The 546,662-nt window shown below is 41.9% G+C and overlaps 2 protein-coding genes, 1 long non-coding RNA gene and 1 pseudogene across 5 annotated transcripts; 1 reads left to right on the top strand and 3 right to left on the bottom strand.

Annotated features, from left to right (window-relative positions):
• Positions 110,345–123,711, bottom strand: LOC106503360. Its single transcript, XR_001297024.2, has 3 exons — positions 120,554–123,711; positions 117,279–117,329; positions 110,345–110,774 (listed from the first exon to the last, which is right to left on the bottom strand). It is a non-coding gene; the product is annotated as an uncharacterized LOC106503360 (long non-coding RNA).
• HMG20A (high mobility group 20A) lies at positions 132,025–209,509 on the bottom strand. Of its 2 annotated transcripts, none has more exons than XM_005695116.3 (10): positions 209,211–209,509; positions 161,220–161,312; positions 154,325–154,472; positions 151,539–151,751; positions 148,581–148,713; positions 147,452–147,483; positions 139,968–140,043; positions 139,057–139,272; positions 137,465–137,607; positions 132,025–136,453 (listed from the first exon to the last, which is right to left on the bottom strand). In XM_005695116.3, the coding sequence occupies exons 2-9, from the start codon at positions 161,306–161,308 to the stop codon at positions 137,471–137,473; spliced, it is 1,044 nt and encodes a 347-aa protein (XP_005695173.2). In that variant the 5' UTR covers positions 161,309–161,312; positions 209,211–209,509; the 3' UTR covers positions 132,025–136,453; positions 137,465–137,470. The 2 variants fall into 2 exon arrangements, with proteins under 2 accessions (XP_005695173.2, XP_005695172.2); XM_005695115.3 differs by having other exon boundaries at positions 132,025–134,516.
• Positions 210,083–534,383, top strand: PEAK1 (pseudopodium enriched atypical kinase 1). Of its 2 annotated transcripts, XM_018066251.1 has the most exons (8): positions 210,083–210,176; positions 267,776–267,839; positions 365,939–366,024; positions 372,261–372,423; positions 462,124–465,380; positions 487,759–487,952; positions 506,582–507,327; positions 527,555–534,383. In XM_018066251.1, exons 5-8 carry the CDS (start codon positions 462,238–462,240, stop codon positions 528,713–528,715), a joined length of 5,244 nt encoding a protein of 1,747 aa, XP_017921740.1. In that variant the 5' UTR covers positions 210,083–210,176; positions 267,776–267,839; positions 365,939–366,024; positions 372,261–372,423; positions 462,124–462,237; the 3' UTR covers positions 528,716–534,383. The 2 variants fall into 2 exon arrangements, with proteins under 2 accessions (XP_017921740.1, XP_017921741.1); XM_018066252.1 differs by lacking the exon at positions 365,939–366,024.
• LOC102189628 lies at positions 339,742–340,130 on the bottom strand (annotated as a pseudogene).

The following is a 546,662-nucleotide window of genomic DNA, read 5'->3' as shown; positions in this document are numbered from 1 at the left end:
ATGAGCATCATCACTTCCACCCACTTTGGTGTCGGGTCCCCCCAGACAGAAGCCCCTTGCAGCTGACCTGGACCTATCCAGGGACTGGAACACCATCTCTTTCCAACCCTTCTTTCCATAAGCGTTTATCAAATGCCTACTTATGCCACTTCCTGTGTAGAGCACCCAGTCTTTGAGGCTGGAGAAGGCAGTTCTAGGGCTGTCCTGAGGACTGCCTGGACCCAGGTCACCACCCAAGTCTTGCCTCATCTTCCACCAGGCTTTACTCTGAGCTTACCCTGGGCTTTGAAGGGTTCCCAGTTTGGGATTGGGATCCACCTGCATGTGAGCTGACCAGGAGAGTCAGGAGCTCCCTGTTCATTCACACCAAACCGAGGTGCTCCAAATGCAACCCTGGAAAGGGATGTTCTTGGAGACAGAAGTGCGAAGAGCCAGTAGCTCCTCCTGCAGACCACGTGCTCACCTCCCCCCACCTCTGTTGGACAGGAAGGGGCCCCAGGTTTAGAGATGATTGCCTTCACCCCTCCAAGTTTCCCCTTTCTCCTCAGGTACTTCTTGGATTCCGCCCCACAGTAGGCCCAGGGCGACCCTGCTGCTGATTAACCCTCGGACTAGGGGAGAATCCAGCGACGCAGGAACCCATAGGCACAGGCTTAGTTGAGCTTGGGGGTGAGGGGAAGCAATAGACAAGTCAGCCTTCAACAACAAGACACTCCAGTCAGAGCTCCTCCAGTCAGAGCTCCTCCTGGGTTCACACCCCCCACCCAAGCTGGCATGAACGAGGTAGCAGCATGCCTGGGGAAAGTGAAGGTGAAAGTCACTCAGCCATGTCCGACTCTTTTCGACCCCATGGACTGGGGCCCACCAGGCTCCTCTGTCCATGGGATTCTCCAGGCAAGAATACTGGAGTGGGTAGCCATTCCTTTCTCCAGGGCATCTTCCCAACCCAAGGATTGAACCCAGGTCTCCTGCATTGCGGGCAGATTCTTTATCATCTGAGCCACCAGGGAAGCCCAACGGCATGCCTACCAACTTCTAAACCAAGCCTCTGGTGGGATGGCAGGGTGAGCAGAGTCTGGCGTGGAGTCAACAGTCAGTCACTCATCCATTCAATTTACAGACATTTCCAAGAGCTGGCTCTGCTCCAGGCTCCCAGCTGGTGTGGTCTTTGTACACTGTCCACATCTCCCAACCACCACCCTAAACTGTCCCTGGCTCTGGGGAAGCCTCAAGCCCTCTGAACTGTGGTTTCATCCCCGAGAAGAAATAGGATCCTCTCTGTCTATAGGATCCTAGGATGTTGGTGCGGAAAATGTGGCTGGTCCTTGGGGAACCTGGGGCAGCCTAGACTAGTGATGATAAGACTCTGAGGTTTGAGGTCAGATCTGAGTTTGAGGTCCTATTCTAGCACTTACTAGCTGTTTGGATTAACCCCTCTGAGCCTCTTGGTCTTCTCATCTGTAGCATAAAGACAATCTTATGCAGGTCGTTAGGAGGTGAAATGAGGGAGCATAGGTATATTTGTTGAGTGATGTAATGCCTGTGCTGTGGTAGGTCGCTTCAGTCATGTCCAACTCTTTGGGACCCCATGGACTCTGCCAGTCTCATTTGTCCTTGGGAAATCTCCAGGCAAGAATACTGGAGTGGGTTGCCATGCCCTCCTCCAGGGGATCTTCCCAACCCAGGGATCAAACCTGGGTCTCCTGCATCTCCTGCATTGGCTGGTTGGTTCTTTACCACTAGCGCCACCTGTGTAGTGCCTGGCACTCAGTAAACCCACTGCCAATGGTGGGGATGATCATTGCTGTTGAGTCCAACTCTGCTGATGAGCCAGGACCAGAGAAAGTGGGAGCTTAGCCAAAGTCACACAGCTTCTCAGTAACAGGACCAGCACTGGAAGTTCTAGAGCAGCAGAATTCTAAGCCTGGCTCAGGGCTTCTCAGGACCAGGCCTGGCGACCCCCATCTGGCAGGAGACAACTTTGGGGAGGCCAAGGGAAGGGAGAGGAGTCATTGAACATGGTGGGCAGCGTGTATGCAACAAGAGGCCAGTGGTCTCACATGAGGCTCAAGAACCCAGGAACCCTATCCATCTCCAGAGAGAGACCAGAGTGCAGGTTCTCCGTCACCCCAACCCTGATTCCCTGGTGGACACTGTCCTCACTCAGAAGGCACCCAGGGGATTGTTAGTTAACCCATCCGGGGTTCCAGGATCCCTGGGGCCTCACGGGGTTCTGGTAAGAGCAGGGCCAATGTCTTGGCTATTGGGAAGGAACTGGACCCCTGAGGAAATTTAGGACATGGGAAAATTGTGAGGTTGTTTTCAGATGGGGGAGAGAGTCAGTTCAGGGGAATGTGAGCACCCTGTCAAGGGACTGCGTTAGCCCAAGCAAAGGAACCTGGACACTGGTAAAAGTCCACGCTGGGAGCTCGGCAATCTAGGTTTAGGTGTGGCCCTTTCTTAACCATGGGACCTTCACCTAAAGAAGACTGAACTCAACTGCTGAAAATCCTGAGATTTAAGGTGGAACAGCATGGAATGTCAGGCTGGAGGGGTTAGTTTCTCCATGAGCTGACAGCCTCCGACAGAGAAGTAGGAATGGATACCACTCACTGCACGGCCCTAGTCTGCCTCAGACCCAGTGGAGTTGTGGGCTCAGAGTGTCCTTTCTCATCAAGTCCTATAGGATAGTTGCTGCTCTGCTCACGTTTCACCCTGGGTCCAAGCTACTGGGGAAAGGGCAAGATACTAAATCCTAAGAGTTTAGCCTGCTTCCCAGAAGACCAAGACCAAAGACAGCTTCCAGCAAGAGACAGCATACCATAGGGTAGCATTGAGCAGGGTGAGTATTTGAGGGAGCAGCAAACGCTTTGGCCCCCCCCAATACTGACCCCAGTGTACCCCTCAGAGATGGAAAATAGCCTGCCTAGAATCACACAGCAGAGTGGTGTTGGGGCATGGACTTTGGAGTCAGGCAGACCTTGGTTCAAACACCATCTCAGGTGTGGCACCTGTGTGGTGTACAACAGTGACCACTTTTATCAGCATGATGTCATTATGGACAGGCAGAGAAGTGGTGGTTGAACTACTGTGTGGGGAACACGATGGGGATTCCAAAGAGCTGGAACTCCAGTGGGGTTGGGGTAGAAACCAAACCTGGTCATATCCTCTGATTTGCCACTGGAGGCTTAGGGCCCCATGTGAGGAGGGTGGTAGCAGACTCTAAGCTCTCACCCCTGACTGCCCAGGATAGAACAAGAGTGGCCAGAGGAGCAGTATAGACCCTGGGCAGCTATTAAAGAGTCCCAGGGGACCTTTAGCCTTGAACTCACTGCCTCAAGTCAGGGGTTGTGAGGTCCCAGGAGCAAGGTCAGAGCAGACCAACTGGAGTGAAGTGATTTATTGGGGCCTTCACAGAACCTGCTTCCACGGTCTATCAGCTTTCCTGGAGCTCTCCCCCATTTGATGTCCCCTGATGACATGATAGCCTGCACAGGGCTGAAAGTCATCCTCAGCTCCCATTCCAAAACCCACCTTCAGCCGCCTTCATAATCTTCCTTGCTAGGATCTCTGATCTCTTCATTCATTGGCTCCAGAGGAAAAAAATCTGATTGGTCAGCGGCCAGCCAATGCCTCAGGGGCCTCTGAGTCAGGGATTCATCTCCTGTCCAATCAACTGATGCCAGGGAGCTCCACCCACCCAGACCGAGTCTGGGTAAAGACCGTACAGAAAGCGCTAGGACTGTATCAGTTATCTGTTGTTGCTCTCCAAAACTAAGCAACCATTCAATTGTTCCCAGCTTCATAAGCTGGGCAGGTTTGGTCTGGACCGCTCATCTCTGCTCTCCCTGGTGTTAGCTAGGAAACCCCGACTGGGGCTGAAAGATCCAGGGTGGTTTCTGCCCATGTCTGTTGTCTCAGCTGGGGAGGCTAGGAGGACCGGAGGCTGGCAGGCTTCTCTCTTTCCACACGGTCCCTCCAGGAGGCTAGTCGGACTTCCTTATGGTAGCTCAGTGCTCCGGGAGGCCTAAATGGAAGATGCCAGGTCTCTTGAGGCCTAGGCCAGAAGTCCCGCAGCTTCACCGTTACTGCATTCCATTGGTTAAGGCAAGGCCCACCTAGATTCAGGGGTGGAGGTGCTGCAAAGTCAAATGGTGAAACGGCATGCTGGATGCGAGGGTCGATGTAGCCACCGATGGAAGTCATCCTCCCCAGGAACTTCCATGGGAAACGGTGCCTTTTCCCTTTCAGGAACCGCTCACTGGTGCACAGATCTCTCTACAAGTTTACGCAGGAGCAGGGGACTAAAGGGGCTTCCCTGGTAGCTCAGCAGTAAAGAATCTGCCTGCAAGGCAGGAGACACAGGAAACGCAGGTTTGATCGCTGGATCGGGAAGATCTCCTGGAAGAGGGCATGGCAACCCACTCCGGTGTCCATGGAGAATCCCATGGACAGAGGAGCTTGGCGTGCTACAGTCCATAGGATCACAAAGAGTCAGAGACGACTGAAGTAACTGAGCACAGGGGGCTTAGTGACGGCTACAGACCTATAGATGGACCTATAGCTGGCAAGTAAGAGCTAGGACTCGAACCTAAGTTTGCTGCCCCTGCTGCATTGTCCTTTCAAACAAAAGCAGGTGGCAGGGACACCAGTGGTAATACAGCAACCATAGTAAGAGCTGTTGTTTCTCAAGGCCTGTGCCAGGCACCAGGTCAGACACTTCACCCACATTTCTTATTTTATCCTTTCACAAGGATGTGCCCATGTGCTGCCTTTTGGATGAGAACACTGAGGCTCAGGGAGGAAAAGTGGTCCTGGGGTTTACCACCTTGTAGGTGCCAAGCCAGGATTCATACTCAGGGCACAAGTACTTCATGGCGAAAGAAAGCAGGTCTCTACTTTGAGCTACTCTAGACTCAGTCTTCTCATCTGTGAAGTGGATAGAGTCCCCTTGCTTCCTCCAGCCCCTTTCCTTTGTGGCATGGGAATGATTTGGTGAGGGAGTGTGCTCTGGCACAGGTGTGTGAGTACATGGGTGGGGGTCATGATTAAAGCTTCTGCTGATCAGTTCTGCCTCCTGGCTCCCAGTCAACCAGACGTCTCTGTGGGCTCCTGAGATCAGAGCATGATACACAAGGCCCAGCAGCCTGTTCTAAGGACCCAGCAATTTGGCCCTGGTACCTGCCAGGCAACTGGGGACTGCAGGGCAGGGGTCTGAGATCCGTGGCCATGTATCTAAGCCCTGGCTCTGACTGCCTCAGGGAACTGACTGAGGTGAGGTGAAGTCGCTCAGTCGTGTCCGACTCTGCGACCCCGTGGACTGTAGCCTACCAGGCTCCTCCGTCCATGGGATTCTCCAGGCAAGAATACTGGAGTGGGTTTCCATTGCCTTCTCCAGGGGATCTTCCCGACCCAGGGATAGAACCCAGGTCTCCCGCATTGGAGGCAGACGCTTTAACCTCTGAGCCACCAGGGAAGCCCAGGGAACTGACTGCTTAGCCTTTTAAAGGGATTTACAGACTCTTCATAAACCCATTATGGCTCATTCTATACTCCAGCCCAGGCCAGGTGATTTCTGGGTCTGGGAAGGCTAGGCTGTGGACTTGAGGGCCACGGAGACTGAGGGATGCCCCAGGGTCTCAGCCTCAGCCCCCTCCTCTCCCAGTTCCTTCACACCCCAACCCCTGTGCCAAGTCATGCCCTGGACATGACCCCAGCAGGAACAGAGCCACCCTGTCCAAACCCCTCACTTCCAGTCTGGGCTGAGACACACCACCATGGAGACAGCCAGTCCTAGGGATGGAGTGACAGGATGCTCCAGGGGAACAGAGAAGGGGCAAGAAGCTGGAGATAAAGCTGGAAGCAGAGGAAAGAGAAAGCCAGGCAGGCGAGAGGGCTGCTGACCCTCTCAATGGTCCTCCACGCCTAGTGTGAGTGGAGCTGAGCCCAGAGCAGTGATCAGCATGACCGTCTCCCTGTTTGATGATGAGAAATACGAGTCTCAGAGAGGCTTAGCTATTGCGCAGAGTGGCACAGCTAAGACGTGGCACCTCACAAGACACAGTGTGTGCTCCCATTTTGCAGATGAGCAAACTGAGGTTCAGAGATGGGGAGTGACAGGTCCAAGGTCACAAAATAAGTCAGTAGTAGCACCAGATCTGACTCAGCTGAACTGGAGGATGGCAACCACTGTTGCATCCAGAAAGCTTTTTCGTGGGAAGCACAAGGTCAGGCTGGCCCCAGGGACACCCAGCCCCAGAAGAGGGGGGCAGCTGGAGGCCCTAACTTTGCTCTCCAACCAGCAGAGATTTACATAGCTCATGAAAAAATTACAGCATCATAAAGAGGAGAGACACAGGCACAGTAAACCCTCTCCCTTTCCATCGCCTGCCAGCACTGGAGCCTCTTGCGGGTCACGCCAAGGGCACAAGGAGCAGCCCCAGCTGGGAAGGGCTGTGCGGCTGCCCCAGGCAGCATGGAGCCGGGTTAGAGTGAGGCTTTCTGTGTGTCTATCTGCTGGGCTCTGCCCCGTGCCCAGCACCGGGAGGGGAAGACACTGCTTGGTGTGACCTTGCACCGGTCCCTGGGCCGACCCTCCCAAGTGCCTGAGAGAGGACAATACCAGCTGGGTCTCCCCACTCCTTTCCAGCTTCAAGGTTCCCCCCAGAACTCAGCGATGTCCCTTGTCTCACTTCCCTGCCCCCACACTGCTGCTGAGGCGAAGCAGAGTTACAGCCCTCTAGCACAACGACATTTACTGCCTAGCCCTGCGCCTGGGCCCATAAATCCCCCTGGCCATGCGCCATACCGACTGCGCAGTCACCTGGAACAGAGGCCCACGGGGCCTACCGGCCCCTCCACTTGCCCCGACCCTGGCCACCTCAGGCCCGCTTACCCAGTCCCCCCAGCCTTCCTCAGGTGTCTCTCAGTCCGGAGCTGGGACCGCCAAAGCCCCAGAGGCCCAACCGTCAGAGCGCCCGTCCCCCTACATACTCTGGAGATCACCTTAAGTCTTCCTTGGGGAGCCTACCAGTCTCTTGCCACTTGGGGTGCACCCCTGTCCCTCTGTGTCACCTTCCTCTCTCTGCACAGCTAGGGTTGGACCAGATGGGCCCCCAGAGCTCGTCTAGGCAGGACAGCCCAGGGGGAGTGGGACGAGACCCTCTGCCAGAGAGTCTAGGCAGGCCATGGAAGGACTGCTGGAAGTCTCTGCCACCCGAAGTGCCGGGCAGAGCTGCCCAGTCAGCCACTGGCTGGCACCTGGCTGGCCAGGAGCCAGGAGAACAGCTGTTTCCTTTGTCCTGCAGGGCAGCTGGGAGGGACAGGGACATGGCAAGGTTGATGGGCTCCTGCAGTTGCCCAGAGGTAGAAAGGACTGCTGGAAGTGTGGGCTAGATGGGAGGTTGTTCTGAGGTGAGGCAGAGGGCTGAAGAGGCCATGATGGGCTCCCAGGTCCTAGCTGGCCCCCAGCTCTCCTCCCAAAAGAGGAAAGTTTCCCAAACTGCCTTGACTGGCAGGCAGGGGAGGATGGGGCAGGGAGGTGGCTGAGGGAATAACACCTGTAAACACCCCACAGCTGTGGAGTCCAGAGTCCCACAGGCAGTGGGGACGTAAGGGAAGGTTACCATTCCTGTAAAGAGAGCAAGCGGGGAAGAGAAAAGGTAGGTCTCAGCTTTTTGAGGGTCCCAAGGCTCTCGGCTCCAGGCCCCCATGGCTTAGTTTTAGAAAAATCTGCTTTGAACACTTCACAGCTGCCCGTGAAGCCCTCCCTGCACCAGGGACAGAACCCCTTATCCTGGTGACTCTCCGTGTTCCTGGGGGAGGGAGGGCAGACTTGAGCACACGGGGTTGGGGAAGCTGAGGTGGGCGTTCTGTAGGGTGCCATGGGGCAGTGGGGAGCGATGGTGGGCGCTTGAGTAGGAGAGTGACGCGATGTCTCAGAGCCTATGGAGGAAAGGTGTGAGGTATGGGAGATGTACACTTCTCTGCCACACACGTGCACACACACACGCACTCCAGTGGGCACACGTGCACACGGCAGAGCTCACATTTATACACACCCATACACTCTCCTACACAGGCAGCAATTTATGTGTCCACATTCAAGCCGTTCCCCTGAAGCAAGCAGACACCCTCAGTGTACACTCTGGTACAGATAATAGCTGTTCACACTGGTATAACACACTGGCTCCTCTCACCCCAGCACTCAGGAAAGCGCAGATCTACAGGACAGCCCCCTCCCGCAGCTCACAGGCGCACCGGGCTGAGCCTCCACCAACCAAGCTCTGACCATCTGCGTCCTCCCAAGAGTACACGCCCCGCCTCACGCCGCTTCCTTCCTTCCTGGGATCGCAGGGCACCCAGACCCGCTCGGTGCTCAAGGATCCCTCACCCTGCACACACACGTGAGCCCGCGCACGCACGTGCACGTGCAGAAAGCAGCCCAGAGCCTCGCTCCCACCCTCAGAGCCGGGTTGGCCAATGAGAGCGCACCGGGAGCTGTCTCCTAGGCGACCAGATTAGGACTGGGAGGGGCCGGCCGCGAGGAGCTTGGCCGAGGGACCCTCCCTTTATCCCCACCCCACACTTCGGACCTTTGTGCCCGAACTCTCTTCTTACAGGGTTAGAAGGCACGACTAGGCTGAGGGCAGGAATAGTAGGGGTTCCTCAGAGGCACCGATATACTGAGCCCAAGAGAAATCGCAGTGGTGCTCGTCCACCTGGATGGGAGCGGCAGGCTAGCATCCTGGCCAGAAGTGCCTTGTGGGACTCAGCCCGGGAGGTTTGTGAAGGGACCTGGCTCAAAGACTCTGGGGGAGCTTTTAGGACCCAGTATGGTTTCCTCGCTCCAGAGGGTTCCCAAGAGCTTGCATTGACCTCCTTTTCCTGAAATGCCCAAGTTCCTTCCCCTCCAGACCTCCCCAAATGTTCTTCCCACTGCTTAAGAAGCTCCCTATACCCCTACCCTTACCTAATCATGTATGCGGGCGTGTGCGCGCGCGCGCGCGCGCACACACACACACACACACACACACACACACACACACGCCCACTTTTTTCCTGGCAACCTTCAGCTCATGGTATAGGTCAATTCCCCAAACAGTCCTTTCCTCCTCATCATTGCTGAATCCCCAGTTCTGAATCAATCCCCTGGCCTAAGGGCCTGCCAGCACTGGGATTAGGCAAAATCATACCTTGGATATTTGAATCACATTGAAACACAAAGCATACCAAGAGGTGAAGGCTGGTCACAGTGGCAAGTGTAGGATGTTAAGAGCGTGCAATCTGGAGCCAGACGACCTGGGTCTAAATCTTGGCTCTGCCACATACCAGCTGTGTGCCTCTGGGCAGGTTGCCCATGTAACTTGTGAGGATTGAATTAGATCATGCCTGCAAAGCACTTCAAATGGTGTCTGGCATGGAGCAAGTGACCAATCAGTGTTTGCTTCTACTGTTATTATTATTATGGACTCCCCGTTATATATATTGGTACCTTCTCAACTCAGCTTGCAGCCCCCAACCTGCATTCAGGACATTCAGAACAAGCATGGGGCGGTGGACCAGGAGACTCACAGGTGGTGAGCTATGCAGGGCTTGTCCCTGACACACAGCCAGACCCATTCCAATACTGGGTGCCCTGCCCAAGTGGGAGACTTGTTCCATCAGGATAGAAATTAAGAGCCCATGGTGACAACCAATCATAGCTGTCTTTCTCTATTGTATAGACAAGCTCAACTCTCTCCCTCTTTCTCTCTGTTTAGGAACATTAAAAACAAGGATAGGTACTTCCCTGGTGGTCCAGTGATTAAGACTTCGCCTTCCAATGCAGAGGTTGTGGGTCTGATCCCTGGTTGGGGAGCTTAGCTGGAATCAAGATTGCCAGGAGAAATATCAATAACCTCAGATATGCAGATGACACCACTAAAGAGCCTCTTGATGAAAGTAAAAGAGGAGAGTGAAAAAGCTGGCTTAAAGCTCAACATTCAGAAAACTAAGATCATGGCATCTGGTCCCATCACTTCATGGGAAATAGATGGGGAAACAGTGGAAACAGTGTCAGACTTTATTTTGGGGGGCTCCAAAATCACTGCAGATGGTGATTGCAGCCATGAAATTAAAAGATGATTACTCCTTGGAAGGAAAGTTATGACCAACCTAGATAGCATATTGAAAAGCAGAGATATTACTTTGCCAACAAAGGTCCATCTAGTCAAGGCTATGGTTTTTCCAGTGGTCATGTATGGATGTGAGAGTTGGACTGTGAAGAAAGCTGAGCACCGAAGAATTGATGCTTTTGAACTGTGGTGTTGGAGAAGACTCCTGAGAGTCCCTTGGACTGCAAGGAGATCCAACCAGTCCATTCTGAAGGAGATCAGCCCTGGGGTTTCTTTGGAAGGAATGATGCTGAAGCTGAAACTCCAGTACTTTGGCCACCTCATCCGAAGAGTTGATTCACTGGAAAAGACCCTGATGCTGGGAGGGATTGGGGGCAGGAGGAGAAGGGGATGACAGAGGATGAGATGGCTGGATGGCATCACCAGCTCGATGCACATGAGTCTGAGTGAACTCCGGGAGTTGGTGATGGACAGGGAGGCCTGGCATGCTGCAATTCATGGGGTCACAAAGAGTCAGACACGACTGAGCGACTGAACTGAACTGGGGAGCTTAGATATCACATGCAGCCAAAAAGCATTAAAAAACAGAAGCAAAATTGTAACAAATTTAATAAAGTCTTTAAAAGTGGTCCACACTGAAAAAAAAAAAAAAGCACGTTTTCTAATGGGCCTTGTAGTGAGGTTTTGCAGGCCTTTCAGCTTGTGGCCCACCTCCTGCTCGCTCTGGGTCAGGCCTGTGGTTCTCAGCCTTGGAGAGAGCTGCCAAGAGAGCTGCTCATTCCACTTGCTGGAAGGGGTGGTTCCCCATCAGGGAGGTCTCTGTCAAAGGAAGGGGCTTCACTCAGGACCCCACCGTCACTTTTATATCTTGTTGCCAAAACCTTGGCTTTCTGTGCACCGATGCCAAACAGGAACACGGAGACAGATTATGGAGGAGAAGGAAAAAGTGGCTTTGTTACTTTGACAGGCAAAGGGGGAACACAGTAGATTCACACCGCAAGACCTGTGCCCCTCTCCTTGGTGAGTCAGGGAAAGTTATATAGTCAAGCAGGAGCATGTGATAAGGATCAAGGCAGTAACAGCCTTGCATTCTTCTTTCTTCTACAGTTTCAATAGGGTGGGGTTGCTAACAGAATTAGGGTGTGTGCAGGGTCCCAGGTTTTCCAGTAGTCATATATGGATGTGAGAGTTGGACCATAAAGAAGGCTGAGCGCCAAAGAATTGATGCTTTTGAACTGTGATGCTGGGGAAGACTCTTGAGAGTCCCTTGGACTGCAAGGAGATCAAACCAATCAATCCCAAAGGAAATCAGTCCTGAATATTCATTGGAAGGACTGATGCTGAGGCTGAAGTTCCAATCCTTTGGCCCCTGATGTGAAGGGCCAACTCAATGGAAAAGACCCTGATGCTGGGCAAGATTGAGAGGAGGAGGAGGAGAAGGGGCAACAGAGGATGAGATGGTTGGATGGCATCACTGACTCAATGGACATGAGTATGAGCAAACTCTGGGAGATGGTGAAGGACAGGGAAGCCTGGCATGCTGCAGTCCATGGGGTCACAAAGAGTCGGACACGACTGAGCAACTGAACAACAGCAAAGGTCCTAATGTTGATGAGCCTCTGCTTCAGGTGGTTTCGTCGCTGCTCCTCGCTTGATTAGCAATTGCTCTTCCCTTTGGAACTCAGAGAAGGTCATGGAAGCTGCTAGAGTCTTACTTACAAAGAATGGGGGACAAAAAGGTCTCGTACCCAGGAGTCCCATGGGGCCCTTCTTGGCATCCATCCCACACTCATTTGTCCAGGATTGTTCGTGCCTACAGCCATTCTGAAATCTCACTTCTGCTGTGTCTTCTTGGGCCTTCCTCCCTGCTCTGGGTCAAGTCCTCATCCAGCTTAGCCAATCATTGCTTCCTGTCTGATCCTAACCACTTGGTTTCCCCTCTCTGGGTTTCACACACCCCATCTAGAAAATGGAGTCATAATTCTTGCTGTTGAGCACTCTCTCTCTTCCTCATTCTCAGCATGTTCATTGAGCACCTCCTCTCACCAGGCACTGGGCTAGGCACTAGGAATGTTCAGAGGAAAGTTCCTGCCCAGCTTAGAATCTGATAAGGGAGCAGACTCCAGCCAGCCAATCACTCAAATAATACATATTTTTAAATTGTGATCAGAGCAACAAGGACCAGGCATTATGAGGACTCACACGGGATGGGGTGGGAGTGAGCTGGTTCACAAAGCACTCTGCAGCCTGTGTGTGAACAGTGACAGTGGTGAAGAGCGTGGTCACAGCTTCAGCTGCCGTGAATGTCCTGTGTGCCTCCCTGGGCCTCAGGTCTCCCACAGTAACTCAGGGCCTGAGCCCCAGGTGGACTGTTTTCAGATGGTCAGCCCCCTTCCTCTCATGCTTTGTCCCTGCTCTGGGGGAGGGCAAACAGCAGCCCCCCACTCCCTATTGCAGCAAGACCTCCACTCTGCCCTGCTTTGCATAACTGGCTTCCGGCGAGATGCGTTGGAAGTGGTTTGGCACACCCAGTTTTATGTCTCCTCTCCACACTAATCAGTCAGGCAGCCTGGGGCACAACACCGCACTTCCCCTTAGAAGAGTGATACTCATTCCCACTTTACTGGGGTGCTGGGAAGCTTGGAGACAAGACCCACGGAAAGTGCCTGCTTGTGGCGTGTGCCCAGTAGGCGCCAGCTGCTGCCCTTCCCTGAGCCTCCAGGGTGGATCCATGGAGGCTGCAGGTGGGTGGAGGGCTCTTGGGCTGGGGTATCCAGTTTGAGTGCAATGAACAGAAGTCCGTTTAAAGATGTTCTTTAACAAGGGGGTTGCCATCAGGATTGCCACAAGGGAGTCTAATAAGGGAGTTGCCGTAAGGGAAATTCATCATAGGAAACCGCTTCTCTCTCTTCTTGGCTCAGCCTCAGGCTGCACAGTGGCTCAGGTCACCTGCTCCTTGCTCTGCTGCCCAAACAGGGGGTGTCTGACTGAGCACAGCTCCCTTAAGAGGGCAACCTCAGCTCTCTACGGCCACTCATTCAGCCTTTACGTTCAATTCTAAATTCCCAAGAGAAACTGTGATGGGCCAGGATTACATGCGGTGTCCACCGTTGGTCCAATCAGCTGAGGCGGGGCCAGGAGATAGGGAAAGCCACCTCTTTTAGGCTATGGGCGGGGTGGTGTCTGTAAAGAGTGTGAGTGCAGTGAAATGGTGACTTTCTCTAGATCAGTGTGGTTCTCAGCCCTGGCTGCACAACTGTAATCACCAGGGGACCTTTAAAAGCAACTAAACTGCTATTTAATTCCCACTTTCAGGGACTTCCTTGGTGGCCCAGTGGTTAAGAATTTGCCTTCCAATGCAGGAGACACGTGTTCAATCCCTGGTAGAGGAACTAAGATCCCATGTTCCACAGGGGCAACTATATCCAAGTGCTCTGGAGCCCACGTCTAGCTGGAGAGAAGACTGTACGCTGAAGTGAAAATCCCATGAGCCACAACTAAGACCCAATACAGCCAAATAAATAAATAAATACTAAAAAAAAGAAAAGAAAAGAAAAAACACTTCCTGCTCTCAGAGGTCCTGATCTGGGTGCTGCCTGAGTAACAGGGTTCTCGAGTTCCCCAGGGGATTCTTATGTGCAGCCAGCGTGCGGACTGCCACTTACAAGACTTCCCAGGGCAGGTCCACACCGTGGTGTCATCTATCCCTCTACTTTGGTCTCATTTTAGACCAGGTGAGATATTTACCCTGTGTGGCCTAAATCAGTGATTCCCAAGTCATCCTCCAGACAAGACAAAGTCAGAATTCTGATTCCCAGACCCAGTCAAGCCATACTGAATCCAAATGTCTGGGATGGTGCTCTGCTGATTCTTGTCACCAGTCAAGTTGGGAACACTGGGCTGAATGGTAATTTACCACCTATCCATGCTCCTGACATGTCATCATGGTGGGGGGAGGGTGTGGAAATCAGCTTAAGTGCAATGAAAACTTCCATGTAGCAAAAAGGGAAGTAGAAAAAGGCTTTCAGTCCCACACTGCACAGATGTCATCAGTAGATGCCAACCTGTGTCCTCTGGAGAGAAGTAGGTGATGGAAGCAGGCCTGATGTTAGGCAGGAAGTTAGAAAACAGCAGTGAGAGGTGGCCCCTTCAGCTAAACATCCAATGGCCACCTAATCCCACCAAGCAATTTACCAGCCTTGCCCCAAATGTGCCCCCATCAGTACTCCAAAATAGCTGGGGTGCTGCAAGAATTCCCCACCGGCCGACTGGCAGGACTTTCCCTACAGCACATGCTCACACTTTATACTATCATGTACTAAAGTAACCTGTGGTGGCCCCTGGGCTCATTAACTGCTCATAGATATTACATGAATACATACATCTGAGACTGAATTATGGGAAGGACATGCATAGTAGAGCATCTTGTTATATAACCTGCAGTTGTCAATCAATGACTCCCTGGATTATGCAAAGGACCTTGCCTTAAAAACTCTATACCCCGGCCCTCCAGGGCCATTTTCTCCCCTGGCCTGGCCCATCTATCTCTTGAAGTGTTCTCTCTGTTCTTTCTTTCCTTGTCTTCAGCAAACTTTCTTGCAACAGGTAAGACCTCAGATTCTTCTTTGTGTCCTTACCAAGAACCGAGGCCCATGAGAGGAGGGGTCTCCAGACCCCTCCGCTAACACTGATGCCCCAGAATTCTGTGCTCAAAGAATGGAGTGGATTTCAATTGTTCTGTCTGCTTTGTGTGAGGTGCCTACACCAACCATGTGATGTGACTAGGAGCTGCTGTCTTCTTATGGACCCATCCCCTGGATATGGCCCAGCTTAGCAGAGGGTATCGATACAAGCTCGGCCAAGCTGTACCCAACCCACGGCTCCTTGCTGGTGTGATTGGACAAGAATTTGGCATTTGCCCCAAGTGTAGCTAATCAGAACCCTTCCTTAGGATATTTGAATTTGAGAACTAGAGAATGCCAATATTGGTTTTTCTCTGGAGTTGAGGCTCGGAAATGTGAGCCTGGGAGCTACCAGGAGCCATATGTCCAAGACACAGAGGATGCCGAGAGAAGCAGAGGCAAGCTAGAGGGAGTGTTCTTGATTCTGCTTTTCTCTGTGGTCCCTTGAGCCTGGCTCTCAGTGGTCCCCACGTCTGGATCCCGATAACTATAATAGTTAGCAGCTTTGCTACCACATGCTGTGGACTGCTGACCTCCCCTTCACGCCTTCTTAGCTAATCCCACACTTTATCTGTGTGTGTTTCTTGTCACGTCAAGTCCGAGGCTCAATCTTGTCTTAGGGCTTGTTTCAGTAGATTTCGGCCCTTTCCCCCCAAAGTATACTTTGAATGTCAGGTTACAGAGAAATGGGAAGAAACACAAATGCACAATGAACTGCGAGGCTTCCCTATTCTAAGCTGAAAACCATGTGTCTCTGTCTATCTCTACCAGGAGCTAGGAGGTCTCTCATCTCTGTTCGCCTCCATATATCTGCTCTTTTCTCTTCCTCATTCCTGGTAACCAAGCTTTCCCCTCACTCATCGTGTGCTCCTAGCTGAGCTTGACCACACACCCCGAGATGGTAGCCCTTGCCTGGAGCCAACACAATCTCCAGTCTCAGTTCCCTGCTGCTAAACTAATCTCTGTGCCCCAATTTCAAATTCCCATGAGACACACTGTGATTGGCCACATTTTAGTCAGGTGACCTCAACCTGGCCCAATCAGCTGGAGCTTGGGGAAGGCTGCTATGGGAACAAGGACCCATCCTCATTCACCAGATCCAAGACACACCATTTCTGGAATCCTGGGACAGGAGGGAGATCACTTTTGGATAACCTTAAATGAAGCCACACCATCTCCCTGAGAGCATGCTCCTCAGCAAGTCAGGAGGAGGATGGGAGTTTCAACCAGGGGGTCAGATGATTCTGCCAGCAGGGCCTGGTAGCCGGCAAGAAGGGACAAGCCAAGTGACCCTCATCCTCACCCTTGAGGCAGCAGCTGCAGGCCTGTTTTGCATCCTGTCCAGATATTTCCAGTAAATAAACATTGACGCTTTCGATATCATGTTAATTTCACAGGCGGCTGCTCTGCTGACAGTTTCCACACTCCGCCAGTGCCTCTTGTCAGTTTTATACTCACAGGCAGACGCCAGCCCCTCTTGCAGGCCACCCAACACACAGACAATAAAAACAAATGGCTCAGAAAGCCCTGATGGAGTGACGGGAAACAGCATAAGTGCCTAGGCTGGGGAGAGCAGCCCTGTGCAGGGTCCTAAAGTTGACCAGGGCAAGGCCACAGGGCTTAGAAACCTACTCGTGTAACCTTGGTCAAGTCTCTCCACTTTTCTGGGCCACTGTTTTTGAGCCTGTGAAAGGAGTTAATATGCAGCACTGCTTCTCTGGGACCTTGACTGAGAGTCTTGAGCAACCTCTGACTCTTAAAGACCCTTCTTAAACTTCCAAGGGAATCCAATCCACTCAAATTGGATTGGGAATCCAACCCAATCAAATCCAACCCTTGGATCTGACCTTCAGCACAACCCCTAGAGGCATTTGAATTGAGACTTATTCCCACTCTGCAGGGCTTCCCAGGTGGCGCTAGTGGCAAAGAACTCGCATGCCAATGCAGGAGACAGTTCGATCCCTGGTTCAGAAAGATTCCCTGGAGGAGGAAATGGCAACCCACTCCAACATTCTTGCCTGGAAAATCCCATGGGCAGAGGAGTCTGGTGGGCTAAGGTCCATAGGATTGCAAAGAGTCGGACACAACTGAAGCTACTTAGCATGCATGCCCATTCTGCAGATGGGATAGCTGAGGTCTAAGGCAGGGCAGTGATTTGCTCTGCATCATAGGGAAAGACAGGAATAGAGCCAAGGCAGCAACTGGGGTTCTTGCTTCAGCTGCTCTGACAGCTGTCAGCCACATACGCCACGGCCCTAGTTCCTGGGCCCTAGTTCTACAGGAATGGTGGAAACCAGAGACCTCTGCCTGGTCCCAAGCCTAGCTGAGCCAGCCCCTGGAAGCATTTAGGCTTCTTCCTAACATTCATAATCATGAGGTCTCATGCATAGCCATAATTCGTTCCTATTACAGGCTAAGCTGAAGGGTCGGGTCCTCCTGTGCTCTAGGACCCTGCCATTAGCCTGAGCTCCTAAACCTCTTTCAGGGGGCCCACCAATGGCCCCACCTTTCCCCTTGCCAGCACACACTGGGAGATGAAGAGGGCAGCTGGCCAGGGGGCTCATTCTGGGTGCCATGATGACTCCCTTCTTCCTCTGGCTGCTGCTGTGGCTGCTTCTGTATCCTTCCATCGGGTGGGAAGAAACCCTTGCCTCACCTGACCCAGTCCCACACACACCCCCACCACATTCTTAAGGTCTAGGTTGGCGCCTAAGAAGGAGCAGGCTGAGGCTAGGTCACAAGCTATTACAGTGATAGCCTGCCTCCTTGTCTACCATCCGCTCCCTGAATGGAGGCTTCATTGGCCAGGAGGATCATTGCAGCCCCAGGGTGGTGACAGGGAGCAGGAGGAGCCTTCTTGGCCTTCTAGATGGCTGTCTAGGAAGGCTCACGTGGCCGTCTTCTCTGGGAGCAGGGCTCTGAGGCCCACGTGGCAGCTCACACCCGCACACTCCTGGCGCCTGCTTCTGCTCAATAAAGACTCGTTAATGGACTAAAGTGAATTAGAATCATTAACACTGTTATCAGAGGCAAGCAGAGGTCGGCGCCTGCCCTCCAGCCCCAGATCACAGTTTGGGGACACTGGGCAAGGTCTTCACATCTCAGCGCTTCTGTCACGACCTTCACCTGTAAATTGGGGCATAGATGCCCCCTCAGATGACTTCTGTCATCCACAGACCAAGATTCCTAAGCTCCTGAGGACAGCATTTGAGGCTGCCTGACCTCCCTGCCTGCCTCCAGCCCCGATTTGTGTGTGTGTGTGTGTGTGTGTGTGTGTGTGTGTGTGTGTGTGTGTGATGAGTCGCTCAGCTGTGTCTCACTCTTTGCTACCCCATGGACTGTAGCCTGCCATGCTCGTCTGTTCATGGGATTCTCCATGCAAGAATACTGGAGTGGGTAGTCATCCCCTTCTCCAGGGGATCTTCCCAACCCAGGGACTGAACCCTAGACTCCTGCATTGCAGGCAGATTCTTTACTGTCTGAGCCACAAAGGAAGAATATGCTCACACACAACTGGCATACATCCCTTATTCCCTTCACACACTGGGCACCAACCTGTCACCAGCCTTCACACAGGCTGCTCCCTCTGACTGAAAATTCAACTCTACTTTCCCCCTAGCCCTGCACCAGGGTGCTAAACTCCTGAGCAGCCCTCAAAGCCCTGTGCCAATGTTACTGCCTCCAGGAAGTCTTACCTGACCATCCCCACCCCAGGCTGCGTTGGGTGGTCTCTCTCTGAGGCCACCTAAAGGAACCACCCAAAAGGGAGGTTACATTTTGGACAAATTTAAAAGGAGCCCCACTTTCCCCATGAGGCATTGTCCTGGAGGGCTTGTTCCTCAGCAAGTCAAGAAGAGAACAGAGGTCTGGACAGGGGCACAGGTTCCGGCTGTCATCCACAGTATAGTTGTCTATGTAGGTGTCTGTCCCCTCCACCAGGCTACCATCCTCTTGAGTAAGGCCTAGTCAGTGCTGTCTGGCCCAGGGCTTTGTTCACCTTCAGTTGGGTTTCCACAAGAGGCAGCAAGGGGTGGCTCCCAGTACTTCCTCCAGCATCCTTTCTTCAAAGGGTGTTCAAGAAGCAGGAAGGGCACAACCTTCCTCCAATTCCTTCCCCCCACCCCTCACCCCTGCCAGTCTCTATTCGGCCCCTTCGGAATCATTTAATTTTCACAGATTTTCCCTCCTTAATTACAGCCCATGTAACAAATAAAGGAAGGAGGCAGGGAGAGAAGGAAGGAAAGCCAGAAGTTGCCAGGTTCTTGCTTCCACATTCCAGGAGCTCTGAGCCTGGAAAAGGTGGTGGGTGGGAGGGAGGGTAAGGGCGGGGGGAGCCTGCAGACTGGAAGCCAGTTCTCACTCTGGTAGTTAGTGACCCCCTCCTCTCCCCTGGCTCCAACACAAGCTGCACCGGGGCCTCTCCAGGCCAGAGGCCTTCTTGGCCACATCGTGCAGGTAGGAGTGGTCTAAACTGCTCCCTTCTCAGGCTCCTGTGATGGAATTGTCTCCTGAATGAGGAGGATCAGTTATAACTGCTGTTCACTGAGGGCCTTCTGTATGCCAGGCACTCTGCTCAAGCCCTCCTCTGGTGCTCACAGCAGCCCGCACCATCAACCAGTCTACAGAGTGGGAAACGGAGGCCCAGGAAAATGAAGCAACGCCCTGCTGGGAAGTGGGTCTGATTTCAAAGTCCACACTTTCCATGAAACAATGCTATTTCCTGCACAAGCGAGCCTACCTGCTCTGAGGAACAGCTTGAGCATCTCTTGGGGACATCAGGTCACTGCCTCTGCTGCCTCAGCAAGGGCCGCACACCACTTTCTTTTTTCTCTCTGGGTTATATATGGGCAAGGAGAGCCACCAATATCCTTGCCCCTTTCTTACTGCACGTGCTGCGTGGGTGGAGATGGTAAGGAGCAGTTTTATCATAAGGAATGTAAAAGGTAGGCACAAACGAGCCAAAACCAAATCCATCCAAACCCAGTTTTATCTAAAGCATGAAAGTCCTTTCATGGCCAGGCTCTGGTTTCTGATCTATCAAAGCCACAGCATCCTGCCTGGGGCAGGCAGAACCTCATTTCTGCTGGGCCTACTTCTGTGGGCTCTGGGTCACCTTGCCTGCCACTGACAGGCTCCCTGGAGAAGAACCAAACCCTGAAGAAGGCATAACCCCAACCCCAGCCGCCCCAGGCCAAGGCTGATCCCCTCTCTCCTGCAAGAGCTGATCCCGTAGAGGAATCTGGACATCTTTGATCTAAGGGGTGGGTGAGTCTCATCCGCCTCTCCCGCCCTCAAAGCTCTTGGCAGCAGGAGTGGACAGGGTTGTGTTGACTGCTACGAGGGTGGGCCGAAGCAGCACGCTACTCCGCATGTGATTCTCCTGCCCTCACCCCCAACCTATGGCCCCATGTTTAGCTGTGTAGTGGGTTATATAGGAAAAGGCACATCCCTGCCCTTGGGGGCAGCCAGGCCAGTTGTGGGCAGCATCCAGGGTAGGAACAAAAGGCAGTCGTGTAAGGTTTGGCAACGTATTGATTGATTCACTCATTCACCCATTCATTCATTCACCCATTCATTCATTCATCAAATGCTTGTTGAACACCAGCCGTGTGCCAGGCAGCGCTCCTATTGTTGTAGGCACTGGGGACACAGTGAAGAACAAAGCTGATAGAAGTTCCTGCCTTTGCCAATCTTATAGTCTAGTGTGAACATTTTCTGTAAACGGCTAGAAGTAAATATTTTATGCTTTGTGGGTCACATACAGCCTCTGTTGCATATTTGTCTTTGTTTGCTTTCTTACAATCCTGTAAGAATGTAACATTCTTGGCTCATGAGCTACACAAAGACAGGTTACTGGCTGAATTTGGCCCATGGGCCATAGTTTGCCAGTCCTTGGTCTGGTATAATACTGTCCAGTAGAAAAATAATGTGCATCATATGTGTAAGTAGAAACTTTTAGAAGCTGCATTTTAAAAAGAAAAGTGAAACAGGTGAAATTTATTTTAATAGTATAGTTATTTAAGCAAATATACCCATTATATAGGACTTCCCTGGTGGTTCAGTGGTAAAGAACGTGCCTGCAATGCAGGAGACTCAGATTCAGTCCCTAGATCGGGAAGATCCCCTGGGAGAAGGAAACAGCAACCCACGCGAGTATTCTTGCCTGGAGAATCCCATGGACAGAGGAGCCTGGTGGGCTACAGTCCATAGGGTCACAAAAGAGTTGGGACATGATTTAGTCGCTAAACAACACCAACATCCATAACGTTATCATTTCAATATGTGATCAATATTTGTTTAATTGATTACATACTCTACATTTTTTTTTCATACTAAGCTTTCAACCTCTGGTCTGTATGTTATACTGATAGCATATCTCAATTTAGACTCTGCATCTCAAGCGAACAAACAGCCACATGTGACCACCAGATTGGATAGCATGAAGTTCTATAGGAGAAATAGACAATGAACTAGGTAAATAAGGAAAATACTCCACGTATTTACAGGTGAAAAGCGCCATGGAGGAAAATAAAACAGGGAAGTGGGAGAGGAAGGGCAGGTTAGGAGTCCCTCGAGTAACTGGGCTGCTCCTAAGTCTGGGAATTTTACTCACACCAAGGCTCTTGTAATTCTCAGGGAAGCAGGAAGTAGGAGGCCGTCTGCAGAACTGTCAAATCTTATCAGCAGACAAGAACTAAGAGGTATCATCATGCCCAACTCTTGCCCTCGACAGATGGCAGTCCAGCTCCTGCTCACTCACTACACTGATGGGAAGCTCATTGGCGCCCTAAACAGCCTGTTCTTCCCAGCTGGGTTCTCTGATTTCACTCTTCCCCCTCTTCTTAACTTTGTACTCTGAGTGACATTTTAAAAAAGAAAATATTTCCATGTTAACATTCTTCAGTGGCTCCCCATCACTCTTAAGGTAAAGTCCAGAGTCCTTATGGTGGTTTATACCAATATATGCTTTTTGCTACTAATAACAAACTATCAAACTAGCATTTATTTAAACCATAAAGACATGTGGCGGTTTAGTTACTCAGTCGTGTCTGACTCTTGTGATCCCATGGACTGTAGCCCACTAGCCCACCAGGCTGCTCTGTCCATAAGATTTCCCAGGCAAGAATACTAGAGTGGGTTGCCATTTCCTTCTCCAATAAAGAAATGTGCTGGCTCACAAAACCTGAAGTCTAGGAGTAGGTGGGCCTTGTCTCAACTCTTCATTGACCAGAACTGGTCACACAGTCCTCCCAGAGCCAATCATTGGTAAGTAAATCAAATGATGACTCCATTCCCTTCAGCTGAGTTCAGTGTCTCAAACTGCATTGCCAGCTCAAGAATGGGGAAGGTGTTGTCAAGCCCCGTCATTTACTATAGGCCTTGCGAGATGGGTCCAGCTCAAGCCTCCAGCTTATCCCGCCATGCCCTACCCCACACCCTGTGGTCCAGCCTGCTCTGGCCCACCAAAGTGCTACCTTTGCCTGTTGGTCCTCACACAGGCTATTCCTTCTGCTTGGAATGCTTTTCCCATTCTATGCCTCCCTACCTTCGTCTGGCTGCTTGTCCTCTAAGCCTCCACCCAGATGCCGTGTCTATGGGAAGACTATGCCGAAGGTGCTCAGTAAATACGTCTTCTTTTTTTAAAGGATAATTTATTTATCTGTGGCTGTACTAGGTCTTCATTGCTGTGCATGGGCTTTCTCTAATTGCAGAGAGTGATTCTTGAATAGGACTGTCTTTGGGCACCTCTCAGTGCAGAGCACTTTTCACTTTCATGTATTGGAGAAGGAAATGGCAACCCACTCCAGTGTTCTTGCCTGGAGAATCCCAGGGACAAGGGAGTCTGGCGGGCTGCCGTCTATGGGGTCGCACAGAGTCGGACACAACTGAAGCTACTTAGCAGCAGCAGCAGCCGCAGTGCAGAGCTGTGGTGAGCCTGGCTGCAGAGTGGGTCCGCATGCCACCAGGACCTTCCAGGGAAAGACCCAGGTTCAAATGCTAGATCTGCCTCCTCTGACCTTGGGCATGACCTTGGACAGGACTTCTTGGGACCTGAGTTGGGTTTGGGGGTGGTGGGTAGATGGGAGTGCTGGGAGCTAGGGTGGGGAAGCGCTGGGTAGACGAGGGCCACCTGCTACCCTCTGTCATGGCAGGATCTTTGATGCCTGCCGAGCTCATGTAAGGCCAGGCCTCCTCAGCGGAGAGCGCTCTGAGCCTCTAAGAGAGTAGGAGGCAGGAACAAAGCAGGATTGAAATTCCATCAGGCACTCACTGAGCCTGGTCCCTGGAGCCTCTGCGCCTTTGTTCCATTTAATCAATATGTAATTAAACTGAAATCCCAGCTTAAGAATTTCCAGCGGTGCAAAGACCGGGCTTTCTGAGGGGCTGGGGAGTTGAGGCTCCTGAGTTGTCCAGCTGTGAGCCCCTTACCAACCTGGCCTGCTCCCACCCTGCCAGGCCTCAAGGTCACCTTGCCCAGCAGCTCTGCAGCCTTCCCACATGCTTTCTGGGAGAGACGGTAGGACATCTGAAGGGCAAGGGAGTGCGTAACACCGCCCTCTGTCGCCCCCTGGGCCATCAGGGTCCTGGTTGCCCTCGCCTGACAGCAGGGAGGCTGAGGACAGGGAGGCCTTAGCAGAGCTGGGCCTCAAGCTTGGTCTGCCCCAGCCGCCCATCTCCTGTCTCCTCTGTCCTCCGAGTGACCCAGACCCAGGCTCTGACACCCTCGGCTGCTGTGTGCTGAGCACCTACTATGTGCTGGATTCTATCCTGACGTCCTTATGTGCATCAGCCCATTTCATCCTCAAAACAGTCCCATGATAATAAGAACCTCCTATATAGTGCAGGGAACTCTAATCAATACTCTGTAATGACCCACATGGGAAAAGGATCTTAAGAAAGAGTGGTTACATGTATATGTGTAACTGATTCATTTTGCTGTACACTTGAAACTAACACAACATTATTACTCAACTATGCTGTTGTTGTTGCTCACTTGCTAAGTCATGTCTAACTCTGTGATCCCATGGACTGCAGCACGCCAGGCCTCCCTATCCCTCACTGTCTCCCTAAGTTCATGTCCATTGAGTCAGTGGTGTTATCCAACCATCTCATCCTCTGCCACCCTCTTCTTCTTTTGCCTATACTATTCTTCAATAAAAGTCAGTGAAAAAGAAACCAGCCTCCATTTTAAGATGAGGAACTCCAGGCACAGAGCACCAGTGTCAGCAGCTAATTCATGGCAGAGAGAGGATTTGAACCCACAACACTCGCTCCAGAGCCTTAAGCTCTAAGGGCCTTGATGTTGGGACCTGGCTGCTAAGAGCTTCCTTGAGGAGCACGGACTCCTCACCAGCAGTGGCAGGACCTCTGGGCTCCTCCTGGGCAGACCCCACACCTGCTGAAACAGCTGTTCCACAAGCCCAGAGTTTGCTCTTAGGTGAGAGACTGAAACTCCTTCTGGGCCTTTCACACTCAACACCTTGGAGTCCCCAGTCCTCTTGCAAAGACTACTCCGTGTTCAGGGATGTCCAGAGACCTGTCCTTGGACCAGCATTGGCCGACAGACATATAACACCATAGTCAAGAGCCACAGTTAAGGCACATAGGAAATTTAAAATTTCTAGTAGCCACATTAAAGAACAAGCATTGGATGAAATGAACTTTAGAATATATTTAACCCGATGTGTCTAAAGTATTATCATTTCAATGTGCAATCAGTATTACAAATTATTGAGCTATTTTACATTCTTTTATGGTTCCAAGTTTCTGAAATCTGATATGTAGTTTCTGCTTACAGCCCAACTCACTTTAGACCAGCTGCATCTCAAGGGTGAAGCGGCCACAGCCACGGACAGTAACACCCTGTGACCTGTTAAAATGCTATGAGAGGGACTTTCCTGGCAGTCCAGTGGCTAAAGCTCTGTGCTTCCAATGCAGGGGGCATGGGTTTGATCCTTGGTCAGGGAACTAAGATCCCATGTAACATGCGGCATGGCCAAAAAAAAAAAAAAAATGCTATGAGAAAGGGAAGATGGGATTCCTGCTTTGAGGGCACCTTGAGCTCACTCAAGCAAGGGGAGCTGTGGGAGAAAAACCTCAGGGAGGAATATTGGGTAACAAATACATCATCCCTCCTTTAGGGATTATCTGGGGAAAGAGAGGGGTCAGACCCTGGGGAAGTGGACCTTGGGAGTCCAGGCAGGTAAGGGAGGTGGAGGAGTGTTATTAGGCAAGAGAAGCCAGACTCCAGCCACAACTCCATCCTTTGCTCCCTCTTCTCCCCGTATCCTCAGCAGCTACTACTCCAAGACCTGGGGGTCTCCCGGGGGGTGGAGAAAAGAGAGCGAAACCAGAGTCTGTCCTGTCTCCTGAGAGGAGTGGGGAGCCCCAGGCCCAGCCAGCAGAAAGTAGCTGCTCCCTAGAGCCCAGCCTCTCTCTCTGACCCTTTCGCCTTGGCAGGCAGGAAGAGACTCGTCACTTGCTCAGTGGAGCCTCTCCTCACCCCCCGTGGCAATTACACCACTGCCATAGTTTCCCTTAGAGAGAACAGCCCATGGCCACATCTCCAGCAGGCCAGGCCCAACTCAGTGGCCCTGTGCCTGAGAAAGCAGATGCTGTATTGTCCAAACTAATCAGTGCTTGGTCTTCAGGGGTGTTGGGAGTTCACAGCCAGCACCATAAGCATCTGTGGTAACACCCCATCCTCTCACTTGAGCCCGGGAGAAAGGTTCCCAGACACATGTCAGGGAGGAAGGGTCAATGAGGCCTCCAAAGTTGGGGGGCTCTGCATCCTGGACTCTTGGAATCTGTTCTTGGAATCTTTCACTCCTTAGAATTGTCATATATCTTAGATTCTTCCAGTTTGGGTGTTGCAAAGATGCTTGGAATGAAAGTCTAGAAGAACACGGGTCCCTTAGAAGTGGCTTGTTGGAAGAACTCATAACTGAGTTGGACTAAGGAGCTTCCTGTGTCTATCTCCCGCCTTCACCCTGCCCTAAGTGTGGCAGAATCTGTCTGAGATAATTTGCCCTGCTCCATGCCAGGCTTCCCAGGTGGCGCTAGTGGTAATGAAACCCCTTGCCAATGCAGGACATGTAAGAGGTGCAGGTTCGACCCCTGGGTCAGAAAGATCCCCGGGAGGAGGGGATGGCACCCCACTCCAGTATTCTTGCCTGGAGAACCCCATGGACAGAGGAGCCTGGTGGGCTACAGTCTATAGGGTCACCAAGAGTTGGACACAACTGAAGTGACTTAGCACTCAAGCACACGCGTGTGCCATCCCAGAGTTTTCCTCCAGATGGACCATAACCGGGACCTATTTCTTTCACGTGTCCTGAACACCTACTTTTGTGAATGTCTGGACTCTCGACCCTGCAGAGCTCGAAAGTTCTGGTAAAGCTCTGCTCCTGCTCATAACCCAGCTCCCAGACTTTCTTTAGCTAGGCTGGCTGAGTTGTCTCCCCACCCCCAGCCTATATCCCGCTGCCTACCCTCCTGGCCTTTGATCTTAGGTCATTGGTGCCCTCATTCCTTAGGAAGGCCCTGGGGGTTCTTCTTGCCATTCCTCTTATCCAGGCAGGGCTGCTCCAGAGAACCCCAGAAACGGGACAGACTGTCTCCCTGCTGTCCCAGAGGGAGAGGCCTTAGGGGCAGTGAGGACCTTCAGTCAGGCCTCAGAAGAAACTGGCAAGCCAGGCACCCAGCTCCCTAAGAGAGAAGGCACGGCTGGCAGGACAGTTTCTCTGACCCTCTGCTCCCCACCAACCCAGGCTCCTAAATCTAGCTCTGGGTCCATGAAGGGACAGTTTCCTCCTGAAAAGCTGGATAAGAAGCCCTGCAGGGAGCCGTCTGGAACTGAGCCAGCTGAGATGGCCCCAGCTCTGGAGTAACAGGGAGCATTACGAACTGATGAAGCATCAGGGGGGCTTCAGAGAGGTGAGGCTACTGAGGCCAGGGGAGAGTTTAGATGAAGGAGCAAGGTGGGCGAGGCCAGTCCAGCCAACCCTGAGGTTTCTGGGCTGTCCAATGTCCATCTCCACACCCTCAATTAATGTAGTGAGTTAGTGGCAGAGCCAGGGCTAGAATGGGTCCTGGCTGGAGGGAAAGGTGTGGAGGGAGCTCACCCAGGTGGAGAAGAGCCAAAGGGAATGGACCCGGGCAGGTAACTGGGAGGCTTACGCGCCCAGTAAAGATGGATGGACAGGCTGGATGTGTCCTCTGATCCTGCTTAGACGTGGACATCCCTGGTAGACTCGGTCAGGGGACCCAGGACCAGAGCCTGAACACAGCTTTGCCCACGAGGGCGGCTGGGGGCTGGGTCCAGGAATAGCAGCTGGGACAGCAAGGGTCGGTGGGCAGAGGGGTCTGGCCATGCCACTTTGAGCTTCTCTAGTCAAAACCCCAGTGATGCCAAAACAGCCTTGAAATCCTAGAAGAGCTTTTGGAAAGGATGCTATCTATGGAAGCACCCAGAATCTTGCTCAGAGCACAGGAGGTGCTCAGTATGCTGGATATGAAGTTGAATCTGTGAGCAGAATGGGAGCCCAGCGGGCACCGTGTGCAGAATGGACGAGTGGGCTGTGCAGTCAGATGCGACTATGACACTGCTTGAGATGACCAGTCCCCCGCTAGCTGGCCTGGCCTGGACCATACCTTTTCTGGACAGGGTGAGCAGGTTTCAGCCAGCCCTAAGGCTAAGTGTATGATGGTGCAGACCCATCCTTCTTCACTGGAGCCACAAGACAGCTGCACTGGGGCCAAAATAAACCTCCTTCCTGGGGGCGTCCCCACAGGCCGCTCCCCTCCTTCCTCCCTCCAATCTAGCTGCTGCCAACCTTTAAGGATGATCTACAGGCCGCGTGTGGAGAAAGGGCAAGTTGAGATTGAAGAGAAGGCTAAGAAAATGTGACGATGGTTCAGCTCCCTGGGGACAGGCAAGAGTTGGCGACTAGCTCGGGGGTGTGACGGGCATGGTGATTAAAGTCTTCCCCAACCTCCTCCCTCAGGGCCAGTGAGGCTCACACCAATGCCTTCCCCTCAGTCTCTCTGGACGCCTCCTTGGAGGGGGTTGCCAAGGAACAATGGGAGGATTCCACCCCTGTTTCCTGACCCATCCTTGTCCTGTGGGGCACGCTGTCTCTCAGCTCTTAACTCGTGGCCTTGCGCCACTTTCCTGATCAGAGCAGGGTAGAAGGAGAGTTGAGAGAGCAGGGCTGGTCAGTGGATGCACTGTTGGGATTTGGGAGTCAGGAGAGCTCTGGGAGACACCAGGAAGTACAAAGCTTTGCTCAGAACCCCAGGGCCTTAGCACATCAATTCACAGCTGGAAACCAGCTCTTTACCTCAGCTCTGCGATTCCCCAGTGGCAGCCATTCAGGCTCACCATACAACTGTTGCTGAACTTTTATACTATCTCTGCTATTGTCCTAATATTCTTTAGGCCAACTTACATTTTACTTGGATAAGTTAATTTTAAAAGAAACCTTTCTGTTAGTAACTTAAGAGAAAATTCAGTCTCAGTTTTCATAAACAGAAGGTAAATGTGAAACCAAATGCCTTGAAAATGATAAAAATGAAAATGATGGAAAAAAAAAAAAGCTAGACATAAAAGGCAGGAGTCCTTGAGTCTGAGGCCTGTCATTTTGGGTTTAAAAGGAGGAGATTGCCAAAAGTTAGTGGTGTTGAAGGCATATTAGTGTTTTCTCAGTGTTTCCAGAAGGCTTTTGAAACTGACTGAAAGTAGAATAGCCTTCTTATCCAGTAACAGTTTGATGACATGACAACATGTCTCGTGTGACATAAAACCCTCTCCCTCCCACCAGTCATCACCGGGTCCCTCTGCATAGATTCATCAGGGCCGAATCCCTGACCAAGACTGTTTCAATAGTCTCCCGATGGAATCCCTGCTTCTACTCTTGCCTCTTTTGCCCTCAGCAGCCAGGGGACCCACCTGCAACAACAGGATTTGTTAAAACACATGGCTGCTGCTGCTGCTGCTAAGTTGCTTCAGTCATGTCCGACTCTGTGCGACCCCACAGACCGCAGCCCATTGGGCCCTGGGATTCTCCAGGCAAGAACACTGGAGTGGGTTGCCATTTCCTTCTCCAATGCATGAAAGTGAAAAGTGAAAGTGAAGTCGCTCAGTCGTGTTCGACTCTTAGCGACCCCATGGACTGCAGCCTACCAGGCTCTTCCGTCCATGGGATTTTCCAGGCAAGAGTACTAGAGTGGGGTGCCATTGCAGGTCCTGTCATTCCTCTCGCTGGAGCCTTCCACTGTACCCAAGCAAAAGCCAAAGTCGCTACCGTGGAGTCCCATACCAAGGTCACAGGTGCGAGGCCTGTGCCAAGGCTACAGACCTGGAGCCAGAACCAAGGTCGTCTCCGGAACTGGCTGAACTCCATAGTAACCATTGCCAAGACCTACCCTGACTCTTACTGGCCAGCTCCCTGACCCCATACTAGGTAAAAATACATACCCTAGGGCTTCCCAGGTGGCTCAGTGGTAAAGAATCCACCTGTCAATGCAGGAGACACAGGAGATGTGGGTTCGATCCCTGAGTGGGGAAGATTCCTCAGAGAAGGAAATGGCAACCCACTCCAGTGTTCTTGCCTGGGAAATCCCATGGACAGCGGAGCCTGGTGGGCTGCAGCCCAGGGGCTGCAGTCTAGTAGCTCTGACCGTACTGAGTGATCCGGCACACACGTACCCACTCTAACCAGGCATCTAACCAGCCACCTTTCCAGCAGGACTGTTCTTTGTCTTGGGACTGTAAATATTGGCTACTGACCCACGAAAGGGGTCGGCTCTCCCTTGAGCCAGCCTGCTGTTCTGACCGAAGGCTCTCCTGGGTCTGTTGGGTGGTCGCCCCACTGTGCTTGCAGTAGCCATGTTATCTTTGCTCTTTGTCCTTAACTCACTCCTCTCTGCAATACCCTGTGTCTGGAAATTCTTTCCTAGCCCACACACAGACCACCACTACCCTACCATGACGATGTGATCCTTCACGACTCCTCCAGCCAGCCCTCCGCAGCTCCCTCCATCCCAGCCGCCTAGGCAGCATGCTCACCTGAGAGCCTGAGCACTCACTCGTCCCTAGGTCTGATTTACTTTTCCCAGAATCCATCTGACCACCTCCCTTACCTCCTTCAGGTCTCGCTCCAATGTCTCCTTCTCAGTATGGTCCTCCCTGGCTACCCCAGAATTGTAGGCCCACCACCCACACAGCGCTGATATTTTCTGTCCTTTTTCCCTGATTTATTTTTCTCTTTAGCATTTATCAGTATCTCACAGACTGTCTCCTTTTCTTATTTATATGGTTTATCAACTGTGTTCCCTCCTTTCCTGCCTCTCCCCCTTCAGAGCACAAACTTCATAAAGGAAGGGACATTTTTTTCTTAGTTCCCTGATCAGGGATAGAACTCATGGCCCCTGAAGCTGAAGTGCATAGCCTTAACCACTGGACTGTTAGGAAATTCCCAAGGCAGGGATTTTTGTATTTTGTTCACTATTGTATCCTCAGTTCCTAGAAAGGGCTCAGTAAACTTTGTCGAATGAAACAAGGACTCTTATCCTTTCACCAGCCACGAAAAGGAGGATGGAATGTCCACTAGTCCCATTTTACAGATGAGAAAACTAAGGCCAAGGTCACAAGCCAGTAAGTAGCAGAGTCAGGATCTGAAGGCACACTTCAAACTTCGTGCTCTTTTCAAAATGGTATTTTATTGTGTGCTCCATTGCTAAGTTGTGCCCAACTCTCTGTGACCCCGTGGACTGTAGCCTACCAGGCTCCTCTGTCGATGGAATTTTCCAGGCAAGAATACTGGAGTGGGTTGCCATGTCCTCCTCAAAGGAATCTCCCAGACCCAGGGACCGAACCGTGTCTCCTGCACTGACAAGCAGGTTCTTTACCACCAGCGCCACCTGGGAAGCCCAGGCATTTCATTCAGGCCCCTCATATTCGAGTGATCAAGACCTTAGCCTGGCGTCACACCAGACCTAGTAATAGGACATATCTGGCATCTTCATTTCTACACCTGAAAACAATCACAGACTCAATGTGGAGGCTGCATGGTGACTGGCCCTGGCCCCCCTGGCCCCGGCCTCTTCCTGCTCACCTAGCAGCCCCTTCAGGCCACATACTTTCTCTCCCAGCCGGCTCCTCATGTCCTCCACACCTGAATCCACTTCCCAAGCCTCCTGCCACTTGGAGGGCATGACCTGGCAGACCCTAAGACTGCCTTGTTATGGAGCTAGGCGGCTTCCTTCTGGCACAAAGGCCTCTTCCCCCAAATTGCAAAGGATGAATTGCACAAATGCTCCAATAATCACGGTAAGCCAGACATCATTGTTTCCATGATTCACATGTTCTCATGGCAGCCTGCAGGAAGCAGCTTCCTTGGGCTGGTAGTGGGGAAGGCGTTCCCTCCATCCCAGCCAGATCCTCCAGGAAGTGACTAAGCCCTTGTCCCGAGCTCCCAGAGCACGGCCAGCACCCTCACTCCCTCAAGAGCTGGTCCTGAGCATCTTCTGGATGCCACACTGGTCCCACGTCCCAGTCCCTGCCCTCCCAGGACTCACAGCCTAGTGGACAACCGAGGAGGGAACTGGAAGCCTCGAGAGCCCACTGATGTGGCCAAGGAGGATGTGGAAGCCAGAGGGGCCCCCGCCCAGGAATACAGACTGTCTCCTGGGGGAAGTGGGGAGCCCTGCAGTATGGAGTAAGATCAGAACACAAGCTTTGCTTTTGTCCTTTCTCCCCTGGGATCCAGTCCCAGCTGCCACTCACTGCATCCATGACTGTCATAGGCTGGTTTCCCCAGAAGCAGTCACTGAGACAGGCATTTGAGTCCAGGCTGATCCCAGGAAGGGAGGAGGGAGAGAAGGGCAGTGGGATGGAACCGAGAAGATCAGTGCCAGTGTGGGGGACTGATGTGGGCATCGGGGAGTCTAGTCTGCCTGGGGACCCGGGGGCTTGACAGGGGCTGCATGAAGCACACTGCATTGTGAGGGTGTGCATGCTAAGTTGCTTCAGTCGTGTCCGACTCTGTGTGACCCCATGGGCTGTAGCCCACCAGGCTCCTCTGTCCGTGGGGGTCTCCAAGCAAGAATACTGGAGTGGGTTGCCATGCCTTTCTCCAGGGAATCTTCTTTACCCAGGGATCGAACTCACATCTCTTACACCTCCTGCATTGGCAGGTGGGTTCTTTACCACTAGCGCCACCTGGGAAGCCTATGAAGATATGGAATATTATCCCCCTCTCACGCCCCCACAGGGCCAGGCTGGGGAAGGCCAAGAAAGAGGGGGAGGTGGGCTGTGCAGCGTATTGAGCAATCCTAGGCCCCAGATTACAGAATAAACATCCAGCAAGAAGCGAGAGAAATTCTGGTGGATCTGCAAGGGTCCGTGCCTCCTGCCTGGGACACTGGGAGGAGTTCTCGGAGAAGAGAGGCCTTGAGGGAGAAGAGAGGCTCCATGGTGGGCGGGGGGGGGGGGGGCGGGGGGGGGCCTCCGCCCAGTCTTTCCGGCTCTCTCTCACCATTGGCCTGGCGGAGGGCTGGGGTCTAAACTCCTGTCCCTAGGAACCCCTGAGGAGAGGCTAAGTGGTTTCCCTCCCAGCCCTGCCCCCAGCCCGGCCTGCTGGCCCAGGTGGAGGCTCAGATGTCAGCAGGAAGGAGAGGAGGGACAGTCGTCTGTAAATGTCAGAAGGGCAGAGCAGCTTCCTGGATTCCGTTGGGGGCAGGGCTGGAGAAGGGAGAAAGAATGGTGGGGTGGGAGGGGGTCTCCTTGTTCCTACCCTTTCCCCATCAGAGACACAGCCCCCTGTGATTATTCCAGGAACCCCAGAGTGGCCAGGGTCACTTCCCTGTTTTATGGGTAAGGAAAATGAATCCAGACTCCCCTCCTTGCGGTGGGATCATGGGCACCAGGGGGTTAATGGACTTGTCTTCCAGACTCATAGACACTGAGAATTTCTGGCGGCTTGCGGCATCCTTGGAACAGGGCTCTGAAAGGGCCTCCCCCCAGGCTCCTCCCACATGTGCATCTGCTCTGACCATCCAGCTCAGAAAGCCTGACCTCTCCCCAGGGTGAGTGCCCCCTGCTGGGTGTCCCCACCCACATCCCTGAGTGAGGAAGCTCACCACACTCATGGGGCAGGTGCAGAGAACATCCCTCCCCCTACTCTGGGGCATATCTGTGTGCCTGGGGCCTCCCTGGCAAGCATCCGTTAAAAGCTGTGGACCAGCCCCAGAGAGAAGGGTGGGGAGAGGGGCTTGAGGGTGGACTGTCAGCTGAAGCCATAGGCCTTATCATGGTGCAAGGAGTGTCTCCTGCTGCTCTGTTCATTTGTTGCAGGAAGGGGGACCCCTTCCAGGGCCTGACACTGGGCTCTTGTTTAACACTTGGAAATAAACTGTCCGAGGAGACACGTATGCTGACAAAGCAAGAGATTTTATTGGGAAAGGGCACCCGGGCGGAGAGCAGCAGGGTAAGGGAACCCAGGAGAACAGCTCTGTCACATGGCTTGCAGTCTCGGGTTTTATGGTGATGGAATTAGTTTCCAGGTTGTCTTTAGCCAATCATTCTGACTCAGAGTCCTTTCTGGTGGTGCACGCCTTGTTCAGCCAAGATGGATGCCAGTGAGAAGGATTCTGGGAGGTGGTCAGACATGTGGTGTCTCCTTTTGACCTTTCCCAAACTCTGCTGATTGGTGGAGGCTTATTAGTTCCGTGTTCCTTACCAGGACCTCCTGTTGTAAAACAGCTCATGCAAATGGTTACTATGGTGCCTGGCCAGGGTGGGCGGCTTCAGTCAGTGTGTTTCCCCTAACATGTTCTTCCCCATGGCAGGGAGGTGGGTCAGCATCACCCTAAACCCAGGTAAGAGGGACTCCTGCTGTGAGCCTTGAACCTTAGAGTGCTCTGGCCTGAACTTTCTATCATGAGGGGCTTCTTCCGTGGACCCCCACCTTCTAAGTGGCACCATGCCACTGATGGTCATGCTTAAGGCCTGAGGAAAGTCCAGGCCTTAAGCTTAAGGCCTGAGGAAAGTCCAGGGGGCTGTGTTCATGGAATGGGGTACAAACAGAGCTAGGCCTTGCAGCCTGGGGTGTTTGTCCCCACATATGTGAGCCAAGGGCAGAAGGCAGAGTGAGGGGCAGGCCAGGGCTGGAGGCTGGGGGCCAGCTCCTCCCAAGAATTCTATATTTGAACCTGGCCTTTCAGGTTCCCTGAAAGTGTATTTGTCAAGGTAGGAGCCTAAAACATGTTTTATTTAACAGTTAGCTTGATTTATAGTGTAAATATCTAGACATATGGTACATGAGCTTCCATTTTTACCACTGCCTCAGACCCCACAAATGTTAGGAGTGGGCCTGGAGCGGGAGGCTGGGGTATTCCACTTAATTCTCGGCACTCTGAGATGGCATCTATCGGCAATGTGGGCCGAGGCCGCCACCTCCACCAGGTAGCCTGACGATGGGCATAGCTGTGAGCAGGCACCAGATTACAGAGTTTCCCAGCTGGTAGGGATTTGAGTTCAGTAATCAAGTCCCCATTGTACAGATGGCAAAACTGAGGCCTAGAGGGTGCCAAGGACTTGCCAATGCTGCACACAAGCCTTGTGAGAATGCACGCATGTGTGCAAGCACAGGGTGCCAAGTACATCAGTGGGGATGCACACATGGTTGTGAGTACACACAAGGGCAGGCCCTGGTGTATGGGTGGCTTGGTGGATATTTTTCTTCTCTTCATTTTTTCTGTACCAGGGAAGATCCATCATTTCCTTTTCCTGTAATGATGTTGACCTGATTAAAATTTTTATTGGATTTCACAAAATAATTTCATATACAACATTCCCTGGGGGCTTTCCTGGAGGAGGCAATGGCAGAGGATGGCAGAGAACGAGGGGCTGGAGGAGAGGGGGTGCTAATATGAGAAGAGAGAGTGACAAGTAGATTTAGAAAGAGGCTGAGTTGGAATATATTTCATGTGCCGCTGAAATGACCGGCGGGTGGCAGGCGGGGCAGAAGGGAGATTAAAAGCTGTGCCTTTTCTGTGCTCATGGGAAGCTGCAAGGGGGAACACTGATGTGGGCCAGCCATGGGGGGATGTCCAGTGGCCTGAGACCATGAAGGGACCTTGCAGCAGGCAGAAAGGAGGCTGCAGGGACAAAAGATGGATGCTCGCATACCCTCTCCCCTAGCCCGCCTCCCCAGCCTGAGGCAGAGAAGAGGACCACACCACAGGCTGCAGGGACAGAAGATGGATGCTCATATACCCACTCCCCTACCCCGCCTCCCCAGCCCAAGGCTCTGGCCCTGGGAATGCTGGGTATGTCAAAGTCTGCAGGGACATTGGGAGTCCAAGGCCAAAGTCAAGTGAGCTTCCAGATGGCAGGTGTGGAGCAGCCCCCTACTTGCTGCAGTGGGCACATGCTGGCCTGCAGGGTCCACCTTAGCCTGGCCTGGTCACCTGCTGTCTGAGTGACCTCCCGGGAGCCTTAACCTCCTGAGACTCAGTTCTCTCACTTAGGAGGTGGAGGGGTGCTGGGAGAATTCAAGGAGAGAATGGATGCGAAAGTTCAGCCCAAGAGGTTGCCCGCCCAAGGCAGCTGCTCCTCCTTACTGCTGCTGTTGTCTATTCACTCTTTTGTTCATTCTACAAACTCTCATTCATGCTAATTACCCTCTGACAGGCAGCGGGGATGGAGCAGTGAAAAGTGACTGACCTTTGGGGGCTTACATTCTAGAGGGGAGACTAATCTAGTCTTAGTCATTCCGTTGTGTCTGACTCTTTGTGACCCCATGACTGCAGCCCATCAGGCTCCTGTGTCCATGGAATTCTCCAGGCAAGGATACTGGAGTGGGTTTCCATTTCCTTCTCCAAGACGGGAGACTCATACCCGACAAAATAAGAAAGAAAAATAAATTGTATTTCCAATGATGATAGGTGCTATGGAAAAAATAATCAGGAGCTTGTGGATTCTGGGGAGGGGTTGTGGTTTAAACAAGTGGTCAGGGAAGACCGTGCTGAGAAGGTGGCCCTTGGATAGAGAGGCAAAGGAGGTGGGGGAGAGAGTCATGTGGGTCCTGAACTAGGAGGCTATGAGATCCAGGGAACAGTAAGTGCAAAGGCCCTGAGGTGGGAGCGTGTCTGGCAAGGGGGGGGGGCATCAAAGGACCCAGCACAGTGGAGGCAGAGTGAGTTGAGGGGGAGAGAGAAAAATGTGAGGTCAGAGAGGGGACGGGGAGTCAGTAAGCCTGTGTGCGTCACGTGGAGATGTGGGCTTTCTCTCTGGTGTGGCGGGAGCCATGGTGGGTACATCAGATGTGTGAGGGGGTGAGTGGGGAGCTTGTTATCTCTCTTCCTGGACCCAGTGGGCAGGGTACCTGCCTGTCACACAAGAGAGAGATGAGCCAGAGTCACTGACTCTCCTCAGAAAATGCCTGGAAGGAAGTACAGCCTGTGACAGGGAAAGATGGGGATGGGGGAGGCCGGGGGAGCCCCAGCCCCTCTGCAGGCCCCTCTGCCTCAGGGCCACCTCTCCCTGCCCTGCACTCTAGCTTCATATTCCCAGTGCCCTTCGTATCCTGGACACCCAGACTGTCAGTTACAACTGTGGTTTTTGTTTGTACAATATCAACCAGAAGAGGAATGCCATAGATTCGATATATGAGAACGAGCATCTACACAAATGGCCAGAGTGCCAGGCAGATGCTGGCCAGATGCCGGGTCAGCAGCCCCAGCGAGGGGAGAGCCTCACTGCAGCAGACACAGCAGAAAGCAGCCATGACGGGGAAGCGAGCATAACCCACCTATGGGAGCCATGACCAGCGCCAGGCAGAGGCCTGGAGACCTGGGGCCCCCTGAGAGGGGCGAGGCCCGCTCCAGCTTAACTCAGCCTGCTTCCTCTGAGTGCTACACTGGGGCAGTGCCAGCCCTGGGGGAGGCGGCCTGGACAAAGTCGAGTTCGGGGTCACCGTGCCTGGGCGGGGAGGAAGAAGGACTGAAGTCCTGCCCGTGTTCCACTCACTGAGCCCAGCAGCTCTGTGTGGGCTGGTGTCCACCAGAGGAAAGAAGTCTCTTTTTAGGGCACAAATGCACTTTATGGGCCCACAGGGGCCTGCCCCAAGGACCCTGCCTTGGTTCAACCAAGTCCCTGCCCCATGCAGGGTGGACAGCACCAGGGCTAGGCAGTGGGGGCGGGGGGGTGGTCAGGGCACAGAGGTGGTGTGAAACGGGTCAGTGAAGAAGAAATCTCTGCTCAGAGTGTACTGACAGGTGTCAGACCAGGAATGCCAGGGCAGCTCAAGCAGTTTGTACATCCTCAAAAAGGCAGATGCCCAGAGGGTGGGGGAAGATGGGTGGGGTAGTGCCCAAGACCAGCCCCAACCAGGGCCTGAAGACCCAAGGAAGCCTGGCTTAGACAATGGCAAATGGCCAGAGCCGAAGGTTTGCAGGGGAGGGAAGGGAGGCAGGGGAACCAGGCAGGGCCTGGGTACCAGCTAAGGGGCTCTCCTGGGTACCAGCTAAGGGGCTCTCAGGAGAGGTTCTCAGCAGAGCCTAATGAGGGAATCAGATGATTATTTTAGTGCAAATCTCTGCCTCTTGGGTGGAGGCTGAATGGGAGGGGCCAAGAGGACTAATGAGGCATCCCAGAGAGAGATGGGGTGCCTGACGGGGGTGCAGTGTAGACCCACTGGGTGGACCAGGTTGAGCGAGGTCAGATCAGGTGAGGGTGCTATAGGCCAGGGATGAGACGGGTAGCTCGCTGGAGCAGAGCGGATCTCAGGGGGAGGGGTCCACTCTTTCCTACCTGCCAATATTTCCGGAGCCAGGTTTAAACCCAGGCCTTCTCAGCCCCAAAGCCCTGGCCTTCTCTATCCATGGCTGCCTTCTGCCTTCTCACCCATCCCTTCCTTACCTCTCTCAGTCCCCTCACCTACTTGCCCAGGTCCCCAAATGGAAATCCCTGGAGAAGGGGTCAGCAAAAAGGGCTTTGCCAAGCAGAGTTATTTTTACTTGGTGCCCAGATATTTAAAAAAATAGGCAAAGCCCATGGGATTGCCTGCCTTCTAAGGTCTCACTAAACCCAGGATGGGGGGCACAGACCGGCCTGGCTGGCCCAAATATTTGTTGCGTTGCTGGGTAACCACCAGTTGGCCCTGCAAGCTGGCATCTGTGGAACCGAGGACTTGGAAGGAAAGTCGCACAGCCGCTCAGGGCCTGGAATCAGAAACGTCAGTGAAGTCAGGAAGCGCCCCACATGTCTCCTGTGGGGAGCGCTGATCCTCCGGAAACTGCCCCCCAGGAGACAGGAGGCGTGAGATGGGATTAGTGGCTTCCCAGAGAGACCCACTCTACATGAGGCAGTTCACAAATGAGCTCACGTGGCTCTGCTGTGGGGCACAAATGGGGGAGGCCGGCTCACTGCCCCAGCCCCTCGGCCCTGGCTTCTCCCTCTCTTGCTCTGGGTTGCTGCCAAGGGCACCTACAGGTGTATTAGTTGTTTCTATGGGGATCTGCCTAGCCTGTGTCCAGAGACCCCTGAGCCAGAGACAAGCACACACAGAAAGCGAGGAGGCAACTCTCTTTACAGTGAAGTTGGAGGGGCTATGGGAGGGCCCACCAACACCCACACTTCTGTCATCTGGCCTGCCAGAAATTCCACCATCAGGTATGGGACTTCCCTAACTAAGAGATGGGAAGGACATTGGAGGTGGGCCAGGATATCTTAATGCAGGGCAGCAATCTCAACCATAATAGCCCAGGCCCAGACAGCATCCAGCTCCAGCTTGCACACCCTGAGAAATGGGGAGTTCACCACCTCAAGAAGCAGTTTGTCATCTTGAAGACAGCAGTGACTGAAAGTTCCTGAACCTGGGCCTGGCTCTTCCTCTGGGGAAAGGCAGGGGCTATGAGAGAGATTACTTTGCCAATAAAGGTCCGGCTAGTCAAGGCTATGGTTTTTCCAGTAGTCATGTATGGATGTGAGAGTTGGACTGTGAAGAAAGCCGAGCACCGAAGAATTGATGCTTTTGAACTGTGGTGTTGGAGAAGACTCCTGAGAGTCCCTTGGACTGCAGGGAGATCCAACCAGTCCATTCTGAAGGAGATCAGTCCTGGGTGTCCATTGGACGGACTGATACTGCAGCTGAAACTCCAATACTTTGGCCAGCTCATGCGAAGAGTTGACTCATTGGAAAAGACCCTGATGCTGGGAGGGATTGGGGGCTGGAGGAGAAGGGGATGACAGAGGATGAGATGGCTGGATGGCATCACCAACTCAATGGACATGAGTTTGAGTGAACTCCGGGATTTGGTGATGGACAGGGAGGCCTGGCGTGCTGCACTTCATGGGGTCGCAAAGAGTCGGACGTGACTGAGTGACTGAACTGAACTGAACTGAACTGATGGGAGAGAATGCTGTTCACATGTGAGGCTGTGATGATCCCAGGTGGTCTTCCCTCCTGTCCTGGGAGCCCCTGAGACTTCCAAGGGTGGGCTTGATGTGCAAGCTCTGGAAAACAGTATGACAATGTACACAAACAAGGCATCCTTCTATGCATCCCAAGCCATAGCATGTAGGTGTGCGGGCAGGGAGCAGCATCCAGCTCTGTCTGTATGCACTCCAGTCCCAACACCCCAACTGGGAGAGACATCGGCAGCCTTGCTTCTCTGAGTCTCTGTTTCCTCCTCTGTAGAATGGGCATGGCACCGGTCCTGCAGGGGATTCTGGAACTGGGAGATGAGGTGGTTGTCTCCCTCCCAATGCCCTGGCTCTGACCCAGACATGCCCTGTTTCCCCTGCATCAAAAGCCCTCTCCTAGCTCTGTTCCCATCCTCCTTCTTCCTTCCTCCACGTGCTGATAAAATCCTCCACAAGTGGTTTGTGTGAGCCAGTTCCCTGAGGCCTGGCCAGCTGCCCTCCGCCCACCTTCACCGCTCAGCTAAGGCCCCAGTCTCCAGCCCTAGAGCCTCATCCTGGCTCTCCTCCCCCGCCATTTCCTCTTCCCAGTGGTAGACGCAGCTGACGCCATCTTCCTCCACACATTCCTTCCGTGCAGTTGTCCTGGGGCTGCAGCCGCCTGCTCCCCCGCCCAGCTCCCCTCTCCTGCCTTGGCAGTGAGGACAAAGATCTGTCTTAGAAGGTGCTTCTCAAGCCCTCTCTTCTAAAATCTTGTTTGTATGTCAAACAGGCGCTTGAAAAGATGCCGAACATCACTAATTATTAGAGAAATGCAAATCAAAACTACAGTGAGGTATAACATCACACCGGTCAGAATGGAAATCATCAAGAAAAACCTACAAACAATAAATGCTGGAGAGGCTGTTGGGGGAAGGAAACCCTCTTGCACTTCTGGTGGGAATGTAAATACAGCAGAAATTACTACAGCCACTGTGGAGAACAGTATGGAGAGTCCATAAAAAAAAAAAAAAATAGAAGTACTATATGACCCAGCAATCCCATTACTGGGCGGATACCCTGAAAAAACTATAATTCAAAATGACACATGTTCCCCAATATTCTTTGCAGCACTGTTTACAACAACCAGGACATGGATACAACCTAAACGTCCAGTGACAGATAAATGGATAAAGACGATGTGGTACATAGATACAATGGAATATTACTCAGCCATAGAAGGGAATGAAATTGGGTCATTTGGAGAGATGAGGCTGGAACCAGAGCCTATTGTACAGACTGAAGATAAGTCAGAAAGAAAGAGACAAATATCATATATTAATCCATATATGTGGGATCTAGAAAGATGGTGCAGATGAACCTATTTGCAGGGCAGGAACAGAGACACAGACACAGAGAACGGGCATGTGGACGTGGGGGGAAGGGGTAGGCAGGGCGAATTGGGAGACTGGGGTTGACACATGCTCTATGTAAAATAGGTGGCTAGCGGGAAACGGCTGCAGAGCGCAGGGAGCTCAGCCCGGTGCCCTGTGATGACCTAGAGGTGGGGATGGGGGAATGGAAGGCCCAAGAGAGAGGGGATGTAAGTATACACACAGCTGATTCACTTCACTGGACAGCAGAAATTAATACAACATTGTAAAGCAATTACGAAAGGTGGAGTGAAAGTCCTTCAATTGTATCCGACTCTTTGCGACCCCATGGACTGTAGCCCACCAGGCACCTGTGTCCATGGAATTCTCCAGGCCAGAATACTGGAGTGGGTAGTCATCCCCTTCTCCAGGGGATCTTTCCAACCTAGGGATCGAACAAACCCTGGTGTCCCACAGTCCAGGCAGATTCTTTACCATCTGAGCCACCAGGGAAGCCCAATTATACTCCAATTAAAGAATGATAATATAGTAAATTAATTAAAATCTGGTTTGTTCTTCCCTATACCTCTGGCAGCATGGGACACATGTGATTGTGTGCCCATTGTGCAGAAAAAGGTAGGAACACGTGCAACCCAGAGAACCCAGGCCTCTGAGATTTAAATCCCATTGCTGTTTGTTGGCCAAGAAGGCAATGGCACCCCACTCCAGTATTCTTGCCTGGAAAATCCCATGGACGGAGGAGCCTGGTAGGCTGCAGTCCATGGGTCGCGAAGAGTCGGACACGACTGAGCGACTTCACTTTCACTCTTCACTTTTATGCATTGGAGAAGGAAATGGCAACCCACTCCAGTGTTCTTGCCTGGAGAATCCCAGGGACGGGGTAACCTGGTGGGCTGCCGTCTATGGGGTCGCACAGAGTTGGACACGACTGAAGTGACTTAGCAGCAGCAGCTATTTGTTGGATGTACCACCTTGAGCAAGTTTTTAACTTCTCTGGATCTCAGGCTCCCTGGTCCTAAAACAAGGAGGAAGCTTATGGTGATAAACCATATCCTTCTCATGGGTTGTTGAGGATTAAATGAGTAAAAGCGCTTAATCCAGGGTCTGGCTTCTCTTGAGTGCCTGGCAGTTGTTGGCCCTTCCCTGGGGCAGTGGCCCCATGAGGAAGAGGCTGAGCTCTGTCAGGCCCCAGGCAAAGCTGGCAGCATCCACCCCACTGCAATGGCCCAGGCAGCACAATGTGTAGGCAGGACTGAGAGCTGCAGGTCTGAGCTCCAGCCTCCACCCTGGACTGGGCAGCCCTGGGACCCAAGTGAGCAGGCAAAGTGCTGAGCTGGTCTGAGGTGGAGGGCAGACTCAGCAGTTCTGGCCTCAGGATGGGATGAAAGGCCTGCAGTTGATGAGGGACTGCCTTAAAACGGAGGTTTCTTGTGTCTGTAATTACTCCCTACCTCAAAGCCTCCTTAGCTTTAAAGGGCCAAGGCTCCATTAGCCCTGTGGAAAGGAAGCCCAGGGTCATCCCGCCCACTTTCCATCAGAGCTAAATAGCAGCGCCCCCCTGTTCCTTATCCAGATGGCTGCTGCAGTCCCTTTTGCTCTACAAAGTCCGCGTCTTCATTTTTCAGAGGCCAGGTGACTCAGGGCTCTGCAGTCACTGGGTGCCATGGCTTCCCCACCAAGTACCCAGGACCCAGCAGGGCTGGTTCAAATCCTGCCCAAGTTCTTCCTGAGCTCATAGAGGTGAGGAAATTTACATCCATAGTCTCAGTGAGACTTCACAAACCTCCCCCTCCCCAGTTTCCAGCTCCTTGTATGTCAGGTTGGCAAAAACAGACTTATCCATAGAAAGTGCTAGTTGCCCTTTCGTTCAGGTTTGAATCATATCCAATACCCCATTGTCTTCTGGAAACGGTCTCTGATTTTCCCTGGAGGAACATCCCCCTTCCCACTCTCAATCCTGAGAGTAAGGCTGACCCTTCCCCAGCCCCAGCTGCCCACGTGACCTTTGTGTGGCCAATGAGAGGGCCACATGCTTCTGATCACTGAGATACGTTCAGCCTTGGGCACATGACTCAAGTTAAACCAGTAAGGCTGTATTCTAGACTTTAATTGAAACTGATAGGAAGAAACTCCGATTCTCCTGAACTTAGACCTGGAAGGGTATCTCTCACACTGGAGCTTCCAGGAGCTCTAAAAGCAAAAGGGCCAGTTTAAGCCAACACCAAGGAGAGAGAAACAATTTTCTCATGATAGTATTTGAGCCTCTGGATCCAGCTATGCCTGAAGTCCATACCTCTGAATTTCTCGGTTACATTAGCCAATAAATTCCCTCTCTTTTTTTTTTCTTTTGCTTAACCAGTTGGAATTGAGTTAATGTTGTTGTTTAGTTGCTAAGTCATGTTCGACTCTTTTGCAACCCCATGGACTACAGCCTGTCAGGCTCCTCTGTCCATGGGATTTCCCAAGCAAGAATGCTGGAATGGGTTGCCATTTCCTTTCTCCCAGGGATCTTCCTGACCCTAGGATGGAACTCGTGTCTCCTGCATTGCCAGGTGGATTCTCAACCGCTAAGCTACCAGGAAAACTGAGTTAACGTCATTTGTACCCCAAAGAGTCTTGGCTAATTCAAGAATTAAAGTGTTGAAAGGAGAGGGACAGAGCCCTGTGGCACAGCTGTAGTGACATCCATCTGGGCTGACAGCAATCCATGAGTTAGTAATCCAGGAGCTGTCAGGGTCGACTGTTTGATCAGCCAGTTGTAGACCATGCCCTGTATTCCAGCCTCAGGTACCATCTTGGCCTCACCAACACTAAGTGCAGAGCTTTGTAGGCACCTACAGGTACCCTGTGCCCTAGTGCCCTGTCAGGAAAAAAGATTTGGTTACCTTGCCCTGACTTATTCTTTGTGAACGACCTAGAGCTGTTTCAGAGTCCCTAAACATTCTTTGTGAAGGTTTCTTGGAGGGTTGGGCTGGAACCAGTGTCAGGCTTACAGACAACGACACTCAGCAGCTGCAGAGGGGCTGTCTCTGGAGACCCAAGCCAGCCTGGGAGGCCCATCCTCCAGCCCTGGAAAAGTGGGCAGAGGCAACAGGATCTGACAGCCCAGACTCGGAGGAAAGGGAAGCAGAAGAGGGAGCGGGCAGGAGAAGAAAGGGCTACTTCAAAGCTCATAAAATCACAGTGAGTTGGACTGCCCAAGATGAGCGCTGGCTGCTTCCTAAATTATGCAGATATGTGCAAATTTTATGCAAATTAGCCACGCAAAGGTGGCAGGGGGCACTTGCTGACAGCCTGGCTCTGGAGCCTTCTCAGTCAGTCAGCCTCAGTCTCGTTCAGGGAGCTGAGCGGAGGAGCTGTCACCCGCCAGGCAGCAAGAAGGGAGGGGACAGGATCTGCCTTATCCCAGCTTCCTGCCAACTTCCCCCCTGGGGGAGCCTCCCCAAGGTCGGCCCTCTACCCTACCCTCTGCATCTGGCTTCTGGCCTGGCCTGTTAGCTCAGAGATAACCACGGATGGCTGGGCCTTTCTGGTCACCTGGTCCAGCCACTCCCTTCCTGTTATACTGATGAGGGAACAGAGGTCCAGACTAGGAAAGGGACCTGCCTTGTCCCTCAATAAGCTATTGATTGACTCAGTAGTCTGATCCACCCACCCACCACCTTCCAGAAGAGTTGGCTTGTGCATGGTCAAGGTAGGCAGCTGTCTATTTACTTCCCACCCCATCTCAGACTTCAAATATTTTTCTTAACTGTCACAGTACTAAGATTCTACTGTTTGTGCTCTGGGTCTCTGGAATGCGGTCAGTCATCACAGAGCTTGGGGCAAGAAGCTGGCAAAGTTTGGTCCCCACAGTGGGGATGCTGGACTTCAAGCACTGGATGATCCAACTGCTTGCAAATCTGTGCTGGGCCCCCTTATTCCCTGAGAGGTGGAACCTCCTTGGAGATTATTCCAGACCTGGGTTTCCTAGCCCCACCCTGGCAGCCACCTGGACTGCCTGCGTCCTCATCTTTTCCTATTCTTCCTATTCTCAAATCACATTAAGAAAATAATCACAAAAATGACTTATCTCTGTTGAACAGTTGCTTTGTGTCAGGCATCGTTATAATAAATTGGGATCCTCAAAACTCTCTGGGTTAGAATTTATTATTATTCCCATTTCAGAGATAAGGGTACTATGGCGCAGGAAGGCAAAGTCAGTTGTTCATGGTTGTACATCCAATAAACAATGAGGTGAGAGGGTTACCCAGGTGTGTCTGGCTCCAGGAGGCACACTTAGGAGACCTGCTCAACGCAGTCTCCCTTCTCCTCCAGGAAGTCTGCCCTGCTTTTGTGATGCTAAAGCCATCTGCCAATGTCAGGGCCTCATTCATTGATGGATCCAGGCCTTGGGCTGCTTCCAGAAGCCCTGAGGCCCCAGAGTCCAAACTCTGTGGCTCTGACTGCAATTTATCTACCAGGGCTGGTAACAGCTCTCTGAGGGGGGATGGCCGGGCTCCCTTCTTCTGTTCCCACCAGGGCACATCCTACTGTGGTCAGGCACAGATTTGGGCATCCCCCCAGCCTGAAGAGCTTTTCCAGCCCTCAACACACAGATACCCAGTTCTTCATGTTGAACCCTCCCTCCCTGCCTAGTACCACTGGAGGAAAAAAAAGAGACAGAGAAATTTATCCTTATTTGTCTCCTCACCTCCTGCTCCCCAAAGCACGAGCCAGCTCTCCAGTTCTTTGTCCCCTGGGCCCCAGGGATTCTCAAAGATCATCCCTCCTTAAGCCTCCCAGAATGCTTTGCTTTCTCCAGGATGGAGAGTGGAGTCCAGCTAAAGGTTCCAGGAAGGCCCTTAGGGATGCTCAGGTCCAGCTCAGAGTAAGACAGATGGGGACACTGAGTCACGGTAGAGATGGGGTCCTAACTGGGATTCCCAGACTCCTCCCTCTGCCCCAGGTGCTCTGTAGAGACTATGTTTTAATCCACAAAATTCGAACCTCTTTGGGAACTACAGATGCTTCTGAGAATCTGAAGAAAGCTCTAAATCCTGCCCTAACACAGAGATATGAAGGGACAAGTAAGGAAGGCCCTAGCTTTTCATCCCCAGCCAACAAATCTCCAGCCATGCTGCTTGCCCTTTGACCCCAAACCTAGCCTCAGCCCCACAGCCTGAGCAAACCTGAGCTCTGCCTGACTCCCCCGGTGCCTGAGCAGATTCTAGGGCCTGCTTCTCAGCCATGTGATGCCACAATGGAATGAGCTCAGGCAGCTTGTGCGAGCCCTGTCTCGACCCTGCTCTTCCCAGGAGAGGCCCTAGTCCATCTGTCACCACTGACCACTTACCTGCAAGGCCCAGGTGGCCGGAGACCTGTGGGGCTCCAGACCTGGCATCATCTGGTGGGGGAGCCCAAAGGCCGAAGGGAGGCAGCCAGGGAGGATGGATGGACCTGGGCTGTGCAGTCAGGGAAAGTGGCTGTGTGGCCTGGGGCAAGCCACCTTACCTGAGCTGCAGTATCTGCGTCTGTAAATGAAATCCCCGCTACCGCACAGGACTGAACTAAAATACTCCCTGATGCTGGGAAAGATTGAGGGCAGGAGGAGGAGTGGGCGACAGAGGATGAGATGGTTGGATGGCATCACTGACTCACTGGGCATGAGCGTGAGCAAACTCCGGGAGATAGTGAAGGACAGGGAAGCCTGGTGTGCTGCAGTCCACGGGGTCGCAAAGAGTCAGATACAACTTACTGACTGAACAGCAACAAGCATCCAAATTTCCTAGTGCAGAGCCTTGCATACAGCAAACATTCAGAGAAAGTAAACTCTCAGCTCCATACCCTGGCTCGTGACCTTGAATGGTGGTCTCATCAAGTCCCAGTCAAGCCCAAGCTCCCTTCTGAGAATTTTGCTTGGCGGCCATCAGTGACCTCTCCACTCCAGCCTCCTCCCACAGCGTCTTGTTTCCCCTTCTGGGACTGTCTTGGGTGAGAACCAGAGAGGATGGGTAGTAAGAGAGGTGGCATTCTGTAGCAGGGCAGCGTTCTTAACCCCACCACTGCCATCTCACTGCCTGAAATACCATCCTACAGGCATCTGTTCTTGGGCTCAGCATTCAGCTTCTCCCAGCAGGGGGAGCATGCCTTCAGCTCTTCCTACTCAGGGGCCATTATGGATCAGACATTTTCCTTTGGCTGAGTGGGCCCCATGTACCTCGGGACTGAGAGGAGGTCTCAACTAGGCCACAAGAGCAGGATCATCAAGGATATTCCCAGCACCCCTTTTTGTAATAGTTAAAAAACAGAAACAACCCGAATGCCCATATATAGGGGAGTTGCTAGGCCAGCTAAGACCCATCCTTTGTAAGAAATACCTGGAAGTAGTTGAGATCTCCCAAGCTTACGGGAGAAAAAAGTAAATTCCAGGATAAGATGCATCTAGTAGGATCCTAGTTATGTTGTAAAACAGCCTCTTATCTGTGCACATGTAGGTATTTTGTGTGTAAATATAATATGTAAGGAAAGGTCTGCAAGCTACATATCAAACTGTTACCAGAGGTAAACAGTAGAGGATGCTCTGTAGGGAAAGACGCCTTCTGTGTGATATGCTTGTACACTGAGTTTTTGTGGTAAAAATGTATTCATGTATTCCTATTACTAGAATATATATTTAAATATTTTTAAGATTGTAAGAGCATCTGGGGTGGCTCAGATGGTAAAGAATCTGCCTGTAATGTAGGAGACTTGGGTTTGATCCTTGGGTCAGGAAGATTCCCTGGAGGAGGGCATGGCAACCCACTCCAGTATTCTTGCCTGGAGAATTCCATGTACAGAGGAACCTGGCGGGCTGCAGCCCAGGGGGTCACAAAGAGTCAGACATGACTGAGCGACTAACCCTTTCAGCTTCCCTGGTGGCTCAGGAAGTAAAGAATCTGTCTGTAATGCTAAAGAATCTGCCTGCAATGTGGGAGACCCAGGTTTGATTCCTAGGTCAGCAAGGTCCCCTGGAGAAGGGAATGGCTACCTCTCCAGTATTCTTACCTAAAAAAATTCCATAGACCGAGGAGCCTGGTGGGCTACAGTCCATGGGGTCAAAAAAAGTCGGACATGACTGAGCGACTAACACAAGACTATAAAATTAAAACACACACACACACACACACACATTTCAAAAGGCTGGGCAGGGTAAGGAGGCCCTGCCTTAGCTTCCCTGGCACCAGATGGGCCCCTACCTGGCTCCACTCTGGCACCCCAGCAGTCCTGCTCCCCTCACCCACTCATCACAGCCAAGCTCATTAGCTCTCTCTGCTGCCCCTGGTTTTGACCTCAGAGTCTCAGAAACATCAGCTCTCTTTTCACAGCTTCCCATCAGCCCTGCTCTGCAGCCATCCGCCACCACTGATCCAACTCAGATCCCACCAGCTTTATATTTTCCAGCCATTCAGGGAAGAAGTCACGAACCTGGGACAAGTTGTGGTGAGGCCCAAGATTTGTGGTCCCTTTAGAGCCCATGGAAACATCCTCTTCGCAGAGTAATGGAGCCTTGAGTCTGTCATACTTTGAGAAGGAAAGAGCCCGAGCTAGAGCTTTGCCCTATGCCTGGGGACACTGGGAGAGATAAAGGAGGGAGAGAAGACCCAGCTCTGCACTTAGGGAGCCCCTGTCTGGGGAGGTTCACAGGACCAAGCAGCAGTGAAGCTCAATAGCTGACCAATCTTCTCACCTTTCAGATAGGGTGACTGAGGCTCAGGGAGGGAAAATGACTTGCCCAGCACAAGCCCCAGAGTAAGTCTCTGCACAGAGGCTCATCCCTGAGGTTTGGCCTTTGTGTGCTTCCCTACCAGCTTTCAGTGGCAGGGAAGTCGAGAGCCTCCGGCAAGAAGCTGACACGACAGAAGCAGCAAGACCCACAGGACCAGGGGCACGACAGGAACACATGCAGCTGGGCCGTGGCCCAGGGAAAATATTGACTTTCTGGCTAATAAAGCCCAATTCCATGAAAGCTACAGCTCCAGACTGAGAAAATCCATCAGTGTTTCATAAATATTTGAAAGTGTCCGATTGATTATCATCCTGGGATGGTCACATCCTCAGATCTGAGGCCAGTCAGGGATGGGAGGCCCAGCTCTCGGCACGCCACAAAAGCTCCCCGGATCTCTTAGTCATCCATTCAGAAGATGCTTGTGTTTGTATTTGCTTCTGAAAGTAAATGAAACCCTGAAAGGACACATGGGAAACTAAAAGCCAGGCCTGCAGAGCAGCAAGAGGGAGGGAAGGTTTTTACCCTATGTTATAACTTTTACTTTTTTATTTTTGAAACATATGAATTTTTTTTTCAAAATAATAATTTAAAATGTTAAGCTGCTCCTGGGACCATTATCTCCCTAGTCCTGAATAGATGCACTAAAGAAGATAAAGTGATAATTTTGCAGTCGTGTCCAGCTCTTTGCGACCCCATGGACTGTAGCCCTCTGGGGTCCTCTGTCCTTGGAATTCTCCAGGCAAGAATACTGGAGTGTGTAGTCATTCCCTTCTCCAGGGTATCTTCTAGGGATTGAACTTGGGTCTCCTGCATTGCAGGCAGATTCTTTACCATCTGAGCCAGCAGGGAAGCCGGGTAGAGAAGATCGGAAGGTACAAACATGGACCTCCCTAGGGGCAGTTGGCTGGGGGCAGGGGGAGAACCAGCTGTCACACGAGCTTCTCCACCAGCTCTAGGCTTGCGATCGTGCAGCTTCTGTCGCCTTGTGGCCAGCCAGCTCCAGAAGGCACAGAGCTCAGGTGAGGATGAAATTCTTACGTGAGCCTGAATGTTTAGGGAGACACTCTCTGTACTGCAGACGTGAGCAGTACAGGGTGGTACAAGCGCACTTGTGACCAAAAGCATCCTGGGGCCGTGCTCTCTGCACTTCCTGCCCCCAACTCACGCCGCTGAGCTGGTCTTCAATGGCCAAGGGCTGCTTGCCTCAATCATGCAATAAAGCATGGAGCTGAACAGGCCCTCAGGGGCTATCTGGCTCTCTAGCATCCACCCCTACTGATTTTACGGATGCACAAACTGAGGCCCGAGAGGAGGGTGCTGTCCACCGTCACGGGGCACATCAGTGACAGGGCTGGACCTCAAACCTAGACAATTCATGGCCTGTAAGCCAAACTTCATTCAACAATGTATGCCAAAATCTCCTTTACCCTTGTATCCTTGGCTCTGCCGGGGGTGGTCACTTGGCTATAGCCTCTCCTTCCCGGAGGTCTGCCCAGAGTCAAGAAGGCTGGAGACAGACCTTGTCCAGTGTCCCTTGAGTCCAACTAGGTGTTCCCTCGGCACAGAGCTCCCTCAGCAGCCTCAGGCCAGCTGCCTTCCCCCAGCAGATCCTAGACCCTCAGGCCTCTGCCCCAGCAGAGCCCACCAGCCTGACAAAAATAAGGAGAGCTCCCGCCTCTTCCAGGGCAGTTCTTAGTCAGTCCGAGACCGCAGAGAAGCCCCCCGGGGGTACGGTGAGTACAATTCCTGCTGCAGGAGCACAAAGACTGAGGGCCCGGCAGTGGGGTGGAGGAGAATTCCCTGCTGGGGAGGGCTGAGCCAGGCCTCAGGACGCTGCCACTCACCACTTCAGGGGGGGTCCCCTCCCTTACCTCGCACTGATGCACCTGGACATACACACGCATGTACACACAGGTGTGCAAGCATGTTTTACAAGTACACACAGGGACAAGCAAAATACGTGCACCCGAGTGTATCTGTCCCCCCGCCACACGTGCACACACACGCACACATACACACACACACACAGGGACAAGCAGAGAGGGACAGCAGAACGTGGAGTCGCGGGCACTGGGGTTGGGCCCAGGGTGGTCTGAGGCTAAAGGGCCGGACAGGACCTCGCTCAACCCCTCGCAGGGAGGCCAGGGACCAGGCAGGGCTGGGGACTCTGGCAAACCAGGGTGTCCCACCTCCCTACTTGGGTTCCCTGCCCTGCCCCCCAGGTTTCTCAGGAAGAGGGGGACAGGGTGGAGGGGCCTGGTGACACTGCCTCCAGCACAGTCATATGCTCACACTCCATTACACTCCATGGTGTGAGCGTGTGGGTGTGAGCCGGAGTCAGAGGGCCTCCTCAGGACACCGTTCTGCGCTAATCAGTTCCTGCAGCCTGCGCCTCCCTGTCAGAAACAGAGACCCCCTGCTGCCCGGCCCAGCCCCTGCCTGCCTTCTGTCTCTTCTGTCCTCCTCGCCCACCCCCGCCAACCATCTTCTCCCTCTCTGCCCTCCTGCTCTCCCCTGTCACCTCTCTCATCTCTGGCTGAGCTCCGTGGGTTCTCCCCCGGGTTCCCACACCCCCTCTCCCAACAAATTTCAGACACTTGGTTAGAGCAGATCCTAAGGGAGGTAGAGGGTAAGATGGGGCTGCCTCTGATGCAGCTGGGCTGAGACTCCTTCTTGTTTAATTCTCTCCACAAATTGTGGTTGGAACTTTTATTCTTGTTATTAGTGGTTGGGGGAGGGGCAGTCTGTCAGAGTCTGAGCTGAGAGTCACATGTGTGCACACACACCTTCTCTCCTCTCTTTTCTCTCTCCATGGACAACCTTGGCTCCCCAGTGGTCTTGAGTGTTATCTCTATGCACTCCAGACACACGTCCCAGACCCATGCTTCCTGCAGACTCCCCATTTCGGGAAATGAACTCCATCCACCAGCTCCCTTTGACTCCTTCTCCCTTCCCCTGGAAATCCAATTGTTGCCTGCCTTTGAGATCCCCTTAACCCCTTCTTCCCTCTGTCCTTATTGCCACAGCCCCTTCTCAAGCCACCATCATCTCTTACTAGGAAGTCTACAAGCACCCCTCCACCTTACTCCCCCACCCTAGCCAAGCAAGGAGATAGTTCAAGATTGCAAGATTATTTCTGCTTTCCTTAGAATCTTATGACTCTTTCCAACTCCCTAAGGTGGCCTGCGGCACCTGTGCCCAGGCCAGTTCATGTTAGATCCCCCAGCTCCCTGCCCACCAGCCACACTGGCTTCCTCCCTCAGGGCCTTTGCCCATGCTGTTCCCTCCACCTAGAATGCTCTCCTCCTGACTCAGCACTCAGAAGCTCTCACCTCCGGGCCTCAATTCAAACAGGCCTTTCCTTTTCCCTAAAAGAAACCCTTCCTGAAACCCACAATCTGAAGCAAGTCTCTCTTCTCCACTCCCATTGGACACAGTGCTTTTCCTTTAGGGCAGTTAGCCCAGCCTGTTATTATGCACTTATTTATGCATTTAGTTGTCTAATATCTGTCCCATACACTGCGTCTGTATTTTCTTACCACTAAAGCACCATCCATGCCAGGCACAAGTATATGCTCAAGAAACATGTGTTGGATGAGTAAATGGTGAGCAGGTGGTTCGAACCTCCTCACCGACTCTTCACAACCCCATGGACTGCAGCCCACCAGGCTCCTCCATTCATGGGATTTTCCAGGCAAGAGTACTGGAGTGGGGTGCCACTGCCTTCTCCGAAGCAGGAGAGTGGGCACCCTTAAACAAAGGGAGTCAGGCAGAGGAGGAGCCTGGGTCTGATGGACGAAGGACCTGGCCTAACCTGGATTAGAGTGGGGGGGGCAGTGATAAGAGCCCCTTCAAGTCGTCCTGAAGGGAATGGGGAAGGCGGTCCGGGCAGAGGCGTGTGCACATGTGGAAAGAGGGCTATATGTGCTAGCTGTTGCATGGGAAGGGGGCGGGGGTGGGCCTCGTTGCTGCAGATTTGTATTCCTGCCGACTTTTATTTCAAGCCTTGTTTATTTCTCCTTAAAACGTGGCTGCTGTGCCAAGAGTTGGAGTCGAATTAGCTGCGAGTGTGTAATTTTGCAGCCATTACCCGGGTGTTTCTGTGACTTGGGTAATAACGAGGGAAATACAAACAAACAGCAGCAAACACAGTTTAGCAAGGAAGCCTCTGAGCTCCATGTTTCAGTTTCGAGGTGGAACCAGTCTTATCCCTTCCCTGGCCCCCTTCCAAATACCCTCTGAGCATGTCAGGCTCAGGGACCAGGGACTAGGAAGCCTGAGGGTCCCAGAATCCACTTCCCCTTGCCCCACCCCACACCCCAGGTAAACAGATCCATCCCCAGAGGCACAGTGCCCCCCAATAACCAAGGCCTCCTCTTATTCCTCCTGCACAAAAGCAAACAAAGGCCTGGCCTAATTATGTGATATTTCCCTTCTCTGGTGGCTAATGGCACCACAGCCTATGTGACATTTCGCTCTCGTTCCTCTATTATTCTTGCTTATTATCTGGCTGCTGCCTGCCGGAGGCTCTGGGCTGCGGCTGGCACTCATGCCCACCCCCACCCATTCCTCCTTCTCTTGAGCTCTGTCCCTTTTCCCCTCCCTCACAGCCCTCCTCCATCTCCCAAGAAGGACGAAGCTTGTCCCTGATCCTCGAGGCTCCCTCTGAGGGAACTGGGAGGCAGCGGAAGTCTGGGCTGGGCTGCGGATTTCTCCAGGCTCCTTGAGGTGGACGCCCCTCAGGACACCTGCGTCTTCCCTCAGCTCAGCTGTTGCCTCGGAGGCCTCCCCTGTGTCCCAGCCGCCTCTCTGGTACCAAGTTTCCCTCTGTATCACAAAGGCGGGTCTTAATCCCCTAAGGATCTTCCTGCTCTCCTATTTGAAGGTAAATACCTGAGGGGGTGAGGAGTCTGTGGTGAGTGACCGAGTGATGGAGGGATATGCAGGGGTGTGAGTTTGCTGGAGGAGGGGGTGGGCTTGGGTTGGGGCAGAAGTGGAGAAGCTGGAGAATCCTCAATTTCAACAAGCAGCTGGGCCTCAATTTCAACAAACTCAGTCACTGAAAACACCAACTTTTGGTGTGTGTGTATTTTTTTTCCCCCAAGTAATCTTCACTTTAAAAAAAAATGCAAGAAAGAAAACAAAAATATAAAACTCCTCCCTGTCTTCCTTAGAGGCAACCCTTATGAATAGTTTGCTGTGTATCACTGATGATTTTTCCCTAGGTGAATCTATTCTATGTATTTTACACACAGACTTTAAAAAAAAAAACAAAAACAAAAAACAAAAATGGGGTCGTGGCATAAATATTGACCAGTCACTTGCTTTTCTCCCTCACCAGTATATCATGGACGTCATCCAGGTCAGTATGTATGGATCGACCTCATTTCTTATTGGCCACAGGGTGTCCCATTGTAAGGCTGAACTACCATTTATACTTCCAGCCTCGCATCAGCGGGCATCTGGGTGGCCTCCAGTTTCGGGCTGTATCTGTTCTTTAGTACTGTAAATAATGGCCACCTGACAACCCCAAAGCTGAGCTGTGCTCATGAGTCTGAGTCAGCTGGGCACCCTGGTCTGGGCCAGGCAAGGCTGATTCCCAAGAGTCCACTCGGGCATCTGCAGTCAGCTGGAGGGTCACCCAGGGGCTGGCTGGTCCAGGATGGCCTCACCTGAGATGATTTTCTTCTCTTCCATGTGGTCTCTCATCCTGCAGCAAACCAGGCTAGACTTGTCCTCATGTTGGTAGCAGGTGTCCAAGAGAACAAGTGGGAGGATGCAAGGGCTCCTGAGGCCAGCACTTGGAACTGGCACATGGTCACTTCCACCATATTCCATTGGCCAATCTAGTCAGAGGCCAGTCCGGATTCAAGGGGTTGAGAAATCAATTCCATCTCTTGCTGGAAAGAGCCGCAAAGTGACTTTGGGAAAGGATACAGGAAAGTGTGGGGCATTGGGGCCATTTTTGTAATTGGTCTACCAAAGAGGCTGTTACAAGCAATTCTGTGAGGACACCTTTGTACCTCCTTCTCTCTGCTCCATCGGGCTGGTATTTTCTGCAAATGCCAAATGGTGGTAGGGTTCTCACATTTTTCAGGGAGAGCATTAGTAACTGCAAAGTTGCCCTCCAAAAGGTTGTACCAATGTCTACTCCCACCAGCTTTCAAGGCAGATAAATTGGAAGAGAGATGGAGAACATTTACAGACTCTTCCTGTTCCTATGGATTCACTACAAGGTCTGTTACTGACATTTGTCAACCTCTGAATTTCAGGGCAAAATAAATAATAATGATTATTGTAGAAGACTTCTGAGTCTTCTAAGACTTCCATAGACTTCTAAGACTTCTTTAGACTAAGAAATCTTCTAAGACTTCTATAACAGGACCTGACCAGGTGGTAATCCCACTCCCCTGCCTCTAGCCCCAGCAGCCTAGCCTTTCCCAATCTCAAGCCTTATATTAAGGTCTTTAATCTGTATTGAGTAATTTTTATGTATAGAACTTCATTCTTTTGTGTATGGATATTTCAGTTGTCCCAACATCATTTCTTGAGAAGACTATTATTTCCCCCATTGAGTTGTCTTGGTTCCTCTGTTGAAAATCTATTGACTATAAATGTGAGGCTTTGTTTTTGAGCTCTCATTTCTATTCCATTAATCTATATGTCTGTTCTTATGCCAGTACCACAAAGTATTGATTACTCTAGCTTTATAGTGAATTTTGACATTGGGATGTATGAGTCTGCCAACTTTGTTCTTTTTCAAGATTATTTTGGCTATTCTGGGTCCCTTGCATTTTGAAAATAGACATATTTAAACAGACAATTTTTAGAGCAATTTTAGAGTCACAGCAAAATAGACATTTCCTATATAACCCCTGCCCTCGCATATGCACAGCCTCCCCCCGGGATCAACATCTCACACCAGAGAAGTACATTTGCTACAGCTGAGGAACCTACACTGGCGCATCATCATCAATCAGAGTCCGCAGTTTACACTGGGGTTTACTCTTGCTGCCTTACATTCTGTAGGTTTAGATAAATGTATAATGACCTGCATCCACCATTACAGCATGGCACAGAGTGGCTCACCACTCTAAAATCCATGTGCTTCACCTACTCATCCCTTCCTCCCTCCCACCGCTAAAATTCATTCATATTTTTCGCTGTTGTCTCCTTGTGCTTAGCCATTCGCTATGACTCTTGGCAACCCCATGGACTGTAGCCCACCAGGCTCTTCTGTTCATGGGGATTCTCCAGGCAAGAAGAGCAGAGTGGGTTGCCATGTCCTCCTCCAGGTGATCTTCCCAACCCAGGGATCGAATCCAGCTCTCCCACATTGCAGGCGGATTCTTTACTGTCTGAGCCACCAGGGAAGCCCTGTTGTCTCCATATTTTTGCCCTTTCCTAATTGCCATGTTAGGACTGACTCATGGGCAAAGTCCCTGATGCTGGGAAAGATTGAGGGCAGAAGGAGAAGAGGGCGTCAGAGGATGAGATGGCTGGATGGCATCACTGATGCAATGGACATGAACTTGGGCAAATTTCAGGAGATGGCAAGGGACAGAGAGGCCTGGCATGCTGCAGTCCATGGAGTAACAAAGAGTGGGACATGACTGGGCGACTGAACGGCAACAATTGTCGTACAGTTGGAGTTATACGGTATGTAGCTTTTTCAGATTAGCTTCTCTCTCTCAGTAATATTCATTTTAATTTCCTCCATGTCTTTTCATAGCTTGATAGCTCATTTCTTTTTAGCCTTGAGTAATATATTCCGTTATCTGAATCTACCACAGTTTGTTTATCCATTTACCTACTGACTAACATCTCGGTTGATTACACCTTTTGGCATTTATGAATAAAGCTGATATAAACCTTAGTGTGAAAGTTTCCATGTGGATATAAGTTTTCAACTCCTCAGGGTAAATACCAAGGAGCATAGTTGCTGGATCGTATGGCAAGACTATGCTTCTGGTAAGAAACTGCCAAGTTGTCTTTCGAAGTGGCTGTACTATTTTGCACTCCCACCAGCAGTCCTTTGCATTTTTCAGGTAAATTTTAGGATCAGTTGGTCCAATTTCTGCAGAAAAAAAAAAAAAAAGCCAACTGAGATTTTGATATGGATTTATTGAATCTATACATCAATTTAAGGAGTACTGCAACCGTAATAATATTAAGGCTACCAATCCATGAACATTGGATGTCGTCCTGTTTACTTTAGTCTTTAGTTTCTTTCAGAAATATTTTTTAGTTTCAAGGGTACAAATCTCATACCTCCTTGGTTAAATTTATTCCTAAGTATATTATTCTTTTTGATGCTATTGTAAACGAAACTGCTTTCTTAATTTCATTTTTCACTGCTATGTATAGGACTACATTTGATTTTTGTGTATCGATCTTATACCCTGTGCTCTTCATTGTTTAGTCTAACATTTCCCAAATATAAGCCACCAGGGGAACTCTTGTTTCAAGTAACATTGATCAAAGTCTCCCAGGACTAATATTCCTCAGGACACTTTTGGGAAACATAAACAGGCCTTCATAATTACTTTGTATTTTCCCCAGTGACCCACGTGGCTGCAATATATGCTTTCAGGCCTTTGTTCATGCTGTACCCCCTACATGCAGCGTCCTCACCACTAGTCTGCTTGGGAAACTCCTGCGTCTACTTCTGAAGCCCACCCAGTCTCTCCTGCTGCTTCCTAGATGCCCACCTCCTCTCTGCACCTTTGTGCCACAGAGACCACCATTCCATACGCTGCTTGGCCCTTGCCTGTTTACACATCTCGCCCTGGGGCTCTTCGCGCTTTAAGCCCTAGGCTCAGAGCAGGCCGTAGTGTGTTTATGACATGTGAAGGTTGCCTGAAGGGATGACAAGGGGTGAGAGGCAAGTAGAGAGCCCCCGTCTGCTCCCTCTCCATTCTGTCCCTCTGCCGATCCCTCTCTCATGCTTTATGGTTTGCTCTCAACCCTCATTCCGGGTCTAGTACAAACCTGGTTCTGCTCCTGCCCAGTTCAGCCCTCTTGTTTAAATCCATACTCAAGGCCAAGCATCCAGTTGCCATTTGATCTGATGTCACCTGTCCTTCCAGCCAGAAGAAGGAACTTAACTGAGAGGGCTCAAGAGGCTTGCTCTCCTGTGACTAGCAGTCACAGACCTGGGGGATTTGGTTCTGTGAGCCTGCCCAGCCCCAAGGGTCTAAAGGGACACAAAGGGCATGGAAGGCATCTCCCTCATCCACCAGAGAGAAGTGGAGTTCAGTGGGCACCGAAGTTAGAAGCCCTAAGACACAGGGGACAGTAATGTGCAGGCCACACACCTGGGACACAACTCTCATGGGGTGTGTGTGCCAAATCCCCTCTCAGAGCTGGTTTAGGAACCAGCCTGGTGCATGCTGTCACTTCATTGTGTCTGACTCTTTGCAGCCCCATGAACTGTAGCCTGCCAGACTCCTCTGCATGGAATTTTTCCAGGCAAGAATACTGGAGTGGGTTGCCACTCCAGATCCTCCGGGGGATCTTCCTTACCCAAAGACTGAACGTGTGTCTCTCATGTCTCCTGCATTGGCAGGCGCGCTCTTTATCACTAGCGCCACCTGGGAAGTCCTGGGAATGAGCCTGGGGAGAACGTCAGCCCATCAAGGCATTGACCATCCCTTCCTCTCCAGCCAGGCCAGGCTCTTCCCTGCTCCTCCCCACTTCAATCCTATTCCTCCTTCTAGGACCCTTCTGCCAGAGCCTGTCCTGATGAGCCTTCCCCAAACACACAGGCCCTCTGTCTGGCCTGGCCCATGAGATTCTGGAAGACAGAGCTAAGCTCTTTGCAGCCTCCCTTCAATCCTGGCCTCTATGCTAGCACCCTGGACTATTTAGGGGTTATTGGTGGGACTGAATTCGCACACCAGTGATGAGAGACATGATTTATTTTAGAGTGTGCTCCCTGTGTGTCAGACAGGAAAGCCTTTACGCTCATCATCTCCATAACCATATGAGGTTGGTACCACTTTTATCCCCATTTTGCAGGAGGAGCAATGGAGGCTCAGCCCTTGGCAGTCATCTGCCCAAGATCTCAGCCATGACTCAGTTATGGAGTGTGTGTTCTCAACCCCTGGACCACACAGCCTTGGGACAGCCTATTTCAATCCCAGGATGCACTGGGCCAGCTTGAGAGGTCATGAAGGACTGCTTCTGGGAGGCCACCTAGTAGGAGGGATCAGAGGACCAATTGGGTGAGACCATCTTTAAGTCCCCCTGCCCTTGAACCCTTATGATCCTGGCATACAGTGGGGGCTCAATAAATACTGACCAGTGAAAAAAGCATCAATGAAACCTGAAGGGCTGAAGCTACGTGGTCTCAAGCCTGCAATGCAGATGTGGGGTCCAGCGGTGCCTGGAGGGTGGGGCGCTGACCCGGGCAGCCTGTGCCTTTGCTGACCTTTTTGGGAAGGACACCGGCTGGCTGAGCGAGCTTCCCCAGTCCTGCTCTGACAGATGGGCCCCAGCCAGCCAGCTGGGGAGTCTGGCAGCCACCAAGGCTGGCCTCACTATCTCTGCTGGCTCCTTGGGAAGGGAGCCCTTATCAGTGAACACTTGCTTCTGAAAGCCCTAATTGTCAAGCATGGGCCCATCAAAGGGGCTGAAAGGCAAGCCACCCCCAGCCTGCTTCTCCCCAGCAGCACGGCTGGCTCCCCACAACGGCCGGCCGGCGGGTGTATATTTTAAAATATCTAAATGCAGCTGAAAATAAAAATTATTTACACTCCCCAACCAAGCTGGCAGGCCGCTTTAAAGTGTGCGCTGACGGTGTCTCTCCCTCCTCGTCTCTCCCTTGCTGATAAAGGGCCATAAACAAGGCTGACACATTTATAATAACCTTTTTCTTCCTCTCCTTCCTCCCTCTCCTGGGCTCCCATCTTGGCCTCTCACTCACACGCTATGAGGTATAATTTTTTATTATTCTGCCATTAGCAGAGAATAGAGAGTTTGATGGTGGGGGGGGGGGTGAAAAAAACGTCAAATCATTTAGAAAGAGAGGGCAAAAAAACAAGCTGGCAACTTCTATTTTTCCACGTCAGCAGCGGCTGTTGAGATGTCACTGTCACATCCAAGGCTTGGAAATTTATTTTTCCGTATCTTCCTCATCTCTGTTTTATTTCCCATTTTCCTTCTCAGGGGTCAGAGCCAAGTCCTCTGGGGCTGACTGGGTTTTTCCACCAGGTTGCTGATGGAGCCTGGGCCCAAGTGGTAGACGGCACGAACCTCCTGGATGTGGACACAGAGGCGCTGCCGCGTCTCTGCCCCGGAGGCCCAGGCGTGTCTGGTTAGCAGGTGTGGACGCTGCAGTCTGCAAACATCTGTTTCTAGGAGGAAGAGCGAGGGCAGCCAGGAGTCTTTGGAACGGCTCAGCCTTATGAACACGGAGGGGAGAGGCTGTGGGCAGAGACTGGAAGTGCTAATGGCACAAAGCTGGGAGTCCCAGGAGCCGGTACCAAGGCTGTGCACAGCTGGAGTTGAGAGGTCTGTAGGTCCCTATAGACCTACCCAGTAGCACCTTGGCACCAATAAGAATCAGGCCCTGGGCACAGGATGTGCCTTCCCAGGGGAGGTGTGGGCAGAAGGGTGTGGTGGGCACCCCCTTGCTGGGACGTTAGGGGGTTGTAGGCTATGGTGTTGAGCAACGAATGTAAGAGGAGTGTGCGTACAGGTGAGAAACCCCAGAATCTGTCCAAGCTATGGTCCTCCCTGGGCAGAGGAAAGTTATTCCCTTTGTGGTGACCAGCAAACACCCACAGACTGGTGGGGTGGGGTGACTGGGGGAGCTGGTGTTCCAAATTCAAGGGGCCTCTCCGAAGAATCTAGATTAAGGAGGTCATAGAGAACCCATGGTGGCTCAGCGGTAAAGAATCCACCTGGCAATGCAGGTGATGCAGGAGACGTGGATTTGATCCCTGGGTTGGGAAGATCCCCGGAGGAGGAAATGGCAACCGGCTACAGTCTTCTTGCCTGGGAAATCCCATGGACAGAGGAGCCTGGCATATTGCAGCCCATAGGGTGGCAAAGAGTCAGACCTGACTGAGCACGCATAGAGAAGCCATGGGTTCTTCAGAACCAGTTGCTACACTGAAGATGTTTCCTGATGGTCCTAGAGCTGGCACCATGAGCCAAGCCCTCTTGTTCAGATAGATGCTGGCCAGGAGGATATGCTCCCCACCTGGACTGAAATCTACCCTGGATCCAGCTGCACTCCATTTGCCGCCGGTAAAGCAGGGCCCGTCAGGCACTGGTGGAGATGGGGCTGCCCTGCAAAGTGTGCCCTCTCTGGGATGTGACAGTGGAGGCGAGAAGGCTGGCTCTCTCAGGAGGAGTTCCCCAAACCTGGCACTCAGAAAGGATGCCCAAGGCCACCACCGCTCTCATCAAGACCTGCTCCACACCACAAGCTCTGGGGGTCCCGGGGCTCCTGGAGGAACATAGTGCACTGGGGCCACCAAGAGGAGGGCAGGGAGTGTTCAGCATCCTCACCTCACAGCTCCAGTCCATCACAGATGTGTATCTTTATTATGACAATGTTATGACTGATGGCAAGAAAATATATGGAGGAAGGGAGCCTGCTGCTATTTCTTAGAAAAGCATCCTACGACCTAACGGTGGTGCAGACAGTATGCCAGGCTGGGAAACGGTGAGCCAAGAGCAGAGGTGGGACTCAGAGATGTCCAGGGACTGTAAAGGGAGCGTGCCTAGCTTTTCCTGGAATGAAAGGGCCAGCTGGGGCTGGAGGGGCAGGCCTTGCACATAGCACAGAACCTCTCGTGACCGATAGACATGTGTGCACACACACATTGGCCCAGGTGAGATGTCTAACTAAGGTGGCTGCAGAGAGGTGTGAAGTGGCCAGTGGGCACAGAGCCTGCCCTTCTCCTGCAGGACACAGCTGTCCCTCTGTTGCAAGACTGGCCCACTCCCACTCAGCCCTTCATGGGGCTTAAGGTTCCAGGAAGCAGCCAGTGATCAACTCGTTATTTGGTTGGATGGCATCACTAACTCCATGGACATGAGTTTGAGCAAACTCAGGGAGATAGTGAAGGACAGGGAAGCTTGGTGTGCTGCAGTCCACGGGGTCACAAAGAGTCAGACACAACTTAGCGACTGAAAAAGAACAACAGCAACAAGAACAACTTGTCATCAGACCCTGCCCTCTGGACCTCTGCCCATTCCCTGGACAGATGAAGGCCCCAGTGGTGGGTTGGCTTCCCAGGGCGCTGGAGATGGAGGATGTGGTACTGTGTGGTCTTTCCCATTCCCTGGGTGGCCACAGGGAGGAGACGTGGCCACAGGGAGGAGACTCTTTCTCCCCTGACCCCCTCCTCCACCCTCTCTGTACAGCATCCTTTCTTCTCACCATCAAAGGGACATCTGTCTCTCTGTGGGAGGGAGCGACCAGCATCCTCAGAACACACTCTGGGCTTTGATGTCCAGATCAGCCAACTTGGCCAGGCCAGCAGCAGCCCCTCCTCCCTGGCTCCACTGCCCCAGGGCCCTTCCAGCATCTCTCCCCCCACCCCCCGCACCCCTGTTCCTCCGCTGTCTCCTCGGAGCTCCTCCATCTCCCTTCTGTCTGCATCTACCCAGCTCTGCCCCCGCCTCAGTTCTGGGCCCAGGACCTCCACCTCTGCCTGGCCTCTTGATCTGAATGGAGGTTCCCAGCATACTCTGGCCTTGTGGTCTCATGCCCCAAGGGCTGCCCCTTGGCTTGCCCAAGACCCCCACTGGACCCCAGCTCGTGCTTGAGTGTATGAATGTGTATGGAGTATCTGCTGGCCTCCCACCTCCAAGACAGGGAGACCCTCAAAGTCAGGGCCTGGTTCTTCTTCCTCCTTAGCCGGGTACCCGCAGTATAAGGCTTTGTTTGTTTTCTTGCTGTGAACCAGGCAAAGCAGGCCAGGGCCAGGCGCCAGTGAATGACTAACTGGTGAAGAACCTTACGAAGTCTTAGAAGCTACCGGAGCAGGTAGAAGATAGGGGATGGAACCCTTGACAGCTCAGGATGGGACCCCTGGGATGCAGTCCAGGCCCGAGGGCCACACGAACTTACCACATGCATATAGACATGTACAGGCTCACGCAGATACACAGAAATACACATGGCGCCCGTGCATGCTCATATATGCATGTCACACGTGGAGCAGCAGCACACGCTTTTCACACACACAGAGACACACCACACACACCACAGACACACACAGCCCTGGCTGCCCTTCAGCTACAAACTGCAGGGCCTGCACCTCCTCGCTTTGCCTACAAGCCCCTCCCCACCCATGAGCCATAAGGTCAAGAGAGACCCCTCACCCCGCTTCACTCTACCTCCTCTGGTTTGCTCTCCAGCTGGTCCTGAGTCAGCAGCCCCTCCCATTCCAGTGCACCCCTCTGCTCCAGGCCGCCCTGCCTGCCTATGCGGACTCCTCTTCTCAAGGCCCAAGAAGCACAGTAGACAGGGGCAGAGCATGGGGGATTGTGGGGCAGGGAGATGAACAGGGATATTATTTCCATTTCACAGACCAGTGAGGATCCAGCCAGGCAGATGGATCTTCTGTTCGTACTCATTGCAGACCAGCCTTCTTTCAACTGAAGGGAAAACCCGGGATCCCTGAATCCAGACCCTCTCCAGGGTGCAGATGCAGTCCTTGGGGGCTGGAGAGGATCAGAAAAGGCAGAGATGGAGAGTGAGGCTCCTCCAGGAGGAGGTAACAGCTTGAGCCAAGGCTAGCAGGTGGGAAAGTGCAGGTTACAAATGACACATGCAATCCTTACACTTGCACACACGAGGAGTGGAGGGAAAAGGTTTGGAAAGGCTGGCTGGAACTTTGGCCTGGGGTCCTGGGGCCAAGCTGAGGAGAGGGACCCCCTCCTGGCCTTTCTGACATCCTAGGCCTTCAGGAGAGAATCCAGCTAAAAACCTGACAACCCCACCCTTCCCCCCCCCACCACCAAGGCCTCAGAGTCAAGGCAGTAGGAGCCCTTTTAGAGCAGAGGGGGATGGGGCTGCTCCTGATGGATGTTCCCAGGTGCTGTCTGGGACCCTGCGGTTGCCCTGCAGGTGTGGCCCAAGCAGATGACCCTCCTGAGAAGGGTGGCAGTTCCCAGTTACCACATGCTTTTGCTCAGGGACATCTATGAACTGGGTTTGATTTTATTATTTGAGGCTTGGTCATCAGCCATCCACAATTCACTTTTTCAATGACAAATGTGACTTAGGAGGGTCCCTGGAATGAGCACAGGAGATAAGATGGGTCTGGCTCTCTGGCTTGCCCACAGACTAGTTGTGAACCCAAGGTGGTGTCCAGGAGGGGTGTGTCGGCCCTTCTGGATCCTCATTGGCTGAGATCGCTTGTGCAGCTGGGACGGGGGGCAGGGGTGGTCCTAAGTCAGACAACTCCAAGGAACAGGTTGGTCAGAGGATGCTTTGGGACTCCAGGCCTGTATGTTTTATGTTTTGTATATCATTTCTTTGTTATCATTGATGTTTTATTTGTTCCCCTTGTCAGCATCTGACAACGTCCAGGTCAGGGGATTCTGCAGATGAAATGCTCCAAGCACAGTATTTTATCTTACAATGAGCTGAACTGTTGGCACATTTATGTTGCTACTCCACACATGCATTGACACGTGTGTGCGTGTACAGGCATCTGTGTGGGAGAAGGAGGCAAGGCATGGCCAGCCCCCTGCTCCTGCTCTGTCCTCACTGATAAAAGACTCCAGGAGAGGAGGAGGAGCCAGAAAGGAGCGGCCTAGGAGGAGATCAGTGAACAAGACAGGTGGAAGGAGCAAGGTAAGGGACTCGGCTGCAGCCAGCAGTCTCAGAGGCAGCAGGGCTGAGCCGAATCCTGAGGGAGGAACTGTGGGTGTGCCCTCTGGTAGCCAAAGTCTGGGCCAGGACTCACATGACCTCATGCCCTCTCGGGGCCTTGGGGCCCTTTTCTGAGAATAAGGCAGGCAGTGGTGTGGCCCTAGAACTCCAGCCTTAGAGGCCCCAGATTGCGTGGCAGGCCGTGCTGGCTCCCCGTGTGGCAGGAGCTCCTGGGCTCTGAGAATGGGCCTCTGTCACAGGCAGGTGGTGGGGGGGGTGGGGGGGGTGGCGCGGCGGGGGGGTAGTGCCCAGGCTGACTGGGCAGCAAATGAGGCAGGGAGGCCATAAATCCCCTTTTAGGAAACCAGCCCCTCCCAGCTCTGACAGCCACTTAATTTAACCACTGCTGTCACAACAGCTTTGTGGGCCTGCTTGCCTGGGCTCATGGGATTTATGGCCCCAGAGAGACCTTCTTATGTTTCAGGCACTGACTGAATGCCTAGCCCCACCCCCAGCCCTGGCCAGACCCAGGGTCAGAGCAAGAAACCCTGCCAGCAAGGGTGCTGAAGGCGACAGCATCCTCTCCCTGGGCACTCTCAGCCTCCCACTCCACTCTCAGACAAGTCCGTCCTGCCAGTGAACAAGACCGCGGGTCTCATAGACAGGGGTACAGATGGAAGGTTCTGCCAAGTTCCTGTCCCTGAATCCAGGGGAGTCTTTCCCCACCTGCTCTGAGGATACTCAGTGGGCCTTTGTGTGCCCCACCCCCTTGCCTGCCTATGCCTCTTCACTTTAATAGGGGCCTTCTAGGGGGCATCTCCTGCCCACACCAGGTCAGTGGGCAGGGTGTTCATTGACTGCGCCACAGGCCTGGGTCCCAGGTCTGCCTCCTTTAGCATCCAAATGAAGTTCCTCCAGGTCTGGTAAGCAGCCTGGATTACCTGAGTAATCTCTGTGCTTTGTGGCTCTGCGGCTGCTTCTAAATGAGGTGTGATGATGTCTCCTGACCTTGGGAGCTACCCCAGAGAAAACAGGAATACTGATACCTTGCTCCTCTCCCCTGAGTCCACACAGACTCCTTACGGGGTTCCCTGCTCACCTCAAGGAGCCACAGGACATTCTCTGGTGTTTCTACTGCTGGTCTGAATCCCAGATGAATGAGATCCCTTTCAGCCAGTACCAGCCACAAGACCAGGCCATACAGACCTTCTACACTGGAACCAAGCAAGCCTGAGTTTAAATCCCAGCCCTGTCAGTTCCTTGCTAAGTGACCTTGCGCAAGGTGCTTGACCTCTCTGAGCCTGTTTTCTCACTTGTGAAATGGTGATGTATAGGACTGCTGGGGGATTCTGTAAGGTTGTTGTTTAGTCGCTAAGTCATGTCTGACTCTTTGCAATCCCATGGACTGCAGCACATCAGACTTCCCTGTCCTTCACTATATCCCAGAGTTTGCTCAAATGTATGTCCATTTAGCTGATGATGCCATCCAACCATCTCATCCTCTGTCACCCCTCTTCTCCTGCCCTCAATCTTTCCCAGCATCAGGGTTTTTCCAATGAGTCAGTTCTTTGCATCAGGTGGCCAAAGTACTGGAGCTTCAGCTTTAGCATCAGTCCTTCTAGTGAACATTCAGGACTTATTTCCTTTAGGATTGATTGGTTTGGTCTCCTTGCTGTCCAAGGGGTGCTCAGGAGTCTTCTCCAGAACCATAGTTCAAAAGCATCAGTTCTGCAGCATTTGCGGCCCAGGGTTGTCTGATCACAGGTGCTAGTGAACATGGCTACCTTCTATGTCTGATGGAGCTGCTGGGTGGGCTGCTTCTCAGTGGAGGGAGACCTAGGCCAGGGGAAGCAGCCATGCCTCAGCCCTACTTTCCTCCTGGAGCCAGTCTGGCAGGATGGGCTTTGCCATTTGCTTTCTAGGGGCAGCCCTCCCAGCTTGGGTGGAAGACCCAGGAAGGGCTAGGGCTGTGCTGGCCACCAGTTCCCCTCTTAGACCTGGTTGGGTTGGGTCAGGGCCTTCTTCCAGGAAGCCGAGCCCCTGCTGGCCTCTTGTTGTCCACCCTCCCACCAAGCTCAGAAGCTTGGCCTGTCAAGGCTGACATAGACGACTGGGGTGGCGTGACTTCCTGATACTGCAAAGGCCACTCCATCCCCCTTTCTCTGGCCCTGGGCCCTGACCCCTACAATCCCAAGTCAACCCAAGAACTTGAGTCAGCAGGGCCGTCGGAGACCTTGCAGTCCCATGCGTGTCTCATGGATGGGAAGCTGAGGCCCGCAGCAATCCTCCTCGGGTCTGACACCACTGCAGCCTGGTCACATCTGCTGCCCAGGCTTGCTGGCTGCCCCACCAGAGGCTGAGCCCCCTGCAGGTAGGGACCTGGGTTCCCTTTCAGCCACTTCTCCATCTGTCAGGTAGACTTTCCCTATGTGCCCAGCCCTGGGTAAGCTGCTGAGGGAGCCAGAGGAGGGCATGGGCAGAGTCCTGTCCTGGACTCCAGTGAGGCAGGCGGCCTCCACCCCCAGGGCAGCCTGAGGAGCACAGTCAGGCCTGGGCCACCGTCGGGCGGAGGAGCCAGAGGACGAGCGCCCACATTCAGCCTCCTGGAAGAGGCAGAGAAACAAACGGGATCGGAGGAGCAAGGAGTCCACAGCTGGAGGGAGGCCTGGTGTTTTTCATGTGGAGCCTCCCACGGTTGGGAAGCAAAAGGTACTGGCTCCATTTCACAGATGAAGCCACTGAGATCTGCAAGGGTGAGTAGCTTACTCGAAGTCACACAGCGGGGGACAGGAGCTGCAGGAAGGAGCAGAAATGAGGCAGGGGACTTGCCCTCCCTGCTTTCACAGCGCAGGGCCTAAGACCTTTGGGAGTGATTCGGGGTGATAATAAGGCCCCTGGCGGGTGGCTGGCCTCCACCCCAACAGCTCTAGGAGGCCAAGAAGGAGGGGCCACCCAGCCCCTCTAATAGATTTCTCTTTGATCATGTTTTTGTGACCTTTGTAAGAGGCAATTTAAATTCTAATTGTCCTGTGCATACCAGAGGAATCAATTAGAGACAAGAGGAGCTAACTGTGCAGCGGGGAGGTGGGAGTAGGCGGAGGGTAAGTTCAGGGGAGGAGGGACAGGGTGGGGACAGGTGCCCCATGCTCCCAAGGTCTGCCATGCAGCCTCCAGCCTCTCCTCCCAGTCTGAGGTGGAGGTGTTTGGGGTCCATAGTAAGGTAGGAGACTCCACAGGGCCAGGGTAGAGAGCTGAGTGGGAGGCCCCCAGGCCCACAGGCCACTGCCCTCCTAGGCCCCTAGGCCCACCCACGGCCCAATGTGCAGCTCTGCTTTCCTAGGAAGCTGTCACTCAGGTCCACCCCAGCAGCACCTCCCTTCCACCCCCTCTGCCAACCGTGCTCACCCTCACGGAGCCAGGTCTGAGCCTCCCAGCCAGCTATGCGTTCTGTCCTGAGCTCTATGTAGCCTGCCTGGGTCTATCCTGGTTGGGAACTGGAAATGTGAACCCTGAAGGGGGCAGTTGTTATTCAGTTGCCCAGTCATGTCCGACTCTTTGTGATGCTATGGACTGCAGCACACCAGGCTTCCCTGTCCTTCACTATCTCCCGGAGCTCGCTCAAATTCGTGTCCATTGAGTCGGCGATGCCATCCAACCATCTCGTCCTCTGTCATCCTCTTCTCATGCCTTCAATCTTTCCCAGCATCAGGGTCTTTTCCACTGTGTCGACCTCACCCTGAACCAGCACTGCTGTGCGTATACACACCTGGGCACACACCCACCACAGAACTCTCTGGAAAGTGTGATGTTCAGAGCTGGGTGTTGGGGGTTGGGTGGTCTTCCCCCTGCTCTCCTATGCGGGAGCAAAGCTTCGTTCAATCCAGTGTTTACTGAACAGAGTTCCTCAGCCTGGCCTTCAAGGCCCTCGCTTATGACACCTCTTGGACCCCTCAGCCAGGCAGTACCCTTGGACCCTGGGTCCCTAGAGCTCGGTCACACCTCCACTCATACTTTTCTCTAGTGCAGAAAAGCCTCAGGCTTCTCCAGTCCCATCCTTTCGGAGCCTCAGAGTTATCTATAAGATGGGGGTGATAAATGTTACATAGTTATATACGATCCTCTTATGAGGCTGAAATGAGACAGTGCCTGTAAAGTCCCAGAACAGCTCCTGGTACACAATAGTTGCTCAATAAATGGTATTTGTTACAAACATCCACCAATCCCCCAGTAAGTTTACCTGGTCTTCTTTCCCCCAGTGGAGCCCACACACATGTGTTAGGATGGTCTCTGCCCAGGTAGTGGAGCCCCCAGAGGGCAGGATTACGGCATTTTCCTCTCTGGGTCACCCGTGCCCAGGGCAGAGTAAACACCAGTTGTCACTGACTGTGCTGGTCCCTCAGGGCTGGAATACAGGCCTCCCTCGAGCGCTGTGATCTTGTCACAGTGTCGGCCAAGTATGCACCAGCAGGCAAAATGAGCACAACAACCAACCAAATAGAGCGCCTACCCACCGCCAGGCACCAAGCACTTAACAGGAATTAATTCACGTTAATCCTTAGAACCCTTACCCTAGGTGTTGCTCAGTTGCTCAGTTGTGTCCAACTCTCTGCAACCCCATAGACTGCAGCACACCAGGCCTCCCGGTCCCTCACCATCTCCAGGAGCTTGCTCAGACTCATGTCCATCGAATCAGTGATGCCATCCAACCATCTCATCCTCTGTCGTTCCCTTCTCCTCCTGCCCCTCAATCTTGCCCAGCATCAGGGTCTTTTCCAATGAGTCACCTCTCCCTATCAGGTGGCGAAAGTATTGGGGGTAAGTGCTATTATCATCTCCATTTTACAGATGAGGAGACTGAGGCCCAGAGAGGTGAGATAACTTGCCTCTAACTACACAGCTGGGATGAGCAGCCCCGAGATGTGAATTCCAGGCAGTCAGATTCTACAGCTAAGGACCCATCAACCACACTGGATGCACCAAGGGAACATAATGTTCTGTCTGTGGGATGTGGACCAAGGGGAGCTCAGTGGGTCACAGGACAGTGAGAAGAAAAACGGCAACACAGCTGGGATGAGAAACTCCTCTCAAGGCTACTCTGTCCCTCAGGACCCGGAGAGCCCTGTGGCAACTGGAGAGCTCCAGGGACCTCTGAGGCTCCTGAGAGCACAGTGGTTCCTGTGAGAATGCTGCTAGTGGCTCCTGGAAGGTGACTTTAGGTCTTTCAACTTCAGCTGTCCCACCAAAATGTTCCAGTATTCACGCATAAGCCATGAACCCCAACAAAGCTGAGCTTTCCTGGACCTGCACAGTGGACCTGGTTTATTTTGCTTTCATGACTAGAGGCCCCGCCATTTTTGGAGTACTGAACTCTTTCTCCTTCGCTTCCATCCTTGGGGACAGAAGGGGCAACTGGAACAAGAGGAGGCCAGTAAACTTGCTCCCTCAGACCAACCAGGGTCTGCATGTGACCAGGGCCGCAGCTCCTTGTATGAAGGTCCAGGCCTTCTGTGTCAGCAGGGTCCGTGTGTGACAAGGTCAGGGCTCCCTGCGTGACTAGGGTCAGGACATGGGTGTGAGGAGGGCTGGGCTCTGACTGTGAGGAGGCTCAGGGGTCACCCCGCGAGGAGGGTCAGGGCTCGGAGTGTGACCAGGATCACAGCGCCTTGTGTGGGGAAGGTCTGGGCTCAGCAAGTGACGAGGGTCCCGGCTTTATGTACGAGGAGAATCTGGGCTCACTTTGTGAGGACGGTCAGGGCTCAGTGTGTTTCCACGGTCAGGCTCTGTGTGAGCCCAGATTTAGGGATGGGTGTGTAGCCCTGGTCAGGACTCCATGTGTGCGGGGCTCTGTCTGTTTCCAGGCTCGGGGCTCGGTGTGTGGCCAGGCTGGGGGCTCCGTCCGAGGAGGTTCATGGCTCAGTATGTTTTCAGAATCCAGCTCAGTGTGACCAGGCTGGGGGCTTAGTGTGTGATCAGGGTTGGGGCTCAAAACGTGAGGAGGTCAGGGCTCAGTTACCAACCAAGGTGGCTTTACAGCTGACCAGGGTCGAGGCACAGTCTGTTTCCGAGCTCGGGGCTCCAAGGGGTGGAACTCAGTATGTGACTGGGGTCAGATTCAGTCAGGAGTCTCTCATTCTCAAATACACTTCCCTTTCCGTGTTTGATAAGGCTGGGCGTGTGACCTGGCTCCTGGATTTCTCTGGGCAGATCAGGTATGGATGCCAGGCTCCTAATGCCCCCGTGGCTTGGATGGAGCGTTGCCTTTCCCCACCAGCCTCCTGGCTGTCTTGCCTACAGTACCAGGCAGGGTAGGGCACCTTGGCTCCTGCTCTGCTCCTCCGATTGTTTCCCACCTTTATGCAGGCTGGCAGCCTTTGTTCCCCGCGGCCCTAGGAGTGGAGAGGCAGGAGGGAGCTGCAAGGCAGGGAGGTGAAGGACCAAGAGGCTCCTTAGGGATCTGGAGAAGAAATATTTATTTAGTCAGGAAGCTGTCAAGGTCTAGGACTAGGAATCCATGACAGTTTCTGGTCCCAGACCTGCCCCTGCCTCGCCATGCAATGCTGGGCTTCTTCCCTGTCACATCTGAGCCCCCAGACCCCCACTGTGATCAGAAAGAGGAGGCTAAACTGGCTGGCCCCAGAGACCTTCCTGCTGCATATTCTGAGAGGTGAGGGGCAGGGATGGTTGGCACTGCTGCTCAGGTGGGGAGGGAGCTGGGAGCCAGACAGGGCGGGAGCTGGTGGGCACCAGGCATGGCTGCCCATGTTCTAGCCCTGCTGTCTGCGAGGACAAGGCTGTGAAATGTAAGTAAAACCCAAGGCTAATTTCCTCGGTCAGAAGGAGGAGGCACTGCAGCGTTTTCAAACCCTAATTAAACCCGCTCGGGCGGTGTAACACCAAAATCAGTTCCAAGATCAATATTGCTATTCATTTAGAAGTGTAACGAGGTTAGAGAGGTGAGCAAAGGAAATAATTAACTCATTTGCAGCCTTTTTAAACAGAAACAGTCATTTTAATCTCCAGGGTAATTAGCTATGCTCTGTCCATCAATCATGACCGAGGCCATTATTTTAAATATTTGATTAATCAAGAGGGAGGGGATTAAGGCAGACCCCTGCCCGTCATATAGCCCCTCCTGGTCCCCTGGGTAAGTATGAGGAATCCTTCTCAGAGGGCAGGGCCCACCACACCTGCGGGTCCCCTGTTGAGGCAGATTGAGTCGGTGAGATGGCAGCTCCGTCTCCGGTCAGCCTGAAGCAAGAGGACAAGCCCCACCCTGGACTTGGAAGTGCTGGGAGCCAGGAGGCCCAGGTTCTGATCTAGACACTGCCTTGACTTGCTGAGTGACCCCTCCAACATGACCCTTCCACCTCCTGGGCCTTAGCTCCTATCTCCCTCTGTCTTGGGTTGGGTTGGAGGCCAGAAACTCACTGGTTCCAAGTGCCCAGGGACCTCTGGCCACTGGGGGGCAGCAGAGCCCCAGGGACCCCTGAGCCCAAGGGCTGGGCTGTCCAGAAGTGGGAGGCAGCTGAGCCGGAGCTCTTCCCTTTGGCAGCCTGGGTTCTGGCTGATGTTGACGGAGAAGTCTGGTCTACTAGCCACAACCCAGGCCTCATGGCAGCCTGAAGATGCAGGTCTTTGTGATTATTCGCCCCATTTAGCAGATGAGGAACTGAGGCCTCAGAAAAGGTCAGGACCAACCCAGGACCACACAGAGAGGATTTGGCCCTCACACCCAGGGCCTGAAACTCAAAGGGGACACAGCGAGGGGAGAGGAGGACAAAGAGGACCCAGACTATTCTCTCTCTTGTTCTAACAGCCCTGACTTACACACCCTCACCAGTCAAAAAGATCCTCCAAGACCACCGGCCTGTCCTGCCCACATTACAGATGAGGGAAACTGAGGCCCAGAGAGAGGCAGGAGCGCTCAGGAGAAAGATGGTGACCACTCTGTGGGGGAAAGAGCTGTAAGATAGCCAAGCACAGGGCTCGGGAGCCTAGCAGAGTTACTGAGTTAAGTCTAGGCTATCAGGGCAGGCTTCCTGAAAGAGGTGACCTTTGAGCAGAATTGGAGTAAAAGGCAGATAAGAGCACCTCCAGGCAGGGAGAGAAGAGTGAGAAGAGTCTGAGTAGGTGGCAAATTTGGCAGGGCTGGAGCCCAGGTTAAACAGGCTACAGCAGGACACTGGGGCGGTGATAAGGGGCCAGGCCTAGCGTCAACTGTGAGCACGAGCGGAGGAGTCTGGAAGGGAGGCTGCACACTGGGGACTCTGAGGGTGGGGGTGGTTGTGTGCACACTGCCCTGCGCACTGCTCAGCTGTGCTGTGCACTGGGCGTGCCTGTGGGTGGACAGTACACCCAAGAAGCTCACTTTGGTACTGTCCTCACTCCCGAGGGTCCAGCTGAGAGAGATGGAGCCTCTGGGACGGCTGGATGGGGGGAGTGGGCCTGTTACTAAAGGGTTGTGGGGTTGGGGAAAAGACAATGAGGATAAAAAGGACAGCGAGAGGCGATAGGGGCCAGGACCTCACTGACTTCCTTCTCAAGCCGGCACAAGTCAGCGTCGTGGGACCCTCACTGCCCTACACCATACCATCGCTATCATCATGGGAGAAACCTCTTCTTGCATGTCCTCAACTCTGGGAAGCTCACCACCTCAGACAGCTCTGAGAGGGAGAAATTATCTTTGGCTCCTAAGTCTACTCTATTCTGTATAACTGTTAGCTCTGTACCTAGGATGCCCTGAGAGTTCTGCCTGAGGGTCTTCTCAGGACATCCCCTGGCTCCTGGGGTCTCAGTACCCAGTCCCTCAAGCAGACAGAGAGTACTGCCTGTGATCATCTGTCAGTTAGCAACCCAGAGAGGCCAGGGGGATAGGCTGCATTGCTCAGCTGGCCCGGGATTTGAGGGGAGCCTTCCAGCCCTTGGCACTGTCCCCACAGGTTGGGGGAGGGAAGAAGGATGAAAATGGGGAAGCAGAAAGAGGAGAAGGAAAAGAGGGGAGAAAGGAGGACCGGGATGAGACCAGGAGCTTGGTTGCTAGGGACAACAGCAAGGCATTCAGAGATGAAACCAGATGCAGAGGAGGGTGGCAGGAAGAGAGGAGCTGGGGTCCGGATGGTACATCCAGGGCTTGGGGGTAAGTGCTGCCCAGGCAGCAAGGACCCCAGGAGGCCCAGGTGTGTGGAGGCCCCTGGTGGAGGTTCCTCAGTGGCTGCTCTCACCCCAACACACCCAGAAGCAGGCATTCGGGTGGAAGCCAGGGTGGGGAGGGCTGGGCCTGCCATATTTGTAATCTCCCCACACTTGCTTTCACTCTTGGGGCTACAGTTTGTCTGGGACTCCAGAGTTCAAGCAGTCACCGAGGCTGGGGCTGGAGCAGGGCTGGGCAGGAATGCGTAATACAGCATTGCAGCCTTGCCCAGGGCCTCGGGGACCCGCTGGGGCACCAGCCTGCCCTTGCCTCCTCCCTGACTCTAACCAGGGGAGGAACAGCTGCAGAAAAAGTACAAGCTGAAGGCTCCAGACTTCTGAGGCTTCGGGATACTCTCAGCCCCTCTAGGGGCTTCATGTTCTGTGTTTATAAAGTGAGGCAAATAACCTTGCCCTTAAATATGTTTATCAACAGTTGAGTCTATACACATATGAACATTCCTTGTTAAAATTTGCTGTTTCTGTTATTTAGTCACCCAGTCATGTCTGACTCTTTGTAACCCTGTGGACTTAGTAGCCCGCCAAGCTCCTCTGTCCATGGGATTGCCCAGGCAAGAATACCAGAGTGGGTTGCCCTCTCCTTCTCCAGGGAATCTTCTGGACCCAGGGGTCAAACCCACATCTCCTGCATTGCATGCAGATTCTTTACCGCGGAGCCACTAGGGCATACGCACGTGAATATCCCTTGTTAAGATAAGAAATAAATGGAGAAAAATTGATAAAAGGAAGGGAAGTCACATTTACGTTGCATTTTACTCTGTGCCACGGAGGAATTTATATTCCCATTTTCCAGATCAATAAACCGAGGCTCAGAGAGACCTGGTTAGTGAGAGTACTGGGAACTAAACATAAAACTGTGAGACTCCAAAGCCCTCCCCACCTCTCACTGTTGCTCCCAGCAGGACCTCTCTGATGCCACCATTAGGGTAACCCCCCAGGCCAAAACTATCTCTGACATTCATGTCTGGTCTCCAAACTCCAGCTTCCACAGCATCAGCCGCTGCTCACCCTACCTTGCCTCCTCTCCCTAACCTGCCTGCAGGGTAAAGCACGCCCCTCCCTCAGACTGGAGGCCCCAGCCCACCATCCAGTCCAATCAACTCCCCGTGTCCCTGCCACGGCCCCACATCCTGGCCTGTTTGCTTCCTGTTTGCTCCTGTTACTACTACTATCACATAACAAGCCACCCCAAGATACAGTGGTGTAAACCACGGACTATTTCATTATGTTCAAGGATTCTGTAGGTCAGACATTCAGACGGGGTAGGGAAGGGACAGCTTATATCTGGTCTGGGTGGTCTGGGGCCTCAACGGCTGCGGGTGACAACATCTGGGGTCTGGAATCATCCAGAGGCTCAGCAACTCACATGTCTGACAATCGATACTGACTGGGCTGGGAGCTAGGCTGAGGCTATTGACCACAACACCCACATGGGGCCCATCCACATGGGGCCCATTCACATGGCCTGGGCATCTTCATAGCACAGTGGCCTCAGTCCCCGTAAGACTTCTGACACGATAGCTTGGAGCTCCAAGAGTGAATGTCCCAGAAAACACAGTGGCAGCTGTATTGCATCTTAACCCACCCTCAGAAGTCCCAGTGTGACTTCTGCTGTACTCTATTGGTCAGAGCAGTCACCAGCCTGCCTAGGTTTAAGAGGAGGGACATAGACCCCTGACCCCAGGAACAGGTGGCCAGGTCACACTGCAGAAGACCCTGTGGGGTGGGGGAGATGGTGTGGCCATCTTCAGAAAATACAAGCTGCCCCATTGCCTCTTTGTCATCGCTGTCATGAGTTCCCTTTCTCTCTGAGCCTGGTCTTCTCGGTGTCCAGCTACTGCTTTCTCTTCTCCAGAAACCCCACCTAGACTGGCAGCTACAGCTCCCACATCCTGAGGATGGAGCCACAGCTGCACGTTTGCCTCCAAAGGGGCATCTGGTCTCCCTGGCTCTTCCCTGGTGCTCCGGCTCCTTCTCTTCTCTTGGCCACGAACTCACCCATGTTTTCCAGAGTGAGTTCCAACATCATCTTCTGAGGATGCTCCTGGGACCTCAGCTCCCCAATAGGACCTGCATTCATGTCTTTATGCTGACGACCACTCCCTTTATTTCCAGCTCCAGCTTTCCCCCAGAGGACCAGGTGCCCTCACCTACCTACAAATTACAGGGTCTTGACCTTCCCTTACACTCAATACGGCCCAAGCTGGTCTCCCCCAGATCCCCTCCTCCCCCACAAAGGGCAGCCCAGATACCTGTCCCTCAAGCCAGAAGCCCCTCTCCCTGGGACCCTCAGCCAATCCAAATCCAGGTCCTCTCAGCTTAACTCCCAGGTCAGCAACTCCTCTCCACGGAACTCTTCCCTGAATGCTGGTACCTGCTTCCTCCCTGAGTGTTCCTGGCCTCCACGTTTGCTCCCCTCCAGGACACTCCCCAAGCAAGCTCTTCCAACATGAAAAACTGACCTTGCTACTTCCCACTGAAAACTCTTCCCAGGCTTCCCAAACGTTCAGGACCAAATCCCAGGTCCTTGCCAACACATGCAGGCTTCAGCAGCTGTTTGAATTCTTCCCTCCTCTCTAGTTTCAGCCATCACCACCCGCCTTCCTCCTCGCACCTGTGTTTGGGGTGCCAGTCCCCTGGACCCACTGTATTATGCTTCCTGGCCTTTACAAAGCTGCTCCCTGGAACTGGAATATCTCTCCGTGGCCCTAACCTAGGGAAGATCTGTTTACCCTCACAGTGCTGTCCAACAGAACTTTCTGTGAGGAAGGAAATATCCTGTCTCTGCATTGTCCAATATAGCAGGCACTTGAACCTGGCCAGTGCTAAGGAGAAAACATTTTAAAATTGTATTTACCTTCAGTTAGGGCTTCCCAGCTGGGGCAGCGATAAAAAAAAAACCCACTTGCCAATGCAGGAGACGAAAGAAATGTAGTTTTGGTCCCGGGTTGGGAAGATCCCCTGGAGCAGGAAAGGACAACCCACTCCAGTATTCTTGCCTGGAAAATTTCATGGACAGAGGAGCCTAGCGGGCTATAATCCATGATGCTGTGAAGAGTCAGACGTGACTGTGCTCACACGCATGAACCTTAAGTTAATGAAATACACAGGCCGCACGTGGCCAGTGGCTATCATTGGTTAGTGCTGCTTAAAGGTGTCGCCTCTTTCAGAAAGTGCTCCCTGACCGCCCGAGCTTGTACCGCGTGCCTGTCTACCCCCGTGGTCCTCTGCTCTCTTAAGTGTTGGTCTCTTTATCCCTCTGCCTGACCTGTGAGTTCCTTGAGGAGCTGCATCTTATTCATCATGGTATTTCCAACTCCTGGCTTTTACCTCTTACTCAATAACTGCAGAGTAAATGAATTTTCTAGATCCAGATCTGGGCAGAGGATAGACCTTACATAAAGACCAAATCCAAAATGAGTCTGCTGTAGATCCCAAGTAAATGAGAGTGTGTATGGGTGTGTAAGTTTGCACGCAGGCATGGGTGTAGGCCCTCCTGACCTTGGCAGGACCTGGGCAGGCTCTCAGCCAGCAGGGGATGGTTATCTCATACACAGATGCTGGTGTGCTGGGCTGGACAGGAAGTGTGTCTCTGAATTGGCCTTTGTGAAAATCAAACCCTGTTTTCATCCTTGTTTCTAAGATGCTTCATCTGCATTGCAGATGAATCTTTGGGGAGTTGAAACAGAAAAGCTTCCAGTTTTCTGTGTGGGACCACCTGCACTCTCAGCTCTTTATTCTATAAACAAGGCCCTTGTAGGCACAGGGGAATTTGCCATTTAAATGATCCTTCACCTCCTGAGTCCAAGATTTGTTTCTTGGTTTATGGGGCTCTTGTTCAAGTTTTGATATTGGATTTTCTTCAGAAGGAGCCCTGGGCTTCCATTTTTTTTCCCACACGCCACTCCCTTCCCATCCATTCCACCCTTCTCTAGAACCATCCACACCTCTGGCTGGGATGGGTTCTTCTACCTCACCACGCCCGAGTCAGGTTCTGAGCTAAAGAGAGGAAACAGGCATGGTTCCTGCTGTTTAAGAGTTTGCTAGCAAAAGAGGGAGCTAGTTGTCTTTCTCTTCTGCCCTCAATTCCCTACAATCTCCTTTAAAAGGCAGAACTTCAGAAATCTGGCCCTGGACAAGTTCTCAGAAGCCTGATCTCTTGCCCCCATTGCACCGACCGAGGGACTGAGGTCTGGGGAATGGGCTGGACTTGGCCACAGTGGAACAGAGGGAAGGGGACCACGAGTCCTTAGGCATCCCTGGCCTGGGATTCTGGCTGCATCCACCTCCCCCACCCCTCCCCCCACAACCATTTTCCTCCACCTGGGCTGCCACACTGGAGCTCCATCCCTCTCTCTCCTTGGCACAGGCTGCTGATGAACTGCCCCAGTTGTGGCTGTGCTCTCCAAGGAGGACACTTATTTAAAAAGTGGTAGGAGACCTCACCCTTTACAAAGCAGTAAACAGTTCCCCAACAAGGAGCACAGTAATTACCAAACCAGGCAGTGGGTGCCTCTATTACTGTTATTGTGTTATGAGTCTCTTAAAACGGCAATGAAAGGGCGTGTCAAGATCTTGCAGCCTGCAGTGGGACCCCCACAGAGGAGTGAGATGCAGCTATGGCAGCAAAGTGCATGACTCAGCCAGAGCTTTCTGGAAAACTGAAGGGCTGGCGGTAGGTTAGGCAGAGGGCGTCAGTCACTGTTTCTGTGGCCGGGATGAGTCCCTCCCACGCTCCATGCCCTCTAAGTCCCTCTTTGCCTTGGGGTGGGGAGAGGGACAGACTGCTCGTGCCCTATGTAAGATGTAAAAGGTGCCCAGGGTCCTCTTCTCCCTGCAACGGGCCCCTCACCTGTGAGGCAGCCCCAGTCCCTGAAGGCTCCGGCTGCCTCAAGGAGACCTTCTTGCTCCAGACGGCTCTGCGAGCTCTGTCCCCAAATTAGTCCTCCCCTGCATGGCCCTATGGGCTTCCCAGGTGGCGCTAGTGGTAAAGAATCTGCCCGCCAGTGCAAGAGCTGCTGGAGACACGGGTTCAGTCTCTGGGTTGGGAAGATCCCCTGCAGAAGGAAATGGCAACCCACTCCAGTATTCTTGTGGGGATAACCCCATGGACAGAAGAGACTGGCGGGCTGCAGTCCACGGGGTCGCAAAGAGTCAGACACAACTGAGCGTGCACACACACTTGGCTCTGCCTTCCTTAAACGCTGAGAAGCCAAAATCAGAATGCTAGCGAAGCTCAAGAAAGGGTCAGAAGGGGCCAGTGGCTTCATCTGCTTTAACAATGAGAGCACTGGATGAGGCATTTTCCAGTCCCCGTCAGATATCAGGAAGGGTCTCCCAGCACCCAGACACACAGTGTGGCACCAGAAAAGAGATCCGTGAAAAGCAAGCTTGGGAAACCAACCGGGCAGGAATTAAAGGCTCTGGGAAGTTATACAAGAAAGCCTCTGTTTAGCATGGCGTTTCTCAAGTTTACCTGACCACACTCTTTTTCAGGGTATCACCTTTGAATCAGTTGAAAGTTACATTTGCCTGCCCGTAACAGAGACTCAAACATAATGGCCTGAATAAATTAGTTGTGTCTTTCACTGCTCCTTAACTGGAGGCTGGCAGTCCAGGGTCAGTACGGTAGTTCCACATGTCATCAGTGTCCCGGGCTCCTTCTCTATTTGGTTTCTTCCTCAGCACAGCTTCTATCTTCCATGTCACCTCAGGGTCCAACGTGGCTGCTGGGCTCCCTTGTGTATGCATTCCAGGCAGGAAGCAAGGAGGAGGGAAGAGAGGAATCTGCATGCTCTCTATCCATGTCTCTATTACAGAACTTTCCCAGGAGTCCCACTCCACAGTTCTCCTTCCTCATATCTCATTGACCTCTTCTGACTGCAAGGGAAGCTAGGACGTGCAGTCTTTTAGGTAGATACACTGGCCCCCAGAAGAGAAAAAGCAGGCTGTCACTAGAGCAAAAAGGGGAAATGAGTACTGGGTAGACAAATGCAGTCTTCTCACTACTGTGTGTTTCTGTGTGCTAGGAACCAGTCGGAGTCTGGAAGAGCTGGGTCCAATCCCTCTTTCCTGCCTGTGTTTACAGGCTGTGTGACCTTGGATAAGCTTCTTAACTTCTCTCAGCCTATATTCTTGTCTTTAAAGTAGGGATTATTATAAGGACCAAAGATATGAGGTATATACTGGCATTTTTATAGACTATGAAATGTTACAGAAATGAAAGATATTCTTGTTTTATTTGTTCCTCTAGGTAGCTTCTGGAAGCAGGCAGGGCAATTCTTATCTCACCATTTGACTGAAAAAGAAATTAAAGCTCAGAGATATGAACTGACTTCTATAAAGAGGAAATCTGAGCCGTGTCTTTGTTAATAGACTGAGCCTTGATCCCTGCCTGAGCCCTGAACTCACTTATCGACCAAGCCTTGATCCTGACATAAGTTTAAGTTCTGATCTTAGTTTTAGATGAACCTTAATGCTGGTTATAAACTGAACCTTGATCCCCACTTGAGTCTAAGCCCTGACCTTGATCTCTGAGCTCTAATAAACAGAGGACCTTTTCAACCATCTGGCAGTTTCCAAAGATGTCCCCTGGGCTCCAGAGGATTGAATAAGGACAATGCGTATTCCCAGGCCTGGAGAACCATCATCCCAGAAAACCAGGGGTTCTCACATGACTCCCAGGTTTATCTAGATCTTGCAAACCGGGAGATAGAACAAACCGTACCTGTGGACCCTGGCGGGGAGAGCTGAGCAGTTGTCCAGAGAAACAGGAGAAGAACAAGGCCTGCTTCCCCCTAGTAATTTTCCCAGCCCAGACAGCTGTAATGGGGAAAGTATTGAAATTTAAATCAGAGCCCGGTAACCTCTCTGCCCGCCTGCCACCCGCTGCTGCTGCCACCGCTGCTGCTGCGGTAATCTCTGGCTGGCTATCTCCTCCTGGGGAGAACGACAAACCAACTCAGGGATAGTGATAAATTTTCAATTTTATTTTAAAATATACCAGATGGGAGATTTTATTGGAGCCATAAATATGTCAAGAGCAATGTTGGTGTGTGATGGGCGATGCCCCCTCCTTGGGGCCTCTCTCTCTGTTTAGAAATTCCATCAGATTCTTAATAAGAGGCTCCAGTTCGACTGCAGCAAAATAGTCTCTATATTAAAGCAATTGAATTTCCATTTGCCAGACATCTTGTGCTTTAAGCTTCCAGGTTCCAGGGGTGTGGGGTTGCTAAGCCGATTCTAAATGAACCTAAACTAATAACTGCACAGCACGCTGGGGGCTGTGAAAAGAGTGGGAGGGGAGGGGAGGCGGGGAAGGGGAGGGAAGAGGAGGGGACACCACCAATCACAGACCTGGGGCAGGGCACGGAGGGACTACCTTCACCTCTCCGGATTCAGAGCCAGCCGGGCATGAATAGCCCCGAATGACTGAAGGAACACTCCCTCTCTTCACCAAGGAGAGACTCACGTCCAGAAAGAAGAGCGATGTGGCTGAATGCTGGCCTCTCTTCTCCTATCATTTTTTTGTTTACTGTCTTGGTAGATCTGATGTTAAATTAGCCTTCTGGGGGGACACAGGGGTGGTAAGGTGACCTGGGGCTTGTTGAAAGTAGGGCTGGGAGAAGACCTGGCCCTTCTCCCTCCAAACTCTCCAAGCACAGGAAAGTGTATTCTTCCCAGGGTTTTCCTTGTGCTCTTGTCCTTGCTCTCTCCCCACGCTCCATCACCCCGCCCCAACCCTGGCAGCTGGTCTCTCCTCCATGAAGTCACTCTTTGCTCTCACAGAGACCCTAACCCTTAACCGAGCCTCAAAGCATCTGGAATGAGAGAACAGCTCAGGTCACAAACTCAAGGACGTCAGAGGTCAGAGGATCCAAAGAAGGGAAAAAGGAGGCTCAAAGAGGGGACATGGAATACAGTTCCTCTAGAACAATCCAGGAGTGATGCCTACCCACAACCTTTCTGCCTCATCCTGCTCCAGCCAACTTGAGCCAAGGGTCTAGGTGACACCTGCCTGGGTCCACGCAGCTCCAGACAACATCCAGGTAGTAAGAAACAGAGCTTCAGCAAGATATCACCTTTGTCAAAGGCAAGCTGCCTAACCTCACTGAGGCTCTTATCTCAAAAATGAGTACACACTTCTGGGTCCCAAAAGTAACCAAGAATAACAGACACAGTGCTACTTATACCTCAAAGTATCCAAGAGCTTAAATGACATAATTCATAAAAACTGTTTGGCTTAATGCTGGCCCCTAGCATAATAGCTCCCAAAATGTTGGCTATTATTATTCCTTGGTTATTATTATTATTATTATTACTTCCCTGGATGTTTCTAGTGGATTTTATGCTCCCCTTGGATCCGTGTCCTCCCAAGTTGTCGGACATAGGATTCTATACACAGGAGCTGCTCCATGTCAAGTTAAATTGTTGAGACTGTTCCTTCCACTGGGCTAAGACATGGACTCTAGAGGCATTCAGAGCAGATTCAAATCCTGGTTTTTCATTTTCTTGATCTGCATGCTCGGTGTTTACTTTGAGCCTCAATTACTTTATCTGTGAAACAGGTTAGTGATGCTTTCCCTGCCTTCCTTTTGAGGACCAGACAAAGAGAATCCTCTCTTAAACTGCACTCTTTCTGCTTCCCCCAGCTTGTCTTGTCACCTGAGTCTTTCTCAGCAGCCCCATATGCCTGAGCCCCAAGGGGGTCCTAAGAGAGGCAGGGCTGGGGGCGGCTCTCACCACTGCCCCATCTTCCCCACCCTAACCTGACCGTGCATGTCCAGGATGCTGTGTGCTGCCCTCCAGGGCCCCATTGCTGAAGATGGACTCCTGGCCGATAGCACAGCAGTGACCCTCCTGGTTTTACATGAGGTGCTGGTGCAACAGATCTGATAATGCAGCTGGACAGCATGGACACATGGACTCCAGTAACAGGGACCATGGCCAGCGCCACCATGGGGGAACCCCCCGGATGATGACTAAATTCTTGTTTATGGGGACAGTGGTTCTACCTTCTGAATGTGGAAATGTACTTCTCTTTCAAGAGAAGGTCATGGCTTTCATCAGAGGGTTTCTAGAGCCCAAGACTGTTTAGAACCAGGAGTTTAATTCCCCACCCAGCGTCTTCCTCCTACCCCACCCCACACACCCTCAGCTGGTGAGGAGATGTAGGGAGAGAATGCACACACGCCTGAAAGCGCGTGTATCCCAACCCTTGGCAAGCCTTGGACAGGACTGCGAGGGCTGCCTGACACCCAAAGACCCATGAAGTGAAACCTACAGGTGCTCGGGGAAGGGCTGAGTCTGAGTCTTCACAGCCTTGGACAAGCTCCTGTTCCTCTGCGGGGTCCCCCATTGACCTTCAAAGTCCCTGCTGGCTCTGTTGTCCTCTACTCCCGTGGTCCCCCTTGGCTAGGGAGGGGCGTCTGATGGCCCAGTGCTCCATGGTGAAGGCCATTCCATCCCACTGACCTAGCAACAACTGAATAGAGTGAAGCTTTGCAGAAAGCTCACCAAATCCCAGGCTCAATGGCAGCTGCTCACAGACCTCAGTTTTCATCATCTTCCATTTTAGAAGTGGAGAAAGTGAGCCCTAGGGAAGTCAGGTGATCTGTCTAGCGTTAATGTCACATAGCCAGGATGTGGGGGGCTGCCTGGGATGGAGAGCAGCAGGGGGGCCTATGGATGTGCTGGCTGCCAGGCCCCTCCTGGAAGCCATCTCTTCAGAAGCTGCAGTCCCGTGAGAGGCCAGGACACTTAGTAAGCTGAGGCTCCCTGAGTCGAGGCACATGCTCAAGATTACACAGCCGAGAGGACAGAGGTGAGGTTCCAACCTAAGTGTTGGAAGACTTCGTTTGCTGGTCCCCAAACAAACGAACACAGGGTTACCCTGCTTTGGGAGGTAGTGTAATCTACACACTCATCCATTCATTTGTTCCACAAGTGTTCATGAAGCGCCTACACTGTATTTAGATATTAAGTGCTGGGGAGGGATTTGATGTTGATCAAGACAAACAAAAGTCCCTGCCTTTTTGGAGCTTATATTTTAATGAAGGACAAAGAGGAAAACAATATAAATAAGTTAATTACAAAGTGGCAGAAGGTGATAAATCTGTGGAATGCCGCAGAGCAGGGTCAGGAGGGTGGGGAGGGCCGGGAGGAGGCAGTTTGAAGTCAAATGGTCAGGGCAGGCCTTGGTGAGAAAGTAGAAATCAAGAACAGACCTGAAGCAGCTTAAGCAGTGAACCAACAATGAGGACCATGGGGAAGGGGGATGGCAGAGGAGTGGTCACCTGTGCAAAGGCCCTGAGGTGGCAGTGGGCCTGATGCACTTGAAGACAGCAGGGAGGTCAGTGTGGCTGGGACAGAGGGAACTGGGGATGAGTGGGAGGTAATGAGGTGGGAAAGGGGACCGAGAGATATCATTAGACCTTGGCATTAAAATTGTCATTGGAAGGTGGGCCTTCATGGGTTAATCTGAAGATTTCCACCAGTGATGGAGTCGTGGGCTCCTGACAGCCACATGTGGCAGCCAGCTGGGAGGAGAATGGGAGTTGGGGCGTGATCCCTCATCTCCTCTGGGGCCCCCTCTCAACCTTTCCCTTCCCCAGCTCTTCTTGTGATATGACCCAAGGGGGGCCTGGTCAGCTGAGGTGGGAAAGGAATGTTGGTGCCTCCTGGGGAGCCTTCCTCAGCCTAGCAGGGTCTAGGTGCGAGCCCTCGAGGACTTGGCTGTTACTGGGCCCTGCAGGAGTACTAAAAACTATTAGCCGGCAGACAAAATGCTCTGGAGGCCCAGGAAGCCCACCGTGGAAGGCTGCAGCCAGGTTTGCTTGGAATTTAATGAAGGGCCCAAAGCCCAGCATATCACTCTATGCTGCATATGCCTCATACTCTGCCCCCGCCCACCAGGCCTTCTGATTATCTGACCCCTGGCCTGAGGAAACACAAGCCCAGGGAAGGAAAGGGCTTGCCTGTGGCCACACAGCCCTGGAGTTTGGAGGCCCGGCTCAGGCTACCCTAGTAATCCCGACAGGGCAGCTACAGCCCAGAGGAGGCTGCTACCTGCAGCCCAGGCAAGACAGCGTGTGCAGAGTGGGAAGTGGACATCACCCTGCAGGTAAGGCTGAGACCAGTGGGTTCTTGGGTTGAGTGTCTCCCCATCTGCTTACTAGCTGTGTGACCCTGGAGAAGCGTCTAAACATTCCTGGGTCCTGGTCTTCTATTTGTAATAAGAGCATGGTCATACTTATCTCTCAAGATCGCTATAAGGGGTAATCCCCTGGTGGTCCAGGGGCTGAGACTCTGCGTTCCCACTGCAGGGGCCCGGGTTTGAGCCCTGGTCAGGGATCTAGATCCAGCATGCCACAAATAACAGTTCACGTGCCAATACTTAAGATTCCCCATGCCGCAGCTAAGACCCAGCACAGCCAAAAAAAAAAGATTTCTGCGAGTGTGTCAGGGAGTATGATCTTGTCGCCTCCCCAGAAGCAGCCCAGCCAACATCAGATGCTGCAGCGAGTTCTGGAGCCAGACGCCCTGGCTTCCCACCCTGGCTTGGTCACTTACCAGCTGTGCGGCCTTGAGTAAATTACTTAACCTCTCTGTGCCTCATTTTCCCAGCTGTAAAATGGAATTAATGATAGCCTCCCTTCAGTGGATTGGTGGGAAGATAAATGAATTCATCTATTTAAAGCACGTAGGCTAATGCCTGGCACAGGGTATGTGTTAAGCCTGATCATAGCACAACTCCAGGGGGCGCCTTTCACATACACATGAAGTACATCTCACAGCATCCCCACCCTGATTATTTTGTCTTCCTCCTACTGCCTGCCCTCCCTCAAGTGAGAGTGGGTGAATGGAGGCTGCCAGGCCGCCCCGTGGGCGGGGTCCCCAGGGCAGACCCTTGCCGGCTCATCCCGGCCATCGATCGGCCAGCCACCCGTGCAGGCAGCAAACCAGATGGGCACTTTTAACAGCTTTTTAATGTGATGGAGCTCACTGAGCTTAGAGAGTAGGGGCACGTCAGGGGAGGCAGAGGAAGCTTTCAAGGTCAGCCAGCGTCAGCCTGACCTTGAAGCCGCGTCCCCTCCGGGGAACAGCCCAGCCAGCTCTGGGAACCGCCAAGCCCAAGGCTGTTGCGACTGGGACCCTGGGAGTTTCTCATCTGTCAAGGAGGCCCCAGGGGGCCTCAACTGGAGAAAAGTATTAAAAAGAAAAAAAAGCAGCAACGAAGAGGCGTTAAATGGATTAAAGAGGCAGGTGGCTGGGGGACTAGGGGCAAAGACATGTGAGGGAGAGGAGCCACGGAGCCCTCTGCCCAAGGTTCCGATGTTGGCTTCCACTTCTTCTGTCACATGCCAGGAAAGTCCCCCAAGCAGAAGAGGCTGGCAAGATAAATGACTTCCCCTTCATCTCATCGCCTTCTCACAGTCTCCTCAGCAGGACAGCTCTGCTTGCTTTGTCCTGTAGATTAATAAAAATCAGGGTTGGCTCCCTGAGAGATGGCTCAATTATCAGCTCCCCCCACAGAGCATCTGGCTCCCTAAGGGCAGGAATCGGGTGGCCCCCGCCCTTGCAAAGTGGGGCCACTCGCCAGGCCATCCTGCTCCCTTCCCAAGGCCTGCACACTCCCTGGAGAGGGCAGGCATTCTCCAGAGACAGCTTAGCACCTTCACTGGGCTCCCCCGCAGGCCTGTCTGGGCAAAAAGAGACCTTGGCCTTTCCCAGCTGCTGCTTGGAATCAGGTCCTTGGCCGTTGGCCTCAACTCCTCCGGGTGCTCCAAGCATCTTACAGCTCGCATAGTACTTCTGCTCCTGTTGTTAGCCTCGTAAGGAGGCGGCTGTCACAAGTCCACTTTACACACAAGGAAACTGAGGCTCAGGGGTTTGGGACAATTTGATAGAGTTGCTAAGCCAGTGGGCAGGGGAGAGGGGAGTTGAAATTCAAATCTGAGGGTTGGTTCCCAGGCCGGAACACAGCCCTCTCAGTGGTGGGTCAGGTTCCCAGGGACCCCAGAGAGAACAAGGGCAGGGGCGGCCCCCTCCCAACTTCCTTCTGCCCAGAGTCTGGGCCGTGGCCAGGGTACCGTGGGGAAGGAGGGCCAGGCCCCTTCCAGAGAGATGTCATGGGAAACTCAGGGCTTCAGACATCCCTGGGTGTCCACCCTACTCCAGCAAAGCCCAAAGGGATGAGGGGATTTCAGGCCCCGCAGAAGGCTCCCTGAGCTGGGAACCAGGCAGCCCTGTTCGTGCCCCAGCTCTGCCCTAGACTAGGAGAGGCCTTGAACAGGGGAATCTCTGCCCTTGGTTCCCCATCTGTGAATCAGAAGGTGAGGAGTGTGAGGAGTGTGGACTAGAAGATCCCCCTGGCTCACACACAGAGGATCTGGCCCTCCACTCTAAACAGGCCTGGGTAGAGGAGCTGAGCCCACTGCCCACAGCATAGGAATTCAGCATAGGGACTGGGGGTGGGAATTCAGGGACTAGGGTCCTGGCAGCAGGCTGCAAGCCATCTGCAGAACCCAAACTTTCCCACAGATGCAGCCCAGCCCCCCAGAGCGGGCCCCACAGTTCCCACTGCAGCCCTTCCAAGAGGAAACCGCAATGCGTGCAGAAGCCAGGCAGAAAATAAACAGAAAGCAATGTCCCTAGGACCTTGAGGCCCTGGGCCCAGCCTGAGGCAGCCCAACAGAAGGCAGCCACAGCCAGAGTAGAGTCCCACTGAACCTGTCTGGACTAGCCTGCCCGCCCTCCCACCCCCACCATCACCACTGCAAGAGGAGTCACTGCCTCCCTGCCTCCGGCTCGGACGTGCAAAATGCTCTGCTTCCCACTATGAGCCAGGGGCCGAGAGAACAGGCTGTGTATCAGCAGATGGAGTCAGCCTGGTGCTAACCCACTGGATGGGGCAAGCCTCATCCCTCCCTGGGCCTCACTGTTCCCATCTGAACAATGGGCGCAGCACATCAGCTGCTTTCTAAAGCCCTTCCTGAATGCTCAGAATTTGATCCTAGAAGCTGGCACAGGGAAGTCGGCTAAGAAGGGAGAATAGAGGGGACTCTATCAGGAGGGCCCGGCATGGGCATTTAATCTAGGTCTCCCCGTCCACATCCAGTTGTGCAGATGAAGAGACCGAGGCTTTCCCAGGCCAGCCACACCTAGATGGAGTTGGGAGTTCCGTTTCCAAGGTTCTGAGCCCAAGGCCTTGAGGAGATTCTGGCAGGCCCTGTCAAGCACAGGGCAGGCTGGGTGGTGGGCAGAGCAGTGGGGTGTGGACCAGTTTGTCCCCGTCCTCTTCTGCCCCTCCCCCCAGCTTTTTTCCCAGGGCCTGGCCTCTGGCGGGGCTTCTGTTAAGTGGAGGAGGAAGTGAAGGCGGACAGGAAGTCAGCTGACCTCCGCAGGACATATTCCCCCAGGGATGGGGTTGGGTGAGCAAAGGATGTGGGGGCATCTCTCTTCCCAAGCAGACACAGAGCCCCCAGTCCTACCCCCCACCTCTGCCACCCCCCACCACTTGTCACTGCCCCGGGTCATCCCTGGCCCTCCAAAGGACATTCACAAGTAGCCTTCTGAGTAGCAGAGTCCCAGCCAAAGTCCCTCAAGTGGACAGCACTCTCATTCCTGGGCCATCCTGTCATGGAGGACAGTCATTCCCATTTGACCACAGGGGACACCAGACTCGCCCGTTTCACAGGGTTGATGAGGCTCCAGCCTTCAAACTCCAAGTTCAGGTCTGAATCTACGCAGAAGGCACCTGCTTCAGCACCCAGCCCAGGCCCAGCAGACACAGAGAAGTTCAGCCTGCATCACTCCTACCTGGGCTCAGATCTTTCCAGCGCGTGTCTTTCTGCCCGTCTCTGCCTGTTCTCTCCCACCGCCTCCCCCGACCCCTGAAAGTCCCCTGCTTGGGACTTTCATAGGACACAGATGCAGAGCACACGGACTCACCCCCCTAGGGAGGCTGTGGGCTGCCGCTCCTATTTCTTGCTGAAGTTCCTGCTGCCCTGGAGTCAGGGCAGCCCTCAAGGCCTCGTGGACACAGGGTGGCATGGTCACACAGCCACAGAACTTGGAGCTAAGAGCCCTTCTCCCTGCTGAGCAGGCTAAAGCCTTAATCCCCTTACACAAAGCCCGCTGAATCCTTCCTGAGGGGAAGGAGGTGGGAGCACAAATTGGCTTATTTCACTGATGCAGAGAGGCTTGCTGCCATGAGGGCCAGCGGTTGCATCCCTGCACGTGGCTGCAGGCTCCCTCTCACCAGCATACACATCCCTCACTCCCCATTACCCACCCCCACTCCCTGCACCCAGGCCTCCAGGGACCCTTGCAGTCAGGAATACGGGGATTCCACACTGGTGCCTTCCAGGATGGCTATCTGGGGATGGACAGGTCTGGGATGCCAGGTTCATAAATTGACCTGATGGTTTAGCCTAGGGATGGGTATCTGATAGGAACTGCTGAGGAAGACACAGTCTAAGAGTAACATACACACTGAAAATACACACTTCCCAGAAAATGGTGACATGGGGGATGCTTCTGTTCAGTCCCTTCACCCACTTCCATAGCCCTGTGCAGAGGCCTTCCTGGTCAGAAGAAAAATGTTTAGCAAACTCTCTTCCAATACAATTTCAGACCAGCCGGAGCCAGAGTAGCCTCAAAGGAAGAGACAGCAACGGATGGCAATTTAGTCATTCTCGAAAGAGATCATTTTTAAAAGAGAGAGAGAGATGCTTTGGATCAGTAATCTTTTCTGGTGTTCTTAAAAGCCCAAGGTTATGTTTCTACCAATGTATGTGAGTGAGGGCAAGACAGTGTTGGTATCCACAGAGGGAGGCAGGCAATGCCTTGGAAACACAGGTCCACACACAGACTTGCACAGGAAGATCCGTAGCAGGTTCATTCATAATAATGAATGAAGTAACCCCAAACTAAGAACAACCCCAGTGTCCATCAACATTGGATAGACCGTGGTACATTGATACAGTGGAATACTACTCAGCCGTCTGAAGGAATGAACCGCTGATGGGTGTAAGCACATGGAGGATTCGCAGTCATTATGCTGAGTTTGAAAGCAGCCAGGCACCAGTGAGGAGAACTGCCTGATTCCACTGGTATGAAAAGCCGTAATGGGTTTGGTGATAGGAATCAGAAGACTGGTCACCTCAGGGCGGAAGAGGGGGTGACAGGAAGGGGGCAGGAGAGAACTTTCTGGAGCGATGTGGCAGAAGCATTCTGGATCTTGACTGGGGTGGTGGGTGTATGTACGTGGACCACTGTCTAGGTACCCTTAAGGCTGCATAAAGATTTCATCCCCATAAATGAATATGTAAATAATAATATGAGCATGCCAAGTAGCATTTAGTCAGTTGAATCTTTATTTGAAATAATTGTAAATGTACAGCAAAGTTGTAAGACCAAGCCAAAGAACTCCCATTTGTCCTTCACCCAAATTCTTTAACAATTAACATTTACATTTATCCCACCATTCTCTCTGTATGTATATACACATATTATCATAATTGCGATATATATACAAGTATACACAAATATGTGCTTCCCTGTGGCTCAGTGGTAAAGAATCCTCCTGCATCACAGGAGATACGAGAGATGTGGGTTCGATCCCTGGGTCGGGACGATCCCCTGGAGGAGGGCATGGCAACCTGCTCCAGTATTCTTGCCTGGAGAATCCCACGGACAGAGGAGCCCGGTGGGCTACAGTCCATAGGTTTGCAAAGAGTCGGACACAAATGAAGGGACTGAACATGCACGCGCTTATACACATATACGGGGTTTTTTCTGAGCCATTTGAGAGTAGCCTGCCTAATCATTTTGAGACTCATCCATGTAGTTGCATGTATCAGCAATCCATTGTTTTTTATGGCTCAGCAGTGTTTCATTGTATCAAAGTACCAAAGTTTACCCATTGGTGATGGACATTAGGGTTGTTCCTAGCTTTTGGTTAAGCCTGCTGTGAATATTACCTCCCAACAGTTCAGTGCATACTTCCCAAGAACAAGGATATTTCCTTGTTTCTGTTATCAAAATTGGAATATTAACATTAATAAAATATCACCTAATCTATAAACCTTCTTATTAAAATTTTGCTATTTGTCCCAATAAGGTCTTCTATTAAAATTTTTTTTCTGATCCAGGATGGGATCCAAGATCACAAGTTGCATTTAGTTGTCATGTCTTTTTAGGCTCATTTGATTTGGAATAATTCCTCAGCCTTTCTTTGTCTTTCCTGAGCTTGACATTTCTGAAGAGCACAGGCTGGTTATTTTAATGAATGTTCTCCACTTTGGGCTTGTCTGGTGTTTCCTCATGATTAGATTCAGGTTATTAATTTTTGGCAAGATTGTCACAGAAGTGACATTATGTTCCTCTTGGCACATCCTCTCAGGAGGTATCTGTTGTCTGTTAGTTCTGTTCCTAGTGATACCAACTTGGGTTGCTGGTTAAGGGAAGGTCTACTGCCATAGAATTATGACTTTTCCAATTGTATTTAGCAAATATTTGGGGGAGAATCACCTGAAGACTATGAACATCCTATGTATCAGACTTTTCATCCACTAAATTTAGTGTCCATTGACAATTCTTGCCTGAATCAATTATTACTATGATGATGGCTAAATGTGATTTTCTAATCCCATAATTTCCTCTTTATTAGTTCAAGTGTTATTACAAGGAAGAGCTTCCCCCTCCATGTATTTATTTATATTCATTACATTATATTTGTATCAACTCATAAATTCTTGTTTTATTCACTGGGTCATCATTCTTTCCTATCACTATTTATTTTGATGCTTCCATAGTCCCAGATTTGGCTGCTGGGAGCCCCCTCAAACTGGCACCTGTGTCTTTTTGACATTTCCTAGTTTTTTTCTGAGCATTTCCTCACTTTCAGACTCAGCATGTACTTCCCCAGGAATCAGCCATCTGCCAAGGAGCCCTTGTTTATTTTAGCAGAGAATGGTCTAGGAAGTAGAATATCCATAACCATATCTATTCTAGTCAAAGCTATGGCTTTTCCAGTAGTCATCTATGGATGTGAGAGCTGAACTATAAAGAAAGCTGAGCGCCTAAGAATTGATGCTTTTGAATGGAGGTGTTGGAGAAAACTCTTGAGAGTCCCTTGGACTGCAAGGAGATCCAACCAGTCCATCCTAAAGGAAATCAGTCCTGAATATTCACTGGAAGGACTGATGCTGAAGCTGAAACTCCAATACTTTGGCCACCTGATGCGAAGAACTGACTCATTTGAAAAGACCCTGATGCTGGGAAAGATTGAAGGCATGAGGAGAAGGGGACGACAGAGGATGAGACGGCTGGAGGTCATCATCAACTCGATGGACATGAGTTTGAGTAAACTCCAGGAGTTGGTGATGGACAGGGAGGCCTGGCATGCTGCAGTCCACGGGGTCGCAAAGAGTCGGACACGACTGAGCGACTGAAATGAATGGAGCTGAATGGAACTGAACTGATATCTATTTTAATGTCTATTTATAAACTCATGAGCTCATATTTGTTACATCCTAGAGGAACATTCTTGTCTTCCCTGTTGCCATATTTGTAATTCACTTCTCCAATGGCAAAACTTAGATCCATGACTTTCATCACATTTATTCATTTGTCCAGTCCTAGAACACAAAGAAAGTCATTTCGGAATTGATCACCTGAGCAGAGACATTACTTTGCCAACAAAGGTTCGTATAGTCAAAGCTATGTTTTTTCCAGTAGTCATGTACGGATGTGAGAGTTGGACCATAAAGAAGGCTGAGCACCAAAGAATTGATGCTTTTGAACTGTAGTGCTGGAGAAAACTCTTGAGAGTCCCTTGGACTGCCAAGAGATCACACCAGTCAATCATAAAGGATATCAATCCTGAATATTCATTGGAAGGACTGATGCTAAAGCTCTAATACTTTGGCCACTTGATGCCAAGACCCAACTCATTGGAAAATACCCTGCTTCTGGGAAAGATTGAAGGTGGGAAGAGAAGGGGATGACAGAAGATGAGATGGTTGGATGGCATCGCTGACTCAATGGACAAGAGTTTGAGCAAGCTCCAGGAGATGGTGAAGGACAGGGAAGCCTGGCATGCTGCAGTCCATGGAGTTGCAAAGAGTTGGACATGACTGAGTGACTGAACAACAGGCACTGTGAAGAGCAAAACTGCTAACTTGAGTCTGATGTTTTTGCAGCCCTTTTTCATCCTTCGTCTGGGTGTGCTGTGCTGTCCTGTCCTGTGCTTAGTCGCTCAGTTGTATCCAACTCCTTGCGATCCCATGGGTTGTAGCCTGCCAGGCTCCTCTGTCCGTGGGGATTCTCCAGGCAAAAATACTGGAACGGGTTGCCATGCCCTCCTCCAGGGGATCTTCCCAGCCCAGGGATTGAACCCAGGTCTCTTGAATTGCAGGCGGATTCTTTATTGCCTGAGCCACCAGGGAAGCCTTGTCTGGGAGTATGTAGTCAAAATGCTGTGTTCAAAACCTTCTTAAATTATGCTTTTTTTTCTCCTCCAGCATGGTTATGTTATTCACTTGAAATACAGTTAGGTTTGTTTATGTATGTATTTCATTTTAGGAATTTCCCCCATCTTTTATTATTGTTGCTATTGTTGTTGTTGTTATTATTATTATCTGAGTACATAAAGCTTTAACATGGTTCCAAAAGTCAATTCTAGTCCAAAAAGTTATGCTGAGAGCAATACTTATAGCCCTCCCACCCCATTCCCACCCAACCTCTGAGGGTAGTTGATCTCATTAGTTTACCCTTCCTGTATTTCTTTTTGAAAACTCAGTCATATAAAATTTCTTACTTCTCTTTCTTTCTGTCATGAAAATTTAGATGCTATAGGTATATTTTTGACTTTGAGTTTTTCATTTAACGTCACATCTGGGGATCACTCTATCAGTTTATGGAGATTGTCCTCAGTTTAAAAAAGTTCGCTTGTTTACTGAGAGTAACATACACACAGAAAATAGTGTTAGAAGTTAGGGATTGCTTTTTTAAAATTAATTAATTTATTTTAATTGGAGGATAATTACTTTACACTACTGTGATGGTTTTTGCCATACATCAACGTGAATCAGCCATGAGTGCACACGTGTCCCCCACCCTAAACCCCCCTCTATCTTCCTCCCCAGAAGGTCGGGACTTCTGGAGTACTGGTTACCAGGGTGGTGGTGGGGGTTCACTTGATTAAGTTTTGCCCGGTTTGAATGCTGTATATAAGTGGGTTCACCTAATGCTCACTCTGCGGTACCTGCTTCTTCCGCTTAGCGTTATGTTTGTGACATTTATCTACCTGTTTCAATGCAGTTGTCACTTGTCCATTCATATCGCTGTTTAGAATCGCACTGTATAAATATGTTAGAATATTTTTATCCATTATATTGTTAATGGGCTTTCAGGAATTTCCAGGTTGCTTTTTGCTTTATAGCTAGTGCTGCTGTGAACATTCTAGTACCTAGACTGTGTTTGGAACATAGGGGCAGAGTTGCTGAGTTATCAGGTATGCACATGTTCAGCTTTAGCTGCTGCTGTTAAACACTTTCGTAAAGTGCTACTGTACCAGTTTACATTCCTGCCAGCCATGTGTAAGAGTTCCAGTTGTTTACTTCTGCTCCCAGTTCTACTAACATGTGAGTTTTCTTCCTCACACCAGCAATTCTGTGACACCAGCTGGGCCATCCATAATTCAACTCAGTTCTGACACTATCTCCTGGAGATAGCATCAGATCCCCAGGGGTTAGGGGCTGAGTCCTACAAGACTGTTCCTACCACCCAGTCTCAAGTTCAGTGCTTCCGACCTGCTGACTACAGACTGGAGGAGGTTCCAATGCCCCCTCCGTGGTTTGATTAATTTCTAGAGCAGCTTACAGAACTCAAAAAATCATTTGTATTGTCCAGTTCCTAAGTCACGGTAGACTCTTTGCAACCCCATGGCTAGCCCACTAGGCTCCTCTGTCTACGGTATTCTCCAGGCAAGAATACTGGAGTGACTTGCCGTACCCTCCTCCAGGGGATCTTCCTGACCCAGGGATTGAACCCGAGTCTCCTGTGTCTCCTCCATTGCAGGCAGTTTCTTTACCTACTGAGCCACCAGGGAAGCCCCCAAAACATTTACTAACTAGATTATTGGTTTATAATGAAAAGGTTTAACTCAGGAACAGCCAGATGGGGAGACAGAAAGGGTAGGGTGACATGGGGGAGTGCGCAGAACTCGCGTGTCCTGGGAGCGCTGCTCTCCCTGTACCGCCACATGACCGCCGTACAGAAGCTCCCTAAATCCAGTCCTTCTGGGTTTTTATGGAGATTTCATGACATAGGGCCAGTTGGTTAAATCTCCAGCTATTGGCAATTGAACCTAATCTGTAGCCTCTTTCTTCTCTCTGGAGGTTGGAGATAGGAGAGGGCAATAGGGGTGGAGAATGGGACTGAAATGTCTAACTCTCTAATTACGTGTGGTTGCTTCCTCTGGTGACCAGCCCCCATCCTTCAGTGATCCCAGGCACTTTCCTAAAGTCACTTCAATAATATAACAGAAAACACGTGTATTCCTCTCATCCTTGGAAATTCTAAGGACTGCAGAACTCTGTCCCAAGAACAGGAGAAAGATTAAATATATATTACTTTTAAAAATCATAATATCACACTCACCAACATCAAACAAAGACCACATTTCCCCTTTATCACCACCAAACTGGCCTTCTGTGAGAAGCAGCCTGGTATGATGAAGGGGCTCTGGCCTTGAAATCAGAAGACCTGGCTCTGCCAACCCTAATTGGCTGAGTTGTGTGATCTTGACTTATCTAAGCCTTAGTTTTCTTCTCTGCACAATGGGAATAATGGCCCTCGTCCTGCTTTTGCTATAGACACCAACTGGCATCAGAAGTGGTGGAGTCTCCAGGCCACTTTCGCCGAAGCCTGGCTCCCTACTTCCTGGGCACCGGCTGTACATGAGACAGAGATACACTTACCCACATGCCAGTCCTATGCCTGTTCCTGTCCTGGGTCATTTTCTTCCATCAGTGGGATCTTGTGGATTCCTCCACCAGAAAGCTTCCCTGATCACCTCCATCTTTCTTCTTTATAATGGACAGCCTAGACCAGAAAGAGCAAGGCTTGAACCCATTTGCCTTTGGCTGGCTCCACTGCTTGTGATCTAAGGCTGGTTTTCCAGACACAAGGCTGGGGACCTGAGGACTGCCTGCAGCATCTCTGGGGCAGTTTGCAAACTGCTGCTTTTTGGTGCAGTGCTAGAGGAGGTCATCCGAGTGCGGTAGCATATGAGAAATAGACAAGTTATCTTTGCATAACACGTTATCTTAGAGCAGCCAAAGAGAGATGCAAGCAACTGCCACATGCCTTTCTGTCAGTGAAGAAAACAGAACACCCCCCCAAGCAGGACCCCCGAATCCCTCAGAGAGCCCACGGGAGGAGTGTGTTCCCACCTTTCTATTCCTTAGCTCACCTGTATGTTCCGACCTGGGCCAGGCTTAGGTTTAGAAGCTCTGCCCCTGTCATCTGTAAGGAGGGATTGAGCGTGGCACTGTGCAGGCCCTAAGTGGGGTTCTGAAGTGTGTTCTTGCCACAGATGCAGAGGGCCTTGTGGGGAAGCTGAAACACAGACACAAACGACTGAAAACTACGTTCCAGCAGAGGCCCAGATGGCCTTTAACTAGAAAACTGAAAGCGAAGTCGTTCAGTCGTGTCTGACTCTTTGTGACCCCATGGACTATAGCCCACCAGGCTTCTCAGTCCATGGGATTTTCCAGGCAAGAGTACTGGAGTGGGTTGCCATTGCCTTCTCCAGGGGATTTTCCCAACCCAGGGATTGAACCTGGGTCTCCTGCATTGCAGGCAGACACTTTACTGTCTGAGCCACCAGGGAAACCCCAAAACTAGAAGGTGGATGGCTAATGGGGATCAGCTAAGAGGGAGGAAAGTGTTCCAGGCCCAGGTTACAGCCTTAGTGCAGACACAGAGCTGGGGACCTGGGCATGTTCATGGGATGAAGGATGAAAGCAGATGGTGGTTCTATCACCAAGGGCCTTGAAAACCTGGCTGATGAGGTGAGATCTTATCCCGTGGGTAACGGCCAGGGAGATCTGCAAGGAGATCAAACCAGTCACTCCTAAAGGAAATCAATCCTGAATATGCACTGGAAGGACCAATGATGAAGTTGAAGGCCCAGGCCTCTGGCCACCTGATGAGATGAGCCAGCTCATTAGAAAAGACCCTGATACTCAGCAAGATTGAAGGCAAAAGGAGAATGGGGCAGCAGAAGATGAGATGGCAGGATGGCATCACTGAATCAATGGAAATGAATTTGAGTCAACTGGGAGATAGTGGAGGACGGCCTGGTGTGCTGCAGTCCATGTGGTCACAAAGAGTCAGACATGACTGAACAATAGCAAAAAGGCCAGAGAGCTACTGGTGCTTTTGAGGCGGTGGGTATGGGGTGACATAATCAGAGGTGATCACACAAGCTCACCTGTGGAAGGCCCTGAGCCAACAGTCTCCCCAGCTTGCTTCCACCATTTGAGCTCCCTTCCTTAGGAAGACAAAGACTTTTCTGGCACCAAGAGGCCCTGCTAAAGGAAAAACTCTAGATATCAGTGCAGACTTTGATGTGATTAGCTACTCAGCCTGTGATCCTTGGAAAGCTGATTCCAGAGGCCAGGTCCAGACTATGTGTTTGTGAGACTTGCTGTTGTTCAGTCACTCATTTGTTTAGTCACTCAATGACTGACTCATTGTTCAGTCATTTCTAACTCTGTGACCCCAGGGACTGCAGCATGCCAGGCTTCCCTGTCCTTCACCATCTCCCTGAGTTTGTGAGGGTGAGCGAAGGAAGTGTTTGTTTATCATCAGCCAGTGCCAGTCAGCACGCTCAGTGTCCTATGTTCAATATTTCACTGTTTGTAACAGCTCTAGTAGAAAGGGATTAGTCCTATTTCACAGATGAAGAAACTGAGGTCTGGGGCAGGCTAAATTACCCACGCAGGGAGTCTGTCCACACAGCCTGACCCTGTGATGATGCCCCAGGCAAAGTGTGTGTGACTCCCTCCTCCAGAAGTCCGGTGTGGAGGGAAGTCTGAGCCTAGTGCCTACTTGGCCCCTGTAGTACAGCCCCAGAGCCTCCAAATGCCCTTCCCCAAAGAGCTACCCTGGTGATCTCCCTAGCTGAGTGTGCCTGCCCAAAGGTGCAGGGTTGCAGCCTTTTCACAGCACAACACAAGACGTCAACAGGAAGAGGGAAATTGTGTTCAAATGAGACACAATCTTCTTGATGTCCCTGGGGTCTTCCTCCTAAGGGAGCACTTTCTGCAATGTTTTATGCTTTTAAAAAATGCTGCCACATAATTCTTCCAACTGCCAAGTTTGTGAAACAATATTCTCAGCACTGTCTTCAAATAGCAGACACTGGGTGTCATTTCACTCAAAGGGCTGGATTCTCCGGCAACTCGTTCAACAAGCTCTTAAAAATCTGCTATGGTTGATGTATGACAAAAACCATCACAATATTGTCAAGTAACTATCCTCCAATTATAATAAATAATTTTTTTTAAAAAAAGAAAGCCTATACAGCAAGGAAAAAAAAAAAACTACTCTGCTATGGGCCTAGCACCGTGCTAGGATGTGAAACTCTGTCTGGGTGTGCAATGGTCAGAGGGGAAGATGGACACTCTACAGGGTTAGAACAGTAGCAACAGAGGCCTGGGGTGAGCCATGATTAGCTCTTCAGTGATGGGCTGGGTAAGGTGGGAGGAAGGATTCAGGGCCCTCGTGGGGGATTCAGACAGGTAGGTGGCCTGGACCAGGGCTTCAAGGAACATGGGTTTCTAGAACGGAGGTAAAGGGTGACAGTGGGGAAGGGAATTGTGGTCTAAAGACTGGCTTGAGTGGAGAGGAGAGGAAAAAGGGCTAGGAAGTGTGGGAAAGTGAGATGGCCCTTCTGGATGGGCTGTGGGAAACAGCCGCAGTCCCACAGCAGCGCCCCTCCCAACGCCCTGCCTGAGTTCCCTTCACTCACAGCCTTACTCACAACCTTTATAGACTCTTGTGGTTTCCCACACAACCAAGCTGTTTCACACCTCTGAGCCTTCGCTCGCACTGTCCCCTCTTCCTAGGATACCCCCATTCTCTTCCTCTTCTTCCTCTAAAGACACTGTCTGATGCTCAGCCTGGTCTTCACCTCCTCACAAACCTCAAACTGAGAGCCATGCCTCCTTGGGCCCCATCCCTCCCTGGTCACGGGGTTGTTTGTTTTCTCATCTGTCTCCCTCCCTGGATGGTGAGTGACTTTGGGGAAGGAGTTGGGTGTTGGCCCCACAGTGAGTCATGATAGGAGGGATGGTAAGCCAAAGAGCTGGGGAAATTCACAGCATTGATGATGCAGCTGCATCCATACTCCAGCTTCTGTTTCTTCTGCCACCATGTAAAAGTCATCTATTTTTCATCAAAAGAGAAAATGAAATCAGAGAACCATCAATTCCTCTAATCTGTTTTCCTAAGCAGCATTTAGACTCTGCCGTGGTATCTAGGAGGTCCTAAGTGACCTTATGGCAGAAAGTGAAGAGGAACTAAAAAGCCTCTTGATGAAAGTAAAAGAGGAGAATGAAAATGTTGACTTAAAGCTCAACATTCAGAAAACGAAGATCATGGCATCTGGTCCCATCACTTCATGGGAAATAGAGAGGGAAACAATGGAAACAGTGTCAGGTGACTGCAGCCATGAAATTAAAAGATGCTTACTCCTTGGAAGAAAAGTTATGACCAACCTAGATAGCATATTCAAAAGCAGAGACATTACTTTGCTGACTAAGGTCCGTCTAGTCAAGGCTATGGTTTTTCAAGTAGTCATGTATGGATGTGAGAGTTGGACTGTGAAGAAGGCTGAGCGCTGAAGAATTGATGCTTTTGAACCGTGGTGTTGGAGAAGACTCTTGAGAGTCCCTTGGACTGCAAGGAGATCCAACCAGTCCATTCTGAAGGAGATCAGCCCTGGGATTTCTTTGGAAGGAATGATGCTAAAGCTGAAACTCCAGTACTTTGGCCATCTCATGCGAAGAGCTGACTCATTGGCAAAGACTCTCATGCTGGGAGGGATTGGGGGCAGGAGGAGAAGGGGATGACAGAGGATGAGATGGCTGGATGGCATCACTGACTCGATGGGCGTGAGTCTGAGTGAACTCCAGGAGTTGGTGATGGACAGGGAGGCCTGGCGTGCTGCAATTCATGGGGTCGCAAAGAGTCGGACACGACTGAGCGACTGAACTGAACTGAAGTGACCGTGACACCTTAGGCTTTCCCTGTCTAGGTGTGAAGCCACCTCTTCTCTGAAGCCCCATCCTGGATGGTCCGGTCACAGATCTCTAAGCCACGGGTGGTCACCTCACGGAACCCAGGGGCCTCGGAGCTTTCTCTTATCTTCACATCTTTAATGAGACCCAGCATTCCCCAAACCCCATCCCAGCTCTCTGTCCTCTAGCTCTCCACTTCCAATTTCTCAGTTTCCTCCACAACCTTGACTCCACAGACCAGCTACATGTTCCTTCTGAAACCTCCACCTCATTTTCCAAAATGGTAGCCTCAGGTTCATGCAGATATGTTCCATTTCACCTGCAGTATCTTTCTTTTCTTTTCTTTGGCCACACTGCATGGCATGTGGAACTTCCCTGACCAGGGATCGAACCCCCACCCCCTGCAGTGTCAGAGAGGAGTCTTACCCATTGGACCACCAGAGAAGTCCTTTAAACTTAAAAAGTTTAAATTAGTTGCTAAACATTTGAAAATCAACGGATTTGCATAAGTGAATTCAGTTTATAATAATTTTTCAAGCTGTACACTGAGAATTCATGCACTTTTCTGCATGTATACTTCAATTGAAAATGTTTTACTCTGCAGATTTCGTATTCAAAACCCTGATTCCCACCTCTTTTGAACACTTGGTAGGTCTGCACTGCTGGATCTCTATTCTACGTGAGCTCTGGCTGCAGCTTCCTCCTTCACCAAAAACACCACTTCCCCCTTTTCCCCATAGTCTCCACCACGTTATTCCACTCACAGCCACTTTCCTCATTGTGTTCCTGCCCCTAGGCTCGGCATTCGAGCCAGTTCTCTTTGTGTGCTCCAAACTTTTATTTCTCACTGCCTCCTGGATGTTCTGTGGGTACCTCAAACACAGCACATCATGACTGAACCCACATCCTTTTCCCCTGTGCCCTAAACCGCTCCTAAATGATGAATCATAGCCCACCCAGTCACCTGAGGCAAAGGCCTGGGCATCTCCGGAACTCCTGCCTCTCTCTCATCCTACTAACAATTCATCAACAACTCTCATGATTCTGGAACCTGCCTGGGCCAAGCCTCTGTAGTCCTTGGCTGGGACCACAGGAGCTAATGTGGCTGGATTTTCCTGCCTCCACTCCTGCCCATCAAGTCTGCTGAGCCCTTTGCAGCCAGAAAGGTCTTCAAAATACAACAGGACCATGTCACTTCCTGCTTAGACCTTTTCTGATGGCTTCTTTTTCTTGGGGAAAAAAATCTAAACTCCTTATAAGGAAAAAAAATCCAAACCCTACAAGGGCCTAGAACCAGGGTCTGTCTCTTTCCAGTCTTTTCCCACGCCCTCCCCTATTTTCTCTCCATACCATACATTCTCACCATATTTCAGCTCACTACCCTCCATATTTTTTTAGCTTTTTAAAGTAAGAGATATGATCTTTATATAGTAAACTGTATACATCTTACGTTACAGCCTGACTGATTTTTTTCCTCCAATTTTTTTCATTGTGATAAAATACATAAAAATTACTATATTAAGCATTTTAAGCATATAGTTCTACGGTATTAAATACATTCGCAATGCTGTATAACCATCACTACACCCATCTCCAAGACTCTTTCATCAAGTATAACTGAAACTCTACGCACATTAAACAATAAGTCCCCACTTCCCTGTCCTCCCAGCCCCTGGCAACCACCGTCTGCTTTCCATCTCCACGCTTTTGACTACTCTAGGTACTTCATAGAAGTGGAATCATACGGTGCTTGTCCTTTGTTTTCACTTAGCATGTCCTCCAGTTTCATCTGTGTCGTAGCACACTGCAGAATTACCTTCCCTTTTAAGGTGGAATAAAACTGCCCATAAGTGTGACCATGGTTTGCTTATTCATCCATCAGTCAATGGACACTTGGGTTGCTTCTATGGCTTCAGTCTCATTGATTTTTACATACGTAAACAGCTATGTAATCACTACTCAGCCTGAGGCCCAGAACACTTGGGTACTCCAGGAGTCTCTTCATGTTCTTTGGAGGCAAACCTACCACTCCTGTTATTCAAACAACTTTACCATAGTTTAGCTTTGCCTGTTTTTGACTTTCATATACGTGAAAGTATACAGTCTGTATCCTTTTCTGTCTGAAATGTTTGCTCAATGTTATGTCTGTGAAATTCATCCATGTTGTGTGTATTTTTAGCAGTTCATTCTCTGCCATGTAGTATTCCACTGAATAAATAGCCACTATGTATGCATTCCATTGTTAATGGGAATTTGGGTACCATTATGGAATGAATTGTGTCCTGCCAAAATTCATGAATTGAATCCCTAACTACCAACGTGACTGTATTTGGAAATTGGAGGTTATTAGGGTTAAAAGAGATCACCAGGGTAGGGCCCTAATCCAACAGGACTGGTGTCCTTATAAGAAGAGGGAGAAGAAGCGGAAAGTAAAGGCCAGGTGAAAACAAGAAGGCGGCAGTCTGTAAGCTGGAGAGAGAGGTCTCATCAGAAACCAAGCCCACTGGTACCTTGATCTTGGACTTCCAGCCTCCAGGACTGTGAGAAAATACATTCCTGTTGTTAAAGTCACCCCGTCCATGGTATTCTGTTATGACACCCTGATTAGACTTATACAAGTAATTTCTAATTAGGATCCATTACAAACAAAACTACTTACATATTGTTCTACATGTAGAACATATAGAACAATATTTGGTAGACATAGACTTCCAGTACGTCCCTTACATACGAACCTTCAAGTTGCAGACTTTCAGAGATGTCAGTGTGTGTTTGCATGTCCAGTCTAGTGAGTTAGCTCATGTGTCTGGCGTCCGTTGCCACGTGCGTGCATCCTCTAAAAGCGGTAGTGCTTTGGTGTACTTCGCTGTGCAGTACTGGGGAGAGTGGGCTTCCCTGGTGGCCCAGTAGTAAAGAATCCACCTGCCAGTGCAGGAGACAAGGGTTTGATCCCTGGTCTGGGAAGATCCCCTGGAGAAGGAAATGACAACTCACTCCAGTATTCTTGCCTGGAAAACCCATGGACAGAGGAGCCTGGTGGGCTACAGTCCACGGGGTCGCGAGAGTCAGATGCAATGTAGCGTCTAAACAACAACTGGGTAGAGCACAGTAGTACTCTACCATCTCCCCCCTCCTCTTGCTCCTCTATCCAGGGAGTCTCCTTGCCTGTACACTTGATTCCAGACCCTGCATGCCAGCTGCTGTATTGTACTACTGTACTTTTCAAGGTACTGTAGTGCAAGATTAAAAATGTTTTCTATATTTTTGTGTTTGTTTGCTTTTTATCTATTATTTGTGTGAAAAGTATTACAACCCCATTATAGTACAGTGGCATAAAGCTGATTGTGCTAGTTGACTACCTAGGCTGACTTTGCTGGACTTACGAATAAATTGGACTTAACGAATATGTTCTTGGAAAGGAACTTGTTTGTATGTAGGGGACTTACTATAATTCGGTTGAGTATGTTTTCACAAGTGGGTAACAGAGTAGATGCACTGGTAAAGAGAAAGAGAGGAAGAAAGAAAAGAGGGAGGGAGGGAAGAAAGGAGAGAGGGAAAAAAGAAAGGAGGGAGGGAAGGAGGGTGGAGGGAAAGAAGGGAGGAAGCAAAGGAGGAAAGAAAAAGAGAGTTTATTTTTTTCACAAAACCACATTAAAACCAGGGAAGTCAGGATACTATAATACTACCAACTAATCTACGAATTCAGTTTCAACCATTATCCCAATACTGTCCTTTATATCAAAAAGGTCCAGTCCATGATCACATATTGCTTTTTTGTTATCAAGTATCTTTTGCCTCTTTCAGCCTGAGACAGTCCCGCAATCTTTACTTTCATGACTTTGACACTTGTGAAGATTACAGTCTGGTTATTTCGTAGAATGTCTCTCAATGTGAGTTTATCTGATATCATTCACCTTTGGCAGGAAAGTCACAGAGGTGATGCTGCGTTCTTCCCTCTGTTGATGAGTGGCACCTGGTCAATTTGTCCCATTACTGGCAACATTAACTTTTAACACTTGGTTAAGATGGCATCTGCCAGGCTTCTCCACTGTTAAATTAATTAATAAGAACAACAAGTAAATATTTTGTGGAGAGAGAGTTTAAGATTATGTAAATATTCTGTCCCTCATGATAATTTCACCTGATAACTTTAACATCCATGAATGAGTCTTGCCCACACCAAATGTTTCTACAGTGGCTGCAAAGTCTGGTTTTTCCAATTCCATTATTCCCTCTACATTTATTAGTTGGCATTCTGCTCTAAGGAGGAGGCGTCTCTTCTCCCCATTTGTTTACTGATTTATTTCTTTACATGAATACAGTCTGATAGACTGTAATCAGTATTTATTTTGATGCTCAAATTGTCCCAGATCTGGGAATTTGGAGCACTTCAAATTGATTTCTGTGTCCTTTAAAATTCTTTTAAATTAAAAAAAAATTGTGGTAAAACACACATAAAATAAAATGTATCCTCTTGCCTGGAGAATCCCATGGACTGAGGAGCCTGGTGGGTTGCCATGGGGTCACAGAGAGTCGGACACGACCGAGTGACTTTACTTACTTACTTACTTCCTTCAGATATTTTAGTGTGAAATTCATTGATATTAAGGGTGTTTGCATTGTTGTGCCACTATCATCACCACTCATCTCCAGAACTCTTTTTTTAATCGCTGTTCCTTTTTGAAATTTTCATTTGTTTTTGGCTGCACTGGGTCTTTGATGGGGTGCACGGGCTCTACGTTGCTGCACACGAGCTTTCTCTAGTTGTGGTGTGCGGGCTTCTCACCACGGCGGCTTCTCATTGTGCAGCACGGGCTCTAGGGCTCGCAGGCTCAGTAGCCGCAGCTCGCAGGCACGGGCCCAGTAGTTGTGGCCCATTGGCTTAGTTGACCTGCAGCATTTGGAATCTTAGTTCCTGGACCAGGGATTGAACTCGTGTTCCCTACATTGGCAGGCAGATTCTTAGCCACTGGACCACCAGGGAAGTCCCCCAGACTCCATCCTATAAAATTAAAATTCTGTCGTCATTAAACAATAACTCCCTTTTTCCTACTCTCAGCCCCTGGAAACCACCATTCTCCCATTTCTTTGACTCTGACTACTCTGAAAGTGAAAGTGAAGTCACTCAGTTGTGTCCGACTCTTTGTGATCCCATGGACTGTAGCCCAGCAAGCTCCTCTATCCATGGGATTCTCCAGGCAAGAACACTGGAGTGGGTTGCCATTTGAAATAATACAGTATTTGTCCTTTTATGACTGACTTATTTCACTTAACACCATGTCTTTAAAGTCCATCCATGCTATCGCATGTGTCAGTTTCCTTCCTTTTTAAGTCTGAATAATACCCCACCATACATATGACCACATTTTGTTTATCCATCCAATCATCAATGGGACATTTGAGTTGCTTTCACCTTTTGGCTATTGTGAATAATGTTGCTATGAACGTAAGTGTACAAATATTTCTTTGAGTCCCCTTCTTTCAACGCTTTTGAGTATATACCAGAAGTGAGATTTCTGGATCATATGGTAACTCTATTTTCAATTTTTTGAGGAATCACCATGCTGTGTTCCATAACAGCTACAGGGACAGTCTGAGAGTGTTCCAACTTCTTTACATTCTTTCCAATACTTGCTATTTTTGTTTTTTCATAGTAGCCATCCTAATCCCAGTGGGACAGACTCTCATTGTAGTTTTGATTTGCATTTCTCTAATGAGCATCTTTTCAGGTACCTGTTGGACATTTGTGTATCTTCTTTGGAGTAAGTCTATTAAGGTTGTTTGCCTATATTTTAATTGGATTGTTTATTTTGTTGTTGTTGAGTGTAGGAGTTCTTTATATATTCTGGATATTATCTCATTTCCTTTTGACATGTCCCCATCATTCTTTGAGTACTTTCCAACTGAAACTGTAAGATGTTTCAGCTGTTTAACTATTTCCCCTGCCTCACCCTTGGGAGTAGCCATTTCTCCAAGGAGCCCTGGTTTCTTTTAGTGGAGAATGGCGTTAAGAAGCCTATCTGGGTTCCAGGTTTGCTCATTGCTCTTGTTGGGGAGGGCTGGGGGTGCTGTTTCCAGGCCCTGTACAGTGGCCAGAGCTAGAGAATATTTGCACGTGTGTACTTACATTTATATTTATTTCTGTATCCATATGTTGAAAACTGTAAGTCATATCAATAACTATTTCTAATCCACCACTGGAGTCATTCTAGCTTCTTCCCTTTTCATATTTGCAACTTCTTTCTCCAACAGCAAGAACTCTGCCTCCCAACATCCTCAATATGTTAACCTATTGCTCAGTCCCTCTGTGTATAGCCAATCTCCTGACCCCAGTGGCTGCCACTTCACTTGGCCAACTCAAGGTTGCTTCACCCCAACCCTCCTGCCGCCTTCAACAAGCATCAGGAAAGGGGTAGGGACCCTAATGGCCTTTTGAGTGAATTCTGAATATTGTCACCCTGCTTATTTAACTTATATGCAGAGTACATCATGAGAAATGCTGGACTGGAAGAAACACAAGCTGGAATCAAGATTGTCGGGAGAAATATCAATAACCTCAGATATGCAGATGACACCACCCTTATGGCAGAAAGTGAAGAGGAGCAAAAAAGCCTCTTGATGAAAGTGAAAGAGGAGAGTGAAAAAGTTGGCTTAAAGCTCAACATTCAGAATACGAAGATCATGGCATCTGGTCCCATCACTTCATGGGAAATAGATGGGGAAACAGTGGAAACAGTGTCAGACTTTATTTTTTGGGCTCCAAAACCACTGCAGATGGTGACTGCAGCCATGAAATTAAAAGACGCTTACTCCTTGGAAGAAAAGTTATGACCAACCTAGATAGTGTATTCAAAAGCAGAGACATTACTTTGCTGACTAACGTCCGTCTAGTCAAGGCTATGGTTTTTCCTGTGGTCATGTATGGATGTGAGAGTTGGACTGTGAAGAAGGCTGAGCACCAAAGAATTGATGCTTTTGAACTGTGTTGTTGGAGAAGATTCTTGAGAGTCCCTTGGACTGTAAAGAGATCCAACCAGTCCATTCTGAAGGAGATCAGGCCTGGGATTTCTTTGGAAGGAATGATGCTAAAGCTGAAGCTCCAGTACTTTGGCCACCTCATGCACAGAGTTGACTCATAGGAAAAGACTCTGATGCTGGGAGGGATTGGGTGCAGGAGGAGAAGGGGACAACCGAGGATGAGATGGCTGGATGGCATCATGGACTCGATGGACGTGAGTCTGAGTGAACTCTGGGAGATGGTGATGGACAGGGAGGCCTGGCGTGCTGTGATTCATGGGGTCGCAAAGAGTCGGACACGACTGAGCAACTGAACTGATTCAATTATTCAGGAAGGAAGAAAGCAAGTGAGTAAGGACTGTGCCGGGTTTTAACGAGTGGATGGACAGCTCCTGTGCACTTCTGCCCTGTGTAATTAGTTGAAAGCTCGGGGACTTGCCTTTAATGGCCCCCAGGGCTGTGACTTCACCTGTGTGTCACTGTTCCTGGGAGGCTCCTGGGCTGGCCCCTGGGGCAGGGATGCCCACCAGACTGTGATGACCCAGTCTGCTCTGGCTCTGCACTTGTAAGGCTGGATGAATGCTGGCAGCTGCTGGAGGTGGCGATGCTGCCCTGGGCCCACCTAACACTTGAACCCTACCCAGAGCCCCTGGACCTGGTAGGGTAAAGCATGTTGCTGGGGCCTTGGGCCTCCCCCAACCAGCTAGGGGAACCAAGTAGGTCTGTCCTGGGAGATCAGGTTAGAAACTGGAAGAGATTTATAATTGATACAGAAGCTCTTAGCTGAGCACAACCTCTTCACTATATTCACCACTCCCCACTCCCATGCATTTAAGCTTCACTTATAGGTCCAAATTGTTTATAGGTTCCACTCTCATCCCAGCCACCAGAATGTAAAAGGTTTTGCCTGCCATTGTATCCAGCCTTTCCACTAACACGGCGACTTGGTAAGAGGATGGGTGCTAAGTGGCTTCAGTCGTGTCCAAGTCTTTGGGATCCTGTGGACTTTAACCTGCAAGGCTCCTCTGTCCATGGGATTCTCCAGGCAAGACTACCAGGGTGGGTTGTCATGCCCTTCTCCAGGGGATCTTCCTGATCCAGGGCTTGAACCCACATCGCCTGCATCTCCTGTATTGCCAGGCGGGGTGTTTACCACCAGCACCACCTGGGAAGCCTGGGAAGGAGAGCACACCTCTGCCCCAAAGAAGCCCTGCTCAGGCCCACCACTAGGTTTCAGTCATTCTTGGCAGCCAGGCCAACTCATGCCCAGCCTGCCTCTCAGTCCAGGGAGGCCATAGGCATGAGAGCTCACTGAGACCTATCATGTGCAATGCCTTCAGGGTATAAGGGGGAGAACCCTCACCCTCAGAGAACTCACCACAGTCCATTGGATGTCACAGAGCCCCTCCAGTCAGGAAGCAGAAGCCCTGCCCTGTTCACCCAGAGATGCCCTGCCAGGGACTAGGGCTGAGGGAGCAACACCCTCAGAGTGCTGAAAGCAGAGAAGGTGAGGGTGATAGAGAATCTGGCAGAGAGTCCGCAGAAAGGCAGATCAGGCTTTCCAACAGATGACTGGGGCACATTTAAGCAGGCCTGAACCGTATGTAATTTGGGGGCCCTGAAAGAAAAATAATACAAAATCATGACCCAGAATTGATACAGAATCTTGGAAGATGTCCTGAATCTTGAGCCTCCTTGGCTGACTTGGAAACCTCCCCTGGCTAACAGCACATCCTTACCTAGAGATTCCTGACTGTCCAGGACTCTCCGGGCCTCACCTCCTCAGGAAGACTTTCAGAGCTGCCTAAGAACCTGCCTCTCTATTCAGAGTATGTGGTTCTGTTCATTTTTCTCTCACCCCTTCTACAGTTCTTAAGGGCAGGTACTATGTCTTCCCTGGGCTTCCCAGGTGGCTCAATGTTAAAGAATCCGAGACACAGGAGATACACGTTTGATCCCTTGATCAGGAAGATCCCCTGGAGGAGGTCATGGCAACCCACTCCGGTATTCTTGCCTGGGAAATCCTACAAACAGAAGAGCCGGGTGGGTTATCGTCCATGGGGGCGTGAAGGGTCAGACACGACTGAGCATGCACGCACCTGGCACTGTGTCTTCCTTACATTGTCTCTAGTAGAAAGCAGGTGCTTAATAAGCATTACTAGAACAAATAGAAGAAAGGGAAGAAGCAACAAGATTTTGTTAAGGGGCAGAGATATTTTTATTTATTTATTTTTAAAGTATTTAGCTTATTTGTTTGTCATTTTTGGCTGCTCTGGGTCTTCGCTGCTTTGTGCTTGCAGGCTTTCTCTAGCTGCAGCGAGTGCGGGCTACTCTTCTCTTGTTGTGGAGCACAGGCTCTTGGCACATGGCTCAGTAGTTGTGCTGTACGGGCTTAGTCGCTGCTAGGCACGTGGGATCTTAGTTTCCCGGCCAGAGATCTGGACCATGTCTCCTGCAGTGGAAGGCAGATTCGTAACCACTGGATCACCAGAGAGGTCCTAAGGGGAAAGATGTTTTAAACTTTAATTATGTGCCAGGCAACTTGCATATGTTATTCTGTTCAAATAATCCCAACAACCCATTCTCTCTATCTTATAGACAGGGAAATCAAGATTTGGGGAGGGAAACTGCTTGTCTGACTTGCCCAGGTAGTAAATGAAGGGGCCTAGATTCCAAAGCACATGTTCTGTCCCCTTGTGGGTAATACAAAGGAATGGAGTCTTAGGCAAGAAGGAGAAGCTGGTGGAACAGTCTACCAGAAAGGAGACTGACTCAGGGTCAGAAGGGGGAGCATGGGAACCAGGTGGGAAGGAGAGGATGGGAGCAGGTATGGAACACACATTCAAGAAAGAAGTGAGAAGATAATCGGAATCCAGCCAGGGAACTCTCCTAGAAAAATATGACTGCCTATGGCTCTGGAGTGACTGAGCTCAATTCAATTCTGAAAACTTGAACCAACATTTCCTGAGTGGCTGTCATGTATGTGGGCCTGGGCTGGGTGCTAGGCCAGCAGACTGATGTTTCCTCCCCAGAGAGCTTGAGTAAACCTCTGTCATACTCAGCAGAGGGTATCAGGAGCCACAGGAAGGGGTCTTGTATGTTCAAAGGTGGTGTGACTGTGTGATCCTGTCTGGTCCTGGAGTGGCTTCCTATCAGAAGAGGCGGAGAGCAGGAGGGCCTATGGAACTGGGAAGTGAGTGCACAGCACTTTACAGTCTATAAAGCACATCAGTGTGTGTAGTTGTCTCCAAGAGCACCAGGTAAGGAAGGAGAAACAACTGTATCCCCTGCATGGTGCGGTGCACAGGGCTTGACAGGCGGAAGCTGCACAGTTTGTCTTTGGTAAGTTAACACATGGGCCAAAGAGACCAGGAAGCAGCTCCTCCCTGCAGGACCTGCCCACGCCCTGCTCAAACTCAGGTCCACTGAGTTGGTGATGCCATCCAACCATCTCATCCTCCGTCACCCTCTTCTCCTCCTGCCCTCAATCTTTCCCAGTATCAGGGTTTTTTCCAATGAGTCGGCGCTTCACATCAAGTGGCCAGAGTATTGGCGCTTCAGCTTCAGTATCAGTCCTTCCAATGAATATGCAGGGTTGATATCCTTTAGGACTGACTGGTTTGATCTCCTTACTGTCCAAGGGATTCTCAAGAGTATTCTCCAGACCTATGCAGGGTCAGATGAAGACCTTTATTTACGGGACCTGAGCCTGGAGAAAAGAATAAAACGCGCCCCAACCCCCCTCCACTTACAAACTACAAATTAAAATAAAGCTAATCCTAAATCACAAAATAAGAGTAAGAAGTCCTGCCATGGTCTGAGTTCTTCCACTATGACTCTACAACGATTTTTCAAAACTGGATCGTTTTTCCAAAACTTCTCGTCTGGGGCATGCCTTGCTTTGCTGGTGCCAAGGCACGCATGAGGCCTGGCCCATCCAGCCCGAGCTTGGGTACTCCACCTCTTACTGATTCCAGTGTGGATTCCTGGAGACAGGACCTCGGAGATGCAGACTGATGTCCAGCTGAGGGGTCCAGGAGCCTGGATTTAGACATGACATCATCACTCAGCAATCGTGCACATTCCGACCAATCAGCTGCTGAATCTCTGTGACCTTTGGATTCCTTATCTAAATAATAGACTCTAATAGCTACATTGTGGGGCTGGACATGAGGGAAAATGAAATGAGGAATGCAAGGGCCTAGCACAGAATCTTGGGCACCATGCATGCTCAGGGAGTACCCTTAGATTTCTGCAGTTCTAGTCGGAACACTGGTGGCTCAGATGGTAAAGAATCTGCCTGTAATGCCAGAGGCCTGGGTTAGATCCCTGAGTCGGGAAGATCTCCTAGAGAAGAGAATGGCTACCCATTCCATTGTTCTTGCCTGGAGAATCCCATGGACAGAGGAGCGTGGTGGGCCACAGTCCTTGGGGTTGCAGAGTTGGACGTGACTGAGCAACTCACACACGAGGTCAGAAGCAGACCTTGGCTGCGATGGAGCAGAAACTGGAAACCAACTGTGTTAGAGTGGGTGGGATGGCAGGGTCTGCCTGTGAGCCAGGGTCTTTCCCACACCTGACCTCACCAGATGGCTCAGCCTTAACTCCTGGCCTAAGACGGGCCTTCAGTCCCTGGGCCTGCCCCTCTCTCCTCCAGGCCATGCGGAAGGGATTAGTCAGGAAGTATGCACAATGGGCTTATTGTTATTACGATAATAGCTTTGGATCTGGAGAATTCCAGGGGTGGGGTGAGGGTGCTGAGGGTAACTCAAGACATTAGGGTAGGTTTTTTCTGAGGGCAACAGACTGGAAGGTGAGCTTTGAGTGGGCTGTCCAAAGGGAAGCCCTCCTTAACCTTCCCCTCCCCCGTTCTCCTGACCTATGTCCCCTACACCTGTGTGACCCCACACCCCCCCAAACTTCCCTCCACATTTTCCCCGCCTATGCCCACCCCTGGGCCTTCACACCCTCTCTCTGTTGGAGGATTGCCCAACTCTGCCTGTAACCATCCTGAACAGGAAGTGCCTGGAAATTTGTGTCCCCCAAGGACTGGCCATGCAGAAGTATCAATACCCTAGCTCTCTTTGCCCCTGACTGGGACATCTCTGAGGTTGTCCCATGGGAATGGGCCAAAGTCCCCCTCTGTGTGACTTCCGCTAAATTGATACTCTTGGTCGGCTTCTATCTTTTTGCTTCCCTGTCCCACTTCCCCATTCCTCTGCTCTGTGTTTCTCCTCGAGAACTTCCTGCTGAATCACTCTCATAAAGATCCATCACTCAGTAGGCCTCGGGGAACACAGGCCCAGGCCCAGTGGAGGAGGAATCTGTCATGTGTATGACTGGCTTCTGGGAATTGTGTGTGATGTGAGTGTTCAGCCCACCTCTGTCCTTGCAGAGGGGCCTCACTGGCCTGTCCCTCCTGCAGCCCTGGAGTGGATGGAGGTGCTGAGTGAACCTTCTGCTGGCAGAGAATAGGCTCTTAACATACACCCTTTGGGGTCAAGGTTGAGATTCTCAGTCACTTCCTTCTTCAGCAGAGCAGGTCTGTGAGAATCTGGGAGCCCCTGCTTGTGGCATGGAGCCGAGCATACCCATTCCACAGGTGTGAGGCCAGCCTTAGGGAGGCGGGCCGGGCACAGGGAACTCCGTCCTTCAGAGGTCCTTCTCAAATCCTTGCTCCCTTCCACTTTGCGGGGAAGAAAGGGATAAACTGTGTTCTAGGTGCCCAGCAACCAAAGGCAAAGTGGCTGAGCGGTGGTCATGAACAGCGCGAGCAGGGAATCAAGAGGGCAGGCGCACGCCTGGAGCCTGAGCTGAGCGCTGAGACAGTAAACACAACTGCGACAGAGAAGGACATGCCCCACTCCAACACACACCACACACAGGCCTGCGGGAGGGGAGCCTGCTGGCAGTGAGGGCAGAGGCAGGCCAGAGCACTTAGAGGCTTCCCAGTAAAGCCACCCCTGAACAAAAGCGAGACCCTTGATGTTCTGAACCCTCACCAGCACCCTCACAGAGAGGGTTGGGCAGGATGGCCTGGGAGGTAGGTAGGTAGTGTTTCTAGATACAAGACACAGCTAAATCTGAATCTCAGAGAAACAAGGTAGTTTTAGTATAAGCTTGTCCTCAACATTGCATAGGATGTACTTACACTAAAAAGTTATTTGTTGTTTATCTGAGATTTAAATTTAACTAGGTGTCCTGTATTCAGTAAGCAATATCCCCCACCCCCGGAATCTAGCACCCCTAGTGGGGAACAACATGGTTGAAGAAACAGGATGTTTCTCCCAGCAGCCGCTGACTCTGGGGGACAGGTGCACTGGCTTTCAATTTCAGAAGGGCTGTCCTGGGAGAGAGTCAGAATCAGAAGATGGAAACAATTGTCTGAAATAGCATCTGTATGGCCTGTTCTAGAAGAGACTAAGTGGCCGAGAGAAGACACGGTGCTAGTTACAGATCTGGTACCTGCTCCCATGAAAGCTCAAGCCTCTGTGCCTTGGTCTCCCTGTAAGAAATAAAAACTTAACATGGTCCATTTTCAAGGACAGCTAGCCCAGAGTGACAGCCTGCTGATATAATAGCCATTAGGGTACTTGCGTGGGAAAATCCAGACAAAAGGAGAATGGAATGCCTAGGATTTCGGCACGGACTCATTCTGCTGGTGAATTCAAAACATAAGAATGGGAAGAAGCGTGTGGGGAGAATAATAAATCCAGGTGACATTCAGGAAGATTGTTAACCCTTTGTACCCAGCCAATGAGGAGCTGGGGGAGGGACTTGCATGCCGAGAGGATGAAGAACCCATTGTAAGGACTCTGGGTGTGCCTGCCCACGAGACACCCCATCTTGCAACACTGTTCTTAAAGCCTCGCTTCTGGCTGCACCTCATGCCTGTAAGTCCATTCTCTGGGTTTGGGCCGGTGAGTTTTATCTCCCACATCCCCATCTGTGTTCTCCGTGGACGTGCCTTCTATCCCAATCAGCCTGGCAGACCACATCAGCCTCTCTTCTGTCCTTAATCCTTTTTCCTCCAGCGTGACTGCTCTGAGGTGGATGCAGAAGCTATTATGTCTCCCCGGTTGGCCCGCCTGTGGATGTGGGAGTCAAGACGGTGAAGTGGAGCCTTGAGGCCATGCCCACAGGACTCACCAGGCTGCCCAGAAACGGCCCTGCCAGGCTCTTGCTCCATCTAGCCCTGCATCTGGTGACCGGGTAGCCCTGGGCCCCTGCCTAGAGGAGAGATACTTCTGAATGGTCACTGGTTTCAGCCTTCAGCCCCAGTGGAGGCTGAGGCCCTTCACCTCCGTCCTGGAAACCTCTGCCAGCTTAGCCTTGTTGAAGAGGGCAAAGCCTCAGAATAGATGCCCAATTCAGGCCTTGCTGGACAGAACGTGCAGCCATCTGGAGCCCAGGCGGGCTAGAAGGATACTTGCAGGCCATTCACATCTACCCCTCCCCACTATGCACACGGGGAACCAAGGCCCTGAAGCGAAAGGCGTTTGTCCAAGGCCAGTGCAGGACTCCAGGCCAAGCAGGGCTCACAGCCCCTTCTCAGGGCTCAGCAAGCTGCCACACATGACCCAAGTCTTGGCATCAACCCACATATACTGTGCTATGAACATGTACACCCCCAATAACCCAAGACACGTCCCAGTCTCTGTAGCTTCATTGTCTCCATGTACACATGAGGCAAAGGATGCTCCCAGAGCTGCAGATATGTGCCTGAAGCTGGTGAGTAGCAGGGCAGTGTTCAGCCCCAGGCCCCCACCTGCAAGGGGCTCCCCAAGTGGCGCCAGTGGTAAAGAACCCACTTGCTAATGCAGGAGACATAAGAGATTCGATCCCTGGGTTGGGAAGATCCCCTGGAGTAGGTCATGGCAACCTACTCCAGTATTCTTGCCTGGAGAATCCCCATGGACAGAGGAGCCTGGTGGGCTACGGTCCATAGAGTCAAAAACTGTCAGACACGACTGAAGCAAGTTAGTACACACTCACCCCACCTGCAAATTGGCTGTTCCCTCTGTCCTCTGCTCTGTTTGTCTGTTCACCGAGCTCTCTTCTGCCAGTTTTCCCCAGGGCCTCCCTGGTTTCTCCTTCAAAACCCTTCTTTCACCGTTGCTCCTCTTAGGTCCTCCCCCACTGTGCCTCACTGCAGACTCACCTTCCACCCCAGCACTCTTGGCATTTGCACAGATCTCTAGAGTTTACAAAGCCCACCCCAGGATATTATGTCATGATGGTGGCCCCAGCTGAGACTCCAGACCCAGGGAGCACCTGTGCCTCTCAGGCAATTACCCTGGAGAGGACAGGAGACCCCATGTGCACAGGGGTTCCCTGTAAAATGTCCGGCTGTTCCCCAGCAAATGGAAACAGGCCCTGAGCCAGCTCGGCTGCAGAGGGAAGGATCCTGGGAATGCAGGCTTCCCAGGCTGCAGCTCAGCGCCTCTCTCTGCTTGCGAGCATCACCCCCACTTCTCAGCACCTGCACGGAGAACTGAAGAACGCCCTGCTCATCACTGCCCCGGGAGCTGCAGACTGGGAATCCAGCTGCCAGTCCTCATTCCTCCCGGCCCCGCAACCCCGTGAGGCCAGGCATGCAGCCCCTTGACTGCTCCTTGTCCCCACAGGGCCCCCACCTCCACACACATCTACCTGTGCCAGCTCCAAGGGGCCCCGGCCAAGGACTCCTGAATGGCATGGCAGGAATGAGGTCCTCTTTAGTAAGTCTTTCCTTGTCAAGCTTTCTCTAATTCTCCAGGGACCCCTGGGCCCAGAGCAGAGGGGCTTTTCACCAAGTTCTGGCTCACAGGCTGCCCTGGACTTTGAGTCAAAAGACCTAAAGTGAAGTACCGGCTCTGCTGCTTTTGAGCTGTAATTTGGCAGGGCTGCCAGGTACAGCTGTGCAGGTTGTATACCTGGTGATTCACAGCGGGGTTCAGAGATGAGGCAGCAGGTGTATCACCTGGGAACTTGTTAGAAACACAGAAGCTGGGGCCGCCCCTCAGAGTGATAGGATCAAGATCTGTTTTCACAAGATCTCTGGGTGATTCAAACATTGAAGTCTGAGAATCACTGACGGATAACGCTCCTGGAAAGCACCGCGCACACAGGCTGTGGAGTGAGCGACACCCCTGGAGCCCTGCGACATGCTGGCTGGGCTCGGGCAAACCTCTGGGTCTCATTTCCTGGTCTGCCAAATGGAGCCTAAAAACGCCTCTCTCTCAGAGTTGTTGTGTAACTCAATAGAATGAGGACAGAGCCTTAAGGGGGCTGGTCCCCAAGGCAGGGGGCTCGGGTGGGCACCCCCACCTCTCCTGGGAGGTGAGCTTGGGAATGCTCACCATAATGAGGGCTTTTAGGAAAAATGGGATTTTTTAGATTGAGGAGTTAGAAAGGATTTTTGAGACTCCTCTGCTCAAGCAGATACCCAGTGATCGCTCAGCAATTTTACAGATGACTAAACCGAGGAAAGAGAGGTGAAACAGCAAAACCTGACGGTCAGTGGCTGGGCTGAGACTGGAGCCCGGGGCCTCTTTCATTTTGCTGCTGCATAAGCCCAGGCAGTCTCCTAAAGCTGTTCCTGCCATCTATCCATCTCTGCCTGTCTTCAGCACCTCGTGGAGACAAACTGGAGGGAGCTGGATACAATTTGCATCTTTTAAATAGAGAATACCTAAGCAAATAAAATGGATAGCTCTGTACCACACTTAGACAGGGGGATGTCAGGATAGATGAGACCACGCAAGGAGGGTTTCAGCACCCATGTTCTAGCCACTTTTAATGTTGCCGGGCAGTGCGCTGGGCACACGATGAACAAGACACCTCAGCAGTCCTCACCTTTCACCCAGTCTGGAAAGGACACCTGACATGAGCATCAGGAAAGCTAACAGTCAGTGTGAGGCCTTGGGTGCCAAGTCTACCAACTTTCCGTGTTACTAGAGGAGTTTTGAGAAGGATGAGACATTATTGGGTGGAGCAGACACGAAAGATTCTAGAAGATGCTGGACTGAAAGGCCTGAAGGCAGAGGATTTGGATGGAAAGGAGCAGAGTGCAATAAGTGCAAAGGTGCACACTTGCAAGGTGTATTTAAAGGACAGGGGGTGGCTTGATTCATCTCAGTCTGTTCTGGCTGCTACAGCAAAAGGCCAGAGACTGGGTGGCTCATAGAAGCTTATTCTCAAGGCTGGGAAGCCCAAGATTAAGGAAAGGTGGGTTCAGTGGCTGGTGCGGGCCGACTTCCTGTTCATGGATAGTGTCTTCTTGCTGTGTCCTCGCACAGTGAAGAGGCAAGAGCACTCTGGCTCTCTGGGATCCCTTTCATAAGAACACTGACCCCATCCTTGAGGACTCCTCCTTCACACTTAATCACCTCCCAGTGGCCTTACTTTCAAATACCATCAGGTTGGGGGTTGGGATTTCAACATATAACAAGCATTCAGACCATAGCAAGAGGTCAGCAAACTTTTTCTGCAGAAGGATATTTCTGATCTAGGGGCAAGATAAAAATGGGGCTGAAAAGTCTGGGTATGGGGGATGGTACTCACATGATGCTGGGCATGAAATACCAGGTTAAAGAATCTGGTGTTTTTCCAAACCTGTGTCAGAAGTAGGAAAGCATAATATTCAGACCTCCTGAAACTGGATCCCTCTTCCAAGACACATTCTTCCTAGATAAGTGACTCCCAAGATCCCAGGAAGAGACCCATAAGTATGCCTTTCACTGAAAGTGGTGGGACCAAGTGAGGAAGGAAAGGTTTGGGGGATAAAACTGAGAGTCTGAGATACCTAAGAATCCTCTAAGTAGTTCAGTTAAATTACTGAGGTTATTGAATATTTGACTCTGGAGCTGAGCTGAAGATGGAGATAGTATTTTGAATTCTGGGAGAGGCAAGCGCATCTGGGAAAGGAGCATTGGGAGAGAAGAGAACACAGCTTAGGACAGAGCGCTGAGGTGGTTCTATTCTGCAGGTCGGCTGGGGACCAGGAGAGCTGGAGAGGCAGGAAGAAAACAGCAGACTGTGATGCCCGGAAGCCAGGAGGAGAGGGTGACTGAAGAGGGGAGCGGCATCTGAGTCCAATGCTACTGAGAGCTTGGGAGGACAAGACGAGACAGTGAGGACCTCGTGACGTGGGGGTCTCTGATGACCTCACAAGAGCCGATCAGTGAGGAGGTGGGCGTAGGAGTCGGAGAGAACGGAGGTGACACACACCATTCTTTGGGAACGTTCTCACCTTTGCAAAACAGCCAAAATTAAGCATTAGATATAGGGAAGGACGAGGGATGGAACTAAATCCACACACTTTCTGTGAGTGCCCACTATGTCCTAGGCACAGTGCCAGGCACAGGGATACAAAGGTGGGAAGAGACAGGCCCAAATAACTATACTCCCATATGATCAGCATCCAAATAAAGTGCACACGGCAAGCAGTATTGGCAAGAGGAATGCTGGAGCCACAGATTCTGTGTCTGGGGACCAGAAAAAGCATCACAGAGTGGGCTCTAGCTGACCTGATCCTTACAGATGAGGAAGATGGAGGAAGAAGAAGTTTGCCAAGCTGCAGGAAAATTTTCAAAGGGACAGAGTTCAGAAAGAACAGGGAGAGTTTGGGGACCAACAAGTGGCTGGAGCTGGCCTGATGGGGGTGGTGATGGTGGATCACAGGGAGTGACAGGGAACGCCTTAGAAAAATAAGCTGGCCATGACAGAATGGGCCTCCACACCTTGCTAAAGAGACTGAAGTCTCTAAGAAGGAGAAATGGGAGGAAAAATACATTGGTTCATCTGCTGTGTGCCAGGCATAGAGCCACTACCTTATACGTTTTCAACATGGGTTTTGCAATATAAGACAGACCAAATCCTGGTTTGCAAGGTATGACAGCTATGTGACCTTGCATCCTTTAACCCAGCAAGTCTCAGTTTCACGTGTAACAGGTCAAGGATAATGCTTATCATATGGAATTATTGCAAGGCTTAAATGAGATAATAAAAAGCCACTACCAAAATGATAATTTACAATAGAGTGATATTGGCAAGATTAGACTTGCATTTTAGAAAGGTTCTTCTTGTAGTGGTGGGCAGGACAGAAGAGGGTCTGCTGGGGAGGGGACAGATGGGTGGCAGGAGGGACTAAGGCCAGTGAAGAGCTACTGTAGAATTATTAATAATTAATCAAGAAGAAAAACAAAACAATGAGCTATTGAGGGAGCTCAGAAGAGAGCCGAACGCTGAGTACCTTACAGAAAATTGGCCTGGGGATGGTGAGGACCACTTCATAGGAGGTTCCATGGCTGAATGAGGGGGGTTCCTGTGAATGAAGGGATGTAGGGGGACAGTGAGGGGGCAAGGTAAAGAATGAGGAAGAGGGATGGAGAATGACAGGCTTTTCTAGCTTGAGTGGGCAGTGGAGTTCTTAACTGTGTTGGCAGATGCAGGAGAAAATGCGGGTTTGGGGAGACTATTTAATTTTGGGCAAATTGAGTTTGAAGATTCTACAGAATGCCAGATGGAGAAGGCCTGAGGGAGCTGGAAATAGAGATCAGGAACTCCAGCAAGGAGGGGCCTGGAGATTCAGATCTGAGCTGTTGACAGGCAGGGGGGAAAGCCTGGCTCCTGGAGAGAGAGGACCAAGGTCCAGATGACATCTAAGCAGTGGTGATTCTGGAAGGTCCCTAAGAATCCAGTTTTTAGATCAGGTGGGAATAATTTAAGACATAGCTCATACAGAACGTTGGTTTGTTAGAAAGTGCAGGTGCTTCAGTTATTTTGATCTAGACCCAGAGACTCAGAGCTAGAAGGGACCACCTCATCTTTTGTTTATTCATACCTTTCAGGGCCGGGCAATGTGAATGAGCAAAAGGAGACGGAAGAAAGCTGCTGCCTGCGAGTAGAGTTTCCACTTGGAGAGGCAGAAGGAAGAATGGAGTCAGAAAGTCAGAGCAGCACAGTGAAGACCCAGGCCTACCCGCAGGCTTCACCATGAACCACCGTGGGTTTTAGTGGAAAGATGGTCTGGAGATGTTGCAAGGTGATATAAAAGTGGCCTGGTTGGGAATAACAGAATGGGGGTCTTTGTGGTACTCCTCCCCCCAAATGTTTATCCACTTTGGAATTGTGGTATGGCGACAGCTGATTAAAGTCCCCATTTTACAGATGAGAAAACTGAGTCTCCAAGCGATTCAAGAGGCCAATGCTAAAGGGGGCTGCAGTGGATGTGAACCCAGGTTTCTTGGCTCCATCCAGGTCATGTATGGCCACCTGAGCTGAGGAAAGGTGGGAAACAGGACCAGGGGTGCCTGGGGACTGAGACCCACAGGGTGGGGATGGGGAGAGAGGCATACCACTTCAAGTTCAAGCTGCTAGTTTTGCAGAGTGTAAAATTACTGCCCAAGTCCCAGAGAATAAACAGAGTTAACACCCCATTAAATACAATGGACTTTCAACGTGAGCTTCAGACGTGCCCAGATTGAAACTAGCTGAGCAGGAGCTGGCCCGTGAGTATAATGTATCACAGGCATTGCCTTAACGTTTCCAAAAAAGAAAAACCCAGTGTGGGGAGAAGAAAGCGCCAGCAGCAGCTCTGCAGGCTCGGGGCTGAGAATCCGGTAATGAAGTCTTTCTGGAAGGTAAGAAAGGGCTGTGTGCTGCATGCTATTTTTAAAGCTGCTGGAGCAGCACGTGTATCCTGCCCCGCGCACTTTCTCCAGCAGAGGAGGGGCCCCAGGGAATGCAGCCAGGAATTTAGATGCTATTTATTGTATTTCCTTTTATCAGTCAAATGATTTTCCTATTTCCCACACAGATAAAGATCTTCCGCTTACCGCTCCAGCTTGTTGACCTTGTCAGGACTGCTGTGCAGTCTGGAAATTGGTCCCAGAGAGAGAAGGGCATTGTTGTGAGGGGTTTGTTTGGTGGTTGGGTTTTTCTTCTCCCAACAGGGAGGAGATCCGTTTACCAAAAAGAAAAGAAAAATTAAAAACCTGCCAAAAAACAATAAGTGATTGTTTAGTGCCTATTTGCAAAACTTCAAAGTTGTCCAAATGGCAGTGCCATTCGCCAGCCTCCCTCTGACCCCCACCTGAATATCTCCACCCTATCTTTCACCATCACACACACACACTGCAGCAGTATCTCCACCCTATCTTTCACCATCACATAGACACACACACACACACACACACACACACACACACACACACACACACACACACACACACACACACACACACACACACACTGCAGCAGCAAGCCTGACCCTGGGCCGCTGCTGAGCCGCTGTCTTGGCAAGCGGTGGAGCAGAGGGGGCGGCAGTTCGCTCTTAGCTTGTAAGCTGAGCCAGTCTCTCTGAGGTGCCAGCCCCTAGGAGATGCCAGCATGCCTGAGTGGGAGCAGTAACAACTTCCCCTCGGCTGGCAGCCTCGGAGCCAGCAAGGCCTCCAGAAGCCGCATTCCCAGGCGAGGGAGTGGCCGCAGGGCTGCTCTGCAGCGGGGAGGTGTCCTCCTGGGCCGGCCGCCCTCTTGATTTGGCCTGGCCCGGGCCTGCCGGCCAGGTTCGGGGATAGGAGCTGGCCCTGCTGTTCCTCACCTTCTCAGGGATGGGACCAGCGGATGCTGCTGGAGCCTGGAGTTTTATTATTATAAATCCTCCCCATTTTTGGCTCTTTCTCAACCCCCAAACATTAAGAGGGCCAGCTCGACGGAGGGAGTGCAGCCCCTCGCAGACCCATTATTTGGACGGGCGAGGAGCTGCCTGGCCTCCTCACCCGCCGGGGTCCGCGGTGGATTCTGACCGCCGCCCGCTTTCCAGAGGCCCCGGAGTCTTCCCCACCGCCGTGGTGCTTCCGGGCCGGGACAGCAGAGGGCGCTGGCTCTCCTGACAGCACATGTGTCACTGCGGCTCCCGCATCTGGAGCCCGGCTCCACCACTCTTACGAAATACTGCTGGCCCGGGATCTGTCTGTGAGACGCGCTGGCACCGAGTGAGCATGCACACACATCCAGAACTCCACTTTCTCATTAGCGCTATTTCTCCCTCAAGAGCACTTGTGGAATGCGGGGAATTTGTCTTGCCAAGGCGGCCAGCGCCTCTGAATCTGGGGCTTGGTCAGGCCTGGGTGGAATGTTCCGAGGGACCACCTCTGGTCTAAAGCCTTTGCCCTGCCCTCCCACGTGGGGTGAAAAAGAAAACAGAGGAGCGGGGACCACCCAGATCTTTCCCCTGAGGGGAAGAAAGCAAAAAATGTTCGGCCTTGACCTTCCACGCCTCCCTCCCAAAGAGAGCAAGTGCCCACATTTCCAGGTTCTTGTGAAACAAGATGTAATTCTAAGAAAGCATCTTCCTAAGTTACAAGCGATTAGAAATGCCAATGCGGTATGCAACATGGAGTCCGGAAAGGAGACACTGGACAGAGGAGGGAAGGGCTGGAGCCAGGAAAGGGACCTGGTTTCTATTCCAAGACAGCTCCCTAGACTTCTGAAAGCTGCATGCATTTAAATGTCCACATTTCCCCTGCAGAAGCCAGTAATCTGTACTTCTCTTGGACAAACAGCACATCAGTCTAATACGGTGTGGGAGAAATATGTTACATCCTTCTTATGAACAGAATGTTACCACCACCGAGAATCAATATTTATATCCAGGAACACAATGACCTGGCTTGTTTTGTGCTGCCCTAGTTTTAAGAAAGGGTCCTTTGGAAGCAGCTGAGAGGATCCCCCTATCCCTACCCTCTTCTTGCCCAGAAAGGCTGACCCACCAGGGCGAAGCAGCTCAGGCATCTAAAGGTTTTCAGCCTCTGTTCCTTCCCTTCCTGCCCCTGCCGCCCTCTGTCTCTTGGGAATTGCAAGAGGAAGCCAGAATGCAGCAAGTGGGGCAGGAATCTGCAGTGAGCTCCAGGACATGAGGTAGCATCCTGTCTGCTGTGGGGACAGTCAGTGAGGGCCTCACTGAGGGGGAAGAGGGTCAGGGTCACGTGTTGGCACTTCCTACTGCATAGCAATGTAGGAGAGGATCCAGCTTAACATAAATTCTTAGACAGGAGATTTCTGGGGGTTCGGGGTGAGATGACACTTTCTTTCATGCTGGTAATATTTTTTTTTTTTTGGCCAGGCAGTTACCCTCATCTGAGATAGCTATTGTGATGGAGATGGAAGCCAAGTCTCCCCTCCTCAAAATGCTGTCTATTCTTCCAGAGGCTTTTGGGAAACTGCATCGAGACCCTTAGGCTGGTTTGTTCCTTGGTGCTGGTTTTATTTTACTGCCTTTAGACGCTTCTGGGCCTGAAGCCTGGAGTCAGTGACTTGCTCCTTGCAGGTAAAATCCTTACCTAATTATAAAAACAAAACCAACCAAAGCCTTTCCCCCTTTCCCAGAAGATTTAAATTTGCCTTCATCAGAGCATCTAAGATTATGAGAGTCCTCTTCATCTCATGGACTGAATTGGAGAGCAATCCCTCGTTTGGCAGAGCAAGCAGCCCTATTTCATTTTCACATTAGATGCTGAAGGTTACCACTTTTAACAATAGCACTTGTCTCCCTCATTAAATGCCTGAAGCTCATTATGGTATAACCTGCAGAAAAGTCTTTACTGCTCTAATAGGCATGATCTTTAGAAAAGATCCTTTGGCTTATGTATAAGATCAAGACATGATTAATTTTGGCCCCATTTAGCTATGGGTCAGGTTTTCAAGCTACAGTGAAGCTCCTTCTTTGCATGATCACAATTTATGATTTTCTATAATCTATAGCCCTTTCTCCCTTGTTGTTAGCATGTTTAGTTGCCGCAGTTCACTTGGTCTGTCCTGTTATTTTCACCCAGTTCTAAGAAGTGAGTAAATATACCAATCATATTTGCTACAAAATCAGCCACAATAAACAAATATTATTTCACGGTAGGCCACTAGGATGTTTAGCATCTTCTTTACAGACGCAAGCTTCCCTGATAGCTCAGCTGGTAAAGAATCCACCTGCAATGCAGGAGACGCCAGTTCAGTTCCACTGGTGAAGGGATAGGCTACTCACTCCAGTATTCTTGGGCTTCCCTTGTGGCTCAGCTGTTAAAGAATCCGCCTGCAATAAGGGAGACATGGGTTTGATCCCTGGGTTGGGAAGATCCCCTGGTAGCAGATCCCCTGCTACCCACTCCAGTATTCTGGCCTAGAGAATTCCATGGGCTGTACAGTCCATTGGGTCACAAAGAATTAGACACGACTGAGCGACTTTCACTTCATTTTACAGATGCAAAGCTCCCCTTGCATAAATCCCACACAAGAAACCTATGCAAGTTAAGAGATCAGATAACAAAGAATCTGCCTGCGATGCAGGAGACCCAGGTTCGATCCCTGGGTTGGGAAGATCCCTCTGAGAAGGGAATGGCTACCCACTCCAGTATTCTTGCTTGGAACATTCCATGGGCAGAGGAGCCTGGTGGGCACAGTCCATGAGGTCTCAAAGAGTGGGGCAAAACTGAGTGACTAACACTTTCTTAGTTTACGGATACAAAGCTCCTCCTGCAGAAATCCCATGCAAAAAAAACCTATGTAAGTTAAATGCTCTGAACATCTTTAAAGATACTGCCTGATTTCGGCCAACAGAAAAGTTGCAGCTGGATCCAGATGCTATTGCTGGTGTCAAGGAGAAGGACAAAAGAATAGTCAAAGTTGGTAATAGGGTCAAGGATCCAACAGTGACATTTTTAGCCAGGATGGTAGAGGTTGGCGGGCTGTTTGCCTGCAGAGCAGCACCAGGATCAGCAAGGAAAATGTTCACACAAAAAGCCTCCTTGGGGGCCTTTAGTAAGTGTCACCCCAAGTCCAGACCTATCTTTTAAGCATTAGAATTGTCAGTATAGATGCTTACTTAACACTTACTTTCTTGCATCTCAAATGAAGATGCCCACAAGGATCTCTGACTTCTAGCCACTCCCACCTGCCCTTGTCTGCTCCTGCTCCAGGCCACCTATCTCAATAAATGGTTTGAAGCCTGAGATCCATCCACAGCTGCTCTCTTCGTCCCTCCTTCTCACCTCTAGCCCGTCACTCTTCCTGTTTAAATAGCTTTGTTCCACCCTGTTCTCCCCTCGGTCTTTTCTGCCTCAGCCTCTGTTGGAGCTCCTACCATCTTTCACAGCCACAGCTGCCCTCCCTATTCAGTGCTTACTTTCTGCAACTTGCTCTTTAGAGAGCAGCCAGGAGAATCATCAAAAACCACATGCTGGATTACATCATTTTCCTTTTTGAAAGCTTCAGTGGATTTCCCCTGCACTTCATACCCAAGATCCTCCCGTGGGTTGACAAGACCTCATGCGGCCTAGCTCCTCTCTTCCTCTTGCTACTCTTCCCCTGGCTCTCTGCCCCATTCCTTTGATTCTCAATCAGTTCCTCTAAAACACACAAAAGGCTGCCCATCATGTTTTCTTCCTGACTCTACCTGTATCTGACTGGTTTTTCAGGTCTCATCTTAAGTGTCACTTTCTTGGAGAGGCCTTGGTCCCTCTTCCCTGCCCAGATGCTCTTGTGTCCCACCACTCTTCATGCATTTGATCCCAAATAGTAATAACCTATCTGTTTAGCTTTGTTCATCACATTTCTTCCACCAGACAGAAAGTTCCATGAAGGCAAGAAATGTTCCATAAGGCTGTATTCCTCATCTGCCACAGAGAGTAATCAATATCAGTTGAACAAATGAATGAAACTCAACTGTAATAGGGACAGCTGCTTAAAGGATTTGTTTCCTTCCTGGTGAGCCTGCTTGGTCAGACCACATGTTACCCCCAGATTCCTCCTTGAGAGGATTCCTCATTGTGGGCTGACAGAAACCAAGCCCAATCCCAAATGTTTCTCCAATCTGCTCTTTTACTACCCCCAATACAGGCTCTTCTTGCTTCTTGACTTTTTTTTTCTTTAGAATTTTATTTACTTATTTATTTTTTGCTGTGCTGAGTCTTCATTGCTGCTCAAGCTTTTTCTCTAGTTGCATGTGGGATCTTTCCAGATCGAGGATCAAACCCATGTCTTTTGCACTGGCAGGCGCATTCTTTACCATTGAGCTGCCAGGGAAGTCTTTGACCTGAGTTTTCTGACAGTCTCATAACCAGTCTATCTCCATACTGTCTTGATTCAGGAATCTGACTAGGACTCAGAACTGCAAGCATGGACAGGGAAAAAAATTACATCTTGATTTTCAGAAACCTCTAACTGGAAATTTGCACTTTCTTTTATTATAAATGTTGGCACAAGCCCCAGTAGTACTGGCAGGACCTATGACTTTGGCACCAACAGAATCACAGATATTTTTACATCATAGTACTGCTGTTGCAAATGTTGAAATATCACTTATGATCAATACTACTGTAAAATTATGGTAGTTATTAGAGCTGTTGCTAGATTATGTTATTTAATTCTTTAGTAGTAAACACAGACATTCCTATTAACTTTTAAATATTACTGTCATTTAATAATAATATTAATATTTTGATAGCTATTTTTCAATATAGTTATTTTCCTCTTGGTAAAGCTATGCATTTTATTTTCTGCACTTGAAAACATTATTTTGAGAAGGTTTCACAGGCTTCACCAGACTGCCGAAAGTGTTTATGACAGAGAAAATGTTAAGAACCTCTGGTCTAGTTTTTCATCTCATATCTCTACCGTGCAAACACAGCCTTAATGCCTTCCCCCTGGCTGCAACGTGAAAGCTAAATTCCTTCATATGGCACTCAAGGCCCATTTATAGCCATAGTCAAAAAACCTTCCTATCTTCATTTTTTTAAAATCAATACTCTGAATACATGTGTTCCAATCCTGCTGAATCACTGGAGTACACCAAAAATGCACGCGTATCTCCAGATCTATTTTTAAGGTTCTCTTAAAGAGCGATTTTTTTAAAAGGCCTACCTCAAAATGTTACCCTGGTAAAACCCTCTTTTGACCTCTCCCAAGCACAACCACTGAATCCTTCCTTTGTATTTTTGGGAACACTTTGCTTACAGTGATTTGATAATTTGGGCTTCCCTGGTAGCTCAGCTGGTAAAGAACCTCCTGTAATGCGAGACCCTGGATCGGGAAGAGACCCTGGTTCTATTCCTGGGTCGGGAAGATCCCCTGGAGAAGGGATAGGCTACCCACTCCAGTATCCTTGGGCTTCTTCGGTAGCTCAGTCAGTAAAGAATATGTCTGCAATGTGGGAGACCTAGGTTCGATCCCTGGCTTGGGAAGATCCCCTGGAGGAGAGCAGGGCAATCCATTCCAGTATTTTTGCCTGGAGAATCCCCGTGGACAAAGGAGCCTGGTGGGCTGCAGTCCATGAGTCACAAAGAATTAGACACGACTGAGCGACTAAGCACAGCACATTTGCTAATTTATCAGATCCTGTGTTTCTTTTGTGTTATATTGTGAACTTCTTAAGGCAAGAGATGTCCTCAGCTTTACACGCCAAACACATAGTAAGTACTTGCTTGAAAATGTTTGAATGAATGAATATATGTAAAATACTCATTCTCCCTAGGGATGAGAAAAATCCATAATGAACACATTAATGTGTCCTTCAAAACAAGAACTTCTTTTAAAAAAGCCTTTTACACTATATTGCAGTATCAACAACATTGTGATAGTTTCAGGTGGACAGCGAAGGGACTCAGCCATACATATACATGCATCCATTCTCCCCCAAGCTCCCCCTCTATCCAGCCTGCCACATAACACTGAGCAGAAGGAAGTTCTTTTGATACATGTAGGTCCATTTGAAAAATCCACCAGCCCAAGAAAAATAGTCACTGCCTGGACCCAGATGCAGTTAATTTCTGTCCTTGAAGATAGCAGAAGCACCCCTAGCAGGAACCTATTTGCTGAATCCATAAACCTTTTGGCTGTATCACTGATGTCTTCTCATATTTCCCTTCTTAGACTGATGCCAAATATATTTTCATACAGTCTCCTTCAAGCAGATACTTTCTATTACTTGCCTAGGATTTTCTAACCATCAGGTTATGGTATGATTTTCATATCCTAGAACATTCAGCTGCTTTATGCCAATCTTAAACAAATACAGATGGATGGTTTAAAAAATTTTTTTTCTAAGGAGCTTGAAAAATTAAAAAGGAGACCATTCCTTAATTTCATAGTTCAGCGAACAGCTTGAGTAACCAGGTCTATGTGTATGTGCGCAGGCACTGAGGATGGAATGTTAGCAGCCCTGACCTGAAAGGAATCTTTTTAACAAATAGCAGAAAGATATGTCTTGCCCAGGGGTTGATCTGGTGGCTGAATCTCAAATTTAGCAACTCCAAACACAGAATTCTTACTCTTTTCCTCCACAATGCTTCACCCTTAACTCTACGCTATCTCAGACAGTGGCACCTGTCTACTACCCAGTTGCTCAAACCCTTCAGAAGTCTAGGGGTCATTCTTGATTCTTTTTCCTTCATTCTCCACATGAAGCCCCTCAGCAACTTCTGTTCATTATACTTCCAAAATACATTCAGAATTCATCAGCAGCCCCTACTGCCTCCATGCTAGGCTAAGCTGCTGTCACCTGGATCCCTGGGCCACCCTTCTAATCAACCTTTTTGATTCCTCTCTTGCCTCCTAATTCCCTTCATAGCAGCCAGGGTGAGCCTTTAAAAATAGAAACCAGATCTTGTCACTTACTTTCACAGAACACTTCATGCTATACTTATGATACAATTTAAATTTTTATCACATTTTACAAGGTATTATTTGTATGCTATATAATCTCATTATTGCCTACCGACTTCAAAGCCCCTCTACTTCTCCGTCTCCTGTCAGTCTCATTAAATATCTCTAAGACAGTATGGCTACAGTGGAATGTGGAGTCAGAATGATCTGGGTATAAATCCTTTCTTTGCCTCTTCCCAGTTGTAACACCTGCAAGTTGCTTATCAGCTTTGAGCCTTAATTTACTTACCTGGAAAATGGTATAATAGCCCTACTCTATAAAGTTGTGGTTCAAATTAAATGTATGTGTGTGCTTGGTTGTGTCTGACTCCTTGTGACCCCAAAGAATGAATTAAATGAGACATATATATATACATACATATATATATAATTTATATAAAAACTAGATCAGAGTGCTTGACTTATAGTATGTGTCTAATTCTTCTTCCCCGAGTCTTTCATAAATTATAATAGCTAAATTTAGGTGTCTGTGCTATGACCGGTACTAAATATCTTACATGGATTAATCCACATGAAAACTGTACACTATAGGGACTTCCTTGGTGGTCCAGGGGTTAAGAACACATCTTCCAAAGCAGGGGATGCAGGTTTCGATCCCTGGTCAGGGAACTAAGACTCCACCTGCTGCAGGGCAACTGAGCCCCCACGCTTCATCTAGAGCGCCTGCACAATCTAAAGCCTATGCTCTGTAGCAAGAGAAGCCTGTGTATGCACAACTAGAGAAAACCCATGCACCACAGTGAAGAGCCCATGTGCTTCAATAGAGGTCCAGCGCAGCCAAAAAAAAAAAAAAAAAAACACCAACAAAGCAAACAACCCCACCCCCAAACTGTACACAATAGAAACTATAAATATCCCTGTGTTACAGACTGAGCCACAGACCGGTTTAAGCAACTCACCTTAGATCACACAAGCAGAAAAATGGAGCCCAAAGTCGAACCCAGCAGTTCAATCCGATTTTAGAGGTAGTGAAACAATCATTGACTATCTTTATTGTGACCCCACAGTACGAAATACATTTCACATTGTAACCCATCACATGAGTCTGCTCTAAAGTGGAAACAAGTTTCACAAAATAATATTTACCCTTACCATATGCAGTGCACTCTTCAATTTAATGAAAAAAGGTTTTGATTAACTTATTGATTTAATGACCTGTTAATGAGTCAAAAGCATACTTTGAAGAAGTATTATTGTCTAAATTACAATAATCCAACTACTTTCACCTTTTAGTTACCTCAACTGCTGCTAGAAAACTTTGATGGTTATCAGTATAGACTTTATATTTCATTTACATTTCAGAGAAAGCCCTTATTAGTTAATATGGTGATCCCACAAGACTTAGATTTCCCATTGCAAACTCTTGTAATTATGGAAAAATCAGCTCTTGTCAGGTGAGATTCAAGCAATACACTCTCCAAAAAGTATTTACCACCATTAAAACTCTTAATTACAGGCTGCCCTGTGTTAGAACTATTTATGCAGATATCTGTTCTTCCCACTGGACTGTCATGCCAAGGGCAGAAATATATTTTATAAAATACTTTTGTAGTTCCAAACAGTGAACTGACATGAAATGGAAAACACAGAAATAAAGAACTGGCTCTGGTGTTCGAGACTCAGACAAAAGGCTACTTCTATACCCACTGTCTTACATATTCTTATCTAAACATCTAAGGCATTTTCTTTCCATCCCAGTAGTTGCAAGTGGTTTACAAAAATCCTTCTATCTGGGCAATTTGCATTGACCCTGCTCTTAGTTTCCCAATGCCATCCTTATCTCACAGCTCCTCCTCCTTTCTGCATTTTTCTAGGCTAAGAGAACTGACATTTTATGCTTCTGGCAGATGATCCTCCCTATGGACCATGTTCCCCCAGCACTAAACTGAAATGGTTTCTGGGTAAGAGGAAGTACATTAACATTTTCACTTGATCTTTTAAATTCTCAATCCTCATCTTTTTTGTGAGCTAGGGTATGAGCTAGTGTTTATTTCTATAGATACTGTAAAATATATTTTTAAGCACTGGCTATGTGTTAGCATGTAAATAAATAAAACAAAGACAAGGTCCTTGCCTTGGAACCCTCAGTTGCAAGGCAGGAAATTTAGAGGGCAGGAAGTAGCTACGAGCTTTTCTGCCAAGCAATACTTCAATCTCCCCACCCGTAGGGAAAGATTATCCTGTTGTTGTTTTAATCCAGCAGATGCTGAACAGTTAGAGAAAGGGAACAAACAACTGGAGGAAATACTGCCACCTGGTTATGTTGACTTTTCCAGACAAGACTGGCCACCAGCTGTTGAGAGGGAAGGGATGAACTAAGGTGGCAACAGGAAAATGCTAACTCTGGTTGAGTTTGGTTGTCAGCTTTTTGGCTGTTTAAGTGGGGGGAAGTACCAAGGAAGTACATGGTCATTCATGATGGCCAAGGGGCAAAGACAGGATAATACATCTTGCTCACTAGCAGAGCAGGGCTGGCCTTAGAGTCTGCGCTGGCCTATGCATTCACACAGTCACATATGAGTCATGTAACTAACTCAGTTGCCTACTTGGTATTTATTTTCTCCTTCCTTACTGACTAAAACCTGTATACTATTGGAGGTAGTAATGCCCGAGGAAAGATGACATTCCTTGGCCTCCCATAGCTAGCTGTTGTCACATGACTGCGTTCTGGGAGCGTTGTATCGTTTCTAGGAAGACTCTTCAAAGGGTGCTGACTCAGCTGAGTTTGCCCATTTTTGTCCTTGCCCTTTTTCTTCCTTTAAGCTGCCAGGAATTTCAAATGATGGCTGATGGTCAAGTGGCTGTTTTTGACCATGAAATGACCTTGAGAAAGGAATCTTCTTGTGGTGCAGACAAGAACCCCCTATACTGGTCTTGGATTGCCTACCTTTGGAATACTTTTCAGTGAGAGAGATGTGTCTTATTTAAGCTTTTGCTGATTTGAGTTTCTGTTAAATGTAGTCAAGTCTGACCCTGAGTTGCCTCAATAATTCCTGGCATTCATTTAAGATTCTTCATAGCCTCCAAAGTACGGTCAATTCATCACCCAATTCTGTCTTTCTGACAAGTGTAAGAGAGCTGAGGCATGTCAGATGAGCATGTCAGATGAGGAAACTGGGAACAAAAATGCCACATAACTAGCTTACTAGGCGGGCAGCAGGCTTTGGAAGCCAGAAGAGCTCACCCCTAGAATTTTAAGAGCATGCTGGAAGTAGGTGACAAATTTCCCTGAAAACAGATTTTGACTAATGAAGTAGTGGTTACTTTTAAAAGCAAGTATTTAAGGAAAATTTATCTCTTCAGTCAAAAGGAAGACTGTCTTTAGGCCTCCTATCAAGGGGGCTGAAGTCACTGACTTTAAGAACATGAGACTTCTTTCAAGTTGCCTCCAGAACACTACTGCTACCTTAAAATGAATTATAATTCATTGTATTCTTATAGCATACATTAGGAGAACTGAATCCTCAAACAGACTAAGACACATTTTGAATAAGCAATTAATAAAATGAATGCTACCATTTTAAAAGTGTAACAGACAATGATTAATGCAGAGTTGACGAAGTCTTTAAGACAAGAAGGCAATGCAGGTAAAGCTGAATCGAGTGGATTCAACATAGAAAAGTTTTTAATGAGGCAAACATCAAGCAAGCATATCGACTTCTTTAAAAAACAAAGAAAATCTAAAAGTTTAATTACAAAAACACTTGTACAGAAAACTTGGCATTTCAACAGTTTCAAACACACGTACACATTTTTTTCCTAAAATTTCATTCTGTCAGAATCTGTCCCATTTTCTTCAGCTGCTCTTTGTGTTTTAATAAAAAGAAAGAAATCTGTAACACTGAATAGGCAACAATTTATTTCTTGAGAAGAACATATTAGTGCAATAATATCTACAAGTTTACTGGGAAATGTGAATTAGGTATTGTGTTAGCCTCTGAGCTCACTTACTACCTTCCTGGCTGGACACAGAGAAGAGAGCAGGCAAGACAGACCTGCTTCACGGAAACTTCTTGTTTTGTGGCAGTTGAATTCCAGCCACCAGGGAGTCAGGTGTAGCTGCTGGGAGGGCCAGCATGTCAGGAGCAGGTTGCTATTTTGTGAAAATGCTTTCAAATTGCCAGCTTTCTTGAGATCTCATGCATTCCCGATTACGGATGGCTTTCAAGTCAGTGTCAGGTATCTATCCAGACGAAGGAGAAGGATGAGCTCTGGACCTATTACAGCCTTCCCTGGTGCACAGCACTGCTAATAACACTGTGCAAAACTAACATAAAGGCGAGACAGAGAGAAATATGAGGATGAAGAAAGGAGACAAAGTATTTGGCAGAAGGCAGACACAAACTCCAGAACTGACTTGGCTGTCCTTCTGACACAGACAGTGCATTCCAGCTTGGACTGAGCAGGCAGAGTGTCTGAGAGAAGAGCTAGGAATGGCCAGTGAGAGTAGGAAAACACAGAAGAGCAGGTGAGTTGGCAGGTTTAGAGAGATAATGATGGGCCCTTATTCTCAAAGACAGCCAAGGTAGTATATGTATTGGCTTCAGTACATGAAAATTTGATGTGTGTTCACGTAAGAACTTTTAACAAGGTTTTTTTTTTTGCTGTTGTTTTGTTTCCTTTGGGTTAAGAAAGAAATCAGGGGAGGAGATGCTGAGAAGACAGGAGGGTTGCAGCAACATGATGGGGGTGTCTGGCTTGCACCCTGGCCTGTGAGCATACTGTGAGGGGGCCACACTTCCACCTGCCCTTGGTGGCATGGTGCCTGGACAGTGGGCTCAGCGTGCCCTGCTTTGGTTCCAAAGATCTCAGCTGCAACTGCCAGCCTTGTGCTTCACAGCATCAACACATAACAACAAAACCAAACCCTGAGGTGAAAATCAGAAACCTCTCTTCCCTTTGCTGTGTTTTTTTTTTTTTTTTTTTTTTTAATCACAAGAGGGCAGAAGGAAGGAAAGCCTGTCCCTTTGACACAGACTATGCAGTTATGATTAGAGAAGAAAGACAAAGGATGGAGAATTCCTCCGTGTTCTCTTCTGTCAGCTGGCAGTATTCTGATGACATTTCCGCCATCCGTATCCATAACTCAGTACACCTCAAGCACACAGGGATTTCCTCTGTTTTCACTTATAAGAAACTTTAGGATCTTTTTCAATACCAAGTGATAAACTACTTTCTTGTTTTGTCCTGTTTACCAGTGACCTTTCCCTCAGCAAAAATATTCCACAAGTCACTGCCAGCAGATGGGAACAGAAGAGCCTTGCTGGGGCCGGGACGCAGGGTACGTGCAGGAGCGGCAGGGTACGTGCAGGAGCGGTGCTTAGAAAACAGCAGGCAGTACCAAGGCAGGAGGAAAGAGTGCTCTCCTTCAGGGCAGCAATCACAAAGCCTCCACTACAAGGGCTGGCACCCACTGAGCGCTGTGTGGGGTATGAGACACAGCCTCGCTCCACAGGACACTGTCAACAAGAAGCTCCTTTCTTTGGAGTCACAGCAGGACAAGGATGGGAGAAGATTGGGCCTGTCCAATGAGAGAAACTTTCCTTCAGAGCCCTGCTGAGCAACAAAGCCCAGAGGTCAGAAAATGGAGACATCTAACTTGGTGGGGTGAAGAAAATATAAAAAAATTAACCCCCAAAAGCATTAAGAAAAGAAGTGACAGCTAGGTAGGAAAACCACTGATAAAAACCACAGAGCCACTGATAAAAGAGTCCAATCTGAACGAAGCAGAACAAAGAGAAGGCTTCCTTTCTGCTGCAGAAGGTGCCTGTCTCGGGGGTGTCTAGTCAGCGGAGTATACGCAGGCCCGCTGGAGCAGAAGCAGAGACGACAGGAGACTGAAGACTCGCACACGGTCAAAGCTTCACAAGGACAATCCCACAGGAAGTTCCCACACATGCTCCTTCTGCGGCTCCCTCACATGGCTTCCTGGGGTGAAGGCATGTACCTCCTAACTGACGGTTCTTTCACAAGCAGAATAATCTGTACGCCCTCTCTGCCTCCACTCAACTCAAATTTCCATGGATGGCTTCTCATTCTGAACAAGTAAAACCACTTACAGAACATCCTGGAGCTCTAAGACCTGTAGAACTGGGAGAAAAAAAAACAAACGAAAAAAGATACCAAAAGGGAAGCACAGATCAGAAAGGGTTCAGACTTCGGGTGAAAATACTGCAATGCTCTATTTTCAAAAGGGTTAAGGTGAGTAGCAGGGTGTATGTAAACCAAGGAGCTCATAAAACTGCAAGCAGCCAACCTCACTGAGGCATTTTAGACATTTCAAAGACAAACGTGGCCCTGCTCCAGTTCAGCCACAATGGGGAGGTTGGAAAATTGCCAGCCAAACACAGAAAATCAAGTATCAGGGACAAATTTGATGATGAAAAATGAGTACTTTTGTCCTGGTCAATCAAACCAACTTCTTCAAGTATAAATCTAAGGCTCCCTGCATGTGTAGGGAAGTACTGTGTGCATAAGATGAATAAATTCTTACATCTATAAAAATGCAATCACATAAAAAAGTTGTTTTCTTTCCAGTCCTCAAACAGGTAACTATTTATCATTTGGTTCAACTGAAATCAAGCAACATATGGCTTTTGATATATACAGTAGTCACCTCTCCATGTGAAATCACCCCTATGGCTTCCTCCCAGCTCCACTTTTTCTAAGTATAAGTTAACCACAAAGAAAAATGACAGCTGGGGTAATTCTTCCATTCTAATAAAAAATAATTATAAAATGGCTGAACAAAAATTTACATTATAATTGCTGGATTGTAACTTTTTTCCTAATTACCCCCCATTTATCTTACTGCTTTCATTCTAAGATTTTTTAGTGCTCTCCCTTGACACCCATCCCTATCTGCTTGTATCAATGTTCTAGAAACTCAATTGCATTTAGATACATGTGTTCTAGTTCTAGAATCTGCACTTGCCTACTTAGGTATTTTTAGGCAAGACATCTCACCTCTCTGGGACTCAGTTTCTTTGTATGTACAATGATGGGATTTCTAAAGGCCCCTTCCAGCTCTAACATGCTCCTCTAAAACCACAGACCATTCACTTCCTTTCACTTGCTGGCTCCTGACAAAGGAAGAAAACTTTGCCAAGCCCATGTCAGAGTAATGAATTGCACCATGAATGCTGGGGACATCAGGCCTAGTTGTCTGTACATATTTGTGTAATGAAGCCAAGCTAGAATTAATCACAGTCTTTATAACTGATTCATTTGACAGTTTCAGGGTGTGGAGAACTAACCATTCTTAGTTATGTTTACATGGCTAGATTGTAAAAATCTGTAGTAACAAAACCGTTCACATTTTCAGCTACTCTTTCTTTTAGGGGCAAAATATTTGTAGGTTAAAATCAAGGATAATGATAACGTTCTAGGTTTTCAAAGCCACCTCAGAAAGCAGATATGACAGTTTATATCCTTAAGATGGGTAAAGCTTTAGAAAAGTCTTATTGGTCAAATGCTCAAAATGGAAAACCATTTTTGGCTCAAAACTCACAACTGCCCTTTACCTATGTGAGGAGACAGCATGTTATCAGTTATCATGCTCTTCCATAGTCCTCCACACTGTTTCTCCCAGCTCTTTCTTTTCAAGCCTACCAGAGTGCTAACTGAAAACACTGAGTGAAAATGAGAAGGATGATGAGCTCCTGAAAATCCCAGACCTAGATTTACAAGCTGTTTCCTTCACAAGCAGCAGCAGTAATGCCGTTTCTTTATTCTGTAGGGAGTCCAGTCATCTCTTAGAAGTATGGTCTGTTCCATCTGGCTACTCACTAGAAGGACAGTAATCCTTCCCCCCATCAGAGCATGACTGGGATAAAGTATGACGAATCGCCCTGTACAGTTACTATTGGAGCCTGTGGCCAAGAAGGAGAGAGATGACTGCCTTTGTCTCTGCGGGCAGACACGACCTCGTTAGATAAAGAATTATAGGCGTTATTTATTCTTGCACATGTTGCTCAAGGTCCAGACCATGTTAGAATATGAACATGTATATGAGTATGCTCATTTACCTGTAAGACAAATAAAGATATAAATCCATAACCAGCCTTGCTAAGAAGTGTATCCTGCCATTCACTCTTGTTTTAGAAACCATATATGGCCATTCACTGTGTGATCCAACCCTAAGATTTCCACATAGTTCATATGTCTGCAGGGATGGAACAATTTAATTGACAGACCAAAGGGGTGTCAATTATGGAATGACAAACTAAAGGGTACTCTATCTCTAGGAATCTGAGTGAAAAAATACCAGTTCCATTTAAGAAATGATACTGATGATTGACCGTTAGTACCAAAAAATTTATAAAGGCAGGCCTCCTTTGGAAATGTATTTTTTCTCTTCCAAAAGGATGTAAAACATATTACAAGTCATTTCTTGAATGTATCTTTTAAAAGTTTACTTTCTTATTTCTCTCCTTTCACTTATTGAGAATTTATATATTTTTAAATATATTCAATCAAGGCATTAACTGTTTCACTGTAAGTTTAGTCCACATTAACATTTAACACACAACTGTTACTCCGATATTGAGTGGTGAATGAAAAGCTTACCGACATTGGCTTGTACACATACAATGTCTCACTGACTATTGTTATTGTTAAATTATCATTTAATTTACAGAGAAAAGGAAGCTTAACAATTAAGTGATACTTATTTTGTCCAATGTGTTCTTTGGGGGGTTATTTCCTTTAAATTTCTCACTTAACCTTCAAAACCCTATGGGAAACTAATACCTAAGAATACAACTTAATAAGTGACAAAGCTAGAATTGAGATCCAACCACAAAAATCATGCCCTTTCTATTAAGCCACATGGAGGCATGCATGAGGAAAAACTATCTTGATTCAGTTTTCCAACACTATTTACTACATTCAGCAACCAAGCAACAGGAATCTTAAGCCTCCAACTCACTTATTCAATGTCATTCCAGGATTTTAATAGTATTAATAAAGTCTAATGCAATGCCATCTTAGTTTTGATGATGTGCTGGCATGTACGAATCAAGTCAGTGAGCACTCACCATTCCCTAACGATCAAGCCTGTTCACAACTTCTCGAACTGTAGCTATGAAGTTTTCATTGTCTTGGGGATTAGCTAAAATAATACTGTGCAGTCTGTTCATATAGGAGTCGATAGTGTCCACTGTAGGTGTCTCTCCACTTCCTGAAGTGAGATAAGAGAAAGTAAGAAAAGCTTCCCCATTCAGTTCAATAGTAACACAGATCAGTGATTCCACAGCAAAAGAAACTTGATTCTAATGGGGTCTGCTCCACAGAGAAGACTTTAATTTCAGAGGAGAGACTTTTAGACCTCAAAGAAATGAAATTAATCCACATACTCTACATAAACAGATGGACTATTATTGCTGCACAGCATATAGGTGTAGTTGCATAAAACAGGTTAAAGACTCTCTTAGATCTGCTGTGACTATTTGCAACACGAAAACATATATAAGAAATACGAGTATTTATTTTCCTTCCCATTAAGACAATATCACAGAACCAGCACATTGATATCAGAAAAGTGCTCTGGGGGAACAGGTGACGTGGGAGAGGGTATCAAGAAATAAAAACGTCCAGTGATGAAATAAATTAAGTCATGGGGGTGGAGTGTGCAGTATGGTGACTGTAGTCAACAGTACTGTACTACATATTTGAAAGCTGCCAAGAAAGTGTATCTTAAAAGTTCTCATCACAAGAAGAAAAATTTGTTTGTAACTTTGTATGGTGGTACAGTGTTCTTCCTGGAGAATCCCAGGGACGGGGGAGCCTGGTGGGCTGCCGTCTATGGGGTCACACAGAGTCGGACACGACTGAAGTGATTTAGCAGTAGCACAGGTTTCCCAGGTAGCACTAGCAGTAAAGAACCCACCTACCGATGCACGAGAGATAAGAGTTCAATCCCTGGGTTGTGAAGACCCCCTGGAGGAGAGCATGGCAACCCACTCCCAGTATTCTTGTCTGGGAAATCCCATGGACAGAGGAACTTGGAGGGCTACAGCCCACAGGGTTGCAAAGGGTAGGACACGCCTGAAGTGACTTGGCGTGCATACATGCATGGTAGCACATGGTAACTAGACTTGCGGTGATCATTTCACAGCGCATATAGATATAGAATCATTATGTTGTACACTAGAAATTAATACAATGTTATATGTCAATTATAGCACAATTAAAAAAAAAGAAAAGCACTCCACTGAGGATTTATTACACAGTTTCAACTATTCTGAAAATCAAGTTAAGCTTAATAGAAAGTAGATTATGTTAAAATATAATTGAAGGAAAATTTAACTGAGCAGAGAGTCTGAGATTTCGGATTATTTTAACCAATGGGCTGTGCTGTGCTTAGTGGCTCAGTCGTGTCCGACTGTGACGGAATGGACTAGAGCCCACCAGGTTCCTCTCTCCGTGGGGATTCTCCAGGCAAGACCTCCAGATTTTAACCAATACTGAGATTCTATTACATGACCTACAGAAAACTCTGGGGAAACAACCTCGGAGTTTATTGGTCTTCCCCTTGAAGGGAGACTTCAGCCTCACCACACCAACACCAACATATGCAGCACCTCCCCAGCCCCCACCGCTTTCACGACTCAGGTGGGGATGATGTTACCAGGCAAGGGCATGCTGGCGAAGCTGCTGGTCAGCACCTGCCGCAGCGTCTCCAAGTGCTGCTGTAAGACGGTGTTGCGGCTGCGCTCCTGGATCACGTCCACCTCCAGTTTCTCCACCGCTGTGCGCATGCTCTCCACGTGCTTTTGCAGGGCTGCGTTCCTCTCCTCAAATTCCATGTTGGATTTGCGAAGCTGACGGAGCTCTGCCTCCCGAGCTGAGGACGCAAGCCCCCCAAAACACAGGTAACACAGTGTCTCTGAGGAGTCCCAGTGACTCTTCTAGAAGTTCTGCTTAGCTAATTAGCTACCCCTCCTCCTGTCCCTAGTCTTATTATGGCCTTTCAGGTAGCAATTTCAGCAATAAGACGCCTGGCTCTCCAGAGTTATTTTAATTCTTAAAGCTGGTCATATTCTATACTTAAGACTGCAAGGAACAGCTGCAATTCCCAGTGTTTGTTTGTTTGGTTTGTTTAAAGTTGTGCTATGAGAAGCCTGAGGGGTTTCACAGGGGGATCCTGGGAGACTGGGCAAGCACAGCTGTGGGTCCAAAGCTTTACTGCAGTGGGGTCAGCTTTGCTCTTATTTATTTTATATTTTGGACATCCATGCAAGCTTTCATTTGTACAAAGGGTTCTTGGCTAACAGCCTGAAAGCAACTGAATTAGTGATGTTTATTTATTTCCTCTGATTCAGAGACTAAAGCTACTCTGACAACACTGGCTGAGCTTTCCTCCACTGGTTTCTGAGTAACTATTTTTAATAGAGAGTGAAATAGAAGCAGTTTCCTTCTTCCAGACCAGTCCCAGGTTCAGGAATATCGCTACCATTGCTTTCGAGCAATTAATTTCTCCTGACAACTAAATCCCCTGTCACAGATGTGAGGAACACAATACGATCCTCTGGTAATCACCTTTGCTGTGGTTCAGGAATTCCTCTGTAAATATAGGGATGTCAAAAACAGACCGTTCCTTTACTTCTGCTTCTTTCTGTGAATCAAAGTAACAAAACAGTTAATTCTTAAACTAAATTAAACAGTAGTACCTGCAGGCACAATGGTCATGTTTTCCTGAATAAATAGTAAGGTGAGCAGCAATCAGTCAGTCTAGGTGACGCTGTGAAGAAACTGTATTCACCTTTCCTTTGGAACCAAACTTTCACAGAGCTCAAGCATGTTAAGTATTCAGATCTCTCAGGTGACAACTGCTGTGCAATGAGAAACCGTAAAACAAACCTACATAAATTTCCCTAATGGAGATGTTGGAAACCATTGCTTAGCTCTCTGCTCTGAATAGTCAACAGTGTACAAGGGAGAAAGTGACTGAGGTAGGTATCAGTCAGTTCAGTTCAGTCGCTCAGTCACATCTGATTCTTTGCAACCCCATGGACTGCAGCATGCTAGGCCTCCCTGTCCATCACCGGCCCCCGGAGCTTGCTCAAACTCATGTCCATTAAGTCGGTGATGCCATCCAACCATCTCATCCCCTGTCGTCCCCTTCTCCTCCCACCTTCAATCTTTTTCAGCATCAGGGACTTTTCAAATGAGTCAGTTCTTCACATCAGGTGGCCAAAGTATTGGAGCTTCAGCATCAGTCCTTCCAATGAATATTCAGGACTGATTTCCTTTAGGATGGCAGTTGGATCTCCTTGCTATCCAAGGGACTCTCAAGAGTATTCTCCAACACCACAATTCTAGGCTGGTCATAACTTTTCATCTAAGAGGTAGGTATAGAGAAACAATTTCTAGGTGATTTTTCCATTGCTTCTGTTGGTTATGCATATAAAGTGCTCTCTGAGATAGGATGATACAATCTAACTTTGCAGAGTGGACAATACGAATTTTAAGCAGAGATCTGCCAGCCACAAGCAATAATAACGGTATTCCATTAGGACGTCTACTTTTACTTCTCCTTATTTACAAGGGCAGCCTGTAACGGGGATCTTTCAGACTTTCTTTGGACACAGGAAAAACAAACAAAACCAAAAAGTCAGTAATAACTAGGCTCCAAATATGAGAATGCCAAGGATTATGTGAGAGAAAAAATAATAAACCTAAAATTAATTCACCAATAAGCCATTAAAAATAAAAGTCTCACAAAACCACTGCAAAACATATTCCACAATGATCTTTGTGAATAAAGTCAATATTTCAAAATGCTTTAGCAGCAATTTCTATAATGAATTTAAAGTTGAAAACATTAAGAATATAAATTATAAGTGTCTTGGCAGTATTTAAAATCTTGCATAATATAAGATGGTAAAGAAAACAGTGGGAAATGAGTACTGAAGAAATTGCTAGTGAAATCTGAGGATTTCAAAACCTTTATAACATAAAGAAAAGTTTAAAAAGTCTAGAAATCATTCCTATAAAAACACATTTAGTGCCAGAGATAGAATGTATATTTCCTACTCTTGCCACCACTAGTCTTTTATCTTTGAACACAAATATGATTTGGTGCCCAGCAGAAAGGCTAAGCAGTTAACAGCCTATGAGGGAACTCTGACAGCCAAGCTCCTGTTTTCATATTGGTGCCTGCCTTGTTATGGAGGGTTGGGCTATGTGAACTGCCTGCCAAGGGCAGCTCATTAAGAGAGACAGCTAGGATGGAGGTCTGAAAAACTATGTATTTACCTGAAGAAACTTTCAGAGCACTTACTTTTTACCCTTTCACCTCGTAAAGAAAGAAAGTGAAGTTTTCCATAATGATTTAAAAACAGAATTATCACTGAAGGTCCCAGTTTCAACAGGCAAAGCTCTGCCTGCAGCCAGTTCTTCAGTTCAGTTCAGTGGCTCAGTCGTGTCCAACTCTTTGCGACCCCATGAATCGCAGCACGCCAGGCCTCCCTGTCCATCACCAACTCCCGGAGTTCACTCAAACTCACATCCATCGAGTACGTGATGCCATCCAGCCATCTCATCCTCTGTCATCCCCTTCTCCTCCTGCCCCCTATCCCTCCCAGCATCAGTCTTTTCCAATGAGTCAACTCTTCGCATGAGGTGGCCAAAGTACTGGAGTTTCAGCTTTAGCATCATTCCTTCCAAAGAAATCCCAGGCCTGATCTCCTTGCAGTCCAAGGGACTCTCAAGAGTCTTCTCCAACACCACAGTTCAAAAGCACCAATTCTTCGGTGCTCAGCTTTCTTCACAGTCCAACTCTCACATCCATACATGACCACTGGAAAAACCATAGCCTTGACTAGACGGACCTTTGTTGACAAAGTCATGTCTCTGCTTTTGAATATGCTATCTAGGTTGGTCATAACTTTTCTTCCAAGGAGTAAGCGTCTTTTAATTTCATGGCTGCAGTCACCATCTGTGGTGATTTTGGAGCCCCCCAAAATAAAGTCTAACATTGTTTCCATTGTTTCCCCATCTATTTGCCATGAAGTGATGGGACTAGATGTCATGATCTTCGTTTTCTGAGTGTTGAGCTTTAAGCCAACTTTTTCACTCTCCTCTTTCACTTTCATCAAGAGGCTTTTTAGTTCCTCTTTGCTTTCTGCCATAAGGGTGATGTCATCTGCATATCGGAGGTTATTGATATTTCTCCTGGCAATCTTGATTCCAGCTTGTGCTTCTTCCAGCCCAGCGTTTCTCATGATGTTCTCTGCATAGAAGTTAAATAAGCAGGGTGACAATATACAGCCTTGACATACTCCTTTTTATATTTGGAACCAGTCTGTTGTTCCATGTCCAGTTCTAACTGTTGCTTCCTGACCTGCATATAGGTTTCTCAAGAGGCAGGTCAGGTGATCTGGTATTCCCATCTCTTTCAGAATTTTCCAGTTTATTGTGATGCACACAGTCAAAGGCTTTGGCATAGTCAATAAAGCAGAAATAGATGTTTTTCTGGAACTCTCTGGTCAGGAGGGGCGGCGGTGAGGAGATACCCCTCGTCCAAGGTAAGGAGCAGCGGCTGCACTTTGCTGGAGCAGCCGTGAAGAGATACCCCACGTCCAAGGTAAGAGAAACCCAAGTAAGATGGTAGCCAGTTCTTGGTGGATTTCAAGAGAATTAATGTATGAGTAAGAAGAACTGGTTCCAGAAGAGATCTTAGATATATTTCAAAGTGGCTTTCTCTCAACTCTGCTGGCTTACCATATGCTTTAACTCTGTTACTGTACAAGACATAACAGATATAAGTCCACAAATGACTTTAGATAAACGCTTATAATTTTATCATCCCATCCTGCTCAGTCTCTTACTTAACTGTACTGGCTTGCTGCTGCTCCTGCTAAGTCGCTTCAGTCATGTGAGATCAATTTACTTAGCTATAGGTCTGAATATATGCCAGTCAGATGGGTCAGTGTGGATGCCTGGCTCCCATTACCATGGTACCAAGAGCCCTCTCCAAGGCTTAGATTCTGCTCAGACAGGTAATTCTGTTTTCTTCCTTGCCAGAGCAGTCCAGACCAAGCTAACTACATGAGGGCAGAGGATAGCACCACATAAGTGCATTAACACACTGCCTCTTGGTACAGATTCTTAAGAGTACAAAATAAGAAACACCACAGCAATTAAATGAAACTGTTCAATCTCTGAAAGGCCAAGAGAGGAATTCTACTTAACTGAAGAGTCGTCATGAAAACCATCAGCACTCTTCCATTACTGAGTATGTTACTTGGCATTGGAGAGGATCCTCTTGGGGGCTCAGATATACTTAAGCTGCTCCAAGGATCGCTCAAGGGATTAAAATCATAAGGATTTCATTACCTCGTCATTGGAGGGGTCTAATTTGTTCAGGTTGAGTGTCATTTTGTCATTTTTCATAAATTAAAGGAGAAACAAAATTATTGTTTCTATCTTAGTTCCCACATGAGACTTAGACACTTTCTTGAGAGTAACACTAGCTGACTCCTGGGTCTAGCAGGCTGGCTTCTGATTTGAGAGGAGCAAGAATACTCTTCACTTTGGTTTTCATTCTATATATTGAGTGGAGGGTAAGAGAACAGAGGCCTTTTGAACTGAAACTATTTTGCTGTGATCCAGGCTCAGGGCCAGAATCTCATGAAGTGATATGCTTCTCTCAAGTGCCCTTTAGTTTAAGGAATGCTCTCAGTATTGTGTACCAGGCTAAAGTGCCCCACCGCTATGCAGAACGGCTTGAATGGCTTTCAGGTCAGCATTTCTTGAGCTCTAACAGGGCTCCCCAGTATCTACCTCGGTAACAATGTCTTAGGAATCTAAGTTCCATTAAGGAATACAATAGGTTTCTTTACTACATATATACAAATCAAATCATTTCTGTCTCAAGTGGCAACAAATTTTGCGGACACCACAGGCAGCCAGGCCCATTTTAACTTGCAACACTGTTTATTCTATATAGTGTGGCGGGCACTGCCAAGAGACCTTAATAAGCCTGGGCTACAGACGCCTGGGTTTCAGTCAATTCTGCCTCTAACCAATTCCGTAAGTGATTCTGGGACATTCTCTCCTTTCTTAGGCAAGTCATTTTCCTCACTGGCAAAATGAGGGGGTCAGGTGAGAGGATTTCTGAGGTCTTAGTAATTTTGATGTGAGCTCAAAAACTGTTTCATGGCATTTGTCACTTTATTCCTAATAGGATAAGAAAAAGAAAATAAGCATGTATTTAGAAATGTGATGTTTTAGGCATGTTGCAAGATACTTGCTCTTTTATTAACTTCCTCATAAATCAGCTCAGGCCACTTTATCCAAAGATATATATGTATATATATGAAATGCCCCCACAAAACCTAAGTCATCTTTAAGGTCTGATTCAGTTGCTCCTTTCCATGGGGCTTCTGTGGCCTTTTTTTTTTTTTTTTTTTCACTCATAGTCCTTTCTTATTTTTCTTAACTCTTATTATACTACGAGGTTATGTGTGGCTGTGTTTAAAAACTGTCAAACCAGTTTTTTAAATTACAACTGTTTTGAAATTACCTAATTTAGTAAGCTATTATTCAATGAAAAAAAAAAACTGATAAAGTGAGTGACATTAATTGAGTTAACAACCTTACTAAGAGAGCTTTATCCTGACCTGGGCATACAACAGACAGGCTTATAAAGACTAGTGTATATATATTTGAGAAACTACTGCTGGCTTTCCACCTACTCCCTCCTTTTCTTTGGTTTTCGTGTCTAATCCTGAAACAGGAAAATCACAAAGAGACTTATTCCTTTTCACATACTGCAGAAATTCCTATCATACTAAAATAACATATTTTATTAAAATGCTTAATTTCGTAAATCAGCAGCAGATTCTATGACTGACTAAGTCTACTAAATCTTTTCTGATTGCAACTATTAACTTTATATTAGAGGCAAAAAATGCCATGATTTGGCCAGCAAAATCCATATTGATGAAAGGAGTCAGTCAGTCATTGACCAGAAAATGTGAGATCTAAGATTTTATTGTCCATACTCTCTTTTGTAACTATTAAGGATACAGAAGCTATAAAAGATGCTTAATAGGGAAAAAAAAGAAGTTTAGAAAATTTATGATATTGGTGGGCAATAAGTAATTATACAAGAATCTGGCAGTAGAGAAAACTTATAACACAATTCAATTATGATTTAAAACATATAGTGTACATATAGTTTCTCAAGCAAAAAATATTTCATCCTAATTGGAACACAGAGATGTCATATATAACTACATTTATATAGGATTTATATGAAAAATAAAATGTTCGTATTTACCATGCTTCTCACTTTATAATTCATGGATAGTGATAAATCTATTTGAATTGTGAATCTAAAAGTTTTCTCTACATTTTGAAGGTAACCAATACCAAATTAAGTATGAGAACTATAACTCCACGATAAACAAGTTATTATTTTGAAGAAATGATTTTCCTGATTTAGTGAAAAACCCAGGGCATGCAAAAGAGTGCATCAGAAAATTCTTTGTGTGTAAGTTTCCATTGTTATTTCAACAAATGGGTTTTGTATAAAAACAAATGAGTATTTGTGGAATAACTCCTCCATATAAGAGCATAATGCAAGATGGTATGTGGATGGGTACAGAATGGAAACTAGACTACACATGCCTTCAAAGAGATTATAATCCAAGAGTGTTAATGACAGAAGCACTTGAGTAACTCTGGCACCTTAGCCAGACCAGCTAAGTGGATAAAAGACATAAAGAGAACTGTGAGGTTTAAAGGAAGTTGGAGGAAACAGGAAAAGCTTGAAGGAGAAAAATGGAACTTGAAATAGGGTTTGATGGATGACTAGAATTTAGAGGCAAAATTGGATGATATGAGAGGGTGATAAAAAAATGAGTGAGGGAAAGAAAGTATTCTTATGAAAGGAAGAATATGAGCACAGGCATGAGGCAGGAAAGGATGGGGCACTTAGAGAATAGTCAGTATTTTTTAAGTACATAAGATATATATGGACAGTTTGGGAGTCTGGAATGGACATGTACATACTGCTATATTTAAAACCGATAACTAACAAGGAACTACTATATGGCACATGGAACTCGGCTCAGTGGGTGGCAGCCTGGAGGGGAGGGGTGTTTGGGGAAGAATGGACACATGTGTATGTAGGGCTGAGTCTCCTTTGCTGTTCACCTGAAACTATCACAACACTGTTATTCAGCTATGCCCCAATACAAGATAAAAAGCTTAACAAAAAGTTTATATAGGAGTTAGGTTATTTGGAAAGGGAAATTGGCACTTAATTACAGAAAACCCTGGTTGCTGGGTCTGAATGTGATTTGGTAAGCAATGAGGAGTCACTGAACATTTTCATGCAGGAAAATACCATACATTTTATTTTCGTACAATCATATATTAACCATAGGCTAAGTAAGTATTTAAAGCTCTCTAGCAATACAGCCAACACACATAGGTCTCAATCCTATAAGGGAACACAGATCAAAATCCTATTGCTGAAACTGAACCAAATGGAGGGGAAAAGACCAGTAAACAAATATGTGCCAGGGAAGAAAGGAGGCACAGAAATCAAGATATTGTCACTTGTGCTCTGCAGATGCTGTAAGTTGAATAGTGCATTTTAACTAAATGCTGGATTTCCTAAATAACAACTTTCTGAGAGTCAGAATATAGTATCTGGTGATGATAAACTATGGTCAAGTTATAGCTATTAGTTGGTCCCCATTTCTATACATTACTCCAGATTCCAGCCATCTTCAGCATTTAAAGCCAGTAAAATTCTTGGACCACAAGAAAGGACTAGAGTTAGGGGCTTTAGTTCAAGAACAGACTCATGACATAAGTGTCTGCCATATGCTAAGAATCTTTAAGCTAAAAGGCAACTAACTCACTCCTAATTACAGGATAAAAAATGCTCTGCCATTCATTAAAAAACAGTCCAATAGCATTTCAAACAGCATCATCATTATATACATTACATACATATATCACATGAACACACACACACACAATGGAGACAGAAAGTTAGTTACCTCATGATCATGAGTGGCCTGTCGGGCTGCATCTAAAAATATGAAAGAACAAGAACATTAAGCTGAAAAACAAAACAAAATTTAAAAAAACTTAAGGAAATGACTGTGCCAAAATACAGAAACTGCTGGTATATGTGGGTTCTCAAAACATATCATATTTTCTCTAATAGCTTTATTAATCAGTCAACAAGAGTTAAAGGGAACCCCATCTTATAGGTTATGCAATTAGATGGAAGAGAAAGAGCAGACACAGTCCTCACCTTTAAGGAGAACAGGGTGGGAGAGTGGACAGGAAACGCATGCCAAAGGCTGTTTGCACCACATTACAGTTTAGCAGGCAAGATGCCCAAATGCGGAGAAGACGCAATGGCTAAGGAATGACAGGCTGTTATGAGTGGGGCTTCTTTCTTTGGCAGTGTTCCCTGACAAAGGGGAACTTTAGCAATACTTAAACAGTGTGATGAACAATTTTGCAGAAAACCAAAGATCCATGAAGACCAGGATCTTCTCTATCTTGTTTACCTTTGCATCCTTAATGCCTAGGTGAGACCCTGATATATAATAGGAAGTGTTCAACATATTTTTTGAATACATGCAAATAAGAATGAGTGAATTAAAAAGATTAATCACTGGAAGCTGGGAGAAATGATCACATGAAAGGCTTAGAGGTGTTAGTGAAAGTGTTAGTTGCTCAGTCGTGTCCAACTCTTTGCAACCCCATGGACTGTAGCTTGCCAGGCTCCTCTGTCCATGGGATTCTCTAGGCAAGAATACTGGAGTGGGTTGCCATTCCCTTCTCCAGGGGACTTTCCCGACCCAGGGATCAAATCCGGGTCTTCTGCATTGCAGAGAAATGCCTAAAGTGGGGATAGAAGAAAAAGCACATACAACTAAAAGGGGCCTTGGAGTACAAGTCAAACTGTTGATCCTGGATATGGAAACCCAATTGAAATTTCTAAATGAGAGCAGTGTGATTTTAATAAATGTTGAAGATGATGCTTTGAGTGAATCTCATATAATAGGGAAATGATAGAAACATATCTTTTATCTTTATTGCTGTAATTGTAGGCTTTATGACAATACACCATGCAGAACAAACTACAAATATATTTGATTCTGGTTCTGATACCTTGTCTATGAGATTTGCCTTTCTGACGGTCCTGGGTTTTCCTGCTGAAAACCTTGTAGGCCTCAGTCTTCTGATACTGCTCCAGTTCCTTCATGTAACGCTCCTTATCTCTGTCTGCCTCATCAAGGTAGCGCTAGGAAAGAAATGTGGAATTATTTTCAAGAAATAGATCTCACTGAGGTACAATACCAAATAACTCTTTGAAGAAAACAAAAGATAATTAGAACATGGAAAGAAAAGTAAAAGTGGAATAAGCTTTGAGCATTAAAAAAAAAGTCATGTAAAAAAAAATCTCTCAATTATAAAAGAAAAAGGCAATTTTGACTTTTTAGACTATAGCCTTTTTTAACTTACTGAAGACAAGTTCTACTGAGGTCATTCTCATAAAAAATTCACAAGATTATGGTTCTTCCTCTAATCCTATAGATAGAAGTACACATGGCCACTAGAGTCCTCAACACACCACACAGGCACACTTAAATCTTCCCAGGGGAGAGGATGGAATATTACTCTGTTTCTTTATCCCCAACCCATTCTGAGGGGATGATCTCATATATCAATTTGCCTTTTAAGAGCCAGGAGAGAGGAGACACAAAGAACATAAAAAAGAATGACCTCATCCTATGGACCTAAAATGGACTACCATGAGAGAGCCTGTATCTACATGCCTTGTGCTATTAATTATTTAAACAAAGTTCATTGATCTACTAGGATAATTTTGTTTAATGCCTTGTAGTTTTCATTCATCAATTAGGTTTAAGAAATAAGAGTGTAAAAATACTGCTTCTAAATGAACACAAACTAGAGTCAGAAATTATGTTAATAGCCTTATCCCACACAAAAGCCAGATAAAGAGGACACCCTGGCCAAATCTGGGACAATTTAAGTATCAAATTTACTTAGTAATAATTTATAAACCATTGGGAAAAGAGAGATTCATATGCCTATACCAATAGTAAATAAATAATAAACAAATACATAAATGGAGAGAGGAAGAGGGCTCTGGCTTAGAATGCTAAGGGTCAACCAGCACATGTAGAGTGAGTGCTAGAGTTGGAAAAGAATCATTTTGCAATCATCATGGTAAAGATTAGATCAAGAAGAAGTTATTAATGACTGCTAAATCTAGGGAAAATTCTGAAATGGAACAGACTATTTGCATATTCTTAAAATGTCTCTGCACAGACTGCTTCTTAATTATAAGGGAAAGTGAAAAACTTTACTGAGTGAGCAAAATTAACGTTACCAACGAGAAATAAATGACACTGTGTGCCTGCATATGCGATACCGTGAGAAGGGCCAACACCATCTATGCAGTTTTCTGACCAAGAATGCATGACCTCAATCTAATCGTGAGGAAACATCAGACAAATATAAAATGAGGAGTGTTCTGTTAAGAGTAAACAAAAAAGAAGGGGAGGAAGAGAGAGAGATGGTATTCTTAAAAAAATATCAATGTCATAAAAGACAAAGAAAGGTTGTGGAAATATCCTGGATTAAAGGAATCTAGAGATTTGACTGCTAAACACAGGACCTGAACTTGGAATGGAATCTGAACTGGAGGGGGAAATGTTACACAGGAATGATGTTAGGTCAACTGACAGAACTGGAATATAGATGGTAAGTTAGATAGAAGTATTGTGTTCATATAAAATTATGAGGTTACTAACTGGTTAAGTGAGAGAATGTATCTAAGGAAATTCACACTGAAATATTTCAGGGTAAGGGGCCATGATGTATGTAACTTACATGAAGAAATTAAAAAAAAAATTGTGTGTTTGTGTGTGTGACTGTGAGAGACAGAGAGAAAGAAAAAGCACATGCCCAATCTTGCCCAGGAGAATATGTTGTGTTAATAATACATGAATCTGAGTAAGGGTATTTGGGCATTCTTTGCTTGTACTGTTCTATGCCTGTTAACTTTTTGTACATTCGAAAAAATATTTTCAAATAAAAATTTAAGAACAAATACTTGCCCTAACTAGTTATCACTGTATTATCTGAAAAATTTTAAACAATGATCATGTATTAATTTTGAAATAAAAAAATTAAAAAAGAGAAAAGAGTAATTACTATGTGCAGCTCATTATCTCTGTCTAGCCCTTTATACATTAGAGCTAAAACAATGGATGATATACACTGTTTTCTACTAGCTTGCTACCACAAACACAGAGCTTCAAGTTGCAACTCAATCTGATCTCTTTGAAATTTTTTTGAATTCAGTTAATTCCTGAGTGTTTTTCAATTTGGTTTGATTTATTTGGAATCCTTTTTAACGAGTGTAGGACATAAAAAGAACTACAGATATACTTCAGATGCTGAGAATGCTGGGAACTTTAAACCCCAAACCATTCCAACATCACTACCGTCACACTACTTTTGTGGCATTTCAGTCAGTTTGTGGCTATCTTGTCCTTAATTCCTCTCAAATCTCTCTAACAGATGGATTTGTTTCAGTTTGGCGATAGGGTTAAGTTCTGTCTTGGCGAGGAGAGAATTCAAATAGTTCTTGCTTTATTTGCCATAGTAGGTTAAATTTACCAGAACTCCAGTTATAAAAGTTTATTAAAGCAGTTAAATTTTTTTCTTAAAATTCTTATGTGAACAGCAGAATTTTATCAAAATTCTCATTTAACTCATGACTTTTCATTTAACTCAGCAGGATAAATCATATTGATAGATTTGTTAATATTGAACTACTTTTTACAGAAGTCTTATATGAACTCAGCATATAAAGCAAATAAAAGTAGAGCTACTTTGGTTGAGGTTGCTCACACGCCTGCAGCAGACCCTGAAAGAGTATAAAAACTACTATGCTAAATAAAAGGACTAGGAAGGACCCTGCTATTCTGGTCTCCTAGGACAAAAGTGAAGAATCAGGAGTCCATTTTCTTTGCTTTTCTGACAAAATTTATTTTTAAGACAGAATCAAAACCAAGCAGAAATAGGAACAATTACCTGTTTTTCCTCTGGAGGAAGTTTACTCCATTCATTGCCTAACATCCTTGTAATTTCTGGAAATGGGACTTCTGGTCTCTTTGCTCGAAGCTGTTCTCGACGCTCATTCATGAATCGAACATATCCTGTAAGAGGGGATTTGGGTGCATTGCTGTCTCGAAGAGGTTTCTTTCTCTTTCTTCCTTTGGACCAACCTCCTCGTTTACTTCTTTGCTGCAAAACAAGTCAATATTAAAAAACCCCAAATCAAATTAAAACAACAAAAATTTTCCCAATAACACAACAGTGAACACTGACAAACAAAACAGGATTAAGTGCATTTTCCCACCATTAAGGCCCTGCATAGTCAAAGCTCTCCAAATCTGTTATAGGAACAAAAGACTGCAATGCAGTCTGCAGGAAGGGACTCCAGATGGTTCACCTGCAGACCTTTTTATGTACCATGCTACACACTGTTTCACTAAGGGGCCATTTTAGCGCTAATCCCAACAAATAAGAATAAGGAGTACCGGGGCTTTCCTGGTGACCTAGTAGTTAAGAATTCGCCTTGCAATGCAGGGGATACCAGTTGGATCTCTGGTCTAGGATGATCAGCCCATGCACCACAGCTACTGAGCCTGTGTTCTGGAACTTGTGAGCTACAACTACTGAGACCATGTGCTGCAACTCCTGAAGCCTGTGAACCCTGAGCCTGTGCTTGCAACAAGAGATGCCACTGCAATGAAAAGCCGTGAGCTGCAACTAGAGAGAAGCCCCTGCTCTCTGCCAACCAGAGAAAAGCCTGAGCATAGCAGTGAAGAACCAGCACAGCCAAAAAAAAAAAAAAAAAAAGTGAATAGTAAAAAAACAAAATAAAACAAAAGGGTAAGGTACCCCTGCCACAATCACATAAATAAGCTCTGGACTTCATATGCACTTAACAAAGCCTGACTCCTGCCAGGGGAATATTCTAGATGAGAAAGGCAGCACATACACAGCACTATGCCAGGGCAGCTGACATTGCTCCAGTAGATCAGATCAGAACAAGATGCTGTCGCGTGCACTTGTGACAACAAAAGAAGAGACAAACTGTAGCAGTGGGACTGAAACCATTATGAGGCTCTTTCTCACTGATACCATTCAAAGATCAGGTTATTTCCCACAGTAGGTAGCACTACAGAATTTAAAATTAATATATAAGACTTAGAAAATTTTAGTAACTATAATATATCCAGAATGAAGACAATTTCTTTGGCTTGATTTATTTCTTAAGATGTTTATTTTATAAATCAGAGGTTTTATATGTTATGAAATCAAAAGATGAAATCACTGCTCCCCAACCCCGCCTCCCACCCAAAGTTTAAAGGACTGAAGTACCACTAATGTTTACCACAGCTTTTTTCTTTGTCCTTTTAAACAAGATAAAAGGTACTTTTGCTTCATAATTTTACAAATACATATAGCCTATTAGTTAATAAAGTTTTATGGATACAAGCATTTTTATTTCAGAGGAGAGAAAGATAATTAGAATGAGATGAAAATATCTAAATATCAATTACTATACTGTAATCCTTCAAATATATATACAATGGTATGATAATTCAGCACTGGGCAAATGGTATATTTGGTAACAATTTTTGTTGTTTTTATTTTGTAACCTGAGTAACATTTAACATTAAAGCTACGAAGGATTTAAGATGTTTAAGGAGCTTTAAGCATTTATTATGAGGCTTCTCAGGTGGTGCAGTGGTAAAGAATCTGCCTGCCAACCTGTAGGAGATACAAGAGACCCAGCTTTGATTCATGGGTCAGGAAAATTCCCTGGGGTAGGAAATGCAATAACCCATTCCAGTTTTCTTGCTTGAAAAATGCCATGGACAGAGGAGTCTGGGGCGCTGTAGTCCATGGGGCTGCAAAGAGCTGGACACGACCGAGTGACTGAGCACACAGCACACACAAGCATTCATCATAATCGTTAAGAATGCCAGCGTAGAAAGAATCAGCTTTTTCAAAATGAGAATAAAGACAAAAATCAATGGTGGTACTCTTCTATGGCTTAAAAAAAAGTACCTTAAAACACAATGTAATCAGTCATTTGTAGGAACACTGGAAGTCCAACAAGGGCATTACTGCCCTTGTGTGAATTAGAAAAAGATGCCTTCTATGGGCGGAGAAGGCAATGGCACCCCACTCCAGTACTCTTGCCTGGAAAATCCCATGGACGGAGGAGCCTGGTGGGCTGCAGTCCATGAGGTCGTGAAGAGTCGGACACAACTGAGCAACTTCACTTTCACGCATTGGAGAAGGAAATGGCATCCCACTCCAATGTTCTTGCCTGGAGAATCCCAGGGATGGCAGAGCCTGGTGGGCTGCTGTCTATGGGGGTTGCACAGAGTTGGACATGACTGAAGCGACTTAGCAGCAGCAGCAGCCTTCTATGGGAGAGAGACTGACCTGGCAAGTCTTGTGGACCCTTCGGGCACATATGCTGCAGGTGAGCAGTACGTGGTAAGGGCATGTAGACTCCTCATTAATTACTTATTTAATTTAATCATTCAACTCATTCAGTAAGCATTTGAGCATCTAATCTGATGCAGGTATAAATTTACTTGGCAGGGGATAAAGAAGAGTCTACTTGTCTCTATATCATTAAAAACATTAATATGTTTCTATGTAAAAGAAGAAATATAAAAAAGAATATTCTGCAGAATGGAAGGCCAGAGGATGAACACCTCAATCAACTCCTTTGCTGACTGCTTCTTTAGAAGCCTCAGAGACCAGTAACAAGAGGAGATGCTTCAGCTCACCTCATCTTCATGCCTCTGTTCATTGCCTTCTGCTGTATTTGAAGATTCATTCTGAAGCAGCTGACCTTGGGAGAGATCCTCTACAAATTCTGGATTATTGCTGGATGATGTGGCTCCACTACTATATGGAGCCTCTGGGTGGGTTAACCTGCAGAATGATCGGCAGAGAGAAGTTTAGTATCAGCAGCATCAAAACCTCCTACTTATCAAGGTTCAAGACACATTTCACTGCCAGCAAAATCACATGCCAGCCCTTGAATTAATTCCCCACCTCATTCTGTATAAATGTAAATAAACCATATCTCCATAGTAATTATAGAACACTTTTAAAAAGGTTTCAATGCTTGATTGGACTAGCTCAGTTCCAAGAAGTCGTCTCCTACTAAAAACAACTATAATCTTTCTCCCGCAAATTACCTCTCTCCTCAATGTAGACTTTACATTTTAGCTCTGAACATGCAGCTAACTTTTATGTGCTACTTCTCATGTACCTCCAATGTGATAAATGGAAAACAGTATTAATGGAAAAGAATAGGAATGGGAGTTGTAGAAGCAGTGTGCCCCCCTGTCACAAAAGAGAGAGTTCTTTAAAGGCACAAGAAATTTCTCTTACAGTACATTCCATAGGCTATTCCTTCTGTAGGATTATAGTGTTTGTTGACAAAGAGATCATTTAAGATCAATATTATCAAGTTCAGAAATTCAGGTATAAACATTAATAACTCAGAGATACACACTTTCTGTTCCTACCATTCTGTTTCAGATGAGTCAGCAAACCTCATCTTTCTGAAAAGTGGATACAATGTACAGATGATGGTTGGATCTCAGATAGAGAGTTAAACCCTAACTAAACATTTAGATAAAGGAATGGAAATAAAGGTAGCACCACGGCTAGAGAATTTAGGGTTTGGGGCAGGTAGTGGGGAAGGTGGAGGAAGATGTATAAGAGAGCAATATTCAGTCATTATTCTGGAAGAATGTATACTTTACAGGGTTATAGAAAATACAAGTAGTGAAACAGAGGTCTATAAAATGGGCCACAAAGGTACAGTAGAGGGGATGAAGACTTTTATATATATGGAGAGAATGTTAAGAAAGATTTTACAGAGGAGGACTTAAAAGATGAATAGGCATTCATTAGGTAAACAATGGATTGTAAACATGTAAATGTTAACTAGAGCCCATCAGGCTCCTCTGTCCATGGAATCCTCCAGGCAAGAATGCTGGAATGAGTAGCCATTTCCTTCTTCAGGGGCTCTTCCTGACTCAGGGATCTAACCTGGGTCCCTGCATTGCAGGCGAATATTTTACCATCTGAGTTACCAGAGAAGCCCTAGGTAAACAATATTATTACAGGTTATTATTACAGGTAGAAAGAACAGGGTGTAATAGGAGAAAGGAGAACTTTTCAGGAGGCTACTGCAAAAAACTAAGTGAGAGACAAGGGTAAGTGGGAGAACAAGGGAGAGAAAGCGAAGGGATAATTAAGAGGCAAAATGATAGAATGAATATAAATAGTGAGGGAAAAAGAAGAGTCAAAGGTAATTCTCAGGTTTCTAGACTGAGTGATAATGTACTATTAACCAAGGTAACAACTGGAGAGTGTGTGTGTACACGTGTGTCAGACACATTAAGATGGATGAGTTAAGACAGATGAGAAAATGATAAGCTTGAAACATAATTTCTGGCATAATTAAGTGGAGCTGTCCTGTAGACAACTGGACACATGTTCTGAGAGAACAGAAGTGAAGAAAAAGGCAGGAGACGTTTCAGGAGGCATCAGTTCATGGAAATACTGGGAAGGGTTAGCTATTTCTCCAGAAAGACAGTGAGAAGAAAAGCCACGATAGAACTCTGTTGGAACAATATTTTAAGATCAAGTGTTACACGAGCTGAGTAAGACTAAGGAAGGTATGAAGAGATCTAAGAGAGAAGAGAGAAAACTGTTACAGAGGCCAAGGTGAGAAGACTTTTGAGAAGGGGTTTTACACAAGCAAAGTTGCAGATGTCACATAAGATAGGCTAAAAAGTATCAGCTAAATTTGAAGACTGAAGGAGTTCAACTGTACTCCCTGTACCTGAAGGAAGTACAGTTTTAGTAGAGTTATGGGAATAAAAACCAGATTACAGTGGGCTGAGAAATGAATGAAAGCAGATGCAGACTGTTCTGGAAAGGAAAGAAATTTTATTTTTCTGATCCTTTCCAGAAAAAATAGAAGATTTAAACTAGAAGGTTCCTACATTTTTGAGGTTCTTTGAAAAATGATAAATAAGAGAAGTTATTAACTTAATGCTAATCATGTTCTCTGAAAAAGAGTTGCCATCAGAGATTCAGTTTGATCTTGGCAGCTTTGTTTTCCAAATATTTCAATCATTTTGGATAGTGTATGATGTCTTTTTCTTTCACTGTCATTCTTCATTTTAACTGTGCCATCAGATTTTAAGTTACTAACTCTTGCACATTCTTATTTTAGTAAAATAGGAAAACTAGGTTCGGGAACAACTACCCACTCTGTGAATGCCTTGACTGAAATGAACAGGAATCAGAGGGAGTGGTCAAAAGTGTCAAATGCTTAGAGATGACAAATTGAATACAGACTGGAAAAAAAAAGGCTCTTTAGTTCCAATGAATGAACTGTCCAAGCTCTTAGTCTTATCTGGAAAAAAACAAAACTTTCTTGATTCCACTTCATTTTTCTCCCTTCCTTTATGGAACTGTTTATACAGAAGCTCCCAACCCAGGGGTGATATGTTCCAAGATCCCCAGTGGATGAGCAGATAGTACTGAACCCTGTTTTCTGTTCATGTCCTCCACCCACAAATTCAATGCCTTTCTTAACTAAGCACTTGTCATGCACTGTGGCCACAGCTCTTGCAGTCTGATACTTGATAGCAAAAATGGCACAAATTTCTTTTTCCTTCTTCACAATTTCACAGAAGATTCATTCTTAACACAGATGTCAGATCTCAGCATATAATTTTTTTTTTTCTTTCCTTATTAAGTCAAGAACTCTCACCTTTTCACTTAAAGAAAGCACATTACGGCTTCTCTTTGGCATATCTGAATTGACAGCACCACTACTTTTGCTCTTTGGAGCCATTATTAAGTAAAATAAATGTTACTTGAACATAAGCACTGAGATACTGTGACAGTCAATCTGATAACAGAGGCAACCACCAAGTGACTAACAGGTGGGATATACCGGACAAAGTGATGATTCACGTCCCAGGCAGGACACAGGTGGGACAGTGTGAGATTTTATCATACTATTCAGAATAGTGGGCACTTTGAAACTTACGAACTGTTTATTTCTAAAATTTTCCATTTAGTATTTTCCAACTGTGGCTGATCGTGGTAGGTAACAGAACCCATGGAAAGTGAAACCATGGATGAGGGGCACTTACTGACTTTTACTAGTTTGTATTGGGAAGAACTGTTTATAGTTATTAACTTTAATTTGTCTTGCTTCATTCTATCTTAAACCCAATCCAAAGGAGATAAATGTTTACAACTCTTGTCAAGATCACCAATGACCTCCATGCTAAATCCAATGTCACTTCTCAGACCTCATCTTACCTGATCTTCCAGAAGTATTTGACACAGTTCATCTCTTCCTTTCCCTTGAAGTACAGTATTTACCTGCTTCCCAGGACCCTGCACATCCCTGGTTTTTCTGATACCTTTTTAGGTACCCCCTTGAGTCTTCTTTGCTGACTCTTCCTTTTCTCCCTGACTTGTAAATGCTGGGATATCCCCAAGTTCAAGTGTCAGGTCTCTTCTCTTTTCTCCCTACACAGTGCTTGTTCGTCTGATGATCTCAACCAGTTACACAGCCTTACGTGTCAGCTGTAATATGCTGATCAACTCCAAAGTTTCTTTTTTCAAGCTAGATAGCCTGTAACTTTAGAGCTCTGTGTCAAGCTGCCTATCTGGCATCTCTGCTTGGATATCTAATAAGCATCTCAATTTTAAAATCTCCAAAACCAATCTAACATTCCCTCCTCCACTTGCTCAGTGTGTGCCATCTAATGTAATGGCAATTTTATCCCTTCAGGTTGCTTAAGCCAAAATTTTGGAGCTTGTCTTTGACTGCTTTTTTCTCCTTTCTCACATATCATCTGTTTCTTTCAGGCAAATCCTGTTTGGTTTATCTTCAAAATATATCAAGAATTCTATACTTTTCACCACTCCCCATTCCTATAATCCTTGAAACCCACTCTAATGAGGTTTTTTCCCCTACTACTCTGCCAAAAATACTGCTGTCACTAGTGAAGTCCTTTGAGTCATCTCTCGAGTTATTTTAGAACCCAAACTGGTCTCCTGCTTCAGTCCCTGCTCCCTTCGCGATTTTCTCTATATATCAGCCACAGGGATACTATTTAAAAATGTCAGATCACATCATTTTGTGCAAAACCTCCTCACACTTTCGCACCTCACTCAGAGGGACAGTTAAAGTGATTACTCTGACCCACAGGCTCCTACAGGATCTAGTCCCTTGCTACTCAAAGTACTGGCCTCACAGCAGTGGCACTGGTATCATCTGGGAACATAACAGGATGTAGAATCTCTGGTCTTAACTCAGACTTTCTGACTCAGCATTTGCATTTTAATAAGATGTCTAGGCAATTCATAAGTGCATTAAAGTTTGAGAAACACACGGATGAAGCCTATTACGCTTCCCCCTGGCATACTCTGCTCCAGTCATACTGGCCTCTCAGCTATTCCTGAAAGGAAAAAACACTCCTACCTCAAGGCTTTCCCACTCACTGCTTCCCTCTGCCTAGAATAATCTTTGCCTATAATGCAGGTACTTACTTTATTTTCTTCAGGTTTTTATTCGAGTCACTTGTAAAACCTTTCTGGGCCATCTTATCTAAAATGGCACCCCAAGCCCTTCCTATTCCCCTTCCCGACTTTATTTTTTAATCCATAGTTCTTATCAGTGTACTATGTAGCTTACTTTATACTTTCTATTGTCTGACTTCCCCAGTAGAACAGGGGTTAGAATTTTTGTAATTTTTGTATGTTTTGGTTATTCTGCTTAATACTTAGTAACTAGAATGGTGCCTGGCACACACAGCAGACACTCAGAACATTTTTACTGTACAAACTGGATTCAGCACGTAGGCAGCTTTTAGCAAAGTCTTGGAGAACAGTTTCATCTGAATAGAGTCAGATGGCAGATATTAATGAGTAAAGAATGTCAGGGAAGGAAACAGAATTATAAAGAGTAGTCTATTTTTAAAGAGCTCTAAAGGATTTTAAAATAATTCATCTTAGGGATTAGCTAGCACTTCAATCTATTAGTGAATAAATTTCTTCCTTGGCAAATAATGTCTAAATAGAAAAGATAAACATTCAAGTGGAACAGAGATTGTCAGTGGAAGAGGGACTATTGCTATTAGCCCTTTTCTATATTTCTTTATATATGTGCCCAAAAATACCAAAGAAAGGAGTTGGGGTGTTGGGGGCAATGTGTGCTGGGAGGAAAAGAAGTAAGCTAGAGCTCCTCAGTTCAGTTCAGTTCAGTTCAGTTCAATCGCTCAGTCATGTCCGACTCTTTACAACCCCATGAATCGCAGCACGCCAGGCCTCCCTGTCCATCACCAACTCCCGGAGTTCACTAAGACTCACGCCCATTGAGTCGGTGATGCCATCCAGCCATCTCATCCTCTGTCGTCCCCTTCTCCTCCTGCCCCTAATCCCTCCCAGCATCAGAGTCTTTGCCAATGAGTCAGTTCTTTGTATGAGGTGGCCAAAGTACTGGAGTTTCAGCTTTAGCACCATTCCTTCCAAAGAAATCCCAGGGTTGATCTCCTTCACAATGGACTGGTTGGATCTCCTTGCAGTCCAAGGGACTCTCAAGAGTCTTCTCCAACACCACAGTTCAGAAGCATCAATTCTTCGGCGCTCAGCTTTCTTCACAGTCCAACTCTCACATCCATACACGACCACTGGAAAAACCATAGCCTTGACCAGACGGACCTTTGTTGGCAAAGTAATGTTTCTGCTTTTGAATATGCTATCTAGGTCGGTCATAACTTTCTTTCCAAGGCGTAAGCGTCTTTTAATTTCATGGCTGCAGTCACCAGCTGCAGTGATTTTGGAGCCCCCAAAAATAAAGTCTGACACTGTTTCCCCATCTATTTGCCATGAAGTGATGGGACCAGATGCCATGATCTTTGTTTTCTGAATGTTGAGCTTTAAGCCAATATCTGAGGTTATTGATATTTCTCACGGCAATCTTGATTCTAGCTTGTGCTTCTTCCAGCCCAGCATTTCTCATGATGTACTCTGCATAGAAGTTAAATAAGCAGGGTGACAATATACAGCCTTGATGTACTCCTTTTCCTATTTGGAACCAGTCTGTTGTTCCATGTCCAGTTCTAACTGTTGCTTCCTGACCTGCAGACAAATTTCTTAAGAGGCAGGTCAGGTGGTCTGGTATTCCCATCTCTTTCAGAATTTTCCACAGTTTTGCTAGAGCTCCTAGGCATTCTGAATAAAGGAACCATAACTAAAAATCTGATCTTAAAAAAATCTGATGTTTGGGGAAAACATTATTTTAATATTTGTGGCAGTTCAGACAGAAAATGAATTTGCTTTTCGCAGCTAGCCCTGTGGCAGGTATTTCCTTAATGGTGATCATGTAGCCAGGAGTCCTGTTTCCTAGATCCCACAGTACTGCCGTTCCAGTTCACAGGAACCAGCATTGCAAATGATGGCTGAATGCAGATATCAAAGCAGTTTACAATAGCTCCCATTCTCTTGGCAAAGCTAACAAACGTACCTTCTATTTTTATGATATAAGACGACCTCTTTAGCACCTTATACATTATCAGAATCTGTTTTGAAGCCTAGGCAAAGGCCCAGTGTCCCAAAGCAGCTGCTTACCCAGTTGAAGCCAGATCATTACTCTCCTTGGAGCCATCTTCATCTGCAAAAAGGGGAGGCAGAGTGGAACTAGTCATCAAGGTTTCCATCTCTCTGGAAGGAAGAGAGAATTAAAAAAAAAAAAAGGCTTAATTATTTCCAGTTCAAGTTGCACATATTTAAGAGCCAGCCCTCCTTAACCTTTATCACATCAGTAGCAGAAGAGAAACTGACCTAAATATTTTCTTGACTTGGACACATCAATTTAAACTTTATGGTTAATGGGCTTTTAACCCTGATCTTACTAACTGACCAGGGTAAAATCATATTTTAAAAATCAGGACACAGTTTGGAAAATTCCTTTTTGTTCATTCAGAATATCTTCAAAACTATTCTGTATTTGCTGTAAAAATCATTAAGCAGAGTAAACTCAGAAGCACTGCAACCCTGAGCAAGCTATTCAACCTCTTTGAGATACAATTTCACCATCTTAGACACAGACCAAATTGCTGACTTAACCCACAGGGTTATTGTGAAGGATTAAACTGAAAGTGCTTCATAAATAGAGAAAGGCTAAGATGGTAAGTGCTTTGAGTATTATTATACAAAGAAAGGTATTGTTATTACAACATTATGAGTTCTCAGTCCCAGATGAATCATCCTTAGATTAAATGGTGACAAACTGAGCCTTCCAAAAGGAAATAATGCAAAGGAAGTGGAGGATGGAAGGCATACTGATGTGGTTCAAAATTAAAGAAACCACACTTCCAGGTCAGAAATATGCTCCACATCACCATGATGGCCAGCAGTGGAAACAGCATGCACCTGGACACAGGAAATAACTAAGCTTAACTGAAGAAAGCAAATAAATCACAAGAATTTGAGGTTATTGGACTGAAAGGATAAAAGGACAAAGTGACAAATAGAATAATTTCATTTAGCATATCGCTACAAAGAAAGATTTTTCCCTTTCAAGGCTTAACACCAAGGGCTTCACCCCACAGAGCTAAAAGCAGAAGCCTCCCATCCACCGTGAAAGTGATATTCAAACAAAACATTCAACAGTGACCCCAAACATCAGACACTTAAGTGGAACTGCAAGCCACTCAAGAAAAAAAAAGTGCCTTAATCAACTGGGAGAACGAGAAGCCGGTTATGAACACGCACTCAGGAGCTCCCTCGGCATTCTGTCGGGTGCCGCTGCTAAGGAGCCCTAGTGGGACAGCAGCTGTGAGGGAAGCACAGGGCCCCCGGCAGAGCGAGGCGTGAAGAAGATGCTGACGCCGCCGATGCCATATCCTGCAGCTCAGTATAATAATTTACTTCCAAAATGATAACACTGATGATTTATTTCTTATTCTTACTTATTTTCTTGTTTTCATTTCTTTGTTACTTAGCAGACCAAATTCCATAAATAGCTTAATGTGAAAAAAATGCATCTCTGTATATTCACCACTCATTATAGTGTGGGTAGAGCATGGAAGGCAGAGAGGAACTTCCCACTCAACCAGAGTAAGGAGTTTGTTCCATGTGCAGGGATCTTGCTAATGCATTTCAATTCCTTCAAGAGAAGGGGGCTTACAAGGGGCTCTAACAAATAGTGCACAGTTCCATTCATTCTTGGATAATCTTGACACAAGTGTGCTTATGTTTTAATTCACATTATGCACAGACTAGATGAGAACCCAGGCTTTAAGGGCTGTTAACATCACCTTATACCAATATTCATTTTACCAAAAGAAAATTAATCAATTAGATGCCATACAGCCTAATTATAAACCACAAACAAACATTCAAATAACCAGGTATATATCCACAAACCTCAAAAGAGCTCATTTAACTGGCTTCTTTCTAAAAGTCTCCTTAGAAGTAAAGGACTTCTCAAGAGCCTCAAGATTTAGCATTTGAAGCTCTTGACATCCCATCTAAACCTAAGAAGAAGATATATTATCTGGTGGGGGACAAATGAAGTTTCTTTTTTTTTTTATGAGGATCATTTTAAAAGTCATTATTGAATTTGTTACACTACTGCTTCTGTTTTATGTTTTGGTTTGGTTTTTTAGTCGAGAGGCATTTGGGATCCTAGCCTGACCAGGCGTCAAACCCACATCCCCTGCATTGTCTTAATCACCGGACTGCCAGGGAAGTCCCTGAGGTGTCTTTTCATTCACTATGCCAACGTGATCCTCTTAGAATGTTTCCCAGATATCTTCGGTCATTTTTGAAATATGGGGAGGCAGCTGGACAACACAAGCTTAACAACACATAAACAGACCATATAAACAAAGGAAGTTCAGAGAACACACATTTCTTGTTGTTGTTGCTTTTTTCCTCCCTCTTAAGTGTGTTTTACTCAACCCATATGGTTTCAGATATAGTTTCTCTAGTGTTATTGAATAGTCAGGTCCCTAAGAAATGAGTGAGTAATAAAGTGGGTGGAAGGTTAAGGGGCCAAAATCAACAAAAGAAGGAAATGAGGAAAAAGTCCAGTGAAACTCAAAGGCCTCTAAACTAGTCCAGTAAGTTGGAAAATAAAATGATTCCCAAAAATTGGCTGAGATCCTATAAGAATCTGCTTTTATATGGTCCATGAGGGGGTGATTCAAACTGAATCACAGTTACCAAGCCACTGATGGCCAAAAGCCCTTCAGTGTAGCATCTGTGCCTGATAACGCCCCAGTACAGGGGTCGTACTTAACTCGGAAATTCTATGCAAAGCACTTAAGCTGTGTAATGAATACTGCTCTGGAAGGGGAAAGAAGAGAAATACGCACAAAGGCAAAGCAATATACAAGTTTGGTTTTCCACTTCATTTTATAGAAACAAGTATATCATGCAGATGTTTTCTTGCAGAAGGGATTCACCCACAGAAGGATTCCACCTGGAGGCTTCAAAAATAGTATTACCTTGGGGCTGACACTTTAACTGTGGCTTTGGAAACGAAAAAATGCCTTCTAGTACTAATACTAATACTCACTGGAAAAAAAAAAAAAGCCTGATGTATAAAACAGAGTGCCAATTTAAGATATTTGAATAGCAATTACAAAAACTATAACACAAATTACATTAAGCCACATGTCTTTGGTCAATATAGGGCCAGAATAAAGGAACTCAGGCAGAGCTTAAGAAGTGTTCTTCAACTAAGCTTTTTCTACTAATAGTAGCCTTTCCCAACAAAAGAATGATCTCACCAATGAGACTACATTATTCTGAATATGCTGGACAATGCCGGAAGGAGAATTTGTACTTGTGTTTTCTGGAGTTGGCTCTTTGCAAGTGCCCTTTCCCTACTTCACATATGTTAATCCCACTTCATCAAGCCCTCTCATGGAGACACATCATACTCCTTCCCTACCACACCAGCCCAACTGTACACACGTCAGAGTTGAGAGGTGGGATTCTGCCCTCACTTCCCCATACTACAACCCTTATGTAAAAGGTCTAGTTCCTTTAAAAGTCATGTTACTTGGCTCTATCAGTTTCTGATCATTACCTCCTGTCATTTCAGTTCTACAATGTCCATGAGCATGCACGCTCAATTGGGTCTGATTCTTTGCGATGTCATGGACTGTAGCCCGCCAGGCTCCTCTGTCCATGGAATTCTCCAGGCAAGAATACTGGAGTGGGTAGCCATTCCCTTCTCCAGAGGATCTTCCTAACCCAGGGATGGCAGGTGGATTTTTTGCCACTTCGCCACCTGGGAAGCCCCATTCTACTCAACTGACCTTTAACCTCACAAACCTCTATTTGTCGACTCTTAATTTTCCCTACTCTGTGTAGCTTAGATTCTATAGCTTCACTTCAATTTTTTTTTTTTTTTGCCAACACTCTCAATTCCTTTGCCATGTTATTCTTCTATACCCTAGATATAGATCAACTCTGAGTTTTACCAAAGAGATCACACCAGGCTATCCTAAAGGAAATCAAACCTGAATATTCATTGGAAGGAATATTCCTTCCAATATTCCTTCTGAAGGAAGAAATGCTGAAGCTTTGGCCATCTGATGTGAAGAGCTGACTCACTAGATAAGACCCTGGAAAGACTGGAAAAGATGCTGGGAAAGACTGAAGGCAAAGGAGAAGGGGGTGGCAGAGGATGAGATGGTTAGATAGTATTATCGACTCAATGGACATGAATTTGAGCTAACTCTGGTAGTAGTGGAGGACAGAGGAGCCTGGCATGCTACAGTCCATGCAGTCACAAAGAGTCAGACACGACTTAGCAACTGAAAAACAGCAACATTCAAGCAACATACATTACATCCTTGTAACTTATTTTACACCTAGTAGTTTGTATCTCTTAGTCCCCTCAGCCTATTTTAGCCCTTCCACTTATTTTAGCCCTTCCCACCCATTCCTCTCCTCTGCTAACACTAGTTTGTTATCAGTAGCTGTCAGTCTATTTCTGTTTTGTTATATTCATTTATTTAAAAAATTCCTCATATCAGTGAAAACAAACAGTATTTGTCTTTCTCTGTCTTATTTTATTAAGCATAACACCCTCCAGGTCCATCCATATTGTTGCAAATGGCAATTTTTTAAAAAAATACTGAGTAATATTCCTTTGTATACATACCATATCTTCTTTATCCATTCACTTTTTGATGAACATTTAGGATGCTTCCATATCCTGGCTATTGTAAACATTGCTGCTATGAATGTTGGGGTACATATATTTTTTCAAATAGTGTTTTTGTTTTCTTTAAATATGTATGGTAGTTCTATTTTTAGTTTTTGAGAAACCTGTATTACTGTTTTCTATAGTGACTATACCAATTTACATTCCCACCAACAGTGGTCTAGGGTTCTCTCTTCTCCACATCCTTGTCAACATAATATTTCTTGCCTTTCTGACAAAGGTGAGATGATGTCTCATTGTGGTTTTGATTTGCAGTACCCTGATGACCAGTGATGTTGAGCATCTTTTCAATGTGCCTGTTGGCCATCTGTACGTCTTCTCTGGAAAAATGCTTATTTAGGTCCTCTGTTCATTTTAAAATTTGGCTTTTTTTTTTTAATTGAGTTGTATGAGTTCTTTATATATTTTGGATATTAACCCCTTATCAAACGTATCATCTCCAGATATCTTCTTCCATTTATTTAGTAGGTTGCCTTCTGTTTTGTTGATGGTTTTCTTTCCTGTGCAGACGCTTTTAAGCTTGATTAGGTTCCACTTGTTGATTTTTTGTTTCCCACTTTTGTTTCCCTTGCATGAGGAGACAGATTCAAAAAAACATCACTAAGACCAATGTCAAAGAGTTCACTGCCTATGTTTTCTTCTAGGAGTTTTATAGTTTCAGGTCTTATATTTATTTGAGTTTATTTTTGTATACATTGTGAAAGAATGTTCTAATTTCATTCTTTTACATGTAGCTATCCAGTTTACTGAAGAGCCTGTCTTTTCCCCATTATATATTCTTGCCTCCCTTGTCACAGACTAATTGTCCATATGTGTGTGGGTTTATCTGTGGGCTCTCTATTTTGTTCCATTGATCTATGTATCTGCTTCTGTGCCAGTACCATATTGCTTTGATTACTGAAGTTTTGTAGTATAGTCTGAAGTCAAATAGCATGATCCTCCAGCTTTGTTCTTTTTTCTCAAGACTGCTTTGGCTGTTCAGGATCTTTTGTGGTTCAATATAAATTTTAGAATTATTTGTTCTAGTTCTGTTACAAATGTCATCAGTATTTTGATAGGAATTGCATTAAATCCGTAGACTGTTTTGGGTAGTATGGTCATTTTAACAATCCCTGGTGGCTCAGTGGGTAAAGAGTTTGCCTGCAATACAGGAGATCCAGGTTCAGTCCCTGGGAGGGGGAAGATCCCCTGGAGAAGGAAATGGCAACCCACTCCAGTGTTCTTGCCTGGAGAACCCCAGGGAAGGGGTTTGAACCCTTGTGGGCTGCTGTCTATGGGGTCGCACAGAGTCAGACACAACTGAAGCGACTTAGCAGCAGCAGCAGCAGTTTCCTTTATAAACATTTTACAGTTTTAAGAATATGAGTCTTTTACCTCCTTGATTAAATTTATTCCTAGATATTTTATTCTTTTTGATGTCATTATGAATAGCAATTCTTTTCGACTTCTCTTTCTGAAGTTTATGACTGTTAGTTGCTCAGTCATGTCTGACTCTTTGCAACCCCATGGGCTATAGCCTGGCAGGCTCCTCTGTCCATAGAATTCTCCAGGTAAGAATACTGGAATGGGTTGCCATTCATTTAGCCACAGGATCTTCCTGATCCAGGGATCGAACCTGGGTCTCCCACATTGCAGGCAGCTTCTTTACTGTCTGAACCACCAGTGGAGAGAAACACAATAGATTTTGGTATATTAATACTGTATCCTGCACTTAACTGAATTCACTTATTAGTTCTAATGTGTTTTTTTTTTGGTAGGGTTGTTAGGGTTTTCTATATATCGTATCATGTCATCTGACAGTTTTACTTCTTTTACAGTTTGGATGTCTTTTCTTTTTCTTGATTGCTGTGGCTAGGGCTTCCAATGTAAGTTAATTAGAAATGGCCAGAGTGGGCCTCCTTGTCTGTTCCTGATCTTAGAGGAAAAGCTTTCAACATTTCACCACTGAATATGATACTAGCTGTGGGTTTGTCATAAACGGCTTTTATTATGTTGAGGTACGTTCCCTCCATACCCACTTTGTTTAGAGTTCTTATCATGAATTTTAAATGAGATTTTGAGATGATCATGTGATCTTCATCCTTCATTTTGTTAATATGGGGAAACTTACTGATTGGTTTGTAAACTGAACCATCTCTGCATTCTTAGAATAAATCTCACTTGATCATGATGTATGGTCATTTCTACATACTGTTAAATTCAGTTTGCTAATATTTTGTTGAGGATTTTACCATCCATGTTCATCAGGAATACTGGCCTGTAACTTTCTTTTTTGCAATATCTCTGTCTGGCTTGGGTATCAGGGCAATGCTGGCCTTGTAGAATGAGTTTGAGAGTATTCCCTCCCTTTTAATTTTCTGGACCAGTTTGAGATGGACAGACATTAACTCTTCTTTAGATGTTTTATAGAATTCCCCTGTGATGCCATCTGGTCTTGGACTTTTATTTGTTGAGTTTTCAATTACTGATTCAATTTCAGTACCAGAAATCAGTCTGTTCAGATTTTCTACTTCTTCCTGATTCAGTCTTAGAATCTAGCTATTTCTTTGAGGTTGTCCAGTTTGTCACTGTATTCATTGTATTGTTTGTAGTATTCTCCTATGGCAGTTTGTATTTCTGTAATATCAGTTGTAATTTTTCCTTTTTCAGTTCTAATTTTGCTGATTTGGGGCCCCTCTTTTCCTTCCTTAATGAGTCTGGCTAAAGGGTTATCAATTGTATCTTTTCAAAAAGCCAGATCATAGTTTCACTGATCTTTTCTCTCTTTTTTTCCTGGTATTTTTACTGTGATTTTTCTTATTTCCTTCCTTCTGCTCACTTTGGGCTTTGTTCTTCAGTTTCTAATTCTTCTAGATGGAGAGTTAGGTTGTTTGTTTGAGATTTTTCTTATTTCTTGAGGTAGGCCTTGAATTGCTATAAACATCTCTCTTAGAAATGCTTTTGCTGAGTCCCATAGATTTTGGAAAGTTGTATTTCTATTTTCATTTGTCTCAAGGTATTTTTGAATTTCTTCTTTGATTTCTTCATTGACTAATTGTTTTTTCAGTAGCATGTTGTTTAGTCTCCTCCTACACAGAGGATCAGCATCACTAAGACCCATGTTGTTCAAGGTTTAATTGTATATTAAGCTTAATTGCTTTTCTATATACTAGCAATGTATAAGTTGAAACTTGAAATTAAAAACACACTACAATTTATATTAGCATCCTCCCAAATGAAGTACTTATGTATAAATCTTACAAAATATTTTACAAGACCTCTATATGGAAAACTATAAAACTCAGATGAAAGATATCAAAGAAGGACTAAATAAATGGAAAAATCCATGTTCATGATGGGAAGACTCGAAATGGTAAAGATGTCAGTTCTTCCCAGCTTGAGCTACAGATTAGTCAATCCCAATACAAATCCCAGCAAGTAATTTTGTGAATAAAAATAAAATGATTCTAAAGTTTATATGGAGAGGCAAAAGACTCAGAATAGCCAAGTCAATATTGAAGGAGAACAACAAAGTTGAAGGACTGACACCACTCAACTTCAAGACTTCCTATTAAGCTACAATAATCAAGACAGTGTGTACTGGTGAAAGACAAGACAAATTACTGAAACAGAATAGAAATCTTAGAAATAAATGTATATAGTCAGCTGATCTTTGACAAAAGAGCAAAGGCAAAACAATGAAATAAAGATAGTATTTTCAATAAATGGTGCCGGAACAAGGGACATCCATGTACAAACCTCCCCCCACAAAACAACAACAAAACTTGACACAGACCTTATACCTTTCGCAAGTATTAACTTTAAATGAATCAAAATGCAAAACTATAAAATGAAAAACCTTTGCTCCATGAAAGACAATGTCAAAAGAATGAGAAGACAAGCCATAGACTTTAGGAAGTCTATCTATTTGCAGAAGATAACATCTGATAAAGAAATTTGTCCAAAATATACAAAAAACTCTTAAAACTCAACAATAAGGAAAGGAGCACTCAAGTAAAATATAAACAAAAGATCTGAACAGACTCCTCACCAGTGCCTATGTACAGATGGCAAGTAGCATATGAAAAGATATTTAATATCATGTCAGTAGGGAATTGAAAATGAAAACGAGATACCACTACACATCTATAGAACAGTTAAAATCCAAAACACTGTCAAACACCAGATACTGGCCAGGATATGGAACAACAGGAGCTCTAATTCATTGCTGGTGGAAATGAATGCAAAATGGTACAGCCACTTTGGAAAACCATTTGGTAGTTTCTTACAAAATTACTCATACTCTTACTGGCAAATGTGTTCCTTGGTATTGACCTAAAGGAGTTAAAAACTTATTCCATACAAAAAACTTGCATGTGGGTGTTTATAGCAGCTTTATTCATAATGTCAAAATTTGGACACCACCAAGATATCCTTCAGTAGGTAGGTTGATAAACTGTGGTACACCTAGATAATGGAATATAATTCAGTGCCAAAAGGAAATGTTACTACTAAGGCAAGAAAGGACATGGAGAAAACTTAAATGCATAATACAAAGTTAAAGAAGTCAATATGAAAAGGCTACATAGTGTATCATTCCAATCACACTACATTCTGGATAAGGTAAAACTAGGAAGACAGTAAAAAGGATGAGTGGTTGGGAGGGGTTGGAGTGAGGCAGGAGTGAAAAAGCAGAACACAGAGGATTTTTAGGGCTGTGAAACTATTCTACATGTTAGAATGATGGACGTGTGTCATACATTTGTCAAATCCCATAGAAGGTACAATATCATGAATGAACTAAACTATAAGTAAACCTAAACTATGGAGTTGGGTAATGATTATGTGTCAATGCAGGCTGTTATTAACTGTAACTGACTGTAACTGGCTGTTACTGAATGTAACACAGGTACTATTCTGGTAGGGGATGTTGAGAGTGGGCAAAGTTGTACACATATGGGGACATGGAGTATATGGGAACTCTGTACTTTCTGCTTAATTTTGCTGTGAACCTAAAACTGCTCTAAAAGATAACGTTCATTAATTTAAAAATTAATTTAATTATACAGTTTATTGTAAGATAGCCTTGAGGCTGAGGAATAAATACAACTGATTTTTATATGCACACAGTTTATCTGGGGCAAGTGAAAGAATGAAGGCTTACTACAAAACCATCTGCCAGCTGTGAACATTTAACTAAGAACACTCAGCAGGCTGTGGGCATTAATCAATATGTTTTACAGAGGGAATAAGAACACTGGCTAATCCCACCAGGCAGTTAACTGGGGTTCAGTTAAGTGAAATTCAGTTAAGAACTCGCTCACTGTAGGTTTTGATGTGGGAGATGAGGGGGCAAAAGATAAGGTCAGGTAATTTGGGAGTAATTAAATACTTACTTTTGGGGGGTGGGTAGGTTGGGGGATATAATTAGTTTGAGGTTCAGGGTTGTTAAATAACTAATAAGTACATACAGGCCTGTGTTTGGCTGGGTATTGGATGGAGTGGGAAGAAAATGTGGCTCTCTATTCCTAGAATCTTGAGTCCAGGCTCTTATAACTATGCTTATCATTAATTTCTTAAAAAAGGTAGTAGGCTACTCTAGGAACTAAATAATAGAGAAACCATTCACTCAACAAGTATTCATTCATTGAACAAGTTTTTTTTTTTTTTTTTTTGTATCTAACATTCTAGGCACTTTATATGTGCTGGGGATACAGCAGTAGGCAAAACAGGCAAATATTCCCACCCTTACAGAGCTTAGTATAGTGGAACACAGACAAAAAACAAGATAAAGTAAAATGAAAAATGTTACATAGTGATAAGTACAAAGTAAAAAAAAGACAGCAAAGAAAGAGGCCAGGAAGAGTTCAAGGGAAGAGAACTCTGGAATTTTAAATAGAGGCCAGGAAAAGTCTTCACTGAGGTAATCTCAGGGGAAAGACCTACAGGAGAGGAAGGAGAGAGCTATGTATGTGAGAGGACAGAATGGTCCAGGCAGGAGGAACACAAGCAAAGGTGTACCCTTGGGATGACTGAAGGAGGCAGCAAATCTGGCTGGACTGAACTACGGGCAAAAACTGTAGATGAGGCTGACTGCTATAGGGGATCAGACCATATACAGCTTTGTAACTCATAGTAAAGACAGGCATTTACTCAGAGATGGTGAAGACACTAAACAGTTCTGAGTAGATAAGGGATGGAATTAACCATTTTTATAAGATTACCATGGCTGCAGTTTTGAGAACAGAATGAAAGTTGAAGAGGATCAAGGATAGAAGTAAGGTGATCACTTAGGAATCTATTGCAATAATCCATCTAAAAAATGGTGGACTGGATCATAGTGATGATAGTGGAGGTGATGAGAAATGGTCAGATTCTTGATATATACTGAAGATAGAGCAGATTTCTCAGTCCAGAATAAGAAATAGAATCTATCTACTGTGCCCTGCATTTATTTCAGCTGTAGTTTTATAACCTACTTAGTGATAAAGGGTGGCTTTTCCCATGGCTCAGTCATAAAGATCTACCTGCCATGTAGGAGATACAGGAGATCCCTGGGTCAGGAAGATCCCCTGGAGGAGGAATTGGCAACCCACCCCAGTATTCTTGCCTGGAGAATCCCATGGACAGGGCAGCCTGGCGGGCTACAGTTCATGGGGTCACAAAGAATCAGACATGACTGAGCACGCACACATACTAACAATATATTAATTTGGTGGGGGCCATAAAGGAAATAATCCACACTCCTTTTAAGGTAAGTGCTTATAGAATTCATATTTCAACAGCAAACGTTTGTTGAGCATCTTTACTGTGTAACTAAGATTGTGCCTGGTGTCAAATGGTGTGTAGCTATGCTTTACAGAATTTTCCAGTCTGTTGTTCTCTTTGGTCTAGAGACAGTGTTCTCAGACAACATGATAAGTGGAAAGAAGAGGCCAGGGTTAGAAACAAACATAAATTTTCTACTGTTGTTAACGATTTTTTGAAGCAAAAGTTTTGCAGACTTTTGATATTTTCTAAAAAATATAAGCACTAGATCAGCAAAAGAAACCAAGCATGGTTTAGATTTCTTTCTAGGCAGTCTTTCTAGACAGTATGATCCCTGTACATGTATTTTTTTCCCCTCAATGAAATTTTGCTGGAGATGTATTACCATTAGGACACAAAATATGGTGTCAAAAGAAAACAACCTGAAACATCTAGACATAGTGTTTGTATCACAGGTTAAAGCACATTGATAATATGGAGACAATAAAAAAACATTTTCCTCTGCCAAAGCAAATTTGTTATTTTACAAGGAGGGTGTTGACTTTCGAGGTCATAGTCCACGTATTTGGCTTCTTTTTCCTGGTGCCTAATGGTCCCAAGTTGCCCTTCCTATACAGTGTATTAAAGCACTGCTTTTATTATTAGTAAACAAAGAGATAACTGCCCAAGTAAGAAACTTCTGGACCAGTGCTGGAACTAAGAGTTAAAGTAACCCAATAAAACTTGGCACTACTTCCTTAGTGTACTTTCCCAAACAATATCCTGGGACAGTGGGGTACTATGGAAAGTACATGGTGTATATGAGGTAAGGGAGGGGTGAGAGGGACGTAGATAGAGGAGGGCAATGACAGGACAGTCTTCCATCTAGGAAGCCATATGATGTATATATTTTCACTCACTTCTTGGTGATACCCTCATGGAGGGTGTATCAGATTAGAGGAATTTTATGTTTATCAAGAGGGAAATGAGTTTTAAAAAAGCTGAAAAGCAATGCTTTTCACAGTTTATTACATCTCACTGTGTTATGTGCCAAAGACACAGAGGTCAATAAGATCAAGAAGAAATTCTTATCCTTTCACAGTTTGTAATCTAGTGAGGCATAGAAGGGCAAATGGTAAGAAAAAAAAATGCAAAGGCTGTAGTAGCTGATGTGTGTATAGTTATTTATTTATTTAAATATATGACAAAACAGGGGAGAAATATAGATGAACTGAATAGATGGGGTGACCAGCTAAGACAACCACTAATAATCGTAATGAACTCACCGAAAATTGAGATCTGAAGGAAACAGAAACTACTAATTGAGTAAAACCTGAGAAGGAACACTCAGCTTGGGGTACTTTGATGTTTGGAATCCAGACTCATATTAAGGAGACAGACAGTATTCCTTTCTAGCTCTAAAACAAAATTATTCCAGCCTGCCATCTGAGGAAAGCTATATATGAGAAAGCAGAAGCAACAAAAGTCTTCAGTACCTACTGACCCAAACAAAAACTCAGCAGTTAACAGTTTTAGGGCAAGGGTTCTTATGGGTCCGAAGAACATTGCTTCTTTATTTTGTTATGTTTTCCACTGCTTCTTCAGCTCTAATTTGCAGCTGTGAAACAACGCTGCAGAGAAGAGATGGAAAGAATGCTCCTTTCTGTTACAATCAATAATTCAAAACCTTTTACTCTTTTAAAGCTGATGAATACTAAAAGTAAAAGATGAAAGGAAAGTCAGAGATCACTTATAAAAACTATAGTATAATAAGAGGAAATAGATCCCATCAAAGTGTTCATTTGAACCAACTTCATTTTAATCAGTTTAATCCAATACAAATTAAATTCTCTTTCTAGGAAGAATTCCTAAAAGGAAAAACAGAAGCTTTAGGTAGTAGGGAAATTTTCTTCAGTCAAAAAGTGAAGACAAAAATAACAAAAAAACCCCAGGAGCTGCCATGAGTCAAAGCAGTTAATGGTCTTCACCACTTTGAACAATAAAATAAAATTCAGTTTTCCTCACAAAACAAATAGGCACAGTTGCAGTTTAACAGGACAAATTAACTGAAAGAAGAATAAAACTCAGATTTTGCTATATTTTCCTTTTAAAATTCACAGTTTTCCTTAGAAAACAAAAAGGCATAATTGCAGTTTAACAGAACAGTTTAAATGAAAGAGAGAAAACTTAAAACTCTGAAATATTGTGCTACGTTTTGCTTCTGAATCCTAAAGCTGACAATGCTCAAGATTTCAGAAAGTAAATCAAATAGTCACAGAATTCAAACGACACATTTAAAGCTCTAGAAGAGCAGTTTCCCAGGAACATTTTTCCTTTAAATACTCTACCCAATATGAAAAGGTTTCCGCCCTTCATACACTGAGCCTCCAGGCTCTCAGGCTACCAATCAAGTGCTTAGATGTTATCTTTCCCATTTACAAGCTACTGATTTTGTTACCCTTGTTTCCAGGTGAAACAAAAACAAGTTTAAAAAAAAAACAAAAAAAAAACAACTATTAGCAGTGGTGTAACTGAGGGGTAACCAGACTAATCAAATCACCTCCAGATTCTTAGTGTCTGAGTGTGTATTTACTAAAATCTGACAAAATTTGTATTTCCAGAGTTGCCTATTGCTTTTCAAGGCTCGCTTAGTCCAGTAAGGCAGGATTGTGTCCAGGGAATAAGAATTTGTTTTGCTTTTCTTTCGACGTTAACCAGAGATCAAATTGCCAACATCCGTTGGACCATCGAAAAAGCAAGAGAGTTTCACAAAAACATCTATTTCTGTTTTACTGACTATGCCAAAGCCTTTGACTGTGTGGATCACAATAAACTGTGGAAAATTCTGAAAGAGATGGGAATACCAGACCACCTGACCTACCTCTTGAGAAATCTTTATGTAGGTCAGGAAGCAACAGTTAGAACTGGACATGGAACAACAGATTGGTTCCAAATAGAAAAAGGAGTACGTCAGGCTGCATATTGTCACCCTCTTATTTAACTTCTATGCAGAGATCATCATGAGAAATGCTGGGCTGGAGGAAGCACAAGCTAGAATCAAGATTGCCAGGAGAAATACCAATAACCTCAGATATGCAGATATGGCAGAAAGTGAAGAAGAACTAAAGAGCCTCTTGATGAAAGTGAAAGAGGAAAGTGAAAAAGTTGGCTTAAAGCTCACCATTCAGAAAACGAAGATCATGGCATCTGGTCTCATCACTTCATGGCAAATAGATGGGGAAACAATGGAAACAGTGGCTGACTTTATTTTTCTGGGCTCCAAAATCACTGCAGATGATGACTGCAGCCATGAAATTAAAAGACGCTTACTCCTTGGAAGGAAAGTTATGACCAACCTAGAAAGCATATTCAAAAGCAGAGACATTACTTTGCCAACAAAGGTCCGTTTAGTCAAGGCTATGGTTTTTCCAGTAGTCATGTATGGATGTGAGGGTTGGACTGTAAAGAAAGCTGAGTGCAGAAGGATTGATGCTTTTGAACTGTGGTGTTGGAGAAGACTCTTGAGAGTCCCTTGGATTGCAAGGAGATCCAACGAGTCCATTCTAAAGGAGATCAGTCCTGAACGTTCATTGGAAGGACTGATGCTGAAGCTGAAACTCCAATACTTTGGCCACCTAATGCGAAGAACTAATTCATCTGAAAAGACCTTGATGCTGGGAAAGATTGAATGAGGGAGGTGAAGGGGACGACAGAGGATGAGATGGTTGGATGGCATCACTGACTCAATGGACATGAGTTTGAGTAAACTCCAGGAGTTGGTGAGGGACAGGGAGGCCTGGCGTGCTGCAGTCCATTGGGTCGCAAAGAGTTGGACATGACTGAGCGACTGAACGGAACTAAACTGAACTTCATTCACCCATCTGTGTTAGCAAATACTTCTGCAGAGAACAGAAATCCACTATAGGACCAAGTAGAGGCATTTCTGCTTGCAGTACTCTCATATGTAAAATGGTGCTAATAATACCTTTCCTATTTAACTCAAAAATATATTGTGTGGATCAAATATTATGTTATCTGCAAATAATAAAATTTAAAAGCTATTTTGGCTAATTATGATATATGCTAATTATGAAATATTTATGAGAAAGTATATTACACAGGTTATAGTGATGTCAAAAGAACAGATATGTAAGAAAAGAGATTGGAAGGAAACATACTCAGTGCTCAAAGTAATAATATTAGGATGGTGAAATTATGAGTAATTACTTTTCAATCTTTGTTTTCACTCCCCAATATTCAGTAATATGGCTGTGTTGTTTAAAAGAAAGTACCATGAAAAATCAGACCTTTTCAACTTAAATTTCAATTTCACATGCAATATATTTTCTTTTTATGAATATACTTTATAAAAAGAAGGTATATTTGTAAATATATTTGTAAATGTTCAGTTCAGTTCAGTGGTTTAGTTGTGTCTGACTCTTTGCGACCCCATGAGCCACAGCATGCCAGGCCTCCCTGTCTATCACCAACTTCCAGAGTTCACCCAAACCCATGTTCATCAAGTCGGTGATGCCATCCAACCATCTCATCCTCTGTTGTCCCCTTCTCCTCCTGCCTTTAATCTTTCCCAGAATCAGGGTCTTTTAAATTAGCCAGTTCTTACCATCAGGTGGCCAAAGTATTGGAGTTTCAGCTTCAACATCGTCCTTCCAATGAACACCCAGGAGTGATCTCCTTTAGGAGGGACTGGTTGGATCTCCTTGCAGTCCAAGGGACTCTTCAGAGTCTTCTCCAACACCACAGTTCAAAGGCATCAATTCTTCAGCGCTCAGCTTTCTTCACAGTCCAACTCTCACATCCATACATGACCACCGGAAAAACCATAGCCTTGACTAGACAGACCTTTGTTGGCAACGTAATGTTTATAAAAAGTTCTTCACTATACAGTGAACTAAAATTCCCTTTGACCAGACTCTTCCCACTCTCTTCTCTGGCAAATACACTAGCTTATTGCTGAAGGGAGCCTTAGAGATAATTTCTAGTGATATATTCATTCTTTCTCTCAAATGAGAATGAGTGCTTAAACAGAGAAGAGTAAAAATGTCTAGCAAGAAGAGTATGAAAGCACAGTTTATAAACTTTCCATTTTATATTAAAAAATTCATTTAAATTCTGCATTCAATTTTATAAAACAGTGTTTACCTTAATGCAAGAATGAATATTTAAAACTGAAGGAGACCAGGAAAAAGGATCGTGTTCTCTTCAAAACAATAATATATTTCCCTATGAGTGCATTACCTTGTAGTACAGATTAGGTTCACCTTCCTGACAGATACCTGACAACTTCTGATATTGAGAGAAACAGAAGTGCTGACTTTCTACTCAGAAGTTGCTCAGTCGTGTCTGACTCTTTGTGACCCTGTGGACTGTAGCCTACCAGGCTCCTCTGTCCATGAGATTCTCCAGGCAAGAATACTGGAGCGGGTTGCCATTTCCTTCTTCAGGGGATCTTCCTGATCCAGGGATCAAACCCGGGGCTCCCACATTGCAGGCAGACGCTTTAACCTCTGAGCCACCAGGGAAGCCCAACTCCTTCTCTACTATACAGCAACAGAATGAGTAAATCCTATTTTTGGCTAGAACTATACGGTTAACTCAATTTATATCCTGTTAATCTTTCAGATAAAATTATATGATAATACACTGCAATTACCATACAAAAGTCTCATTTAATAATGGGAAAATAAACCATGACCACGAACTTAATATGGCTTGGCATTTCCTTAAAAGATTTAATTCTGAAAACTACAATACATGTGAGGTTGACAAATGTACATTATGATGTCACTGGTAGGAAAAGTAACAAGCTGCTTATGAGTAAACAGTCATTTTATTTCTTGCTAATGTATCTTGAGATATACCTCAAGTATGGTATACTTGATTCATTTCCAATTCTACTGTCATCCCTTTTCCTTCAGAAATTTGACTCCAAATCTGGCTGACATGAAAAAGCTCATCATTACAATGTTTTTCCATGGAAGCATTTTCTTTGGAGGCATTTATTCTTATTACAAAACCTTTCCAAATATGTAATTTGACTCTTGGTGTTTAGCAACATTAGGATATTTAAAAGAGAAAATTGATAACTTAAAATCAAGATGTACCAATGTGAGCTATGAGGAAAGAAGCACAATCTCCATTTTTTACAACAAATTCATGTAAATTTTGGGGGAGGAAGAACCAAAGCACCTCAGATTCTTTTATAAAGGATTATGTGCTATATCAACTTATACAAACTACAAGGGGGTAATCCGAAGCATCAGGAAGAGCTCCGAACTGAAGTTAGGAAGTCTGATTCTGAGTTCAGGCATGTCACCAACTAGCTGTGTCTTCTGGGATCACTAAACCATTCTGGCCTAAGTTTCTTCATCTTAAGGACAAGATCAATTCTAAATTTGTCTAGATGTCAAACCATGAACAGAACACCGTGAAATAATACCTTTAATTAAATGATATGAACTAGAAACAATTTTACAAACTAACAGAAAATAGAAATATATTGAAAGTTCAATATAAACTCATAACCATGAATATACTTGTATACAAACACACACAGAGTTCTCTAAGCAAAGGATGCACTTCTGAATTTTTCTGTTAATATTTACTTGCTATCTGGGAGGGAGTCATGGTTATGATTACAGGCTCTGAAATCAGATTGCCTAAATTCAAACCCCATTTTTTATTTTTTAGTTCTGGTACCTGGGTAGTTAATTAATATCTCTGAACCTAAGTTTTCTCATCTGTAAATGAGGACAGTAATAGTAGCTATAGTGCGAGTTATTTGAAGAATCAATCTGTGTAAAGCAGGTAGTATCGTGTCCCAGGTGGTGCTAATGGTAAAGAACCTGCCTGCCAATACAGGAGACATAAGAGACGTGGGTTCAATCCCTGGGTCGGGAAGATCCCCTGGAAGAGGAAACGGCAACCCACTCCAGTACTCCTGCCTGGAGAATCCCATGGACAAAGGAGCCTGGTAGGCTACAGTCCATAGGGTCGCACAGAGTTGGACATGACTGAAGCAACTTAGCACACATGCATGTGTGGTATCCATCCCATAGTAAGAGCCTAATAACAATGAGGACAGGGCTTCCTAGGTGGCTCAGCAGTAAAGAGTCTGCCTGCCAGTGCAGGAGCCATGGGTTTGATCCCTGGTCCAGGAAATTCCCACACACTGCAGAGCAACTAAGCCCATGAAAATGACTACTGAGCTTGTGCTCTAGAACCTGGGAACTGCTAGTACTGAAGCAGGTACACCCTGGAGCTCATGCTCTGCGACTAGAGAAGTCCGCAGGGAGATCTCCATGCAAAGAGAAGCCCGCACACTGCGACAACGAGTAGCCCCTGTGCACCGCAACTAGAGAAAAGCCTAGGCAGCAATGAAGACCCAGCAGAGCCAAAAACAAACAAAGTAATAGAAGATAAAACCCAATGATGACAGCAGTAATACTAGCAAATATATCCTCAGTGTTCACTAAGTATCAGGCAATATTCTAAGAGTTTACATGTATCACCCCAGTTAATCCTCACAACTATCATGAGACAGATACTATCCTTAGCTTCGATTTTACAGTGAACAAACTGATCCATAGAAAGGTTAAGTAATGCGCCCAACTTAACTGCGATAGTCAATATTATGGCTATTTACAAATATTTTTAGTTCTCCTTTTTGGAACATAGTAAGGTTATACTTCCTCATGACCTCTGAAATTAGGTAAGGCTGATGGGAACTCATAGGGTCACCTCATAGTGGCACATGATACTTCTGGGCAGAAAGTTTGAGTCCAAAAGCAATTTTCCATATTATTGGTATTATTGTTCAGTCACCAAGTCATGTCCGACTCTCTGCTACCCCATGAACTGCAGCACATCAGGCTTCACTGTCCTTCACTATCTTCCTGAGTTTGTTCAAACTCATTCCATTGAATCAGTGATGCCATCCAACCATCTCATCCTCTGTCGCCCCCTTCTCCTCTTGCCCTCAATCCTTCCCAGCATCAGGGTCTTTTCCAGTGAACTGGCTCTTCGCATCAGGTGACCAAAGTATTGGAGCTCCAGTTTCAGCATCAGTCCTTCCAAGGAATATTCAATATTCCATGTTGCCCTCCCCCTATTATAGTGATCATGCAAGTATATATTGTACTGGAGTTTACATCAACCCAGATGCCAAAGTGTATAAAAATAGCATAGCCGCCCCCTCCCCAACTGCACACTTTTGGACAAATATCATGATTGAGAAAAAAACCCACTGAGATTTTTGTGGTGGTATTGTTACCATAGCAATAACCAAGTATCCTGATAGTAAATTTCAGATTTAATACCATCATAATCATCTACTTACAGCTACTGCTGAAAGCTTAATTAAATTACAGGAGAAAATAGTACAATTCTATACATTTCTTTTTTGGGGGAATATGAACAATTGAAAGTTAAATATTGTCTAATTTAGTACACAGTTCAAGAATTATTAGTCTAAATATCTTCACAACCTTGGGATAGGCAAAGTCTTCTTGAAGAAGAAACAAAAAGCACTAACCACAGAAGAGAAAAATGATAAACAACTAAAATTAAGAATGTCTGTTCATCAAAGTCCATGAGTTAAAAAGTAAGCCACAGACTAGGAAATTATAGTTGTAACACACACAATTTCCTAAAGACGCATATTCAGAATGTGTAAAGAACACATCAGCAAGATAAAGACAAATGATTCAATTAAAAATAAAAAGGCTAAAGATAAAAAAAAGCACTTCCTAAAAGAGACAATCCAAATGATCAATAATCATAGAAAAAGAAATACTACAACACATTTAATGACTAAAATAAAAAATACTGACAATACACAGTGTTGGCAAGGAGGAGCAGGAACTGAAATTCTTGTCATGTTGCTAGTGGAAGTTTAAAGGTGCACAGTCACGTTGGAAAACTCCTTGGCAATAACTGCTAAAATAAACCTATTCTATGAACCAGCAATCCATTCCTAGTAACATATCCTGAAGATGAGTACAGATGTCTACCAAAAGACACATAAAGACTGTTCATAGCACCATTATTAACAATATCAAAGTGCAACCAATGCATCAACAGTGGATTGGACACCAACATATCCATCAACAGTGGCTTGGTTACATTCTAATATATTCCTACAGTGACATCAGTGGAATACTACACAGACTGAACTACTGCTACATATAGCATGGATGAACCTCATAGATATAATGATGAGCAAAAGAAGCCAGACCCACAAAAGTAAATACTCTGTGAATCTAGTTATGTAATGTGTAAGTATAGGGAAAACTATTCTCTGGGGGCAGAAATCAGAATAGTGGTTATCTATAACAGGGGGAGAGAGGGTACTGACTAAAGAGCCTCCTGAAGTGCTGGAAATATTCACAGGTGCATATATACATAAACACTCACCGACTTGTACCTTTAAGATTTGTGCACTTACTGTATATACTGCAGTTTAAAAAAGTGAAAAGAAAAGAGAAACATTGGTCACTGGTTTAGGTAAGAATTCAAGGATTAGAAAATCTCATAAAGGTCACTGGATCCAACCACACATCCAAGGCTTGGCTCCCAACCTGAATATCTCTTCTGGGGATGTCTACTCCCATTTCTGAATAGCCTGATCACTAGAAAATTTTTCTTAGTAATGAACTCCAAACTTGTCCCCAAGAAGTGTCCATCCTTAGATTTTCATTCTATAGTGTGCTCCCTTTCCTAAATCACATCCCCTCAGGTATTCCACGGTGGCTCAGTCAGTGAAGAATCCACTTGCAGTGCAGGAGATGCAGGTTTGATCCCTGGGTCAGGAAGATCCCCTGGAAAAGGGCATGTCAACCCACTCCAGTATTCTTGCCTGGAGAATCTCATGGACTGAGGAGCCTGGCGGGCTACAGTTCGTGGGGACATGACCGGAGCAATTGAGCACAAACGCATGCAGTTATACCAAGGCTTATTAATGACTGTTTAGATTCCTTTCAGCTCTAAAAATTCTAGAAACCTCTATTTTTACTTGTCCACATTCCTTTCATTTACCTCTTTCGCTGCACCTCTGTTGAACTTTACTCTTTCAACCAAAATATTCTACTGTTATGCATCAACTTAAGTAGATAACTAACTTGTAGCTTTTTACTCAAAATATGAATTTTAAATCACATCAATATTTACAGTGTATAGCTGGCCACATCTGTGTGCTCATGAGAGCAGAAAAAGATCTCTCTCAATGCTTAACATATTAGCATATCACAGCTCCTCATGAAAGATGCCTAACTCACTTGGATTTGGAGAGTGTTTACCATCAAATGTTTAGACTAGGAAGATGAGAAGTGTATTTCTTAGATAAAAAAATTAGTCAAGTCAGTGGTGACTATTTTGATCTATCCATTTGGAATAAAGATGAATATATGAAAGCACTGTTAGGCCTAAAGCATACCAGACTTCATGAACAAACATAAAAGTACTTCCTAACCTCAAAGAACCAACTGGACAATTAATTCATAGAATTGCATATTTTAAGGCATTGAAAAGCCTCTATAGTGTTAAAGTTTAGGAGATAAATGTAAAACCAGAATGAGATTTTTCTCACACTCAAGATTTCTAGTATTACTCATACTATGCAGGCCTTGTGTTTAAAAAGGCAAACACCAACACTTTGACCATATAATCATTTCATATCAGTGGTAGCTCTTTTACTATTACAACCTCATGTTCTTACTGTGTTGTCCTTTATTACACAGATTAGAACAATAATCAAGGACTTCCCTGGCGGTCCAGTGGATGACTCCGCTTCCACTGCATGGGCCACTGTTTTGATCCCTGGTCGGGGAACTAAGATTCTGCATACTGTGTAAAAGCCAGACTCAAGATTATCTACAGATAGATTATCTGCAACATGAATTATGCAAAGATAAAATATATTTATTTAATGATTCTGGGGAATTTCTGAGACAGGATATGAAGTAATAAAGAGAAGGAAAGCTTAGTAAGTATTGTAATCTGAGAAATTCTTGCATGGCTGTGCTTTGCAAGAGAAATGGTGCCATGAAACTGATGATTGTATGGAGCTAACACAGAAACACGGACAGATTAAATGCCTGAAGACAGTGAAGGTCAACTACTGTCAGACTGAACCAGGGAAATCTTATACACAACTAGAGATTCTCATCAGCAATAATGAACTGAAGGCTTATACTACACACTTCTAAATGCACTGATTTATAAAGTAGAAAACTAAATGGAGGCTACGCAATGAGTTCAGCATTTGAGTCAAACTTTTCTCAACCCCTCTGGAACTCCCAGCCTTCTCTTTTTATTCATCTAACACTTGGCACCACTTTGAGTTGTAAAGTTTCCATGTAAGTGTCTTCTCCATGGAAGACATCATGCTCTGGATATCCTTCTAGCTTCTTATTTCAGTTCTCTTATCATCATTTTAACCTCTTTTACAACAATGACTGTTCTTTTTCCCATCAGATATAAATATACTCTATTCCTAAGAGAGAAAAAAACAAAACTCATAATAGAACCCTTCATTAATTCCTATCTTCCCTTCTAAGCAACTGCCCATTCATTTTTCTTTTCTTCATAACCAAACTACAAAGATTATCCTAGCCACTACCCACTCAATCTGAAATACACAGTAATCTGGTTTCTATCCCTAACTTACTCTACTGACTTCTCTGATACCCAGTCATCTCTAAGTGCTAATTTCAATGAACAGTTTTTAAGTGTCAATCTATTTTGTTGCTAACTGGCATTTGATACTGTAAATAACTCTTCCACTGTTTCCTGTTTACCTCTCTTGTTTTATTTCCCTGTCTCTTTAGCCATTTCTTCAGACATTGGCCCCTTTCTCTCTCTCTCACTCTGTACGTTTTCCTAGTGATCTCTTTCAGTCCCAGTGTTTTAATAACCACTTATACTGATAACATCTACAACCAACTCTAAAATTTCAGGCCTGTATCTTATATGGCAAAGAAGATTATCTTCCTTTGGTGTGCCAGGGGCAATTCACACTTTACACATATAAAACTGCATCTATAATCTTTTCCTCAAAGTCTATTCCATCTCCTATGTTTTCTATGTCAGTTGAGGGCGCTTTACTTGTCACTCAGTCCAAAAACCTGGGCGGCATCCTTTCCAGCATTTCCCTTGCCTTTACCAAAACCTAGTTGATCCCATCTCTTCTATAATCCCATGATTACTGTCTCGGTGAAAGCCTTTATTTTTCTTGGCCTGAGTACTCTTAACAACCTCCTGCCTGTTGTTCCTGCCTCCAATCTGTTTCCATACAGCTGCCGGTGATCTTTCTAAAATACAAATCGATTCATGCAAATCATTCCTTGTATAAAATCATTCAAGAGACAACCCACCTGTCTTTGGGTGATTCTTGCTTTTTTCTTTTTAAAATTCTCTGTTTAAAAGCATAAAAGTTATGCTTGTCTGTATGCTCAAAGTCTGAATGTCTTGCAGTAAAGATATGTTATTTTATTATTAGTATAAACAATAAAACTTGGTAGTGAATGACTACCTTTAAACTAGTTTCGGAATCAGAAAAAGGAATCTTGATATGTTTAAATGAACTAGAATACAAAAAATATAACTAAAAAGAATACATTAAAAAAACTAAAGTCTTCTCTACATTGAATTCTTTTCTTTGGCACCCTCTATTTGTTCTCACATGAAACATCTTACAAATTTATCCCTTAAGGGAATAAGATTCAGCTGACTTGCCAATTAAGACTGACATATAGATAACAAGTGCTCAGTTAAAAAAATGCAGTCCTGACCTTTTCTCTTTTGAGTACAGACATACTTTGTTTTATTGTACTTTGCTTTATTGCAATTTGCAGATACTATGTTTTTTTTTACGAATTGGTGGTTTGACCTTGTGTCGAGCAAGTCTACCAGTGCCATTTTCCCAACAGCATTTGCTCATTTTGTGTCTCTGGGTCACATTCTGGTAATTCTTGAAATATTTAAAGCTTTTCCATTATTATTATATCTGTTATGGTGATCTGTGATCTCCGATGTTACTGTTACAAAAATTATAGCTTGCTGAAGGTTCAGAAGATAGTTGGCATTTTTTAGCAATATTTAAAAATTAAGGTATTATTATTTTTTTAAATAATACTATTGCACACTTTAGTCAACAGACTACAGTACAGAATAAACATAACTTCTATATGCACTGGGAAACCGAAAAATCTGTGTGCCTTGCTTTGTTGCAATTATCATAATATTGTGCTCGTCTAGAACCAAACCTGCAGCATCTCTGAGGTATTTCTGTAGATCAAATAGCCTATGTCCAGGAAATAAATACAGTTTTAAAGAAAGGAGATGAAACAAATTAGTATCATAAGATTTAATGGTCAATATACATAACTACTTATGATAGAGCTTTCTATTAATTTTTGAACTAGGAAGATTATTTTCAATTGTATTGTATTTAAATACATGCTTGAGGTCTTGAAATTAACAGGTTATCAGAGTAATTTCTAGTCTCTCCTATAACCGTTTAAATTACAGAATCTATGTTCTTTCCTGCAATGTATTTCTGTTGTAGTCAACCTCAAAACCTCTTGAGAGCAAATGCCATTCACCAGTTTTATACATGCATTACCAAGTAAGGCAGGATAAACTGTTACACCAACTGAGATCCCATGATGCCAGTTAAATTTTTTCTTCTTTCTAGGCTCCTCAAACATGACACTATTGACACAATTGTAGTAAATAGGTTCTAAGTTTGGGGTGATGTGATTTGCTTGAAAGACAAAGAGAACAGAGTGTAAACAGACTATTATAGGTCAGAAGAGCAAAGGAAGTGCAGAGCTACAGCTACAATTCATTTCTTATTATGTGTATTTATTAAGTATCGAAATGATAAAATATGTAACCCAGGCAAGAGTTGGACCCACCAGGTTAAACATGCCTTCCCTACATGCTAAGAGGGCACAGTTTGGAAAAAAGAGAAAATTTAGTTACCAATTTAATACTCAGGAGGAATAAAGCTCAATCATTCCACTGTATTCACTGCTTTCTAGAACAGTTCATAAAATGCCACACTACTGAACTTAAATACACTTAACCTATTTGAAAAATAGTGTTCTGAATTTGAAATCTCTGAATTCAAGCTTCCTACTAGATGATGATCAATTGTTAGCTAACAGGATATTGCTCTTGATATGTAAAAATGACTGCTGTTTCACCATTGGTGAAAGATTTTCTAATGTTTAAAAACAAGGATGCAGTTATTCCAATTCATCCTTAGTCTTCAATCTAGCACTCCTGAAGCGCAATATTTATCTATAGGGCATCACTCTAAGGTAAGGTACAAACAGAGATCAATTCCAATCCTAGGCACCAGAATTATTTTTACTACATGATCGAATTAAGCTACAAACAGAAATTGAGTTGTTATTTCTAATGTGATAAGGTTTTACATAGCCAAGTAAACATTAAACTCTGCAGAATGGAATATAACTCTATGGATGGTGACACAGACATAGAAGATAAAGACTGTAAACAGTATATTTACCCTACTCTACCAATGAGATTGCTTTTTAGACAAGATTGCTGAACAAGAGAAGATACATAATTAGTAAAGGCTGACAGCTAGAAAGATATAGTTGACCCAAGTCTGTCTTTGTACAGTAAAGGAATCTATACACTATCTTTAGTATCATGTATTGCTAAGATTTTAATTAAATATGGGGGAGAAGAAATTGGCCAATTAGAATTCTGCAAGTAGTTTGTTTTGCCAGGAAATTAATGGCTAGAGCTGACACTGTCTTTCTGGCAAAATAAAGCTGCTCTTTCCCCTTTCAAGAAATAAACATAAAAACTACTCTATTACATTTATTTAATATAGTCGCTAAATTGGCAATTAGCTGGAGAAGACTGTTTTCACATATGGCAGAGTTCCCTGTACTTAAAGGCTCCTCACCACTTCTGTACCCATAATGCATCATATTTACACACTGCTATAGTACTACAGAAAGAATTTCAATATACTCATATTCTTTCACTAGCTCTAGAGTCAGTGATTTACATTTCAAAAATCGCAACAATAGCAACCAGAGGATTATGAAATTCAGAAACTTACTTAGTCATACCTGTCAGCAGACATTTATACATTCTTATGACTTATAAACTCCCAATTTCATTGACCTGAGAACAGCTATGAATGTCTAGTAAATCCACAAATATCAATAACTAGATGAAGCTTTTAAAAATTATTGCATTAAGAATTAATAATTTTGTTAAAGGCAAAATTAATAATAGTAATAATAATATGATGATGTGAGAAACCAGGCACTCAGAATTCTCATTCTTCTTGTTTTACTCCCTTTCCCCATCATCGCCCTGAACCTGCCAAAATGCATAAGAAACATTCATCACGCTTTTTTCAGTTAATGTGAGAATTCTAAGTATGGTACCAAGACTTTAGAAATAAATAAGAATACTTCATTTACTATACATTAAGAAATAAAAGTCCCTGAAACATCTTTTTTTTAAACTATAGTTGACTTACAGTGTTGAGTTAGTTTCAGGTATATAAAACATTTTCTTTTGAAATGAAATTTTGCCTGAAATTGCTAGCAAACATTTTTTTCCTGTGTTTCAAGAAATTCTAGTGGCCAAAAGCTCTTTCAAATTGTTGGACTTCTTAAAAACAAATATATTTTAAACAAAGAAAAAACAATTGTTGAACTTACAATTTTATATCAAACACACAATTAAGTATTTCATTTTACTGAAATTAGCTTAAAACAAATTTTTAATTAAAAATTAGGTATAAGATGAAGGAAAAAACGCAAGCTAAGAAAATGTAGATTTTGTAATAGCAAGTCACAATAGCTCTGTATGTCTTATAAAACATGTATGAAGATATTCGTATTGTGAAATGTCATTTTTGCTTTATTGTGATTAAAAGGCATGTCATATACTTACTGTAGTAGCATTATGGCATACTTACATGCCTAAAATAGCTAATAACCTTTATACAAACAATGCTGTCAACCTCTGCAGTAAGCAAATGCAATTAGACCACCTTTCCTTTGTAGGGCGGATCAGCCCTGGGATTTCTTTGGAAGGAATGATGCTAAAGCTGAAACTCCAGTAATTTGGCCACCTCATGCGAAGCGTTGACTCATTGGAAAAGACTCTGATGCTGGGAGGGATTGGGGGCAGGAGGAGAAGGGGACGACAGAGGATGAGATGGCTGGATGGCATCACTGACTTGATGGACGTTGAGTGTGAGTGAACTCCAGGAGTTGGTGATGGACAGGGAGGCCTGGCGTGCTGCGATTCATGGGGTCGCAGAGTCGTACACAATTGAATTGAACTGAACTGAATGTTTAAAAAAAAAAGGAATTCTAGAAAAGACAAGTTGTTTAGCCAAGACTGCCACTGAGAATACTCTGCCAACAGTTTCCAAGAGCTCCGACCTAAGAAATGCAGGCAGGTGTATTCCTCTGTGGGGACTTAAATGAAATCTGCCCACAACTGCCAGTTTAGCTTAGCACATAAAATATACATCACTGGGAGGACAGGCTGATCATCAGAAACTGTCTCCAGGCATTACAATGATTACATGGTGCCTTTCTCTGAGAGTAATTCTGAAGAAACAAAGAATTAAACCAGAGAAAATAAATAATCCCTCCATGCTCCTATGGTACAGGGCACACCTATGAAACGGTTCCTGACCTATAGAGTTTACCTAAGGCGGCATGCTATCTTTTCTCATTCGTCTTGTATTTACCAAATGTGTAACATATACCAGGCACTTAGTTAAGACACCAGGACTACAACAGTGCACAGTCTCTGCTTTCACGAAAATTATGGTGTGAGGTAAAAGATTAAGCACATATACCAATGAATATAATTTTAAATTGTGAAAACTGCTAGGAAGGAAAAGAACAGAATGCTATAGAAAAAGTGGGAGATGTCACTTAGACAGAGGACCACTCTGAAGAAGTAAAGTGAGAACTGAATGTTAAGTAGGTGCATTCCACACTGAGGAACTAGGACTTGAATGAGAACTTGGTGCTTTGGAAGAAGTGAAAGAAGGCTAGAGGAGGCTGGAGTAAAGTGATCAGGAGAGCACAGCAAGTATAAGCAAGCAGGGACTACATCTGGCACAGATGTGGGATTATCTTAAACATTTGGGTTTTCACCAGTGTTAAGAACAAGGCTTTTAGGAATTCCAAGGAGCAGCATGATATGATATTTATGCTTTTTAAAGGATCATTCTAACTTCTATGTAAAGAATGGAGTGACAAATAGTTTAAGAATGAATCTAGGAAGTTACTGTTGGGAAGTCACTGCAACAGTCTACCACAACATGATGGTGGCTTAAAACAAGATATGGCAGTGAAGATGTAGCATATAGAGTGGATTTGATATATTTAGGAGGTAGAGTTAAGAGAATTTTGTAGTGGTCTGCATGGTGTACGTGTGTGGTAGTGAGAGCTCTCAAGAATAATACCAAGATGTCCAACTGAGCTATCAGTAGATATACAGAGATGAGATTTATAGAAATAGGAATACTGGAGATGTAGAATTAGGAAAAAGATTGTATACTTTTATTGATTGGTATTGTTAGAGGTCTATACATTTTACTGAACTTTTCAAAGACAGACCTCTTGGCTTTGCAGATATTTCCTACTGTGTACTTGTTTTCTGTTTAATTAATTGCTACTTTTTAATAATTCCCTTCTTCTACTTACTTTGGTTTTAATTTGCTGTTATTTTCTGGATTTCCTGAAAATGATATTTAGATCACTAGTTTTTGACTTTTTTCTCTTTTAATATAGGCATATAGGGCTATACATTTTCCCATCAACTATAGCTTTTTTCCCATCAAGTATAGCAGAGTCACATATATTTTGATATATTATATTTTCATTACTATTCTGTTGTGAATATGTTCTAATTGTGCTTTATTTTTTGATCTAGTGGGTCATTCAGAAATGTATTTTGGGGGGAGTTTGCTAGCTACTATTTTATAATCCATTTCTCACTGAATTGAACTATGTTCAGATAACAGGCTGGATGAGATTTGTTAAGACTTGCTTTACGGTCTATTGTAAGATCTATTTTGTTAAAAGTTCTATGTGAACTTGAAAAAATACTTTTTGAAGCTATATTACTAGAATTAGATATATACAGATTTATATTCTCATATTTTCCCTGGTAGGATGACTCATCTATAATTATGAAATATTCTTCCTTATTTCTAGTTATTCTTGTACTCAAGTCTATTATGCATAGAGGGTGTAGTCCTCTAGGGAATACTATTTGAGAGCCTGGGCTGTTACACAGGTCCTTTCTTCCTTGGAGGGACCAGAATTTTAATGCTTGCTTGTCAACATCATGAGAATGAAAAAAAATTTCACTCTTTCTTTTTAGGGGTTAGCTTGCTAGCTTCTGCTCTTCAGCAAAATCACTTCTAGATACTTCCCTTCCCTACTAGGATCTTGACCCCTCAGTCTTGGCCACTGGGGATCACTAAACTCCAATTTTTATGTACTCAGCCCCATGAGAATACTGGCTTCTCTGCTTATAGCAGAAATCCTCTGCTCCGTTTCACAGGTTCTTGTTCTGTACCATGCATTAAGCAACAGGAAAAGAGAAGCATAGAACATAAGCGTGCTTCTCTGAAGTTCCCCTGACTCCATGATTTTGATGGCTGCCTCAGTAGGTCTCTGATGCTTTCATTATTCTTTTTAAAAAATTTGTCCTCTCATGTTCTCAGCAAAAGCATTAGTCTGCAGTAACCTAGAACCTCAGTGCAAGGAGAGAAGTCATAGCATGGGCTCTCAATCAAAAATCTACTGCATATTAGCTGCGTGACCTTGGCAAGTTATTTGACCAAAATATTTAAACATTCTGAGTTTCAATTTTCTCTTATGTAAATGAAAATAACACCATCTCATAAATGTTGTGAGGATGTGAAGATTACAATGTCTATAAAATGTCTACTAACAAAAACACATTAATGAGGGCATGCAATGTGCCACACTTTATATAGATTTAATAACTTAATATAGATATAGTTACTATCTCCAGTTTCTTTTTTAAGATCACTTACTAGTAAGTGATGTTGCTAGGACCTGACTTTAGAGCAGGTTTCTTACTAATTACTCAATACTTCTGTAATTTGCATTAGTATTGTGCCCGACACCAGTATATGCTCAATGAATGTCAGTTATTATGACACAGAAAATACAAATGCTTCAGAAATACACGAATCACATGAAATTTTCTATTTTTTCTTGATTTCTCCTTTTTTTCATTTTGGCATAAACATTCTTAGAGCATCTTTTAATATATTTTAAAAGAAGCTATTGTGAAAAATTAATGTCTAATAGCCTATTGAATGAATAGGTAATAATTTGCTTAACCATTATTCTATTTTTGGGTATCTAGCAGGTTTCCAGTTTTTAAAAACAGTATAGATATCAGTGCCATTAACATTTTGTCCCTTTTACTATTTTCTTTATTTGAAGTATTTTCTCAGAATAAAATCCTATCAGTGGAAATCTGGCTCAAGACTGTGAACCTATTATTATCGCTGACACAATAGCTATATTGCTTTTGCAAACCGCTGAAGTAATTGTGGTATCACTGGCAATAAAAATGCAAGGTTTGTGTCAAGAGAATAGGAATTAAAGTTATGAAGTACAGGGATGAAGGAAGTGTGGAGATGGCATGGGAAAGGAAATATAAATTTTGAGGCTAAGAAATGAAAGTGGAGTATCGGGATACTATTTTGAGGGAAGCAGGGGTATTAGTTTCACTTAAAGGATTAGGGATAGATGAAAAGGGCTGGGCTTTGTTGAAAATTCCAAATACTCATCTGGGATACAGATAAATATTGTTTGGGTATAACTTACAGATAGACTATCTGATACACTAGGGTTCAACCTGGTTTTCAGTATCACTTCTTATTCTAACCTATCACTAAATATTTAGTAATTTGGTGTGTGGATCTTTATTATTATTGTTTTAAAATACTAAATTATATTAAATTATAAAAATTATAAATTATAAATTAAAAATTATAAATTACAAAACAACCACATGGATTGTTGTTTCTACTTGGTTCAGTCAATTTAGCAGAGTGTACTAGGAAGCAGGTGGCTGATGTTCTAGGGTCCATTGTGTCACTGTATTTGGTATGTAATTCTGGGCCTTAATTGCCTTATCTATATGTTGGGGTATTTCATCTGATTAAAGCTGAGCATTTGAACATGGCATCTCGTTTTATATTCCTTATCCTAAATCTGTCTAGTGAGCATACTATACTGAATAAAAATGAAAAACAATCTCTCTTCCTTTGCTATCATGTACTATGCTTTTGAGTATCTCACTAACCTTGTTACCAATTTCGAAGTTATTATTTAAAAAGTTACTCTGGGCCTCTTTGAGGGCCAATAAAAAAATAAAATGAAAAAACCTGTTCTGCTAACTGCTTCATTGCATTCATATGTAAGTAAGTGCTTGATTGGCCAAGTTCCATTTCAAATTTCATTTCCAGTTTCTATTAGCCCTCAGTAAATTTTACTAGTGACTCTAGGAGATCACAGAGTTTGAGAAATAATAACTGGCTGCATTCAAATCCTGTCTCTTTCACTTACAGGTCAAGTGACCCTGGGCAAGTGAACTAGCCTCTATCTTCTCATATGCAACATGAAGTTAGTTAATACCTGAAACACCAAATTATGAGAATTAAGTTAGTTGAATGGGAATTGGAATTATAGCTAAATATAGTTTAAATGTGAATACCATTTAAGAAATAAGCAGAACACCACTGAGTAACAGTAGTTTTGAGCTGATTCAAATTAGGGACTGGTTTGGTTCCTAGGGTCCTTAAAAATCCATATTCTTTAAGGAAGCTATTCTAGATGAGGGAGCAAATATAAAGGCTTTGAATTCCTTCATGCTCCCACAGATGCCAACTCCATAATATAGAAACACTATAATGGAAGCAATAATCAAAGAGAAGAATAATTTTATGCCTATCCAATTAGCCAAGAATTTTTACTGGTGAAATTGTGGTTAAGACAACACACTTATATATTACTGGTGACATAAAAAATTAGTATAACCTTTTAGAGAAGTAATATAGCCTACTGTATCAAGAACTATAAAATACCCATACTCTTAAAATGAACAATTTCGCTCATAAGATCTTATTCTAAAAAAATAATTTAAATAAAGAAAACGACTATGCTTTTATTTAATAGTGCCTGGCACAAAAAAGGTACTCAAGCATTTCTTCAAATGAATACCTTCATATGTACTAACTTCTACAAATCATTGCCCTTGTTTCCTTTCCACTATGATTTAACTATTTTTCATCATATGGGGATAGTCTTAGAATAGAATTCTAATATTTCTGTCTAGTCTCTGTTCTCCCATCTTCTCTAGTAACTTCATTGTTGATTGCTATCAGGCTCCCTATGATACTTTCCCCCTCTGAACTAAGCTGACCTTCACACTGAAACCAGGATGACCACACACCACATCCTTGACCCTATCAAGAAAAAAATCTGAAGCTTCCTTTAAGTTCCTAAAATCCTGTTCTCCCTTGTTAACACCCTTCTAGTCTAACCATTCACTTCACTGCCTGCTTCATAAGAAACATGATAGCCAGAAACCTATCCATCCCTACCTGATCTGCACCTGGATACATCTCCCTCTAGAATATGAGAATTATCACATCCTTACAACCCTAGAGGCTCAGAAAGTAAAGAATCTGACTGCAATGCAGGAGAACCAGGTTCAATCCCTGGGTTGGGAAGACCCCCTGGAGAAGGGAATGGCTACCCACTCCAGTAGTCTTGCCTGGAGAATTCCATGGACAGAGGAGTTGCAAGGAGTTGGACACAACTGAGCAACTTTCACTACCACTTCCTTGTTCTAGCCCCATCCAAAAATCCAGAATCTTCAAGTTTAGGTATATCCCTCTCTTTAAAGGTATAATTCACATCCCATAAAATTCACCCCTTCAGTATACAGTTCAGTGGTTCAGTATTGGGTTTGCCAAAAAAGCTCATTCTGGTTTTTCTGTATCATCTTACTGGAAAATCTGAATCAACTTTCAGGCTGGCCCAATATATTTGTATACAGGTATTTTAGTATCATGGTTATGTTGCGCAACCATCACAGAACATTTTCATCATTCCCTCAAAGAAACTCCATACACATTAGCAGTCATTCTCCATCCGTAGCCCCCGGTTCCTAGCACACTAATATATTAACTTTCTGTCTCTATGGTTTTGCCTGTTCTAGACATTGCATATAAATGGAATCATATATGGCTTTTTGTGTCTAGCTTCTTTCCCTTTAGTGTAATATATTCAAGATTCATCCATTTTATAGCATGTACCAATGCTCCATTCCTTTCATTGATGAATAATATTCCGTTGTATGACTACATTGCATTTTGTTTATTTATTCATCAACTGATAAACATTTGGTTTTGTTTCTATATTTTGGCTCTTAAAAATGAATGCTGCTAGGAACATCTGGGGAAAAGATGTGAACCCATTTCTAATTCTCTTGGGTATATAACTAGGATTGGAATTGCAAGGTAAGTATCTCTTGATATCTAAATCTATTCTGAGTTCAGACAGCCTGGGATATCTCTCAAAATGCAAGCAACTCTACAGTGAGTCCCCACCCCACCTTCACTGAAACACCTTCAGTCTTCAGAATCTATACATATTAATTACAACTTAGTTCTTTCCAATTAAATTGAGGATAGGTTCTTTCCAATTAAATTGAGTTCTCATAAGTCTCATCATATAGCTACATGATTATTCATATATATAAACATATATATAATATATATATATTAAACAATGGGTATAAGTAGCGGATAAAAGTTACTGATCAGTTTCATCTACCCCAACTGCCAATTCAACTCCACAAATATTTACTGAATACTTATGATGTGCATGGCTAGGTAGGACAGTAGACACAGTAATATCGTGTAGTCTGCAAACTTTTATGACCATTCATGAACTCTAGATATGACAATATTAGGTAGTTAGACTAGGAAACAGGAGTCCAGAATGGCGGTGGCTAAAAGACAAGGAAGGGAAAAGCCCGTGAAAATAGAACAAAAGGAGGTCCAAGGACCAGAGTGAGGACCTCGGGTAGAACAAGCAACACTCATGGCCAGCCCACTTTACATAGGGCAGGCCCGGGGGAGAGAAAACACATAAAAAGAGGAGCCAAAGGGCTGGGGGGGGTCTCTCCCTCCACCACACACTTGTGCGCTTTCTCTCTCTCTCTCCCTCCCCGCGCGCTGGGGGGCTCTTCTCTTCGCGTTTTTGGGTTGACGTGCCCTCACGCCTCAAGGATGGATTTTCCTGTTATTATCTAAATAAAATAGAGCTGTAACACGGAGCTGTAACACTGATTTGTCTAAGAGCTATAACATGGTCTGGTCTGTCCAAGACCTGAGAGCTATGACACACCGAGGGCTTTAATGCCCGTCACTCCAAATCTTTGTTGTGACGAGACAGAAAGGAGGAGTATACACTCGCCTGACAGTAATATCGTGGTGCCGTGTAATATGGTGCCGTGACTCGGATTTAACCTGGCTGTAACAACCTCGGAGCGGCCGGCAAGGAGGGGGGCCAAGCACAGCAGGAGCCCAGCAGAACGCAAAGAAAACCCAGCGCAAGGAAAGTGACAAGAGGGCCATGGTGCTGGAAACCGGGACAGTGAAAAACGAACTCAGCAGAAAGCTCTCCCGGCTCAGTCTCAGATTCCAGAAGACCTCCAGTTAAGGTAAGAGATCCTTGCTCCTATGGCTGGAGGGACATATGCCTAACGAAATCTAAATTCCTTTACAATTTCTCATTTCTTGTTTCCTCGAACCAACCCCCTCTGCCCCCCGAAAACAGGCGGGCGGCAGTGGGCACAACTGAGGGACTCTGGAGGGGCTACTCCTCAGCATGTCCCAAAGGCACTATCTGCTGAGCCCCAGTAGCTGTTACCCAAGCCACTGGTTCTTCTGTCCTTACTCTTCTTTGTGCCAAGGATCAGGCCAATGAAAACTGTGAGCACCAGTCAGATATTTAGCAAATTTTCCTGTAGGCTATGAAGGGGATTCCTTGGCACATTTTTCCCACTGCTTTTTCCTCCTGTCCTTCAGCTCTCTCTCCTGGGACTTGAGCCTGGCCAAAACCCAGGATGCCTGGCTTCAGGACCTAATGAAGCTCAGGCTCTGATGTCTCATTGCAGAAATTCAGCGAGAGACAAGCCATAGTTAAGAGGTAGGTTTGTTAGGATTCAGAGGGAAGCGCCCACTCTACAGGGTATGGGCCATGGAATGCGGCCTGGCTAGGTTTTGAGAGCCAGGTGAATTCATATGCTAATGAGTGGGAGGATCATCCCAGCCACTGGGGAACCACCCACTCCTGTCTTTTGACAGTGCCTTGGAGCTGTCCTGCCACCTCTGGGTGTGTCATTTAGTTTACAGATTGGGGATTAAGGTTTGCTTGAATTTGACTTGTCATCTTGGACCCAGTTGATTTTAATCAGTTTACATTATGCCCTTGTGCTGTGTCATTCTTTTCAAAGGTTGTGCCCTGTCCCCTTCCCTCGTTTCATGCTTTTTTCTTGAGTCCCATCCAGGCCCACAATGTCGCCTCTACAATCTTCTGAAGGGACACCCAGAAAATAGCTGGCCCTGGGGAGGGAAATACTGTATAATATCCAGTCCCTCAGCCCTTCATCTTCCATGTCTCCTACAACATGTGCAACATCGACATCTCTCAGTGAACCTGCTGGGGCGGGTGACAGGCACACAGTGCCTGCTGGAAGTCCATCAACTGGCATCCCTTCAAAGGCAACTGGGCTTCCAGGGATAATGTTTGCCACTTTGGGAGTTAGCCCCACAGGCCGTTTGGGCCCAAACCCTTACCACCCTTCTCCTAAAGTTACCAACAAACCCCTGGATCAAATCTCCACTCCACTTTTATGGAACATTTGGTCTGTTGCCTCTCAACAAATTTGTTCTTAAGCCAATTACTAACTCCTAAAATCAGGACCCTGCCCCCTTGTAGGCAACATTGCTCCACCTAGCCTACTATTAAAATACCTTAATGTCCCTAACAGGGCCAGTAACCCACTCCTTTGTCACTACTTCTGTTATTACCTAAAGTGGGTCTATGACAATGAAATGTTTACCATTGGAGAAACACTAACCTGCTCTTATGGAGGACTAGGGAAAGAAATCAGTGATTTACAATCCCTTAGAGTACCCAACCCAGGGCTCGAACCCAGGTCTCCCGCATTGTAGACAGAGGCTTTACCATCTGAGCCACCAGGGAAGTCCAGAGTAAGAAGATAAGGCCTATGACTGTTACACTGTTTCCCAGACTCAGGGCACAGGCTTGGATTGCTTTACATCATGATATCTATTCCCATCTACGGTGGACAAACCAGCAATGAGTTAAGATTACAACCCCTTAATCTCACCCAGCACTGGTCACGCTGGAGATCTTGGGGATGCCCAACTCCAGTCCGGAGGGTCCCAGGAGGTCAACCTGCCTTGACTTGCCTAGGGAATCTGGTCCTTGAAAGGCTGTCACACCTCAACCTGCTCAGGGATCCGCCAGTCCAGGGGTACCAGGAGGTCGTCATGCCTTGACCTGCCCAGGGACCCAATTCTCGGGAGGCTGTCATGCCTCGACCTGCCCGGGGATTCGATCTCTAGGAGGCTGTCACGCCTCAGCCTGCCTGGGAATCTGCACCCTGACCCGGGGATGCCTGGCTCTCAGGTTGCAACAGTACTGGGTAGGATAAGCTTCAGAAAGACTCACCCCTAAGGAAGTCCACCCATGGAAATAGAAGGAAACCTATTACTTGTGGGACTGTGCCCAGTCTTAGCAATAACTCAGGAGCCCAATGAGAACCCCATTGCCTTTCTGGAAAGGCTAAAAGAGGCCCTCCAAAAGTTTACCAATCTGGACTTAGACTCTTAAGAGGGACAGGTGATTTTAAAGGACAAATTCCTGTCCCAACGTGCATCAGATATCAGAATTAAGTTACAACAGCTACAGCAGCAGTACCCTGCTTCCTCTTTAGATGAGATGGTCCAGACAGCCACCAATACCTTTTATAACAGAGAACAGGAGAAGGCCAAGGCCCAAGAGAGGGAGAGAAGGAAAGAGACAAGGCATGCTCAGATGCTGGCTGCCCTCCAGAGAAGCTCTATGGCAAACCCCGAGTCCTTGAAGGACAAGGCACTAGGCAAATGCCTAATCTGTAGACAAGTGGGGCATTGGGCCAAAGAGTGTTCAAACCATGACAAGTCTCCTAAAATGGCTTGCTACAAATGCCATCAATTGGGACACTGGGAGGCATTCTGCCCTTGGGACCCAAGAGCCTCAAGGTCAAGCGCCAAACCTACCTTCACGATGGTTCAAGAGGACCGAAGCAGCCCGCTCCAGCCAGCCCACCTGTCACAGATAACCATCACGGGGCTGGAGCCAAGGGTGCAACTGGATGTGGCAGGTAGGTCCGAGAATTTCTTGGTTGACACAGGGGCTACCTACTCTGTCTTGATCTCCTACTCCGGAGCCTTCTCCTCCCAAACCTGTACCATTTTGGGTGCTACAGGAAAAGCAACTACTAAAAGATTCACCCGAGCACTTCTTTGTTGCTGGAATGGTAAAATATTTTCCCACAAGTTTCTGGTGGTCCCTGAGTGTCCTACTTCCTTATTGGGAAGAGATATACTCACTAAACTGGGGACCACCCTTGTGATGGGAAGTTTTTCAGCCCCTAGAGCTCTTACAGTTCCTGGTTACTACTGAAGAACCGATTACACCTTCTCCAATAGAGAGGGACCAAAAACTATGGGAAGACAAAATTAACCCCCAGGTGTGGGACCAGGGGATTCCTGAACGAGCCCACCAAGCTGAACCGGTCATCACTGTCCTCTGAGATCCCACTTGGTTTCCTAACCAGAAACAATATCCCCTCAAAAGAGAGGCTCGGGAGGGACTACAGTCTTTAATAAATAAATTCTTTGCTTGCGGGCTGTTGGTCCCCACCAGTTCACCATGTAACACCCCAATCCTCTCAGTAAAGAAAAAGGACGAAAAAAAAAAAAAAAAGAAAAGAAAAAGGACGGAACCTGGTGAATAGTTCAAGATCTCCAGATCATAAATGAAGCTGTAGTCCCCCTCCATTCCACAGTACCCAATCCCTATGTAATCTTGGGAGAAACCCACCCAGTGCCAAGTGGTTTGGAGTCTTGGATCGCAAAGGTGCATTTTTTTGCATACCAGTGGCTAAAGAATCCCAGTATCTTTTTGCCTTTGAGTGGGAGGCCCCAGGAGAAAAACACCAACAGATGACTTGGACAGTATTACCTCAGGGGTTCAGAGATAGCCCCCACCTGTTTGGACAGGCCCTTAGTGGGATCTCCTAGATCTGGACCTGGGACCTAATGGGAAAATATTACAATATGTAGATGACCTACTAATCTGCTCTCCAGATGAGAAGTGCCCAACAACATGCAATTCAGTTTCTAAACATTTTGGCAGAAAGGGGATATAAAGTCTCCCATGCTAAGGCACAGACAGTCGAGACAAAGGTTACTTACCTGGGAGTTCAGATTACACACGGGTCCAGGAGGCTGTCCTCTGATGGGGTACAAGGAATCCTCCAGTTGCCCTCCCCCACAACTCGAAAACAATTGCGAGCTTTCCTGGAGCTAACTGGGTATTGTAGAATCTGGATACCCAACTATGGTCTAATTGCCCAGCCCCATATGAAAGCTTAAAGGGATGAGATGATTCAATCCTACTGATGTGGGGAACTCCGCAAAAGAAGGCAGAGGCTACACTAAAACAAGCCTTAACTCAGGCACCTGCCTTGAGATTGCCAGACCCAGAAAAAGCATTCCAACTGTATGTCCATGAAAGAGAGGGAATAGCCTTGGGAGTGTTAACTTAAAGGTTGGGATGTGAGCCCCAGCTTGTAGCTTACTTATCCAAAAGGCTCGATCCAACCACACGAGGCTGGCCCCCCTGCCTTCGAAATCTTGCAGCTATTGCAATCATGATAGAAGATGCTTTAAAACTCTCCTTTGGGAGCAAACTAACTATTTTTACCAGCCACCAAGTAAAATAACTCTTAAATGGTTATGGATGTCTGATCAAAGAATCCTCAGGTATCAAGTAATGCTGATGGAAAATCCAGGCCTCACTATATCCCCTTGTGAGGTTCTTAACCCAGCCACTCTCCTGCCTACCCCCGAGGGCTCTCTCCCCTTTCACTCTTGTCTAGAAACCTTGGACCACTGGACAACACCCCAGGCGGGATTGTAAGAAGATCCTCTGACCAATCCTGAGGAAATCTGACATACTGATGGAAGCAGCTTTGTCTTGGATGGAAAAAAGAGCTGGATATGCAGCAGTCTCCAATTTTCAGATCACAGAGGCTAAGCCTCTGCCACCAGGTACTTCAGCCCAATTACCTGAGCTCACAGCCCTGACTCGAGCTTTAGAGCTGGGAAAAGGAAAAAGAGGAGCCATTTACACTGACTCCAAGTATGGTGCTACATGCACAGGCTGCTATCTGGAAAGAAAGGGGCCACTTGACCACCTGAGGGTCCCCAATCAAATATGGTGATCAAATTCTTAGACTCTTGGAGGCAGTTCATCTGCCCACTGAAGTTTCAGTCTCTCACTGTAAAGGACACCAAAAAGGGAGCACGGAAGTGGCACAAAGGAACCAAGCAGCTGATCAGGCTGCTAAGAGAGCTGCATTACAGAACCATAACCTAATAGGGGTTGCCACCTTAGATCCACAGACTAATTTGCCAGAAACTCCTTCATATACTGAAGGTGAGACTCTTAAAGCTGAGGGCTTCCAAGAAGATCATATGGGGTGGTTGCAAAAGGAGGGACTTTTTCTGCCTGGAAACCTCCAATGGAAGTTGGTTAACTCCTTACACGCCACCACTCATTTAGGAGAAAAGGCCCTTCAAAGATTACTAGAAAGGTCCTTAAGAGGAACAGGCTTCCAAACAACTATAAGACAAGTCGTCTCCTCTTGTCCCACTTGCCATTTAAACAACCCCCAAGGAGCTCGAAGACCCCAGATGGCCCAGCCTGTCCAATGATGTGGGGCCTACCCAGGAGAGGACTGGCAGATGGACTTCACCTAGATGCCAGTTTCTCAAGGATATAAATACCTATTAGTCATGCTGGATACATTCATGGGATGGATTGAAGGCTTTCCCACCCATACTGAGAAGGTTGAGGAGGTGGTAAAAAAACTGCTCCACAAAATCATTCCAAGATTTGGTCTGCCCAGGTCATTACAAAGTGACAATGGGACATCATTGTCTTCTAAGGTCACCCAAGGGGTCTCTAAAGCATTGGGCATTACTTATTATCTCCATTGTGCCTGGAAGCCTCAGTCTTCAGGAAAAGTAGAAAGAGCCAACCAATTCTTAAAATCAGCGATAAAAAAAGATAACCCGGGAGACCTCCCTGGGATGGAAGGAGGCTTTACCAATAGCTCTCCTCCGCACCCGCATTGGCCCTAAGGAACAGGTTGGTCTTAGTCCTTATGAGATGCTATATGGGAGACCTTCTGTTTATGTCAATGACCTCTTCCTAGATCCAGAGGTTCAGACCCTCCAGTCTTATACCATGGCCACTGGGCAATTCCAACAGGATATAAGCTTGTGGGGTATGAACCAGGACCCAAAAGATTGTAAGGAGTCACCACTATATGCTCCAGGGACTCAAGTCCTAATTAAAGTCTGGAAAGATGGGTCCCCAAGGTTCTACTCCAGCCCACATGGAAGGGCCCCTACCCTATAATACTTTCTACCCCCACAGTAGTCAAGGTACCAGGACATGATTCCTGGATTCACTATTCACAAGTCAAGCCGTAGAAAAAAACAGAAGACACTCAATACACCTGTGAGCCCCCGGGAGATCTCAGATACCTATTCAGGACTACCAATGACTGCCATTCTAATGAGCACCCCTAAAATCAATACACCTGTGAGCCCCTGGGAGAGCTCAGATACCTATTCAGGACTACCAATGAGTGCCATTCTAGTGAACACCCCCCAAATCAATACACCTGTGAGCCCCTGGGAGAGCTCAGATACCTATTCAGGACTACCAATGAGTGCCATTCTAATGAACACCCCCAAAATCTGGTTTCTGGGGATAAGATTTCTCAGGATAGCTCTAAAGAGCCAATACAGCTTGGCAGGGATAGTACTCCAAAACAGACAGGAGATAGATCTTCTGATCCCTACACAAGGATGGACTTAAGCCATCCTGGTGTGTGAATTTGGAACTGGCTAATGCCCCTACTAGTCCTTGTTATGCCATACTGATGCTGCTTATGATCGTTCCATGTACTGTCAATTGTCTAACCTGTTCCATCTCTGCCCCAGTCAACAAGCTACAACATGCAGTGCCGGTTCAACAAAGATAAAACTACAGCCAACCATGGAAAATATCACTCACCCTTAGATGGACACCGCTATAAGGACTCTGAGGCTTGTGACTAGCAAGAGGGGGAGGACCAATACCCCTCGCCGTCCCAGCTCAGTAGGAAGTAGCCAGAAAGAACTCGACACCCCTATTCCCAAAGAAATGGGCCTCCCATCTCTTGAGGGGGGAATGTTAGGTAGTTAGACTAGGAAACAGGAGTCCAGAATGGTGGTGGCTAAAAGACAGGGACGGGAAAAGCCCACGAAAATAGAACAAAGGAAGGTCCGAGGACCAGAGTGAGGACCTCAGGTAGAACAAACAACACTCCTGGCCAGCCCAGTTTACATAGGGCAGGCCCCCAGGGAGAGAAAACATATAAAAAGAGAAGCCAAAGGGCTGGGGGTCTCTCTCTCTACCCCCCTCCCCCCACCCCCACCCCCCGCCCCCCTCGTGCATATGCTCCTTCTCTCCTGCCTGCGTGCGCTCTTTCTCACTCTCTCTCTGGCACGCTGGGGCGCTCTTCTCTTTGCAACTTTGGTGTCGACATGCCCTCAACACCTTGAGGATGGATTTTCCTGTTATTATCTAAATAAAATAGAGCTGTAACACTGATTTGTCTAAGATCTATAACATGGTCTGGTCTGTCCAAGACCTAAGAGCTGTGACACACCGAGGGCTTTAATGTCCGTCACTCCAAATCTTTGTTGTGATGAGACAGAACTGAGGAGTATACACTCACCTGACAACAATAACAACAACAGAAATACACAACAACAACATCAGTCGTACTGGATTTTAAATGCCACAAGAAAAGTACAAAATGCTCTGGAGGGTCAACAGACACAGCACATATGGTTGGGAAAATAGAAGTACTAGAGGACAGACATCAGAAAATAATTTTTGAAGCTGAAGGTGGTATTAGAGAAAGGGCCAAAGAAAGTGGCATTCTGATAGATACATAAGGATTTTCCTAAGAAAAGACAAAGGTTTCACACAGAGAATGAACAACAGCATGAACCAAGACAGAAAAGGGTGGGTACAAGATACTTTTTATTTTACCCCCAGAGACCAATTTAGTTGGGGACTGTGTAGATGGGTAACAAGAGAAGACTCCTGAATGTTAGGCTTAATAGTTAAATAGGTTTAGAAGACTGACTCAAAAAGTCTTCCTTTAACAATTCAAATTACTTTGGTGATTCTTTAACCTTTGCTAGAAACTCCTTCTATGTTTATTATCTAAAATAATCATGGAAATGAGTGATTTCTTCTGCAAAGAACAAAAACTAAAATCTTGACAGCTAAGTGGGCATGCTTAGATTACTGAGATTGGGAAAGGCTGAATTTGAATAATCCTAGCACCACATCCCCATACTTCTGGGAATATGTAAGGCTTACAACAGTCATGCAGGCATATCCCAATAGCTAGAATAATGAAGCAAACCAAAATAATAGCATTCATTAAGCTCCTAATGGGCTTCCCATGTCTGGTGGCTCAGACATAAAGACTCTACAATGCAGAAGACCTGGGTTCAATCCCTGGGTCAGGAAGATTCTCTGGAGAAGGGAATGGCTACCCACTCCAGTATTTCTGCCTGGAGAATTCCATGGACAGAGAAGCCTGGTGGGCTACAGTCCATGGGGTGACAAAGAGTTAGACATGACTGAACGACAAACACTTCCACTCTTTTTTTAAGCTCCTAACAACAGGCATTCTGCCAGGTGATTTACATAAAATAACCCTATTTAGGTTTATGGCAAGTGAGGCTCAGACAGCTTAAATAAATTGTTCAAGGTTACCAAGCCAGTAAGAAGCTCAGCTAGTAAAATGTAAACATCACTTTTGAACCCAGGCCTGTCTGATCCCCTATTTTCCCCACTGTTCACTTTTGTTTGTACCACACAAAGGTTAGAATGTTAGGGTTGTGATGCATGCATCGATGAAAAAGGTTGAATATTTAACACAGGGACTTTAATGGTCTGGAGAAAAGTTCGACTGAAATATTAAAAACTAGGTTTAGAATGCTTAGAGATCAAGACCGAAAGAGATCAAGTTTACAGCTGTTTCTTGATTCAGTTTGAACAATGATCACACTACAGAGCTTATTTAGGAATATCAAGGAGCAAAATTCTGGTTTTGATTTGGAGTATACCTGCTTCTTGAGAAACCTGTATGCAGGTCAGGAAGCAACAGTTAGACGTGGACATGGAACAACAGACTGGTTCCAAATAGGAAAAGGAGTACATCAAGGCTGTATATTGTCACCCTGCTTATTTAACTTCTATGCAGAGTACATCATGAGAAATGCTGGGCTGGAAGAAGCACAAGCTGGAATCAAGATTGCTGGGAGAAATATCAATAACCTCAGATATGCAGATAACACCACCCTTATGGCAGAAAGTGAAGAGGAACTGAGAAGGAAGTGAGAAAGAGGAGAGTGAAAAAGTTGGCTTAAAGCTCAACATTCCGAAAACGAAGATCATGGCATCTGGTCCCATCACTTCATGGCAAATAGATGGGGAAACAGTGGAAACAAGTGTCAGACTTTATTTTTTGGGGCTCTAAAATCACTGCAGATGGTGATTGCAACCATGAAATTAAAAGACACTTATTCCTTGGAAGGAAAGTTATGACCAATCTAGACAGCATATTAAAAAGCAGAGACATTACTTTGTCAACAAAGGTCCGTCTAGTCAAGGCTATGGTTTTTCCAGTGGTTATGCATGGATGTGAGAGTTGGACTATAAAGAGAGCTGAGTGCCGAAGAACTGATGCTTTTGAACTGTGGTGTTGGGGAAGACTCTTGAGAGTCCCTTGGACTGCAAGGAGATCCAACCTGTCCATTCTAAAGGAGATCAGTCCTGGGTGTTCCCTGGAAGGACTGATGTTGAAGCTGAAACTCCAATCCTTTGGCCACCTGATGCGAAGAGCTAACTCATTGGAAAAGACCCTGATGCTGGGAAAGTGAGGGCAGGAGAAGGGGACGAGAGAGGATAAGATGGTTGGATGGCATCATCAACTCAATGGACATGGGTTTGGGTGGACTCCGGGAGTTGGTGATGGACAGGGAGGCCTGGCGTGCTGCGGTTTATGGGGTCGCAAAGAGTCAGACACGACTGAGTGACTGAACTGAACTGATACTCCAAGAGAATTTGGATATTTGTCTGTATTCACTGATGTATTTCAAGATCCTAAAACAGAGACTATCTCATAGTAAGCACTCAATAAACTTTTCTTGAAATAATGAAAGGTCATGTAAGGGGTATTCTCATTTGAATACTCTTGATGGCCCTGAGATGACAGGAGACCAGCAGGTTTAAGAACCATTCATGTTGTTAGCATATTCCCTTTCAACTCAATGGCAAAAATAAGCAACTATCAAAACAACAAATATACAAAAAAGCAACAGTTGTAAAACAAGAGCATGACTGTACACAGAAAGGTAGACAAAAGAATGAAAAGATCCTCTTGCATTAGAGATAGCATCTAGCACTTCCTGGATAATCGAACTTCAGTGAGACAGAATCCAGAATTTTGACCTACTGTTTTATTTCAGACTGCTATGAGCAGTATATTTAATGACTGCTTTTTGAAAAAGAAAATGGTTATCTAATCTAAATATTATGAAAAAATGGACAATTTTTTTTCTTGATGGCAAGTAATGGAATGAAATTCATTTACTTAAAGAAGCAACAGAGTACACTTACAAAATTCTTTATTTTTCTAATTTTGATAATATGTCTCTATTAGAACATGAACAGAAAACTGCAACAAAGAGCTTAAGAAGAAAAAAAAAAGCCTTTGGAAGACAGCAATCTACTCTACAAAAACACTTTTAAAGAGAATAAAAGCAGGTTTCATGAACTTCCCTCTATTTTCCACAAGGTTTTCTAATATTTCTTCTTCGATGGAACCAATGAATAACTGCCACTTATCACAAAACATCTTCTTTCAGATATGTGCTTTATAAATTGCTTTCTTCTGAACAGACAATTCTTCAAGTTGCTCAAGTCTCTCAGCTGCAACAATTTTTCTTATTTCTATTATACTGCATTTCTTCCATGGAATGGTATAAAGACCAATTTTAAAAACTCCTTTGCTTTTCAAAGATAGTTTCCTAAAGGCACTACTACTGTATTTCAATCAATATTTTAACTTACTTTTTCTCTATTTCATCTAATTCCACAAGCTTTACTCACTTCAATAGTTATTAATGCTGTAGTTTAATAGTTTGTCAGGAGCCTAATATAATATTTTCTTCTATAGTACACTAACAGAAGATAATGAACAGGTTTTTCTAATCAATTAATACTTGCTTGAGGCAGTCTATATGATCCTTTTATTAACAGTAACACAGACATAAATGTGTCCTGTCTTTTCAGCTTTTGCAGAAACTCTGTAGTCCTTGAAAAGGTAACTCACTGATTTTTGGGTCTTAGCTTTTTTGTCTTTATGTCTATAAAAGATCAAAACATATCTTTTTCCTTATTGTGACATTTAAGTTTTACAGATGTTTAAACATTTAGTGTAAATCAGATTTTCTAATAAACTCTAAACAAACTAGCTTCTGAAAAGAACTAGAATTAAAACAATTGCAAATTCTGAGGGTAGATTAGGTGAGAACCCTAAAGGAAAAAAATACAAAAGCCTTATTCTTTTAAATATTCTTGAAAGACATTACAGTTCACTTGATAGATATTCTAAAATTACTAAAGCTGTTGAAATTTTATAATCACCAAATAGATTGATCCTTTCAGTACCCTCACCACCTACTAAGTATTGTGGTACTTGAAAACAAGCCAAGAAATCAAACTGTTAAGTGTTTATTACTTTACAAGTAGTTTCTTACAAAACACTGAGAATATAGAAAAATAGAACGTTCCGGTACTTATTTTTTGTCCTTTATGAGCCCAAGTTTCCCCCTACTTAAAATCTGAGCTGAATTTCAGGATCCCTGCACCATGCCTTAAAACCACAAAGTGTAGACACCATTTTAAAATCGGTGCTTGGGTATGTGTGCATGCATGTGTCTGCTAAATCGCTCAGGTGTGCTGGACTCTATGCGACCCCACGGACTCTGGCCTGCCCAGGCTTCTCTGTCCATGGGATTTCCCAGGCAAGAATACTGGAGTGGTTTGCCATTTCCTACTCCAGGGGATCTTCCTGACTCAGGGATGGGACCCAGGTCTCTTACAGGTTCTGTCCTCTGCCTGAAAACAACTTCCTCAGCTTTAAACATTCTTATATGTAACTTACATGTAACATCTGTGTAAGTCGCACTGTAGTACATTCCCCCCCCCACTTTGTAATTTAATTAAATCGATTTTTAAAGCTGAGGAAGTTGTTTTCAGCCACAGGGCAGAACCTGTACCCTAAAAGCAACAGGTCTACGGATTTAAGACACCAATCACGTCAATTAAGGTAACACCTGTTAACTGGGTATATTTTCACTTTCGTAAGGTGAAAATGTTTCATAGTTTATGTTAAATATCGAGTCCGGTAATAAACAAGCTCTTTAAGAATTGCTATAGAGTTCCTGTGGCACGTCAAGGCAAAGAATACCGCTATACCACTCTAAGTCAAGGTTGGACTTGAGTCGAGGAGCAGGGTGGGCAATTCATGAGTCACACCAGAAAGTATGTCATCTTGCACAGATGGGTAGAAAATTTTAACAAGAGGTTTCGAATTCTATGACAAATGCATTAAGAAAATTCTACTGCGGAGAAAATTTTCACCTTACCCATGGAACCAAAATTCACATAAATTCTGACTGGAGGCTGGTGATCAGCACAACTTCGTGGAATAACCTAATTTTTTCACTTAAGACACAATCCCAAAGCTTTAGGATACCGTCTATGCATACGGCACCAAGCATCACCTTTTCAAGCTCTCGCCGGCACGGGAAATGGGTTGGACACCCCAACCTATCACCCTACCCCCACAGGAAGTGAGTTATGTTCCCCCCTCCCCCAGGATGGCCTTCCTCCCCTCCCCCAACAGGAAGTGAGGCGCCCCCATTCAGTCAGCCTCAAACTGAGGCAAACCAGTAACAGCAAAAGAGGGGTGATCTTCAAGGGGTGAAGGGTACCTCCACTGTGGCCACCCCCAAGCTCGCCTCGCTTACTGACCTGCTGATGATAGGGGTAGACAGGGGCCCGAGGCCTAAAGAAAGTCCCTGGCACACAGGACAATTCCCTGAGCCCCTCTCAACCGCCTTCACTCTTCTCACTCCGTCGTCTCACAGCTTGACAAAAATTCCTCCGCAGTACTTTATATTGATGCCTTTTCTTTCCCTTTACTTAATTTCTTAACTGCCTTCCATAGGTAACTTCTTTAATCGCTGCATTTAAAATTTTTCCAGTGAGGAGAAAAATGAAACATTATTCCCCATACCTTCAGAAAAATGAAGGGATTATTTTGTTCAAAGGCGGCGAAGGACTACGTGATTACGTAAGGTGAGACTTATTTTCGCCTAGGTTTCTGGGAGATGTAGTTTTTTAAAATTAAGGCCTGCAGAAATATTGGGCTTAAATTGGTGATTACTGTGTGCTGGAGTCCTTGAAGATACATATTCTGTATTCGACGGTAGGCTGACCTAGGGGGCTGAGGCACCAAATGAGGCAGTACTTCGTTCCCCTTTTCCGCTTAAACGTAATTGAACTGAAATTTCCCTTCACGCCGGCCGAAGGTCCTGGTTGTCCCGCCCTCTTCCTTTGGCCACGCCCCCTCGGCCAATCAGACGTGCTCTAGGTCTCTCCCGGGAGGTAGGAACGCGAGAGGTGGGGCCTCATGGTGACTCCTCCCGCGGGGCTGAGGAGAGGGCCCGTGTGCGCGCGCGCGCGTGTTCGCTCCAGGAGCGCGGCGGCGAGTGCGCGCGCGGAGAGGCGGCGCGCGAGGCTAGGAGGAGGCGGGCTGGCTGGTGGGCCGGGCGGGCGGCGGGCGGCCGGGAGCGCGCGGTGGACTCGGCGGCGGAGAGTAGTTAGTTAGTTGTTGTTAGTCAGTGTCAGTTGCTCGGCGGCGGCGCTGGCGGTCACCAGGAAGGGTACGGGACGGTCGGCGAAGGTGGTCACCGCGGCGGCGTGTGAGCCCCTCAGGTAACGGGGGCAGGGTTGTCCGCGTCCCCTTCGATCCCTTCTGTCCTCTCGCGCCGGCTTGTGGGACTAGAGTCGCAGACGGGTAAGGGGGATGACCTGGGGGAATCCGGGCGGGGCGGCGCAGGGTCTGGGTGGCGCCGCCGCAGGGGCTTAGGCGACTTGTGCCTCTGGCCCGGCGCGGGCTCTCCGGCCACGGCCACCCCCGCGCCCCGCCGTCCCCGGGGCCCGCCGGCGCCTCGCGCCCCCTGCAGCCCCCGCTCCCGCCCCCTCCCTCGGTGGCTGCGGTGGCGGCGGCCCCGGTGGCTCGGCGCCCCCCAGAGGAGGGAAAGTTGGGACCTGGTGGCGGGGGACACCCCCGGGCGCAGCTGGAAGGCTGCTGGGGAAAGTGAAGCCTGGAGGAGGTGGACGCGGTGAGGCTAGGGCAGGAAGGACGCCTCTCGTTACTGCGAAGTCTGCAGGGACATCCCCATCCACCTCCAAACCCGAGGATCCGGCGCAGCCTGGCCGACAGCGCCAGGGCGAAACCCGGTGGCTCTTTGCCTGCTCACTTCGCTCTGCGGTTTGTGAGCCCCGCTAACGTGCGGGTTTGCTTGGTTATTTGGGGGTTTTGAGTGGTTCGTGAGGTCAGTCTTGTATCTCCTTTGCCCTTTGATTCGTTCATTTTTGCAACTTTGCTTCCCACCCCCCACGATGAGGACTTGCCGTCTGCGCCCCTTTTCTACCCTCTCCCAATCGCCTGCACCATCCGTCTGAGAGCTTGATTTCTTTTTTTTTTTTTTTCGTCCTTTGACTACATGAAAGACTGCTGAGAGCAACAGGAAAGAGGAGCCTTCCCACCATTAAATGTTACTTTTTTGCAGTCCGCTGTGTTTTTAAGATCCCCTTTTAGGAATCGGAGAGCTATGGAATAGAGTTACTGGAAGGCTGGCGTTGAGGGGATAGGAGAGGAGCTAAAGGAAAACTATGATTTCATTTCTATTGGCCTTGTATAGAAAACTCAATACATTTTTCTTCTGTGTCTGTTAAATATGGTAAGATTATATATGAAAGTCTGATTTTAGGTCATTGTATGGTGTATGTCATCAGCTTTTCATCTGAATTGGGATTGCCTTGAGGACTGGGTTGGGGCCTACCTCTTGACTTTTGTTCAGCCACAACGTCTTTTTTTTTTTTTTTTTCCCCCTTGATAAATGGAATGATGTGGTAATGTGTATAGGCAGAGAACCCATATTGCTCTCTGCAGTGTAGAAGTGAAAACCATGAATTACCCACAGGGGTAAAACTTTCTGTGAGCAATCTTGAATACTTGCTTCATGATGGCTTCTCCTGTAGTCTCAGAGCAGTTCTAGATAGCTCAGTTCACTGACTACCTTAATTACTTTCTGAAGTGCCTGCTTTTCTTTGGTGACTCGTTTAGTAAACTATAATGGCATGTATGGTACATTTTCTTGGCTTCAGAGATGGGAGTTGTAGCCTCTGCCCAGAGATGAACAGTTAACAATGGAAGCAGAATTCATACGATTACTATGTGTTTTGGCTATGACCAACTCACAAACTATGTGAAAAAACAAACATCTTTCCATAACTGTCAGAGGGAAAGAGGGGGAAATATTTTATCATGTCTTTATTTTTGGAGACTCTTAACATGACTATATTAATGTGGGGAAAATGTCAAAGTATCTTTTTTAAGCCTTTTTGATGTGTGGTCCTCTTCTTCACCTCTGACCTTCCATTTAGGGTTTGACGTTTATGTTTGGCTGTGCTCCAGGATGGGAAGAAAAGTATTTTGGTGAAAGGAAAAGATAAAATTGCTTTGAACTATTATGATACTGTGACTATTCATTTTACCCAGTGATAGTACGGAGAAACCTCCTCCATAATTTTTGTACCCCATTAACATTCAGTCAAAATTTATTTTTAAGAGTTTACCACGAGGCCCATAAAGAAATAATGCCACTTCATAACTGTTCCTGACAATCATGTTTAAAAATATGTTCCTGGAATGTGTTATATGTGTTCTCATATAAACATTTATCTTTGTACATTTATGATAATGTAAATATTTAAGTCTGAGAGCTTAAAAACTTTTATTTGCTTATTTGCATACATGTTTTTCAACATCTTGCAGTGCCAACCATATTTGCCAAATAAGCATCAGCCATAAATTCATGCTTTGGCACATTTCATATAATAACTCTTCTAAATTGCTCCATGGTGAAGCATCATGAGATTAGCATTTGCTTCATGAGAAAGATTTGTTGTTGTTTTTAACTGTAATGATGTTCTGTTTAAGTGGAACAGGTGCTGGGCTCTAGCTGTTTGTGTTGAAACCTGCCAAATCATACTCTTTTGTTGAATGGGTTATTTGAGTAATTTAGGAACCAAACTGTGGCCCCTGGCATGCTAAGTTGAATTCAAGGCTCCATATCACTGCTGCTTTCACTGTAAGAGGTGTGTATGATGAGCCTTATTTTCTTATTACTGTTCTCTTTACTGTAATTCCTGCTTCCTAGCATCATTCTGATCCTTCATTACTGGAGCTCTTGGAAGAAATCTAGGTTCCTTCTTTGCTGATTTGTTTTCCTTGGAGAAATTCTAGTAACTTTCAGGCCAGGAATAGATAGTTCACATTTGTTCAGCAAATATTTTGAGTGCCTTAAAAGTGGTAGGCATGGTGGAAATCCCTGAGTAAATGTAGAATGATATACCTTTTTGCAAGGAACATATAGTTTAGCAGAAGAAGATAGCTAATAACCAATAATTATAATGTGGAGTGATATATAACAGGTGTAAGTGAATTCCTGTGGATAGAAGCACAGAGGAGGATGGGTACTTGGGAGTCTTGGGAGGGGAGTGTCCTAAAATGCATTTTAGTGAGTTACCTCAGCTAATCTTCAGAAATAGACAGGGGTTAACTAGGTTGAAAAAAGAGAAAGGACATTCTAGACCAGTGTTGTTCTGTAAAAATATAATCATGTACGTCACAAATGTAATTCAAAAAAATTTCCTATTAACCCCGTTAAAAAGTAAAAGATAAAATTAATTTTAATAATATTTTATTTAATTTGATATCTCTAAAATATTTCAATCTGTAATTAATATAAAAAGTATTATTGAGATATTTGACATTCTCTTTTCAAACTAAGTTTTCAGAATCTGGTATGTGTTTTACACTTACACCCTATCTCAGTTGGGTCTAGCCTTGTTAAAGTATTCAATAGGCACATGTGGACAACACGGTTTAAAATACGGGATGAAAAAGTGTTAAGAAGTCAAATCACTGAGTGCCTTATGAAACAAGCTAAGGGGCTTTAACTTTATTCTGAAGGCTGTGAGGATTTAGTAGGGTAGGGGGAGTCAGGGAATTATGCTGTGAAGAATCAAATTTGTGTTCCGGGCAGTGAGGTGAATGCTGGATTAGAGAAGGACAAAACTAGAAGCAGAACCAGTTAGGAAGCCATTCCTGGTGAGAAATGATGAGAGAGATAGAAGAGGGGTGGATGTGTAAGAGGTTTAGGAAGTATTATCAACAGGATAGGGTAAATAATCAGATTATAGAGTTGAGCAAGACTGACAGTTTAACATGATTCCCACGTTTCTGTTGTGAACTACTGAATGGGGCAGACAACTAAGAGAAGCCAACCATCTGTGCCAGATAGACCAAAGTTGAAAAGGGAAACTATGAGAGATTTGTCACGGAAGCTGAGGGAGAAGAGTATTTCAGGGACTAGGAGTGGAGAATACAGTATCTCGCCATGCAAAGGCCAAGTAAGATAAAAATGGAAAAAAAGCCCCTGAGCCATGATGATTAAATCATTTGTTACTTCAGTTGGAGCAGGTAGCTACATTGTAATGCTTTCTGGGTGAGGGAGTTGAAGAGCCAATGACAACTAGAAATGTAGCTAATTGTGAGAGATATAATGTTTTCAACAGAGGACTGAACAAATAGTACAGGTGAAGGAGATGCACCGGATTTTAGAAAAGTTTACTGTCTCTCCTCCATTTTTAAAATAAGAGGATTTGGGGCATATTTATTTGGGCTTGTAATGAACCACTGGAGAGGAGAAATTGAAGTGGAGGAGGGGAGGAGAGAGATGGGGGGCAGAGGTGATTGATGATGCCAGGAATTGGGAAGCAATAGTAAGGGATGGGATCCAAAGCATAGGTAGAGAAGTTGGCCTTGATTTTCCTTTTTCATTGAGCATGAAGGAAAGAGATGAAATTGGAGGCAGTGTAAATAAGTTTCTAAATGATGGGGACAGGAGGGAGAATGAGTTGATTTGTCTTCTAACATTTTTAAGTACGTGCTTAGAATGAGGGGGAGCATGATAAAATAGGGGTTCTTAAAAAAGCATGTCAGTATATAATAGCTTTCAAGGGAATGGGAGAGAAATAGATCATGACTAGGATAATGAAAAAGAATTGTTAGGCAGCACAGAGGACCCATCTTAGGCTCTAGACCTTAGATTTGTAGGGATTCCAGCTTGCATGGTTGATTTTTCTCTAGCACTGATCACTCTGGGTATAACTGAAGAAACTCACAAGAGCTCTAAAGGTAGGTTATTCTCCTTGATGGTAAGATAACAACTGGGGTTCAAACCCTGGTGATTCAGTTCGAGAGCCCAGGCTATTATGCACAGCTTTGTGCAGATGCCTACTTGGTAGAGATACCTGAAGGGCAGTTGGCTGAGCGAATTAATGATGTTAAAAGGCTGTGACTGGAGTGAACTGTGGAGTCCAGGTTGGATCATGAGCTGAAATCATAGAAGAGGTGATTCAACTGGGAGAAACTGGGAGCTAGAGGTCAGTGTGAAGCCAAAGAGCTAGTGAGGAGGGAGCAAAAATATTAGCTTTTGTTTATGGCATACCTACTACTATGTGTTATATACTTTAATGCCTTATTTCTAATTCTGACAAAAGTGTTATTAACCTTACCATCCATCCCTTTGTCATTCCTCTTGAATGAAGAAACTGAGGATTTAGAAAGGTTAAATCATGTGTCTAGAGATATACTCTCAAGTGATAGAACCAAGATTCAAGCCTGTTCTTTGTTCTCCAAACCATAGTCCTCTCTAGTGAGGAGTAAGAGAGAAAATGCAGTAATGATGCAAAGTGGTAGAGCAACACTGAGATATTAAATTTAGGACTTCAAAGGTGTATCATTCATTTATCCAATGTTTGTTTAGCATTAAGTGTGCTGAACATCGTTCTAGGTGCAGAGGTTATAGTAGTGAACCAAACGGACAAAAATCCATGCCCTGATGGATTTTACTTTCTGGAGAGAAAGACAGACATTAAACAAAATAAGTAACTTGTTGTTATACAGTATTAGAAGGTGATGGATAAATGCTGTAGAGAAAAATAGAGCAGGCAAGCAGGACAGGTATGCCAATGGGTATGTGCACTTTTAAAAGGATGTCTGGGAAGGACTTGATGAGGTGTAAGCAATTTAAGAAGGAGGTAAGGGGGCACATTAGGTGGAAGAAACAGTTTTTCGCATTGGCCCTGAGGCAGAAGTGTGCTTCCTACATTCTCAGAACACTAGGAGGCCAGTGTGCCTGGACTGGAGTGAATAGAAGAGTAGACAGTGAATAGAATAGAAGAGTAGAAAGTGGATTCAGTTCAGTTCAGTTCAGTCACTCAGTCGTGTCCAACTCTTTGCGACCCCATGAATCGCAGGACTCCAGGCCTCCGGGTCCATCACCAACTCCCGGAATTCACTAAGACTCACATTTCCATTGAGTCCGTGATGCCATCCAGCCATCTCATCTTCTGTAGTCCCCTTCTCCTACCCCCAATCCCTCCCAGCATCAGAGTCTTTTCCAATGAGTCAACTCTTCCATGAGGTGGCCAAAGTACTGGAGTTTCAGCTTTAGCATCATTCCTTCCAAGGAAATCCCAGGGTTGATCTCCTTCAGAATGGATTAGTTGGATCTCCTTGCCGTCCAAGGGACTCTCAAGAGTCTTCTCCAACACCACAGTTCAGAAGCATCAATTCTTCGGCGCTCAGCCTTCTTCACAGTCCACCTTTCACATCCATACACGACCACAGGAAAAACCATAGCCTTGACTAGACGGACCTTAGTTGGCAAAGTAATGTCTCTGCTTTTGAATATGCCACCTAGGTTGGTCATAACTTTTCTTCCAAGGAGTAAACGTCTTTTAATTCCATGGCTGCAGTCACCATCTGCAGTGATTTTGGAGCCCCCCAAAATAAAGTCTGACACTGTTTCCATGTTTCCCCATCTATTTGCCATGAAGTGATGGGACCAGATACCATGATCTTCGTATTCTGAATGTTGAGCTTTAAGCCAACTGTTTCACTCTCCACTTTCACTTTCATCAAGAGGCTCTTTAGTTCCTCTTCACTTTCTGCCATAAGGGTGGTGTCATCTGCATATCTGCGGTTATTGATATTTCTCCTGGCAATCTTGATTCCAGCTTGTGTTTCTTCCAGTCCAGCGTTTCTCATGATGTACTCTGCATATAAGTTAAAGAAGCAGGGTGACAATATACAGCCTTGACGTACTCCTTTTCCTATTTGGAACCAGTCTGTTTTTCCATGTCCAGTTCTAACTGTTGCTTCCTGACCTGCATACAGATTTCTCAAGAGGCAGGTCAGGTGGTCTGGTATTCCCATCTCTTTCATAATTTTCCACAGTTTATTGTGATTCACACAGTCAAAGACTTTGGCATAGTCAATAAAGCAGAAATAGATGGTTTTCTGGAAATCTCTTGCTTTTCCATGATCCAGTGGATGTTGGCAATTTGATCTCTGGTTCCTCTGCCTTTTCTAAAACCAGCTTGAACATCAGGAAGTTCGTGGTTCACGTATTGCTGAAGCCTGGCTTGGAGAATTTTGAAAATTAGTTTACTAGCATGTGAGATGAGTGCGATTGTTTGGTAGTTTGAGCATTCTTTGGCATTGCCTTTCTTTGGGATTGGAATGAAAACTGACCTTTTCCAGTCCTGTGGCCACTGCTGAGTTTTCCAAATTTGCTGGCATATTGAGTGAAGCACTTTCACAGCATCATCTTTCAGGATTTGAAATAGCTCGACTGGAATTCTGTCACCTCCACTAGCTTTGTTCATAGTGATGCTTTCTAAGGCCCACTTGACTTCACATTCCAGGATGTCTGGCTCTAGATAAGTGATCACACCATCGTGATTATCTGGGTTGTGAAGATCTTTTTTGTACAGTTCTTCTGTGTGTAGAAAGTGGTTTAGTTCAAGAAATAACCAGGTCCAGATTACATAGAGCCTGTAGAACACTGGAAGGTCGTGGGTGTTTACTTTTTGAGATATAAACCATTGCAGATTTTTAAGCAAAATGACATGGTCAGATTTATGCTTTAAAAAGTCCACTCCAGGTACTGTGTTAAAAGCAGTCTAAAGAAGTGAAGAGTAAAAGCAAGAAGATCAGTTAGGAGGCTCTCTTAAAAATCTATTTGAGAGTTAGTGGTGTCTTATATTAGGAAATTGATAAGAAATGATTGGATTTGGAATATTTGTAACTTTTTATTTTGAAATAATTTTAGATTTATAGAGGAGTTGCATAAATAATACATAGAGTTCCTTAATGTCTCAGCATTATTCACATTTTGGACTAAATAAACCTTTGTTGCGGAGGTTGTCCTGTGCTAAATATATAGGATGTTAGGCAGCATCCCTGGCCTCTGTCCGTCCATAGGTGGCAGTACCATCCCCCTGTTGTAACAATCAAAAATGTCTTTGGACATTACCAAATGCCCCCTATGGGGCAAAATTGCTCCTATTAAGAATCATTGGCATATACCCTTCACCCTTTTCCTCCTAATATTAACATCTTACATAACCACAGTACATTTGTCAAGCGAAGAAGTTAATATTGGTACAATGCTTCTGCCAAGCTGCAGACTTTGTGTTTCACCAGTTTTTCCACTAATATCCTTTTTCCATTGCATTATCCAAACCAGGATACTACATTGGTTTTAGGTGTTGAGTCTCCTTTGATGCTTCTAATGCATGAGTTTCTTGGTCTTTCCTTACCTTTTATGACCTTGATACTTTTAAAGAGTACTGGTCAAGTATTTTTATAGGATGTTCCTCAGTTTAGATTTTCTGATATCTTCTCATGATTAGTTACAGAGTTTTGAGGAAGAACACCACAGAGTAAAGTTCCCTTGTTATTACACCTTCTTATCAACGTGTCATCACTGGGCGATCACTTAGGTAAGGTAGTTTCTGCCAGATTTTTGCACTAGAAAGTCGTTATTTTCCCCCCTCCATACACTGGTCGTTAGAAGCAAGTCATTAAATTCAGCGCACACTCAAGGGGAGGGGAATTAAGCTCTCCTTCCTGGAGGGAGATGTATCAAAGAATTTATGGACATATATTAAAAACACCACAGTAATTGGTAAATATTTTGAGGGAGATACTTTGAGCCTTTACCAGTATCCTGGTTCTGCTACTTTTAGCATTCACCAGTAATCTTGCCTGTAGTAATTATTGCTGTGATGTTCTAAATGTACTGTTTATTTTTCCTCATTCTTACTGCATTTACTAATTGGAATTCTGTAAGGAAGGTTTGTTCCTTCTCTATCTTTCTATCTAATCATATCAGTTGTAATTCATGGATACTTTATTCTTAGGGTTATCATTCAGTTGGTATCATTATTTCTTTTATTGCCCAAATTATTCCAACTTTGCCCATTGGGAGCTCTTTTAGTTGACTTCTGTGTCCTTTTGATATGCTCCTGTCCTTTGTATGTGTACATGTTACACTTCTTTATTCTCTGCCACTACTAGATGTTTCAGGATATCTTGTATTTTCCTGCCTCAGCCCTAGACTCATTTCTTTTCACAAAACTCTGATTCCTTTTATTGGAGAATGGTATTTTGAGGTTAAGATCTGGATGCTAGGTGTGCTTGTTGTTAATGGGATATCACTTCTGCTAGATGCTGTCTGTGGACAGAGCTAGGAAATATATGTATGCTTACTAATCTGTGTATCCATACATATCTTTCTTTATTTCTGTATGTAAAATGTATCTCTGACTCTGACTAGGTATGTTTTGATCCAACAGGGTTTGCTGATGAATGTGGAATGTGAAAAGAGAGACATCAAGGATGACTCTAAAGTTTTTGGCTTAAGCAACAGGAAGGGTGGAGTTGTCATATTCAGAGACAGGAAGACTATGAGCAGAGCAGGTTTCTGGGTAGAATTCAAGAGTTCTGTTCCAGACTGGCTACATTTTTGAGTTGTCTAATAGACATGCTAATTGAGATGTCAAGTCAGCAACTGAACAAATGAATCCGTAGTTCAAAGGAGGGTGATGATCTAGGTTGTATACATTTAGAAATTATCAGTATAGGTGAGATCACCTGAGTTGAGTGTAGTTAGAAAAGAGATTCAAGGACTGACCACAGGGCATCCCAGTCAGAGAGATGAGGAGGAACAGTTCTACAAAATGGTAAGGATTGGGGTGGGACTCTGGGATGGATTTCATATCTGTTATTAATAAACACTTTTTCAGTACCTATTATTTGCAAGGCACTGAGCTGTTTCAGGAGTTAGCATTGAGCCATAAATTTATACTCTAGGATGAGACAAATTACAGACTGAAAAAGAAAGTAGCAGTGGAAGGCAAATACCAGATAATGGTTCAAATACATACTGAAAAAGCTTGTTAGAGGACATAGGCATCAGAAAAAATGAACTCAAGCATGTGCCAGCTACATATAAACACTGATATAAATAGGTATCAGATGAGAAACTTGTCAAGGTTTCATGCACACACTAGCAATTATCAAAAAGGAGAATCTCTTCTGCATGTTGATCTTGGTTTCTTAAGTTGCTTCTGCTCTTGGTCCCCTGCCATTGTAAGGCCTCAGGTTAGTAATTGTGCCTATAGTCGTTGCTATCAATTAAGCCAGTGAACTGGTTAGAAGAGTTTCTGTTACACTGACTTTTTAACTTTTATCTCTACCCACTTTTCAGAATTAATGGGATTAGACTTCAGACTGTTTAAAAACTTTGTTTCAGTGTAAAATCAAGCAGAAGTGGCCTTCATCTTCTGTGAACATGTGACACTTTTGACTGCTGCTCTTCAGTTCAGTTCAGTTCAATTGCTCAGTCGTGTCCGACTGTTTGCGACCTCATGGACTGCAGCACGCCAAGCCTCCCTGTCCATCACAAACTCACAGAGGTTACTCAAACTCATGTCCATTGAGGCGGTGATGCCATCCAACCATCTCGTCCTCTGTCGTTCCCTTCTCCTCCCTCCTTTAATCTTTCCCAGCATCAGCGTCTTTTCCATTGAGTCGGTTCTTCATATCAGGTGGCCAAAGTATTGGAGTTTCAGCTTCAGCATCAGTCCTTCCAATGAATATTCAGGACTGATTTCCTTTAGGATGGACTGATTGGATCTCCATGCTGGCCAAGGGACTCTCAAGAGTCTCCTCCAATACCACACTTCAAAAGCATCAATTCTTTGGCGCTCAGCTTTCTTTATAGTTCAACTCTCAACATCCATACATGAGTACTGGAAAAACCATAGCTTTGACTAAATGGACCATTGTTGGCAAAGTAATGTCTCTGCTTTTGAATATGCTGTCTAGGTTGGTCATAACTTTTCTTCCAAGAAGCAAGCATCTTTTAATTTCATGGCTGCAGTCATCATCTGCAGTGATTTTGGAGCCCAGAAAAATAAAGTCAGCCACTGTTTCCATTGTTTCCCCATCTCTTTGCCATGAAGTGATGGGACTAGATGCCATGATCTTCGTTTTCTGAATGGTGAACTTTAAGCCAACTTTTTCACTCTCCTCTTTCACTTTCATCAAGAGGCTCTTTAGTTCTTCTTCACTTTCTTCCAAAGGGTGGTGTCATCTGCATATCTGAGGTTATTGATATTTCTCCTGGCAATCTTGATTCCAGCTTGTGCTTCATCCAGCCCAGCATTTCTCATGATGTACTCTGCCTATAAGTTAAATAAGAAAGGTGACTCCTTTATACAATATACAGCTTTGACATACTCCTTTCCCAATTTGGAACCACTTGGACATGTCCATTGGACATGTCCAGTTGCATTTTTACCTGCATACAGATTTCTCAGGAGGTATGTCAGGTGATCTGGTATTCCCATCTCTTGAAGAATTTTCCAGTGTGTTGTGATTCACACAGTCAAAGGCTTTTATGTAGTCAATGAAGCAGAAGTAGATGTTTTACTGGAACTCTTCTTGCTTTTTCAATGATCCAACAGATGTTGGCGATTTGATTTCTGGTTCCTCTGCCTTTTCTAAATCCTTGAACATCTGTAAGTTCACAGTTCACGTACTGTTGAAGCCTGGCTTGGAGAATTTTGCGCATTACTTTGCTAGCATGTGAGATGAGTGCAATTTTGCAGTAGTTTGAACATTCTTTGGCATTGCCTTTCTTTGGGATTAGAATGAAAACTGACCTTTTCCAGTCCTGTGGTCACTGCTTAGTTTTCCAAATTTGCTGGCATATTGAGTGAAGCACTTTCACAGCATCATCTTTTAGGATTAGAAATAGCTCAACTGGAATTGCATCACCTCCGCTAGCTTCGTTCGTAGTGATGCTTCCTGAGGCCCACTTGACTTCGCATTCTAGAATGTCTGGCTCTAGGTGAGTGATCACACCATCATGATTATCTGGGTTGTGAAGATATTTATTATATAGATCTTCTGTGTATTCTTGCCATGTCTTCTTAATATCTTCTGCTTCTGTTAGGTCCCTACCATTTCTGTCCTTTATTGTGCCCATCTTTGCATGAAATGTTCCCTTAGTATCTGTAGTTTTCTTGAAGAGATCTCTAGTCTTTCCCATTCTTTTGTTTTCCTCTCTATTCCTTTGCATTGATCACTGAGGAAGGGTTTCTTATCTCTCCTTGCTATTCTTTGGAACTCTGCATTCAAATGGGTATATCTTTCCTTTTCTCCTTTGCCTTTTGCTTCTCTTCTTTTCACAGCTATTTGTAAGGCCTCCTCAGACAACCATTTTGCCTTTTTGCATTTCTTTTTCTTGGGGATGGTCTTGATCCCTGCCTCCTGTACAATGTCATGAACTTCTGTCTGTAGTTTTTCAGGCACTCTATCTATCAAATCTAATCTCTTGAATCTATTTGTCACTTCCACTGTATAATCATAAGGGATTTAATTTAGGTCATACCTGAATGGTCTAGTGGTTTCCCCTACTTTCTTCAATTTAAGTCTGAATTTGGCAATAAGGAGTTCATGATCTGAGCCACGGTCAGCTCCAGGTCTTGTTTTTGCTGACTTTATAGGGCTTCTCCATCTTTTGCTGGAAATGATATAATCAATCTGATTTCGGTATTGACCATCTGGTGATATCCATGTGCAGAGTTTTCTCTGCTGTTGTTGGAAGAAGGTATTTGCTATGACCAGTGCATTCTCTTGGCAGTACTCTATTAGCCTTTGCCCTGCTTTATTCTGTACTCTAAGGCCAAATTTGCCTGTTACTTCAGGTATTTCTTAGACACTCACATTTGTCATTTTATTAAATTCATATCCCAATGTGATTATGGAACTTTAAAAGTAATGTAAATGTGTAACTTAGTAAACCAAGGTTTAAGTAAACTATTTTAATTTTAGCTCTGTTGCACTAAAAATGGATAGGTTTCATTGCCAGCCAGTAAAAGGTGATATGGCATGAGACAGGCAGATTTACTTACTGAGTAGTAGTTTTTCAATCACTCTCTAGGACCTGTAAGAGAAATGAGGGGTATATCTACTTTATAAGCATAAAGGGCAAAAAGATCACAGGATTCCATTCTCAATTCTGCCACTGAATGGTTGGCAAAGCTGTTAACCATTTGTATGTACAGTATGTTGTATTTATTAATTGTGGAAAACTTTATTATATTCGTATGCTGAATGAAAAGAGACTCTGCCTTGAGTGTAAAGACTATGTCCTATTAGCACAATGCGTAGCATGAAATGGATACTCAGATGGTTGTTGAATGAAGGAATTACATAAAATACTTGACTCTAATATTAAGACATGAAGAGTTATTTAGCTTGCTCAAGTAACCTTAAGATATTAAAAACTTTATTCGTGTAATTCAGACTTAGGGCAAAGTAAAATAACTGTATGTTAACATTCTCATTTTAGCCTAAGCCAAACAAACAATGGACTTCCCTGGTGGCTCAGATAGTAAAGAATCTGCCTGCAATGCAGGAGACCAGGGTTCCATCCCTGGGTAGGGAAGATCCCCTGGAGGAGGGCATGGCTCAGATGATGAAGAATCTGCCTGTGATGTGGGAGACTCAGGTTCAATCCCTGGGTTGGGAAAATCCCCTGGAGAAGGAAATGACAACTCACTCCAGTATTCTTGCCTAGAGAATTCCACGGACAGAGGAGCCTGGCAGACTACAGTCCATGGGGTCACAAAGAATCATGACATGACTGATTTACTAAGACTTTCACTTTCAAACAAACAATACTACTCTTAAAAACATGATCCTTATCTTTCAAGTAATTCATAATCCTGTCCTCCGTGAGAAGTCAAGAATTCTATTTAGGAATCAGGCTGCCTGAATTAGAATCTTGGCTCAACTGATTACTATCCATGGGATCTGAAGTTGGTTTAACTGTGCTTCAGTTTTCCTCATTTGTAAAATGGGAATAATACATATAACTACTTGATGGAATTGTGAGGTGAGATAACAATATGTAGCAAGCACATGTTTGATATATAGTGTTCAATTAATTTTAACTGTTATTCTAAAAATGTTGAGAGACTAATATTTAAAAATTTTGCATTTTCTAGACAATCATGTTTGCTGAGTGATAGCTAAAGGGAAAACAACAACAACAAAAAAAACTCTGTGAACAAGAAAAGAAGACTGATAGAAAATAAACTTATAGTGATATGTTGAAACTATGAGTGATAGGTTTTCTATTTTTTGCTACGTCTATTTTTCCCCTCTTCATTTGCTTAGCAGATATTTATTAACTATTTTACTGTAAGACACTGGGCTTTCATGAGCATTTTATTTTTTAAGAGTCAACATTGCATTGTGGTTAAGAACATGAATTCTGGACCCAGACTGCCTGAGACTGAATTATCTTGGGGAAATTACTCTCTATGCCTGAGTGTTCTCATCTGTGAAATTGGAATATTGATAGTACCTACCTCAGAGAGTTCATGAGCTAATAATTGGACAGTGTTTAAAATAATGCATGGGGTGTAGTAAATGTCTTGTGTTGTTGAATAAAATAAAGAATGGTAGAAATATAACATTTGAAAATTAATGAAAGATTTTAGCTTTATAGGTTCATCCATACTCAGTAGACTATTTTCTTATAGTTGAGAAAAGTTTTCCTCTTAATCCCCTGTCTGTCTCCATGGTAGAGAAGCAGGAAAACAGTTTTCTTGTAATTCCTTTATATGATAGGAGCACTTTTCATAGTTTAGAATTAGGTCCCTCCAACACCCCAATAATTTTCATAAGAGATTGAGTTACTTTGTTATTATAAGACAAGATGCTGTGATGTACCTCTTAAATATTTTGAAATAATGAGTTGAATATTTCAAATGCTGAGAAACTGCCTTCTTCCCAGGTGTGAAACAATTTTTATAGTTTTTATTTGGGTATGAAGTAGGAGTAATTGTGGGAGTTTGTGTGAAAGATTTAAGGCATTGGAGAAGCAATAAAATGTATTTTCCTGATGTCAGTTCTCTCTTTGACTTGAAAAATTGTTTTTGCAGCAATATCCCTTGACTGTCTTTCAGCATTTGCCTTTGAGGACTGGCTGCATTCACAATGTTAAACCTCACAACTAAATGCCTCAGATGGACTGCCATTTCTTAATTCAGCTATGGTCCTGACCTGAAATTAAAAGAGGTTATTGACTTCCAGATTCAATGAGGAAGTTAATAATAAGGAGAGAAGAGGATCCTGTAGTTTGACAATCTTCTTCTTCTGTATAGAATAAGATAAAGTTTACATTGTTTCTTATATACCCCTTTCCTTACATACGTAGCTTGTGGAATGATAGCATCAGTGAATATGTAAATTATACTATCAGCAGTCTAGAAATAATATGGTAGTTCCTAATTTAGGAAGTTGAACTTTAATTATTGACTTAGATTTTATTTCACATGTATATGTTTATTAAACATGCAAATAAAATTTGAATTCTGTTATAAATGCAAGTTGTAGTTCTGTTGTCAGTTTTGCATTCCAAAAGTCTATTAAAAATTTCATCATCTAGAAAAAGGTGTGTTTTATAATCTTTTGTAAAAGGCCAAAAAAAAAAAAGCTGCATGAATGTTAATCCTCTCTTCTCTTATCTCCTATAGGACTGGTGGTCTGGGTTTTTATGAACTAGCTCTCTGACTAGGAAACTCAACCCTTACTATATGGATTTCCCTCTAATTCTCTCTCTTTTGGCTTCAGATTTGAAGTAGAGTTTGGTATTATATATTACACTATACATCTTTAAATTTTATGATAGAAAAAGTTAGCTTTTAAAAACAAGTTTCAGATATACAACATTATAATTTGATATCTGTATGTACTACAGAGTGATCACCATCACAAGTCTAGTTCTGTTCATTACGATTCAGCGGACTCCCTTCACCCCCTTCCTTTACCCACCCCTTCACCCCTTTCCCCTCTGTTCTCTATATTTTTGAATTTGTTTTGTTTTATTTTGTTTGTTCATTTTTTTATTTTCTTAGATTCCACATATGAGTGAAATCATATAGTATTTTTCTTATTTCGTCTAACTTATTTCACTTGGTATAATACCTTTGTGGTCTATCCATGTTGTCACAAATGGCAGGATTCCATTTTTTTTCATGGTGAGTTAATAGTCCATTTTATATGTATTTTTTTGAGCTCCAAAATCACTGCAGATGGTGACTGCAGCCCTGAAATTAAAAGACGCTTACTCCTTGGAAGGAAAGTTATAACCAACCTAGGTAGTATATTCAAAAGCAGAGACATTACTTTGCTGACTAAGGTCCGTCTAGTCAAGGCTATGGTTTTTCCAGTAGTCATGTATGGATGTGAGAGTTGGACTTGAAGAAGGCTGAGCACCGAAGAATTGATGCGTTTGAACTGTGGTGTTGGAGAAGACTCTTGAGAGTCCCTTGGACTGCAAGGAGATCCAACCAGTCCATTCTGAAGGAGATCAACCCTGGGATTTCCTTGGAAGGAATGATGCTAAAGCTGAAACTCCAGTACTTTGACCACCTCATGCGAAGAGTTGACTCATCGGAAAAGACTCTGATGCTGGGAGGGATTAGGGGCAGGAGGAGAAGGGGACGACCGAGGATGAGATGGCTGGATGGCATCACAGACTCCATGGATGTGAGTCTGAGTGAACTCCGGGAGATGGTGATGGACAGGGAGGCCTGGTGTGCTGCGATTCATGGGGTCGCAAAGAGTCGGACACACCTGAGTGACTGACCTGAACTGAACTGATGCTGTATCTTCTTTGTTCCTTCATCAGTGGGCAGTTGTTCCCATATATTGGCTACTGTGAACAGTACAGTGGTGAAGTGTACAGGTACATGGCTGTGTATACATATATCTTTTCAATTAGTGTTTTTATGTCTGTTGGTGGGGAATAGCTGAGTCATACGGTAGTAGTATTGTTTTGTTTTGTTTTGTTTTTTTCAGAAATCTCCATAATGTTTTCCACAGTGGGTCCACCAGTTTACCGTCCCACTAGCATTGTACAAGGATTCCCTTTTCTCCACATCCTGTCCAGCATTTGTTGTTTCTTGTCTTTTCAATGATAGCCATTTTAACAGGTGTGAAATAATATCTCATTGTGGTTTTTGATTTGCATTTTCCTCACAGTTAGTGATGTTGAACATCTTTTTGTGTGCCTATTGGCCATCTGTATGTCTTCTTTGGAAAAATGTATTCAGATCTTCCTCCCATTTTTAAATCAGGCTTTTATTGGTTTGTTGTTGTTGTTCTTGTGTGAGTTCTTTATATATATTTTGGATATTAACCTCTTTTTGGATATGTGATTTGCAAATATCTTTCCTCATTCACTAAGTTTCCTTTTTGTTTGATGATGGTTTCCTAAAAGCAGAAGCTTTTTTAGGTTGAATTCCCATTTGTTTATTTTTTCTTTTGTTTCCTCTGCCTTTGGAGTCAGAACACATACAATATTGCTAAGACTGCTATCAGTGAAATTGCTGCTTTTGTTTTCTTCTTGGAATTTTATGGTTTCTGGTCTTACATTCAAGCCTTTAATCCTATTTTGAGTTAACTCTTGTGTCTGGTATAGGATAGTGGTCTTGTTTCATTCTTTTGCATGTGACAGTTCAGTTTTCCCAATACTGTTTATTGAAGAGACTATCCTTTCTCCACTGTATGTTCTTTATTCCCTTATCATAAATTAATTTCCCTATGTGTGAGTTTTTTTCTGGTTTCTTAATTCTGTTCTGTTGATCTGTGTGTCCGTTTTTGTGCCAGTACCATACTGTTTTGATTACTAAAGCCTTGTAACATAGTTTGAAATCAAGGAACATGAGATTTCCAGCTTTGTTTTTTCTCAGTGTTGTTTGACTATTTGTGATTTTTTTTGTGTTTTCATACGAATTTCAGAATTATTTGCTTTAGTTCACTGAAATGTGCTGTTGAAATTTTGATAGGGATTATATTGAATTTGTAGATTGCTTTGGACGATTAAAAAGAACATTTTAACAATATCTGTTCTTTAAATCTCTGAATACAGAATATCTTTCCTTTGTGTGTGTGTGTGTGTCTTCTTCAGTTTTTTTCTCTATGTCTTATATTTTTCATTGGTTAAATTTATTTCTGGGTATTTTATTCTTTTTGATTCTGTTGTAAATGAGATTGGTTCCTTCTTTTCTCTTTCTTGTGATTTGTTATTAGTGTATAGAAATGTCACAGATTTCTGTGTATTGATCTTGTATCCTTTGACTTTACGGAATTTATTTATTAGTTCTATATGTTTTTAAGTTGAGTCTTATGTTTGTATATAGTATCATGTCATCTACCAAATAGTGATAGTTTTACTTCTTCCTTTCTATTTTGGATGACTTTTAGTTCTTTTACTGGCCTAATTGTTACGGCTAGAACTTCCACTTTTAATTTATTTTTCTTGCCTAATTGCTATAGCTAGGACTTCGGCCACCTGATGGAAAGAGCTGACTCCTTGGAAAAGACTCTTACGCTGGGGAAGGGTGAGGGCAGGAGGAGAAGGGGACAACAGAGATTGAGATGATTGGATGGCATCATTGACTGAATGAACATGAGTTTAAGCAAACTCCGGGAGATGGTAAAGGACAGGGAAGCCTGGCGTGCTGCAGTCCACGGGGTTGCAGAGTCAGACACGATTGAGTGACTGAATAACAAAAACTTCCAATACTATATTGAATAAAAGTGGCAAGAGTAGGCATCCTTGTTTTGTTCCTGACCTTAGAGTAGAAGCTTTCATCTTTTCACCATTAAGTAGGATGTTAGCCGTGGCTTTGTCATATATGGCCTTTGTTGTGTGGAAGTAAATTCCCTCTATGTTGAGAGTTTTTTTTTTTTTAATCTTGAATAGATCTATTGAGATGATCATATGATCTTTATCCTTTGTTTTGTTAACGTATCATGTTGATTGATTTTGTAAATGTCCAAGCATCTTTGCATCCCTAGACTAAATCCCACTTAACCATCGTATAGGATCCTTTTAATGTATTGTTGGATTCAGTTTGCTAGTATTTTGTGGCATATTTTTGCATCTATGTTCATCAAGGATACTGGCCTTTAATTTTCTTTTTTTCTTCTTTTTCTATATTGTTGTTGTCTTTGGTTTTGGTATGGTAGTAATGCTGGCTTTGTAAAACGAGTTTGGAAGGTTTTCCTCCTATTTAGTTTTGTTTGGGTAGTTTGGGAAGGGTAGTCTTCTTTGAATATTTTATAGAGTTCACCAGTGAAGCTGCCTGGTCTTGGACTTTTGTTTGTTGGGAGATTTTTGATTACTGTTAAATCTTGTTAGTAACTGATCCATTCAGATATTATAATTCTTTATGATAAATGCTTGGAAGATTATGTTTCTAGGAATTTATCATGTCTTCTAGTTGTCCAATTTGTGGACATTGTTCATAGTAGTCTCATGATCTTTTGTATTTTATGGTATCAGCTGTAGCTTCTCTTTTATCTCTGATTTAATTTGAATTCTGTCTTGAGTTCTTGGTTAGTCTTGCAAAAGGTTTGTTGATATTGCTTATCTTTCTAAGAACCACTTTTTAGTTTCATTGATATTAAAAATTTTTTTATTCTATTTCATTTTTTTTTCCATTACCAAAATCATTTTTACTTAATATTTGTATTCAAAGTAAGAAAACTACTTTTATAGAAGAATACTTTTTTTTTCATTTTGTAACAAAGCATTTTGGTTTCAAAACTTGTCTGTCCAATTTAAGTACATTATTGTGGCAACTCAGTACTGCTGGTGCTGCTAAGTTGCTTCATTTGTGTCCGACTCTGTGCGACCCCATAGACGGCAGCCCACCAGGCTCCCCCGTCCCCGAGATTCTCCAGGCAAGAACACTGGAGTGGGTTGCCATCTCCTTCTCCGATGCATGAAAGTGAAAAGTGAAAGTGAAGTCACTCAGTTGTGTCTGACTCCCAGCAACCCCATGGACTGCGGCCCACCAGTCTCCTCCATCCATGGGACTACCCAGGCAAGAGTGCTGGAGTGGGGTGCCATCTACTCACAAACATAACAGCTGTGGAAATTCGCTAATTAAAAACTAGGTAAAGAGCTGCAGCAACTCAGTACTAGTGTTCTTCAAACTTTTTTACATTTAAAGGATGATTTACATAATCCTGTCAATTACAATTAAATTCTGCATATTGATTCATTTGGAAAATATGTAGATATTTGTATTATGAAGAATTGCCACTTGAACATAAATTCTTTTACATGTCTTGCTAGATCACAAATAAGCTTTTCCTTTCTTTGGTGCTACAAATTCCACTTCTTCAAATGCAGTGTCATATTGATAAATTATGTAAATTACACAGCCATTTTTTCTGCCTTAGATTATTGAACGTTTGGTTAGCATGTTTTTTGTTCAAGAAATTTTTCAATTAACAGTACAGTAAATCTTTATAGCATTTGTCCATAACACAACTAACAAAAATTGGCAGAGAACACAAGATCATTAAATTCATTATTTCATTTATTTCTAAACTGATCTTTATTATTTCACTCCTTCCACTGATTTTGAGCTGCATTTGCTCTTTTTCTGGTCCCTTTAGGTGTGGAGTTAGACTGTTGACTTATTTTGTTGTTGACTTGTTTCTTGAGGCAGATCTGTGTTGCTCTGAACTTTTCTCTCAGAACTACTTTAGCTGCATCTCATGGATTCTGATATGTCAGGTTCCTGTTTTCATTTATCTCCAGGTATTTTTTGATTTCTTCTTTGATTCCTTTGTGACCCATTGGTTGTTCAATAGTGAGTTCTTTAATCTCCATGTTTTTGTGTTCTTTTCACCTGTTTTTTTTTTTCTTCTTGTGATTGTGTTCTAGTTTCATAGCACTGTAATCAGAGAAGGTGCTTGACATGACTTCAGTCTTCTTGAATTTAGTGAGATTTGGTTTGTGACCTGATATGTGATCTGTCCTGGAGAGTGTTCCCATGTGCTTTTGAGAATTTGTATTCTGCTTTTGGATGCAGTGTTCTATATCCATTAAGTACATCTGGTTTAATATATCATTTAGTTTCATTGTTTTCTTATTGATTTTCTGTCTGGATGGTCTATGCAGTGATGTAAGTAGAGTGCTAAGTTCTCTAGTATAATTATATTGCCTTCAGTTTCTAAGTTCATTAATATTTGCTTTATATATATCATGGTGCTTCTGTGTTATGTGCATATATATTTATAAATGTTGTGTCTTCTTGCTAAATTAACCCCCATCATTATTATGTAATGCTCTTCTTTGTCTTTTATTGAAATCTTAGTTTTAAAATCTATTTTGTTAGAAAGTAAAGCTACTCCAGCTTTCTTTTCACGCCTATTAGCCAAGGAATATCTTTTTCAACCCTTCACTTTCAGTCTCTATGTGTCTTTTCTTCTGAAGTGACTCTTGTAGGCTACATATAGATGGGTCTTGTTTTTTCATCCATTCAGCCACTCTTTGTCTTTTGATTGACAAATTTTGTCCATTTACTTTTAAAGTAATTATTGATGGATATGTACTTACTGCCATTTTGTTAAATGTTCTGTAGTTGTTTTTGTAGTTCTTCTTAGTTCCTTTCTTCTCTTCTGTCTTCTTTTGTGTTTTGGTGGTTTTCTTTAGTGTTATATTATTCTTTTTTCATGTCCTTTTGTGTGTGTACTATGTTTTTTCCTTGTGGTTGCTGTAAGTTTCACATATGACATCCTGTGTAAGTAGCAGCCAGTTTTAGCAAGGCTTTGGAATTTGTTCCAGTTTGTCTTTTTACCCCTTCCCTCTGATGTTTTATACTTTTGATGATACATTTTATATCTTATTTTATACATCCCTTAATTAAGATTATAAGTTTTAGTTACTCTTGCTACTTGTCTTTTAACTTTCATGCATGCTTTATAAGTGATTGATTCACCATTTTTATTATATATTTGCCTTTTCCAGTGAGATTTTTGCTTTCATGTGTTTTCTCATTATTGATTATTGCCAATTCTTTTCAGCTTAAAGAAGTCTTTTAAATGTTTCTTTTAGCGCTGGTTTAGTGATGATGATTCCTTTAGCTTTTGCTTATCTAGGAAACCCTTGATCTCTCCTTCAATTCTGAATAATAACCTTATTGGGTAGACAATTTTGGTTGGAAATTTTTCCTTCTCAGCACTTTGAATGTGTCATGCTACTTCCTTCTGATTGAAGGAGGTTTTTACTGAAAAATCTGCTAAAAAGCTTATGTCTTTTCCCTCATATATAGCAAGTTGTTTTTCTCTTGCTGCTTGTAGGATTCTCTCTCTATCCTTAACTTTTGCCATTTTAATTGTAATGTATCTTTGTGTGTGTCTCTTTGGCTTGAGCTTATTTGGAACTCTTTGGCCTTGCTGAACCTGAATGTCTATTTCTTTCCTTAGATTAGGGATATTTTCAGTCACTCTTTCTTCAAATAATTTTTTTCAGCCTTTTCTTTCTCTCTTCTAGGAGTTCAAGATTAATAAATGTATCTCCCTCACCTATGGGCAGTGGACTTTATTGTTTTTGCACGGGTTTTTTCAGGTCTAGTCAATTTATGGATGAGCCGTTTAGACTTTGTTTTCTGTTCTGTAGTTTTCCTGGGCATATTCTCTGTTGATTTTCAAAGCCAGGTGTTTGCAGGACGTAGGAGTTGGTTTGCTTGATATGGAGCTTGAATCTCTTGCTTCTGAGGGAAGTGATTTGTTCCTTGATGATCCCTCCCAATTGTGAATCACTGAGTCTGAGTGTGGATTTTTTCCTTGGTGAGATTATGTGTCTATCTGTCTTCACAATCTCTTGCTGTTCTTTTATCCTTTGTTGAGGAGGTTCTGTTTATCCAGTTTTTAGGTCCCTTTCTGTTGGAATTATTCCATATGTAGCTGTAGATTTGTTGTGCTCATTAGAAGAGGGGAATTTAGGATCTTCCTACACCTCCACCTTCAACCCTGTCAATGTAGAAAAAATTGGAAAAATATAGAATAAGTGAAAAAGAGGAAATCTGTTACTCTACCATCCATTACTCTACTAATAATTTGTTGCCTCACCCCACCTCCTTTGTTGTGCATGTATTACTTTTCAAAATACCTAATTGACATCATACTGTTTACTGTAGAGATATCATTAATGTATCAGATTAGTCAGTGCAGTAAACTGGTCATGCTGTGAGAAGCATGCAGGGCTAAGACTGGCTGAGGAGACAGTACATTCATGCTCTATAGGAGGTTCTTTTCATTTAGAGGAATTGGTGTATTTCTGTTTTTCATATTGCTAAACTAAATTTGAATAACTTTACAAGCATGTTTGAAGCATCTCTGCCTTTTATAATTTTATATCCTTTTTTTTCTGATAACATTTTCCCATATCAGAAAATCCTATATATATCCCCTCCCTTTTGAACCTCCCTCCCATCTCCCTCCCCATCCCATCTCTCTAGGTTAATACAGAGCCCCTGTTTGAGTTTCCTGAGCCATACAGCAAATTCCCGTTGGCTATCTATTTTACATATGGTAATGTAAGTTTCCATGTTACTCTCTCCATATATCTCACCCTCTCCTCCCATCTCCCCATGTCCATAAGTCTTCAATATAAAAAATTTTTGAGCTGTTTTAGTCTTGTTTTTCTTACTAAGTCTTCAAATTCCAGTTTATATTTTCCACTTACAGCGCATCAATTCAGACTAGCTGTGTTTCAAGTGCTCTGTAGCCACATGTGGCTATTTTTAGCACAGTCCTAGAGCATGTAATTTTCTCCGTAAGATGTGATAAAATAGCACTTTCCAGGTACTCTACAAGGGAAGTACTTTCCAGGTACTCTACAAGAAAAGAAAGCAGCAAAGCAAGGTTGCACTATGGATGTTGAGCACTCATTTTGGTGTCTCGTGACATTTTAAAACTTTGCCTCAGTGAAATTACACATTCCTGTATTTATGGATCTTCATGTTACACATGCTAAGTTGCTTCAGTTGTGACTGACTCTTTGTGACCTTGTTGACTAGCCAACTAGGCTCCTCTCTCGATGGGATTCTCCTGGCAAGAATACTGGAATGAGTTGCTGTGCCCATTTCCAGGGGATCTTCCCAACCCAGGGATCAAACCTGTGTCTCTTAAGTCTCCTGCATTGGTAGGCTGGCTGTTTACCACTAGTGCCGCTTGGGAAGCCCTCGTGTTACACAATAATGTTAAATTTGTAGTCGTCCAAAGGTTTGCTAGGTATAATACTTGAAGTTAATTCTCAGATAGTCAATAAAATCAATTCTTACTAAGGATTTTGGATAATAAAGAGTTTGCAAGAGTTTAAGACCTGAGGAGAAATAAATTTTTATTAATCATGTACAGAAAACCTTTATGAAGTCAGGAACAAAGACATATACACATGTATGTATTACATATGCACATGTAACTTATATATCTGTGTATACACACATATATACACATTTATCATAATCCTTATCATTACTTTTAAGGAACAGTAGCAATTAAAATCATTCTCTTCTTTCTAAAGTGAATTTGTGACATGATAAGAAAGATATGCATGATTAGGAGGTTAGTGGTATAAATTGAATGTATAAAGTAGAATATTGAAAATGCGTTGTTTTTAATTTGTGATCATGGGAAAAAATTCCTTAACATCTATACGCTTTTATTTTGTTCTGTAAAATGGAGATAAGATTTTAATGTGGAGGCTGCTTTTTTTTCTCAATCTGATTTTTATTATCAAGTTGGATGAAGGAGGCCTGAAGGGATATACCTTATGCATTTATAAATGAATATTGAATAAATATGCTAAATATTGAATTCAAAAGTTGAATATATGTACAAGAACTTTCTAAACTGAGAGTCCTACAAATGGAAGCTACTGGACTTGGTTTGTATTATTCCTTCTTATTTAAAGTATTTACTGGAATGTGAGAAGTATAATAATATTTGCCTTGTACAAACCATAGATATGATTCCCTGTTGTGGCTGTATTTTTCCTTACCATTAATATTTTATCAGATTTAATCTTAAACATTAGATATATGTCTAAAATCTAGGGATTCCCTGGTGGCTCAGAGGTAAAGAATCCGCTTGCCAGTGCAGGAGACACAGGTTTGATCCCTGTCTGCAAAGACCCCACATGCTATAAAACAACTAAGTCCAGGCGCCGCAGCTACTGAGTCTGTTGTCTAGAGCCTGGGAGCTGCAACTACTGAAGTCTGTACACCTAGAGCCCATGCTCTGCATCAGGAGAATCCACCAGTGAGAAGCCCACACACTGCAGCTAGAGAGTAGCTCCCTCTTGCCACAGCTGGAGAAAAGCCTGAACAGCAGTGAAGACCCAGCAATCCCCCCCACCCCGCTGCCCCGAAAAAGGTCCAGCACCTAAGCATCTTTATATCTGTTAATAGTGTGTGTGCAGTTAGAAATTTTGTTGTTATTGTGAGGTGGACATGACTTTTTACTGTACCCAGTCTTAAAGCTCATCCTGATCGAGACACAAATGTAAGCCCTTTGGATGCCAAAATTGTTTTGGAAGCAAAGTAGCAATATATGAATAACTTTCTGTAATTGCACACTTACTCGGTCAGCTGTAGCAACTGAAAATTCGGCTATTTCCTATTTTTAGGGTACATTTCCCCGTTTTTAAAGATATTTCTCATTTTTAGGGTGTATTCATTTTTTCTGTTAGGAATGAAATAAGCAAGCTGCATGTGAAGCGTGACATGTGCCTTGTTTCCTGGGTGTAAGTGAGGAACTTTAGGGAGAAATTGAATGTTGGCAGTGTACAAGGACACTGTGAACTAAATGATGCTGTCTGAAAGTAATTGGCACACATTTCTGTTTTTATTATATCCCCCCACTTCTACCTTCACCTCAAACCTTTGGATATTTGGAACAGAAAGATAACCCAATCATACTTGATTTTTTTCCCACTTTTTCTTCACATGATAATAAATAAAGTTTTAGTGAGAAGAAATATAGTAGGTATTATTAAAAGGTATATGCAGTGATAGTGTAGACCACTTGGCCAAATGAAAAATGAGTGATCTGTTGATTAAATGAAATTATTTGCCTCAGTACAAGGCAGGGAAGAGATACTTGCTCCTTCTCTTCTCTTGTTGATCTTTTCCCCCTAATGGCTAGAAGTGCATTTTTAAAGCAATTCTGATATGCAAAATTCTCTGCTTATTTCTATTCCATTCTAAATTTTACTCTTTGGTACTGTGCTCTGGCACATGGGAAAGAGGGTTGAAATCTTGTCCTTTTTCTTTTAATTTGATTTCTTATGTATCTTACATCTGCTGCTTCTTAGCTTAGAAAATACTAATAATAATTGGTTAAAATAAAAAGTTCAGTTCATGACTGCTTGTTGTAATCTAGTCCTGAATAGTTTTTTTTTTTTTAATTAGGCCCTTAAAAATTCCAGTCTAGATCAGCAAAGGTTCCCAATAACAGTAAACTGGCGTATTTAATATATACCAAATTTTAGCTCATGCATTTGACAATATGCTCTGCATTAAGTTTTGGTTCTTTGATGCTAGTGTCTGACTGATGGAAGTTCAAATGAATAATAATCTGTGAAAAATGAAAAAAATATGTTCCTTGCTGATTTGGGAATGTAGTTGAGCCATTAGCTACAACTTTTGCATTGAGTTTTTAAAGAAGCAGAAACAGAAAATGATTTTAGTTTCATGAACTAGTTCTTTTGAAACCCTTAGCAGTTTTTTTATGACTAGAGCAGATTGACTCTCATGGTGATATTTCCATTTCTGGTCTTTTGATATCATTTCTGAGAAGATATTGAAAGAGTAAGAAGACAATATATTCTTAGGGTTTAGCGCTACAATTGAACCCCTGCTTGAATTGACAGCAGATTGAACTGTTTGAGATGCTCATTTTTATAAGGTGATTATTTTGGAGACAGTAGTTTGCAGTTTGAGGATATCTGTAAAGCACATTTATTATAAATGAATTACAGGTTATATATGAAAGCGGTTTTTATAGCGTCTAACCTAGTTCTGGGCTTCCCTGGTAGCTCAGCTGGTGAAAAATCCACCTGCAATGCATGAGACCCCAGTTCAATTCCTGGGTCAGAAAGATCCCCTGGAGAAGGGGTAGGCTACCCACTCCAGTATTCATGGACTTCCCTGGTGGCTCTGATGGTAAGGAATATGCCTACAATGCGGGGAGACTTGTGTTCAGTCCCTGGGTTGGGAAGATCCCCTGGAGGAGGGCATGGCAACCCACTCCAGTGTTCTTGCCTGGAGAATCCCCATGGACAAAGGAGCCTGGCAGGCTACAGTCCATTGGGGCGCAAAGAGTTGGACATTAGACTGAGTGACTAAGCACAACCTAGTTCCAGTACCTTAGAATATTTTAAATACGTCAAATATTTTGAAAATAGTATAGGATTTCTTACTCTGATCTACTCCTTTTAGAGTTTAATTTTTCCAAGTTCTTGCCACTTATTATATAATGTAAGTATTTTGTTGGGTCTAAATGTTATTTCACATTTCTCCAAGGAAGACATGCAGATGGTCAAAAAGCACATGAAAAGACGTTCAACATTGCTAATTTATAAAGAAATACAAACCAAACCTACAGTAAGCATTACTTCACACCAGTCAGAATGTTCATCTTTAAAAAGTGTACAAACAATGAATGCTGGGGAGGGTGTGTGTAGAAAAAGGAACCTTCCTACACTATTGGTGGCAATGTAAATTGGTACAGCCACTACAGAGAACAGTATGGAGGTTCCTTAAAAAACTAAAAACAGAGCTACCATATGATCCTACAATCCCACTCCTGGGTATATATCTGCAGAAAACCATACTTTGAAAAGATACATGCGCACCAGTGTTCATTGTAATGCTCTTTATAATAGCCAAGACATGGGAGCAACCTAAATGTCTATCAACAGATGAATAGATAAAGATGCAGTATATATATACAATGGAATATTACTCAGTCATAAAGAAGAATGAAATAATGCCATTTGCAGCAACATGGATAGACCTAGAGATTATCCTGCTAAGTGAAGTAACTCAAGGTATCATATAATATCACTTATATGTGAAATCTAAAGGTGATACAAGTGAACTTACTTATAAAACACAGATACAGAAAACAACCTTATGGTTGCCAAAGAGGGAAAGTGAGGGGAGGGATAAATTAGGAGGGTAGGGTTAACATACATACTACTGTGTATAAAATAATCAACAGGAACCTACTATATAGCACAGGAAACTCTACTCAGTATTCTGTAATAACCTATATGGGAAAAAAAACATATGTATATGTACAACTAAATTGCTTTACTGAACACCTGAAACTAATACAACATTGTAAAATCAACTATATTCCAACATAAAAATTATATTTAAAATGCTTTGTTATTTATTCCGACTATTCAAACAAGATTGCTTCTTTCTGTAGGAATGTTAAGGATAAAATACCTAATATTGGATGGTTATCTGGTTTTAGAGACAGTTTAGAAATTAAAAAAAATTAAACAATAGATGAATATCTCAGAAGAAATTTAGTGATGCAGCAATATATATAGAAAAACGAGCCAAATTCTCCTGCATATCTCTCCCTTTCTTTATTTGCCACCGAGGGTAACCACCGCAGTGTTTGATATCCAGATCTTTTATTCTCTGTGTGTGTGCAGTCTTATTCTGTCTCTATATTTTTAACATATCTCATACATTGTTCTGCGTTCTCTCCTCTATGTCAATAAGGAATATCTTTTTCATGTCAGTACATATAGTTTTGAGTTATTCTTTAACTGCTACATAGTATTCCTTAGCACTGAGTAGTAGTTTAAGTTTATTACATTTTTTTAAAAATTAAAAATAGTGCCCTTGGAATAGACCCATTATGCACAAGCTTAGAGCTTTTAATCTGCAAATGGTGAAAACCATTATATTTCTCTATTTTTGTTTTCTATGTGTGCGAAACATATTAAGTTTTTTTAAAAAATCAGAATTGTGAGAGGAAGCAAAAATTGATTAATCCATGGTTGGATTATTTCAACTTCTTTTTAAAAATGCCTGGATGTGTCATACTGTTTTAGGTACATTATGTAATGTCATTGAAATTGAGTTACACTTGCATCAGAGTTCTCACATGGAGTTGAGAAGAATAAAAAAGATTACAGTTTTTCTGCAGTGAGACAGGATGGATAAAAGCAGCTTATATCTAAGCTATACACATCTTAACTGATGAATGTGACCAGAAAGCCCATCCATGAAGGTAGGAGCCCTGTATTTTCCTGTTTAGTATTAGATTGCCTGCACCTCCATAGCATGATAAAACACGAAGATGTATGAATGAGTGAATGAGTGCATAAATGCCGCGTATATGAAGCATGTTAGTCTATGAACCACGAGTTGAAAATAACCGGGCAGTTAGGGCTGCAGAGATTGGCCTTGAATTGAATTGGTATTAACACATCTATCATGCTGAGCATTTAAACTTTTTAGTAAATTATCAAAAATTTGAGTTATTTTGCTCTCTTACTATGCTTAACTTTCTTTTATAAGTATTGCTTCTGTTTTTTCATGTGGATTAGCATTATCTAACTTATTACCTAAGTTAGTTTTACTTAGGTAAACTTTGGCCAAACCATTCAAAATGAACAGTCATGATGAGTAGGTTTTGGTGTGTCTCCCACCAGTAGTTCCTATTTTAATTATTTGTATATTAAGGATGATTGCTGTTTTTAGCAATCTAAAACTAAAGTTCCTAAGGTTTTGAGTGCCTGCTTTGTAATGGGGCTGGTGCTGAATGCTGGGATACAAAATGAATGAAATTCCATCTTCGCCTTCCTGTATCTCCGTGCTTAAAGGAGAATACAAGAATAAGAGAATGTCTGTTGCATGGCAAGTACAATTGTAGAGGCATATGCTGTACCAGAATTTTGCGATTGGTGTCAGTTTGACCATTGTGAGACTGAGATAGTCTGTAGGCCTGGAGATTAAAGTATCTAATGCTTCATCATGTCTCACCTTCTGGCATTCTCACTTAAGGAGAACCTATAGGTGAATAACCAGTCTTTAGTATGTATATGGTATTCTTGCTCCCTCTTTCTATTTCTTGTGTATGATCTGCTCTGTTTGAACAAAGTACTGTGAAGCATATCTGGCCCCAGCTTCCACCTGCTGTTGGAAGAAGACCTCTTCTTCCATTATAATTTCTTTGATGTCATTTGTTATCCGTTTTCCTTGTATTAGTTTGAACACTGATACTAACATTGTCAAGATATGGCAGAACTTAGGATTCTTTGCTAGTGATTTCCTTTTTCTATTCTGGGGGTAGGTTCTAGAAAGAGATAAACAACCCAAGCTTCTATGCCTTTGTCCTTTCCTTTTCTCTCTTCGGGAACTTGTAGATGGGCACTGTTTTCCTAGCCTGAGGCAGAAACAATGCCATCCAACTACATTGCTTTCATTTCAAGTTGGCATCAGCTTTGGCAGTAGTGCAGTAGTTTGGCCTGGTATTCTTAAGTTGTAGTTGAAAAGATTCCAGCATTCCTGCCATTCAGAGTAAATAGTGCCCCCTTACATCTTTTCCTCACATCTTTTTTTCCACCGAGAATTTAGGATGGTGCCAGCACCTTTTCCTCTTGTATTTGGAGTTGACCTTTATAGGTCCATATAGACCCATATTTCTGTGACACTAGGAAATAAGCTCCATGATTGTGAGACCTCTTGTTCACAGGTGTATTCCAGCACTTAGAATACTGCCTGGATAGTATGTGAACAACCCTACCCAGAAGACTGAGTGACTCTTTAATGCGTAGAGCTTTTCAGAGCAAGGGCTTGTGTTTCTGTTCTTTTTGTGAAGCTTTGTTCATTCCTTATGGTCCAGCAATAGCGTAATAGGGCTGGGCTGCCTCATAACCAACGTCATTTGCTGGGCTACCAAGAAAATTCCTATCGCTCAACTTATCCAAGGATAAGGGGAGAGGTTCTAAATGAAGTTTTCTTCTGGGCCCTTGGGCTTGGAATCCAAGGTCCCTGTGACATTAAAGTAAATTCCTGGTTTAAGACTTCAGGGAGCCAACTTTTTGGATGTATCCACAGAAGCAGAAGTTATTTTTTTGATTGCGCCATCAACTTGGTTGTGCGGCGTTTCTGGAATTACCCAGTGTACCTGGCTACTTGGTCATGTCCTAGCAAAATTGAGAAGCAGTTTATTTTTGTGTTTAAGAACTAAGGATCTGGAACCAGACCTCCTTATTGGAATCGTGCACTGTCATTTCTCTTATGTGTAATCTTTAGCAGATTACTTATTTTGTGTCTCAGTTACCTTATCTGTAAAATAGGAATAAAATAGCACCTAATTCATAATGTCATTTGAGGATTAATATAGGCAAAGGGCTTAGAACTTAGCTTGGTATATAGCTGCTGCTGCTGCTAAGCACCAATGTTCAATAAACTTTGATATTTACTTATCTGATGCCGAGAAAAATTCATACCTATTTTACTCATTTTCATTCTAATGTGCTTTCCTGAAAAGGGTGAGAAGGCACAGGGGTGCAGCTGATGTTCTGAGAATCTCATTCAGGAGGTGTGTGGAGGTGTGTGGGGGTGGTGTCTTGAGCAAATGATGGCATATAGCATTAGCTTCTGATGCCCTCATCCATCAGCATGTGTAAGGTGGAAAACAGAACCTTTGATCTAGAGAGCTCTAATTATCCCCACAGTAGGCCATACTCAATTTGACAGTGTCACGATTTTTAATATTTGAAAGTTCCAGAGTTGCTACTCTGGGATGTAACCCTTTTCCTACCTGCCTTGTGTTTTTGCTTATACAGTTGAGTGAATATGATGCTCTGCTTCCCACACAGATACCCAAATAGCTCAGACTGCTGAAATATTAGGTATCTTACTGTCAGCACATAACTTACATTACTGGATGTTTGAAATTTTCACTGTTACCTGGGTCTGAATTTCAGCTCTGCTAGGCTTCAGGGTTTTTTGGTTAGTTTTGTTTGTCAAATAGGATAAAAGTATCCAACCTCATAGGATTGTTAGAGATAGGTAGAGTTAGGTAGTTAGATAGATAGGTAGAGTTAATGATGAATAGAAACACTTAGCATAGTGTGCATACTGGTATGGAGTAAGTCTCAAATATTAATTGCAAAATTAACATCTCTCAATATCATCACTGTGGTTGTTGTTCCATGTTTCAAATCAGCAGTGAATGCACACTCGCACTAATCATTTCTGCTTGAAATTGGGAGACTAAATGAAATATAGCAGCTCTCTGCTTGACATGTACTGTAACCTTGCCTTTACAGTCAAGATTGTACTGCCCTCAAGGGTATATCGATACATACAGGGATTCTAGGACACAGTAAACCCTGAGAGTTGGCTTTCCTGGTCCTGTGTTCCAGCTCCTTTCTGCCCAGATATCATAGCCCATATTTCCATTACACACTCCACTTGATGGCTTCACCATTAAAATTGCAGTAATGTGATTTGTATTTTGTCCCTGAATTGAGGCCAGAATTAGGAAGTACATCCAGAGCTTTTGGTAGCAAATTTCTGTAATGGCCTATGAGATAATTACTTTGATAATAACACATTTTTTATGTATAAGCACCAGTTTATTAAATGTTGTTTACCACTTATCATCCTACATTTGCTACATTTCTTTTTCTTTAATTTGAAAAACATCCCTGTGTGATGAGTGACATTATCTCCCATTTACAAATAAGAAAATGGTGTCTCAAAAAGGTTAAACAATTTGTCTTAAGATTGCACAGCTATTTAGTGAGGCAGAGTTGATTCAGTCCACAAATTATTTTTTTTCCTCCAGAGGTAGAAATTTGAATCTTAAAAATGAGGGTCAAAATTTCTCCTATAGAAGCTTATAAATGGTATGGCTAAATAAAAATAGTAGGTAAAAGAAAGTAAATGGGTGGAAAGTGTGAAGAAGGTTAAGTTGATATTGTGGATCAATTATAAAAGATAGGAAGCAGAAAACATCACTGAAGCACTTTTCGTATTGAAATACTTAGAAGGCAGTTATCTTGTCTGATGGAGAATTTTTTATTTTGATAGTGTCACATTTTTAACTTGGAGATTCAGAATTAAAACTTCAAAATAGATCTAGAACAGAGGGTGAAAATAATATTAATGGAAAGGAGAATGTGGAAATAGAAATATTACATGTATTTAACAGAAAAGTGAGGGTTTGCCTGGTGGTCTGGTGGTTAAGAATCTACCTGCCAATGCAGGGGACATGCGTTTGATTCCTGGTCCAGGAAGATCCCCCATGTCTTGGAGCAGCTAAGCCAATGCACCAGTTACTGAGCCAGTGCTGTAGAGCCTGTGAGCTGCAACTGCTGAGCCTGCGTGCTGCAACTACTGAAGCCTGTGTGCCTAGAGTCTGTGCTCCACAACAAGAGATGCCACCACAATGAAAAGCCCACATTCCGCAACTAGAGAGTAGCCCCCGTTGGCCACAACTAGAGAAAGCCCTCATGCAGCAACAAAGATCCAGTGCAGCTAAAAATCAGTAAATAATAAATAAAATAAATCTTTTTTAAAAGAGAAAAGTGATCAATATAAGATGTGTCAAGATAAAGATATATGAGCTAAGTGGGGGTTTAATGTAGATATGGTTCAGAGAAGGCAAATTGCAAACATTCTTTGATTTAGGGAGAGAAGATTTCAGATAAACATTCTGGAGTTTGTTGCCATAGTACTAAATTATATCTTTCTAGAAATGAGGTCCCAGTGTGAAGCTTCTGTCTTTTATTTGGAATTTGTTTTAAACAGGGGGCAAGGAGGTAAGCACTGATTATTGCAACTATATGAAGAGGTATTTGTAATACACTAAAGGGTTCAGAAGTGAATTTCATTAGCTGTATGTTAGCATGTCATATATGTCACTGTGAGGCTTTAGCTTTTACTCAGAAGGCCCACATTCCTCATTTAACATTTTCATGTGTTTAAACCCCAGCAAGAGGCTCAAATTGTGCATCTTCAATTTACTTATCTCCAGCTGCATATACTTAAGATATATGAAATATACCCACTTGCTAACATTCACTTCCAGGGGATAAACTGACCTTATCTCCTTTTCCCATCAACAAACTATTTTCTGGCTTCTGGGTTTGTCAGAGAAGTGCTTGTCTACATAGCTGCTCTGGCACCAAAATACTGAGGTCACTTTTGATTAATCAATCCTCATCTTTGAATCTTGCCCCAAGTTTCATAGTTGTTCTTTTGGAATGTGTGGTTTGTCCCCTTCTCTTAATCACTACTAGTTGAATTTTTCCTTTTTTCCCACTGAAGTTAATTGTTTTTTGATTTTCAAGGATTCCCATAAGGCTCTCCAAGTAATTTTTGAAAGACATCCTTTTGAATAGTGTCTTTTTTTTTTGCTTTAGTTGTTTCATCTTAAGTTTTGCTGCTAGAGTATGTCACTATAGAGTTAGCTCCCTATTTGAACTATAAGTTTCAGTTCTGTTAGAGGAGGAGACCACAGGCATTAACATTAGTCAGAGTGGCAAAAGAGGAGTTGAAAACTTCAGCTACTAACAGTAATAAATCACTTCCCTTATGTTATTGTTCTGAATTTGAACAACGAAGTCATCTGTTTTGCATGAAACCAAAGGTAAGATATGTTTGAAGACGAGTATGCATAGCTTATCATGAGGGAGTTTCTACCTTACAAAATTGTTTTCAGAGCAAGCTAAGTGTATTTACACCTTGGCAATGAATATCCAGTTATCTGAGAGGATGGTAAAGTATATGATCACTTTATTTTAAAAGTATTGATGTACATAGGGAAGTAAGTCAGAAAGAGAAAAAAATTAACACATATAGATATGGAATCTAGAAAAATGGGATAGATGGTCTTATTTGCAAAGCAGAAATAGAGACATGGACATATAGACATCAAGTGGGGGAAGGGCCAGTGGGATGAATTAGGAGATTGGAATTGACATATATACACTATTGATACCATGTGTAAAATAGATAATTAATGAGAACCTACTGTATAGCACAGGGAACTCTACTTAGTGCTCTGTGGTGACCTAAATGGGAAGGAAATCCAAGGAAGAGAGGACATATGTATACATACGGCCAATTCACTTTGTTGTATAACAGAAACTAACATGACTTTGTACAATGACTATGACTATATTTGAATAAAAATTAATTTAAAAAACTGAAAAAGGTGTTGATGTGTGTGTGTTTTCAAGAAGAAAGAATTTTTTAAAAATATAATTTATTAATTTAAGGGGTCAGTGTCTTTGTAGAATAGATTACGAGGAGTATCATCAGAACTTAATGGCAGTTTTCTTGTCGGAAATAAAAGAAGAAGATAATTTTTGTTGGCAGCTTAGCTTATGTTGAGAACATAGTAAAAATTTAGAAGTGCATTAGGAATGTTTACTAGTTTATATGTCAGTACTCTTGCCTGGAAAATCCCATGGATGGAGGAGCCTTGTAGGCTACAGTCCATGGGGTCGCTAAGAGTCGGACATGACTGAGCGACTTCACTTTCACTTTTCACTTTCATGCATTGGGGAAGGAAATGGCAACCCACTCCAGTGTTCTTGCCTGGAGAATCCCAGGGACAGGGGAGCCTGGTGGGCTGCCGTCTATGGGGTCGCACAGAGTCGGACACGACTGAAGCGACTTAGCAGCAGCAGCAACATGTCTGCAGTTTGTTCAGAGTCAACAAGTTGACTATGTCTTGTTCAGGTGGGATTCTTTAAACAATGTTGGTAAAAGACTCTTTCCCTACCACTAACTTCCAGTATCTTTATATTGTGCAACAAACTATACATGAGGTATTGCATTAATTAGGCACTGAGTTCAGTAGGAATCTGGACAAAGCGGTATAGTGGAAAAGTGGTCCTGCAGATGGTCCAACACGAAGGATGACTAACTATAGCCATGAGGAAAGCTACGCTTCTCTCTTAGCTTTGGTTTCCACTTTGTAGTATAAGAATTAAACTGAGGACCCTTCTAGTGCTGAATCTTTAATTCTTGTGGTGCCATTCAAATCCCTTTTGAGGTAATTTTTTGGAGAGGAGGTGTTTGATTTTTGCCTTTTCTGTTCTCTAAAAGCCAGCCTAAATGTTCTGGAGTTTTGGAACTTTTCTTCCCCCTCTGACTGAAGTTACGTGACCTACACAGATACTGAAACTGAGCTGTGACCGTAGTATTAGCTTTGTGCTAGCAACAGAGCAGGACTGTTCCCAAGCTAAAAATCTATTATAATTCAAATGTTGATATAGAAGGGTTTCAAACACTTTGTTTTACGTAGAACCATCCTTTAGAATATCTGGGATGCTCATTCTAATAATAACTGCAATATAATGAGGTACTTAAGAGCATGGATGCTGGTGCCGTACTTCCTGGCCTGACATCTGGCTCTAGCTCTTGCTCATTTTGTGACCTTGAGCAAGTTTAATGATAGTACCTACCTAATGGGTTTTATGAGGAATATATGCCTGACCTATGGTCCTATATATGTTTAGTTGCTATTGTGTATTATTTGTTACATTCCAGAGGTTAGGCCCTCCTATGGTATCTCCTTTAATCGTCATAATAATCCCATGAAAGTAGCACCATCATTATCCTCATGCAGAGATGGAGGCTCAGAGAGGTTAAGTAGTGCATCACATAGGAAATAGTTGCTAGAGTCATGAAACTAGTGGTCTTTCTGACTCATTCCAAAACCTAGGCTCCTTCCTTATTTATATATACTGCTCTATGCCCAGTCTTTTGAAAATTCTAAATGCCGTTTATTACTCACTGGACTTTGACTTCAGAAGGCAGTTTTGTGAGACCAGAGACCCAGATAGCATCTGAATGTCTCTTCTATCACTAGGAAAAAATGATGTGTTTTTCAGGCCTCAGGGTTTTCTGTGAATAGTGTTCATACAATGTGATTTGGGTTTTTTGGTGGGTTTTTTTGGTCCATCTCCTCTGCAGACTGAGGCAGTATCAGTACCCAGTCCCAGATAGTCTTCCTATGACAGTGGTCTTGGGGAGTGTCAGGGCTGGATTAGAATGGCAACCCACTCCATTATTCTTGCCTGGAGAATCCCATGGACGGAAGAACCTGGTAGGCTATAGTCCACGGGATCTCAAAGAGTTGGACACGACTGAGTGACTTCATTTTCTTTGCTGGGTCTGGATCCTTAACGGAGGAGAGTGAAAATTGAAACATACAAAAATAATGGCAATGAAGGCAATAGCCTGAGCTTCGCATAACTTTCTCTTTATTCACCAGGTATTTATTGAATATCTAAGTATCTGACAGTTTAATCTGGGTTTAGCTCTTGGATTTTTCACTTGGAAACTTAAAAATGGCTTTTCAGTAAGACAGTATCATTGAAAATTTAACACCAATTATTCTGTTTGCAAAACTTTAAAGTGTGTTTGTTTTAACTACATACAGCCATATTTTTTTTTTTCCCTTGAGAATCCTTTAACAGAAACAATGGCACACAAATTGGCTTCTGTCATTATTGAATTTCCTATGACAATACCATACTTAATGCTGAGTAATAGTAATTAGGGTGGTGCTGGGTGTAGACATTTTGTGTTTTGCCTTTTGAGTCTGAGAAGATTTTAGATTCATCTGAGTTGCTGAGTCAACTCTGCTTTGGTTCAGTGTTTCAGAACAGTATCTTATACAAATGAGTTTCCACATAGTATAAATATTAAAGAGTCAGTTGCATTTAAGACATCCTATAAGTACGGTGTTGCTTTCGTCTCATAGACAAGTAAATTGCAGAGATAATGGTGAGAGAATTTTATTCCGTTTATTTGAAAAAGTTCTGGTAGAGGTAATTTTCTTTTTCTGCAAAGGGCTAGAGAGTAAATATTTTAGGTTTTGTGGGCCATATTATCTCTGTCACAATTCATGTCTCTGTTCAACTCTGTAGATCACAAGTAGCCATGGCAACACATAACTTTCAATAAAACTTTATTTATGTAGGCCTGTTTTAATACTCTGAATGGATCTGGTGGAGGGTCCAATGAAGACACTTATTTGATGAAAACAATTTGTTTAAGCCTTTGGCAAAGTTGGCTGCCAACTTATAAAGGAGTCACAATAGTGTTTATATAGAAATAAAAGCAGTGTTTTGAAATATCATAGCTACTAAGGACCAGTCTCACAGGAATTCTCTTTCCAAAATGGCATAATTTTGTTCTCAGTGAATGCTTATAAAAGAGTCTTGCATAATGTATTATTAATTTGGAAGCTATTACTTGTTCAGCTACATGTGCAGATTTTTAGTTTTATTTAAAAATGATAAATGGGAAATTCAATACCATTTAAGAGAGGAGAACTACTCAATACTTAAGTAGATATTTGCCAAACACATTTTGGGTTGAGTTTCTAATTTTAACTGACATACTGACTTAAGTTTGCCAAAACCTGATTGCATTTGGAAGGAAAATGGCATTGTTGCTATTTTCTCTGCACGAGAACTTCTAAAACAGGCAGCTGGCAGCAGGGAATAGTGAAAGAGAGGGCAAAAATACAATACTTTATGAGCTTGGGTTTTTGTTGTTGTTGTTCTTCAGAATGCAATTTCAAGTCTAGTTAGGTTGTATTTTCTTTCACTTTGATCTTTCGAGTCCCTAATTTATTTGCTACATTCCGTATCCCCCTGAGGTAAATAAAGGAAATCCCACATTATTACAATTAGAGTGAGTTCACTGACATATCTTTATCATTTTGTTAGAATATAACCTTCTGATTCAAGTTGACTAATATTTTTATTTTTGATCTGTATTTTACAATGTTTAATTCTAAGTATGTTTCCTTCAGTGAGTAGTAATTCTGTTTTAGAATAAGAGTAATGGACTTTAGGTGTACCAAATGGCTTAGAAAATGTTTTGTAATAGTAATTTTACAATGACTACATTTAGACCTTAATAAGTAGATAGCACATGGGCTTCCCAGGTGGCTCAGTAGTAAAGAATCTGCCTGCCAATGCAGGAGATGCAGGAGACAGGTTCAGTCCCTGAGTCAGAAAGATCCCCTGGACGAGGAAGTGGCAACCCACTCCTATGTTCTTTCCTAGAAAAGCGCATGGACAGAGGAACCCGGCAGGCTGCAGTCCATGGATTCACCAGAGTTGGACATGACTTTGTGGCTGAGCACTCACACATGCAGACAGAATAGGTTAAATAGATTGGCCAAAGTCATTCTGAAGAGAAAAGTGACACTCGAATGAGTTATTTTATCTTAGATCACATTTTGTGCTTTTATTAGAACCGTTGATTTGGGAAAGGCCCTCCACTTAGCATTATTATAAGAACTATTTTGAATGCGGGGTTGCAACAGACTTGGGGTTTGTCACCAGTGTCAGCCTATAGGTGGGTGTAGTTTTGGGGGGTGGTTTGTTTGAAGCTTCTGTTTTACACTGTTGACTTTGGAATGTCATGCAGCCCTAGCCTGAATCCCTAGTAGGAAAGTTTTGAACAGGGTTCTGAAGAGCATAGTTATCAGATTCTGATGTATCTTTTAGCAGTTATCCTTTCTAAAAGCATCAAGGAAACATGGAATTGGATGATGCGAGTTTTAACTCGCATTTATTCCAAAGGCAGATATTTCCTACTGCAATGTGGGTGTCACTCTTATTTAAAATAATGATGCAAACTGGTTTCATGCTTCAACTTTTTGATCATTCAGAAGCTATTGTAGGAATGCATTTTCCAAATAGATACAAAGAATATTTTAAGTGAAGTTCTTTTTAAAGCAGAATTATGAATATTCATAAAAGGTTCAGTTTTTGGTCAGATTGACCCATCAAGCCTTATGTGGGAAAGCTTCCATGTGTATTTAATTTCAGTTGGATTCTCTTTTAAGAATCTAATTACTACATTCTACATGTGTTTAAAACTGTCAAGTTAATAGGAAATATACTGAAGATTCTTAGATAACAAACCAAAATACAAGAAGGGGAAAAAACCTTAGCTGTACATCTTAATGGAGTGGATTGAATCCTGTTCTGCAGAAAGAACACAAAACTGGGAATTAATAATTATTTTAGTACCTATTAATATAATGTGCTAAACTAATTCACTAAGTTTGAGAATTGAAATACCTTTTAAGACGTTTGGTAGAGACGTGCATAAAGGAGCAAGCCTAATTCAGACTTGGTGTGGGTTAGGGGAGGAATGTGTTTCAGGGTCCAGAAGGAGGGATGTCAAGAAATAATTTCTAAGAGAGAACATGAGCTCAATGTAGCCATAGTGGCAGGGGAAAAGTGTTCTATGAAGAAAAATAGAATGCCCTCAGGCATGTAGGCATGAAGTACAAAATGAAGCAGGGCAAAGGCTAACAGAGTTTTGCCAAGAGAATGCACTGGTCATAGCAAACACCCTCTTCAAACAATACAAGAGACTACTCTACACAGGGACATCACCAGATGGTCAACACCGAAATCAGATTGATTATATTCCTTGCAGCCAAAGATGGAGAAGCTGTATACAATCAGCAAAAACAAGACTGGGAGCTGACTGTGGCTCAGATCATGAACTCCTTATTGCCAAATTCAGACTTAAATTGAAGAAAGTAAGGAAAACCACTAGACCATCCAGGTATGACCTAAATCAAATCCCTTATGATTATACAGTGGAAGTGCCAAATAGATTCAAAGGATTATATCTGATAGACAGAGTGCCTGAAGAACTATGGACAGAGGTTCATAACATTGTACAGGAGGCAGTGATTAAAATCACCCCCAACAAAAAAATGCAAAAAGGCAAAATGGTTGTCTGAGGAGACCTTACAAATAGCTGAGAAAAGAAGAGAAGCAGTAGGCAAGGGAGAAAAGGAAAGATATATCCATCTGAATGCAGAATTCCAAAGAATAGCAAGGAGAGATAAGAAAGCCTTCCTAACTGATCAGTACAAAGAAATACAGGAAAACAGTAGAATGGGAAAAACTAGAGATCTCTTCAAGAAAATTAGAGATATCAAGGGAACATCTCATGCAAAGATGGGAACAATTAAGGACAGAAACGGTACGGACCTAACAGAAGCAGAAGATATTAAGAAGAGGCGGCAAGAAGACACACAAAGTGAAAGTGAAGTTGCTCAGTCATGTCCGACTCTTTGCGACCACATGAACGGTAGCCTACCAGGCTCCGCCATCCATGGGATTTTCCAGGCAAGAATACTGGACTGGGCTGCCATTTCCTTCTCCAGGGGATCTTCCCAACCCAGGGATCGAACCCCGGTCTCCTGCATTGCAGACAGATGCTTTACCATCTGAGCCAACAGACAAATCCTGAAGACACAGAAGATCTATACCAAAAAAGATCTTACTGTCCCAGATAACCATGATGGTGTGATCACTCACCTAGAGCCTTAGGAAGCATCACTATGACCAAAGCTAGTGGAGGTGATGGAATTCCAGCTTAGCTATTTCAAATCCTTAAAGATGATGCTGTGACAGTGCTTCACTCAATATGCCAACAAATTTGGAAAACTCAACAGTGGCTACAGGACTGGAAAAGGTCACTTTTATTCCAATCCCAAAGAAAGGCAATGCCAAAGAATGTTCAAACTACCGCAAGATTGCAGTACCTCAAAATTGCATCCATCTCACACACTAGCAAAATAATGCTCAAAATTCTCCAAGCTAGGCTTCAGTGGTACGTGAACTGAGAATTTCCAGATGTGGAAGCTAGATTTAGAAAAGGCCAGAGGTCAAATTGCCAATATCTGTTGCATTATCAAAAAAGCAAGCGAATTCCAGAAAAACATCTACTTCTGCTTCATTGACTACGCGAAAGCCTTTGACTGTGTGGATCACAACAAACTGGAAAATTCTTAAAGAGATGAGAATACCAGATCACCTTACCTGCCTCCTGAGAAATCTGTATGCAGGTCAAGAAGCAATACTTGGAACCGGGCAGGGAATAATGGGCTGGTTCCAAATTGGGAAAAGAGTATGTCAAGGCTGTATATTGTCACCCTGCTTATTTAGCTTATATCATGCGAAATGCCAGGCTGAATGAAGCACAAGCTGGAATCAAGATTGCTGGGAGAAATATCAGTAACTTTAGATATGTAGATGTTACCACCCTTATGGCAGAAAGTGAAGAGGAACTAAAGAGCCTCTTGATGAAGGTGAAAGAGGAGAGTGAAAAAGCTGGCTTAAAACTCAACATTCAAAAAACTAAGATCATGGCATCTGGTTCCATCACTTCATGGTGAATAGATGGGGAAACAGTGGAAACAGTTTAGACTTTATTTTCTTGGGCTCCAAAATCACTCCCGATAATGATTGTGGCTATGAAATTAAAAGACACCTGCTCCTTGGAAGAAAAGCTATGCAACCCTAGACAGCATATTAAAAAGCAGAGACATTACTTTGCTGACAAAGGTCCGTCTATTCAAAGCTATGGTTTTCCCAGCAGTCATGTATGGATGTGAGAGCTGGACCATGAAGAAAGCTAAGTGCCAAAGAATTGATGCTTTTGAATTGTGATGTTGGAAAAGACTCTTGAGAGTCCCTTGGACTTCAAGGAGATCCAACCAGTCCATCCTAAAGGAAATAAGTCCTGAATATTCATTGGAAGGACTGATGCTGAAGGTGAAGCTCCAATACTTAGGCTACCTGATGGGAAGAGCTGACTCATTAGAAAAGACCCTGATGGTGTGAAAGATTGAAGGTAGGAGGAGAAGGGGATGACAGAGGATGAGGTGGTTGGATGACACCGACTCAATGGACATGAGTTTGAGCAAGCTCTGGGAGTTGGTGATGGTCTTGGAAGCCTGACGTGCTGCAGTCCATGCCTGGGGTCTCAAAGAGTCAGACGTGACTGAGCGACTGAACTGAACTGAGCTGATGGAGGTATGAGAATAGTTGAACGCTGGGAATCTGTATTCATTCAGCAGCAGATATGGTGGTAAACGAGGAAGTGGAAAGTAGTGTGGTAAAGGATGAGGTTGAAAAAGATTGTTGGGCTTCAAATATTAAGGGCCTTATTTCCTAGGCAGTAGTATCAGAACTTTGTCTTGACTGTGGCAAGGAGTCCTTGAAGGAAACTTAGATTGATATCTTCTTTGATTTATTAGCTGTGTGTATTACCACTCTTACCCACTAATGTGTTAAAATAACAACAACAAAGGAGGGTGGAGTCTAGTTTGAAAACTCTGTTTTTTCTGTTGTTATTACAGTAGGAAGTTTAAAAAAAATTTTTAAATGTTTTATTGTATCCAAGGGCAGAGAAAATATGAAGGTTATCTTAAAGCTCTGAGACTAGAAGTTTGAAATTCTTGGCTCCGATTCTGGTTTCAGTACTAATTTTGGCAAAGCATTTAATCTCTTTTGGTCTCACATCCAGGTCAGTTAAAATTAGGTTCTTGGACCCTTGTTTTTGCCCTGATTCTTTTTATGTTGATAGGGGTGAGGATAGAGGTGGGTGCTTATGAAGAAAGCAGGTAAACAAGCTAATTGCCATCAAGAATGGCTAAATGAGTGATTCTGAAGTTATTCCATCTAGGGCATTTTGGCAGAAAATGCCGGGGCCTTAGGACATTGTAATTGGAAAGGATGATTTCCTGGTGGTTGAATTTCAGGCACTCTGTGACCTTGTTAGAAAATGAAGATCTTAGGACCTCACAAGTGAGCTCTTAAAGTTCCCCTTCTTCTATCAGACAAATGAAGAAAATAATAACTTGCATCTGCCTTATTCCCAGGATGAACTAAATTTGTAATAGAAAAGTTTTTGGTAATGTCAGGTTCAGTTCTTCTTTACTATTCTATCACCCGTTGTCTCATTCTGTGTGGACCAGTTAGCATCTCATGTTGAGTTGGTCTGCTTGTTCCCATTATCTCACAACGGCAGCCCTAGATTGTTTTGCTGTTTTATTAATCTTCATTTTAAAAAAACTTTGATTGGAGTATAGTTGATTTACAGTGTTATATTAGTTTCAGGTATACAGCAAAGTGAATCAGCTATATTAATACATATACATATATCTACTCTTTAGATTCTTGCCTCATATAGGTCATTACAGAGTATTCAGTAGAATTCCCTGTGCTATACAGTAGGTCCTTATTAATTATCTATTTTATATATAGTAGGAAGTGTATGTCATTCTGAATCTCCCAACTTATCCTCTCCTTCCCTTAATCTCCTTAAAACATGATTTTTCATCATGTCATTCCCTTAATTTAAAAATCTACACAACTTTTTTTTTTTTGGTCTGTTCAAGTTCTATAGAATTTCTGTAATAGTCTCTCTGAATGGGGAAAGGAAAGCTTGGGATGTGCTGAGGAATGGAGTCTGACCTAGTAAAACAAATGGTATTTTTAATTTGTATTGTTTAAATAAAACTTTTTTTTAAATTTGACAAATGTCCTTCAATCTAAAATCACCTAACACAGAAGACCCTCAAAGAAGTTTTGTGTGTTTGGAGGTAGATAGTCTTAGGTTGGTGAACGTGATGTCCCAGGGTTTCCAGCAATACCCCTATCCTTTTGCCATTTGTAATAGTAGGGGGAATGCCTGTCCTTGACAGAAAAAGAACTGTTACTTAATAATAGTTGAGGGGCATCCCTGGTGACTCAGTGATAAAGAATCTGCCTGCCAGTGTAGGAGACTTGAATTTAATTCCTAGTCCAGGAAGATCCCACATGCCATTAGACAGCTTAGCCCATGCGCCACAACTACTGAGCCTCTGCTCTCAAGCCTGGGAGCTGCAAATACTGAAGGCTGCACACCCTAGAGTCCATGCCTCACAGCAAGGAAGCCACTGCAGTGAGAAGCTCAAGCACTGCAACTAGAGAGTAGCCCTCATAACTAGAGAAAAACCTGTGTAGCAGCAAAGACCCAGCACAGCCAAATGCGTAAAATTAAAGAAAATGATTTTCTCTCATCTCTTTGACATCTGTACTGTGTATCAGCACATGACAAACAGAACAAGGATATAAAGGAAATTTGTCTTTAAAAATCAATTATGTCCTAACTCCTAAACTCTTACTTATCAGCACTATCACTTAGTACTCACAGGATTACTGTGTTGCTGAAGTGGTAGTTCTAATTGACTGGCAGAATTCAGGTACACCAGTGGCATGATGCAACCATCAGTCAGATGGTTGATGAGCTTCCCAGCCTGTATTTCTGATGGCTAGGGCAGACCCTGCCGTGACCAGCACTAACTCCCAGGCCAGTTCTGATTTGCTTTTGCTGGAGGAAAGGGAAGGCCTACCCTTGAAAAATCGGGGTGTCAAAAAATAAAGCAAAGGCCACTGGGGCTAAAAAACAAAACCAAACAAAATGAAAGCTGAGTTTATTCACTTGCCAGGCAAGGAAATAGAATAAAGAAATTCACTGAGGGGCTTCCCTGGTGGTACAGTGGCTAAGACTCCATGCTCCCAATGCAGGGGGCCTGGGTTCAATCCCTGGTCAGGGAACTAGATCCCACATGCTACAATTAAGTGTCCGCATGATGCAACTAGATATCCCGCATGCTGCAGAAAGATGGAAGATCCCACATGCCACCTAGCAGAGCCTGAACAAGCAAACTCATAAATAAAATACACACTCAAAGAAATTCATTGATTCATTGTAGAGGAAGAAAAGTCTGGTGGTTGTTTTTGTTTTGTTTTGTTTTTAGATGTGTGGTAGTTCTAACTGAGGATTGAAAACTAGCATTTTGCACAGATCTGCATATGGTTGGTTAAAACAGGCCTGTTTTGATGTCTCTTGGGTGTGGGCTTTTCCAAGAGTTTCTAATACCCTGTTTCAAAGCCAATTAAATCTTTTATGAAGGTTCTAGACCGAACCAACCCTCTCAGAGGTCCCTGCTGGTGTGTCCAGAGTTGAGTTGGCCCTTGGGTTGGCAGTGAACAGTTTCTATTCTATACATATAGTCCAGAATATTTACAGGTAACCCCTTTATCTGCATATGTTTGATGTGGGGAACTGTGGCCTAATGTGTTGTCAGGAAATAGCTTCTCTTATCTGCCATTCTTCCCAGAAGATACAGAATTGTCTATGTGAAGATGTTTGATAACTGCTGTTTTTATCAAGTTATGTACATCTTGGGATATATATGTATTTCTAGATAGTTTCTTTAATTTCTCCTTATCTTAATACTTGAACTCTTTTACCTTTTATTCTTCATTGCGCTCTTCAGATATGACTCCCATTCTCTTATGACTTTGAAGTCCATGGAGAATGCTAACGCCAGGAACTGTCAGAGGATTGATAGATGTTTGCTACTTGTGGGAAGGCCTTACCGTGGATGCCCCTAGATCTTTGAGGTTCCATTTGAAATACGTGGATACTCAGCTACTTTTATTTCTTTGGGGAAAATGTGTGTATTACTTCAGATTCTCAGCAGTATTACAGGCTGCCTTTTCCTTCTTTCCTGTTTTCTAACTGAACACAGTTAATTCACTGCTAATATAACTTGTAACGCACTGGAGAGGGCTGCAGTACTTTTGGGAAAGGCCTGGTTAAGCAGTTATATCCCTTTAGAAACAGGTCAAGAAAAGACAGTCTCAGCTGGCCTACAGTTGTTTCTTGAAGATCAAGGAAAGATGAAGGGGGGAAAGCAAAATCCTCCGACTTGCACACAGTCCATCTCAGCAAATATGTTTTGCTTGGCTAAGGACATGTTGATGACCTCTTTTCTATGACTGGTATGTGAATGAATTAACAGAATTCTCCTTGGTAGCAGAGATCCAGGATCTTTTTGTAGTTTGACCCAGATTTGGTCTTCAGGATCGCTTAACAACATTTCAAATGTTTCTTGATTTATTTGCTTTCTAGTTGAGTTTTTGACATGTCTCTTTTCTAAGGCCAAGAAGAATTGGCAGTGCGATTTTTAAAAGGATTTATTTCAACAAGTAGGTATGCAATGGTATTAGCAACCGAAAACCCACTAAGACATAAAAGGTTATTGTTACAAATTTTTATGCACAGTGGAGTTAAAAATGTAGTTTAGAATGTCAGCAGAAGGAAAGATTTTGTTATTTCTAATAACTTTAAAATGCAACAAATAACATACTATAATTAAGCCCTATATACTAAACTCTAATTAAATGTGGTTTGTAAGGTAAATAATAGCTTGAAATAGCAAGATTCCTGGATTTTGTACTCTATGGAAGAAGCAAGAATTTCATTTAGAACCATTTCATTTAGCCTTTGATTATAATTTGCACTGTCTGTGCATATCAAAGAAAGGGAAATCACCATTTGTAGTTTGCTAAAGAAATGAGATACTGCTTAAAACTGTTATGTGGCTGATCTTTTTGAAAGTGTGATAGGATCTACAAATTTTTGCTTGATTTTTCTGAGATGTATGCATAGTGTTGTTATAAGAAATCAGTACAGTCCTTAGAAATTTATAGTTTTAGTAAATAAGACAGGTAAGCAAATTTTCTTCTCAAACTCATATGTAAAATAGTAGCATATTCAAGTTAGAGGATAGCTGTCTGGTGTAGTGGGGAGAGGAGGTCACCCTTGGTCTCAGCGTGTCCATCTATAGACATTGGTGTGCTAGGAAAAATATACCACGTGCAGTCTTTCCGTGTGCAAGCTCAGCAAGTTTTATTAGGTTAAGTAAAGAAATTGGGCTCTAAGATGATTTTTGAATCAGCAGGTGATACATAAGATGTGGGAGATTATTCTAGATATTCACAAACAAGATGAAAGAGTAGTAAATAATACAGGTTTTGTTAAAGGTGTGATTTCTTTAAAATGAAAAGGTAGGAAAGTAACTTGTGTAACAAAGATTTTTGAAAAGTACGTTTCAGATGGCTTCATCCCTGTGAAGGATCCCTATGCTTTTCAGAAAATTCAAATTGCTTTGTACTATAAGGTATCCTTGTTGCACCAGGGCTCTTCTATATCAAAACAACTTAACATTTTTCATTTTGCTGATTAAACAGTATATTTGATTCATAAAACCAGTAGAAACAGAAAAGTTAAAGAGTATGCTCTGGAATGTAGAGGGATTGAAAATCCCTCTGTTCAGGATAAGGGAAGGTGGCATTTGGATGTAAGGAGATAGGTGATACTTCTTAGGGCACAGTATGAGGAGATTTCTCTCAGGGGAGTTGTATTTTGAGGTGGTTTGTTTTTTAATGAAGAACTTTACCAGCAGGTACTGTTTCTGTACCTGCAAGGAGATCAAACCAGTCTATCCTAAAGGAAATCAGTCCTGAATATTCGTTGGAAGAACTGATGCTGAAGCTGAAGCTCTAGTGCTTTGGCCACCTGATGCTAAGAGCTGACTCATTGAAAAAGACCCCGATGCTGGGAAGGATTGAAGGCAGAAGGAGAAGGGGGTGATAGAGGATGAGATGGTTGGATGGCATCACTGACTCGATGGACATGAGTTTGAGCTAACTCCGGGAGTTGGCGATGGACAGGGAAGCCTGGCATGCTGCAGTCCATGGGGTTGCAAAGAGTTGGATATGACTGAGCGACTGAACTGTTCATGTGAGAACGAACTTGGGAGGCAAGTCAGCTCTTTTCCCTTAGTTTTCTTTTTCTTCCCCATTTTCACTTTTCATCTTCATTTAGCAAAACCATTTACTGTTCATTAGACGTGTGTTATGTGCATTTGTTAGGTATGTAGTAACTTTATACATATCAGTTTATTTAGGGTCATTTTTTGGGAAGAGAGATATGCAAAATAGCTGCCTTTTGAAATATTTGTTTTATTTTTGGCTGTGCTGGAGGACTTTCTCTAGTTGCTGCGAGCGGAGGCTACTCTCTAGTTGTGGTGTGAGGGCTTCTCTTTGAGGTGGCTTCTCTTGCTGCAGAGCACAGTCTCTAGGGTGTGCAGGCTTCAGTAGTTGCAGCCCTAGAGTGCAAGCGCAGTGGTTGTGGTGCACGGGCTCAGTTCCATGGCATGTGGACTCTTCCCAGACCAGGGATCAAACCTGTGTCTCCCTCATTGGCAGGTAGATTCTTAACCACTGGACCACCAGGAAGTCCTAGAATTTCTTGACAGAAGATTCTAAACGTGTAAAAATTATATTCTCTTACTTGATTTTTCCCCCTTCAGCGTTCTGCTATGTCTGCATTTAAGTGTTTGTAAGTTTTTTAAAAATTCCTTTTTATTAGTTTATTTATATCAAAGTGAGTTTAATGAAAACAGAATTTTGTGACAACTTTTAAGCTGACTGGAAACACTGTTGATTTCCTAAATCAGGGTTGGAAATATAATTACACAGTTATATTATTTTCCTTAGGTATTTTGATGGTTGTATCTATTGGGATAGTGGTCCATAGTCTTGACTTCATCCATTTAGGAGAGCTAATATACCATGGGACTAAAGTGCTAAGTTGATTTACTTTAATTCATTCAGTTCATCTGGTCAGGCAGTGGGGTATAGCAGCCAGCACAGGGCCTTTATAATAGTGGTTTGAATCTTTACTCTGCTACTTACTAGCTGACCTTGACAAGATTATTTCTAGCAGAGATTCATCATTAGTAAAGTAGGGATGATATCTGCCTTGCAAGGTGGTTGTGAGAATTAACAATCTATGTAAATCACATTGTATTCTGTCTCATATATTATTTATAGTTACTCCATAAGTGGTAGCTACAGTTACTATTACTTAACCTATTCATTGTATACATTTGCTTTTTGAGTTCATATGGTTGTGCTAATATCCAAGATAATTTACATGGTTGTTTCAAATTAGAATTAGTAAGACTTCAAAAGCTTTTATTAAATTAAAATTAGTATTTGTTTTCTCTTTCCTTGTTTCTAATTTAATAATGGAATGTCAGGCTGGTCTTCCTTGATTTGTTCTAAATATTACATGATGCTTCTTATTTGTGATTTTGTTACCTTCTAGAATTTTTCATTAGCAGTTGTGTATGTAGAACAGCGTTGTTTTACTAAAAATTGACATTAGATTAATAGGACAATGTAGAAATTAAATAATTAAGCTTCTCTTTTAGAAAATGTGGTTATTATTATTCTCTCCATTATTATGTTTAATACTTAAATTTTATAGCTCTCTGAAACTCCCTATAGCATTACTGAAAGATGATTTTACTACTAGAAAGTAAGTGGCCTAAAATGATTGGGGTATCAGTATTTAAAGTTCAGATTTCTTATTAAAGTTACATATTCATCCTTCTTTCAGCTATACATCTCCCTTGTGGATTTTTTAAAGATTCTGTTACTACCTTAATAGTGTTCTGAGTAACTTGACTTTAATGTGATGTATATTTTATTGATGACTTTCAAAATAATTATCATATATTATTGAATATTTAATTATTAAATTAGAAAGATAACTTAAAATTTGATTTTACATGCTCAGTGAATTCCTGTGATTAGAAAGTTCTCTCATGATGTTCTATTTTTAATTAATACACCAAGTAAAACTAATTGGAAGTATCTGAAGCCCCTGGCAAAGTCTGTAATTAGACTTGTGATTCATAATTAACGACTTTTCTTATTCTTGCCTTTTCCTCTCCATTTGAATTAATTACTTGTGTTCTTCCTTAGTGATACCTGTCTTCCTGTTCAAGATACTGATTAGAATTCGGTGATCATTGTTTGTCATATTTTTATAGAGAGTATCATTTTATAAGGACTTTGTTTAGTAATATTAAAAAAAACTACAACCCTGAATCATATGCGCTATGAAGTATACATTGAAGATTTTTGCCCACATTGTCAAATTAAGTGTTTATTTTTATCAGTGGCTGAAAGCAAGCATAGAAAATAGGCATACTTGACAACTTTTCCTATCTTATACTTAAGGACCTGGGTTTTTCTTGTCAGTCTGATTACTGTCTGCATACGTTTGATGACATACCCATTGGTCTTGGGTCATTGAGTAGAGCTGGTTATTAATTAATTCATTATTTTAATAAAGAATTAACAGTTCGTTAAAGGTCTACTGTATGCTTTGGATACAAGGCTTTGTACAAGGAAGCAAGAGTGATAAAAGTATTTATTAGTCACTACAGCACAGGCATCAGCCAATCAAGATGGCCATAGCACTAAACTCAGGGTTTTGAAGGACCCCTCCATTCTTTACACTGTATCAGGCTTTGCTGCTTTTGTTGCTGAGTCAGAGTGGTGGTGGTGGTGATGATAGTAGGGAGACTGGGCCATCAGCAGTTATCTTAGAGTTGGTGACGTTTAGGGCAGTGACTGTTTGCCAGACCATATTACAGAAGTATTTCAGCACAACCCTTAAGGCTATAGTGGTGCGAACCAGCTGAATATTAGCTCTGCCAAGGTGTGTTCAGTCTCTGACTACAGGCTACGAGTTAATACCCAATTTGAGAAGCAGGTAATGAAAATATGTAGACAGTACATAGGGGAAGGATTGCTCGAGTCCTTTTGGGGAAAAGTAGTGAAGACTTCTATGGTGACAAAGGCAGATTCAAGGAGGCGATCCTAACCAAGCTGAAGGGAAAATAGCACTTACAAAGGCAGAGTGTGAGAGAGAGTGGCAGATTCAGACATTAACGAGTAGGAGAGATGGAAGATGAAGATGTCTCTATCTGACCCTTGATTCTTAAGTTTGTTAAATATTTGTATACCACATTTGTATCTTTGAAATTGCTCCATTATTGGTAAAGAACTGCTAGACTGTTTGATATTTAGCTTCTTCAACTATATCTAAATTACTTTAAGTGTAGGGAAAGAGGGAGAATAGGAATTTGTTATAGTTTGGGTCCACACCAAGCATTGATAGAGCAAGAATGCAATGAAAAAAACTTCTCTGCTGATTCACTGAGAGGCTTCTAATGAGCGAACACAAATTCAGACAGATTGAGGATGGTGGGTTTTTTAATGACATAAAACTATTGCCCATGAGGCTTTTTGGCTGACATCATGAAACTAATTTTGCTTAATGACTGTGGAGGCCTACAAGTTCCAATGTACAGAAAAGGAAGTAAATTACTGGCCTGTCAGATTCCTGTTGCCTGTCATCTTTTATCTGAATAGGAGCTTTTGTTTCCAGACTGTCAGGAGCAAGTATGTGGACCCCTTCAGTGCTGTATTGGTATATGCTTGAATAATTCAATTCAAGGGCCATCTAAATATAGCAAATCTACAACAGTGAACGGGTATATCTTCTTATACTTGTGTAATTTAGGGAATATATCCTTGGATATCTCTTCATGTTTCTGAGAGCTCTTGAAATATGTCAAGGATTTGTAGTGGTATAAATTCTGCTTTTATTGTCAGAGCTGATGACTCATACCTATGAAATATAATGAACTTATATGGACAGCAGAATAAACATTTGCTCTATGACTGTTCAACTCAATGAATGATTTGAAAGCACCACTATGTGCTAGGAATTGTGAAGAATACAAAGGTGAACCACTGGCATTTTTCTGGGTATCAAATTATGTGATTTTTCTCCCTTAAGCTATATTTAGCAAAAATGACTGTCTTGATGATGATGTGTGTGTAGTGTTATAACAAAGGCTACAATAAAGGTTTGAGATGCTGGTAAATATTAATAGATTATTTACTTCAAGGAAGATTTTGAAGTAATAGTTTATTTATGGCCTCATTTTTTACTGTTTTCCATCAGTGTTACTTATTTTCTCTCCACTTTCTATTACTCTGAATAATTAGAATGAGTATTTTCAGTGAAATGTATATTCTATTCCAATATCAATTCAAAAAGTATATAGATAGCATCTACTGGGCCCTAGGTATGGAGTGAGCCATTCAAAATTTGCCATCCATGGAATAAAATTACTCGATAGAAAGGAAGCTAAAATAATCAAAAAGTGAAAAATTTCAGTTCTTTTGGTGTGCTTAATGTTATGAAAATGACAGATTCAGCCTTAAATGCACAGAATTTATATTTGGTTTAGCAGGTATGTTGTATTTTTTGTTGTTGTTTACTAAGGCTAATGGAAAACTTTAAGAAGGTATAGACTGTCTACTTTTTGAATACTGATTACCTTAACCAGCATATTACATCTGTGATTTTTTTGTAACTTATTTCACTTTTGGGGTAGCTCAGTTTCTTTAGAAATTAAGAACATTGTATATGCCATCATTTGGCTAGAACCATATCTAGGGAAACAAAAAAAATGGTGAGAATCTTTGCCATAACAAATTGCTCCTTTTGTACCTTTGGTCATTCCATTTCCACTTCCTTTAATACCCTCTTTTCCTGTGTCCATTAACATCTTATTCAAAGGCTTGCCCAAAGCCTTACCTAACATTTCCCTTAACATTTTATTCTTTGGAATTTCTATAACATTTTGTTTGTTACACCTTTGGGAATATTTATTTTTTACTTTTTTGAATGAACCTGACCTATGTTTTCTCTAGAATTATAAACTTTTTGAAAGTGTCATGAATGTTGAATTGGGCCATGAAAGATGGTAGGAATTTGGATAGGTGGAGAAGGGAGGATTTGTCCACAGGAAGGAAATAGCATAAACCAAGGTCCTCAGGACAAAAAGAACAAGATGCTTATTTAAGAATGTTAAGTAGGTTTATTTGCTTGGTATGGAGGATATGTGAATACAGTAGAAGGAGATGAAGCTGAGAAAATAGAAATGACCCTTGATGCTGAGCTGGTCAATTATGGTTATCAGTAACTCATTTTGGTCAGTTTGACTGTTAGGGCTCTGGAGAGTTGGAGGAAAGCATATTTACTCTACTATACCTCTCTTTTATTTTCAAATTACTCCGCAGAAGAAAAGGGAGCCAGTGTTGTGATGGGATGTAAAGTGCTTGAGTTTAGGAGATGGTACTCCAGTACTGTTGCCTAGAAAATCCCATGGACAGAGGAGCCTGGTAGGCTGTGGTCCATGGGGTTGCAAAGAGTCGGACACGACTGAATGACTTCCCTTTCACTTTTCACTTTCATGCATTGGAGAAGGAAATGGCAACCCACTCCAGTGTTCTTGCCTGGAGAATCCCAGGGATGGGGGAGCCTGGTGGGCTGCCGTCTATGGGGTTGTACAGAGTCAGACACGACTGAAGTGATTTAGCTGCAGCAGCAGGCCAGGAAGACTGGAATTTCTGGGTACTTCCTTTGTAACGTGATGCAGAAGAAAGATGATGTTAGGGCTTCCTTCTAGTTGTAATATACTGTGATACCATGGCACACTTTAGAATTTGGATTAGAGCTGCCACTGTGACCTGATTTACCTGGTTATGAATTGTTTAGTTCAGAGGTTAGCAAAATTTTTTCTGTAAAGGGTGAGATAGTAAATATTTTGAGTTTCATGGCTATATACTGTCTCCATTGCATATTCCTTTTTTTTTTTTTTTTAACTGACTTAAAAATATAAAAATCATTGTCAGGGGCCAGACAAAAATAGGAATGGACTGGATTTGGCTGCCAGGCCATAGTTTAACCCTTGATTTTGTTAACTGGGGCAATTATTACTTAAGGTTTCTAAAATTTAGAAACCAAGACCAGCTTGGTGATAGGGTTTTTCCATTTGCCTGTATTTTTATTGAATAGTTATAATTTTGGGCTTCCCTAGTGGCTCAAACAGTAGAGTCCACCCCCAATGCAAGAGACTCAGGTTCTATCCCTGGGTCAGGAAGATCCCCAGGAGGAGGGAATGGCAACCCACTCCAGTATTCTTGCCTGGAGAATTCCATGGACAGAGGAGCCTTGTGGACTGTAGTCCGTGGGATCCCATATAGTCTTACATGACTGAGCAACTAACACACACACACACACACACACACACACATACACACGCACACATACACACAGTTATTTTAACATATTTTCTAAAGATCAGGAAGCCAATACTCATCAAAAATTGTTTATTCATTTTCTTGCATCTTGATAATTTTGTGTTTCAGATTATGGCCTTCATTTCTAAGTGCCTTGAAAGTTCCCTGATGTCTCAAATATTTTACTCATTTTAGGATTAATGCCCAGATATTTCTTGTGTTATATCTTTGATGTCTAAGACTATTTTATTCTGATATTTAATAGCTGTATCTTGATAAACACACACTGCTCTAGCACTTCTTAATGATTATTAGTATAAATAATGTAGTATTTGTATTTAATTTAAACTATGAACAGTTTAGTATTTTTTGGATATAATGTATAAGTCCAAACATCAAACTTGAGAAAGCAATATATTATACAGTTGTAACTAAACATAATGATTTAATCCCTGTGCCCATTGGTTTAAAATCATTTTTGAATCAGATTCTCTTTTATGTTTGCCCCAGTTTTTTTGCTTCGAATGTATTCCCTGTAATAGCGTAGGCATCTTAGATGTTTCTGACGTGAGAAGGTAGTACACTTTTTCATGTTTAACTCCTGTCCCCACTATCTTGAATTGCCATGCTCTGTGACAAATATTTCCTATTATATCCTTCCCTATTGATCATAGCTTATAAGTTATATCATTGTATGTTTCTATTTGATTAACCTAATACTCCTGGTTCTTTTTGTTTAATGCTATCTTCATTGACACATTTATCTCTTTCTGTGTTTCATTTATATTTTTCTACTATTAATGGTATAATTATAAACACTGTAGTAGTGATTTTTATATTTGTAAAAGCTTTTAATTGTTTAAATAAATGATTAAATAATAAAAAACTAAATGAATATTTATTAATGCATATAATCATTATAATATTAATAAACATAATTAAAAATACATAAATTCAAAGCAATACATGTCAATGTTAAATATTATGGAAGTTTTAAGCTTATTTTCAGAAAGACTAGGTAAATAATCATTAATGCATACAATTCTTAGAAACAGTCATGACCTAACTGTCATTTGCTGGTGTAAAGGTGATAAACAGATGTTGATGCTTGCTGTTGATGCTTGCAGATTGCTGATGCTTGTACTTTCATTGGCACATCTAACTGAACCTTGGGAAAACAGCACCCAGGTTCAGAAGCATAACTCTAACCACACAGACTGCTGTTTGTACATGGAAGCATGCGATCAATACTGAATGGATAAATTAATAAAATCTCAGACTGATTCCAGGTTTCAGACTTTGGTTCTCCATAAAATGCCATTAACGTAAACATAAATGTGCGTATTTACTCGGAGCATTTTGAAAGTACAAAACATATGGAAAAACTTGAATTACCTATAATCTTTATGTAAAGTACTACTGAGGAGACTGAAAAAGCTGGCTTAAAGCTCAACATTCAGAAAACTAAGATCATGGCATCTGGTCCCATCACTTCATGGGAAATAGGTGGGGGAACAGTGGAAACAGTGTCAGACTTTATCTTGAGGGGCTCTAAAATCACTGCAGATGGTGATTGCAGCCATGAAATTAAAAGATGCTTACTCCTTGGAAGGAAAGTTATGCCCAACCTAGATAGCATATTGAAAAGCAGAGACATTACTTTGTCAACAAAGGTCCGTCTAGTCAAGGCTATGGTTTTCCTTGTGGTCATGTATGGATGTGAGAGTTGGACTGTGAAGAAAGCTGAGCACCAAAGAATTGATGCTTTTGAACTGTGGTGTTGGAGAAGACTCTTGAGAGTCCTTTGGACTGCAAGGAGATCCAACCAGTCCATTCTAAAGGAGATCAGTCCTGGGTGTTCTTTGGAAGGAATGATACTAAAGCTGAAACTCCAGTACTTTGGCCACCTGATGCGAAGAGTTGACTCATTGGAAAAGACTCTGATGCTGGGAGGAATTGGGGGCAGGAGGAGAAGGGGACTACAGAAGATGAGATGGCTGGATGGCATCACGGACTCAATGGACATGAGTCTGAGTGAACTCCGGGAGTTGGTGATGGACAGGGGGGCCTGGCATGCTGCGATTCATGGGGTCTCAGAGAGTCGGACATGAGTGAGCATCTGAACTGAACTGAACTGAACTGATGCTATCGTAACAGTCCTCCAAATCTCAGTGGTTTAATACAACAAAGTTTAATTTTTGCTTGTGCTACAAGTCTAATACATATCAACAGTGTCTTCTGTCTCTCTCTTTGGAGTCATTTAGTGAACCATCCTAATCAGAGCTCCATCTTGTTACTTGGGTAGGCCTTCCAATTGTGTACTGGTTTCTGAAACTTGTGGACTTCCCTGGTGGCTCAGACAGTAAAGTGTCTGTCTACAATGTGAGAGACCTGGGTTCGATCCCTGGGTCAAGAAGTTCCCTGGAGAAGGAAATGGCAACCCACTCCAGTACTCTTACCTAGAAAATCCCACGGATGGAGGAGCCTGGTATCCATGGGGTCGCAAAGAATCGAACACGACTGACTTCACTTTCTTTCCTGGATCTTATGCTTGATAGTATCTCATATGTCAGTATACATTTTAGTGGCTAAAGCAAGTCACATAGCCCAGAGATGAAACAGAGCAGTGAAGTGCAGTTCTACTGTGAGTCTCAGAAGGAAGATAATTGGAACAGCACTAATAACTAACATCTTATTTTAAAAACAACTCTAATTTTATTGATGAAAGATGATATCTCAATTTGATTTCCTTGGCCAATATAGATGAGTTTTCATAGTTTATCAGCCATTTGTTTCATATACTCTTCCCTTGTACTTAAGTTTATTATAAACACATGCTGTTGGTTTACTTTTTCATTTTCAGATATTTTGAGTACCGTCATTTTTGTGAGGATAGGAGGTCATAATGGTGATTTTATAGGGAGTGCAGACTTTTAGAAAATGCCTTTTCTTTTGAAAACTTGAGCAGGTAAAAGAAAAATATTCCTCTTGAATTGATTCCCCTCATCCCTTGTTAATATATGTTTTGATACTCTTTTTTTTTAAATTTCAAGAGTTGTCAAAATATTAAATAATTATAGATAATAGAAAGTTTAGCAGAATTAATATCCTTGACAGTCTACAGGTTTCTAAAGAACAACTTGAACATAAAATTTGAACAGTCAAGTTAGGTTTCTCCTCTTGAAAAAATTAAGTTCCCTACTCAGATTTAGTCATATTGACCACATCGTTTTCCTTTTTTTTTCAATTCAGGTATCTGCCTAAGCTGGAACTTATGCCATAAATATTTTTCTGTGGATTTTTCTGAAAACCCAAGGTAAGGTATTTTATGAATACACGTGTCTTTTAAAATGTATTTATAATGAGAAATAATTGTTTCTGAAAAATTTAAGGCTTTAAAAATTTAGTGTCTTTTCCTCTGGGTTTTAATAGGAAGCAAATACTATTTACTATAAAGCTATATATATAGCATGCTTACTTTTAATTTGTAAGACATTTGATTGGAATGAATGGAGCTGGTTCTAGTGATTAAAATAGTTTTGAGTGAATTTTTACTTTGTTTTTCATACGCAAAGATGGAATTCACACAGCTGTTCTCTGACACACACTTGAGAAAGATATTGGCATTATAATCTTATATTTTTAAAGGCAAACCTTTAATTAGTTAAGTCCTAGATTATAATATCTGGTAACTATTTTAATAGTTCTATTATTAAGAGTTTTCTACCACTCTGTTCTCTTGGAGCTGATTATTTTCTTTAGTTCCCACTGTTTGGGGGGCTTATAAAATAAGGATATATCCTTTAGTATGTTAGTGTTTGATTTCTGTGGCTGGTGTTCTATTCCAACGATAGTATCATAGCCCTTTTCCTTTTCTTATGTGTCTTGGCTCAAATCTTCTTCATCTTTAGATTTTTTAAAATATACAATTATAAGTCTGTCACCTGGTCTTTCCACCTTGAATCCAGCTCTGCCCTAAGCCATTCTTGTCACACTTATAAGGGTGCTTTTTCTAAAAGATAAATGTCATCATGTTAGTCCATGACTCAGAGTCCTTCAGTACCTTTACATTGTTTAAAGGATATTTTACAAACTCCTTTACAAAGCAGTATATTCTGCTTTTATCCATTTTTCATTTCACTGGTTCTCTGAGAGTGTTGGGAACTAACATTAAAAAAAACAGCTTTACTGAGAAATAATTTACATATCATAAAATTCACTTGTTTATTTAAATTTGGTGTTTAATTAAATTTACAGAGTTATGCAACTATCATCTCAGTCTAATTTTAGAATATGTTCATTACTCCAAAGAGAAATCAGTACTCATTAGCAGTCACTTCTCATTCCTCCCTCTACTCAGTCCCAGGCGACTACTAATCTACTTTCTCTTTGTAGAGCTGCCTATTCTGGACATTTCATATAACTGAAATTGTACAATGTGTAGTCTTTTGTGACTTACTTCTTTCATCTAGCATAAAGTTTTCAAGGTTCAGCCATGGTTCATTCATCACGAACCAGTACTTCTTTCCTTTTTATGGGTGAATAATATTCTATTATATGTGTCAGGGATTTAGCTGACTTAAGAGAGAGAGACAGAGGGAGAGATGGGGTTGAGGGTAGGGGTAGTACTGAGCGTCCAAGTGTCAAGAGTAGCTGGTTAAAAACAACGTTCCAAAATGAAAGTGATGGTCTAGCCTTTATTCACTTACTGAGATAGTATAAGCAAGAGGCTACACCTGAGAAAGTACAGGTCCTCTCACTCAGGGAATCAGTATGGGGGTAGGGGAGCGGTGGGGGGAGTCCTCTCACAGCTGAGGGAGCGCTAAACAAAAAGTTCCTGCAGTTTTATGGACCCAGGGCTATTTGGAGGCTGAGACGGAAGGGCTAGAGTATGGAGTCAAGAGTAGAGAAAAAGTATCTCTAATGTTTCCTTCCTAATGTGAAGATCGCAGAAGAAGCACCTGAGGAAAGGCCTCAGCTGCAGGCCACAGATTAAAGAAACTCCTGGAAGAATGTACCTGGGCTAGGGATGCAGCTGTGCTAAAGAGCATGGTCAACCTGGGGGCCTGCATCCTTGACCGCAACTTTGTTCAGAGACTGCAGTGTGTTGGCTGTGTACCAAATCTGGTGAGGGAAGGGCAGGTTTCCCATGTGAGGTCTGCTGGGGCCTTTGTAGTAATTTTTGGCTGGGTTGGAAAAGTCATAGGTGGATTTCTTGGTCAGGAGCTGTACTCTGCTATATGTGTATACCATATTTTGCTTATCTGTTCATCAGTTGGTGAACATTTAGATTGTTCCTACATTTTGGTTATGAATATTTTGCTGTGAACAGTTGTGTATAAGTTTTTGTGTGTGCATGTTTTCATTTCTCTCAGTTATATACCTAAGAGTGGAATTGTTGGGTCATTTGGTAAATCCATGTCTAGTATTTTGAGAAACTGCCAAATAGTTTTCCAAGGAGACCGTATCATTTTACATTCCCACCAGCAGTGTATGATTTGTTTTGCCATATCATCACCAACATTTGTTATTGTCCTCTTTTTTTTTTTTTAATTACAGCTATTCTAATGGTTGTAAACCACTCATTGTGGTTTTGATTTGTACTTCACTAATGGCTAATGATGTTGAGTATCTTTCCGTGTGCTTAACGGCCATTTGTGTATCTTTTTTTGAGAAAGGCCTATGCAAATCCTTTGCCCATTTAAAAATTAGGTTATTCTTTGATTGTAAGAGTTCTTTATATATCCTGGATAAAGTCACTTATGAAATATATGATTTGCAAATATTTTCTCCCCTTCTGTGAGTTGTCATTTCACTTTCTCAGTATTGTTCTTTGAAGCACAAAGATTTTATTTTTATCTGTTTCTTTTATCACTTATGATTTTGGTGTTTTATCTAAGAAATCCATGGTAATGGAGATTAATTTGTATTTTCTTTCAAATATGAGTTTTAATGTTTTAGATCTTAAATTTAGATCTGTGTTTTATTTTGAGTTAATTTTTATATGTGATGTGAAGTACAGGCTCAACTTCATTCTTTTGCATTCAGATACCCAGTTGTCCTAGGCCACTGAATTAGCTTGGTGCCCTTAATGAATATCGTGCTCATGTTCAGTCATGTCTGACTCTTTGAGACCCCATGGACTGTAGGCCACCTGACTCCTCTGTCCATGGAATTTTTCCAGGCAAGCACACTGGAGCAGGTTGCCATTTCCTACTCCAGGGGATCTTCCAGACACGAGGATCTTCTGGACCCAGGAGTCAAACCTGTGTCTCTTGTGTCTCCTTCATTAGCAAGCATATTCTTTACCACTAGTGTCACCTGGGAAGCTATTTCTGGACTTTCAAATCAATTCCATTGATTTATACATCTTCTCTTGTGCTAGTACCACATTGTCTGATTACTGTAGATTTTGTAGTATTGAATTCACAATATTCCTATTTTGAATTCTCCTATTTTGTTCTTATTCAAGATTATTTTGGCTCTTCCCCTCCTGTGAAGCATGAAGAGGTTGCTTGCCAGAACATAAAGTATTTTGAGAGCATCTTTTTCCCTTCCCTCCAAGTAAATTGAAAAACAGGTACATGGTCAGAAATTCAGATAGTACCAAAGGATTTACAGGGAAAAATAAGTCTTCCTTTCACCTTAGATCCTCTGTCCCTCTCTGCAGAAGAAAGTACCATTAGTAGTTGATTAGCTTTCAAATTGTTTTTGCAAATATATATATAAAATTTAAAATATCTTATGGAATTCATTTTAATCTGTGAAAATGTACTGTTCTACTTCTTGATTTTTCAACTGATTTCCATATCTTGGAAATCTTTCTGCATACTTAGATCTACTTCATTCATGTTCACAGCTGCAGGATATTTTGTGTATGAATATAGTGTCAATGATGTAACCAACATTTAGATAAGTTCCGGTCTTTACTTCCCTAAAAGCCATGTTGAAAGAATAAATTCTACCTTTTAAAATAAAAAATAAAAAATCATTGTTGTTGTTCAGTCACTCAGTTGTGTCTGACCCGTTGCAATCCCATGAACTGCAGTATGCCAGGCTTCCCGGTTCTTCACTATCTCCCAGAGTTTGCTCAAACTCATGTCCATTGAGTTCGTGATGCTGTCCAGCCATCTCATCCTCTACTGCCTCCTTCACCTTTTGCCTTCAACCTTTCCCATCATCAGGGTCTTTTCCAGTGAGTCATCTCTTCGCATCAGGTAGCCAAAGTATTGGAGTTACATCTTCAGCATCAGTCCTTCAGTGAATATTCAGGGTTGATTTCCTTTAGGACTGACTGGTCTGATCTCCTTGCAATCCAAGGGACTCTCAAGAGTCTTCTCCAACAGCACAGTTGAAAAGCATCAGTTCTTTAGAGCTCAGCCTTCTTTATGGTCCAACTCTCACATCTGTACATGACTATTGGAAAAACCATAGCTTTGACTCAAAGAACCTTTATCAACCGAGTGATATCTCTGCTTTTTAATATGCTAAAAAATCATTATAGTACCTAATTCTGTGCCTTAATTTTGGATTTATACTGTACACACACACATTGAACAAAGTGATAATATATACATAAAGACATCTTTAATGTTTAAACCTGATAACCTTAGTTATCACACTATTTATTTCTGGGATTGAGTGATAAAAAATTCAGTCTTCAGGTGTTTGCTAATTTGAACACTGATGAAAGAAACATTATACATGACTCTTATAATAGTTCATGTGCAAGAGATTCTCCTGCACTATGTAATTATGAATGGGGTTGCTGGGTTATATGGTACTAAATGTTAAAGGGATAATCCAAAATTTATTTCCAAAGTGATTGCCCCATTTTATCCTTCTACAATTAGTGTGTAACATCTTGTTGTTTTCCAGTCTCTACAATACGTGGTGTTTTTAGACTTTAAAATTTTGCTAGCTGAATGATCTAAAATAAAATTAATTGTGATCTTTTAAAAAACTCTTAAAAGTTACAGTGTTACAGTAAAACATATAGATCTAAAATATATAGTTCAGTGAGTTTTGACAAATGCATATACCTATATAATCCATACCCCTATAAAATTTAGAATATTTTTTTTTACTGCTTCAGTTTCCTCAGGCTCCTTCCTTGATATTCTTTTTCCTCACCACAGTGAACCACTAATCTGATTTCTGTCACTTTTTTTTTTAAAAGAATCATCTGTTTTCACCATCACAAAGTTCTTTCCTCCCATTCTCTCTTTCTAGTGTCTTTTAAAAAATTTGTAACTCAATATACATAACATAAAATTTATCATCTTAACCATTTTTAAGTATATAGTGCAGTGGTTTGAAATGCTTTCGTGTTGTGCAGCAATCGCCACCATCTATCCCCATAACTCTTTTTTTTTAATTAAAAAAAATTAATTACTTTATTTGGCTACCTCAGGTCTTAGTTGTAGACTCTGTAATTGTAGTTCACAGGCTTAGTAGTTGCAGTGCCCTTGGGCTTAGTTGTTCCGTGGAATGTGGGATCCTGGTTCCCCGACCAGGGATTGAACCTATGTCCCCTGCATTGCAAGGTGAATTCCCAACTACTGGACCACTGGGGGAGTCCCCCCATAACTCTTTCCATCTTGTGAAGCAAACTCTGTAGACGATAAACAACAAATCCCCATTTTCCTTTCCTTCCAGTCCCAGGCAGCCAAGATGGGACTTCTTGGTCCAACCAAAAGGGCACTTCAATAATGCTTTCTGTCTTTATGACTGACTACTCATATAAGTACTTCATATAAGTGGAACCATACAGTAATTTGTCTTTCTGTGACTGGCTTATTTCACTTAGCATAATGTCCTCGAGGTTTATCCATGTTGTGGTATATTTTTGCTTCCTTCATAAAGCTGAATAATACTCTGTTATATGTATATATCATATTTTGCTTATCCATCCCTCTGTTAATAAATACTTGGGTTGCTTCCATGTTTTCGCTATTATGAAAAATGCTCCTGTGAACTTTGGTGTAACAATATCTCTTTCTGATCCTGCTTTCAGTTCTTCTGGGTTTATATTCAGAAGTGGAATTGCTGGATCATATGGTAATTCTGTATTTTTTTCATTTTTGAGGAATCACCATATTGTTTTCCACAGCAGAAATAACATTTGACATTCCCCTGAACAATGCACAAAGTTTCCAGTTTCTCCACATTTTGCCTAAAATTGTTTGCTGTTTTTTTTCATAGTAGCTATTCTGTTGGGTGTGAGATGGTACTTGTGGTTTGGATTTGCATTTCTCTAATGACTGGATCATCAAAAAAGCAAGAGAGTTCCAGAAAAACATCTATTTCTGTATTATTGACTATGCCAAAGCCTTTGACTGTGTGGATCACAATAAACTGTGGGAAATTCTGAAAGAGATGGGAATATCAGAGCACCTCACCTGCCTCTTGAGAAACCTATATGCAGGTCAGGAAGCAACAGTTAGAACTAGACATGGAACAACAGACTGGTTCCAAATAGGAAAAGGAGTACGTCAAGGCTGTATACTGTCACTCTGCTTATTTAGCTTATATGCAGAGTACATCATAAGAAACTCTGGGCTGGAAGAAGCACAAGCTGGAATCAAGATTGCCAGGAGAAATACCAGTAATCTCAGATATGCAGATGACACCACCCTCGTGGCAGAAAGCGAAGAGGAACTAAAAAGCCTCTGGATGAAAGTGAAAGAGGAGAGTGAAAAAGTTGGCTTAAATCTCAACATTCAGAATACGAAGATCATGGCATCTGGTCCCATCACTTCATGGGAAATAGATGGGGAAACAATGGAAACAGTGTCAGACTTTATATTTTTGGGCTCCAAAATCACTGCAGATGGTGACGCAGCCATGAAATTAAAAGACGCTTACTCCTTGGAAGGAAAGTTATGACCAACCTAGATAGCATATTCAAAAGCAGAAACATTACTTTGCCAACAAAGGTCCGTCTAGTCAAGGCTATGGTTTTTCTTGTGGTCATGTATGGATGTGAGAGTTGGACTGTGAAGAAAGCTGAGTGCCAAAGAATTGATGCTTTTGAACTGTGGTGTTGGAGAAGACTCCTTAGAGTTCCTTGGACTGCAAGGAGATCCAACCAGTCCATTCTGAAGGAGATCAACCCTGGGATTTCTTTGGAAGGAATGATGCTAAAGCTGAAACTCCAGTACTTTGGCCACCTCATGCAAAGAGCTGACTTATTGGAAAAGACTCTGATGCTGAGAGGGATTAGGGGCAGGAGGAAAAGGGAATGACAGAGGATGAAATGGCTGGATGGCATCACTGACTCAATGGACGTGAGTTTGAGTGAACTCTGGGAGTTGGTGATGGACAGGGAGGCTTGGCATGCTGCAACTCATGGGGTCGCAAAGAGTTGGGCACTACTGAGCAACTGAACTGAACTGAGTGACTGAACTGAACTGAATGATTAATGATACTGAGCATCTTTTCCTGTGCTTATTGATTGTTTATAAAGGTTCTTGGGGAAATGTTGATTTAAGTCCTTTGCCCATTTTTGGGTTATTTGTTTTTTGTTGTTGAGTTTTAGGAATTCTCTATATATTTTGAATATTATTCTCTCATCATATATGTGATTTGCAAATATTTTCTTCCATTCTGTGGCTTATCTTTTTATTCCATGAATAGTGTCTTTGTATGTACAAAATTTAAAACTTTTCATGAGTCCAGTTTGTCTGTTTTATCTTTTATTACCTGTGTCTTTGGTGTCATATTCAAGAAATCATTGCCAAATCCAGTGTTGTGAAGCTTTTGCTCTATGTTTTTGCCTAAGAGAAACGTCTTACTTTTAGGCATATCTTTTAGGTCTTACAATTTGATGTTTGATCCATTTTAGGTTAACTTTTTTATTTAATATTACTTTAGGGTTTACCTTCATTGTTTTGCATATGAATTACCACTTTCCCCAGTACCGTTTGTTAAAGAGACTTTTTCCTCATTGAATTGCTTTGATGACTTTCTTGTCATCAAAAATTGGTTGACTATACATGTATATGTCTGTTCCATTGATACTTTTTTTTCTTTTTGTTGATAACATGCTATTTTGACTAGAGTAGATTTTTAAGTTTTGAAGTCAAGTAGAGTAAGTTCTCTAATTTTCTTTTTCTTAAAAATTTGTTTTGGCTCTTCTAGGCTCTTTATTTTTCCTTTAAATATTAAAATCCACTGAAATTTAGGTTTTAAGATCAGCTTTTCATTTTCTGAAAAAAACATTTATAGATTTTACTTCACACTATTTATTCCACAGATCAAATTAAAGTGAGTAGACATCTTAACATTTTAAAATTAAATCTTTAATTTCTTAAGAGCTATGTATTTTTTTTAGTTTTCAGTGTATAAGTCTTTTATTTTTTGTTATTGTAGTGACATATTTTAAATGTTTTGTTTCAAGTTATTCATCACTAGCATATAAAAACAGAATTTAATTTTGTATATTGGCCTTTGTTAAGTAGCTTTTTTTCTTAAGATTTTCCAGGCTTTACTGTGTAATTGTGATAGGTATATAATCAAAGACAGTTTTACTTCTTCCCCTCATTCTGTCAGTTTTCCCTTGCCTTATTTTACATACTGGAACCTCCCGTACAACTTTTAATACTTGAATTAAAAGTTAATACTCTCATCACTTGAGATGAGAGTAGACATCCTTGGCTTTAAGGAGAAAATTGTCAGTCATTCATAATGACATTAACCTTGGATTGAATAGTCCTTTCTGTTCCTCATTTGCTGAAAGGTTTTTTCTTTTTTTTAAATCATAGTGGTTGATGTTGAATTTTAATTGAGGTCACAAAGGATTTTTAAAAGGAGGTATAATTGTGACTCTCATATAGATATAAAATGAACACTTGTCAAGTATTTTATTTAAGTCACTAATGAGGAAACTGGTAAGATGTTTAAATCAGTTCAAAGGGAGATTCGAAGAACTGCTTATTTATATGTAGTAAAGGAATGCTAAAATAAAATTTTCAAATAGGTGCAAAAATTGGTCTATCTCCTGGGCCATTATCAATTGTAATCCACTGGACATAACTAATTTGCTCTGTTGTACACAAGAATAGTTCACATTATCATCAATTTTCTACATTTTATCAAATTGAAAAATTTCTCAAAGGCGATGAAAGATGGAGGTAATGAATGTGTGAGTTCAAGAGAACACTCACTAGGTTTGGTTTTTTTTAATTGTTTGTTTGGTCTGGGTCCATTTCAAAGCTTTTCACTGTTTTTCATGACACAGGGCCTTGCTTTGAAAATCTATAATCCTTTGTGATGAACAGTTTTTTGTACATGTCTTGGTTATATGTTTGTGTTCTGCCATGAAATGCCTCTTTATTGTCTCCTGCTCTTTTTTTTTTGGCGATGTTCCAAATGCGTTTGTATGTGTATGCTAGTGCTATATGTGTTGTTGATGATAGTGCATTATGAGTTGTGTGTATTGTGGATACTTTATGCTAGTTTATAAGTTGTATTTTTACTTTCTTGAAGGTATTTTTTGATGAACAGTGGTTCTTAATATAGTGAAATCTTTCCTTACTGATGTCAAACAATAGTCATCTTTTCCACTGAGTTTTGTAAAAGCTGCTTTTGATGTTTAAATTCTTGCCATTGATTTTTCATATGGTATGATGTTAGGATCAAATATCCCCCTTAAAAAATGGATGTTATGTACTGAATATATCATTCCCCCTGCTCCAAATCTGTATGCTGAAGCCCTGACCCCCAGTGTGTGTATGTGGAGATGGGACCTTTGGAAGATGGTAAAGTTAGATGATGTCCTGTAGGTGGGTGGGGCCTTGCTCCAGTGAGGTTAGTGCCTTTATAAGACTTGCTGCTATCTGCAAGCCATGAGCCTGACCCTGCTGGCACCCTAGTTACAGACCTCCAGCCTCCAGAATTGTTAGAAAGTATTTCTGTTGAAGTCATCATGTCTACGTTATTTTGTAGGAGAGCATTGGGTTTACATCCTGATGATATCAGGGCAGGAGTTAGAGAGCCCCAGGCACTCTGGGGTTGGGGTCAGTCACTCCTAACACCATACAGTATAACTTCGGGTCACTTCTTTACATTTTTCTCTTGAGGAAGAGATTTGTGTAGGAGGAGGGGGTGATGTGAAGAAACATCCAGGGCAGATTAGTGTGTATCCAGCTATTTTTCTCAGCTTCTATTTTTCTGAGGACCAGAGACCAGTGGTTGTCCCACAGATGGGACCAGGTTGTGTGCACAAAGGTGTTGGGACCCAAGAAAAGCAAAAATTGAACTTCAGTAGGTGTTCTGTTTTGTTATCCCATGGTTTTGGTGGGGTGCCTCTTGCCTCAGGCCAAAACCATCATTCCACACATAACAATTCAAAATGGGTCCTTGTTATCCCAGGGGTTTTTCATAGGTTTCTCCATTTTTTCCTGTGTAACTTCCCTAAGGGCTGATCTCCTGAAAGAGATTTTGAGTCAGCGATTTTGCTGACTCAGCATCTCAGCAGGAACTGGAGCCAGTATAAACTTTTCTTGGTCTTCTTAGGCTTCCTTTGCATAATTACAGGTAATTTTAATCTGACCAAGTAGGTTAGTAGGTTCAGGATTCCTCAGTTCAGTTCAGTTGCTCAGTCATGTCTGACTCTTTGTGATCCCATGGACTGCAGCACACCAGGCCTCCCTGTCAATCACTAACTCCTGGAGCTTGCTCAAACTCATGTCCATCGAGTCGGTGATGCCATCCAACCACCTCACCTTCTGTTGTCCCCTTCTCCTGCCTTCAATCAGGATTCCTCAGTTGTCTGCAAACCTTCTTGCCATATCTGAAGCCCTCTAAAGAGGTTGTATAGAGGTATAGGCTGATTGTAACAGAATCTTTTTGACCATCCAGTCGTGTTTCACTGAATTTTTGCCCAGCCAGAGCTGGCTTTTTGGATCTGCAGAGCCAAAATGTCCTTTAGGTGGTGTAAGTTGCTCAGTTCTAAGAAGGTCTCTTACTTAACATGGCTATCCTTCTGCTAAGTAATATTGCTTTAAATTCTAACTCTGGATAGTCATTCTTACCCCAAATGGCCCATATATTTTAAAGTATTTAATTGTATCTCTCATGTAATTTGTATTCTGCGTATAATGAGTGTATTAATATTAAAATGTTTTAAGTTACTTACATCAAAGGGATGTGTTGCTCCAGGAGAATATGCTATATTTATCCTGTTGTTTTTCTTACTGCCTGCTCTACCTCTGTGCACACTCCAGATGATTAGTTTACTACATCATGGTATCTTCCATTACAAATTCCTGTGTTGTACTTATTTTCCTTCTTTCTCTGTGCTTCCAGGGGAGAGGCAGGACCTGTTTCTTATTTGTTTCTGTATGCTTTGCCCTGGCATACGTCCTGCCAGATTTGCCATGAAGTAGGTGCTCTATAATTATTGAATTCAATTAACACATAGCGAAGTACTTAGAATTCATAACAGGAGTTGCTTTGTATGGGGAGAAGTATGTACTCATAATTGTGGTAGGTCCTTATTTTGCATCATTGAAATAAATGGTATGTGAGGCATTTTGTAGGGGAGAACAGGACCAAAAGATACTTACTTGTAAGCTATGTCCAAAGGTTTTGATAGGGGTCTTTGAAGAATCTTAGGCAGGAGATTAACCTGACTAATATTTTATTTTAAGGAGATGATTTTGAGGATAGTATGGAAGATATATTGATATGGAGATACTGTTTGAAAGGTAGTCCAGACAGGATGTAACTGAAGAGGGGTGGAGTTTAGGGAAGTTTAGCAGGTAGAATCTGTAGAACTTGAAAACTGATATTATCAGCTGTTGCTTGAGGGAGGAAGAAGGCAGGGTGAAGAAGAGGAAGAAATCAGGGACAACTCCTGTGTTGGGCAGTTTACTAGGTAGTAGTACTCCTTATTCCCAGTGCATGTCCAGGTATAGGAAGAACTTGGGTAGGGATGGATAAGATGCTGAAATAGTTTAGTTTGAGGTTTCCCTGTGATATTCAGGTAGAGACGTATAGATCTGTCTAGTTCTTAGAGAGAGGTGGGGGCTTGAGAAAGACAGAGATTTGGGGGTTAATAAATTTTCAGAAGTAGTTGAAGACATTGAGGACAAAACCCTTGGACCTGTCTAGTTTTAGTGGACAAGTACAGAAAAAGGCACTGGGAAGGAGATCAAGGAGAAACCAGGTGTTAACAAAGGATTTTTCAGTAACATCCTTGGCTTCCTCTCTTCCTAGAGACCATATTTTCCTCCCAGCAACCTCTGTTTGATCTTTGTCTTCAGACCTTTTCTTGCTTTGAACATTCTCTGCTGGGCGAGACTGTAGATGAAAATAATTTTACTTTTGAATCCAGCAATTTGCTGGGGCCTTTATATTTCCTTAAATTCTGCCTGAAAACAGAATACTTTCTTTAGCTCATCTTTCTAACTGTACCTTCTACTGTGTGTACATAGAAACCAGTTGACACTTTGAACTTTCTGCTTGGAAATTACCTTAGCTAGAAGAACAGTTCCTTACCAACATTTTCTGCTTTTTAACTTAGCACAGGCAACAGTTTTGCTAAATTTTCTGCTGCTTTGTAACAAGGGACTCTCTTCTTTCCTCTGGCTTCTGAGAGCACTTTATTCACTCTCCTTTGAGCCTTCTCCAACAGCCTCCTCAGCCTCCTCAAGGCTCATCAAGCTTTAGCTAATGAGATTCTTAGGGCCCTGCCAGGTTGTGTCTACCACCAAATCTCAAAGCCAGTATCACATGCTTTATGTTTTTGTATGTCAACAGTCTAGTTGCAGGTACCGAATTCTGTTCTGGTAACTATCACTGTTTAACCAACCATCCGAAATGTAACCCCCCAGAACCTGCATTACTTTTCCTTCCCTAGCCTTAGAGGCCTCTCAATGTCATATCCACCACACTCTGTTGGTTGCAAAAAAGTTAAGTGCCACCTTGGATTTAAGGAGAAGGGAATTAGGCTCTACATCTTCATTTTATTTAAAAAAAAAAATTTTTTTTTAAAATTTGGCTGCACCACACAGCATGAGGAGTCTTAGTTCCCCAACCAGGGATTGAATCTGTGCCCTGTGCAGTGGAAGCGAGGAGTCTTAATCATTGCGCAGCCAGGGAAGTCCCAGGCTCTACTTCTTTATAGGGAAGTGGCATGTTTACATCATAGAAAAGCATGTAAAATGGGAGATATTTTTGTAGTATATTTGGGAAATACAGTTTGCCATAGATGGTTAGAATATGTAGGATTACAAAGGAAAGCAATTATATGAACATATTATTACCAAGAGCTTCCCTGGTGGCTTAATGGTAATGAACCCATCTGCCAACGCAGGAGATGTGGGTTTGACCTCTGGATTGGGAAGATCCTTGGAGAAGCAGATGGGTAATCACTCCAGTATTCTTGGCCTGGGAAATCCCATGGACAGACAACTTGGCAGGCTACAGGCCACGGGGTCACAAAAGAGTCTGACACAGCTTAGCAACTAAAGAACAATAGCAACCATTACCAAATGAATTGTGTAGAGTAATATGTGCTTGGTTAACATACTACACAAGATATAGTGGAAGTGAAGTGAAGTGAAGTGAACTTGCTCAGTCATGTCCAACTCTTTGCGACCCCATGGACTGTAGCCCACAGTATGGACAGCTTCTCCATCCATGGGATTTTATAGTGGAAGGCTCATAGTAATTTAGTAAATTTGTAAATACAGTATATGTTAGTAATTTTAGAGGTTGTAGAAAATAAAGAAGTGATATATTTTGCCCCCCAAGTTCTTGAGTCTTCTGAATTCTATGCACAGACCCTACAGCCCTAGGTTAAGAACCCTGAGATTAATATAATGGTGTCAGCAGAAGATGTTGCTGTGGACCAGGGAGTGAATTTGCTTGAGGGCAAAGACTAAAGGGAGGACACATAGCGTAAGTTCCATATAGTAGTTTTATTTATCTTTTAAGCTAAAGGTTTTATTGTTTTTTAGGAATACAAAAAAAATGTGTTTTTTAATGAGGGAAAGACACTAAGAAAGTGAAGAGAGAAAATTGAATACTACAAAATTTAAAAGATTTCTGAGAAGGCAAGAAAGGGTGTGGTCTAGGGGTTACATGAAAGCATTAGTCTTGGACAGAAGGAGAGGCAAAAGGAAAGGATGTTTGTAGGTGGTGTTCTTTATCAGGTCATCTGACACTGAGAAAAATATGGGTAAAATAAATTCAACCCCGGAGCAAGAGAGGCCAAAGCACACCTCAGAAAGACGGTTACAGCAGAGATCCTGGAAAATATGAAAAATGTTAGAGAGGAAGAAAAAGTAAAACAGAAAAAGTGAAATAGAGACAGAAAAAAAGTAACTTATAATACAAGTGATGGCTTCAGAAGACAAACTTTGCCTCTTTTACAGTCGTCTTTAGTGTTTTCCATAGGCCAATTCTCTTTACCGTGGATATGGATACAGAGAAAGTTAGAATGAGAATAAAATGCAGTTATCTATTTTGATATCTGCTTGTTTAGAGTTAAATTTAAGTGTCTTGTTTAGTATATATAATTAATATTTGGAATGCCTTTGACACAAAATGACATGAAAGCTGAGAAGCTTCTTTTTCATAGTTATTTGGCGCTGATTTTTAAAAATTTGTTTATTTTTAAATTATGCACATTCATTTTTAATTGAAGGATAATTGCTTTGCAATGTTGTATTGCCTTCTGCCAAATATCAGCATGAATCAGCTATAAGTATACATGTATCCCCTCTCTCTTGAACTTCCCTCTCACCCCTGTCCTACCCATTTAGGTTGTCACAGAGCACCAGGTTGAGCTCCCTGTGTTATACAGCAACTTCTGCTAGCTTTCTATTTTATATATGGGAATATATGTGTTTCAGTGCTACTCTCAATTCATCCCATCCTCTCTTTCCCCTGCTGTGCCCACAAGTCCATTTTCTATGTCTGCATCTCTATTCCTGCCTTGAAAATGGTTCATCAGTACCAATTTTCTAGATTCCATATATATGTGTTAATATACGAAATTTGGTTTATCTCTTTATGATTTATTTCACTCTGTGCAGCAGGTTTTAGGTTTATCCACCTCATTAGAACTGACTCAAATTAATTCCGTTTAATGGCCAAGTAATATTCCACTTAATCTGTTCATCTGTCAATGGACATCTAGGTTGCTTACATGTCCTAGATATTGTAAATAGTGCTGCAGTGAACACTGGGGTACCTGTGTCTTTTTCAGTTCTGGTTTTCTTAGGGTATATGCCCAGTATATTCTGGAATTGCTGGGTCATGTGATAGTTTTATTCCTATTTATTTTAAGAAATCTCCATACTGTTCTCCACAGTGGCTGTATCAATTTACATTCCCACCAGCAGTACAAGAGGGTTCCCTTTTCTCCACATCCTTTTCAGCATGTATTGCTTGTAGAGTTTTTGATGATGGCCATTCTGAACAGTGTGAGTTTTGATTTGCATTTCTCTAATAATGAGTGATGTTAAGCATTTTTTCATGTGTCTATTGGGCATCTATATGTCTTTGGAGAAATGTCTGTTTAGGTCTTCTGCTCACTTTTTGATTGGGTCGTTTGTTTTTCTGATATTGAGCTGCATGAGCTCCTTGTATATTTTAGAGATTAATCCTTTGTCAGTTGCTTCATTTGCAATTATTTCCTCCTATTCTAAGGGTTGTCTTTTCATCTTGTTTATAGTTTCCTTTGCTGTGGAAAAGCTTTTAAGTTTAATTAGGTCCCATTTGTTTGTTTTTGTTTTTATTTCCATTACTCTAGGAGGTGGGTCAAAGAGGAGCTTGCTGCAATTTATGTCAAACAGTGTTCTGCCTATGTTTTCCTCCAAGAGCTTTATAGTTCCTGACCTTATATTTAGGTCTTTAATCCATTTTGAATTTATTTTTGTGTATGGTGTTAGGAAATGTTCTGATTTCATTCTTTTACACGTAGCTGTCCAGTGGGGTTGGTATTGAAAAGAAGTATGTGTGTTTGCTGCTTCCATGCTTACAGCTGGATGGAAAGTGGCCTCAAAAGGTCTATGGTTTTCTTTGTCATTAGCCAACAGATGCTTGCTACAGTGTATTGCTCAGAGTTCTTTATTTAATGTGAGGGCAGTGCATCTCTGTTCAGTAAGAAAAGCTGTGCAACACAGTAGCTCATTTGTGGATAAAAAATATCTGCCTTTAGCCACACATTGATCCTTCACTAAATGATTTTTCTTTTTTTCCACTAGCTTCTTATCCAATATGTGGTTGACTTATCTATCTTCACATTGCTTTGACTTTTCTAGTAAGTTGATCCTGACTTCAGTATGTCTATCTTAAGGGGGACATATTTTTTTTCTGTCAAAGAATTACTTCAGGTCTTCTCTAAAACATTAAAAAATTTAAAATTTCAGGTCAGGAGTATATATCATTAAAAAAACTTAGGTTTCTAGGCACAAATATCCATTGATACACAAGTATGGTATGAAATTGCAAATTTGCCATATTACATATATACAATATTGTTAAATATTGTATACATTATATACTTTACCATATAAAATATTTCTTAAATGTTTGTTTCTGTTTAATATTATAAATATATATATTTACATAAATATATATTAATATACACACATATGTATTTACCAAAATTGTGATAAAGTCTAAGCTTTCTCTACAGCCCCCATCTTCCCATAGCAATTGCCCTTTGGCTACCTTTCAGACATAGGGTGGGTTTCCCAGGTGGCTCTAGTGATGAAGAACCCAGGGTAAGAGACATAAAAGACACTGATTCAATCCCTGGTTTGGGAAGATCCCCTGGAGGAGGGCACAGCAACCCTCTCCAGTATTCTTACCTGGAGATTCCCATGGACAGAGGAGCCTGGCGGGCTGCAGTCCAAAGGGTCACAAAGAATCAGACACGATTGAAGCAACTTAGCGCTTAGTTTAGGGTTGCACATACTTACATGAGGACCTGTCCTGGAAATGTATTCTGCCATTTGGGCTAGGAGTTCTGGGATTCCAGGTCAGTTGAAAGTAGTCTGTTAGGGTGAGACTCAGTAAGGTGACACTTCCTTTTGGCCCTTTTCTCTGCTCACTACATGGAGAGAGATGTGTGTGGCCACATGAGGGCCAAATCTTGTTGCCTTGTTCTAAAGGCAGTAGTGGTTTTGCAAGTGGTTTTGAGCAGAAACCTGTGTGGAGCCCAGTAGTGAGTTTAATGATCTTTTAATAAATCTACTAGACTTGATTGCCTCCAACTTTATTCCTTCCTTTTGTTGTATGGCCAGAGGATTTCTTTAAAACCAAAGTCATTATCACATCCCTGCTTGAAACTTTTCAGTGCTTCACACTTTTATTGAGATAAAGGCTGGACTCCTAACATGGGTTCAACATTGTTGAAGATCCTTTGTGCCCTGTTCTGGTCATTGCTTACTTTTACTGTTAGTGAGCTCTGTTGTTGCCCTGACAAACAAGTCCTCTTTTCTACTTATGCAGCTTTGCATATGCTATAGGTCTGTCCTACTCCCCTTTCCTCATGAACAATCTCTAGTGTATTTACCAAACTCCTGTGCTACCCTTCAGTTGAGTCTGGCTCTTCGCGACCCTAAGGACTGTAGCCCACCAGGCTCCTCTATCCATAGGATTCTCCAGGCAAGAATACTGGAGTGGGTTGCCATGCTCTCCTCCAGGGGATCTTCCCAACACAAGGACCAAACCCACATCTCTTATGTCTCCTGCATTGGCAGGCGGGGTCTTTACCACTAGCACCACCTGGGAAGTCCCTACTCATCCTGTAAGTCTCTGTTAAAATATAGTCTGACAAGCCTTTCTTCACTTCCTGAGGAAGAATTCAGTCCTTCCCCTTCTATATTTCTGTTGTGATTTGTACACGTTACTTTTATAGTACTTGTTGCCTTATGTAATAATTGCTTTTCTGTAAGCCATGCCCTCTGCTTCTAAAGGCAGGAGCTAATTTGATTCAGCATGCTATTTCCTGTACTAATAGTGTGTAGTACACAATAAGTGCTTAATAAATGTGTGCTGAATGAAGACTGTAATTAGTGGAACATTGTGAATTGCTCTAGAGGACTATGTTTGCAGTAAACTGCATAATGAAGGTGATTGAGAAATGGACTATTTCAATAATTGATCATACTGCGTAACAGTCAATTTCAAATGATTGATTTTAGATAATTTTAAGGCAGAACAAAATGGACTGTACAGAATTTATCTGTATTAATCCATAAGATGCTTCAGCATGATCTTTCTGAATCGTGTGATCACTATTCCTAGCTAAGAAAGCTATGGGAATCAGTATTATCTGTACTGTTGCTTTTTCACAAGCTGGGGCCTTGTTTTTTCAATTGAATCTCTAACACATTTACTTAATGGTTTGTCTACCTAAAAAGTATACTATAAAATTAGCACTAGGTAAAAGGGATTCAAAATTGTGTTATTATCAAGTGTAGTTTTTAAAATGCTCAGAAGACAGACAAGCAACATACCTTAGGGTGTAAGCGCAATCTCAGTTTATCAGAAGGCTTACTCTTCTACGTTCAGACCTAGGATGTGCCTTTTGGATGACAGTCCTTGATGGGTCCAAGTGAAATGTTATGAACTGAGCTAAGCGGTTAATGTGATGGTAGTCTCTGGCCATAACTATTTCAAGTGCTTGATCCTCACCCATATTATGTTCTTCTCTTATTCATGGGAAAATAGTGTGAGTGATTGCTGCTCATTTGTATATTAATTTAATGGTTCTCTTCTCTCACTCACCCAAAAGGCAGTATTGCTAGTTATTAGTTGCAAAACTCAGAAATTACTTTGATGCACATGGTCCTTTATTTTCACATCCTTGAAAGTGGTTTTGAGCAGAAATCTGTTTGGAGCTCAGCTAACATGTTCTTATTTGTACAAGCGATCTGAAAACCGTCATAAAGACTGAGCTCTGACCTCCTCCATTGTTGTGCCACGTCCTCTTTTAAACCTAGAAATCTTCCTTCAAAGCTTGATCTTTTTAAAAGCAAGAATTTGGAATATCAAGAAAATTTATATATTTTTAACAACATTCAGAAACGTGTAAATGTGACTTACTTAGATGCTGTATTTTCAAATGGCTCATCTCCATTGAGCCCTTTTAATCAGTTTCCCAGCCTGTCTGTCCCTTCAGCTGCATAATAATGCAATATTTGTAACATGATTATTTTGCAGATGTGAATCATCTTTAAGTACAAGAGTTGATTGACCTAAGGGTTAACTACAAAATCTTACATAAAATAAAGAACAATTTATAGGATTGCTTAAGTAATTTTTAAGAATGTGAGTATTGGAATCATTAATGATAGAAACAACATACTGCTTGATTATGATAAAATATTCAGCAACACACTAACCCAGCTGTCCTGTTTAAATAATCTATGAATAAACAGAATAAAAATAATTCTTGATACTGTGCACTAGACCAATATCTACTGAAGTTTTAGTTTGGGAAATATGTCAAAAAATTTGTCTTTGATTTGAGTATTTTAATGTTAAGAGGCTGATTCTGTTAAGTAGAAAATGGAAACATTTATGTCTTTGTAGTATGACTTTAAACATAATTATTAACTGAATATGACAGTGTGATTACATGCTAAGACATAGTTTTTTCTGTTAGTCAAGTTATGAGTAAGAAAGACTCAGTCTCTGTTTTAAGAGAAGCAGTATTCAGTGTCCCTGGTTTTACACATGGTTCCATCATCACTAACTCACTGGCTGACTTTGGTGCTTTGGATTTTCTCATGAGGCAGATTAACTGCCTCATAGTGAAGATCAATTAGATCTGGTTTGTGAAAGTGCTCTATAAAACATATGCCACCTTTAGTAGTTAAGTAAGATTTTAGCCCCTTTTCTGCCTGCTTTTTAACTTCAGGCTGGTCATTCAAACTCCCTGAGTTTCTGTTTCTTTATAGGTAAAATACAAGAGTTTGGCCAGTATATTCTGGAGGAGTACTATTTACATTATATTCATCACTTACAACCTATAATTTATAATAATCTTTCTCTCTCTCTCTCTTTTTTTACATGTGCTTGCCCGTATTCATTTAATGGATATTGGGATTACCCTGTAAGACTGGATTCCTTTAATCTTCACCTGTTACATTTCATTTAATTTTCCTCTCAATCTTGTGAAAGTAGGTGATATTCTGATTTTACTGATAAGGAAAACTGGGGTTCAGTTTAGTGTTAGAGGTGGGATTCCAGTCTCTGATGCCAGTGTTCTTTTTTTTTTTTTTTACTAGCATGTGGCTTAGTGAAGACGCTTTGCCACATACATCATCTAGAGCAAGCTTTTGATCTCCATTATTTTTCTATTCTTGTTTCTCAAAATGAATAGAGCCTTACCAAAATGCCTTTATAGAGAGATGTGCCTATTCAATAGCAGTAAGCATAATTTGGCTATTTTTGCATTATAGCACCATTACAAAAAGTCTTGTTGGCATTATACAACAGTGCAGTGTTATCTGGGAATCCTTCAGTGCTGGAAAATATAGTTTGTCTTTCAAATAAAATGAGTTCTATTTTAATACATGTATTTTATTTTTAAGACATAGCATTGTTTAATATTATGATGCTTGTAACTTATATCTGTGCTTTCTGTAGAAGGAAAACAGTCGATTTAATTACTTATGAAATGTTTTTGTTTTTAAAATCCTAATTTGTGATTAGGATTAGATCTGGTTTGTGAAAGTACTCTATAAAACATATGCCACCTTTAGTAGTTAAGTAAACTTTGACTGTGTGGATCACCATAAACTGTGGGAAATTCTGAAAGAGATGGGAATACCAGACCACCTGACCTGCCTCTTGAGAAACCTATAAGCAGGTCAGGAAACAACAGTTAGAGCTGGACATGGACCAACAGGCTGGTTCCAAATAGGAAAAGGAGTATGTCAAGGTTGTATATTGTCATCCTGCTTATTTAACTTATATGCAGAGTACATCATAAGAAACGCTGGGCTGGAAGAAGCACAAGCTGGAATCAAGATTGCTGGGAGACATATCAATAACCTCAGATATGTAGATGACACCACCCTTATGGCAGAAAGTGAAGAGGAACTAAAGAGCCTCTTGATGAAAGTGAAAGAAGAGAGTGAAAAAGTTGGCTTAAAGCTCAGCATTCAGAAAACTAAGATCATGGCATCTGGTCCCATCAGTTCATGGGAAATAGATGGGGAAACAGTGGAAACAGTGTCAGACTTTATTTTGGGGGGCTCCAAAATCACTGCAGATGGTGACGCAGCCATGAAATTAAAAGACGCTTATTCCTTGGAAGGAAAGTTATGACCAACCTAGATAGCATATTCAAAAGCAGAGACATTACTTTGTCAACAAAGGTTCGTCTAGTCAAGGCTGTGGTTTTTCCAGTGGTCATGTATGTATGTGAGAGTTGGACTGTGAAGAAAGCTGAGTGCCGAAGAATTGATGCTTTTGAACTGTGGTGTTGGAGAAGACTCCTGAGAGTCCCATGGACTGCAAGGAGATCCAGCCGGTTCATTCTAAAGGAGATCAGCCCTGGGATTTCTTTGGAAGGAGTGATGCTAAAGCTGAAACTCTAGTACTTTGGCTACCTCATGGGAAGACTTGACTCATTGGAAAAGACTCTGATGCTGGGAGGGATTGGGGGCAGGAGGAGAAGGGGACGACAGAGGTTGAGATGGCTGGATGGCATCACGGACTCAATGGACGTGAGTCTGAGTGAACTCCGAGAGTTGGTGATGGACAGGGAGGCCTGGCATGCTGTGATTCATGGGGTTGCAAAGAGTCAGACACGACTGAGCGACTGAACTGAACTGAACTGAACTGAATTGAATCTGTGATTCTAGAAAGAGCATTACCCATGGCAATTTTCTCTAAAATTTCTATTTTAGGTGGGTTATGTTTTATCATATCCATTGTTTATATTTAAATTTCAAAAAGTTCTCTGAACTATCTGAAATAAGTAGATCTGGCAGGGATTAGGAAAAGCATGTCCAGAAACATTCATTTCTGTCTAGAGTTCATATATGAGTTCTGTGTTTTAACATGCCAGCACTAGATATTGATCTTACTTGGAGCCTTATTGCTCTTGCTGCTGCTGCTGCTGCTAAGTCGCTTCAGTGGTGTCCGACTCTGTGCAACCCCATAGACCGCAGCTCACCAGGCTCCCCCATCCCTGGGATTCTCCAGGCAAGAACACTGGAGTGGGTTGCCATGTCCTTCTCCAATGCGTGAAAGTGAAAAGTGAAATTGAAGTCGGTGACTGAAACACTGATTCGGCTAGGACTCTGATGTTGATCCTTTCTGATTGAGAAACCTTTGCCCTTGGAACATTCCTTAACTCATGTTTGTCTTCTTTTTGTATTGAAAGTTTCTGGGTGGTCATTACTAGTCCAAAAGAGAATTCCTATGAATAGCTCATTGGTCACAGTTTTATTTTTATCTTCCCAACTGATGGCTTTGAAATGACTGTGGCATTTTGAGGAGACCTTATCTGCTGCCATTCTTAACCCTATTTATGAAACTCTAGTCACATCAGCCTTCTTTTCTGTTCTATAAAGTCAGTCTAGCTTCAGGGACTTCTGCGGTTATCCCACTGTGGGGAATGGTTTTCCTCCAGACTTGCGTCGCTTTATCTTTCTTGTCATTTAAGTCTCAGCTTAAATGTTCCTTCTTCAAAGAGGTTTTCCTTAACAACTCACTGAAAATTAGTGTTTCTCTAACACTATTGGGCTTCCCTGGTGGTTCAGAGGTTAAAGCATCTGCCTCCAATGCGGGAAACCCAGGTTCGTTCCCTGGGTCGGGAAGATCCCCTGGAGAAGGAAGTGGCAACCCACTCCAGTATTCTTGCCTGGAGAATCCCATGGAGGGAGGAGCCTGGTGGGCTGCAGTCCATGGGGTCGCTAAGAGTCGGACACGACTGAGCGACTTCACAATTCACAACACTATTAAATGGCTTTATTTTCTTCTTAGTACCTAATGACTAGTTGATATTTATTTCTTGTATATTTCCTTTGATGGGGACATAGATATTCTGTTTTATTTAATGCTGTATCCCCAGCACCTAGAACAGTGTCTGCTGTAGTAGTTATTCCAATAAATATTTTTTGAATGACCAAATGAATGCTTTTTCTATTGGCTATTTATAAAATTTTTTAAAAAACATTTTCCTCTTTTTTTCTTACCTTTCTTACCTTTTCTTACCTTTCTTTTTTTCTTACCCTTTTGGTAATCAGGAAGGTGCTAATTATTTTGCCATTAGTGATTTTTTGCAATTAATATTTCTGTACGTTTTATGTTTTTCTCTTCCTTTGCTGTTCTGTTCCCTAGTTAAATTCTTTCAGAAAGGAGAAAGCCTTCTAATTTTCAAACTCTGAGATATGACTATTTAGATTTATCTACTGCTTGTCAGGTGGGTGTCTGAGCTGGTGCAGCCTAGTCACAAAAGCAATTAACAGGTAGGAAAATTGGCTCCTAACAGCTGCTTCAGTCCTGCTTGAGTTGGCCTCTCCCCCAAGGGACTGTCACTGTCAACTTAGCAAAATGAAATTGCCTTCCCATAAACATTTTTTTTTCCCCCAGGATTTTAGAACAGAAATAAATTCTTGCTTTATAAAATGAGTTAAAATGTGTCAACAGAATAGAACAGAGTAATGACCTGCTGGTGCAATTTGGATTCTGAGGCATGGCAGCAACGTTTATTTTCAGAAGAGTTGACATTGAAACTGTAGCACTTTTAGTTCTATTGAAATGACTTTATTATGCCAAAAAGGTAGATTTAGTAACTTATTTATTGATGTTGGTGAAGAAAGAGACAATTCTATAAAATATAATTTTTAACCCTCAACGCTTTGGTTTGTGGCATAGTTTTTGAGTCATTGCTCCTTCATTTAACTCTCTGGAAAGGAGCAGGTTTTATAAAGCCTACAACTTGATTTCCTTTCCAGTTCACTCTGCTACTCTTAATTCATTCAGTATGGATTCTATTTGATCATTATAGACCTTAACCATTGTTATGTGCTGTAACCAATGGATCCATTTAAAAATGGATTTAAGTGGGTTTTATATTATCAATATGCCAGTTCTGGGCTTTATATTGACATAAGCCTCAATGTTGGCAAATGTGACATTTGTTTCTTTTGTTTCTTTTTGATGACTCTTATTTGATATGATTTCCAATCTGAGCTAGTTGTGAAGTGTACTCCCCTTGAAAGTTGTCCTCTAATAATACTCCCTTTCTTTCCTTCCTGTTATACCACTGGCCTCTTATGAAGCTAAAAGTATGTGTCATTAAACTCTGCTTTCATATTTTATTAAAAAATAAGAGAAGATTCTCGTACAGTGAGGGTATTATCTTAGTTTTTAAGTGAATAAGATGTGCTTTTGTTATGTTGATATGCCAGTTCATGGTGTACCTTTTGGTGACTTTAGGATGGGGCCTGCTCACCAGAAACATCAACCATATAATTAGAGGGTTGGGACTTTGGGCCAATCTGACACCAAGATGGGCACTATAAAGGACAGAAATGGTATGGACCTAACAGAAGAAGATGTTAAGAGGTGGCAAGAATACACAGAAGAACTGTACAAAAATGATCTTCATGACTCAGATAACCACCATGGTGTGATCACTCAACTAGAGCCAGACGTCCTGGAATACAAAGTCAAATGGGCCTTAGGAAGCATCACTACAAACAAAGTTAGTGGAGGTGATAGAATTCCACTTGAACTATTTCAAATCCTAAAAGATGATGTTGTGAAAGTGCTGCACTCAATATGCCAGCAAATTTGGAAAAGTCAGCAGTGACCACAGGACTGGAAAAGGTCAGTTTTCATTCCAATCCCAAAGAAAGAATGTCAAAGAATGTTCAAACTACCACAAAATTGCACTCATCTCACACACTAGCAAAGTAATGCTCAAAATTCTCCAAGCCAGGTTTCAACAGTATGTGAACTGAGAACTTCCAGATGTTCAAGCTAGATTTAGAAAAGGCAGAAGAACCAGAGATCAAATTGCCAACATCCATTGGATCATAGAAAAAGCAAGAGAGTTCCAGAAAACATCTCTTTCTGCTTTATTGACTATGCAAAAGCCTTTGACTGTGTGGATCACAACAAACTTTGGAAAAGTCTTCAAGAGATGTTCCCACCTTACCTGCCACCAGACCACCTTATCTGACTCCTGAGAAATCTGGATGCAGGTCAAGAAGCAACAGTTAGAGCTGGACATGGAACAATGGACTTGTTCCAAATTGAGAAAAGAGTATGTTAAGACTGTATGTTGTCATCTTGCTTATTTAACTTATATGTGGAGTACATCATGAGAAACGTTGGGCTGGATGAAGCACAAGCTGGAATCAAGATTGCTGGGAGAAATATCAATAACCTCAGATATGCAAATGATACCATTCTTATGGCAGAAAGCAAAGAGGAACTAAAGAACCTCTTGATGAAAGTTAAAGAGGAGAGTGAAAAAGCTGGCTTAAAACGCAACATTCAAAAAACAAAGATCATGGCATCCAGTCCTATCACTTCATGGGAAATAGATGGGGAAACAGTGGAAACAGTGACAGACTTTATTTTGGGGGGACTCCAGAATCAGTGCAGATGATGACTGCAGCCATTAAATTAAAAAATATTTGCTCCTTGGAAGAAAAGCTATGACCAACCTAGACAGAATATTAAAAAGCAGAGACATTACTTTGCTGACAAAGGTCCATCTAGTTAAAAGCTATGGTTTTTCCAGTAGTCATGTAAGGATGTGAGAGTTGGACCATAAAGAAAGCTGAGCGCTGAAGAATTGATGCTTTTAAACTGTGGTGTTGGAGAAGACTCTTGAGAGTCCCTTGGACTCGAAGGAGATCAATCCAGTCAATCCTAAAGGAAATCAGTCCTGAATATTCATTGAAAGGACTGATGTTGAAACTGAAACTCCAGTACTTTGGCCACCTGATAGGAAGAATCGACTCAGTGGAAAAGACCCTAATGCTGGGAAAGATTGAAGGCAGGAGGAGAAGGGAATGACAGAGGATGAGATGGTTGGATGGCATCACCGACTCAATGGACATGTGTTTGAGCAAGCTCCGGGAGTTGGTGAAAGACAGGGAAGCCTAGTGTGCTGCAGTCCATGGGGTTGCAAAGAGTGAGCCACAACTGAGCGACTGAAGTGACGCCAAAGCTCAGTGGAGAATGTTGACTGGTGAAGACAGTGATGTGTTGGGCGGATGATGCACCCTGACTCATAGGGAGAGGGCTTGGAAGCCCTTCATTCAGGGCCATCTCAGAGCTTTCCCTGTGTGTATTATTTATAATAAAACTATAACAATAAGTATAATGCTTTCCTGAGTTATGTCAGTTGTCTTAGCAAGTTATCAAACTGAGGCGGTCATAGGAATCTCTGAGTATGTGGCAAGTTGATTAGAAATGCAGATAGTCTGGAGATCCCTGAAGAGTGGCTGGCATCTAAAGTAAGTGCAGTCATATTTGGGATAATGCCCTTTGGTTTGTGGATACCAGACTAACTCTGAGTGGTTAGTGCTGAAATAGAATTACAGTACACTAAGGTTGAAACAGAATAGTGAGTGGTACATTTGTTACAGTTAATGAACCAATGTTGATAGATTATTATAAACTAAAGCCCAAAGTTTGCATTAGGATTCACTCTTTATGTTGTACACCTTCATGGGTTTTGACAAATTCATAATGTCATTGGTCTACCATTATCGTAGACCCATGGCAAATAAAATATTGCCTGCCAAATAAGCTGTTAACATTTTAGCCGATAAATATACAGATTATAGAATCATGGTAATTGAGACTCCTGTGAATCCCTCCTAGTCTCATCCCTCTCCCTGTCTCAGAAGTAATCAGTTTTATGAATTTGATGTTTTTCAAATCTAAGCATGTTTTTATAGTTTACTAAGTATTTTATGGGATTTTTACAAGTTTTTAAATTTCACATTAACAACACTACGTATATTACACTTATTTCATCAACTTGTTTATTTCAAAACTCAGCATTGTGTTTGCAATTTATGGGATTTTATTTTTACTATTGGAAAGAATATTTCTTTAATTAAAGATTCATTTAATGTTAAACAATTTGTTAACAGTTATAATTTTATATTGGTTTCCTGTATTAGTACAAATAGACAGTATTGACCTGTGCATTACATTTTTCAACCCTCAAGAGGTTTACTGACTTGAATCTAAAAAGCTTTTTTTGGGGGGGTGTGTGTGTGAGGCTCTTAGAATTCAAACACAAATGACATTAGATCATTGATATCATGTTCCACAGCTACCCTGTTCAAGATACTCAACAGAAGCCAGAAAGACTTAATTTAAAGTGAACTGCTAATTGGAGATCCTACCTTTTATAGATTTCTTTCTGGGGACTCTTTTTTTGTTTGTTTTTTAATGAAGAATGTAAGATCTTAGTTCCCTGACCTCAGATAAAATCAGCACACCCTGCAGTGAAAGTCCCTTTGGGGACTCTGTTTAAGTTGTGTGTTTCCTTTAGTATGGGCTTCCCTGGTCTCTGTGGAAAAGAATCCACCTGCCATTGCAGGAGGTGGGGGTTTGATCGCTGGGTCAGAAAGATACCCTGGAGAAGGAATGGCATCCCACTTCAGTTTTCTTGCTTGGGAAATCCCATGGACGGAGAAGCCTGGTGAGATATAGTCCATGATGCAGCAAAAGAGTTGGACATGACTTAGCAACCAAACAACACAACTATAATCATCAGTTCTAAAAGAGAACACTGTTTCTAGGATAAATCAGAAGGTCCCTACAATTCAAGGTAGAGGTAAAGCTATAGCTTCCTCCCCCAGCTTGAGGAAAGTTACTTTATTTTGTTTGGTGAATGTACAGTTGAACCTAGTTATTTATGCTGATATATGCAGCAAGTTTCATCTAGTCAAAGCAGAAGCTGTCAGATCTTCGTAGAATTTTCTGTGACCTAAATTAAATCTGCATTACACAGGACTGCAGTCTTTAGAGAAGGCTATTCCCATTGTCTGCTGTGTTAACTGTGCATGCTAACCTGTCACTGTTGATTTGGTTATTGTTGCTCATTTCGCATCCTTTGGTGTATAGTTTGAGTTCAGTAGCAGAAAAAAGCTTGAACTTATACTATTTTGTACATTTGAAAAATAATGATATCCCTCTTCCTCAAGATCATTTATTATAGGTTCCAGAAAGCTATATAATTGCACTTCCAATCCAGATTGTTTTTTTATTGACATCCTGAAGAATCTATTATATTATAAAGCATCATTGGCAGATTCAGTTGTAATTTAATAAGAATAGACCAATATGCTAAGGGAAGTGATTTTTCAGAAGTTCTTGCTCAACTCCATTGCATGAAATGCTAAAATAGTTTCCTCCTCTTTGTTTATTTCAAAGATGAAGTGTGCTTCAGATTTTTTCTCCCTACCCCTTCTATTTAAGACTGTGTTTATATGGGTGCTATACCAATAAAGGCAATGGCACCCCACTCCGGTACTCTTGCCTGGAAAATCCCATGGACGGAGGGGCCTGGTAGGCTGCAGTCCATGGGGTCGCGAAGAGTCGGACACGACTGAGCGACTTCACTTTCACTTTTCACTTTTGGCAACCCACTCCAGTGTTCTTGCCTGGAGAATCCCAGGGACGGGGGAGCCTGGTGGGCTGCCATCTCTGGGGTTGCACAGAGTCGGACACGACTGAAGTGACTTAGCAGCATACCAATAAAGAGGTACTGAGAAGTGACTTTTTCCTACTGTATTTTCTAAAGTTTATGTGATACCATGGTTTTAGATGTTATTTCATTCACAGGATTTGGTCTATGGTATATATTTTGTAACATGATTTCCATGACAAATGTGTAAATTAAAAATTGAGTTTGTGGAGATTCCCTGTGCTGGATTTATAGTGTTTGGAATGTTATCTTCAGGGTCTTCTATGGTCAGTATTGTACTCAGATTAATCTTGGGATGTTATAGACCTAGTAATTTCAGACAAATCATCAAATTCTCAGTTTGGTCATATAGTTACTTTAGATTATTGACTATAAAATCCTAATGATTATACTTTCTTGATTTTTTAAAAAATCAATATTACTGAATTTTTTCTAAAATATGTGAAATATTCTTGGCTCCTTTTAAAATAAATGATGTTAATTTTGTATAATCATACTTAGAACAGTTTTTGTTTACATGGAACTCTTATGATTATACTGGCTCAGTTGAGTTTATTTGGATTTCCTTTACTCCCCTATCTCTTTCCCAATGTTTAGGAGAAGAATAATGCTTCTCATGCTGGCATCCCAAGGGCTAGACCTGTATCTTGATTGGTTATTTTGTTGTCTTTATCCCACTTATTTCCCTATTTCTACTCATTTAGCTTCCTTTCATAAGTACCCACTCTAAGGTAGTTAGCGTACATCTTTAGATATTTCTATATCTTTAGAAAATACATAGTGTTTTCTGTGTATAAATTTATAATTTTTATAAATGACATTGGGCTATACATCTCACTTTATTGTTTTTTTCTTTTTTCTTCTTTTTTCAAAGTTTAAACTTTTTATATTGTTTTTTAAAGAAATTCAGCCTTTCATTTAAATGATCTATCCTTGTGTTGCATATAATTATGATTCCTTACTTCTGATTGTTGTACTCTATCATGTACATACTCTTATCTATGCATACTATGTATCCATCTTACTTACACTCACCTATTGATGTTTATAGTTTATAAAATGTGTTAAAAGCATTCATGATATATTTACTTTTTGATCCAACAATTTTATTTAAAATACTTTATCCTAAAAAACTACTAAAGCTGTGCAAGAAGGTATATATTCAAGGATATTTGGTATATATGAGGATATAAAAGTATGTACAAAGATATTTATGATATTATAAATTTAGAACAACAAAATTTAGAAACAACCTAAATATTCAAAGTAGAAAATTGAATATACTGTGGTCTATATCTATAATGGGATGTTATGTGAAAATTAGGAATGCTTTACCAGATAATAATAGTAAATGATAAAGGTTGAGTATAAATTTTAGGTATAGTCTGATCCCAGTTGCTCATGCAGTTATTCAGCCCTTCACTTCCAAATAGTGACAGTCCAGACATTGTTTTAGAATTTAGAGGTAGAGTGCCGTGTGTGTGTGTGTGTGTGTGTGTGTGTGTGTGTGTGTGTGTGGCGGGGGTGGGGAGGGCAGGGGTGTGTGTGTCACAAAACAGATTCTTTCTTTGCTGTCATAAAATTTGCAGTTTAGTCAGGAGAGGCAGAACCATAAACAAAAAATTTGTCAGTTGGCGATAGTGCTTTGGAGAAAAATACAACAGGGTAAAGGTAAATAGGAAATACCAAGGAAAAAGAGAAGGAATTTTGCTACTTTATATAAGGTGAGTCAGGGAAGTCTCTGAAAAGTGACATTAAAAAAAATTTTATTTGTTTTACTTTTGGCTATGCTCAGTCTTCATTGCTGCTCGGGCTTTTCATTACTTGCAGCGAGCAGGGCCCACTCTCTGGTTTCATTGTTCAGGCTTCTCATTGTGGTGGCTTCTCTTGTGGAGCCCAGGGACTCTAGAATGCGTGGGCTTCAGTAGTTGTGGTGCTCAGGCTTAGTTCTCTGAGGTATGTGAGATCTTCCTGGACCTAGGATTGAACCCACGTTTCCTGCACTGGCCGGTGAGTCTTTACCACTGAGCCACCAGGGCTGAGCTGAGTCAGATAAAGTGAAAATGAAAGTCACTCAGTTGTGTCCAACTCTTTGCAACCCCATGGACTATATAGTCATGGAATTCTCCAGGCCAGAATACTGGAGTGGGTAGTCGTTCCCTTCCTCAGAGGATCTTCCCTACCCAGGGATCGAACCCAGGTCTCCCGCATTGCAAGCGGATTCTTTACCAGCTGAGCCACAAGGGAAGCCCTGAGTCAGATAGACCAAGGGATAAAGTGTGTAGGAAATAAGGTAAGAGAAGTAGAGATTGGGGGTGAAAATGGAGGGCCATTAGAGTTATCTTATAGGTCATGATAAGCACTTTGGCCTTTATGATTCTAAGACGAGAAGTCCTTGTAGGATTTTGAGCAGAGAAATGAAATTTGATTGACTTTTAAAATCATTTCGGCTGTTTTGTGTAAAATAGACAGAGAGGAACAGTACTGGGAAAATGGAGTTAAGAGGCTATTGTAATAACCCGGACAACAGATGATAGTAGTTTGGACCAATGATGAGAAGAGGTTTGATTCTGGATTTGTAATGTACACCCACAAACACCTTTTTGAAAAAATAACTGTGTATGTGTTGATATATTAATATATATTTAATTATCTCTGATGGAGTTACTGATGACTTTTTCTTTATACACATCTGTGCTTTTCAAATTTTCTGTAACTATTTTATTTATTTATTTTTAATTTTATTTATATATTTTTTTATTGTGCTGGGTCTTAGTTGCTGCGCAGACTTTTCTTTAGTTGCGGAGAGTGGGAGCTACGCTCTCATCGTGGCCTCCAGGCTTCTCATTGCGGTGGCTTCTCTTGCTGTGTAACAAGGGCTCTAGGCAAGTGGGCTTCAGTAGCTGCTCCTGGGCTCTAGAGCATTGGCTTAGTTGCTCCACAGCATGTGGGATCTTCCCAGATCGGGGATCAAACCTGTGTCTCCTGCATTGGCAGGCGAAATCTTCGAGAATCTGCCTGCCAATGCAGAAGACAGAAGAGACTTGGGTTCAATCCCTGGGTCAGGGAGATCCCCTGGGGAAGGAAATGGCAACCCACTCCAGTATTCTTGCCTAGAGAATCCCATGGGCAGAGGACCCTGGTGGGCCTACAGGGTTGCAAAAAGTCGAACACAACTGAGCACACACATACACACACACCAGGGAAGCCCCACTATTGCTTTTAAATCAGAGAAAAAAAGTTTAAAGCAACTTTTGTTTTTTCCCTGATTACACACATTTAAAAGTATTACACACATTTAAAAATTTGAGTTGTATTTTTTTCCTCTTACTGTTTGTCATTTCCTTCTGTCTGATGATTCAGACAGTGAGCAGGCCCAGCCCTTAAATTAGAACCAGGATGTTAGTTAACTGACTAGTGAAATTGATTGAGGAAGGAAATTACAACTTTTTTCAAGCCTGGGCAGACTGTAGTCAGCATTTCCCCTGTCATCCTTGTTTTCCTTGGTGAAGTAAACTCTTAGAAGATGGCGTTATTGCATTTTTTATAACTTTGGTGTGGCTGGGGTACATTTTTACTTATATGTTCTGCTGTTTTTACATCATAACTGATGCAGAATAACCCAGTGACAGAAAACTGCAGTGTTAATCAACAGGATGGTCACATCTAGGTCATCCTAGCTAATGAGTGTGAGTTGTGTTGCTGATTTCCTGAAAATTATTTGTGCAAATCGTTAGAATGTACTGTGAGTTTTCTCCTCTGACTTATCTTTCTGATTTGCTTGATTTTATCAAATATTAGAACACTTGAAAACCAATTTACTCTAAACTAGGTAAGAGTTGTACTGATCTAGAACATGCTGATTGGCAGAGAGAAAAAAAAGACTGGAATTCAGTCTTGTTTATAACTGAGTGGTTTTTTTTTTAATTGAAGTATAGTTGATTTACAGTGTTGTGTTAATTTCTGCTATATAGCAAAGTGATTCTGTTTATATATATATATATATATTCTTTTCCATTATGGTTCCATTATGATTCCATATGGTTTATCATAGGATATTGAATATAGTTCTCTGTGCTGTAGAGTAGGTCCTTGTTGTTTATCTATTCTATATGTAATAGCTTACATCTGCTAGCCTTAACCTCCTACTCTATCCCTCACTCACTCACCTTCCCCTTGGCAACCCCTGGTCTGTTCTCTATGTCCATGAATCTGTTTCTGTTTTGTAGATGGATTCATTCATGTCATATTTTAGATTCCATGTATAAATAATATCATATGGTATGTGTCTTTCCCTTTCTGACTTCTCTTAGTATGATAGTCTCTAGTTGCATGGCTGAGTTCTTAAATGATAAATCAATAAAACTCTTATTACCTGGAAGCATAACTTGAGTTTCATATTGCAGGAAAATAGTAGCCCTTGCTTTGTTGCTTTTTTATCCCTTGCTCTGATTGGCAATGTTTAGTCCTCTAACATTACCTGGAAAATGGAGATTTTGGCTTTTTGATCTGAGGAGCAAGTATCTTTCCAGATGATGCAAGGAGCACAGTGGCCATAATAAAAGTTTCTTTTGCTTTGTATTTTGGTTTGAAATCACTGCTGCTAAGTCGCTTCAGTCATGTCCACCTCTGTGCGACCCCATGAACTGCAGCCTACCAGGCTCCTCCGTCCATGGGATTTTTCAGGCAAGAGTACTGGAGTGGGGTGCCATTGCCTTTTCCTGTAACTGCATAGTGGTACACCAATTCAACTTACTGCTATGGGGGAAAAACACCATTTTAATGAGACGTGAAGACAAAGCACAAACCCGACTAGTAAATTGCAAATATGTAATGGCACTTGTTTTAAAAATAGCAAAATTACTTCATGGCCTGTTGGCTATACTTTAATAAAAAATAAGTATGTTTTTTTTCTTCTTTATAGAAAGAAAAATATCTTACATTTTAGATATGAAGAAATTTAATCTATGAACTATTGTTTTTGTAGTCTGAAAAACTGTCTATACCTCCTAGATCTTTGTATACCTATTAAGCAACATGATGGTAAATATTTTGCTATGTCTGACTTTTTTTTTTGTCTAATGGGCATGTTGGTTTTTTGGTTAAGTTTTCCAATGACCTAAAATTGGTATTCTTCTTGTTCCCTAAATGTTTAAGTGAGAATAATTCCTTTGCTTCAAAAACACCTATCTTCCCTAATTTATGCTTTCTGAATTTCTTAATTACTTTTCTATGAATTTTGTGTGGTACTGTGGAAAGAAAATAGTCTGCCATCATTCAGACCCCCATGAATCCCAGATCTGCCACTGAATAGCTCTCAGAGCCTTAGTTTCCTCATCAGTAAAACTATAATACAGATTTGTTGTCATATGTTGCTAGCTTTGTGCCTAGTGTGGTTATAGGTAGCCAGTAAATATTATTTGTTCTGTTTTCTTTATGTTTTTAATTTGGCTCCTGTATTGACTAAAACCTTTGGTGGTTTTGTTACAATGTTAGAAAGCTTTTGTACAGAATACTGTACAAAAGAATGTCAGTTACTAAATTTGGTCTGCATGATGTTACATCTTTAACCCAGGTGTTGCTTTTTTTCATTCTTTTTAAAGATGTTTAATGTGCAGTTGTGTAGTATATTTAAAACATGTAATTGTGCCAGATACCCTGCAAGTTCTCTGTGCTAGAAACTTTTTAAACATCGTCTCTAATCCCCACAACTGTTTAAGGTTTATACACTATTTTTTTCACTGAAGAGAAAGCTTAGGATCATACTTGGAAAAGTTTTTAAAACGTGTTTGTAATAATGGGCCTATCATTATGGATTAAAATCCATATGGTTTATTGTAAACTGATCTTCTGTCATTGGAAACTGAAACTTCCATTATTAAACTAGAGTCATTTCCACTGGACTGCAGGGTAGTGGTTGTCAAGAAGTTGTTAGTTGTGGTATTAAAATGTCCTTGAAGTCATTGTGAACTGTTGGAGGGCTCTCTCCTTTTCCCATAAAGAAAAGGAAAGAAAGAGAAGTCACTCAGTTATGTCCAACTCTTTGCGACCCCATGGACTATAGCCTACCAGGCTTCTCTGTCCATGGGATTTTCCAGGCAAGAGTACTGGAGTGGGTTGCCATTTCCTTCTTTTCTCATAACCTGTTTATCAATTAATTCTTTTTTTTTAGATTTTATTGAAATATAGTTGATTTACAAAGTTTAAATTTCTGCTCTACAATAGAGTAACTCAACAATATAGGTATATTCACATATGTTCTTTTTTGTATTCTTTTCCAGTATGACTTGTCATCGATACTGAATATACAGTAGGACTTTGTTGTTTATCCATCCTATATATAACAGTTTGCATCTGCTAATCAACTCCTAGTCCTTTCCTTCCCCACCTTGCTCCTCCTTGGCAACCACAAATCTGTCCTCTATATTTGAGAGTCTGTTTTTGTTGGTAGGTATGTTCATTTGTGTTGTATTTTAAATTCCACATGTAAGTGATATTACATGGTATTTGTCTTTTTTTTTTCAACTTACTTTTCTTAGTATGATAATCTCTAGTTGCATCTATGCTGCTGCAAATGGCATTATTTCATTACTTTTAATGGCTGAGTAATATTCCATTGTATATATGTACCACATCTTCTTTATCCATTTCTCTATCAGTGGACGTTTAGGTTTTTTCCATATCTTGGCTCCTGTAAATAGTGCTACTGTGGACATAGAGGTGCATGTATCTTTTCAAATTAGAATTTTCTCTGGATATGTCCAGGAGTGGAATTGTTGGATCATATGGCAACTCTGCTTTTAGGTTTTTACAGAATCTCTACATACTGGTTTCCAGAGTGGCTACACCAATTTACATTCCCACCAGAAGTGTTAGAGGGTTCTCTTTTCTCCACATCTTCTCTAGCATTTATTATTGGTAGACTTTTTAATGATGGCCATTCTGACTGGTGTGAGGTGGTACCCCATTATTGTTTTGATTTGCATTTCTCTAATAATTAGTGACAATGAGCATCGTTCCATGTGCCTATTGGCCATGTGTATGTCCTCTTTGGAGAAATGTCTACTTGGGGCTTCTGCCTGTTTTTCAACTGGGTTGTTTATTTGTTTTGGAGGGGTTGTTATTGAATTATAGGAGCTCTTTGTATATTTTGGAAATTTAGCCCCTGTCTGCTACATCCTTTGCAGATATTTTCTCCTAGTCTGTAGGTTGTCTTTTCATTTTGTTTATGGTTTCCTTTGCTGTGTGAAAGCTTCCAAGTTTGATTAGGTCCCATTTGTTTATTTTTGCTTTTATTCCTGTTGCCTTGGCAGACCTAAGAAAACACTGGTTTTACCTATGTTTTCATATAGGAGTTACATATGGTCTTTTTTTTTTTTTTTCTTTACAATACTGTATTGGTTTTGCCATACATTGACATGAATCCGCCACGGGTGTACATGAGTTCCCAGTCATGAACCCCCCTCCCACCTCCTACCCCATATCATCTTTCTGGATCATCCCCGTGCACCAGCCCCAAGCATCCTGTATCCTGTATTGAACATAGACTGGCAATTCGTTTCTTACATGATAGTATACATGTTTCAATGCCATTCTCCCAAATGATCCCAGCCTCTCCCTCTCCCTCGGAGTCCAAAAGTCCATTCTACACATCTGTGTCTCTTTTGTACATATGGTCTTATATTTATGTCTTTAAGCATTTTGACTCTGTTTTTGTGTATGGTGTGAAGATGTGTCTTAGAGTCATGGGTTACATGTGCCTGTTCAACTTTCCCAGTTACACTTGCTAAAGAGATTGTCTTTGTCTTTGCCCCACTGTATATGCTTCTTTTGTTGATGATTAATTGTTCATGTGAAGTGAAGTCGCTAAGTCGTGTCCAACTCTTTGCGACCCCATGGACACCAGGCTCCTCCGTCCATGGGATTTTCTAGGCAAGAGTACTGGAGTGGGTTGCCATTTCCTTCTCCAGGGAACTTCCCGACCCAGGGATCAAACCCAGGTCTCCCACACTGTAGACAGACGCTTTCCGTCTGAGCCACCAGGGAATAGGTGTGTCAATTAATTCTTAAATCTTCAGAGTATAAATATCTTCCTTAATTATCATCATTTTAACCTTTGACTTTTGTAGTGACATTATGTTTTTCCCGCTTAAAACATATTCTTTTTAACGATTCTGATTATATCAAAAAGAATATCTAGTGTATTTTATTGATATAGTGGTTTAGTTTTTCAGGATTAACATAAAACAATTCAATCATATTTAATTTTTTCTTGTTAAATAGGAATATTTAAGTATGGCCTTAGTGTATTTTGTAGTTATTGACATGTTTCACTTATGTTTAAAATTGGTCAGTTGTTGAGCATATTTTTATAAAAGGAAACTTGTTTAATAATTATCTGCCTCTTATTTACAAAGACTGTGAGTGTAAAAGAAATACAGATATGTTTTGAATACATTAGAGCCAAGTTTGAGTTTTTATCTTATTGGCATAGGAATTTATAATGATTCATTGGGTTGTTTCTGTATTTAACTGACTGGTTTCAATTTAGATGTACCCTTTTCCCAATATTGATTTGCTTAATTTAGAATAGTAATCTTATGAATACAGGGAATAGTTTAACATCCAAATATTTGATTTTATAGTTATTAAAAAATGATTAAGCTATTCACCATTGTGTTGATAATCATTTGGGAATACTTTTTAGTAGGAAATCTTTGGTTCTTATTTCTAAAATTTGGTTGCTTATTTTTGGCCTTAATGACATTATTAATTTCTGTGGAAAACAGTGAGCCCTATAAGAAGTATTTGGATTTTTGTTGCATATTTTGAAAGTTTACATTAAATGATGGTTGAATATCATTATTATTGTGAAAAACATTCTTGGATGTAGTTTGTTATTAAATACATTTACTTAAGGTAAATAATCGTAGCACCCATTGGGGTTATTTTGCTTACTAAACAATTTCTGAGAATTTTCAAAATACGGTGTACACAAAGTAGTTTCTCTTCTGTCTACCTCTATCAAGAACTCATTTGTCACTGATAATTTTTTAAGTACATCCCAAATGACAAGCTGCTTCCTAAACAGAATAATATCAAGAATATACACTGTGAATGATTCTATATTTTGGGGTAAATGAGATCAGTTCCAGAACCATCTTACTGTCTTAGGGAGTTGTCTTTCTACCATTACTAGGCAATTGGATTGGGAGCCAAGAATGATTTTTTTCCTTCTAGAGTGCCACCAGAAAATTTCTATGATGAGGGAAATTCCCTGTTAGACAATGCTGTCATCAGATGGAAAGTACAAATTGAAATAAAGAGAGAAGGAGTCTCAAAACAAAGCTTTCTAGCCCTGTGTTTCATTTATACCAGGAGGAAATGTAGATTAATTTTTATTCTAATGAAGTGGGTATAACTTTGTTTTGAAATGGTTCTGGCATTTATGTTTTTATTGGAAATACTTTGTGTCCTTCCTTTTATTTCTCTTAATTTAAAAGTTCTGTGTTTACTCATCTGTTTGAAAGATTGTTAAGACCAAAAGTAAGACCCAGAATACTGTAGTTTTTTATCACAAGAGAATAGTTGAAAGTGTTTGTTATCAATATTTTAGAGTCCCTTTATCAAAGTTAATAGGCCACTAATGATGAAGCTCATTATATCAGTCTCTAAAATCCAAAGATGAATCTGGGTGGGAGTAGGGCGGGGAAACAGGAGAAGGATGCTTAGAGACAACTGAAATGGCTGAGCAAATGGGGAGACTTTATCTCTTATAGTCTGTGGAGAATATTTTGAGATCATATTTCTCTTAAAATTTAGAACATTTAATAGACAAATTTCTAACTGTATAGTATTAGATTTCTAAACTGTAGAGGTTAGGTACAGTCTATAGTCATAGTTTATTTTTGAAAAATTACAGTTATCTCCAGTTCTCTGTCCTATTTATACTATTATCTTCTATTTGTACCTATTTTTAAATCTTAATCCATTCTCCATAATGACTTCAGCTTCAAATAACTTAACATTTATGTTGATCATATTCATATCAAAGAATCTTGGTCACTAAAGGGAGAGAGATTTTAAAAGGGCAGTGAGAAAGATGCAGGTGGATTTCCAGATCCCAATTAGAAAAATCTTTAACTTATAAGCCAAGAAAATTTCATCTGTATATTGTTGAAGGAAAATAGATCTAAAGACCTCACGAACATCTTTTTAAAATCACTTACAAAATAGAAAGGTGGGATTTCCGCTTAAGAACTTTAATTAGCCCAGAGAATGTAGAGTTTATAAGGAGTTTAACTGCTTCTGGCTCTTCTGTGGCCCGGTCACTGCTCATTTATCCTCTCAATATAAAACCACATGACAACTCAGCTCCACCTGTTTGCTGTGGTCGCACTAAGGCAGGGGTTTTCCGAATGTATTCTAGCTGGGGTATTTTTTCCTCTTTTTTTTTTCATATTCAGATTTTACTCTACATAGAACTTAGGAACTGAATTCAATTTAATATATCACTGCTCTGTACCAAATTGCCTTGTAAACTCTAATGGGACAAATATTTTGAGATTCTTCTACATGGATTATGGGTACAATATTAGGAATTATTTTTAGACAGTATGGAAAATACACTGTGGATCAGTTTAATAATGCCTGTACTCAGCAAACATTTATTGAGCTCGTATTCCATAGCCAGGAACTAGGAGTATAGACGTAAATAAAATGTGATTCCTGCCCTCAAGGAGGTCATTGTCTGCCTCTGAAGTCTTAAATTTTGACACAAAGAAATAAGAGACTCAACTAGCTAGTCTCCTGGATGTAAAAAATAATGAACTGCAGCGGCAAAACACAAGTTGTTGGATGCTGCTGTTCTGTTTTATTTAGTCTAGAAAAACCTGGAAAATAAAATTCTAGTAAACAATGGACAGTTTTGCCATGATTATTAAATGTTTGGTAAACATTTCCCCAAGGCCTGCTATGTGCAAGCATCATGCTCAATACTAGGTATAGAAAATGTATGAGATAAAGTGTTTTATTCTAAATGAGGACAATGGAAGAGAAAATTACGTATACAGATAATTACAATATGGTAGGAGTAGGCAGTTTATTACCAAATTTTGTATTTATTAAATAAAACTGATTTATTAAATCAGTTTATTACCAAAAGGTTTCTCTTGGTTGCGATGACAGTAGGGAATAAGGAGAGACTAAGATCAAAAAGTCAGAAGTCACTGCTGACTGAAGGAGGAAACCATTTTTACCTCGGAGAATCTTTCTAAAGCTTTTCTTGATTTTATATATGTGTCAGCAATGTCAGTGACAATTACCAAGAGAAAAATCAAAATATATCATAAAACATGACAATATTTTTGTTACAAAGATGCATTTTGGTTATCATAATAAAACCTCATATTTTGGCCTTGCTTTGGAGTTAACCCTTTAAAGATGCTTTCTATTGGGAGCAACTTCCTATTTTGCAAATTTAAAAAAATGAAGAAAGAAAGAATAAAGCACTACCTCTAGTGATACTGCTAAAAATGACAATCCATTTGCTTGGCTCTAATTGGATACATCTGTAAATTTGGTGTTGCCAGGCCCAGAATGTTAGGACAGATTGTCTCACGGAGTAGAACAGCTATTTGAGAGGATGTAATGATGGACCATATTAGAAAACAGAGGTCTACAGGAGGTACACATCTGATATTTTCATTTTATTTCTCAGCTAGCTGAAGTGTTTGGTTTTACCTTTTCTTATTCTTTAAGACATCTTAAGAAACAATGAAATTCTTCAAAGAACCTTTTATCTCTGTGCTGTAGATCTGTTTATTAGCTGAAGTCTGTTCATTGGAAGGACTGTTGCTGAGGCTGAAACTCCAGTACTTTGGCCACCTCATGCGAAGAGTTGACTCACTGGAAAAGACCCTGATGCTGGGAGGGATTGGGGGCAGGAGGAAAAGGGGACGACAGAGGATGAAATGGCTGGATGGCATCACCAACTCGACGCACATGAGTTTGGGTGAATTCTGGGAGTTGGTGATGGACAGGGAGGCCTGGCATGCTGCGATTCATGGGGTCGCAAAGAGTCGGACATGACTGAGTGACTGAACTGAACTGAACTGATTAGCTGAAGTGTACTTTTCCTTTAGTATCATGAGCTGCTCCTAAATTCTAGGTATTCATCAAAGTTTTCCTATCTGGCAGTGACAGCCAGTTTTGATTCCCTTTGCTTTCTTCAATTTAGAATCTTTCAAAGTTAGTTATTAATATTAACTCTTCAATTGTCAGAGATAATAGTTTTAGTTACTAAGTATAAACTTAATTTTCCTATTTGAGATTTTCTTTTTTATACTCCTTTTGAAATTGAAGTGTTTTTTGAACGCTCAAAAGATTTAAAGTCTTGAGCTTTATACTCAAGTGGTACTTGGGTATACTTTTTTTGTTTTGTTAACTGAGTTTGGGGCAAACTATTGCTCACTTTGTGTGTGCTAAAATTTCACCTGTTATAGGCCAAGAATAATTTCTCATCTTTTCCGTAAGAAGAGTTTGAAAGGTAAGACTAATTTATTTGCAGTGATAAAGTACCATTACTATTAGGTCATTAGGTCAGAGTGCCTATTAAATTTCAAAGTATTATCATAGTGATTATGATTACTGTTGCAGCTGGAGACAGTCTTCTCTAGAACATATTAGGCTGTTAGTCTTCTCAGTCTAGCACAAGGTTTGGCAAAGCTTTATTTTGAATTAAAATTTATAGTTTTGCCATTATTGAAGATTTTATAGAATATGGACTGCATTGTTAGGAGGTATCAACTTTGACTAACTGGCAGTGACTACCCAGAGTATCAGTTAACAGTTAGGAGGCTTCCAGGGGACATTTGGCAGAGAAGGCAGTGGCAACCCACTCCAGTACTCTTCCCTGGAAAATCCCATGGACGGAGGAGCCTGGTAGGCTGCAGTCCACGGGGTCGCACAGAGTCGGACGTGACTGAAGTGACTTAGCAGCAGCAGCAGGGGACATTTGGGAAAAAGTGGTCAATTTAGTTCCATCGCTCAGTCATGTCCAACTGTTTGCAACCCCATGGACTGCAGCATGCCAGGCTTCCCTGTCCATCACCAACTCCCAGAGCTTACTCAAACTCACGTCCATTGAGTCGGTGATGCATTCCAATCGTCTCATTCTGTCATCCCCTTCTCCTGCCTTCAGTCTTTCCCAGCATCAAGGTCTTTTCCAGTGGGTCAGTTCTTCACATCAGGTGGCCAAAGTATTGGAGCTTCAGCTTCAACATCAGTCCTTCCAGTGAATATTCAGGACTGATTTCCTTTAAGATTGACTGATTTGATCTCCTTGCAGTCCACGGGACTCTCAAGAGTCTTCTTCAACACTACAGTTAAAAAGCATCAATTCTTCGGCACTCAGCTTTCTTTATGGACCAACTCTCACATCCATACATGACTACTAGAAAAATCATAGCTTTGATTAGACGGACCTTTGTCAGCAAAATAATGTATCTGCTTTTTAATATTCTGTCTAGATTGGTCATAGCTTTTCTTCCAAGGAGCAAACATCTTTTAATTTCATGGTTACAGTCATCATCTGCAGTGATTTTGGAGCCCAAGAAAAAAGTCTGTTACTGTTTCTATTGTTTCCCCATCTATTTGCCATGAAGTGATGGATCCCATGATCCTAGTTTTTTGAATGTTGAGTTTTAAGCTTTTTCACTCTCCTCTTTCGCTTTGATCAAAAGGCTCTTTAATTTTTCTTCACTTTCTGCCGTAAGGGTGGTATCATCTGCATATTTGAGGTTATTGATATTTCTCCCTGCAATCTTGATTCCACCTTGTGCTTCATCCAGCCCAGCATTTCACATGATGTACTATGCATATAAGTTAAATAAGCAGGGTTAACAATTAGGAGGCTTCCAGGGGACATTTGGAAAGGAGTGGTACGATCTCATAATGTCTGATATGATCACACATTGGGAAGAGAGGGAGTGGGATTTGTGTTACCTATCCCATATGTTAGTCAAACCTATAAATGGTGACTTAGAGTAGATATTTGTGTGTGTATTTGTCACTCAGTCATGTCCAACTGTTTATGACCCCATGGACTATAACCCCCAGGCTTCTCTGTCTATGGAATTCTCCAGACGAGAGAATACTAGAGTGGGTTGCCATTCCCTTCTCCAGAGAATCTTCCCAACGCAGGACTCAAACCCTAGTCTTTTGCCCTGCAGCAGATTCTTTACCATCTGAGCCACCAGAGAAACCCCACTTAAAAAGTAATATGAGTTATTCTTACCGTATCCCTTACCATATCTTACCATGTCCCTTAGGAAATCATCCTCTCTTTGTTGAAATACCTCTAATGAGGAACTCCCTGACTGCTTGAGATCCCATTCTGTTGTTGTACAGCTCTGCAATGTCGTATTTCTTCCAATCCAGTTATTGCTCTGTGTATTGAATATTCCTAAAAACCTGATACAAAGGGTTTCAGGCAAGGGCAAATTATGAGGGGTTTGGGGTTTTTTTTTTGGTATCATTTATCAACCTTTTTTTTGGCCTATTTTAAAAACTTTTCATTTCAAATTAGTAAGCATTCACAAGTTGTCAAAGTATTACAGAGTTCTTGTGTATTCTTCACCTAATTTTCCCCGATGGTTGCTGCTGCTGCTGCTGCTAAGTCACTTCAGTCGTGTCTGACTCTGTGCGACCCCATAGACGGCAGCCCACCAGGCTCCCCTGTCCCTGGGATTCTCCATGCAAGAACACTGGAGTGGGTTGCCATTTCCTTCTCCAGTGTATGAAAGTGAAAAGTGAAAGTGAAGTCGCTTAGTCGTGTCTGACTCAGCAAACCCATGGTCTGCAGCCTACCAGGCTCCTCTGTCCATGGGATTTTCCAGGCAAGAGTACTGGAGTGGGTTGCCATTGCCTTCTCCGTTCCCCAAAGGTAACTTCCTACAAAACTATAGGACTATAGCAAAACCAGGAAATTGATATCCATACAATCCATAAACCTTATTCAGATTTCATCAGTTTTACACACATTTCTTTATGTGTGTATCCGGTTCTGTGCAATTTTATCTTGTGTAGGTTTGTCTAACTACCACTGTACCCCCAATATAGAACTGTTCCATAAGCCCAAAGAGCTCCCTCATACTACCACTTTATAGCCACACCCAGTCCTCTCCACCATCCCTAGTTCTGGCCCAGCGCTAATCAGCTGCCCCCCTCTGAAATTTTGTCATTTCAAGAATTTTATGTAAATGACATATATAACCTTTGAGATTGACTTTTTTCACCCAGCCTAATTCCCCTGAGGTTATATCCAAGTTGTCGTATGCCTCACTAGTTAACCCAGTTTTTAAAATTACTATTGATGTCTTCTTAGGGCCACAATAAATATTTGTCTATATCTATGATGTTTGAAATATTATAAAAGTGATTAATTTAAACTTGTAGAGCTGTTAAGGCTTCCCAAGTGGCACTAGTGGTAAAAAAACAAAAACAAAAACAAAAACCCACCTACTAATACAGGAGACATAAAATCATGTGGGTTCGATTCCTGGGGCGGGAAGATCCCCTGGAGGAGGACATGGCAACCTACTCCAGTGTTCTTGCCATGGAAATCTCATGAACAAAGGAGCCTAACGGGCTACCGTCCATAGGGTTACAAAGAGCCAACACAACTGAAGCAACTTAACACACACACACACATACACATGCACATGCACATGCAGGGATAGCTGTTAAATTCAAATTCAGTTGTTGCACCGTTGTTGTTGTTGTTCAGTTGCCAAGTCATGTCTGATTCTTTGTGACCCCATGGACTGCATCATGCCAGGCTCCCCTGTCCTGCACTGTCTCCCAAAGTTTGCTCAAATTCATGTCCATTGTGTTGGTGATACTATCTAACTGTCTTGTCCTCTGCTGCCTCCTTCTCCTTTTGCCTTCAGTCTTTCTCAACATCAGGATCTTTTCGAATGAGTCTGCTCTGTGCATCAGGTGCCAAATATTACAGCTTCAGCTTCAGCATCAGTCCTTCCAATGAATATTCAGGGTTGATTTCCTTTAGTATTGACTGGTTTGATCTTGAAGTCCAAGGGACTCTCAAGAGTCTTTTCCAGCACCACCATTAGAAAGCATCAATTCTTTGGAGCTCAGTCTTCTTTATGGTCCAACTCTTACATGCATACACGACAACTGGAAAAACCATAGCTCTGACTTAGACCTTTGTTGGCAAAGTGATGTCTCTGCTTTTTAATAGGCCATCTAGGTTTGTCATAGCTTTCTTTCCAAGGAGCAAGAGCCTTTTAATTTCATGGCTGTAGTCACTGTATGCAGTGATATTCTAGCCCAAGAAAATAAAATCTGTTATATCATACACGTGAAATTTCAGCTTTCACTATTTATTGTTAAACTGTTAGGGCTAGTAAGGAGTGCACGACTGTCAGGAGACACCATTCTCTGACAGTGTTTAACCAGCCACATGTTCATATTTAACCTTCTATTGCCACTTCTTCTGTGGCTAGGGGCTCTCTACCTGAGTGGGTGATTATGTGGATGAAATGAGACATAGACCTCAAAAAATATAAAATTGTCCATTCCATAGCAAACAAAAATAAGTGTGTAAGGTACAAATGTTAATAGTGGTTGTATTTGATATACAGAGATTGACAAGAGGTATATATTCTTAAAAAAGAACTTGTCTTTATTTTCCAACTTCTCCATAATGAATGCATTTATCTTTGTTTTTCTACTTACAAAAATATGCATGCTTAAAAAATTGAAACATGACAGTTATATACGTTAGAATTATCTTTGTTTTTCTACTTACAAAAATATGCATGCTTATTAAAAATTGAAACATGACAGTTATATACATTAGAAATTGAAAGTATACTTATATTTCTCACCCAAAGTGGTCTGTTTATTTTTTTATGTGCATCAAGTGAGCTTTAGTTATTACTAGTAAAAATAAAAATTTCCTGTGCACATTGTTGTGCATCTTTCTTTTTTACTAGGGTATCTTGAACATTTTTCCTTATCTGTTCACATGATTTTAATAGTTACTTTGCTGTGTACATGTTCTGTTCTTCCATTTATTTAGTCACTCTTCACTGAATGCCTGCTGTGCCCAAGGCACCATGCTGGGGAAATTGTGATGAATAATACATGAAACTTATATTTTAGAGGGAAGACAGACATTAATAATGATTAATTTTCTCAATTGATTATTTGATTAGGAATGTAATATGCACTAGGAAAAAGCAGTATAGAAAGCCAAGTCCATGCCTGTCAGAGGGACTTAACCAGGTTTGGGAACCAAGGAGGACCTCTCAGGTAATATAACTTTTGAGCTAAGATCTAAGGATGGCTATGTATGATAAGGACATGACTGATGAAGGAGTATGAGTAGACGTTAATGTATTTGTCATTTAACTAAAATAAAAAGAAAAGCCATAAAACTATTGGATGTGTGAATGCGCATGTTCATAGAGGAAAACAAACCTGGTAAAATATATTTCAAAGTGTTACTACTGTGGTGGTATTACAGGTACCATTTTTTTTAACAGAAAATTTTTAAGAGAAGCGTTAGCTTTGCTGAAAAATTGAGAAAATGGCGTAGAGTTCCTGTGTACCCTACCCTCCACCACCAAAACACACAGACACACACATACACACACACACACAAACACAGTTTCCCCTATTAACATCTTAAAATAGTACGGGACATTCGTTCCAATTAATAAACCAGTATTGATGCATTATTATTCACTACCCAGTGTTTAGTAAGGTTTTCTTAATTTTTACCTAATATACTTTTTCTGTTCCAGGAGCCCGTCCAGGGTGCCACATTATGTTTAGTTTTCACTTCTCTTTAGACTATCGGCTAAGTTTCTCAGACTTCATTTTGATGTTCTTGACGGTTCTGAGGTATACTGGTATTTTGTAGAATGTCCCTCAGTTGGAATTTATCTGAGGTTTTTCTCATGATCTTACTGCAGTATAGGTTTTTGGGAGGAGACCACAGAGATAAAGTGCCATTCTCGTCACATCGTATCAAAAGTGCATACTATGAATGTGATTCAACCCTGTTGATGTTACCCTTATCACCTGGCTGAAGCAGTGTTTGTCAGGTTTCTCCACAGTAAAGTTATTTTGCCCCTCTCCTTTCCATATACTGCTTTTTACAAGGAAGTCTCTGTGCACAGCCTACATTTAGAGTCAGTTATGCTTTACTTCCTTGAGGGAAGAGTATCTACATAAATTACTTGGAATTCTTCTGCACAGAAGATTTATCTTTTCTCCTCCATTTGTTTATATATTCAATCGTGAGTATGAACTCATGGAGATGTATTTTATGCTTTGGGTTTTAATCTAATATTACTTTATTTTATTGCCCAAATTGTTCAAGTTTTGAACCATTAAATTGGCTTTCAATTGCCTCTTGTGTGCCCCTTGGACATAGCCTCATTAACATGGTTTTGTTTATTTTCTAAGCACTTCCTTATTTTATGACACTGCAAGATGTTCCAGGCATTCTTGTGTATTTTCTGTCACAGACTTAGAATCAGCCATCTTTCCAAGGAGGTGTGCTTCCTTTTATTGGAGACCGGTGTTAGAAACCGGGTTTGGGGTGCTATCTTACTTTTCTCTTAATGTTTTTTTTTTCCCAACTCTGGTTTTCTCTTTATCTCTCTTTTTTTGCCCTTAAAACCTTTGATAAAATAAGTATGAATTCTACCATGGCAAATTTAGATTGGCTCATTAAATATGTTTCCAACTACCTTCTCCCCTCTTCCTTCTCCTTTAGACATCTTTCAGCCAGGGTTGGCCATGTGACACAGTGCTGGACAGGGAGATGTCAGTACAAACATCCTGGGAAGGACTTTCTTTGCAAAACTGAAGCTCAGAACCTGAAGGGAGATATTTTTGGGCCCTTCAGCCTTCTTCCTGTCAGGGAAATGGAACCGATGCCTGGGTGTTGAGCATGAACATGAAAACAAATGCTAGGGAATGCAATATAAGGAGAAGGAACATTGTTCTATGATATCATGGCTTACTTAGGGTTGAACTATCCCTGGTCTGCCCAGCTCCAGACTACTTGTTACCTGAAAGAAAATAAACTCCTATGTGTTTACCGTATCGTCATTTGGTTTGCCTGTAATTGCTACAGCTAAGCACACAGTCTTAGCCGATTCACATATCTATTTGGTTGACAAAATTATTATTTATTCAAGACATATTTGTTGAGGACCTACCACATGTAAGCCCCCATATATGGGGTGAAAAGAGAGGAGTTCTGTTGACATTATCCCGGTTCCCACTGAACCCAAATTTAATAATGGTATGTAGAATAGGATAATTATACCAGTAACTATGATGAAAGATGGAATATAGTAATATTTGTTATTTACTTGGTCACAGTTACTCATTGTCACTTTAATTTATCTTAATTCTGTTCCTTATATCTGCAAGTGGTTTCACAGTTTACCTAGTTCCAAGACAGAAACAAGGATAGTCCTAATCTCTTCCTTTTCTCTAACTCTCCATACCCATTTGGTAACCACAGACTGTTTTCTTACCTTTTAAATATTTTTTGTCCCATTAAAAAAATTCCTTTGCTCCTCTATTAGTTCTGAACCTCATAAATTTCTGTCACACAGGTCACTATGACATGTCATACATAGTTGCCTTGTCCCCAGTTTACTTTGCAGTAGGGGTGGACATGGCCCAGTGGGTGAGCTTTGTCCAGTTAGAGACAGGAAAGCTGCTATGGGGGTACCACTGAGAGGGAGAGGGAGGCCAAGAAGCACCAGCATTTGTCCTCCTGATGTCAGAGAGTAGAGGAAATGGCCGTGTAGGCGGTAATGAAGCTCCCTGCACTTCTGGCCTGCCAGTTCCTTCCAAGCTGTCCCCGAGAGTTGGCTGCATGCCCATTTGAACAGGTGGGCTAGCTAGGGCTGCCCCACTAGAATCCAGGATTTGACACACACACACACACCCATGGCCCCTTCACCCTAGTACAAAGAACATTTAGTGCCCCATTCTGGGACCAGAGATGCTGGACCCCTGGTTCACTCACCAGCCCTGAGGAGAAGGCTGAGATCCAGCTCTTAACACATTCTGCTGGGAGGATCACCCGGATCCTGGCTGACCCAGCTCTTGGCTGTTAGAGCAGGACCTCTAGCCACCCCACTAAGGGTCCCATGCTAATGGTCACACAAAGGGATACAGCCTGCCCTGCCCCTGTTACAACTTGGGAGGGCACTGCAGGGACCTGGACTGCAGCCAAGCTGAGGTTTGCACTGTCCACTAGCATATGTCAGCTAGGATCTGGGTGATCCTCCCAGTAGAATGTGTTAAGAGCTGGATCTCAGCCTTCTCCTCAGGGCTGGTGAGTGAACCAGGGGTCCAGGACAGGCTGAGGGCTCTGTGGGCACCAAGGCTGCCCACTGGCTGGGCCCAGGCCTTGGAGCATCAATAAACCTCTCCCCTACCCTCACCTGTGTGACTTAATGGCAGCGGTAGTCTCCATGGGTCACAGGCAGTTCCATGGAGGCCTCAGCAACTGCCATATGGACACTGCCATTGAGGTAACAGCTTTAACCAGCTTCACTCTTTCCATTCAAGTTTCAAAAATTGGTATAGCTTAGATCAGTTGTCTACCCCTAAGAGGTGGCCAGAAGTCAGACTTAAGTTGCAAGGACATTGCATGTCATTACTTCAGGTCCACCTCTGTGGTTGGGGATATTCACAAAGAAGGGTAATTGTTCTAAGTTGAGAATTAACCTGATTGGTGTTTGCTACCTTGCCCTTTCTTGTCAGAACAGAAAACAACATTTGTTTGGGTGGAGCTTAACAGGAACATTATGACCTGACCTCAAGAACAAAGGCTCTGACACCAGAAGTTTGCAACAACTAACCACACCCCTCCCTCACCTTGCCTATAAAATGGCTTTGTGGACCGCTTTCAGGAAGTTCTGGAGTTTTTTTAAGGCAAGAGCCACCCATGGCTCTGCAGTAAACTCTTCTCTGCTCCAAACGCTGATGTTTTCGTATTGTTTGGCTTCACTGTGCATTGGACGTATGGACTTGGGTTCAGTAACAATTTCTCCCCATATCACTGGCAAAGGAATCTTTCCATATAAAATCTTGTTTCTGTCTTCAGTAAAATCATTTGTACAGTCTCTAGGTTAAATTTGATTTTTTTTCCCCCTTGAAAGCCCTTTGGGATCTGACTTTGCCTGGCTGTCCATTTTTATCTTATGGCAGTGACCCAAACACAAAGGACACACCACCCACTGACTTCATCCTACACGTGTGACTAGTTCTGTCTTTAGTTTTCTTTGTCTTTATCTCAGAACATTAGTTCAAGCGGGAACTCTCATTATCTTTAATGCAGACCCTGGTTCAATCCCTGGGTCGGGAAGATCTTCTGGAGAAAGAAATGGCAACCCACGCCAGTATTCTTGCCTGGAAAATCCCATGGACTGAGGAGCCTGGTAGGCTATAGTCAGTTGTGGGGTTGCAAAGAGTCAGACATGACTGAGTGACTTCACTTTCACTTTCTTTCTTTAATGCCTTTAGTTCTTTAAGACTCAGAGCTGATGTTTTAGAAGACCTCTAATTCTCTCCCATCCCTCTCAAAAATCCCTGTACTCAACCTCTGTCATCACATTACCGGCTGTTATTCTTGAAATACCTCTTGAATTCATCTACTTTCCATCACCGTTACCACCGCTTTGTTTGTTCTAGACTACCATCATCATAACCTATTTCAGTGTTCTCTCAGATCAACTTTGGTAATTTGTAAAATAACATTCTTTGCCCAGTATCCAGTGATTTTTTCAGACTCCATATCTGATCATTATAACCATGTGCTTAAAACTCCTTCCCTGATTTCATAATGATCTAGGCTATGAAGTAAACCCTAATATCTCCTATAATGTACTATATAGACTGGTTTCTGCAAACCTACTTCTCTAGCCTCACTTGTTTTCATTCTTTAAATATACTTTGCTCCCTTTCATCTTAGGGTCACACATGTCAGTCTCTTATCTGAAACGTTTGTCACTGAGATCTCAGCCTTCCAGTCTCAATACTTTCTTGGGATATCTCCACCCAGCTCTATGTCAGATTCCTTTGTTATGTGTTTCACTTACTCTGCCTTTTGAACAAACTTGTCGAATTGAGCAAGGTGGAGAGCATATAGTTGCATTTAATTTTCAACAATGATTATAGTTCCTTTCTTTATTCTGCATCCACTCTTCTAGAAACTTCATTCCTTCTGTACAAACTACTCATTTCCCTTGTGTTGTGTCTGGACTTCATGATCAATTCCTTAAATATGGCTCTTGTCGGAACTCAAGGTTCTTTTGCAGTTCTTTTACAGCCTGACCCATTTTTCTCTCCAATTTTTAACTTTTGGTTTATTCTGTTTTTCATGTTTTGGTAAGAAACTCATAAAGAAAGTTAGCAGTTGTTTGCTTGGTTCAGAGTAATATAAGCTCTACTTAAATGGGTGCTGTGAACAAGCTAGAGACATTACAAGGAATGACTCAGCCTGCATTCTATTTCTCACTACTGTGACCCCCAGTACCGTTAGAACTTTGTGTGATTTCGTGAACTGCTGTCAGACATTCAGATTTGATCATGATTTAAACATATATTTCAAAATCACAGACTAAAGAGTTGAAAGAGGCATTAAGGGTTATTTAGTTTTAGACCAACCACTTCTCTATTCAATGTCATTTGGGTTCTGAGTGTTCTTTCCTACCCATATACAAGAGATTGTCTTATATACAGTGAACTGAAACCTGCCTCAGTGACCATCCACCAGCTTTACTTCTTAGCAGGGTTTGTGGTGTGACAACTCATGTATCTGAAGACAGCCATCATGTCCTCTGTAAGTAGTTTTTCTCCAGGAAGAATAGCTCCAGTTCCTCCTGTATCATGGCTTTAAAATTCTTTTATCATCTTATTTGAATTTATACAATTTTTATTTTTGAGTGTTTTAGACTATTTACTACTCTATCCACTTCCCATCTGGAGAAGGAACTGGCTACCCACTCCATTATTCTTGCTTGGAGAATCACATGGACAGAGGAGCCTAGCGGGCTACAGTCCACGGGGTTGCAAAGAACCAGACACAACTGAGTGACTAACTTTCCACTTCCCATTAGTGTAAATAATAAAGGTGATTGGAAATAAAAACACATTGATAGGTATTTATAGCAAATGCAAAATATACCCAAATGCAAATGAGTTGAGAGGACCTATGAAATACAGTTTGGTGTTCAGCTTACAGATCAGAAAAAACTCTTTTTCCAAACTTCTTTTGGTGGATTAAATGGGGAGTGGAGACAGAGAACATTTGGGTGATAGCAACTGGTATAGGTGATGATTTGTCTGATGTATGATCACTTCTTTAGCTGTATTATACCATTACATTTGCATATCATCATCATTTTCAATCTGTGATCAGTTGCTCAGTTTCGTTAATACAATGTGTCCAACATTTTGCCACACCGGGCATGTAGACTGTTGTTTTTCTAGAACTGGAAAGGTGTGTGTATGAGGGAGTTGTTTGTTTATTTGTTTCCCTTGCTGAAAAACTCCCTTTCTATCATGAATTATAACTTGTGCCTTAACATGTCATTTCTCTTGTCTGTGCAGAGATACGGATTTACCAGTTGCTGCCTGAATTAGGAGCATCAAAAGTAGGGTGGCAGCTGAGCTTCCTGTGAACTGTACAGCCCTGAGGATAATTTGTCGGGATTTCTCTTTAACTTTTCCTTTATCTTACTCTAGGATAAAACCCCCCACAGATGAGAGAATACACATTCACCTTGGTAATGACACAAACTTGCACCTTTCTGGTCTTTTGTCACTTAAGTGCTAAAATATTAATATCCAATGAAAATTATGAAATGACTTTATAGCTAATTATTTTATTTCTAGCAAAAGAAAGAAACATTCTCCTCCTCTTACATGATGTTTGTGTTCTTACTTGTACCCCTAATCTCAGACATTTCAAACCAAATTGATATCTTTCTTAAGTATAGTTTTTTTGGGATGATTTTTTGGTTTTGAGTTTTAAACAGTAAAACTTTTATATGATATCATCTTATTAACTGGACTTTAAGCAGAAATTGCAGTGTTAATAGCATCTCCTCCAGTAATTCAGCTTCTTTTTTTCCTTCTCTCTCATTCTAATATTTGTTGAGTTGTATATGATCAGAAAAGGTCCTTGTGTAACATAAACAGGCATTTAATTAAGGGGTAATGTCTATGGTACCAGGGTATGTGAAGTGAAACAGAGATGCTTAATTAGCCACAAAAGCTATTTACTGCTTCGTAAACTTCAGTGTCATAAATATTATTACTGTTTTAGGACCTCAGAAAAGCAGTGAAATATAAAAACTGGTTTTCTTCTCTGCTATTAAAATAGTAAAGGTATCCCTCTAATAGAACTTTGTAATGAAGTTAATATTTGAAATATTAGCTAATACTTGAAATTTTTAAGAAGGGATTTAAATACAAATGAGGGGTATGCTGAAAATGAAGCATGAAGAAAAAGGTTTTATCTCCAAACCCTGAAATTATGTTGAGGAATAAATCACATCATATTGCCATGTATTTGTTGAACACCTACTGTGGGGCTTGGGCTAATGGATAGTTTGTATATGTTATCTTTAATCTTTACACCAATCTTGTAAACTAGGTTGGTTCCAATTTTAGAATGAGGACATGGAAGTGCAAAGACATTGTCACACAGGTGTGTCTGATTATACCTGTACTCTCCATTACTTCAAACTGTTTTTTAGATTAAAGCTTATATTGAAATAGTTACTTTTAAACTAATTCTGCTAAATACCCAATAGTATACCCAAGAAGTTAAAAGCTGTGCAGTGTTAATTCTCAAACTTTTAACTTTTTATTGTTCCATATTCAACATTTATTAAGCAGCTACTATTTTCCTAACGCTTGCTAAGTATTATCAGAGCTGTAACCAAGTAAGAAGACTCAGTCTTCCCCCCTCAGAGTTTAGAAATGGATAAATAGTTCACCCTTATATACACAAAATTTCAAAGTAGAATCAAAGCGAGCAAAGAATCAAAGCGAGCAAAGTTCTTTTCTTCGGTGTTTTGTGACTGTTTGCTGGACCCCTCCAAAGTATCCATCTTGAGGAAGGAGCTCCTAGTTTTGTTAAAATGCCTTGATCAATGGGAAACTGTGTGCAGTGAGAACCTGGAGAGGTAATTAGTAGAAGACCTCCTCAAGCAGCAAAGTTTTGTTTGTTTGTTTGTCTACTTATGCTCCCACCAGCAGAGTAGGAGTAAGTCTATTTCCCCACATGGGTCACAGTGAACTTTTTTTTCTTTTGCTTTTTAAAACTTTATTTCAACATAACTATATTTACAGAAATATACTCATGGGTTAATAGAATGCAATTTGACTTAACCAACACAATTGGGATCCAAAACCTGGTACTTGGTTTGCTTCAAAGGGAAAAAGGATTTAGTCATAATTCAGATTTAACAAATTATCTGATTCTTGGTTTGAGTAGATGTGGAATCTACACGTAATATTAACTAGATCAGATAGCTTTTATATTTTTACATGTGTTCAGCGGACTTTTGAGCTACAGACTGTGGACCCAGGATCCTGACTGTGTTAAGAACAGGACAAATCCTGACATTATGTACAAAGTTCTGCCTCCTACCCTCCCCTCCCCCAGCTCCTGCTCTGTGGCAATGAATTTTTTTTTAAACTAGAAGATAATCGCTTTACAGTGTTGTATTAGTTTCTGCTGTGCAACAGTATCAATCAGCTATAAGTATACATATATCCCCTCCCTCTTGAACCTCCCTCCCACCCCTTCCATCCCACTCCTCTAGATTGTCACAGAGCACTGTGCTAAGCTCCCTATGTTGTACAGCAGCTTCCCACTGTCTGGCTTCCTTGGTAGCTCAGCTGGTAAAGAATCCTCTACAATGCAGGAGATCCCAGTTCTTTTCCTGGGTCAGGAAGATCCTATGGAGATGGGATGAGCTAGGCTACCCACTTCAATATACTTGGGCTTCCCTGGTGGTTCATACAGTAAAGAATCGAGACTGGGTTTGGTCCCTGGGTTGGGAAGGTCCCCTGGAGAAAAGTATTCTTGCCTGGAGAATTCCATGGATGGCAGGCTATAGTCGATGGGGTTGGAAAGAGTCTGACTTTTGCTTTCACTTTCCCACTAGCTGGCTATTTTACACATGGTAGTGTATATATGTTAGTTGCTACTCTCTCAATTCATACCACCTTCTCCTCCCCCCACTGTGTCTACAAGTCCGTTTCTGTGTCTGCATCTCTATTCCAAGCAAGAGAGGTTTTACAGAAAGATTGTTGTTCTTGCGCCAAGACAGAGGAAACCTGGTTAGTACCGAATCTAAAGGAAAGCTTTTGTTAAGATTCTTACATTTTATTAATCCAAATGTTTATGTCTATCAATTGCTTATACTACTCTTACTTTGTGGTTTACTGTGATTCTGTAGATCATTTATTCCAGTAACGTTTTCAAAAGGACCCCACGTTCTTTGTAAAAATATCAGCAATAGAAGTTAAAAAGTTTAGATTATTGATGTTTAAGAAAATTTACCAGTCATTGTGTCCAGTCCCCTCATATTGCACACGAAGAAGCCAAGGCCCAAATAAGCTGTGATGTGCTTAATGTCAGGTACTGTAAGCATCAGACCTGGGACTTGGCTTGGCTTATAGTCGTGGTTTCCATCCTTAAGGTCTTGTTGAAAAATGCATGAAGGTTAGTAGTGGTTTAATACTTTAAAATAGTTTATATATTTTTTTATTGTTTTTCTTCATTGGCTTAGGGAGAGAAGTAACTGAAGAAACATGAAGTAATGGAACTATTCATGATGGAATATGGACAATAATTTATTTAGGTAAAGCATGTGGAACCTTTACTTCAGAAAGTTCATCTTTCTAAAGTGGTGTCATTTAAATTCTGAAGATGGTTATGTACATGCCATCTTTATAGTATATAATATAGTGTGACAGTGGTGCATTGACTAAAAAGCCTTATTGTGCAAGGTAATAGTGGCAATAGAACTTGTAAACTCAGATTTATTCACACATTCTTCCTTTAACTGGCCTTTTAACTGAAGTGAAATTGATGGGAAAAGCATGAAGTTATAGAGTTTGGAATTGGGTTGCTTTTGGTTGACTGTGATTATCATAATGTATTTCACCCTTGAAACTGAGCCTTGGATGACAGAGGAAGTCGGCTAAGACATAAGAAAATGCCAGAGAGACAAAATAACCTTCAGCTAGTCTATAAAAAAGAGTGATTAAGCAGTTCAAAATGTAAATGCCAAATTCTATCACACAGCCATTTCCTGGGATTTTAAATGATCATAACTGTTCTTTTTCTGAATCCGGATGCACTTCAGTTCTGAATGGCATAAGAAAGTATTCTGGGTCTACTGTCAGCTTTCTTCTAGTTGCCTTACCCAGGAGATAGAATGTTCAGATAGAGCCAACTAATTTCTGAAAACAATGCAAATGATGTAAGAGCAAAAGGATAAAAGATGTCCTCAGAATTTCCATAGTTAAATCCAAGGGAGGATTTAGACTTCTGAAGTATTTAAGAGGTCTTATTGATGCCATCACTTATGCCTTTAATCTCTGCCTGACTAGTTATTCCTTCTTCACTTTTCTTAAAAATACTCCAAAGCAGTTCAGGACCAGAAAAAGAAAATGACTGAGCAACAATGCTCATGTTAACTGCAGTTACAATTACAGCAAAGCAGATGGTGTCCTGCGTTTCACTCATCTATTATACTGGTGTATATATGTTTGCTGGTGAGAATAACCTTCAGTGTATGTAAAAATTTCTAAGTCCCTTTCATGTTCTAAAATTCTTACAAAGAACCTCATCTGTTACACAGTTCTGAGTCCTCCCATTTTCCATTTTATACTGCCCTATCAGTCATATTAATTTCCAGAAAACCTACATTAATTACCAATTTCTTTTAGTGGCCCCTCACCTATATGTAATTGGGTACAAATCTGATCTAACCACCTTTCCTACCCTCTTTACAAATCTTCCCCTCCAGCCAGTTTTTTTATTTAACATCCTTCAATTCTGCTATGTGTACTCTAAATAGTTTCATCCCCCAAAAGAAATTTTGTAAAGTGATTTAATTTCTCTGGAGTTTAGTATCGTCATCCTTATGAAAAAAATGACGGACTTAATGAACTTATACTTGTTTAGTGATTTCTAGTTTGCATACAGTTTTTCCATATATTGTAATTTCTTCTTTACAGTAACCCTTTAGATTAATGAGCACAGAAATTATACACATGTGCCAATAAGAAACCCCCAAGTCCAAGCAGATTAAGTGATTTATATGACCATTCCTTTTTAATCTCAGAAAATACCATTTATAATAGACTCCCCTGAAATGAGATACTCATATGTAATTAAGAAAATACAGACAGAAAACTATACACTATTGATTTTTTTTAAAAAGCAAGTTGAAGAAGGTCTAAATAGAGAAATATTCTGTGTTCATGGATCGGAAGGTTCAATATTGTTAAATAACAACTTTTTTTTACAGTTGATCTATAAATATGTGACCCCAATCAAAACCCTACCAAGCTATCTTATAAATATCAACATACTAATTCTAAAGTTTTAATGGAAAACAAAAGACCTAGTATAGCCAAAACGGAACTGAAAATGAACAAAGTTGGAGTAGTCACACTAGCTGATTTCAGGACTTAATATAAAGCTACAGTAATCAAGACAATGGTATGGGCTAAAGAGTAGACATATAGAATAATACAACAGAAAGGAAATAAAAAATAAATCCACACAAGTATAGTCAACTGATTTTTGCCATGAAAGCAAGACAATTCAGTGGAGAAAGGATAGTCTCATCAATAAATGGTACTGGAACAATTGGATATCCATATGAAAAAGAAGTGAACTCAGACACAGACCTTACAATTCATACAATAATTAACTCAGAATGGATCATAGACCTAAATGCAAAATGAAAAACTATAACAGTTATTAAAGAAAATATACGAGAAAATCTGTATGATCTTGGGTTTGGCAGTGTGTTTTAAAACACATTAGTAATACAATTCATGCAAGAAGGAAGTAGATAAAGGGGCATATTTAAAATAGAAAACTGTTCAATGAAAGATATGAATGAAGAGAATGAAAAGATAAGCCAGTGATGGGGAGAAAGTATTTGCAAAACACATCCGATAAAGAATTTGTATCCAAAATATAAAAGAAATCTTAAAACTCAACAGTAAGAAAATAATCAACTTTATTTAAAAATGAGCAAACATTTTGAAGAGATATTTCATCAAAGAAGATATACAGGTGGCAAATAAGCATATAATAAGATGTCCCACATCATGTCATTAGGGAACTGCAAGTTGCAACAATACTGAGATTTCATTATATATCATATCATATCATTACATATTATTACATTATATATCTGTTAGAAGTGAAGTGAAGTCGCTCAGTCATGTCCGACTCTTTGCGACCCCATGGACTGTAGCCTACCAGGCTCCTCCCTCCATGGGATTCTCCAGGCAAGAGTACTGGAGTGGGTTGCCATTTCCTTCTCCAGGGGATCTTCCCAACCCAGGGATCGAACCTGGGTCTCCTGCATTCCAGGCAGACGCTTTAACCTCTGAGCCACCAGTTAGAATGGTTAAAATCCAAAACACTGGCAAAACCAGATTATGGCAAGGATGTGGAGCATTAAGAACTTCATTCATTGCTAGTGGGAATGCAAAATGATACAGCTACTTTGGGAAACAGTTTGACAGTTTCTTACAAAACTAAGAGTGTCTTACCATCCAAATTAGCAAGCACGCTCCCAGATATTTACCCAACTAGTTTGAAAACTTATATCCACCAAACCTGCACACAAACATTTACAGCAGCTTTATTCATAATCTCCCCAAACGGGAAGCAACCAAGATGTCCTTCTGGAGGTGAATGGATAAACACCCATACAATGGAATGTTATTCAGTGATAGAAAGAATAAAGATATAAGGCCATGAAAAGGCATAGATAAATCTTAAATGCATATTGCTCAGTTATAAAAGCTGAAAATGCCATGTATACCATGTGAGTTCAGTTATATAGCATTCTGGGAAAAAGGAAAAAAAAAAAAAAGAGTGAGTGAAAACATCAGTAGTTGCAGAAGCCTGGGGGAGCAGGCAGTTGTGGAAAAATGAAGCACAGGGGCTTTTTTTAGGGCATCACAACTATTTTGTATGATAGTCTAAGGGTGAATATAAGATATTAAGCATTTGCCGAAATCTATAGAACTTTACAACAGAAAGAGTGGACCTTAACATATACAAAAATTTTAAAACTCACTTAAAACCTCAAGGATTCCATGATTAAATATAAAATGTGACAAAATTGCAAATAAATGAAACAATATTACTGAAGGGAGTGGAAGAAAAAAGGGCTACCCTATGTAACCTTGGAAATGAGTGGAACCTTTAGGACTAAAACACAAAAAGAACTATATACATAAGCACTGTACTTTAGTTGATAAAGTTCTATTACACAGAAGGTAGGATATGGAGTAAGAATTCTGAAACTGATATACATGAGTGGGAAGTCAGGTTTCTCACTGTCATAGTGTACAGGTAAGCAAGGAGAAGAGGCTAGAACCATCCGCATGGTGATGGATTAGAGCTGGAGACAATATGAGTTCATGTTTAACTTAACATAGATACAGATGGTTACATATAGAAATGGTTATACAGGCATACCTTGTTTTATTGCAGTTCACAGATACTGCATTTTTTACGAATTGAAGGTTTGTGGCAACCTTGCATAAAGCAAGTCTGTAGGTACCACTTTGCCAACAGTGTTTGCTCATTTTGGGTCTCTGTGTTATTAATACTTTATGGTAATTCCTGATGTATTTCAAATCTTACACCAGAAAAAAGATGATGATTCTCTGAAGGCCTAGATGATGGTTAGCATTTTTTAGCAGTAAAAGTATTTTTTAAAATTAAGGTATGTATATTATTTTTTAGATATGATACTTTTGTGCACTTAATAGTCTACAGGGTAGTGTAAGCATAACTTTTAAGTGCATGGAAAACAAAAAAAAAATTTTGTGACTTTATTGCAGTATTTGCTTTCCTGTAGTGATCTGGAACTGAACCTACAATGTCTCTGAGGTATGCCTGTAGGTATTTGTATATGTATACATATATAGATAGGTGTAGATCTGTATCTGATTGCTCTGTCAGCTGAGAGGGCCTAGAAGCAATGAAACCCAGTAGCAATGACCACGCCTAGTGCGCAGATTTTGGTTTCTAATACTATTCTCCATTAAGAGGAATCAGGACTTTTTGGAGACGTGGTTGATTCTCCCATTGGGGTAGGAAATATACAGGATGAGTCTAGAGCATGTTGCAGTGGCAAAAAAAAAAAAAAAAAAAAAAAAAAAAAAACCCATAATAGCAGGTGTATACCAAAGGGACAAAAGAGCCAGCTGAAAGATCTTCCAATGACCAAAGCTGTAACAGTTTGAGCAACAAAAGAAGGTAGTATTAGGTTAACACCCCAAGGGTAAAGTAAATATCAGTGCCTCCATAGTAATATAAGCAAATGGTTAATGTTGACCTTGACTAAAACTAGACAATCCCCCATAGAAGAATTCTAAATAATTTGTTTAGCCTTCCCACCCTCAGTGAAGTGGGACGTAACTCCCCACTGCTTAAGTTGAGCTGCTCATAATAACTTCTCCAAAGAGCACAGCACAGAAAGGGTGACATTATAGTGCCAAAACCTGACAAAATGTAATGCCAGGTGATCATGGTTAACATCAACAATGATAAATCATGTTGATAGTATGTACCCCTGATAGGGTATCATACAAGTGACACTTTGGTTTCCCTCTCTCAAATACTTTATCTCAGTCTAACCGTGAGAAATCAAGTCACACAGAATATCTGACAAGTTATTCTCAAAACTGTAGAGTTCATTGTAGGAGGTTGAATGGTGATGCTCCTCAAAAGATGTGTCTGTGTCCTAAGCTCCAGAACCCATGAATGTGATTTTATTTGGTGAAAGAGTCTTTGCAGATGTATTTAAGTAAGGAATTTGAGATGAGATCATCCCAGATTTTCTGGGTGGATTATAAATCAAATGACATGTCCTAATAAGACACAGAGGAAAAGATACACATAGACCAGAGAATAAAGAGGCAGAGACTTTAAGTGAGTCATCCACAAACTGAGGGATGGCTTTAAGCCACAAGCAGGTAGAAGAGGCATGGAATGATTTTTCCTGAAGGCCTTCAGAGAGTTTGGCCCTGCTGAGACCTTGATTTCAGGATTTGTTTAGTTGCTCAGTTGTATCTGACTCTTTTACAAGCCCATGGACTCTACCTTACCAGGCACTTCTGTCCATGGGATTCTCCAGGCAAGAATACTGGAGTGGGTTGCCATTTAGGGCTTATGGCCTGTAAAACTATGAGAGAACAAATTTCTCTTTTTTTAAGATGTTAAGTGAAGTTGAAGTAAAGTCGCTCAGTCGTGTTCGACTCTTTGCGAGCCCATGTACTGTAGCCTACCGGGCTCCTCTGTCCATGGGATTTTCCAGGCAATAGTACTGGAGTGGATTGCCATTTCCTTCTCCAGGGGATCTTCCCGACTCAGGGATTGAACCCAGGTCTCCCGCATTGTAAACAGACGCTTTACCGTCTGAGCCACCAGGGAAGTCCATTTTAAGATGTTAAGTTTGTGTTAATTTGTTATAGCAGTCACAGGAAACTAATATAGTCATCAAAGACAAGAAAAGTTTGAGAAGTTGTCACAACCAAGAATAGCCTAAGGAGACATAACTACCTAAATGTAATATGATATCTTGGATGGGATCCTGGAACAGAAAATGGATAGCAGGAAACCTGAGAATATCCAAATAAAGTACGGACTTTAGTTAACAATATTCATATTGGTTTGCTAATTTTGACAAGTGTCCCTTAGTAATATAGGGTATTAATAAGGGAAACTGCGTGGAGGACACATGAGAACTCCACTGTCTTCACAACTTCTCTATACATCTAAAGCTGCCCTAAAATAAACAGTGTATTTAGAAAGAAAGAAAAAGGAAGAGGCAACTTTCCAGGGAATACAGTGAACCCAGAATGTTCTACTCCCAGAACAAGTGTTTCCTTACTGTTGTAATTATGTGCTGGGGGAAGTTTGTCTATTAACTGGACTCCTCTGTTTCTTAAACAGAGCATGTAGTCAGCCTTGCTATTCAAGGCAGATGAGGCTACTGGGGAAACAGACCTATCCAGCTACAGAGGGAATCAGTGCAAGTCACCCATTCTAAAGAAAGTAGTCCTTTGGCTTTCTTATTGCTGTCCTTCTTTCCTTCCTGAATAATTCAGTCTGGGAGTCGTGAGACAGGACCTGGGAAGGTAGGTGTTTGTGCTGGGGCTTCTTGAAGAAATGGCTGATTCTAGGGCTACTGTAGAGAAAGAACATACCAAGATGTGCTGGACACATCATCCTGTGCCAGAAAGTAAGGAATTGCTCATAGAGTGAGGGATTGTAACTAAAGGATACAGAGGTCACCTTCAAGTGGCACTTGCTGGCTGATCTTGGAACACAATGAACACCAAAATAATAATCCTTATCAAATTATAGCCTATTGAATAAAATAGAAATTTGTAGTGATGGAATAAATTAATGGAGAGAAGAAATGGAAATACTGAAATACTGTGACTTTTTATTCCCCCAAAATTGCTGAAAATGTTCATTCTCTCTTATGTTGCTAATTCAATATGTAATCACAAGTAAACCAACAATACATCATTGTTCCATATTTGTCTAGTTTAAAATTAGCTAAATAATTTCTAGATAGCTAGAATCTCTGACAGCAGTACAGTTGTTACACTATTTTAAAATGGCTGAGTTTTCCTAAAAACTTTAAATTGAAAACCTAAAACAGTAAAAATAACTGCCTCCTTGGAGACCATGTGTTTAATAGTACCTTAAAATTGTTAACTGTAGTGCTTATGTTCTTTGGATGATTGAAGTACCTGGAATATAGTAGGTTCGATAACTAGTTACTGTGAAATGAATGTTGAATAATCTAAAAAGATTGGGAAAGACTGGCATTAATTTCTCATTGAGAAAAAAGAAATGTCTTTCCCATATTATTCAGTTCTTATTTTCTACTCAGTAGAGAATTTGGGATGTGATACAAATGAAAGGTACTCATGTTAATCTTGAATTGAAATCACACAGAGGGAAAAAAACCTAATCATTAAATAGCAAGATCAATTTCATTTTCTTTGCCACAATTTTAAAAAAATGTAGCATGCACCATAGCTGCAGTTCTCACTGCCCATTTTAAAAGAGACTTTTAAAATCTATTACCATTTAAAAACCTCTGTTACTAAGTCTATGATGCTGCCAGCGGCTGGTGGCAAACTAGAGAGTGATTGACATGGTATATTGCCTAGTTTACTTTCTTAGGTCATAGGAGAAATCCTTTCCAGCTCATCGTTGTTGTTGTTGTTGTTTTTTTTTTACATTGTTATATCCCTGTGGCTGCCAGGAAAATAGAAAATTCTATTTATAGCAGAATTCCTTCTTTGCAACTGGTTTTCTTTTTCCTCAAGCCATCCTCCCCGGCCCAACTCAAAGTCAATATTATGAAAAGATTGGTATATCTGAGCTTGTAATTTCTGAAATCTCTCTGCAGTCAGTCCATCCAGGTAAACAAATACCTTGGTTATAGGAAATGACAGTAATGTCATGTAATAATTTCCTGTAGGAGCTGAAATATAGGAAAATGTTTTCCTATAGGAGCTGAAATACAGGAAAATGTGAAGCAGTATCACTGAGACTTTTGAGGTAAAAATGTAATATATTTCTTCTTTTTTTCCATCCAATCCTCAGATTTCATGTGCCTACAGATTTTAAAGAGTTGCTAAACATTGCACTAAGCGAATCCCCGGTGAGAAATATTTTCACCTGCTTGACCAGGACTATTGACAGAGTGATTGATTTCCTCCAAGGAGAATGTGCTGTTACGTTAGCTGAAGTGACAAATGCTTTGGGGACATAGCATTCACAGATGTTAGTAACACATTCCTTTGCTGTGTGGCTAACGGAAGTTTATAAGAGCATACATTTTTTTATTGCAGCTTAGAGTGAGTTTGAAATTAGAATTTTTACTTCACTTACCATTTGAAGCAGTGGAAAATGTTGATTTTAAGTGCTTCTGTGAAATATGTGTTTTTTTCCTATGAATGGCAGAAGTACTTCTCCATAACATCCATCAAGTCAGCTACTCCAAGGAGCATTCACATTCTGTGTGTATCCTGAGAATTTTAAGAGACACAAGTCATACTAAACTCTTCCAAATTCAATTTGATATCCTAATTGAATGACAGTGGAACATAGTCTAGACCTTTCAAATCTGTGTTTTTTACAGCTGATTACTTCTGATTAAGTCCAATTTTGTCCATTTTAGACTAGGCCGGAATTTTGATCTTTGGTGTCAAAATATGACAATGGTTGGTCTCCTGGCACATTCTCTCTACGGCTGTACCTGAGTGAGCAGTACCTGGTACTTTAGGCCAAAGTTCAAAGTGTGTGTGTGTGTATGTAGGTCCATTCCTCCCTCTCTTCCTCTCTTTCCCTCCCTGCGTTCCTTCCTTCCTTCCTTCCTTCTTCTTTTTATGTTTTCTTCTTCCGATGACATTTATATTTTCCTTGTTTCCCAATGGGTCATTTACACTTCCCTCTCCCCGACCCGCACCCTCCTTTTAATTTTTTCCATTTTTTTATTGTGCTAAAATACATTTAGCATAAAATGTACCATCTTAACCATCTTAGGTATACAAACAGTATTAAGTACATTCATAATATTGATGAACCATCACCATCACCCATCTCTGTAACTCTTTCCATTTTGTAAAGCTGAAACTCTTTACCCCGTAAATAATAACTCCCCATTCACCTTCCCTCACCCAGCCTCTGGCAACCATCTTTCCATTGCTTTCCAGTTCTGTATAACTGGAATCATACAATATTTGTCTTTTTGTGACTGGCTTATTTTACTTAGAGGAATGTCTTCAAGATTTACCCATGTTGTAACATGTTGCAGAATACCCTTCCTTTTAAAGGATGAATGATACTCCATTGTATGTATATACCTCATTTTATTTATGCATTCACCTGTCAGTGGATGCTTAGGTTGCCTTCTCATTTTTTCTTTTATTAGTAGGTTTGCTATGAGTGAGTATACAAATATCTTCTCAAGACCTTGCTTTCAATTTTTGGGGGTATGTACCCAGAAGAGGAATTGCTGGATAATATTCTCATTTTTGTGGAACCATACTCTTTTCCACAGCAGCTCATATCGTTTTAAGTTCCCACCAATAGTGCCAAGGGTTCCATTTACTCCACATCCTCACCAACACTTGTTACTTCCTGTTTGTTTCTTCATTAGCAATCATCCTAATGAATGTGAGGTGGTGTCTCACTGTAGTTTTGATTGATTTTCATTTCCTAAATAAAGAGTAGTGTTTAATTTCTCTTGTGTGTATTGGCCATTTATATACCTTGGGAAAAATGTATTCAAGTTCTTAGCCCATTTTTGAACCGAGTTGTTTGGTTTTGTTGTTGCTGAGTTTTGAGAGTTCTCTGTATATTCTGGAGATTAATCCTTTATCAAGTACATGATATGCACATATGCAGATACTTTTTCCCACTCAGAGGGTTGTCTTTTAACTCTGAGTAGTGTTTTGATGCACAAAATTTAAAAATTTTCACAAAGTCCAGTTTGTTTATTTTCCCTTTGGTTGTCTGTGCCTTTGTTGTTATATCTAGAAATCACTGCAAGATCCAATGCTGTCAAACCTCTGCCCTATCTTCTACAAGTTTTATAGTTTTAGGTTTTACATTTAGATCTTTGGTCCCTTTTGAGTTAATTTTTGTATACGGTGTTAGGTAAGGGTTGAACGTCATTCTTTCGCATGATGGATATCCAGTTTTACCAGCATCATTTGTTGAAAAGACTGTCGCTTCCCCATTGAATAGTCTTGGCACCCTTGTCAAAAATTGTTTGACCATGTATACAAAGGTTTATATTTATTGTGTTCCATTGGTCTTTTTGTCTTTTTTAATGCTAGTGCCATGCTAGCATTGTCATAAATTTTTAAACCACAATGTGTAAGTTCTCTTGCTTTGTTCTTGTTTATTCAAGATTGTTTTGGCTCTTCAGAGTCCCTTGAGAACTCATATGAATTTTAGGATGACTTTTTCTATTTCTGCAAAAATATTATTTGAGATATTGATAGAGATTACACTGAATCTATAGATTGCTTTGAGTAGAATGGACATCTTAACACAACTAACTTTTCCAGCCCATTGAGATGGGATGTGTTTCCATTTATTGAGTTATTGCTTATTTTCATTCAGTGATTTTTTCTTTTTTGTAGTTTTCAGTGTACAGGTGTTTCATCTCTATGGTTAATTCCTATTTTATTCCTTTTGATATTACCGTAAATGGAATTGGTTTTGTTTTTTTCTTTTCAGATTGTCCATTGTTAGTTTATAGAAATGCAATTGATTTTTTTTTGTATGTGTTAATATTTATTTCTTTCTCTTGCCTAAGTTACTCTAAGTAGAACTTCCAGTACTGTGTTGAATAGAAGTGGCAAAAGCTGACATCTTTCATTTATTCCTGATCTTAGAGAAAGAACTTTCAGTATTTCGCCATTTTATGTTGTTCCCTGTGAGGTTTTTTTGTATATTGCTTTTGTTATGTTGAGATTAATTTCCTTCTGTTTTTAGTTTGTTGAGTGTTTTTATCAAGAAAGAATGCTGAATTTTGTCATCTCCTTTTTCTACATTGATTAAGATCATATTTTCCCCCCTTCATTCTATTAGTGAATGTTAGTTCATTCTATTAATGAAGGTTAGGAAGTATTTCCTCTAATTTGATTTTTAGGAAAAGTTTGAAAAGGACTAGTATTAGTTCTTATTTAAATGTTTGGTTGATTTCACCACTGAAGCCATCAGGCATAAGGCTTTTCTTTGTGGAGAAATTTTAAATTACTGATTCAATTTCTTTACTGTAGGTCTACTCATATTTTCTGTTTCTTTGTGATTCAGTCTTGGTAGGTTTTATGTTTCTAGGAATTTGTCCATTTCAGGTATGTTATCTAATTTGTTCATAGTACTTTTTTATAATCCCTTTTATTTCTGTAGAATTGGTACTAATGTCCCTACTTCCACCTCCCACCCCATGGCTCAGCAGATAAAGAATCCACCTTCAATGCAGGAGACACAGGAGATGCTGGTTCAATTCCTCGGTCAGGAAGATCCCCTGGAGAAGGAAATGGCAACTCACTCCAGTATTCTTGCCTGGAAAATCCCATGGACAGAGGAGCCTTGTAGGCTCCAGTCCATGTGGTCCCAAAGAGTTGGACACGACTGATGACTAACTACAGTGTCCCCACTTCCGTTTCTGATTTTAGTAATTTGAGTCTTCTCTCTTTTTCCTTTGTTCATCTAGCTAAATGTTTGTCAGTTTTGTTGATCTTTTTAAAGAACTAGTTTTTGGGTTCATTGATTTTTCTTTTTTTCTCTACTTCATCTATCTCTGCTCTAATCTTTATTATTTCCTTCCTTCTGCTAGATTTAGTTTTAGTTCTTTTTTTTTAGTTGTAAAGTTAAGTTGTTAATTTGAGATCTTTTCTGTTTTCAAATGTAAGCATTTATAGCTATAAAAATTCCCTGCATTCCATGAGTTTGGATATGTTATGCTTTCATTTTCATTCATCTCTAAGGATATTCTAATTTTCCATGTGATTTTTTTTCTTTGATCCATTGGTTGTTGAAGTGTGTGTTTAATTTCCACAAATTTGTGGATTTTCCAGTTTTACTTTTGTTGTTGGTTTTTAACTTCATTTGTGGCCTAAATTATGGTTTCTTCTGGAAAATGTCCAATATACACTTGAGAAGAATATGTATGTATATTCTGTTATTGTTGGTTAGAGCATTTGGTATTTGTGAGATATAGTTGGTTTATTGTGTTAAATCTTCTATTTCCTTTCTTACCTTCTGTCTGGTTGCTCCTGTCCATTATTATGAGTGGGATATTGAAATTTCCAACTATTATTATGTAATTGTCTATTTCACCTTTCGATTTTGTTATTTTTTTCTTCATATATTTTAATAGTCCATCAATAGGTGTTTAGTATTCATAATTGTATCTTTCCACTGTATTGAACCTTTTATTAAATATAATATGCTCTTCTTTAAGAGAAAATAGTATTTCAAAAAGCAATGAATCTTTAAGTTAATATACTTCCTCCTCCATCTGTAAAGTTAGATATTTTAAAAAGTTCCTAATTCTAAATGTATCACTTATAACTCTTATTTGTATAAACATCGACAAATAACATTGTTTATATCAAGTACTTCAAAATTCTTATTGGAGAAGTATTCACTGTTGAAGTTTTAGCTGGTAAAGGTATTTTTGCAGATAAAACAGGAAGAGAAACATTGTGTTTCTCCCTGTTTAAAAATAAGAATCAAAGTTGTTTAAACTGGGTGAATGTAGCTGTTAAACATAAGCCCATTCTCACTGTTCTAACATTTTGGTTTCTTATTAAAATAGATGTTCCTCCTGTAGACATAACTAACTGTACAGTAAGAAATCTGACCCACTGTTGGAATTTTTCAGTTCTGTTAATGACCTAATGATGCTTTATGCAGTGCTGTGCTGGAATTCAGTGGCCTACAATCTTGATGCAGTTTTTTTTTTTTTTTGTATTAAGGTGAGTCAGTTTTCAGTATTAAATAATTCCATGGTAACCTACACAGAGAATAGTTTCTGCTTAAATGAATCAGGAAATGGTAAGCCTTTAATAATAATAAGCTTAAGGTATTTGAATGTTTGAAAAGTGAGAGTTAATTAAACAGACTTGTCAGAAGATTGTATTTTTCTTCAAAGCAGCTGTTGTCTCCAAATCCAATAAAAGTGAAGATGCAACAGTTCTTACTATAATATTCCAAGGAGACTTTATTGACTTAGAACTGTCATTTTTCTCTTCTTCAGTACTGACCACTGTTTTTTTGTTATGTTTATGCAATGCTTATTATAATGTAATATTCTTTTATATGAGGAAATATACAGCTTAATAAAAACCTGGAAAACAGGCCATTGAGGTTATAATTTATTAGACATAGTTCTCAGCACCAGTGTTGCCTGCGCATATGAGCTATAAGGTCACCTTAAGGGGTATTCTTTGTAAGCTCAATCAGGGTTATTAAAGCCAGAGGAAAATTAATATTCAGTGCTTCTACTGTTTTATGTCTCACTTGACTTAGAAGCGCTTTAGGACCTTGGCCTACTTTAGTGCTATTCATTTGTTGGTAGTAATTATTAATTGATGCATTGGGATATGATGTCATCTGTTCTTGTTAACTAGTTTATTTTGTTTTTCATATCCTGCTTTGTGTGTATTATAGAATTGCATTGAGACACCAATTTTATTTTTATAAAGCCTTCTTTAATAGGTATAAATGTAAAGTACAGTTATTAGTTTACTTCCCTATAGTCATGAAAGAAGCAGGACCAAGTCCAGAATCTCATCTACCCTTGGACTAATGCCCAATATCCGTACTAGATATTGATAGTGTTTAATTTTTAATCGATACTATTGGTGTGCTGGATGGTGTATCACACTGCATATATTACATAAGAATTGTAAGTTTCCTCTCAAGACTTAACAGAACCACTTTTATAATGCATATGTTTATAGTGTTTTATATATTTTAGTATACATTCATATTATTTATATTTACTTTGTCCTCAGAACAGCCTTGGGAAATAAACATTATTATTTAGGTAAGCTGAGTTTCATCATGATTGAATGTTTTCCTTGTACAGAAATTCAGTTCTCTTCTTGTTTCCTTGTTAATCCTCTGTTTGGTTCTCTATAGAGAAAGCAATAATTATAAAATATTTCATGATTATAGATGTCAAGCTGCTGTAATACTAATAATCCCTTTTTGGTATAGCAGTGGTTATTTTTAGAACACTTTAATTTTATTACTTAACAAAAAAAAGAAAATTAGGAAAGCCGAGTTTGTGTTACGATACTTGCCACTGTTTTCTTTATTAGACTCATTCCTTCATTAGATACAAAGATCCTATTTCTGTGCCAGGTACTGGATTGGTTGCTAAAGTACAAAAATAGTCTCTACCCTCAAGGAGACCAGGGTATTAAGACACCGTTGGATGGCCCACCAGCCATGGAGAACGTGATATTCTCACATGGCAAATGTGATGCTGAGGCCACTGAAAAAAGCCTTTGTTTTTCCTATTAAAGAGGTAAAAGTGTGACTGACACTGTCCTTTTACTTGCCTTGAATGCAGAAGTAATACCTACGTGTACAGCAAACAACTTTGAAGCAACAAATCAACACAATTAATGGAGCAAAAGGAAAGAGCCTTGGTCTTTTTTTTTAATTTTTATTTTATATTGGGGTATAGTTAGTTTATAATCCACAATATATATTTTTAAAACCATTATACAACTTAATAGAAAAGCAAACAAACAATCAGAAAATTGAGAGAAGATCTGATTAGACATTTTTCCAAAGAAGATATTTGAATGTCTAAGTACAGGAAAAGGTGCTCAACATCACTAATCATCAGGGAAATGCAAACCAAAACCATAGTAAAACATCACCCACACCTGTTAGCCATTACCAAAAACCAAGAAATAGCAAGTGTTGGCAAGAACATGGAGAAAAGGCATCCATTATGCACTGCTGGAGGAAATTTCAATTAGGTAGTTATTATGGAAAACAGTATGGCGATTCCTCAAAAAATTAAAACTAAAACTATCATATAACCTAGCAGTTCCACTTCTTGGTGTTTATCCAAAGGAAACAAAATCACTATTTTGAAAGTATGTCTGCATCCCAGTGTTCAATGCAGCATCACTTACAACAGCCAAGACTGTTGTAATGGAGACGAGAGAGGAGATTTTTCTTAAAAGTGACATGTATACAATTAAATATTATTCAATAATGGAAAGAAGGCAGTCCTGTCATTTGTAACAATATGAATGGATCTTCAGGGCATTATACTAAGTGAAGTCAGACAAAGACAAATACCAATACTGTATGATCTCACTTACATATGAAATCTGAAAAAAAAAAGTCAAAAACAAAAACATGAAACCAAAGCCATAGGTACAGAGAGGAGATTGATGGTAGCCAGAAGCAGTGGGTAAAATGTGTAAAGGAAATCAAAAGCTACAAATTTCCAATTATAAAATAAATAACTCATGGGGATGTAATATACAGAATGGTGATTATAGTTAATATTACTCAATTTGAAAGTTGCTAAGAGATTTTTTTTTAACCGGTTATCTTTTCAGTTCAGTTCAGCCGCTCAGTCGTGTCTGACTCTGCGACCCCATGAATCGCAGCACGCCAGGCCTCCCTGTCCATCACCAACTCCCGGAGTTCACTCAGACTCACGCCCATCGAGTCAGTGATGCCATCCAGCCATCTCATCCTCAGTCGTCCCCTTCTCCTCCTGCCCCCAATCCCTCTCAGCATCAGAGTCTTTTCCAATGAGTCGACTCTTCCCATGAGGTGGCCAAAGTACTGGAGTTTCAGCTTTAGCATCATCCTTCCAAAGAAATCCCAGGGCTGATCTCCTTCAGAATGGACTGGTTGGATCTCCTTGCAGTCCAACGGACTCTCAAGAGTCTTCTCCAACACCGCAGTTCAAAAGCATCAATTCTTCAGCACTCAGCTTTCTTTTCTTTTTTCTTTTTTCAGCTTTCTTCACAGTCCAACTCTCACATCCATACATGACCACTGGAAAAACCATAGCCTTGACTAGATGGACCTTTGTTGGCAAAGTAATGTCTCTGCTTTTGAATATGCCGTCTAGGTTGGTCATAACTTTTCTTCCAAGGAATAAGCGTCTTTTAATTTCATGGCTGCAGTCACCATCTGCAGTGATTTTGGAGCCCCCAGAAATAAAGTCTGACACTGTTTCCACTGTTTCCCCATCTATTTCCCATGAAGTGATGAGACCAGATGCCATGATCTTCGTTTTCAGAATGTTGAGCTTTAAGCCAACTTTTTCACTCTCCTCTTTCACTTTCATCAAGAGGCTTTTTAGTTCCTCTTCACTTTGCCATAAGGGTGGTGTCATCTGCATATCTGAGGTTATTGATATTTCTCCCGGCAATCTTGATTCCAGCTTGTGCTTCTTCCAGTTCAGCGTTTCTCATAATGTACTCTGCACTGAAGTTAAATAAGCAGGGTGACAATATATAGCCTTGATATACTCCTTTTCCTGTTTGGAACCAGTCTGTTGTTCCATGTCCAGTTCTAACTGTTGCTTCCTGACCTGCATATAGGTTTCTCAAGAGGCAGGTCAGGTGGTCGATTGGGTGTTAATTCTCCAATAGTCTATGAAAGGATTTGGGGTGCTCGGCCCGTATCATGGTCAGGAATGCAGAGTGTGCCTTCTTCGGTGGTACTCTCTTGGCTGATCTTGTTTAAGATCCTTGTAAGAACAGCCACAGTTGAAAAGCACATAAGCTGCCAGCACCATAGAAAGGCCAGTGACACTCCCATTCTTCATGTTGAAATACTTGTTGTAATACCAGTAATAACCTCTTTGCAATATTCGAGCAATGCCTTTAGGGATAAAATCTCACATTAGTATCCAGCTTGGCAGCTCCCTTAATTTGACATCTAGGAGTTTCTTCTCCGTTAGTAGTACAGCTGACGCCATCTTGGAGTCCTGGCTGTCTGCTCCACTAGGAACTCTTCCCTGTTGAGCAAGGTTTAAGGCACACACAACAAAAAGTCTTTCCACGTTCTTCATAGGCTTTCTCACCACTATGAATTCTCTGATGCAGAAAAAGAGATGCATTTTTTCCAGATACAAATGTTTTTCTGTCACTGATTATTTTATAACTTGAATCCAAATCTGTATTCCAGCTTGTTTCTTCTCCCACAACCATTCAGGGGTCTTTTCCTTACTCCAATAACACAATTATGTCTGGTTTAGAAATGAAATGGCCCAGTGAGGTCAAGTTACTATAGTTCTCCATCATCCCATCTTGGTACGGTTTCTTCTGAAGAGGGTCAAATTCCCACTCATGAGGAAAGAACTGTGTAACCAACATCCCTAAATGTTATTGGCCCACAGGCCATGGCTTTAGATCTACAAGAGCTGGTCAGTCCTCAGAATTCCTTTACCAGAAAAAAAAAACAGAGTCCAGGAAACCCGGACTATCCCTCACAGACTCAGGCTGCCTCTGACACAGTTGTTTCCATGGCAGCCTCCTCGTTTCCTGCTTAGATGGATGCTAGTCACAAGCCATTGGCATCAAGGAGCAGGAAAAAACCCAAAGTGAAAGTCACCTGTTCCCGTGTAGCAAGTGCCATCTCAGAGCCTTGGTCTTCGATGAACATCTTGAGCCTCTGTACCAACCCTTGACTACCTATCTCTAGACTTCTTACATGGGGGGAAAAAAATCAATGCCCTATTTGTTTAAGTCACACATAAGTCAGGTTTTCAATTGTTGTTCAGTCCCTAAGTCATGTCCAACTCTTTGCAATCCCATGGATGGTGGCATGCCAGGCTCCTCTTTCCTTCACTATCTCCTGCAGTTTGCTCAGGTTCATGCCCATTGAGTTGGTGATACCATCTAACCGTCTCATCCTCTGCTGCCCCTTCTCCTTTGCCTTCTATCTTTCCCAGCGTCAGGGTCTTTTCCATTGAGTCAGCTCTTCACATCAGGTGACCAAAAGATTGGAGCTTCAGCTTCAGAATCATCCTTCCGATGAATATTCAGCATTGATTTCCTTTAGCATTGACTGGTTTGATCTCTTTGCAGAGCAAGGGACTCTCAAGAATCTTCTCTAGCCCCACAGTTTGAAAGCATCAATTCTTTGGCACTCAGCCTTCTTTATGGTCCAACTCTCACATCTTTACATGACTACTGGAAAAACCATAACTTTGAACATATGTACCTTTGTCAGCAGTGATGTCTCTGGTTTTTAATATGCTATCTAGGTTTGTCATAGCTTTCCATCCAAGGAGCAAGTGGCTTTTAATTTTTTTCTAACTTTCCTTTAATGGATGTTTAACACGTACACTACAGTACACAGTGATACAATGAATTCCCATCACCACCCAGCTGTAATAGTTGTCAATATTTGACTAACCTTGTAAATTCTCACACTTTCTCTGTTAATAATTAGAACTTAAGGAATTCTGTAACAAAAGTATGTGAAAATACTGTGGAAGCACAGACAAGACTGACTAACTTGGCCTGAGGTGGAGGGAGAGGCTTATCAGGAGAGACTTCACATAGGAAGTAACATCAGCAGAAAACTTAAGGGCGTAGGAAGTAACATCAGCAGAAAACTTAAGGGCAAGTAGAAAATGGAAGAAAGAGGTTGCTAGTAAAATTTATAGCATTTATAAAGGGCCTTTATGATACAGTCAAATAATGGGAAATAAATTGGTGTGGCTAGAATATAGAGTTTATTAGAGAAGAGTGTCAGTACGTGAGTTTAAAAAGATGATTTGATTCCAAGTCATAAAACAACGTACATACCATACCAAGAATTCTCAGAGTCATCTTACAGGTACCAGGAAATGAAGAGCGTAATTAGGTTTGGAAGAATAACACTGACGGTAATATCACCTGTGATTCTGGGGTAGAAAATAGAGGAGACAGTAGACTTTACCGATGGTCCAAATGATAGAAAGGGCTTCCCTGGTGACTCAGATGGTAAAGAATCCATCTGCAATGAGGAAGACCTGGGTTCGATACCTAGGTTGGGAAGACTCCCTGGAGGAAGGTATGGGAACCCACTCCAGTATTCTGCCTTGGAGAATCCCATGGACAGAGGAGCCTGGCAGGCTACAGTCCATGGGGTCACACAGAGTCGGACACAACTGAGCAGCTAAACACAACAAATGATAGAAAGGCATTTAGTGATAGTTGTAGTGGATTTGGGCAGGGGAGATAACTTTATAAGGTATTTCAGAGGAAGAATTAACATGATTTTTTCCCTGGATAGGACATGGAAAAGAGAGTCAAAGTCATCATGACTTGAGGAGATAAGATGGTGCCATTATTGGAGAAGTAATATAGCAGAAGACAGGATTAAGCAAAGTGCAGAAGATGAGCTTGGTCTTTGAAGTCTGAAGTGCTGATAGAACGTTCAGGTGGTGGTATCCAGGGGGCCCAAAGGAAATATAGGCCTGAACCTTAGGACAGTTTCAAACCAGAGAGTCCCATAACTTTTCTTTTCTGCCACATATTGCATTTGTCATATGTGTGTATGTTTACATACACATATATGTGGATACATATCCACATTTGATCCTCATTATGAATGGATTCCATATTTGCAAATCCATCTACTTGCTAAGATTTATTTAAACTCCCAAATCAATATTTGTGCTGCCTTCACAACCATTTGCAGACATAGGCAGAGTGACAAAAAAATTGAAATGCCTGAGGTTTACATTCTCAGCTGAGGTTGACATCTTGCCCTCTTGTTTCAACTCTCATATTATAAAGAAGTGTCTTTTTTGCCATCTCCTTCGTGCCATGTTTTTCACATTTTTAATGCTTTCTTGGTGGGTGATTTCACTGATTAACTCGGCCTCTGGGTTCTGTGCAGAAGTACTGTGTAGTGTGCCTGAGCACAAGAAAGTTGTGATGTTTACTGATGGTGAAAATACGTGTGTTAGATAAGCTTTGTTCAGTCAGGAGCTATACTCTTGGCCATGAGCTCGATTTTAATGAATCAACAGTATATACGCATGTAAGAAAAAAAAAATAAATAAATAAACATAAAAAAAAAAAAATAAATAAATAAAGTATCTCTAAACAAGTACACATTAAAAGAAATTACATATTGATAGGTTGATAAAATGTTGTAAGCAGAGGCTTGTAGAAACTTATCCCTGTTTTCCATTTCCTAGAAGGGATGAAAGTATAGCATTCACCAGTTCAGTGTTGGCAAAAACTTTGTAGAACATAACTACCGCACATTGCAAGAATCCACTGTGTGTGTGTGTGTGTGTGTAAATCTGCTACTCTTTTATGAATAATCCTTGCATGTGTACAGTTATTAGTCCCAATTTGTGCTTGAGATTATGATCCCAAGAAATATATCTCTCTCTTTTCCTGTTAAAAAAATAAATCTGTTTCAGAGAAAACCAGTTTGCTTTTGCAGATGGATGATTCCATATTCCCTCAGCCAGTAGGTCTTTCATAAGATGGAATAGTGCAGAAACATAGGTGACACTGACAGAGTCTAAACAATCATCTGCAGCACGCTTGGGCATGACATGTTTGTCAGCATCGTATTGGTAGGCTGCCAGTTTCTGTTATAGTGATGCTTTCTCTTCAGCAAACCAGCAACATTTCCAGTCCCTATTCTCTTAGAGAAGTTTGTTTTTACAGTGGTAGTCATGTGTGCGGGGATTTCATAATCCAAGACTAGTGTTTGTGCATTCATATCTGTCAATTTGCTTAAATACCACAGCCCAAAAGAATTTTTTAACCTTTCATTCATGAATGTTAGTTCATATCAGTAGGGGTATTTTAAAATGACAGGTATGATGTGAGAGTGAGAATCATCTATATCTTCTGATATAACATCAGCATTGTGTTGCAAATTCACATTCACCTTTGTGTCTCTCTTTTTAAATTGTCTGCAAAGCTGAAAGCAGGGAATTCGCATTTACAGTCAAGGACAAGAAAACACACAACTCCATGCAAATGAATGTTAAGCTCCCAAATACTTCTGTGCTTGTTTACATAAATCTGTTTCCTAATCACCTTTTCTCTTGGTATAGAAGATGTGCCCAGGGTTGTTACTACCTAATACAGATATACTGTCGAGTATATAAAGTAACCAATCAGAAGTCCACTTCGAGATGCTTCAGTTTAGGGTGGCTGGTTTACTTGTTCTATTTATTCTTCTAATGTGATCCTCTTCTGACTGTTGCGTGGTTATCGTATTAGGGTGAGTCTTACCTGTTTTTACTGCAAGCAGTAGATTTTGTGTCTTGAAGTACAGTTCAGAAATAACAGCATTTCTTTCCCTTCTTATTATTGGTGATAACCTTAGTTTTTATTCTTCATATGAGTCTACCTCATGCATCTGTTCTTCTTCTGTATTATAACTAATGTATTTAAGTTTCAGGATTGATATTCTTGAATTCTGCATTCAGAAAGCAGGGTATTTACAATTGAATTGTGTAATTCTGTGAATTGACTCTGTGAATTGATGTTGAGTTTTCTATATTTCCATTTTCCACTGCTGATTTGGAGCAACCTAGCATTCCAATATTAATGATTATTTAAGGAGATTGACTAGCCCTTGAACTAACTGAAAGAAAGTCTCTGTTACCTTGTTCCAATTTCAGTGAACTATTGTGCTATATAGAGATATGTTATAATTTCAGGGTTTTATGTAGAGTTCTTCAGTACATGGTAACCAAGTGGGAATACCTTCTGAGACTTATAAAAATGCAAGAGATTAACTAAAAGATGAAAATATCTTTCTCGATATCTCCCTAATTGAAGTACAGGGTAGTATCTATAAATGGCAATTAAATCATATAGTTTCAGAGAAAACTGTTTAAAAATCTTTGGTGATTTATTGATTGTGTCTCTAAATCATTTTATATTGATGGCTGTATTCATGAGTTTATATTAGCTGTTTATTATCCTCCAGTCTTTTCTTACATGTGTCTCCTTTAATGTGTCCATTTCCATCTCTGTTTTACTCACTCAAATACTTTAATTTCTTTTCTTCAACAATCTGTGAACAGTCTCTCCTCGTATCCCCAGATCAAGACTTTTTTCTAAAGAAGTACTGAGTAGTTGCCCTTCTCACTGGCTTTGTATGTATAAATTGTTTGCTGTTTGTTATTAGTTTGCTTAGTTTCAGTTCAGTTTAACAAAAATCTCCCGAGTGCTTGTTGTGATGATGTGTGAGCTTAGTGGGGTAGGAAAATGTACTCTGGAGGCTTCCCAGAGAAGGTGATCCTGGACCTGAATCTGGAAGAACAAGTAAGAATTTCCTATTCATGGAAGGAGCATAAGTTTATATTGGCTAAGAGAATAGCATGGAAGTCTGACAAGTAGTTCAGTATGGCTGTAGTGTGATGAAGTGGGAGATAGGAAAAGAAGATGGATAGGCTTGAGCCAAGTCATGGAGGGCTTTATGTGTCATACATGGGCATTTATTTTGTGGGTGAACCTGGACTTTATCCTTATCCTGTGAATAATAGCTTTTGAAGAGTTTGACAGGTGTGGCAGGATTTTCATTTTAGAGTGATCATTTTGATGGGAATATGGCAAATGACTTTGAGGTAGGGTAAGAGTGCATGCATAGAGGAGAGTAAACCAGATAGATTACTGATTCAGTCATATTGAGAGACAGTGCCCTGGATTTGGATACCATTAATAGGGGTGAAGTTGAGGACATAGACATGAAAAGTGTTTAGAGTAGAAATGAATCAGACATTTAAAGTAATTAGTGAAATGTGAGATTACTGTCAGACTTTGATTTGAGTGTCTAAGTGGCTGTGGTGCTGTTAATAACCATAGCAGGGAATTTAAAGAAGGAATAGATGTTAGGAAAAGTTTTTGATGTATTGTACCTATAGTACTTTCAAGTGGAAGCATATAGAAAGCAGAATGTAGGCATCTGATGCTCAGATGAAAGGTTAGGATTAGAGATATTCATGTGGGGATCCTTTCTGTCCTGGTTGGAGCACAGAGAATGTGGGTAGATGTGAAGTAGGCAGAAAGCTGAGCCCTAAGGGGAAAGGAATGGAGAAGAAACTGGCAACCCACTTCAGTATTTTTGCCTGGAAAATCCCATGGACAGAGGAGCCTGGCAGGCTACAATCCAAAGGGTCGCAAAGAGTCAGAAAGACTGAGCAGCTAAATTAGAAAGGGAAAAGGGAAAGAGGAACCCAAGGCAGAAACTGAGCAGGAAAAAGCTCGGTGTCTTTGCTTGAAAAGAGAACACAGGAGGACAGCTTTATCCTCTTGTATCCTCGGGAAAACCTTGAATAATATAGATACTTTGTAAATGTTTGCTAGTTATTTTATTTAGCTGGAAAGCACCTCATTTACTTTGAGATTTTATTTTATCTTTTACCCAATTCCATGACGTGACAAGAAATATTTTAAAATTCATATCGTTTCATGAGCACCTACTGTGTACCTTGCTTCTGCTGCTGTGCTTAGTCATATCCAGCTCTTTACGACCCCATGGACTGTAGCCCAACTATAATGCCAGGCTCCTCTGTCCGTGGGATTTTTCAGGCAAGAATACGGAAGTAGGTTGTCATTTCCTCCTCCAGGAGATATACCTAGGCACTGTGTTAAATATTTAATACACGTTATCGGATTTTATCCTTCAAATAATCCTACAAGGGTAGGTTTTATTATTTTTCCAATTTGTTTTGGAGAACTTGAGAATAAGAAAGATTTAGTGCCTTTGTCAACTTTTTCACGTGTCATGTAACTCCAGATTTCATTTTCTTAACCATCAATGATCTATTATGTGTTTAGGCCAAAAGATAATTTGAAAGTCTCCTGTTCTGGTTCCATTGTGATAATTATTCTGACCCAAAGGCACTGATTTATACTAAATTCTGCCTTGTCAGTCTTATGTAGATTAGTACGGTAGTTGGACATGTCTTTGTTCCTGAGTGCAATACGGCTTTACCTAATTCTTCTTATCTTTCTGGGGCACTATTTCTTTATTAGTATTAGCAGTTTGCACTAGATGACTACTAAATTGCTTAATGTTGTAAAATCCTTTAAGTCCATTATTTTGAAAAATTCAAAAACAGGCGTTGCTTAACATCTACTAACAGATTTTAGAGATCTACAGGATAATTACTGGGTTTCATGACTCAACTAAAATTATATGTAAAATATGATGCATGTGTGTGCCTTTTTCTGGGCATGCAATTCATAGCTTTCATCAGATTCTCATAGTTGTGTATAATACCTCACCACTCACCCTTCACTCAAAAGATTAAGACATATAGCTCTAAAAACATCTGTGCATACTGCTTTGTGCAGTCCTATCCTGACTAGTTAAGCCCTCTTTAACAAAGTATTGTTACTCATTGAAAGTAATGTTTGAGGTAAGGTTACTTTTTTAAGGGCTTCCCTAGTGGCTCAGACAGTAAGGAATCTGCCCACAGTGTGAGAGACTTGGGGGTTTTCTTAAGGCTATTTAAACCTATACTGTTTTCTAAAGTAAAACACCCCTTGGATATTTTATCTATTAAAAAAAAAGTCCATTAAATAGAATGAGTGTTGTGGTAAGTACTGCCTTATAGTAAATTTTAAAATGCTCAGTTTTAAAGTATGAGTCAAATGACCTTCACTAACACACATTTCCCATGTTGCATCATCCTGTAGGAAAAGAATACTTGAGGCCCATTCCTAGGAAAGAAAAGGAAGCAATGACATAATACCTAGAGTTGGTGCCAGTTAAACTGGGTTTGTACTTTTTCTTTTCTTAATGTAACACGTTTATTCTAATCTTGGGTCTCTCTCTCTTTCTTTTCAGTCTCTTGCTTTATTCTAGCAGCAGATCTTATAACTGTAAACTCTGCCTTAGTGTGGAAGAGACAGAGATTAATAAGACATGCCCCTTTCTAGGGATTTGTCATATCTGTGAATATGAACAACAGAATGATAAAAAGCTAGATAAAAGTTACATTTCCAGATAAGAAGCTTGAGAGGTCTGGTAAATTGCTCAAGGTAAAAAGCTAGTAGGTAGTCAGACCAGAATTCAAATTCAGATTTGTTGACTCCAAACCCCATTTGCCTTCCATTTTTGTCACACTGCTCCTCACTTTCACTTTTCACTTTCATTCATTGGAGAAGGAAATGGCAACCCACTCCAGTATTCATGGCTAGAGAATCCCAGGGATGGGGAGCCTGGTTGGCTGCCATCTGTGGGGTCGCACAGAGTCGGACATGACTGAAGCAACTTAGCAGCAGCAGCAGCAGCAGCAGCACAACTTCTTGTAACTGAAGTGGAGGGACCAGGACCTCATATATTTAATTTAATAAACATTTCTGATAAAGTAAAAGGAGAGGAAACATTCTCTATTCCCCTAAAGTTTAGGAAATTAGAGAAGGAAAATAATATTTGTACAGCACTTAGTATGTGCCAGGTACTGATATAGGGTCTTAATATGAGCTAGATCATTTCAGTTCAGTTCAGTTCAGTTCAGTTCAGTTGCTCACTTGTGTCCAACTCTTTGCGGCCCCATGAATTGCAGCACGCCAGGCCTCCCTGTCCATCACCAGCTCCTGGAGTCCACCCAAACTCACGTCCATCGAGTCAGTGATGTCATCCAGCCATCTCATCCTCTGTCATCCCCTTCTCCTCCTGCCCCCAATCCCTCCCAGCATCAGAGTCTTTTCAAATGAGTCAACTCTTCGCATAAGATGGCCAAAGTATTGGAGATTCAGCTTTAGCATCAGTCCTTCCAAAGAACACCCAGGACTGATCTCCTTTAGAATGGACTGATTGGATCTCCCTGCAGTCCAAGGGACTCTCAAGAGTCTTCTCCAACACCACACTTCAAAAGCGTTAGTTCTTCGGCACTCAGCTTTCTTCACAGTCCAACTCCCACATCCATACATGACCACTGGGAAAACCATAGCCTTGAGTAGACAGACTTTTGTTAGCAAAGTAATGTCTCTGCTTTTTAATATGCTATCTAGGTTGGGCATAACTTCCCTTTCAAGGAGTAAGTGTCTTTTAATTTCATGGCTGCAATCACTATCTGCAGTGAATTTGGAGCCCAAAAATATAAAGTCTGACACTGTTTCCACTGTTTCCCCATCTATTTCCCATGAAGTGATGGAACCAGATGCCATGATCTTTGTTTTCTGAATGGTGAGCTTTAAGCCAACTTTTTCACTCTCCTCTTTCACTTTCATCAAGAGGCTTTTTAGTTCCTCTTCACTTTCTGCCATAAGGGTGGTATCATCTGCATATCTCCTGGCAATCTTGATTCCAGCTTGTGCTTCTTCCAGCCCAACGTTTCTCATGAGGTACTCTGCATAGAAGTTAAATAAGCAGGGTGACAATATACAGCCTTGACGTACTCCTTTTCCTATTTGGAACCAGTCTGTTGTTCCATGTCCAGTTCTAACTGTTGCTTCCTGACCTGCATACAGGTTTCTCAAAGAGGCAGGTCAGGTGGTCTGGTATTCCCATCTCTCAGAATTTTCCACAGTTTATTGTGATGCACACAGTCAAAGGCTTTGGCATAGTCAATAAAGCAGAAATAGATGTTTTTCTGGAACTCTCTTGATCCAGCAGATGTTGGCAATTTGATCTCTGGTTCCTCTGCCTTTTCTAAAACCAGCTTGAACATCAGGAAGTTCACAATTCACGTATTGCTGAAGCCTGGCTTGGAGAATTTTGAGCATTACTTTACTAGCATGTGAAATGAGTGCAATTGTGTGGTAGTTTGAGCATTCTTTGGCATTGCCTTTCTTTGGGATTGGAATGAAAACTGACCTTTTCCAGTCCTGTGGCCACTGCTGAGTTTTCCAAATTTGCTGGCATATAGAGTGCAGCACTTTCACAGCATCATCTTCCAGGATTTGAAATAGCTCGACTGGAATTCCATCACCTCCACTAGCTTTGTTCATAGTGATGCTTTTTAAGACCCACTTGACTTCACATTCCAGGATGTCTGGCTCCAGGTGAGTGATCACACCATCATGATTATCTTAATCGTGAAAGACTTTTTTTTACAGTTCTTCTGTGTATTCTTGCCACCTCTTCTTAAGAGGCTTCTGTTAGGTCCATACCATTTCCGTCTTTTATTGAGCCCATCTTTGCATAAAATGTTCCCTTGGTATCTCTAATTTTCTTGAAGAGATCTCTAGTCTTTCCCATTCTGTTGTTTTCCTCTATTTCTTTGCATTGATCGCTGAAGAAGGCTTTCTTATTCCTCCTTGCTATTCTTTGGAACTCTGCATTCAGATGCTTATATCTTTCCTTTTCTCCTTTGGTTTTCACTTCTCTTCTTTTCACAGCTATTTGTAAGGCCTCCCCAGAGAGCCATTTTGCTTTTTTGCATTTCTTTTTCTTGGGGATGGTCTTGCTCTCTGTCTCCTGTACAATGTCAGGAACGTCCGTCCATAGTTCATCAGGCACTCTATCAGATCTAGTCCCTTAAATCTATTTCTCACTTCCACTGTATAATCATAAGGGATTTGATTTAGGTCATACCTGAATGGTCTAGTGGTTTTCCCTACTTTCTTCAATTTAAGTCTGAATTTGGCAATTAGGAGTTTATGATCTGAGCCACAGTCAGCTCAGATCAAAAACAAGCTCCTGATCTTGTTTTTGCTGACTGTATAGAGCTTCTCTATCTTTGGCTGCAAAGAATATAATCAATCTGATTTCGGTGTTGACCATCTGGTGATGTCTATGTGTAGAGTCTTCTCTTGTGTTGTTGGAAGAGGGTGTTTGCTATGACCAGTGTGTTTTCTTGGCAAAACTGTATTAGGCTTTGCTCTGCTTCATTCCGTATTCCAAGGCCAAATTTGCCTGTTACCCCAGGTGTTTCTTGACTTCTTACTTTTGCATTCCAGTCCCCTATAATGAAAAGGACATCTTTTTTGGGTGTTAGTTCTAAAAGGTTTTGTAGGCCTTCATAGAACCATTCAACTTCAGCTTCTTCAGCGTTATTGGTTCGGGCATAGCCTTGGATTACTGTGCTAATGAATGGTTTGCCTTGCCGACGAACAGAGATCATTCTGTCGTTTTTGAGATTGCATCCAAGTACTGCATTTTGGACTCTTCTGTTGACCATGATGGCTACTCCATTTCTTCTAAGAGATTCCTGCCCACAGTAGTAGATATAATAGTCATCTGAGTTAAATTCACCCATTCCAGTCCATTTTAGTTTGCTGTCAATGTTCACTCTTGCCATCTCCTGTTTGACTACTTCCAATTTGCCTTGATTGATGGACCTGACATTCCAGGTTCCTATGCAATATTGCTCTTACAGCATCGGACCTTGCTTCTATCACCAGTCACATCCACTCCTGGGTATTGTTTTTGCTTTGGCTCCATCCCTTCATTCTTTCTGGAGTTATTTCTCTACTGATCTCCAGTAGCATATTGGGCACCTACCAACCTGGGCAGTTCCTCTTTCAGTATCCTATCATTCTGCCTTTTCATACTGTTCATGGGGTTCTCAAGGCAAGAATACTGAAGTGGTTTGCCATTTCCTTCTCCAGTGGACCACATTCTGTCAGACCTCTCCACCATGACCCACCCGTCTTGGGTGGCCCCACATGGCATGGCTTAGTTTCACTGAGTTAGACAAGGCTGTGGTCTGTGTGATTAGATTGACTAGTTTTGTGTGATTATGGTTTGTGTGCCTGCCCTCTGATGCCTCTGGCAACACCTACCATCTTACTTGGGTTTCTCTTACCTTGGACGTGGGTTATCTCCTCACAACTGCCCCTCCTGACCTCTGACGTGGGGTTGCTCCTCCCTGCTGCCACCCCTAGCCTCTGACGTGGGGTAGCTCCTCCCAGCCGCTGCCTCTGGCCTCGGATGTGGGGTAGCTCGTCTCGGCCGCCGCCCCTGGCCTCAGACGTGGGGTACCTCCTCTCCTCTCCTCTCGGCCTGATCCTCTTGGCCGCCACCCCTGACCTCGGACGTGGGGTAGCTCCTCTCGGCCACGCTTCTGTGAGGTCCCTCGCAGCCGGCGCGCTTCTGCCGCGTGGTCCGTCGCGCGGACCTGAATTGCCCTGAATCACGTAGCTAGTAAGAAACAAAAGCAGATTTGAAACTCTTTATTGTGAAAGGTTAGATAGGATTTACATCATACCTGTTGACTTAAAATTGAATGTCACACAAATCAAGTGAATAGCTGGACAGTTTGATCTAAGCTCCTTTTGTGATTTGTGCCATTTCTCAGTTCATTTCTGTTCACTCACTCAGTCATGTCCGATTCTTTGCACCCCATGGACTGCAGCACACCAGGCTTCCCTGTCCATCACCAGTTTCTGGAGCTTGCTCAAACTCATGTCCATCCAGTCGGTGATGCCATCCAACCATCTCATCCTCTCTCATCCCCTTCTCCTGCCTTTAATCTTGCCCAGCATCAGGGTCTTTTCTAATGAGTCAGCCCTTTTCATCAGGTGGCCAAAGTATTGGAGCTTCAGCTTCAGCATCAGTCCTTCCAATGAATATTCATGACTGATTTCCTTTAGGATGGACTGGTTGTATCTCTTTGGAAGTCCAAGGACTCTCAAGAGTCTTCTCCAACACCACTATTTAAAAGCATCAATTCTCAATGCTCAACTTTCTTTATTGTCTAGCTCTCACATCCATACATGACTACTGCCAAAACTATAGCTTTGACTATACAGACCTTTGTCAGCAAAGTAATGTCTCTGCTTTTTAACATGTTGTCTAGGTTGGTCATAGCTTTTCTTCCAAGGAGCAAGTGTCTTTTAATTTCATGGCTACACTCACCATCTGCAGTGATTTTGGAGCCCAAGAAAATAAAGTCTCTCACTGTTTCCATTGTTTCCCCATCTCTTTGCCGTGAAATGATGGGAACAGATGCCATGATCTTCGTTTTTTGAATGTTGTTTTAAGCCAGGTTTTTCACTCTCCTCTCACTTTCTTCAAGAGGCTCTTTAGTTGCTCTTTGCTTTCTCCCATAAGAGTGGTGTCATCTGCGTATCTGAGGTTATTGATATTTCTCCTGGCAAAAAAAAAGTGTCATTTGTAAACATTCTTAACTGGACTGTTAACATTTAAGTCATCTTCACCAAAGTAATATTTACATTTTCTTAATAAGCTTTCCATTCCAGTTTGTAAAGGTAATTGTCTAAACTGTAGTGAAGACAGTTTAAATTCACAAAACAGTAAATGGCATCACGTGATAGAAGGGATTTTGAGGTAAGAGTCTCTGATCTGTGTCCTTCCTGCTCCCAAATTTCCTACTGACTTGTGTTATCTACCAGTCTCTTAGTCTACTTTTGGACTCGTTTTGTGAGATGAGAGGGTTGAGTTAATTGTTCCCTAAGTCTCTTACAACTATGAAATTATCGCAAGAGTAAATAGATTTTTTAATGTGCTTCATATGTAAATATCAATGTACTTTTAGAGATGAGACATCTTTAGAGATCATCGAACTGAATCCTCCCATATGATAGATACAGAAACTAAGACCCTTATGTTTGTATGACACTTTAAACATCCAAAACTCTCTCACCTGCCTTAATCTCATACAAGCTTCACCACAATCTTGTATCTTTATTGTACAAAAGAGCAATTGAATTGGTCTAGGGTCACATAGCTGAGCCTAAACTAAATGATTGACTAAACCTAGAGTTTTCTTTTTTTTCTTGCTGTAGTGGGATTAATTATATCTTTGTAATGAAGTCTTACTGCAGGAAAAAGTGAGAATTTAGTGGTTTATGAAATAAATCCAAGCAGGAAAAACAAGCGTTTCCTAGTATAAATGTAGTAGTGACAAGCAGTATAAATAGCAGGAACAAAGGGAGAAGGGAATGGCAAAAACTCAGATCTGCATAGATTTAATCTTTGTTTTCTTTTTTTCCTGGATGAGGAGTGGGTGTAATGGACTTTTAATACTTTTGTGTTTAACAGTAGTGTACTACTTGAATTGCTTTATCCACAATGAAGTAATTCATAGAGAAACTGTACTTTATAATCAAATACTTAATTCTCCTAAAAGAAAAGGGCAGAACGAGAGGGTAACAGGTAGGAAGGCTAGGGGTCTCCGAATGGAGGAAATAGGCTGCAGGTGTCAGACATTTTTTTATCTCTCTCTCAAGCGGCAGGAGGAAATAAACTACAGGTGTCAGACTTTTGGCTTCCTTGGTAGGTCAGTTGGTAAAGAATCCTCCTGCAATGTGGGAGACCCAGATTCAATTCCTGGGTTGGGAGGATCCCTTGGAGAAGGGATAGGCTATCCACTCCGGTACTCTGGCCTGGAGAATTCCATGGACTGTAGTCCATGGGGTCGCAAAGAGTCAGACACGACTGAGTGACTTTAAATGTAAAAAATAGGCTATAAATTACCTAGGGAAAACTTAAGACAGTTAAGTCAAAAGGATATAAGGCAAATGAGCAAATAAATATGTGTGGGAAGCTAAATTTTACTGAAAATTATTTCATTATTTCACTGCCTTTAGTGATGTGAGCTCAGTTTTCTTTCCTATTTCCACTTAGTAGTTTTGGGAGTATTAACTGTCCCCGTGCCAGTGATCTTGCTGTACAGATCAGTAGATTCCTTTACTTTGGTAGCTTTCTATAAACAATATATATATATATTTTTTTTAACATAATATATATTTTTTAATTGGAAAAAAATTATATTAAAACTAGTTTATGGATGTTAGTCATTATTCTTTTACAGTTCTGGTTCCCCAATTGTCTTTCCTTTAAAAGGAGGTAATTTTCTAGATTACATGGTGTGATGGTGCTTACTCTGTGGATGTGAAAATTTGGTCATTAATAAAATCTCTTTTTTTATTCTATGTTAAAGTTTTTAATAAACTGTATTTTCTAGAACTAATAAATGGAAGGAGAATCTTCCATATGTTTTATCAAATGAAGAAAACAATAAAGGATGTAATAGATGTACAACAAAATTTAAAGCAACATTAAATAAGATTTTACTTAAATTAGAAAAGAAAATGTTCTTCTTGAAAGCTTTTTGCCTTAGGAGTCTTTAATTTTAAAGATTCTCTTGTCCTGCGAGCTGACGTTTCTCCCACATGCCCTTTCCTACAGAGCTCCACCTTTTAGCTAACTCCCATTCTAATACCATCAGATCCATGGTATTCAGGGAAATGGCATTTGAGGAAAACTTAAATTCTCAGTTTTGTATCTGACCTCAAAACATGTGCAAGGGTATTTTTCAACCATTGCTTATAAGGTTCTTTAAAGGAAAAAAAATGAAAAGACCACTTCAGAGTAGGTGAAATTTAGTTTTGGTTTTGAGATATCTCTAGAACTAGTCTCCTAGAGACTTTAATCATCTGACATAAACAGTTTTTTATTGAGTTGTACCTATTATAATATGACTCTGTCTTGCTTACCCAGACTACAGTAAGTTTTAAGGACTACAATTAACTTCTCATTGGCCAGCTATGATTTAGTGGTCATAATAAAGTTATGTTTAGCTGAGGGCTTAGAATTTTTTTAAGTGATCGGACTTTTTTTTTCCCTGTGATTTGTCAGTTTCCTTTGTTTGGCACTAGGGTTAAAGAGCCAGGCTTCCAGTCTGGTGCCTCATTCATTTTAAAACATTCTCTCAGTACAGGAATGGTTGAGAAGACATGGGTTTACTCCACTAAGCTTTTTAATTTCTTAAACTACTTCTATAAGAAAATTGGGCTCCCCAGTGGCTTGATGGTAAAGAATCTGTCTGTAGTGGGGGAGCTACATGAGGCATGGATTGGATCCCTTGGTTAGAAAGATCCCCTGGAGGGGGCGTGGCAACCTTCTCTAGTATTCTTGCCTAGAGAATCCCATGGACAGAGGAGCCTGGCGGGCTGCAGTCCATGGAGTCGCGAAAAATCAGACACGACTGAAGTGACTTAACACACCCATAAGGACATTATTGAAACACTTTTTTTCAGCCTTGTTTAGAAATTTGGTAACAGTAAAAAACTGTTGTGCAATGATATTGATTCAATATTAATATAGATTTGCTTTCTTCTATGGAGTTTAGTTTCTATATCAGGGTACTTTCTAAGAATGAGATAAGTTCTTATAGATGTATGGAAATTTGAGGAACTCTCAACTCCTTTTCAATGTCATCTTTAGTAAATCTGAGGATGGCAGTGAGGGAAATAGAGATATTGATTTTTGTGTGTGTGTGTGTGTGTGTGTGTATTTACATGTGTGATCTCAACACTGAGGAAATTCAATAAAGTAAATTTTGCATCTTCCTTAAAGGTTAACATAGCAGTGGAATTATAAGGAAATATTAATTAGCTTTCCTTTTCCAAATGTACTGCTGTTTAACAGTTATATGTACCTCAGGACTTATTTTATATTTTAGTATATATCTTAAAAGAAGTAGATGAACTGATTCATATTTTTTTTAAAGAAATGTAGGTGATAAAGGAGAATTACAGAATCTGCTGGGCTATATTTGTATTATCAGTTCATCTGTAGTTGCCTGGTTATTTGGATTTATTAGAGAAATAGTATCAGTCAAGCAAGTATAGTTAATTGAATACTTGTTGGGATATATGTGTGCCAGTTTTATTTTTCTTATTTCTCAAAATGAGAAAATTGGATGATTTTTCTAAGTATTCAAGAATTATTTGTTGGCTATCACTATTGTTGAAATAAATAATCATTTGTTCTCTAGTCTTATTTCTTTTATAAAACTCCATCTCAAACAAAAAAGAAAGAATTAAACCAAAGGCCATTTGAGATTGCAACCAAGGTTTTCTATGAGCACTAAATTTGGAATTAAAATTATGTGAGTCCTCTTGCTGGCTTTGCTCATTCTCGTATGGGAACAAAGCATTTCAATACAAGACTTACTAGTCTGCAGGTCTTCTACAGGAGATAAGAAGGAGTAAAAGATTTTGGGAACTCTGAATTTTCCATACAGGGGAAACAAAAAAAAGCACATTATTGTATTGAGTAAAACCATTTAAAATGGCTTGCTTTCTCTTCTCCAGTAATGCCAATACCATATGTCTTATAAAATTAAAAATAGCAGGTGTCATTTTGCTAGCATGAATGCTGGTTCACAGACTTTAAAAGCAACCTATAGAAAAGGACTGATATGATAAAGGGAGCACAAATCTTATATAGTCCATATAGTCTTGAGGCCTGGTTATTACTAACAGGGGAGAGTCCTATCTAAAGGTCATCTAGTCAAAGCTAATAACTAAGATTAGGCATTGTGCTCAGTCACTCAGTCGTATCTGACTCTTTGTGACCATGAACAGTAGCCCACCAGGCTCCTCTATCCATGGGATTCTCCAGGCAAGAATACTGGAGTGGATTGCCATTTCCTCTCTGAAGTTAGACATTAACAGCCCATAAAAAGATCACAGAAATAACACCAGTAGTAGAGAATATCGAAACATAGCCCACACTGTCTGAAGTAGGATTATAGAATCCACTTGAGTGCATGGATGTATTCTGTGTTCCTTATTAACTCCGGGATAAAACAAATTTAACAGAAGCATGAAATAGGAATAGGTTTTAGAATAGAAGTAAGCTTTGGAGATCATTTAATTATTTCATTTTTCAAAGATTAACCAAGGGTTAGAAGGTAAATTACTCAGTACCAGCTAGGTAGTGGCAGTAGTAGGAGCTGAATACAGCTGACCTTGAATAATGGGGTTGATCCAGGTATCATGTATAGTCTTCCCTCTGCATTTCCAGTTCCTCCACAAATAGAGATGCAACCAACTATGGTGTAGTACTAAAAAATATCGAGTACTGAATTTAGTATTGAAAGATATCTGCATGTAAGCAGACCCATACCATTTAAACCCACATTGTTCAAGATTCAGCTGTACTCTTTTTCTGATCTATCAGTTATTGGAGATGGGACTTGAAAAGCTGTGATGGGAGATGATGGTTTTTATTATCATTGTTTTAAATTTTTACATGCAGTAAAATTGACTCTTAAAAAATTAGTTCTGTGAGCTTTAACACATATACAGATTCATGTAAACTACTACTACAAACTGGTTACAGGTAGACCCATCATCCCAGAAAATCCTTCAGACTGTTCCATTTTGTTCAAAGACTCTACCTACATTTAAACCCCTGACAACTACTGATCCATATGTACTTCATTACTTTAGTTTTGCCTATTCCAGAATGTTACATAAATGGAACTATTCACAGTGAACTCTTTTGTGTGTGGCTTCTTTCCCTCAGCTTAATATTTCTGAGATTCATCCATGTTTTGTATATAAGTGATTTATTCTTTGTTAGTTGCTAAGTAGTGTTCTATTGTACAATTACATAACCATTTGTTTAGTCATTCATCTATTAATGAACATTTGAGTTGTTTCCAGGTTTTAGTTACACATATTATTGAAAGCCTGCTGCTGCTGCTGTTGTTTAGTTACTAAGTCGTGTCCAACTCTTTGCAACCCCATGGGCTGTAGCCTGTCAGGCTCCTCTGTCCATGAAATTTTCCAGGCAAGAGTACTGGAGTTGGTGGCCATTTCCTTCTTCAGGGGGTCTTCCCAACCCAGAAATAGAACCCACATCTCCTGCTTGACAGGAGGATTCTTTACCACTGTGCCGTCTGGGAAGCCTAGAAAACCTGATAAAGAACTCTTAAAGTATTCACAATGTTGGTTCACTTTATACTCTGAAATAATTACAAACTCACAGGAAGTTGTAAAGATAGTACCATGTAGAGATACCCTCTTTACCATTCACCCAGTTTCTATTAGTTACATCTAATATAATTGTAGAATAATAATATCAAAATCAAGAAACTGATATTGGTATAAAATGAGTAATAGTTCTTTGGCATTTTATCACATATGTAGATTCATATAACCAAGACTGCAATCTCACCAGAAAAACTTCCCTCCTTCTGCCCCTTTATAGTCACACACACACACACACGTACACACACACATCCTCCTCTCAACTACCCTTCACTCCTTGCAACCACTAATCTGTTATTCGTCTCTATGGTTTTGTCATTTCAAGAATGTCATATACATGGTAGTAACCTACATGTCTGTCAACAGACGAACATACAAAGAAACTGTGGTACATATATACAATGAAATATTACTCAGCCACAAAAAGGAACAAATCTGAGTCTGTTCTTTTAAGGTGGATGAACCTAGAGATTGTTATGCAGAGTGAATTAAGTAAAAAAGAGAAAAATTATATATATTAACACATATATATATGTAATCTAGAAAAATGTTACTGATGAACCTATTTGCAAGGCAAGAATAGAGACACCGTCATAGAAAACAGACTTGTAGACACAGTGGAGGAAGGAGAGAGTGGGATGAATTGGGAAGTTGCTGTATAACATAGGGAGCTGAACCTGGTACTCTGTGCTAACCTAGAGGGGTGGGATGGGAAGGATGGGAGAGAGGTTCAAGAGGGAGGGGATATATGTATACCTGTGGCTAATTCACAGTGTTGTATGGCAGAACCAACCCAACATTGTAAAGCAATTATCCTCCAATTAAAAATAAATTTTAAAAATAGTAAAAAATGTCATATTGATAGAATTATATAATATATAACCTTTGAGACTGGCTATTTTCATTTAGCATAATGCCCTTGAGATACACCCAAATTATACTGTGTTCATTCCTTTTTATTGCTGATGTAGTATTTCATAGTATTGATGTACCACAATTTGTTTAGCCATCCATTGTAGGACATTTTAGTTTCTTCCAGTTTGAGTCTGTTGCATCAATTAAGGTAGTTATTGATATGTTAGGACCTAAATCTGACATTTAATTTTTTGTATTCCGTTTGTTTCTTCTTTTCCATTTTTCTTTTCTTTTTCCTGTTTTTCTGTGCATTACTTGAATACTTTTTAGAATTCCATGTTGACCCACTGTGGTGTTTTTAACTGTATTTCTTTGTATAACTTTTTCCTCATTGCTCTAGATATTATATTGTATAATTAGAACGCACCACAGTCTCCTGTATCATGCTACCTCTACCACTGCTACATTTTAGTACTGCAAGCAAAGTGTAGAATCCTTACCTGCCTTCGGTCCCTTTATTCTCCCTCATTTAATTGACTTAATATTTTCATATATGTTATATTATTTATAGGTAAATATTATATGCATGTGCACATAATTTTGTATCTACTTGTTTTAAATATTTTCTTTAATACATTGTGAACCATATCAGACAGTATTATAATCTTTGCCTAAACAATCAGACATAATTTGGAAGACAAGAGAAGAACTATTATTCATAGTATAACTAGTATCCATAGTTTTTTATTCTTTTGGCCTTCTTCCTGATGTTCCAAGATGTCATCTTTTTTCATTTCCTTTCAGTTTAGAGAACTTTCTTTATCCATTCTTTTAGGGCAAGTCAGCTAGCAATAAATTCTCTTAGCTTTCCTTTACCTAAGAATATCTTGATTTTCTCTTCATTCCTAAATGATATTTTTCTGGAGGAAAAATTCTGGGTTGACAGTTCTTTTTCTTTCAGCTCTTGACAAAGATTGTGCCAGTTCCTTTTGGACTCTATGGCTTCTTATGAGAAACCCACTGATAGTCAAATTGGGTTTTCCCTGTAGGTAAAGGATCTTTTCTCTCTCGCTGCTTTTAAGATTTTTTTTCTTGTGTTTAGTTTTCAGAAGTTTGACTATGGTATGTCTTGTTGTGGATTTCTCTGAGTTTACTCTGAAGTTTGTTCAGCTTCTTGAATCTATAGGTTTATGTCTTTTGCCACTTGGGGAAAATTTTTCAACCATAATTTTTCAAATATTTTTACAGCCTTGCTCTTTTTCGCCTCACTTCCAAGACTGTGATGACTTGAATATTTGAACTTTTGGTATAATTTCATGGTTCCCTGAGGCTCTGTTCATTTGCATTAATTCTATGTCCTTTATGTTATTTAGGATGGGTAACTTCTATTGTTTTATCTTTTTTTAAATTTATTTTAATTGGAGGCTATGTACTTTACAATTGTTTTATCTTTTAGTTACTGATTTTTTTTCTTCTATCCTCTCCATTCTTTTGTTCAGCCCATCTGTTGAATTTTTAATTTCAATTATTATAATTTCAGTTCTGTAATTTTATTCTTTGTATCTTCTATTTTTTATAATAATTTTATTCTTTGTATTTCTTTGCTAAGACCTTCTGTTTCTTAGACTTTCTATTTTTCTTTTCTTTCCAGTATGTTAGTCTCATTGAGTGGTTTTCAGTTAAAACCTGGACATTTATCTCATGAGACTTTACATTTTATGTCAGTTGAGCAGGCCTCTTTTGATAGTACTCTGACCAGATATTGCCAGCTAGAAATGTAAGTGCAGGGTACCACTTACCCTCCACTGACATTTGGGAGAAGACTGCTGTTATGTTTTAGTGGGAGTGGAAGTTCCAGCTCCCCACTAAGTCTCTAATGATACTAACTCTGCTGGGTAGATATCTAAGAGGACAATTGTTGGGTTTTATGCTAAGTTTTGTTCAGCTTTGAAAGAAGATGTCAAGCTTTTTTAAAGTGATGGTAAATTTTTACATACCTGCGAGTAATGTCTGAACATTTCAGATATTTTAATTTTATCCTATAGAACTTTCTATAATAATGAAAACATTTTATATCAGCACTGTCCAGTACTGTAACCACTAGCCACGTGTGGTTGTTGAGCAGGTTAAATATGGCTAGTACATTTCAGGAAGTTAATTTTTTTACAATTTTATTCAGTTTATCAATTGAAATTTAAATGACTACACGTGGCTATTGTATTAGAGAGTGCATGAAAGCAGCTCTACGTCTTCACCAGTATTTAGGTATCACAGCTCTATATCCTTACCAGTATATCAGAATTCCTAAATTTAGCCATTTAATGAGTGTGAACTGGTATCTTGTGGTTTTTATCATTTAATGTAATTACTGGCCACTTAGTTTTTCTAATGATGTTTTTAAAACAGAAGTTTTTAATTTTGATAGAGTATGGTTTATGAGGTGAAGTAAAATATGGTTTACTATTTCCATATTTCTTTTTTTATATGGTTCATGCATTTGAATTTTTGCCCATCCTAAAGTAGTAAAAATAATTCTCCCTGTTTTCTTCTTGAAGCTTTGTAGTTTTACATTCTACTCTTAGGTTTATGATGTATTTTCATTTAGTCTTTATATATACAAAATCTTGTCACATAGAAGAAAAATTCATTTTTATTCCATATGAATATCCAGTTGATTCAGTAACATTTGTTGAAATTTTTTCTTCCTGCATTGAGTTACCATGGCACTTTTAAAAATTAATTGACCAAGTATTTTATAGTCTATTTTTGGATTTTCTGTTCAGTTCCAGTTTTCTATATGTTATCATTAGGCTTTTACCAAACTATGTGGATTGCTGCAATGTACCAAACTATATACCAAACTATGTGGATGTTAACTCCAGAAATCAGATATTGTCAGTGTTCATACTTTGTTCTTCATTTTTGGTTTTCATTTCTTATTTAATTCCACTGTGATAAGAGAGGAGAAGGCAATGGCACCCCACTCCAGTACTCTTGCCTGGAAAATCCCATGGGCGGAGGAGCCTGGTAGGCTGCAGTCCATGGGGTCGCAAAGAGTCAGACATGACTGAGCGATTTCACTTTCACTTTTCACTTTCATGCATTGGAGAAGGAAATGGCAACCCACTCCCGTGTTCTTGCCTGGAGAATCCCAGGGACGGGGGAGCCTGGTGGACTGCCGTCTATGGGGTTGCACACAGTTGGACACGACTGAAGCGACTTAGCAGCAGCAGCAGCAGCAGTGATAAGAGAATGTACTATGTATAGTTTGGTTTTTTTATTTTAATTTGTTAAGACTTACTCCTGGCTCAGCAGGTGGGTTCTCCTGGTAAATGTTTCATGGGCAGTATAAAAGTTTTTATTTTGTTGCTGTTGATTGGAATGTTCTATGAACATCAGCTCAGTTGAGAGTGCTGCTCAAGTGTTTGCTGGACTTTCAGTGTACCTGTTCTTTCAGGTACTGAGGGAGGAGTATTGATGTCTCCAACTGTTCTGGGTACTTGTTTGTTTCTCCCCTTAGGTCTATAAGTTTTTGTTCTGGTATTATGTACATACACATTTAGAATTATGCCATCTTCCAAGTGAAGTGATCCCTTGATCATTATGAAATATCTCTCATTATCTCTGATGCTGTTTTTATTTTGTTTTCTATCTTCTCTGATATAAATGTGGCTATTTCTTAAGATTTTTGGTTTGCATGGTATATTTTCTATCCTATTATTTTTAAACTATTTCCTTATTTTAGTGTGAGACTCTCAGTGTATATTTGGTCTTGCTTTTTTTATGTCTTTTTATTGGAGAATTTAGATAATTTACATTTAATGTATTTATTAATGTGGTCGGGTTTAAATCTACCATCTTGCCATTTGTTTTCTAATAACCATTTTTTAAATTAATTATACTTTTGGAATCCATTTAATTTTCTCTATTGTTTTATTCCTTTATTTGTTTATTTTGTTCTTCTCTTTATTTACTTATTTTAATAGTTGCTCTAGGATTTATAATATGCCTGTTATTCCATTCTATTATCAAATAATTTTATACCACTTTTTAAAAATAATGTAATACATTTAAGATAGTTATCTTCCTTTGTCTCACAGTCATCTTTTACTCTCTGAACTTCATTTTGGATAGATTATATTACTCTTCAAGTTCACTGATTTCTTTTTTTTCTGCTGTGAGTGCTTATTTTATCCAATGAAATTTTCATATATGTATTACATATATATATAAAACCAGTCCATCCTAAAGGAGATTAGTCCTGGGTGTTCATTGGAAGGACTGATGCTAAAGCTGAAACTCCAATACTTTGGCCACCTCATGCGAAGGGTTGACTCATTAGAAAAGACCCTGATGCTAGGAGGGATTGGGGGCAGGAGGAGAAGGGGACGACAGAGGATGAGATGACTGGATGGCATCACCGACTCAATGGACGTGAGTTTAAGTGAACTCGGGGAGTTGGAGATGGACAGGGAGGCCTGGCGTGCTCCGATTCATGGGGTTGGAAAGAGTCGGACATGACTGAGCGACTGAACTGAACTGAACTGATATATATATATATATGTAATCTCTAGAAGTTCTCTTTGGGTATTTTAAAAAATATTTTAAAAATACTTCACTTTTCTCTTCACTATGTTCCTATTTTCGTTTACATGGTGCATACTCATAATGCCCCTTAAAAATGTCTTTACCTGTTAATTCTATCATGTCTGTCATTTCTGGTCTGTTGTGTTGACAGGTATTTTTCTCGTTATGGGCCACATTCTCATACTTCTTTGTGCATCCAGTAATTTCTAATTGAATGTCATATATTTGTGAATTTTACATGTTGAGTTTTTTATTTTTGTGGTATTCCTTTAAAGTGTATTAGATTTTTTCCTAATAGGCATTTTAAGTTGCTTATTCATTTGATCTTTCTAAGCTTCCAAGCTTCTTTCAGGAGGGTCTAGAGTAACTTTTATTCTAGGACTATTTTCCCCCCTGTTTCTGTATGTGGGCCTTCTGGGGTCATTTTTTAAATTTTAAATTTATTTATTTTAATTGTAGGCATTTTTAATAGCCAGGAATATTCAGTGAGGTTCATCCCCGCTTGCTGGAAGGGAACATGTTGAAATTTTGGCCCTGTGTCAGCTCTGAGAATTTTTTGTTTTAGAACTCCCTGGTAGCTTTTTTTCCTTAGAAGTTCTTTTTGGCTGGTCTCAAGAAATTTTACCCTTCTCATGTACAGGTTTTTATACAGCTAAATATTCAAGGGAACCCTCATTTAAATTACTGGAACTCTTTCCCTGCTCTTTGGAACTCTGCTCCATAAATTCTAGCTTCCTTGACCTCCTGGTACTGTTTTCTCTGTCTCCTTAAGTCAGTAAGATTGCCAGGCTCTATTTTGGTTCTTTCTGCTATACTGGAGTTGCTTCCTGGCTGAGAGCCTTGGATGATGGTAGGGCTTGCCTTCTTTACTTCCCTTTTCTCAGGGACCATAAGTCCTACACTGCCTGTGTCTGAGAATAGTCCCCTCCTGTACTTTATACGGTGTTCTAGTTGTTTTCAGTGGGAGGATTATTCTGGACTGTTTACCTACTCAAGGCCTCAAAAGCAGAAGTTGAATCATTCTAGAATTAGTTTTAATGCTAAAACAGTTTATAAAATTCTGAAACTCTCAAGCAATTATTATTTTTTATATAACAACATTTTATTCACTTCTCAGTATTATTATAAATGATATTGTATCAACTGTTGAAACTATTAATTATTTTTCAATTCAGAGATTCCACTGCACACTTTAAATCAGAAGCTGACCCAAAGAAAATGACTTATCATGCCTAATAAATTTCATAAATCAGGAAAGTGGATTTTTGGGTATACAAAAATTCTCTCAATATTATGGCATAGTCATTTTAAATATAAGGTTATTACTTAATATTTCACTAGAAACATGAAAGACTATTATACTGGGAGATAAGGACCAAAATGAACCATTTGATCTAGTATTTTAAAATGTAAATCCTATCATTTTAGAGCATAGTCGTGTATTTTATATCAGAAACTGGCAAATGTTACCGGGGAAGGGCCAGATAGTGTATGGTTTAGATTTTGTGGGCCATACAGTCCTTGTTGCCACAGTTCAGCTCTCCCTTTGCAGTATGAAAGGAGCCATAGATGATACATTTTTAAACGTGCTGGTCGTGTTCTGATAAAACTTTATCTATAGAAAATGAAATTTGAATTTCATGTAATTTTTACACCTCAAAATATTTTTATTCTTTCGATCTTTTTTCCCAGCTATTTTAACATGTAAAAACTACATTCTTGCCTTGCAGGTCATGCATAAATGGGTGGCTGGTCAGACTTGGCCTCTGACTCATAGTTTGACAGTCGCTGTGCTATACGATTAAAAAGCTCCCAGGTAAGCTGCAGGATACCTGTTGGACTGTTATAGTTTAATTCTTAGTAATACTTTAACTTAAACATTCTCTACTGTTAAAGGGCAAAGTAAATAAGATGGCACACTCCTGAGCCTGTAGGGCTTTGATAGATTTTTTAATGGCAAAGGTTATACCAGTGGTTCCTTAGTTAATGGAGAATTTGGGCTAATGCCTAAGTTACCGTACTGTCAAACTGGCACCTTTTCTCTTTTAAATTATGCAAAATTAAATTCATTCGTTCTTATTTTGTTTCAATATGCCTACCTTACTAACGTTTCAAAATTAGCATATATGTAACCTGAATTTAGTTATTTAGTGATGAAGTTGACCTGTGCTCATAAACAAAAGGTCCCCCAGCATTATGTCATTTTTTACTTAATGGTGTCCCCACTAACAGTCAGTTCAGTTCAGTCGCTCAGTTGTGTCCGACTCTTTGAGACCCCATGTACTGCAGCACACCAGGCTTCTCTGTCCATCACCAACTCCCGGAGTTTACTCAGACTCATGTCCATTGAGTCGGTGATGCCATCCAACAATTTCATCCTCTGTCGTCCCCTTCTCCTCCTGCCTTCAATCTTTCCTAGCATCAGGGTCTTTTCAAATGAGTCACCTCTTTGCATCAGGTGGCCAGAGTATTGGACTTTCAGCTTCAAAATCAGCACTTCCAATGAATATTCAGGACTGATTTCCTTTAGGATGGACTGGTTAGATCTCCTTGCAGTCCAAGGGACTCCCTTGAGTCTTCTCCAATTCCACAGTTCAAAAGCATCAATCCTTCGGTGCTCAGCTTTCTTTACAGTCCAACTCTCACATCCATATATGACTGCTGGAAAAACCATAGCCTTGACTAGATGGACCTTTGTTGGCAAAGTAATATCTCTGCTTTTGAATATGGTATCTAGATTGGTCATAACTTTTCTTCCAAGGAATAAGCCTCTTTTTATTTCATGGCTGCAATCACCATCTGCAGTGATTTTGGAGCCCAAAAAAGTAAAGTCTGCCACTGTTTCCACTGTTTCCCCATCTCTTTGCCATGAACCAGATGCCATGATCTTTGTTTTCTGAATGTTGAGCTTTAAGCCAACTTTTTCACTCTCCTCTTTCACTTTCATCAAAAAGCTCTTTAGTTCTTCTTCACTTTCTGCCATAAGGTTGGTATAATCTGCATATCTGAGGTTATTGATATTTTTCCCAGCAATCTTGATTTCAGCTTGTGCTTCTTCCAGTTCAGTGTTTCTCATGATATACTCAGCATAGAAGTTAAATAAGCAGGATGACAATATACAGCCTGGACGTACTCCTTTTCCTATTTGGAACCAGTCTGTTGTTCCATGTCCAGTTCTAACTGTTGCTTCCTGACCTGCATACAGATTTCTCAGGAGGCCTGCATACAGATTTCTCTGGTGACCCGATATTCCCATCTCTTTCATAATTTTCCACAGTTTATTGTGATGCACACAGTCAAAGGCTTTGGCATAGTCAATAAACCAGAAATAGATGTTTTTCTGGAACTCTCTTGCTTTTTCCATGATCCAGCAGATGTTTGCAATTTGATCTCTGGTTCCTCTGCCTTTTTTAAAACCAGCTTGAACATCAGGAAGTTCACAGTTCACATATTGCTGAAGCCTGGCTTGGAGAATTTGGAGCATAACTTTGCTAGCGTGTGTGATGAGTGCCATTGTGTGGTAGTTTGAGCATTCTTTGGCATTGCCTTTCTTTGGGATTAGAATGAAATCTGACCTTTTCCAGTCCTGTGGCCACTGCTGAGTTTTCCAAATTTGCTGGCATATTGCGTGCAGCACTTTCACAGCATCATCTTTCAGGATTTGAAATTGCTCAACTGGAATTCCATTACCTCCACTAGCTTTGTTCATACTGATGCTTCCTAAGGCCCACTTGACTTCACATTCCAGAATGTCTGGCTTTAGGTGAGTGATCACACCATTGTGATTATCTGGGTTGTGAAGATCTGTTTTTTACAGTTCTTCTGTGTATTCTTGCCACCTCTTCTTAATATCTTCAGCTTCTGTTAGGTCCATACCATTTCTATCTTTTATTGAGCCCATCTTTGCATGAAATGGTCTCTTGGTGTCTCTAATTTTCTTGAAGAGATCTCTAGTCTTTCCCATTCTGTTGTTTTCCTCTATTTCTTTGCACTGATCGCTGAAGAAGGCTTTCTTATTTCTCCTTGCTATTCTTTGGAACTCTGCATTCAAATGGGTATATCTTTCCTTTTCTCCTTTGCTTTTCGCTTCTCTTCTTTTCACAGCTATTTGTAAGGTCTTCTTAGACAGCCAGTTTGCTTTTTTGCATTTCTTTTCCGTGGGGATGGTCTTGATCCCTGTCTCCTGTACAATGTCACGAACCTCCATCCATAGTTCATCAGGCACTCTATCTATCAGATCTAGTCCCTTAAATCTATTTCTCACTTCCACTGTATAATTGTTAGGGATTTGATTTAGGTCATACCTGAATGGTCTAGTCATTTTCCCTACTCAAGATCTAGGGATTTTTCGTCTTACTTCATAGTTTTGAGAATATACTTTTCCCTTCATTACCTTTGCTTCTTTACTGTCTTCCACGTATCCCTGTTAGCCAGTTAGCACACAAAATACATTTTAAAGCATAATCTCTTTTTTCCACCTAATGTAGCTTAGCGTGCTGGTCCAGTCCCCTCTTAGACTACTCAGAGTTTTTCTAATAGGTACAGCAGTATTGATACGTGCAGTGGATGATTTTGTTTGGTTTTATATACAATTATCCCTTGAATGATTGAAAGCAAAAGTGACAGTCACTCAGTTGTGTCTGACTCTTTGCGACCCTATGGACTGTACCTTGCCAGGCTTCTCTGTCCATGGCAGATTCTCCAGGCAAGGATACTGGAGTGGGTATCCGTTTCCTTCTCCAGGGGATCTTTGCAACCCAGGGATCAAACATGGGTGTCCTGCATTGCACACAGATTCTTTACTGTCTGAACCACCAGGGAATCCTGTGAATGATTAAGAGTATTTTCCTTCGTTAAGGTTTATAATTGAAGTTGTTCTTTAGCAATGTGCAAAATCCAGTGCTGTCAAAGTTCTAGAAGAGAATTTAAGTATATGCTGCTGTTGCCTCAGTGAGTGGGTAGTAACATAGCTCCATATACCTTCAGGGAATACTTTTCATGTCTACATGTCTTCATGAAGCTTTCCCAACACTCTGGTACATCATCCAGGGGAGGGGAAAGCAGGGAATTCATTTCATTTTACATGCAGAGAGAGAATAATCTTTTCACTCAATTATAAAATAAGAATTGGTTCTGAAGGAAGCTTTGAAGTAATAGAAAATTGTCATCCAAAGAGAATTCATGTAGTAAGTTAAAAAAAAATAGGTTAAGAATTTTTAGTAATTGTTATTTTATTGTTGTTGTTACATAGGAGTCAACAGTTTTAAAATATGGCCAATTTTCACATGTATTTTGAGGGATATGGTACCTAAGAGATTTTTCTCAAAAATTCCTATTTCATTATTTTGATAATTTAGAAACTTTTTCCCATGAGCATTATAAGTTTATTCCTGTCTTACAACATGTATGTCTTCCTATGTCTAGAAAATTCACCTTCTAAATTTTTCCATGTCTGACTCATTTCAACCTGAACATCATCTCTCCTGGGGGCCTTCCTTTAGACACTGTCTCAAGCAGCACCTTCACCTTCCCAGCCTGTAACACCCAGTTTTATTTTCTTCGATGTATTTATCACCATCTGAAATTAGTTTGTTCATTTACTGACTTGTCTCTTTCTGTATTAAAATGTTGGCTCTCTGAGAGGAGAAATCTTGCCTTCCCTATTGTCTATCTCTACTACTTAGAACATTTCCTTTCATACAGTAGGCCTTAAATGTAATTTATGTGGTTGGAAGGATGAATAAATGAAAGTATGCCTAAGGTGTGATTTGTAGCAATATCTGATAGGCTAATGTGTATAGTGAATCACCAAGAAGAAAGACGAGTAACTTTACCCAAATTTATTTCACTATATAGAACTACTTTTTCCTTAAACATTTAGCTGTATCAGATGTCCACAGAAGACATTTTGGAAATGTGACTGATGTACTGATATATTCGGAGAAGGCAATGGCACCCCACTCCAGTACTCTTGCCTGGAAAATCCCATGGACGGAGGAGCTGCAGTCCATGGGGTCGCTAAGAGTCAGAAACGACTGAGCGACTTCACTTTCACTTTTCACTTTCATGCATTGGAGAAGGACATGGCAACCCACTCCAGTGTTCTGCTTGCCTGGAGAATCCCAGGGACCAGGGACGGGGGAGCCTGGTGGACTGCCGTCTGTGGTGTCTCACAGAATTGGACACGACTGAAGCGACTTAGCAGCAGCAGCAGTACTGATATATTAATTTTTTTCTTTTATATTATAATAATACCAAATTTATATGCAAATTATAACAATGATACAGATAATTTTTCCTGAATCACTTGAGAGTGAGTTGCTGACATTATACTGCATCACCACTGAATACTCTAGAGTGCATTTCCTACAAAGACATTCTGCCACATAATCAGGATAAAATATTCACAATCAGGAATTCAATTGGTTGGTTGGTTACTACCATCTAACCTACAACCTACAATTGGTTGATTGGTTACTACCATCTAACATACAACCCTATTCAAGTCATACCAGTTATTCTGGAATTCAGTGGTGAACATCCCTAGAAAGGAGAGAGTAGGCACCCTCAAAATTTGTATGTCTTTCCTTTCAAATCTTTGGCTGATTACTTAGGTTCACATGTGGACGAGACTCCATAGGGCCTAGTGGAAGGTAATAGCAGACATGAGAAGTTTTTGAGGGGATATTTCAAATTTGAAGTTTGAGTTCTACCAAACACAGCAGAATAAAGCATTCAGAAAAAGACTATTTCAAGGAATGCATGGTAGATTATAAGAGGGTAATAGATCACTGCATTAGGAAAGAGTAAGGCGATGTAGGTTCTCATTTCAGTTTTGTCACTAACCAACACTTACCCATGGGAAATCACTTAACTTCTCTCTCACAAAGTACTTTTCTAGGTTATCACTATTTGTATGTCTCTAAGTTCAATTTCTTTTCATACTCAAATTTCAAAATAAAATAGGCATTGATTGCATTTTTCTTCTTTAAAAACTCATAATGGAAACAAGAATAACTGATTTTGCCACTGTTTTTGTGATACTGGGCTTTGAACAAACTCTGGGAAACAGTGAAAGAGGAAGCTGGCATCTTGCAGTCCATGGGGTTGTAGAGAGTCAGACATGACTTTAGTGCTATATATATATATTTCTTGGTAATATTTCTCGTACATGACACTCATCATTGTTATACACCATTTGAAGTGATAGATATAAACACTGTAAGAATACTGGATATTGTTTTCATCATGAATAACCTAGCTATGTCAGAGTTAGATATTGTTTGATGTTGCACTAAAGTGTCCTTTTTAAAATGTGCCTTTGTTGTCTTAAAATCTATTGAAAGGTTCACTTCTACAGTATGTAAGTGCAATCTGGAATCATTTAAAAGTTTTCACAGTATCTTTTTCTTTCTTAACTCTTCTAGTTATTTTCCTTGTATTTAGTGTTATAGAAAAAGCAAATGAGGAGTTGGGCCTGTTTAAACATACATGTAATAGGTGCTCTAGAGTCAGAAATAGATAGGAATTTATTATTTTAATCTTAAGTGATATTTTGTATGCCAAATTATAAATATATTTTATATTTAAACCTAAAGTAAAACTGCAAAATGGCTAGAGAAATTTTTGTAATTGGAGATAAATACAGTCATATTTGACAGAGGCTGTATCAAAGTTAGATATTGTCACTTAGAATTGAATTTTTATGAAGGTGAAGTACAATTTTATGTTTCATATTCTTTTATTTGCAGCCAAAAATAGAAATATATGAAGACAATCAAATGAGTCTTAGGAAGCTTCAAATGCATCAGTACTAGTTTGATTCATATAAGTTGCTTGATTCTTGGGTATGTCATGGATAGTTCTTGAGTGTGTAACATTCTATCCATGTCACTTCCTAAGTAAAGAAGTTACTTCCTAAACAAATAAGTCCAATTTTAACTGTTGAGTAAGGGTAAAATTAAGAATATCCTAAATGAAAGAAAATGTCCAATATATTTAAAACTAGTTTACCTCTCCAGTTTAGCTCTATTTTGTGCTGTTCTCTTGCAGTAAACACCACTATCTTCAGAAAATAAGGAATGAGAGGCAAGGAAGAAAGGACATTCATTCATCTTGGAAGGACCCAAAGCACTTTGAAATTTAAAGGAATGTAATTATAGCTGCTAAAACCACCTTTGTCACCGAAATGGATGAAGTACTTCAAGTTTAAATGGTAACCAGAATTCTCATATCATGTTTCCACCAAGAACTTTAGATCACTTGAAAGGATTTTTTTTAAACTTTAAATATTTACCTTAACAAATACCAAAGTGCAGATAGCTGATAATTTTATAACTTATTTAGCATAGTTAGGATTTTATTTTCTCTTTTAATGCTTGACCCTAATTTAGCCAAAAGAATTGTTGTTTTTTCCCCTAGGTTATCAACTTCTTTACATAGAAACAGATAAGCTTATTTGAGTAAGAATATGGCATAGTGTTAGTATACTTACAGGTCTATCCTTTGCCAAATATTTTTTCCTTTCATAAAAGCAACTCAGACAACATAAACGGTAATATTCTATCACATGTGAAATTGTTTTGTAATCTTATTTTCTGAACTTTATTTCATATTGTTTTTTTAGTTTCCTTATGTGACATCTGGTCTCTTGATCTTTTTCCTTTCATATCTGACATCTTATTTTAATTTAATCTTTATTTTATCCTCTCCCCCTCCTCCTCCTCAGGAATTTAGGGTTATAAAAGACACCAGGTTTTAAGTATTCTGTCATTAAAAAAAAAAAAAAAAAAAGACACAAGGATCCAAAATGGAAAAGGAGAGAGAAGTTTGAAAAAATTATAGAATTATTTCTTATTGTGAAATCACAGTGATTGTTACATTGTAAGTAGAGTGGAAAGCAATTATAGAAAGACTTAAAATTGTTTGCCAGTCTTCTCAAATCTCCTTGATCTTAGACCAAAATTGTTTCAACACATGTTTTGTAAAAACTCAAATGTTTGCAACTTTAATGGCATCCTAGTGAACGATTAGAACTTTTGTTCATTGGAAGAGTCTATTAATTTGGTTTTGAGGGATAACCATTTGCTTACTTGAGTCATTGTGTCTTGGTAGTGAATGAATGCAGTTGAGCAAAACTAGGTCCTTACTGTGAAATCAGAACATGTGAAAAATCAAATACAGTCCTAATCAATGACTAATCCAAATGATTCTAAGGAGTGTAGGACCTATTATTTCAGTAAACTGATTTATATTGGTAAGTGTAACCCAGGATAAGTAGTATGTAAGGAATGTTCCCTGTGCTAACATTAACCTGGATAGGAAATACCTTAACACTGATTTTTTAAAAATTATCCAATTATTGGTTAAACTTCTACTTATGGCATAGTTAGGAATTTCCATATGCTTGTCACTATCTCCCAGCATTTAGCATTTTTAAAATATTGAGCAAATTCCTTCTAGTCCTCAACTATTAAAAAATTATACAAAGTTGAAGAAAGTAACTTTTGAAACGTAGCAAAACTTAAAGTGCTGAATATTCAGTTATACAAGCGAATAGTACATAGAAAGTCACTGGGGAATTCCCTGGAGGTCCAGTGCTTAGGACTCAGCACTTTTACTGCCCTGGGCCTGGGTTCTATCCCTGGTCAAGGACCCAAGATCCCGCAAGCCACGTGGTATAGCTAAAAGAAAAAAGAAAGTCAGCAAACTTCCATGTCTTCTCCACTAATGATCTAAGTTTTCTTTATCCATTTGATTGTATCTGATTCTATAACCTCATATAACCACAGCTTCATTAATGAACCCAAAACAAACAATATTGTCAAAGTTTTTATTGTGATACATTTACCACTCCTTACCAAACCTTTATTTCCATTTAAATTCATCTCTCAGTGATTTGGAGGGCTTCCCTTGTGGGTCAGATGGTCATGAATCTGCCTATAATCCAGGAGACCCGAGCTCAATCCCTGGGTGGAGAAGATTCCCTGGAGAATGAAATGGCAACCCATTCCAGTATTCATGCCTGGAAAATTCCATGGACAGAGGATCCTGCTGGGGTACAGTCCATGGGGTCTCAGAGTCAGACACGACTGAGCGACTAACCCTCCCTTTCACAGTGATTTTTGGTAACCGTGGATAGGATCATTGAAATCCACAGGGAGTGGCTTTTTCTAATCAATAATTTCACTTTTTTCACTACTAAATTTGTTTTTAAGGGTCATAATATTCAGTTCAGTTCAGTCGCTCAGTCGTGTCCAACTCTTTGCGACCCCATGAATCGCAGCACGCCAGACCTACCTATCCATCTCAACTCCCGGAGTTCACTCAGACTCACATCCATCGAGTCAGTGATGCCATCCAGCCATCTCATCCTCGGTCGTCCCCTTCTCCTCCTGCGCCAGTCCCTTCCAGCATCAGAGTCTTTTCCATTGAGTCAACTCTTCGCATGAGGTGGCCAAAGTACTGGAGTTTCAGCTTTCCTTCAGAATGGACTGGTTGGCTCTCCCTGCAGTCCAAGGGACTCAAGAGTCTTCTCCAACACCACACTTCAAAAGCATCAATTCTTTGGCACTCAGCCTTCTTCACAGTCCAACTCTCACATCCATACATGACCACTGGAAAAACCATAGCCTTGACTAGACGGACCTTAGTCGGCAAAGTAATGTCTCTGCTTTTGAATATGCTGTCTAGGTTGGTCATAACTTTTCTTCCAAGGAGTAAGCGTCTTTTAATTTCATGGCTGCAATCACCATCTGCAGTGATTTTGGAGCCCAAAAATATAAAGTCTGACACTGTTTCCACTGTTTCCCCATCTATTTCCCATGAAGTGACAGGACCGGATGCCATGATCTTCGTTTTCTGAATGGTGAGCTTTAAGCCAACTTTTTCACTCTCCTCTTTCACTTTCATCAAGAGGCTTTGAGTTCCTGTTCACTTTCTGCCATAAGGGTGGTGTCATCTGCATATCTGAGGTTATTGATATGTCTCTCAGCAATCTTGATTCCAGCTTGTGTTTCTTCCAGTCCAGCGTTTCTCATGATGTACTCTGCATAGAAGTTAAATAAGCAGAGTGACAATATACAGCCTTGACGTACTCCTTTTCCTATTTGGAACCAGTCTGTTGTTTCATGTCCAGTTCTAACTGTTGCTTCCTGACCTGCATACAGATTTCTCAAGAGGCAGGTCAGGTGGTCTGGTATTCCCATTTCTCTCAGAATTTTCCACAGTTTATTGTGATGCACACAGTCAAAGGCTTTGGCATAGTCAAATTTTGAGCATTACTTTACTAGTGTGTGAGATGAGTGCAATTGTGCGGTAGTTTGAGCATTCTTTAGCATTGCCTTTCTTTGGGACTGGAATGAAAACTGACCTTTTAGAACTTGACCTCTCTACAAAATAAAAATATTGCCTTCATTCTCCCATCAAGTCCAGTTCAGAAGTCATGTAATTCACATGCACGAGACTACCTGAATTACATATTACTTCTTTTTTCCGGTCCCATCTAAGCTGAGTGCCTCCAGAATCCTAAATCTATTGTGGCTTTTGTTGAGGGAATAGAATCAGGCTTCTGACTGTGCAACTGACAGAACTTCTAAATTAGAAATTCACATTTCTAACTGTACAAACAATCATGGCCACCCTGAGTAGGCTAAAATTTAAAAGATAATGTTCTAGCTATGTTAAAGTTGAATTGAACACCCAGTTTTATCTAAGTTCATTAGCTTAAAATTATGATTCTTGGGGATAGAGTATATTCTTGCAGATGGTAAGACCACTGCAAATAATGTATCTATAAAGAATCTTAAACTCATAAAGCTTAATAGGCTCCTTTTAGGAAAACTGTCCTTATGGAGGGAAGCCTAGGTATAATTTGCCCAGACAAATAAGAATTTACCATAATAGTAATTAATGTGTACTGAGTGATTACCATACGTGAAGCATTGGGATTAGTGTTTAATATGCATTATCTGAGGCTTCACCACTCTATTTGACATAAGTCATATTATTAAATATCTCCATCCTACATATGAGGAAACCATTCTCAGAGAAGTTATTTAAATTGCCCTGCATCAAGTTGCTAGTTCAATGTAGAGTCAGCTCCATAACCTGAACTCTTAACCAGGAGTTTATTCTAGTTTATAAACATTTAATACTTCAAAACTTCAACTTGTTAAAATTTTTATTTACCCAGTGGCAGATAAGGAGAGGTCTTATTAGCAGCATTCTCATTTCAGTTTTGTGAAATTATGTTCCTTTAAGATACTGTTTTTCTTTTACAACATCAATTTTATTCTATCTGTGATTTCTCATTGTTCTGATTATGTTCTTAAAGTAGTCGTTATTGTTTAATAGAAAAGATACTTGAAGATGATATCATTAGACCCACATTTATCTGAGATAGAGACAGAGGACAAAGAAGGGAAACATAGGTGAGGAAAAAATGTAAAATTGGCCTGTTTTTTCAGCTGTCCTCCTTTAAAGTCTTACGTGCCTTTCTCTTTATCCTAAGAATATTCTTCATTGTTTTTCAGTCTCAGTAGCTGATACTGTTACCAGAAACAAAAATAGTAGTGAATTTCGAGACGAGCTCATCTTGAATTTTTATTTTATATTGGAGCATAGTTTATTAACAGTATAGTTTCAGGTGTACAGCAAAGTGATTCAGTTACACATATACATGTATCTGTTCTTTTTCAGGTTATTTTCCCATTTACGTTATTACAGAACATTGATCAGAGTTTCCTGTGCTATAGTACCTCCTTGTTGGTTATCTATTTCGATATAGTAGTGGCATACATTTTCTGTTAAATTCATATATAGTCTTTTTCAAATAGGTAGTTCTTATTCTAATTGTAGAAAATGTCCCTGATAGCTCAGTTGGTAACGAATCCATCTGCAATGCAGGAGATCCCAGGTCAATTGCTGGGATGGGAAGATCCGCTGGAGAAGGGATAGGATACCCACTCCAGTATTCTAGGGCTTCCCTTGTGGCCCAGCTGGTAAAGAATCTGCCCGCAATGCAGGAGACCTAGGTTCAGTCCCTGGGTTGGGAAGATCCCCTGGAAAAGGGAAAGGTGAAATAGTTTTTCATGTCTTTTGCCCATTTTTGAATTGATTGTTTTAACTGTTGAGTTCTGAGAGTCCTTAAGTATTCTTACCCACTCCAGTATTCTGGGCTGGAGAATTCCTGGACTGGGTACGCCATGGGGTTGTAAAGAGTCACACAGGGCTGAGCACTTTCACTAAGTACATCAACCTATTATCAAGGTTTAAGATGATAAAACTTATCAAGACTCAACATATTAAAGATATCAGTTCAGTTCAGTTCAGTCGCTCAATCATGTCGGACTCTTTGCAACCCCATGAATCACAGCACACCAGTCCTCCCTGTTCATCGCCAGCTCCCGGAGTTTACCCAAACTCATGTCCATCGAGTCGGTGATGCCATCCAGCCATCTCATCCTCTGTCGTCCCCTTCTCCTTCTGTCCCCAATCCCTCCCAGCATCAGAGTCTTTTCTAGTAAGTCAACTCTTCACATGAGGTGGCCAAAGTACTGGAGTTTCAGCTTCAGCATCATTCCTTCCAATGAACACCCAGGACTGATCTCCTTTAGAATGAACTGGTTGGACCCCGCTTGCTGTCCAAGGGACTCTCAAGAGTCTTCTCCAACACCACAGTTCAAAAGCATCAATTCTTTGGCGCTCAGCCTTCTTCACAGTCCAACTCTCACATCCATACATGACTACTGGAAAAACCATAGCCTTGACTAGACGGACCTTTGTTGGCAAAGTAATGTCTCTGCTTTTGAATATGCTATCTAGGTTGGTCATTCATGGCTGCAATCACCATCTGCAGTGATTTTGGAGCCCTAAAAAATAAAGTCTGACACTGTTTCCACTGCTTCCCCTTCTATTTGCCATGAAGTGATGGAACCAGATGCCATGATCTTCGTTTTCTGAATGTTGAGCTTTAAGCCAACTTTTTCACTCTCCTCTTTCACTTTCAAGAGGCTTTTTAGTTCCTCTTCACTTTCTGCCATTAGGGTGGTGTCATCTGCATATCTGAGATTATTGATATTTTTCCCAGCAGTCTTGATTCCAGCTTGTGCTTCTTTCAGCCCAGCGTTTCTCATGATGTACTCTGCATATAAGTTAAATAAGCAGGGTGATAGTATACAGCCTTGACATACTCCTTTTTCTGTTTGGAACCAGTCTGTTGTTCCATGTCCAATTCTAACTATTGCTTCCTGACCTGCATACAGATTTCTCAAGATGCAGGTCAGGTGGTCTGGTATTCCCATCTCTTTCAGAATTTTCCACAGTTTATTGTGATGCACACAGTCAAAGGCTCTGTCATAGTCAATAAAGCAGAAATCAGTTGTCCCTAAATTGATGTATAGGCTTAAGTCAACTCCTAAAATCCTAGCAAAATTTTTGAAATTTATGTGGAAAGGCAAAGAAATTTGAACAGCTAAAATGACTTTGAAAAAGAAGGAAATGGAAGGAACCACTCTACCCGATTGCAAAACTTACATGGCCACAATACTCAAGACGGTATTAGCATTAGGATGGACACATAAATCAGTAACAGAATAGATAACCCAGAATAGCCCCACACAAGTATAGCCGGCTGATATTTTTTTGTTTTTTGTTTTTTGTTTGTTTGTTTTTTAATGAAAGTGTAAAGGCAATTCAATGGAGAATGGACTGTCTTTTTATCAAATAGTGCAGGAGCAGCATGGTGCTAGTGGTAAAGAATCCTCCTGTCTTATACAGGAGACACAAGAGAGGCAGGTTCATCCCTGGGTCAGAAAGATCTCCTTTAGTAGGAAATGGCACCTCACTCCAATATTCTTGCCTAGAAAATTCCACAGGCAGAGGAGCCTTGTGGGCTAGAGTCCAGGGGGCTGCAAAGAGCTGGACATGACTGAGCAACTGAGGACAATTGAATATTCATAGAAAAGAAAATAAAGCCTAATTCTCACCTAAATTCTCACCTTATACAAAAATTAACTTAAAATGAATCATAGATTTAAATGTAAAACTAGAAAACTTTTTAGAAGTTTTATGTAGGAGAAAATCTTTTTTTGTTTTCTTGTTTTTAATTGGGGGGAAATTGCTTTACAGTGTTGTGTTGGTTTCTGCCATACAACACAAATCAGCCATAATTATGCATTTATCTCCTCCCTCTTGAGTTTATCCCTCTCCTCCTCCATCCCATCCCTCTAGGTCATCACAGAGCACCAGTATGGGCTCCCTGTGAGAAAATCTTCAGGATCTGGAGGTTAGTGAAGAATAGTTAGGACAGCAAAGCATAACCATAAAAGAAAGAAAAATGGATAAGTCAGACTTGATCAAAATTTAAAACTCTTGCTCTGTAGAAGACCTCATTAAAAGGATGAGAAGACAAGAGTCATATGTAGAATACTGAAGGACCCTCAAAACTCAACAGTTAAAACGATCAATTCAAAAATGGGCAAAAGACATGAAGAACTACTTCACCAAAGAGGATATACTCTTAATAGTAGTGGCAGAGAAGTGCATTGAAAAGATATTCAATATCACTTGCTATTAGGGAAGTGAAAATTAATGCCATGATTAGTTATCACTGTATACCTGTTAGAATAGCCAAAATAAAAAATAACAGTGCTTAATACTGATGAGAATACAAAGAAACTAGATCTTTCACGTATTACTGGTAGGAATATGAAACAGAACAGGCACTGGAAAATAACTTGGTAGTTTCTTTTAAAACTAAATGTACACTCACCAGCAATCCTACTGTTGGGCATTACACCCAGTAAAATGAGAACTTAGGTTCACACAAAAACATGTGCCTTATTGTTCATACCAGCTTTATTTGTAATAGCCATGGATTGTACCAACCAACATGTCCTACAATAGGTAAATGGCTAAACAAACTGTGGTACATCCATACTATGGAGTACAATAACAGCAATAAAAAGGAATGATCTACTGATGTATATCACAGCTTGGATGGATCTCAAGGACGTAAGGCCACATGATGTGTGTGTGATTCCATTTATATGACATTCTCAAAATGACACAATTATGATGATGGAGAACAGACAGTTGCTGCCAGGGATTTGGGAAGGTTGGGTGTGACTATAAAGAGAGAGCACCAAGGGATATCTTTGCAGTGATGGAATAGTTTGTATCTTGATTGTGATAGCTAGAGTAATCCACATGTGTCATGAAATGGCATTGAATATACATCCATTATACCCATGTCAGTTTCCTGGTCTTGATATTGTATTATATTTATATAAGATGTGACTATTGGGGAAACTTTCAAGGGTAAATGGGGCTTCTCTGTACTATCATCTTTGCAACTTCCGGTAACTCTTCTGTTTCAAAATAAAAAGGTAAAAGTAACCCTATTTTAATTAATATGTATGGTCCAGAAAATTCAGTCCTGTAAAATGCAACGTTATGCTGCTGCTGCTGCTGCTGCTAAGTCACTTCAGTCGTGTCCGACTCTGTGCGACCCCATAGATGTTATGCTACTTGTGGATTAATGAAATGACTAGGTTGAGCTACACTAGAACCTAGTTAGAAGCTCTGAGGGTGCGGCTTTGAGCTCCAAATCTACCCCCACCCCCAACCTCCCCATCCCATCTGGTAGCAGTTGTCTGCTTTGGTTTTAATATTGCCAAGGGCATTTCTAGGTCTTATGGCTGGCTGGTGGACTCCCAGGACAATCCTATTGATTCAAAGAATCTCCCAGTTAACAACTGTTTCATGAGCCACATCTAGGGAGATTGATCCAAGAAAGTACTAGGGGTGCTGAGATCTACCCTCCTGCTTCCTTGGGTTCCTGGGAGGGATTGCTGGCTATTTTTTACCACGTTCTCTCTCCCCTCCATTGTATCATACTATCCCTCTTCCACCATAGGAACTATAAACATCCTTATTTGAGAACAAGGTGTTGAATCGACTGTTACAGCTAAGTGCATATTATCCAAACATGTATATGATAAAATGTTCCCCTTTTTGTAACAGTTTTCAGTCCAAGGTTTAGTGTATCTTATGTTTCTGAGATTTTGCTTATGAAGAGTGTTTTATGTCCTTTGTAAAAAGCTGTTGAGCCAAGCTTCCAATAATATGAGGAAAAGTAAAAGAAGAACCAGAAAAGTTATGTTATCCTTGCTTTCTAACTAAAGGGCATAAAATTTGAAATGATCCTGCACATTCTTTTGGAAAGAATATTAAGCAATCATCTGGGTTATACCCCTACCATATAGTGGGACGATCAACATATCTGACTGATAGAGTAATTTCATGCCATTTTACATACTGACTTCATTCATAATCATTTCATCACATATTTACTTGGGGAAAACAATATTTGCAATAGATAAAAAATTTTAATTTACTTTGTGCTAACATTAAGTTTAAGTGATTTGTGTATATTATCTCTCTCGGAGAAGGAAATGACAACCCACTCCAGTATTCTTGCCTGGAGAATCCCATGGACGGAGGAGCCTGGTGGGCTACAGTCCATGGGGTCGCTGTGAGGGTACATGGGATACAAAGAAGGGTAGATGCAGGTGCCAGCATCTGTCTGTCTAACAGAGCAGACAAACATGTAAGTAGCAGTGTTCAAGAGATTAATGGGAATATGAGGACAGAGCTGTGACAATGCTTTTTCTGTTTGGGAAGGGTGAGGAAAGACTTCCTAAAGCACAAATGAATCCTACTGCTGAATGTTACTGGTTAATAGGATTTTACTGCCAGGGAACAAGCTAGAGGAAAAGAGTATTCCTGTTCTAGGCAAAAGGAATAACATGTGCAGAGATTTACTTCCTTTAGAAGAAAAAAAGACATAGACTTTTAAAGTTGAAGAGGTTATCCAAGGTATTTTATTTTGACATACTTACTTTATATAAAATTAAATGGAAGCTCTTGAAGGTAAATCTATTTATCCAGTATTTCTCAGAAATTACAGTATCACTTGAAATATTCTTTGAAATACAAATGAACTATGTAGTTCAGAACACATTTTGGTCAGATATTACTCTATTCCACAAAAGAAGGTTCTTCCTTGTGTTTTCTTTGTTTAGAAATCTGCTTTACTTTCAAGCTAAAATGTAATTAGGTATTATTTCTATTTATCTTAAAATTTTTTATTATTAAAAATTCTAACAATTCAGAAAAATTCAGAATAATATTAAAAACATCTTTATCTTACCACCAAGAATTAATTGAATGCTAACATTTCCACCTCCCCCCCTTTTTTTTTAAAGAAATAAAACAATTTAGGAACAATTGAAATCCTCTTTGTATCTTTCTCCAATCTTATTCTTGTCATCCTTTTCTGGAGAAAATGCTGTGAGGCTGGTGAATATATATTCTTATGTATGTACCCATAAACAACATGAAATGTAAATAATGATATAATAGATGTACTTTTTCCATCTTTCATGATGTGTGGTATTCATTTAAATGCATTTTTTCATATGAACTCAAAATAAAATATAGCGCAGGTGAGTTGACAACATACTATAGTTAATAGAGATTTCTCAAGCCTCTCCTGCCTTCCAGGATGGTCTCTACTCTGTCTATGGAGGGTGTTTCTTTAGATAAACCTTCTTTCACTTAAAAAAAATAGTAGGGATTTGCTGTTGTGTTATGATTTTGTCCTCCTGTGTTCTCTTCTTGATACCTAAAATACCACTGTCTCCTAGTTAATTCTGCGTTGTGTTTTGGAAGAATGTAATTCTTTCATTCCATAGGTTTTCAAATGTATTTTCAAAGACTTTTGTTGGGAAAACAGTTATTTCTGTGGGCTTATATCTCTCACATTAGCTCTTTTAATTCTTCTCTACTGAGATCACTGTAGCAGAAGTACTCTGTAGTAGAGTCAGATGACCAAGAAATGACTATACCATGTGGTAGGAAGTCTCCCTTCACACATGTATTGCTGGCAAGACAACAATACTAGGTAGTAAGAAGTCAGTCATGATGTGTGAGGAGAGTTAGCCTCTGAAAATGCCATGACAAGACAATACAGAAAGAGGATGTTTATCTGAACTTCTTAAAGAGCTTAGAAGTCCTTTCACCAAGGACCTGGCCATGGCATAAGGGATGATAGAGGAAGAAATAGAAATCTTATTGCGGGAGAAAGGATTGCTATGGGTGTTGAGAACACATTTTTTACCCTTTGATTCTTTGTACCAAGTGTAATTAGCAGTAAATGTTTTAAGTTCATGACACTCAGCTAGAATACCACTAAATATATGTGGCAATTGAAGAGCATGATAAATACAAAGCATCTCCTTGTTTCTGTTCCTCACCTTCTTATAAGGGTGAGAAACTAGAAATCTGCACAAATGCTTGTACTAGGCAAGCCAGTTTAGTCCTAACCTCACTGGTGTTTTAATTCTGAATTAACGGTCCCCAAGGAAGGGAACAGCAAACTTCTTCAGTATTCTTGCCTTGAGAACCCCATGAACAGTATGAAAAGGCAAAATGATAGGATACTGAAAGAGGAACTCCCCAGGTCAGTAGGTGCCCAATATGCTACTGGAGATCAGTAGAGAAATAACTCCAGAAAGAATAAAGGGATGGAGCCAAATTTAAAACAATACCCAGCTGTGGATGTGACTGGTGAGAGAGACAAGGTCTGATGCTGTAAAGAGCTATATTGCATAGGAACCTGGAATGTCAGGTCCATGAATCAAGGCAAATTGGAAGTGGTCAAACAAGAGATGGCAAGAGTGAACATCGACATTCTAGGAATCAGCGAACTAAACTGGACTGGAATGGGTGAATTTAACTCAGATGACCATTGTATCTACTACTGCGGGCAGGAATCCCTCAGAAGAAATGGAGTAGCCATCATGGTCAACAGAAGAGTCCGAAATGCAGTACTTGGATGCAGTCTCAAAAACGACAGAATGATCTCTGTTCGTCTCCAAGGCAAACCATTCAATAACACAGTAATCCAAGTCTATGCCCCAACCAGTAACGCTGAAGAAGCTGAAGTTGAACGGTTCTATGAAGACCTACAAGACCTTTTAGAACTAACACCCAAAAAAGATGTCCTTTTCATTATAGGGGACTGGAATGCAAAAGTAGGAAGTCAAGAAACACCTGGAGCAACAGGCAAATTTGGCCTTGGAATGCGGAATGAAGCAGGGTAAAGACTAATAGAGTTTTGCCAAGAAAATGCACTGGTAATAGCAAACACCCTCTTCCAACAACACAAGAGGAGACTCTACACATGGACATAGCCAGATGGTCAACACTGAAATCAGATTGATTATATTCTTTGCAGCCAAAGATGGAGAAGCTCTATACAGTCAACAAAAACAAGACCAGGAGCTGACTGGCTCCAATCATGAACTCTTTATTACCAAATTCAGACTCAAATTGAAGAAAGTAGGGAAAACCGCTAGACCATTCAGGTATGACCTAAATCAAATCCCTTATGATTATACAGTGGAAGTGAGAAATAGATTTAAGGGCCTAGATCTGATAGATAGAGTGCCTGATGAACTATGGAATGAGGTTTGAGACATTGTACAGGAGACAGGGATCAAGACCATCCCCATGGAAAAGAAATGCTAAAAAGCAAAATGGCTGTCTGGGGAGGCCTTACAAATAGCTGTGAAAAGAAGAGAGGTGAAAAGCAAAGAAGAAGAGGAAAGATACAAGCATCTCAATGCAGAGTTCCAAAGAATACCAAGAAGAGATAAGAAAGCCTTCTTCAGTGATCAATGCAAAGAAATAGAGGAAAAGAACAGAATGGGAAAGACTAGAGATCTCTTCAAGAAAATTAGAGATACCAAGGGAACATTTCATGCAAAGATGGGCTCAATAAAGGACAGAAATGGTCTGGACCTAACAGAAGCAGAAGATATTAAGAAGACATGGCAAGAATACACGGAAGAACTGTACAAAAAAATCTTCATGATCCAGATAATCACGATGGTGTGATCACTCATCTAGAGCCAGACATCCTGGAATGTGAAGTCAAGTGGGCCTTAGAAAGCATCAGTACGAACAAAGCTAGTGGAGGTGATGGAGTTCTAGTAGAGCTATTTCAAATCCTGAAAGATGATGGTGTGAAAGTGCTGCACTCAATATGCCAGCAAATTTGGAAAACTCAGCAGTGGCCACAGAACTGGAAAAGGTCAGTTTTCATTCCAATCCCAAAGAAAGGCAATGCCAAAGAATGCTCAAACTACCACACAGTTGCACTCATCTCACATGCTAGTAAAGTAATGCTCAAAATTCTCCAAGCCAGGCTTCAGCAGTATGTGAACTGTGAACTTCCTGATGTTCAAGCTGGTTTTAGAAAAGGCAGAGGAATCAGAGATCAAATTGCCAACATCTGCTGGATCATGGAAAAAGCAAGAGAGTTCCAGAAAAACATCTATTTCTGCTTTCTTGACTATGCCAAAGCCTTTGACTGTGTGCATCACAATAAACTGAAAAATTCTGAAAGAGATGGGAATACCAGACCACCTGACCTGCCTCTTGAGAAATCTGTATGCAGGTCAGGAAGCAACAGTTAGAACTGGACATGAAACAACAGACTGGTTCCAAATAGGAAAAGGAGTACGTCAAGGCTGTATATTGTCACCCTGCTTATTTAACTTCTATGCAGAGTACATCATGAGAAACGCTGGACTGGAAGAAACACAAGCTGAAATCAAGATTGCTGGGAGAAATATCAATAACCGCAGATATGCAGATGACACCATCCTTATGGCAGAAAGTGAAGAGGAACTCAAAGCCTCTTGATGAAAGTGAAAGTGGAGAGTGAAACAGTTGGCTTAAAGCTCAGCATTCAGAAAACGAAGATCATGGCATCTGGTCCCATCACTTCATGGGAAATAGATGGGGAAACAGTGGAAACAGTGTCAGACTTTATATTTTTGGGCTCCAGAATCACTGCAGATAGTGATTGCAGCCATGAAATTAAAAGGCACTTAATCCTTGGAAGAAAAGTTATGACCAACCTAGACAGCATATTCAAAAGCAGAGACATTACTTTGCCAACTAAGGTCTGTCTGGTCAAGGCTATGGTTTTTCCAGTAGTCATGTATGGGTGTGAGAGTTGGACTTGAAGAAGGCTGAGTGCCGAAGAATTGATGCTTTTGAAGTGTGGTGTTGGAGAAGACTCTTGAGAGTCCCTTGGACTGCAAGGAGATCCAACCAGTCCATTCTGAAGGAGATCAGGCCTGGGATTTCTTTGGAAGGATTGATGCTGAAGCTAAAACTCCAGTACTTTGGCCACCTCATGGGAAGAGTTGACTCATTGGAAAAGACTCTGATGCTGGGAGGAATTGGGGGCAGGAGGAGAAGGGGACGACAGAGGATGAGATGGCTGGATGGCATCACTGACTCGATGGACGTGAGTCTGAGTGAACTCCGGGAGTTGGTGATGGACAGGGAGCCTGGCGTGCTGCGATTCATGGGGTCGCAAAGAGTCGGACACAACTGAGCGACTGAACTGAACTGAAGCAGTAGCAACAGAATAATGGTGGGGGAGGTGGGGATTAGTTTTTATCATTCCAGCTTGTACATTTGAAGATTAACAATTCTGGCACATGGTCACAGGAGAGCTTATCTAAAAATACCAAATTGTATAAATGAAAGGAAACACTCATTCCCTAAGAAACTCATTCTTCTTGGAGTCAGGCCCAGCTTTTGTTTCCTTCTGTTGGTTTAACATATATAGGAAGGAAAACATGAAACATTCTGGTACTTTAGAACTCTCTGATGTTAAATAATGCACCATTGTATAACTAGTGCTAGAATACAGGTGAGTTTCACATGGGGAATGTTTAAAAGGAAACAAGATGCAGATTTGTGTGTGTGTGTACATATATGTGTGTGTATGTGTGTATATGATCAATTGATTTTTTACAAGGTTAAGAAGCAGTCTAATGAAGAAAGATTAATCTTTCCAACAAATGATACTGGAACAGTACAAACAAAGCCAAAAAACACCCAAAGCCCTTGCCTCATAACTAAACATAGGCCTTGAAGATAAGTGAAAGAGAGGAGATGGTAAGAGACTCACTGTATAGAAATGAAGTAATAAAACTCCCATGAGAATAGAAATATCTAAATGGTAGAGGGAATAACTGGAAGACAAATCTTTTGAGTGAGAAGCATTATGTATTGTAGGAAATGTGTATATGTTATAGCTAAATATTCATTTAATCCACTAGCTTACTAAGCATGCTGCTATTCACAGAGCAATCTAACTGTGTTAGATTGGAGGGGTATTATAAAGACCCTTTGAGGGACTCGTATGTAAACAATTACAGAACATGATAAGTGCTATCATGGTGCCAGGGAAGCTCAGAGGAAGGGACTGGCTAATATGTACACTCATCCTGAATGGGCTTCCTTTGCCAACCCACTGAGCACTGAGTACACGGAAGAATGTTAGTTGATCCACTGTCCTTTTGAGCACTTTGGGAAATTGTTCATTTGATAGCTAAAATCCAATAAGGGATCTCTTCCATCCAGTGCAATTTGAATCATGATAATTACCTCAGGCTGAAAGAATAGACAAAGTGAAGGAACCTGAGGTGGTTTCCCTTTATTCTTCCTTTGAACTGTCATTTGATCACTTTTAAGTGGGTAGTCTTTCTCTTGCCTCTAGTTCTGTACAATGTCTATGACACAAGGAAAGCAGCAAAGGAATTTTTTAAAGACTGCCAAAACTCTATAGAAATGAAAGAATGCCTTTTTTTTTTTTTTTTTTTTACCTAAAGGAGTCTTTGTAATACTCTATGCACAGACAAAGAGAAGTTGGAGTTGCATGTGATCACTTTGGCCAACCTTTTGTGGATTTTCTAATGCACATTCTCTTGCCCTTTGAAGAAAGCAACTTGTACTCACACTTTCCTGAAAGCAAGTACTACTTTTATTCTCCCCTAGTCTCTGTCACATAACAAGAGCGTTGGTGGAAATTACTTTTCCATAAAAAGAACTGTGCCACCTACTCTTCAAATGCCACTGATTAAGAAAATCATTGATTGATTTTCCCTAGGGAATAAATTAGGCTTTCCCCTGAGAGCGGAAAAAATAAATAATGGGATATAAAGAATGAAGTTTGCTGTGTGTTATGGGGAAAATGTTTATGCAGTTGCCATGGAAATAACATGTAGGCATTTAAACCAGGAGCTTATGATATCTCTGTATTTGCCAAATATAAATCAGATATGAGTTGCATTCATTCTTTTTCTTGGCTCACATTTAGTCTGACATGTGTGGTTATGTAAAATATGCTCCTGCTTTAGCATATTTGCTTAATATTTGCAGGAAATGTATAATACAAAAGGCTGCCATGTTTTAAGATCGTATAATTAGGGCATAGAAATAAAACTAAGGGAAGCAATTCTCAGCAAATGATTCCTAAAAACAAATAGTAACAATCAGAGTGCTTGAGGCTGGATTTTCCTGTGACATTCATAATTAACAGAGCTAATTAATTTTTTCTTAATGAAACATTCACAATATTGGACCTGATTAGTGCTAGCTAATTGTTTGTGAGTAATGTCAGATGCCAAGAATGCACAATTTGAGACTTTATTCTTATTTTAATGTATGTGATTTCATTTCACAAGTGGAATAAAACACAACAGCCAGTGATTCTGAATTATTACACTTTTCTGTCACACGACATCAGTTAGCCTTCAATTTCATGCCTTCTAAGGGAGGCATGATAGAAATCTAGAGAGGTCATATATGAATTTTGAAGATACAGAAAATTTGATACAATTTTTCAGCGCTTGAACTTTTTTTTTTTACTAATTCCGAAGATAATACAGACAATGCAAACTGTACCAGAAGCCACTGCCTCTTATGAGGCACACAAACCAGAACAATAGGAAACCTAAAAATGATTAGAATATGCTTCATTCATGGAGAATGGGGGTTACCCAATTAATTCTAATAACTCATCTTTTTATGCCAATTTTGCTACCCATTTCATAGCCCATAAGTTTATTATTTCCTCCCTTAGATTTCCTCTAAGATATCATGTGCTTTGTAAGCAGATAGCCTAGAGGCCTAATGTCTTATTAAAACAGTAATTGCTTATATGGTCCAATAAATATAATAGTAATTTAATGAGGCCAAATATTTGCACAGATGGAGCAATAGGAAAGGGCTAATCAGGGAAAGTTTTTCAGAGGAAGTAAGTTTTGAGCCAAAATTCAAAGATCTTTCTGAGGGCATTTTAGCAGTATATATCTGTTTTTAAAATATGTATATATATACCTATAAATTTTAAGGAGAAAAAATGTTTGCAAAGATTTAATTAGAAGTAAATTATTCTCTCTCTCTTTGTATATATATATATGACACATGTATTGACTGCATTGTGTACAGCATGCTGTGGGATCTTAGTTCCCCGACCAGCAGTTGAACCCATGCCCCCTACAGTGAAAACACAGAATCTTAACCTCTGGACCACCAGGGAAGTGTCCCCCAAAATATTTTCTAATTTCCTCTGAATATTCCTTTTTGCATAGATTGTTTAGACAGTTTCCAGGTATTTGGATATTTTCCTATCATGCTTGTGTTTTTAATTTCTCTTTTTTATGGACAGGGAACATTCTTGATTTCTATTCTTTTAAATTTCTTGAGATTTCTTTCATGACCTAGGATATGGTATATCTTGGTAAATGTTTCATATAAAATTGAACAGAATGTATATGCTGCCTTTGTTGGATAAATATCTATAAATGTCAGATTCAATTGGTTGATGGCCTTGTTTAGGTCTTCTGTGTCATTGCTGTTTGTTCATTGTTGTTTACTGAGAGAAATGCTGAGATTACCAAACGTAATTGTAATTTATCTGTTTGTTTCTCCTTTCAGATCTGTCAGTTTTTGCTTCATGCATTTTGAATCTCTCTTGTTAGGTGCATACACATTTAAAATTGCTATGTCTTCTTGGAGAATTGACATTTTTTAGTATATAAGGTTACTCTTCATTCCTGTTATTTTTCTTTACCCTGAAGTCTCCTTTGATAATATAACCACTCCAGCTTTATGTTTATTAGTGGCTTCATGTCTATCTATCTTAAAAAAAAAATAAAAGTTTAATCTACCTGTAAAATTATATTTGAAGTGTGTTTCTTATAAATACCGAATAATCATTTTCCAGCTCCATTCTGATAATCTCTTTAATGTGTATACTATTTGCATTTAATGTAATTGACATATTTTTATTTTACTTATTTGTTTTTGACTGCACTGAGTCTTGGTTCCTGTGTATGGGCTTTCTCTAGTTGCAGTGAGTGGGGGCTACTGTCTAGTTGCTGTGCATGGGCTTCTAACTGTGGCAGCTTCTCTTGTTGTAGAGCACAGCCTCTAGAGCATAGGCTCAGTAGTTGTGATGTATGGGATTAGTTGCTCCACAGCATGTGGAATCTTCCCCAACTAGGAATCAAACCTGTGTCCCCAGCATTGGCAGGTGGATTTTTATCCACTGTACCACCAGGAAAGTCCTTCTTGTTGCTCTTGTTATTGTTCAGTCAGTCATGTCCAACTCTTTGTGACCCCATGGACTGAAGCATGCCAAGCTTCCCTGTCCTTCACTGTCTCCCGGAGTTTGTTCAAACTCATGTCCATTGAGTCTGTGATGCCATCCAACATCTTTCTTCTGTTGCCCCCTTTTCCTCCTGCCCTAATCTTTTCCAGCATGAGGGTCTTTTCCAATGAGTTGACTCTTTCCATCAGGTGGACAGAGTATTGGCATTTCAACTTCAGCATCAGTCTTTCCAATGAATATTCAAGGTTGATTTCCTTTAGGATTGATTAGTTTGATCTCCTTGCAGGCCAAGGGACTATCAAGAGTCTTCTTCAACACCACACTTCAAAAGCATCAATTCGTGGTCCCTCAGCCTCCTTTATGGTCCAACTTTCACATCCATACATGACTAGTGGAAAAACCATACCTTTGACTAGATGGACCTTTGTCAGCAAAGTGATGTCTCTGCTTTTTAATATGCTATCTAGGTTGTCATAGTTTTTCTTCCAAGGAGCAAGCGTCTTTTAATTTCATGGTTGCAGTCACCATCTGCAGTGATTTTGGAGCCCAAAAAAATAAAGTCTGTCACTGTTTCCATTATTTCCCAGTCTATTTGCCTTGAAGTGATGGGACTGGATGCCATGATCTTCGTTTCTTGAATGTTAAGTTTTAAGCCTACTTTTTAACTTACCTCTTTCACCTTCATCAAGAGGCTCCTTAGTTCCTCTTCGCTTTCTGCCATAAGGGTGGTGTCATCTGCATATCTGAGGTTATTGATACTTCTCCTGGCAATCTTGATTCCAGCTTGTGCTTCATCCAGCCTGGCATTTTGCATAATGTACTTACTCTGTGTATAAGTTAAGTAAGCAAGGTGGCAATATACAGTCTTGACGTACTCCTTTTCCAATTTTGAACCAGTCCATTTTTCCATGTCCAGTTCCATTGCTTCTTGACCTGCATACAGATTTCTCGGGAGGCAGGTAAGGTATTCCTTAAGGTATTCTGAAAGATGATATTCCCATCTATCAGAATTTTCCAGTTTATTGTGATCCACACAGTCTAAGGCTTTAGTGTAGTCAATGAAGCAGAATTAGATGTTTTTCTGGAATTCTCTTGCTTTTTCTATGATCCAGTGGATGTTGGCAATTTGACCTCTGGTTCCTCTGCCTTTTCTAAATCCATCTTGTACATCTGGAAGTTCTTGTTTCACTACTGTTGAAGCCTCGCTAGGGAAGTCCTAATTGACATATTTGAATTTAGGTGTACTGTTTATCTTCTGTTTGTTATCTCTGTTTTTTTAATATCTTTTTTCTCTTTCCTAACTAATTTGAACGTTTTCTGTTATTCTGCTTAACTTACCTATTATGTGTTTTGCTCTGTCTTTGTAGACACTCTTTTAAGGATTACAATGTACATACTAAACTTGTACAGTCAGTATTTTACTATTTCAAGTAAAATGTAGAAATCTTAATCACCATAAAAATGACTTTATCTTTGCCCCCTTTAGGTTATGTTTCTTATATATTACACTACATTCAATGAAAACTCTATCAGACCATATAATTTTTTGCTTTCAGATGTCAAACATAAGGAATTCAAGAGGAAAGAATAGTCTGTTATGTTTATCTAGATTTTTACAGTTTCTCTTCCTCTTTTTATTCCTAATCATCCAAACTTCCTACTGATAGCTTCTCTCTGAACAACAGAAAAAGCAATTATTTTATAGCATGTCTGCTGGCAACATTTTCTCTTGTTCTCATTCATCTAAAGCATCTATATCTGACCTTTACACCTGAAGGACATTTTTGTTGAATGTAGAATCCTTAGTTGATAGTTCAGTTCTTTCAAGGCTTTAAAAGTAATGTGTTACTTCCTGTTACTATTCTCTGCTGTTTCTGGTGAGAAATCTTAAGTCATTCTGGTTGATTCCCTAAAAGTATTGTTTTTCTTTGGCTAGTTTCTACTTTTGTTTCTTAGTTTTCATCAAGTGTGATTATGATATCCTGGGTTTAGATATCTTTGTGCTTATCCTTTACTAAATTCCCTGGGCTTTTAAAATCTGTAGCTTTGTATCTTTTGCCAAACTTGAGAGATTTTCAGACATTATTTCTTCTGTATTTTTAGCACCATATTCTTTTTTTTTTTTTTTTTTTCACAATTCAAAAAATTTTTTTAAATGGAGGATAATTGTTTCACAATGTTGTTTCGGTTTCACAATGCCATACAGCAATGTGAATCAGCCGTAAGCATACATATGCCACCTCCCTCCTGAGCCTCCCTCCCACCTCCCACCCCATCCCACCCTCCAGGCTATCACAGAGCACACTGAGTTCCCTGTAGCACCATGCTCTTTTTTCTTTCCTTCTGAGCCTCCAGTAACATTGATGATAGGCCTTTGGTTATTTTTGGTCTCTGAAGCTGTCTTCTTTTTCTTTTTTGTTACTCAAATTCATTTCTGTCATTCAGATTGTATACTTTTTATTAACTATCCCCAAATTCATTGACTTTTTCCTTTATCATCGGCTGTTGAGCTTTCCCAGTGGATTTTTTCATTTAAAATGTTGTATTTTTCAATTCCAAAATTTCCATTTAGTTTTTCTTCATATCTTCTATCTCTTTTCTGCGACTTTCTAACTTTCCATTTGATTCAAGAGTTTCTACCATTGTATATATTTCACAAGTAGTTTTTTAATGGGTAATTAAATGTCTTTGTCAGGTAACTTTACCATCTATGTCATCTTGACACTGGCATCTGTTGATTGTCTTTTCCTATGGGGTTCTTTATATGCCAGGTAATTTTGAATATCATGAACATTTTGAATAGTATGAGTCTCTGGACCCTCAGTTATTAATATATTCAACCAATCCGCTGTTTTTATTCCTACAACATGCACTTGCCTACAGGTTCTGATACCTGATGCATGACATGATTTTTATTGTTTTCCCTCTTCTCCTTCCCTCCCTAGACACTTGGCTTTCAGTTTCTCTGGTCTGCTAATTCACTTCATTCTCTCACAAATATTTATTTAGTACTCACAGTGTGCTGAGCATGGTTCTAGGCACTGACTATTCATCCAGGAATAAAACAGACAAAAATGCTCATCTTCATGGAACATATATTCTAGAAGAGGGAAATAAACATCAACAATGAGCCTAATTAGTAAGTTGCATTACACATTATTAGGTGTTAAGTAGGTGTTAATGTTTTATGGACAAAAGTATAGTATGATAGATTGGAAGTAGTAGACAGGTCATGGAAATTTTAAATACGTTAGTAAGGATAGGACTCATTGACAAGGGAATATTTGAGTAAGAAAAATGTGTATGTTCAACCAAAAGTTCTGTTAAGAGTAATTATATAAGAAAGTAAACAGAACAGTATTTATATGATTACTGGTTATTTATCCCTCAAGTTATTTGCTCTTGTATTTTCCCAAGTGAAATAAAAGATAATTTTTTATAATGCAACTATAATCAATTTCTTCTTGTAATTTCTAAATCTTTTTTTGCCATGTGTGTCCTCTTTAAGCAAGACCCAGAATAGTCTTAATAACTTGTAATAAGAGGCATCAGAATTTTTTTCTTATTCATATATTTATTTTTATTGAGGTAAAATTGATATAAAATTAACCATTTTAAGGTCATAATTCAATAGCATTTAGTACATTCACAAGGTTGTATAACCACCACCTCTGTCAAGTTTCAAAACATTTTCATCAACCTCAAAGGAAATCCCTTATCCATGAAGCAGTCATTCTTTATTCCCCCTCTTCACCCAGCCCTTGTCAACTCCTAATCTGCTTTCTAAAATCTGTATGGTTTTAACTATTCTTGATATTTCACATGAAAGTACTAATATATGTGATCTTATATATGTGACTTCTTTTACTTAGCATAATGTTTTTGAATTTCAACTACATTTGTAGCATGCATCAGTGCTTCATTCATTTTTACGGCTGAATAATATTCCATTGCACATTATGTTCTGGGGCTTCCCAGGTGATGCTGGTGGTGAAGAACCCACCTGCCAGTGCAGGAGACGTAAGAGACTCAGGTCCCATCCCTGAGTCAGGAAGATCCCCTGGAGAAGGAAATGGCAACCCACTCCTGTATTATTGCCTGGAGAATTCCCATGGACAGAGAAGCCTGGTAGGCTACAGTCCATAAGGTTGCAAAGAATCAGACATGACTGAAGCGACTTAACATGCACTTATTTTTGTTTGGTTTATTCATTCATCAGTGGACACTTGCGTTTTGTTTATTCATTCGTCAGTGGACACTTGCGTTGCTTCTACATTGAACATAATGCCGCTGTGAACATTCATATTGAAACACAACATTCATATTTGTTTGAGTCCCTTTTCTCAGTTCTGAGTCGGGCATGACTGAGCGACTGAACTGAACTGAACTGAATGGTAATTCTATGTTCAAATTTTGAGGAACCATCACACTGTTTTCCATAGTAGCTGTACCATTTTACATTCCTGTCAGAAATTTACAAGATCCATATGCTCACCAATTCTTGGTTGTTGCTTTTTTTTTGTCTTTATGATTATGGCCGTGCTAGTGGATTGAAGTGGTATCTCATGGTTTTGATTTGCATTTTACTTGTAATTAATGATGCTGAGTATCTTTTTGTTTACTTGTTGGCCATTTCTATATCATTTTTGGAGAAATGTATTCAAGTCCTGTGCTAATTTTTTAATTGAGTTGCTTTTCTTTCTGCTGTTGTGTTGTGAGAGTTCTTTATATATCCTAAATACAAATCTTTTATTAGATATGTGATTTGTAAATATTTTCTCCCATTCTGTAGTTTTTTTCATTTTCTTGATAGTGTCTTTCGATGCACAAAAGATTTAAAAATCTTTTCTTTTATTTCTTACATTTTTTGGTATCATATCTAAGTATCCATTATCAAAGTCAAAATAATGAAACTTTCCCCTGTGTTTTCTTCTAAAAGCTTTATAGTTTTAGTGCTTGCATTTAGATTGTTGATCCATTTTGAATTAACTTCTGTATATGATGTGAGGTAGGGGTCCAACTTCATTCTTTTAAATGTGGATAGTAGTTTTACCAGCACTGTTTGTTAAAGAAACTATTATTTAGCCTATTGAATGATCTTGGCACACTTGTCAAAACTCAGTTGACTACCAATGTATGGGTTTATTTCTGAACTCCTAATCCTGTTCCATTTGTCTGTTCTTATGCCAGTACCACACTATGTTGATTACTCTAGCTTTGTAATAAGTTTTGAACTGGAGAAGTGTGAATCTTTCCATTTTTTTCCATCAAAGTGTCTTGGTTATTCAGGGTCTCTTGAGATTCCATATGAATTTTATGATTAACTTGTCAATTTCTAAATAAAGGAAACAGGTTTTGATGGGGATTGCATTGAATCACAAGATCAACTTTGGGAATACTGTTATCTTAACAATATTAAGTTTCCCAGTCCATGAACATGGAATGCTTTTTTATTTATTTAGGTTTCCTTTAATTTCTTTAATTAATGTTTTGTAGTTTTTAGTGTACAATCTTGCACTTCCTTGATTTTCTTCCTATTTTATTCTTTTTCATTCTATTGTAAATGGAATTGTTTTCTTGATATCATTTTCATGCTCATTTTTAGTGTTAGAAATACAAGTGACTTCTTTTTGTGTAGATCTTGTGTCTTGAAACTGCCAAATTCTTTTATTAGTTCTCATAGTTGTGTGTGTGTGTCTATTCTTTAGGATTTTCTACCTGTAAGATCTTCTTGTCTGTGAGTTACGTGTCATTTACTGTGTCTTTCACTCCCACTGTTAAGATATTAAAGTTCCCGGGACTTCCCTGGTTGTCCAGTGCCTAAGACTCCACACCCCCAATGCAGGGGGGCCCAGATTCAATCCTTGGTCATGGAACTAGATCCCACATGCCACAACCAATAGTTTACATGATGCAACTAAAGATCCTGCATGGCACAACTAAGCAAAACTAAGATACTAGAGTTCCAGTTATTCTACATTCTCTCCAGTATTTGGTGTTATTACACTGGATCCCTTTCACCATTCCAGTGAACTTGTGATGGTATTTTATTGAAATTTTAATTTGCTTTTCACTGGTGACTAACGACATTGAACACTTTTCCATATGTTTCTTGGCCATAGAATTTGTTTTTGAAAATCAGTGTCAGATAGTTTAAGATGTTATTGTCAAATTGACTATTAGTATTGATGTAGGTCTAATTTTACAGTAAAGATTTGAGAAATTAAGTCCTATTATGTAATATATATGAACATTAATAACTTCTAGACATATAAACATTTGACAGAACAAGGCAAAATAATTTTCCTTTATTGTTGATATGGGAATAATCATAGTTGTGATTGGGCATGGGTTAACACTTTTTAAAGAATTCAGTTAATATTACTTATTAAGTGGTACATTATGCCAAGTGGCATACTTGCGCTTCTGAATGATACAGAGATAGAAATATGCACATTTTCTTGCACATCACTGTAAATCTGCAAATGGACATCACTGTGTTTGGCTAATATGTCTGAAAATGGAGTTGTCTCCAGCTGCTTGCTGTAATTTGGGTTGGACTGTTTCACGCATTAGAGACACTCAGTTCAGTTCAGTTCAGTAGCCCAGTCGGGTCCGACTCTTTGCAACCCCACGAATCACAGCATGCCAGGCTTCCTTGTCCATCACCAACTCCCGGAGTTCACTCAAACTCACATCCATCAAGTCAGTGATCCCATTCAGCCATCTCATCCTTGGTCGTCCCCTTCTCCTCCCGCCCCCAATCTCTCCCAGCATCAGTCTTTGGCCAACTCTTCGCATGAGGTGGCCAAAGTACTGGAGTTTCAGCTTCAGCATCAGTCCTTCCAAAGAACACCCAGGGTTGATCTCCTTTAGAATGAACTGGTTGGTTCTCCTTGCAGTCCAAGGGACTCTCAAGAGTCTTCTCCAACACCACACTTCAAAAGCATCAATTCTTTAGCGCTCAGCTTTCTTCACAGTCCAACTCTCACATCCATACATGACCACTGGAAAAACCATAGCCTTGACTAGATGGACTTTTGTTGGCAAAGTAATATCTCTGCTTTTGGATATGCTGTCTAGGTTGGTCATAACTTTTCTTCCAAGGAGTAAGCGTTTTTTAATTTCATGGCTGCAGTCACCATCTGCAGTGATTTTGGAGCCCCCCAAAATAAAGTCTGACACTGTTTCCACTGTTTTTCCATCTATTTCCCATGTGATGGGACCAGATGCCATGATCTTTGTTTTCTGAATGTTGAGCTTTAAGCCAACTTTTTCACTCTCCTCTTTCACTTTCATCAGGAGGCTTTTTAGTTCCTCTTCACTTTCTGCCATAAGGGTGGTGTCATCTGCATATCTGAGGTTACTGATATTTCTCCCGGCAATCTTGATTCCAGCTTGTGTTTCTTCCAGCCCAGCGTTTCTCATGATGTACTCTGCATATAAGTTAAGTAAGCAGAGTGACAATATACAGCCTTGATGTACTCCTTTTCCTATTTGGAACCAGTCTGTTGTTCCATGTCCAGTTCTAACTGTTGCTTCTTGACCTGCATATAGGTTTCTCAAGAGGCAGGTCAGGTGATCTGGTATTCCCATCTCTTTCAGAATTTTCCAGTTTATTGTCATCTACATAGTCAAAGGCTTTGGCATAGTCAATAAAGCAGAAGTAGATGTTTTTCTGGAACTCTCTTCCTTTTTCCATGATCCAGCAATTAGAGACAGTAATTTTGGTTAATTTGTGGGTGCCACAGCTTTCTAGTTTTTCATTGCCTGCAATTTCAAAGTACTCGTCTGCTTCTCACAAAATATTTAAATGAGTACAGACAGAAACATATAACCAGTTTGCCACTATTATAAGCTGCTGTTTTTACTCTCAGATATTGAAATGTAAGAATGAAGAATGGCTCAGAAACCTTGTAATAGCTTAGAGAGTTATCCTTTGAAAAGATATGCATTGAAATAAGAACATTAAAAGAGCCCAGGGGTACAATAAAATGTGGTAGGAACACTCTGTAAATCCCACAGTCTTAGTTTGGAATATCTGGAAATGATCGTAAACTCCTATAACAATTTTGTGACTTTTGGTATTAAATTTGTCATTTATAAGATTTAGCATATGAAGGGATATCTATTTTACTTGCTCTCTTTTCTAATGCCATGGGGTTTTGTCTGCTTACTTATAAACGTATTTAGAAGAGCATAAATACATTTATTAGTCACTTGCTATTTGTCTTGCATGTTGCTAGTTTCTCTTCTTATATTATCTCTAATCTTTACCATAATCATGTAAATTCAATTTATAGATGGGAAACTCAGGCTCAAAAATTTGTTTCTTGCCTAAAGTTACAGACCACAGTAAGTGATAATTCTAATCCTAAAGCCTGTAGTTTTCCCACCATACCAATGGTTCTTACCCCAACCCGGTTAAAATGGCATTTCTGTTGTTAGATTTTAATATGTTTAAACAGCTCCCCCAGATTAATAATGTTCATCAGGGGTTAGAAAACACTGGATAATGCCCTGTGTTTACTGTTAAGAGACCATACTTCAGTAGAAGAGAAAATATAGGAAAAAACATCTTCCTTTAAAAGTATGTACAATATTGTCCATTTATCTGTGCCACAACATATCTGTTAAAAACTTTCAGTGCATGGTGGTACACTGAGAACATGCTAAAGCCTCCCTTTGATACTCTTTATTCCTAATAGGTTTCCCTCCTTCCTCCTCCAAAAAATACACAGTATTGATCAAACACAACTGTGAAAGGAAAACAAAAAGCAAAATTGGCAAAAACTCATGAATAAAACCTTGAAAAGGGAATGGGAATGCAGATGAGGAAACACACACAGAAGTGGAATACTGTAAAGATGTGTGATTATAAGGCTGTGTTATGTCTAGCTTGCTGGACGAGCATACATATGGATCTACCTCTCCCAAACTTTATTTCTCCTTGGTGTGTATGGTGCAAAATCAGACAATGTGGGTGCCTTAAAAGCCAAAGCAGGGACTTCCCTGGTGGTCCAGTGGTTAAGAATTCACCTTGCAGTGCAGGGGATGCTGCTTTGATAGCTGGTCCAGGAACTAAGATCCCACATGCCACGGAGCAGCTAAGCTAGCACACCACAACTACTGAAACCCACTGGCCCTGCAGCACGTGTACCACAGCTGCAGAGTCTGTGCACTGCAGTGAAAGAACCAGCATGACGCATGAAGATCCTGTGTGTCACATGTAAGACCCAATACAGCCAAATAAAGAAATAAAACACTTTTTAAAAGCCAAAGGAATTCCTCAGTGTTACCAATATCCAGAAAGGATAGGTAGCCCCCCCCCCACAAATAGTAACTATCCATGTTCACTACCCAGTGAAAGATTTTGCCTTTCCTCTGAAAAAATGCTTCTGTAATCACATCAGTCACAGACTAACAAGATATCTCTAAATCCTAAATGAAGATGATCCCACAAGTCAATATCACAAAATATTTAAAGAAAACTAATACCATGGTGGAAAGTTCCAAACTATAAAATGGAAGACCTAATACCCAAGGAATCAGAGTTAATAGAACAAAACAGAACTTTAGAATAAATATATTCTCAGAGACATGCAAGATGATATTACATTTATTAGAAAAGAAAAAAAAATTTTTTAGAATCTTCCCCCTTTTAAAATTAATTTGTTTTTTATTGAAGGATAATTGCTTTACAGAATTTTGCTGTTTTCTGTAAATTTTAAAGCTTCTTGAAGTTAAAAACAGTTTAATAAGAAAGACCATAAAATTGGGAAGAGAAAGGATAAATAGGGAGGCATAGAGTCATCCATTCATCTCCATAAATGCTTAGAGAGATATATGGAATAACATTCAATTAATGTTAGCACTTTTCCTTTCTGAGTAATGGGATATTGGTTGGTTTGTTGCTTACTATTTTGTACTTTTGTATTACTAAACTTTTTATGGATGTATGTTTCATTCGATAAAAATTAAGTCACTTCATAAATTAATGAATTAAATAATTGACTTAAAGATTAAGAAAATGATAAAACAATTCAAAGAAGATAAAGGTTTAAATTAATAAGAGTGAAATCAGAAATCAGCATGTTTTGATTGATTAAAACATCGATAACAGATTAATCTTCATAAGTCTAGAAAAGAAAAGATACTAATCAATATTAGAAATTAAAAAATAAGCACAATTGAAGATATAGAGATTTGTAAAGTGGTAAGAACTGTATAAATGTGTATTAATGAAATGTGAAAGCCAAGATTCAATGGGTAGTTTTTCAGAAATATGACTTATTCAATCACATGAAATGGTAAAAACCTTAAGTTAACTAATAATTATGAGAAGGAATTGAAAAAAAAAATTAAAGATTTGTCCCTACAATGGCCAAAGTTTTACAGGTGAGTTATAGGAAACGTTTACAGACCTCCTATGTAAGCTTGCATGATGTATAAAAAGATAAGACCCTGCCCACTTGGTTTCATGATGATCATGTGACACTAATACCCAAACGAAACAGGGAGGACACAGAAAAAAGAGAGAGAGCAAGAAGTCAGCGAGCAGGGGAGGTGGTGAGAGGGAGGAAAAACTACAGGTCTATCTCTTATTTCTAGAGATAGGACTAAAAAAAATAAATAAGATATCAAAATGCTGAATTGTTTACTTAGTATTTACACTAAGAACGCAAAATGGATCAGCACTGTAAAATCTATATGTATAACTTAGTTAGTTATTAGAGGAGAAAACTATGCAGTCATCTCAGTAGCACCCCTAAAAAGCATTCAGTAAAATGCAGAAGTGTGGTTTTGGCATAGGGAAAGACAACTATATCAATAACAGAGTAAAGATTCTGAGACAGACCCATATCTGTCTCAGGTATCTGTATATCTCCCAACCTAAATATAGAATAAATGTGATACTTTAAATCAGTATATAAAGAATGGATTATTCAGTAAATGATGTGTGTTTAGGAAAATATATGAAAATTTTCATACCATTCACAAAAATAAGAATTAAATGTAGTAAAATTTTAAATATAAGAAATACTTTGCAAATGTTAGAAGAAAGTTTTTGTGACCATGAGATACGGAAGGCCTTAAAATCAGCTATCAAGATCAAAAACCATTTAAAAAGAATAGAGGGCTCACTTAGATATGGCAAAATAAAAACTTCTCTATGACAAAAAAAAATCTTTAAACAAATTAAGAAGCTAAGTGCCAGACTTAAGCATTTCAAATGGATAAAAAAGCACAGTAATATATTCATAATACAAAAAAGGGAGGAAGAAATAGAAAAATGGGCAAAGAATATGATCAGGGAATTAAAAGAAAAGAAAATACCTGATAAACACTTGGGAAAGATGTTCAATCTAATAGAAATGCAAGTTTTTAAAGATAATGAAATTGTTTTATCTACTGGATTGGCAGAAGATTTTTGTTTTTTGTTTTTAATTGGTGTGTCCAGTGGTGGCAGGTATGTGGAGGAAAGGATATTCTCTTAGAAATTGTGGGCTTGTAAAATTGTAGAGTCATTATCTAGAAGAATTTGGCAGTATTTTGCATACTGTTTATAATTCATTAAAAAAAACTCTAAAATACATTCTTATTTAATCCTGAGGCTGGTACTTTGTCCTTATTTTACCTATCAAAAATGAACTCAAGAGAAGACACATGGTAGGGGTGGAACTCTTACCCAAGTTTCCTGATACCAGTGCAGTGTTCTGTGTATTCCATGATTGTTCCTAGGGTGAAGGAATAGCATGAGCCAAAGTTTAGAGGTAGGTCAGTCCAGTCATCACTGGGGCATGCAGTCTTACATGATTAAAGGATAGTTGAAGGAAATGCATGGAGAGATGGGACTGAAAATGTAGGATGAGTTGAAATCATGAAAAGCTTTGAATATCTTAACAAGAGAGTTAGGTTTTGTTCCATGATAACTGAGGATCTCACCAGAGGTTTTAGAGCATTGACTAATAACAGTGTTAAGAGTGACTTACTTCACTTAGTTTGGTAATTGTGAGGTCTACCCATGTTGCTGCAAATGACATTACTTCATTATTTTTATAACTGAGTAATATTCCATTGCATGCTATGCATGTTAAGTCGCTTCAGTTGTGTCCAGCACTATGCGACCCCATGGACAGCAGCCCACCAGGCTCCTCTGTCCACAGGATTGTCCAGGCAAGAATACTGGAGTAAGTTGCCATTTCCTTCTCCAATATTCCATTATATATAAGTATATCTATCTTCTTTATCAATTCATCTGTCAATGGACATTTAGGTTGCTTCCATGTCTTGGCTGTTGTAAATAGTCCTGCAGTGAACATTGGGGTGCATGTATCTCTTTAAATTTGAGTTTTCTCTGGATATATACCTAGAAGTGGGATCCTAGATCATACAACTCTATTTTTAGCTTTTTAAGGAACCTCCATAGTGTTCTTCATAGTGACTGTACCAATTTACATTCTTACCAACAGTGTAGAAATGTTCCTTATATTCCACATCTTTTCCAGTATTTATTGTCTGTGGACTTTTTAATGATGGCCTCTCTGACCGGTATGAGGTTCATTGTAGTTTTGATTTACATTTCTCTAATAATTAACATTATTGAGCATCTTTTCATGTGCCTCTTGGCCATCTGTGTGTCTTCTTTAGAGAAAGGTCTAGTTAGATCTTATGCTTATTTTTTGATTGGGTTGTTTGTTTTACGATATTGAGCTGTATGAGCTTTTTGTATATTTTGGAAATTAATCCCGTGTCAGTTGCAATCTTTGCAAGTATTTCTCCCATTGTATATAGTTTCCTTTGTTGTGCAAAGGTTTCAAGTTTAATTAGGTCCCATTCATTTATTTGTATTTCTATTACTCTAGGAGGTATATCCAAAAAGATATTGCTGTGATTTGTGTCAAAGAGTGTTTAGCCTATGTATTCTCTGAGAGTTTTATAGTATCTAGTCTTAACATTTAGGGCCTTAATTCGTTCTGAATTTATTTTTGTATATGATGTTAGAGGATATTCTAATTTCATTCTTTTACATGTGGCTGTCTAGTTTTCCCAGCACCACTTATTAAAGAAACTGTCTTTTCTCCACTGTATATTCTTACCTCCTTTGTTGTAGATTAATTGACCACAGTGGTGTGGCTTTATTTCTGGTCTTTCTGTCCTGTTTTATTGGTTTATATGTCTGTTTTTTGGCCAGTGCTATATTGTCTTTGATTACTATAGCTTTGTCATATAGTCAGAGTCTGAAGTCAGAGAATCTGATTCCTCCAGATCCATTTTTCTTTCTCAAGATTGCTTTGGCTAATCAGGGTCTTTTGTGATTCCATACAAATTTTTAAAATTACTAAAAGGATCAGACACCATGGTCAAATGGGATTTATCTAAATGATGCAAAGACTTTTTCAGTATCCACAAATCAGTCAGTGTGATACACCACGTTAAGACACTGAAGAATAAAAGCCATGAGGTGCAGAAAAAGCTTTTGATAAAGTTCAAAATCCGTTTATGATAGAAACTCTCCAGAAAGTGGGCATAGAGGGAACCTACCTCAATGTAAGGCCATAATAACAAACCTAGAGCTAACATCATACTCTATGGTGAAAAGCTGAAACTAGTTCCTCTAAGATCAGAAACAAGTCAAGGAGATGCCCACTCTCACCACTTTTATTCAACATAGTATCATAAGTCCTAGCCGCAGCAATCAGAGAAGAAAAAGAAAAGGAATCCAAATTGGAAAAGAAAACTGTCACTGCTCACAGATGACCTGATATTATCAGAAAACTATAGAGCTCATAAATTAATTTGGTAAAGTTGCAGGATACAAAACCAATACACAGAAATCTTGCATTTCTATACACTAACAACAAAAAATAGAGAAATTAAAGAAACAATCCCATTTACCATCACATTAAAGAGAAGAAAATACCTAGGAATAAACCTACCTAAGGAGGCAAAAGACTTGTATTCTGAAAACTATAGGACACTGGTGAAAGAAATTGAAGACAACACAAACAGATGGCAAGATACACTGTGTTCTTGAATTAGAAGAATCAATGTTGATAAAATGACTGTACTACTCAAGGCAGTCTTCAGATTCGGTGCAATCTCTGTCAAGTTACCAACAGCATTTTTCACAGAACTAGAATTAAAAAAATTTAATTTGTATGAAAAGGGTACTCTTTTTGAGGAGTTTTGTTGTGGAAGGTAATACAGGAGTGCTGCAGTACCTAGTGAAGTGAAAGTGAAGTCGCTTAGTCGCGTCTGACTCTTTGCAACCCCATGGACTGTAGCCCACCAGGCTCCTCCTTCCATGGGATTCTCCAGGCAAGAATACTGGAGTGGGTTGCCATTTCCTTCTCCAGGGGATCTTCCTGACCCAGGGATTGAACCCAGGTCTCCCACATTGCAGGCAGATGCTTTAACCTCTGAGCCTCCCGGGAAGCCCTCAGGGAGACATAAATACAGGGAAGGTTGTTTTTTAAAATGAATGGGATTGGACTTCCCTAGTGGTCCAGTGGTTAAGAGTCTCCCTTACAGTGCAGAGGACACCGGCTCAATTCCTGGAGCAGGATGCTCTCACATGCCGCAGCTACTGAAGTCAGAGCACCCCAGAGTTCGTGCTCCACAACAAGAGAAGCCACCGCCATGAGGAGCCAGTGTGCGCTGCAGCTAGAGAGTAGCCCCCGTTTGCCGCAACTAGAGAAAAGTCGACATGCAGCAACAAAGACCCAGTGCAGCCAAAATAAATAAAAATGTAAAAATAAAATGAGTGGGATTGAGGCACATCCACATGCCAGTGGGAATTATCTGGACTGAAGAAATTGATGATACTGAGAAAAGATATTGCAGTAACAATCCTTGAGAAGTCACAAGTGGGTGAGATTCTGACCACAAGTGGAAGGGCTGGCTTTAAAGAGGGACACAAATCCTTTTTCCATTATTAGGGCAGTGAAGGTATCGTATGTGAAGTCAGATTAGTAGAATTAATAGGAAGGTGAGATAAAATTCATCTATTTGGATCTATTTTCCCCCTCAAGTGACTTCTCTGGTGGCTCAGACAGTAAAGCATCTGCCTACAATGCAGGAGACTCAAGTTCAGTCCTTGGGTTGGGAAGATCTCCTGGAGAAGGAAATGGCAACCCACTCCAGTGTTCTTGCCTGGAAAATCCCATGGATGGAGGAACCTGGTAGGCTACTGTCCATGGGGTTGCAAAGAGTCAGACACGACTGAGCGACTTCACTTTCACTTTCATTCTCCCCTCAAGTATGAGGCAAGGTCATCAGTAGTAAGGGACTTGGGAAAGGGATGTCAGAGATTTAGGGAGACAAGAAAATTGTGAAATAGTTATCTCAAAGTGGCAAAGTAGGTATATAGAAAGAACTGATTTGGATTCTGTTTCTGACAGTGTTAAGTCCCCATTTGAGACTTGTAGTAATACATTAATACATTTTAAGTGAAAGCAGTCAACAAAGTTGTATGACTTTTCTCTGGTAGTCATCTACTCAGGCTAAGAGGGTTGAAAGAGGAAAGAAAGGACTTTGAGAGTGTTGCAAAGTTGAAAGCATAATTCTTCATGGAATTTATTCTGAGTAAGAGAGAAGTAAGAATACTCGTTACAGCAAAAGGGTAATGGTTTTGTATCTTGGTGAGATCCAAGAATTGTTGGAGTAAAGATCTACATTTTGAGCAAACATACCAGGTGAGATACGAGTCATGTGGATGTGGGCCACTCTTGAAGAAGCATTTACAATAGTTTTGAGTCATTATGGTTGTTAGAGAAAATACCTGTTTTTGTTCAAATTACATAGTATATCAATTTAAACACAGGCAGAGATGCTTGTAAGAAAGTGAATTTGTACATATGTGGTGTAGGAAGACATTAACCATTGATACCTTAGAAGGGAGTAGATTAATGGTCAGAGAAAATGAGTTTAATATTGTTTTATTATACATTTAGCTTTTAAAATATATTGTAAAATTGAACATCTGTTACATTGTATCTGCATGCATTTGAATTTTTCTTGTAAAGTAATTGTTCAAATAGTTAATTTCCATTTACTTCTGAAATTTTGAATCTACTTGTATATTTTAATTACAATATTTTATCCACATCTGAAAATAAAATTATGCTCTAAAATTTTTTTATTGCAAGAAAATTCTGAATTTTAGTTTAATTTGGGCCATTTTTCAAACTGAAGACGCTGTCTTTAATTCCCTTTGTTAGCCTAATTATGCACTTGCAAATTGTTCTCAGTAAAACTTGGCCTTTAGTTTTAGCTGCCTTCCTTTACTTAGGAAGCCATTGCAGTTTTCCTTTATTAAAATGAATCGGCACCTGTCTTGGAAGACTTGATGAAAAGTACACTTAGTAGTCTAAACGACTGGAATTCTTGTTTATTGAAGTGCACATACTTTATTGCTGAGCTTTGGTGGAAGAAATGTCATGAAATTTGTGATGGGTATTGGAATATTTCAAAATACGAAATTTATATTACAAGAAAGGTTAAAATGATTTTCCCCAAATCTATTCTTTGTTAACTACATCTATTTTATACTGAATTTGTGGGCACTTTTTCCCCAAATGCCTTATGTCATTATATAGTTTCTATAATTATTATATGCCTTTGAACAGGTACCTTATTAATATGTACACTGTTGAATGCTTTTTCTAACAGCTTCAGTCAACTGCCAAATGTTATTAATGGCCAGAACTAGGCTGGGCTATAAGAATACAAACAAAATTAAAAAAATGAGGTCCCAGATGTTAGGACACCTTTTAGATGTTTATATTTTGCCCATAATTTTGCTTTTCACTTCTCAGTAGTACTACATGTTGTAAACTAAATTATACTTCTTGTTTTATAAATATATTTGACACTTTGCTATTTCTGTGTTTTTGCTGTGCTGTTTCTTTTCTACCTTATTTCCAATTCTGTGTCATCTTTCCTCATTAACACTCGTCTCAAATGCTATCACCTACATGATAAGTACTTCCTTCATCCAATAAATACACTATAGTGGCACTTATGTTTGCCCTGTTTAAAATATTAATATATTATATATTATTCTGCCCCTTGCTTGAAATTAGCTCTTCGAGAGTAGTGTCTTATTTTACTGCTCTTTGTATACACCATGTCATACCTAGCATATAGTAGTCAGAAAATATTATATTATACATTGAATTAAAAAATCAGAAATAGCTATAGAAAAATAACATAGGTGACAAAAGTGGTCAGGAGTCAAATACCTGTGATCATGAGAGAAGTGATCAATGCTGAGTTACTGAGAGGATCGCACTTGAGTTGAACCTCATACCTGAGGACCCTAAAGTAAAATCAATCAGAGTAGGTGCTATGGGAATGATACATTCCATTTAAAATGACAGTTTCCATAAATTGAATTAATATTGGGAGATTTGATAGTCTTTGACTTTCCCTGATTGCAGTAGAGTTACACCTTCTTCCATTTTATGAATGATATAGCCTTTTTACATAGTGAATATACTGGAAACAAAACCATGTCTAGTCCAGAAAATCCTCTTAGAGTAAGGATGTCACTATGAGTGATAACTAGCCATCCTGTGAAAGGCCATAAATCCCAATGAAGTGATCTGTCTAATATTCCTTTCAAATACATTTGGGACTCTGGAGATTGTTTCCATTCCCAGAGTCTCAGCAGCTGATCTCTACTGAATACTGCAGACTCCCTCAGAATGTTTTTGTAGGGGGCTTGACTGGTTTTGAATGAGGAAGTAGGTTCTGGAGAGCTGCTGGAATGAAAATCACTGGAATAGTCTGATAAAAGGCTGAGCTTTCTATGTCCAGTACATCCTAAGTGATAGAGAAGCCATGTGGATAGTGCCCTCTGGCAGAGCCGTGTCTCCTGGAGAAGAGTAAAGCTGGTTTTGACTGTCAGATGGGTCATCTAAAACCACAGCCATCTTATCCTTTAGTGCCCAGGACCCTCAGTACCTGTAGGGGCTCATGAAAATGTTTTAAAGTCTTTTGAAATCCAAAGGAACAAATGAACGAAATGTTTTAAGACCCTGTTGCTGGCAAAGATTGAAGGCAAAGGGAGAAGGGGGCGGCCGAGGATCAGATGGTTAGATAGCAACACCAACCCAATGAACATGAATTTGAGCAAACTCTGGGAGGTAGTGAAGGACAGGGAAGCCTGGTATGCTGGAGTCCATGGGGTTGCAAAGAGTCACGCATGACAGTGATTGAATACACATGCATTAATATATTTGTCTTCATACCAAAAGGGCAGTAAATACAATTTTTCACTTTTTTATGGAGGAAGGGCCATGAAGATAAAGTGTTCTGGGCCCATAAAATTCATAGTGCAGCATTGCCTGAGATGTACCCACTTCTCAAGTTTGGTGCTAGACTGCAAAAAAGCAGCAGCTTTGGCCAGATACGTGATATTTTAATCTACTTCTTTCTCTCTGCATCTTAGTGCTTCATCTGTCTAATGAGGAGTATGGATCAAGCATACTGTGAGGGTCTTGCAGGTCAAACTTTATTCACTGAAGTCCTGCACCAGAAGTTCTGGAAAAGTTAAAGGCCAAAGCAGGTTATCTAACATGACCTTATTATGAACTCAGGTCCTGTGAGAACCTGTGGACACAGAACAGACCCGGTAACCACCCTATATTTTTTGAGTCCAGTTAGAAGTACAAGTTCAAAATGATAAAAGCATGATTAGAATGCAACTGGTAAAAAATTAGAGGTAGTAAAGTGTCTTGTGTAAGTACTCGGTAAAAATGAATGTATAAAATAATGATGTATGTAAAATATTAGCCTATTTTCTTAAGAGAAATCTGCATCTAACAGAAAAAATATTAACCTGTGGGATTTTTTTCTTACTTGTGCTCTACAGAACAATAGCAGAAAACATTTTGGAGATGGTTGTATCTAAACTATTTAAATCTATGGACTTCCCTGACAGTCCAGCACTCTGTTTCCAATGTAGAGGCTGTGGGTTTGATCCCTGATTAGAGACTAAGATCCCCATGTCATATTGAGGGGCCAAAAAAAGTACTTAAATCTCATTTCTACAAATTATAAGCTTCTGAAGATTGTTGTTATTGTTCAGTTGCTAAGTCATGTTCAACTCTTTGCAACTCCATGGACTGCAACACACCAGGCTCCCGTCTTTCACTATCTCCTAGAGTTTGCCCAAGTATCATGTCCATGGAGTCTGTGATGCCATCCAACCATCTCATCCACTGTCACCCCCTTTCCTCCTGCCCTCAATGTTTCCTAGCATCAGGGTGTTTTTCAATGAGTTGGTTCTTCACATTCAGGAAGCCAAAGTACTGGAGCTTCAACTTCAGCATCAGTCCTTCCAATGAATATTCAGGGTTGGTTTCCTTTAGGATTGACTGACTTGATCTCCTTGCTGTCCAAGGGACTCTCAAGAATCTTCTCCAGCACCACAATTTGAAAGCATCAATACTTGAGCATTCAGCCTTCTTTACAGTACAGTTCTCACATCCATACATGACTACTGGAAAAACAATGGCTTTGACTGGATGGACCTCTCTGCTTTTTAATACACTGTCTAGGTTTGTAGTAGCTTTTCTTTCAAGGAGCAAGCGTCTTTTAATTTCTTGGCTGCAGTCACTGTCCACAGTGATTTTGGAGCCCAAGGGGGGAGAAAAATCTGCCACTGTTTCCACTTTTCTACCATCTATTTGCCATGAAATGATGGGACCGGATGCCATGATCTTTGTTTTTTGAATGTTGAGTTTTAAGGCAGCTTTTTCATTCACCTCTTTCACCTTTATCAGGAGGCTCTTTAGTTTCTCTTCACTTTCTGAGATTAGAGTAGAATCATCTGCATATCTAAAGTTGTTGATATTTCGCCCAGCTTGTGATTCATCCAGGCTGGCATTTCACATGATGTACTTTGGCGCTAGTGGTAAAGGACTTAGGTTTTACAGGAAATGTAAGAGACACAAGTTTGACCTCTGGGTCGGGAAGATCCCCTGGAGGAGAGCATGGCCACTCTAGTATTCTTGCCTGGAGAACCCCATGGACAGGGGAGCCTGGTGGGCTATAGTCCATAGGGTGTCAAAGAGTCAGACACTACTGAAGTGACTTAGCACACATGCACTCTGTGTTAAATAAGCATTGTAACAATATACAGCTTTGACATACTCCTTTCCCAATTTGGAACCAGTCCATTTTTCCATGTCCGATCCTAACTGTTGCTTCTTGACCTGCATACAACTTTCTCAGGAGACAGGTAAGGTGGTCTGGTACACCCATCTTTTTAAGAATTTCCACAGTTTGTTGTGATCCACACAGTCAAAGGCTTTAGTGTAGTCAATGAAGCAGAAGTAGATGTTTTTCTGGAATACCCTTGCTTTTTCCATGATCCAACAGTTTTTGGCAATTTGATCTCTGGTTCATCTGCCTTTTCTAAATCCAGCTTGTACATCTGGAATTTCTCATTCATGTACTGCTGAAGCCTAGCTTGAAGGATTTTGAGCATTATCTTTCTACCGAGTGAAATGAGCACAGTTGTACAGTAATTTGAACATTCTTTGGCATTCCTTTCTTCGGGATTGGAATGAAAACCGACCTTTTCCAGTCCTGTGGCCATTGCTGAGTTCTCCAAATTTGCTGGTATATTGAGTGCAGCACTTTGACAAATCATCTTTTAGGACTTGAAATAGATCAGCTGGAATTCTATCACTTCCACTAGGTTTATTCATAGTAATGCTTCCTAAGGCCCGCTTGACTTCACACTCCCAGGATATCTGGGTCTAGGTGAGTGACCATACATACCATCACAGTTATCAGGGTTTTTAAGACCTTTTTTGTTTAGTTCTTCTGTGTATTCTTGCCACTTCTTTTTAATCTCTTCTGCTTCTGTTGGGTCCTTGCCATTTCTGTCCTTTATTATGCCCATCTTTGCGTGAAATGTTCCCTTGGTATCTCCAGTTTTCTTGAAGAGATCTAGTCTTTCCCATTCTCTTGTTTTCCTGTATTTCTTTGTATTTCACTTAAGAAGCCTTTTTTGGCTCTTTTTGTTCTCTGGAATCTGCATTCAACTGGGTATATTTCTCCTTTCTCTTTTGCTTTTCGCTTCTCTTCTTTTCTCAGTATTTGTAAGGCCTCCTCAGCCAACCACTTTGCCTTCTTACATTTCTTTTTTGGGGGCTGGTTTTGGCCTTCTTTGTAGCCAAAGATGGAGACACTCTATACAGTCAGGAAAAACAAAACCTGGAGCTGACTGTGGCTCAGATCATGAGCTCCTTATTAAAAAATTCAGGCTTCATTTAAAGAAAGTAGGGAAAGCCATAGGCCATTCAGGTATGACCTAAATCTGAAGATTAAGCCCAGAATAAAACTGTTATTTTCTGTTTATTTTATAAGGTTTTATCATTTTCTGTCTAATCCAAAATGTGTGCTGTATTAAGATATTAGAACAATATTTCTCTGACTTCTACCTCTACTGTCTCTATGTTATTTATTTTTTGGATTTTGGTAGAAAATGGTCAATGCCTATTTGATGTTCCTCCTATAGTAAATGGGCCTCTGTATCAGTTATACTACTCCAACCTCCTTATTTGCTTACGGATAGCATACTGATAGAAAACAGGATGATTTAATGGATGCCTACAAAATGTATGATTAGAAAGGTTAATTTGCTGAAAAACAGGTATTACAGAATGACAAAGAATTTACTTTTAGATTGCGTTGGGTTTTTTTCCCAATCTAGTCTTTTGATGCGCATCAGAAACACCTGTGCTACCTTTTTAAAAAAAAGTAAAAATATTTTGGTGCCATCTCACACCTGCTGGTTTAGGAACTATGAGGATGTAACCCATGCATCTGTATTTTGAAAAAGATCCCAGACTCTTGTGGCAGGCACTGAAGGTTGCGAACTTCTGAAGTATAGTCAAACAGAAAGAAGCGTAGACTTTAGACTTAGATCTGACTCCATAGTCCAGGTATGCCACAGTCTAGGTATATGAAGCAGGATGTAGGTCTATGACCAAATTACTTAATCTCTCAGAGTTTCAATTTCCTTATCTATAGGACTGGAATGGTAACACTTCAATAAGGTAGATGTGGGACTTAAAGGAGATAATAAAATTTCTTGACAGTAAGTGTTAGCTGGTATTGTTATTCTAACTATTCTGAGTTATCCTCGGTTTTCCTCTTGACTTATGAAGAGTAAGATTTATCTCACAATAGTTCTTTTTCTGCATCCAAAAAATATTTATGCGGAACTTCCTCCAGCTATCTTTTAATTAGACAGATTTACTTTGGATTTTGCACTTTCCTCCAAGCTTGCCTTTGGACTACTTAGAAAAATAATAGAGAAAATAGGTATCATCTTGGCTTTTAGCTTCCTTACCGTACTCTGGAGTAGCTTATTATTTTGGATCTAGTTTCAAAGTTATTCACTGTCTTGTTTTAAAAATAGGAATATTGGTTTATCTTGAACTTGGGACATAACCTTGTTAGTTCCAAAATCTTTAGAACAATGGGTTTTTGTTAATGAAATAACATGTGGATGCCTAATTCTTTGTATTGGCAACTCTGTCATCATATGTTTATATGGTTAATCTCTGTAGATCTGTAAATGATAAGGTTTCAAATTTCTTTTGAAACATCTCAGGTAAATTTAACTGGTAATGTAATGGTGGAAAAACTCCAGAAGAAAAGAGAAGAGGAAAGAGAACGTCCTGTTCTGGATAATGGTCTTTCTGCATGTATAATCACCCATATATTTTATTTTCAGTTGCCACAAACTTGACAGAATTAAGGGAAAGTATTGATTTCTCTTTTTGTTTCATAGTTCAGGATTGTTCAAATACTCAGAGCACAGGGCTAAGCTTGAATATTTAATTTACACAAACTTTGCCTAGGATTGAACAAGACTATGACTAGCTGCCTTCTCTCGTGAAATGTACATCACAGTGCCTTCTAGCAAGGGGCTCCCCCTTTATTTACTTTGTTGGCTTCATCATATATAGAAAACTGAGTGTATTAAAAGTTATTTTGAATTTAAGAATTGCAAGTGCTGGAGCTACATACCATCATGCTTGGTGTAGCCTTCCTACTTGTTTTATTTCTAGGATTGCCATTAAGAGTAGTCTTCTGTTTACTATTTGATTTTGTGTGTGTGTGTGTGTGTGTGTGTGTATGTGTGTATGAATCTCTGCTGAGATTCCACCATTGTATATTTCTGAACCACAATACCATTTAGGAATATCTAATACCACCCTATTGTTGGGGTTTGTTGGGGTTTTCCATGAAATGTTACAAAAAACCCAAATGAGGTTTGGGACCAACCCTATAGTAAGTATGGAGAAGGAAATGGCACCCCACTCCAGTATTCTTGCCTGGAGAATCCTGTGGACGGAGGAGCCTGGTGGGCCGCTGTCCATGGGGTCACACAGAGTCGGACACGACTGAAGCGACTTAGCATAGCATTGTCAGACAAGGAATGCACAAGCTACAGCAGATGAGGATATGAATAGACAAAAACCATTTTAACCACCTGATACATTCAAAGATCTAAACAATCATCATAGTGTAATACCAGTCAATGAAACATTAAGTTGTCTACTATGTGTAGGCTTTATGTGAACATACCAAAGAAATGGACTGTCTCTGAGAACAATGTAGTTGGGGAAAATATCCAGAGATCCATAAATGCAATTGCAAGGTAACTCCGCACACCAAGCTCTTAACAGGGGTCATGTAGTATAATATAATGCTTGAGAACATAAACTTTGAAACCAGATTGCCTGGGCTGAAATCCCAGCTCCTCTACTAACTGTGTGACCCTGGTCAAGGACTCAAAAGTGCTTCATCGGTAAAGAGGAACTAGTAATCGATCTGAAGTATGGAGAGTTTTGAGACCCAAGTTAAGAAATGTGGCTTTGATAACACTGAGAAATAGGAATTCATGGTAATTTTCTGAACAGACAGGTTACATGATGAAATTAATTGAAGAACATTATTTTAATGAGTGTATATAGATGGGGTGAGAAGGCCTGGAGGCAAAGACAGCAGCTGGGAGAATGCCAGAACATTGTAAACATGAAAGGTGCAACTGCAGAAGTGGAAATAGGTGGGAAAGGCCAGAAATCACTGTGGAGGAAAAAACAACCAGATTTCATGATGGATTTGATGTGTTTTTAAATACCCCTCTCCCTACAAATGGCATAATTCAGCAAAAGCCTAGAAAATGCTGGTGTAGCAGCTCAGTGGAAATCTCCTGTAAGTGTTGGCGGAAATTATAAACTCTGGGGACTCCAGCTGGTAATGTGTGCATTCACTTACAGCTTCCTTTGCCCCTTTATACACTAGAGCACAACAGGAAATATTGGCTTATCCATTTAGGACCTGTCTCTATAGGAGATGCTTACTGAACTGAACACATTTGTTTAGAACTAATTGACCTTTCTAAAGCAGTGTTTTTTTAAGAGCTTACTCAAATTAGGCAGACTTTAACCATCTGATAAGTCAGAGACAAATCAGTCCTCTTTTAAACAAAGCCAACAATCCTGTTAAAGGAGAAAAGCAGCAAAGATGGAAGGTATCATCAGACAAAAGAATGCTGTATTAGTGAAACTGGCCAATCACGAAAATTTTATTATAATTTGAACATTGAATTTATTACTAATCTTTTCTTGTTTTAATGGTATTAACTGGGTGACGTAGTCTTTTTTGTTACAGGATATAAGAATGTTAGATTTATGAGATTATAAAGTAGAAAAATCTAGAATCAGAAATAACATAATGTCTTGGTGTCCCTAAGGTAAGGTAAGGTAAGATGAAGTCGCTCAGTCATGTCTGACTCTTCGTGACCCCACGGACTGTCGCCTGCCAGGCTCTTCCATCCATGGGATTTTCCAGGCAAGAGTACTGGAGTAGGTTGCCATTTCCTTCTCCAGAGGATCTTCCCAACCCAGAGATTGAACCCAGGTCTCCCACATTGTAGGCAGGCGCTTTACCATCTGAGCCACCAGGTATCTTTGACTGGATTTATTTCTCTTCAATTAGAGAGATTCTTGAAGTTAAAGGAGAAAAAACCAATATTCCATCTAATTTTTAAGCTTTTTGAGGATTTTGACTCAGATTTTTTAATTTTGATGCTTAATAAAGAATAACCCTGATAAAAAGTAAGACTGTCGGTTTAAGAGAATTCCCTTAAATTATACTCAAAGCCATGGATTTTTGACTCAGAGGCAGTCTTTCTTGTCCCATGTGAGTACTGTATAAACATAACAATTGTAAATTGAAAGTTTTAAAAAATCTCTTAAGTGAGGCTATTGTTTTCCCCTTTAACACATTGTGGTCTGGTCAGTTACTTCAAGCAGGTTGGTTTTAACTATGTGACAGATCTCCTGTTTTCAGTGAGGAGAAGGATCCATCAGTAGTTTTATGTTTTTGTTTCTGTAACAGGACATTGATAATTTTATTTTATGACCAGTCAGTTCCTTAATGGGTTTAACTGTGTTCTCTCTGTAATCAGATGCATTTTACTCTTCCCACTAATCTTATTCGTTTGGGTTGTGGCTAGATGTGTAAAAAAAAAGTCTATTTTTATGAGATCTTTTGTCTTGACAAATGAACTCATAAATCCTTTCAGTCAGCAATGGTATTAGAGACCACTATTGAAAGAGAAAATTGCATTTTGTAGGGTAATATGCAGGTCACTTGCCACTATAGTTAAATCAAGGAAAACCTTGAATTCAGGTGAGGACAGCTATTGCTTATAAATGCACTTCAATCCTGCAGGTCATATCGTGGCTCTTTGGCCCTTATCACTTTAAGGTAAAATCTTGACTAGGCATGTGCTATTGTTTAGACTTGGATGTTTGCTAAGATGAGTGGGTGAAAAGTGAGAGATGAAACTAAGCTCTTACCAGGTAGGAAACAAAGGGTGGAATAATGACTTTAAAATTTGCTGCAAAAGTGCTCTTAGCAAATGAAGCAAAAGCTACTGTTCACAATTTACAAAATTACATTATGGAAATGCATAAAAATACTTATTTTTCCAGAAAGTATTGTTGGCCCTAGGCTAATTTCTACCTCTTTAGCTTTGAACGTAATTTAGTCATTATTGGATTAATTATAATTAAGATAATTGCTTCTCAAGCTTTCATGAACATTCTAACCTTTTAAATCACTGATTTAGGAGGTCTGGAGTGGGGCCTGAGAGTCTGCATTTCTAACAAGCCAACATGCATGCAATGCATGCCAAGTTGCTTCAGTCATATCCAACTCTGTGCAGCCTTATGGACTAGAACCTGCCAGGCTTCTCTGTCTATGGGATTCTCCAGGCAAGACTACTGGAGTGGATTGCCAAGCCTTTCTCTAAGGAATCTTCCCAACCCAGGTATCAAACCTGAGTTTCTTACATCCCCTGTATTGGCAGGCAGGTTCTTTACCACTAGCGTTACCTGGGAAACCTCAACAAGCCAACAAGTGATACCAGTGCTGCAAGTTACTGGACCATATTTTGAGATATGGTTGTTTAGTCGCTAAGTCATGTCCAACTCTTTTGCAACCCCATGGACTATAGCCTGCCAGGCTCCTCTGTCCATGAGATTTCCTAGGCAAGAATATTGGAGTGGGTTGCCATTTCCTTCTCTAGGGGATCTTCCCAACCCAGGGATCAAACCCAGGTCTCCTGCATTGGCAGATGGATTCTTTACTGCTGAGCCATCAGGGAAGGAGGAGTCTAAACAATTATTTTTATTACCTTCCTGCTATCGTCTTCCTGTGTTTGCCTCCTCTTGGCCTATAAGATCTAGCTGTTTGGGGGACTTCTTTGGTGGTCCAGTGGTTAAGACTCTGTGCTGCCCCTACAAGGGGCATGGATTCAAGCCCTGGTCAGGGAACTAAGATCCAGGCATGCTATGCAGTGCTGCCAAAAGAAAAAAAAATGAAAGCATTAAAAAAAAAAAAAAGATAAGCTGTTTGCTGTTTATTTGACCACTTCAAACTATTTCAGAATGCTTAATGATCCTATGAGAAAAACAACTGCATCTGAAAGATATGTGCCTTTATTAATGGAAAGTCCATGCTTTGTCTCAGGCCATAGTGGTCTTTTGTTATTTCTTCTTGTAAAAAATTGAATCACTGAGAGGAGTCAACTAAGAAAGATCTTTCCATTTAATTATGGTTATGTGAAGAGGGCATGGGTCTTGGAGTGGGGTCTGGACTGTGTGACCTTGGTCAGATTACTTAATTCATTAGTCTACAAAATGAAAATACTTACCTACATAAGGTCATTGTCATGGTTAGTGATAAGCAATAATGTAAATGAAGTATCTGGTATAGTACCTACGGTATGGTTAGCAGTTAATAATAAGCATCCCAGGCACTGAATGGGGTGAGAAAAGCATTGAAAGCCATTTAATTTTCCCCTGGAGAAGGAAATGGTAACCTACTCTAGTATTCTCGCCTGAAGAATTCCATGGCCAGCGGAGCTGAGCAGGCTGCAGTTCATGGGGTCACAAAGAGCTGGACACGACTGAGAGACTAAACAATAATTTTCTTTACATCCAGGATTTCATTAGCAATGTAGCTAACATGGAGGGGGAAAAAAAAAAAAAACCTGAACCGTTTTCTGTTAAGGAAAATTAAAGGTTAAAATTATGTTTTAAAAAATTTTTGTTTCTGTTTTGCTTTATGTTTTTTAAAAAATAACTCATTTGATTTCTTTGGGAGACTTGGAGTCAAACCACTTTTCTGAATGACCATTAGATCCCCATGATTCAGAGAAGAAATAAAATTTTAGATTCTCAACCTATTTTGAATAAGAGAATTAATTCCATTCTCTCCTGACTTGTCTGAATTTTTGAGGCCAAGATGTGCCCACATGGTGACATTCTCAAGGACTCTTCTGTGTCCTTTTCCTCAGTATAATAGCAAGGAGAATCATCAGGAACAACACAGCTGGCATCTTGAGGAAAATGACATAAAATTGGCATTGCACACTAAGCCTGGAAAAGCCAACAGTTGTTCAGTTACTAATCTTTTTAGGCAGAGCCTTTGATTTGGCCCAAAACTACTTCAGCTTACCATAGAAGTATCTTTATTTGCTGCCAAATTTCCTCACTAACCTTAGTCTGAAACACAAGCATGTAGGCTATACTGGGGTGTATTGGGTTTTTTTTTTTCCCCTTCATTTTGATTCCCTTTCCTCATTCACATTAGCTGGTTTCCTTATCCAGGGCATGAAATATTTGCCCAGTTAGGTGCTTCATAACAGATTCTTTCTAATGGCACATGTTCCAGGATAACCCATTAGCTATGTTATATAATTGGGAACTCTAGGTTAGAGTATTCATCTGAAAGAAAATATTCCCTCAGTACCCCTGGGCTTAGATCTGTGCTATCATTTGTTTCACTTCAAAGCTAATTGAAATCAGCCAGCCTATGTTTCAAAATATCTACACATATTACCAACCATCTGGCTGCTCACAAATGATGAAGACATTTAATATAAAACCTGGTTAATGCACTAGCCTCTCACCTCTGGAGAACAAATCTTGCCTAGGACACGACAATAGAGGGCGCTCATTTGGGTCCCCAAACTCATAACAATTTGATGTAATCCCTCCCAGGTGACTGACCATGTGATAAACATTCAGAATTATCTTTGTTGGAATCATTGAGAGCTGCAGTGACAGAGCAGAAGGTTTATGTAGAGCCATCAGAGCAAGAATATCTAGAGTACATTGCATGTGGGTAAAGGGCATATGAGACTTTAAGTAACTTGATGTAATTCTTTTCTTTTATGAAAGTGATGTTGAGTGAAATACACCTGTAATCTTGTAGTAGAAAATTTGGAATATATACATTTTCATTTAACATTCTGTATTAGTCTTTCAATCTTTTTTGTTAGATTTATGTGCATTGTTTTTAGCAAAACTGGGATTATCCTGTATATAAGTAGTCTTTTTAAAACTAGTTATGTTTTATAGATACTTTTCAATGTCTTCAAGTAACCATCTCTATTTCATTAACTGTGTAATATTCTGTCATATTGCCATGCTATCTTAAGTTACTAACCTCCAATATTATGGGATATTTAAGTTGTCTCTCATTTCCCTATCAGAAATAACGCTGTACTGAACATCCTGTAGAAATTATTGTGCATGAAAATTAATAATTGAGCATAGCATTGCCTTCCTGTAGATAAATTCTTAGAAATTGCAAGATCCAAACACATGTAAGGATTTAATGTGCTGATTTGTTTTTATCTTTATTCTTTGTATATTTGCAGATGTTTTACGTATGCCTTATCACCCTTGAAAAGACCTCTACTTCTTGGGGGGGTTTGGGAGGCCCATGCCCTGGGCATGTATAATCTTAGTTCTCCGATCAGGGATCAAACCCATGCCCCCTGCAAAGGAAGCATAGAGTCTTAGCCACTTGGACCACCAGTGAAGTCCTTAGATGTGCATATTTTTTGCACTTTTCTTAGGTAGTGTGTAGAATACTCCACAGTCTAACCAACAGCTAAGTTGGTTTTGGTTTTTGTTTTTACATTTTAGAGCAATGCAATAGATGATTTATTGATTTCTTAATGTTTAATTTGAATTTCTAGGAATTTTAGTGAGGTAACCTAGCCTATTGACAACACCATAATTATTTTTGCTGAGATGTCTCAAATAAATTTCTTATATATATATAACATTTATCAACTCTAGTCACAAATTAATAAAAGGAAAGTATTCTTTATTCAAGGAACACATTCTAGGTAGTAATAAATAACAGGATTAAAAGACATTACATTTGTTCTGCTGCCTTGAAGCTTTGAGTAAAAACTGTCATCTTTAAATCAAACATCTCAGTTCAGTTCAGTTCAGTCACTCAGTCGTGTCTGACTCTTTGCGACCCCACAAATCGCAGCTGCCAGGCCTCCCTGTCCATCACCAGCTCCCAGAGTTCACCCAGACTCACGTCCATCGAGTCAGTGATGCCATCCACTCATCTCATCCTCTGTCGTCCCCTTCTCCTCCTGCCCCCAATCCTTCCCAGCATCAGAGTATTTTCCATTGAGTCAACTCTTCACATGAGGTGGCCAAAGTACTGGAGTTTCACCTTTAGCATCATTCCTTCCAAAGAAATCCCAGGCCTGATCTCCTTCAGAATGGACTGGTTCAATCTCCTTACAGTCCAAGGGACTCTCAAGAGTCTTCTCCAACACCACACTTCAAAAGCATCAATTCTTCGGTGCTCAGCAGTCTTCACAGTCCAACTCTTATGTGCATACATGACCACAGGAAAAACCATAGCCTTGACTAGATGGACCTTAGTTGGCAAAGTAATGTCTCTGCTTTTGAATATGCTATCTAGGTTGGTTATAACTTTTCTTCCAAGGAGTAAGCGTCTTTTAATTTCATGGCTGTAATCACCATCTCAATGCAGAGTAAATTTTTGTTCATCCACTCTCCAAAACCAAGCAAATTTTACTAAGATATTTGTCATCTTTTACCAAATTTCTCATGAAGAATTTTCTTTTCTCTAAAGAGCACAACTTTTCCCCTTTTTCCTACTAAATTAACCATGGCTATTTTTTCTTCTTTTCCCTTTCACATTTTGTTTTAAAAAAGCCCAACTGTATTTTGCTTTTGTGACTCTTAAATTGCTAGCATTTATAAATGTGTTAACTCTTGTAGAAGAGGGAGGGGATGTTGATGTTTGTATACTCTATACTCATATATATATGAAGTATTTGCACATAAGTCAGAATTAATTAACGATTATAATGACATTAAAGCACTGCTTACTAATAAATGAATTTTAATATATACCATTTGAAGAAGGAAATGGCAATCTACTCCAGTACTATTGCCTGGAAAATCCCATGGACAGAGGAGCTTGGTAGGCTACAGTCCATGGGGTCGCAAAGAGCTGGACACGACTGAGCGACCATTAGAGTAGAAAACTATATTAGACCCACTGAATTGAGACTCTTAATTAGTTAATGAGGGTAAAATGCCTTGAAGGTGGAGTATCTTCTAAGTGCTATGTATTGTTTTAGTTGGAGTTTTATTCTTTTTGGTAGCAATGGCTTCAAAGTCAATTTCATTTTTACAGTATATCAATCAAAAAGAGGTTTTAATTCTTTTCCAGTCTTCCACCCAGACTCTTTGGCTATAGAAGTATTGATGAAACTATAGTATGGACAGTCCCATAACCGAGCTTTCATTAATGGCAATTTTACATGCTACTGATATGTGGATATGGGAAATGTTTTATTTTTATCTCCTACCATATAATTATATCCTAATAGAATGATAATCTACTATATGGTATCTGAAATATACTACAGTCTGTAATTATCTGTTTCTACTCTGTGAACCAGATTCATACATCTAAGGAATAATTTTACATTGATTTGCTTTTATAATAGTCCTCACTATTAAATAAATAATGAAAGGGGTACCTACTGCCTAATAATAGGAAAATTTACTCTTTTGTGATAATCCATATTATTGCTGAATTTTAGGGTCATCAATAAGTCATTTGCTATTTCATTTCTATTCTTTGCTTCCCTCTGCCAGTAGCCAAGTTAAGACCTCATTACCTTCCACCTGCACTACTGGAGCTGCTTCCTTACTACTCTCCCTACCTCCCATCATTGCAGTTAATTTTAAACAGTACAGATAGGTTAATCTTGGACTAAAATATAGATATGAGTATATTATCCTTCTGCCTAAAATGTATATTTTATTGGGTATACTCCTAGCTATAGCTAGCATTCGACAACTTACATGATTTAATCCTAACTTAATATTTCATCATTATTTCCCATCTCAGTGCATCTTTCCCATCTAGGCTTTCTTACCTACATACCTTTCCTTCAGTTCAGTTCAGTTCAGTCACTCAGTCGTGTCCAATTCTTTGCAACCCCATGAATCACAGCACGCCAGGCCACCCTGTCCATCACCAACCCCCAGAGTTCAGACTCACATCCATCAAGTCTGTGATGCCATCCAGCCATCTCATCCTCTGTCGTCCCCTTCTCCTCCCACCCCCAGTCCCTCCCAGCATCGGAGTCTTTTCCAATGAGTCAACTCTTCGCATGAGGTGACCAAAGTACTGGAGTTTCAGCTTTAGCATCATTCCCTCCAAAGAAATCCCAGGGCTGATCTCCTTCTGAATGGACTGGTTGGATCTCCTTGCAGTCCAAGGGACTCTCAGGAGTTTTCTGCAACACCACAGTTCAAAAGCATCAATTCTTCGGCACTCAGCCTTCTTCACAGTCCAACTCTCACATCCATATATGACCACTGGAAAAACCGTAGCCTTGACTAGACGGACCTTAGTCAGCAAAGTAATGTCTCTGCTTTTCAATATGCTATCTAGGTTGGTCGTAACTTTTCTTCCAAGGAGTAAGCGTCTTTTAATTTCATGGCTGCAATCACCATCTGCAGTGATTTTGGAGCCCAAAAAAATAAAGTCTGACACTGTTTCCACTGTTTCCCCATCTATTTCCCATGAGGTGATGGGACCGCATGCCATGATCTTCGTTTTCTGAATGTTGAGCTTTAAGCCGACTTTTTCACTCTCCACTTTCATTTTCATCAAGAGGCTTTTTAGTTCCTCTTCACTTTCTGCCATAAGGGTGGTGTCATCTGCATATCTGAGGTTACTGATATTTCTCCCGGCAATCTTGATTCCAGCTTGTGTTTCTTCCAGCCCAGTGTTTCTCATGATGTACTCTGCGTAGAAGTTAAATAAGCAGGGTTACAATATACAGCCTTGACATACTCCTTTTCCTATTTGGAACCAGTCTGTTGTTCCATGTCCAGTTCTAACTGTTGCTTCCTGACCTGCATATTAAATAGCTTAGAATGCCCTATACTTCTTTTTCCATACTACCCTCAGAAATAACCCATACTCACTTGGAGAAGAGAGAAAAGGAGCTGTGCAACTAAGTCCCTTTCAGCTAGGGACTAAATGCAGTCTGTGCAGTGCAAAATGGATGGCAATGATGCAGACAGAGAAAGACCTGAATCCTTTATGGTCTGGTATATCAGAAAAGAGAAAATGGGAAACTGGGAATGCAAAAGAGGAAGTGGTTTGCAAGGGAAAGAGCCAGAAAGATCTCCAGATTTTTATCTGCTTACATCTCTGATTGACCTCTGAACCATACATGCCTAGAATAGACTCAGCCCCCCCCAACTAAGGACTTCCCAGGTGGCAGTAGTGGTAAAGAACCCACTTGCCAGTTCAGGAGACCTAAGAGATGCAGGTTTGATCCCTGGATCAAGAAGATCCCCTGGAGGAGAGCATGGCAATCCACTCCAGTATTCTTGTCTATAGAATCCCCATGGACAGGGGAGCCTGGCAGGCTACAGTCCACAGGGTCACCAAGAGTCAGACATGACTTAAGCAACTTAGCACACAGCACATAGCCCAACTAAAATGAAAAGATCTCCTACAGTAGAAAAAATGTTTACAATTAGAGATTAACCCCCCACAGTTTTTTTTTTAAATCACTAAAACAAAGAAATACTGGAGAAAAATAACAGACTTTATGTGTGTTAGTCGCTAAGTCATGTCTTTGTGACCCCACGGACTGTAGCCCACCAGGCATTGTGTCCATGGAATTCTCTAGGCAAGAATACTGGAGTGGGTTGCCATTCCCTTCTCCAAAGGATCTTTCCAACCCCGGGATCGAACTGGGTCTCCTACATTGCAGGGGGATTCTTTACTGTCTGAGCCACCAGGGAAGCCCATGTATGTATATAACATACAGAGTACCAAGAAAATAAAATACATTCTCAGTTGAAAAGATGATCTTTTGTTTCCAACATCAAGATGAACCAAGTGTTGGAATTAGTATACAAGGGTTTCAAGATAGCTATTATAACTATTATCAGTGAAGTGAAACAAAATATGCTTTCAGTGCATGAGAATCTAAACAGAGGTTGGCAGTAAAACAGAAACAAAAAAAAGACCAAATGGAAATTCTGGAAATGAAAAGCAGTTGAGTGGACATGATAGAGGAAAGAGTAAGGGATCTCAAATCGATCAATATTAGTTGTCTGAGGGGAAAAAAAAGAAAGCTTATAGGGGAAATGAACAAAGCCTCAAAGGTCTGTTGGCTGGTATTTAATATTTGGCTTCTCATCAGAAATCATTGAGGACAGAAAGAGTAGGATAGTATCTGGAAAAAAATGAACAGTCAACCTAGAATTCTATACCTAGCAAAAATATTATTCAAGAATGAAGGATGAACTTGTTGTCGTGATCATTTTGCAATTATATACTTCATTCAAATATCAAATTACACTGTACACTTGAAACTAGTATTATGTAAATTATACATCAATTTAATGAGTGAAAAAAGAATACATTTTTTAGATAAAAGAAAACAGAGAATTTGCTACCAAGAGACTTGCTCCACAGGAAATGTTAAAGAAAGTTCTTTAAGCTAGAGATAATAATTCTAGATGGAAGCATGAACATTCAGTAAAGAATAAGAACTCAGACATTCTAAATATATGGGCAATATTTCATTTCTCCAAACTCCCAGAATTCTTTATCTATAAATCTTGGGATACTTCTCATTTTCTGTGTTTCTGTATTTTGTCATTTTATCTGCATACTTCAACTCCCCTAAAAAATAAGCTAATTTTGAAGTCGGTGGAAGCAGGGATCATTTTTAACTTTATCTTAGGTCCCACAGTCTGACTTTTGCATATCTTGTTATTTATTTTCCTTTTTCAAAAGCAATGGTAGAGCATCATTCCGTTTAATGAAGGATTCCAGTTGATTGGATTTCAGTCTTTTCTGATTGCAAACATATTGCTTTGGATATACGTTCAGCTTAGGGAATTGTGATCTCTCAAAATTTACTTTATCTGACAAAATAATTTCTTTTTTGTTTAGAATCATAGCTTATGTGTTTCTTTAAAAAGTTTCTCAGTTGATAGACAAAAAACATGATTTTTGCTTACACTAACCTCTAGGAGATACTACATGGGTCCTAGGTATGGGATATTGGGTATAAACAACACAAATAACTCAATGGGATTTTGAAAAAGCTAGAAATGTTCTTGGATTAGATGTTTCTCATAAGAAGCCAGATGCATAATATGAAGTCCAAATTCATTGAAGACCATTTCCCAGGACCTTGTGGATAATATTGCCCTAGTTTGGAGAAGGCAATGGCACCCCACTCCAGTACTCTTGTCTGGAAAATCCCATGGACGGAGGAGCCTGGTAGGCTGCAGTCCATGGGGTCGCTGAGGGTCAGACATGACTGAGCGACTTCACTTTCACCTTTCACTTTCATGCATTGGAGAAGGAAATGGCAACCCACTCCAGTGTTCTTGCCTGGAGAATCCCAGGAACAGGGGAGCCTGGTGGGCTGCTGTCTATGGGGTCGCACAGAGTCGGACACAACTGAAGTGACTTAGCAGTAGCAGTAGCAGACAATCTATATGCAAATATAGAGTTTAGAGAAGGGAGCAGATAATGAAAATACCCCTTTTTTGGCTTCTGCCAAAGAGTAGCAGACTTTCAGAGTTGGGAATAAATAAATTTTACCAGATTCTTCATGAGTCTTAGATATGTTGATTTCACTTGAACTCAATAATATAGCTTATATCCTATATTATTGAGTTCAAGTGAAATCAACATATTTTACATGATGAAATTATAATTGACATTTATATTTTTAAAATTTAGGAGCCTGATTTATCTTTTTGCCCAAACTTAGGGCTATGTCACTTCCCCATGGCAAGTAACTAAACGCAAGGCCAATTTTTAATTTTCTCAAAAGGAGATTTGAATCCAAAGTACTTGGACAAGTAGTCATCTGAGGTCTACATTTCTATACCAAATATTCAGGAGATCATTGACTCTAAAGACATTATTAAAAGTAGGAGAAGTAATGAATAGGGAATCTTTGAGACTGAAAGCCTGGGCTGAAGTTCCAGCTCAACCACCTAATAGCTCTAATGATGTAACCTTGGAGGGATGTTCCCTTGCCCCAAGCCTATTTCTTCAGTCATTAGAAGGGAAATAAGAATTCTTTGTTCACATGTTTATTTTGAAAATTCAGTGGTTATATGTTTTGGTTCCTGTTACTTCTTCACACTGAATACTATTACTTGCTTTCCCCTTATTCAATCATAAGAAAACATGAGAAAAAGGTGTTTGCTCCCACTTATAAAAAGTGTTTACACCCACTAGGATAAGGTACTCAATAATTATTAATGAATAAGTGCTTTATGAAGAATTATTTTTAATAATTATCAGTGTTTAACCTCAAAAACGACAGAATGATCTCTGTTCATTTCCAAGGCAAACCATTCAATATCACAGTAATCCAAGTCTATGCCCCAACCAGTGACGCTGAAGAAGCTGAAGTTGAACGGTTCTATGAAGACCTACAAGACCTTTTAGAACTAACACCCAAAAAAGATGTCCTTTTCATTATAGGGGACTGGAATGCAAAAGTAGGAAGTCAAGAAACACCTGGAGCAACAGGCAAATTTGGCCTTGGAATGCGGAATGAAGCAGGGTAAAGACTAATAGAGTTTTGCCAAGAAAATGCACTGGTAATAGCAAACACCCTCTTCCAACAATACAAGAGAAGACTCTACACATCAACATCACCAGATGGTCAACACTGAAATCAGATTGATTATATTCTTTGCAGCCAAAGATGGAGAAGCTCTATACAGTCAACAAAAACAAGACCAGGAGCTGACTGGCTCCAATCATGAACTCTTTATTACCAAATTCAGACTGAAATTGAAGAAAGCAGGGAAAACTGCTAGACCATTCAGGTATGACCTAAATCAAATCCCTTATGATTATACAGTGGAAGTGAGAAATAGATTTAAGGGCCTAGATCTGATAGATAGAGTGCCTGATGAACTATGGAATGAGGTTTGAGACATTGTACAGGAGACAGGGATCAAGACCATCCCCATGGAAAAGAAATGCAAAAAACCAAAATGGCTGTCTGGGGAAACCTTACAAATAGCTGTGAAAAGAAGAGAAGCGAAAAGCCAAGGAGAAAAGGAAAGATACATGCATCTGAATGCAGAGTTCCAAAGAATAGCAAGAAGACATAAGAAAGCCTTCTTCAGTGATCAATTCAAAGAAATAGAGGAAAAGAACAGAATGGGAAAGACTAGAGATCTCTTCAAGAAAATTAGAGATACCAAGGGAACATTTCATGCAAAGATGGGCTCAATAAAGGACAGAAATGGTATGGACCTAACAGAAGCAGAAGATATTAAGAAGAGATGGCAAGAATACACAGAAGAACTGTACAGAAAAGATCTGTACTACCCGGATAATCACGATGGTGTGATCACTCATCTAGAGCCAGACATCCTGGAATGTGAAGTCAAGTGGGTCTTAGAAAGCGTCAGTACGAACAAAGCTAGTGGAGGTGATTGGAGTTCCAGTAGAGGTATTTCAACTCCTGAAAGATGATGCTGTGAAAGTGCTGCACTCAATATGCCAGCAAATTTGGAAAACTCAGCAGTGGCCACAGAACTGGAAAAGGTCAGTTTTCATTCCAATCCCTAAGAAAGGCAATGCCAAAGAATGCTCAAACTACTGCACAATTGCACTCATCTCACACGCTAGTAAAGTAATGCTCAACATTCTCCAAGCTAGGCTTCAGCAATATGTGAACCGTGAAATTCCTGATGTTCAAGCTGGTTTTAGAAAAGGCAGAGGAACTAGAGATTAAATTGCCAACATCCGCTGGATCATGGAAAAAGCAAGAGAGTTCCAGAAAACATCTATTTCTGCTTTCTTGACTATGCCAAAGCCTTAGACTATGTGGATCATAATAAACTGTGGAAAATTCTGAAAGAGATGGGAATACCAGACCACCTGACCTGCCTCTTGAGAAATCTGTATGCAGGTCAGGAAGCAACAGTTAGAACTGGACATGGAACAACAGACTGGTTCCAAATAGGAAAAGGAGTACATCAAGGCTGTATATTGTCACCCTGCTTATTTAACTTCTATGCAGAGTACATCATGAGAAACGCTGGACTGGAAGAAACACAAGCTGGAATCAAGATTGCTGGGAGAAATATCAATAACCTCAGATACGCAGATGACACCACCCTTATGGCAGAAAGTGAAGAAGAACTAAAAAGCCTCTTGATGAAAGTAAAAGTGGAGAGTGGAAAAGTCGGCTTAAAGCTCAACATTCAGGAAACAAAGATCATGGCATCCGGTCCCATCACTCCATGGGAAATAGATGGGGAAACAGTGGAAACAGTGTCAGACTTTATATTTTGGGGCTCCAAAATCACTGCAGATGGTGACTGCAGCCATGTAATTAAAAGACGCTTACTCCTTGGAAGAAAAGTTATGACCAACCTAGATAGTATATTCAAAAGCAGAGACGTTACTTTGCCGACTAAGGTCCATCTAGTCAAGGCTGTGGTTTTTCCAGTAGTCGTGTATGGATGTGAGAGTTGGACTTGAAGAAGGCTAAGTGCCAAAGAATTGATGCTTTTGAAGTGTGGTGTTGGAGAAGACTCTTGAGAGTCCCTTGGACTGCAGGGAGAGCCAGCCAGTCCATTCTGAAGGAGATCAACCCTGGGATTTCTTTGGAAGGAATGATGCTAAAGCTTAAACTCCAGTACTTTGGCCACCTCATGGGAAGAGTTGACTCATTGGAAAAGACTTAGATGCTGGGAGGGATTGGGGGCAGGAGAAGAAGGGGACGACAAAGGATGAGATGACTGGATGACATCACTGACTCGATGGTCGTGAGTCTGGGTGAACTCCAGGAGTTGGTCATGGACAGGCAGGCCTGGCGTGCTGCGATTCATGGGGTCGCAAAGAGTCGGACACAACTGAGCGACTGAACTGAACTGAAGATAAATTATGATCAAATATGTTTATAGTAATTCCTAGTAAATAGTGATTATAGCGATGGCAAGTTATTACATTATTTTGCCTGACGTGTGTATGCTGAGGTGAATGTTTTTGCTGTTACTAAATCAACATCATTTAGCCAAGGTTGCTTTTAACTCCATGGCATCTTACTGGAGCCATAGTATCTGCACTGCCCAGAATTTCATCCATATTTAATGTTGTATGGTGCATTAGGCCGCAGTATTTCTTTATTTGTGTAATATTCTTAAAACTTTGCTGCAGGTTCATTTTTAAAATCTATTGTTTTGAAACATTTTATTAGATAAATTAAGCTTCCATGCCTTGAAAAGCAATGCAGTGTAGTACCGGGATCAGCAATTTAATGTATAAGGTTCAGGTCATAATAAGTTAAGCTTTGCCACCCACATAGTCTCTTTGCAACTGCTCAGCTCTGCCTTGGTATCAGAAAAACAGCTCAGACAATATATAAATGAAGGGTGTGCCTATGTTCCAATAAAATTTTATTTACAAAAAACAGGTGGCAGACCAGGTTTGACCCATGGGCCATAGTTTGTTAATCCCTACTGTAACAAGACAGTCTGCAGGTAGAAAACCCAGGAGGGAATCTATCTATGACATGATCTGGCTGAGTGTTGATAACAAACCAAATCCATTCAACTTCCTTGTAAATTCCTGTTAGTAAAATTAAAAGGTGAGACTGTGGTTATCTGTCTTTCTATCTTTAACTTTCTTATCTTTTGTCATCAAAAGTTTTCTGATATGTAAGACACCTTTGCCTGAAGGATTAAAAAAAAAAAAAAACTAAAGATAAAAATCACTGCTGAGTTATGACTTTATACTGGATGTATAAACTAGATTTAAAACAAATTATACACTTATTTTGGAGAAGGCAATGGCACCCCGCTCCAGTACTCTTGCCTTGAAAATCCCATAGGCGGAGGAACCTAGTATGCTGCAGTCCATGGGGTTGCGAAGAGCTGGACACGACTGAGTGACTTCACTTTCACTTTTCACTTTTCATGCATTGGAGAAGGAAATGGCAACCCACTCCAGTGTTCTTGCCTGGAGAATCCCAGGGATGGGGGAACCTGGTGGGCTTCCATCTATGGGGTTGCACAGAGTCGGACACGACTGAAGTGACTTAGCAGTAGCATACACATGTTTCTTCTTTACTTCCCTGGTGGCTCAGATGGTAAAAGCATCTGCCTGCAATGCGGGAAACACAGGTTCAATCCCTGGGTCCAGAAGATCCCCTGGAGAAGGAAATGGCAACCCACTCCAGTACTCTTGCCTGGAAAATCCCATGGATGGAGGAACCAACCTTACAGTCTGTGAGAACAAACCAGTGATGTCTATATAATGATAGAAGCTTTAATGCTCATTGCTTGTGTATCACACATGGAAACTATCAGTTGCACGTATTGAATAGATTTTGTAAAAATAATTGCATTATACTGCCTTAGTGTAATATAAGAAGTAGTAAACAAATAGATAATTTTTTTTAAAAAAAAACACTGAATAACACCCAGCACTTATCCTATATGATATCTGTTGCATCTAATAATTGCTGATTTTAATCCTCAGTTTCCAGGGGAAATTAAAGTTCAGAAACATAAAAAAACTTACCCAAGAACACATAGTTAGGTTAATTGTCAGAGCTGAGATTGATCCCAGTGCATTAGTTTTCTATTACTGCTCTAAGAAACTGCAGTGGACTTATTGGTTTAAAACATTAGTTTATGGTGGCTCAGACGGTAAAGAATCTGCCTGTAATACAGGAGACCCAGGTTCGATTCCTGGGTTGGGAAGATCCCCTGGAGAAGGAAATAGCAAGCCACTCCAGTATTCTTCCCTGGAGAATTCCATGGACTGAGGAGCCTGGCGGGCTACAGTCCATGGGGTTGCAAACAGTCGGACATGACTGAGCAACTGTGCAACAACAACAATTTATTATCTTAACAGTTCTGGAGATCAGAGGTCTAAAATTAGTCTCAATGGTTTAGAATCATGTTTTTGTCAGGGTTGCAGTCCTTTTGAAGGAGAGTTCTCTACCTTTTCCAGGTTTTTTTTTTTTAGCATAATTGCTTTACAGTGTTGCGTTAGTTACTGCTATACAACAAAGTGAGTCAGTTATATGTATACATATATCCCCTCCCTCTTGAACCTCCCTCCCACTCCCCATCCCACCTACAGAGCACCGAGCTGAGCTCCCTGTGTTACACAGCAACTTCTCACTAGCTGTCTGTTTTACACATAGTGGCACTAGTGGTAAAGAACCTGCCTGCCAGTGTAGGAGACATAAGAGACATGGGTTCAGTCCCTGGGTTGGGAAGATCCCCTGAAGGAGGGCATAAGAACCCACTCCACTGTCCTTGCCTGGAGAATCCCATGGACAGAGGAGCCTGGTGGGCTGCAGTCCACAGGGTCACAGAGTGTGAGTATATATATGTCAGCCCTCTTCTCCCGGTTCACCCCGCCACTCCCCTTCCTGCTCTGTGTCCATATGTCTGTTCTCCACATCTGCATCTCTTATTCCTGCCCTGCAAACAGGCTCATCTATACCAGCTTTCTAGATTTCATACATATGCTTTAATGTACAATATTTGTCTTTCTCTTTCTGATTTCACTCTGTATGACAGACTCTACATCCATCCATGTCACTACAGATAAAGGCTGCCTACATTCCTTGCCTTACAGCCCATTTCCTTCTTCAAAGCCATCAGTGGATGGTCAAGTCTTTGTCTTACCACGTCATTCAGTCTAACCCTTCTACCTCTCTCCTTCGCTTTTTTTTTTCATTGTTTTCTTGATAAACTTTGTATTTTTAATTAGAGAATAATTACTTTACAGTGTTGTGATGGTTTCTGCCATATATCAACATGAATCAGCCATAGGTACACAAATGTCCCCTGCTTCCCACCTCCCTCCCCATCCCACCCCTCTGGGTTGTCACAGAGCACTGATTTTGGGTTCTGTGTGTCATACAGCAAATTCTCATTGGCTATCTGTTTTACATTTGGTAATGTATATGTTCCAATGCTATTCTCTCGAATCATCCCACCCTCTCCTTCCCCCAAACTGTGTCCAAAAATCTGTCCTTTATGTCTGTCTCCTTTGCTGCCCTGCGAGTAGAGTCATTAGTACTATCTTTCTAGTACTAGATTCCACATATATGCATTAATATGTGATATTTGTCTTTCTCTTTCTGACTTACTTCCCTCTGTATAATAGGCTCTGGGTTCATCCACCTCATTGGAACTGATTCAAATGCATTCCTTTTTATAGCTGAGTAATATTCAATTGTGTATATGTACCACAACCTCTTTATCCATTCATCTGTTGATGGCCATCTAGGTTGCTCCCATGACCTATTGCCTCTGTCAGCATTAGGGTACATGTGTCTTTTTCAGTTATGGTTTCCTCAGGGTATATGTCCAGTAGAGGAATTGCTGGGTCATATGGTAGTTTTATTCCTAGTTTTTTAAGGAATCTCCATACTGTTCTCTATAGAAGTGAAGTCGCTCGGTTGTGTCCGACTCTGTGACCCCATGGACTGTAGCTTACCATGCTCCTCCGTCCATGGGATTTTCCAGGCAAGAGTACTGGAGTGGGTTACCATTTCCCTCTCCAGAAAGTGAAAGTGAAAGTGCAGTCGCTCAGTCATGTCTGACTCTTTGTAACCCCATGGACTATAGCCTACCAGGATTCTCTGTCCATGGGATTTTCCAGGCAAGGATACTGGAGTGGGTTGCTATTTCCTTCTCCAGAGGATCTTCCCAACCCAGGGATTGAACCTGGGTCTCCCGCCTTGTAGGCAGAGGCTTTACCATCTGAGCCACCAGAGAAGACTATATCAATTTGTATTCCTACCAACAGTGCAGGAGGGGCTCCCTTTTTTCCATACCCTCTCCAGCATTTATTGTCTGTAGACCTTCACATCAGTAAAAATGGCTATCTCCTTCACACTTTTAAGGACCCTTGTCATTACTTTAGGCGCACCCAGGAATCCTGAATAATCTCTTTCAAGATCCTGATGTAATCACATCTGCATAGACCCTTTTGCTATATAAGGTAACATTTTCACAGGTTCTGGGGATTAGGCTGATGGGTATCTTAGCAAGGCCATTATTCTGCCTACCACACCCAGTGAAGAAAAATTTTTTCAAATAATTCCACTTTGTCCTCTCAGTATCCCACAGAAAGGAGAATGAATTATTGTCATCTCTTTGGGCAGATAAAGGATCCTGAGGCAGAAGTAATATGTAACTTTGCTGCAGTTTTATAATTAGTTAGCCTGCGGGGTATGGGGGGAGGGAGTATCTTTTAAGTCCCAATACAGAAGGCTTTCTACTGGATCATACATCCATAACATTTTTATCAGTATTAGGCATTTGATGCTAATATAGGTAAATTGCTTCCATGTCTCTAGATAATCAAACTTGAATTCAACCCAAATTAGACTTGATTCAATGCCCTTGCCATCTGTTAGCTTGTTTGATAGTTTCTGGTTAAAAAACGGGGTTGGAGGGGGAATGCATCTTTTCCTAAAGGATAAAGAAATATGCTAAAGATAAAATGGATTCAGACGTTTGGCTTTTATTGGGTACTTTGAAAAATCCCTTTGCTAGTGTTTAGACTCAATGTTTAAGGGTTTATGGAAGTCTTGAACTTTCTATATCATCTAATATATATGTCACAAATAAATTTTTAAATATTAAAAAAGATAAAAGGGTTGTCATACAGTACAGTTTTTCTTTGAAAAAACTGACTTCAATTTAAGTAGTTGAATCTGTACTGTAAATTTACTTGCTAGTAAGTAGACACCTAATTCTTATTTTCAACAATAGTAGCAATAGAGAGGAGATAGTATTTTGAAAATGAGTAAAAATTAAATGGAACCCTTTACAGAAACTTTGTTTTTTCACTGCTATGTGAAGTGGCAATGGAGGAGGTAAAGGACATGTGTTATTTGATAATTGCTTATGAGTTGGTTTTTCAGGCCATTACTTCAGTTTTTCATCAGTCAGTTAATTCTCACAGATAGATGTTTCTGTTTTTTCAAAACTAAATATTTTCACATATTTCACATATTAGACTTCAACTGTTCCATAATCCATCATTTTTTATTGTTTTATTTGATTTTTGTTATTATAAATAGCACTTTGATTTTTGAGCCATTTTCCTAGCTTTTCTCCTTGGGCAGGAAGGACGATGCTTTTCTTCTGTACTGTTACCTGGAACTCATGGATCTCCTAGTTAATGTAAACAGTTAAACTAATAAAGCAGGAAGGAAGGATGGACACAGTAGTTAACAATGACTGATAATCTTCACCTTGAGGAGAAGCTACTAGTCTGGCCAATGTAAGTCCCATAGAAACAATACTAAGAAGGGGGATATCATTTTCCCAGAGCTCCTGGTGGCTCTTGCTAAGAGAGTGGCCAAGTACAGAGTGGAATGGGATATGCTGGAATCAAAAACTAGTAAAGTGTTTCATTGGTTATCAAGGAATATAGAAACCACGATTTAATAGAATCATATGGGACTTTGATGTGAGTCAGGACTGGATTCGTGTTTCAGCTTACTACTAAAGAACTGTGCAGCACTGAGCAAGAGATTAGTAAGTTACTAATCTCTTCAGTCCCTCACTTCATTTATTAAAATGGTCATTCCTGCCCCTCAAGGTTATTGTATGAATTAGGGACATGACATATATAGTATTAGTAGTAGCCCAGTAAATAGGCGTTAAAGGATAAAAATCAGTAGATTGCAATGGTGGGCTGAGTCATAGAAGAGTTTGCCTCCAGTTGGCTTTTTCTCACCGACTCTGGCTAGAAGGTCTCAGAGCCTTGCCTCTCATTTCAGAGTAGCACACCATTTGCAGCCCAGCCTGGTACCAGGCAGGCCTGCACTGAGCCTGGGCTGAGGGGGAGCCCTGTGAGGGTCCTGAAAGGAAAACTGAAAGCGTAACTGGAAATGGAAAACGTAGTACTCCTTGTCAGAAACCCTCTGTCTTCCTTCTACATTCTCCTCTAGTACCCATCGCACTGCCCTGGGTCTCTCTGTTATGGACCCCTGTCGTTGAAGAAAGGACTCCCTTCTGTCTAGCTAATCAATCAACACCCTTTTGGAAAACAAAGTCTCATTTAAAAATTTGAAACTAAAAAAAAAAAAAAAAAAGTAAGTGCCAACGCATATAAACTCAAATTATTTTACTGCTACGCTGACTTAGTTGTGGAAATTCCCATGCTTATAGTTAGCCTTTAATTCTCTCATTTTTTAAGCATTAAAGATATCTATGCCCTTGTTTTTTTTTTTAATTAAAAGACCTTTTTAAGAGCAATTTTTGGTTTCTGGCAATATTGCACAGAAAGTAAGGAGAGTTCACAAATACCTGCTCTCTATACGTGAACACATCCTCCCCCACCAAGATCTTATACTAATGTGGTACGTTCATTACAATCAATGAACCAATATTGATACATCAGTATCAGCCAAAGCCCAGTGTTTACATTAGGATTCATCCTTTGTATCGTGCATTCTATAGATTGTGACAATCTACCATTAAACAGAACAGTTTCACTGCCCTGAAATTCCCCTGTGCTCCACCTGTTCATACTTCTCTCCCCGAAAACCCCTGGCAACCACTAATCTTTTTACTGTCTCCATAGTTTTGCCTTTTCCAGAATATCATATACTGGTCGAAATCATATACCCGTATGAAATATTTTCAGATTGACTTTTTTCACTTAATAATGTGCATTTAAGATTCTTACATTATCTTCAGGGCTTGCCAGCTCATTTTTATCATGGAATAATATTCCATTTTATCAATGTACCACAGTTTATCCATTCACCTATTGAAAAATATCTTAATTGCTTTCAAATGTTAACAATTATGAATAAAGCCACGATAAACATTTGTGTGCATGTTGTGTTGGATGTAAATTTTCAACTCTTTGGGGTAAACATCAAGAAGGATGATTGCTCAATGTATGATTCTGAGCATCTTTTCACATACTCATTTGTTATCTGTATATCTTCTTTGGTGACTTATGTGTCTCTTCAGATCTTTTGCCCATTTTTTAGTTGAGTTGTCTGTTTTCTTACTGTTGTATTTCAAGAGTTCTTTGGATAGCAGTTCTTTTCAGGTCTATCTTTTGCAAATGTTTTCTTCCATTATGTGGATCTTTTCATTCTCTTGACATTGTTTTTCACTGAACAAATATTTTTAATATAATGAATTCCAGTTTATCAATTTTTCCTTTCATGGATCGTGCCTGTGGTGTAGTATCTTAAAAAGTCATTACTAAACCCAAGGTCATCTAAATTTTTCCTGTGTTATCTTTGTCCAGATCCCCTCTCTCCCTCCCTTTCTTTCTTCCTTCCTTCCTTTTCTTTCATATGGATTTCTGGTTGTTTCAGTATCATTTGTGGAAATGACTGTATTTTCTCCATTGAATTGCATTTGCTTCTTTGTCAAAGACTGATTTACTGTATTTTTATGGTTCTATTTCTGGACTTTCTCTTGTGTTCCACGAATTCATTTGTTCATTTACCAGTAACACACTATCTTGGTTATTGTAGCTTTATGTTGTTGTTGTTGTTGTTCAGTTGCCAAGTTGTGTCTGACTCTGCTACCCTGTGGACTGCAGCACACCAGTCCTCTCTGTCCCTCACCATCTCCTGAAGTCTGCCCAAGTTCATGTCCATTGCATCAGTGATGCCATCCAGCCATCTCATCCTCTGAGGCCCTCTTCTTCTGCCCTCAATCTTTCCCAGCATCAGAAACTTTTCCAGTGAGTCAACTGTTCACATCAGATGATAAATTACTGGAGTTTCAGCTTCAGCATCAGTCCTTCTATTGAGTATTCAGGACTGATTTCCTTTAGGATTGACTGGTTTGACCTCCTTGCTGTCCAAGGGACTCTCAGGAGTCTTCTCCAGCACCATAGCTCGAAGGCATCAATTCTTTGATGCCTTTATAGTTAGTGTTAAAGATGGGTAGTGTCAATCCTCGGATTTTCTTCTTCAAACTTGTGTTGGCTTTTCTGAGTTGTGCCCTTGATTTTAATTCCATAGACTATGTCATGTGGGTCTGGAATAAAACTTCATCATAGTATTCTACCTTAGCTACATACCCAAGGAGCAGTGTACCTTATTTTCTTATATACTGTTTTCCCCAGATTTTTATCATCCCCATATTTTGTATTACTCTAAAACCTTCTATTCAAAGAATGGTCTGTGTCTTCCAACCTACTAAATCAGAATCTGAATTTTATAAGACACACCAGTTCTTGGAAAGCACATAAAGTTTAAGAAGCCCTACTATAAAAAACCAAGCTTTATCTAACTGTGAATATGACATAGTAGCTTTACATTTTACAAGTTGAAAGTCCCCTCATGATTCAAAAAGCACATTCAGGATGTAGAAGGTTTTTGTTTCTTCATTTATTTTGAGAGTCTGCTCATTTCAGATCTACTGCTCAGCCAATTAAAAGACAACAGATAAACTAACATTCTGAATATTGTCTTTTCATTATTTGGGGGTTTATCATTGGGAAAAGCTAATTCAGTCCATTTTTACACTGATGTATTGATAGAACTTCTCCAAGGAATTCCAGGCACCTTGGAGGTAGCTTGCCATACTGTTTGTTGTTAGTCACTAAGTCATGTCTGACTCTTTGTGACTCTACAGAATACAGCACACCAGGCTTTCCTGTCCTTCTCCATCTCCTGGAGCTTGCCCAGACTCATGTCCGTTGAGTCTGTAATGCCATCAACCATCTCATCCTCTGTTGCTCGCTTCTCCTCCTACCTTCAGTCTTTACCAGCATCAGGTGGTAAAGAATTGAGTCGGCTCTTTGCATCAGGTGGCCAAAGTATTGAAGATTCAGCTTCAGCATCAGTCTTTCCAATGAAAATTCAGGGTTGATTTCCTTTAGGATTGACCAGTTTAATCTCCTTGCAGTCCAAAGGATTCTCAAGAGTCTTCCCTACACCACAGTTCAAAATTATTAATTCTTTGGCTCTCAGCCTTCTTTGTGGTCCAACTCTCACATCTATACATGACTACTGGAAAAACCATGTGGATCTTTGTTGGCAAAGTGATGTCTCTGCTTTTTAATATGCTATCTAGCTTTGTCATAACTTTTCTTCCAAGGAGCAAGTGTCTTAATTTCATAGCTGCAGTCACTGTCCACAGTAATTTTGGAGCCCAAGAAAATAAAATCTGTCACTGTTTCCACTTTTTCCCCATCCATTTGCCATGAAGTGATGGGACCAGATGCCGTGATCTTAGTTTTTTGAATGTTGAGTTTTAAGCCAGCTTTTTCACTCTCCTCTTTCACCTTCATCAAAAGGCTCTTTAGTTCCTCTTCACTTTCTACCATTAGAGTGGTATCATCTGCATATCTGAGGCTGTTACTATTTCTTCCAGCCATCTTGATTCCAGCTTGTGATTCATCCAGCCTAGCATTTCTCATGATGTACTCTGCGTATAAGTTAAATAAGCAGGGTGACAATATACAGCCTTGATGTACTCGTTTACCAGTTTGGAACCAGCCTGTTATTCCATGTCTGGTTCTAACTGTTGCTTCTTGACCTTCATACAGATTTCTCAGGTTCCCACCTCTTTAAGAATTTTCCACAGTTCATTGTGATCCACACAGTCAAAGGCTTTAGTGTAGGCAGAGAAGCAGATGTTTTTCTGTAATTCTCTTGCTTTTTCTGTGATCCAACGAATGTTGGCAATTTGATCTCTGATTGCCATGTAGCCAGAGGCATAAATGATGCTTCAGAGTTTTATCTTAAAGACAGAAGCAGAAGTAGAATCCCCAACCCAGTATTAGATGTCAGACTTAGTCCCTGGTGGCTCAGTCAGTAAAGAATCTGCCTGCAATGCAGAAGACAGCCTTTAGTTCAGGAGATTCAATCCCTGGTCCATGAAGATCCCCTGGAGAAGAAAATGGCAACCCACTCCACTATTCTTGGAAATTCCCATAGACAGTGGAGCCATGGGGCTACAGTCTGTGGGATTGCGAGAGTCAGACAGAACTCAGCTACTAAACCACCACCACCACTGAAACCACACCAGCTCCCTTTATGTATCTGACTTATTTTGTCACACTCGGTATTTACTTCAGACCTGATTTTGTTCCAAATCAAGTTAAGCTTTAATATTAATGAAGGCATAGGTATACAGTAAACAACAAAATTCTGTAAAGCAATTATCTTTCAATTAAAAATAAATAAAATCAAAAAAAGAAAATAGAAAATATTAATGCAGTCTTCTAGTTAGAGGTAGGTAAAATGAAAGCAGGTGCTTAGTTTCACACTAAGCTATTCATACCTCTATGTTCAAGAAGCATTGTGTTTTCTGCCTTTTTGCTTGGATTTGATTTATGGGGTAATTGTGCTCTTCATAATTTAACAATAGATTTTTGGAGTTGTCCAAAAGTCATCTTAGTTTCTACCTAGGTTGGTATAAATCATTGCTTTCTCTCCATTTAGGCAGAATTCTGATTTTTCTAACATATTTCCTAAGTGTTTGGACTAGAAATTGTGATTGGTTTTAATATCTTGTCTTCTTCAGTTTGTCTTGTCTCAGAACACAAGACTCTTAAATTCTCTTAAGAACTTACTGCTGAACACTCTACCAAAATATTTTTCTATTTAAGGGGGGGAAAAGTAGAACCAAAATTTGAAAACTAATAGAAAATACCAAAATTATTAATTAAAATAATAGAAAAGATTTTAATTACTGAATCATTGCACAGAAACCTCTTGATAAAAATGTTCATGTTATTTTGGACTCTTAATTATGTCTAAATTAATTAAATTCTGCTTGAATAATTAATTATTTCTACTTCTCACTTTTAGGCAAGAGCCCAGGGAAAGGAATAAAACTTAAATGGTCTTTGCCATTAGGAAGGCTTTTGTAGTCTATTATTTATAAATTTTGTTGTTTCTATTTTTGGTTTACCCTCCCCATGAATTCTTTGGGGTAATATTCTGATTTTAAGCAATTACCTTGCCCTACACCATAAACAAATATAGATATCCTAAAATGCTGAGTTCTAGGCTTAGTTATAAGGTAAAGTATATTGTGTTTAATTTTAAAGGTATGCCCTAAGATCACATTGTCTACCATAATCTCAAAATTCCCCCAATATATTCATATTTAGACTTCTCTTCATTTAGGTTTCCCTTCATGTTGATTTTTTAATGAGCATACCAAAATTCTCCCTGCTATTTGTTATTATTCGGGGAGGGAACTAACATTTGTCAGTGCTTGCTGTGAACCACATGATAAATGTGTGTCCCAGTACCCCCTTTTTCTTCAAAGTCTAGGTTTTTTGTATGCTTTGCTGCTTCCTTGCCTGATAAGCCTCTCAGGTTTTAGTGCCATCAGCAAATCAGAAACTAGTCTCTGTCTCTAAATCTAGAAAGATTTTGGGTATTTGCTACCATTAGAATATATTTGAAATTATGGTGATCCAAGAGAATATATATGAGCTTCCCTGGTGGCTCAGAGGTTAAAGCGTCTGCCTGCAATGCGGGAGACCCGGGTTTGATTCCTGGATCGGGAAGATCCCCTGGAGAAGGAAATGGCAACCCGCTCCAGTATTCTTGCCTGGAGAATCTCATGAACGGAGGAGCCTGGTAGGCTACAGTCCACAGGGTCGCAAAGAGTCGGACATAACTGAGCGACTTCACTTCACTTCACTTCAAGATAATATAAAAGGAAAGAGTGATGAGTAAGAAGAATTAAGAAAACAAATAGCTTTTAGAATTTGTTTCTCTAACAAAAATTTTACCAAATCATACTTTGAGAGCTCCCAATAGATTATATCTTTCTCTCCAGTGCTAACAATATTTACCAAAAACCAAAACATGGAAATGTCATGTAGGATTTTCGTTTGCACTGCTTTATTCCCTGACCTAGCAATGCTATGTTTTTCACTACCACACAGACAAATTGGGGGAAAAGGTAGTTGGCACAGGAGCTTCATTTGATCTATCTCTCACCTGTTTGTCCACTTAACAAATGACACTGATAAGCTTATAAAATTTTCTCTTTAGTAGAAAAATGGTAGATCTAATATTTAGCTGACTCTCGCCTACAGAGGTCAAATAGTTTATAGAGGAATAGCAGGGCTCATAGGCTGCTTAGCGTGAAATATCGAGTGATCTAGAGGGAACTGCAAGAATGATGGTATTGCTGCTGCAAATAATTGCAGGAGACGCTTGTGAGTGTTGCACAGTAAATCTGCACCTTCCGTGGGTACTCATTTAAGGGAAGCATCCTCCGGATGGAGCATCAGCAACACATGTCTAATAGGTGCATTCATTTTACTATGCTCATTCATCGAATAGGCCTGATGAATTAGTGCATGTCACCATCTGGTACTTAGTGAGGCTATTCATTTTTAAAATGTTGAAATTGCAGGGAATGGTGCACACCAATTAAAATCCTTTTAACTGGATTGTGTTAGTATAAAGTATATGTGTAGGAAGACTTCATTGGAATTCAGCATGCATCTAAGGGTATACACATCAGCCTGAAGTCAATTAGAACAAAGGAAGTCAAGAGAAGGGAAATTCAAGAAGAGCTATCTGTTCTTTCTCTGAATGTGTCTGCTCATTTATTGCTTTCTCTCTGTTTTTTGGTCTTCCAGGCATGCAGTTTTCTTGACTGTCCTCCAGCCTTTCTTTTCTTGTTTGTTTCTTTTTGGCTGCACTTGGTCCTCATTGCTGCACAGGCTTTTCTCTAGTTGCTGAGGGCTGGAGCCACACTCTAGTTGCAGTGTACAGGCTTCTCACTGTGGTGGCTTCTCTCGTTGTGGAGCACAGGCTCTAGAGTGTGGGCTTCGGCAGCTGTGGCACACTGGCTCAGTGAGTAATTGTGGTTCCCAGGCTCTAGAGCGCAGGCTGAATAGCTGTGGCACACGGGCTTAGTTGCTCCAAGGCACTTAGTTGCTCAGAGATGGAGCCCGTGTCTCCTGCATTCGCAGGTGGATTCTTTACCACTGAGCCACCAGGAAGCCCCCTCCCACCTTTTCTTTATTTTGGGTTCCCTTTCTCTCTCTCTCTCATCCTCCATTTTATCCCCTTTTTTTAATGCTGTTGTTCCCCATTTCCTCATCCTTTCCCCATCCCATTATTCTTCAGTTATGCATTAAAACAAAAGCATTGGATGAATAACTATGTAGTGATTCAATAAAACCTAAGCTCTCTATGCAGAGATCATCATGAGAAACGCTGGGCTGGAAGAAGCACAAGCTGGAATCAAGGTTGCCGGGAGAGATATATCAATAACCTCAGATATGCAGATGACACCACCCTTTGGCAGAAAGCAAAGAGGAACTAAAAAGCCTCTTGATGAAAGAGGAGAGTGAAAAAGTTGGCTTAAAACTCAACATTCAGAAAACAAAGATCATGGCATCTGGTTCCATCACTTCATGGGAAATAGATGGGGAAACAGTGTCAGACTTTATTTTGGGGGGGCTCCAAAATCACTGCAGATGGTGATTGCAGCCATGAAATTAAAAGACGCTTACTGCTTGGAAGGAAAGTTATGAGCAACCTAGATAGCATATTCAAAAGCGGAGACATTACTTTGCCAACAAAGGTCCGTCTAGTCAAGGCTATGGTTTTTCCAGTGGTCATGTATGGATGTGAGAGTTGGACTGTGAAGAAGGCTGAGCGCCGAAGAATTGATGCTTTCGACGTGTAGTGTTGGAGAAGACTTTTGAGAGTCCCTTGGACTGCAAGGAGATCCAACCAGTCCATTCTGAAGGAGATCAACCCTGGGATTTCTTTGGAAGGAATGATGCTAAAGCTGAAATTCCAGTACTTTGGACACCTCATGAGTTGACTCATCGGAAAAGACTCTGATGCTGGGAGGGGTTGGGGGCAGGAGGAGAAGGGGACGACAGAGGATGAGATGGCCAGATGGCATCACCGACTCAATGGACGTGAGTTTGAGTAAACTCCGGGAGTTGGTGATGGACAGGGAGGCCTGGCATGCTATGATTCACGGGGTCGCAAAGAATCGGACACGACTGAGCGACTGAACTGACTGAACTGAACTGAAGCTTTCTGTGTCCTAGAGCTATAATGAGTTCTGGTTGGCCAAATTTTTCTGGATAACTGTGAGTTTGAGCTCTTTAAACATTAAAGGGCTTTTAGTTACAATTATCATTTGGTGTTTATGTGACCTACATTTGTACTGCAAGGAGATCAAATCAGTCAATCCTAAAGAAAATCAACCCTGAATATTCACTGGAAGGACTAATGCTGAATCTGAAGCTCCAATACTATGCCCCACCTGATGTGAAGAACTAACTCATTGGAAAAGACCCTGATGCTGGGAAAGATTGAGGGCAGGAGAAGAAGGGGAAGACAGAGGATGAGATGGTTGGATGGCATCACCAACTCAATGGACATGAGTTTGAGCAAGCTCCAGGAGATGGTGAAGGACAGAGAAGCCTGGCATGCTGCAGTTCACGGGGTCACTAAGAATCAGACATGACTGAGCAACTGAACAATGATGACAAAACTAAGATTTGGGGTGCTTTTCCTTTATTCTATCTTTGTTTATTCTCCAAGTTTGCTATAATAGGTATTTATTTTATAATTGAATAAATAAACTTGTAAATAATAAAACCATTTATATAAAAATCTTTCTAAAATATATTTTAAACTGCTGTTTTCCTCCCTTTTTAAATGCAGGATACCAAACATAGTTTAACATTTTCTTGATATCTTGCTATAATTAGTATCAGTGTCAATCACAGTGCTATTCTGGAAAATATGGTGATGCTATTAAGGGATATAGGGGCTTGTTTGCCCCACACTGAAATGCTGTTTGAGGTCTTAAATTGGGGGGGGGGTATTATTATTTTGCTGTCAATAATCACTTGTCACTTGCGTCTTCTGTCCCCTTATAAGTTATCTTGATCTCTGATAATAAAGCATCATTTATTCATCTGTTCAAAAAATATAAAGTACCAAAACTATCTAAGAAATGACTCCTGTCTTCAAGGAGCTAAATGTAGTGAGTGAGAGAGAGAGAAAGTTGTATTCAAACAGTCATAAATATCATAGAATGGGAAATTTGAGGAGGAAACAGTTAATTCTTTAAGAGGATGATCCACAACTTCACAGGGGAGTTGGCATTTGACTGAAGCATCAAAAGTTTTGTAGAAGTTTTGAACAGTTGTTATATGGTAGACATATAGAAGATGATTTTTTTAAAGGGTAAGACAGTATCTGATCACAGAAGAGCATTATACTCTAAAGAGTTCAAATGGATTGTATAGACATCTGAGAACCAGTCGTGATTTTATGAAGAAATCGGTAAAGTGGTAAAGATTTGTTTTTTAGAGGAATTAGGAGACAACAGAATACCATCTCAGTATTTCAGAGAGGAATAAAATCCAGCACTTAACCTGGCATTGATTGTATATCATATGAGAAGAATGAGGAGAGGGGTCAAGCTGACCTAGTGTAAATGCCTATGGAAGTTGTGATCCCATTAATTGTTATAGTGCTCAGAAAAAGATGGAGCATATTTTGGAGGAAAGATAACTAATTTTGTTTAGAGTAGTCTAACAGATAGTTGGAAGCTGAAGTCTGAAACTTCAGAGCACAAGAATAAGAAGTGGAGATTCTGGGAAGATATTGCACTCATATGTTTGGGAATAGACAAGGTTACAGAAGAGATGGTAGAAAGAAAGTCTTTCGTAAAGAGTGATAATGGAAGGGGCATCTTTTTGAAAGTGCAGTAGGGTACGCATATCTCCATTCAAATAAATTAACAGTGTTATCTCAGTGAATTCATAGTAAAGTGGATAGGGAGTGTACAAATCAAGGGCAACGTGAGAGAGATAGTTATACTTCACCACTCATAAGTAGAGCATTCATCATTATTTCTGTACAAAAATACTGGCCTGAGTTGATCAAGTTAAATTTGTGTGCAAACGGAAGAGTCTAGAAGTGAGACCTGAAGGCTTTTTCCTTCTTTTCGTCTGGTTTTCAACTATGCCCTGAATAGGTAATCTTGCCAGATTAACTATGTCCATAGAAAAGAGTTGTTTCTTATACATGAGAAATACTTTTAATTGTTTGAGGTTGTTGAAGGACTGATAAAGAATCCACCTGCAATGCATGAGACCTGGGTTCGATCCCTGGGTTGGGAAGATCCCCTGGAGAAGGGAAAGGCTATTCACTCCAGTATTCTAGCCTAGAGAATTCCATGGACTGCATAGTCTGTGGGGTTGCAAAGAATTGAACACAACTGAGCCACTTTCACTTTCACTTTCAAGGACTCTGACTACAAGTCATTTCTTTCACTGTTAACGTTGTTTGAATGGGGAATTTACTGGTGGTCCAGTGGTTAGGACTTAAGTGCAGTCACTGCTGTGGGCCCAGGGGTTCAATTCCTGGTCAGGGAACTAAGATCCCACAAGCTGTGTGGCATGGCAAAATATATATATATATATATACATATATATATATATAAATGATTTAAATTGGCACTTTAACTAAAACTTGCATTTATATAATTTTGAATTGGTAGTAAATTTTAGAAACAATTTAAAAGATATTCATGTTATCAAACATCATGTTCATTGTGTTGTATGTGTCTGTGTATCAATGTATGTACAAGTCATCTGTATACAGGAAAAAGACTTGGAAGGGTATATAGTAAGCTTTTTGGTTTGGGCTTTTGTTTGTTTGTGTATCTGTATTTTCTGATTGTTTTCATAATATAAGGAATTAAGTTATTTCTCATTAAAAAAAAAAAAGGATAAAGGCCAGGAGGCCTAGGGAGTTTGGCAACTTGTATAAATTTATATCTAGTTAGTAATGGCCTTTAGCTTTGTTCACTTGCACCTCTGGAAGCTCAGTTGATAGGTAGATTGTTATGATAGGAATGGAAATGCTACCCAATACTCTGGCAACCACAAGGACCAGGAGCCCAATACCTGTTTAGGAATGGCTAGCATCCTACCTGCCACTTTACATCCAGAGAAGCATTGGCTGTCTGTAGTGGTCCAGTGTTACACACCAGAGGCATGTATGTTCACTGATAAGGAGATTAAAGACCTAGAATACTTTTGAGAGCAGTTCAGCTTTTCTTCTTTCTGATTGTGATCCTCTTAATATAAATATTAACATCTAACAAATACCCTAGAGTCCAAGCTTTTGTTGTTTTCTTGAGACCAGCGCTGGAGGAAACCTGTCGGCATATGTTCATGCCTACCTGGACAGTGTGAATCCTCTGACCACAGTTGACATCCTTCATAATCCATCTCTGGTCTCATCACTTCACTTCCTCAGCCCAAGTTTTATTTTTCTGCCTTTTATCTGGTAAAATAAAGGTAATCAGAAAATTGTCACTTTGCCTTTCTCTTGCCTTCCCACATCTATGTCAGGATCCTGAATCTTTTGTATTACTCTCACTAAACCGTTTGCACTCAACATTTAGAGTAAGGTTTATATAAGAAAACAGCAATTAAAGTATTTTTAATGGAAAAAATTTTAGATATGGACTACTTGGCTTTAGGCTGTTATTTTCATTCAAACATCAGTTTTCTCATTTTCCACAGTTGAAGTAGTACAATTGTTGCTAACTTCACTGTCTACACTTCTCAGTGTGCCTCTGGGAAAGTCAGCCTGGGTCTTCATCTAGGGAGACCCCAGAGTCATCTTAAGTCACTGTCCCTCTCTCCTAATGTCCTGCTGGCTGATATGAACTGTTTATTTGGCCTCTCATATTAGCCCCTGCCCATTAATTCCAACTGCCCGCATTAGTTTGGGGCCTTACCTGGTATGGTATTAGGAAAGTTGAACCAACCACATTTCCTCCAACCTTGCCTCTTATCAGTATATCCTTTCCATATCCACCTGAATTCTTAAAGCATAGTAATATTGTATTACTCTATTGCTCGGCAACTCCTTCCTGATAAAATCTGAGAGCATCTCTTGAAAATAATGCAAAACAGAAGTCCAAAATAGGATGCTAAAGTTTCTTTGCAAATCAGTTGATTCAGAACTTGGAGTGCATTTTCCTTGTAGAAATAGTACATGGTAGGTTTACAAAATAGCCAAAACTTTCAACTTAAGCATCCATAATTGAAGCCTCCCAGTTTACTTAACAGTGTTTCCACCTGGAATGTCAAGATGCAGTCCAAATATGTGTAGAAGGTATGGAGGAGGTCATTTCCCTTCCTATCCTGCATTGGATATAGAGATTTAATAAAGGAAGAGATTTAATAAATAAAGGAAGAAAGAACTAATATTTATTAAGTGCTTATTATTTATCAGTCTCTGTTAGGCACTTTACATATTTTATCTTTTTTGAGACACAGCTGGCATTTAACATTGTATAAATTTAAGGTATGCAGTGTGTTGATTTGATACGTTTATATATTACAATATGATTACCACCATAGCATACCATAGAATTAGCTCACCCCACTATCATATCATATAATTATCTTTCTTTTTTGTGGTAGAACATTTAAGACCTAGTCTCTTAGCAACTTTGAAGTATGTAATACAGTATTGTTGACTATAATCAGTATGCTCTGAATTAGACCCCCAAAACTTACTCATCTTCTAAGTATAACTACATCTCCCAATTCTCCTATCCTTCAGTCCCTGATAACCACCATTTGGATTTCCCAGCTAGCTCAGTGGTAAAAAAAAAAAAAAAAAAAACCACCTGCCATGCAGGAGATGCAGATTCAATCCCTGGGTCAGGAAGATCCCTGGAGAAGGAAATGACAACCCACTTCAGGATTCTCCCCTGGGAAATCCTATGGACAGAAGAACCTGGCAAGCTGTAGTCCATCGGGTCACAAAAGAGTCAGACATGACTTAGAGACTAAACAGCAGCAGCAACCACCATTTTACTCTGTTTCTGTGAGACTGGGTGTTTTCGGGTTTTTTTAGACTGTACATGTAAGTGATATAGTACTTGTCTTTTCTGTCTGACTTATCCCACTTAGCATAACACCTCAAGGTCTATCCATGTTGTCACAAATGGCAGGATTCCTTCCTTCTCATGGCTGAGTAATATGTTGTATATACAACATCTTTGGCTATTCATCCACTGATGGTCTTGTAAGTTGTTTCCATTTCTTGTCTATTGTAAATAATGCTGCAGTAAATGTGAGAGTACAGGTATGTTTTCAGTAAATTTTTCATTTCCTTTGGATGTATACCCAAGAAGTGGAATTGCTGGATCATATTTGCAGTCCTTTTTTTTTTTTTAATTTTGAGGAACCTCCATACTATTTTGCATAGTGGCCTCACCAACTTACATTCCCATCAGTGGTACAGGAATTCCCTTTTTTCCACATCCTCATCAATACTTTTATCTCTTTTCTTAATGATTGCCATAGCAGATGTGAGATGATATCTCACTGTGGTTTTGATTTGCATTTCCTGATGACTAGTGATGTTGAGCATCTTTTCATATACTGGTTGGTCATTTGGATGTCTTCTTGGAAAAACATCTGTTCAGTTCTTCTGCCTATATTTACATCATATTTTTTATCTTTCTGTTACTGAGTTGTATGAGTTCTTTATATATTTAGATATTAACCCCTTGGGCTTCCCAGATGGTGCTAGTGGTAAAAAAACCCACCTGGTAAAGTGGGTAAACTGGGTAAAGAACCAATGCAGGAGACCCAGGAGGCGTGGGTTTGACCCCTGGGTCAAGATCCTCTGGAGGAGGGCATGGCAACCCACTCTAGTATTCTTGCCTGGAGAATCCCTTGGACAGAGGAGCCTAACAGGCTACAGTCCACAGGGTCATAAAGAGTTGGACATGACTGAAGCGACCTAGCATACACCGATGCATTAACCCCTTATCCAGTATATTGTTTGCATATATTTTCTCCCATTCTGTAACTTATTTTTTCATTTTATTGATTTCTTTTGCTGTACAGAAGCTTGTTGGTGTGATGTAGTTCCACTTGTCAATTTTTGCTTTTGTGGCTTGTACCTTTGATGTCATATCCAAAAAACTGTTCCCAAGACCATTGTCAAAGAGCTTTTTCCCTGTGTTTTCTTCTAGAAGTTTAACAGTTTCAGGTCTTATGTTCAAGTCTTCAATCCATTTTGAATTGATTTTTTTGTCTGTTGTCTAAGATGGGGGTCCAGTTTCATTCTTTGGCATGTGGCTGTCCAGTTTTCCCAGCACAATCTATTGACAAGACTGTCCTTTCTCCATTGTATTATTCTTGGCTCCTTTGTTATAAACTAATTGGCCATATATTCCTGGGCTTATTTCAGGGCTCTCTGTTCCATTTGTCAATATGTCTGTTTTTACTCTTTTAGTTACTACAGTTTTGCAGTATACTTTGAAATCAAAACACGTGATGCCCCCACCTTTTTCTTTCTCAGGATTGCTTTGGCTACTCAGGGGCTTTTGTGTTTCCATACAAATTTTAGGGATCTTTTTTTTTTTTTTCTGTGAAAAAAAAATGCCATTAGAATTTTAACAGGGACTACATTGAGTCAGAAGGTAAGAGATTAACTTGTTATTCTGAAATCAGTTGTGTTTCTACACACTAACAATGAAATATCTGAAAAATAAAACAATCCCATTTATGATGGTATCAAAGACAATAAAATACTTTAGGAGTAATTTTAACCAAGTGAAAGTGAAAGATTTGTACAATGAAAACAATATTTTGTTGAAAGAAATTGGAGACAACACAAATGGAAAAATATACTGTGTTTGTGGATTAGAAGAATTAATATTGTTAAAATGTCCTTACTACACAAAGCCATCTATAGATTCAGCACAATCCCTGTATATGTTAATTTAATTCATTTTAACAACAGTTCTATGGGGTAGGTGATTATTATACTCCTTTAACAGATTCTTAGCAAATTAATAATGTAAATGAGATCAGAAAAGGAATGATTACCTGACATAAGAGAATATTGTTTTTAAGCACTGCTTTTCAAACTTCAGTAACTTATAGGCTCCTTTTAACTGATTTTAAAGCTACAGTCTTTTAGTATTGAGGTACATTATTATTATAATTTTACTTAAATGTGAACAAATATAAAATTAGGTATAAATTCTTTATGCTTATATTTCTTATGTAGCTATAAACTAAAACAAATTTAAAAGTGAAGTACCCCAAGAAAAAACTAATGAAATTCATATTAACCACATTGTTTTTATACAATAGATGATATTTTGGTGAAACAATTGCTGCTCACAATGTGAATACGGAGCTGCCTGCAACCCCACTGATTTTTTTGACAGCTTTCATTACCATTGGCTCTCTTCTTTTGCCACACTTCTTTCCAGAATGTTGAAAATTCAGGACTGGTACAATGTACAGTGACTGCACCATGATGTCATTTTGGTCTTTTCTTAGTGGAACTGTGTCATTTACATATTAAGTAAACCTCTTCTTTTCTCATTATTCCTAACAATCAAAGTAGTGTGCTTGATACAAGCTCAGGTTAGAAAAACAAATATATATGTATATTTGTAATACAGTTACAAATCATGATGCTGTGCTTAGTTAATAAGTGGTCATTGTAGTGTTCCATTCTATGTTTGCTTTAGATTATAAACTTTGGTTTCAGTTCAATAGAGGGGCTGTTTTGGAGTACTCACCAGTTCAGGCTTCCCTGGTGGCTCAGAGGTTAAAGCATCTGCCTGCAATGCAGGAGACCTGGGTTCGATCCCTGGGTCGGGAAGATCCCCTGGGGAAGGAAATGGCAACCCACTCCACTATTCTTGCCTGGAGAATCCCATGGACAGAGGAGCCTGGTGGGCTACAGTCCACCGGGTCGCAAAGAGTCGGACACGACTGAGCGACTTCACTTTCACTTTCACCGGTTCAGTTCAGTTCAGTCGCTCAGTTGTGTCCGACTCTTTGTGACCCCATGAATCGCAGCACGCCAGGCCACCCTGTCCATCACCACCTCCCGGAGTTCACTCAAACTCACATCCATCGAGTACGTGATGCCATCCAGCCAGCTCATCCTCTGTCATCCCCTTCTCCTCCTGCCCCCAATCCCTCCCAGCATCAGAGTCTTTTCCGATGAGTCAGCTCTTCGCATGAGGTGGCCAAAGTACTGGAGTTTCAGCTTCAGCATCAGTCCTTCCAAAGAACACCCAGGGCTGATCTCCTTCAGAATGGACTGGTTGGATCTCCTTGCAGTCCAAGGGACTCTCAAAAGTCTTCTCCAACACCACACTTCAAAAGCATCAATTCTTCGGTGCTCAGCTTTCTTCACAGTCCAACTCTCGCATCCATACATGACCAAAGGAAAAACCATAGCCTTGACGAGACAGACCTTTGTTGGCAATGTCTCTGGTTTTCAATATGTTATTTAGATTGGTCATAACTTTTCTTCCAAGGAGTAAGCGTCTTTTAATTTCATGGCTGCAGTCACCATCTGCAGTGATTTTGGAGCCCCCCAAAATAAAGTCTGACACTGTTTCCACTGTTTCCCCATCTATTTCCCATGAAGTGATGGGACCAGATGCCATGATCTTTGTTTTCTGAATGTTGAGCTCATACACCCTTGAAAATACATCCTGGATCCCAGGTTGATACTCTTAATGTATTTTAAGCCATTATTTATTTATGTGGTTGTTCAGTCGCTAAGTTGTGTCTGACTCTGTGACCCCATGGACTGCAGCATGCCAGGCCTCCCTGTCCCTCACCATCTCCTGGAGTTTGCCCACGTTCATATCCATTTAATCAGTGATGCCATCCAACCATCTCATCCTCTGCCACCCTCTTCTCCTTCTGCCTTCAATCTTTCCCAGCATCAGAGTCTTTTCCAGTGAGTCAGCTGTTTGCATCAGGTGGAGCTTCAGCTTCAGCATCAGTCCTTCCAATGAGTATTCAGGGTTGATTTTCCTTAGGATTGACTGATTTCATATATACTTATTAGAATAATCCTCCAAATACTTCTAACAGGAAAGGCTGTTAAGCTAATTTATTGTGATAACTCTTTGAAAGCAATAAATTTATATTTCTTTAAAGTATAACTCAGACTTTCATTAATTTAGAAGTACTTTTTCCTGTTTAGAATTTCAAGTTATAAATGTCTTATGGAATGTACTGTTACTCTGTTCTGTAACTGGGAAGGTAAATTTTAGTTTGACTGGAAAAATAATGCCTCCTACCAAATTTTCAAGTCATGCAAGACAACAAAGAATAAAGCCTCCAGAAATGGTGAAGCATGATAACAAAGGACATTTTCGCTTCCCCTGATTATGTTGTTGTAAGCATTCAAGTGGGATTTCTCTCAAAATAATCGACTCTTTCTTGGGTCTCTTTCCTTCCCAACCTCTTTCTCCCCTCCTTTTCTTCTTTCTCTTACCTTTGACTCTTTCACTTCCTCATTCTCCCTCTTTGTTATTCCCTTCTTTCAAACCAGAGATCACCTATCTTTTCACATCTCAATTAGTCTGCAGTCTTGCTTTCTTCATTTGACAGTTGACAGCAGTGGAGAAGAATACAGTAAGGTGCTTCTAACAGCGTCTCACCAATTGCTCTCAATCAGCCACTTCATCAACCCTTCCAAATAAGGATGGTTCCTGACTCAGGCTGGGCTAGATGAAAGAGCATACTTAATTTGCCTCAGAATATTCACTCCAATACTCTGAAGTACAAAAAGAAAAAAAAAAAAAAAGCACCACGTTTGGGGCAGCCCAGGTAGCTATTTGGCTCTTAGTTTTACTCCTAACTTGCTCTGCAGTGAGTACGTGCACCCTGCAATCTCAGGAGTGAGCTGGGGATGGTGGGGGTGTGCCTGCTTCTAACACTGCTTTGCTCAAGATGGAATTGCACCATGGTAAGCAGTGCTGCTGTTGCTGAGTGAACTGTTTTTCAGGCACCACCATGCTTACATTTAAAGCAGCCTCCAGATACCATAGGTAGCTGAGCTCTACCATTTACATGTACATGCACTCATCCATTCTGGCTCTGCCATGTTAGCCATGCGACCTTGGACAAGTCTCAGTTTCTTTATCAGTGAGGTGGTGCTATACACATCATAGAGTTTTATGAGAATTAAGAGTTTTCATGGGCAAAGAGCTTTAAATGGTGCCCAGCATTAGCTGGCTAAAATTGCTTTTATTCAGGAAGCACTTATTTAGTATCTGCTATATTCCAAGCAATGCAAGAGATCAAGAGATGAAAAAGACACACCCCTACCTTCTGGGGACCTGTATAATATAACATGGTCTTACAGTAAAGGTATTTAGGGAGTTAGGTAAAGCTTCATCACAGGTAAATTTTGAAGTGGGTCTTGAAGGGTAAACAGGCTTTTGCCAAATGGAATGGCATTAGAGAATACACATTCCAAGCAGAGAGAATCATTTGTGAGTAGAGTAAAACTGAAAAATACTATGGAGTCCTTGACTGTTATTAGATAACATTTTCACTTGCTCTCTGATGCCTACCTTCTTACATAGGGGTCTGAAGTGGGTTCAGTGAACATTTTGGAAATTATAATCTTATAACTAGCTGTTACCTAATTTATAATAATAATAATTGTTATTATTATTTAACTGGTTCATCAAAGAATTTGAACTGAAGAATGTGTCGGGGCCTTAGCAGTGCCTCTTTACAGCATCTGCTGTTGCACAATTCTTATCCTGGGATGACCACCATGTGACAGTAACAGTAAATTGTTAGAAAAAAACTGGTGGTTAGAACAACTGGAAGTGGGTGGTCTTCCTCCTTTCAGCACAGCTTTTTAGTTAAGTTTTCTAAATTAAGTAGGTCTTACCTTGGCTTCTTCTTTAGACAGAAGAACCTTAAGTCTTAAGATCTTGCCTATTCTTATCATTAGCAAAGAACTGTGATTTTTTTCGCTCCTTTGTTCAAATCTCAAATTAAGAAGGTTCCTTTTATTCATGGAATTTCCATTTATGTGCCAAATTCAAGCTGTGTTTTATCTCCTACAAAGCCTTTTCCTGCAGCTTTGCTTTCACTTCCTCTCCCCACCCTTGTAGTCATACACTGAAGGGTTTGGCAGCTGGTTGAGGTATCTGTCAGCATTTTTCACTGTGGAAGGAGGAAAGGTTGGAAACAGTGACGTGGGGATACTTATCACATTTTCCTTTCCTTTTTTATTTAAGTGACCCACTCCTTCCATTACAAAAGCCTAATGAGAACCTTGGCTTGTAAATTTTACTTTAGTAGCCTGGAGCTGGACTACAGTAATGTGTTGGATGACATATAAGCAATAGTTTCTCAGTGAAAAGTATCCTTAAAAGCCCATGTAAAACAGTGAGAATTCTTGATTCTGCCCCTTTGACAGTATGACAGGTTTTATGAAGAGCAATAATGGGCTCTGGGAGTCACAGGATTGGGGAAGGAGCTGAGCAGTCCATTCTCCATCCTCATTTATTAACAGATTCTCCTTGGATGCCTTTAGGAAATACTCTGCTTATGGTATTTAATATACCACCAGGACGCCCTCCCCTTCTTCACTGACTTGGAAATTCCATCTAGCTTGAGGAGCTCTGACTCTTTCTGTGGGCCTGTCTATTCCAACTTTGAGATCCTGTGTGGATTTGTCTGTCTTGTATCAAATCTTGAAACAGTTGGACTATAAGCAAACTAATTATGTCATTGACTGTATAGCAGTAGAGAGAGTAAAAAACAGTAATAGATTCTTTAAAAGCTGTCATGACTACAAGTGAAATAAGCTACCCATGAACAGCTTCATCTATAGCCTGGAGGGTTTTGGCATTGAAAACTGTCAAATATTAAATCAGATTTTAGATCATGGAATCCTGGCTAGCTCCTAGGGGCAACTTCAGCCATTACACTTTCTCATTGAGCATTTCATCTGCAGGATTTGCTTTGAAATTATAAGGGATGTGGAGGCCAATGAGTTTTTCCTTATCCAACGTTCCATTTGATACTCCATAGCTGACCTGTTTTGGCAAGTAAATAGTAGACACCAGGGTAGACTGTCATATATCCTTGCTTAAGTGCCTCAGGAGACACATTTTTTATTTCTCAAGCATGACTTTGGTGGCTAGAGTTTCCCATTTTGGAGGTGTCAGTGTTGAGCAGACAAAGCTGCTAGTTATTGATTGCCATTGAAGTCATTTCACAAAGGCAGTAAAGCCCAAGGACTGCTCTTTGGATAGAGCTACAACTAGTGTAGCTTCTCTTTCTAAGAGCCTGTTATAAGTTAAAATAGTTTTGACAGTGTCTTTAAGCGCACATCTTTGTCTCCAAACATAATTAGTGTTGAAAAATGAAACCCTCATAGTTAAGGCTTTGTGACTTAGACAGCAGCTCCATCTGGTGCTAGCTAAAGGTGTTTGCTTGGTTCATCTCTTGGTTTTATAAGATTGAATACAGATGTACACAGAACTTAGAATGCCAAATCCAAGGCTTCAGTTTTATTGATGGGTTTCTACTGCACACAGCACTGACATAAGCTGATTGTGTTCCTGGTGAATCTCATTTGTCTATCCTGTTGATAATGTGATAGCTGCTAATCAGCTCAGCAGCATCTCTTGACTGAATTAACTTATGTGCACTCAAAATGGAGAATTATTTTTACTATCTGTCTACCAGCCTTGGAAAAAGAAAATATACTCTGCTACTTACAAAGAGAAAATTTAATCCCTCTCTTTCATCAGTGGGTTTAACTTGGTTAACAAGATATTAGGCTGGGATGCCTTATTCTTTGTCATCAGTACCACATAGGCTAAGTAGACAGGAAATTTTTTTTTTTTTAAGATTCTTGATAACTGAAAGGAACTTCCACAAACTGCTAATAGAAGTCACTTCTGAATAATAGAATTATGCATGATTTCATTTTCTTTATGCTTTTCTGAGTTTTCACAGTGAGCATACATAAGAAAAAAACAAATATTTTATATTACAAAAGAGAAAAGTAATTTAAAAACAGAGCATCCTATAGGTAGCTATAGCCTTGAGTTGCTGTTCTCAGTCTTTCTCATTCATTTGTGTGGCCTTTTCTGGGCTTCAGTTTCCCTTGTCAGTAAAAGAGAAGAATTGAACTAAGGGCCTGCTCAATTTTAACATTCTAAGGTTTGTAATTATTAATATCTACCCCCCTTTTTTCTCTTTTCAGCTTCTCACACTCCCCTGTGTCTGTTTCCAGTATTTGTAGTCAACATGATCTAGTTTTTGCCATACTAAAATAAGGAAATCCTTTCAAGACCCCCTCCCCCATACTCCCAGCTCTTTCTTTCTTCTACCTCCCACTTAAACTTTGCCAAAAAGTTATCTAAAATTACTCTCTCTCATCCCTCTTCAACTCACCACAGTGTGCTTTCCATCCCTGCCACTGCACCAGAATAACCTGGCCTGAGATCACCAGTGAGCTCACAGTGCCAAGTCCAGTAGGCACATTCAAGTTCTCATTCTCTGTTACCTCTCAGCAGCATTTGAAGTACACACAATGAAATCTTATCTGGCTTCTATATCATTACACTTAGGGCTGTTATTTTTGAGTTTACTTTGGGAGATATCCTCTTCTCCCTGGTTCACCCACCAAGGCTACCTCCCAAGCTCACTCTGTTTTCTTTTTGGCCCAGCTATTCCTGTGCTAGTAGTTCCCAAACAGAAAAGAACAGCAGAATTCCCTTGTGTCCCAAGCTTCTAAATTCAACTGCTTGCTCTGTAGTATGCAGGCTGACAAAATATGGACTCGTAATCTTTCCTCCAAATGTTATACCTCCTCCAAAATCATCCATCTCAATAAATGGCCCCACAAATCACTTGAATCCATAAACCTAAAACCTCAATCTAAAGTCCAGGGTTTCATTATATACTTTTACCATTTTCCCTGAAGCTCCATCCTCATACAGGTCCTTGCCATATCTTATTTTGCCCACAACTGCTCTTTAAATAGTCTCCTGGCCTCTTGGCCTCTTGTACTATTCTCCCCCAGTCCATTCTCTATACAGCAGCCAGAACTGTCTTTTATTTTTTTAAGTCAGATTTATTGAGATTTGATTTATATATAGTAAAATGCCTTTTTTTAAAAGTATACAGTTCTATGAGTTGTGACAAATGCATGCAAGCATATAACCACCACCATACAATATTTGGATTGTTTTCAGTTTTTACCTGTCAACCTTAACATACAGTGTTTAGTGTAAGTACAAGTTTTCATACCTGGAAATGTAATCGCTGGGTTACCTGGGAAGTTTATATTTAAGTTTATAAGAAACTGCCAGACTGTTTTCTGAAGTGACTGAACTATTAGCATTCCCACTAGTACTGGTAAGAATCTCAATTGCTCCATATCACATCCTCCTTAACCCCAGTTTTTGGTTTTAACTTATTTTAATTATTCTAATAGATGTATGGCAGTACTTACTGTAGTTTTAATTTGTATTTCTGTATGACATAAGGGTAGACAATATGCAAACAATTGGACCTGGCTATGTACCAATAAAATTCTGAAAGAGATGGGCATACCAGACCACCTGACCTGCCTCTTGAGAAATCTGTATGCAGGCCAGGAAGCAACAGTTAGAACTGGACATGGAACAACAGACTGGTTCCAAATAGGAAAAGGAGTATGTCAAGGCTGTTATATTGTCACCCTGCTTAATTAACTTATATGCAGAGTACATCATGAGAAATGCTGGACTGGAAGAAGCACAAGCTGGAATCAAGATTGCCGGGAGAAATATCAGTAACCTCAGATATGCAGATGACACCACCCTTATGGCAGAAAGTGAAGAGGAACTAAAAAGCCTCTTGATGAAAGTGAAAGAGGAGAGTGAAAAAGTTGGCTTAAAGCTCAACATTCAGAAAACAAAGATCATGGCATCTGGTCCCATCACTTCATGGGAAATAGATGGGGAAACAGTGGAAACAGTGTCAGACTTTATTTTTTTGGGCTCCAGAATCACTGCAGATGGTGATTGCAGCCATGAAATTAAAAGACGCTTACTCCTTGGAAGGAAAGTTATGACCAACCTAGAGAGCATATTCAAAAGCAGAGACATTACTTTGCCGACTAAGGTCCATCTAGTCAAGGCTATGGTTTTTCCAGTAGTCATGTATGGATGTGAGAGTTGGACTGTGAAGAAGGCTGAGCGCCAAAGAATTGATGCTTTTGAACTGTGGTGTTGGAGAAGACTCTTGAGAGTCCCTTGGACTGCAAGGAGATCCAACCAGTCCATTCTGAAGGAGATCAGGCCTGGGATTTCTTTGGAAGGAATGATGCTGAAGCTGAAACTCCAATACTTTGGTCACCTCATGCGAAGAGTTGACTCATTGGAAAAGACTCTGATGCTGTGAGGGATTGGGGGCAGGAGAAGAAGGGGACGACAGAGAATGAGATGGCTGGATGACATCACTGACTCGATGGACGTGAGTCTGGGTGAACTCCAGGAGTTGGTGATGGACAGGGTGGCGTGCTGCAATTCATGGGGTCGCAAAGAGTCGAACAGACTGCGCAACTGAACTGAACTGATGTGCCAATAAAATTTCATTTATGGGCACTGAAATCTGAATTTCATATAATTTTGACTTGTCACAAAATAATTCTTTTTAATTTTTTTCAACCATTTAACAATTTTAAAAACATCTTTAGCTTATGAGCATACAAAAACATGCAATAGACTAGATTTGCCCTATGGGTTGTAATTTGTTTATCCCATTTCTCTCATCTATACATATTTCTATCCTTTTGCCAGTTCTACCTTGTCAGGATTACTATAGCTTAAAAGTCTTAAAATCTGGTAATATGAGTCCTGCAGCTTTGTTCTTTTCTGAAATTATTTCTGGCTATTTTAGTTTCTTGGCCTTCCTATATACATTTTAGAATCAACTTGATGATTTCTACAAAAAATCCTCTCAGATTTTGGTTGGAATTACATTAATCTGCAGAGGAACTTGGGGAGAATCGACATCTTGACAACACTGAGAGAACTTGATGTATTTCTCTGTTTATTTAGAGCTTTGATCTCTTTAATCAGTCTTTTAGTTTTTTGCATTTAGATTTTGCACATACTATATTAGACTTATACCTAAGTATTTCAGGTTTTTTGGTCAAAGCTGTCTTTTTTAAATGTAGATTATGTCATCTTGTTTCCTTGTTTAAAACCCTCTGCTGGGTTCCCACTGCCCGTAGGAAACTCTATACTTTAAAAGGCTATAAAAGGCCCCCTGTGATCTGGACCCTGCTCTCCTTATCAGCCTAATTTTATGCCTTTCTTCCCCTTGCTCAAAATGTTTCAGTCTAAGAATACCAAGAAGTAGTTTTATCAACTAAAGTATATAACTTTCAGAACATTTTAAAGAGTAAATAAATACTTTCAAACAAACACTTGAAAATATATTTTAACTTTATTGAAAAAAGACATTCCATGATCTCCAGCAAAGAATGAACTTAGATTCTGGCCAAGTCATTGGACTCTCTGTGTGGAATTCTTTGATCTTTGTCTGCATTTCTTCCACTGAGACAGAGTGCTCTGTGAGTGTTGTTTACAAGGGATGTAGCTTTGTATATATTAGCTAAAAAAATGTTCTTTCCTTTCTTATAAATGTGCTGAAACTTGACGAAAGGCTGTGTTTCTGACAAACCAAAGACACTGGTCACTGTCATTGTCCATGAATGAAGTTAAACTTTCCAGCTATTAAAATAGTTCTTGCATGTACATGCTCACTGCCAGCTTTATTATAATATCCAAAGTGGAAATGTAAGATTGTAGTAGGAAGGTTTGTAGCACTGTGCCAAAGAGAGAGACAAGAGAGAGAGAGCCACAAGATTTTTTTTTTTAAGATAAGCCTCAAACTAGCACATTTAATCAACCAGTGTTTATCCAGCTCCTTGCTATTGTTGTTTAGTTGCTAAGTTGTGTCTTAACTCTCACTAGGCTCCTCTGTCCATGGAATTTCCCAGGAAGAATACTGGAGTGGGTTGCCATTTCTTCTCCAGGGGATCTTCCTGACCCAGGGATCAAACCTGTGTCTCCTGTTTTGGCAGGCAGATTCTTTACCACTGAACCACCAGGGAAGCTCATCCAACTCCTTACATTAGACATATAGAAATGAATAAGATATAGCCCAGGCTTTAAAAAGTTCAAAAACTAGTGAGAAAATAGACAATTAAAAGTGAAAGTGCTTGTTCATGGAGATATGTCTAAGTGACTTTGATGGTACCAAGGAGAAATGAGTAGCCCAGTGGGATTTAGAGTTTGAAAAGACTAGTTGATTTTTAAGACATAAGGTTAGAAGGGAGGCAAGGACTATATCCTAAATACCTAAGAGGCTTGTATTTCATCCTGTAACTCAGAGGTTCCAACACCTCAGTGTACATAGAATTACCTGGAGACCTTGTTTAAAGATCAGATTCCTAGACTCTTCCCTAAGAGACTGACTTTGGGTGTTTCCCCAGGTGGTTCTTACCCATCTAGCAACCCCTATCTGACATTTTTGAAGCCAATGCATTAGGTAATATTGAACCACAGAATAGTAAAGCTAGGTAATATGGTGATCATATTAGCATTATAGAAAAAAATCTGATAATAGTGGAGAATGGTGGAGTCACTTGAGAATTCACTAAATGCAAATTCTGATGCAGTAGGACTGGGATTGAACTTTAGATACTACATTTCTAACAGCCTTCAAGATGATGCTGATACTGCTCTACTAAGGACTACAGTTTGAGTAACAAAGGTAGGTTAGATTGGGATGGGGTGAGGCTACTGGCATGGAGATCAGTTAACAACCTATTGCAGGAATCTAGGCAAAAGATGGTGAGTACCTGAACTACCAGCAGTGTCTGGTAATAGGAAGGGGTGCCAGTGAAATGTAATAGATAAAGTTGGCAAGACTAATTTACAGAAGGATTTAGGGTGTGTAGTTAGACATGAGGGGAGAGGTGTCAAGAATGATCTGAAGGTTGAAGCTTAGCTATCTAGGTAGATGATAGTGACAGTAGCTGAATTAGGATAAAGACAGAGGAAGAAGGTGGCCTGGAGGGTAGAGGAGGGCTGGTTAGAGTATAAAAGCATCTTAACATTTGAGAAAATAGGTGGCCAAACGATTAGGCCTGGATGCATTGTGTTTGAGGAGTCTATGAGGTATCCAAACATAAAGGGTGGGCAGAAGAAGAGGAACCCACAATGGACTAAGAAGTTTTAGGTTGGAGGATAACAGAAAGAATGGTTTCATTTCTAGTAGGGGAAGCTCACATATCACTGTCACAGAGACATCAAATGAAATATTATATATACTTGGTTCAGTGAGAATGCATAAAATTATGGTTTAAAAACTAGCATTTCAAAATGCTAGTTAACTAAAGAGAGTTCATAAAGTGCCCAAATTGGTTTATTTCTCAGTCTTTTGATTTAAGGAAAGTTGGAGCCAATATTTTCTAATTATTCATCATAATAAATGTCATAGTACCTTTTCCATTCAGATTTTCTTCTTCTCTCCCCCTTCCACCATCAGGTTGATCACACTTAGAAGAGCTGCTAAGGAACACAGGAGAGGTGAAAACTAACAGATGAAAGTTTTGCCATGCACTGAAAGGAGAGCATTGTCTGTGAAGTTCTATTTTTAAAAATGTCTGCTTGTAATACCTTTACTGAACACGTTTGGAAACCTGGTGAATGCAAGAACTGTTTTAAACCTAAAAGTTTACACCAGCTACCCCCAGACCCTGAGAAGGCACCCATCACCCATGGCAATAAAACTAATGCCAACCACAGTAACAACCACCGTATCAGGAACACTGGAAACTTCCGGCCTCCTGTGGCTAAAAAACCCACCATCGCTGTGAAGCCCACTATGATGGTGGCAGATGGGCAAAGTGTGTGTGGTGAGCTTAGTATACAAGAACACTGTGAGAATAAACCTGTTGTCATAGGATGGAACCGAAACAGGATGGCCTTGAATCAGAAACCACTTAATAATAATAATGAAGATGATGTTGAAGGATTTAGCCATGTCCCTAAGCCTTATGGGAATAACGATAGTGCAAAGAAGATTTCAAATAACAATAATGGACTAACTGAGGTGTTAAAGGAGATAGCAGGCTTGGATACCACCCCTCAAATAAAAGAAAATGAGACTAACTCCAGAGAGACGTTCTTAGGAAGAATAAATGATTGCTATAAACGATCCCTGGAAAGAAAGCTTCCACCAAGTTGCATGATGGGCGGGATGAAGGATACTCAGGGCAAGCATGTTATTCTGAGTGGGAGCACAGAAGTGATCAGTAATGAAGGGGGTCGATTCTGTTACCCAGAGTTTTCTAGTGGTGAAGAGAGTGAGGAAGATGTGCTTTTGAGTAACATGGAGGAGGAGCATGAGAGCTGGGATGAGAGTGATGAAGAACTGCTGGCCATGGAGATTCGCATGAGAGGGCAACCTCGCTTTGCCAACTTTCGGGCAAACACTTTGTCTCCTGTGCGATTCTTTGTGGACAAAAAATGGAATACCGTCCCCCTGCGAAATAAATCTCTGCAAAGAATCTGTGCTGTAGACTATGATGACAGTTATGATGAAATCCTGAATGGTTATGAAGAGAATTCTGTGGTCTCCTATGGACCAGGAAGCACTCAGAGCATGGTGTCATCTGACTCCACATCCCCAGAGTCCTCTTTAACAGAAGAATCACGTTCTGAGACAGCCAGCAGTTTATCCCAGAAGATCTGTAATGGGGGAATTGCTCCTGGTAACCCGGGAGATTCTAAGGACGTAAAGGAAAGTGAGCCCAATTTTGAAAGCCTCTCTGGTAATGATCAGGAGAAGGACTCCTCACAAGCCTCTAAAAGCTCAGTAAAAGTTCCAGAGACACACAAAGCAGTCCTTGCTCTCCGATTAGAAGAGAAGGATGGCAAGATTGCTGTACAGACTGAGAAGCCAGAAAGTAAAGCCTCTACAGATATTGCTGGGCAAGCAGTAACCATAAACCTTGTTCCTGTGGAAGAGCAAGCAAAGCCCTACCGAGTTGTGAATCTGGAACAGCCTTTGTGCAAGCCGTATACTGTCGTGGATGTGTCAGCAGCCATGGCCAGTGAGCACCTTGAGGGCCATGCTAACAGTCCCAAGACTAAAAGCTCATCTTCTACTCCAAACTCTCCGGTGACATCACCTGCATTGACATCAGGACACATAAGTGCCCATTTCCAAAAATCCAGCGCCATCCGCTACCAGGAAGTATGGACTTCCAGCACCAGTCCACGACAGAAGATTCCTAAGGTTGAATTAATCAGCAGTGGGACTGGACCGAATGTCCCTCCAAGGAAAATCTGTCACAAATCAGCACCTACTTCACCCACAGCTACAAATGTTTCCTCCAAAACCATCCCTGTGAAGTCACCCAATTTGTCTGAAATAAAATTTAACAGTTATAACAATGCCGGTATGCCACCTTTTCCAATTATCATTCATGATGAGCCAACTTATGCTCGGAGTTCCAAAAATGCTATCAAAGTTCCCATTGTAATCAATCCAAATGCGTATGACAATCTAGCCATTTACAAGAGTTTTCTCGGAACCAGTGGAGAACTTTCAGTGAAGGAAAAAACCACAAGTGTAATAAGCCACACTTACGAAGAAATAGAGACTGAAAGCAAAGCGTCTGATAACACTACTGGCAAACCCACTGAATGTCCCCAAGCTAAAGGGTTTTCAAACAGCACAGAGCGCAAAAGGGGCTCAGTGGCTCAGAAGGTTCAGGAGTTTAACAGCTGTCTTAATAGAAGTCAGTCTTCACCACAGAGAAGCTACAGTTCCAACCACAGCTCCCCAACAAAGCTCCAGAGAACCACTCAAGAACCTGTGGCCAAAACAGAAAGCACTCAGGAGCTTCAGGTGGTGGGCAGTAGCAGTAGCACCCGAGAGAAAGCGAGCACCGTGCTTTCTCAGATTGTGGCTTCTATCCAGCCCCCGCAGTCTCCTCCAGAAATGCCCCAGTCTGGCCCTAAAGCTTGCAGTGCGGAAGAGCTTTATGCAGTTCCTCCTGATGCTGGTGCTGCTAAGACTACACCCAAGGGTACACCGGTGCGCCCCAAATCTCTCTTCATGTCCCAGCCCAGCGCTGAGGCTGAAGCACCTCAGACCACAGAAAGTCCTACCACCAAAGCACAGAAAGATCCACTCACAAAGCCAGTCACCACCCCTCCCTCCAAATTAGTGACGAACCCCCAAAGCGATCCACCAGCCCCTTTTCCCCCACCACGCTCGACTTCCTCCCCTTACCACGCAAGTAACCTTTTGCAGAGGCATTTCACCAACTGGACCAAGCCAACCAGCCCGACCAGGTCAACGGAAGCTGAATCAGTTTTGCACTCTGAAGGCAGCAGGCGGGCAGCTGACGCAAAACCTAAACGCTGGATCTCATTTAAAAGTTTCTTCCGCCGTCGGAAAACAGACGAAGAAGACGACAAAGAGAAAGACCGGGAGAAAGGGAAACTGGTGGGCCTGGATGGCACAGTCATCCACATGCTGCCACCTCCTCCAGTTCAGCGCCATCACTGGTTCACAGAGGCAAAAGGAGACCCCAACGAGAAGCCAGCCATTGTCTTCATGTACAGGTGCGACCCTGCCCAAGGCCAGCTCAGCATGGATCAGAGCAAAGCCAGGGCAGAGCAGTCAGCAGTCACAGAGAAGGGTGGAGCAGAGGAGGGGTCACTACAGGACTCAGAGAAGAAGAAAAGGAGTCATTCATCTCCATCACAGATTCCTAAGAAAATTCTCAGGTATGTAAAATTGACTTGTGGAATATAGGAATTTTTTAAAACATATTTTCAGTTGCTGAGTTTTTTGCATCTTTAAGGTTGTATGAGAGCTATTTTTGTTTTGTAAATACCACTCAGTGGCCATCATCTATCTTTATAACTGCATTCCAAGAGTAGAATATTATTAAAATGATCCTATTGCATTGGACAAGTTTTATGGCCCTGGATCTTTAGCTAAAGTAGCCTGCTGCATTCTGGTAAATGCAGAGGAATTTTAACATAGAAAAACAAATTTGTAACACTTTACTAGCAATAAATAATATGTTACTTTGAAATGCTATGGTAGTATGAGGAAGAAACAAGATCAAATGAATAAATGGTGATACTATTCTTTACTTCACTGTAAGTGAAATCAAACTCTTTAAGCAATTTTTTTTTTGGCTTTCATTAAGATGTTATGTCTATGTGGATTATTTTTTAGGGGAATATTTGTTGTTTTTACTTCTATCTCTTTCTGTCCTATTTCATGTGTCGTGGAAAGGTTGGGGAAACGGCAAGCAGTTTATAGTTTTTTAACATGTAGGCGAAATAAGAGAAGTTAGTTTTTGAGACTGAGACCAAGTGGTATAACTCTAAATCCAACTAGGCAAACTGCACACGCATACCAGTTATCTAAGCATCAGTTTGCTTTAATACTTAAATACCTGTCTGTTGATCACCTACCCTTTATAAGTCATATCCCAAATATTTATATCAAATCCTTATAATAGCCCTATAAGCTGAAAATCAGAGAAATTAAGAATTGGCCGGATTCACTCAGCTAGCAGTTGTCAGAGCCCAGAATTCAAACCCTGATCTGTCTCACTCTACAATTTTTATTCTTCCTATAATGTGACATTGTTAATGTACATAGAATCAAACGAAATTTTTATACTTTCACTTGTAATCACTCACATAAACATTTATGTTTAGGAAATGTATGGTTTTTTTCTTTCTCATTTGTATTTTAAGCAAACTGAATGTACTTCCAATAAGAATAAAGAACTGCTATCCAGGTTTGTAACAAATGGGATGATTTCCTTGTATCCCCTGCCCTTTTTACTCTTACGAAGATATGCCCTGAGTATTCCATTCATCTGATTCTGAGTCTTCCTGCCTCTTGATTTACAGTGAGCCTTCTCTCCCAGGTCTGGCTTTCTCCCAGCAAAGACAGAAAACTCTGGTTCAGGACAGAGTCTCTCATCAGCTTTTCTTTAGAAAAATGTAAATAAAAATCAGCCTTTAATGCCTTCATTTCTTCTAGCAAAATGCCAGGAAATTTTATATATATTCTTTGCTAAAATAAGCTTTTTATACATGCCTGCAACTAGTTGTCAAAATGCTAATAAGTTACTATTTTCCTTAAATCCATGTAATAACAAAGCAAGTAGAATAAGGGTAATATATCCCTGTGAAGAATAGTCTTGTCATTGGTAGCTGAAAGTAGATGATAGAATATTGTACTCCAGTAGTAATAAAACACATGTATTGCAGGTTGCTGTTTCATTTAGAAAAGAAGCAATTTAAACAGTACATGGCTGGAGTTACCTATGACAGAATGGCAGATGGTTCATGAAAATCAATAAATGTCTTTACTCCTCATTAAGTATGGTTGTGGTGTGTTTATCCACATCCTGGAAGGCAGAGTCAAGGAATAACTTGGCTTCTGTTTGGTGAAATGAGATTCTCTACTTCGGCTGCCTGGCCACCATATGTGGGGGTGAGGGTTGCCTGGACCCTTGGCATGGCAGACCTCTTGCTAAACAACTTATATTGTCAAAGGTTTGCTTGCATATAGGCCAATCATAACTTCTACAATGTATTAGTTCTTTATAGGTCAGTCAGTCAGTCAGTTCAGTTGCTCAGTCATGTCCGACTCTTTGCGACCCCATGCATCACAGCACACCAGGCCTCCCTGTCCATCACCAACTCCCAGAGTTCACTCAGACTCACGTCCATCAAGTCAGTGATCCCATCCAGCCATCTCATCCTCAGTCGTCCCCTTCTCCTTCTGCCCCCAATCCCTCCCAGCATCAGAGTCTTTTCCAATGAGTCAACTGTTCCCATGAGGTGGCCAAAGTACTGGAGTTTCAGCTTTAGCATCATTCCTTCCAAAGAAATCCCAGGCCTGATCTCCTTCAGAATGGACTGGTTGGATCTCCTTGCAGTCCAAGAGACTCTCAAGAGTCTTCTCCAATACCACATTTCAAAAGCATCAATTCTTCGGCGCTCAGCTTCTTCACAGTCCAACTCTCACGTCCATACATGACCAAAGGAAAAACCATAGCCTTGACTAGATGGACCTTAGTCGGCAAAGTAATGTCTCTGCTTTTGAATATGCTATCTAGGTTGGTCATAACTTTCCTTCCGAGGAGTAAGCGTCTTTTAATTTCATGGCTGCAGTTACCATCTGCAGTGATTTTGGAGCCCAAAAAAATAAAGTCTGACACTGTCTCCACTGTTTCCCCATCTATTTCCCATGGATTGATGGGACCGGACAGGTAGCATCCACTTATCCAAAAGATACAGCGCATTTACCACACTGGTTGTCAGGTTTAACCATACATCTCAATAACTGGAGGACTATTGAAACACAAATTGTCGGCCCAGGCCCCCAGAGTTTTTTGATTTGATAGGTCTGAGTTGGGTCCTTCTAACAAATTCCCAAGTGATGGTGATGATACTCATCCTGGGGCCATACTTTGAGAACCACTGGTCTTCCTCCCATTTTCAAGATATGTACTATAGTTTAAATAAAGGAATTTTGAGGCATTAAGCTTTTCTTAGATGCACACTGGAATTTACACATTTCATAATGTCCCAGACTAAGTAGAAAAAGAGGTATGAGTGTTAAACAGGTTTTTTCTAAAAAAAACTTTGGAGAGTTTAAAACTTGAATACTCATGTTGAAAAATATACACCATTTGCTTTTTCAGTAATTATTTCATTTACTTGGATACACCATTAGTATTTACTTGAAGCAACTTTGAGAGGAAAAACATTACTGTCAAATGTCAACATTTGTGTTTCCAGCTTGATGGCAATGTGATCATTAAATTACCATCCCACGGCTGGGAACACATTGCTGGAAGAAATGAAAATGCAAGTTTTTCTATAAGTAAATGAAGATTCCAAATCTAAATGGCACATAAAGAATAAAAAATACTGTACCAAAGGCCAAACCCTAGGCTCTGAAAGATGAAAGACTTTGTAGAGCCTTGCATTATGAGTTGAGATTTTTTACTAAGTTCATTTATTCGACTGTTCAAGGGACATAAGTTAAATATCTGAACTGTGCTGTCTATGTGCCATAGGGATAAACAGGGGTAAAGATTACCACACCGCTGAAATAGTGGGAGTGGGTTTGACTTCAGCTTCAGCTGTCTGTCTGGACCTTCAGTCTGTAATTAATTTGGGGATATAATAGTAACATGTAAAAGACTTAGCACAGGGTCTGGCACATAGTAGGTGCTTAAAAATATTACTAGACCCTCTGCCCTCAATGTGATAAATGCTAAACAATGTAAGCTCAGAATGGCACAGAAGCACAAAAACCAGAGTGATTAAATCAGCTTAAAAGACATGAAGTCAGCTTCTCAGAAATGAAATACAAACCAGATATTAAATGACAAATGAGATTTTGCCAGCTGGCTGACGAAGACACTGTAGGCAAAGGAACAATATATGCAAAGTCACAGAGATGATGATGGCAAACAGAAGCAGGACAGGTGACTGGAAAAGAATAATGAATAAAGCAGTGGTTCTTCAGATGTGGTGCATGCAAGGTCAAATAGTGACCATGAAAAAGTCACCATTTTCATAATAATACCAACACATTATTTGTCTTTTTCAGTATGTTGACATTTGCACTGAAGATGCAAAAATGATAATGGGTAAAACTGCTTAGACCTGTGCGAATCAAAACTGTGGCACCATATGGCACCAGTAGTTTTAGAAAAACAAACATCAGTTTTACTTAAGAATGTCCTTGATGAGGTAGTACATCGTATTAAATCTCAACCCTTGAGTATGTATCTGTTAAAAAATTCTGTGTGATAAAATGAAAAGTACACAGAAAGTCCTTATGCTGCATACCAAAGTATGGTTGTCTCAAGAAAAACCACTTGCTAAATAGTTGAAGTTTCAAAATTTGAATTACAAAGCTGAACTAGCCTCTTTTTTATGGACCATCTTAAAAGAACAAGTGGCAGACCAGCTGTGGTATTCAGAATTGGGTGTTTGGCAGATATTTTCTTAAGAATGAGTATAGTGAGCCTATTACTTCAAGGAAAACAACTGATAGTATTTCTCATCTGTGATAAAATTCATGCTTTCACACAAAAATAAGAATTTTTGAAAACTTGTATCTCCTACCATGACAGCCTCATAATAGTTAAGCATTTTTTTCTGATGAGATTGCTGGTGGCATTAGCAAAAAAGATTTTTTAAATTATATAATGAAATGTGTCAACATTTGGAAGATCCACATAACTCAGTGAACCAATTACTTCCAAATGATCCCATTTAGGATGTTACAGAATTATGCAAGAGTAAAAGATCCATTGAAACTGCAAGTTAAACCAATGAATTTAATGTAACTGAGGACAAAAAGTTCATTGATACGGTTTGAGATTCCGTATTGCAAGTAACTTTTAAGCAACTATCACTTAACCAAGGTCTGGTATAGTACCAAAGAAGAATATCCAAGATTATCTAGATGACTATTAATGCTCCCTTGCCACCTACATACATGGGTGTGACCAGATATTTTTCATATACTTCAACCAGAGCAACATATCAGAACAGATTGAATGCAGAGGCATATGTGAGAATTCAGTGGTCTTCTATAAAGCCATAATATTAAAGAGGTTTGGAAAAAATGTATTATTTGGGTTAATATTTAAAGGTTTACTGTTTTTAAATGAATTAATCATTTTTTAATTTTTCAGTTTTAATTTCTAATAAAATAAATGTCAATAGCTGTAATCCACATAAACAAAGAGCCCTTACAGTTCTCAATAACTTTTAAGAGAACCAAAAGTTTGAGAACTGCTAAGAAAGACTGTGAAGAGCCTTGCATACTACATTGAAATGTTTGGCCTTTATGTTATAGATTTTGTAGCAGAAACAGCTTTCAAGGGGGAAAGTAGAGTGATCTAAAAACTCTTCTGGCAGTAGTATTAAAGGTGAGTCAGAAGTAGAAGATGTTGGTGACAGCAATACCAGTCAAATTTTGGCTCAAGTATTATCCATAGTCATCATTTCTATCCAGCTAGTCTGGATCAAGAGAAATTAATTTAGTGGTTAGTCAGGTCTGTCACCAGGTTTTTAGAAGCACTAGCTTACCTACCATCTCTGCAACTCTTTGGTATCCATAGCATGTCCATAATATTGTATAGTGAGAAAAATGAATCACTGAAGTCAGACAAAGATTTGAATTCGAACTGTGCCACTTGTAATTGTGTGACTTTTGACTTCACCTCTCTGAGCTGAAGTTCCCCAGCATGTTCCATAGTGATGATAATACCTACCTTAAAGAGACATCACGAGGACTAAATAGGTATCTGTAAAGTATACAATACCTAGCAATATCAGTTGACTTCTTTATAGATTATGCTTAGGATATCAGAATTTAAGATAATTTTTGCTTAATGTTTTTCTCCAATGTTCTATTCTTAGAATAAATAGCCAAGTGCTCTTTCTTAAATGTAAGCCCAGGCATATCCCCGCACTGAAGGCCCTATATATGTGACCTCTGTCTACCTGATTGATCTTACTTACCCTCTTCCTCATGTGCCTCTGGTTATTCTGGCTTTCTTTCTGAATGTCTTGTTTAAAATGTTGACTGTGAAATAGTTACCTCAGTACCACCTTTAATGGAGGACCACTTTTAATCCCAAATTTATTTACATCTCTCCATCTCTGCTTCTACCACTTATAATGGAGACCATAAATAAAATAGTTCCTTTCGATTTCTTGCTTGCTTGCTTGCTTGCTTTGGCCACACTGCACAACCTGTGGGATCTTAGTTCCCCAACCAAAGTTTAACCCGGGCCCTCGGCAGTGACTGCACGAGTCCTAACGAGTCCCTGAACCACTAGGAAATGCCCCTTATTCTATTTTAAACTTTTTATGAAAGAAAATTCTAAACACATACAAAGGTAGATTCATAAAATGAACCACCACTTACCCTAAAACCGCACAACAGTTACCAATTTACGGCCAATCTTGTTTCACCCAGACCTCATCCCATTCCCCCCATTATTTTGAAGTAAATATCAGGCATCATTTCATTTGTAAATATTTCAATATGTATCTCTAAAAGATAAAGTTTTTTTTTTTTCTCCTTGTAACCATGTGCCAAAAGAATTCCTTAAACTTTTAGTGGCTAACCCCTAGCTAAACATCATCTGGTATCAAGATTTTAAATATTATATATATTCTTTTGACTCCTACATTTATATCTCCATTTCTGGTCTCTTCCCCTGTGATTCACGTGAAAGTGAAAGTCACTCAGTGGTGTCTGACTCTTTGCAACTCCCTGCACTATTACAGTCCATGGAATTTTCCAGGCCAGAATACTGAAGTGGGTAGCCTTTCCCTTCTCCAAGGGGTTTTCCCAGCCTACAGCTATCCATTTGATATCTCCACTTAAACAACTGGACGTCTCAAATGAAATGTGTCCAAAACAGAACTCTTGATTTTTCCCTACAAATCTATCCTACCCCAAGCCTTGCCTTGCTAAACGGTCCCACCATCCATCTAGTTGCTCAGATTAGAAAACTAGGAGTCATCTTTGATTCTTCTATTCCCCTCATCCCCTACATCCAAAATATCACCAAGTGCTGTGACTCAACCTCCAAAACATATCACAAATCTATTTACTTCTCTCCATCTCCGCTTCTACCATGCTTGTCCAAGCCACCATTTCTCTCACCTGGCCTACTAAAGTGTTTTCTTAATTGATCTACCTGCCTAATCTCTCACCCCTTTTAATCTAATTTCTCTGGAACAGCCATGTATTCTTTTCTTTTTCTTTTTTTAATGTATTTATTAGAGGATAATTGCTTTACAATATCATGTTGGTTTCTGTATATCAACATGAATCAGTCACAGGTATACATATGTCCCCTCCCTCCTGACTCCCACCCTATCTCACCCCTTTAGGTTGTCACAGAGCACAGAGTTTGAGCTCCCTGCATCACACAGCAAATTACCACTGTTTATCTGTTTCACAATGGCACCCCACTCCAGTACTCTTGCCTGGAAAATCCCATGGACGGAGGAGCCTGGTAGGCTGCAGTCCATGGGGTCGCTAAGAGTCGGACACGACTGAGCGACTTCACTTCCACTTTTCATTTTCATGCATTAGAGAAGGAAATGGCAACCCCGTCCAGTGTTCTTGCCTGGAGAATCCCAGGGACGGGGGAGCCTGGTGGGCTGCTGTCTATGGGGTCGCACAGAGTTGGACACGACTGAAGCGACTTAGCGGCAGCAGCAGTGTATATGTATCAGTGCTACTCTCCCGAGTTGTCCCACCCTCTCCTTCCCCCACTGTGTGCACAAGTCTGTTCCCTATGTCTTCATCTCCACTGCTGCCCTGCAAATAGCTTCATCAGTACCATCTTTCTAGATTCCAGGTATATGCATTAATATATGATATTTATCTTTCTCTTTCTGACTTATTTCACTCCGTATAATAGTCTCTAGGTTCATCCACCTCATTAGTACTGACTCAAATGCATTCCTTTTCATGGCTGAGTAATATTCCTTAGTATATATATTTTTTAAATGCAAATTGCATTGTTTCAACACAGTGAAAGAAGTCCCTACAAAATCTGACCTCTAACTACTGGTATAACCTGTCTCTTACTCACCACATTGCTCATGAACTTCTCCCAATAGGAGTTTTCTTTCTGTTCTTCAAACATGCCAAGCCTAATTCCCTTTTTATCAGCTGTTCAGTCTGTTTGGTGTGCTTCTTTCAGATCTTGGCATGGCTGGTTCCTTGTCATTTAGCGCTCAAGTTAAATGTCACTCCTTCAGAAAATTCTTCACTGGCTACTCAATCATAAAAAACTGCCCCCACCCTCAGTCACTCCCAATCACATCACATCATCTTTTTTTATTTTAGATTTATTCACATGTTTATCACTTTAAAAAACTCTTCCATCTTTATTTCATTCTTCCTCTCTGGATTCAATTTACTTCCTCCCAAGGAATCCCCTTTTAGTAGTCTTTTCCATAAACTGGTAATAAGTTCTTGATTATTGACTAAAATTGTTATTTATTCCATGATTGATAGACAGTATCTATTGCCAGTCACATACATGTTTTTAAAAATTTAGCTCAAGGGACTTCCCTGGTGGTTCAGTTGTTAAGTCTCTGTGCTTCCACTGCAGGGGTTGTTTGTCGCTGTTGTTTAGTTGCTAAGTCACATCCATCTCTGCGACCCCATGGACTGTAGCCCACTGAGCTCCTCTGTCCATGGAATTTCCCAGGCAAGAGTACTAGAGTCGGTAGCCATTCCCTTCTCCAGGGTATCTTCCTGACCCGGGGATCAAACGTGCGTCTCCTACTTGGCAGGCAGATTCTTTACCACTGTGCCACCTGAAAAGTCCCCTACTGCACGGAGCACAGGTTCAGTCCCTGGTTAGGGACCTAAGATTCTGTGCTGCTAAGAGTCCATACTGTGCTGCTCAGCCCATGAAAGAAACAAAAATTAGCGTAAAATTTTTATTTCTAATCAATTAGAAAAACCATCAATGACAGAAAATAATGATAACTTGCCTAAAATAATGATAACACTCTCAACTGAAGTTAAGGATACCATTTGCCCCCTGAAATGGCCTCTTGAACTTTTGTTACTGAACTCAAGCTTGCTCTGCTTGTTGCACGTGGAGCCAGTGAATCCAAGAAACGAGGTGTTGAAGCAGGGAATATAACTTTATTTGGAAAGCTGGCTGACCGAGAAGATGGAAGACTAATGTCTCAAAATAACCATCTTGTCGGGGAATGGATACCAGATTCTTTTATGGATCAAAGATGGGGGGAGATAAGGAAACAAAGTAAAAAGACCATTTGATCCTTGCAGATATCTCCTAGGATGGCAAACCTTAGGCAGGGGGATGTGTTAGTTTCTTGCAGTCATTTACAGGTAGCCAGGGTCAAATGATCTCTCGGTAAGCTAAAAAAGACACCTTAGTTTAAGGGTCAGACAGAGGGGACAGAGTTCACTGAAGCAGGCCATTTTGTATGATTATAATAACAAAAGTGGCAAAAAAGAAAAAAACAAGGGTTAAAGTCAAATAAACAAATCCAGCATAGAAGAGTCAAAATTGACTCTTCCCTATTACACTTTGACTAACCTTTCTAGCTCCACCAGCCCTGAACATCATGTTCCTAGTTAGCAAACACCCCTATCATGTACTCTTGGATACCATGTAAGTCCAGTTTCTCTGGGAGTCCCAGAATAGTTCAGGAATCCAGCTCTGCCTCATATTGCTGGGATTTTATCCAAACTGCAGCAGCGTCCATTGTGGACAAGCAGATTAGGTTTGGCACACCTTTGCTCTCCTAGAAATGCTAGTCATCTATATACACCTTCTTATACCCTTCCAGGACCTTTTTGACCTTCTTAGAGTCCTTAGAATTCAGCTATATTCCTCAATAATGCAGAAGTCAATCCTTAGAGGCCCTCTAATCTACTCCAAGGTTCAGGGGTATAGATCAGGAATTGGCAAACTATGAACTGTGGGCCACATCCAACCTTCTACCTGTTTCTATAAATGAAGTTTGATTGAAAAACAGCCGCACTCATTTTTTTACATATCTACAGCTGCTTTTGCACCATAATAGCAGGGTTGTGTGTGTGTGTGTGTTAGTTGCTCAGTCATATCCGACTGTTTGCAACCCCATGAACTATAGCTCGCCAGGCTTCTTTGTCCATGGAATTCTCTAGGCAAGAATACCAGAGTGGGTTGCCATTTCCTTTTCCAAAAGCAGGGTTGAATAGTTGCAAAAGGCACACATGGACTGTAAAGTGTAAACTATTTACTGTTTGACCCTTCATAGCAAAGTTTTCAGACCCCTGGACTAAACTATAATATCTGATTTGTCTGTAGTCATCAGGCATGCTGGTGGCCTGGTGGCCGTTCTGGCCAAATGCTAGACATGTTTGCTGCTCACTAAAGTAACCAGGGTCTGAGTCTCTTAATATACGTATGTGTATGCACATGGAGCGTGGACAGAGAAGTTCAAATACTTCCCAGATTATGATACAATGTGATGTCCTTCTCTGGAAAATTCAGCTAGAAGCTTGAATTTTTTTTTTAATGTTTATGGTCCAGTTATCTCTCTCTCTCTTTTGATATGGACAATCTTTTTAAAAAAAAATTTTTAAACACTTTTTTAAGTTGAAGAATAGTTGATTTACATTGCATTAGTTTCAGGTGTGTTCCAGTTATGTCTTAATTTCCATTATCTCTACTCTTTGCTAAGAGAACTTGTCAAAGTCATCTTTTCCTGCTTAGGACCAAACTGGCCTTGAAGACCAAGTTCCTATTTCTCATAAAGGAAAAACTGGAGGCAGAAGCTGAAAGTAATTGCTTGTTCTCCTGATCATGTTCTTTGCTCTAAAGAAACTTCTGGACTGTCAGCATTTATAAAAATCACATCTGCATTTGCTGACCTATTGTTCCTGAAGTTTAGATGAGTTCATAAAGTCCTTACTATTAATTTTTTCAATAATCCTCTTTTAGAGAAAATGGATGAGTATCTCATTTTATTGTAATCAAAGAATGATACAGGATGGTTGTGGGGTGGTCTTCAGAGAGCTTTATGTTCCTTTCCCTTTGGGGAGGTGATTAAAAATCCAGAGGATTAAATTGACTTGTTTTGAGTCTCATAATGAACGTAGTCCAAAGTGAAGACTCAAACTGAAAACTCCCCTGTTTGTCAGGTCAGCTTTGTTTCCTTGTTCGCCTAATGATTCTGAAGTCAAATATCAGTATCTTATTATATAATTCTCAATTTTCATTCATGTTATCTCAGTTGTGCCAGTATCTCTGATAGTGCATTCTTCCTATTTTATTGGAAACTGAAAACAGAGAGGCTCACTGATAGTCCCAGGACCACTCTGCAAGTAGGTGGCAGAGCCAGACTCTGACTTCAGAGATTTTTGGCCTCCGAGTACCTTTTGCTGCACTCTTTGGGTGATTATTGAGTCTGCTGGAGTCTATCATGTCCTTTATAAAGTCAGCCTGAGTGCAAGAAGGCATGCTGTGACCACTAAGGGCCACAGTGAGGTGTGCTGATGCACTGACTTCAAGCAGTCTTGAAGTACTCAACATTGGCACAGTTGTTCACTCTCTTCAAAGCACTTCCTGTGAATTTCCTAGTTAATATACACTCCTGTAAATGTTACTACACCCATTTTATAGATGAATAATGGGAGACAGGGACAGACTAGCACTGGTGGCAGGGCTGAAATTAAATCTGAGTTTCTAATTTCTTGGCCTTTATTCAGACCTCTAGGCCAGTTTTCAGTCAGTGATTACTTAATATAACTGCAGTCGAGTATTGATTAGAGTCATCAGGTGATATTTAAAGGTTTAATTCCAGGACAAGCAGTTTATCCTCATGTGGTGCCTTTATAATGGTGATTTGTTAGTAGCAGGATGAAGGACTTGCCTGAAAAAAAGCAAAGTGATGACAGTGGAGCATGCTGATCAGCTCCCCACAGCAACTCCTAGTTATCATGGAGGGAAACAGCATCAGGAATCAGCCACTGGCCTTTTCGTGCTGCTGGTGCATGGAGAAGCTCCATTCTTCACCAGGGAAGATACCCTGTTCCTCTGCCTTCCAAACTGTGGAGAGGAACCCCCTCCCTTTGGATGCTCCTCATTGGAACCTGTCCCAGTCCCGTCCTCCACAGTGATACCGGCAGAAATTTTGCTGGGAGCCGTGTGGACGCAGATCCTGGTGCCATTCTCTGGTGCCCTGCTGCCCAGACCCCTCCTGATTGGGTTTATTCAACACCCATTTACTGAGTGCTTTCTGGGATCCTCAGTCCTTGCTGCCTTAGCTTGGGCTCCATAACAACATCCCACCAGACAGTTGACTTAAACAGCAAAGATTTGTTTTCTCACAGTTCTGGAGGCCAGAAGTCCGAGATTAAGGTTCCAGCCGATTTGGTTTCTGGTGGGGGCTCTCTTTCTGACTTGATGACTACTTTCTCACTGTGTCCTCCCTTTCCTCCTTAATAGGTACAGAGAGAGAAACCAAACTCTCTGGTGCCTCTTCTTAAAAGGACACAAATCCTCTCTAACAGGGTTAGGGTGCCCTATCCTTACGACCTCATTTAATATTAATTATTTCCTTAGCAGCCCTCATCTCCAACTGCAGCCACCCCAAGGTTTAGGATTTCTACATACGAATTTGGAGGAGATACAAACAGTTTATAACATCTGCCATGGGTGTTCAGGGAAGGAAGTGTCCTCATGGACAATAAGACATCATGGGTAATTGAGATGTGAATAGTCTCAGTTACTGGCTGAGTTTGGAATAGATGGAAAGAAAAAGGGAGGCAGCTCTAAGAGGGGAAAGCAGGTACACAGAGATAAAGAATATGGTGTGTCCAATGTACGATGTCAATACATTGTCTGAAGTTAAAGGATTGGGTCTCAGAAAGTTTGAAAGAAAGATGAAAACATATGTTGCAACCTCATAGTGAAGGGCTTTGAAGTCCTACAGGTGGTCTGGACCTGACCGCAATACCTGACCACAGGACCTATGGCTGATGTAGAACAGAGGAATAGCAGAATGAGAGAGAGATTTTAAGAAGAGTCCCCTGCAGGGTGAGTAGAAAGTACAGGTGCTATGGTCTGTCTTGGAGCAGCTTTTTCAGCCAAAGGGGCCTGGCTTTTGTGTTCACCTCTGATCTCTGGGTTGTTGTGGGGTTTTTTTGACCTCTGTTAATGTGAAGAACTGAGATAGTGCTACATGTTGGGAGACCTGACTTACTGCTGGTGTCACAGGTGCCATTTCCTGTGTTCAGAGTGGTCTTCAGCCAACCAGGCCTTCTAATAAAAATCAGAAATGTCATAGTAGGCTGTATCCTCATTTCCTAACATGTTGCAAGTTTGTATAATTGCACTCTAAGAATAAACCTCAAAAGATAAGGATTGGTCCCAAAGCACTCCCTCCCTTTTTTAATAGCCTGTTATGAATCTCTCACCTGTGACTACTTAAATTATTTTATTTCCCCTGTTCAGCCATATCACTTCTGAGCAATGGTGCTCCTTTACTAAAAATTTTCCTCCTCACTTCTTACATTTTACTCCTTTTATACTTAATTTCCTGCTCCTCTCTGCAGAGAGGGAGGCAGTGAAAAACAGCTTCTTAAATTGTGGCCCTAGGATCAACTGCTCAGAATCATGTGGGGTGTTTGTATAAATGCAGATTTCTGGGTCAAACCCCAGAGCTGTAAAATCAGTCCCTCATGGTAGGGGGCCGGAAATCTGCATCTTTAACAAGCAATTCTTAGCCATGTTAATAACAATCGGCATAGTATGTTAGAACATAGGCTTTGAAGTTATTCAGACCTGGATTTGAATCCTGCTTTCACCACTTATTCCCTGGTGGCTCAGTGGTAAAGAACCCACTGGAGATGTGGGTTCCATCCCTGGGTCGCGAAGATCCCCTGGAGAAGGAAAGGGCAACCCAGTATTCTTGCCTGGAGAATCCCCATGGACAGAGGAGCCTGGCAGGCTACAATCCATGGAGTCAGGAGTCAGACACGACTGAGCGATTTTCACTTCCATTTTTCAGCACTTATTAGCTCTGTCATCTGGATCTGGGACAAGTTACTTGAGCTCTGCTTCTTATCTTCCTCACCCATAAACTGAGAGGCAGAATTTATTTAGAGCACAGACTAGAGCTGAAATGTCAGGTTTGAACCTCAGCTCCACCAGGTGCTAGCTGTGTTACCTGAGGCAGATAACTAAATCACTCTTGGCTTAATATTTCTTCATTTGTAAAACAGAAATCATCACCTGTATGACTTAAAAGGATTGATGTTAAGTGTTAGAAAGGAGGGCAAGGGAAGGGATTTTCATATCCCCGGAACACATTTGGCAATATGTGGAGACTATCTGGTTGTCACAACTGGGGAAGCAGAGAGTGACTCCAGTACCTATGGGTTAGAGAGAGGGTAAGAGATGTTAGTGTGACCCTACTATGCACAGGACAGCCCTCCACTACCAAGAACTACTTGGACAGAATATCAACAGTGCCACTTTGAGAAACGTGGCTTAGAATAGGGACATAGTAAGTACCGTGTAAGTTTTGGCTGCTCTTATCATTCGCTGTTATGGGAATAACAACTCTTACTCAGAGGATTACTGTAGGAGATACATATTTTAAGCCCACAGTATCTAGCAGTCAGCAGGTGTAGACGTTAGTGGTAGGGGTTAATATTAGGAAGCCAAATATCTATAAACACAGTCTTTCACACACTAGAACAGCTCCCATTTAAAAAAATCTTCTTGCCATGTAAATAATAACTTTGTTTAGAATGTTTCAAAAGAACGCAGCTGTAATCATTAATACCCTACATTTCAATGATAGCTTCTTTCTCTTCAAAACCCTTTTATCTCTTCATAATCAAGCATTTATTGTTGAATCTTCACAGTGCACCAGGATTACCTAATAGTACCAGTGTGGTAGCAAGAACACGTTAGAGTTGCATAGTATTGAATTCAGATCCTGACTCTGTCACCTGAGTGCACACATAACCATTTTGGTGGTGTTGTTAAGTCACTAAGTCATGTCCGACTCTCAAGCCTACCCTAAGACAGTTCATTTCACTTTTTTCAGTCTCAGTTTCCCCATGTGTAAAGTGAGAAATAATCACCTTTACCTCTTGAGGTGTTCCTGAGAGTTAAACCGAAAAGTGTGCAGCTTGTACTGGGTAGCATTGGAGTAGGGCCTGAGAAGTGCTGGTTCCCTTTCCCTCCTGACATCCATCCTGCTAGTGAGCCAGCTGTGTTCTGGAGAGTGTAGGGTACATAATCATCTCACTCCTCTGACTCAAAGGGCAAATGGGCAGTTGAGGGAGATAAGAGGAAATGGGGAAAACGTACAGTGACTTGCTTCTCCAGTGCTTCTGGGCATGTGGGAAAAGTCCAAGACCCAGAGATGACTGTTCCATATCCTCCTTAGGTTAGTCCTGTTGAGGAGCCTATGGATATTTTCTTCTAACACCTTGCCTCCCCAGGAAACAAACATCAATATCCAACCCCCTTCTTTAGAAGTGAGCTAAGGCCAAATGGTGATGCTGCAAAGCTCCTACCACACCTCTGTTAATGAGAAGTGAAGTGAAGTGAAGTCGCTCAGTCATGTCCGACTCTTTGCGACCCCGTGGACTGTAGCCTACCAGGCTTCTCTGTCCATGGGATTCTCCAGGCAAGAGTACCGGAGTGGTTTGCCATATCCTTCTCCAGGGGATCTTCCCAACCTAGGGATCGAACCCAGGTCTCTTGCATTGCGGGCAGACGCTTTAACTTCTGAGCCACCAGCTTAGGCTGGTTATTGAAAAAGGCAGCCCTATTTTATTGTGCCTTTCTGAGATTAATTTATCTTTTCTGTTAATTTGTACAGGTGCCATTCTGACTTTGTATTTCATAGGATTTTAAAACTGTAATTTTTCTTGCTATTTTGAAGGTGACAGTGATGTACTGTGGCCTCTGTTCTTATCTACTTTGCTGTCTTACAGTCTGGTGCCTTGAAGACACTTTTAATTTGCTATTCACATTTGTTAAAGAAAAAAAAAAGGTGAAACTGTGCAGTGTCTGGAAATTAGAGTCTATTTAAGACCTTGCATATGGCTGCCAATCTTCCCCATCCCAAGACCTAGCCACTTTATTCACACCAGGAGGAGTTACCTTCGTCTGACCAGACTAGGTTGGACATATTAGCAAGAATTCATCAGATCTCAGTTAAAGGTTAATCTCAGTTCAAGATAAGAAGTTTGAAGTTTTTCAGTTAAATACTACAGAAGGCTTAGTGGAAAATTGGAGACACTAAGATAGTGATCAGTGGATACAACACTTTTCTACCTGAGAATGCCAGTAATTGGGAAGTGTAGCAAAATCAAGTTGATGACCTGAAAACTAAGATAAGATTGAGAAATGTCATATTGGTGGGGGGTCCTAGAGGCAGAAAGACAGGAAGAAATGGAGTTCCCCCCACCTCTTTCAATAGATAAAGAGTATGGGATTCAATAACTTTGAGCTTTCCTCCTCATGTCGATTCACATCCCATTTCTGCAAAGATCCATCATCCCCAGCAACTCCAGAAATAAGCAGCTTTGGAAACCAGTAATAAAACTACAAAATGCTGTTTCTGATGTGCTTTGATTGGATTTTTAGGGGTAAAAAGAGGTTGTAAAAATCACACATTTCCTTATTGGGTGTCTTGGGCAACAAAAGACAGATACAGCTACTGAAGAAAGCTGGCAAATGGGAATCGAGGATACCATTTGCCCCAAAAGGCAGATGGTCTCTACAGAAGTCTGATTTCATTTACTGTCCCTTCTGAAGCTGAATGAAGGCGGTTGAATTTGAAGATAAAGTTGAACTGAAATTGTGGAAATACTTGGATACATAAAGGCCTTTAATCTGTTCTAATGTGCCATTTGATTTGCCTTTTTAAAAAGTATATTCAGACATTAACAGAATTTCTACAAAAATGTGTCTTGAACAAACTTGCCGGGAAAAAAAAAGAAAAAGATTATTTCATCTGATGGTGTAATGATTAATCCTACCACCTGGGTAAGCCAAGTGAGCTTCCCGCAGGAGATTGCTTCTGCAGCTTTGAATTATGTATGAATATTGCAGACTGATGAATCCCTTACCAAGGGATTCATTTGTATTACAGACAAATCTGTAACAATGTTACCATTTCCTTTGAACACTTTAAGTTCATCCTCCACTTTCAGAAAATGAGGTGTGTCTTTGTGGAGATTGCAACATGATTTTTCTAAGTGTCAGGTCAGACATTGTTATTGCTGTTCAGGAGCTCAGTCCTGTCAGACTCTACAACCCCATGGACTGCAGCACACCAGGCTTCCCTGTGCTTCGCTATCTCCCGGAGTTTGCTCAGATTCATGTCCATTGAGTCCGTGATGCTATCTAACCATCTCATCCTCTGCTACTGTCTTTTCCTTTTGTCTTCAATCTTTCCCAGCATCAGAGTCTTTTCCAATGAGTCAGTTCTTCACATCAGGTGGCCAAAGTGTTGGAGCTACAGCTTCAGCATCAGTCCTTGCAATGAATATTCAGGGTTGATTTCCTTTAGGATGGACTTGGTTTGATCTCCTTGCTGTCCAAGGCACTCTCAGGAGTTTTCTCCAGCACCTCAATTCAGAAGCATCAATTCTTCAGCCCTGATTCAGTCTTCTTTATGGTCCAGCTCTCACATTTATACATGACTACTGGAAAAACCATAGCTTTGACTAGATGGACCTTTGTCGGCAAGGTGATGTCTCTGCTTTTTAATACGCTATCTAGGCTTGTCATAGCTTTTCTTCCAAGGAGCAAACATCTTTTAATTTCATGGCTGCAGTAATTTTGGAGCCCAAGAAAATAAAATCTGTCACTGCTTCTACTTTTCCCCCATCTATTTGCAATGAAATATTGGGGCTGGATGCCATGATCTTAGTCAGCATGTTTAATTTTAAGCCAGTTTTTTCACTCTCATCTTTCACCCTCATCAAGAGACTCTTTAGTTCCTCTTTACTTTCTGCCATGAGAGTGGTATCATCTGCATATCTGAGGTTGTTGATATTTCTTTTGGCAATCTTGATTCCAGCTTGTGAGTCATCCAGCCCAACATTTCGCATGATGTATTCTGCATATAAGGTAAATAAACAAACTGACTATATACAGACATTACCAAATCTCAATTGAAAACTAGTCATTATTGAAAAGTTGGTCAGAGTTTGAGGTACAAGGAAATGTGTGTTATCTTCCATCCTGAAAGCGAAACAAATGCTGAGGGTCCAGTAAAAGAGCAGGCAGAGTCAGGGTTTGACCCACCCTGGTGATCAAGGATCTAGATGTCAACACCACAGTTATTGCAGACACCCTCTATTGCATTAGAGAACTAGGGATTTTCAACAGGAATTTAAATAGCAAGAATAGAAGAGCCTTAACTTCCTCTCTGTGGGTGATTGATCAGTTAATATTTCTGTTTTATAATAATGATTATCAACTTGTACTTATCCTGAAAACTAGTTACCTTCATCATTATTTGCTACTTTCAAGACATACTAAGATATACTCTATTAGAAATCCTAGTAGATGTCTTGTAATTTCATTTTAAAGAATTTTTTTACCATCCATCTCATGGATGAAATGGGGGAAATTTTCATTTTTTTCATTATCTCTCTCCTGATGTTATCATCTAGTTTACACAGAAGATCAAAATAATAGGGAAACAGAACCTGGGTTCTCTGATTCCTGTTCTGGTATTTTCTCCATTACACTGAACATTTCCCAGTGAAATGTCAGTGGTGAACCACTTTGTTAGGAGAAAAAAACCTGTATTTGGAAAGCATCATATTACTATTTTTAAGGGTTTCCTGATTTTATATCTAAATATGAAACATTAAAAAAATCAATGGTCAAAAATTATATTCCCTTATAACATTAATATGCCTAAGATAAATTAAGTATAAAATTTTACTTCCTTTTTTCTTGCTGAACAATTTGTCCATTTATACATAGTGACTGACTCCAGGATTCTTGCCTGGAAAATCCCATGGATAGAGGAGCCTGGCGGGCTACAGTCCATAGAGTCATAAAGAGCCGAACACGAATGAAGTGACTTAGCACACGTGCACGCACATAGTGACTGAATCACCTCCTCTGATGCTGTTCTTGACTCTTTTTCATTTTTTAGTCACAGCATGTTATCACGTCTAAGCTTGAACTCTCAAAACTCTCCCTTTCCCTTTTTTTCTCTCTTTTACCATTTTCCTCAAGCATCAAGATATGACATATCATTGATGCATTTTTAAAATTCTTCCTCTTAGACACTGCTGTCACTGTAGATGTAGATTAAATGTCTTAGCATCCATTTGTAAATCTATGTGCTTTAACTTTCACCCGCTCCTTGCACAATTCTTTATAGTTGACAGTTGATTTAATTGGTGATTTAATATACCAGTGCACTTATTTAAAACGTGCTTGTGAAAACTGACCTTTGTGTAGAATATAGGTTGTGCTGCTCAGGTTCTCAAAGAGTTAATAAAACTAGCGTTCACTTTGCTTAGCTTCCCGAAGGTAATTTGGCTCATTTCCCAGACCAAACCCCTAAGGTAAAGGTCAAAGTGCAATGGATTATATTAAGGTGCAGAATTCGAGCCTCTTATATCTTGCCCAACTTGTAGTCCTCCAGAACTCAGTGGGAGCTATGGTTCATCAGAGCTTCAGAACATGATTAACAGACTGAAGAAGGCCCTGTAGAATTTCCTTTAATGGGGAGTTGTATGAGTGAGTACAGTGGGTGAGTCTTTAATATTTCTTGCCTTTTAGCATCTGTATTGTGTTTTGAGAACCCTTTTTGAGTACAGAGCCATGTTTCATGTATGTGGAAACAGGCCCAGGGAATTCCTCATGGTTTAATAGCAGTAACTTTTGTAGTTTTTACAATAGGCTTAATAGAAATAGCCCATTCCCCAGGAGGAAAATAGACAAGCAAGGGTGGAGTCGTGGCTTTTTAACTGGACTTCACCAGTCATTCTTGACAAATGGAAAAGAGAGATTGGGGAAAGAAAGAAAAAGGGCAAGAGCAAGGCTGCAGAGATTAGGAACCTAAAAACACCTTTCTAGTAAGCTCTCAAGTTGACTCTAGAGTAAGAAGAGAGTGTCTGGAGGTTTAATGTTTTTCCTGTCAAAGGGGGATGATATATTTTAATCATTTTATTGCTTTGAAATTAAAAATGGCTTATATTAACTGTTGCCCAGAGAAGATCATTTTCCCCCTCCTGAAGTGCATTGATAACTACTCATTGACCTACAATCTTGATACTAAGTGACATCTGGAGAAGGAAATGGCAACCCACTCCAGTTTTCTTTCCTGGAGAATCCCATGGATAGATGAGCCTCACAGGCTATACAGTCCATGGGGTCACAAGAGTTGGACACAACTTAGCAACTAAACCACCACCACCAAGTGACATCTGAGAGTGACTCAGAAATGTCTCTTTGCTTTTCTTCACTAATGTATGGAGGTAGAGCCCCCTTGCCATCTTGATTTTATGACTCAATATTATGCTCCATACTGGCTTTGTTTTGGGTTGATAACCTACAGCAGCCCAGTAGGTTAATAAGAGGCAGCATGCTTTACCATTTGAGCTCCTCTTTACATGAACCCTCCTGTTGACTGCTAGTGAACGAAAGCCTTCCCACCTCACCCCATCCCCAGGAGCCAGATCCCATAGTGGTACCTCCCACTCAATGCTTACTCACAAGACAGAGAGACCTCTGTGTCTGCCAGCTTTGGAAGAGTACTTTTGAAGTTGTATATCCAGCAGACTTCCCTGGAAAAGGAAATGGCAACCCACTCCAGAATTCTTTCCAGGAAGATCGCTGAACAGAGGAGCATGGCGAGCTGCAGTCCATGAGGCTGCAAAGAGTCAGACATGACTGAGCGACCAACACACACTGTATCCCGTAGACTTAAAGGCTTATTTTCTTGCACATGCATAATTTCCATAATGAAAGATTGATAAGAAAGTGCTCTTCCTTCAGATCTGCTCCTTCAAGTCCACAGGTGATATATGTTCTGATGACACATGATCAAACCAAGTACCTCTTTTAAAGAAACTTGTAAATGTCACCATGACTCACTGCCATTTGAAATTCCAGAAATAACATATAACAATGTATAAGATGTGTCCTTTCCTTCTTTCTCTTTGCCTATTAAAAAGAAAAAACAGGAAGAAAAGCTGGGGAGTATGTGACAGTCTAGGAATACTTTTAGTAGAACCAGAAACTATTAAATGTGCCTGATTTTGAATTTGTTTCATTGACCAGCCCAATGAGATTTTCTAACTAGGGCAGTTTTCTCCACCAGCATTTAATAACCATTCCACCCCCTTGTACTTTATAGCAACAGAGTTGACAGTTCAGATAGGCTAGGATGTGGGGAAGACTAGAAGAGCTAGCTATAAGCGAATGAGCAAGCAGCAGAGAAACAAGATTGGAGAAACAAAAAGCATTATGGATGACCATCCTCTGGTATGTGGCCAGTGGCACGCTTCAGATTCATGTTAGTAGACAAGATTGGCTCGAGTACAGACCTTTCTTTTCCATTTGCCTTGCCTGCTGCATGCATACAGGCAAAGGTTGATGCATCAGTGTCCTCCTGGCAAAAAGGCTTCCTGGCCTCAGTTTACAGAATGTAATTGCTTCACTTCCTTATTTAAATCTCAGCTTTATTCCTGATCCTTTACTAAATAGTTTCATAAATACTTTAGTGTGGAATAAAATAAATACTATAAAGTAATTCATATTTGTTATAGTATTATAGCACAGTCCACCCTATTAATTTGTGTGTTCCATATTCATGGATTCAACCAACTGCAGGTTTGAAAATATTACAGGGAAAAAATTCCAGAAATTTCCAAAAATCAAAACTTGAATTTGCCATGCACTGGTAACTATGTACATAGCATTTGCATTGTCTTTACAGCTATTTGCATCACATTTACATTGCATTGGGTATTAGAAGTAATCTAGGGGTGATTTAACATATATGGAATTGTGTATTTGTATGTAATACAAATACTGCAGCCATGTTGTATAAAGGACTTGAGCATCTGTGGGTTTTGATTTCCTGTGGAGAGTCCTAGAACCCATCCCCTGAAGATACATACCAAGGGATGACTGTACTATAGTATGGTAAACATAGTAAATATGTTAAATACTTTCTTAAATACTTGAGTATATTTGTCTTCAACTAGTTAAGCATTCATTTCCCTCTATCCCCATTATCGCTAACCTCCTACGTACAAGAAGTTCCCTTCCTTACCTGTTATTCTCAGACTTCCCTCTGAGCCTCCTGTACCTCCCCCACCAAGCTGAATTCTCAGTTAGTATGGATCGGGATAGATAGACATATCAGCCTGAGTAAAAGGCTGCCTTATCTTCAGACAAGTATGTTGGGGCTTATAACCCATTGCTGTGACTATAGGGCCAGTTATTTACATTTATGGCAAGTATGTGCCTTCCATAAATCTAAATCTTAGTAGAGACCTTTGAAGCCAGTGTGGTGATGGTCTGATCTGTTTCAGTCATGTGACCCACGAAGTGACAGACGATTTTTCTCCTCGGGATCCAAGAACTGTTGTTGTGAAGCAAGATGGCGAGGGCGGCACTTCAGTCACACCAGCATTGCACCTACCTGAACTGGAAAGAGAAGAGGAAAAAGAAGACATTTCAGATCCTATGGACCTGAATCCCTGTAGTGCAACATACAGCAATTTAGGTAAGTACAAATGTCATATAAGTACTATTTATTTATTTATTTATTTATTTTCACAGCAGTGCTATTTATTTATTTTTTTATTTTTTGTTTTTACTTTATTTTACTTTACAATACTGTATTGGCTTTGGCATACATTGACATGAATCCGCCATGGGTATACATGAGCTCCCAAACATGAACCCCCCTCCCACCTCCCATCCCACATCATCTCTCCAGATCATCCCCGTGCACCAGCCCCAAGCATCCTGCATCCTGCATCGAACATAGACTGGCGATTCGTTTCTTACATGATAGTATACATGTTTCAATGCCATTCTCCCAAATCATCCCACCCTCTCCCTCTCCCTCAGAGTCCAAAAGTCTGCTCTACACATCTGTGTACAATGGAGTATTACACAGCCATTAAAAAGAATACATTTGAATCAGTTCTAATGAGATGGATGAAACTGGAGCCGATTATACAGAGTGAAGCAAGCCAGAAAGAAAAACACCAATACAGTATACTAACACATATATATGGAATTTAAAAAGATGATAATGATGACCCTGTATGCGAGACAGCAATATAAGTAGTATTTAAACTTTGCCTTTTTATGTACCAGCCAAATGCCATTATTTCCCTAGCGAGATGATTTTTATTGTTCCATGGTGTGAAAGTTGGAAATTGGAGTTATAGATTTTAACTTACATCAGAAAAAGTCGTGTATTTAATATGTACTAGGTGTGTATTAAACACATTACTATGAGTTCTGTGTCACGCCCTAAGAGTTTAACATGGTCCCTGCCATGAGAGACTCACCTGGTGGGAAAGAGATTAATGACTTCAGTATAATAGGATAAGTGCAGTGATAGAGAATACACACAGAATATTTTTTGTATTACATTGGGAAGGGTGTCAAAAGATGCCTTCCTGGAGATACTTCCTTATTGAGCTGATTGACAGAGGGAAAGAAAAGCGTTCCAACCAGTGGCAGCAACGTGAGCAAAAGGAGATGTGAAACAGCTTGGAACATGTGGACATCACAGCCGTTTAACGTAGCTGAAGTGTGCACTGGAGAGTTAGACAAGGTCGTGCATTTCAGGCTAAAACCTAAGTTTTTGGGTTTTGGCTGTTTGTGGCATTGAATTATTAAAAGGTTTTAAGCAGAGGAATATGACTAGATTTGTGGTTTAGAACATCCACGGCAGTCTGCCATGTGAGGGTGGATTAGAGGTGAATTATTTGGTAGCAGAAAATCTGGTAGTTAGGTACTATTGCAGGACCACAGAAAAGGATGAGAAAGAAAGGCCTCAACTAAGATAATGAGAAGGGGAACAGTGAACAGATTTAAGAGATATTTGAGAGGTAAAATACCCTGGTAGTTACCTGGATGTGAATGATGTAAAGAATCTATAATATATCCCAGATTTCTTACTTGGTGCTACTGGACTCAAAGAGGTAAGATCCCAATTATTGGAGGTGTTTAGGCAGAGCCTGAGGGATCATCTTTCAGAGATGCAGTGAAGGAGAATCCTGTGCTACAAAGAGGGTTGAACTAAGTTATCTCTAATATACCTGTTAATGCAAAGATTCTTCCACTTTGAAATCATCTTCACTCTTCTTTCTTGAGTGTCCAGTGACTTCTGATCACACTTTCCCCCTTCCTTGAGTGTCACAGAGTTTCCTTCCTTCTGAAAAGCAAAGCCTGGGGCTGGACAAGGGTTTCTTAGTACTCTCCTCCCACGAAGTCAGGAGAGCTGAGTAGCATGAGCTCGACTGCCTCGTGCACGGCACTAGTGAGATTCTTGTGGGCTACTGGCCAATTCTTCTATCTAGTTTCTCACCTCCTTTCTTTGTCTTTTTTCTCTAGCAGGTTCTTGTAAGGAAAAATCATTCTAAGATCAGTTAATATACTTGGAAATAAGGGCATCTTAAGAAGACCGAAAGGTTAGATAAAACTAGGCGAAATGCTCTACTGTGTCCTTTCAGGAAACCCAAATCATAACAACCCACATGCAGCTGAAAACACATTCCATAAGGAGAAGACTTCCATTCTAAGTTCCCGAAGTATTCTGTAATTTGTGGTTGGGGGAGAGTACACTCTTGCAGTTTACCCAAGCAACCATCTTGGATACCATCTTCTAGTGGGAATAGATTTTATAGTCACAGAGCTTATTAAACTTTTCCCATTCTTTTACATTTTATGAAACATATTAAAAAAATGAGAATTTTATTTTTTATTTACTATATACCCTCAGCATATATATCAGGAATTACAGTTCAGACATTCTTACTGCACCAAAATTTCTTTCATGATGTCCTCAGTAAATATACGCAAACTTTTACTGATTGTATGTTATCTTATGGAATCTTTTCTTTAAAAATATCCATTAGCCCACATCAGTTAAAGTTAACTATTTTACCTTATTATCTTCTCAGTTCTATAGACTTTTAGAAAAATAGAGCATTACTTTCATGAATATGCCAAGTGCCTTACATATATTAACTCATTTAATCCTCACAACAACCTTGGGAGTTATTATCTCCATTTTTCAGAGGAAGAAAGTACATCAGAGTATATTACTCACAGAATCAGTAAGGACTGAATCAAGATTGGAACCCAGTTTGTCTATATTACTAGACTAAAATAAGTGTAAACACTAAATTCTTGAAAGATGCTGAAAGGCTGCAAGTATTTCCATTTTTAAGTCATCTGCTTTGAGAGACAAACTTTAAGACATTTTTTGTAAAAGATTTGATTAGAGTACAAAAATACTAAGTTACAGATGCCCCATCAGAAAAATAACTTCTTTCTACCTGTTGCTTTACTTTTAAAAGTATGTGATGCTTATAAAATGTTGCCTAGCCTTCCTTAAGTACTTAAGTGGCAATGCTTGACTCCATAAGGATATGGTACATCGTTTTACTATGTAAGTACAATAATAACGGAATAATAGATAGAGTTGGCTCCATCAGTTCTACAAACTGATAGCGTTTTTGTTGTTGTTGTTGTTGTTGTTGTTGTTGTTGTTGTGTTGGTATTGCTAGTTTTCCTAATGTAACAGTATTTTAGGTGGCATCTGGAACTTACCTTTTTTAATATTTTCAATAAGTCATTTGCATGAAGTTTTAAACTATCCCTTGGAGTAATTTCTTAGGATTTAATGCCTTGATAGCTTTAAAGAAAAAAAAGAACTTATGTGTTTTAAGACCAAAAGGAAACAAAACTTCTTAATGTAATAACTTCACATCCTTTTAAAGATTCTAGAATCACTCCCCAAACACATTCTTTCTTTCTTGTTTTTTCCTTCTTTCTTAGTCTTCTTTAAAAAAAAAAAAAATGAATCAGAGAACGTATGATCTGATGTAAGAAACTGACAGAGGGAAGTTAAGGATTACTGTAATGTTTTGCTATGGAATTTATTTCTGAAAACTGCATTGTTAAAAGTAGGCTTAGGAAGCAGTGTTGTGTTAGGTGTTTTTTTTTTTTCTTAGTAGGAAAAAACATAGGTTTGGGGGAATCAGACAAGTTTGGGTTCTTATGACAGCTGTATCACTGCCTGCCTGCATGACTGTGGGTCAGTTATTTACCATCCTTGAGCTTCAATTTCCTCATCTGACATGAGAGAATTAGTAGCATCTGCTTTGTAGGGCTGATGGCAAAAGAAGTGCTTGGTTCATAGAAGAGCTTAATAATTGTCAAGTTCCCTTATTTCTACCCCAAAATATACTGCTGCTTTCATTTGTCAATATGTTTGATGTGCTAGCCAGAAAATGTAGAATAAAGTAGAAATAATCTTAAATGTTTGTTAGAAATGTTGACTAAACGGAGCAACAAAATGTAAGTCCAAAAAGCTGTGAGCTGCCTGTGCAACTGATGACTGAGAGAGGGAAACGTAATGAGGAGACAGGACCCCCAAGGTGGCCAGCAGGCACCAGAGGAGATATGACAGATAACAGCAATGTACTGTGACAGGCCCAATGCCCCAAGGTCTGCTAGTTGTGGCGAAACAGAGGGACAGGCAGACAGAGAAGGAAAAATATCGTATAACATCCCTTATATGTGGAATCTAAAAAGAAATGATACAAATGAACTTATTTACCAAACAGAAACAGACTTAGAGAATGAGCTTACGGTTGCCAGAGGGTGGGGATGAATGGGGGAAAGGGTAATTTGGGAGTCTGGAATGGACACCTTCACATGCTGTATTTAAAGTGGATAATGAACAAGGACCTACTGTATAACACATGGATTCTACTCAGTGTTATTTGGCAGCCTGGATGGGAGGGGAGTTTGGGGGAGAATGGATACATGTATATATATGGGTGAGCCCCTTTGCTATTCTCAAAAAGCTTAAAAAAAACAAAAGGGACATGGTTTGAACTTGTTTTGTACTTCTCACATTTCTTAGATCGTTCTGAAAACTAATAAGTCAAACAACAACAACAACAACAACAAAAAAGTGGACTGGAGTAGGCCTTGATTGTTGTTGTTGTTTAGTCACTAAGTCATGTCCAACTGTTTTGTGATTCCATGGACTGTAGCCCACCAGGCTCCTCTGTCCATGGGATTTCCCAGGCAAGAACACTGGAGTGGGTTGCCATTTCCTTCTCCAGGGGATCTTCCTGACCCAGGGATTGAACCCGTGTCTCCTGCGTTGGCAGGCAGTTTCTTTACCAGAGTCACCTGGGAAGCCCAGGCCCTGATTACCCTACTTCAGACTCTCCCCCTAGACCTCCACCCTTGGGACAGCTTCCTTTCTCCACGGTGGTATAACAAGAACTGTTGTGCTTCAGCCATTTCTACAAAAAGCTACTGACTTATGCAAACTGTTCATTTGTGTTTTTTTTAATCTCAGAGATCCTTCTCCAGGATTAATTCAGCTGCCATTTTTCCTCCTTAACATAAATAAAGCAACCTTTATTTTGTTTATAACTGGGTTAATTATTAGATTTTAGAGCTTTACTGTACAGTATGGTAGCCCCTAGCCACAGATGGCTATTTAAAATTAAATTCATTAAAATATAGATAAAAATTCAGTTCCTCAGTCTCATAACAACATTTCCAGTGCTCAATAGCCACATGTGGCTAGTAGTTAACTGTATTCAGCATGCGGATACAGAACGTTTTTATCTTCGCAGGAAGTTTGACTGGACAGCACTGATTTAAAGAATTTGTTATTTTGCGGATTTGTATTGTGTTCTGCAGGCACAAAAATCATGACTGGCTTTTATGCACTCGACAGGTCCTTAGAGAGGTTGCCCCTTGCAAAGTGATGGTTTTCCTCTGGGTGACAGTGACATGAGATCACTGAACACACTCTGATCTATAACACCTTAATACCCCAAGCTGAATTTAGCAGGGTATCTGCCATTCAAAATGATTTCCTGAAGAAGTGATAGAAAGGTTTTTTTTAATCAGACCTTCAACATTTCCACCATGTTTCTTAGATCTATCTCAGAGTGTCTAGAAGAATTATCACTACATTTTTATGTGGCGCACTTGGCTTCTTTATCAGCCCACTAAAATCAGGAGCTTGTAATGACTTCTACTCTGCTGGAAATTAGTTGGTGACTTTAGCTCTCCTTCGCTCACTTTGTAGCCAAGTACTCTAGACATTACTTTTTTAGGGAGATCCTCCCAGTCTCCCTTTACCAGACAGAGTGTGGCCTGTTCCTCCTCCTTTGTGCCTACAACCTAACACATTATCTAAAACACACAGAAGGTGCTAAGAACACGTTTGAATGAATGTGTCAAAAATGACTTGGCCTTTGATTTTGTAAGATTCATGTTATAGAAATTGAGCTCTCCTGAGGAAAGTTCATATAGGAAAATTTCAAGTCCTAGTTTATATGTTCCATTTATCAGCTAGCTCTTTTTTCTAAAATGAGACTCAAGCAGGGGTTTCCCAGTTAAGGAATTATGTAAGCCCTACCTCAGTTTGGGGCTTCTCCGATAGCTTAGTTGGTAAAGAATCCACCTGCAATGCTGGAGACCCTGGTTCAATTCCTGGGTCAGGAAGATCCACTGGAGAAGGGATAGGCTACCCAATCCTGTATTCTTGGGCTTCCCTTGTGGCTCAGCTGGTAAAGAATCCACCTGCAATGCAGGAGACCTGGGTTTGATCCCTGGATTGGGAATATCCCCTGGAGAAGGGAAAGACTACCCACTCCAGTACTCTGGTCTGGAGAATTCCATGGACTGTATAGTCCATGGGGTCAAAAACAGTTGGACATGACTAAGCAACTTTCACTTTCATACCTCAGTTTCCTTTCCATGTGAAACTGTTCATGTTCCTCATCTGACTTACCTAGATCATCTCCTTAAGGCTGCACCTATCAAACACTGAAAGAAAACACTTAAAAGGCTTCTATCCCCAGAAATTCCTTTGGCAATGTGTTGACCATCAGTGTGAAATTTTAAAGGTTAGTTATACTTAAAGGAATGTCATTACATCGCCAGCCTTGTTGTACATGCGTGCCTGCTCAGTAGCTCAGTTGTGTCCAACTCTGTGTGACTTCATGGACTGTAGCCCACCAGGCTCCTCTGTTCATGGAATTTTCCAGGCAAGAATACTGGGGTGGGTTGCCATTTCCTACTCCACTTGATGTTGTAATTATGGAGTAATGTCATCATAAATGGCAGCTTTAAAAAAAAATCATTCTGAGGAGTATATTACCATTCATTCATTTATTCAACTAATAATTATTGAGGCATAACAAATAATTCTGTGGGCCAGACATTATGCCACATAATACAAAGTTAATTATTTGAACCAAAGATTAAAGAATTGCACATTTTTAGATTATCTGGATATTTTTTTAAAAGTGAGAGTGACAGCTTTGAACATTTGTTTGTGCATTTGTTGTACTTCCTAAAAATGTAATTATCTCTATTTAAAAAGAACCATAGGCTGTGTTCCTATCTTTTAAGTTGGCTGCATTCACAATTTAAAAATAGTTTCCCATGTGTACTGGAATTTGTTGGCAGAGTACAATATTTAAATTACATAGATAACTTACCCCCAAATAAATAATCTCTTGTTCTTGGAGAGGTTCTCACTAATGCAAGCTTTAAAAAACTGAGTCTGTCAGCTGCTACACCACTGACATTCTTTTAAAGTGGTCCATGCATCACATTATTTGAAGCTAAGCCTGAGCCTGAAGTGATCTTGAAGCTTTATCATTTGGCATGAAGTTGATGTCCCCTGTGGTTTGCCAGTTGGTGCCTACATTTAACGGTGCTGGAACCTAGCACAGTGGTAATGCCCAGGTAGCTTAGGACCCTTCCTCCTAAGCTGCTGAGGCCTCCTGCCAGGGGGTCATGTAATGAGTGCTGGAGCCAGTCGAGGAGGGGCCGCTCATCTGACAAGGCTGGTGTCCAGTGTGTGTGGCATCTATTTCCAGTGCCCCTTTCCCAGTTTAGTGATGACCGTCTCTTCTGTTGTCCTCTCCCTTCCTGTTCTCATCAGTGTTGTTTGTCATGAGCCCTGGGAAAAGATTCAGGATGAAGACTGAAATTACAGTTTAAGTAGAAAAGTATATTCCACTTATTTTGGCTTTAACACTTTCATTTGCTGAGTGCCAGCTGTCTCCTGGGAACCAGGCGAGGCACTGGGAATACTAGTGCATATTTAAAGGGTCAATGAAAGCCCCTGCCTGGGATGCTCTCAGAGAAGGTCACTAGTTTTAAGCTCAAAGAGTAGCTATTTGCCAGACTAACAACAAGGGAGAACATTCCACGTAGAAGGAAGAGTATGCACAAAGGCCTGAAGCTTGATAGAAAAATGAATGGTTAACTACAAGTACTTAATTAAAGGTAGCTAAAGTGCAGAGTGAAGGAGGCAGAGTTGGCAAAATGGGGCAGAGTGGAAAAGCAGGGCCAAATCATAAATGGTATGTATGTATCGCAATGAGTTTATCTTTTCCGACAGGAGATGGAGAGCCGCGTGATCAGGATTTCTTAAAGATCATTCTGGAAGCTACTTACAGGATGACTGGAGGCAGGGAGACTGACCAGGAGACCATGACATTCCTGTCTTACTGGGATAAGGAGCTAATTGTACTCATAAACACACTGTCTCTGTCTAAATGGGTCATTCTTAAGTGCCTTTAATCCCTGGCACCCTGAGATGATAGTCATTGTCAGGTTTTAAGCAGACATTTGTTGTGATTTTTCCCAAGTGTGTCTTCAAATGATGGTGCCTTCCAGTAGATCTCTATAGATGTAATTATTATTTTGAGTTTTTCACTGTATAATCATCTTTAAAATGTTGATGTTTAGAGATAATAGCTTTCTTATTTCTTTTCTATTGTTAAACCAATTGTCTAAGTTTTTAGAGCCCATATCAATTATTTTCCTTCCTGAGGAGTTTTAAACATCCTTTTTGCTTCTTTGAAGTAGTGTCAGTAAATTATTGCTTTTTAATCCATCTTTCATCATTTGCTTTTCAGAAAGTGATATAAGGCCTTATTTTTCTGTCTGAAGACATTTTTAAGTGAAGAAGAAGTATAAAGATAGAGTTTAGAAAGGAAAAGAAAAGGAAGGAAAAAAGAAAGGAACGTAGGGATTGAGCAGGATTTAGTCAAACATATTTGTCCAAAAGAACATTTTAGTCTATAGCAAGGCAAGATTTAGAACACATTCTTTTTTTTTTTTTCTGTTTAGAGAGCTGGCATGCCACAAAAATGTAGAGTATGTGATGTTATATCAAGCCTGCTGAAAGCTGAGCTTAGTGTCTGGTCCCAGAGGCTTGAGAAGAATGTACAGGATTAAAAGTTTAAAATAAAAACAGCTAAGATACCAAGCTTTTAAAACATTGACCCAAATGATTGGAATTCAGTTAGGAGAACTTGCTCTTCTCAGAAGAAAAAAAAAAACTTAGGACACTTTCAGACTTGGGCAAGTGCCTTGACCTTGCATGGGCTGTAAAATGTTCACGGTTTCATTTGGAATGCACATGTTTCTGATTCCCATGTGGAAATCTTAGCTCCCAAGAGATCATGTCCCACTGTTTGGAGAGAGAAGCCACTATTAATTATCTTTATTTCCTTGCTGCCTTGGCTGCCCATTTTCATTTTGGAATGATGACCAAGTCTGTTGACACCGTCTTTCAGTCTGGCAGCTGTTTCCTGCACACCTGCTGCGTGTCTCACACTGCGCCAGAGGTTCCAAGGGAATGTAAAAAAAAAAAAAAAGAACACACAATATAAAAAGCTAAAAATGCTATCATAAAGTGAAAAGTGGTAAGAGAACACAGAGGAAGAAGTGATGGCTCCCAACTTGGGGGTGGGGAGTAGAGAGGAGGGGTGGCTTCAGAAGAGATGGGGCTCCGTTGGTGGCTCAGATGGGAAAGAGTCTGTCTGTACCATCGGAAGATCCCCTGGAGGAGGGCATGGCAACTCATTCCAGTGTTCTTGCCTGGAGAATCTCCATGGACAGAGAAGCCTGGTGGGCTACAGTCCATGGGGTCACAAAGAGTCAGACACGACCGAGTGCCTAACACTTTCACTTTCACTTTAGGATGGAAGAACACCTTTACTAAGGCAGAGATATAAAAGTAAAAACAGGGAACCTATTAAAAGAATAGGAATTAAGTGATTCTTATGGGAGGTTTGATGAGAAATAGTGACAGATAAGACTGATAGCCTTGCCCAACTTCCTGAAGAGTTCGGACTTTATTCTGCAGGTGGTGGGAAGTGGCATGATCAGCCCTCTTGTACCTCCTCTGATAAGCAAGAGCTGCTGATGGTGTTAGACCTTGCCTCACCTGTCAGTTCTGAGGTCATTTAAAAGAAAAGGAAAAAGAAAGCACTTTTGGAATCCTTCATTCTTTCTGTTTTCATGACTGTTCTTATTTAGAAAAAAATGGAAAGAAAATGGCCATCCCATAAAGATTCTCACGGGAAGGAATGAGAATAGGTTCATGTTTCTAGGTTTTGTTTTTTGTTCATTATTAATTCATTCCTTCCATTCCCCCCTCAGCCAGACTCTTTGCTTTGTCCTGGGCTATAAATGAGCCAAGTGTCTGCCCTCAATGATTACACCCATGGGGAATTCATATAGGGACACAAGTCAAGTATTCTAAGTGCTTAAGACAGAAATGTTCACATAATACATCTGAGGTCCCCAGGAAGGAGAGGTCAATTTTGCAATTTTGAAGTGGAGTAAGCAACATTCCTCAGAGGCAGAACGTTTAAAGATGAGTGGAGAGAGAAACCATTCCTGGAAGAGGGTCAATAAAAGAACAGACACAGAGCATGAAGTAGCCCAGAGTGCTGGAGAAACCACAAGCAGTTTGGTAGCTCCGATTTAGGACATGCGAGAAAATGCTGTGAGAGAAACAGAACAACCAGGGCTGGGTCAGAAGAGGCTTTCTTTCTGTGCTGCAGCCACAAAACTGCATGCTCGGGACCAAGTCCAAATTCTCAAGGACAGAACTTTTGAAGTATAGGAGGAATGCCATGATCAGATTTGGTGTTTGAATAAAGTCTCTAATGGTTTGTGTGGTGAAGGAAGGAAAACTGGAGACAGTGGTTTCAGAAGACTGCCACAGTAGTCAGGCCAGGAAGATAAGCTGCTGGTGTAGTTCACCGCTTCTAACCTCCTGCATCTTCTGAGTCAGCAAATGGAAAATGAAGATTTGTTACAAAGCCTATTTCTGTCATCTTGTAAATAAACTATAGTTCTGACTTCACACATTAGCTGAGGCAAAATAGGGCTGGGACAGCACCAGGAGGGAGGCCTCACCATCACAGGAAGAGTTCAATAAATGCCAAGCCCCTACATCCTTTGTGATGTTAAGAGCACAGATTAATGGGAAGATATGACTGAAAACTGAATTTATGATGATTTCTAAGACTGAATTGTTGATTTGCTTTAATATTTAGATACAATTTATATACCATAAAATTCACCCTTTTTGAGTGTACAGTTCAATGAGTTTTAGTTTATCAATGGAATTATACGACCACTTTTCAGGTACCCTATCTATCATATCTAGTCCCTTAAATCTATCTCTCACTTCCACTGTATAATCATAGGGATTTGATTTAGGTCATACCTGAATGGTCTAGTTGTTTTCCCTACTTTCTTCAATTTCAGTCTGAATTTGGCAATAAGGAGTTCATAATCTGACCACAGTCAGCTCCTGGTCTTGTTTTTGTTGACTGTATAGAGCTTCTCCATCTTTGGCTGCAAAGAATATAATCAGTCTGATTTCGGTGTTGACCATCTGGTGATGTCCATGTGTAGAGTCTTCTCTTGTGTTGCTGGAAGAGGGTGTTTCCTATGACCAGTGCATTTTCTTGGCACAATTGCACTCATCTCACACGCTAGTAAAGTAATGCTCAAAATTCTCCAAGCCAGGCTTCAGCAATACGTGAACCATGAACTTCCTGATGTTCAAGCTCGTTTTAGAAAAGGCAGAGGAACCAGAGATCAAATTGCCAACATTCTCTGGATCATGGAAAAAGCAAGAGAGTTCCAGAAAAACATCTATTTCTGCTTTATTGATTATGCCAAAGCCTTTGACTGTGTGGATCATAATAAACTGTGGAAAATTCTGAAAGAGATGGGAATACCAGACCACCTGACCTGCTTCTTGAGAAACCTATATGCAGGTCAGGAAGCAACAGTTAGAACTGGACATGGAACAACAGACTGGTTCCAAATAGGAAAAGGAGTACATCAAGGCTGTATACTGTCACTGTGCTTATTTAACTTATATGCAGAGGACATCATGAGAAACTCTGGGCTGGAAGAAGCACAAGCTGGAATCAAGATTGCTGGGAAAAATATCAATAACCTCAGATATGCAGATGACACTACCCTTATGACAGAAAGCAAAGAGGAGCTAAAAAGCCTCTTGATGAAAGTGAAAGAGGAGAGTGAAAAAGTTGGCTTAAAGCTCAACATTCAGAAAACGAAGATCATGGCATCCGGTCCCATCACTTCATGGGAAATAGATGGCGAAACAGTGGAAACAGTGTCAGACTTTATTTTTCTGGGCTCCAAAATCACTGCAGATGGTGACTGCAGCCATGAAATTAAAAGACACTTACTCCTTGGAAGAAAAGTTATGACCAACCTAGAGAGCATATTCAAAAGCAGAGACATTACTTTGCCGACTAAGGTCCGTCTAGTCAAGGCTATGGTTTTTCCTGTGGTCATGTATGGATGTGAGAGTTGGACTGTGAAGAAGGCTGAGCACCAAAGAAATGATGCTTTTGAAGTGTGGTGTTGGAGAAGACTCTTGAGAGTCCCTTGGACTGCAAGGAGATCCAACCAGTCCATTCTGAAGGAGATCAGCCCTGGGATTTCTCTGGAGGGAATGATGCTGAAGCTGAAACTCCAGTACTTTGGTCACCTCATGAGAAGAGTTAACTCATTGGAAAAGACTCTGATGCTGGGAGGAATTGGGGGTGGGAGAAGAAGGGGACGACCGAGGATGAGATGGCTGGATGTCATCACTGACTCGATGGACATGAGTCTGAGTGAACTCCAGGATTTGGTGATGGACAGGGAGGCCTGGCGTGCTGCGATTCATGGGGTCGCAAAGAGTCGGACACGACTGAGCGACTGAACTGAACTGACTGATACAACCAGTGCTGCTGCTGCTGCAGCTAAGTCGCTTCAGTCGTGTCCAACTCTGTGAGACCCCATAGACAGTAGCCCACCAGGCTCCCCCGTCCCTGGGATTCTCCAGGCAAGAACACTGGAGTGGATTGCCATTTCCTTCTCCAATGCATGAAAGTGAAAAGTGAAAGTGAAGTCACTCAGTCATGTCCGACTCTTTGTGACCCCATGGACTGCAGCCTACCAGGCTCCTCCACCCATGGGATTTTCCAGGCAAGCATACTGGAGTGGGGTGCCATTACCTTCTCCATACAACCACTGCCAGTATCTAATTCCAAAACATTTTCATCACCCCAAACACAATTGTTGCTATTTAGTCACTAAGTGTTGCCTGACTCTTTTGCAACCCCGTGGACTGTACCCTGCCAGGTTCCTCTGTCCATTGGATTTCCCAGGCAAGAATGCTAGAGTGCATTACCCATACCCTTCTCCAGAGGATCTTCCCAACCCAGGGATTGAACCTGCCCCTCCTACTTTGGCAGGTGGATTCTTTACCATTGAGCCACCTGGGAAGCCTGCCCCAAACAGAAATCTATTAACAGTTGTTTCCATTCTCCCTTTCCCCTGGCTGTGGCAACCACTAATTTGCTTTCTATCTCTATGGATTTATGTGTTTCTAAATATTTCATATGATATATGGTCTTCTATTACTGGGTTCTCTCACTTAGCATAATGTTTCTAAGGTTCATACAGATTGTAGCACACATCAGGGCTTAATTTCTTTTATGGCTGAATAATATGAAGGGCAAGCTGGAATCAAGATTCCCGGGAAAAATATCAATAACCTCACATATGCAGATGATACCGCCCTTATGGCTGAAAGTGAAGAGGAACTGAAGAGCCTCCCGATAAAGTAAAAGAGGAGAGTGAAAAAGCTGGCTTAAACCTCAACATTCAAAAAATTAAGATCATGGCATCTGATCCCATCACTTCATGGCAAATAGCTTGGGAAACAATGGAAACAGTGAGAGACTATTCTGTTGGGCTCCAAAATCACTGCAGGTGGTGACTGCAGATATGAAATTAAAAGATGCTTGCTCCTTGGAAGAAAAACTATGACCAACACAGACAACATTTTAAAAAGCAGAGACATTACTTTGCCAACAAAGGTCCATCTAGTCAAAGCTATGGTTTTCCAGTATTTATGTATGGATGTGAGAGTTGGACTGTAAAGAAGGCTGAGTGCTGAAGAATTGATGCTTTTGAACTGTGGTGTTGGAGAAGACTCTTGAGAGTCCCTTGGACTGCAAGGAAATCAAACTAGTCAGTTCTTAAGGAAATCAGTCCTGGCTGTTCATTGGAAGGACTGATGCTGAACCTGAAACTCCAATACTTTGGCCACTTGATGCAAAGAACTGACTCACTGGAAAAGACCCTGATACTGGGAAAGATTGAAGGCAGGAGGAAAGGGGACGACAGAGGATGAGATGGTTGGATGGCATCACCGACTCAATAGACATGAGTTTGAGCAAGCTGTGGAAGTTGGTGATGGACAGGGAAGCTTGGCATGCTGTAGTCCATGGGGACACAAAGAGTCGGACACGACTGAGTGACTGAACTGAACTGAATATTATGTTGTGTGGCTATGCTACATTTGTTTATCTGTTCATTGGTTGATGCACATCTGAGTTGTTTCCACTTTGGGGCTTTTGTATGCAAATGTTGCCATGAACATTTGAATACAAGTTCTGTGTGGACATATGTTTTCATTTCTCTCAGATATATCCCTAGGATTAGAAATGCTGGATCATGTGTAACTGTTTTACTTTCTGAATAACTAACAAACCGTTTTCATGGTTGCACCATTTAGATTCCCGCTAGCAATGTATGAAGGTTTGAATTTCTCCATATCTTTACTGATACTTGTCCATCTATTTTATTAAAGCTAGCTTAGTGGGTATAAAGTTATGTCTTGTGGTTTTGGTTTGCATTTACCTAGTGAGAAATGCTGAGCATCTTTATACATGCCTTTTGGCTATTTGTATATCTTCTTTGGAGTAATGTCTATGCAGATGCTTTGCCTGCTTTTTTTAAAGAATATTTATTTAGTTGGCTGCTTTCAGTCTTAGTTGCATCATGTGGGATCGTCTGTTGCAATGCATGGGCTTAGTTGCTCCGTGGCATGTGGGATCTTGGTTCCCCAACCAGGGATTGAACTCACATCCCTTTCATTGCAAGGCAGATTCTCAACCACTGGCCCACCAGAGTCAAACTCCCACTTTGACTACTTTTAATGGATTCTCTATCTTTTCATTGTTAGAGTTATTGATAAATTCTGGATACAAGTCTCTTATTGGATATATGATTAGCTCGTGTTCTCTCCTATTCTAAGGGTTATGTTTTCACTTTTTTAAAATTGACCTTTGAAGTACAAAAGTTTTTCATTTTTATGAATTCCAATTTATTGATTTTTGGTTACTTGTGCTGTAGGTATTTTATTTAAGAAATAATTGCCTAGTCTAAAAACTTTACTCCTAGGTTTTCTTCTAGGAGTTTGATAGATTTAATTTTTAACATTTAGATCTTTCATATATTTTGAGTTAATTTTGTGTATACTATAATGTAAGGGTTCAACTTCATTCCTTTGCATGTGGATACCAAGTTGTCCCAGCACCATTTATTGAAAAGTCTCTCTTTCCCTATTGAATTGTCTTGGTATCCTTGTTGAAAATCAGTTAACTGTAAATGTAAGAGTTTATTTCTGGACTCTCAATTCTATTCCATCCACCTGTATTTCTATTCTTATGCTGGCCCCATAGTTTTTGGTTGTTGTAGTTGTGAAGTACATTTTGAAGTTGGGAAATGTAGGTTCTTTGTTCTGTTGTTCAAGATTTGAGTGGGGAGAGGGCCTCCTCTTATGTGATTCCATATGAATTTTAGGATTGTTCTGTCAATTTCTGCCAGAAAGCTAGCTGGGGTTTTGATGTGGATGACATTAAATTTTCAGAGGAAAACTTTGAGGAATATTTCCATCTTAACATATGTTCTGATCCATGGACATAAATTTCTTTTTATTTATTTAGATCATTTATGTCTTTCATCAAAGTTTTTAGTGCCCAAGTAATTTTAGTGTACAAGTCTTACACTTACTTTGCTAAATATTTTTCTAAATATTTTTTAATGATATTATAAATGCAGTTGTTTTCTTCATTTAACTTTGGGATTATTCATTGCTAGTGTATGGAAATACAGTTGAGTTTTTATATTGATCATAAGTCCTACAATCTTGCTGAACTGGTATATTAGTTCTCATTTTTCTGTGGACTCTTTAGGCTTTCCTGTGTACAAGATTATGTCATCTGTGAATAGAGATAGTTTTATTTCTTTTCCAATCTGGATTTTTTTTTTTTTTTCGTAATTTCCCTGTCTAGGTTCTCCAGTACAATGTAGAATAGAAGAAACAAGAATGGGGATCTTTGTTTTGTTTCTGATCTTAGTCGGGGAAAACCTAGGCTTTTACCATTAAGTACGATTTAGCTGTTGGTTTTTCATAGGCGCCTTGTATCAGAACGAGGATGAGCCCTTCTTTTTCCAGCCTTTTCAGTGTTTTTATCTTGATAAATATTGGATTTTATGAAATTCTTTTTCTTCTCCCATTGAGCTGACCATGTAAGGTTTTTTCCTCCTCTCTTTATTTTATTTACATTATATATGACATGGATTGGTTTTTAGATATTAAACCAACCTTGCATTTCTGGGATAAATCCAAATTTGTTGTGGTGTCTTATCCTTTTTATATGTTGCTTGATTGAGTTTGCTAGTATTTTGTGAGGATTTCTGCATCTAGTAATAAGGGATATTAGTGTATTCGTTTCGTTCTCTTATTTTGTTACATAGGTAATATTGGCCTATCATAGATTTCAAGTTGGTAAGTATTCCTTCCACTTCTATTTACTGGAAAAGTTAATGAAAGATTGGTTTTAATACTTCATTAAACATTTGGTAGAATTCATCAGTGAAGCTGATATGGTCCTAGACTTTTCTTTGTGGGAATTTCATAAATTTCTAATTCAATATCTTCACTTGATATAGGTACCTATACAGTTTTGCCTGTTTTTCTCTTTTAGCCCTAAATATTTATTCCTTTAGTCATTCAAGAAATATTTATTAAACATCTATTATAATTAGGCCCTGTTTCTTAACATAGAGGGTACAACAATGAGTAAAACAAATGTCCTGGCCCTCTTAGAGCTTTGCATTCTCATATTCCTTCTCTCTCTCTGTCTTATGCTGCCTATATATACATATTTTTTTATATGTAATGTAGCTCTATTCTTTGTAAAAGAATATTGCTACATGCCATTTGTGGGGAAAGAGGGTTCTTAGGTTTGCTTATATATTGTCATAGTTTATATAAACTCTTTAAGTGTTCTTGAAGTGGATTGCATGCATGGGAAATGGAGTATAGTGTTATTATAATCACAGTTTATATTGGTGCTTCCCCTTGGCATTGCTACAAGGACATGATATTTAATAAAAACAAACCACCATCCTTATTCATTATCATCCTCAAGACCTTCCAATGACTTCTGCTCAGTCTGATCAGTAGTAACAGCATAGTTTCCTAGGCCTGATGTAATAAAGTACCACAAACTGGGGGCTTAAAACAAGAGAAATTCATTCTCCTGTAGTTCTGGCAGCTTGGAGCTGAAATTAAGATGTTACCAAGGCCGTGTTCCCCCTGAGATTCTGGGTAGACTCCTCCCTTATTTCTTCTGAGCATCTGGTGGTGGCCATCAACCCTCAGCTTCCCTGGCTTGCAACTGCATTACTCCAAGCGATGCCTCTGTGACGGCATGGGGTTCTCCCTGTGTCTTCATGTGACATTTTCCCCGTCTTATAAGGACACCAGCCGTATTGGACTGAGGCCTACCTTAATGACTTCATTAAGAAGTCATTGGATGCTTGATTAGCTTAACTTGATTACCTCTACAAAGACTATTTTTGAATAAGGTCATATTTAGAAGTACCATAAGTATATTTTAGGGGAGAGGATGTAATTCCACCCATAATAGAACATTATGCTTTAACTCTGAAATATTGAGTGACTATTTCATTTTAATAACATTACTATTTTAATAACTTTTATTAAAATTTCATGGTATATTTCTAAGTCTTTCAAAAAAATAATGCCCCATCCTCATTATAAGGCCTGAAGGTATCACTGATTCATACGATACATGTTTTATCTTCTAAGCATAAATTCTGGAAAGGAAACAAAGGTGATTGGTTCTGTAACTGGAGCTTGTTGTCAGAGAAGTTCAAATGTAGCATCTCTCAAATCACAGTTTATATTCCCCCCCAAATAAAACAGAATCATGTAAGAGTTTGTGGGTGATGTTTGAAACAGCAGTTGCCTGCTCATACACATGATTTCCCTTACCACAATCTCAGAGATCTTTATACATAGACCAGTTTCAGTGGTGCCAGAAGCCATCTCTGTAGGGAAATGAAATAGCATGGTTTATGAAACTGTGTTTGTTTGTTTTGGATGGAGATACAATACAATATAACTTTGGAACAAAGTTAAAAGAATAGAATAGTATCGTCTGAGCACCAATCTAGCAGTCTCATTTGCTAATCCCACTTGTTTTTAGTAATGTTCCCAAGTATTGCTTTTTAACCTGCAAATGTTATCATCTCTCTTCTGTCACAGTACAGTTCTTTGAGTGTCTGTCACTCCTTAGTACTCTGGTGTGGTGAATACAGCACTCTTGGGGCCAGGAGTGGAGAATCTGGGTTCCTTCTTGAAAAAAAACCCATCGCCCTGTTCCTGTGGCAAGGGAATACTGAGACATTGTTCACATTTGTTGTTCCCATTAGGTCTTGAATTCTACCTTTAAATTTAGCTATTTGTTCTTTGTGTTTTTTTACCGTTTTTGAATTAAGGTGTTGACTTCTTAAATTCTTACTACTACATTTATTTCTGTTTAAGTTTCAATAATGTAACCAGAACAAAAATTTTATTTAATTATTCTTTTTTTCTTCTTTCTTTATTTTAAAACAATCCAGGACAATCTAGAGCAGCCATGATACCTCCCAAGCATCCACGGCAGCCTAAGGGAGCTTTGGATGATGCCATCACCTTTGGCGGGAAAACAGACCAAGACGCACCTAACGCTTTGCAACCAACACCACCTCCACTGCCAAAGAAAATGATCATAAGAGCCAATACGGAGCCACTCTCCAAAGACCTCCAAAAGTCCCTGGAAACTACCCTTTGTGTCATGGCTAATCCCACCTATGATATTGACCCCAGCTGGGATGCCAGCAGTGCTGGCTCCTCGGTCAGCTATGAACTCAAGGGACTGGATGCTGAGTCTTATGACTCCTTGGAGAGACCTTTGCACAAGGAGAGACGTGTGCCCTCAGCAGCAAACAGCATCTCCAGCCTAACCACTCTGAGTATTAAGGATAGGTTTTCCAACAGCACAGAGTCCCTGTCCAGCCGGCGGGGTCCCTCTGGTAGACAGGGCCGGAGTATCCAGAAGCCACAGAGACAAGCACTTTATCGAGGACTTGAGAATCGTGAAGAAGTGGTGGGTAAAATCCGAAGCCTTCATACAGATGCCTTGAAGAAACTGGCTGTTAAATGTGAAGACCTTTTCATGGCTGGGCAGAAAGACCAACTCCGTTTTGGGGTAGACAGCTGGTCAGACTTCAGGCTGACCAGTGACAAGCCATGCTGTGAAGCCGGTGATGCAGTTTACTATACAGCTTCATACGCAAAAGATCCACTTAATAACTATGCAGTCAAGGTAAGAAAATATTGTAAATCTGATTCTGATCCTCTCCAACACGCTATTATTGAGATGGGTGTGTGTTTTTTCCCCTTTTCTTCATTCAGCAAAAACTTATTAAGTATCTGCCTTACACCAGATGTTGTAATAGAAGAGGCCTTAACTTATTATCTAGAGGAGAAAACAGATTTATGGGGACAGACTTACAACACAGTATACTGAATGCTAAGGTAGAAGTTAACAGAATTCTGTGGGAGCTTAGAAGGACCTTAACCCAGACTCTTGATGCTAAAAAATTCTTCTTAAAGTAGATAATACTTGAGTGGGATTGTTTGCAAAGACTTCCTGTACAAATGAGGTCTACTATGTGCCTTTCACCCTCTATGTTTCTGTCTTTATTCCCTAGCAAATAAGAGACCCTTGTCTATCTCTGCTTTCTAACTCCTCTGCTTCTGAGAGAAATGTTTTTATAGAGGAAGGTAATCAATATTTGTTGATGTACAAGGAACTTTTTCGTGTTACATAATTTAATCTTCACATCAAGTTCATGGGGTTAAGATCTATGTATCCATTTGACAGGTGAGAATAAAGCTTAGGGTCACACAGCTAGCAATTAGTAAAGCTAGGATTTAAACGGGTCTCTCTGGCCCCATAGCCTACACTTTTCCTGTTTTGTCATATCAATTTCTTAAATGTGTATCACCCGTTCCAGACAGCTCGCTTATTTAAGAAGGCTAAAACTCTTAGCATCAAGAATTCTTGAGCAATTGCATTCACTGTAACAGTAAGCCATAGGCTTCATCAGTATAATAACTGAAGCATGGACTTTGAAATCCCAAAGATCTAGATCAAATCCTAACTCTTCCACTTAGCTCTGTCACAAATTACTCCTCTGAGTGTCAGTTTCCTCAGCTTTAGAAAGGAATAATCATCGTACCCATCTTATGGGGCCGTTTGGCTGCAAGAAAACAAAATACCTAGTGATTGGTATTCACTTCTTTCACTATCCCTTAGCTTCTTCCCTATATTGCTAGTGAAAGTGAAGTCGCTCAATCGTATTTGACTCTTTGTGACTCCATGTACTATAGCCTGTCAGGCTCCTCCATCCATGGGATTTTCCAGGCAAGAGTTGCTGGAGTGGATTGCCATTTCCTTCTCCAGGGTATCTTCCTGACCTAGGAATCGAACCCAGGTCTCCCGCATTGCAGGCAGACGCTTTACCGTGTGAGCCGCCAGGACAGCAACAATCTTTTGAGCCTCAATTTCCTCCTCTTTCAGATGTTTACAACAATGATGACCAATCTACTTTGTGGGATTGAGATTAGGATCAAGTGAGATAATGCACGTGAAAGAGTTTCTAAAAGCATAAATCTCCATGTAAATGTAACGTTGGTTCACCCTTTGCATAGTCCCTTTTTCCAGATTCTATTCACTGGTTCAAAACTAATTAACATACCTAAATGACTTGTACATGTTAATTTGGCTAGATAGACCAGATGGCATCTTAGTAAATTAATGGAGAAGGTAAACGATTGGCCTTACCCGTCTTTCAAGACAGAACATATATTTGGACCAGACCTTCAGCTGACTGCTCTCTGCATTTGCAGCACCTAAGCCACTTCACTCTCTGGTGGTACTCAGAGTGACCTTGTGCCCAGCCCACACTTCTTAAACTGAGGGATAAACTGCAGAGAGAGAATCTAAATTCAAGTTAATACATTACTGTTGAGTCCAAAAAGGCATGTTGAGATTCTGTGTAGTGTTCAAGAGCCGTTACACTAGTTGGAGTTATGGGACCTCATCTGTCTCGGGCCTGTATTACTACAGGCTCGCCAGTGCAGGATGAATGCCTATTGCAGAAAGGAACATTGAACTATCTGTTCTTTCAAAACAACTGAGAAGTAGGGCTTGACTAACTTTATGTATTATTGCTGTGCAATCTTGTCTCTTTCCCAAATCAATGGCCTGCTATTGATTTCTTTGCTTGTAATGATGCAAAAGCAATCTCCAAAGAACAGGTGGCAAGTGGTTATATACTGAGAGTCGTTGGCAGGTTTGGGAAAGGATGTTTTACACTAAATGGTGAATATAAATGTCTATTTGAAGACCCTCTAGGCATTTCTAGAAGTACCCAGTTGATAGTACAACCTTAAAGGAATAAGCTACTAGGATACTGTGAGCCCTACCTTTGCAGAAATAAACAAAAAAGATTAGCGGTTGGCTCATCAACTTTTTACTGTTTGTCTTCTTAAAATTATCCCTTTCCATACTAATGAAATTAGAGTGACCTGGCAGGTATAACTCTCTCTCTCTTTTTTAATTGATGTATAGTTGATTTACAATGTGTTAATTCCTGCTATACAGCAAGATGACTCAGTTATACATATGTATACATTTTTTAATATTGTTTTCTGCTGTGGTTTATCCCAGGATGTTGACTATAGTTCCCTGTGCTATATAGTAGGACCTTGTTGTCCATCCATTCCATATGTAATACTTTGCATCTACCAACCCCAAACTCCCAGTCTGTCCCTCCCCCACTCCACCCCTATACACCACCCCCCCACAACTGCAAGTCTGTTCTCTATGTCTGTTAAAGAGACTAAAAGGTCTTTTTAAATGTTACAAAAGGAAGTTGGTGCTGGAATTTAATAATTTGAAAGTCAAAGGATACTGCCTCTTAAATACCACTGCTCCTTAAATACCGAATCCACTGTGGTGACAGAGTATTAAGATCTTAACTTTGGGTGTTGTCTTAGTTTGCTCAGGCTGCCATAACAAAATATTAAGCATGGATGACTTAACCAACATAAATTTATTTTCTCACAGTTGTAAATGCCGGAAAGTCCAAGATCAGGATTCCAACTGATTTAGTTTCTAGTGAGGGCTCTCTTTCTGCCTTGCAGATGGCTGCCTTCTTTCCAACTCCTCACATGGCTCAGGGGATTGGAGCTCTTTAGTGTCCCTTCTTGTGTGTGCTAAGTCGCTTCAGTCGTGTCCAACTCTGACCCTGTGGACTGTAGCCCACCAGGCTCCTTTGTCCATGGGACTCTCCTGCTGTGTCCTCCTACAAGGGATCTTCCTGACCAGGGATCGAACCCACATCTCTTATGTCTCCTGCATTGGTAGACAGGTTCTTTACCACTAGGGCCACCCGTGTCTCTTCTTATAAGGACACTAATCCATATCAAGGCCCCACCCTTTTACTCTCAGTTAACCCTAATTACCTCTTTACAGGTCCTATCTCCAAATACAGTTAACACTGGAGGTTAACACATCAACATATGAATTTGAAGGTTCTTGATTCAGTCTATAGCATTCTGCCTCTGACCCCCCAAAAAATTCATGTTCTTATCACATGCAAAATATGTTCAATCCATCCTAACAGCCCCGTAGGTAACTCATTCTAGCATCAACTCTAAAGTCCAAAGTCTCATCTAAATATCATAGAAATCAGATACGTGTAAAACTCAAGGTCTGATAAATCCTGAGGCAAATTGCCTCCCCAACTATAAACCTATGAAACTAGTCAAGTTATATGCTCCCAGAATACAGTGGTGGGCAAGCATGGGATAGACTGTCCCATTCTAAAAGGGAAAAATCAGAAGGAAGGAGGGGATGATGGGTTCCAGCAAGTCTAAAATCTTGCAAGACAAAGTCCATTAGATATTAAGGCTCCAGAACAATCCTCTTGGACTCAGTACTCTGTCTTTCAGGCCCACTGAGGTGACAGAATCACCCGTGTCTCTGCTGGGGACCCTGATCCTTTGGGTCTTTGTAAGGACCCACCCACATGACTGCCAGGGCAGCCTACCCCTGAGGCACTGGGCAAGTTCGTCCTGGCCTTCCCAATCTGGAGAGGCAGCCCGGCCCTTCAAAACCAAGCAGGAACCAGCCTTGCTTCTGGGCCTGCGGTGGGAGTAGCAGCCCTGTGGTGATCCCTGCAACACCTTTTCAGGGTCATTCTTCCGTCTCCTTAAAGAACAGTGCATGCTCACAGCTGAGTAGCTCTATGATCCATTCCTGGAGAATCCATTAGCTTTCCTTCATTCCACCCAGCTTTCTCTGTCCCTTTAGTTCAAACTGACAGTACTTTGCTGGTGTAACCCCATCTCTATTTCTGGCTTCTGCTGAGATGGCTGCTTAAGTCCACGAGTCACAGTCTGTCTCCTTATCACATGGCTGTTCTGCGACACCCTTAATATTCTCTTTAGAACAAGTTTTCTCATTCTTTGTGGTGTGGGTAGGCTGTGAGTTTTCTAAATCTTCAAGTTCTGGTTCCTTGTTGCCTAACAGTTCCTTCCTCAACTCTTTGTCCCTCTGCGCTTCACTGTAAGCAGTCAAAAGACAGCAAGTTGTTCCTTTAATACTTTGTCTCTCAGCTAAATACTCAGTTTCATTGCTCGCAAGTTCTGCCTTAACAAAATGCTGGAACAGAGTTTAGCCAAGTTCTTTGCCATTTTTTTAAGAAATCTCACCTTTTTTCCTAGTTTCTAATAAATGTTCCTCATTTCTGAGACCTCACCAGAATCGCCCTTAATGTCCATATTTCTAGCAACAGTCTATTCATACATTTCTAGGCTTTTTCTATCATGGCTTTTAAAACTCTTTCAGCTTCTACCCAATTCCAAAGCCACTTCTTTCTGCGTTTTGGGGTACTGCTTACAGCAGTACCCTACTTCTCAGCAACAAAATCTTAGTCTGCTCGGGCCGCCATAATAAAATACCATAGACTGGATGTATTTTCTCCTAGTTTGGGAGATTGGAAAGGAAGACTCTCTTCCTGGCGTGTTGCTGGGTCCTTCTGTCTGCACTTGGGAGGGTGGGGGAGAGAGTGTCACATTGGCTGTTGGGGCTTTACCATGTGAGTCTTAAGAAGACACAGTTCAGTTCATAGCTTTATTCTGTTTTTCATTCAGTGTGACTATCTTTATGATTTTCCTTGGTCTTAAACTAAAAGACATCACAACATCGAATAAAGGAAAACAGTCAGCTAACGTGAGTCCAGATTCTCTATCCGTCATTGTGTATACCCAAGCAAGTCATATAACCTTTCTTGATTTTCACTGCCCTGCCTACCTCATGAGATTGTTATAGGTATATATGTTTATGTAATGACACTGTTTTTGTAAATTATGACGTTATATAAAATATAATATAATAATGCGTTAGTGTTGTTAACAATAATGGAAAATTATTTCTCAACATTCTTTTGGTCATTCACTATTATTCTTCATTAATATTAGGCACTACTACTACTACTAAGTCGCTTCAGTCGTGTCCGACTCTGTGTGACCCCATAGATGGCAGCCCACCAGGCACCGCCCACCCTGGGATTCTCCAGGCAAGAACACTGGAGTGGGTTGCCATTTCCTTCTCCAATGCATGAAAGTGAAAAGTCAAAGTGAAGTTGCTCAGTCATCTCCGACTCTTAGCGATCCCATGGACTATAGCCCACCAGACTCCTCCATCCATGGGATTTTCCAGGCAAGAGTACTGGAGTGGGGTGCCATTGCCTTCTCCTAGCCTGAGCATATTTTAATAGGCTCTGCACTTAGATATTTTCTTTCTCATTCCTTCAAAGTCATAAACATCTTTCCTTAAAATTATGAGAGAAAGCTACTAAGTGTAACAATCCTTCAGAATTTTAGTACTGCCAAAAATTGGAAACAAACCAAGTGCCTGATATTAAGGAAACAATGTAACAAATTATGGTATATTAGCCCAATGGAATGTTTTCAGCTATTAAAAATGTTGTTATAAAGATTATTTAAAATCATGGAAAACAGTTTTTTACATTGATTAAGTGTCACATTAAAATAGCAGAATACCAAATACTGTAACCATAACTTAAAAAAAGAATTGACCTACAAAATGGTAATATACAAATGATTTCTCTGTTAGAGTAGTAATGAGTATGGACAGTTTTCATTTTGTTTAAAAAATGATGTCATAATGTCTTTTCAGTGAAAAAACTAAGGAATTGAAGACTATGGATTATTTGATAGTGAGCTTCTTGAAGTCACAGGTGTCCTTACTTATTATCTCTGTAGTCCCATCCTCTGAACACAAATTATAACTAACTCCTGCTTCCTGCTACCCAACTTCGCACTCATTAGTTCCTCTCTGCTCTTCTGGGAAGAGCATTGTCTGTACAGGCAACCTATTTCAGAATCACCTGTGGGATCCTCAGTAAAAATGTGCTTACTTTGATCCCATCTCACACCTACAGAATCAGCATTTCTGGAAGTGAGGCCTGGGCAGCTACACTGTTAGCAAGCACCTTCAGGTGGTCCCTCCACAAAATTTCAGGACTGTTGTTACAGCGTTTAAGAATTTAGATTGTTGTCAGAAAGACTTGTGTTTAAATTTGTACTTTGGCTATTTTATGAGCTGTGTTACCTTGGCCCAGTTACTTGCCTTTTCTAAGCCCATTGTCTTTACATGTAAAATGGAGAAAATACTGCATTCTCCCTAAAGCCGTTGTGAAAAATCACAAGAGTCAGTTGTACCTGGAGATGTATATAGTACTCAGAGCATCATTTGACACAAAGTAAGCTTTCCGTAAATGGTAGCTACTCATTCTACCACTCCCTTCTCATGTACCTAGAAAACTCCCCATTCAATCATGTCCTGCTCTTTGCCGCCCCACTGACTGTAACTCACCAGGCTCCTCTGTCCATGGAATTCTCCAGGCAAGAATACTGGAGTGGGTAGCCATTCCTTTCCCCAGGGGATCTTCCCGACCCAGGGATCGAACCTGCATCTCCTACATTGCAGACAGACTCTTTACCATCTGAGCCACTGGGGAAGCCCAGAAAACTCCTATGTTTTCTTAAAGAACCCAGCTCTGTGAATTTTTTTCTCTGATCTTCTGAGAATATGTTGATGGCTTCTCTCTGCATAGCCACTCTATACACAGTGGATTTCTCTACCACTGTTCTATCATGCTACAGTTCTACAGTACTGTGCTGTGCTGTGCTAAGTCACTTCAGGCATGTCTCTTTGCAACCCTATGGTTTCTCTGTCCATGGGATTCTCCAGGCAAGAATACTGGAGTGGGTTGCTATGCCCTCCTCCAGGGGATCTTCCCTACCCAGGGATTGAACCTGCATCTCTTATGTTGCCTGCATTTGCAGGCAGGTTCTTTGCCACTCGTGCCACCTGAGAAGCCCATTCGATACTACCGTTACCCAAGTAAAGTAACATGCCTCCCCTCCCTACTGGTATACTTGAGCTTCCTTGCGGCAGGGAACATGGCTTGCGAATCCACATATCTTTATTATATTATTAATCTAATATCCTTAGCATTAGACAGCATTATATACTAATATAATGTTGCATACATAGTGGGCATTCAATAAATATTTCTTGACCTTTCGGCAAACATTGACTGTATAAAACATTGTAATATCTGCATGCGTTTACAGAAATACATATGAATAAGGCAAAAGCCTTGCCCTCAAAGAGCATGTATTCCAGTGGGAAAGACAAAGGCATAAGTAACTTTTAAATAAGACATTATAGTAAAGGTTAAGAGTGGTGTGAAGATGTAAAGATAAAGATTAATAAATGAAAGAAGTCATTTTGACATTGTTAAATCTCAGGGCCAATAAAAAAAGGGCCTCTAGGGTCTACTTCACATTATTCTTAGGGTTAAATACAGTATATGGAGAGAATAGTGGAAAATGGAACTGGGAAGATTTGGTACCAAATTTAGAGGCTTAGATTGATGAGCTTAAGACGTTAGCCTTTATTTTGTGTTTTGTGGGAAACCATTAAGGATTTTTAAACAGAGCGATAACATAAGATTAATGATTTTAGAGATGAATGGTTTTAAAAATAAACTGTGGTGGAAAAGTTCAGAAGCATTGGAAGCAGGGGAGCCAGTCATTATGCTACTGCAACAGTCCAGGCAAGTGATGATGAGACCTTGCAATAAGGCCATCCAAAAAAGGGACAGGTGGTGAAGGAGCCGAGGCAGGCAGTTGGCCATCTCTGGTGAGTGCCTGGTAGGATGGTGTAGGATGTCTGGTGTAGGATGAGGGCACTGATGCTAAGATTTCACGAAGGAGCAACCCCAGGAGGATGCTGATGCCGTTAACTGAAATATGAATCAGAAAAGCCAGAAAGATGAGCTCTCTGTGTAGTATGCCCCTGGGACAGCCAGGTCAAGAGAAAACGTGTAGCCAGATAAAAATGTGAGTTTGGTACTCAGAAGAGAGGTCAAGGTTACCTAGTGCTCTCATCAGCTTGATTTAGTTCAAACCGTGAAAGTATGATATTGTAGTGGTAGAGTCTGCATATTGGGAAAAGGCCCACACAGCTAAGTGACCTAGAGCAGGAGAATTTGAAAGGGATATAGCAAAGGACAAGAACCCACAGATCAGAGTTGAAGATTCAGGAAAGTCTGAGCAATATAAGGAGAAGGCAGGAGCTGAATCTTTGGTAAACCTCAAAAGAAAGAAGAAAAATACAGTCTTGGTAGCAGTGGAAGTGGATATCAAATGCAGTGAGTTAGGGAAGGGTGGAACAGGGAGGCTCAGGAGACAGTGAGCACAGTGCATTTTTAAGAGCTTTTGTGAAGAAAACACCACATTGATTCCTAGACAGTATTTAACCTTCAGCTCCTGTTTGTGTCATTCATGTCTCCTTTTATCCCCTCATCACCATTTGGTGAGCCACCATGCAGTAGATTGGACCGTCTGTCTCTGTGGCTGCATGTTGGCTGGCCTCCAGCCCTTAACTTCCCTGTTCTAAATAAAATCCACTTTACTTTTGCCACCTCTCAAAGAATCTGGGTAGCCACTGAACAAACACGTAATCTTCAAAGTACACTCATCGACTTTCAAAGGGCAGGCCTTCGTCATTCCAAACAGGAGGAACCTGAGAACAGAGAGGAACAACTACTTTTATATATTGTCATCAACTTTCATGGCAGGCTGCCTCTTCATTCCTGCATGGAACTTGTCCTATTAGATCATACCTGAGTCAGTGGATTGGCCCTGCTGTTCCTCCGTGTTATCCTTGAGTGGACAAATGACAGCTTTTTGCCTAGAAGCAGGGTGGACAGTTGGTAAAATTATGGCTCAGTGTCCATGGGACATTCTTTTTTCACTGTTGTTATGAGATCATTTTATAACAAATGCTGCTATGTGAGACCACATGAGAAATGGATGAAATTACTTTGAGGAAGGCAATGAAAATCTTTTGTAAGCAAAAGTATACATTTCGGACTTATTTTTCCAGCACTTCCAACTCTGTAGTAGTAGGTATCTTCTTTTTTTAAAGTAGTCCTGGTCTTTGTTCTCACAGAGAGAGCACAGAAAGCTCAGTGAAAGTGTTCACTTCCCTATTACAGCAGTGGAGCAGCTTCTTTTCTTCCAGCTATGCCAAGAATCTTGTTAAAAGCTTGTAATAAAGTAGAAGTGAACTGTGGAGACCAACATCTTTTATTGCATTTTGACTCTGGAGTCTCCATTGATCTCATTGGGGTGGTTGCTGAGAAAGCAAGACAGTAAATGAAAAAGCATTAATAGGAATAACGGGGATTGGTAGGAATTTACAACTAGTTCAGACTATAGGATCAGGCAGTTAATTGCTGGCTTAGTGACAAGGAACCAACTATAGAGAGGAAACCATTTTCATTTTCATAAGTGTTAATGTTAGTCACTCAGTCGTGCCTGATTCTTCACGACCCCATGGACTACAGCCCACCAGGCTCCTCTGTCCATGAGATTTTCTAGGCAAGCATACTTGAGTGGGTTGCCATTTCCTCCTCCAAGGTATCTTCCCACCCCAGGGACTGAACCCGGGTCTCCTGCACTGCAGGCAGATTCTTTACTGAGTGAGCTACAAGGGAAGCCCAATTTTTATTTTCATAAAATAAGCCCATTATTTCATTTTCATAATGCAACACAAATGTGCCCAACGTTGGACCTTCCCAGAAAACGACTGATCAGCAGCCAGCTCTACAGACTCGTAGCCACCCTAGGTCAGTGTCCACTATATTTCACTGCTGAATGCATACAGAAGTGCCTTAAAGTCTCTACTGGAAATTGGTTTCAAAAGGAAAGATTTGGGGGTACTCATATAAACCAAGAATCAAAATGAACTGTCCAGTGGGAAAAGAGCCACAGCTTTAATTAATGAAGTGAGAGGACACAGCTGAGAATTATAAATTGGGATTCAAACTAATAGAATTCCTAATCTGGGTCCTCAGCAGGTTGTTCAACTGGTTTGTGCCTCAGTTTCTCCAGTGTGATCATCCTGGATGTCACCTGGTCAGCCTAAATTACTGGGCTCAGGAACACACATTAATTTGTTTTGCTCCATATGCTGAGTGGGAGCATAAAAAGAATTCAGTGAGTACAAATCACAAGTAAAATAGTGAAATACTATACAGTTGCCTTTTTGAATTTCTTTTCTAGACTCCAAAATATTGGGGGGGCGGGGTGGGCATGTGAACATTTTTACAGCAAGTCAAGCTGTAAAATATCTGGCCTACCTGACAGGTCTCATAGCAGATTTCTACAGCATGGAGTTCTGATTCCTGGGGGCCCAGACAGTATTTATATAGTAAACACAATCCATTTTGAATATGATTATAACAGCATTGAGCATGTATGGTCTTAGCTCTGTAGCAGCAAGTAAGGCCATACTCCTTCTGGACAGATCAAAGAACTGAGATCTATCAGTGATCAGTCTGTATTCTCAGAGTGAGGTCATACCAAATAATGAATATCAATTTAGAATTTGCAGCTTTTCATTCTTCGCCCTTTCCCATATGCCGTTGTGCTTTGGGGTAATGTGACAGAATAGCACAGATGGTATAGTGTGTGTGCAGTCGTCAGCATGTATCATTTTTGTCCCTCTGCCATTCATTCCCCACAACATCGTCTCACTTAAGGTTCACTGAGGTCCTGTAAAGTGCGCAGAGCAAGCTGGAAATGGGAATCCCTGCTGATAAAGTGGAAGTCGGCTGAAGGCACACTAGGCCAACTGGGCCCATAATTGAAAAATAAAAGCTAATGTAGAATATTTTTGAAGAGTCTTGTATTTTATACATATTGCTTCCTTTGGAGAAAAGAGAAAATTGAATGGAATGACAAAGAGCAGTGTTGTTTTGTGTGGGTTTGTACAGCACAAAACCCCTGAGCCTCCAGGGCAGCCTGGACTCAGCAGACAGCCCCCATTGTTCAGATATGACTCATTTGTGTAGTCAGGTCATGAGCATTTATTACCCAGATTTGTCTGCCCTTGCCCCCTCCCCATCAGCTTGCCAGCTTCCATCTGTTTCATAAGAGCTAATCATATATTCTAGCTGTTCTGAGTAAATAAGCCTTATGGCTACACCAGGTCAGATGTCACCGTTCTCAGTGTTTGTGTAGCCGCACTGAGCGTGCACTAGGTGCCTGGCTCTGTGCTGGGCCCTAAAGATAAAAATATCTGCTCTTAAGACAGACAAAAAATGTGGCAGCTGTAATAATAGAGACATGTACATGAGGTGTAGCTAAGCACAGAAAGGAGATTCAGGCATTTAGCACTTTCTGTCTTTGACACACATGACACATGTGAGGACTTTAAAGAAAGAAATAGGTGGACATCCCTCAGGCAGATGAGGGGAGAAGAGGCGCCTCAATCGGAGAGAGCCCTGGAGGGTAGGACTAGGGTGCTGGCTGCAGGGAGTTCAAAAGTAGGAGACGGGGGAGAAATAAGCCTCGTAAGGGAAGCCAGGCCAGGACTTTATCCTCTGGAGATAATGGGGAACCCTTAGGAAGTTTATTTGATTTTTTTTGAATGATGGCTCTTGTGACTACGTAAAAGGTATATTTGAGGGAAATCACATGGGAGTCGGGGAGACCAGTTGGAAATCTTTGGTAGCAGACCAGCAAGTGATAATGGTATCCATCGAGATGGAGAAAAGAGGAGAATTTGAAAGCATATGGGAACAAAATCAGTCAAAGCTGGTGATTAATGAGATGCAGGAAATGAGGATGGAGGAGAAACCCAGAGTGAGCTTGATAACTCATCTAGATGCTGGGGCAGAGAACAGGGCCATTCACCAAAAGTGGGCATACTAGAACAGGAAATTCAGTGGGGAAAAGTTCGGGTTTGGTTATGTTGACTTTAAGGCATCTATCTATACGATGGGACATATATGGAGAGAAATCAAGTAGGCCTTTGTATAGATAAGTCCGAAGCTCAAAGATAAGTTTGGATCGCAAATGTAGATGTGGAAATCAGCAGTATGTCACGATGGTTGAAGCCATGAGCTTCCTGAAGGGAGAGTGTCAATGAGAAAAGAGAGCAGACCCCTCAAACACCAGCATTTCAGGGAGCCTTTGGGAGGAAGGGTCGAGTAAGTGAGAACTGATAATACCACTCCCCATTCAACAACTGATTTATTCCACAGCCATCCAGTTTTGCCAAATGTCCACCATCCCCCCTCCCCATCTTCCTACTTCATTGCCTTAAACTGAGTCAGTACTGAAAGGGTGGAAAGTGTACACCTTCATTACAGGTCCCGGGCATCGTGGGCATTCTGACAGTGTCAGTAGCATTAGACACATAACCTTGTCTTCTCTGTCCCAGCTGCTTTCAGTGAGGCTTTACAGTCAAAGCCCCACACAGTCTACTTTTTTAAAGTTAGCCATCTAGCTAGATTAAGATTATTATAGCAAACATAAATGCTCTATAAAGGCAAGTTTGCCTCAACGGTATGCAGAGTAGTTGCCAGGAGCAACACAGAAAATGAGCTCCTGCGTTGAAATGAATGTTTGGAATTAAACTTCCCAGGTTGTGTGTGGGGAATCCATTGTCAGCCCTGTTTCCCCACTAAGATCAGGCTTGTGTGAGGGTTATGGGCTTTGACTCAGGTCTCAGAAAGTCTCAGAAGAGATTAACTTGGCTCTGATTCTGGAAGCATTTTTTCCACTGTATCTTGGGGCTCTGGCCTGGTGCTTCAGGATGCCGTGTTCTCCAGACAGGAAGTCCTTGAGGAGCCGTCATGTACTTTTTTGAATGCTCAATTGATGAGAGTCAGTCTTTCTCCTCTCCTTCTCTGTTCTCACTCGTCTTGATTAACTCAGACAAGCACGTAGTTTCCCCCAAGCCTCTTTTTCTGTGACAGTGTATTGTCCACGTTGGTGAGTGTGGAACTATCAGCTGACTGGCTCTCCTTTTTGATGTTCTTCTGGCTTTCTTTGGGAGAAGTAGCTTGTGAGAGGGCAAGCAGGCAAAGGTCAGTGTGCCCAGGATGGGCGTCCCCTCCTCCTTGTGCTCCCCATGCGAAGCCTTCCCTCTGCATGAATGAGGCATTGCCACTTCCGTGGAACCAAGAACGTGTCCGTAAGGAGACCGGTAGCGTGTTCGGAGGTTCGGCCTTCTCCAGCCTGGTTTTTGTTCTCTTGCTGCGGTTTCCATGCAGGTGACTCGTGGATCTTGATGTCACAGCTCCCTCTAGTGTCACCGTGGCTCGGGCTCTCCAAGGGCCTTTCTTCCCATTCAGAAAATGTACACGATACAGTCTGCCAAAATCGGCAGCATTTTAAATAGGTTTTCCCGTACGTAGTGAAAACAAATATGAGATGATTTCTCTCCCATTGCAAAAGGGAGTCTTACATGGAGATATGGGACCATTCCAGCTCCAGTTTAGTTCCTATTTCAGAATTTTGTGGAGCCAAGGAGTCCTGTGGAAATCATTCTTCTTGGGGAGTGGAAGCTTAGATTTCAGTTGAAGCCAGCTGCCCTCTGTAAGGAAGGAATGTGAGTTTCTTTCAAGAAAGGTAAATGAAAATGGGAGGCCAAGAAGTTACTTTGATCTCTGCAGCAGAGAAAATACTGAGTGAGAGAAGAAGGGAAAAACAACAAGCAGCAGGAAGACCCCTCTCCATTTGTTCTGGAAAGAGTGGCTTGTTTTCTGAAATGACTTTTGAACTAGAAATTCATCTCTGAAGCCAAGTCATTTTGAGGTTTTTTTTAAACCAAAGGAGTCAAGTTATTAATATTTGAAAAATGGCTACTTCGTGGTAAATAGAATAATATAACACTCCTACCTAAATTAACATCATCGCAGCCTCCATAATAAAGATTTATGAGATACTCATCATATGAAAAACCCTGTTATGGACATCTCCATAGGTCTGTGTTTTGGTTGTAACTGTTTTCTTAGTTATGAGCTAATTAAAAGCACTAGTATTTTGTTTTCTTCTTTCATACTCCAGTCTTCTCCCTTTTTCCTTTGCCCTTACAACTAGAGTGACCAGTTATTCTTCAGTCTGTCTCCATATTATAAGGTGAAGAGATAAGGAAGTGCCAGCTCTTCAGCGTGGCTCTCTAAGCAGACTGTTTTCCTTCAGAGCATCCCAACTGACTGAACAATTTATCATTTCTTCTTCATAAATCACTTTGAACCTTTATCTCAAGTTGATCTGTGAAGCCAAACATAAATTCTTGTTGTAGTATCCATGTTCTTATCTACTCACAAAACTCTGAGATAGCTTCTAAAATTTTGTGTGGGGGTGTGTGTGGAGTGTGTATAGATACAGTTAGAATAGAAGTAGCAATTAGAATATCTTCTCTGCTTTTAGTGGCAAGCCACGAGGTGGCAAATTTTTTTCTGTGCACTTGGCACAGTGAAAAGTACAGTTTGGCTAAACAGTTCTCTTCCTTAGTCTTAGACTGGCCCATCTTAAATCAGAATATAGTGCTGATCTAGACTTGTTGATCGGGGCTGACCTGGCATGGAGGTGGGAAACCTTAATGGTCCCTGTTTAGCCACCCTCTGCCAAACCTGTCATCAGAGAGCCTCACTGCTGGAGCATGTAGCTCTCAGACCCCAAAGAAAGATGAAATTTTCTGACTTGCTCTCTGAAAAAATGGGCTGCTGCTGCTGCTACTAAGTTGCTTCAGTGATGTCCTATTCTGTGCGACCCCATAGATGGCAGCCCACCAGGCTCCCCCATCCCTGGGATTCTCCAGGCAAGAACCCTGGAGTGGGTTGCCATTTCCTTCTCCAGTGCATGAAAGTGAAAAGTGAAAGTGAAGTCGTTCAGTTGTATCCGACTCTTCGCGACCCCATGGACTGCAGCCTACCAGGCTCCCCTGTGCATGGGATTTCCCAAGCAAGAGTACTGGAGTCGGGTGCCATTGCCTTCTCCAGAAAAACTGTGAGGATTCTATGTATCAGTTTTTAACATTTACAAGTTGTCATTGTTTTAGTCATTATGAATGTTACATTTATACAGCTTAGTAGTTTACAGGGGTTTCCCCGATGACTCAGACAGTAAAGAATCCGCCTGCAATGAGGGAGACCTGGGTTTGATTCCTGGATCAGGAAGATCCCCTGGAGGAGGGCAAGGCAACGCACTCCAGTATTCTTGCCTGGAGAACCCCATGGACAGAGGAGCCTGGCAGACTACAGTCCATGGGGTCTCAAAGACTCAGACACGACTGAGCGACCAAGCACAGCACAGCACAGCAGCAGTAGTTTACAATTATGCTCTACCTACTTGATCTCATTGGATTCTCACAACTGCCCTGTGAATAGGTCTCAGTATTCTTCATATTGTCTCCTTTACTTAGAAAGACTGGGACCCATAGAAACTAAGAGAAATGACCAAGGTTACACAGCTGGTAGCAGGCCAAATGCTAGGCCTTTCAAGTCCTTGGCAAGTTTCCCTTCTATAGGGTGACAGAGTTTAACTACAGTCTCATTCAGCCAAACTCAGTGGTATTTGACTGGCTTTTCAAAGGCTAAGGAGTTGGGACCTTTGAACTTCCATTCTAGCGGGCAGTGTGATATTGAGCAAATTATTCAAACTGGAATGTGTCATGTCCTAGATCTAACTCCCATACAACTAAATGATGACTAGTATAAGGTTTTTAAATACCTAGTGGCATATAAATATGAAATATTGCCAACAGTACAGTATAGAAAGAATTCATGTTGTGATTGATGAGCATCAGGATTATATATTATACTGCATGTGCTGAGACTTAGAAAGCTTTCCAAAGATAATGCTTTGTGAAAGATATATGTTTGAAGTTGAACTCAGCCTGGGGATATCTCTATTTCAAGACCAGAAGTTTGCATAAAGAAGAAATGCCAAAAACTGATGAAGTTTGTGGTAGAAGACAAAGAACCTTTTTTTCACATCTCTCTCATGTGTGCATGTACGTCTGCTTGTGTGTGTGTGTGTGTGTGTGTGTGTGTGTCATTGACCACTGTAATAAATATGTATAAATACAATGAAAGAGAGAGGGATATTCCTCTCCTTCAGACTCCTTTGCCACAGCTCCTTTTTTAAAAGCGTCTATTTTGATGGAAATCAGAGCCTGCTGCTTCCCAGAACCGAGCATCCATCAGCATCCTCCTAAGGAAATGTACATTTTTCTTTGTAGATAGAGAAGGCCAGAAAAGCTTTTCCGAATTTGCTCTTCTGTGTCACCACAATAAACGAGCAAATTGTAGCCGCTGCAGAGCACCTGTTGCTGGGAGGCTTTGGTGTCTGTCAGGTGCAGCAGCATGCTCCCGCCAAGGAGGAAAAGTGGCAAGTTTGTTCTTGGTTCCCAGGGTCCTGGAGGAGCTGTCCGGACCAGGCTGTTACAATCTATGAATAGCGTTGGAGACTCAGCCTCCCGTTGTCAGCTTCTCATATCGTATCATGAGGATAATCCTTTTAGGGGTGATTTTTATTTATTTATTGCTTTTCTAACCCTTTAAGACTAGAAATACAATAGTTGTTTGAGGATGTAGAACTCTTGGCTAATGTTTTTGTTCAAAAAACTCTTCCTTGATCCATAACCACTTAATAAGATTCTTTTTGAGAGGCCTTATTGCTTGAATATTGACCTGTTAAGAGAAAATGTACACGCGTCATTTTGAAGCATGGTTGTCTCGGTTTATGCTCAGTGGTGTCATCGCTGGGTCATATGGTAGTTCTATTTTTAGTTTTTTAAAGGACTTACCTACTGTTCTCCACAGTGACTGTGTCAGTTTACATTCCCACCAACAGTGCAAGAGGGTTCTCTTTTCTTCACATCCTCTCTAGCATTTATTGTTTGTGTATTTTTAATCTACCCCAGTGTTCAGTGTAGGTAGGGTTGCAGCACTGTTTGCAATAGCCAGGGCACGGAAACAACCTAAGTGTCCAGTGACAGATGAGTGGATAAAGAAGATGTGCTGCATTTCTACAATGGGATATTACTCAGCCGTAAAAAGGAACCGAGTTGGGTCATCTGTAGAGATGTGGATGGACCTAGAGTCTGCCATACAGAGTGAAGAAATCAGAAAGAAAAAAACAAATATTATATATTAACACATATGTGTGGAATCTAGGAAAATGATATTGTTGTTTAGTCACTAAGTCATGTCCAACTCTTTTGTGACCCCATTTGCTGTAGCCCACCAGGTTCCTCTATCCATGGGATTTCCCAGACAAGAATACTGGAGTGGATTGCCATTTCTTTCTCCAGGGGATCTTCCTGACCCAGGGATGAAACCCACGTCTCCTGAATTGCAGGTGGATCCTTTACCACTGAGCCGCCTGGGAAACAATAGAAAAATGATACAGATGAAACTATTTCCAGGGCAGGAATAGATAACAGATATAGAAAACAGGCATGTGGTCACGGGTGGGAAAGGGACGGGGGGGCAAACTGGGAGTTAAGGTTGACATACAATATACATTCAGTCATGTTCGACTGTTTGCAACCCCATGGGCTGTAACCTGCCAGCGTCCTCTGTCCATGGAATTTTCCAGGAAAGAATACTGAATGGGTAGCCATTCCCTTCAGGGGATATTCCCAACCCAGGGATCGAACCTAGGGCTCCTGCATTGCAGGCAGTTTCTTTACTATCTGAGCCATGAGGGAAGTCCAATAATATACACTACTGTGTGTAAAATAAATAACCAGTGGAAAGCTGCTATAAAGTACAGGGAGCTCAGCTCAGTGCTCTAAGATGATCTAGAAGGGTGGGATAGAGGGACTGGGGGGAGGGAGGTCCAAAAGGGAGGGGACATATGTATATATACAGCTGATTCACTTCATTGTACAGCAAAAATTAATATACCATTGTAAAGCAGTTATACTTTAATTTTTTTTTTAATGAAATGAACCACCAGTGACTCAAATGGAGGAAAATAGGCAAAGGATATGAAGAAATAGGGATCTTCTCTCATAGCTCAGTTGGTAAAGAATCCGCCTGCAATGTAGGAGACCCCAGTTCAATTCCTAGGTTGGGAAGATCTGCTGATAGGCTACCCACTCCAGTATTCTTAGGCTTCCCTTGTGGCTCAGCTGATAAAGAATCCGCCTGCAATGCAGGAGACCTGGGTTCAATCCCTGGGTTGGGAAGATCCCCTGGAGAAGGGAAAGGCTACCCAATCCAGTGTTCTGGCCTGGAGAATTCCATGGACTGTATAGTCCATGGGGTCACAAAGAGTCAGACATGACTGAGTGACTTTCACTTCACTTCACTTCACTTCATGAAGAAACAGTTAATGGTAATGAAAGGGGGAAAATTACAGTGGACCCTTAAAGATGTGAAGAGGTGCTCAATAACTCATTAAAAATAGTATGTCCAAAGATACTTTTCTTCACTTATCAGATCAGCAGAGATAAAGCTTGTAAACATCATCGGCTGGCAAGAATGGGAAGAGAACAAGCACCCCACCACCACCACCCCACCCACCCCCACCCCCCTGCGCCACTGGCTGATGTATAAACTGACTCAAGTTGATAGAGGCAATTTGGTAACATTTATCAAACATCTAAATACAGATCCCTTTGACTCAGTACTTCCCCTTCTGGAAACTTATCCTACAGATATCCTCATACACAGCAATATGAGGATGTATAGGGCTTTTCACTGCAACATTGTCTGTAGCTGGAAAGGCCCTGAATGTCTGCCAGTAGAGAGGGGTAACTGAACTCTGTATATCCATGCACTGGAATATATGTCGCTATAAAAAAAAAACAATAGTATGCTACCTCTGGAACAGTTTCAAGACATGTTAAGTAATAAAACCTGGGTACAGATTGTTGTTCAAAAAGAAAAAAGAGAGAAAATGTAAAACTTAGACTTCTGCCATTGAAATGCCAGTTTTGCTCCAACTAGATGAGACCAACGATTCTCTCAAACTTTCTTCTTTACCCTGCCAGTGACCCATGAGTGCCTGAGTTGTGACCATCACAATGACACTCACTGAAAAGTTAGGAAGACTCATAGTTTACCTGGTCAATTCTATGTCAGTCTCCTGACCAGTGATATAAGGTATTCTGGCCTATGTTATAAGCTATTTATTGAGCTGCTGTGTAAGGCTTGGCTATAAAGCTCCACAGAAAGAAAGCATAAATGGAAAATGAATTTTTGTTTTTCAGTTTTCTAGATGAGGGGCAAGATAGAGTGGAAGGAGGAAGCTTTGGTGTTGGACAGACTTAGATTTGTAAACTAGTGGCCCTGCCTTTGTGTTTTTTGTTTTTGTTTTTTAAATTCTTAAGTCCTCAGCCTACTTGGGGCTTCCCAGATGGCTCAGCAATAAAGAATCTGCCTGCAATGCAGGAGACACAGGTTTGATCCCTGCGTTGGGAAGATCCCCTGGAGGAGGAAATGGCAACCCACTCCAGTATTCTTGCCTGGAGAATTCCACAGACAGAGGAGCCTGGCGGGCTACAGTCCATGGGGTCACAAAGAGTTGGATATGACTGAGCAACTGACCATGCACACACACACAGCCTATTTAAAGAGCTGGTGTAAGGACTAGAGGGCTCCCCTGTTGGCTCAGTGCTAAAGAGTCCACCTGCAATGTAGCAGCCGCAGGAGAGGCAAGTTTGATCCCTGGGTGGGGAAGATTCCCTGGAGGAGGGCATGGCAACCCGCTCCAGTATTCTTTCTTTCCTGGAGAATCCCATGAACAGAGGAGCCTGGCGGGCTACAGTCCATAGGGTCGCAAAGATTCGGACACAACTGAAGTGACTTAGCACACAAGCACTCGTAAGGACTAGAGATAATACACGTGATGGATTAAGCATGAAGACACTGTTTCTTGAAACTCAACACAGGGTCACCAAAACCCTTTCTGGAAAACTCAACTCTAATGCTGTATCTCCACTGCAACACTGTTGCTGTCGCTACTCCAGACTCCTACCAGTCACCTTCTAGTTAACCCCTCTTTACGAATCATGAGCCTTGTTATGATAGTGTGCATTTTAAATTGTGTTCTTTGCTTTCTTCCTTCAGATCTGTAAGAGCAAAGCTAAAGAATCACAGCAATATTATCACAGCTTGGCTATCCGGCAGAGTCTGGCTGTCCACTTTAACATCCAGCAGGACTGTGGTCACTTCCTTGCTGAAGTTCCTAAGCGCCTGCTTCCCTGGGAGGATCCCGATGCCCCCGAAGAGGAAGAGGATGACATGGAAGCAACAGAAGAGGTGAAAGGAGAAGCTGATGGGAAGGGCCCAGACCTGGGCTCCGAAGCAGAGTCGTCCCACAAAGAAAGCCAGGCAGTCGTCAGCAGGAAGCAGAGAAGCCACGTTGTGGTCATCACCAGAGAAGTTCCCTGTCTCACAGTGGCCGACTTTGTGCGAGACTCCCTGGCACAGCATGGGAAAAGCCCGGATGCGTACGAGAGGCAAGTGTGTCTGCTGCTTCTGCAGCTGTGCTCGGGCCTGGAGCACCTCAAACCCTACCATGTCACCCACTGCGATCTGCGTCTGGAGAACCTGCTGCTCGTCCACTACCAGCCTGGGGGGCCCACCCAGGGCCTGGGGCCTGCAGAGCCCAGCCCCATCCCGTCCTGTCCCACGAGGCTCATCGTCAGCAACTTCTCCCAGGCCAAGCAGAAGAGCCATTTGGTAGATCCTGAGATCCTCCGGGACCAGTCCCGCCTCGCCCCGGAGATCATCACGGCCACGCAATATAAAAAGTGCGACGAGTTCCAGACAGGCATCCTCATCTATGAAATGCTGCACCTGCCCAACCCCTTCGATGAGAACCCAGAGCTGAAGGAGAAGGAGTACACTCGGGCCGACCTGCCCCGCATCCCGCTCCGCTCCCCCTATTCCCGGGGCCTGCAGCAGCTGGCCAGCTGCCTCCTAAATCCCAACCCTTCTGAGCGGATCCTCATTTCAGATGCCAAAGGCATCCTCCAGTGTCTGCTCTGGGGCCCCCGGGAAGATCTCTTCCAGACTTTCACCGCCTCCCCCAGCCCCGCTCACAGGAACACCCTGCTCCAGAACTGGCTGGACATCAAGCGCACACTGCTCATGATCAAGTTTGCCGAGAAGTCCCTGGACCGGGAGGGTGGCATCAGCCTGGAGGACTGGCTTTGTGCTCAGTATCTGGCTTTTGCCACTCCGGACTCTCTCAGCTGTGTTGTGAAAATCCTGCAGCCCCGTTAATATGTCCCAGTCACTGGTCTTACTTCATGTGTCACCTTCTTCAAGTTGCCCACACACTTCCCCCTCCTGGTATTCATACAGAATTCAAGGAAAGAAGAGAGACAAGCCTTCCCTCCCCATCCAAGTCCAGTGAGACGCTGAGTCCATCTTAACATTAGGGAAAGTCAGCCGCACATATGTGCAGCTGCCATTCATGGGAACACCTTCTGCCCTAACTGTCCCCAAGTGCAGGAAATATGAAGATGCATCCTTGAAGTGACAGCTCCTCTGGTTTGAACTCCATGAGCTGGGTCAAGTTCCTCCGGAACTCTGAGTATCACCTGTCTTTTTAACATCATGTATTTATTCTCACTAGCAATAGACAGATTTAACCAGTACTTACCATCATCTACTAAACTTTCACAACAGACTTTTTTCCTTTAAAGGATCAATAATGGGCCCTCTTACCAGGCAGAACTGCCATCCTTAGCATCAGCCCAGTTTTGGTTCTGGGAATTACATCCTTTGTTCTAGCAGAGGGTAGAAGGACAAGAAGAGAGAATCCATCCTTAGGGTCATGCACCCATTTGGTTTCCATTATCAGTAAGTGTGTGCACTATGTGGAGGACGGCCCTAAGTCTCCCCTCGTGCTGCCACTGCCTGAATCTCCTTCACCTTGGTTCTGTCCCCACTTGCCAGTGAAGTTTGGGTGTATCAGCCTATGACAGAGCTGACCCAAGGTGGTGTCACCAGGGCCCCAGGAGGGCAGAGTGCAGACCTTACAGATAACTAGCAGGACACAAGGAGATGGTGTTCCCGCACGTGCCGTTCTCTAGGGGCCATCAGGGGAACAGAGTTTAAAGGACTGTTCTTTGATCACTGTCAGAGCTGTCAGCCTCGGCAGCCAGGGCTACCAGTACCCAGATCACAGTTTTCCCCTGAGCCATAATTGGCCAGCCTCCTTCTATCAGCAGCCAGTGTTAACTAGTCTACCAAATGCTGTAGACAACAGCTCTGCATGGAAATGGCTGTCCTTTGAGCTGTAACAACTCCCTCAAGGGCACGGTGTGGCTGGCTGTTAGGATGGCCAGAAGGCAGAGGAAGGGGAGAAGGCCACTGACGAGACCGCCGACCTCCGCCTCGCAATGCCCACGTTGTCTAGAGAGACTGCCTCCCAGCTGCCCAGGCACATTGCTCCCGGTGACTCAGAAACACCGCTGAGGGCAGCTCATGGGGAGTTTGGATTGCTGAGGTGGGTGGCCGAGAGCACCCTGCCTGGGGTCTGTGCTCCCCTCCTGCGGATACATGTGCAATTTTTGTATGTATTTTTTTTTAGCTGTATATACAGTGTTTATGTTGCAACTTCACCTGAAGCAATATCCACAGAATATCCCCTTCTTCCCTTGGCACATATTTGCGCTGAGACGAGTGTCCCTTCCACCCACAGTGTGTGTATGTGTGTGTGTGTGTGTGTGTGTGTGTGTGTGTGTGTTATTCAAAACTGTGAGTATCTGTTCTGTTTACTTCAACTTTGAAATCCCAAGAGTCACTCAGACAGTGTGAGTGTGTGTACACGTGTATACCCATGTGTGTGCACATGCCTGCTGGAAGTAGAGGCCAGGCTTCTGGGGGAGCAACCTGTGGCAAGATTGATAGACACATCCTCTGCCTGGTGGGCAAGATGGCCCTGGGCCCCGCATCAGCCGATGCAGAGCTTGTTAAAGCCAAGCCTGATTGTGCAGTATTATTTAGATAGCACGTTAGTGGCCTTTTGGTAATTTCTAAACTTTTAACATTATTAACCACCTTTCATGTGATTCACCTATATCAAAGAGGATCAAGAAAGGAGAAGAATGTATTTTATTGTGCTCTTCTTTGCTTCATTTTCTTCTTTTTTGAGAGAATGGGAGTCATGAGGCCCATCTGGAGGATGCCCTGTCCTCCCGGCCAGCAGGTCAGGACTTCCAGGGAGGAGAGCTGGTTGGCCCACACAGAGTCCTGTCTCCTCTGGCCAGAGACAAGGCTCTGCCCCTGGGAACGGCCACAGGATGGCGCGCCGCTGCAGGCCAGCAGCCCGCTCTCTCGGTGTCCTGCAACCTGGCCCCACTTTGCCTAGCAGGCTTTAGTAGGTTGCCCTTAGCTAACCCATGTGCACATAACCCCCTGCCCAGTTATACACTGAAGTGGCAGCGCAGAGACCACTACCCTGTCAACCAGCACGCCCCCTCAGCAGCCTGCTCTCCATGGTTTGCACATTGAGACGCTTTCTCAATGTCACTCTCATGCTGCCTAGCCCGTGTGAATTTGAATGTGGACTATTTAATGCAGTTTCATATTTAATGAAGAATGTTTCCTGCTCCCTTTATTTGTTTTCTAGGTATCCTTCACCACCACCACCCTCCTTTTTTCTCCTGTTTCTGTTTTGGCTTGGATCCAGTCTTCTTCGTTTTAACTCGATAGTATTATGAGCACGGACACCCTCCACTACCATTATCTCATAGCACTGGCAAACCGAGCACCTTTTCACATTAGGTGTGTTTAGTACTGTTTTCATAGTCGGACTTGTTAAGGGCAAAAGATGAATGCCAGCTAGTCAGGAAGGGACTCGGGCTGCTCTGAGATCGGTGGCTGGATTAACAGTTCTCTGAGTGAGGGCCAAAGGACGTAAGGTGGGGAAGGACGAAAGTGTTACAGGTGAGAACAGAATAGGCAAGATAACCCTATTTCTAGGCAAGAGGTATTGTCAGACGGTCCTCCAAATATTTTTCCAAAATGATGAAGTTCAGTCTCATATTAACACAAATATTTTGCATTTCCATTTTAATTGTAGCAGAACCTTTGAATTCATTCATCAACTGCGAAGAAATCCTGCCCTCAGACATACATATTTATACATATAATATATATATATATATGAGTTTTGGATTGTGACTAGTATAGCACTTTAAGTTTTCTCAAGTAACATCAAGTTATTGTCTTCAATACGGATTGGATTTTTTCTCTTCTTTTGAAGTCTGTACTATAGATTCTTCCATGTATATTGAGAATTTGAACAATTAAGCCGCTATTGGAACTTTTCCTTAAGCCACACGAGCAAGAATAATCTCTCGTACACTTTTAGGTAAACGGGACAATGGCTGGAGTAGCCAAGACCAAGACTGAATGTACAGCAGAGTGCCTTGTTAGCGTGCTAACCTCGTCTGGGAGGGAAGAAATTAGATGTTCCACAGAAAGGAGAGGGGCTGTGAAAGGGCTCCCTTGCTCGCCTGAGAGCCCTTGGTGCACTAGCATGATGCCAAGGAGCTAATTCATCCAGAATAACAGCAAGATGGTGGAAAGAGCAGTTGCAACCCATGGCATCAGCAACAAAAGAATGGTGAAGGACGTCCACCAACCCATAGGCTAAGTCAGAATTGGAAGCCAGGAGTATGGCAGTGGGTTTTAAGTTTTGCCCTCAGAAGATAAACCCGCTGAGATATACAGGGGAGCACAGCACTCACATTCCCTAATCTACTGATGTTGAGGGCCCAAAAGTAAAATCTGTTGGTTAGAATTTTAAGGGTCTGAGTAGCCTTTCACTGTCACTGGGGCCAGTTGTGCTTCCAAACTCAGTCCAAGTTTGTGAACTTAGAAAACTAAACCAAGAGATCTGAGCCTCTGGAAATATTAATGATAATCCTGGGAATTAGACTACCTAAAATTGTATTTTAAAGTGTCTAGCATTATAAAATATCCATGAAAGATCTTTGGGGCCTACTAAACAGTAGGACATAGAAGGATTGCACTCCACTTCTCACATTCGAATTAAGAATACTTTGGTGCTAGGAAATTACCTGACTTAGTTTTGCTGATAGGAGTTTTTTTTAGATGTTACCAGCAGCAATCTGAAAAAAATATGGGTTAGTTCCAGAAACTGGGATGGGCTTAGGATACTGCGCTGTATTCCAAGTGATTCTAGATGTATAAATAAGGTATGAACATACTTGGGATGGGCAGGGAGTAACTTGACTTCCTGGGCTAACTCTGACATGTTTTTTTAATTCCCCTTACTAGTTGACAAGGAGTAAAAATTCTGGTTCAGCCTAATGACTGAACAGGATGGCTGCCCGTGGAAGCAGGTGGTTAGTTTTACCTCACTGAAGCCCATATTCTCAAAGGCCCAAAGTGCTGCGCCAAGACAAATCCAAGTGCCGCTCTTGCTCAGTTGTGCGCCGCAGCCTGTGCTGACGGCAGCACCAAACGTGGGGGTTCCACGGACCAAAACCGATGCCATTAGGGAAGCCACGAGTGGTGCCACGCAAGATTCTAGACAGAGATTATACCAAAGAAACCAAGCCTCTTTGTCCTGATGTTTTTTAGATGATGAGGCTGAGTTATGACGGACGCCATGGGAAGAGAATTCACATGCATTCCCACATCCAGGTATTCCGCTGATCAAGTAAACCATCCTCAAAAAAAGCACCTATTTTTTTAAAAACAAGTCCATTTTGTGTATTGGGGGTGGGGGGAGATGATGCTAATGAAAACCTTGGGAAGATTATAAATTTCCCAGCGTTTCAGGAGAAGGAACTATCCCCTCTCCCATTGACATGATTGTGACAATCACCCAAACTTCAGCTTGGGAACATCATATCCCTGTAATACTGAAAGCTGAGGGGTTTTTTTTTTTTGGTTTGCTTTTTTTTTTTTTTCAAGAGATGTGGTAGTTTCAATAGGTTTGTTTAAAAAAAAAACTCTTGGGAAATTTCTTTTAAAAAATCTAGTATTTTTTATAAACCGAGGTGTTCACCACTCATCACCACCATTTTAATATTTATAAGTGCCCAGAAAGTGCAAGGTGCTATACAGCTGTTACACACCCTCTCTCCGCAGCTGTTTGAAATTAGAGTAGGTTTTTGCGTCAGCCAATGCAGAAGCTTTTCCCCTTTTCCCCGGGCGGGCTGCAGGGACTTGCATCCGGGGCATCCCGTCAGGTGTTTCCCACGCCGCAGCATTTATTCCAGCTTCTCACTTTTCCCCATCCGTTTGCCTCCACTTTTATTTTTTAAATCAAGAAAGTTTCAGGGAATCAAAAGAGGTCGGACATTTTTTAACCTAGCAGAAGTACAGAGTCATATATTTTGCTACAAATATTATATTATGGAAAATCCACTTTGCCCGTGTAGTGTGTGGAAAGTGTGTGTGTCTGCGCTCCCGATAACTTGAATGTTGAACCAGCCCTATGGCTTCAGGGTAGCATTTTTGAAAGATAAAACACACTGCTTCAGGAAATTTGCTCCGAATAACTACTTGGTTATCCCTTCCCTTAGCAGTTTTAAAAGGTGTTACATGCGAACACACCGGGATGGGATTTTTCTGTTGATAACGCCGGGCATTTTGGTATGAGATGAGGGCAGAAGCAAGGTGTTGTCCTTTCAGTGGTTTGAATCATGGCAGTCCTCATTCCGCTCTCTCTTTCATTCCCCACTGGCTCTGCCCATGCTCGCTTTTTGAAAATCTTGTTTCTTTTGTTCTTTCCTGGAGCTTCACCTCTCTACTTAACATATTTTAGAGTTGTAGAAACCTACCAACGAAAGGTCCCCTCTGTCACCAGGTGGCGCCGCCCTTTGGTTTGCTGTGGTACTTTGCTGTGTTCTCTGTGGCATCATGTTACTGTGTAAATAAATTCATTTTCATATCCAGTAAAAGCAGACAAGCTCTTGTCCTTTCAGCTTCTCTCCACACTGACGTGCCGCGGACACGGTTACATCTTAACTCGCAGGAGGTATGCCTTCTCAGATGCTCCTCCCTTCTGACCTGGACTTGTTTTCAATTCGTTCCCTCCCTGAACTGAGAAAACCAGCCATAGAAGGGCAAGTGAAGGCCTTCAGCGTTCCCCCAGAGCTCAGAGGGCTGCAGGTTTGCTGTGTGAGATCGCCCCCTAGTGACCAGTCACCATATAGAGGTCCTGGTAGTCGCCCAGTGGTGTCCGACTCTTCGGGACCTCATGGGCTGCAGCAGCCCAGGCCTCTCTCTGTCCCTCACCATCTCCCGAAGTTTGCCCAAGTTCATGTCTATTGCATCGGTAATGCCATCCAGCTATCTCATCCTCTGACGCCCTGGGTTTGTTTAAAAGGTCCTGGGTTTATTTAAACGGTTTGGTTAGCTGGCTGAGGCTGAGCCTCTCAGTGGTCATCTCAGAGCTCTGCAGACAAAATGAGCAGAGCAGGACCGTGTACAGCGTCACCTGCTGCAGAATTCACATCCTTTGCCTGTTCTAAAGGTACACGGTCACACACTGGGTCCTCACAAAGGCAGACAAGCTAATGAGCAGATGCTTCCATAGACAGAGGAGGCCTCCTGGCTCAGGCAGGACGAGTCCACAGTGGGCAGAGGCAGTGACAGCTGCCACGTCATTGGAGTAGAATGGATGAAAGTGCAAACATGTAGACTCTGAATTTAGACCAGATTTTAGAGCTCTTAACCCTTTACCGTGGACACTGTTTCCAGCCCAGTGTTTCTGCTTCTCTCCACCAGCAAGCATTCTAGAACTTTTAGACATAATATTTAAGGGATATTCCAGAAAAGTGATTTTCAGACTCAAGTTATATATTGCTGAGGAGGAAAAACTGTACTGATGTGGGCCTCAGAGCTCCCTATGTTGCCTGGGCCTGGGAGGAAGGGTCAAGAGGACAAAGCTGAGAGACAACTCCCTGGGACATAGGCTCAGCTTCTGGACAGGAGCTCAGGGAACTTACCTTCCTTGTTGTGAACCGACTTCTGGAGGGAGAGAACCAAAGAAAGAGACAGTTGGAGCTGAGAGGTCTCAACATTATAGAGAGGCAACACAGTACGCTTGGGTGGCTGTCCAGTGCTCTGCTGGAGAGTGGCCAACTGGGGCCCCTGAAAGATACGGGCTTGGATGGTGAGGGTTCAGGGTTGCCCAAGTCAGGCTCCAAAGCGGGTGGAGCAAGGCCACAAATGGGATCCCTCTGACTTTTGGTATGACTGGAGAGAGATCCTGTTACCCCTTCAGCACCTTGCCCAGCATGGGATCCATTCCTAAGAATTCTGTCAGTGGGCCCTTAGGAAGACCACTCTTCCCTTTGATTCTGGATTGTCCAGAGGTGATGGACCACTGACATTTGAGTGGGGCCTTTGGCTTCTCTGGTGGCTCAGATGGTAAAGAATCTGCCTGCAATGCAGGAGACCCAGTCTCAATCACCTAGGTCGGGAAGATCCCCTGGAGGAGAGCATGGCAACCCACTCCACTGTTCTTGCATGGAGAATCCCATGGACAGAGGAGCCTGGTGGGCTACAGTCCATGGGGTCACAAAGAATCAGATACAAATGAGTGACTAACACTTTAACTTTTCTTTGGCTTCCACATGCCTGGGAGCTGACTTCTTTCAACCCAGGTCACAAAGAATCTTGAGTTCTTTCCTACCTGGGATTTACTGGTACGAGAAGCTCTCTGGGTGCCTGGCACAGGGTGTGCACTCTGTGAGCTCTCTGCTCTTCTCCAAGACTCAGCAAATTATGCATCCTTGTAAGAGAGCCCATGCTCTACAAGGGAAGGGACTTCATTAGTGCCTCAGGAGCCAAGGGCTGCAGTTGGCAGCTCACAGCTGAAACTTAAAAACTGGATTGCATACAGGGCGGAGGGGTAGGGATCTTGGTTGCCAAGATCCAGTTCTCTCAAATATGCAAACCTCTGAGTGGAAACAGGCTGCCTGGACACAACTCCTGACCTCCTGGAGATGTTAGGTAACTCTCTCTCCATGCACACATATCCCAACTAACTGCTCGCTTACCGTCTGAAGGTACAAGGAAGCAACCGAAAGGCTGAGCATTACTGGTCACCAGTCCCAGCTGGAGAATCTAAGCAGGGCTCCTGGGTCCTGGAGAATGTGCTTGGTGAGGGGAACCTAGGGTCCCAGGAATAGAGGGGCACCGAATCTCTGTCAGGGGGCTGCAGAGCTCTTGCTCCCTGGAGCAATCACCTCACACTTGGGCTGGAGTCCTGGAACCAGGGGTCGGAAGTTGGGCAGAGTGAAAACCTGCAAGCCTGTGGCTCGCCATCTGTTCCTCCTCTCCCCACAAGTGCCTCTTCTCCCTGCAGCGCACTCCACCGCACACCCAGGGGCACACCCGAAACCACCCCAGTCCCGCTGCCCTGGCCTTCCCTGCCCAAGCCACTCACCCTCCCTGATGTCGAGGACAGAGCCCACTGTGTGTCGAGCTCTGCAGGCCTCCCTGCTCAGGCTTGGAGCAGCCCAGCTTCCCCCACTGACTCTTCTTTCTCCTCAAACTCCTGACCCTGCGCCTTTCCCACGCACTCTGGGCAACTGGCCTGGGTGCTGTTCAGAGAGCCCTGGACTAGTGCCAGTGGGAGCAAGCTTCATTCCACCGCCATCCAAGGAGATGGCGCCATTTTGCCCATTTCAGGATTTGAACACAGATCTGTGAGCCTTGTCAGTGCTTTTTCCTAGGAGTTCCAAAGAGATCAAGAAAGAGTTTCTTGGGATTGAACTAGCTTAGTTTATCCTCACAACATCTCTATGAAGTAGGTGCTAGAATTATCCCATTTTACCCACGAGAAGACAAGCCAGAGGTTTTATTTGCCCCTAATCCCTAGTGAGGGAACTAGGATTTGTCCTTAAGACAGTCTGGCTCTTCCTCGCAGCTCTCAGAACTCATGGCCTTCCTCCCTGACCCCTTCAACCCCTCAGAATCGTCAGTGGCCTCCTGGTGCCCAGAGAAGACAACCCAACTGCAGAGCCCAAGTCCCGCCCCCTGGCCATGCGTTTTGCTAAGCAGACCTCCACACACCCTGCTAGGGCTGGTCTCTCTGCTGCTCAAACACACTGGAGATTTCCCTGCCCACACTGTGCCTGTCCTTACCTCCCCATTCTCCGGGCCCCCATTCAGCCAAGAAGCTTCTGGGGTGGCTCCCACTGGAAGTGTTCTCTCATCCGTCTGAAATCGCCAGCCTGCGGTCCGACCCGGCGCGCAGCCTGGTGTGCACGTCCCGCTCCTCACTCCGCCTGCTCCTCTCATCGGCCTAGCAGCAGGAGGAGCAAGAACAGCACTGCGCCTGCGGCTCCTGCCTGCAGGTCCTGGGCCAGGTCTCCCCACTCCTAATCCTCACTCCAGCCCTCTGACCCCCACTGCACATGAAGAAATCTTAAATCAGAGTGGGTGAGAAATTTCTTCAAGCCTGCACAGCTGGATGCCAACAGCCAACTCATTGGAAGAGACCCTGATGCTGGGAAAGGAGAAGAGGGCAGCAGAGGATGAGATGGTTGGATAGCATCACTGATTCAATGAACATGAACTTGAGCAAACTCCAGGAGATGGTGAGGGATAGGGAGGCCTGCTGTGCTGCAGTCCATGGCGTCACAAAGAGTTAGACATGACAGCAACCGAACAACAAGCGCAGCCAGTAAGTATGAGGGCTGACATTCGAACCCAGCCCGGCTGCCTCGGAAGTCAGTTCTCTTCCCACCACATCACAAGTCCTAGCCTGTTTCTGTGCCAAGGGAAAGCTCTGAGTCCTACAGTCATTCATGCCAACGGTGACAGACTGGGGCAGCCTAGGAAGCCTTCCTGAAACAAGCAAAGTGGGGAATGGTGGCGGGGGGGGGGAGAAGCAAGTCCAGAGGGGCGCGCCAGGCTGAGCAGTCAGATCCCAGTTCCTTCCAGAAGGGGCTGGCCAAGAAGGGGTGTCACCTGAGGAGGAGGCACTGGCCGCCTTCTGAGGCCTCCCACTCAAGAGGGCGCAGAGCAGCCTCACCTCCCCTCACCCCGCTCCACAGGGGGAGAGGGGCAAAACCTGCCAAATCAACACAGCCCAGCTCCACCCAGCCAGCAGTTGCTACTATGCGGCCCTCCTAGGATGGCTTCGGGGATGAAAAAGGTAACTGGGCGACCACCACTCACCATAGAGGTAACATAGAGGCAGTTTGGCAACTTTCTCCTCCTTTTTCTTCTTTTTCGTGTGTGTGGGTGGGGGGTGTGGGGGTGGAGGGAATCTACTTTCCATTCACCCACCCTCTCCATTCCCTCCCTATCATGTTATCTAGATTGTAAAGTGCTCAACCCTTTGCCAGATCTTTGTGCAAATACACACAAACCATACACATACACCTGTACAATACTCTGCAAACTGCTTTTCTGACATAAGACTGACCCAATAGACATCACAGTCATAGCACTTCTCAAAAGGCAGCTTCTCTCACTAAAAATGATAGCATTATATAACATTGTTGTTGTTTAATTGCTAAGTCGTGTCCAACTCTAAGACCCCATGGACTGTAGCCTACCAGGCTCCTCTTTCCATGGAATTTTCCAGGCAAGAATTCTGGAGTGGGTTGCCATTTCCTTCTGCACGGAATCTTCTCAATGCAGGGATCAAACCTGCATCTCCTGCACTGGTAGACATTGGCAGGCAGATTCTTACTGCTGAGCCACCAGGGAAACCAATTATATAACATACATATATGTAAATATATTATTTTTATCATTATTTCCACTTCTCTGGACATCTAGCCACATACTTGTAGGGATGGTTAAACAGTGAAACATGAGAAATTACAAAGCTCTCTCAAGAACTATAATAGAAGTTGCATAGATACAGAGTTGAACCCCCAGGCTGGGTAGAAGAACCATGTTATCTTCTCAAATATTTCATTGAATTTTAAATCTCAATGGGTTATTGTTGGTTTTTTTCTTTTTGACCTTTACAGAATGGTTCTGAGTCACTTGGAAGAACAAATATGTGAAAGAAACCCACAAATTGTTGAAACTGAGAAGCTATTTAAGTATATGAAAAAGCTATCATCAACAAAACAGTGTAATAGAGATACAAGAAAAAACAGGTCAGTATAACAGAATAGGTAACTTAAAAACAAAGCTTATTATCTATAAAAAATGTAATATAGGATAAGTTAGACATTACTATATGGGAGGGAAAGAAAGTCTTATCCAATAAGATGTCAATCAGTTAGCTCTTTGGAAAATAATTAATCTGCACACTGTAAACCCAAAGAAACCCAAGCAGATCAAAGAGCTACATGGCACAAAGGAAAGGAAAAATGAAAAGAAATCCTAGGAACTAGAAAGAAAGCTAAGTCAATACCTGTTTTATCTCTTGTTGATAGGGGACTTTCTAACTTAAAAAGCAATAGAAGGCATCTGAAAGGGAAAGATCAATAGGTTTGACTACATAAAGATGATAACCCTTCATCCACTGAAAACATTAGAAACAAAACTGAAAGGTAAATAACCAGGCAGAAAAACCATTTCAACAAATATAATGGACATGGGGTTAAAATCCTGTTACAAAGGGCTCATGCAACGATTAAGAACATAAAATGCCAATGGAGAGATGATAACAGACAAGTCAGAGAAGAATCAGAAGAATACAAATGCTTAACCTTTCTAGAAATAAGAGAAAAGAAAAACTAAGAACGTAAAAACCCTTTTAATAGCATTTTCTGATTATAAATGTGATGTACATTTACAGTAGAAAATCTGGAGGATAAAATTGACCCACTGGGTCACCATCCAGAAGAGACCAGTCCTGACGTTTGCTGTGTATCCTGCAAGTGTTGCTTCCTCTGCCTTTTTATTTTTAGTTTGAATCCTATTGTTGGCTTCCCAATTTCTGCCTATCAGGTTAACAAAGCTCTTTTTAAAGCTTGTACTCAGTGCTGATGACAGTGTACGAAGTTCAGACAACGTAGGTGCAACTGATTTTGAGGGGAAGGGACTTAGCTCATCCTGTCCTTTTCCTGAGGCCACAGCTGAGCAGGGGTGTTGGGCCAGTTGTGACCCCAGGAGCCATGTAGAGACTGCAGATCTCCAAGACCAGAGCACCAGAGTCTCCAGGGGGCTTTTCAAAAGGACAGACTCTGGGGCCCCACCCAAGTCTGACGGCAGAGGCCTCCCTCTCCCCAGGGTCCCGCGGTTATTTGGAGCTTGCCACGGGCCTCTCTGCCCTGAGTCTGGCTGCCTGGGCTTGAATCCACACTTCACCTCTAGTTAACTATGGTCCTCAGGCCCACTCAGAGCCTTGGTTTCAATGGAGAGTGCCAGCTTGCAGGGTCATTGTGAGGATTAAGTCTATCAGAGGTGTTTAGCCCACTGCCTGGCAATAGCATGTGCTCATACTATTTTATTAGCTCAAAAGAGCAAACTCCAACTATTTGCTTTCTGTTTTTATTACTCAGGACCTATCAAGGGATTTTTGCTGAACAAAGGCAATGTGAATTCAAATCTCTGCCTCATGAGAGTCAGAAAACTGTTCACAGCTTTCAAACGGCAGTTTCTCCAGCTTTCCAAATATCTCCTGGCTGTTTCAGAAAGCCCTGCTGACTGTCCTTTCTCTGCACCTCCTGCCTGTCCAAGGCAACACAGCACACTGGAGGCAGAAAGCATCCCTCTGCCCTGACAAGGGGCTCAGCCCAGATCCTGCCAGCCGTGCCTGTCCCATCCTTGCTTCTCCACAGAGCCGCATCAGGGCTGTCATTCCGGCTCCCCTTACGACCGACAACTGGGCCTTGGCATAATAAATGCTCCGGTCGAATGTACTTTATTTTGGGAAAAGTCATTAAACCACTTTTGTGGAAACATTTAATTGAATTAGATTGTTTTCTGATTGTAATAAATGTTAATTAATTGAGTGGGCCGGGTGTCCTTGGATCAGGCTGGCTTCTCTTGGTTTAATTAGGAGGAGAGTGCAAACTTACTTCTTTTTGTCATAAGCCTGAGGTTTAAATTTATCTTTTGTGCTAATAAAGTAATCAGGCAGGTACAAGGAACAGATTATTTTTTATATCTGAAATTTAATAGCCTGCTTCACTCACAAGCCTCTGCTTGGCATCATCGGGGCATGACCTAGTTCCCTTGTCTTGGCTTAATGAGGTTTATCCATTTCTTTGGGGAAAAGAAAGAAATATTAACTTCTGCGAAAGTCCTTTTGTTTCCCAATAATACCAGTCACCTGGTTCCAAGGGGACAAAGTTGCTAACAGGAGAGGCAGGTGATCTGTAAGGCACTAAGAACCAGCCCACCCCCCAAATTTTTGTTCACCCCTAGAGTAGGCAGGCAGACCTGGGAAGTTCCAGAAACTCAGAACAGCTCAGAGATCCAAGCAGCTTCTTCATTATAGTGGAGAAGGAAATGGCAACCCACTCCAGTATTCTTGCCTGGAGAATCCCATGGACGGAGGAGCTTGGTGGGCTACAGTCCACGGGTCGCAAAGTCGGACACAGCTGAGCAACTTCACTTTCCTCATTATAGAGATCCTAAGACTGCAACCCAGAGAGGGAAGGAGCATGCCCAAGGCCACACAGCATGGCCCTGGTATAGTAACGTCCATAGACCAGAGAATCCTTAATAACAAATTCAGTTTGGGTCAACTAAAACTGACACAAGCCAGACCCTGGGTTAGCAGTGAGGGTAGATAGGCCCAAGGAGTTTGCACAATAGTAAAATATAAACTGGCATAGAGGTCACACAGCATTGAAGGTAGTATTAAACACTAGGCACACTGTCTCAGACTTGGGGAGGAAGGGCAGTCTGGAAGCCTCCAGAAGGTGTGTTAGCATTAGGTTTTGAAGGATAAATAGAAGTACGCCGGGTAGACAAAGTATGGTAAGAACATTCCAGACAAGGGAGTGTCTGCACACCGAGAGCCCCAGGAAGCTTTCAGAGGCTCAGATTTGAGCTGGAGAAAACCCTTCTTTCTGTCTGCTGCAGTAGAGAAGGGTTCAGAGGGGGAGTCTATGGGCGGGGAGAACCAGGTGAGGGAGGTTGGGAGATCCTCAGCTCAACTCATTGCCATGAAAATGGAAGAGCAGGGCTAGATCATGAAATATTTAAGAAGCAGAGTCAATGTCTCCTGGCTTGGTCAGGTGTCCTGAGGAAACCCTGGGAGGGAGCAGATGAGGAGGATGGAGGGGTGACACCTGCCCTTTCGGACAAACTCCCTGGCTACTGAACAGTTGTGCTTCCTCCGAATGGGTCTGTAAGATGGCAACAACAGCAGCCGCTTACAGCTAGCAGCTTCCTTTAGCCAGATACCGTTACTTGTGCTTTGCCTACATAATGCATTTCCTCTTCAGTGTAACCCTGCCAGGTGGATCCTGTTCTTACCCTCATTTTTCCAGTGAGAAAGGAGAGGAGCCGTGACTCGCCCAAGGTCACTGAACTCCATAAGTGGGAGAGCGAGTGGCAGCTCCCCACACTGAGCCCAACCTACCCTGGGTAGGTGTGCTCCACATTCAAATGGGGCCTTACTGACTTTCTATCCCAAAGTATCCCTAATAGATGACCAGAGTCTAGGTTTTCCTTTAAGGAGGCAAAAGACCTTACCAGCACCAAACATCATTCCCCAGGGGCACCAGGGCTAACCCGGGCATCTTGCCCACTCCCTCATTCGTGCCCAGGCTCTTCTTGCTGGAGAGAGGAGGTGAGCAGGGCTGGGCTTCCCTCTCTCTTGAAGGCCCCCAGTATAGCAAGAAGGGCCTGGGTTCAAACACGCTTTGCTCCGTGTAACCCTGGACAAGTCGCTCTTCCTCCCCAAGCCTCAGTGACCCCATGTCTGCCCCTGCCCCCAGGGTTGCATGGGGTCTCTGGGGTCCCAGCACACAGTGTGACTGCAGCCACCCCGGCCTTGCTCTTGGCTCCCTTCAGGCTGAGGGGGTCTGAGGACATAGAGCCACCTTCCAAATGGTGTCCTCACAGGTGCAGCCTCAGACCAAAAACCGGACCCCAGGCCTGCCACCCAGGAATCAAGTCCACTGCCAGCGGACCCTCTGTTTTCAGTAACCTTCAGCAACCCTTCAGTAGTCGGTTGGCCAGGAACCCCAGCAGCACACACCTTCCCTCTTCACTCACCACCCTGACTCTGCCTGTCAGGATTCCGCTCACCCTTCCAGGCCTCAGTCTGCCTGCCTCCTTTCCAACTCCACGGGGCCTCTCCCTACCTGCTCTATGCTCCTTCTGGCCCGCCTGCCACTGGGTACTTGTCTGATGCTAGCAAGCTCCCAGGGTGGACCCAGGGCTCTAAATCACCCCCAGGGCCTGCCAGAGTCATTCCTGCAGGAGGGACAGCTCAGGGCTGTGGATGGATGGAGACAGGATAGAATTTGGCAAATTCCCCTACCCACCCTCCCCATCACATGTATACACATGTGCATACACGTATGCTGTCACACATATACACACATGTGTGCACACATGTACACTGTCTGGCCCACACTCCCATTTTGTAGTCACACTGGCCTTCCCTCTAGCTCTGTCCCCTCTGCCTGGGGCCTCTCCCCACTCCCTCCTGCTCCTCACTGGGCTGCCCCAGATGCTTCTCTGGGCCCTGGTAAGTAATCCTACTCCACGTTTCTCACTGGGACACCCCTTGACTTTGGGGCAAGGCCAGGCCCTCGGCAAGGTGCCACTGCACACCACTGTGGCCCTGTCCCTAGGAAAACACAAGGAACATGGCTTGGGAGCTAGTCATTGACAGGCTCCAGGAAACTCCCCCCAAATCCAAGGAGAAAGCCAACCGAGATCCTTCCCAGTGCGGCCAGGAAAGGGGGCCGTGAAACTGAGATTAGGACGGTTTCCCCTCCTGCTTCCTGCTTCCTGCTTCCTAGAAAACAAAGCAGCAGAGCCAACTGGGTCCCGACTGATGGGTTTCGTGCCACCCCCCTCCCCCCCTGCAGGACAGACCAGCTGTTAGCACCAGATTAATAACCACGATTAAAAGCAAAATGTCCTTCCCATGGCCCGCTGTCCTCCCACACCTGTGAGTCCGGAGGCTGAGCTCTAAGCCCCGGGAATGGAAGATTTGTAATGAAATCAGACAGGCCTCTTCACTGCTGATGGTATCAGGGCCCAGGGGAGATGCAGACTTATTTCCTAATCTCCCGTGGAGCATCTGTCAGCCCCGCCACACAGCAATGTCATTCCCGCGCCCAGCAAGGACCTTGCACGGGGCTGGCTGTCCGCCACCTGCCAGGCCACCTCCCCAGCCTCTCCTCCAGCCCCTTCTCTTTGCCTGGGCTCTGGCTGAATGGACATTCACACACACGCGCATGCGCACACACATGCACACACACAGCCTGGTTCATTCATAAAGTGTCTGCTCTGTCCCTTTTGCATTGACAGAAGAAAGAGAAAAATGAGAACATCTCTATAGCAGTGTTGTGTGCGCACGTGCTAAGTCGCTTCAGTCATGTCCGACCCTTTCATAGCCCGCCAGGCTCTTGGAATGTCCATGGGATTTCCCAGGCCAGAATACTGGAGTGGGTTGCCATGCCCTTCTCCAGGGGATCTTCCTGACCCAGCGGTTGGACTTGCATCTGTTACATCTCCTGCATTGGCAGGTGGGTTCTTTACCACTTGGGCCACCTGGGAAGCCGCTATAGCAGTGTTAGAAAACAGTAAAGGTACTGTTGACAAATGAGTCATTCTGCAGGCTTTCTAGAAGCTGAGAAGTAGATGAGAACAAGCAAAATGAGAAGCCCACTGGTGCAGCACAGCCCATGACCTACCCAGACTGGGGACCAGTTTTCCCACCAGCGAGCTTCTGGCAGGGCTGAGCAGAGGGGCAGAAGGAGGCCTTGGGAGCTGGATGCTCAGGCTTCACCAGTTAGGACTGCATGCTGAGTCAGTGAGGGGTGTGCGAGGCTCACACAAGACAGAGAGGACAGGGCCCCACAATTACCACAGACGAAAGCAAGGGGGATCTTGGTAGCAGTGGCAGCTCCCGCCATGCCAGAAACTTCTCTACTGCTATTGGCTATTACAGCCTAGTCCCTTGTGGACACCTGAGGCCCTGCTGGCAGAAGCTGTAGGACTGGGTGGGTGGGGAGCAGGGAGACTGGCCTGGACTCCTCTGGAACAGGCCACAGAGACCTGTCCCGCCCCTGCCCCAACCTCGTGGTGTGGGCAGAACTCCATGAGACCCAGGATGTCAGGCACAAGCAATCCTGTGGCTGCTGCCCCCACATGGCCATTTGCTCCCAGTCTCTGCACTTGGAAGGGAACAGTTCCTGCCCATACCTCCCCAGCAAGACTCAAATAAGGCCAGGAAACCTGTGTCCTACACCCTCCTTTTGATATTCATAGTAGGTCTTAGGCATCCAAGGTTCTGAGAGGTCTTATAGTCACTTTTATTCTATTTTACATTCAGCACAGTTGCTATGTGCAGTCTCGTGAATTTTGACAAAAGATCACACCCACATAACCCACAGTCTTATCATTTGTACAACACTGAACACTTTCATCACCCCAGGAAGTCCACTCACTCCCCTGGCCCGTCACCTCTACCCCCACCCCAAGGGCAGCTGATCTATAATAATAGATTAGTTTTGCCTGTTCTGAAGATGCGTGTTTATGGATTCTTACACAATATGTGCTCCTTCGTGTCTGGTTTCTTTCACTCCATGTATTATCTGTAATATTCACCTACGTTACTGCATGTGTCTGAGGTTCATCACTTTTAATGGTTGAGGACTATTCCATGGTAAGATACAGATTTATTACAATGTGTTTATCTATTTTCCTGTTGGTAAATATTTAGAGTTTTCTGATTTTTGCTTGAACAAAGCTGCTATGAATACTTCTCTGTACTAGACTCTGTACTCTGTACTAGACTCTGTGTGAACACGTTTCACCTTTTTCTTGGATGGTTTTACCTGGAAGTGGAATTTTGAGGTGCATGCAAACCTCTAAACTGCTTTACAGAGTACCAGCTTACACTTCCCCTGAAATGTATAGGAGTTTCTGGGGCTCTATGTCCTCTATATCCTCACTGTTATTTGGTGTTATTTCGTCAGTAACTTTAAAAAAATATTTCAACTCATCATTTATCACACTTACTGAACCACTGAACTTTTTTCTCGTGATCCCTTTTAATATCCCATGGAGGCAGTGTGCAGTAGAATACTTGGAGAGGAAAGATCTAGACTTTCAGTTATAA

Source organism: Capra hircus, chromosome 21, assembly GCF_001704415.2.
Source record: "Capra hircus breed San Clemente chromosome 21, ASM170441v1, whole genome shotgun sequence".
Taxonomy (NCBI): domain Eukaryota; kingdom Metazoa; phylum Chordata; class Mammalia; order Artiodactyla; family Bovidae; genus Capra; species Capra hircus.
This window is presented reverse-complemented; position numbering and strand designations above follow the sequence as displayed.

Bases quoted from the DNA above. Each gene is read 5' to 3' on its own strand.
- PEAK1 (XM_018066252.1), top strand. From the start codon at position 462,238: ATGTCTGCTTGTAATACCTTTACTGAACACGTTTGGAAACCTGGTGAA. The intron at 465,381-487,758 runs GTATGTAAAATT...GATCTGTTTCAG, and splicing joins ATTCCTAAGAAAATTCTCAG to TCATGTGACCCACGAAGTGA. The intron at 487,953-506,581 runs GTAAGTACAAAT...AAAACAATCCAG, and splicing joins TGCAACATACAGCAATTTAG to GACAATCTAGAGCAGCCATG.
- HMG20A (XM_005695116.3), bottom strand. From the start codon at position 161,308: ATGGAAACCTTGATGACTAGTTCCACTCTGCCTCCCCTTTTTGCAGAT. The intron at 148,714-151,538 runs GTAATTGTTCCT...TTTCTTTCCTAG, and splicing joins TTCCTCCAGAGGAAAAACAG to CGCTACCTTGATGAGGCAGA. The intron at 147,484-148,580 runs GTATCAGAACCA...TCATATTTTTAG, and splicing joins AGGCAAATCTCATAGACAAG to ATGCAGCCCGACAGGCCACT.